Source organism: Chrysoperla carnea, chromosome 1 (genome assembly GCF_905475395.1).
Source record: "Chrysoperla carnea chromosome 1, inChrCarn1.1, whole genome shotgun sequence".
NCBI classification, from domain to species: Eukaryota; Metazoa; Arthropoda; class Insecta; order Neuroptera; family Chrysopidae; genus Chrysoperla; species Chrysoperla carnea.
In genome coordinates this window covers 36,384,145-36,886,677 of record NC_058337.1, presented here as the reverse complement: position 1 = coordinate 36,886,677, position 502,533 = coordinate 36,384,145, and the positions used below count along the sequence as shown (strand labels likewise).

The 502,533-nt window shown below is 29.1% G+C and overlaps 1 protein-coding gene and 1 long non-coding RNA gene across 2 annotated transcripts; one reads left to right on the top strand and one right to left on the bottom strand.

The window, feature by feature from the left end:
* Positions 1-86,529: 86,529 nt before the first annotated feature.
* On the top strand, positions 86,530-473,308 carry LOC123303108. The gene is made up of 7 exons (XM_044886253.1): positions 86,530-86,973; positions 396,618-396,838; positions 397,933-398,068; positions 416,455-416,588; positions 416,649-416,907; positions 417,701-417,760; positions 473,082-473,308. The coding sequence occupies exons 1-7, from the start codon at positions 86,643-86,645 to the stop codon at positions 473,306-473,308; spliced, it is 1,368 nt and encodes a 455-aa protein (XP_044742188.1). The 5' UTR covers positions 86,530-86,642.
* Positions 315,232-316,682, bottom strand: LOC123305561. Its single transcript, XR_006536844.1, has 3 exons — positions 316,619-316,682; positions 315,692-315,985; positions 315,232-315,396 (listed from the first exon to the last, which is right to left on the bottom strand). It is a non-coding gene; the product is annotated as an uncharacterized LOC123305561 (long non-coding RNA).
* Positions 473,309-502,533: the final 29,225 nt, after the last annotated feature.

The following is a 502,533-nucleotide window of genomic DNA, read 5'->3' as shown; positions in this document are numbered from 1 at the left end:
CTTATTGAAAGATTACGTTATTCATTATTTAGACAGGCTTCAAGTCGTCTATACCGCATTCAAGGCTAATCATTTTGGCTCGTCATCGAGATACTTCATTGATAAGAGGGGTTTCATCAAGTGAAATATATTGAACCATAGATATTTTTATAAATCGATTTATATATAATTTTATTAAAAATGTTAAGTTTATAATATAGTGTTTAAATATAATTTTAATGAATCAATTCTTTTCTTACTTAATATTTACATAAAGCTGAACATATTTGTATAAAAATAAAAAAGATTATTAAAAAATATAGAACCAATATGTCCAATAATGGCTTTTTTTACTTCTTAGCCCTCAATAAAATTTCCGATTTTGATCACTTATTTTTTGTTTTTGAATGAGTTCAGTAAAATAATCAGGAACCAAAAATTTTCAGCTATTCCTGCTTATAGACAATTCAATTGCAAATATATTCTAAAATATAAAAAAAAAAAATTAGCAATCAATTAAAATTAAACGTAGAGTAAAATTAAACTTGTTGAAGTGAAATGAAGAATTATACCAAAGATGGCCTTATATATTTTATACCGTATATATATGAAATATATATCAAGGTATACTAAGTATAATCCCAAGTTTGTAACTCTTAAGAGTCTTGATGCTACGAACAAAATTTTGATATAGGTGTTCATAAAATTACTTGATAGTCCATTTTCGTCTGTCCGCCCATCATCATTACGATAAATCGAAAAGAGATATCAAGCTATCAAACATTTTTATAGCATGCTCAGAACGTAAAAAATGAGTTTGAGTTCCTAAAAGAGTAACATGGGTTAAATGGGTCTTGTGTTCGTAGGACCCATCTTAAAAACCGTTTTAATATAAAAAGATGTCCCTTATAAAAAAGTAAAAACTTTTGTTTGAAAAATTTTTTTATAAACATAATAATTGTCTACCTGTGAGGGCGCAAATTAGGACAAAAATTTGGTGTCCATTTTCTCCAAAACTATGAAAAGTAAAAAGTTAAAAATTTTCAAGTTCAACTAGTGGTTTTGTGAAAGATCCTCGAAAAGCAGGAAAAAAGATTCTAGAAAATACTTTCGAAAACTAAAACAAATGGCAACCGATAGGCCATTATAATTGTGTTGGTTTTTTAAGCTTTTCTAGTTTATTAAAAATTATTCTTACACTGACATTTCTATACTAGTCTAGTCTATCTATTTTGAGCACAATGTTAAATTTTCGTAACCTTTTTACATTTTTAAAGCAAGGAATCACATAGAAAACGGCAACTAAAGTGTGTCAAAAACGGTTTTTTGTTTTTTTTTTTAATACGTTTTGGATCGAAAAAAGTTTTATACAAAAAATGTGTAACTTTTTATTTCGGATCGATCTAGACCAGTCCGATATTAAAAAATTAATTAATAAATCAGTTATTGAAAAAAAACCGTTAAAATCGTATTTTTTTTAAACGCCGTAACTTTTTGAAAAAAATATATTTTTAAACGACACTAGGTGAAAATTTAGCCCTTCATACGCCCAAGAAGAGCGTTTTTGCAAATTTGAAAATACACTATTTTTTTTGATAATTTCTCTTAGGATCATTTGATCAAAGCTATAGTGTGGGGGTAGATAATTGATGAAAACAATTTTTCAACCTCATTGTTCTGGGTCAAGTGAATTTCCAAGCCATGCTTCAATTGCAAAAAAGTGCGATATGAGTATGTTGAGTTGCAGCACTCTCAGTAGGTGGAAGATTCGCTAAGTTAATTAACCATCTACATATTGAACTTTTAAACTGTTCAAATTACTTAGAGTATCGATACATTTTTTGTAAAGCAATTTTTCTAAGGGATTTTTAAAATCGTAAAAATTCAATAAAAAATTTTCTTCTCAAATCAGGAAAAAGTTAAAAGGGCATTAGAGGATATTCGCTTGTGTCCATGACTTTGACCTAAAACTATCGATAATCTTTAATCGTATTTTCTTTCGATTAAATGCAATAGTGTCATATTTTTAAGTAGCATTTCCTCCGAAAGCTAACGTTTTTCGAAAAAATGTTTTAAACAAAAATTGTTTTTTTTTATGAGGATCAACTTTTAAGTGTTGTTCTATCTCTTACTGTTTAGGATCTAAATTGGCTATTAAAGAAACTCGAAGAACTAGGTTTAACCTGATGTCAGAATATAATGTCCACCATCAAACTCTGGAACTTTTGTTTAAGTTATTTTTTGATTGGCTATAGCTACAAAACGAATCATATAGGTGTATAGATTCAAATGACCCACCCTGTATATTTTTTGTTTTTTAAACCTACTTACATGTTATGAAATGATTTTTAAGCATACAAATTACAACCCAAAAAGTTATGCTTCAGCCTCTAAATATTTTCGAATGGATTTGGTATGGAACTAGAATCAATACACCAACCTATTAATCTCACTATAACTAAGGTTTTGCGCCAAATTCCGCCTTTGGGGCAAAACAATGATGTTTACGAAATGTTTCAAACAAAAATTGTTTATTTTTTACAATGAACATTTTGTACAGTTAATTTCTTTTTAATCTCTTACGCCTAAATAGCCGAGCGGTCTAAGGCGTTAGTCATAGGACGTTGGACTATTTAGACTTAGGTTGCGAGAGAATTGATCACATCCACTCACATCAAAAAATGTAATTGTAAAATATGTTTGTAATTGAATAAATAAAGATAAACAAATAATGGTATGGGTGGCCTCTGTGATAAGGCGTATGTCACAAATACGGAGGCTAAGCCCCCATTATTATTATTTTTATTTTATCTCTTAATATTAATGGCTCATAAGGACCCATGATCCAATTGACCTCTATTGATCGTTTATGAAGTCATTGTTTATCTCCTAAACACGGGATAAAATTCCCATCTTGATATCTTTTTTACGATGTCTACTATTTGGTGACATCCCTAAGTATATACCTTATATTTTTGTGGTCTTCTACGGGCTTAAGTAGGAAAGGGAAAAAGATAGCAGCTTTTTGGATATACCTATTCCTGATTTGTAACATCAAGGCAGGGTATAAAAATTATGCTTATGTAATTTCCTTAAATCGTAAAAATTCATTAAGAAAGTTTTGCAATATTTACTTGATATCATGACGAAAATTCGCTACGAAAAATATGTCTTCACATTTACATTTTTGCGGATAGGCAATAGAAAAAAATATGATTTTAGTAGAAGCCCCGATAAATAATTTTTTTGACTAATAAAATATGTTTCTTGCAAAAACTAAAGTAATACGTACTAGACTTTGTGCACCACGGGTTTTTGTAAATGATAAATATGTATACTTGAAACTTTCCATTACGATTTTTCGAAAGTGCTGCGTTTTCAAATGAGCATGATGACGTCATATTTGAGTTATTGGTCTGTAAAAACGCAGCAGAGAATTATCGCACGCTATGACCACTTGATAACATTATTAATTATTAACAATTATTGAAATACAAAAATACTTAAGTACGGCATCTTCGAGGTGGTAGACAAGCTCACCAGTGCAGTATTTTTGTCGGAAAAAATATTTTATCGTTTAATAATTAATGTTATCAAGTGGTCACAGTGTCCGACAATTTCCCCGCTGCATTTTTTCAGAACGATAACTCAAATATAACGTCATCATATTCATTTGAAAATGCAGTACTTTGGCAGTAAAAAGGAAAGCCACTCAATAAGTTTCAAGTATGTATCATTTAAAAAATCGTGGTGTCCCACGGCCTATTATTGAAATATAGACTAAAAAGTACACGTTGATTTTTATTAAAAGTTAGGTTTATTGTTAAGTTCGTTGTTATAACTTTTCTGCCAAAGCAAATATCGAGATTAAATATTCCATTTAAAAATGTTTTAATCCCCGACTAAAAAGAAGGGTGATATAAGTTTAACGTGTTTCTATATTAGTGCCTGCCTGTGGCATTTTAGCTTCTTGATGGATGAAGCTTTGCTACGTTTAAAGGGCGAGTTTAGGGTTTCGTACTCGATAACAACTAGAAAATAGGTGATGATCTTCAAACGATTGAGTTGATTTTTTTTTAAACACAGCTAAGAACGATAAATTTACTTTAAAAAAAAATAAAAATCGGTTCATCCGTTTAGGAGCTACGGTGACACAAACGATTCGACCAGACCTGATTTAAGTCGGGGGTTATTTAAATTTTTAAATTAATATTATTGTACTTTATAGTTAACATTTTAATGAAGTATTGTATATTCTAACTATTATTTTTCTTTACATTTCCCTTAAGGTAATTTTTCTTTTAATTAATGAATGAATAATATGATAGTAAAATTACTGTATGATTTATTTTATAAATACGTAAAATGAAAAACATGGAAAATTAATGAAAAAAAAAATTAATTACATTATCGTTTGTTACACGGTAGTAATTAATTCATAAAACAATAGGAATTTTCTTTGGTATCCGATTTGTTGTGGCTATTGTTACACAATTTATGTCTTATCATAATAAATGTATTTATTTTCTATAATAATGTACCTATGTGGATACAAATAATAAATAAACACGCTATTTTTCTAAATAAAACAATGCAAATCATTTGTTTATACTATACTGGTTCAACTGGTAGTGATAACGTTTATTATTTTAGAATTAATTTTTACATACCCTTTTAGTACAAGAGACGGTATAAGGTCGATCTTCACCAATTTGATAACCAATTGCAATGGAGACATATTTTTTTTATGAAATTTCATTAATTTAAATTAATTTTTTCCATGAACGCTTTTTTCAGGCAAGCCTGATATATTTACCATTATTTTCTTTATATAAATTTTAGTAAATTGGAAAATTTTCGTAAATAGAGTTAATAAATTTTACGCTAATTTGTTTATAAATACCATAATGTTATTGTGGTATATATGTCCAAGCCAACTACATTATACGTTCAATTAACAGCTTAGACTTTTTACTAAACGGCGACGTTTCAATAGCGGCCTGAAGGATATTCAGCCATTCAATCAAACAGCTAGGCAAATGGCTTGGATCGATAAAGTTTAACTACTTGCCTAGTCATTTAAATTTAGTTCCACTTTCTTCTACCTGACGTTGAAATCCATATACTGCCAATATGGCGTCGACAAGGAACAATATTATTGGTGTTTATTCTCACAATAGGGTATTATCGCTAGTCAAAAATAAATCATGAAATTTGAAAAAAGTTAAAATTTATGTAAAAATATACTTAAATATTCTGATTTCGAGTCATAAAAGCACGTTTTTCTTTTAAAATATTAAAATTAAAAATCGTAATTTTTAAACTGTATATCACGAGACCTAAAACGCGGGTAAGCCCTGCTGTGATGTCATAGCGGTATGAGTCATAGACCATCAGTTAGTTCAGTGTAGACAGTTGGGTATAATATATACATAGATAAGTATTTATATTTATATTATAATCAGATGTCTATGAATATATCTGTCAAAATTATTTGTGTTATTTCGTATAGTGATACTCATATTACGTCATCAAATTGGATGCCCGCGTTTTTGATAGATTAAAAAAGGTTTAAAATTTAATTTAAGTTTTTTGCAAGAAAGCGTGTATATTTTTCCGAAATAAATTTTTGGTGGCTTTTTATTAGCAAAATCAACATTTTGAAGTACTTTTTCAAAAATAGTGGAATACCCATATTTGATCGCAAAAAAAGTGAAATGGAAGAAGTATAGTGACTAAAAGTTGAAAGTAAGTATAGTATTATTTAAAACTGGTTTCCACTGCAAGAGTTGTAGTGCTAAGCCATAAACTGTCACGACGTTTCAGAAAGTCCAATTTCTATGAGAGAGGCTGTGACAATTCAGTCTTTGCTGCTGACCAGGGATTCTAAAAGTGTAGTTGTAAACTTGCTGTGAATAAGTGTCGGTCAAAATTGGTGCACGCGTTTGGTCTCAAAAGACCAAAAATACACACAAAATTTGAAAATGAAAGTCAACAAACTATGGTAAAAGGGATATCGTTGAATATGTATTTGAAAATCCTAACTAAAAAGTCGACTGAGTTAAATATAAACTGAAAAGAAAAAAACAAGTCCAACAGTTTACATAGCGACTTTAATGGGTCCCAACTGTTTTTTGATTTTTAAAATATTTTTTTTATAACACATGAGCAATTAAGAGTGGAACATTTCCACTTTTTCACGAGAAAAATATAAGGACCATTATTTTAGCCGGAGCTGGTAGCAGGGAAGTGTGAACAAGGAACGTATCACGATTTTGAAGACTGCAACCCCACTCTTCGCTGCACGCTTCAAAGATTTTTTAAACAATATGTAACGATGACTATCAAGAGTGACGTTGCTGAATTTGGCGCAATATAGTTGGAGGAACAAAGATTCATCTGCTCTACGTATTTCTTCAGTTTTTTCTGTGATCTTGTTAAAGATTGCAGCACACTATTTTAAGCCGGGATTTTTTTCGAGCAGTTTGAGAAGTTGAAAATGAATGTGCTATGAGTATGTAATCTTTCATAATCACGTGCTGCTGTTGAAGGTCGGTTGAACATAATATTTTTCTTTTAATTCGACCAATTTTGATTTTCAGCAACAATGCCTCTCAGAACAACTCACTTCGTAGTTGTTCTGCTAGAGATTATCGGTTTACATATTTATTTTGTTTTCAAAATTTGCGAGGAATCGATCTTGGTTTTCATAAAAAAAAATTACACAAAATCGCCGAATGCATACCCATAAGTATAGGTATGGTCTTATTCGACTCACCTAGTTTGTAAAATTTGAATTTTTTTAAATTCCTCCCCTGACCATATCCCCATATGATAGGGGTAGGAATCTAGGAATTTTGGTAGGACTCGGCATCTTCCTTTCTAGTGCCGAGATAAAGTTAAAAACAAAGTTTCATTGTGGTACATATTTTGCCGCCAAACTGTCATATTTAGGCTTATTTTACCTATAGGAAGTGCGAAAATTATGTGGATTTATTGCGTTGGTGTTAAGTATCCGAAGAAATAAAATTTAAAATTATATATTTCTGTGAGAATGACGATATCATGGTAAAGTATAAAATAATTGAAAATGCAAAGTTTTTGTTTTTTATTCTTTTTTACCTTATCTTTGAGGATAATTCTTTATTTTATTTTATTTTTACTTATTTGTTTTATTATTTTGTTATAAAATTTATAATTTTTTGATGTATGTAACTTTAATTTTTTTTTGTATTGATATCTATGTAAAAAGTCAAATAAATATATCTAATCTATAAATAGCTGCAAAAAATTTTGCTTGAGGGTCACAGGTCACCAAAAATGGTTGCTCGTAAAAATATTTAAACATTGTTAAATATTGAAATATCCACTGTAGTTATAGATAATTATGTATAATTTTTCTATTCACCAAAAATGCCAATGTTTTGAAGTCAACGAATAGAGTATTTAACACTTTTAATAGGAAATCTTTTTTAATCGACACCAAAAAAATGAGAAGTTTCAAATTAGCCTGTATGATTTGAATAAATAGATAGAAACGAAAAATTACCTACACAAAAGCCGGGACTCGAAGAAAACTAATTAAAAAAAAATAAACCTAATCAACCTGCTCATGTGGTTGTGACAATCACATCAGTATTTTGTTATAATATTTGTAAGTGGTAAAACCAATCAAAAAAAGATTTTTTAAAACTATGTTGCATTTTAAAAGAACAGTATTTGAAATTTGTTAGACAGTATATTACTTTCATACAAACAACTCATGCGTTTGTGTCAACTTCACCACTCAACCCCGTACGGTAGTTGTATTACATTCGTCGCTCCATTCGCCATATTTGATTTTGCGATGAGTTTGAGACGACCTCATATCGGTTGATATTAAGATTTTTTTTTTCAGTGTAATTGTCTTTTATATTTAAAAAAAAAAAAAATAATGCAAGCACTGACATGAATACTTTCTATACAGGATATTTCAACAATTAACTCAGTCAATTTTCTGTTTTCACTTGTTTACCTTTGACTTGCGCTTTAAAACTTTTAAACTTAGTTTTGAAGTTAGTTACACTTTTTGTTTAAATAGTTATTTTATTTTTTAATGTAAAAAGCATTAAGCTATTTGAAATCCAATGAATGTATTTATTTTGAAAATATATCGCACAGGATGTGTTCTGTACAGTTAAAATCAATTGAAAACGGATATACATCGTTTTTCACATTGCGATTTAATTAAATTTACTATAACGTATATAAGCTTCTTGTTTGTGTGATTTTAACAATAAAAAATGTTATTTCTTGATTTTATTACATGAAGTATAGTGTATTCACATATTCTGTTTATAATTTTTCCTCTGTACAATAAAATTACTTACTTTTTGATTATCTGTAGAATTTTAATGTTAAATAGATGGAGCGATGGAAAATGAGGAAAGTACATGTATTCTTTTACTAAAATACCTACCTATTTTGAGTATCAAGTAATTACTTAATCATTAAATTCCATCTAAAAGTGATCCCCGATTTTTAGAAAGATATAAATTGAGGTATAATGAAAAATTCACTGTGCTACATAGCTGATTGAACCTATATAGAAATTGAAAGTAAAAATCCACATTTTTGTGCATTTTTTCATTTATTTATAAAAAAAGGTAATAAAATCAGAGACGTTATAAAATTGATTTTCACCCATCTGATTACCAGATATGATATATTTTGTATGAAATTTTATTGATTTTTAAACACTTCTATCATAGTTTTTTTTTATCGAAAAGTCTTCATGGCTATTTTAGATTAAATTAATTTTTCCAATGAACAGTTTTTTTCAGACAAATACCATTATTTTTGTAATTAAATTATCCTATCTTCTGATCCAATTTTGATTGGTTAACAGAGCGGTGCAGATCTGTTCATACCATATGAACAGGTAAGTCAATATATGTAAACAACACCGATCTGTTAACCAATCGAAATTGGTATCAGAAGAAAGGTAATATAATTACGAAAAATGGTATCGGCTTGTCTGAAAAAAAAAACTGTTCCAGTAAAAAATTAATTAAAATGAATTTAATTAAAAAGCGCCATGAATTTCTACCTCTTTTCGATAGAAATCTATGATATAAGTGTTTATAAATCAATAAAATTTCATAAAAAATATCTGTTAGCTGTTATCAGATGGGTAAAGATGGACTTTATTAGATCATAAGAGATAGACCATAAGAGATAGATATAAATACTTTTAAGGTTGTTGTCTTGCTATGGGCATATCGACAGAAAAATCTAAATTTGTGTACTATTTTTACAATATTGTACAAAGACAACCACAAAAAATGGTTTTTATAAAAAAACCAAACTGTATAAAGATCCTGTAAAAAGACCATAACGTAGGGAGTCAGTAATATCTAAATAGCTTTTTCAAATATAATCCTTAGATAAAGTTTTGTAATATATCAATTTCAATACGTAGTATAAAACAAAGTAGCCTCCCGCTGTCTGTCCCTATATCCCTATGTATGCCAAGATCTTTAAAACTACGCAACGGATTTTAATGCGTTTTTTTTAATAGATACAGTGATTCAAGAGGAAGGGTTTTATGTATAAAACATGCATAATATAGTAGAGAAACACTGATAATTTTAGAGGTTAAACAAAATTGTGAACAAAAGGAGAGTAAGTGACGGCATATGAAGTGAAGAATATATAACACAATAATCTTTGTGTCTAAAATTGAAGTCGCCCAGCGAAGCGAGTAGTTCACAGCTAGTAATTATATATACATATTCTTTTGTTTATCGACTAATCATAAGTATGAATTATATAAAGTTATTGCAACAACTCTCTGAAAAATATACATAGCTTGTCGTAAAGAGACTTTCCAAATTATCACATCAGTTTAGGGAATAATTAAGAATAACATGTGTATACCGAAGGTGACGTCTGGGATGATTTGATGTTTCAAGAACTATTCTATTTTTTAAGGTAAATATTTAAACAAAATATTTTACGTGACACTCAATATTCATAAAAAATTGAGACCATTATATTATATAAATATATCTAAATTTAAGATAAGTGTATTTCGTACTGATTGTACTGATTGGATTACGTGACGAAAATCCATTATAAATAATGAACTTATTTAAACAAATGTTTAAGATATCGTAAATTATGTTTATTAATTATGACAAGATTTTCAATGACATAGCTCCTTTATCAGTTTAAATAACAATGATTCATTTTATTTTTATATTATCTGATTCAGACAGAATAGTACCTAATATTGGGTGTTTGGTAACCAATTAAGGGCGATACTTAAAGGATTCTTATTTTATGGCTTCATTATCCATATCTTATTCGAATTACCCTTCGTTATTTTAATTTTAAGGTGTTTTTATTGAAATACAACTTGGACTTACGATAAATAATTTTGCTGTAATAGATAGCTAGGGAAATGAAGCCTATTAAAAACCGATGCTTAAATCGCACCGCGTGGTTTTTCATAACTGGCGAGTTTTATGCGATCTGACGATCAATTCATTCATATAAATGAAAAATTGCTAATCTAAACAAAATATTGAAGTTTTATCATTTTATAAATTGCTATTTGATAAACTTCTATTCTTTTATAAACTACTATTACTTTAGATAACGAGGAGAAAAAAAGACGAAATCTCTAAATTTGGGACTAAACTATATATATCTCAGAAACGGTGCCTCTTAAGAAAAAAAAAGTATTGAAACATTAAAAAAAAGCACGAGCAACTTTCTTTTTATTATAACTCCACAAATTTTCGTGCAAATGATACTAAACTTTTTTCATTTTCATACTACTTTAAAAACGTCAAACTTTGCAGTTATTTGACGTTAAATACTCTGATTTTTAATCGTCAATAAATCAGAAGTATTGACTCTTTGAAACATACTTGGATGACACTTTTTCCTCAGATCACTCTATCTATTTCCGTTCTCAACATATATTTTTCCACCCCCTGGAGAGATTCCCACTCGGAATCATATAGTTTTTGTTTCTTGGTGGTTAATATATGGTTAAACATCTTGATTTTAACAAAATTTTCTTTCAGAAATAGATGTAGGGTTATTGGTTGTACATTTTAAAATTATTATCGTAATATACAGGATGACGGGTGTTAAAATCAGTTCTATTCTGAAAATGTGCGTTCATGGAAACGTATACAGTATAATTAGGAAAGTTGATGGTATTTCATAGTTAACAGTTACAAGTTAAACAAGTTATTATCGTTTAAAACTGGTATTTCTTTGGTCATAATTTCGGGACAATCTTTATACTTTTTAATCATTCACTGTTGCGACAAGAGACTCAATCTATTAGTAGACTCCAAGTTAAATTTAGTTTGAACAAGTGAAAACAAAAAATTGACTGAATTAATTGTTGAAATACCACGCATAGTCAGTAATGATTTCTTTATCACATAACACATACATACATGTGACACATACATAACTGATATTCAAGTATGGTACATACTATAAAATTTCCGCCTAATTTGTGCCCTCACGGGTAAACAGTGATGTTTACGAAAAAATGTTTCAAGCAAAAGTTGTTTATTTTTTGATAAGGAACATTTATTACATTTAAACTTTTGTTCTATCTCTAACGGTTTACAAGATAGATCCTACGGACCCAAGACCCAATTGACCTATGATGCTCATTTACGAACTCGAACACTTTTTACGTCCTGAGTACGCTGTAAAAATTTCAGCTCGATATCTTTTTTCGTTTTTGAGTTATCGTGTCCACAGACGGACGGACGGACAGCCGGAAATGGACTAATTAGGTGATTCTATGAACCCCTATAGCAAAATTTTGTGCGTGGCATCAATATTTTTAAGCGTTACAAACTTGGGACTAAACTTGTACACCTTGCATGTTACATATATGCATGGTATAAAAATTGATTTAAGCTTTGAATAATTATACATTAAAATTTCTACTATGATTTCAGAAAATACAAAACATTTTGAAAATCGTGAAGTTTAAGTGAGGTAAATCCTGTATATTACGAAAATAATTAAAAAATGCACAGCCAATAACCCTCCATCAAATTCTGAAAGAAAATTCTGTTAAAATCAAGCTGTTTAGCCATAATCTTTCGTGTCGTGTAGCGTAAACAACCCTATATATGTGTGTATGTATGTATGTGTGACCGCGTGGAATCTTGCAACTCAATTTGGAAGCAATTATCACCAACCGATTGAGCTGAAATTTTACAAGCAGTGTCTCGCGATAAGACACTGTTTGTGATAAATTTTCTTATTATTTGAGCTGAAAAAAGTTTTTCGAAAATATAATTGTAATATTTGAACAAAAACGAATGGCCGAATTTCTTTAGGTAGGTTCTGGTTTTTTTGGAGTTGGTTAAAAATATTTTTGTCTATCCACCTGTTTTCGTAAATACGTTTATATCATATAAACACACAGATATCACATAATTAAGGTTGTATGAGTACAAACAAATTACAGAATATTTGTTAAATAGATTATAAAAGACATGATACCCCATATATAGGGTGTCTTCTCCTTCAAATATGTACAGAATACAATTCCAAGAATTTTTTTTTGTACATTTGACTAAAGTTAATAGAAATTTTTTATATAATCTCTTGTTAAATCGTTTGTTTCCTCAATAAAACCTTTTAATTGTTTGTATATCAGTATTCATTTACTATATGTGCCAATTCCTATATGAAAAAAGTACCGGATATATACGATATGAGAAAGATTCATATTCGAAAAAAAAAGGACTTCTCTAAAGTGAACAAACTTAAATAATTATACTGTTTTGAGAATTTATGATATAATGGGTAAAAATCAAGATTTTTCACCGATATCTCTAAAATAGAAGCTGATAATAATCAATTGATAAGGAATGAATTGCAGGCTTTCTTATTGAAATATTGATAAGCCTTATTTAAAACAAGTGAAAACAAACAATTGACTGAGTTAATTGTTGAAATACCATGTATAGAGAATGTTGATTACTCTATCACATTACACATGCATACATGTCACACACGTATAACTGCGCTCTCACGGGTAAACAGAATTGTTTATTTTTTTATAAGGAACATTTTTTACACTTAAACTTTTGTTCTATCTCTAACGGTTTACAAGATGGGTCCTGCAGACCCAAGACCCAATTGACCTATGTTGCTCATTTACGAACTCGACCTAACCTTTTACGTCCTCAGCACGCCATAAAAATTTCAGCTTGATATCTCTCTTCGTTTTTGAGTAATCGTGATGACAGACGACAGTCGACAGACGACAGATGCAGATGACAGACGACAGACAGATAACCGGAAATGGACTAATTAGGTGATTTTATGAACACCTATACCAAAACTTTGTTCATAGTATCAATATTTTTAAGCGTTACAATCTTGGGACTAAACTTAGTATACCTTGGTATATTTCGTATACATGGTATAAAAATACGTTTAAAGAATGTTCTATTAATTAATAGAGAGATATTTCTTGTGTGGGAACACAAATAAGTACATCGAGCATATGCACATTATTACAAAATTGAATGTTACTAGAGTTTCCACCATAATTCAGTTTCATAATTGTATTTAAATGTCTGTATGTCTGTCGGCTGTATCATAGCTATAATCTTTTTAAGACCCCTGATAAAATTTTTCTATTTGGAGCTAAGATGTTATTGTCTTGAAAAGGATAGATTTTCAGTTTACGAAAAAATTACATGTTTTGAGATATTTTGAACGTAACGCATTTACTTTGTGAGCAGGCTACAGGCCCCACCGTTTGACTGTTGTTAATATAATTCACTATTTATCTATGTTGAATAAGGGGACGAAGAGCACTGAGAGAAGGGCTGGTTTTCGAGAGACCTGAAATTGAAAACTCTTAAACGGTGATAGATGCAGAAAATTTTCAAGAATAAAAATGTTTATTTTATCAAAATGAATCTATCAATAATTCGATGGACATATATGACTGAATTCATCCCCAAAGCTTTTTAATTTCAGGCATGAATGATGATTTAAAACTTTGACCGATTTTCACATATCTTTTTACAAATTTTTTCTGAAAATTATACATTTGATTTTCAAGAAATTATTTTTGAAAAATATCTGCTTATGTTTTACTGAAAGTACAAATTTTTGTATACAACTCTCGGTTGTTAATAATAGTATATTTTATTTGACATTAAATCAATCTATATAATAATTTTTACATTGTGTGTTGTTTTATCTACTTTATTCTAATAAAATTTTTGAATGTAAGAAGAAGGCATCGTGGTATCAAGTTAACTCTCGGTTGTTGAATTTTTTGATTTATTCTTGATGGTTGCAGCTTTTATTGATGAAAATTGCTTAGGTATTTAAAAAAAAATCATGTCTTTTCCTAACAAGTGTAGAAATTCTGGTTTTGATAGTTTCAATTTAAACGAAAAGATAACATCAAGTAACTTACTTTATACTTTTAAGTCTTCTCATATTTTAGTAATTTATAAGGCTTTCGTTTAATCTTGTAATTTTTATATTGCATAAATTTTTATTTGATTTAAAATTTCATTAGAATAATTTTCTCAATTATTTGTAGTCTTTGTCACAGTAAAGCTGGGAAATTTAATGAAAAATTTTGCAGGCTGACTGAACGAAGAAATTTTTTAAATTGTTATTGTTTGAAAGTGACAACTTGTATCATGAATGTATGTGAATTGTAGGCAATATAATATATATAGACATACATTAATCTAAATTCTAATAATGTGCAAATAAGTGTTAAGAGTTCACAATGTAATTTGTGTAATAAACCCTTAATAATAAACCTTTGGGACACATCGATAATTGACACGTAACAATACTGTGTGAAAACTGTTTTGAAATCAATAGAAAATCTCATGAGAGTATTATTCACCTACTCTACGGTGATATGCTTGTAGGTTATACGTATTGTACGTCTACGTACCTCCATGGTATCTACATGGTATCTACGTTCTATGTAGAGTAGGTAGGTATCTATTTTATTTTATATATATTATCTCTATTACGGTTTTGTGAATCGTATTATAATATCTATCCTCTCATTTACTTACGTGTTATGTTTTAAATAAAATCCAATACACTTAATAAAAAAAAACATTATACCTATTCTTGATATGCAGGGTGTCTCGAAAAGATGTGGACAACGCTCTAACAGATATAGTATAGTAGTCTAATCGACAAGTTTCAAAGGGTGACATATGGAAATATTGGTCGTAAAAAAGATTTAAACAATTCAAGATGAAGGCAAAGGTTTTATGTTTTTCACCCTTATTTCATAAAATAATAATATTTAGAAAAATTATTAAAAACAAGTGAAAACAAACAATTGACTGAGCTAATTGTTTAAATACCATGCATAGTCAGTGTTGATTTCTTTATCACATTACACATACAAACATGTGACACATACATAACTGATAATTAAGTATAGTACATATTATAAAATTTCCGCCTAATTGGCGCCCTCACGGGTAAACAGTGATGTTTACGAAAAAATGTTTCAAACAAAAGTTGTTTAATTTTTGATAAGGAACATTTTTAGTTTACATTTAAACTTTTGTTCTATCTCTAACGGTTTACAAGATGGGTTCTACGGACCCATAGGTCAAGACCCAATTGACCAATGTTGCTCATTTACGAACTTGACTTCACTTTTTACGTCCTGAGTACGCTGTAAAAATTTCAGCTCGATATCTTTTTTCGTTTTTTGAGTTATCGTGTCCACAGACGGATGGACGGACGGACAACCGGAAATGGACTAATTAGGTGATTTAGTGAACACCTATGACAAAATTTTTTTTCCTAGCACCATTATTTTTAAGCGTTACAAACTTGGGACTAAACTTAATATACTATGTATATTTCATATATACATGGTATAACAAGTTAGACAATTGTTTATTAACAAAGTTTTCTGGAATTTTTGTTTTCATTGTAAAATAAAAAAATGTTTAATTAATTTTCGTAAAATGTTTTATGTTAACAAAAAATGAAAAAACATGCAGTTTTGGTTAAATTTATTAAATATTAATATTTTATGAAATACGAAATACCTTTTTTTTCACCTTTAATTGTTTATAGCTTTTGCATTTTTTTATGTGCTGAAAAACGGTTCTAGTATATTTTTCTAGACAACATTCTGAATCTAATTAGATATCACACGTACTTTTACGATCAGTATTTCTATTATTCATCAATTTGAACTTGTTGACTAGACTGTAATTCAAAAAACGTCGATTTAGATGAACAAACCTTTACAAAATTTTATAATCATTTTTGGTATCATGCAACTCCAAAACCTGCATAAAAATTTTTATTATCAATCTCTCCATCCATGTAGGTAAAGTATTGAAAAGTGTTGGCTTTAGATTCGGCAAATTTATTTTTAATCCTTGGAAGCAGTTATAACAAAAAAATTTAACTAAGAGATATTATTTAAAATATGATGCTTCTTTATATCTAAAAATATCATTAAAAAGAGGACTTAAGGTAGCATACAATCATATGTATTTAAATGTCTAAAAAAAATTTAAATTCGAAAGAGTCTAATTTGTTTTCATATTGCATAACTTGGTCTAAATAGATCGTGCAAGAATGTGAAGAAACACTTTCTACAGAGAAATTCAGAAGATATCGAATGTATGTATTGAAATCCTTGCAAAAGTTTTTAGAAAATTATAACATAGCTTTTCTAATTCTTCCAACTCTCCCTCGGCACAAAGCGGTATAGATGATAATGATATTTCAGCTTCGTATTCAAAAACTACAAAATGAAACCTTTCGAATGAGGTGTATATGATCCTCGTTAGATTTTACTCGGAGATATAGCAGTTTGAAATGTTATTAATATTTCTTTTTTTTTAAAGGGGCGATTTTTCTCGATAGTATGTGTATTTAAAAGTGCACTGTATTAACATGAACTTTATATCACTTTATACACACATTATTTGTACGTACATTCAATATACTGATTGTTTAATTTACATCTTGGCATAGTACATCTCTTACGAGTATGAGAGAGTACGTATGTAGGTATACATTAAGCAATGCATACAAGAAAGATGTGTTAAAGGCATGTTTTCTTGCTATGGATTGAATGTAACTTCGATAAGCGCCAAGTTGTATACAGTAAACACAGCAGCAATAGAATCGTACGGCTTAAAGGGAACCGAATCTTAAACACTTTCAAGAAACATGTAACACCTATAATACCTCTTTCTTAGACGCATTGCTTAATGCATGTACTCAGTCATACTCGTAAGAGATACAAGATATAAATTAAACGCATGGTATACGTATACGTTGTAAAAAACATTATTTTATTTTAATAAAAAAAAAATTATTATAGAATTATATTTATAGAAAATGTTTTTAAAAAAATAAAATTTTCAAGTAAATTAAACTGATTAAATGAATCACAACAAACGTCATTTTATTCAAGGAATCTTTAGTTTTGGGTAGAACTGCTTTCGTCTCTAAAAAAAATTCTAGAAATTGAATAAAAAGCTTCAGTTACTTATCTAAAATTTAAGTATTAAATATAAGATAGTCGAATATGAAAGATTTGATTTTCTTATTATTAAATGAAAGTTAAAATTTTGAAATTTATATTTTTGTTCTTTGCCACAAAATTAATTGCCCCCAAACGCTTTCACCTAAAACTTCTGTGATAGCGAATGCAAAGTAAAATGTGATTGGAAAGTAGAACTTATCTTCATATCTAAAATTTTAGATAAAAGCGTGCGAAACCGTCAGAAATCTATACGATGCCAAAAATTTTGGTCACCGTATAAACTCATAAAAAATATTTTTTTTTGCTTGAATACGCCTCAATATCTTGTCATTGGTCCTTTATTTGTTTGTTAGAGATTTTATACAGGATGATTTTTCCACTGGAATTCCTAACCAGAATGAAAAAAAAAAAACGAAAACACGTTTTGACTCATTTTTAGGGAAAATGAAAATATATTATTTAGTTTTTATATAAAGCGACATCTTCATGATAAAATACTGGTCACCTTTGTTATTTTTAAATGGAACTACATATTTTTGTGACAGATTCTTGTTCTTTGTCGGAAAGTAAACTTTTGAATGAATGATTTTTTTCCTAGGCCTCAATTTCCGATACTTTTTAAGGCTTAAAACTAAAAGAATAACAGGATAAAAAAATTTTCAGATCACATTTATTTAAATTTTTCTTAAAATATAGGACTCTTTAAAAAAGTTATTATGTTCTGGTTAAAAATTTCTTTTCTAAATCCTTTTAATTAACCTGAAAATACCTGAAATTAGATTCAAGTTGAGAATTAGGAAAAATATTTGTTTTTTTGCGACAAAGAACAATAATCTACTGCAAAAAATATATAGTTCCCTTTAAAAAAACATATAGTTGATCCATATTTGATCATGAAAGCCATGAATAATGAATGTATTCGAATGTATGTTTTCGAAATACTGGGAAAGGAAACTTTTAAATAAATCAACTTGTGTATGAATAGAAATAAAAGTTGAACTTTGCATACATTATATAATTCTTCTTGGAAGGATGTTGCTATATAAATAAAAGAGAATAGAAAAAAAATTGGTTTTTATACCATGTATATATGAAATATATCAAGGTATTCTAAGTTTGTAACGCTTAAAGATATTGATGCTATGAACAAAATTTTGGTATAGCAGTTCATATAATCCATTTCCGGTTGTCATTTCGTCTGTCCATCCGTCTGACAACACGATAACTCAAAAACGAAAAAATAAATTAAGCTGAAATTTTTATAACGTGCTCAGGAAATAAAAAGTGAGGTCGAGTTCGATTAGGTCTTGCAACATAGATCAATTAGGTCTTGGGTTCGTAGGACCCATCTAGTAAACCGTAAGAGACAGAACAAAAGTCTAAATATAAAAAATGTTTCTTATAAAAGAATTAACAACTTTTGTTCTAAAAATTTTTTCGTAAACATCACTGTTTACCCGTGAGAGCGCAAATTATATAGTATGTATTATTTGGGATTATCAGTTATGTGTATATGATATGTATGTATATTTTCTCTAAGAGTGGCTATGTATAGGCTCTCTAAGAGTGGCTATCTTTCTCTACTTGCATGACGTAAAAAAAAACGATTGCGTAAGACTGTCTATACATGGTATTTCAACACTTCACTCAGTCAATTGTTTGTTTTCACGTGTTTGTTCTATAATAAGTATATACTTTTACATATATATTTCTTGATTACGATTGTATGAAGGGATGTACTTGCTTTTATACTATCCATCATTTATTTCTTTACCTACACAATAATCGATAACAATAATCTGCGGTATTAACTGTTCTCAAATTTGATTTTACAGCTTATGTTTAATCTAAAACTGTCAACTTTTTTCCAGTTTGTGGAGATGCTTTCATAGTGGTGGAAGTGCAAATATTGAATATACTCAATTTTGATCAGCAAAATGAAAATTCCCAACGCTTCTAATAGTACTCAATATGAATTAAGGTTGACCTTCACCCATATGCTTGATAAATGAAAGTTATTTTTATAAAATATAAACTGTTACAGATTTCCATGTAATAGGTTGCCTAAAAACATTCGTTCAAATACTACTTTCAATAAAATACCAAAATTTTGAAACAAATGCCATTGAACGGTTTTTTACGAGCAACTTTATACCACCGTGTTTTTAATAAAATCATCTTTATTTTGATATGCAAGCCGATAAGTAAACAGATGATATAATATTCAGTTAGGTACTTTATTTGCGGTGGCAGTGAACGAAAAAATATAGGCAATTCATCTGTTGCATATTATTTATGTTTAGGAAAACAAGACAGCAAAAAATAAATTAAAAATTTACTCTTGGTATTTATATTAAAAGCAGTCATGACCATATTTTTTATGCAACCCATTGCAAGAGATATTTGTTAGCATTTAATATTTTATAAAAAATAATTATAATTCCTCAAGCAGAAGGTAAAAATATTTCGTATCTTAGATGATAGCACTAAAAGTATCAATTTCTTTTAATTTGTGCATGTTCATAACGTCCCAGGCTTATTACGTATTGACTGTCTTTATTACGGTTAGTTTGAAATTGAAACCAGGATAGTTTTTATACCATGTATATATGAAATATACATAGTATATTAAGTTTCGTCCCAAGTTTGTAACGCTTAAAAATATTGATGCTACGAAAAAAATTTTGGTATAGGTGTTCATAGACTCGCCTAATTAATCCATTTGAGGTTGTCCGTCCGTCCGTCCGTCCGTCTGTGGACACGATAACTCAAAAACGAAAAAAGATATCGAGCTGAAATTTTTACAGCGTACTCAGGACGTAAAAAGTGAGGTCAAGTTCGTAAATGAGCATCATAGGTCAATTGGGTCTTGGGTCCGTAGGACCCATCTTGTAAACCGTTAGAGATAGAACAAAAGTTTAAATGTAAAAAATGTTCCTTATAAAAAAATAAAAAACTTTTGTTTGAAACATTTTTTTTGTAAACATCACTGTTTACCCACGAGGGCGTTAATTAGGTGCAAATTTTATAGTATGTATTAATAGAGGAATATCAGTTGTGTGTGTGTCTATTTAAAAGTGAATATCTTTTGTTATTTACGTGACGTCAAAAAAACAAACGATTGCGCATCAACACTGTCTATACATGGTATTTCAACAATTAACTCAGTCAATTGTTTGTTTTCACTTGTTAGCTATAAGTTTCATGAATGAAATAATTTGATAATTTAAAATAGTGTAAAGCTGTCAATATTTGACTACCATATATTGGTCCGAGAGCCCGCTGCAAAATCTTGGGCCTATATGTAACAGTCAAGACTTCAATACTAATTTTAACTAGCAAAATCTGTCAAAAGTACATTTAATCGCAAGCTTTCGACAATAGTACTTTTGGCCAATGAAGCTGGTCAAAAGTGGTTTTGACTAACGGATTTTTGCTTACTTTTGCTTCAATTATATTTTAACTTCAAGTAGAGTTAATAATCATTAAACATGCTATAACGTAGTTGTCTTTTTTCGTTCTTTTATTGTCAATTTTTTAAGTATTTTTTCTTTGATCAATTATAATACCAAACCTTTGTAATAAATCATTTCACAATATCAAATAAATAAGTAGTTTTATTTCCAAGCAATTAAAAGTAAATTTTATTCACTCTCTAGCGAGATTGCATACCAAAATCAACTCTTACATTACAATTCTGGTAAAAACAACTCGACCCTAAAACAGCTCGATGCAAAAACAACTCGGTACAAAAAAAACCCATTACAAAAACGACTCCCACGTGGATTAGTAAATGTACGCAATCACAGGATTAACGGAAAAACCAAAATATCTCCCAGACCCGTGCTAACTCGACCTCATCAAAGGTATGGCCAACTTGTGGATTAGTGAAACTCCGTCGCACGGTTAACACGAGTTGTATTTGTAGTGAGTTGATGTGACCGAAATTGTTTTGGCAAAGGGTTGTTTGTGTCGAGTTGTTTTCACCAGAGTTGTTATGACCGAGTTGTTTTGAGCAGAGTTGTTCGTGACGGTTTCTCTCAAGTGAATAAAACTAATTTTGACCAGAAGCATCAGTCAAAACCAATTTTTGACTACAAGCGTCAGTCAAAACCAATTTTTGACCGCAAATTTATAGTCAAAAGCACTATTAACCAATGATTTTCAGGCAAAACTGCTATTGATCAACCTGTGCAGTCAAATGTACTTTTACCTGTTTTTTTCAGTTAAAAGTACTTTTGACTGGCTAAAAGTTTTGACTGTGACATATATAAGTAAGTGAAATGAAAGATTTCAATATTATCTGCTCTCTAAAGGTTTCTTGCTGGACGTATTTTAAATTCTTAAATTTCGTGAGTGTTCTTAGTTATGTTTCTTGAAAATCTGTTCAGTTTGGAGAGAATACCAAGGAAAAAACAAAATTTTTCCTTTTAAAGACCTTACGCAAAATTTTTTAAAGACTTTACGCATCTCTACAGGCCCTCCAAATTGGGATAAAATTTTTATGTTAGTTCAGATAGTACCTGCGAAGTACTTATTGGTGCTGTCAATTACCTCGTACCTCCACCCCCTTTTTATATCGCAACGAAATGTTTTTTTTTTTTGGAAAATTTTTAAGGATTTTGTCGAGGGTTTTTAAATTTTTGTAAATTTTACTTGTTGATTGTAATCGCCTTCGACATCCAGTATAACATTGGTTGCCAGGATCGTAGTATTGAAAAGTTATATTTCGCGACTACAAAGATACAAAAGGTATCGCTTTGATATTTTTTAGCATATGTTGGTACTTAAGATGTAGTTTTGACGAGAAAGTTTTAAAAGCTACGTTGGGTGTTTATAGTATAAATTGATATTCCAGGTATGCTAGTTTAGAGAATATCATTCATTCGCACATATAATGTACGCCAATCACTCATATAAGTGTGGGAAGCCACCAGTAGATGGCAGTTATATTTAATAGGTTGTGTTTAGCATAAAGCATGACTTCTTACCTATGAGGTGTAGTATCTAGGATCATAATTTACATTTATGCGTTTTTTAAAGTCCAGTATTAAAATCATAAAAGCAATAACATAGAACCGTAATGTGGCAATCCAAACGGTTGATTGTTATAAAGAAAGACCTAAAAAAAGTACGCGTATAGCCAGGGGCGTAGGAACGAAATTTTTGCTGGGTGGGCAGGTTCGAAATTTTTTTTTTGCTGGGTGGGCAGAAAGGTCAATTGTTAGTGAAAAACTATTGTTTTGCCCTTAAAATTATCCTACACGAAATTTGTCTTCGTTTGTCTTATATTACCTCTATGAAATACACAGACATTAACGTGTTTATAAAATAATTCAAAATATTAATATAGCGTTTTGTTTTGACAAAGAGGGAAGACGGTATTATCTCTATTTATAGCACCGTTATTCCTAACCACTACGTATCATTTTGAAGAATTTCATGTATATATATATATATATATATACAAGATGAATATAAGTTTCGGACTTCGATTAATCGCTGATTATGGAAACTGAAGTGACAGCAAGTAGAAAACTAAAAATCTGAATTGTTCCTTAAAAAAGAGGAATAATTTTAGTGCAAACATTTTCCTAAATCACGTAATTATCGAATTAAGAATCAATAACAGTATTGATTCGCATTCGCTTACCAAAAAAAAAAAAAAAAACGATTCTATTTTTTTAGATATTTCAATGGTGAAGGTGTCAGGAAGGAATATATTTGCTGATAGTTTTTAGTAGTTTTTAGAAACTAAGAAAATTCGCTTTATTAAAATATGAGTTAAAAAGTATAAAATAATTTTAATGTAAAAGTTTCCTTTATATAGGATTTTAAAAAAAACCGGACCAGTAGCAAAAATATACTAAACAAGTGAAAACAAACAATTGACTGAGTTAATTGTCGAAATACCATGCATAGACAGTGTTGATTACTCTATCACATTATACATACATACATGTCTCACATACATAACTGATATTCCCATATAATGAATACTACACAATTTACGCTTAATTTGCGCCCTCACGGGTAAACAGTGATGTTTACGAAAAAATGTTTCAAACAAAAGTTGTTTATTTTTTGATAAGGAACATTTTTTATTTTTTATTTGAACTATTGTTCTATCTCTAACGGTTTGTAAGATGGATCCTACGGACTCAAGGACCAATTGACCCATGTTGCTCATTTACGATATCGACCTCACTTTTTACGTCCTAAGTACGCTGTAAAAATTTCAGTTTGATATCTTTTTTCGTTTTTGAGTTATCGTGCTCACAGGCGGACGGACGGACAACCGGAAATGGACTAATTAGGTGATTTTATGAACACCTATACCAAAATTTTGTGCGTAGCATCAATATTTTTAAGCGTTACAAACTTGGGACTAAACTTAGTATACCGTGCATATTACATATATGCATGGTATAAAAAAATATGTTTTAAACGTAATGTTGGGGGTTAAATGAGTTGTGCTAGGTGGATGACTCCGTTATACTTTTTTAACACCTTGTATTTGTTGGTGTCACCTATTTTAATGAGTGGTAAGTAGTGGAATTGTTATATATAAGGAAAACTTGAACATAATTTATTGTTGAAAAGACAATATGACACGTATATTATATTGTTTCTCACTCTCCATGTACATGATGTCATATCGTACAGTAAACGTACAAACAACAATGACATATATAATGTATGTATAATATAAAACGATATATTTCATGGTTAATTTATAATAGGACATATGACTGCTGGTTTAATTGTTATAAGTACTTAACTAACTAATTCTACAATACATTGGTTAATTATATATATTTTATATGTTTATAATTATGATTATTATGATCATAGGTGACGATGAAAACTTTACTAAAATATTATAACAAGCTATGGATAAGTAACTCTGTATGGTCGCAGTCTATTGTGTTCTTTTATAATGTGACCATCGTTCTGTCAACAAGAAATAACCTATTTAACTCAGGTAATAAAACCGAAAAATGACCAAAAGGTCGGAATTTAATAGCACAATCCCGATTTTTACGGGATCTGGCGCAAATTGTTCGTATTAGGGTGTAGAGAAAAGTCAATATGATCAGATAATGTCGTCTTTAAATTAAGTTCGTAATAATTAATCGGGCTGAAAAATAATTAAAATAGAAAATAAAATTGGATGTTATATTTGAACTATTTTATGCAATTTTTGCTCTTTGACGTATTTTCCTGAACCTCACCGTTTGTTTAGATCAGGTCCGTGCGTACGGGAGTTGTTTTGGAGGTCAAAACCCCTTCCATTGAGAATTTCTCCACATAAGTTTGAATTAATAATAATATAATATAGTAGGTACTACAAATGCACCCATTTATGAGACGCATTTTCTTTGACTAGTCAGATATCCATGCATATTTTGAGCTTCGTAAATTCTTTGACTTTGTCTTTGAGCCGTTTACTTCAAACACTAACCAGGTTCTTGACGAGGCTATCGAACTGGCTAATGCTGCAAAACAGATTTTGATTGAAAGAAGAGAAAACACTGGATAAGAAGAGTTAAGAAAAATTAATTGGATCTTCTATTTTGGACATTTCTAAACAATTTTTGTCAGACATTTTTCACCCAATCTTGCCTTTTTCGTGATGTCATCAGTAAAAAAATGGCTTTTTGATCTCAAATTTTCTTATCGAGACGCATCTTTATTGACATCTCGAAAACGGCGTAGCTAGGTTAAAAAATTCCAATAAAAATTGTTTAAAATGTCCAATATATGAGGTCCAATTGGTTTTGAATCAAATATTGTGCAAAATTATACAATAATCGTTAATTTGGTCAATATCAAATGTTCATCAAAATAATGAATTTTTTTTGAACTGCTGTATCTAAAAAACGGCTACGTTTAGAAAAAATAATGCCAAAGGCAAAAAATACGTAGAATAGCACAAAATATAGCATTCAATAGTTTTTCTTTCTATTTTCTATTTTGTCCCACGTTATTGTTTATTACGAATTTGTAAGCGCGTTCACGAGGGTAAAGACCACTTTTTCTATATCCTTATACGAACAATTAGCGCCCAGTCCCGTTATTCAAAATCGGAGTTATGCTATTAAATTCCGATCTGAAATTCCTTATTTCCTCCACTAATTTATGTGATTATAATAAATATACCTTGGAACATAAATTTTTTTAGAGGATGTCTGAATTATTTAAAAAAAAAATTGTATAATGATTAAGTATTGATTTGTCTGTAGGCTCTCAAAAAAAAAAGTTATTATAATCGATTATTATTAATACTTTCTTTGTTCATTAAAAAGCAACTAAAAGTACCAATTTACACAAGAACTGATTCACCTCTAAGAAATGGCTCTTGTTGGTAATAAAATAAAGTTAATAATACACAATTAATCACAAATTTAATTGCTAATTTGATAAAAATTGCACAAAAAATGAATAAACATGAAAGTTGTTTGTTTAGTATATATATTTAAGCACACGTTTTCATCAACCTTAATATATTGAAACCAGTGCCGGCGGAATGTATTTTTTCGGGGTGGGTAGTGGTCGATCATTGTCTGGAAGGAGGGGGATTTATAAATCAATTAATTCATGGGAGTCTAAAAAATTGCAGTGGTGATTCACGAGTTCGTTTGTTTATTGGCACAAAAGTTCACTTTCGTCCTCCAAATTTGTAAGGATTTTCTTCATTTACATTCAGTACGTAATAATAAAAGTGAAAATAATTCCTGTAATTAAGTGCAAGAAAAAATTCTCAATTATCTATGACTGGAGTGCAACATTGAACGCGTGAAATCTTCAAAAATATTAATTTTAGAAAGAAAAGTTTAAAATTTCAGATTTTTCCCCCTTTTTAGTCCATATTAGAAGGTCCTTGAATTGAAAATCACCATTTTTTTTCTATTTAACGTTTTTAAAAAGGTTTTTTTTGTGTCTTTGACATCGAATTTAGGGACAATACATTTATTATTATTTTTAAAAACTCCCTTACATGCTTTAAAAAGGTAAAATTTTCAGAGCAATTTTATTTTTTATTTCGAGGATCTACTTATGTAAGCTTAAAGAGAGGGGGTGAAATTGAATTAATTTGATCATATATTCAAAATCAGCAACTTTAAAAACCCTCTGACATGCATTAAAACGGCTAAAATTTTCAATGGTATTTTTTATTTCGACTACTTGTGTGGGCTAAAACAGGGGAAGGGGTAGCAAATTAAACATTTTGACTGAAAATTCGAGATCAGCGTCCCCAAAAACCCCCTTATACGTCATTAAAAGTCTTATTTTGAAAAAAATGGAAATTTTAATTTGGGGTGTCCATTTATGTAAGCTAAAAAAGATGGGAGGGTAGCAAATGGGAGGGTGGTCATTTTTTTCGTTATTGATACTGCGCGAACAAAATACAATATCAACTTCGTTGACGTGTCGATCGAAGCGTATTAACGGCAATATGATCCAAAAAATATTTCATAACACTCGGTTGAGTCGTTTCGAGTCGGTGGAGTTTTTTACTTTTTTTTAATAACTCTCTATAATCTTGGTAAGCTATTCGACCCTAGAGTCGCACCATTCCCACCCCACGGCTTGTTTGTTCATTGTTTTTCAAAGTCTATCACTCCTCAAACTTTTTTTAGACAATTTCCTTACTTAAGCCTTATTCCTGGACCAATAAGTCTAGAGATCAAAGTGTTATAATTGATATTTGTTTTACAGGTACAAAGCCCCTAATGTCGTAAAAATTCTATGATTTTTGCTTACCTGTTTTCTTTAAAAATTGAGATGTACCTGTAAAGAATTTTTGTTTACCTTTTTGAAAGCTGCAAAGTCTAAGTGTTTCGTGTGTATTTGAAAACACCGTTTAAAAAATTTAATGTTTCAAATTGTTTGAAAAATTTAATGTTATCCATGAACATATTACCCTCATAAAACTGGTATGAATCCCTTTAAAATAAAATGCAACTGGTCATTATAATTTACTGAAAACAGCTGGTTTTTATATAAAAGTTAATATGGTGTATAATCACAATACCATTTGTAACAATTAAAATTGTATTTTAGCGTAAAAAAATAAAGAAATAAATGAATCAAATGTCAAACTTGGAAATTTATCAACCGGACAAATTATTTACTAGTTTCTATTTCAAATTTTAAACGTATTGTTGCTGTTGTTATTGTCGGATTATGTTAGTTAAAAACCCCATTTTTGTTGATATTTAAGTAATGTGGCATATATTTACAACATTATATGGTGATATTATGGATTTCATGGTGGTTATTATAAACTGTCTAACCTAATAGCTAAATCGTTAACAAGCACATTTATTGGGGAAATGCTTTCGAATTCTTTTTAAATATCGACTATTATTAATAATATCTATTTTATCGTTTTTACAAAAAATCACAAAAAAAAAGTCCTTAAATGAGCTAGCGAAACAAATGAATGTAAACCTGGTATTATATTCACAATGGCACAATGCTGTCGGACACAAGCATCAATAGACATCCGAGAGTTGATTCTAAGAGGATGACTTAAAAAAGCCAATCTTAAATAGAGGGTGGAACGTACTTGTGGTACTACAAGACAGATGTGGTCTGAGTACATTTCTTATATCCATTCTAAGAGTCAATATTAGCAAAATTGTTGCGGATAATACAGTACATGTCTCATCTTCTTTGTTACTGCCCATTTCTTGCCACCAAAGGCAGACTCACTTGAGAGAGCCTTTCTTTGACGATCTCTCCGACCTAAACTCCGTTGATCTGAAAGTACTACTGCTGTGCCTAAACTCCAAATGATTCATGGAGTAGTGGCTGAAGATGGGCCAACCCTTTGGTCTAAGTGTGTGCCACCCCAGGACAGCCACTCTTACTTAACGTAATCTAACGATTTAAACAAAATTTCAATTTCAATAGAATTGGTAAGCTCACAAAGTAAAGCTACAAGTAATCGCTAGTATTTGCTGACAAAAATATTTTCTGTAATTCAAGAAATTCAGAGCTAAAATTCCAACATGTAGTTAACAGCTTTTTCATGATATTATATTATTACCATTTTGCTTGAAGATATCTCAGTTCTATGACCCTAATCGTAGAAACGGAGCAAATGTATTCTTTCAACAAAAGATTGGGCATGTGTCTGCTCCTGAATTTGCCTCATTACACATCAAATTGTTAAATCAGAATTAATACCATCATAGAACTTTCGTATATCCCCTATTTGTCTACTTTGGAATTATTTGAATCTGGAGTTTATAAGGGAGTTGAAAAAAATTTCCACTCTTCCTAGTGTTAAAGAACTGATGATTTTCTGACGGTTGATTTAGAATTCGCCAAACATAGATAAGTACATTTTTGATTATCTAATTTTTAAACAGAAAAAAAAATTCATTGAAATCCTCAAAAATTGGCTTTTTGAGGATTAATTGAGAATAATGTTTTTTTATGAAATATAAAGTTTAATTTGCAATAATCTTATTTCTGGGCATAACAGATGAAGATATTCGTGGATTTTTTTACCCTTGAAGTGAACTTATTTGGGTAGACCAACCATCAGAGAGTGAAAGTAAAAAAAAACACGAATAAACTATACGACATATTATGTTGTTCGAGCTATAATATACTGTCAGCAGGGGTTTGATACTTTAATAGACGTACAAACACAAGCCCGTTTCTCGATCTATCACATATGCCTGTCACTACTACAATCCTAGTGTGATTGTCTGTCTGCCTATCTGCCTATACTATCGTACTAATCCACCCCTTATATGTGACAACACCAACAATAGTCTATGGATGTAGTACAGTGAAATTGGTTTTTTGAACGAAAAAAATTCCGCCTTAGTTAGATTTCATACGATTATAAAACGAGTTGTTTGGCTTAATCTTGACTGCCTTTTTGGGCATACTATAGAAACGAAAGCAATAATTTTTTTAGAAAACTATATATTAGAGTTTGAAAAGTGGTAGTTTCAGCTTTCGAATAGTATTAGTTCAATTTCAGATCGGTCATTTTTCAAAAGATATAATAATTTAAATTAAAAGTGCTAGTTTTGCTTTGGCCATGAATAATCCAATTAAAAAACTCCTACAATAATGTTTGTGTGTTCTTATTTTTTAAGTAATGGACAAGTTTTTGAATACTTTTATTAGATTTATTGTAAAATTATTCAGAATTTTTTGTACGCATTCAAAGTTCATAAAACATTTGAGGATAAAATTTTTCACCTTAGCCAGATAACCAGGAACTGATAAAAATTTTGAGCAAAGGCTTGAAAAACTAGAAGTTACTAACTTTCGATTGAGCTGTTGAAGATTAATATTAAAAGATTTTTTCACAGAGACACTTCTGTTTGAAAAATGGATATTATTTGAAGTGTTTAAATTTATCCTTTAATTATTCTGCAAGTATAGATTTCAAAACTGATTAAGAAAATATATTAGATATCATTTTTGGATGTAATTTTTGAATTCTACACCGGTTTAAAAGAAAATTTACATATAATTCTGTTAATAAAATGTGGTTTTGGAATAAAAAATTGTATCATTTTTAACCGACTTCAAACAAAAAAGAAGGAGGTTATCAATTCGACTGTATTTTTTTTTATGTTTGTTATCTCAGAACTTTCGACTAGGTGAACCGATTTTCATGATTCTTTATTATTCTATTTTAAAGCTGGTGCTTCCCGTGTGGTCCCATTTCATTTTGCTCCAGTTCTGACAACGGCATCCATGAGAAAACTATAAAAGTCTTAAATTTGCATTAAGTATGCAAGAGGACGAATAAAATTAGTTAGTGTACTTCAGATTCACTAAAAATCACAAAATAAAAACACTTTTAACAAAAAGAAAACCGACTTCAAAAGAAAAACTTTTCCAAAACAAATTAATATATACCAAAAAGTAAAAAAATAACGAAAATATAATGTAGTTAAAATTATTGTTATTTTTGAAGTGGTGTCAGCCAAGCTAACACATTATATTTTCGTTATTTTTTTTTCTTTTTAGTGCATATTAATTTGTTTTGGAAAAGTTTTTCTTTAGAAGTTGGTTTTCTTTTTGTTAAAAGTTTTTTGTTTTTTTTTGATAATTTGACGACCTGAATGTCACTAAAAATTCACTTTTGTAAGGATTTCAATTCGATTAATAGTAAAATCAATGAATAGAAAAATTTTTTTTTAAAACAGAACATGAAATGCATCGTACTAGTGTGTAAATGTGTATGGGTTGAATTGAATGAGCACTAACGTCCATTTGTCCGTCCATACACAAATAATAGTGCGTGGTTGTTTTATACTTGGATACGATATCACAACCAACGTCAACTGTGAACCGTATTGACTATCTGGCGTAAGCATGAATATATGTGTGTGTGTGTGTGTTTGTTTGTGTGAATGCGTGGGGGAGTGTGTGTAATACTGTTACAATCGCCTAATTAAATATAAGTTTAGGGTGGATAAAGTATAATACCTAAACATTAGAATTGGTTGTGAACTTTACTCATTAATTTTATTACAAAGTGACCAAAAATGTATACTCCCTTAATTAATAGAATTCTAGACTAGAAAATTATATTAACTTTGCTAAAAACATTCATTCTCACAGATTAAATCAATTTTATTATATCTACATATTTATAACTCTATTCAAGTAGGTACTAATAATTTAATTGTTAAATAAATATAGACAAAACAAATTATAACGACATCGGTTATAACCATCAATATCCACTTTATTTTAAGTCTTATTCACTTAATTTTAGATCTTATTCAATCAAATATCGGTTTTAGCCACCAATTACCATTTTTATTATTCGGGAATAACGACCAACATGTACACGTGTACATGCATGCACATACTTTCACTTTAATATAAAATTGTGCATGTAATCGAGGAAATCAAACCAAACAAACAGTCTAACAAAGGAATTGACTACTCGTCAGTAGATTTTTATGGGAGCTGGTGGAAAATGTTAGTCTGAGTGTACTCAACAAAGTCAAATACATGCGTACTTGTATTATTTCGAATTACGCCTATAGGGTGGGACAGAAGTACCCTACTTCCGAACACCACATTATCTTTTTCTAACATTAAAAAAAACTATTGTATTTCATTTTGGACAATTCTCAGCATTTTGTATTCTTGATATTTTTACCTATCGTCAGCGTTTTCGATATATAAGCATTTGAAAAACAAAAATGTAAATTTTCGCCGACAACTCGTTTTTGACGAAAATAAATATTATTTTGTGGTTGCGGTCAAAAATTTAATTTGAAAGCAAATAGAAATAATATTTTGGACGATTTTAAGTATTTTTTACTACTGACGTTTTTCACTAAAATTAACTGTTTTCGATATATTAAGCGTTAAAAAAAATAGGGGTTTTCCCTGAAAATTTGTTATTGATGAAAATCAATATTATTTTCGTGGTTGTGGTCAAAAATTTGATTTGAAAACTATATGATATTATATTTTGGACTGTTCCTAACACTTTTTGACTCTTGACATTTTTTATTTTACCTCACCGTTTTTCCATACATAATAAGCGTTTGAAAAAAAACGCGTAAAAAAATTTATTTTATTTTATTTTTTCAAACGCTTATATATCGAAAACACTTAGGCAAGATAAAAAATACCCCTAGTTAAAAAAGTGTGTGTAGAATTGTATAAAATATAAAGTCATATAGTTTTCACATCAAATTTTTGACCAGAACCACAAAATAATCTTTATCTTCGGCAAAAATCCGTACTTTCTTTTTTTAAACGATTATATATCGAAAGCGGTGAGTTTTAGTGAAAATGCCACGAATCAAAAAATACATAAAACCGCCCGGAATATAATATTCAAGGGCTTTCAAATTAAATGACTGTCCGAAACAACAAAATAATCTTTATTTTCGTCAAAAACGAGTTGTAAAACCACTCATTTTTTCCTAAAACCTGGTGGAATGTGTTTCTTAGGTGTCAAATATCATTCGTAAGCCATGGAAAAGGTAACGTAAACCATTAGTTCCGCAAATGTATCTATTTTAAATTGTTAATTAAATGAAATGGTCCATGTAAAAGTTGATTTAAAATATTACTATATAGGCAACTTTTATGGCGTTTATGTAATTAATTAATTAATTTTTTAAGTAAACACATGGAGCATTTCATTTATTGAACCATTTATTGTTAATTAACAAATAGAAGCATTTGCGCAACTACTCATAGTTTACAAATGATATTTGGCACTCAAAAAACACATTCCACCTGGTTCTAGCAAAAAGTGATTTGTGTTTATTTCATTTTCTTTACATCTATGTACAAATAGCTTATAACAACTATCGTTTATAACGACCATCATTTATGGTCTCTTCAATGTCCTTATAGCTGGTAATGACTGTAGTTATATTTATGTTAACTAAATATTCTAAAACGACTCCTAACGATCAATTTAAAATTTTATCTTTATAGGTAAGTAGGGAATGTTACTGTACTAAATCGGCAATAACAATGCTTAGAGAATTTAAAATTTAATTATGTGTTAACTTACTTTCATGGGCTATGTAGATCTAAAATGACAAAATAAATCATAATTTGTCGTTTTAATGGGAGTCAGGGGTCGTTTAATATGTTTTGTCGGTTGCGGCACAAAAGATTTTCTTCTAACTTCAAAAAAGGCTTCTAAAAGAGTTGCTCAATATGTTTCTTTAGAATGTTATACTTAAGAATTACATTACATCCATAAAAATTTTTGAACTGTTGCAAATAATTCCAAAAACACAGTCTCTTAGGTAGTTTCTCGACAGAATAATGAGACTAAACCAAATCCTTTTCTGAGGTGCCGAAATTTTTTATCCTGCGTACAGTCTATATGCGGACATTCATAGTAATTTAGGCTTTGGTAGTCCTTGGTCCAATAGACCGAGTTCATAGTTGGGCAGTTTCACAAGGGATAGATACTTTTATTATAGATTTAGATTGCACGATAACGATTTAGATTGCAATACAAGAGGCTTTTCCAAGTGATTACTAACAGGCGGAGACATGTGGCTTCGTTATGGTAAATTTAAATCATTTTTATATGGGTATATTCTGAAAGAAATAATTCTTTCGAGGAGCATCGAAAATTTTTGATTGCTATTCTAATAAATCAACAAACTGCAATATTAATGAAAAAGTTTTTTTTCGACGAATTTGTTAGAAGTTTGCAGGGAAATATTTCAAACAAATTGTTTGGTACTTCATAAAGAAAAACATTGTAATATAATTTTCTTCTACTTCTTCCTAGCTACGAAGTCGCCCTATTTGCTCATTTGGTTAAGGCATAACCAATTCCGTCTGCGGTATGTTTAGGGTAGCGGGTTCAATTCCCGCCGTCGCAACAAAATTAATTTAATTAATAGTTGTGATCGGTTGGTGTAGTGCACAGTATATGCATGAAGAAGGTGTACACAGCCTCTTAAATTGAGGAGCTGATAAATGAAATTATCAGCGGAAATGTGGTAAAACACATATATGGTATCACAATGGGCTCTATAGCCTAAGTGTCGTGGACAGCCAATATAACCTAACCTAACGTAACCTACTAACTACGAACATGACCAAAACCAAAGTTAAATGAATGGCGTTAGAAGTAAGGACGAGAATCAAATATTTTTATTCCTCTGGTACTTGTAATAATAATATTTATAAATAGCTTAGGGAAAAATATTCTCTATATAAGTACACATACTCCATAGGCTATTGTCATCTATGTTGTTAGTTATTTTACGAAATAAAAATCACTATAGACATGTCCACTATTGTCTACTTATTATATATGTCATTATCAATGAAAACCATGGAAAAACATATTATAAACATAAAGCTTTCAAACTTATTGTTATGGTTTTTGATTTCGTTTCGTTAACAAATAATATAAAAGTCGTAAAAATTTATTTTTATTTTGCTTTTGTCCTTATACAATGTTTTTTTTTTCTTTTATTTAGTAGAAAATTTTTGCTTCTAAATTACTACAAATAGTTACAGTAATTTTCAGTTTATGCCGGGTGTCCGACAACATTCTTGAATGTAATTAAGGCAACAACAAAGTTAAATAAAATATGAGTGAAAAAATACTTTTTGTGTAAGATATATAGAATCGAAATTGCGATAAAATTTGTCAATTTGATCTTTTGTTTAAAATTAATTCAAATCAAATGGGTACTGGTCTTCTGTAACTACTTAAGGAATAATTGATATTTTGTTATTCAATTAAAACAATAAAAGGAAGTGTCTAATCAAAGCTTTTACCGACAAAGATAGTAAATTTTATCTTTAAAGTTATAGAATACGAATACTCCTATGGTTGCCTTATACGCTTAAAAACTGGTCAAAATCATATAGGATATTACAAGAGTGCACAAAAAGTTGTTACAAAGATGTTTTTGAAATATCGAAAAATTCTTATATCATTTAGATGGATCTACAACAAGAGACAGGCATAGGCAGATGAAAAGACTTCTAAATCCAACATTTAAGGGACATTAAAATTTTTTCGCTTTTGTAACATTTTTCCTTGTTCGAGTAAGTAAAAAAAACAAGTGAAAACAAACAATTGACTGAGTTAATTGTTGAAATACCATGTATAGACAGTGTTGATTACTCTATCACATTACACACACATACATGTCACACGTATATAACTGATATTCCCATATAATACATACTATAAAATTTGCGCATAGCGCGCATAATTGCGCTCTTACGGGTAAACAGTGATGATTACAAAAAAATGTTTCAAACAAAAGTTGTTTATTTTTATATAAGAAATATTTTTTAAATTTAAATTTTTGTTCTATCTCTAACGGTTTATAAGATGTGTCCCAAGACCCAAGACCCAAGACCTGATTGACCTAGGTGCCCATTTACGAACTCGATCTCACGCTATACGTCCTGATCACGCTATAAAAATTTCAGCTTGATATCTCTTTTCAGACAGATGACAGACGACAGACAGACAACCGGAAATGGACTAATTAGGTGATTTTATGAACACCTATAACAATTTTTTTTTTGTAGCATCAATATTTTTAGGCGTTACAAACTTGGGACTAAACTTATAATACTATGTATATTTCATATATACATGGTATAAATATAGAATATTATAAAGATTTATGTTCCAAAGTTTCAAGAATAAACTCTCTTTGTTCGATTGAATATTGCAATATGGAGAACCCTCTTCACAACTACCATTATATTATTTCTCGAGCGATTGTTTTAAATATCACGCCCAGTATAACTTCGAGCTTTTTTTATTTTGGTCACTCTGTAATGCATCCGGTAGTAAAATTTAAGGTGTAGGACATGGACATTTTTCCGGCATTGTCCTAGGGATACATATTCGAACTTGTAACAATTTTCATAGCAATCTTGAGTAAAACCATAACTTGGCTAAAAAGAACACAAATAAGAAATTTTCAGATTGAAATTTGTATTACTTTGGGATCACAAACAGAAAAAACAGAAAAATTAATATTTTTGCCACAGAATACCACATAGTTATTATGTCACCATAAGACTTTGTTCAAACAATAAATAAAATAGATGACTTAAAACAATTAAGGATCATTTTACCTCAAGGAGTCATTTTTAATCTCGTATATATAGAATACTAGCTGTGAACTACCCGCTTTGCTGGGCAACATCCCCACTTGCACCCCTCCCTCCACATTTCCTTGCGTGGGATAACAGTTTTGTAATGTACACGTCATACTCTTTTATTTGATACCCCACTTAGGTATATTTGTAAATATTCGATAATTCCTTCCCACTTTCTCGCTACACCTTTCTACCCTCCGAAGGTTAAAAGTAGATAAAAACAATAGATCTTTGAAACTGGTTGTATATCGTGTCAATATTTTAGCTTAATCGATGCACAACTTTTTTAGTTTTTTAAGCATATCCCTTTCAACCCCTTACTCTACTATACTATGGATGTATTATACATAAAAACCTTCCTCTTGAATCACTTTATCTATTAAACCGCATCAAAATCCGTTGCGTAGTTTCAAAGATTTAAGCGTACATAGGGACATAGAGACAGAAAAAGCGACTTTGTTTTATAATATGTAGTGAAGATACGAATTCTTATCTTTACTCACAGCATTTATACTATACAAAAATAAACTCGAATAAGAAATAAATTTAAAAAAGAGTAAATTCTATTGTCTATAATATTGACAAGTTAAATGTATATTTATGAATATTACAATTAAATATTCATAGAATATTTCCTGCCCGTTAACTTTGAATGGTAACAAACGTTGGCTGCCAATTGTTAATTTCTATGTATAAACGTAGGTAGATACATAGAAATCAAAATGATAATTTTAGTAATAGATACACACACGTAAGGAAATCCATTTAATTATTCATTCGGAATTATGTTCGATTATAAGGATAATACTAGCAGTAGTATAGTAGCACAAAGTAATTTATTTAAAATAAATTATATTGATTCGTATTAATTTTATAATCATTAGCATAAACAATCATGCTTATATCTAATTAATAAACAAATACTTAATAAATTATTTAAATTTATGTGATATGGATGTCAAAATTTTTAAAAACTGAAAAAATAAATTTGAACTAGATTTGTAGAAATTCTAGAATAAAATACAATACAACTTTCAAAATCAATATTATACGTTGCGGAATCGATATTTTGCTTAGTTAAATATTTAGCACCAGATAAATTCGAAAGAATTTCATCAATATTTTGAGAGAAGTGGTAAAAAACCTTGAAAATTTTACTAGAATCTATCACCAGACCATTTTTGTAAAGTGCGGAATACATTGAGTGAGTTTACCAATTTTAGCTGTTATATGCAAGTTGGCGAGTTCATTTGCTGTTATTAAGCCTCCGAAGCAAGAGTTTACATTTACTAAGTGACTAAAGATAGTAATTTACTTGCGAACTTGCAGATAGTAAAGTTGAAATGTTTCATATTTGTTCCCTATTAGCTGGCGAATAAGGGACATCAGCTAGTAAGCTCGAACGCTTAAGTCTTATATTTAGAAGGATATCTATGACTTATAGCGACAGATACCAGAGTATTTCGTGCCAATTGGATAACGGGTAGTTTAAAACATTCTTTTTTTGATTGATTATACGACTTATAATTATTATAACAAAATACTGAAGCGATTGTCTCAACCACATGAGCAGATTTATTAGGTTTATTTAAAAAAAATTAGATTTCTTCGAGTCTGCTAGTATTCCCTGCTGTAACGCTTGCGCTTCTGATGTTTGTATATAGTTACACAAATATGCTATATATTCTAAAAACGATCAATAAGTTTATTTCAAACTCACTGTAAGTTAGTAACAACAATCTTTATGTAGTTTACACAATCACATATGGACTAGACATGACAGCTATTTGTTCGTAATAGCCAAATCAAATATTTAAAGCAAACGCAAAGAAATTTTCTGTTAATTCATCGATTCGCTTTATTTACACGATTAAATATTCCAACAAAATACAATTTTATTTTCCATTAATAAAATGCATGACTTTAAACTAAAATCAATCCCTTTCGTGAAAGTAATGATTTTGTTTATTTAACTTCAGCGATTTTGTATCAAAGAATTCCTATATTGAATTTAATCCCATACTATTGTAAATACAAATATTTAGCTGTACTTGTTCTAATCATTAGGAAATTGTTTGAAAGTATTTTTACTTTATTTCAATATGAAACGGCCAACTTAGGGTTGAAGTTGTCAATATTTTAATTTTTTTTTCAGTGCGCCCAACAGACAGGAATCGGAAATATTCTTCGTATTGAATGGTAGCGCTCTTAGGCTCTTTAATTACTAAATCAAACGTAAAGTTGAATGTACTATGTATGATAAATAATTTGAAAAATTATATCAAAAACTATAACCGCATATTTTATAAATATTTATAATATAAAATAAAACAATAAGGATCTAAATCATTAAAATTCGTTGTTTTGATTTTATTTGTTAGAATAATAATTGTAATTAATAATACAAATATATTTCAATTACAATAGAAAATTTACGAACCATGAAACGATAATTACATCCGATTACAAATAATTACTGTTCAACATTCAAATAAGTGCCTACTACTAACACAAATTATCAATTGAAGTATGCAATAACGTAGCGTTGGCGTTTATTGTTAACTATAGTAGCTAGCCGTAATTATTTAAAAAAATTATATTTTAGAGGCGGAAATTTCATATATTCACATTTTAATAATTGTCTTTGTCATACAAAATACTGTTGAACGACTATTGAAAAGGACAGTTCAATGGAATTTGCCAATCACTTCTCTAAAACTTTTCCGAAACGTTCTATGCGTTAATTAACCGTTATGTTCTACGTGTTTATCTAAATGTTATCAATCGACGAAAAAGGATGTATAGGTTCTCAATTTAACTCGTATATTTTTAAAGATCACGTATAATTTTTTACAGATTAGTTGGATTTCGAAAATTAATTTGATTGGAGGGTATACTTCGAAATTGATACCATATAAAATTGGAGAAAAAATTTAGACCGTAAGGATGGAACAATAGAGAATGATTGATTTTTCATCCACAGAACTTCGATCTGTGTGATTTATTTGTTCGAATTGGTATACTCTCCAGGTGATCCCATAATTGTTTCATAAAAATCGGCCAAGTAGTTTTTAAGATAAAATTAATAGCTGCCAGTTACAGTTCTGTGGTTAAATTTTATGTTTTACAATTATATTTTTTTAGTAGCTTTTCAGCAACTTTTTTTGCATAATGTTACCAAGGACATTGGGGAAATAGATCGCAATACAAGATCCTTTTTCATAAGTGATAATTAATAGGATTAGACTTCGTATTTGATGACTTCGTTATCATAAATCTATAACATTTTTACTTGCAATTTTCCTGGCGTCCGTTGACGAACATCCTTTGTTATAAAATGTTAACCGCTTTCACTTTTCTGTATATTCTTTAATTATATTTTTACTAGAATAGCATTCTTTAAAATTTTAATATTGTGACTCAATCGAAAATTTACGCTCCCCGATAGATCTTACTTTTTTCAAAGTTTTTTCCAAATGAAAAATGTTTAGAACCTTGTATTGCGGTCTAGTATAATAATTGATGTGCGATTTCTATAAAATTAAACGTTTAAAGAATATAGTTACTTACTTATTTAAATGTTATTATGTAATTACTTATGATTTTTTAGTAATGAAAGGAGCCTAAATAAACAAGGTGTTCAAGTGAGTGCGATCCTTATGGTGGTGAATGATGGTTTTTGAGATATGTAGGTACAAAAATATGTTATTTTAAGGTAGACCACCTTTGTAAGGAGGTACGCCATCCCCAAATTTAACGGATATTTCGGGACAAAATAAAAGTTCCTACCCGAGTATATTTTTAAGATTGTAGCGCCACGATAGTAAAAATATTTTTTATTAGGTCACCCAACTTATCATTTTCATTGAATAAAAATATTGTAGAACGGTAATAGAATGCATTGATATATTTATTTATTTCTAATTTTTTATGAGGTCAGGTTTTTCTCGTTAATGACTGGTCTACCATGAAATATGTATATTGTTACACCATGTATATAACTAACTTTAGTCCCAAGTTTGTAGCGCTTAAAAATATTGATACTATGAACAAACTTTTGGTATGGGTGTCAAAAAAATCACCAATTAGTCTATTTTCGTATGTCTGCCTGTCTGTTGTCTGTCTGTCCGTCTGTCATTATGATTACTCAAAATCGAAAAGAGATATCAATATGAAATTTATATAGCGTGCTTAAGACGTAAAAAGTGAGGTCGAGTTCGTAAATGAACGACATAGGTGAATTGGGTCTTGGGTCCGTAGGACCCATCTTGTAAACCGTTAGAGATAGAACAAAAGTTTAAAAGTAAAAAAATAAACAACTTTTGTTTGAAACATATTTTTGTAAACATCACTGTTTACCCGTGAGAGCGCAAATTGTATAGTATATATTATATGGGAATATCAGTTATTATTGTTTGATATGTATGTATGTGTAATGTGACAGAATAATCAACACTGTCTATACATGGTATTTCCACAGTTAACTCAGTCAATTGTTTGTTTTTACGGGTTTTTTTAATATCTTGTCAACAACAATTGTTTTATGTATTTTGTATGATTTGAATATAGTGACTTTTAAAGCTTTGAGGCACAAAAATATAATAATGATATTTATGAATTATGGTACATATAATTTATACATATATTACCCATTTATGCTTTATTAATTATTATTTTATGATAATTTTATGAATATTGTGATATGCTTTAGCCTGAAAAAAACTTAGCTATTGGTATTATATTTAACAGATGTCTACGATCTCTTAAAAATAATTTTACCAAAAAAATGAAAGTGGATATCCGAGGTAGGTCTATATCGGAAATATAATACAAGCTATAATGTCATTTGTCGTAATTGATAAACAAGCGATGATTCTAAAATCTCTGAAAAGATTTTTATCAAGCTAAGAATCACCCCGATTAAACCCAACCTTTAATAAAAAGCCACATTATAATCAATTCATCTTGAAAGATATAATGCCGTAAACAGACAGGTTTCAAGCACACGTTATTCTATTGAGAATCAAATTTACTTATAGTCTGGTATTTAATCCGAAAAAAAGGTCAGGTCTGTGATATGCATTAGCTTCTATTCGATGAATATCAGAGGGGCAATTGTTGGGCAGCACCATAAATTCAGTAGAGTTTATACATTGAATGTATGCAAAATGCTCTATTACTTTGTAAAGTTCACAGATTTAAAGAGTTTTCGATAATTTGCAAAGGTTCTCACAATGTAAATCATTTTAAGTTAAATAGTCAAATTGTTCAACTGTGAAAAAAATAATTGGCTGTGATTCTTCAGTAATCGCATTTCTTATCGTTATCCATGTAGAAATGCCGATACTGAGCCAACATAAATCTCTATGTGGGTGCAGGAATTCAATGCATCAACTTTGCTGATTTTATGCTGTTGCCCACAATTCCCCTCTGACGAATTTATTCATAGACTAAAAGTTAATCCAACAAATTTAATCATTAAGTTTTTGTTAAGAGTATAAAAAAATTCAACAAAAAAAAAACCGACTTCGAAGGAAAAACTATTCCCAAACAAATTAATATGCACTTAAAAGTAAAAAAATACTGATAATATAATGTAGTTACAATTATTGTTTGCTACATAATTTGCTACATTCACTTGGCTGATACCGAGTCCAAAAATAACAATAGTTGTAACTGCATTATATTATCGTTATTTTTTTACTTTTTTTTTGGTAAAACTTTTTATTTTTTGTGATTATTAGTAAATCTGAGCTCTAATTTGTCTATAAAAAACGGTTGGCGTGATATTGAGTTATTCGTCTATATGTCATGCACATATTTAATGCAAATTTAATAGATTTCATTGTCAGAACTGGACCAAATTGAAATGGAACCACACGGGAAGCACTAGCTTTCAAATAGAATAAGAATCATCAGAATCGGTTCCAGCCGAATGTTCTGAGGTAGGTTAGGTAAGGTTATATTGGCTGTCCACGAAGGACACACTTAGGCTATAGGGCCCATTGTGATACCATATATGTGTTTTACCACCTTTCCGCTGATAATTTCAAATATCAGCTTCTCAATTTCAGAGGCTGAGTGCACCTCCTTGATACATATACCTTGCAATACACCAGCCCATCACAACTATTAATTAAATTAATTTTGTTTGACGGCGGGAATCGAACCCACTACCCTAAGCATACCGAGGACGAAATTGGTTACGCCTTAACCAACTGAGCTAATAGGGCAACAAGTTCTGAGATAACAAACATAAAAAAATACAGTCGAATTGAAAACCTCCTCCTTTTTTGTTTGAAGTCGGTTTAAAAGGAACAACAATTGATGTGATAGTATTCGTATAATTTCGGAGATAAGACTTTAGTTTCTTTGCACTACAGGTACTTTCATAAATATAGCAGATATACTTAGAAACTTCTATAATTTCAGACAAATATAATTCAAAAAGAAAGGAAAAGTAAAACAAATATAAAATCACCAGTAAAATAGAAGAAATTCACACATATCTGCCCTAAATACATATATTTCAAAAACAAAATAATTGTCATAATAAATTTAATAATTCAACTTTAGAAGGCAGCTAGCTATAGCTAGCTCTAGCAACTCTTCATATGTGAATATGTGTGGTCATTTATATGGATATTTTGAAATATCAAAGAGGTTGTTAATAAATTTGCCAAGACAATAAGACAGTCACCACCTACTCTATACAACAACAACATACATACACCTATTGTTATAATATTGTACTAAAACTGTCAACTATATTATTCTCTTATATGCTAGTTTGTATAATATAAAGTCAACCGGAATATTCAAATTATACATAGTAATGCACATACGAACTTGTTGGTCCGAGAGCTCATCTACAAATCAATGACTAAACATAAAATTTATTTTTTAACATGGGATTTCATCAGTTCCCTTACAGAAAACACTAATTTACGTGTAATGTTGCGGGTAGGCATAAAAATGAACACCAAACAACAACGAAAGAAGGCATGTATAAAATCTCGCATAATTAATGGATATTAATCCAATTTACGATTATGTATACTGTTTGCTACTTGCCTGCTTTCGTTTTTGCTTAGTGTTCGCCTTCGTTTCTGACCGTGGCTTAAGAGGGGCATATTTAGGTACTATGAACTAATAAGCAAAAACAAGAAAGTGCTTGCATTATTATTTTTTTAAATAAATTTGAAGAGTTTAAAAAACTAACACAACCAGGGTGACCTTTCAGCCGCCATTTATTTGGTTTTCGAAAATTTTCGAAATTTTCAAACAAAAGTTGTTTGTTTTTTAAGAGAAATGGATCCATGGATCAATGTTGCTCATTTACGAATTCAACCTCACTTTTAACGTGCTGAGCACGCATTAAAAATTTCAGCTTGGGATGGTTTTATAAATGTCTATACCAATTTGTTCGTAGTATTTTTAAGAGTTAAAAACTTGGGATTAAACTTAGTATACCTTGAAATATTTCATATATACTTGGTATAAAAAGATAATAACAAAAATAACAAAACAGAAGATACTTCTTTGCTAATTTAAAAATACATAAAAAATTACCTGCTTCCCATACACAAGGTATAGAAAAATCGTCCGAATTTGATTCTAGCATATAAAATTAGGGATGTATATTTTTTTAAATTCAAGTAGTATCGACTTTGCCACCTAGATCAACAATAATAATTACTGAAAATCGACAATTTTTTGCTGAACTGTATTGTTCAGCTAAATTGAAAATGGTTTGAAAACAATTTTCATGAAATAAAAAGTCAAATTTTTTAAATTTTTGTTCTGTATTATTTGTAATTTCAATTTAAAAGAATGAAATAGCTCAGCTTTATATTCCTAACAATTCGACGGGACGGTTTTCAAACGTCGAAGCAACGTAGTTCATAATAGGTTTTATACAGCCTTGACATGGATTGTCGTTCTTTATGGCCCAAATGGCATGCATCTAATTTTCGATAAGAAGTTCGACTCTGCGCGTGATTTGAAATGTATCGTTAAAATGAGACAATACATTAGAATGACAATACATGACTTTTTCAATTTATTTTTCTTAATTCAATAAAATTCCATGTTATTTTCGTTTTTTAATCATTTATGACTGATGGATTATACTTATCTCTTTGATTCAGAATATCGATGAAATTTTTGTGATTATTAGGAACTTTGTACCATTTGAAACAACACCATTCCTAGACATATATTCATGATCATGATCATACAAAAGTTTTTATAAAACAATATACATGAAAAAATAGCTTCAGGGCAATTACAACCGGGGAAAAATTATTTGATGATACTTATTGGCCATTGTAATTGCAATAATTATATGTACAAAATCAATCTCACAGAGAACGATCTCTACAGATTTTGCCTTGAACAGAAGGAAACTGGAATATACATTCTGTGTGATTGTGAAAATCTCTCTCTGAAACGATACAACCACTTGTGATGGACTGATCTCCACTCAAGTGAAATAAATGAAGTAACGCCTAAGAATATCTTTGAATCAAAGGAGGTACAATAAATAAAACTGGTTGCAGTTTGATTTTATCGGACTTACTCTTAATTCATATTTAGTCTATTATAGTCTGGTCTGCCTTCAGGTTTAAAAAGAGACTAACTTGTGTTTTGATATAAGTACACTCACTGTCAGAAAAAGTGCCACAGTTAAAACCATTCTAAGCGTACGCATCATATGTTATGTTATAATAGTAACACTTAGAATGTTTTAAAACGAGCATTTTTTGTGACATTGAGTATACATACGACGTCATGGTCAAATATGTCAAAAAAATTAGTTCATAGACTCTCGGTCCATGTGTTAGTCAACGAAGCTAGAGTGAAGCTAGATAATAACACAATATGTCTACACTAGTGTCTACATTAGTTTACTGTATGAGTGTATGTACTCATAGTCGGTATATAGTGACTAGACTAGTCACCAGATAGATACTACTAAAATGAACAATTAAAATATTATAGAATATTAATTTTACAATTGTTTGAATAAAATTAACTTTTTACACTATAATTATGGAATTATTCTTCTTATATTCATAACATAATTAGCCTCTATTGTACTCTATTTTGTTTTCTTTTTGATATTTTATTGTGTAAATCATATGAGCAAGGGAGTTTATTTCATTTAGTCTTTAATTTATATACAGTAATACTTAATATATGGCGCCACTATGTGTGCTTCATGATAAAATTGTAAAGGAATTTTTTGTAGAGTTGGAATTTATTACATAAAGGAGTCTCTAGGCCAAACTGAATGGAAAAAAAATTACAAAAAATTTGAAATTATGCTGATCAATTAATGAGTACTTAAACGCCTTCTGTTAAATTTTCAAGTCGTTTCTATGTATGGTTTACGAGAAATTTATTATTAAAAGTAGTCTTTTGTACATGTTACTATATGAAGGAATGCTAATAAAGGCTGATTTCAACTCAATAAGTGCATTTAAAAACGTTACCATTTGTATAGAAAACTGTTATTAATATTCTAATTTAATTTTATTAAGAATATACGAGCACCAGGGCAATTTTGGATAAAAGGCTTGTTTTTTTTTATATAAAGTTGAACTAATTGAAAATCAATTGTGAAAATTTTATTATGAGTTGCCCGATTATTTAAATAAGTAAATGACTTGAAAAGTAGGCATATTTAACATTGGTCTTATGAAACGATAAATGGATGACATGTTTTCATAGATTTCTCCTAAACTAGTCTGAGGACATTAAAAAAAACTGTTTAAATTATAGATAAAACCTGAATAAATTATTGAAAACAAGAAAAACCCGTTGTGATCGACTAATTAAGGATGTATGAGCACGGTAGTGGGGGCAAAAATTAAAAGAAAAATAATAATTTTTCAATTTTCTTGGCGAATTATGTTATAACTTGACAATCCAAGACGAAGAGTAAAAATAAAATTTTTCGATGTCTGGAGTAATTTTCAAAATATCGAAAATTATATTTTATTATTTAGCTTTTGATATTTCGAAAACCAAGGCAGATATCGAAAAATTGTATTATTATTTTTCGTCTACATTCATGAAGTTATAATAAAATTCATCATCAAAGATGAAAATAAGGTACAAATAATTTCAACCACTAGTCTAAATTTGCCTTGGCGATCGTATTACCTTAAGAACAGAATAATATTGTAAAAATAAACTTCTAATTATTCTAATTTTTCTGTTATAAATTTTAATAAATATTTTAAATATTCATTGGAAAGTACTTAAAATTTAAAATTCTGGATTAATTTCAATTTTTATCTTTTTAATTTATAATATTTTAACATATAACTAAATATTTTTTAATTAAAAATTTGAATATATAGAAGTTAAATGTCTGCGAAAATAACGTACAAATTCTTCTTGATTCTTTAGATAGATAAAATTGTCTCGAAATGCGTTAAATGAAAGCATAATTAAATAATATGTTATTAATTAGAAAATGTCAAAATTAATTATGTAGAAAAAATAATTATTTACGTATTAGTATTCGAAAGAAGTTGTAGCCTCCAAACAAATAGATCGATCTCAATGTTGCTTTTATTTTAACATAGAAATAAGAGTGTTCTATAGATAAGTTTGATGAAAAGTTAGATAGTAGGTCTTGTTCAGCTTTTTTCATTTTCTGAAAGTATTTATTTTTGGATAGGGGTGCAACTAGTGCATGAAACTTTTCTATTACCCCGTACAATCATAATCATAAAAAGTTCATTACGTTCACACATAACTTCTCAAGAAATGATATACGTCTGCAAAATAATAAACTGAATAGTAAAAATAATTTGAAGTTTTTTTAAGATAATGAAAGAATCTTGTGAAAAATTTACTTACACGGAGGAGTGACTGAAAATATCTGTACTCTTAAATGATGATTTGAAAAAATAAAACTGCATGCAGTCCTTTTTTTTAATTATGATTATTATTGGTATAATAAATATTTTTCTGTAAAGTAGCTGTTCTTACGAATTTGATATATAATATTGTATTTTCATCCATTTTATATACATAGAGATATTCATTTTTACTGTACATTCATTTCTGTTTAACAAATGAATATTACATATTGCCAATGAATATTATGTTATATATACAAATATATAATATATTATATATACAAATATATACAAATCAATTTTATATTATATATTTCACAGCGCTTCCACCAAATTTATATTTTCTTTTTTTATCAAAAAAAATTTCTAGCAATGCATGTTCGCGTATATTGATGACAATAATTTATGTAAAACATTAATTGTAAAATATCACTGAATGAAACTAATCAATGAGGGAAGCCCATTTTACAGTATTATTCGAGCGTAAAATTTAATTTAAAAATAAAATCAATGTTGAGTATGTTATAGCCAAAAGAATGAGAAAAAAATTTTACTTCAAGCATATGGTTATCATTTATTTAGGCCTAGCACCCGTTATTATCTTTCCCGTTAAAATCTTCATGATATCATTAAAATTCTTCATTATTTACTCGTTATTGGCGTAAATAAACAAGTATTACTAAATTACTCAGTGTAAAAAGAAAACAAGAATTTTTTTCTATTACTTACACTGCGTGTACATATAAGATCAGTACAGAATTACAGTTACAGTCCTTCAAATTTTTAAGAAATTTCTAGAACTAAACAAAAAACAATTTCGAACCGCAAAAAATCGGAAATAGAACAGTACAATTGGTGTAGAATTACACCTGAGCCATACGTTTATTTGAACTATACGATATTTTTTGAACTTTAATTATAAATATCTCGCTGTACAATCTATTAAAATATCAACACTATATTTTAATTTCTATAACTACCTTTATTCAAATGCACATCGAAAATTAATAAACGAAATATTAAATTTAAATCATTAAAAATTAGACCAAGGAATCCAAATTAGATATGTGTCTAAAAACACCAAAATTTCTCTAAAATAAGTAATTTTCAATATTTATTGTTTTAAAATTCATTTATCTTCACGGTTTCAAGTAGTAATATTACAGATTAACCATCGCTTTAACAATCATTTTTAGTTACCATGACCTTTAAGAAGGAACTAGTTTATAGATTTTGAAAGTTCTTAAAATATATTTAAATTTTTCAAAATAAGAGCCACGCGTAATTTTGATTGGTTTTACTACGTTTATGAATTAATCATAAAACATATAAAAAATAATGACAAATGATGGTTGTTAACATTATCTATAATTTAAAAAAAATTACTATAAATAATATAACATAAAATACAACATTGATAGATAAATATCATAGATATGTAATACAATATATTATTTATAAACAAATATATTATGTATAGAGAGTCATATGAGAATTAATTGATTAATGTGAACTATTTAATTATAGGCTTGTAATTAGGTTTGGAGCCGTCGAGCTGTTGTCCTGTTGTTATTGTATCAGCTTGTGACTGAGGCTATTTATCAAGATTGTCGTTTATGTTTGTCCGAGTTTTGTATACTAGAACTACTATACATATACATATACGACAAATTCGTTCAAAGAGAGTATCAACTTATGGATTGTAGAAGAGAAGGATAAACAATTAGATATACAGGGTGTAAAAAGAATTACGTAGTGTAAGAACTAAATGTTCAATAACTTTTTATTGTAATTTTGACTTAGTTTAGCGGTAATCCCCCGTTTAGTATCTATTTTTAGAAAAATGTGACATTTCATAAATTGTTTTAATTATTCTTAGGAAACTCAGGAAATATTTTACGTACATCATAGAAGTCAAAAAATACATAATTTCTTTAAATTTATGAAAATCCATAAGGGCGGCCATTCAAAAGATTATAGTCAAATTTATTAAAATCAGTAGCTAAATGGAACTGCGAAAAAGAAAATCAGTTGCTCAACATATTTTACTGCTTTTTGAATCCGATATTTTAGATCCCATTATGTACTTTTATTCTTAGTAGTGAAGTAATATACGAAATGTATCTCAGTGTTCATCAAATTTTGTGATTATATCTTCGCTTAGATGTTTTAAGAACGATAAAAGAATATTGTGTCGGCGTTGCGATTTATTAATGATCAATTATCACAAAAAAGTTTTTTGCCTTATTATTTAGCTTGTCGCTCTAGTAGTTCGGTTGGTTAAGGGATTACCAATTCCGTCCGCAGTATGGCCAGGGTAGCGGGTTCGATTCCGAACGTCTGAAATTGAGTAGCTGATAAAAGAAATTATCAGCAGAAAAGGTGGTAAAACACATATCTGTTATCACAATGGGCTCCATAGCCTAAGTGTGTCCTTCATGGACAGCCAATATAACCTTACCTTCCCTATTATTTAGCTTCCTGCGTTTCAGAGATCATAAATATGTATGAAAGTCGTATATCAGTAAATTCTCTAAAAAGAAACTATTCTCTTTTCACTCCACTTCATGCCATCGTATTGAAAATAATAAGTTTGAATGATCACAAATGAAATTTTACGAGCTTTCCAATGATTCGTTGGTTTCTTCTAAGACAAGCAGGCTAGAGGTACTTAAAGCAAAAACACATGATATTCCTCATCGGGAGGGTTTTTCTAGCGCTATGGTGGTAACTTGTCGAACTACTATTGAATGCATAATCGTGCCAATGTTTTCAATTCAACATCCAAATAAGATCGTGATCATTTTATACTCTTAGTATACAATCCGTAGTTCAAAGAGAATACCAATTCAGTAAGATACCAATCATATGATGAGTGAGAGAGATAAAATAAGTAAACAATCACTAACCAGGAGAGTATCGTATAGTCTGTGCTTTTTGTGCTGTGGAGATATTTTACAATAAATAATTTACTGTGTTTACTGTTTAGCTGTTCAGCTGTAGGATGACAATACAGTTAAATACAATAAATTTTTAGACAAACATGATTATATTTTCCTTCCTCAGCGGTAATTAATTCGTGAAATATAGGTACAATCAAAATCGATTATTCGCACCGTGCATGGGTTTAATTTCAGTAGTTTCTATGGTAATGACACACTACTTTATTAATATGAAACACTACTTTATTTCATTCATAGATATATAAGTCTACGGTTTGTATACCAAATATATGTAAACAGTTAAAACATAATCATATTTTAAATAAAAAATGTGATTTATTGCAAATTTCATAAGAGATCTATTGAAATGTTTATAGCTATTGAACTATTTATGTAAACTAATTCAGCGATGGATTCAGTTGTCCCTTCTATGAATAAAACATTTTCGATTAGTTGTTAAATTTTATTACAATGTATATAGTACGAGAATAAATTTTTAAAGATTATATTTTTATAGGCTTTCGCATTTTAACATTTACTACGTCACGATCATAGCACACTGTGCCCAAATAACTTTTGTAATCTGTGAATCATTTTTTATATTATTCTATATTTAATTATACGGTTTTACGAAGTTTTTTGGGGTTTAATATGATAAAGAATTGAAATAAAATACAAAAATTGATGATTATTTTTTACCCAACAATATAATTCTAAAAATTTTATACATTTCTACAGTAAAAATATATTGTTCTAAAAGTTGTCCTGATAATTTTTTTGTCTTTTTTTATGAGTATTTTACTTATATACTATTCGTATAGAGCAGGGGTGGCCAATTTCCTTTATAGTCCGAGCCATTTTTCAAAATTTAAAATTTTTGTACTTAAAGGCATGTAAAAAAGGTATTAAAATTTTTTTTTTACATAAATTATATTTATTGAAAACTTTAAACACATTTATTTTACTTATCTTGATAATTCTTTAAAATTTATTGAATAATTGCTGACAGGACTTCTCAGCAATTCTTTCAGATGCTGGCTAGTTAATATTCATTGGTGTTTAGATTTCATAAATTTTAAAGGGGAATAAAATGATTCACATAAGTACGTTCTACCGAATATTGAAATAAAGCGATAAGTAGCCATTTTTAATTCAGGATTCTTCGATTCTAGAAGAAATTTCCAAAATTCAGTAATCGGCGTCGACTCACAAGAAAATTCTCCTCCCACTCATTATTAAAACTTCTATTTTGTAGCTCATATTGTATTTTTTTATTTTCGTTATCCGTCGTCATATTTTTCAAAGAACTGGAAATAAAGAAATTTAGAAAATACAAGTTTTGTGTTATTAAAAAAAACAACAACAAGTAATTCAAAAGACATTTAAAAAACACCAAACGGAACGATAATAATTTTTTAAAATATAATAACATACAAATGAAAAGAGAACTCGGATTCATTTATCGAGAGCCACAAATAATCCTTCAAAGAGCCGCATGTATCTCACAAGCCTCAGGTTTGTCACCCGTGGTATAGAGTATATAAAATATATCTGACGCAATTAATATGGTTCGAAGTTCACTAATGATTCCACGAAAAAATTCTCTCCTTAAATGCAAAAAAATCCTTTTCTTAAAAGTTAAATATCGTCTGATTCATGGAAAAAGAAGTAAGTCAATGTGCGTAGGACGGTATAATTTTATTTTTCATATTGGAAAAAGTCTAAAAGTATCACTACAGGGCCTTACTTTCATCAAAGTGGATTTGTAATACTCAAGCTTACCTCCTTGCAGCCCGAGTGCTCACTTTGGAGGTTTATCGTTAAATATAGCAAAATGGTATAAAATGGGAGAAAACTAAGACATTTCAATTTTTATTTTGAGCATTAACAATTGTTTCCGCATTTAATTTAAAATGACAACATTTCTGCTACTAGTAAGCGAACGTCTGTTAAGCGAACTTATAGTTACTGTCGCATAGATACCAATATTTTCCAAGAAATTGAAGCGTGACTGAAGGTATCAATACTTGATTATATTTTATCAAAAAACACTTTTGTTAAATTTCTGATTCCTCCAAAAAATTCTTCTTCCTTCCTTATTCCTCCGCCTAAATCCGTGTTTGAGTATATAATTTGTCACTTCATTCTTATTTCCTAGTCAATATTTTTAATAATGCTCCTTAAAGTTTTATAAATAAAAAATGATGAGTAAAATAAAATTTTTAAGATTATAAAATAAATAGAAACTGTTTGAAATCCAGGAACGATTCAATGTAATAAAAATAATGTATTTATATGATTAAAAGTATTGTGTGAGTGAGCGACTTTCGCGGCGGGTAGTGCTGTGCGGGGTAACGAGCGGATTGTTGTTAAATGCAGCTGGTGCCTTCCATTCAGATAATTATGAGTAAATATACATTATATAGGGTGCATCTTAAGGTTATATGGACACTACAGTCCATATGTAGATAAAAAGTGTGTTAAATTATTTAAGATTGAATATTTACGTTCCCGATCATAAAAAATCACGTGTGAAACGCACATATTCAAGCAAATTTAATACACCAAGAAATCAAAGCAAACAAACCCATGTAACTTCACTTTCAGGTCTAAAACAGATTTATTGCAAAAAGTTTCCTTTCCAAAAAGTTTTACAGGGGACTCACGAACTCAAAAAGTTCCTGTTATTCTTGATGAAAGTTGCGATTTTAAAAAAGGGTAAATCCAGCGGGAAGGTTATTTATAATAAAAAACAAGTAAAACGGTAACCAGATTATCAAATTCGATCAATTTTTGATACCCGTCTAAAGTTGTGTCCCATTCCCAATTTTCCTTAAAAAATGACTGTTTTTGTTGACATATCCATTTTGGATCAAGTTATTACCAAAAGTTTAAATATGACGTCATCTGGCCGAGTTTCATGCATTAAATGTGAGAAAAAGGGTTGTTTTCGGACTAGTTTTCGATTTTATTGAGATATTTCAATAAAATATCTTCGTCCTAAAAGTTTTAAAGAAATAAAAAACGCCCAATGATCCAAATTGGATTGTGAATGAATTGAGCTGATGTCAAAGAAGTGCTTTTTTGTACTGTCAACTTTCCATTTCGTCTTCTTACACTTTTATTTTATGTGTAAAAAACTTGATAAGACCAAAATTTCACATCAATAAAAAGCATTAGTAATGAGAAGAATCTTATTTGGAGGAAATATGACCAAAGTGATAGAGCTCTGCTGCACAAATTTTTTTTGAGGTACAGCCTTTCGTGAATAAAACATTAGAGTTTTGCAAGTAGTCTATTTCTGAAAAAATCGATTGCTGATTTTTTCTACTTTTGTTCATGGATGAAATTTTTTAAATCAATGAATCAATGGGAATTGATTCCTAGTGATGATGTGTACATTATTCATATACTTTCAGTTCAGTTCATTCATAGAATTTCACCCTGTATAATTATATATTGTTTTTTATAAGTTATAATTTGGTATACTCACATATATGTTAAACCATTTTGTGAATGTACTACCCTTACTACGTACTACCGAGAGCTTAAAAACTCTCGATCTTATAATAAATTATTTAATTTTTTAATATAATAATACTGTGCTTAGTAATTTAACATTACAGGAACTTTTAGTTTTACAATAATATTTATAGTTTTTACAATTCGGTTTTAGAAACTACTTATAAGATAAAATAATTATTTATCGCTCATTCAGTTTTATGATATTTATATTAAGCATTTCAGTTTCAGAACCTGTAAAATTATCATCAATTATGAATCACAAGTGATTCAAATATTCGGCCAGATAAGCTGCTCTGATGTGATTGCATGCGGCATAAACAATTAAAATATGGAAGAAGAATTTCTTCTGTTGAAGATTGTATAGTAGACTACTACTACTACTAGTAGAGAAACTTCTATCCTTTGATAACGATATTAATATAATTTTTATTACCCTTAATTCGCTAACAGTTCTTATTCAGATTCATTATTCAGATAAGAGATTTATGAAACTTAGATACCTGATAGTTCCTCTACATCATTTTGGTCTTGCCATTTGCTAAATTCTTGTTCTGTAATAATATAAACAAGCTAGAGGCTAGGTCTGGTGCGACTCTTGGGGGCTCGAATTATTTTATGTTTTAGCGTTGACTTTTCATGTATAAAAATACATTCTAAGTCTTTGTATGAAAATTTTAATTTTTGCTATTGGTGAAGTGGTCATCTAGGTAATGTTTCCTGAGCTTTTAATCAGAAAATAATTGTATTTCGTGTAAGAACGGGATTTTAATGCAAAAGCAAGTGAAGTTTCTTTGAATCTTTTCTTTCGAAAACTATCAAATGCAAATTGTTCATACTTCAAATTTTACTTATCCAAAAGAAATATCTACAGTCGATTTAGGAAAAAACAGTAACTACGGTAAGTTTTTCATGTCTCTTTCAGCAAAAATTTTATTTTTTTTTTATAAAATACCTCGACACTCTGGTGTCATCTAAGAAAAGCCGAAAATAATGGACGAAACTGATGTTCCAAATCGAATTTACAAAAACGTGATTTCAATTAAGTGAGTAGATATTTTAATACAGTTACTAACTATAGCTGTAATTACCCCTAAATAATTAACTACATAAAAATAATTATTAACTACATAACCCTTTCTCAAACTACAATCAAAATCTAGTTTTTTGTAGTTTGGAGCGCTTAATTTGAAACGTCATTTTCTTTCCATGATTTATAATATTCGATATTTGCTAGATACTAGAGTGTCGAAGTACTTTATCAAAAAGCATCAAATTTTTGGTTCCGGGTTCGTGGAATGTTTGACTTTTCCCAAGTGCACTGTAGATATTTCTTAATTCTGTTTTCGAGGTCGAAAATTGTAAAACTGAATTTAAATTAATAATAAATATTCAAAATTCCGTTTCAAAGATCGTAACCAAATACCTAACTATCAAAACTGAAGGAAAGAGAAGAAACATAAACATAAAAAAACCTCGATGCAAAGAAATATATTCGATGCAATGAAATAAAGAGATATTCTTTCGTATTTTTGCAAATATGTCTAAACTTGGATACAAATGAATGATGTTTGATATAATTCTTAATAATAGGGGGATGATACTAATTCAATAAATTTTCTAGGTACTCATTAAGTATTTAAAAAAAATGAATTATAATATGAATTAGTTAAAATTATATTTAATTCATTCATATTTCTTTTTAAATCAATTTACATGATTAATCGTGTAGAAAATTTCAATTTATTCTCTTAGTAAAAAAAATAACACAATTATTCAAGGTCAATGAATCTAATAATCATAAATTAAAATGACTTCTCCATTAATAAAATTGAACGGAATAAAAACATTAAAACGTAAACAACGAATAAATTGGAATGAAATTGCCTAAAATATATTTCTAAAAACTTTGGACGTAAATAATAAGTTATCCTTGATGAACTTGTATTTTTTTGGGGCATTTGTGACCCTGCCGATCTGCCAGCATGCCCTGGATAGATATATTCGAATATATAACAATTTTTATAGAGATTTATTAATGTGAGAATAGCTGTAACTTTTTAGGATTCTTATTTAAGGTGCAGTTAATAGAAAATTTTTGTACTTCCACCTTGCTATCGTGCCAAAAATAACCATATACTTTTTAGGAAATATGCATTCGTAAAATTAATATGAAATTCAAATTCTTATTACTTGTGCCATTTCATAAACGATTTGCTAAAAGAAAAACGTAGTTACCGTAGGTACACCGCTGTAATAATTTCTAATTGGGTAGTTGCTAGCAAGATCCTGTTGCTATCAAAGTTCTTAGTTGCTATCAAAGGTCCTGTCCCCATGATGAAGTGTACAAGAAATTTATTATTTTCTATATTCTTTTTTTTGGGGGCTACTAAAAGTTCCTTCATGCATACTTTTTTAGTTAAGCTAAAAGTTTTAAGAAGGATTATTTCCTTAAATTGAACCGTTTTCAAGATGCTAGATAACACTTCCTAGGCAGTATCTAAGAATGATGGAGATACGTCACGATTTAGATGAATTCCTGGTTTCTCTGGAAACGGCATATAGTAAAAGGGAATTATGGGTGCTGTGGAAATAAAATAATAGTCCGTCTATATGGAGATTTCCCTATGGAAGGTTGATACAACTGTGCAGTAAAAAGAATTCTTGAATTATTATTAAATATATTAGTTGTGAATAAGCAGGGTGTCCGTGGCTCGATGGCCATAGTTTAAGAGTGTATTCTCTGAACAATTTCAAGTCGAAAGTGCCTTTTGGACTTTTTTTCAAAATCCAATAGTTAAGGAGTTATGGGTACTTTTGAATTTAATCAATAAAGACATTGTTGAGTAAAGCAATTAAATGTTTTCTTAATTAAAAATGTTCATACAAAAGCTATAGCTGATGTAACACTGCACATTTGCGTATTTTTTTTTAAAACTTTCTAGCTTCAAAATTAGCTAAGATGCCACTTTTTACGAGAAGTACTAATATCTACAATAATAGTAAATTATCAATAAAAAAGGTACTTATCGTTAAAAGTGGCATATCTTAGGCAATTTTGAAGCTAGAAAGTTGAATAAAAAACGAAAATGTGCAGTATACAATCAACTATATCTTGTAAAATAACAACTTTTAATTAATAACATTTTTACTCAACAATTACTTTACTTTATTGGTTAAATTAAATTGTTTCTACAACTCCCGAACTATTGCGTTTTGACAAAAATCCAAATGGTACTTTCGACTTATAATTGATTAGAGAATACACTCTTAAGCTATGACCATCGAACAAGTTTTCGAACAATTCACCCAGTTTTGTTTTTCATGGAGGTAGAACGTTACAATAGTATGTACTTATGTTGTAAGCTATAGAGTCGAATTATAATATCATTTATAAATGGTCGAAGTAACGAAAGTTAGACGGTTATATTTCAATAAACGCCTTTCTTGTAAAATTAATTAACTAATTTACTGTTTTTTTCCTACTTTAAATTTATGCAAAGAATTTTGAGTGCCATTGTAGTAGTATGATCATGAACAACAGAGGAGCACTCTAGTGTCGCATTAAAAGTAACGCTATCTATTTCATTATAATGTTATAGTAGTATCGGCACGTACCAACAGACGTCTCTGATAGCGCGCGCATTGCCGCATTGAAGTGTGTATTTATTAAAAATATATACAACTACTATCCACCTATATAATACCTATAGTTGTATAAAACCATAGACAACATATTAAAACCAAACTGAGTGGAGTTGACTACTATTAGACTGTATGACGTACAAGTCGAATGTACGAACGAAGTAGGTGGTATAACGTAGAAAGTAGTAGTATGATGCGAACGATAGTATGGTTATTCAAAGTAGCCTGCTGTCGTTCGTAACTCTCTGTCCCCTGTATCCTGTATAATATAATATCTATGTTCTATGTACCTACTGTTGTTCTACTCTCTGAGATACTCTTTGACGACTGACTACTACTCGATGAATGTACTTTAGTATGGTATCACTTCATGCTTGAACATGAAAACTGCTATGTCGTGTTGTTCGTTGTTGGCAACGGTACACATTCACACTACTCGTTGACTCTCTCACTTTGCCTTGTGCCACAGTTTTTCGTTTCGTTATTACCAACATTGAAATACATGTTAGTATTATAATAAAATACACTATTGAATTGTGTGTGTGTATAGATTTGAAACTCTTCGTTTGTTTGTTGTATGTTTCAAAAGTGTGCTGATATTGTTGATAATGAGACTGTAGTTTGTTGGTGTTTTGTGCGCTTGTCTATTGTTTTCTATAAAATCATCAGTCATATTCGCGCGAAAAATGTCAAAAAATATTTAAATTATTTTAATAAAATAATATATTTATATATCATTCTATTTTTCAACCCTTTTTTGTTTCAAATAAATGCATGTGAAAGATACATTTAAATTTTATTCGTGAAAATTTATTTTATGGTAATTAATGACAGTTTAAATGTTTATTTGTTTAGTGTTTTAATTATTATTATTTTATTTATTTTTTATGTATTGTTGGTGTTTATTATTTTGAAAAGTGCAATATTTTAATTTAAATAATATATAGAGTTCTTCTAATATTGATTGATGTTTTGCGGGTTTTTATGTACTCGACTATATTATAGTATGTGGTTTTTTTTATTTATTTTTTTATCATTTATGTATATATTATGAATTTTAAATTTATTTCGGAAAATAGGAAATGAATTTTCACATCGTTATGTTTAATGGTCATAATATATATTATTTATTTATTTACATTTTTACATTCAATATCTACAGTTTATTTTTTTATTTATTATAAATATTAATAGCATTTTATATTAATATGTTTTCTAACATTCAATACAGTTTTTCATTGATGTTAAACTTTTTTTTTTGTGTGTATAAATATTAATGGTTATTATTTTAACATGGTTTTTTAGGTCCAGAACCAGACGTAATATTTGAAAGTCATTTCAGAACGGTTAGAAATTTAAAAGTCAAGTTTTTCCTTTACGAAAATTTTTATATCTGAAGACTTCTCTTACAGATGCTCAAATAAAATTGATGAATCAAAAAAATTGAGAAAGATATTCAATTAAGAATATAATTAAATAAATATGCAAATCATTTTGTTCGACACTCAATAAGGAATATTCATGAAATTTAAATTTGGTTCAAATATTTTTCTTCCGTAACTTTATTGACTGGACATTAATTTCATTACTAGATTTTAATTACTAAACCATTATTTTAGTAATTAAAATCTTTTTAATTACTTAAAATTAATTTATAAATGTACAAATTCAGTGAGGGCATTTAAAAATTTTTAAAACGGAAATTCAAATTTTTATACGGACGTGACATCATAGTACTGGCTTGTCAAATTTGTTGACATACTGTATGATATTAATTACTTACATTCTATATGGTATTTCATTAAATTATATTATTCTACGGCTTTTTATTAGAAAACTTAATAATAACGAGTGTAAATTGTGTATTGTAAATTCATTTTTTTAAAGTGTAAATTACATTGAACTGTCACCAATTGACAGATCACGTACTCATATACGTCATCAACAGAAAGCGCCAAAAAACTGCGTTTAAATATCCCAAAATTATAATGTATTTTAAATATTTGTTTACACTTAAATACAGCATTTTTAAACAGTATTTATATTTTTTACTTTGTTATAACGGTGTAAACAATGAATTAAAAATAAAAAAAAATACATGAATATTCCCTATTATTCTGAAATGAATCTCAAATTCTACGCATGGTCCTAATTCTATTAGTCCTCTGTGACAATTTTTACTATTGAATTTTTAAATACTTTTTTTGTGTGAGGTTTTTTTATGAATATTATGCATAATTAATGAACAACAATTTCAATTATTATTGATAAAATTTATATGAGCACCTTTTTTTTGTGATACAGCATTGAATTTACTTTTTATACAATACGGAAAATTCGTTAAAAATTCTACGTTGATTTTTTTTTTTAATTTAAACTACGTGTATTTTTGGTATGAAATCGTTATTGAGTCATGTTATACGTGTAGAAAGAGGTAAATTGTTAGCTATTGGCCAACATGGGTAACAAATTTTTCTCTTACTTTTAATTATCGTATGGATATGAAAAATATGTTATTTACATGCTATTTTTATTATCTACAATGGTGGAAGCGTCGGGGAAATATATTAAAACAGCAAAATATTATTGACAATGGCAAATTAACAACAAAGATGTTGTGCTTCGATTGAATTGTGGCCGTTTTTTAAACCTATTAACATTTCAAGTGGCTCTATTTTCTCTATGTGTTTTTGAATTTTATGTGACATTGATCAAGGGGGGATTTATGTAATAAATTAGTAAATCATTTTTTGAATTTTTACAACAAATTTGATTTTCAACATTTGTAGTCGTTACATATCTAGATAGATTTAATATACAGACTTGTCCAAAAAGATGTTACCACTTAAATAATAGGAGAAGCACGCTATGCACGTATGAGCATGACGACAATGCTTGATTTAAAGGCTCAAATTTTTTTATGGATAGACTTTAACCCAAAGAATATGTGGTTAAAATTTCAGCTTAGGTATCCAAGCAAATTTTTAAGGAAAAATAATTGAAAATCGATATAAAATACATTACTTGCGGAAATCTTAAAAAACTACATATTTTGAAAGTTTTTGATAATTTTCACTTGGGATGAATGAAAAAAAATTAAAAAAAAAAAACTTTTTAATAGAAAGTAAACATATTTGGAATGACATAGAAAAGAAAAGAACCAATTGTCTCCATCGTTATAAGGGATGTACGAGCAAAGTTGATTTAGTGTTGGTATTATTTTTATCTTATTTTCAATTTTGATGATGAATTCTATTATAACTTCCTGAATGTATACGAATTTTTCGATATCCTTCCTAGTTTTTCGAAATATCGAAAGCTGAAATAATTAAAGAAAATTTTTAATTTTCAATATTTTGAAAATTATCAGATATCGAAAAATTTGATTCTTTTTGTCTTATATCGTCAAGTTATAACATAATTCACTATCAAAATTGAAAATATGTACTTCATTTATTTGTTTACCGGAAATTATCATATACGCTCATACATCCTTAAATGAATGGAGACGTGTATTCAAAATACTATGTTCTTAAAATATTAGTTTCTCCCATTTAAGCGATAACATATCTTTGGAAAAGATTCTCCCATTGAAGTGGAAACATATTTTGGAATAAAGTCTCCTGTTAAAGTGGTAAAATCATATTGAACAACTCTGTATTTTATTCATAAAAGCAGTGTAAATTCTTTACTTGCGTTTACATAACAGCTATTGTTATATTTTGTACTTTTTGCATTTTAATAATTTGTAATAATTTTACTTGGAACATTTAATCTTAAAGAAAAAATTGGAAAATTCTTTGGAATGAACAAAATTTGCCTCTCTAGAAATTGATTTCCCTGAAATATAATAGAGAAAAAATTCGGTGCCAAATGTTGTGTAAGTGTTTAAAATATAGTAGTTTATTGAAACATAAGAGGATAAGGAAATTCGAGATTCTATGTTACCTTTATTTTTATAAACAAACACTTTTTGATGTTATTGTGTTTTGAATTTTTGAGATGACCACTTAGGAATGTGAATTCTCTTGATGTTCTATAAATAAATATATATGAATAGTAATACTACTACAGAACCTACCACAAGAGATAAAAACTTAAAAATAGGTTATTTAAGTTTAAAAATAACTTAAATTTATTTACATTCTTTATAAAAGTATTTTAAAGGTTTACAATTAGTTAATTAATATTATTTAATGATGTAAATAAAACACGATAATAAAAATAAAACACTTTTATCGACTATGGACACTCATTTCATACGAAATGATATTTATGTTATATAAGCCTTGAAAATGAACTTTTTTTTGTTAAAAAACCTAATGTTGGACAAAATATACAATCATACGGGAAAACGAGTTCTGATTACATGATTGCTAAATAAAATATAGTATAAAAGACTAAAAAACACGCTTGTTTCTTGTTCTAAGTATATATGTATAGTATGGTTATCGGTAGTATAATAAATGTATATAACTGATGATGTCCTATGCATGGGTATGATATTAGAGAGTTACATACAGACATATAGTTAGAGAGATGTACATATGATTTACTGATGGTCATGGTAACCATCTGCTGAGCCTTAAATATGATAGTAGGTAATGTTCCAAGTCGCCCTGTAAGGTTCCTCGAATTTCTATGTGCCATTCCCAACTACTATCATATTTAATTGCAGAAATTTCCTGTTTAAAACATTAAAAAAAATTAATTTTAATAAATAAAAAAATATTTTGTTTAATATGTCAAATATCAAATGGATTGACACGTCAAAGGATTGATGATATTTTAAAAACTGTACTGTGCATCAAAATAATCAGAGTCAAAAAAACTATTCACTTACTTTTAATTGTGTACCCAATTGCACAGTTAACTTTGCTGAAAAAAAAATGTAAAAATGTATTTATTTTTGCACGAAAAAATTCAATAAGAAATAATAGGTACTTGAAATCGGACTAAACTATATCGTTTGATTTCGACATCTAAGTAAAAATTTGTAAGGGAACAATTTTCCGTTTTTTATTGTGTTTTAGAGGAATCTTTGTGTCTATTCTAAATAGTTTTGTAGCTAGAAGTAATTCTGGTTTCCCATTAAGAGTGTCCGAACTTAAATTTAAAGTTATGTATGAGATTTCGTTCAATACTCTTTTCAATTTGAGAGAATATTTCATATTATTTTGTGTGTTACATAATACCAGTTAAATGATAACAGCAGCTTCGCTAGATAAAGCTTATTAAAAAAAACATAAATATCTCATGATTCAATCTTATTCATCATTCAATACATTCAAAAAAATTTCGATGGAATTATTTGTGGTTATTTTTAATAGCGTTTAATTAATCAGACTTCGCAACGCGATATTTACGTGTTTTTTGGTTATATACTGAATCAGTTGGTTGAAATTTTTTTCGATCTACGAAGTTAAATTTTACTAAGAGGAACAATAATTCATCTATGAATAGTTAGCAATATGCACACGGTAAAAAGCTCCAACTAACATTCATTTTTATTTCGTGTTCAAAACAATATTTATTTTGATCACACTACATTGCGAAACTACAATCGTCATTTGCCTAATCTAATATATAAAAATCTCGTGTCACTGTGTTTGTGTTACCAATTTTTTGGGTATATTTGATAGGTACGAGAACAGGACGTACAGTAATTTTTACCTTCCTACCCCCACCACGGCTAAGCCGGGGGAACTGTATAAAAACCCGTCATTTTTGAAAGCACTACTTAACCGATTTTAAAAAGTATTTTGCCTGTAGAATTTACATTGTCAGCAAATAACATGAGCTATATTTTATTTTCTAAAAAATTAGTTTCACACCAAAAAATTAAAACCCAATAAATTGTGAACAAAAGGGGGAGACTAGGGAGGGCAGAGAACGTGAAGGCTATAGCGCGGTAGTGTTTTGGTATTTAATTAATATTTATAGTTAAAATTGCACATCGAATACTATATATTCATTAACGTTATATTATATAAATGCTTGTTTAGTTTGAGATTGAAGTTGGGACATTTTTCATGAAAAATCATTTACATTTTGCAATTATTTTCCAAAATATTTTTATACATTCTTTCCTGCTAACAAGGTCTGATTAGTGAGTTCATACAAGAGTATAATGACCTGTACCAATTCAAAACTGCATTTTTTTCAAGATACTTATCATACTTAAAAATTTTTTCCCGTATATATATCAATTAAATATGGTATTTTTTTCAGTTTCAATTAAATAATTAATAATTATATCAATTAAATGATGTGCTTTTTTTTTAATATAAAAAGATGTATACACCATCTTATAATTGACAAATTATTTAATTGTCGTTGATAATTAATTTTAGCTTTTTTGAAATAAGTAGACATTTTGTGTCATTAATATAAAATGCATTGATAGTCAGTAATAAGCTGTGTAAAGTAAGCACCCTAATATGTGAGTGCTTAATACTTTAAACTGTCTTAATGAAAACCAGTTCGAAAGTGTGCACCTTTCAGCAATTCCATTTTTTAGAAGTATTTTTAATCTTAAAATTGATACTTAACTTTTTTTGAACCATGTATATATGAAATATATCAAGTAATATTAAGTTTAGTCCCAAGTTTGTAACGCTTAAAAATATGGATGCTACTAACAAAATTAAGCAATATAGATGTTGATAAATTCAACTAATTAGGCCTCTCCGTTGACTTTCCGCCTGTCTGTTTGTATGCCCATCCGTCTGTCGACACAATATCTCAAAAACGAAAAAAGCTGAAATTTTTACAGCGGGCTAAGTATGCAAAGAGTGAGGTCAAGTTCGTAAATGAGGAACGTAGTTCAATTTTGTAAACCGTTAGAGATAGAACAAAAGTTTAAATGGACAAAATGTTCCTTAAAAACAATAAACAACTTTTGTTTCAAACATTTTTGCGTTTACCTCACTGTTTATCACTGTGGGGGCGCAAATTAGGCGCAAATTATATAGTATATATTATATGGGAAAATCAGTCATGTGTTTGTGACATGTTTGTTTGTCCGGCTTTCTGCCTCTTCATACACTATCTTTACATGGTATTTTAACAATTAAATCAATCAATTGTTTGTTTTCACTTGTTTTATTATAAGCAGAAAGTGTTAGATCGACTCTGTTAATGCAGTGATTTAAGGAAGCCTTATATTAAAAAAGTAAGCCATGATTGTATGAACAATATTTTTTCACAAATAATATTCCGAATTTGATGATTCTGTTATTGAAGTAATTTTTTGCTAATTTTAGTTCTTTGGAATAAAAAAGGATCGAGTTAAAAAAAAATCAAAAAAGTAAAAATAATTTTGAAATCAACAAATCTCTAATATATTCCTTGTGAGAATTACCTTTTGAAGTTGATACCAATTATGAATCGATTTCCAGCTGAGAATGTGATTTTTGTGCAATTCAAAAGGAAATAATTTCTTTCAAGAAGATTATCGGTAGACTAATTTTTACATTTTTATATATATTTTTTTTTTGAAGTTGAATTTTTAAAAATTTATTTAAATTTTAAAACTTTAATAAAAACTTAATTTCGCGTATCTCTTTTTTAAGTATTATTTGAAGAAAAAATAGATAAAATTGTCCAGTGTTTGTGTATATCACAAACTGGCAAAATCATCTTGAGATGGGTTCTAAATATAAACCAACCACCTGTTTGCGTGATACTTTCAATTAAAGACTACACTCCTTAAGGATTAAGGTTGCATTTCTACGTACAAATAAAATGACAGAAGTTTCAGAAAATGTAAATACGGGCGGGCTAACTCCATACAGATTAGGCTATATAGAGCAATGGCATCGCGGTCTTTTATTAAGGCATCAGTAAACATATCAATTTAACAACATAAATAATTCCCTTTAATAATAATAATATTAATAAATTGATATTAATACGATTTAATTACATTGATCATCGACATGTCAAAATTATTATTTTTGATAAATGGTGTGTAGGCGTGTATATGTTCAATTGTTAGTTGTTTTTTTTTTTGGTTGTATGTTGAATTCTGGGTCATTGTCAATGGTTTTTTACCTTCGACTAAAGGTGGTGGTGCAGGTGTATAGTTTTTTCTATAAAAAGTTTCACTTTATTAAAATTCCAATAGATTTTATCTTGTGACAAAATAACAAAATTAAAACAAATTTAGCGTACAATAAAATTTTAAAGGACTGTAAACTTTTTTTCTAACCGACGGACGTAAATTACAGAATACTGTTTTTATTGATTATTAAATAATAGTGCTGTTTATTAATTAATAAAAAAACTTAACTATTTTTAACTTCCGTCTAAAAAGAGGGGTGTTACATGTTTAACTATGTGTATCTGTGTGTCTGTCAGTGGTATCGTAGCTTCTAAGCGTTTTTTCAAAGGCATGGATGGGATGAGAAAGGGATGATAATTTTAGCTGTTTCAAAAGTCAGAAAAGAGATGATAATATTTAAACGAATAAACAGATTTTTCATTAAAATAATATCAAAATCGGTTCATCCTCAGGACCTTAATTTCATACTATTTTACCAAAATATAAGGTTAAAAATTATTTTTCATAATATTCTGTTTGGTGAACATATTTTTTTAGTAAATAATTTATTTGATCATTGTCAATGAGTTTTTTTGCACCTCTTGTCAAAGGTGATTTTATCAAGTTTTTTTTATTCAATATTAAGCTTTTTATTAGTAAAATTCCTCTAATATTTTGAATAAAATTACAAAGTTAAAACGAATTTAGCTTCAATTAAATTTTAAAGGACTTTAAACTTCTGATTATTATAGGGAAGGTTTTTTCTACGAACGTAAATTACACAAGACTGTTTATATTGATTATTAAATAATGTGGGTTAACTTTTGAGCATGACTGACTCTTGTTTCACTAAAATGTTTAGGAAAAAATTATTTTTTTATAACATTTTACAACTCAATCTCTTTGTACATAGGGCCATCTCGTACGAATTTCAAAATAATTTTAATAATTTTAAAATATCTTTCCATCTTTTTCGTAGTAATTTTAAAATTAGTATTTATCGCAGTTTTTCTCAGGGATGCGCACTAGTATACTAGACATTCTCGGATGTCTAGCTAATTTAGTAAGAAATGAAATTTACAAAATCTAGTTTTCTTGAAGTCAACTTTATCGTGACGTTGCTAGTTCATGATATAAGAAAAGTAATATGTTTTTAAAAACATGCAAATTAAAATAAAATTATAATTGAATATTCAAATCAACTAAATGAAATCGCATATTCATAAAATTATAAAATGATAATCATGTAAACTAATAATATTTTCAGTTTAAATATTTTAGCACCTTTTAAAGCAACTAAAAGCATTATCTAATTAATTCATTATCTATACAATTTCGTGTATTTTATAAAATATAATAATAATGCCTCGATATAAATAATATTGATAAATATAAACTTTCGCATTCATTCTCACATACATGCAGGAGTTAAAATTAACATATTTTTGGAAACAAAACCAAAAATATGATGACCCAATATCGAAAGTATTGGCTCCCAAGTGTATCTATACAAATTTTTGGCAACTGGAGTATTTGTGTAAGAACATAGATTGGTTTTAGATTATTATATTATATAAAATATCGTGATTGATCGTGACTGATGTTTTTAAGCGAGATTTCCTAAATTAATTTAATAATAAAATCTTCGCAAAAGTTCCTACTTTTTTCGATATTACGATACAAAATATTATTGATAAAAGTATTAATTAGGACAAAATTAGGACATAACTTTGGTGTCCATTTTCTCCAAAACTATAAAAGATAGTCAGTTGAAAATATGCAGGTAGCTTCAACGAATGATTTTTTGAAATGTTTCCGAAAAACGGAAAAGAAAATTCTATAAATACTTTCGAAAAGTTTCAAAATTTTCGAAAACCATATTAATATTTGTTTTGTTTTTTTTTAACTCTTCTAATTTATAAGAAAATAATACAAACACTGATATTCAATACTCTCAATATATGGTATTTCAACAATTATAATAATAGACAATCACGTTTAAAAATTGTATGCAAGCAAGTAAACAAAAACATAAATAATCTCAAAAAATACATTTCAAATCCAAATTTCGTAAAAAAACTTATTCGTTCGTCTTGATGAGTCATAGTAAAGTTTTTTGGGATCTATTTAAAAGCACCCTGTATAAACAAGAATGAAAATATTTCGATACGAAGAGCTAGAATTTTAATACTTTGGTATACATATTTACACATAATGTATGACATACCATTCAAGTCCTAATATGCTCACTAATATTATTTTAATCTTTATACCTCTTTTAATGGACATTAGTGGCGAATACCTATAGACTGATGTATTTCCCAGTGTTACAGTATGTCCCAGAAGCTTATAACATCACCCTTTATTGTAATCAGTCTTTTAAGGTTAGTGATCAGATGCAGAAAAATGTTTCCAGCAAAAAATGTTTTTTTATCAAAGGGAGGTATTTCATAAGCAATCTGAATTGAACCTTGACCTTCAAGGTTAGTAATACGACTATTCGTTTCGTTACTGATAATCAGAGGAGATAAAATATTTTTTTATATTAGAGTTAACTATTTCCTCATAAGAAGTCTTTATTATTTATTTGAAACATTTTTTTGAAAATGCGAGTAGATTCGGCAGACATGGAACGAAAATGTCTATGCACGGATATTCTTTGGTATTTTTAAACTCTATTTGGAGGCGGAATTTATTGGATACTCTTTTGAATGCCAATATATGTTTTTTAATAAATTATGGTTTTTTGTACAGAACAACTTTATAATTAAATTGGAATTCTATTTCTTATAAGTAAAATAAAGAAGAGTGAATAAAAAGCTTAAAAAAAGCTTTTGTAACTAGCTGAACTAAAAGTGAAACAAATAGAGTTATTATGAAAAAAATAATTTTCGTAAAAAATCGTGGGTTTCAATTACAGAAAATATCTTAAAAAATACCTCCCGCTTTCTTACGATAAAATAATTTGTTTTCTTAATCACTTTATTTTTGTTTAACTTATAGAAATTATTTTCTACTTTCTAGTTCAGCTTTACAAAAGCGTGTACTTTTGTATTTTAAACTATTATTTATTAATATTACGGAATGTTATCTGCGCTTCCACCATAAAATATATTTTAGTTACCCATTAATGCTGAAGTTTCACACACATGTAAAATTATTGTATTGTTATTCGCCTTGTAAGAGTGTGCGAAGTTTCAATTCAATCGGGCATTTTAAAGTGGGTGAAAATCACCTTCAAAAATTTCGTTACATAGATACATATCAAGCTAATTAGCTTTTGCTCACGGCTTCAATCGTGATAATGATTTATTTCAATGGATTCCATAAATGATTCATAGGGAATTATTGATGAATTTAGAGAACCTTACTTTGCCTCACTTATCCGCTCTATATACTACGCACAATGTAGACAAGGCCAATTTTGAAGACCCATATGCCATCCTACAACTCGCTTGGCCTCACTTAGCCCGTCCCCTATACGTGAAATTTAATCCCATTCCCTTGGAAAATAACGCTGCGTGCCCTTAAAGAATGGAATAAAAAAGTGATACAGTAAATTTTTGTTTTGAACCATGAGCTTAAAAAAAGTACCTTCTTAGTTCATACTTACATCATTTAAGAAACGTCTGTACAAAATTTCATGCTTGGCCTATCAACCAAACCAGTTAGTTTTTCTTTTATATGAATGTATATCATATATGTATAGATAAAAGTGAAAAAATGATTTGGTTTTTAACTGAATCTGCAGGACAAGGTTCACATTGAGGGACTCATGAAACGCCTCTTTTGATTGAAGCAATTTTAGAAAAAAAAATTTCTACTTGAAGCATTTTTCTGTAGTTTCATAAACTAAAAAATAGAATGGAAATTCAACTTTAGTGTCATTTGGAAGGATTTGCTACTTTTAGACCTCCTTCTGATTGTTATTTACGTGATAATGAAATTGTTTCCGTGTTGTTATATTGATTATGGACAAAAAAATGTTTCTAAGCATAAAACAACCTTCTTTGTTGTATGCAAATAAATAAAATAAGTGAAACAATAATTTGTACCGTATTGTAATACTAAAAACTCATTGAATAATATTATTTCAACAACCAGTAAAGGCTTAATGAGTTAGTTAGAACAATAATGGGCCAAAAGTAAAGTATATAACACAATCCTTTTTATAATTTAAAAGTGTTGTTAAATATTTAATATTAATTTGTGTTTTATTCCATTGCAAACCATACTCCTAATATAAAGATACTTATAAAGGTATATTAAATAATTATTACAAAAGTATGTACATAACTACATACAGAGTATTTCAAAAAAGGTTTACTTATAATAATTTTAAATTAAAATATAAAAAAATAATGCATCCACTGGGATTGACATTCCTGCGTTAGCTTGGTGCTCTTGTCAATTAAACTACCAACGCATAGGTTAGAGTATGTGTTTCATTTCTTATAGTCTAGTCGACAAACTCAAACCGGTGAAATATAGAAATACTGGTCGTAAAAATACGTGTGATAGCTCTTTGGATTTTTTTTTTCACTACCGAAAGTTCCCTATTGTCTAACTTGTTGAAAAAAACTTCTTTAAACTGTTTAGAATACACCATAATTTTTTTGTTAAATTCATTAATTCATTAATATATACATTTCTAGACAATTACGGCTAAAAAGAGAGGTGTTATAAGTTAAGCGAGCCTGTGCATTTGTGTATTCGTAAACTCATGTAGAAAATATTATATTCTTAAAAATGTATAAGCTCATATGCGAATGCATGTTATGTAATCAATTTTAATAACGGTTAGAGATCGAGAAAAACAAAGGCCATTTAAAAAAAATTAAAAGCTTTTGTCGGAATTTTTGTTTTGAGTCGATTATATTTCGTAAAAGTAGAAGATTTTCCTCTGTCCAAATTTAAGACCATTGTGAGTTTTTCAAAAGCGACTTCGTTAATATTCACTGGATTGTTTAAAATTAGTCTGGACACTCGTTATATTATATTTACTGAACTAATTTTCTGCGTAAACATTTTTTAATAAAATAAAAGAACGTGGTGGAACGTTTTATTTATTTTATTCATGTTGTATTTGTGTTCGTTGTAGTCAAAGAAGAATATGAAATAGATACATTGGAGAATTAACTCCCTAAAAATATGAATACTTACTATAATATAATATGATAGAAGTCATGATACATTAATAAGTTTTTGCATTATCAACCCTTAAATTACATCCCATTTATTTTTTAAAACATGTCAGTTGGTATAACTATTATGTACAGAATGGTGTACGATACACTACGTGTTAAAGTTATACTTAAACAAGTGAAAACAAACAATTGACTGAGTAAATTGTTGACATACCATGTATAGACAGTGTTCATTACTCTGTCACGTTACACATACATGCATGTCACACATACATAACTGATATTCCTATATAATGCATACTATACAATTTGCACATAATTTGCGCTCTCACGGGTAAACAGTGATCTTTTCGAAAAAATGTTTCAAACAAAAGTTGTTTTTAATTTTTTTTATAAGAAACATTTTTTACATTTAAACTTTTGTTCTATCTCTAACGGTTTACAAGATGGGTCCTACAGACCCAAGACCCAATTGACCTATGTTGCTCATTTACGAACTCGACCTCAATTTTTATGTCCTGAGTACGCTGTAATCTTTCAGTTTGATATCTTTTTTCGTTTTGGAGTTATCGTGATGACAGACGGACAGACATACAACCGGAAATGGACTAATTATGTGATTTTCGAACATCTATACAAAAATTTTGTTCATAGTATCAAGATTTTTAAACGTTACAAACTTGGGCCTAAACTTAGTATCCCTTGGTATATTTCATATATATGGTATAAAAATATATACCATTTTAATCTAAAAATATTTTTGTGCCCCGACCTCAAAAGAGGAGCGTTATAAGTTTGACTGTTATTAGTGTTTGATTTTTTGTTTGTTTGAAAGGTTATTTAATAAAGAGTGTTCTTAGCTATGTTTTAAGAAAATCGATTCAGCTTGGAGAAAGCTACAAGCAACAAACCACATCAGTCGGTTTTTTTTTTTTTAAATTTTGTTCACTTGTTATAAAATTTGAATCAAATAGACCAGTAGGTACTACAATATAGTGAAAGACACACATACCGACGACGTAGGAAGTGCGTTTTGGTATATTATCTTTTCTCCTCGAAACATTACACTTGAAAAGTAAAACTTTTAATAGAAGACTTGCCCACATGGCATTAAAACTGTACCGACTTGCTGTCAGCAACTATGATAGAAAATAGTTATCACTTGTCAATACCTATTTTCAACGGGCTGTAAGTGAGAAAACGCATACAGCACAGCACTGTTATTTTTTCTATATGTGTTTCCAAAAGTTTGAAATATATTATGTAAAAAAAATTTATATTTGATGTATGAAGACTTGATTTTTATAAACAAAAAGACTTAAGATGTCCATTATCGGTCAAATTTTTTTTTGATTATAGCATTGGTTGTTATGAGATTCAAGAATTTATAAAATTTTTGTTGACTTTGAAGTCCAGTCGATTTACTCTTTTAACCAACTAGGACCGAATTGAAAACAAATTTAATAGGTAACATTTCAGTAATTTAACTCGCAAATGTTAAGCAAAACTGTTTAAGTTAAGAAGAATAACACCAAGGATCGAAGGTCTTAGTTTTTGGTCTGTACATAAAGTCTTGGTGTTGGTCTTAATTTGTGACCTAGTCTTGTTTTTGGCCTTGATCTAACAGAGTCTCAAATTTTACTTAATCATAAATGTTGATTATGCCCATTTTGACATGCATCTTTTTCTTTTTCAAAAACTCTAAAGAGAAACTAGTTTACCATACTGGACTTTAAACACAAATATGCGGAACAAATGTTTATTTGTAAGGCAAACGCCATGCCGTAGAGTAGTTAAATATTAATTATTGGTTATAATTCTAATTTCATGATGTTATGTTCCAGTAATATTTTATGGGAGTGATATAAAAATGAACCTTTGCAACTGATAAATAGGGCATAGTCCTGCGAGGCTGTTCCAAGACTGACTCATGGTCTCGGTTTTGGTTTTGGCTTTGTTCTTGGTACATAAAAGTAGTCTCGCCAAATTAAGAAGGAAAGGCTGAGTTGGCCCATTACTATTATAAGTATGTTTTTAATTCTTAATATCAATAAAAAATATTACTTAAAAAACTTTTTTGATAGAGAACCGGTTTGTTTTTTATGAGCATCTGACATTACTTTTAAGTTAAGAAATAACACACTAGCTTTGTAAAAGATTCAAGAAGAAGAAATTGCTTTTAAATGTTTTGTAATCGATTCATTAAATTATAAAATTCTTTTTCGTATCATAAGAATTATATTATCTATAAGGGCGTTAATAGTGAAGAAAAGTTGCTAGCAGAGTTTTAAAATTTTTTTATTGTTATAAAACTATATAATAGTTTAAAGATGTATTCAAACATGTTTAAAGATGTTTAAAACAAATCAAATTTGTATCTGCCATTATTCATATTCTCAGTATTTAGAAATAAGATAATTGTTTTTTCTAAAGATGATTGTGGAAAATATGGGGGCATAAATTTTAATTTGGTTCAAATATTTACTATTTTAAAATCTTTTATTTAACTTGCAATGTATATGTATGCATGTTACGGTGGATTCTTTGAACTCAATTTTGAAGTAGATATCTTCAACCCATTGAGCTAAAATTTTGCATACACATTTAATATGGATGACAATGTATGGTAAGGTTTTCTTGATTTTCCCATCGCTTCCACCATATTTTATATAAATAAATTTCTTTCGTCTTAAATTAAAAATTTTAATAAAAAATACTTTTTAAGGGACAAGCTTTTGTACTAAAAAGTAGAAAATAATTTTATCTATAAGTCACTCATACCCGACTATTTGTAAAAGCTTGAGGCGCTTAATATCAAGGATGAATCGAAAAGTAATTAGTCATGCGGAGTAGATGAGGCGTTTCGATTCATTTTTGATATTTTATATTAACCGCCTCAAGCTTTACAAAAAGTCGGGTATGAGTGATTTATAGATAAAATTATTTTCTACTTTTTAGTATAAAAGCTTGTCCCTTAAAAAGTATTTTTATTAAAATATTTTTTATGAATAGTGAGAAGCTCAAAATAAAGATTTAAGTGATAACATAAGAAACAAATCTTTTAGAAGGTCTTAATAAATGCTAAATGCGTGGGTAATTCTTTTATAACCGCACCCACATGATATTTAAAATTGTAAATTGTATCTTATACTAACATCTTTTGTTTAAAACATTTTTTCGACAGTTTAATAAATGATTTTCATCAATAATTTTCTTTTGTGCATTGTAACGTAAATAAAATTTTTTTTAAAAACATTTAATCAAAATTGGCTTTGCTCGTTATTTTACGTGGATGTAGTAAATAAAGGTTGATACAGTGTATTGTTTTTTTCAAAGATAAATATTTCTTTTGAAGTTAAATCTCCTGCAATATAGGTCACTTGTTATCCAGTAAAAAGTTTATTATTTACAGTGCCTACCTTAATAAATATTGTATTTGGTTTTATTGAAACGTCTATTTGTTACAAGAGAATATTAAATCAATTTTTAATTAAAAAATATTAAAAAATTTGATATAAAATAAATAATTTTACAAGAGTGAGTAGGAAGGGCATGTAGAGTAGTAGCACACACATTTATGAAAACCTCAACATTTAAAATTTAAAAAACAAAAAAAAAACAAACAACCCTCTTGTTGTTAAAACCACATTAAACCATATATATATATATATATATATGATATAAATAAATTATAAATTACGTTCACTATATACAGGCTGAAACCCACACTTTTATAATTAAATCGACTTATAAGGGTTGTTAAAACAAGCTCTGCACGCGATCAATAATATTTTAAATTTTGAAAACAGTCAGAATTAGTTGAGGAAATAAGACTTTTGAGGTTGACATTTAAAAGTACACTTAGTGGTGTAGCTACACGTAGGGCTAAGTGGGGCAGTGTACCAAGGGCTCGAAGCTCAGAGGGTCCTTTAAGGAAAAGAAAAGAAGAGTCAACTTTCGAAGTTAGCAAACCTCGAAGGTGCTCAAAATAATTTTTTATGATGTTAAATGAACATTAACAATAAAAGAACTACTAATTTCAAATATGCCAAACGTCGTTGATTAGCATATGTGCAATTTTTTATCGTTATTATACCATGCATATGAAATATACCAAGGTAAACTAAGTTTAGTCCCAAGTTTGTAACGCTTAAACATATTGATACTGTGAACAAAATTTTGGTACATGTGTTCATAAAATCATATAACTAGTCCATTTCCGGTTGTCTGTCTGCAAGTCTGTCATCACGATTACTCAAAATGAAAAGAGATATTAAACTGAAAGCGCGTGCTTAGGATTTATAGCGTGCTTAGGACGTAAAAAGTGAGGTCAAGTTCGTATATGAGAAACATAGGTCAATTGGCTCTTGGGCCCGTAGGACATCTTGTAAAAGATAGAACAAAAGTTTAAATGTAAAAAATGTTCCTAAATAAAAAAAAGAAACAACTTTTGTTTGAAACATTTTTTCGTAAATAATATATATATATATATATGGGAATATCAGTTATATATGTATGTATGTGTTATGTGACAGAGTAATCAACACTGTCTTTACATGGTATTTCAACAATTAACTCAACCGATTGTTTGTTTTTGATGTTAAAACATGTATGAAAAAATTGTAGCACTACGGTATAATTGTAGCACTATCTATTAATAAAGAATGTTCTTTTAAACTCAAGTTTGAATTGAGAAAAATGACTTGTTATAGAAACTATCATATCTTATTATGAACTGAAATTGATTTTAATTGCGATAATAAACAAGGCGGCATTAAACTTGGATTTGATTGATGTTACGAAGATATTGTGAATTTGATTGGGAATTTTGTTGATAATTAGTTTTCCCGTCTGTTAATTTCATCCTTATAATAAATATTTTATATTGTCATGTTTTTTTCCATGCACATGTTTTTTCTACGCATCAAGACCCTTGCCCACCTAGCTACGCCACTGAGTACATCTCCGATTTTATAAGACTGAGCGCAAATTGTTTGTATGAGGGTGTAGAAACAAGTCATTTTGGCCCGAAAGGGTAGATTTCAAATTTTCGCGCGTGAGCGCGCTTATAAGCTCATAATAGTCATTTTCTCTCTCTTTTATGTCTGAGGAAGATATTAATTTTTCGTAATACCGTTTAAAACAAAATTTTTTAGTTATAATTAAAGAGAATTGGAAAAGTTTACTCGCACCAGGATTCGAGCCCGGAACTCTTGGATTCATGCCATACGAGCTCTAGACACAGTGCAATTTTTCAACTTTTTCGAATTTTTATTTTTGTTTATTTGTATCAAAATTAACATATTTTTATTTATTATTTGTATTGTTTTCTTTAATCATGTATACAATATTTATTTACAGTCAAGTATCTCGATTTTATTATGATACAAACAGCGTAAACTATACAGGTATATTGACAAATATCTTGCCGAGTAATCTCAATAAAAGAGAATTGAATTTTAAATAAGCTACTTATAGTATAAGCCGGAAGCAGAAAACATGTTCAATCGTCTCGGTATGACCCATTTACTAGTGGAATATTTCGAATTTTCGAAGAAATGTATAAGTTTGCTAATAATGGTGGAGGCGCAAGGAAAACATTAGGTTATATTAGGAGCGTTTAGTAGTTAAATGTTATGTTAAGACTTTATTTTATACTATTATTCGTTACCTTACGCTTTTTGGATATTCTTCCATTATCCTTTAACAATCTCGATACCAAGAGTTGTCGTAAAAACAAAAACACATGCACTTTCAAAATATGTATTGTTCCTGCGGTTTCTAGTTAGTTAAAAAAAAAACACCCATGAATTATATTTTTGCCTCCATAACTTTTAGCTTTACACTCGGTAACACATACAGGCTGATTTTAAAAATAGTTTTCACCCTTATATTTCGAAAACGGAATAGAAAATCCAAAATGTGAAGAGTTGTCTTAAAAACATAAACACATGCACTTTCAAAATATGTATTGACCCTGCGGTTTCTAGTTATTTAAAAAAAAACACCCTTGAATTATATTTTTTCCTTCATAACAATATAATTAACAAAAATATTGTTTGGGTCTTTTTAAAGTGGAAGGAAAACTCACTGTTTTGTTTTTTATAAGAAAATATTTTCAAGTTCAAAAGGTAAGACCTGTTTCATGGCCAAACAGGTGTTAAATTTTTTATTTTAACGCATATATATCTTTTGTAGCAGTTTCTTGTTATATTCCACAGGTTAAAAGGTTAAAAGTTCCCATCAAAATCATTTTTCAAAATAAATACTCAGAGTAATAATTGTTTGCAGATTCTTATTTCTTAACGTCTATCGAAATTATTTTTTTAAATACTTACAGATATTATCTTCAAAAACTCTAAAATCAGCTATCAAGCTGTCGACAATTATGATCAAGGGAAAAAAATGTTAAAGTAAAAGTTACGTTCTTTTATCGACAGTCAGGGACTACCGATAGAAGTGAAAACTTAGAACTTTTAGTATAAAATTTATCTATTGACACCCCGAGCAACAATTGTATGCATATTTATATGGTTTTTTATTATTTAAATGTATTACGAGCTGCACAAGATTATGACAAAATATTAATACAATTCAACTGAAATAACAATTAATATACAATCATATGATTTGTGGATAGTATTTGTATTTACATAAATTTCATGTACTTGTTATATACGCAGCCCTAAAGTTACACAATACGTCAGCTGTATAGCTACAGATATACAGCTATAACCGTGTCGGCGCGCACACAGCATGTCGGTAATGCGAACCGATAACATTTTCTCCTACCATTAGTGCCCAACGTCGCTAAAGAAGTTTTCACTTCAAAAATCAAGTTGTCACCGTCTTGACCATTACTATGTCCCCGTTAAAAAATCTAAGTTCTCTATATTGTGTCCCACTAAAAATGATCAAATACCGATTTTCGTGTTTCTTATTCCGTTTTCGAAATGGTAGAGTGGAAAAGTTTTTCAAAATCGACCAGTATAGATTTGTTCACTATGTGAATTATATATTACGTTATAATATGAGGGTTAACATAGACGCAAGTAATTCATGATGCGTGGTAGTAATATCTATTCATGTTGGTTTTCATATGACTCTATAATCCTGATGACAGGTTCATGGTAGCACCGCCACACAGTAGCACTTGGTGTATTTATAGATAGATAACTGGTTATGGAACAAGTAAGCGTTGATGATGATGTTTGCTGACTCATAACTTAATGCCACAATATAATCAAATGAATCACCCGCCACTGACTTTAATACCTCTGACTAACTCCCTCTTTGAATTTAACCCGATATGCGATTCATGTATATGTAATCCATTTGAGGTGAATGTGTCCATCTTCCTGCCGATCTGTCTATCTGTTACAAATAATGATTTATAAATAAATAATAATAATTCTGGATATTTGTAATTGATATGTCATACAGACACAGATTTTCATCAGTTGTATCGCGATTATAAATAAATTAAAATTGTAACTCATATGTTATTATTAGGATTGTTTGTGTACAATATTCTCAAATGAAAATACTTCCTACAATTATACCCAAGAGTATATTTGTAATACACTTGTGTATTCAGATGTATTATTCTTGATTGGATAGATAAACATACACAGTGTACAAGGACATTTGATCTCTATTTTTCACAAGAAGATCGATCAGAAGAAAATTGCAACTTAATTTTTTTCGAAGTTTAATCAACATCATTAAAACATTTTCAAGAAAATGATATTTAACAATTGACAAGTGAAAACAAATAACTGATTGCGTCAATTGTTGAAATACCATGCATTGACAGTGTTGATTACGCAATTGTTTTTTTCGTCATGTTAGTAAAAAAAGATAGCCACTCTTACACTCAAAGTAATAAGCGTATTTTTGTGCTCACTTCTTCAGTGGATATACTAATAAATTAAAATATTGTAACATAATAATACAAGTAACGTTTAAAATTAAATGCTCTAAAAAATATGAAACAAGGTTTGAAGGAATTTACAAAATAAAATTCGAACAAAGTTTTGGTGTAATTTACAAAAAAAAATTCGAACAAAGTTTGATGTAATTTACAAAAAGGAGATCCCCCCGACAGTAATTACAATTTTACCTATCATAACAATTCAGATGAAAATATTTTCTTGTAAATTACACCACACTTTGTTCGAATTTTATTTTGTAAATTCCTTCTATGATCAAACCAGCCATGATCTGTTCACCATCGCAACAAAATTAATTCAATTAATAGTTGTGATGAGCTGGTGTAGTGCACAATATATGCATGAAGAACGTGCACTCAGCCTCTAAAATTGAGGAGCTGATAAATGAAATTATCAGCGGAAAGGTGGTAAAACACACATTTGGTATCACAATGGGCTCTATAGCCTAAGTGTGTTCTTCGTGGACAGCCTATATAATCTAACCTAACCTATGTATGTATGTTTGTATGTGACTGTCTAATATCATACCCATGCATAGGACATCATCAGTTATATACATTTATTATACTACCAATAACCATACTATACATATATACTTAGAACAAGCAACAAGCGTGTTTTTTTTTTTTTTAAATCTATATTCTTATTATTAATATTAGAAGATAGAAGTGAGAACGTACCCCTTTTGGTTTTTTCCAAATATCTCGTAAACTAAACAAAATTTCGAGAAATTTCATATATACCTTTTTTAGAGAATTTTGTAGAAGAATTTTTTTTTAAATAAACAAATTTTTTCATGCCGAAACAGTTGAAACAAACAGGAAAAAAAAAAAAAATTTCAATGTGATTTTTTGCCCTTTTGCCTTTATCTATTTTTTTAGCTGAGATAGGTATAAGCATGCAGACCAAAAAAAAGAAGATTAAATTTCCTTTAAAATGGGATGCTGAAAAATTTTTTTTCTAAAAATTGATTTAGCCATTTCAACCTGGCTTTTTTTAACATTTCATCCCTCGTTCGCATTTTATTGTAAAAATTATTGTTTTAATCAATGAAAGGTATAAATATTATCAAAGATAATAAATGAGAACGCTAGGATATTTCGAAATAATATGATAATATGAAGTTGCAAAATACAGTTAATATCACTCAAAATAAAATTTAGTAGAGGTTCAAAATAGTATTACGATGGCATTTTCTTTAACTGAAAAATTATCATGTAAAAAAGTATCTTTTTATCTGCGATAATTGTTATAATCGATATATGTATTTTATATTCGAATTCTAAAATTTGTTTTTCTAAAATCAGTTTTTTTATAATTATTATTATTTCTTTTATTATATAAGTAAAATTGAAATATTTTTTGCAAAGTGAACGAAAATAAATATTTGTATAATTTGTAAATAAATATCATAATTTGTTTACAGTCTACCAGGAACACAAAATGTTTCGAGGAAATTTCCACTTGGCATCTTTTGTTGACATTAACAAAAATTTTTATCGTTTTAATTAAAGTAAGAAATAAATACACAATCATTTTAACGATAACACAAGATTGGAAAATATCATTTAACAGTAGGTACAGTAAAATTATAAATAAAATGTACCTAATGCTATTATAAATAAGTTTTATTTTACAAAAAGGTAAAGTTTATTTCATTAATTAGTGGAATAGTAAGCATTATGTGAAGTGATTAAAATATATAAGTCAGTAATAATAATACTTAATATAAAAGTACTAAATATTCATACCTAACAAAAATAAAGGTATCTGTATACTATGGTGGCTAGCACTACATAAGAACACTAGTAGTGTGTTCAATAATCTCACCTAGAGACCTCATTTTTGTAATATTTGATACATAAAATGAATGTTTAGATTATTATTTTATTATATAATCACATTTTGTTTTTCAAATTTTTGAAAAAAAATTCTGCTTGTGTCTAAAACATGAATGCAGTTTCAGAAACATTGGAAACTCTTTTAAGAAGGTATGAATTAACTTGTTTTATTTGTATTGTATGTGCCATTCGAATTTGGTAATTGATTTTTCCAACCATTATAAGTTTCTAATCGATTTAACTCCTCAATAGACCAGTCTGTAATAGCCCTCCATAATAGATCGAAAAAATGTTAACTTAGGAATAATATACCTAATATAGAAATTTTTTTCAAACAAATCAAATTTTCTTGAATGGCATTATTTTTAAAATTTTTCCTTGAAAATTAATCAAATTCTTCGGAAAATATTTGAAAGCATTCAATTCATTCAAAAATGCGAATCCACATAGGAGATTTTCTACCATGTTAACACCATTCATGGCAAAAATTGCCATAAAAACATGTGGATTTTAACTTTATTACATAGTAAATTTCACAATGTTACCATTGGTATTTTATTGTTGCAATAAATGAAAACTTACCACTAATGTGCACATAAGAATAATTCACATGTAAAATTGTAATTTCCAGTTAGTTAGGAAATATTTCTATGCTGACAAAGTGAATTTTCCCATGTTAAGGATTTTCCCTGAATACAGTCTCAGCCAAAATAAAAAAGCTAGTTTCATTGTTTATTGTTTTGAATAAAATATTCTATTTCCTATTCAATCCAGGAAAATTACTGATTTGCTTACTAACCATAAGCTACTAATAGTTTACACTTAATTCTCATTCGTTATTTGTAAGTAAATTCATATTATCCCTTACATTATAAATGTGTAAGTAAGGATGATGGTTTCTTTGTGACGCTTTCACGCAAAAACTACTGAATGGATTTGATTGAAACTACAATAATATAACTTATACATCAGAATAATACATGCGCCATCTATTCATCTGCGCCATCGATAATTTCATTTATCAGCTCTTCAATTATTTTGAGAGTCTGAGTATACCTCATTCATGCATATACACCAGCCTATCACAATCGTTAATTAACTTAATTTTTTGTTGTGACGGAGAGAATCGAGCAGCGACCTTAGGTATACCCCGTACGGAATTGGCTACGTTTTAACCAACTGAGCTACTAGGCTTGCCTCGCTTTGTTTTTGTGCAAACTTTATCTTTAACAAAGTTATAAAAAATTAATTTTTTATTACTAGTAATAAATTATAAACGAATATACGATCTCATTTATAATAAAAAAAAATTCGTGGCGCAGAACCTGAAATCTGGAAATCAAATATTATTGCATTTTTAGTTTTTCAATAATTTCTATTTCAAAAACTAAGCGCCTAGAGAAAAAATTATAACAGTTCACAAGACTACTTTTTTATTTAATATGATCAAAAAATACAAAAATATTTATTATTTTGAAAAAATGCAAAATTTTGTAATTTGCGCATCACCACACCACTTAATTATCTGTCGATTTTTTTCATTAACAAACCTGACCTTTCAAACACTAAAACCCTTCTTGATACCAAATTTTAATTAAATCGGACTTAAATTGCGTCCGCTGGAGAGGGCACAAACATATAAATGTATAAATACAAATGTATATATTCGCAAAAAGCCAATTTTTTTTTATTTCAATGAATAGGATATTTAATTTCGACTTCAATCCAAGTATTGATTTTGTGATATAATAGTCTTACCTACCATAGCTTTCTATTAACGCTTTACACCTAATTCTCATTTAATATTTTTAACTAAAGTCATATTATATTAATATGTATTTAATTTTCTAAGTAAATTAACAACAATTTTTCAAACATTCATGTTATTTGGCATTTAGTACATAATATTATCAGTATATTCATAATAATAATAATAATAATAATACTAACAATAATATTATGGATAAATTGAGACTAATGAACAAACAAACTACAATTAAAGCATCATCAAACAACATCTCCAAAAACACCTCTATATTATTATAGTGTGTATTGTTGTACATGGACTAGTCAAACTCTCATCATAATATTAAATACAATTTTCTTTAGTCGATTACTAACCAACTGTATTGTATAGAGCTATAGGTATACTAAACTAGAATGTACTAGGTAGGTAACTACTTCAAATATTATTATTATTATTATTGTTATTATTATTATGTTTACTGTGTATTAGTTACGTAATATAATAATATACATATTAGTCGCATCAATGAATGTTTTTACTCAGGAGTTCTCAGTAACAGCTCCTATTTTGATGATTTTTGTTTCAAAATGATTCTTTTAATTGACATTTACATGGCATTAATTTTTATACCATGTATATATGAAATATACATAGTATATTAAGTTTTGTCCCAAGTTTGTAACGCTTAAAAATATTGATGCTACGAAAAAAATTTTGGTATAGGTGTTTATAGAATCACCTAATTAATCCATTTCCGGTTGTCCGTCCGTCTGTCCATCTGTGGACACGATAACTCAAAAACGAAAAAATATATCGAGCTGAAATTTTTACAGTGTACTCAGGACGTAAATAGTGAAGTCAAGTTCGTAAATGAGCATCATAGGTCAATTGGGTCTTCGGTCCGTAGGACCCATCTTGTAAACCGTTAGAGATAGAACAAAAGTTTAAATGTAAAAAATGTTCCTTATAAAAAAATAAAAAACTTTTGTTTGAAACATTTTTTTGTAAACATCACTGTTTACCCACGAGGGCGTTAATTAGGTGCAAATTTTATAGTATGTATTAATATAGGAATATCAGTTGTGTGCGTGTCTATTTAATAGTGAATATCTTTTGTTATTTACGTGACGTCAAAAAAACAAACGATTGCGCATCAACACTGTCTATACATGGTATTTCAACAATTAACTCAGTCAATTGTTTGTTTTCACTTGTTTGACATTAATTTGACAATTATATGGAATTAACTTTTGGACAGTAAAATTATTGCCATAAAATTATCTGTAAAGGAAAGTCATTCCGTGAATATTATTAAAATTTTTTTTATATTCCTAATACTGAGAAATTGACTTTTTGCTGTTGAAAAACTTTTATTGCGCGTTTAATAGATTAACTTACTAAGGGTTCTAAAATTCACGAACTTAGTTGATTGTGGTTGGAAATTTTGCTTGATTAAATTCGTTTTGATTAAAATAATATTAAAATAAAAACAAACATTTGACTGAGTTAATTGTTGAAATACCATGTAAAAACAGATTTTATGACGCAATCGTTTGTTTTTTTACTTCATATCAGTAACGAAAGATAGCCAAATATACATACATACATAAACACGTAACTAATATTTCTATAATATACAAACTATATAATTTGCGCTCCCACGGGTTAACAGTAATGTTTACGAAAAAATATTTCAAAGTTGTTTATTTTTTTTTTATAAGGAGCATTTTTTAAATTTTAATTTTTGTTCTATCTTTAACGGCTTACAAAATGGGTCCTACGGACTCAAGACCCAATTGAACTATGTTGCTCATTTACAAACTCGACCTTACTTTTTATGTCCTGAGCACGCTATAAAAATTTCATCTTGATATCTCTTTTCGTTTTTGATTTTGGCAGACAGACGGACAGACAACCGGAAATGGACTAATTAGGTGATTTTATGAACACTTATACCAAAGTTTGTTCGTAGCATTAATATTTTTAAGCGTTACGCACTTGGGACTTAACTTAGTATACCTTGCATATTTCATATACATGGTATACAAATGTAAATTGTATAAAAAAACAATATCAAGTTTTCTGTCGAAATATTAGCAAATATTCAATAAAAAAAAATATATATATATGTTAATAAAATGAATGTTGCTCGGTGGTAGGATGGACCACCACTTAAGAACGGATCGGTTGGACCGATTTCGCTGTTATTTTCGTAATAGTCCGAGAAAGGTTTTAAAGGAAAGGAAAAGAAGAAGAATATTTGCCCGGAAATTTGTAAAAATCTGGAAAGTGTTCGTTTGATTTTTTATTAAAACGTTCGAAATAATCTGAATGTAGTTTTTAGGAAAAGTAATGAGACTTTAAGGAGTTGTCAAATTAAAAGGCCTGCAAGAGTGGGGTGAAGCAAATGGGAATTATATGACTAACGAAGTCAACTATATCTGAGGAAACATTCAATGCCAAAACCATGCAAAAGCTCTAATAAATGGCTTCTCACAGACTAGCCATTTAGTTGAGCATAGAATAAATAATAAATGACTTTTCAGAGGATTTGAAACTAGGAAACATTTGAGAAAACTTACCGACCCGCGATTTGTCATTTTAAACTCAATAACCATGTGCACAAAATTTCCCCTGGAATACTTATTCTGAACATCAGTTGGGATAGACTGATCACCACTCAATTGAAATAAGTGCTCAGGAATATCTGAAATGAAATTTATAAAAGCTGTTGGCTTTTGGAACATTTTTCATGCAAAGGAGGTATAATAAATCAAACTCTCACCGTTCACAAATCTAATAAAACTCTTAATTGAAATTTAATTGAATCTTTTCTACTGTGAAAATTACTACCTACGATCAAATAGCACATATTGAATCAAGTGGATTTATTAAAACACAAATTCATAATTAAATAATATTGAATTTATAAAATTTAATAATAGGTTCCTTTTTATTTGCTCATCAACAATATAATGTATAAAAAAAATATAATAATGACTATTGTTATTAATGAATAAATAATTAACAATATTTATTACTAGTTAACTAATAAATAGTAACTTTGTATTATTTCATTTCCGATGAATCCACTGATAGCACAGGCAGTAAACCGTAAGCTCATAAAACCTCAACTCTGATTGGTCAGAGTAACTCACACATCGTATGATTGGTCAACCGACCAAATGAACAAGCCGAACTGGCCACTTCGTCAGTCTTGCTTATTGTATTGAAAACATGTTTTTAATCACTTAGATTGCCTGATAAACTATAAGCGCCTGTTGCTGAATTATTACTCATCGATTGTTGCGTACTTTGTATTGCGCATCAGGCTGTTTAAGTGATTGAAAACATGTTTTCAATACAATAAGCGAGACTGACGAATTAACCAGATGGGCTTGTCGATTCTATGAACATACATTCTTGATTTGGAGGTTCTACTGACAAGAAATTATTCCATAATTCTTTTTGTCGCCATTTTTGATAATCAGTCAGAGACATAATCAGTTATTGAAATATTAAAAAATGACAAAGCGGTGTAGGTGCGACCCGAAAGGTCCACACGACTAACTTCCCAGTGGAAAGGATAAAAAAACATACTATGTTTTAATATTTATAATTTTTTTTGTAATTTTTTTTTTCATTTTTGCGTGACCCCACAGCGGGGCCTTCGTCTCCTGCATCCCTCAGGAGCTTCGCCCCTTGCAACCCCAGCGGGTTAGTCCCCATGACGTTAAAACTATATAAATGATAAGTGATAATAGTGACAATTATATAATTATTCATTCGGTACAAAAAACGGCTTGACCGATTTTGCTCAAAACCTTATCAGGTCTAAGTTACATAATTTGCGTTAAATGAAATTGGTCCCATGTCAATATCATCATTTGTTTTCGAGATATGCGAACACGGTCATCCTTTTATTCGTATACTATTTAACTCTAAACCATACTATTCGACTCTAAAGGCCTTGAAACGTGGAGATATATCTTAATTTTCAATTTGCAAAATCGGACCCATTACAATAACTATCCCTCAGGGAAGTTAAAAATTATTGTTATTCCCAATCCCATCGATTGATACTTTTAATCTCGTGAAGAGTAAAATATACGACGTCAATTTAGCGGATCTCGCTCTTTGTTTTTTATTTTTCATTTTTCAATCAACATAACAAAATAGCTTGAGGATATCGTCATGTAACAACCAACATATTATGAAAAACTGTATTGTAAATATCTAATTGAAAAACATACTGCACATATTTTTATATTTACATTCATAATATAATTAATGTCTATTTATCGAAAATAAATTTTAATCAATTTTATTTTTCCAATTTTTTTCAGCAGCCAAAATACACAAAATGAATGAAAAACAATAAACTGCAGTTAAACAACATAAAATATACAAACGCAATATGTGAAAAAAATTACATCGCCTAAAAAAAAAAACAAATAAATTCTAATAATGACAAAAAATATAGGTAGTAGTGTTACCAACATTGAATAAAAAAAAAAAAAACATCAAACCAATAAAAAGAATTAATTCCAATAGTTACTGACTCTACTAAAACTGAATCATCGAATGTAAAAAAAGTGTGGTGTCGAAAAATATATAAAATATATATGGTTCAAGTAGACTAGAAAGTACCGGAAAAACATATCAAAACTTCAAGTTGTAATTCCAATAGTTATTATTTATTAGTGTGTGTTCTACATGTATATGTGTGTGTTGTGAAGGAATTCTTACGACAATGTTATTATTACGACAAAGAACTACCGCTACTAGTAATAATAATACTAAGAGTAATAATAATGTTTGTGGTTCGTCGATGATGATCAGTCGTCTACGTCGACGTAGTTCACATTATCGTCATCACCAATATATGATGACAACCAATAATAGTGTTGTTGGTAATGGTAGTGGGGGTGGTAGCAGGGGGGATAATAATGATAATACTAGTAGTAGTGATAGCAGTGATGGTATTGGTAGTACTGGTACACATTATCATCATCATCATTATCATCATCACCCGTACTGTCACAGTCAGCACACTCTATTGACAATTTATATAATATGTTGCGGTAAGTAACCTCACAAATGATTAATGTACCTATCCACATGTCAAATACATTTTAACTATTTTCCATTACTTATATATACAATATAATATTATCATGACGTTGCCAGGATATGCTATATTTTTGCTTACAGGATGTTACAGCATCTTTATTATTAAATCTAGTTTATTACATCCACAAAAGAAGCATGCTGGTCGTTGGAAATATCACATTTAATAAAATTTAAAAAAAAAAAGTTATTTTATTTTTACGATTATTTCTGAATAATTCTGGAAAATTTGATTCATAATAACGATTTTTCAATTCTTCGTACTTTAATTTATTTGAGAAACGATATTCTAAGCACCAAATCTTAAGAGTTAGCCTTTTTTCGTAACACGTATAATCGAATTTAGCGTTGATGTGCAAATATTTTTAACTTCCGTTACTCTCCAGTTTGCAATTAAACATTACATCGCTCTGTTCCTCCCCCTATTTTCAAATAAATAACATTATTATTCTAATAATGTAAGCAATATTACAGCAGTGATGAAATGTTTGTGTGAAAACACATATTAAAAGTATCACCATTTTTTGGGCATCAAACTATAATTTTGTAATGTTTTGTAATGTACACTCATGTTCTTTTATTTGATACCTCATTTGAGTATATTTGATAATATTTGATTAATATTTTTCATCCCCACTTTCAAACTCGATCTTTCTACCCCCCCCCCCCCCCCGAATGATAAAAGTAGATAAATGCAATCCTTGAAGCTGGTTGTATATCTTGCCAATATTTGAGCTTAATCGATGCGCAAGTTTTTGAAGCAAGCAACCAACCCCTATTTCAACCCTTTACTCTACTATGTAATGTATGTATTATACCTCCCTCTTCAATCACTCTATCTATTAGAAAAAACCGTATTAAAATCTGTTGTGTAGTTTTAATGATCTAAGCATAGATAGGGATTAGGGACAGACAGACGAATTGAAGCGACTTTGTTTTATACTATATATTGATGATAAAATGTTAACAAATATCCCTGAATGGGTTCCCTAATAAAAAGTGGTCAACTACTTTTAGTGAAAATACCAAGAATAAAATTTTTGAAAATTTTCATTGATTTGCATATTTAATGATTTTTGATCAACTCGAAAGTGAAAGCCATAAAAATATTCAGCAGCTGAGTTGTCTGCCTTTTTTTGTTCACTATCTTCTCTATTTCTATATATTATAAATGCGAAAGTAAGCATATTTGTTTGTTTGTTAAGCTTTCACGCTTAAACTAGCAAATGGTTTTTAAATGAAACTGTACAGCAATATAGCTGATATATCAGAATAACACATGAACTATAATTTATAAAGATATATTTAAAAAAAATAAATTTAATTCGACATTTGACATTACCATAAATTACAGATTTCTGTAAAAATAGTCAATATAAAACATTTCACGGCCATCTTCTCTGATATACTCAATGAATAATTACTATTATACATTTAAAAACATAGAAAACCATACATATATTTTGCTTGTGTAAACCATTCTTACCATTATTTCGAGTGTTATAGAAAAGGGATAAGCGGGAGCAATCTTTATCAATCTTTACTTTAAAACCCAGCGAAGCGGGTGGGTATCACTCTTGTTATCGCATAAATACAAGTTGATAATAGTAATTACGCTGATAGTAACATGATTGTAAACGTTTGATTAAGCTATAATAGAGAATAATGTACGAAAAAATTTTTAAGTTCGCGGATTTAAATCTTTTGTCCAATTTCTCTGATCTTTTTCGGAGTAATTACGCCATTGCAAGCTCAGCCTTCTCTCAAAAGTGTCTAGGTTTTATAAATCGTGTATAAATTATTGCATAATATATAAAATAATACTGTTGCACAAGTAGTGAACCACTGTTTTAATTAATAAAAAAATATGAAAAATATTATTCGGGGATTCATTGAAAAAATTTTTATTTAAATTAATAGGCTTGGATGTATTAACTTACAAAAAATAATAAATTGAATAATTTGAAATACAATATCAAATATGCCACAGTTAATAGATTTCAACGGTTTATTAAATATAATCCGTATGTATTTTAATTATGATGTAGTTATTTACCATCATTAGCTAATCATTAATTAAATCGCCAATAGGCGAAAAAAATACAGATTGATTGAAATATCTTCTTTTCTAAAAATGATTGCGTTTTCAATTTTAATTTTTTAATGGAAAACATAACTAAGCCAATTTTCTATTCTGAAATTATTAATAATTATAAAATATATTCTGTCATCATTTCAAAGAATGCTACGGGAAACAAATCGTTATTTTTTTGTTTCCAAAGAATCAAAATTGTATTGTTTTTTTTTTTTTTTTTTTTATTTTTAATTTGCTAAATATTTGGCAAAAAATTTGGAAAATACATTAATAATAATTTTCCATTTTTGTTATTTTGTTTCTGCGCTGTTAAAAATATATTTTGGCAAAAAAACTACTATTTGATCTTAAATAAAGTGAATTCAACGAAAATAATACACTTTGTCAGCAAATAATTAACAAAAATAAAAAACCCGACTGAAATTAAGTAATGCACTAAAAAGACATAATTAAAATAAACTATTAACAAAGTAAATTCTACTTTGGTATAACAGCAAATTATAAACTGAAAGCTAATTAAAGGGTCCCGCCTGCTACTAAACTTAATACCGATATTGAACTTTTAGTTCAAAATAAAGTCTGTTAAAACGAAGTGGAGTTTACTTTGTTTATAGTTGATTTTCATTTTGTTTTTTATGTGCATTTTTTAATTTTAGTCGGTTTTTTTATTTTTTATTTTATTTTAGACTTTTTAGTGTCCCGGCAAAAAAACTCTCTTATTATACTATATTAGAACTTTTTAAACCAATTTATTACCCCAAATTAAATTTAAACATGTAACTTATTTATATTTTCTAACCATCCGTTTAATTTCCTTTATTTTGATACCCTATTCGATAGATTTGGTTATAATTTTTTACTATTTCGTGCCAAATCCGCCATTTATTTTCTTTTCAAACACCAATTTAAGAACCTTTGAATTTTTAAGTTGAATATAACGGTACCTTAATTGTTCAGAAGATACGAGGTAATAAAGAAATTTACATACGCGCCAAAAACATAACCACTCTTTCTCAGATGATGATTGATATTTGGTACATTTTGGCACTCTTATCTTAATTGAAAAATCTAATATTTCGCAATACCTAAAAAAAAAATTTTTTCGTACATTCTGTATATATTTCTATTCATACAAATATTAAATATATTTATTATATAAAACGTCATCCGATCTGACTATTCAATCGTTCGTTCGTTGTCATGAATCTTTGAATATAATTTAAATTTTTCATACGTTATTGCGTCGTTCAGACGTTCTGCTATATCAAACAGAGTTGAAAGCTTTTTGTTGTCAAATCAGTTGATGTTGAATATCTCTATACTTATAATATTATATTCAAGCTCATTTATAATGTTAGTTTAAATAATTATGAGTAATTTCTTATTTGTCTTCTCATACAGAGTGTGATAGGTTCTTATAGATATGATAACATATAGTAGAGGAATGTGTCATCGTTTTTTATCTCTTTAAAATAAATTTAATTAAAGACCATATTTTTCCATTTAATTTAATCATAAATTTTAGCATACTCTATATAGTTTTTTTGATGCAAGAGTAAAACTGTTAAGAGAAAAAACATTTGCAAAACAAGTACAGATGCGCATTTATTGTATTGAAAATGAAAATTTATAGGGCTACAATGGGGCAACAATGTTCCGGAGTCCACATATTTTTATACTATGTATATATATGAAATATACGTAGTAAATTAATTTTAGTCCCAAGTTTGTAACGCTTAAAAATGTTGATGCTATGAACAAAATTTTGGTATAGGTGTTCATAAAATCACCTAATAAGTCCATTCCCAGTTGTCTGTCTGCCTGTCGTCTGTCCGTCTGTCATCACGATTACTCAAAAACGAAAAGAGATATCAAGCTGGTATCAATTTTTATAGCGTGCTGAGGACGTAAAAAGTGAGGTCGAGTTCGTAAATGAGCAACATAGGTCAATTGGGTCTTAGGTCCGTAGGATCCTTGTATTTCAACAATTAACTCAGTTAATTGTTTGTTTTCACTTGTTTTAAAATATTTTTTTTCTAAATATAAAAATTAACCGGCCAGGTTTTTTGGGGTGAATTAACTTACCCCTGTACAAAAAATGTATTAAAAAAGGACGAGCATATTTCTAACATTTAAGTGGTTTATTGTCCAGTCTTCTTTTATAACGAAACAAAAAAATTTTCATTTTCAACGGTCGGTCGGTACCAGTTTGAAAAAATAATTTATTTTAAGAAAAACATGTTTAAAGTTTTTCAAAATTTTTAGGGGAGTATTTCTACGATACTAAGGAACATATTTATAAGAAACATTAATAAGAAATTACAAGAAATCGAACTTGAATGAATTCTTTGTTACAAGAAAAATTGCATTAATAAGCACTCCTTTTTTGGTCTAAGCTTATAAATCATTGATGAATGATCGGTGAATTATGAATGATCTATGAAATATCATAAATTATTCATAATAACAAGACTGTCTTCCAACGTCTGTTAATCAATAATTTACCTAATAATTGACAGAAATTTATTCACAGATGTAATATTGAACTACTTGCTTGAATGATCTTGCTAATAATGCGTAATATATTATATCTGCATATGTAATATTTTATTATACAGGATGCTTAAATGCTGTTCACATAAGATTATATTTCCTTTTCAATTTGTGAAATAAAAGCTTCGATGTAATGATATTGTCATACCCCCAGTAGCCCTGCGTGACTTTGTGTAAGTTTGTGTGTGTATTAAAATATACACAGGAGAAAGAAATTAAGAGAAAAAAAACTAATTTAAGAATAATGAAAAAATAAATTACTTAATAAGTTTTTATTTATTTTTCAATATACATAGGGGAGAGATGATTTTTATTTTAGTATGTTAAATTTTCACTAATTAAATTCATTTTCTCCTTGTGTGTATAAAATCAACTAAGATATTTATCCGGGATAAAAAATGGTTCGCCTTTGAAAATATAATATTCTTTTACTTTTATATACAGCATGTTCTAAGGATTTTTAGTAAACGTGTAAATTTTTAACCATTTACTTGAATTTTAATTAATCCATATTATACAGGAATTTACACGTAGCGAAGCACGCTTGAAACAATTTCTTAAAAAATGAAATTGAAGCTGTTTTACATAACCGTTAGTTGTTTGACAAAACGGTTTCGTTATGCAAAAGAGCTGATCCAAGTTTAGCGGTTTTATATAATGACTGAACTTTAACATACAAAATTGAATAAACGGTTTGCATTTATCAATGTAGCCGGTCAACGATTAAAGATTATTTAATACATTCAAAATTATATGAAGTTAGATAGAGGAGGATTATACGAGATTAGAGGTTATGTAAAACAATGTGAAATGATATGTCAGATAAAATTACAAATAATTGAGATTATTAAATTTAAAAATTTAATGAAAGTATTAATAAAATACTCATTATAAAATAGATGCTATTATATTAAGTTTTGTAACCTAAAAAGTACTATTTTTTATGTTCATAAGCGGATGATTTATTTAGGCTTCAATATAATTCATTTTTTTAGAGTTCAATATGTTTATTTGTAACAGCATTTTTATTTTACCGTTGGCGTTGGTGTTGTAACACCAAATTATGGTACGAGTTACGCTATGGGAGAATTTCTGATTCAAAATGTTTTGAATGACTGTTGATTTTATCGATATTACGTCACCAAAATGTACCTGCTGTCATCCAGCGTTTTTGACAGAATAAAAAAGGTTTAAATTAAATAGTTAAAAGGAAAATAATTAAATTTAATAAATATTTTTCTAGCCGGATAAAAATGAGTGTTAAAATTGAATACATTTCTAATTTTACAATGTAAACAATTTTTTAGCTAAATTTATTAAAAAATTAATTAGCTAGATTGATTTTGACTGCTTTGACAATCCTATTTAGTAGAATTAAATCCTTCAAACTGAAATCAATATAAAATAAAACTTAAAAAGATATAGATAAATAAAGAATAAAAATAAATTAAAAATATTTGTAACAAAATAATTGATTAATTTTTCCTGAAACCGAAAATTCAACAATTATTTTGTTACAGGGTGGTTTGTTTATCTCTTTAGTTCGTTTAGTTTAGTTAATCTATTGAATAGGATTGCCAAAGCAATTGAAATCGGTTGAGATAATTAATTTCTAAATGATGTTCAGTTGCTAGCGTATTAGCTGTACCTTCGAATTACAAAATTCTATTCAATTCAAACTAAATATCAAGAGTCATGATTTTTATTTAAAATAACTATGTATTATTTAATTGTGGCTGTTGGTATGGGTTTTTCCAATACACTATTTTTTAGCCACGGAAATAGCTATTATCGTGGTGTATGTATTTTTATGATGTTGGAAATTTTTTTTTAACAACAAGCAAAGAGAATAAATAAAATGACATATATGCAGCAATATGTCTTTTTTTTTTAACAATTTCTTTTTATAAATCTCTATCTCTATATATTATAAATGCGAAAGTAAGCATGTTTGTTTGTTTGTTTGTTACGCTCTCACGCTAAAACTATCGAATGGTTTTTAATGAAACTGTAGAGCAATATAGCTCATACTTCAGAATAACACATGAAATATAATTTATAAAGATATATTAATAAAAAATAAAATTTTTAATTACTTTAATTTGACATTGCCATAAATTACAGATTTATGTAAAAGTAGTCATTTGACATTACCATAAATTACAGATTTCTGTAAAAATAGTCAATATAAAATATTTCACCATCTTTCTGATATACTCAATGAATAATTATGACTATTATACATTAAACAAAATAGAAAACCATACATATATTTTACCTGTGTAAGACAATCCTACCATTATTTCGAGTGTTATAGAAAGGGGATAAGCGAGAGCAATCTTTATCAATCTTTACTTTTAAACCCTGCGAAGCGGGTGGGTATCACTCTAGTGTAATATAATTCAGGGAGTATCATTTTCGCACAAAAGCCCCCTCCTTCTTTTCCCTCCGTTTGCTGCATCAAACTCCAATTAAAATACCAACGGCTCTAACATACTTTAAAGATCAAAAATCCTGAAATACACACTTTTTAACTTTACTATTATCAATGCATAATAATGCAAGAAGCATATATTTGAATACACAATCATCATAAAAGGAAAAGATATAAAACATGTACTCAAAAACTTACAACCTTAGTCCGTATTACGTATCACATTGTACCCATAAACACTATTTTCATATCAAGGAAAAATGAGATTGGTAAATAAAATACCAACTTCACAATCTCCTCTCTCCCCCCATATTCAACACAAAATGCTTTTAAAAATATAAAATTTTTATTTAAAACATTGAAAAAAGAGCAAAATGTAAGTAATATAAATGTGATGAAAATGATGAAAAACACACTTTAAAATTCAAAAAGGAAATATTTGTATTACATAACCATATTGTTTACTTGTCAAATAAAAAAAAATAAAGAAAGTTTTTTACCTGACAAATTTTATTAATATTATAAGTATGTACTTAGTACTTAGGGTAGTACCTACTTCTTATATTTATGGAGCGTTGTGCAAATTTTAATTTAGCCGTCATCTTATATTCAAACTGAAACTAGTACGAATTAAATTTAATGTAAGAACTTTTTTTTATATAGCATCCCGTATATGCATGCCTATATGTATATTTTAACCTCCATATAATAAACTAGAGAAAAAAAACCAAAGAAAAAATTCACAAGACTAGTAACGAAATGGTACCCCCCCCCCAGATGGTAACGAGGTAAACAGACTACGAGATGAAAGGACGACCAAGGAGTAGCGGATCCAACATGGACTCGCAAAGCAAAAGGCAGGACTTAATTTAATTTAAAAGTTAAAGGAACATTTTATAATTCTTACTTGTATCATTAAGAACAACAATAAAAATTTTCTTTATTTAATAAACTAGAGACAATGTTTTCCTTTCGAAAATTCGATGAATTTTTCAACAGATATTGGCGTTTATGGTCCTTTGAATCCAATTTTTAGCCTTAAGCTGTGCATAATCAATGTACGCAAACATGACCATGTTTTACCCTTAGATCTGGATCGAAAGGTGAGAATTAACTGATTCTGTCTTTTAAACGACATACATATAAGAATTAAAAATCAAAAATTCCAAAAAACTACTATTTAACTTTTTTTTTTCATTTTTCTAGGAAAATTTGTGGTTGTTACTATAGGCTTTAAGAAGACACATCGAATAACTTGTTCGGTATATTTTTTTTAATTGAAAGAACCTAAAAATTTGACTTTTCTCGATTCTCGGTACACCTAAAGGTTAGATTATGTAAAAACATGTGAAATTTACAAAATTTAAAAAACAACCGACAGATTTTTTTGGGTACTGAACCTTAAACTCGCACTTGAAACATGTCTAAGAACATTCTCCATTAAATTAAAATCTCCATTAAAAGGCCTTTTTCTTAAAGCCTTTTCCAAACTAAGGCAATTTTGAATTTCATCGCCAATTTTTTAGTTTTTTCGAGTATGGAACTCTAAACTCTCACTTGATAGCTAAGAACACTCTCCATGAAATTACATTTCATACGAAACAAAAAAAAATCGGTTCATCCGTTTAGGCGCTACGATGCCACAGACAGACAAACAGACAGACAGATACACACACATAGCGGTCAAACTTGTAACACCCCCTTTTGTATGTGTATTAAGATCAAAGGTCATATCTATGTACTTGTTAAATTATATTGGAGAGCTTTCAGTTTTTAAATGCAGTTCATTTTAAAATTCTTTTCGAAATCTTATATTTTCATCGTTGTGTGCGTAGTCATGGTAGGGACAATAAAATCGATGCCAGCGCTTTAAGTGAACCATTTTGGAGTTAAAGGGGGCTGTTATGACTAATTTGCAATTCTTTACATGTTAATGTAATAGAAATGTCAAATTAAAATTATTGAAAAACACGAATTAATTAAAGTTAATGCATTAAAAATTGTGAAAATAAGAAATTAAATTGAACAAATATTATTTTTCAAATGTAAATTATCATAATTATTTATTTAAATTTGTGAGACAAGAATATTAAATTTTAAATTTCAGTCTTAAATGCAATCCATACAATCGTTACCATGGAAACGAAACTCACGCACGGAGCGAATAGTATATACAATAATTCCGTCTTGTATATTATATGGCATAAAGATTCCCAAAAAATTAGGCTACGATGAATTAGACTTAGAGTTACCGATCTAGAATTCCGAATAAAATTTTTAATTCAGTGTTTTTTTCGAAATATATTTTGATGTGAGCGTTATGCGTTATTCGTACATTGAGGTTGCGTATGACGCCCATACCATATTTTTGTGTGTGTATATAGCCTACACTCTCGCACGTGATTTACATACTTCACAAAGTAAAAAGTTTTCTAATTTATCACACACATACACACATACACACACACAAAAAAAAAAAAATTATTCAAAAATTAATATTTATTTTTCAAACAAAACCAAAGATATATTTATTAATATATTTTCTGTTTCATTTTTTTATATTTGTTCATATTTCAAGATTTTATCAAATATTCAAATTCTGATTGACTTAATAGGTCGGTTTTAATTTCACTGTTTTGAAAAATTATTGTTTTTATGATTTTCTAGAAAATTTGAATCCCTTTTCATATAATATGTTTTACGGTAGAGATAATGAATATTATGTGATTGTTAGATGAACGAATATTGAACCTGTTGGCGCAATCAAACATTTAAAATACATTTTAAATTTTAAATATCATGAAAACATTATTCTGAATAAATTAAAAATTTGCAGTATGTTTTACTTAATAAAAATTTACAAAATAAAAGTACAGATTATCTTAAGCTACATGGTAGGGTATGATTGGGTTTATATAAAGTATGAGAATAAAACTATCATAGAGTAAGCATGTACCTGTGCAAGGACATATATACCGTAAAAATTATCTCTTGATAAAAGTGATAGTTAATAGAACAGCATGATACATATTATTATTAGGATAAATATACAGAGTGTTTTTATAATTGTTTGCAGATCTCTTCACTCTCCAAATAATCTGAAAAAAAATGCAAAAAAGCTCTTGACCAAATTTGTTCATTCACACACCAATGATAGTAGACCGTATTTTTTTTAACGTCCTAATTTTAATTTTTATCAGTTCTAATAAGAACTGTGAGATCACTAGATAAAAATCGTGATTTGTGGAAGACAAATCACCAATGGAAGACACAAAAATAAAGAATTATATACTAAAATTATTTAAGTTCAATTATCTCTGAATGTCAGATCAATCTATATTTTAGTTCTAAAATATTAAGTTTATTTAGTCTGTTTATTGTTTCACTATTGTCAAGAAGGTTAAGCACATATACGTTTGGATGCATTTCTAAACTATTCTTTCACTAAATCGAACTATTGCTTCACCCACTGTAAAGACATTTACCATGGTGAATCACTTATCCTACGCAACAATTTGTATTGAAAACGTTGTAAAATCTCGATGTTACTAACGTTTGCAGTACCCCAAAATTGAATTCCATATGTCCATATAGGTTTCAAAATGCTGTTATAAATTAATAAATTATTTTCGAGCGATAATTTAGAGTTACTATTTAGCAGCCAAAAATATTAATTAAATTGAATATTTCATTGTTTTCTTTTGGCCTATATATGTTTTCGCTAAGTTAAATGTTTATCCAGATACATACCCAGACATTTGACATCTTCGTTTTGTGGTAGTATGACGCCATTTAAAGTACCTGGTGGTTAGATTCCCCTGCGTAAGTTGACTTGGACCGATTTATTTGTATTCAGTAGCACGAATCCGCCACTTATGTAACCATTGCAGAATTTGGTTTAGATTCAATTGAAGTTTTTCCGAAGCTACATTTTGATCCGATTCTGATAATAGAATTGCCGTATCATCTGCAAAAGTAGCAGTAATTTTTTCATCTTTCACTGGCAGATCGAATGTATAAATAAGATTAGAGCTAGAACGCTTCCCTGAGGAACTCCAGCAAGAATAGGATATATATCCGATAGTTCATTAGTAGACCGTAATAAGTGTCACTTAATAATATGGAACTATGGAAGGGACTTTAGAAAGACTATTTTAGATTTAATTTGTTTTCTTTATTTAATAATCATATCTTTGAACATATTTTATAAAAATCTGATGAGTAATTACAGATTGTTTAATACAAAGCTTTCTTTGAAATAGAGTATGGTAACAGAATCGTGACGAATAGTTGAGTCGCTAAAGCGTTTTAAAATTTTGCTTTATGCCTTAGAACAAAACTGAAAAGACAAAATTCTCGTATTTTGCATTACAGCTTAATAAATAGAGAAAACAAACCTTTATAGAAATAAATGTATATATATAATATATATATGTTAATAATAAATTTTAAGTTAAAAAATGAAAAAACATAAATTATAATTTGACATATTTATTTTACCGTAATTCATTTGTTTCTTAAAATATTTTATTTGGGTTTTTATTCGCCATATTGAAAAAAACAAAATAAAAATGTGGTATTTTTATTTATATACTCGTTTGTTTTTTTCCGTACAGTAATGTTTTTTAATATTTATTATTCATAAAAATACATATTAAAAAAAATATGTGTACACATTTTAAACATTATTCCCATTAATAGTCCTAATTAAATCCCGAATAATGGTGTCTATTTTAGACTATTTCGGTAAATTCCAAAATTTACAATTTATTTATGCTGAAATAACGAAATTGATAAGTCAATTTAGTAAATTTTTATGCGATTTGGGTAATTTTTAAGCTCTTCTAAAGCAAATTAGAAATTGTTTCTTGAGTTAGCCTATTGTGGAGGCTATAAAGCGGTGTTTTTTACTTTTAAGTCCAGTGAAACGGGCGGGTATCAGGCTAGTATATTATAAATGCGAAAGTAAGGATGTTTGTTTGTTTGTTTGTTACGCTTATACGCTAAAACTAGTCAATGGTTTTTAATGAAACTGTACAGCAATATAACTCATACTTCAGAATAACACATGAGCTATAATTTATAAAGATATATTAAAAAATATGTAAATAAATATAATAAAAAATTAAATTTAATCTGACATTTACTATTTTTAATTTTTACATAAATCTGTAATTTATGGTTCAAAATATTGTAAAAATTTAAAATAGTAAATGTCAAACCATTCATGGCTTGGTTTTTAATGAATTATGACTATTTTACATTTAACAAAATTGAAAACTGTGCACATTAAGAGAGGTGGAGGCTATAAAGCGGTGTTTTTTACTTTTATGCCCAGTGAAACGGGCGGGATTCAGACTTGTAAAAAAAATATATTAAAACAAACACAAAATTTTTTCACAATAGTTTGTTGAATACATGGAAAATTCACGAAGATGTGTAATTTACATGGGTATCTAAATTCTATTCGAGGACATCGAAGAGTTCTTTGTTCTGATTTATGTTTCATAGCTGACACTATGAATTAAATATTAATGCTACAAGTTCTATAGTGTGTAATAATGATTTGATTCAAAGGACATAAATGTTTTGATTTTTATACCATGTATATGAAATATATTAAGGTATACTAAATTAGCTCCCAGGTTTGTAACGCTTATAAATATTGATGCTACGAACAAAATTTTGGTATTATCACCTGATTAGTTCACTTTCGGTTGTCTGTCCGTCTGTATATCAACACGATAACTCAAAAACGAAAAAGATATCAAGCGAGCTAAGGGCGTAAAAAGAGACGTCGAATTCCTAAATGAGCAACATACGACTGGGTCTTGAACCCACCTTGTAAACCGTTAGAAATAGAACAAAAGTTTAAGTATAAAAATGATCCTTATAACAAAATAAATAATTTTTTCGTAAATATCACTATTTACCTAAAGGGCGATATCAGTCAAGACGTAAAAAAACAAACCATTCCGGAATCAACCATTCCATAGTCTGTACATGGTATTTCAATTAACTAAGTCAACTGTTTGTTTTCACTTGTTTTGTCACTTTTGAAACGTTTAAATTTTTTTATTTATGTTTGATGAATATGACGATTAGAAATAGGACCTGTTGATGATAAAACGTTTAAAAAAAAGGCTGCGGTTATTTAAACACCCGTTTAAACTAGGAAAAAGTAACTAAATATTCGCTATCAAAGTCAGAACTTTTTGCATGGATTTAATGTACCTGTTGACTAAACCCATTTTAAATCATATCTTAAAAACATTTTTACAGATTTTAAAACAACTCAACAATATTTAAATTTATGATGAATGTATACATTCACAGGAATGTTGTCACAAATAATTTACGTATATAGCTCCATGTTTATATGAACTTAACTATAACGGACATTATACCGTAAGAGTATTCGAAAGGGCAGACTATCTTCTGTTATTCCATAATTTCTATTAAAATCGCTCGATCTATTTTTGGTATTCATGGAAAGACAAATAAATTCTCATTCATTATTTCAATACGAATACCTACACCACTTCTAAAATGGTATTATAATTGATTAATGCAGTGTGAGAAATCAAAACTAAAACCTCTCTAGAATCAATCTATGTTTGTGGTTACGTATATGAATGTACGTATAACTTAACTCCCCGTTCTATTCCACTATGACTGACAATATATGTAGGTAGGTACGTACTATAATAGTTTATGGTTTCACAGTAAATTCATTCATATAATGGTTTGTGAGCCGGCGGTTTTTTGGCATATGATTTTAAAACATCACTATTATATGCAATGAAGGTATTCGAATAATGTGTCGATTAAAGTGGTTGCGAATATTATCGGTATATTTGATTTGAATTCTGTCTCGTCCTAACAGTCATAAAATATCGCACAAAAAAGAAAATCACAAAATAAAAGGTTAAAAAGATTCTGTTTCAATGGAAACGTACTAAAATTTTTGATAAAAAAAGTTATTTAAAAAATCGAATAATATAAACTGAAAAGAAAAAATCAAGTCCAGCAGTTTACATAGCGACTTTAACAGTCGTGACCCACTATTTGTAATATTAATTTAAGCTGGTGTATATTTTAATGGGCCCTGACTGTTCAAGTCGCTATGTAAACTGCTTGACTTTACAGTTTTTTTCTTTTCAGTTTATACTTAACTCGGGTTTTTTGATTTTATACCATGTATATATGAAATATACATAGTATATTAAGTTTAGTCCCAAGTTTGTAACGCTTAAAAATAATGATGCTAGGAAAAAAATTTTGTCATAGGTGTTTATAAAATCACCTAATTAGTCCTGTTCCGGTTGTCCGTCCGTCCGTCCGTCCGTCTGTGGACACGATAACTCAAAAACGAAAAAAGATATCAAGCTGAAATTTTTACAGCGTACTCAGGATGTAAAAAGTGAGCTCAAGTTCGTAAATGAGTATCATAGGTCAATTGGGTCTTGGGTCCGTAGGACCCATCTTGTAAACCGTTAGAGATAGAACAAAAGTTTAAATGTAATGTTCCTTATCAAAAATTAAACAACTTTTGTTTGAAACATTTTTTCGTAAACATCACTGTTTACCCGTGAGGGCGCCAATTAGGCGGAAATTTTAGAATATGTACTATACTTGATTATCAGTTATGTATGTGTCACATGTTTGTATGTGTAATGTGATAAAGAAATCAACACTGACTTGCATGGTATTTCAACAATTAACTCAATCAATTGTTTGTTTTCACTTGTTTTAAATAATTTTTGTTATTTTACTCTTTTTAGTTAGAATTTTCAAATACCTGTTCAATGATACCCCACTTACCATAGTTGATCGATTTGTCTATTTTATAGCTATTCAAGGATACCCCACTTGACATAGTTGACATAATTCAATATGGCGTCGGGTGGTCGCCATATTGAATTTTCATTATTGCCATACCCTCAGTAACACTTGCAAGGTTAAAACAAATCAACTCGTTTGGTCTCTAGTGCGCCACATAGGAACACATACATATTCTTTTCACAATATTTCAATTCCGTAATATGAGAGGAATAGAACTAAAATAGAAAATAATTTGTTTCTATTTTGTTGTAGTTGCCAGTAATTTTTCCATCCTGCCTATTTTTTCTTCTCCGTTATGTGTATGTTGAGTATTCAAAAGACCTGAATGTCTTCAGTTATTCATATTGAATCCGTGTACGGTTTATGAGAAATTTGCCCTTTTTTGGTAAACACATTGGCTTTGATACTTAATTTCTCGTAAACTGTTAAGAGAATCCATATATAACAAGACGATTAATTAATTGGTGAATTTTAGGATCATTTTCATTTTTTCAGTATCGAAATACCTTGAGTGTGAAATTCAAACTCATATTCATTTTTAGATGGCTGAAGCTTTTAATTATTCCTGTGAAATCAATATTAAATTGCCAAAAAGCCATACGCCGGAAGAACTTATGTCAGGGGACGGAGATAATAAAATGATTCAACAGAAATTTTTGTTTGTATTTTTGACTGATTGTTTATTACAAACTTTGTATAGTGTTGTAATCAGATAGTAACAATTTCTTTGGTTTTTTACTTCAGATACAAATTTCAGCCACCAGCTCCCTAAACAGTAGAACATAGTGAGATTCATCATCATAAGTTTGGTGGTATTCAGTCTATTGTATTATATAGAAATGTGAAATGATAATGCTTATGTCTATGAAATATACATTATCTGATTATTATGGTGTAAATACTAGGTCTATTAGATAGATATATTATTAGGTGCGACATTCAGTATGTGTCTCTTGCCACTGTGAAAATTACTAAGCCTTTTATTAGTAGAAGATTTACTGGATCACTTATCTTATCACCTTTATTTGAAATCTTCCATCCAAACATGATTTTAATATTAAACCAAATAGTCTTCGTTATTTGTACTTATACCGTAATACAGGTTAGATAAAAGCTCGTCACTCTTGTCCATAATGCACCAAAATACAGAATGTAAATACTCAAAATCCATACCTAAATGGGCGGGGGAAGTGACCATGCCCTTGCGACTAAAGATGGTAATTGTCCTTATTGTAGATAATAATTAAACTTTCTATGTTTTTTGTAAAATACGACTATGACGATTTACTTACTTATTGATTATTTGACCGATGTCTTTACTAATATTTGTTTAATCAATGCTAATAACTTAACTTTTACTATAAACCTACAAATTTTCTAAAACTTTTACTATAAACTTTTCTTTCTAAAATTAATATTGATAAAATTATAAGGCGTCTAATGTTGCAGCCACCGGAAAAAAGAGGTATCCTTAGTGTAATGATAAGAACTCAATAAATATGTGAAAAATGTTAATGTTTGTGACAAAAGCAGCGACCACCCCTTGCAACTTTTTTTAAGATAAAAAAAAATTGACAAAAAATATAGGAAATTTAATTAAAACATACCGTTAAGAGGCTATGGGCTGTAACAGTTTTTTTCAAATTGGCGGTACTTCCGCCCTCCAAATTTGTAAGAATTTTGTGCGTTTACATTCAGTACGCGATAATAAAACTATTTTTAGGAAAAAATAATCCCTGTAAAAAGTTAGTACAAGAATCTACTCTCAAATATTCTTGATTGTTGTCTGAAACCCAACAAAACAATATTATCGTACAAATATATTATTAAACTTTGGAGGGAAAGTGGCGCAGCTTTCTCAATAACTACTGACTAAATGGACAACAGTTTTTTACTTTTTGCAAAGAATTCTAAAAAAAGGAGGACGTAATATACGGGAAAAAATTTTGTTGCTCATATTTTACTGTATTACTAGCTTTACTTTACCCTGCCACGCTTCGCTGTAGGACATTATGAAATTTGATAAATTGAAAGCATCCTTTTTGATGTGTGATTACGAAATCGAACACGGGGAACACTAAGTAGTTCTCCGACAAAAATTTCATGTTGACTCTTATATACATGTTGATACTTACCTTAAAATGTTGAACTATTCTCCTTCTCAAAGTGTACATTAAAAAAGCATTATAGACCATAATTGACAAAGTTTTGATATTTTGATAACTAAGTTAATTAATATCGAAATATTGTATTCCCCGTCTAAGTATAATTTCTAATATGTTGTTTCTGGTATAGTTTCTAGTATATATTTTATCAGGATGTTCTAATGAGAGAAACAAATTGCACGTTCACCATCGAGAAGTTACTAGGAAATTTTTTTTGTAAAAAATTCTGTGTATTGTTCTTCAAACACAGTCTTATAGAAAACAATCTTTTAGAAAAATGAAGAATTTCGATTGAAACTTTCTAAAATGTTAAATAGCGAAATACATTTATTTGACAAAAGATGCAAAAAGTATGAAGCTGCAAATACTTGAATTAGATAATCGCCTTATCTTATTTTAAATAATCATTTAAATCACCTTTTTGTAAGGCCTTCGACCAAAAAATTCTAAATTATTACGCTTTGAAGCGCTCCGCTTTGATAATAACTAATTCAATATGATCAAGGTGATCAATTTGAATATCTTTGATATGATTACAATCACAAAATACCTGCTACAGTTAATTAAATATTTAGTTAATCATATCATATTATACAATCTTAATGTCATTGTATAACTATCATATTTGTATGATACAACAATGTGTTAAGATCTTATTATACAAAGTGTATGAAGGACATTCAAGGTATGTTCTATGTATTACCTAATTTAAATTGTTTAGTCCGTATACATTTATGGGATGTACTACAAACTAAAAAAGAAAATGAGTCGAAAGGATATGAAGGTGTCTGAACGTCATCGCGAGATCATATATGGAGAAAAGAGCAGCAATTGTGATACAACTACCGTACGGGGTTGAGTGGTGAAGTTGACGCAAACGCATGAGATATTTGTATGAAAGTAATATACTGTCAAAAAAATTTCAAATATTGTTCTTTTGAAATGCAACATAATTTTAAACAATCTTTTTTTGATTGGTTCTACCACTTATAAATATCATGACAAAATACTGATGTGATTGTCAGGTAAAAGGTTTATACATGCTAATAGGTTTATTTAAAAAAAAAAAAGATTTCTTCAAGTCGGATTTGCCTTGTTTTAGTAAATCTTATAAAAATCAATACGTTTATTTCAAACTTTCTGTTAACTGGTAACAACAATGTTCATGAAGTTGCCTCAATCACATATGGACTAGACATGATAGATATGCGATTATAATAACCAAATACTCTTTTTAAAGAAAACGCAACGAAATTTTGTTTTAATTCATCGATTCGCTTTATTTACACGATTATATTATCCAAATAAGTAAAATTTTATTTTCTATCGATAAAATGCATGACTTTAAACTAAAATCAAACTCTTTCATAGAAGTAATGATTTTTTTAACTTCAGTGATTGTGTATCAATGAATTCATATTTTAAATTCAATCCAATTCTATTGTAAATACAAATATTTAGCTGCACTTGTTTCCAATCGTTAGGAAATTGTTTGAGTAAAGTATTTTTACTTTATTTCAATATGAAAGGGCCAACTTCGGGATGAGGATGTCATTATTTTAATTTTTATTTTCAATGTCTATTTTAAGTGGAACCATTAAAATATTTTAAAGTTTAGATTTATGGCAATTTAAAAGGAATCAAGAGACAGGAAACGAGTTTGTAAATAATATTTAAAATAATATTAGGAAAATAATAATTGTGATCGGTGCTGGTTATGTAGACCCTTCCTTATACATTTACCTATCTGTGTATGGTCAAGTGATAGGTACGATATGGTTGGTATACGCATTACATTAAATTGTTATTGTAATGCTGATTACCAATAAATCATTGAGTGATAAATGATATGAATATAATTTATATTATTAATTAAAATTATCATCAAGACAATCATGTAAGTTATATGTATGGCTTCAATACATATTATTTCAAGTACAAGAAGTATTTATCGAAGTAGCTTCGTTTCTTATTCATTTAAATACACCTACACTACAAGTTTGATTGATTAGTTGTGAGTTGGTCTCCATAATTTATCACGATTAGTAGCAATATAATTTTCGTCTTATTGTTTTTATACTGTCGAGTCGAATATTGATTGTTTTGGTTTGTTTGTGGTTTATTATCAGGTGCTTAAGATTTTAACGTTGATAATAGAGAAAAATGTATAATATTTACTGCCAAACTTGTGCAGATGGTGTGTGTATAGTAAAAAAAATTATGCGTTTTCAAAACTATTTTTCGATGACAAAAAACAAGTGATCGTGAAAGGTCGTTGTACACCAGATTTGCAATTAACACAAAGATAAAGTCAATCGTAAATTCAATACAAAACGATCTGATTCATATTATTGGCGACAGGTTGCAAACACAGCAATCGGTTGTTTTGTTTTCCTTGTCTACGACCGCAAAAAAACACATTCACACACATAGAATTACTTTTGCAGTAGGAGCCCATTATTGGAAAGATTTGAGGCGACCTAGATTTTGATGGGCCTTGACTGTGTTAAATTAATACTATGTAAACAACTAGACTCGTACCTTACTTTTAATTAAATTTAAACATTTAACTTGACCTATAATTATTGATAAACTTTAAGCGTATTGTCTTTCGATTAAATGCAATAATGATTTATATTTAAAACTCATTTCCTCCAAAAGATAACGTCTATCGAAAAATGTGTTAAACAAAAATTATTAGTTTTTTTTATGAGGATCAACTTTCTAATTGTCCCCCATGAAAGTCTGCAACCTCCGTAAAACTTATTTCTTGATAGGTTAACTATAAAACGAGATATTTACGTGTATCGATTGAAATAGCTTTGCTCGTTTAAAGTACATAATAAGATGAACCTTCTATGAGTAATAATTTATGGTTCAAATATGGTTATTATTATCATTTCATAATAAATACCATGATGAATGAAGATCATGTACATATTATATGAAGTGTAAGACATTAATATATCACACAGTTTTGGTTGACCTATCATCCATCTGTGGATTGATGTATTTTGCTACACATTTGAATAGCTTCTACCTCTTATGATAACTAAGTTCAATTACGTTATTATCGAACACAATCATCTTATGCACTTTATTACTGACGTAACATATGGATTTCCAAGTATTTGGTTTATGTATAAGGTGTAACCAAAAAAATTTAATTACTCGAAATTAAAGAACTAAGATAGTCATTGTACAAGTATGTATCGATAAATTATGGAATAATGAATTTTGTTAGAATAAGTTGATATTGACACTTTTTATACCATGTATATATGAAAAATGTCATAGTATATTCAGTTTAGTCCCAAGTTTGTAACGCTTAAATATATTGATGCTACGAACAAAATTTTAGAATATGTATTCCTAAAATCACCTTATTAGTCCATTTCCGGTTATCTTTCCGTCTGTTCGCCAGTTTGTCCGTAAGCACGATAACTACAAAACGAAAAGAGATATCAAGCTGAAACTTTTATACCGTGCTTAGTTCGTAAAAAGGGAAGCCGAGATCGTAATGGAGCAATACAGGTCAATTATGTCTTGTAAATTTTTAGAGATAGAACAAAAGTTTAAATTAAAAATGTAATAAACTACTTTTGTTTGAAACATTTCTTTTAAACACCATTGTTTACCCACGAGAGCGTAGATTAGGTTCAAATTTTATTTATGGGAATATCAGTTATGAATGTGTGGCTATCTAAGAGTGGGTATCTTTCTTTACTTACGTGTCGTCAAAAAAACGATTGCGTCATCAACACTGTCTATACATGGTATTTTAACAATTAACTCAGTCAATTGTTTGTTTTCACTTGTTAACACTAGTTTTAAAACCATTTTAACAGTTATATTTGAATAGTGTAATGTTTTTACTCTGAACTTTCGAATGTTTTTACTCTGAACCTCAGAACTTTCGACTGGGTAAACCGATTTTGATGATTTTTTTCTATTTGAAAACTGGTGCTGCTCATGTGTTCGCATTTCAATTTGGTCAAATAAGGAAAGTAAGGAAAATCAAATTGAGTAAAAAAATTTCTCGATTTAGTGATAAAATTTTGTTAAAATAAATGAAAAAAAAAATTTTGTTATTTTGTTAGGTTCTCGAAATTTGCAAGTCCTTGGAATACCAACGTTATGATCTCGGAATAGAGTAGAGTGTAGATATATTAGGGTAAAATTTATGATTTTTTGTTTGTTATTTATGCCATATTGATCCAGGTAATCTTGCGTCGAATTTAAATAGCTTATTTGGTTACTGTCACTCAACATAAAATAATATGGCTTAAATGTCAAAATTTAAAAGCATTAGTCAATTGAAAGCAAATAATAAATCATTTTAAACATTAAATGCAAATTTTTCTTCGCTTATGCTATATTTAATCATCGGACGTTATATTTTAGCAATATTAATTTGCATAATAATTTTATAAAGAAGAAAAATTCCACGGAATAATTAACATAAGAATACATAATAAAACCAATATACGATGATAACAAATGATAAAGATAGTTAACGAAGCAAAGTCACTTATACCATCAGTGATAGTCGCGACCATTGTCATCGACGTCGGTATTTATTTTGAATGGTGATCAAAATCTTAAATGAAAATCTCACATAATACTTTGCAAAAAGAAAAAAAACTTTACATATACCTATTAGGAATATACAAAAGAATACATCGTTATCTATGTAGGGTTGAGCAAAATCTTTTTATTGTGCACATAATGCAAGCGAATTACTTGCTAAATCTAATTTGTGCCGAGAAATTGTTAAAATGAATCTGATTTTGAAAAAATTATTCAACAAGTGAAATTGACAAAATTTAAAAATCTCCGACAAATTTTCCGGGTACGGAACCCTAAGTTGGCACTTGAAACGAATCTAAGAACACTTTCCATTAAATTACCTTTTGCTTTAGAGCCAGCCTTCTCACAAACTGAACCGATTTTGAAGATCATCGCCTTTTCTACAGTTTTTTCGGATACAGAACCGTAAACTCGCACTTGAAACAAAGCTAAGAACACTTCCCACTTAATTACCTCTCAAACGAAAGATAAAAAAATCCAGATAGGTTTATGCATTTTGACGCTACGATGCCACAGACAGACACACACACACAGCGGTCAAACTTATAACACCCCTTTTTTTGGTTCGGGGGTTAAAAATGATTTTTCAAATATCTGTTTTTTATTTCAGTCCGCTTTAATATTCGTTATACTTATCTTTCAATCAAAGGCAAATTTATCCAAGTAGACTTTTCCTTAATTTTGAGGTTTATGTTGTCTTTTACATATTGGCCAGTCAAATTTCAAGCGGAAATTAAATCTTAAAGGTTTTGTATAACTAAATCTTCTTATTTGTCCTTTCCAACTTATACTCACGTATTTGTTTTTATCTTCTCAATCAAGAAAACTAATAGATTTGCTAGTATCTATTCGATAGTCGACCTATTAGCTCAGCCGCAACAAAATTAATTTAATTAATAGTTACGATGGGCTGGTGTAGTGCATGGTATATGCATGAAGTAGGTACACTCAGCCTCTGAAATTGAGGAGCTGATAAATGAAATAATCAGCGGGAAGGTGTTAAAACACATAAATGGTATCACAATGGGCTGTATAGCCTAAGTGTGTTCTTCGTGGACAGCCAATATAACCTAACCTAACCTATCTATTATTGCAAAGCAACTAAAAACATTTTGCGACCCGTTTTCGAAAACTTGTTGCAAAACTGATAAATTTGCAGCTTTATTTTTCTATTTGTGAATTGTGCTTCATTTATGTGTAAAGTTTGATGGGTCTATCAGTCTAGTAACTTTATACATCAGAACGTGCGTCAAATTCGGTAAATCTGATTTTTGGTAACTTGTTTATGATGTTGATCCAATGAATAATCTAAGTTTGTGAAAAAACGAAAAATCCGTGAAAATTCCGGCTTTTAAAGTAGACTCAATTTGTTACAAAATGAGGCTCTGAACTGTCTCTGTAGACTCAATAGTTTCCGATAAAGACTTTCAAAGTTTATCATTTTTTCGAACTTCGCAATTTTTTGCAATATTCGGTCGTTTTAATGAATTTTGAATGAAAATTTCGTTTTTTTTCAGATTTATGAAAGGTTACACAAATCATAGTCAATGTTCATTCAGAACGACAGAATAAAATTGCGTAAAAATTACGCTGCACTTTTAGGCGAGAAGGTTACTGGATTATACGTATTTTTGTTTGGGAACCATTTAGTAATACACAAATTTATATTTAACTAGAGTGATACCCACCCGCTTCGCTGGGTTTAAAAGTAAGATTGATACAGATTGCTCTCACTTAATCCCTTCCCATAACACTCAAAATAATGGTAAGGATTGTTTTACACAGGTAAAATGTATGTAAGGTTTTCTATTTTTTTAAATGTATAATAGTCATAATTATTCATTGAGTATATCAGAAAATATGGCCGTGAAATATTTTTAACAGAAATCTGTAATTTATGGTAATGTCAAATGACTACTTTTACAGAAATCTGTAATTTATGGTAATGTCAAATTAAATTAATTTTTAATTTTTTTTATATTTTTATTAATATATCTTTATAAATTATATTTCATGTGTTTTTCTGAAGTATGAGCTTATATTGCTGTACAGTTTCATTAAAACCATTCGCTAGTTTAAGTGTAAAAGCGTAGCAAACAAACAAACAAACAAACAAACAAACAAACATGCTTACTTTGGCATTTATAATATATAGAGATTTATAATATTATTAAATCGGCCCCATTTAAATGAAATTTTTGCACCGATGGTCAGGTCTGTAATCGAATGTGGTAATGTCGCATTTATAACTTGACTATTCATTATAAAGAGGCTTCACGTATTTATTTAAAAAAATAAAGCACAAAACTTTGTGTTACCCTGGTGTTTCCTTTTTGTAGCATGTCAAAACGATTACGTCTATATTCTTTGTATATATAGACACATCAATTTAACTTGTTGAATGAAAAACGAATATTTTCTCATTTTCATGTATATTTTTTCCTACATTCTTTTTGTGTTATTTTTTTCTCTTAAATTTAATTAAAGTCAATCAATTTTTCCCCATTTTTTCATTTCACAAGGCATAGTGTATACAAAAACAAGATGTAATGATTCTGGCTTTCAGAGGCTAGACCAATTACTTGCTGATAAAATTAGGTATTTATTGATAAATTATATAAAAAAATTTATTTCATTCAACTTACTACCTGATTAATACCTGCCGAGAATATATTATACTTATAAATAACATGATGAGGAGATAAATTATACCGAAATTTACTCGCTAACTTTGATTGGAAAAAATATTTCCATATTGTAAAGCGAGAAATTTCAAATTTTGTACTTTGGATTAATAAAATTGAAAAATGAGTATTTTAAATGCAAAAATGTGATCGCATGATAATTGTTTGAAGATCGAATCCATTACAATAACTTCCTATAGCGGGGAGTTAAAAATCATTTTGTTGTAAAAAAAGCGTGGGGTGCTTTTTAAAATATTTTATAATGACTTAAATTTTCCAATATCTGCCAAGAAAATATTTACAATAATTTATATCAAGAACCCAAGCTTATTTGACTGGATCGAAGCCTCACCATAAGAGTTATACACATACATTTGAAAAAAAAGGTTATGCAACCTCTGGAAACAACTCTGAACGTTCAAATTTCATAAAATATTATATTCGATTTTTCCAGAAGAAAAAAGAAACTTTTCTTCAAGAAAGTCAAATAGTAAAGAAGAGCATGGTATCTGCGGGAGGGATTTATCAATGTGACAATAATCTATAGTCGGTAGAATGGAACGAGAAAAATTGTGTGTGATGTGGAGAAATTTAACATCGTCTTCATTCATTTCAAATAAGGTTTAGCATAGGAGCTTTGTTTTTACTTTTTTTTTATATATACATGTATTAAGTTTTCAATGTTGTACATTTTATGTATGTAAATTTAATTCATGAGTTTTTAGGACAAAACATTGAAAATCAATGAATAATATATTTTTTGGAAAATATGAAAAACAAAAATAAGTTATTGATTTGCTATGTTGTTCCAAGTTTAATAATTAATTTGTTTATATTCATGTTTTGTATTATTTGTATTTATTTTTACTATGAAACTGAATTTTAACATTTATTTAAAATTTTGGTATCAAAATCCTTTATATATATATTACTTTTAATAGCTTTTTCAATCTCAACACATTAAACCATTTAACATATGAGAGCGAAATTGTAGTCTTCAATACATTAAAAATTACAGAGATTATTTTGACCCAGAATAACACTAGTACACTCGGTCAGAGGTAAGTGGAACTACCTTCAGCAAGAGTAGTCGAGTGATGTCTGAAATATTGCTGAATAGCTTTTTAACGGAAACTATTGGATCTACAGGGACAATTTTAGTCTCATATTATAAAAACTTTATTTTTTTACCGGTTTTTTCGGTTTTTGACCAAGTAGCGTTCATCGCTTGAGGTCACAAACTTCGATTATTCATTGGAACAACATCATAAACAAGTCTGCTAAAAATCAGAACTACCGGATTTGTTTTTGGCTTTGATGTATAAAGTTACGTCGATAAATTTTGAAAGGCTTTATTTCGTAAAGTATTGGATCTACAGAGTCTACTCTCGTCTCAAATTTAGTCTTCTTTAAAAACCTTCTCATCAAAAGATTTCATCAAAAACTTAGTCCTTTAGGGTTATAATCACCAAAATCCAAAATTTTCGCGGATTATTCGATTATTTGACAAAGTTGCGTTCGGCGCTCGAGGTCACAAACTTGGATTATTCATTGGAATAACATCATATACAAGTCTGCGAAAACTCTGAACTACCGGATTTGATGCAGACTGTACTGTATAAAGTTACTGTAATACAAATATGGGTTTTCCATTTAAGTGTACCGTCTCACTATCTTATGTTAAGTGATAAAATGTATTGAAATAGCCAAAAACTATTACATAAGTATCATGTATGAGGGTAAAAATATATAATTTGTATGACTAATATAGTAGTGCGAAACGTTTGCGTGTTCTCTATACACAGCCATACAAATAGATTAAAAACATGAAGAGGTTATATATAATTTGTGTCCCTCAAGTGGAACAGGAGTGACGAGGTTGGTTACGTACTAGATCGGATATCTAGAGGACCCGAATTCGAGCCCTGTAACATGAAATAGAAACTGGAAATGCCTGTAACAAATTCGATTAATTGCCCTACGATAACACTCCGTCGTTCTAAAATATCTGAGTTACAGAATAAATATCGATATCAGATTCGAACCAAAAAAAATTTTTTTAATCCGATTTATAAGTGTAACTCTACAGTCTTAAATTTAGGGTCTTGTTTCATTCCCTTTTAAATTAAAATTGCCAATTGAAATGGCGCTTCCTTAACGAAATCCTAATCTAACTTGAAAATAGAATTTAAACTAACGATGCTAAATTCGTTAAAAATAACATGTGTATATATAAAATTCACTCCATTACTCACTTTCTACTCCTGCAGTACACTGAAATGTCTGTATTATAAATAATGTTCTACCTAATATTCTTTCTTCATTCCACGAAAATTTATATCCGTTTTACATACATTTTACCTACTAGTCAATATTTAGTATCCTTCTATTCCTGACCCGAGAGCCAGCAGTAAAAAGTAAATTTGTGCAAACCTGCCAAAAAGCTGAGGCCGTCGTCCAAAGAATTTCATGAAAATGAGTATGCAGTTTTTTTTTTGCGGGGAAAAGTCGATCTAGCTGGGTTTCATTTTTAAGAAACGTCGTTTTATCCGTCTTTTCGTGAAAGACTGAAACATACTCAAAATAGGACTCTTCCTGACATCTTTTGGTGTATATCATAGTCTTTGGTGTAAAACGAAATAAAGTACATTACCGGGACATTCATATTGGTATTTATGTGGAGCTTTAAACGGTTCTTATATTAGTGATAAAATTCGTGACTTTTTAACTTAAAAAATACCGAGCAAATTCTTCTTCGTAGTAACTCAATTTAAGACCTTCAGTTTTAACCCGACGACGACGAGGTTTATGTATTTGGCCGGTATGTATGCTTTCTTATTATTATTTGAATAATGAGGTATCCTTGAAAGCGTTTGCTGTTTTATCGTTCGCTGTTAAGGATACATTCAATTGAACAAAAAACAAATATTAATTTAATTATATTGTTAGGTATCAAATGAAAGGACGTAATTAGCAGTCTTTACATACATTTGTAGTGAATACATATACAATGGAAATACGTAATGTAAAATAACACCAGCATATATTATCCTCTCCAGTATATAGAGTACTTGATCACGAAATTGTAACTCCAAAATAGAAAAAGTTCAAAAAACTAAAACCCCGACGACGTTAAAATCACTCTCCTAAAAGTATGGAAACAAGAAAAAATTTTCATTGGAAATTGTTATGTGAAATTGTCATTTCAGTCGGTACACCACTTTTCCGTCCTGTGGAAAACTTTTCAATCTTGGTGGTCCCCAGACTGTAATGACGATTTTCCTTATCATAACAATTTCGGGTGCAATATTTTTTTGTGATATACTTTTTGGAACGTGATTTTGTAGACATCGGGTTTTTATACCACGTATATATGAAATATATCAAGTTATAGTTTAGTCCCAAGTTTGTAACGCTTAAAATTATAGATGCTACCAATAAATTTTTGGTATAGGTGAACATAAAATATGCCGACACGATAACTTAAAAACAAAAAGAGATATCAAGCTGAAATTTTTATAGCATGCTCAGGACGTAAAAAGTGAGATCGAGTTTATAAATGAGCAACAAAGTTCAATTGAGTCTTGGATCCGTAAGATTCATCTTGTAAACCGTTTGAGATAGAACAAAAGTTTAATATAGAAAAATGTTCCTTATAAAAAATAAACAACTTTTGATTTAACCATTTTTTTTTTGTAAACACCACTATTTACCTGTGAAAAGGCAAATTAGTTGCAAATTATATATATAGTATATATAGGAATAATCATCAGTTATGTGTGTGTTACATGAATGTATGTGTGGCTATCTAAGAGTGGCAATTTTCCTTACTTACAAGATGTAAAAAACAAAGGATTGCATAATCAACACTGCTATGCATGATATTTTAACAATTAACTCAGTCAATTGTTTGTTTTCACTTGTTAGTTTTTATAACTTTTTTTTATGGGGTAAACAAACGCTCAATGATATTTCAAGAAAGGAATCAGTAACGGAAGAAGCGGCTTTATGGCTCATCATAAGCTTTTACAAGATCTTTGCTGTGCTCTTGTAAATAGTGTTAAAATTATCTTGATCACGTTTGCTTTCAGATGATCCTCACTTATAGCGACAGGTTAGCACGGATTTATACGTTTTTTCCTTAATGGCTCTTGATTTAACATTCGATTACTAAATGTTCACCAGAAGGTGTAGCGCTATCGAAATGTGTTTTAACATGCATGCATTATAGGTATAAGTTATGTTTTCATGGATTACATTGATAAATAAAAATATTTTTATATGACAGATAAAAAGCAGAAACATATTGATAAGATGAATGACATGCGGATTTTTTAAATTTGTCAATATTCTTGGCAATTTTGATGGGCTCGCTTTACATGTGTGCAAAGTGCAAATAAATTTTGTATATTTTGTACAGAATCAGATAGTCAGATAGTGCAACACCCGAAAAATGGTGTAGTATAAATGGAAAAATTGTTAGTAAAACATTAAATATATTCGTTAAAGTTAAGCTTTCATTCAACAAAAAATACAATTGAGTAATATCATTACTCATTAAAAATTTAATCATTTCTTAAATTTGTTGTGATCAAAGATGATTAATACTTCGCAGCACTTGCACTATTTATATATTCTTCAAGCTGCATGCATTACTTTTAGGCTACGAATTTTTTAATACTTAAAATTATAAGAAATAAAAGCTTCGAATCGCAGAAGCTGCGTTAGCAAAGCGAATTCCTTCGAAGCCAGCTAGAGGCTACAGACAAAGAAACTATATATATATATATATATATATATATATATATATATATATATATATATTTTCAAAGATTGTAATTGTTCAAAATTGGGCTGTATTCATTTATAGATTGCCATTGGAGTGCTTTTATAAACTAATATGATAGTTATATTATAAAATGTAGTTATAAATTTTTAACTCTTACATAATTCCCAATTGAGACGAAGTTGTAAGTACTTTAAATAGTTGAAATCTATTTGTTCCCAAGAGCTACAATTCGTTTATATATATAGAAACCATTAATATATATAATTTACTGTCGAGTTTAATAAAATTGAACCAGACAATAAAACATCCCTAACTTGAATATTAATCTTAATACGTGAAAAAATGAAAATAGTTACTAGTCTAAAATTTAAGTAGAGTCCTTAAAAATTTAAAAAAAGAAAAAGTCTGAATTTTTTGAAGGAAACATATTGGGTTTGAATGAATTAACTTACAGTTTGGAAATAAAAAGAAAAGAAATTTATTGAAATGTGGACTAAAAATTCCAAATTGATTTGGAACGAATTAGTAAGGTATCCCTATAGTGCAATTATGAGAATGCATACTTATCTTACTTTGCAATGAAAATTATTTTGAAATTTTATTTCCGCATTTTAGGACAGCGTGTTTTCTTAACTTAAAATTTCTTGAAACACAGCATACCTACATGACGTTAACGTCTTTCAGATCTAAAACCCAATGAAAAGGGTTACGGAAAATTAAGAAATTTCGAAATTTTGTTACTGAACCTGACAAGAATTATTTATATGTATAGTAATGTGAATTCTAGAAAACCTTTAACATTTTCATTTAGATTCATAATTACGTATTTAGCTAAATATTTTTTTGGTAAAAATTTATTTTCGTTAATATGAAAATGCGAGAAAACTTATTATTATATAAATGCAGAAGTTGCATCTATTCAGTCACAATAGTTTATTCATATGAAAATGCGAAATTCCGATTTTGGTTATTTTAAGGACTATATCTGGGATTGGTGAAATGAATAGTTTTAGATGATTCAATATCATTCTGTATCTAGTGTTCGAAGAAATTTTAAACAAAAGCTAAAAGCAATATAAATGTGCTCATTCCATTGACTTTATAGTTATACATAGACTAAGCATCGCCTATCTTTCCGTACAGAAAGAAGCGTGCCAACATCTGAGGTAATTGCTTAGGTCAACTAGGGATATTTATTAAAAAAATACATTTATCAAAAGAATATAAGGACATTTATAAAAAAAATATTCATTTGATATAGGGAAATTTTTCAAAAACACATACATTGAATGTCACAAATTTTCATATTACAAAATGTTTTCAGACGTTGGCACGCTTAAAATCGTTTGACACAATGTTTATATAACTCTAATATCAATGGCGGATTCCTAATAAATTTGAGCCAATAACCAACGTAGCATATTCTTATGCTTCCAAAACTTATCTAAATCTAATAATTCTGGAAATTTAATACACACGATAATAATATTTCGATAAAATTATTAGCTTGAGGTTTTCGGTATAATATTTTACAAAATAGTATTTTCGTAAAATATAAAATACAAATACAAATTTTAGTGGTAATGTTATTTATAAATATATAAAAATCAACACAGTACATAACACACACACATACTCACTTTTTGATAAATATTATTTGTATTTGAGGTTAATTTTATGAGGTTTTATCATGTTACTTTTGTTTTACAAATATTTATGTATTCGGTTTGTTGCGTTCTGATGGTTTTTGATTTCAAAATTTAATTATTATTTTTAAGCTTTATGTTAATTACGAGGGTAATACCCACCCGCTTCGCAGGGTACATTGACTATTTTTACAGAAATCTGTAATTTATGGTAATGTCAAATTAAATTAATTTTTTATTTTTTTTAATTTTATTAATATATATCTTTATAAATTATATCTCATATGTTATACTGAAGTATGAGCTTTATTGCTGTACAGTTTCATTAAAAACCATTTGCTAGTTTTAGCGTGAAAGCGTAACAAACAAACAAACAAACAAACAAACATGCTTACTTTCGCATTTATAATATATAGAGACAAAGATAGAGATAGGGATATTATGTATCATCAGGCAAGTCGTCTGAGTCACACTTAAAACATATAGACAAAAATTTTGAAACTGAAACTAAAAAATCAAAACGGAAGACAGCAAATTATTGAAAAGAAACCAAAAATAGTTATGGGGACCTGGGCATGGTGGAATTTTCGTAAAAACTCTTTCCACATAAAGTATAAAAATATTATAATAGCTTGTTATGCGCCCGCTTCGATGGGCTTAAAAGAAAAGACCTCCGCATTATACTCTACACCTCTCTTGGTTTCGCTTATCAATTCCATAACACTTGAAATAGGGGTAGGGATTGTTTACACAGGTAAAATATATGTACAGTTTTTCATTTTTAACCGACTTCAAACAAAAAGAAGGAGGTTATTAATTCGACTGTATTTTTTTTATGTGTGTTACCTCAGAACTTTTGACAGGGTGAACCGATTTTGATGATTCTTTATCTATTTCAAAATCGGATGCTTTCCATGTGGTCTCATTTCAATAGGCCCAATTCTGACAACGCCATCCATGAGAAAACCATAAAAGTCTTAAATTTTTATTAAGGTTGCACGACAAGAGGACCAATAACTCAATATCACAAAAACCGATATCGATGATTCTTTTTTTAGTGACAAATTAGTTAGTGTGCATCAAATTCACTAAAAATCCCAAAATAAAAGAAACTTTATAAAACAAACTAATATCCACTAAAAAGTAAAAAAATAACGATAATATAATGTAGTTAAAATAATTGTTATTTTTGGAGTCGGTGTCAGCCAAGCTACAGTAGCAAAATGTTCTGTCAGAGATGATTCCTTGGCTGACACCGACTCCAAAAATAACAATAATTTTAATTACATTATATTTTCGTTATTTTTTTACTTTTTAGTGTATATTAATTTGTTTTGGAAAAGTTTTTCTTTTGAAGTCGTTTTCCTTTTTGTTAAAAGTTTTCTTAAATGTTATATAGTCTGGATTCATTGAGTGAAAGGGGGCCATGAATTATTTCTAGTTCAGTACTTTTACAGATACGCGAAATAAAATGTCATAGACTTAATTTAATTTTTTTTAAATATATTTTTATAAATTATAGCTAATATATCTTTATAAATTATAAAAAATATCTTTATATGCGCTATTCTGTTGTATGAGCATTATTATTGTTAAGATTCATTCAAATCCATTCATGAATATTTGTTTGAAAACAAACATCCTTACTTTCACATGTATAATATATAGTGATTTCAAATTGATAACAAAGTACTTTTCATCACAATTAATTTCTCCCTTATGAAAATCGAAAAACAATTCTTTTAAGAAAATTTTCCGCGCTCAAGTGCTACTTCGCGCGGCGAACTATATGTATACATATCTAGTATATTATATAGTTGAATCGAGAAAAAGTCATAAATTTTATCGTAAAAAAATTTAACTCTAAAACTTTTCTAACTTATCGAAAAAAAAGTAAAACTACATTATTTTGAATCAAAAATCAGAATAATAAAAATAAAAAAAGAAAGTTTTGTCACATAAAATTTTCCAAAACAGTGTGAAAAATTTAAATAAAACACGATGAAAATTATATTAACCATTATACAAAAATTTTTATTTGGATATTATTCAAAACGAAAAAGCCCATTGGAAGTGAAGTATTCGATGGATGGATGGTGATGGTGACATTGAGACGAGGAATGAGGAATGCTGTGGAATACAACGTGCTGTGGAAACATAAATAATTTTAACTTTTATTTTCTTGCAAAAATGATCAAATAGAAGTTATGGTAATTAATTCAGGATACAAATTTAAGCTTCATCTTTCACTCGAAATATGGAGAAGTATAAGGGTAAATTTTTGTTGACTGAGTTATTGAACTAAATTCTACGATACTCGAAATAAAATTATTTCAAGAAGGGTGTTGCCAGAATCCCTATTGGTTCGATTTTTGTATTCCTCTCGCCCTCCACAAAATAAGTCAAATATTAATTTTTTTAACCAAATAAAGTCACCGATTTTTTGGAAGAATTTTACTTCAAAAAGGCTTTGTGATTTTTTCCTAAAATTCATCGTTTTTGAGTTTTTAATAGTTTTATGTTTGCAAAAATTTCAGAAAGGATATATTCAATGCTGAAAATTTTGCAAAGAAATTAAATTTTTAAGCTTTTCAAAATCTTAATATCCTAGTTTAACATCTTTTATAAAGTTTTGAAGAATAATTAGAAACTGTTTGATTCTAAAGCCTCAATTTTTAATTAAAAATAGTTTAATTGTTAAAAATTTATTACTTGTAGGGACATAATCCACGTGTTAGCTGAATACAAAAAAATAAAATGTTACACTTTTAAGAATTGATAATAACTTTTAACAATTAAACAATTTTTAACAATTAAAAATTGAGGCTTAAGAATCAAACAATCTGTAATTACTCTTCTAACTTTATAAAAGATGTTCAAAGATGCTGTTAAGTTTTTGGAAAGCTCAAAAATTAAATTTATGAGTATTAATTTTCAGCTTAGAAAATAACCTTTTTGGAGTTTCTCCAAACATAAAACTGTTAATAACTCAAAAGCGATGAACTTTGGGAAGAAATCAAGGAGTCTTTTTGACGTAAAATTACCGAAAAAACCTCGGGTAGTTTTATTTGGTTCAAAAAAATTGACATTTCACTGTTTCTGTAAAGGGGAATGATACACAAAAATTGGACCAATAGGGTTTCTGGTAAAATCCGTAATATTAATCTATAAGCGTTTCTGACAAAATGCGGTCTTCTATTTTTGCACACTCAACTCTATCTAGCGTCTGCTCTACACAACCGCTTTACATGATAATATTTTCTTGTTTTATAATTTTTAGAGCCTAATTTTGTAGTAGTTGCGTTTTAGTTTTTGAACTTCATTTTAACTAACTAGGCAGCTAAAACTAACGGAAAAACTACGCAAAGTGAAAATAAAAATCTTGTGGAATCATTTGTAGCGTTTTTGTTGTGCTAACTATAGAGATATGTGGGTGGTAAAAAAGTTTTTCAATAATTTCTTCTCATTTTCAATAGAGGTAATAATTTTCTTATAAAGAAAAACTTTCATAAATTTTCAAGAGTAAAGTATAATATAAATCCTATGTACCGAAATAATCCATATTCCTTTTTTTTTCTTTTTGTATGTTTAAATATGCCATCATCTTAGTGAGATTGAAATAAATCAATTCGATTTTACAGTAATTTTTCAATTACCTCATTATTTATGTGACAATTTCAACAAAATTTACTTTTATATGATAAGAAAAGTGAAATATCATTTCAATTCTCTTTATGTTCACTGAAAATTTTATATCGTTATAGTCAAGGATTCAAGTAATTTGATATATAGATTTTATCAATTCTATCTATTTGAGATGTAATGGAACTCAAAATTGATTATTGAAATTTGTAAAACTATTTGCAATTTATTCTTTAAGAGACCCAATTTAAAATTTTATTTATCAATTAATCACTTGTTTACATCTTTTGTAAAAAAATTCACATCGATTCTTTGTACGATTTATGAGAAATTAACTTTCAAAATTTGAGATTTTTAGTTAACTAAAAGTTGTTTTATACGCTAAGATCACACTTAACGCCATGGTCTAAGTTTATAATTTTGATAAACTAAAAGCGCAGGCATTGACATTGAATTTTTTATAAACTATACAGAGAATCGATATAAATTTTTTACAAACTTCGATATAAATGGTTCGATATAATATGATTTATTGATAAATGAAATGAAAGTTTTGATATTGATTTCAATTTTACACTTATATTGAATTTCGAAGTACCATAATGTAAAAACTTATTCTACATTGTTAGCACAAAAATATTAAATAAAAAACCATGGAAATATAGAAAAATTAATGCATTTTTTAAATTTTCCACAGTTGTTTATTAGGTTGTAATAACTGCATACCAAAATGTCGATCGGTCCTAACTTCTAACTTGCGTTCCTAATTTCTTTTTTTGGGAGTTAGTGGGGCTTTTAATCAGTTTTTTACAAATTACAAAAAACTTATGCATTCAATAAAAAAAAGTTCTAGCTGATGCAATTATGCACATTTTTGTTATTTTTATACCATGTAGAAGAAATATATTAAGGTATACAAAGTTTAGTCCCAAGTTTGTAACGCTCAAAAATATTATGAACAAAATTTTGGTATGGATGCTCATAAAATCACTTAATTAGTCCATTTCAGGCTGTCTGTCTGTCTGTCTGCCGTCTGTCCTTCTGTGATCACGATAACTCAAAAACCAAGAAAGATACCAAGCCAAATTTTTACAGCGTGTTCAAGACATAAAAAGTGAGCTCGAGTTCGTAAATGAGCAACATCAATTAGGTCTTGGGTCCGCATGACTCATCTTGTAAATCGTTAGAGATAGAACAAAAGTTTAAAGTTTAAATATTCTTTCTAAAAAGACAACTTTTGTTTGAATTATTCTTTCGAAAACACCACTGTTTACCTGTGAGGGCGCAACTTAGGAAAAATTTTGGTGTAAATTTTCTCCAGAACTATAAATTTTTTTATATTGAAAATTCAACTGGTGGTTTTGTGAAAAATTGTAGAAGAAAAAAATTTTAAAAAATTATTTTGAAAATTCTAAACTCTTTTCCAAGTTTTAAAACCCATTCAAATGAGCCACCACTCGACCCAATGAGGGGGCTGTGTGAGTGGTGTTTTCGTGCAACGGTTCGTGTAATAATCCTCTGGAACTTTTTGAAAATTTCAGCCAGAAGTTGGCCGAACTTTATTCCATCACTGTATAATACTGTTTTAATACCAATAATGTTTTTCAAAACACCATTTTCTTCAAAATCAATGAAAATAATTTGTTAAATACAGAAGTAGAGCACACACATAGAAAATTCAGGTTTGTCATGTTTATTTAGATGTAATTAAAGACGGTTTCAAAAGATTATTTTGCTGCAAATGGTATAAAATAAATAGTTAATACTGTACATCTGTTATATCGATAGAGAACGAAGAAACACCTGGTGCTTGTATTTATAATATAAAAAATAAACTTTGTTATAAAATAACTAATTTGACTTCCATTGAATGAATGAATCATAATTTGCATTTTAAACCAATTGTATTTAATTAACTGAGCTGTATGGCATTGAATTTTTTTAAGTAAAACAGTCGCAGGTCATTTTTTCCTTCACGATTAAATTTAATTTTATAGCTACTTTTAGTTTTTACTGTGTGAATTAATAGTAATATTAGTTTAAAAAACACATAATTCAGATTTAGTAGTCAACCTAATATGTGCGTACCTACTTTTATTTTGATCAGGATATTTATTATGAAATAACATACAAATTTCGATGTGCTTACATTAAATTATCTCTGTGAGCTTAAACTTCTGATAACTTTCACAAATCAATTTTTTAAAATAATTAATTACAAAATTTTGACGAAAAAAAATTTACATTAAATATTTTTGCAATTTCTCAAAATTTATGGCATGCTGCATCGATTGAAAAAGTTTTTGTTGTTTAGGTAACCTACATGTCGGTTTTTGGTACCTATCGTTTTTTTTGCTGCACTTTTTTTGGTTTTACCTCTCAAATTGATAAATTATTGTGATAGACCTCTTGAAAAATTATTATTGATTGAGTCAGTGTCACTGCTAGTTTGGAAAATTATAGTTCCGGTTTCCTAGAGTTTAAGTTGTTATTGATCCTAAAAACAAGGTGACACAACCAAATTATATAATAAAGAAGCTTGACGTGTTCTTAATTTAAGGGCTTTACGCGATATGCTATTTATAATAAGAATATCGTTTCATCTTTTTCATGTAAACATTGAGCTCGATGAAAAATTCCATCTAAAAATAATAAGAAAATTGTAATTTTTATCGGTATTTTAGCGAGATCCTCGCTGAGTCTCGGTTATTTACATAGTCTCGCTTAGAAAGATATGATCTCAACCGAATCTTGTCTATTTTTTTAATAGTTTGATCTCTTTTGGCTCTTGCATAAAGCTCTACTTATTTGGATAATTTTTTTTCCAATGGTGTAAAAGAAACTTGGTTTAAATTCAAAGGCAGATTCGGTTAACTTATATGACCTACTTTACTGTCTATTTAATTCATTCCAAACTATCCAGATTTCTTCACCTACAATCATCTGTTGACACAAAATTTATTTTATAACCGAAAAATGTTCAAGATATAGAGAAAGATTGATTTGATAATGAACGGGCGGCTTTAGGGAGGAGATGGTAGGTTTGCTAAAATGATTTTGTACTTATTGTGCCAGGTAGAAGTAATGGGTAGATACTTTTTTGTTTCAGTGAGCATTATATTATAACTGTTAATTTCACACCACATCATAAATATAAATATCTGTTTAAAAACTTGTTAAGTGCTTCAAAATCATTTAAAAAACATGTTTATGGTTTTTACATTTGGAGTGATGAAAAAACATACAAGACTACTAAAACACTATTATAAATATAAAGTCAACAAAAAATATATTATAAAAAATAATAGTAATTCTGCAAAAACTACGCCACGCCGCTGCTGCGTAAGCTAATCGGATTATCTCATTCAAATGAAGCCAAATGTTCAATGTGTTTTTACATCTCAATTTTTATTTTCTTGCGCAAATCCGTTATTTTATGAAAAGTAAAGCTTCCCTTATGTTGTGAAAAGTTAAGGAAGTATTGTAACCATCAAGAAATTTTATGTTGACAACCTAATTTATTTTAATTAATTTTGAGCTCATTGTTACGTATCTCGCACAAAAAAGTATTTATTAGCCGCAGAATGCTGAAATTTTGGTTCAGAAATGTTGCTGCAGTTAGTTGTGTAGGTACCTCCCCGTGTATTAATGATTGTTCCGATTTTGCACATTTTGTAAAATAGTTATTAAACCAATCATAGTTATGAAAACCACTTACGCTTGAACTAAGAAATACTTTAGAAAGAACTGATATAAGTAGTTTTTTGACAACAAAATATGCTTGATTAACAATTTTGACTTTTATTACCGACGGAGCAAAGCAAAGGCGTTGTAATGTGTTTATAAGTAATATATATTTGTGTTCCTATATGACAAACTAGAGGTCAAACGCGTGGGCCCATTTTGATGATTCAGACGTCAATCGATTTGTCTCAACCTTGCGAGTGCTATTGAAGATATGGAAGTATTAAAATTCAATATGGCGACTATCAGACGAATTATTGTGAAAAAGAATGTATACGTGTTTCTATGTGGCATACTATAGACCAAAAACGCTTCGGCCGATTTTAATGATTCTGATGTCAACGATTTTTTTTGCCTTGAAAGTGCTACTAAAGATATGGCAGTAATGAAAATTCAATATGGTGACCACCAGACGTCATATTGTGAAAAGAATGTATATGTCTTTCTTTGTGGCGCAATAGAGACCAAAAAACGCATGGGCCGATTTTGATTATTCTTACGCTAATCGATTTGTTTTAACCTTGCAAGAGCTAATTATGTCAACTATGCCAAAATGGTATGTCATTGAATACCTAGATATTAAATAGACAAATCGATTAACGTAATGATAAATAAAATTGTTTCACGCGTTTGGTCTCAAAGGATCAAACATACATACATACTTGGGCTAAAAATGAAAGTCGTCAAATTATGAAGGAGGGTATCGTTGAATAGGTATTTGAAAATCCCAACTAGAAAGAGTAAAATAAAAAAAATTATTTAAAAAATCAAAAAATGAAATATAAACTGAATAGACAAAAACGTTCAGCAGTTTACATAGGGACTACCAAGAATCGGTACCCATTAAAATCCACGCCGGCTCAAATATTCCCAAGAATTGGTCCCGACTGTCAGTCGCTATGTAAACTGCTGGACTTGTTTTTCAGTTTATATTTAACTCAGCCGGATTTTTTGATTTTTTAAATAATTTTTTTTATTTTTTATTAATGAGATGCTATTGACTTGTATGTCCAATTACTACATTTTCTGAAAGAAAATACGATAAAAGTATAAAACCTACACTCAAACTGCCATCACCCATTGAACTTGAGGTCATCGAATTTAGTTTATTTTTCTGATATTGATTTGTTATTTATAAACTATATTACAACAAGCGAATTCGAATTTTCACATAAAAATAAATATTTATGTAATATTCAATAGAATCCACTCAATAAATACAAATTGGTTCATGAAAACATAACCTCAAAATTAATTACTTCAATTTAAATATATCCAGAGGCTACGTAGTATGTTTTCGATAAAATTTTGTTTGAACCATAATGTATATATGCTTATGTATTTTTATCCATTAAAATTTTATATCGATAAAACGCTGAAAAAAAAAACGAAAACTTTTTTCTAGGTTATATATTTTTAACATATCTATAATATTCGTGTTAACCACCCATCACGTATTGGTGCGGCCACCCCCAATTTGAAATTAGCATTACTAGTATGTGGTGTTAGGTTGAGAGCTAGTGAATTATCTTTCGGAGTATTTGATAAAGTGTTTAGCAGAGAAAACGTTCAAATTTCCTATTTTAGAATTCAAAAACCTTTAAAAGAAAAAATTCACTGAAAACTCGTAATCGTTTTCTCCGGTATTAAGCACTACGTCTGCATTACAACGAATCCATATGTAAAGAATTATTTGCGTGAGGCTTTTAACCATCGTTAAATACATGTTGTTTATTTTGAGGCTGGTTTAATCCACCTGGTTAAGATCTGATGAGCTCATATGATATGCTTCTAGGTACGTAGAGCTTAGATAATAATGTGAAAGCGTCTGGAATATAGATCTTTGTTTATTATTGGTAATCATAAAATTCAATAAATAGCTGTATAATGGATATTATTTACAAAACTGGATTATTATTTACACAATTGAAAACTATGGAGGAAAAAATATTTGTTCCGAATTTTTTTCTTTTCTTAAAACATGTTTGGTCTTTTTATACCATGTATGAATGAAATATATATATCCAGGAATACTAATTTAATTGTTCGTAAAATCATCTTATAAGTTCATTTTCGTTTATCCGTCTGTCTGTCCATGATCACGATAACTCAAAAAAACGAAAAGAAATATCAAGTTGAAATTTTAACAGCGTTTTCAGGACGTAAAAAGTGAGTTTGAGCTCATAAATGAGCAACATAGGTCAATTAGATCTTGTAAATCGTTAGTGTAAAAATAAACAACATTGAAAATTTTCTTCGTAAATATCACTGTTGGCCCGTGTTGGCGCAAATTCGGATAAAGCTTTGGAATTGAGTAAGACCGACATAAAATTGTCTAACGTATGTTACACAAACATTATTAGTGTTATACGAAAGTGAGTTGACACGGAGCACGTTCCAATGTACTGCATAAGAAACGAGAAACAACGTATGTATAATTATGCAAAATTGATGAAATTTTCCAAAGCCGAAACAAATACTGAAAGAAAAAAAATGAATGCACCACTATTCAATACTTTATGTACATGATATTACAACAATTAACTCAGTCAACTGTTAGTTTTCACTTTTTTAAATATGTTTATGTGAATAAATGTGCACAGACTCTTACACTAATTTGTTGCAGAAAGTAAGCATTTGTTACAACTACTACTACTTGATATAGAAATGGAAAAGATGGATACAGGATGCCTTTAAAGAATGTCATAATTTGAATGTTGATTATTAATTATCCGAGACTACGAATTCTAATAGTATAGCATGTGCAAGTCTATATAGTCTCCATATGGGAACAAAATTCTCAGAATTCAGGATTTTAAGATATGAGTGGTCAAAGTTCAAATATAGAAAATTATACACTCTTTCTGGAGCTTATATTTTCCAATTTATTCGCCTGGATATATCGAGTGAAAAAAGGTTTCCGCTAGTAGAGGATGATTCTATCCATGAAATTATTGATTGAAACCGTGTGGGTTCTCAATAGATAAGCCCTTACGAATAAAATAAGAACACCTTGTATATACGTATACATATACAATTTTCTTCGGGTTTATTCCGATTTGTTTCAAGTGGAAATTATAATTTAATTTAGTTATCTGTTATATTTTCTCATCTTTTTCTCCTATAATATATAGTGATATTAGAAACAATGCTTGGAATATTTCCAACCAGTTCAAATGTTATTCAAATATAATCAGTGTGAAGACCGCAGAGAAAACCACTTTTTGGAAAAGTTTTACAGAGAAAATGAGATGTAGACAATATTATTAAAACAGTGTGATTAAGTTTTGTTAATGTTCAAATATAATTTACCGGGAATTTCATTGAAACTACCATTTTAATTAAAATTATGAAGTTTTCATTTTATATACGTTTGTAGAAAGGGTAGGAAATTAGTTTGTTATTATTTAATTCAAACACGTTAGTTTGATTCTTTATCGTAGAACATGTTAAAGAACCTTACACATTTGATATTGATAAAAGTTAAAAGTTTCTTGAAGTTATCGATTTAAGCTCATATTTAAACATGTGAAAACTAACAATCGACAGAGTTAAGTCTTGAAATACCATGTATAGGCAAGGTTGATTTTGCAATCGTTTGTTTTGTTAGGTCATGTAAGTAAAGAAAGAAGGCCTCTCTTACAGACAAATAATAAATGCAAACGTCTTCTCACTTCTTCAGTAAACATAGTACATGCTCTAAACAAACGAACACGTATATAATATATGTAACGTATAAATTTAAAATATATACAATGCCTGTACACATACTATATAATGTTTCTAACCTAATTTGCGCCCTTACGAGAAACCAGTGATGTTGACGAAAAAATGTTTCAAACAAAAGTTGTTTATTTTTTTATAAAGAATTTTTTACATTTTAACTTTTGTTTTAACAAACAGTTCTGATAACTCTCAACTTATTCTTTTAAATGACAAAACATAAATTTTGGACAAAAAATACAAATTGACAGATTGTTAAATGTTTTTGCATATTCTCAAAATTCATGACAAGCTGAATCGATTAAAAAAGTTTTGATGTCTTAGGTAGCCCACATGTCGGATTTTGATGTCGTATGGTGCACTAATACATTAGAGTTGGTTACTTAGAGTTTTTTGATATTTATTTTAATTTGACTGGCTATGAAAAAAAAAGACGCGAATCCTAATCTTCAATTATCGAGAAGCTAAACTTATTGTGCCTGTAGTCCCTCTATGTGTAGATTTCGAAGTCCTTTATGAGATTTTCCTGCAACTTGGTATATTTTTATACACGAATACGATTGATGTAAAATTGATATAATATATATTTATTAGCTATTTGGTGTCGAAGTGATATTTCTTAGATTTATTAGGTGCCTCTTGAGCCTTACCTTAAGTCCCCAATCGAGGGTAAAGTAAGGAGAGGGTAAACTTTACACCGGGAAGTAAACTATGGGAGTATATTTTTTTAATTACACTTCTCATTTTTGACCTTCCTTTAGATTTTTTTTATCGCCGAGATCAAGTAGAAAACCTTCGCGTCTAGAGAAAGTGGTCATGTGAGAAATATTTTAGTTTTCTTGGATAAAGTTTTAAAAACAAAAAAAAATTTATCATGAAAATTTCGAGTGGAACATTACCCTACATGTTACTCCATAAATAAAAAGTTATCATAGGAAACCTTGTACATTAAAAAATAAATTATTTATAGAATTGAATTAACCTGTAACTAAATGTAAAATAAATGAAATATTAAAGGTGTTCACTATATCACTTCTCACACCTTGATTTCCTTCCTTTTCTGTACGAACAGTTACAAGAATAATAAACGATACATCATGTATACAATATAGTTGCGTCTTAAGTCAGTTGTTTTTTTTTATACATATATTTTCACCGAAAATATAGATTTATGCACCGCAAAAATATAGATTTTTGTTAATTTTAACAATTTGAGGGGAATTCCTTGGAGGAGGGACTGCTTTTTTCAACATTTTTAAGGCTTTGCGAATCTGTGTAGCGTCTTGAAATTAACCTTCAGGGTTAAAAGTCGGTATATAGGTTTAGTTAGTGTCAAGTTAATGTCTATAGGGGGTGTTAACTAGGGGAGAGCGCGTATAAAAGTAACGGCAGGTCGAAAGTAACAAATGCTCTGTGGGTTTATCTAATAGTCGAAAAACCGCTTCACTGCCGTCAAATGATAGCCGGCGCCGCCGTGATCACGTGACACAATAGGTGATTTTTCAAGTCAATAGTAGGATTTTTAAAGTTTACTTATTTGATATTTACCTCGTATTAATAGCCTGGTATAAATCTGAGTGTTTGCATATTTATTTCTTGATTACATTTATTGTACAGTGTTTTAATTCGTTTTTGCCTACCACCATCCGTTTTAAGGTTATCTTTATGTTTTTACCAAAAATGTGGTAGGGTACAAAAGTAACATAACTCTGTGGGTACACAAGTAACATGTTACTTACACAAGTGGGTACACAAATACACAAGTAAAATGTTACTTGAGACTGATATTGAATAATCTGATTAGAATTTATGATTATCATATAATAATAGATCTCATTACTTAAAGACAGGAAATTTCTTTCGAGGAGTTAACAATATTGATTTGTTTTCATAAAATATATAATTTTTGAATGCATTTGATTATTTTTCTTTTCATATAAAGTCAGTAAAGTTTTCATATAAGTTCATATAAACTTTTTTAATATGTCATTTTTGAATTTATTATATCATAGCAAATTGTTTTCAAACCCTTTTGTCCTGTTACTTTCGACCCGCCAAAGTGTTACTTTCGACCACGTTAGCGGTTCAACAACTTATTAATGTAAATAGCATACCCGGAATTTATATATGGATATAATAATTTCATTAAAATACTAACACTTAACCAGCAACCAAGGTGAAAGTAAACAAAGTGCTACTTTCGTACCCGGTCTCCCCTACTCAGCATTCATACCCCCTTTTGAATTAGAGAATTGACATTCTGTATTAAATATGAATTAATATTAAGGATGGAGATATAATTTGGTAATGTGGATTAAACAGTCCATCTCATTTTAATGTGTTAAAAAACATGAAAAGACAAATCTCCCATTTCAATAAAAAGCATCTAATGAGAAGAAAATATGACCTTACTAATGGAGTTTTGTTACTCACTAGCTTTTTTTTCTAACATTATAATATATTCCTTCTTTCTTTCTTTCTTTTCTTTCTATGTAATTTTCTATTTAGTGTTTATTATTCTTATATGTAATCATGATACGACTATACAAGTAAACCTCTAAAAATAAAATGTTAATTAATTTTGCAAATAATTAACTTGTGGTTGAGAGATCTCCATAATAATAAACATTTATTCTTTATTTTCTAACAATATTATTATTTCATTTTTTTTTTTTATTGTGGCGTGGTAGTCTGATTTATATTTTTTGTTGTTAGAAGTTTCGAAGTAACTTAATATTTAATTTAATAAAGCATGAAGAAAAAAAATTTATTTACCCCGACTGTGGTTCAAGTCGGGAGCTTTTCAGTATTTCAGTACAACGTTTAAAAAATCCTTGGCGCAGGAGATGCGAGGAAGTGACTTTCCCCTTAATAATATTAATTAATTTTAAATTTGTCTTCCTTGAAGCGTTATACTTTTCATTCGTGTACAAATATGACTGCAGTCCGCCACCAAATTAGCAAAGAGTAACATTCATAATAAGAGTAATCACGACTAGCTAATTCTTGCTGATGATGACTACTTGGTAGTCGAAATACGTATTTATAAAATACAAAAATCTGATCTTGGAAACTGGGGCAAAAATCGAAATTTATTTCGAAATATCCTAGAGTTCTCATTTATTATCTTCGATAATATTTATAAACAAATCTTGGCCAACTATTATGATATACTCACGGAATTATAACTATTTTACATTAAACAAAATTGAAAACTGTGTATATCAATAGAGTAGTATCGCATATTTTCGGAGATATTTCGAGATGTTTGAATGGGCATAGTTAATCATATTAGTATCAAAATGAGTGAGTATAATAAGATATAGGCCTGAAAAAGTTTTTTTTGTATTTTTAAAGAAAAAATTGTTGTTTTTTCTTGATGTATTTAAAAAAATTATGTGTAACGAAAAAAAATTAAATTGAATTCACTGTAATACGCTGTGTCAAGAAAATTTAACTTTGATTGTACATATTTTCTCGTCAATTTTCAATATTTTTTATCATAAAAATTAATTGACAATTATAATTATAAAAATAAATATTTTTTATTCAACAACCCAATCGATCAACCATTAAAAAATAATTAATACACACATCGTGTTAATTATTTTAATAACTTTTATAATATTAACTAATCCTATATTATAAATATTATAAATACTTGTGATTAAAATATTAATGAAAATAATTACAACACAAAAAACTGAAAACATAAAAAAATAAAAATAACTGTGTTGCATTTGTAAAAGTATTTTAAGGTTACTTTGTTACATTTAAAAATGTTACACAATTTTTGCATAATATAATTTTAAAAACGTAACAAACAAAACATATCCAGTTGGTGTTGTGAAAAAAATTCTAATTATAAAAATACTTGTTATAAAAAAAATTAAAAATAAAATAAAATAAAAATAATAAAAAATAAAAATAATTTTCTAGTATAAAAAGTATTTAAAAATAATAACAGGTTGTCAGCTCAACAACAACAACCCACTACATAACAGTAGTAGTGTAACTGTTGTTTCACTACTTTTCACGTGTTATATGTATAGACAATTTTTTTAATCCACATATTAGTCCTTACCGTGGCGTCGAAAATACGGGACTTAATTGTGACAATATCCGGATATATATTGTTAATTGACGTAATTATTATATCAAAAAGCCTTCGATCGTGTTAAACACGATAAATTAATAAATATATTGAAGGACATCGGCGTCGATGATAAAGATCTCAGACTAATCATAAATATATACTGACAACAAAGTGCAATTATTAATGTCAATAACGAGCAATTAGAAAATATTCACATCAAAAGAGGAGTAAGACAAGGTTTTATATTATCGCCTATTCTTTTTAATGTATACACAGAACCCATATTCCAACAACTTAGTGAACTAGAAGGTATGAAAATCGGACACCATTTTAATTGCTCTCAGTGAAAATAAACTACAGTGTTCATAAATAAAGTTTTAAACTTAATAAAGAATTTGGGGCATGAAAATAAATGTGAAAAAGACGGTAGGAATGATAGTGTCCATCAAAAAGAATAATAACGAACCAAATATAACGATTATAACAGTCGAAAAGAATGGGAAATACAACAGAGAAGTGAGCAAAAACTTTTGTTTGGTCAGTTCTTACCTATGGCTGTGAGTGTTGGAACCAAAACAATGCTCTAATGAAATCTTTCTAGAAGCATGTGAAGTATGGTTCTGGAGACGAAACATCAAAATAAAGTGAGGCGATTTTATTAATAATGATAAGATGTGAAAAGTTGGTCTTAGAACACAATTAAAAAATAAAATTCATCAAAGGCAATTCGAGTTCTTAGGCCACATAATAAGGAAAGGAGAACTACGATCACTAGTATTAATGGGAAAAGTGGAAGGTAAAAAAGGAAGAGGAAGAAAAAGAACATAATTTTTACATTATCTTCCAATAAAAACGTATCAGCGCAAAATATTATACACAATGCATATAATCGAAACCGGTGGAAAAGTTTGTTAGTCAAATCCGTGACAATGGCATGACACTTCATCATCATCATCTTGGTAGAATTAGACAAGGTATGCTCGATGGAGGACGAGTTTTGGTTCAGTTCGCTCAGGTGAATACGTTTATGTGAGCAATCTTTGTATGAAAAATTTTTGTTCCTGAATGAATAATTACAATGAATGAATAATTAAAGATTAATAAACTTTTTCCGCCTCAGATTTTTCTAATTTTTTGTGAGACAATTCGCCATTGCAAATATGTAGAGAAAACATTGATCAAGTTGACAGCTTGTGCCTACAAAAAGATTCTTAAACCAGAACAATTTTGAAATTTTCTCATACATAATTATGTGGGGTTTTCTTTCACTAAGGACTCGCTTTCGAGTTCGACTAATAGTGGGTCGAAAAAATGATAAAACTTAACACCTACAATCCTACTAGCTTTATTGCTATTTCATAAAACGTATTTTTATATGCTTAACATTAAATTATAGACTCATACCTTTAAAATGAGTACCTTAAAGTACGAAAATATTATTAATTGGCCAATCTACGGCCGTTTCAAGCCAAGCGCTTCGCGCCAACTTTATGCTTTCATCATTTTTGTTTACAATTTTAACCATATCTCCGGTTTTATTGGTCCTATCAATCCTATCAAGACGAATAAAAAAACCAAGTTTTCAATAGCTTCGGAGCTATGGCCGTATAAACAATTAACTTGTTTATAATAAATTCCCCCCACCCCATTCTGAGCGATGAGCAATCTGAAAATTCGGATTCAGCGGGCAAAAACATCAAAATACAATCCTTGTGCGGTGGGACCTGTAAATGCATACACAATCTACTCAGCCCCTACACTATACACAAATAAGCAATATGGTGATGACTGGATAGCGTGCGAAAGATTGAAAGAATGCCCCTATCTTTCCCGTACCTGCATAAGTGCACACCTTGTCTAGTTCTACCATGATCATCTTTATGTACCAGCATGATTTTTACGAATATGTATATCTTTTTTCGTAAACCAAATATTGAAAAATGACTATTTGCAGACATTTTGGCTGCGGTGTTATTTTGATTTACAGTATATTTCCAAAATTCTTTAAACATTTTTATTTCCCCTGAGGTATCGAAAAAACTTTCGTAATAAGACCAGCTAAATAAACATGTGAAAGACGAAAGTCCACTAAAGTAGAATGCCATAAAATATTATGTTTGTCTTGTAAGTACTCTAGAGTGTATGGAACCGAATTATACATTTTAGTTTAGAAAAAAATCCGCCCATCGGTTGGCGGATGTATTTTTCGTTTTTTACGAGAAAACATTCACACCACACACATATGGGCTATTCAAATTCGTCCCTTCCCTACATTGTATCTTTTACAAAGAATACTGATAGTAATCATGTTTATCTTATCAATTTTTTGAAGTCTCGGTAACTACTATAGTGATAGGTGAAAGCTTTTTTTATCCACGTATGTTTAGTAGGTACCTATATATGAACAAAAACCATCAATGTCAATTAATAAATACATATAGAAAGGCCGTCAAAAGCTCTTTCTGTTTGGTGTTGAAAGCTATTTTTGTCACTGCTACTACATTTATAATTTGATTCATGTAAAATGTACTTCATTAAATGGATAGCATACATTAGTTTCCACAAAACAGAATGGTAGTAGCCCATGAGTGAGTAACATCTGAATGTCGTTAGCTGCCAAAAATCTGGTATTGACATAATTGTGTTGTACATCAGATCAAATGCACACTTTACCATATGATTTTTTATTCCTCGACTGTTATGGGGAGGGGGGTTTCTAGTCCCTCGTCAAAGTTGTAGGAAAATATGCAAGACCTAGACGATTTGCTGAAAACCTGAAACTAGTGTGGATTTCTTTCGTTTTTCTAGAAAGTTTCACAAAACTACTAGTTGAAGTTAACCTAAAAATTTTCAACACACTTTCGGTATAGTTTTCGGAGAAAAAGAATAGCATAGTTTTTTTCTTAAGGTAGTACCAGCATGAAATCACTTTTCGACAGATTTGGCCGAATTTTTTTTCTCGGGTTTATAATAGCTTTATTTATGAATTCCTAAAATTTCATAATTTTTGACCGTTTAGATCGCGAGATATTTAAAGACAAAGTTCGCGATTTTGAGGGTCATGTCCCATTTAAAGCATGTAAAATGTCCGGTCTCTCCAACTATTTTTTATGATATTATTATATATTGAAGAAAAAGTAGAAAAAAATGTTTATACAATACAATTCTAAAAAAAAAATTTAGAAATTAATTTTCACTTTCGAGATATTAATTTTGACGTAAATTGATCGAAATTGGGACGTTGGCATAATTATTTCCCATTTTAAACGGTCAAAATTTCTGAAACTTTGGGAATTAATAGTAAGCATTATTAAATTCTTAAATTTAATTTTTCGTTAAATTCTGTCGAAAAAAAAATTGTACCATTGCTTTAACATAGAAACTGCAAATACCATGCTGGAACATCGTTAAGTTGCGCCTTCGCGGGTAAACAGTGATGTTTTCGAAAGAATGATTCAAATAAAAGTTGTTATTTTTTTTTATAAGAAATAACTTTTACATTTAAACTTTTGTTCTATCTCTAACGATTTACAAGATGGATACTTTTTGATTTTATTGAAAGAGCAAAAAAAATTACATTTTAAAATTGGAAAAATTCGGTATATTTTGAAGCTAGAAAATCGAAAAAACAAAAATGTGCATCATGGTACTGAGAAGTCATTGATTGAGTCATTCTATAAGTTAAAACTTCTAGACTTATAAATTATAAAGGAAAAAAAATTGAATGAACATATTATGATTCACCTTTATTGTAATTACTATCAGTAATTATTATAATAGTAATTGTGAAGGGTCAAGAATTTAGCTTTATCTGGTAAAAAACTGAAATTTCATTTTCACATGTCTATATAAAATAATAGTTTGTATAAATTAGTTATTTTGATACATAATTACATTTGGTCTATTTCTACACACATACAACCCTTATTTATAAATAAATTTCCGGTACGTTATTTCCTAAATTTTATATGCACAGTGTGATTCAGTGGAATGCCATTAAGATTCGATGTCCATAGACTGAATAAACTATTGAATATTCTCTCTATTTTTGTTTAAACTTAGAAACTTATTATTTTAAATGACTTGTTCTTGCAAGATAAGGATTTGAATCTCTTTTTACATTCAACGGAATTGAAAAATGTTTACTCACAGCAAAATTGTAAGAGAAGTGCAAATAAAAAACGAAATTTATTTATTAATTAATAAAAAAATTAATCGCAATTCTGCTTTGTCCAAAATATTTTTGTACAATTTCACAAATATTGCCTCGACTTAAATTAGGCAAATTTTTTTTTTTAAGTTAATTTTGTGTGAAATTATAAACTCACATACTTAATCCTCAAAACAGACAATTTCCCAAGTCTTTTTAATAAAGACTAATAGATTATATTGTGTGAAATTTACAAGTTTTACTGTAATACTAGCAGTAACATTTAGCTCAAAACTCCCCTTTCTTTGAATACTCAGATGTGTTTATGTTTAAAACTTTAAAATATAAGGTTTAAATTTTTTTACTTTAGAACTTCTAACGTTAATTTCTCTGTCGATAATAAATGATGGTAAACTTACAAAAGTTTTTAGAACTTTGAACGTTTTCTTTGTAAATACTAAAACCTGGTAATAAATAAATGAAAACAAACAATTGACTCTTAGAGAGTGTTTACGGACGGACAGACGGATGGGCAGGCTATCGGAAATGAACACTTATATCAAAATTTTGAACGTAGTTTATTTCAAAATTATATCAAAGTTTTGATCGTATGTGATATAACCTTGATATATTTCATATATACATGGTATAATTATAGCAAAAATTTTTGTTTTCGTAATATTAGTCGAGAAATTCCAAAAATGAAAAACGACAGATGATGAGGCTGAATGCTTAACGGTACGTTTGATCGAAAATGGTCAAGGACTTTTCGTCTTAGAATTGTGTCAGGTATTCAAATTTTTCTGTTTGGTCGCGTGATTTGGGGGACACCATGTATATATAAATAGTGCCATAAACTTCTGAAACACTCATTAATTGTATTTGATTTCCCTACCATTTTAATATAATTTGTTAAATGAATCACTTGTATGCCGTGTGCCCAAATATTTAAATTTATGATGAATAATAATGATTCTAATGAACGAATTATATTCACCTTTGTGAAATTCAAGTGAATTCAAAAATTACAAATGATTTTATTTATGCATTGTAACAACAGTGTTGTTTGTTTTTATGAGAAATAAAAGTAATCTTATCAAAATGTACATTTGCAAATAAAATTAATTTTATTAACATGCAATTTTGTCACAGAAAATGTATATATGGCAGATGAGAAAACGAATTTTTCTCCAAATTTTTTCTGTGTTTCCGTTTATATGGTAGCATCTTATTGAACAATAATAAACAACAATTTGTATTGGTGACTTATTGAAGTGTTTTGATTATCATGGTTAGGTTTGTGTTGAACACGTTTAACTAACATTTATGTAACTAGGGTTCAGTAACACGTTTAGTAGTTATTAAGGATTCTATTTTAAGGGTGCTGTAGCACAAATCGATACTTAGTATTAAAATTGTTTATTATATAGGAAATTCATTTTAAGCCATTGTTATCTTATAGATTGTCATTATTTAGGTTTTACTTGAGTCGTTTGATGTAAATTAAAATTGTCAACACATGCGAAGTTATATTTGTGTAATTATTACAAACTTTTCGTTGTTAATTTATTCCGCTGCATATTAACCTATACAATGATTATACAGTACACTTTTTTTAGTTTGGATGACAATGGATGGTAAGGTAAGTGGAATCCTGATTTTCCAATTGCCTCCACCATATTTTGTATACATGCCTTTTTACTTCTTAAATTATAAATTTAAATAAAAATACTTTAAAGGACAAGCTTTTATTGTTCTTAAAAGTTGAAAATAATTTCTTTTAGGTTTTCTTTTAGGGGTCACTCATACATGACTACTTGTAAAAGCTTGAGGTGATCAATATAAAAGTTGATATATGTTATATACATACATTGAAGTACTCCGAATTATTGTTGATATTTTATATTGAGCGCCACAAGCTTTAAAAAAATAATTTTCTACTTTTTAGTATAAAAAGTATTCTTATCCAAATTAATCCAAATTAACACCTGCAGCTCTAACTATTCATTCAAAGCTAATACTATTGCTTAGTCCGCCCGCTATCTCATTCCTGCTTAGCCTGTCCGCTAAATACAAATTTTAGTCCTATTTCTAGGCCATTTAGAACTATGTCCCATTTGCTCACCTTAGGGGTTGATTTTCCAAATATCATTTATAACCTTTATGATAGCAGTGTACCTATATAAGGAATCTGTTGCTAATATTGCTAGCTTTGAACTTTGTACATAATTATATCATTATAACCATTGTTTCCACAATGATAAAATATACTTTGCAGAAAAATATTTATTTTCAAATTTAAATTCTACACATAGTATAATTATTATTTCTCAATTACTATATCTATTGTATATAATATATTTTTCTGATTAACAAAATAAGATAGAATATTTATTTAAGTTTCCGATTTTCGATTTATAAAGAAACATTCCTAACATACTGCTTGTGAGAAGAATAGTTATAATTCTTTTTTATAAATATTACAATTACATGCAATTCAGAAAACCTTAGTGACATTGACATTTTGGGCATCTACATAGTAAATATATTTAAACAAAACCTAGGTGACTTTATTAGAAAATAATAGCTGTCAATTAATTCAATTTTATACACTCATATAATAACATGAACTTTATACAACAGATTTATATTTTAATAAAAGTCATAATCTTTATTAAATCGACGTCATATTTAATAAAGTTCCGACGAAGACGTCATATTTTCCATATACAAACCAGCATTTTCTTTTTCATCACATTAGAGTGGATGTAGGAGAGTGAAAAATACTGTACGACCTATATTCTCATAACTACCTAATGTACAAAAAAATTTCTTTAAAATCCGTCAAGTTATTTGGATGGAGTTTAACACCACCATGGCACGAGATTTTTGTATGTTAGATAACATAATTTTTTTTATAAATATAGATTTATGAAGAAATTGTCGTTCAACTTCAAATTACAAAAACATAGTTAAGATAAGTTGCAGTATATTATCTGTACCATACATAACTATTTGAATGTAAATATATTTTATTAACATCATTGTTATTTGTTAGCATGATGAGTATTGTACTTGTATGTATAATTATGATTATTATTATTAAGGACAAAGTTTAAATTGCCTTTTAAATTTGAAGTATATTTAGTATTATATGCAAAATGCTTTTCAATTAAATGGAACATATTTCAATTTGAATATATTACTTATACGTATAATAAATATCATACATGATGGATACCATACATACAGGAGATATACATCAATTATATAATAAATGAATAATGTGCTCTTAAGGGAAATAATCTTAAAACCACACTGTATAAGAATAATAAGTGAATAATATAAGTCCCTAGTTCGAAAATAATCCGAGACCTCACCGTTTGCTTTGAAATATAAATATAAAAAATTTGGTGTAAAGATTGAGATCTATTAAGCTAATAAACAGCTTCAAGTGCTTAATAAATCGTACCTATATGGATTAGTTATTTAACTGAAAGGACCTCGCAATATTAGATAGGAAAATGGCTTTCCTTGAAACTTTTTCTAATCCATCCAAAAATATTCTTTGAATCATTCTTATCCAGAGCTCTCACGGGCACAACAATTTTTAACGAGTATTTTTCGTACTACGAGCGACCAAAGATGCGAATATATTACAATTTTAGTATATGACTAGGAAAATGGTTTCCTGTGAAGCTTTTTCAAACCGCCCCCAAAATGCTCTTCTGATCGTTCTGATCAAAAACTATCACGGCTACAAAGCTTTTTAACGAGTAGTTTTCGAGTTACGGGCGATCAAAGCTACACGTATGTTATATAATAGTACTTATATGACTAGGAAAACGACTTTCCGCGAAACTCTTCCAAACGGATTCAAAGATGTTTTCCGGTTGTTCTGATGAAAAGCTGTTACGACGACAAAATTTTATAACGGGTAGTTTTCGAACTACGGGTTATATAACTTTAATGTATGTGTAGCTTTGATTGCCCGATGCTTGAAAACTACCCGTTAACAATTTTTGTGGTTGTGAGAGCTTTTGATCAGAGTGATCCAAAGAACATTTTAAGGTGGGTTAGCAAAAGTTTCATAGAAATGCATTTTCAAATCTAATATTGCGGAGTCCTTTAAAACCGCGGCCTTCGAATCGGTCTGCCGATTCGAAAAAAGTCGATAATTTGATACATTTACTTTTACTTAATATTCTGCCTCAACCTAAAGTATGCAAAAATCTTGAGACAATTTATCTGTTCTGTATCGGTTTTACATCTTTTTCTATAGTATAAACAGCAATAAGTTCCAATATGTGTAACAAAAAAAAAATCGCTAAATAATTTTGAAGTAAACGTGATTGAGAATTATTGAGTAAGCTTTAAAATTTTTTGAAGGGATTCTAGGTCCGTACGTACGGGTGCGTTTTTACATTTTAAGTAAAATTAATTCGCATTTTTAGTGTACACAAAAAAGTTCTCATATAATGTGTACGCATGTTTTGTTTTTATTGCACCTAATACGGATAAACCTTTAAAATGAAACTGATAAAATTAATAGTTTCATTAAAAATGAAATGAATATTTTCAATTTTCCCAATTTGTTAACAGCTGTCGTTAAAGAAATATTCATATTTGTTAAATTTGTGATCTAACATCATAATTTCATCTCCTCCACTAAGATTACAAAGGTTAAACTAATTGTAAAATTTTAAATAGAAGTCTCTCTAAAATCATTGATTAGTGGTGTTGTTTAACGTTGATGGGCATATCTTAACTTGACTTCCTGAATATTCCACGTTAAGTTTAAATTTGAAATAGGGGGCATAACAGATAGAAACTACTTGGATAGTAAGACGAAGAATTGAGGTAGTGATTTGCCATACAGAAGATGATAGATATTTGTAAATACATAAAAATTAGGGAAACAAATTTTGGAACGAAATTTCTTATCGCACATATCTCTTTTGGCGGATGAAGTCTATCCTCAAAAAAAGAGACATTTTTAAACCTTTTTTAAGGAAAAATTTTATGGTGACTATAGATAGTTAGATACAAACTGCAGATTTGCCGAGATTTTGTTATAATTATCATCACTGTTATAGTTTACAATTTAATTACTAATTTTTATTAAATTACTTTCAAACGTTGTTTATTTATTGTATAATGCCTGTTGTATAATACATTATATATATCGAAAGGTTCTTCGTTCCTACGGTGTGTTCTACACCTCAGGTACTTTTTTAATGTATCGCACTACACATTTTTAGTTCAACTTTAGCGAACTTTATTTAACTCTCGGTTGCTTTTCTTCTGGTAAGCTAGCTTTGTGTTTATAAAGTCTCACAAAAATCGTCTGCCAGAAAATTGAAGGTAGATCCAATCCACATTGTCCCGATAGCACGACACCCTACCCTACTTCTTGTTTTATCTGATCTATGACATTTCTTATTCCAAGTGATTCATATATGTATATTGTATATAGTAAAATTAATATATTATTATAAGTTTATATTATCAGCATATATTAACGAATCAGCTATAGATGCGTCGTTTATCGTTCTTCAAAAACGATAACTAGATTTTGTATTGTTTAAGTGCAACAAACTTCATGAAACTTTTGCACTTATATAATAGGGGATAAGTAATATTCAGTGGCGTATTTTAAGATTCAGCACCGGTTCTATAATGTTCTGCTACAAAATTAACGCAGAAGGAGCATAAAATTGAATCATTAAAAAATATTCAGCAGTGTGCTGATGTCGACTGAGAATAACAACATTTATTCAATATTTACATTCTTTCCGATGGTTAGACAAAAAGTAAGTGAAGAAAATGAACATTTCGCACTGCAACTTATCATGTGGAGTGCGCAAAAATATGCGTAATGTTGAAATTCAATATATAGAAATCGCTTTTTTCAAATCTTTTTGCTTAATAAATAGGCTTAGTTGCCTTTAACTAATTTTATGTTTACAAGACGCCAAGAATTCTTTTAAAAGAACACATTCTACATATTTCGGGTATATTTTGTGAAGCTTTATGTCATTTAGTCTAACTTCTGCTTCAAATATTTTATCCAGTTTGCAAACTTTTCACGTTTACATTTGAATCTTAGTTGTTGGTAATTAAGTGGGCTTTTCCTAATTTTCTTCAGGCATATAAAGTAAAAAAGAAGATCACACAAAGTTGATTAAGATGCTCCTTGCTTCGCCCCTCGATGCTTGCAGCGTTCGTTCCTAGGGCTAAATACGTCCCTGGTAATATTATATTATTACATTAATATACATATATATTCGTTGAGGTCGTTTATGTACAGGACGGCTATCAATAAAAAATGTCAAACTTCAAATTTTAGTTGCATCATTAGTGTTCCGTACTCTTAAGTTATTGTTCATAAAAAAATGCGTTAGTTGTCAATTATAATTTCCAAGAATTTCATTTGGGCACTGATGGTATGCAAGATGATATTTTTTCAACATTTTTCCAAAAGTAATTTTTTTTTATTCTTTTGAAGAAGAAAGATCCTGCCCGGAAGTTTCATGTCAATGATCGTTTAAGTAAATTTTTTTAGAATAATAATCTTACCTTCTGCTCAAAAACAGCATGTTTGGAGGAGGGCCGCTCTGTATACATGCGACTTGTAGTATTCGCTTACTTCATACTACGCTGCTTTCACTGCTTTCCTTACCGTTAATATTGTACATACATTTATATTATATTTAATATAAAATGAATGTTTTAGTTTTAACCACAATTGAGTTTTATCTCGATCAAACTTTACTTAAAATACCTACCTATCTTTATATATTACTATACTAAATGTGAAAGAATAGTTAGTTCAGTGTGAGTAATATAAACATATACCACACATACATGGAATATAAAATTCATATGTGTGCCTACTCACTATACAGAGATTATTCCTAACTTGTGAAAAAATTCTTAATCAATTTTAATCCAAAACTCATTCAAGTTTTTTACACTTTTTTGTAGCGAGTATTTTAATTATATTTTCTACAAAAATATAGCCTTGGGTGCTGTATCGAAGGTCAACAGTGAGGCGTGTGAATATGTAACAGATTAGTGGTCATTTTTTGTGTATTTTGCGATCTTTGATAGTACTATCTTTGATAATACTTGCAAAACACGAAAAAAAATGTTGATGTAGTTTACCAAGAAGTTTGATGTTTTTATAGCGGGAATGTATTTAAGAAATTTAGAAGAGATATTCAGGGAAAAAATCGCTATGATGGGAGGTTGGCAATCTGAATAAAGGTTTAGCTAGTGTTAACTATTTTATGGTGGAATCAACTTCCCAGTCTCGCTTTCTCATTGTTTATGTCGAAATGTTATGGAATTTTTGATTTTTAAGTATTTGCTTGTTTCTACAGTCTCTTGGACACTATGTACTTAGGCCCCTTGATAGAATTTGTTAGGGGCCCCTCGCTGGCTTAATCAGGCACTGATTAGAGAAAATAAAATTTTTCTCCAAAGTAAATGTTTATTTATATTCACAGAGTAACTTATGTTAAAATATAAAATTTAATATTCAATTTACTTAAAACTCCAGTTACTATTAAGGACATCTTAAGAAAAACAGCAGTAATTTATGGAATGCCTAGATCTTTAAAAGAATGTGCTCCGGTTATCGGAGTTTTATTTTAAGGTATCAGTCATTGCATGGCAAAATTATTTTTCCATCACAAATTAAACTTTCCTAATAACTGGATAATTCCGACAGTTAAATATTATGATGTTCAAAGGCCTTATTATATTAATAGTAGTTAATGGTATATAGATTTGATAAAATTATGTAATTTTCAGTTTATTTTGACTTGAAAAGATGCATTCTCTTGAGATTTGGACTAATGATATAACAAAAGTTGTACACTATGCTTCCACGTTTATCGCAATGAACGAATAAAAATAAGGGTCATTAAAAGTTAAATTCTTCTCAAGCGATTATATTTTTTTACGGATATAATAGCCTTTACAAGTACCATATGTGCCTCTCTCGTATACTGTGTGCTTGAAACTTAATAGAGCTATAAAAAAACATAGACGCAGAAACAAAACACTAAAAACGGTCAAAGTTCGAAAAATTTGTACAGTAAGTCGGATTTGAATGTGATTTTGTGAAGTGGAATTAAAATTGATTATTCATCTCCTTTTAGCAAAACAATTTTTTATATGAAATCTCAATGGCGATGCCCACATATGACGTCACTAGTGGGTATCTTCCTATTTTTTTAATTAGGAATTTTAAACGTTCATACCTTGCATACTAGTAAATATTTTTAAAAACTAACTTCACTTTTCTAGTCGTGAAGGGAGAATTTTTCACCTGAAGTGATAAAAAAATTAAGTCCAATCCCCTATTTGCATAAATAAAATGCATTTTTAATTAACCGTAAATATACTAAATTCACATTTCGCTTAAAAGTGATGAAAATGATTCCAAACTTGTAACTCTGGAGTTTTTGGCCAACAGAATATTGCTTCAGAATTGGCCTTCGAGATAGCTGGTGCCCAGGGTAAATGGCATCCTTGTCGCCTCCCGTAGTTTCGGGAATATTGTCATATAATTGTACCAAACTCGTTACCCGTTGGTTATTAAGATCGCTAAACACGATTGTCGTGACAGAATGGGACACCAGGTGTACCCAGGGTAGCCGAAGTATCTTGGGCACCAGGTACCTTGGAGCCCAATTCAACCGCGATATTCGTGTTCAACGAGCCCAAAAACCCTAGAGTAATAAGTTTTTCATAATTTCATTTTCATCACTATTAACCGAATTGTGAATTTAGTATTTTTACGGTTAATTTAAAATGCATATTATTAAAATGTCGAAACCCTCATTCAAATTCGACTCAGTCTTTAAATTTTTGGAACTTCATTGCTTCGTTTGCGAAGTGACTAACATATGAATTCACTATATCAGTCAAAATATGTTATTTTACATAACGACAGATTGCATTCACAGAATTCTCTTTGGATAATGCTTGCGTATAGCTTCAATTGAAGAAACTTAATCACATAATTTTTTTTAAGAAGCTCTATTAAAAGACAAAATTAAAAATTTTTGAATTGTACATCCGGTATGTGCGATATAAGTCAGTGTGTATTCTATATAGTTAAATGTTTTTCCAAAGTTAATAGATATGGTGGATGAGATGAGTAGAGAGGTGAGGTGAATGATACCTACTTTAGTGTGTAATTTCATTGGAAATAATTATCCAAATTTAGATATAAATATTTTGAGATAGTGAAACATCAGAGAGTTTTAGTTGTTTTGTTTTATGTTAAATTAAATGGTTTGTTTCTGTAATAAATGTTTCTCTATTTAATGTATATGTAACCAGGAGTTTAGTTAATGCTATTTGAAAACTTTTATATTATTTTAGTGTATACTGGTTTTCTATTTAGTATACATAAGTTTATTTATTTTATCTATATAATGTTTAGTATTCTGTAACAAAATTAAAATTAAATAGGTACCGCTGTTCACGTTCTTGTTCAAAATTTAAATATTCGCTACATAGTCTTATGCAAATATATCATAAAATTCTAAATTTTTATCCCACATATACAATAAATCCCCACAGATGACAGTAATTTTGTAGCGAACGGCTTCTAGATTTGATTTAGAACCTTGGGAAAATGATGAAAATGTTATTTATAAAAATATGTGTATTTGAATTAAAACACTTTTAAATTATTTTTGATACTATGGTCTTTATCGATCGTTATCGTCCTGATTTACACAAAAAACGTAATAAAATACACAAAAAAAACGGCATCAGAATCATCAGGTTTCACCTAGGTCACCTACGAAACTAAAACTTTTTCAATCGATTCAGCTTGCCATGAATTTTAAATCTATTTTTCTTAAGAAAATGAGTTATGAAAGATAATAAAGATAATCAATTAAACCAATGATAAAACCATTTGTAAATTACCCACATATTGGGTTTAATACTAAAATAATACAAAATAAAATTCTTTACAGGAATAAAACAAGTATTTGACTTCTAAAATTAATACCTTAAAAAAAATCTTGTTAATAAAAAAAGTAATCGCTACATTTATAATGTACGATTGTACGAAAGGAACATAGTTTCTACCAGGTGTTTCGCGACATCTTTATTTATTTCATTAATTTTTACTATTAAATACTGACATCGCGATTTACAGGTTTGTTTTTATTTTGGCTGCATTTATAATACACTTTGAAATTCGTAGTTTTGATTATGTCCAAAGTGGTTGTCGCTAGAAGATGAATATCGATTTATCACAAATAAGCATTACTCTGAACTCTTGAGTGGCATAAAGTACAAGATTACTTTTCACAACTTTATTTCAAAATTAATTAATTGTGTAACTTATTTGCTGACTTAAAACTTAGAAATGAGAACAAATTATTATTTTTTAAATCTAATTAGAGCTCATATTTGAACAGCTAATATTAGCTCATATATGGAATATATTAATAATAAATCGTCATAAAACTTAGATTTTAGGATTTGAAACTCGGTGATTCCGGCTTATACTATACTAAATCGTTAATATTGGCATAAAACTATAAAGCAGTTGGTGCCACTATGAAAGAAATGACAGACTGTGATAAAATCAATGAAAATTCTTTGATAATTACATAACGTTCAAAATAATTTGTTGATTGACATTTTACCTACCTCTAAAATGAGATAAATACAAAACAAATTTTCACAGAAATCGCCATTATTATAAATGGCGATCTAGTAATGCATTTAGAAGTGATACAAGACATCCCCAAGATAAATAAGTAAAAATTTATGTAATAAATATATCTACATTTGAAAAAGGTCATAGTTCGTACTAGCTCTAACATTTATCTAAATGAAAAACAAAACAGAAAAACATAAACCAAAAGTGTTGTTTTGAAATATAATTTAGAATTTCAAAGTTGGAATGTACATATATTTTACACACAGACTATTACAGGGTGTGTCATTTTAATCTATACACCTAAATATTTCGTTTTGTAGCTAATCAAAAAAAAAAAAAAAAAAAAAAAAAAAAAGCTAAAACAAAAGTTGCAGAGTTTGATGGGGGACATCAAGTTCTGTTATCAGATTGGACTTCTTCGGGTTTCTTTAATAGCCAATTAAGATCCTAAACGATAAGAGATAGAATAACACTTTAAATTAGAAACTTGATCCTCTTTAAAAAAAAAACTAACCATTTTTGATTAAACATTTTTTCGTAAAACCTTTGATTGCGGCTGAAATACGACTTAAAATATGTTATTATTCAATTTAATCGGAAAAAAAAATGCTTTAAGTTTATCGATAATTGTAGGTAAAAGTCATGGACACAGACAACTTTTATTGCGCTTGAAAACTTTTGACTAAAGCATTTTCCGAATTAAGCGTGTTTTCTTTGGATTAAAAGCTATAATGACATATTTTTAAATCGCATTTCCTCCTAAAACTTACGTTTTTCGAAAAAATGTTTTAAACAGAATTTTTAACTTCCCGCTAAGAAAATAGGGAAGTTATTGTTTTCACCCCGTTTTGCCAAAATCGAGTTTTCATCAGATCTCGACGTTTTAAGGTGTCAGGAAGCTTCCCTGGCTACTTCCGCGAGGATGTCTGTATGGCTGTATGTATGTATGAGTGTGTGTGTGTGTGTGTGTGTGTGTGTGTGTGTGTGTGTGTGTGTGTGTGTGTGTGTGTGTGTGTGTGTGTGTGTGTGTGTGTGTGTGGTTGTATGTAAACCTCTCATAACTTTTCAACGGCTTGTCCGATTTGATCGCGGTTGGTGCCATTCGAAAGGGCTTGACCAAACTTAGATTTTGAGGTCTATTTGGACCGAACCGATAGATTTCGAGAAATCTCAAAATTTTTTTTTAAGTGGTTTTTTTTGAATAACTTTTAAACGGCTGTATCGATCAATTCCGAAAACTAATCAGGTCTCAACATCAAAAAACCACGTCGATCACCACCAGTCCGGTCAAAATCGGTTGATTCGTTCGTGAGTTATCGTTGACGAAAGAAAACCCAAAAAAGCGTTTTTTCGGAATAACCTCAAAATTTTTTGTTCTATCAATTGAAACTTATTAATTAATTAAAGATTCTTCATGAAGCTTCAAAAACTGCGTCGAATGTCACCAACCGCGTGAAAATCGGTTTATTCATTCTAAAGTTATCGCGATTTGAAAATTTAAAAAAGAATAGATAAAATTTTTTACACGTTATGAGTCAATACTTAGTGGGAAGTTACAAGGATGCAGGGTCAACCATTTTCCAAATTTTTTTTTTTTTTTTTTTATGAGGATCAACTTTCTAATGTAAAGTATTATTCTATATGTTACCGTTTAGGATTTAAATTGGCTTTTAAAGAAATCCGATGAACTAGGTCTAATCTGATGTCAGAACTTGATGCCTTCCATAAAACTCTGCAGCTTTTGTTTATGCTATTATTTTGTTGGTTATTAAAAAGTGAAATATTTAGTGATATTTAGTTATATAAGTGATTGAATTCCATAGCGGTAAAGTGGGTATATCTATCTTAATGAATAATCTTGTAATTTTTTTTGAAATGGAATATTTTTATGGAGTAGAGATAGTAAGAGACCACTAGGAATCATTTTTCAATTATTATGTTTTCAAATTAAACTGAAAAAATTATAATTCAAATAAAAATATAGTTAAAATCCTTCGACAATAATCAATGTTCACATATAAAATATTCATAACATAAAAAAAAATTCAAAAATGGTAGATTAAATTCGTTCCAAAACGATACATTAAAATTCGATAAACGAAAAATTTTATGATATAGAAAATATATTTACTTAAATTTGTATCCCTGTTGAAAATCAATTGGTTCCTGTGATAAAAATTATATACACATATAAAATACAACTCTCTCGTTAATCCTATTGGGATGAAAATAATTTGTAGTTACAATATAAAGCTTAACAACACACAATTCTCAATAGAGCCCAACCAGCCAAACTAGGGTGGGTGAGTGACTGACTGTATATAGTCTTTATCGGAGTATTATTACACAAATCTACACAATCGCACCTATAAATACAACATACATAAAAATCTAGTAGTTTCATGTAATACTGAACACTGGCACTGCAAGCAAATTAAGGGTGAACATTTAGAAAAAAGACGTAAACAATAATTAAGGCCATTACGCCAATATCGAAATTGTTAATGAAGGGTAGAACTAACAAAATATAGATCCGAAAATAATTCGTTAATTTGAAGGATATGAACCTGAAAATAGTTTTCTCTCCTCTTATATGAATTTCTCACAAATAAAATTTATTAGCGATCCCAAAGTTTGATCAATATTTATACCATGTATATATGTAATATATGTCAAGGTATAATAAGTTTAGTCCCAAGTTTGTAACGCTTAAAAATATTGATGCTAGGAACAAAATTTTGGTATAGCTGTTAACTGTGTCTAAATTAACTAGTTAATCCATTTCCGGTTGTCCATCCGTCCGTCCGTCAGTTTGTGAATACGATAACTCAAAAAACAAAAAAGATATCAAGCTGAAATTTTTACAGCGTGCTCTCGGCATAAAAAGTGAGGTCGAGTTCGTACATGAGCAACGTAGGTCAATTGGGTCTTGAGTCCGTAGGACCCATCTTGTAAATCGTTAGAGACAGAACAGAAGTTTAAATGTAAAAAAGGTTCTTTATTAAAAAATTAACAACTTTTGTTTGAATCATTTTTCCGTAAACATCACTGTTTACACGTGAGTGCGAAAATTAGGCGCAAATTGTATAGTACGTATGTATTATATGGGAATATCAGTTATGTATGTGTGACATGTATAGGTATATGTGTAATGTGATAGAGTAAGCATCACTGTCTATACATGCTATTTCAAAAATTAAGTCAGTCATTTGTTTGTTTTCACTTTTTTTATTTAAATTTAAAGCAACAAGAGTTTGAACATAATCTCTAAGTTGTATTTATTTACACACTTTAAGATTATACTTATAGTTCATATAAGTATAATTTTTTTTCTGGGTATTTCTGCCTATTTAAACCTTCAATTTTTCGGTAAATCTACTGTTAACTGACGAAACTCAGCGCGGTCTATCAATTAAATAATTTTTACCTTTTTAATGAAATCAGTGATGAGCGAGATCATGAACAAAGCCAAGACCAGAGTTATCTTGTTCATGAACATGATCTTGACCATTGCATCTTGGTATTGGTCTTGAATTATAAGGTACAGTCCTGGTCTTGATCTGGCAGGCTAGAAGAGTAGATTCTTGGTCTTGCAGAGATGAGTCTTGATCTTGATCTTGGTCTTGCAAAAGTTATCTCAGTCTTGATCTTGATTAATTGAGTCTTTGATTTTTCATCAACCATGTTTTGAATTTTAAAGTTCCGACTAAGTTTTATGAATTATTTCAAAATTTTTGGAGTCTTGCTATTGATAATCGTTACAAAATTATACAATTGTCTACATACAGTGTGTCGAATTTATGATCACAACACTCTCATATTTTCGTTATTTGTAGGAATATCAATTTGAAATTTTGCACAGTCAGACAGGGTGATGGGTCACATTTTTTAAGATACTAAATTGAAATTAAAACTTTAAGCTCAGCCTACTACAATTGACAAATATGACGGACTATTAATCTGAATATTAACGTTCGGCTAGACTGATAGCCACAATTAACTGGTTTCCCAGCCCAGTGATATGAAATTTAGTAGTGAGTGATTTAAAAATTTGATTATAATATTAAGAAGTATTGAAATTATATATTAGTTTACATAACTAAACAAATATGAATTAAAAAGACGAAATTTGTGAAATAATCAGTTTGACCCATAATTTGTTACAATATAAAAACACGATAACTATACCTTTCTAGAAAGACGTATCAATATCCATTGAAATTACTATATCTTGATATACGAGTATATTCAGCCAATACTATAATGAAACTTATAGCGTTAGCAATGCAATATATAATACATGTATACTATATACAATATAAAGCAACTTTATATATCTTACAGGAGTTGTTGCTGCCGCCTGCTGCCTCTGTAGTAAAAAGATGTATGTCTTAAAGGAAATCCCGCGTGCTTTGAATATTAAATCAAACAAAAATTTAGTATGTAACACAGATTTGTGATCTTCATATAAATAAAAAATAATCAACCCCCTACAGCACGTCATATAAAATTACATGTTGATATGAGATGTTTGATCAAGTTTTTTTTCTTCATAATACCGCATAATAGGTATGTTTGAGTAGACAAAGTATGTGTTTTAGCATTATTTTGACGTAGTAAACGTTTAATTTTATTAATTTAACTTCCCACATATGGAATATAATGTTTGGGCTGTCCAAGCAATGATAAGATGAATACTGGAATATATGAAAAATCAATCATTTCCGTCTATAATTAAAATATCGGTACATCGGTACTGGAGTAGAATAATTTCAAATGTAGGGACTATGATTATTCAATTAGTAAATTTTTTTTCCAGCTATTATGAATATTCGATGAAGCCTTTGATCGTAAAAACGAAGTATAATGTTTTGAGCTTAGAGAATTCATAACACTACCCAAAATGTTGATACAAAATGTGATGATAATTTACTCAATTTTTTCAAAAATAGACATTATTCGTTTATGTAGGATTTTAAGCTTTTATGAGGTATTTGTGACGTAAAAGGTAGGTTCCTATTCGCCAACTTATTAATTAAAAGGGTGTATCTATAGTATATTTACATGTCTACATGTTATGTAATTAAATTTATCATTATGTTACAAATCTAATCTCAAAAGTAGCACAGGACTGTTGAACATCTTGAAAGGAGTTGGTGGAACAAATCAATGTAAACCTGATGTGCAGGTGCCGAACCAGAGGGGAATTTTAGGAAATTGTGAACACACATCCGAAAATTATTTGGTGAAATTATTCATGCTGCTCGTGAATAAGGTAATCTTGAAAAGGTCAATTTAACATGGAGAATGGAATGCACTTGTGAGGCTACAACATAGATACGGTCATAGGAGTACAATCATAGGCGTTCCGAAAATCCTATTTCATTTCAAAAAGCTTCTTTAAGCAAAATAGTTGTCTATTAAAAGAAATTGGCCAGACGCTCAACGCTTGGACCTATCAAGGCATCAAGACTATTGCAAGAGCTGGCGCAAAGAGGAGGAAGAGTAAACCTTGCCTCTTTTTCTGCCACTGCTTAGTTCTTGCCATGAGAAGATTGACTCGAATGAGTCAGCCTTTTTCAGTGGATAGAGCAGCCCACTTGTTTGGTATCACAACAGATCCTATGGTCGGTCTTATTGTGTCTCATCCCAGGACAATCATTCTTGCTTAACCTAGCCCCTAAGTCGTGTGATAATATTTTTCGGATATTTCAGATTTAACATTTTTAGACTTTTTTAGACTTTTGATGTACAAAATTTATAAAATCTAACACAGTATTGGTTTTTGGAACGCGGCTTTAAAAAATTTTCGAAAAAAATACAGTTTTTGTGATCCATTTAGTCGCAACAAAACTTTAAACTTGCATGACAATATTCTGTTACGATTTTTATCATATAACCTTATTATATTGTTCTTTTTTTGTGTATAATTTTATTAATATATGGTTAATTCTTTTTATAACCATAATTTTTCCAGTAATGTGTTTTTTTCTGTGCTGTGTATTTAACTATTGGAACGAGAAAATTGACTATGTATGTATAATTTTCAAATGTTTTTTTCAACTTTGAAATGGCCCACTGAATAGTTGATTGATTCTAATTTCAGTGTAAAAAAATTCAATGTTCACAGTTAGTTTCTAGTAGTTTGTTTTATGTGAGTTTCAATAATCAAACTTTTTTAATGTTTAATGGTGAAAAACAAGAACCTTCTAATTTTAACATATATGAATGGCCCACGAGTCTAAAATGAAGCGAAATTTCTTTGATTCGCTTGCTTGCCATATCGATTATTGGTAAAGGTAAGCCGTTTTTCTTGAAAAAAGGCAATTGACAACGTAATACGTAGAAACCAAGCCTTCTTTCATATTTCAATCCTTTCGATACTTACCTGAAGTTTGATTCTATGTATTCTATGTTAGTGTTACTCTTTTGATATAAATGGCAAGCATAAAACATGGTCGAAATGCGAAACTATGTAGCTGCAAAATCGTAAAATTTGATTTCCAGAAATTCGGAACTTGTGTCACGCACGGTCATAACTTCATTTTCAGTTTTACCAAGCTTACCTTTATCAATCCCTTCCCACTGGCAGACAAACTAAATTATAGAAATTATGGTTTATTATTTATGGAAGATTCAAATGAGGCATATTATTTCTATCTCTCCCAAATAATATTATTTTTAAAAGTTATTTTGTCTGCAACTTGTGAAAATTGAAAAAGATAAGTTATGCTATAAAGAAAAATTAAGTTGGTAGCATACGTAGATAAAAGGCAAGCTTGTTTGCAAGTATCAGGGGGGGTTAATATCGAATGAAAAACGATTTTTAACCCTTTCGATAGTTGAAAACATCTGATCCTTTTTTGAAATACGTAATTTTTTTTTTCAAACCTAGAACCTTATCTCTTATTTGGACAGTTATCTTTTAATTGGACAGATGTTGGGCATTTCATAATACCATTTAAAATTGTAAAATTTACATACGTAGTGAAACTTGAAAAAATGCCAGTCTTAAAGCAAGAGATCAGTAAGTTTGTCTTTACTACATATACATTGACGCCTGCCTGTCAAGATGCTTCAAATTTCAAACTCAAAATACTTTCTTTTTTTTTTATTGGGAGTTAAAAATGACACGAAACATAAACTAATCAATCTTCTTTCTGACTGATAACATTTAATAACTTGCGTAAAGCTTCTTCTATTTTAAAATTTATGGGTTTTTAAATGGAAATATTATCTAGCCATCATTGTTTTTTCGAGGTCAAAGTAGACTATGTTTAAAAGTACACAGTGCGATAATATTCTTTTAATGACAGTTTTGATTCTTTTTTGCTCGGAGTTCGAAGTTATTAAATACTACAAAAGCCTTTGTGGTCCGGTTAAGTATCATAATTTTATTTTCTCGCTAATTTTGTTTTAAATACTTAAAAATTTTATAATTATATGTAATTAATTTTTTATGTATACATTTCTTACAAACTTTTATAATATTTATTATTTAAGAATACTTTAGATAAGAAATGTATACCAAAAATAAAGCTTTCCATTTATTCATTGAAATGCTTTTCTGAGCATTGTATTTTATGGCACTTTTTATGTAATTTAAATTCTAAAAATCTCAACAGACTTAGATTAAATGTCATTAAGTTGGCAATTGGACATTTTAGGTTCATTATAAATGAGAATGGGAACCTATATAACAGCTCTATTTTTGCGTAGATATCTCATAAAATACCTGTTTGAATGTAATGAAATTAGGCCAACCAAAAAAATTTATAAATCGATTAACGGAAAAAGCCTTAGAAACGGTTAGAGGTGTATTTGGACAATTTTATCCACTTTCCTTCTTTGCATTAATACAGAAATCGTTAATACATGATGGCCGAAGTGTATCAAGTCATTACATGTTTTAATGCCATGAGCCAATCTTATATTTCCTTTGTCATGTTCGCGATTTGACTAATTTCTCTCCGTTATTAAAAATTTTATTAAATATTTTTCTCTTTGAGATGGAAATTTTAAGAACCTGCGTACAAAAGTAGATTTACTTTTCTATAAAACTTATTTATTTCCGTTTAAGATTGGTTTAGTATTTTCTGCTAACAAATAATAAGTTTTATAGTTAACCTTAAATAAAATTTTATTGGATTAAACTTTTTCTTTATTGATTTTTATAAATAACATTCATAACTACTTTTTTAATAGTTGAAGAATGAAGTTTTGTTAATAAAAAACTGACTGAGTGAAATATATATATATATAAACAGTCTTTCTCTAAGTATTGAAAATAACTTTTTCACGAAAAATTTAACACGAATACCAAAGTGAATGTATACAAAGAAAAAAAAAGTTTCATTTTATTGGCTCATAAAATTAATTGAACTAACTAATTAAATAAACTAAGAGTTTTATTTCACTTAAAAAAATTTAATAAAATAATTGAGGGATTCTAGAACCTATTTAACGAAAAGCATCAATTATAAAATTTTATATAAAATATTTTACTTATTAATAAAATGTAAGTATAATACTAACGTCTAGTCTAATAAAATATGAATATTATACTTATTATTAATTTGCTATAAGTAAATAATTTGATTTATTTCGAAAATCGAAATAAAGAGATGATATTGTAATTGATTCGTTTTAGAGATGCCTACAATTGGATTAAAACTCATTTTATTAAATGCTTACGCAGGAGTCTTTCAGTCTGATCTTTTCTCATAAGGTGCTCGAAGCAAATAACTTTTCTTTACATAATTTTAAATTTCTAGGCTGCCCTCCTTAGGTATCGATTATGACTAACGTTGATTTTTAGAAATTTCGAACATGGATTTTACCTCCTTCGTAAATTTTTGTCATAACTATTCTAAACATTGTCATTTTACTGGAATGAACCACGAAATTTCAATTTTTCGAAATATGGTAGGTACAATGCAACATTGAAATTTTACGAATAATTTCAGTAAAATGGAAATATTTGGAATGGATACGGTATAAATTCACAAAAGAGGTAAAATCCTTACTCGTGTTATTTCTATTAAAAAAAACTTTTAAAAAGAAGAAAACCGACTTTAAAAGAAAAACTTTTCCAAAATAAATTAATATGCACTAAAAAGTAAAAAAATAACGATAATATAATGTAGTTAAAATTATTGTTATTCTTGGAGTTGGTGTCAGCCAAGGAAACAACTCTGACAGAACAGTTTGCTACATTAGCTTGGCGGACACCGACTTCAAAAATAACAATAATTTTACCTTCATTATATTCGTTATTTTTTACTTTTTAGTGCATATTAATTTGTTTTGGAAAAGTTTTTCTTTTGAAGTTAGTTATCTTTTTTTTAAAAGTTTTTTTTATTTTGTGATTTTTAGTGAATCTGAAGTACTAATTAATTTTTCACTAAAAAAGAATCATCGAAATCGGTTGGCGTGATTTTGAGTTATTCGTCCTCTTGTCGTGCAAACTTAATTTAAGATTTTTATGGTTTCTCATAAATGCCGTTCAGAACTAAACCAAAATGAAATTGGACCACATAGAAAGCACCAGTTCTCAAATAGATAAAGAATCATCAAAATCGGTTCACCCAGTCGAAAGTTCTGAGGTAACACACATTTAAAAAAATACAGTCGAATTGATACCCTCCACCATTTTTGTTTGAAGTCGGTTTAAAAATCAGTTTTTATCATTCACTAATCAATTTTTAATGGATTCCAAAGCGAGGCACACTAGAAATTAAAAATTATGTGAAAAAAGCTTTTTGTTTCAAGAAGTTATGAGAAAATTTCAATTCGGGAACGTTTGTAAAAGTTATAACTGAATCGTTATGCCTATCTTTGTCTAAAACATGTTAATGATTTTAATTTGAATTTCAATTTTTTGTACTATAATTTGATTTGAATAAAATATTGATTTAATAAAGCCCTTAATAATTTTTCAACTATGTAATTCCTTCGAATAAAATCACATTAATCATAATTATTTTTTATAACGATTTTGATTACTTCGGATACCCTCAACTAAAAATTTCATTTAACGGAGCCCATTGATCAACTTTCGCATAATTTACATTAAATAACAGTGATTAAATGAATCCTAAAAGGTGTATAATTCGAAAGTAATAAGAAAAAACATTATTTATCTTTCTATATCTGAAATCAAAAGTAATAAATACAAGTGAAAACAAACAATTGACTGACTGAATTGTTGAAATACCATGCATAGACAGTGTTGATGACTCTATCACGTTACACATACATCCATATCACACATACACAATTAATATAACTGATATTCCCATATAATACATACTATACAATTTACGAAATGTGATGTTTACGAAAAAATGTATCAAACAAAAGTTCTTTTGTTTTTTATAAGAAGCATTTTTACATTTAAATTTTTATTTTATCTCTAACGGTTTACAAGACGGGTCCTACGGACCCAAGACCCAATTGACTTATGTTGCTCATTTACGAACTCAACCTCACTTTTTACGTCCTGAGTACGTTGTAAAAATTTCAGCTTGATATCTTGGAAAATGGACTAATAAGGTGATTTCATGAACACTATACCAAAATTTTGTGCGTGGTTGGGACTAAACTTAGTATACCTTGCATATTACATATATGCATTGTATAAAAATGAATGTATTTATCATAAATAAAGTTATAAAAAATATAATTTATTAACGAATACTTTTAATTAACTAACCTAATCAGAAAATTAATAATCTGGATATTAGGGATCATACTCATCCCGTTTTGAAATTATTATTTAATGAACAAATAGTATTGAGCTTTCTTCTTATATCTGTTTGAATAATTTATGTTTTATTTCAAAAAAAAGCATTAAATATGTTTGGATATAATTCTATGGGGAATTATAAAAGTATATTTAATGCTTTTTCTTATGTGTATCATTTTTTGAGAATATAACATTTATTATTTTCTTCATTCTGATAACGATGAAAAATTTGTACGTGATTTACTGAAATTATAAATGTTTTTTTATAAAATTTTTATTTTTATTCTCATTGTCAATGTATTATATCAAATATTATCAGATATTATATTTATGTGTTATTTGATACGCGACAAGGTCACGAAAAAAGCCTAATTTTTTTTTGCCTGTCTAGCCTTATCGTAATCTTCTCATTCTGATTAAAATATTATGATTTCAAAGAAAATTTGATCCTTTTATTCGAATTTAATAAAAAACTCTGTATGAATTTTTTTTAATGAAATGCAAACCATATACTTATTATTTGAAATTAAAGATTTGTAGGGAAAAATTGGAACCGAGTTTTAGAACAGCATTTCGGATTAAAAGAATTTCAAACAGAAACTGATATAATTCTGTAGAAAAAGCCTAAATGGGCACAACTAGATTTAATACCAAACAACCCCTCTTTGCGACTAGCTTTTCATAGGCAACTGTATAACATCATACTCAGATCATCGTACGAGATCAATAATATACGTTTATGAACGTAAAAATATGACAGTTTATACACTTGGCTGCGTAAAAGTTGCGGCCACGCTGACGACAGCACCCATAACTTTTCAAAGTCTTTACATGTAATGCTGTGAAGTATATGATATTTGATTTTAATAAACAAGTCAATGGAATTTTTTTTGAAAAATCTTTTAATATTATTTTAATTAAAAGTATTTGCGAGCATCTTGCCAAAAGTGTATTCCCTTATTCAAAAACATACGTTAAAATTAGTGATTATTGATTGACCATGCTATGAATGTACTGATTTTGCAGCCGGATCTTAGATTATAAAGCGTACTAACATATAACGTACAAAATATTTTTAAGGACTTTATAGCAATATTTATTCGGTTAATTAAAGAAACAATATGAGTGAAGCTACAAAAATTCGTACCCGGCTGAAATTGTTCAAAATATCATCATAAATGAAATTTAAAAGGTCCTCATTGATCCGAGAAGTGGAAAAAAATTTACTGCGGAATTAAGGGTCACAAAAACGGGTTTTTCAGAATTTTCAGCAAATAAGTAAGTTTTAGCATAAATTTAGCTCAGATAAATATAAAAATAAATACTTTTTTCCTGAGAACCATCGTCTTTCAGATATAACGATTCATAAAGTTGGAATTAAAAATATTTTTCTATTGGTCGGTGTGGTGTAACTTACATGTATACAATTTGTACTCATATATATATATCCGTTGGGTGCTATGACTAATTCTCAATTCTTGACATGTAAATGGTATAGTAAATGCTAAGCTTAAATTATTGAAATATAGCAATTAATTAAACTTGTTGCATTAGAAAATTGTGAAAATAAGATACGAAATTGTATAAATAATATTTTTTATATTTAAATTCACATAATTATTGATTTAAATCTGTTAGAAAGCATTAAATTTTCAATGTAAGTCATAGAATTATATGTTCATCCCTAAAATCGTCTGACGATTACAACTATTGCAACTTTTTGAATCATTAAATCTCAGAAACGGTGGCTCTTAGGAAAAAAAGCATTGAGACATTTTTTATAATTAATTATTTGATCTATAATTTTGGTATGAACTTATTTTATGATAAAACTTATGACCCCGCGTAAATTTTTCCTCCTTCTCGGATTGATGATTACTTTTTTGATTTCATTTAAATGCGTTTTGATCAATCCTACCGAATTTTAGACGGGTTCAAATTTTTGTATATTCGGATGTTTAAATTGCCTGGATAATACGATTTTAATAATAATAAATTATTAAATGTAATATACAAATAGTTTTAATGTTGCAATACATTGATTAGAAATGTTGTTCGTTAGTGTATCATTATTCAGCTGACTTGACAGATAAAGCCAATATAGAAATAGCCATGGTTTTACATTGTGTATTTGTTTTTATAGATCTTTGATTTAAACTGTAACAACTTTCAACTTTTTCAAACCTTGCGGTTACAAACCCATGCCATTACAACTTCTTAGTTTTATAAATATTGCATACGCTAATTTTTGAAGTATCTTATTTTTAATAACACTAAAACAGTTATATATCAATAGTTACTATGTTTTTAACAAAAATGTCTATTTTTACTTGTGAACATGTTTTTGATTTGTACCTTAACCAACAAAAAATTCGAAAAGATTCGAATACAACTGAACCTACATAGTTTTAAAACAAAGTTAACTATTTATAAGACAAGATTACACACAGGGAAATAATTATTAGACAAAACGAAAATACCTTTTTCTGTAAAAAAAAGCAAATATCTTTTTTGTTTCATTTTAGTACATAGTGAAAGTAACTTTATGGATGAAAATAATTTGTTTAAGTGTAGTACAATTTAGGTGTTGATTTTTAACATTTCCCTTTGGAATTAACAGTCGAAATAAAAATGAATTTATGCGTTACGTTCATATAAATTCTTTTTTCATACAAAAAAAAAATATAAAAAAATACCTGACCTTTCAAAATCCAGAAAAAAGCCAGTTTTACTTTTGTAGCATAAATCGAGAATATTCGTATTTTTATACAATCATGAATCGATTTGAGGAATGATTTGATTATTATCCACGTGAATTTTGATTAGAAAAATCCTCCCTGGAGTTTGTTCAATTTTTTTAAATGTTATAAAATAAAACAGGATAAGATACGATTGAACTTCTGCTGACATACGACTCTCGCCGACAGTCAAGTAGCGATTAAATTTTTGTCCGGTCCTCAAAGAGAGTCCATTATTGCAAATTTTCTGTCAATAATTTGTCGACAAATGTAACTCTAAACCTGATATTTGAATGACGAATTAATGAAAATTAAAGCCAGGAACTGTGAAGCCTGTTGAGCTCGTCAGGAAATGCACTATGATGCCGGACACAAGTATTATTTACAATCCAAGAGTATTTTTTGTGAGTTGTAAGCTACTCTTATTAATCCATCTTAAAAAGCCAACATTCAATGAAAATCTTAAATGAGATGCACAGTGGTAATTCAAAGAGCCTAAAAAATTGTTCCGCAGCTATTACCGGATATTGCATAGGTGACAAATCTGTTGCAAGAGCAACCAAGAAAACGAGGATTTGAGGAGCATGTCCTACAGTCACGTGATGATTGACCTGCTTGGCTCAGCCATTCTTTAATGGACTTTTCTTTTCTTCTCTTTTCTTCAAAAGCTCCAAAGTGACTTGGAATGAATGAGCTGGTCAACAAATGTTTGAAATTGTCTTACTCTAAGCCACCTACTAAAACTTAATTCAGCCAAAGTTTCAGCAAGAAAAATTACAAAATAAAGTTTTTCAATGAAAATCAGTAATTTAGATGAAAATAATTATTTTCTATGATAGACGGAGAATGGTCTCTAACTCTATGATAGATTGGATACCCAATAATAGTGATACAGTAGAGAAGTCATATCTGTACAGACCTGGGATGGTCAATTATTGGCAGGATAGACAGAACTAATCGTATTATTTCGAAAGAAGTTGAAGGTCCTGAAAAAAGAGCCATATCATTGAACTACTAAACCGGAAATATTTTTATAAATGTTTTGAAGTTGTATGTATGGAAGTTGAGAGAGTATTTTGAAGTAAATATGTTTTTTAAAAGATTTAAAAGTATAATGCATACATATTTTAACAAGTCTTCATTTTTTTGTTGACAGACAGTGAACATAAAAAACATTTTACTTTCATTTTAACTGACGAAATGTGGACATATTTATTATACTATTACACAACTAAAAAAATTAATGTGAAAAAATGGTTAAAATATACTAATGTGGAATTTTTATTCGAATATTTATACATTTATTTTCATAACGTAGAACATATTTCGTGATGAAGTTAAAAAGGCTTATTATAATAATTGGAGTGTAGGTAATAGGAATATTGGTGTAGGTAAAAGGTTTTTATTAGTGAAATAATTTAGTTAGTGCAGTTAATTTAGTAATGGTTAAAGGTGAATGATTTAATTTTCGTTGAAGATAAAAAAAATTTTTAACAAATACAAAACCGACTTCAAAGGAAAACCTTTCCAAAACAAATTAATATGCACTAAAAAGTAAAAAATAACGATAATATAACGTAGTTAAAATGATTGTTATTTTCGGAGTCGGTGTCAGCCAAGGAAACAAATCTGACAGAACATTTTGCTAGATTAGCTTGGCTGACACCGACTCCAAAAATAACAATAATTTTAACTACATTATATTATCGTTATTTTTTTTACTTTTTAATGCATATTAATTTGTTTTGGAAAAGTTTTTCTTTTGAAGTCGGTTTTCTTTTTGTTAAAAGTTTTTTTATTTTTTTATTTTGTGATTTTTAGTGAATCTAAAGTACACTAACTTATTTGTTACTAAAAAAAGAATCATCGAAATCGCGTGGCGTGATATTGAGTTATTCGTCCTCTTGTCGTGCATACTAAATGCAAATTTAACACTTTTTTGGTTTTCTTATTTATACCGTTGTCCGACCTGGAAAAAATGAAATGGGACCACACGGAAAGCAGCTTTCAAACAAATAAAGAATCATCAAAATCGGTTCACCCAATCGAAAGTTCTGAGGTAATAAAGAAAAAAAACAGTCGAGTTGAGAACCTTTTTTTTGTTTGAAGTCGGTTAAAAATTTAATAAAAATTGTGACATTTTTTGATAAATTTTTTAAATATGCCACAAATTATACAATCCAATTGTCATGGTAAAACTGAAACTGAGAGATAATTAGGCTGTGATGTATCCCAGATTCAATCAAGGCTAGCATTGTTACGGACTGATTTCAATATTTAAAAGATTAAACACATCCCAGGTATTTGAATGTATTTTAAAGCCAATCTTATTTTCTTTGTAGTTTTGATAGGTGTCTCGGATAACGGAATTTTAAGTCCGAAGATCTTACTAGAAATAGCACGAAGCTATTGAAAATAAGCACTAGTATACGGATATAACGTTTCTTGTCAAACTACAAACTATACATTGAAACCACCTTCTAAAGGGCCAATATTTAGTGAAAAGTGAAATATATTTGTAATGCTGCAATCGAAACCGCTTCGAAGAAATCACCTCAGCAGAATAAGGCATTCAATAGGAGGAAAACAAACTGAATAAGTTGTGTTTTCAAGTGTACCATGATTATTAAAAGAGTTGGCACTATAAAAACGGAGATGCATGGATAACCCATCGTTTTTCTTGTTATCGGACAGTTTTTGTTAAAAGTAGACCGGTCTATTTTGAACGACGTCTGTTATATTAAACTCGTTAAACTTCAGCCATTTTCGCTTTCAACGGAAAAATTTTCAGCACCAGCCATATATAATCACTATATTTCGTTCTACGCATTTCTCTGTAGATATGAATACTTGTATATTTTTATTCAAATCATTCAATTAACTTTCAAGTGATTTATTTAATTCAAATCAAATGTTGATTTTGTAGCATTTCTGAACAAAAGTATGAAATATTATAAATATTATACTCTCTTACGTGAAATTTTCCGTTGGGTACAAATAAGAAACATGTGAGAGTTAGTACGAATAAAGTGTAAACACCCTAATGTATTAAATCCATTTGTAACTCAAATGTATGTTGAATTTATTTTAAATTATTTATTATCGTGTATTCACTATTATTTGGATTTTACTTCACGGTTTCTACATGGTGCTACTAAAACAAAGGACGTTCTAGAAAAACTAAGCATGTTCTAGGAAAAAATATTTTATTTATAGGAGGTGGTGTAAAATTTAGAAACAAAATTTGAATTTATTTGTTTTTTAAAGCTATTTAGAAAAATTTCACAATAGAAAATGTTTCTGCTTTTAGCACGGGTATTCCCCAGAACTATATTTTCCGAGAAATTAAGATTAATTATTAAACAATTTTCTATAAAATCGTGAACCATGTTACAAGAAGTGTGCTCTATAATGAGTCTATAATCACCCCAACTGCTTGTACCTAAAGGTGCAACCTTTATTAATATATGTGATGAAAAAATTAAAAACCGGGCTTGTTTCTCTTACAGGCATCCTCTTCTCTACGATATCCTTATAACAGTTTAAGCCGGCAGTTGAATTGATTCAGGATGATTGAGACTTTTTATACCATGTATATATGAAATATACATAGTACAATAAGTTTAGTCCCAAGTAACGCTTAAAAATATTGATGCTACGAAAAAAATTTTGGTATAGGTGTTCATAGAATCTTAGTCCATTTCCGGTTGACTGTCCGTCTGTCTGTCAACACGATAACTCAAAAACGAAAAGAGATATCAAGATGAAATTTTGTAGCGTACTAAGGGCGTAAAATGTGAGTGCGAGTTCGTAAATGAGCAATATAGGTCAATCGGGTCTTGGGTCCATAGGTCCCATCTTACCAACCGTTAGAGATAGAACGAAAGTTTAAATGTAAAGAAATTAACAATTTTTTTACAACATTTTTTTGTAAACATCGCTGTTTACCCACGAGAGCGTTTTGTGGGTGCACATTTTGTAGTATGTATTAATACGGGAATATCAGTTATGCTTGTGTGGCTAATTAAAAGTGGGTTTCTTTTTTTATTTACGCGACGTCAAAAAACAAAAGATTGCGTCATCAACACTGTCTATACATGGTATTTCAGCAATTAGCTCAGTCAATTGTTTGTTTTCACTTGTTTATGATCACTTTAAATATTTGGAAAAATACTAGAGAAGTTGCATGTTTTTTAATTTTGTTTCCCAAATCTTACTAAAATTTGCTTAAAAAACAGATTGTTGCCAAAAAATGTGAATTTAGCGAGATTTCGATTACTTACCAATAATAAGTCGTTTTTTTTTTTCAAAAATATAACTATTTTCTATTAACAATCAATAAAAAATGGAATTATTAATTAAAAAAAAAAAAATTTCTTAAATATACTTTAGATGAATTATGCTTTAGTTAATATATTAATTAGTGGCAAAGAAATTGGTGCAACTTCTCTATTGTATAAAGCAAAGATAATGTTTTTGGTTCTGGCCTGCTTTTGTACATCACCTAATTTCATAGAAAGTAGCTCAATAGTATTAAATTAAACGATTAGCGACCAATATACCGCGCACGATAGCACATTCACGCCATTCAATATTTACTACTTTAGTAAAGTTTAATACTTAATTTTCAAACCTCACTGCTCGAGGGCAGCTGGTAATGGGTGGTATTTTATCGTTTCCATGATACAAAATTATCTTTGATATGATTCTTCGAATTTGATAAGAACGTAAACACTTACACTTACAATATTAGCATGGTATAATTTTTGGTAGAGCATTCTGTAACTAGGTATATTGTATCTGTTTACATAGTATGTTGTATATAAACATAGGGTGGCTGTTGAAATTTCATGTAATAAATATAAAATAAATAAATAAATAAAAATTAAGAGAGTTTTGCAAGAATTTATTTTAAAAATTAAATTTTAATTAAAAGTAAGCAAATAAATATTTACATTTACGCAGTTATTTAATATTATATCGTTTTTTTCTTAACTGTGTTTGCTGTGTGTGATGGAATATTACAGAATGGCTTCAGCATTGTTGTGTATATTAAGCTCAATATTTATTAGATAGTTATAAGCAATGTATACTCTGTGTCACAAAAAATGTACTGATTACATATATGTCACTATTTGTGACACAGAGTATATTTGGAAATCATCAGACAAGTTATCATCTGCGAATGTGTCATTGACTATATTTTTTACTTTGCTCCATCGATTCAACATCTTTCCATTCAAAAAGTTCCTTTCCTTTTTTTATGTACCATTTACGAAAAACGACTCCGTTAATTATAATTTGTAATTTTGCAAATTTTTAAATTAATATTATCCAAATAAAAATATTGCTATAAGCAAAGTTGTAGAAAATAAAATTAACTTTATCATTTAAAAATATTTCTCTCTTAATATTTGCTCAGATAGATAACTGTTAATCAAGGTAATTCTGAGCTATGTTTGATAAGATCGACAGGGTCACCTATCGCGGTGAAGGGGGGTGGTGCAAAAGGGTGCGTGGCAGCTGCAAGCAGCGTCTTTGGTCGCACCAGTCCATGGCGTTTTACCTACATACACACCACATACCATACGCAATCAATCAGTTTTGAAAAGTACCTACTTAATCAAAATTCGTTTTATCTTTAAATACATATATAGGCAATAGTATTGTTATTACTACAAACATTAAAATATTCCAATAAACACACGTAGTAAATTCAAAGAGAGCGGCTGCGTGCACACATGTCTAATTTACCAATAAACACAATAACATCGAACATCGACGAGAAGGATGTGTTTCATAAGTAAGAAAAGCTGCCTATATATTTTTTTTTTGTTGATAAAAACATAATTCCACTCAACGTACTAAATTATTTTTATTCTTACAATTTTATTGCACGTATTTCCTTATGTTTCAACAACTTTACGTATCTATCTATCAAATCCTGTAGCGGTAGCAAGCAGACAGCAAAAGGTCCTTTTCGAAATTGAAATCAATAAAACATTACTTACAATCAACCATGACCCTTAATAGATTGACAAATTTGGCTATAATAAGAATCGAATTGATGGTGGTGAAACAAACGATATCATTAAAAAGTTTGTCAACATAAATGTTTAAAAATGTACCTAGTGTTATTGTAGAATAAGTATTAAATAAACAAAGGAAGTTTAATTTTTTTTGTTGGTAAGGAGGGCGCCGTCTGATTTTTGCACCTCAAAGCCCAATATGGGTAAAACAGCACTAAAACTGGAATCACCCATTTGAAGACCATTTTATTCTAAAGGCTGTGTTTTTTTTTAAAGGGATAAACTTTAAATTTAAATTAAATCTATAAAAATAATATCACCACGATATTGCATTCATTAGAAATAAGCTAATATTTATGAAGTCATTTTTGTTAAAATGTGGCTTTACCTGGATCGAATACAACGTGATGGATACTTCACGATGAAAAAACGAAACATTGTTTCTACTTGTTTCTAGTTGAAGTAAATTTGACAACTAACAGATGATATGTGCTTAGTATGTTTTGTTATTCTATTATGGGCTTAATTTCGATTTAAAGTTAAAGTTCCTTAAAAAAAAACACTTCAATGGTTTTTATGATTATGATTAAAAATAAACAAGTGAAAACAAACAATTGACTGAATTAATTGTTGAAATACCATGTCAGTGTTGATTTCTTTATCACATAACACATACATACATGTGACACATACATAACTGATACATACTACAAAATTTCCGCCTAGTTGGCGCCCTCGCGGGTAAACAGTGATGTTTACGAAAACATGTTTCAAGCAAAAGTTGTTTATTTTTTGATAAGGAACATTTTTTACATTTAAACTTTTGTTCTATCTCTAACGATTTACAAGATGGATCCTACGGACCCAAGACCCAATTGAAATATGATGCTCATTTACGAACTCGACCTCACTTTTTACGTCCTCACTGAGTACGCTGTAAATTTCAGCTCGATATCTTTTTTCGTTTTTGAGTTATCGTGTCCACAGACGGACGGACGGACGGACGGACAACCGGAAATGGACTAATTAGGTGATTCTATGAACACCTATAGCAAAATTTTGTGCGTGGCATCAATATTTTTAAGCGTTACAAACTTGGGACTAAACTTAGTATACCTTGCATATTACATATATGCATGGTATAAAAATGTGAAAACACTGGGAAGTAGAGAATTCAAATTGTTTATACCTAAGTAATTTTAAAAGTTATAATAAATTAATTAAATTTTATACTCGGCGCAACGAAAAAATTTCAAATGAAACGACGTTTTGTTATTAATAATGCACAATGATCAAACAAAATATGTTTTGTAGAAGTAATAATAATCATTTTAAGAAGGTAGAAAGTACGTTCTAGTCCGTACTGTATTAAGTACAGTTCTCAATTCAGAAAGTAATTAATTCTGCTTCCACATTACAAAACTAATATTTATTTTGTAATTCGTAATAAATAATAATTTGACATTTTTTGTTTTAAAACTAATTTATCAAGTTATATATGGGTGCAATAGTGATGGTACCTTTTCTTTCACCAACAGTATGATGAAATAAATATAGATATCCTATTTATGTCTATCTATATACGGTATTAAAGGATATTTTACATAGTAGACCTTGTAGTCCAAGAGCTCGTTGCAAAAACCTGGCCTATCGAGCTACCGGATGAAGTATTTTTTGAATAATACTACTTACTGCAACTATTAAAAATATCATTTAGTGCCAGAGCAAAAATGGTTCAAAAAATTGCTATATTTTTCTACGGGGCATTTTTTGTACATGAACTGTATCAATCGGGTTGTCACTTGAAACTGATATTAAACAAGTGAAAACAAACAATTGACTGAGTTAATAGTTGAAATACTATGTATAGACAGTGTTGATTACTCTGTCACATTACACGTACAAACATGTCACACACATATAACCGATAAACCCATATAATACATACTATACAATTTGCAAATAATCTACGCTCCGATGGGTAAACAGTGATGTTTACGAAAAAATGTTTCAAACAAAAGTTGTTTATTTTTTTATAAGGAACATATTTTATAAGAACCTAAACTTTTGTTCTATCTCCAAAAGTTTACAAGATGAGTCCTACGGACCCAAGACCCAATTGACTTATATTGATCATTTACGAACTCGACTTCACTTTTTACGTCCTTTGCACGCTATAAAAATTTCAGTTTGATGTCTCTTTTCGTTTTTAAGTAATCGTGATGACAGATGGACAGACGCCAGACGACAGACGACCGACAGACAGACAACCGGGAATGGACTAAGTAGGTGATTTCATGAACACCTATACCAAATTTTGTAGCATCAATATTTTTAAGCGTTAAAAACTTGAGACTAAACTTAGTATACCTTGGTATATTTCATATACATGGTATAACAAGTGCCTCGTTAAATTTAGTGATGATCCATGGCAATAATACCACTCTTATTCGGGCGCAAAATGCATGGAACGACATTTAATATTTTCTTCAAGTCCTATGCTACTATACGGGGATATTATCGTAAACTATATATAAAAAAATTAGAATTTGAAACTTGAAGATAAATAAATTTTAATTTGAAGAAATGTAAAGTATCGTAACAGGCATTTTGCACTAGAATAGAAGTGACACAAATGTATTTTCTTAATAAAAAATGTTGCAATTTTAATTTGATCATAGTTTGAAGAGGTAACTAGATACGTACAGTAAGGCAATATTAAAAAAATTAAAAGAAGTGATGAGCCATGGGATCATCACCAGATTTAACACACAGACATTTGCCTATACTTTGTTTTTACACACTTAAAACAAAATTTTAAAACCAGTTCCATGTTCAAAAATTGTCACTTAGAAGAAATATAACAATTTTAAGCACCGTTTTTGCCTTGACACTGAATAATTTTTTTTGTAAAAAATACTTCACCCGGTAATTCGGTAGGCCAGATTTTTGCAGCGAGCTCTCGCTCTATTAAATAATATTTCATATGGTTTGAATATTTTTAATAATATTTTGTTTTTGCTTATTTAGGATGGCATGGCATAGAAGAATTATTTAATATAAGTAAATATTTTTCAAACGAAATATATGTATTTTTGTATGTGGGTTATACATATAACAGAATATTGTACGTCTGTTTACATTTCGATTATAAATAATACACATTAAACAATTTGCTTCATTTACACTAACATCCATTACCGTCGATACGGTATCGCCATTTAAATCGTTCCATTTTCGGAATTGTCTCTTTTACTTTAATAACACAGGTCCGAAAAAATTTTTATTTCATCTGCATTGGATATGTTTGTTATGTATTTTGCAGATTCTAAAAAAAAATACCATAATATTCCAGAAAACATTTATTTATTACAATGAACGTAACGTATTTTCCTACAAAAAACTAAAAAAAAATTGTTACTGATTTATACACTACTAGATTGATACCCGTCCGCTTCACTGGGCTTAAAAGTTGATATACAAAGTTTTCAATTTTGTTAAACGTAAAATAGTCTTAGTTCATTAAGTTGTCCATGATTTGTTTGACATTTACTATTTTCAATTTTTACAGAATTCTTTAATTTATGGTTCAAAATGATGATTATAGATGGATCAGATCTTTCTGTAAAAATTTAAAAAATGGTAAATGTCAAATTAAATTTAATATTTTTTTATAAATCTTTATAAATTATAGTTCATGTATTATTCTGATATATCAGCTATATTTGCTGTACAGTTTCATTAAAAAACATTCGCTAGTTTTAGCGTGAAAGCTTAACAAGCAAACAAACAAACAAACATGCTTACTTTCACATTTATAATATAAAGGGATTTTAGGTCTATTTTTTTTATTGTGAAATCTTTTCTTCTTCTCTTTGATATTTCGATATCATGATAATTTCTCTATCGATATCATGACAATTTCTAAGTCTGTGAGGTTCTCTCTTAAGTCAGCACCCTCCACTCTCTAATTATACTTTTGAATTACTCGAATTATCTATCTTAAAATACGTTTGAAAGCTTAACGTGATAGAGTTTTTTTAATATGTCAATCAGTTTTAGTGGATAAAAATGTAATAAGAATCAGTTAAAAAATGCTTTGAAGTATATTGCTTGAATATGTTTTAGCATCTCATCAACCAATTTAGGGTAGGTGGCCTATTTTCTTTTGGCATACTTAGAATTATGTTAGCTGCGAGGAAAAACTCGAGGTTCGTGTAGATCGCGAGATAATCAGCTGCATAGTTCCGGATTTCGAGAGTCACAGCATGTAAAGTGTACTTCCAGAAATTTTTAACGATATAAAAAATTATATCTGCTGAATTGAAAAAAAAAGTAAGAAAGTTGAAAATAATGTTTTTGAAAAAAAAAATAAAAAAAAAAACACCACGTCGTTTTGTTTTTGAGATATTATTTTGATGTAAATTGTCAAAATTCGGAACTCAATCATTATATATCTCGTATTTTAAACGGTCAAAATTCTTTTCTCAGCCTGTGTTTACCATACTTTTTGGAATAAGCACCATGCATTTTTGGAACTGCAAATACCATGCTGAAAATACCTTAAGGTCAGTTTAATGCATACTGCTTTTCTATACGTTTCATGTTCAAATTAAGAGACGCACGTGGTATACGGAATATTTCCAAAAGCATATTCTTCAGCTTTTTATTTTGTTACCTATTTTTATATGAAACTTCCTATTTGAAAATTTGAAATATATCTACCTAAACAAACACCTAATGCCTTCAGTTATCGAAATGAACGAAGACCTCATATACTATCCTGATTTTTGTGATGTAATTTGAAACATCGAATACCATAATATGATAGCTCAAACTCAATTCTTAGGTCATATTATTTGCCTCCTTGAGAAGAAATTGCAACAGAAGTAAACACACTGTATTTTTAAATTTTCCATAGCACTGAATCGAAAACTTAGGACTTTCTTCTATAATTTTTTTGTTTGTTTCATCCGATCATTCTATTACACTCTGTACTTATAGACGGTTATGTACCATAGACATAGTTCTACTATCTCTGCCTCCTTCATTCGGATGTGTAAATTACGATTGATTATTATAATTGGAAACGCCTACGAGGTTTCAATCAAATTAATAATATACTGATTGAAATTTATAATATTATCATAATACAATATAATCATTCATCAATGAAATTGTGATTGGATTTACGCTGGAACCTTGAAGTGTTTTAACCAATTTAGTATCCGCCATCCGGCACTCTGAATGTTCTTGTTTCAAGGTTGGTCAACGAACAACCCATTTTTCGAGTGAATTTTTACATTTACTTATCGATTATTTTCTAAGTGAAAAAAATTTTGTTTGCCTCTTGTCGGCATGGCATTTGAAATATCTATGTTTTCAAACAAACAAAAAAATAAAATACATATAAAATTTTTAATCCTAGAAGTTAAAAAAGGCATTTTATAGTAGGCGTATAATTAAAATGGGATCGATTATAATGTTAATCAGGTTAGTTTTTAAACATGAATCTGTCTAGAAGGGAACGATGATTTTGCAAAAAAGAGGCAAACAATTTGTGAAACTTTTTTTGTCAAAAAACAAATTTTACAGATTTAAAAACATAATTTAAAAAAAATTTATAAACTATACTTTTTAAAGGACTGTTATTGTACTTTTTAGTACAATAAATAGTAATAGTAAATAGTAATAAATAATTATTTCTTTGAATCACTCATACATGAATATTTTTAAAAACAATATTCGCTCAAATAAAATATCATGGATGATTCACACCACCTCAAGCTTTTAAAAATTAATGTATGCGTGGAATAATTACTTCTACTTTTTAGTTCAATAAAAGCTTGCCCTTTAAAAAGTTTTTTTCTATTAAAAGTTTTAATTTGAAACTAAAAATTTCTATTGAAACTAAAAAGGGTATGTATATCAAATATGGTGGAAGCGATGGGAAAATCAGACTATGATTATCATAAAAATACATCGTCTTTCAAACTAAACGCGTGTATAAAAAATTTCAGCTCTATTGGTTGAAGATATCTGCTTCAAAATTAAGTTGCAAAATTACACACGAACAAACATACAGTGAAAGTTAAATATAAAGCTTGTAAAATTGAACTTTTTTTTTGCGAAATTTTGGTTCGCATCTTAAATGTGAATCTACATATGTCGAATAATATGAAATATTCCTATCCCTATATATTATAAATGTGAAAGTAATTTATATTTATTTATTTATTTTTTACGCTTTCACGCTAAGACTAACGAATGGTTTTTAATGAAACTGTACAGCAATATAGTTGATATATCAAAATAACACATAAACTATAATTTATAAAGATATATTTAAAAAAAAAAAAAGGAAAAAAAAAGAATTTATTTTAATTTGAAATTTCCCTTTTTTAAATTTTTACAGAAATCTTTAATTTATGGTTCAAATTGATAATTATAGATGGAGCAGATCTATGATCATCATTTTGAACCATAAATTAAAGAATTCTGTAAAAATTTAATATAGAAAATGTCAAATAAAACAAAATCAACTATTCTGGTATACTCACGGAATTATGACTATTTTACATTTAACAAAATTGAAAACTGTGTATATCAAGAGAGGGTGGAGGCTATAAAGCGGTGGTTTTTACTTTCAAACCCAGTGAAGCGGGCGGGTATCAATCTAGTACTCTATATAATTCAGGGCGAGACGTCTTGTCTGCTACGACTCGTTGCAACACAACTGTTATCAAATAGAGATTATTTGAAATTTTATTTTCTCTAACGACATCAGGTTAAAAAACATTGAAATGGATATAAAACATTTAGATAAAGTTTAAGATAATTATACCTTATCAAAACAATTTTTTTAACCGGAAATGTGTGGGATAAAAATATATAGCTATTTATTTAAGGTATCATTTTGTCAACAAATAAAACATACTAAACAGGAAGGTGAATAAACGTAAACAGAATATAGGGAAAAAAGAAATTCTAAATAAAAGTAAAGAAATATTTGATAATAAAAAAATGTTTACCTTTTATCCATAAATATTCTACTTAATTTAATTTAAAATAACATTAAAAAAAAGGACGAGTGGAAATCTTTATAGAAACAAGTTCAAACAGTCTACATTAAATATTAAAATAGAACCTACACAATGTGCACAGTCGTTACTCATCGTAGACTTAATAATAGACAAGCAAAAAAACACCACCAATATCAATACATAATATTAAACAAAATCGCTTCCCGCTGTCTATTCCTGTGTCCTGTGTTTTTTCTAATAGCGTGATTGAAGAGGCAAGTTTTTATGTATAATGCAAGAGTAATATTATGGACAAAAGGAAGATAAGTGACCAAGCACGGATCCAGCACTTAATAAAAGTGATGGGCACGGCATAGCACCTGAAAATTGACCAAATGCTAATCGAAATATGAACTCGCCCATGATCGATATGGTGCTTTCCTACAAATGAGATGATTACAAAATATTTGACGCCCTGACCAAGATTTTGTACAGTGTATTTGTAAATTAATAAACCTGTAAAATGTTAGTTTGTTCGCTCACAAACATTTCAATAGTAAATGTACGTTTGTTTAAACATAACAGTGTCACATTTAGACTCTAAACTACTTAACCAATTTTGATGAAATTTTTGCAACTTCAAATTAAGCTAAACGCCAGAGTTTACATTTTTACGTTTACATTCTACATTAAATAATTTTACTTATGTTCTTTACTTAAATAACAAACTCAATCTTTCTTTTTTTTTCTCGCTTAAGCGTTGGTAATATTATCCATTTCCATATGTTTAGGAAAGCAAGCCCGAATAATCTTTCCTATCGCATTGAGACACGCAACAAAGATTTTACCGCGTGAAGTGTAGAAAACGATCTCTCAGCGGTAGCTAAGCTGGCCGGAAGAGTTACGCTGCAAATCTTTGTCGCATGTTTCAATGAGATGAGCTATCGAACAATAAACGAATTTTGACTAGGATTGTGGACGTTACATGTTTTTCAACCATTTTTCACTATATAATTTTGAGGAATCGATGGGGAGCCGTTATTTATTATGGACTCTTCTATAATATTATACAGAAAAAATATAATTTAAAAAACACGCTTTTGTAACTAGCTGAACTAAGAACATAATAATTAAGAACATAATAATTTTTTAGTAAAGCGTGAGGTGCAAGATATCAATTATTGTAAATATTTTATTAATATGACAGATATTGGTGAAAGTAAAGTCATTATAAAATATCTTTGAAGATACCCCACTTTTTTTTCGATAAAATGATTTTTTGCTTAACCACTCTCTATTCTTCTATTTAAACTTGAATAGAAGTTATATTCTATAGTTTAGTTACCAAAGCGTGTTTTTTATTATTTGAAACTATTATGTATTTTCAACTTTTTAGTTCAGTTAATTTTTAGTTTATTTCATTTAGTTCAGTGCACTTTTTATGAAATCGTAAATTCAGAAGATCCTGATCGGGATTATCGGATAATATTGTTAAAATATTTTATTGTCATCGGTCCTTAATAAGAGCGCGAGGTTTCAATTCAATTCGACGTTTTGAAGTTGGTGAAAATCACGTTGAGAGATTTCGTTACGTAGATGCACAACATGCTAATAAAAGCGTTTTAAAAAACGTGATATCTGTCATAGGTCGTAAAAAAATTGATACTCAGAGTGGGCGTAAACGATGAAAAAAGGACTCATTATAAATCCTTGTGTCTGTCTTGTGTGATACTTATATAGACTTTGTGGCGGACTGCACCAAATTAGCAACGAGTAACATACACAATAAAAGTAATTAGCTAATACATACTGATGATGACTTGGTTGTAGAAATACGTATTAATATAATACAAAAAATTGATCTAGGAAATTGGAGCAAAAATCGAAAGATATAATTAAAAAAAGAGACAACATATTTAGCATTTTCTATTAGAGTGTAGTGTCCTACACACTTTTTTTCACCCCAAAACAAATTTGGTATCATTATTTCCCAAGTTTCAGTCTTATTTACGATCAATTGTACGTCATGACAAATTGATATGTTTTTGGTATCAAATTAAACTATTTAGATTAACAGATTAACATTATTTTAGATAAACGAAGTTTGAGAAAATAAAAATTACGCTTAATATTTAGAAAGCCTACGATTTAAATGTAGCCAAAAAAATATTAACGAAAAGGAAAATTTACTTATTTAAATAAATACAATGCAACAAAACTAGTATAAATATGTATATATTTTTGACATACATAGGTTTTACATGAAATTAAATTTTTTGATCTAAAACAGAGAAAAAGCTTGTTTTTGTAGTTACAACATTGCATTGTGAAAAAAATTGTCATCTATGGTACACTTTTTTTAAACTCAAAATGGATTTAAAAAAGAAAACTCTTCTTACATTATATCAGATTAATCACCAGAATTTTTTTAATTTAACGGCTTAAACCATGAGTATAAATTGATACTTTTGGTTACTCCATTTCGATTGATTTTATTTCGCAATCTCCGCAAGATAATCGATCTTATATTATAAATTTAAAAGAACAGAACACTAGCTAGAATTGTATTTCGTACAAGTAGTACGTATAAAAGAGAACTAACTTTATAAATGTATGGTTGAACAAGTATAAGAAAACAATACAAGATGACTGCTGGCTGCTGTGTTGTTCATAAGATGAGTACCTTAAGATGAAATGAAAGTTTCTCATTTTATTTTACATGTTTTTACATTATTATTATTTGTTTGTTGTGAGTTAAATAAGAGTAGTTTGCAGACTTAGTGTGCAAAGTTTCGTTTTAGCGAATTGCTGAAGGAATTGGAGCTATTGTATTTGTACTGATAGTGCAATTTTGGAAAAATTTCTATGTATGTATTAAATATGTATCGATACGTTTAAGTGTCTGTAAACTCTCTAGCGTTCGCAATTTAAATCCGATTTGAATCAAATTTGGTATCAAAAAGGGTTTTGGTTTTTGAAATGTCAAGTTCGTTAATGAGCACAATAGACCTTTAAACAAGGGGGGGGGGGGCCGCAAAGTAAAACATTTTGAATTGTTCATTTTTCAATCTCTGATGGAATTCGCTAACGCAGCTCCTGCGTTACGAATTTTTTTTTTTAAATCAGATATGAGTAATAAAATTGAAACAGACGCATTATGGAAACGCCGTAAAACCAAAATTAGTCAACAATTCTAAATTATTAACGGTCTTTTAAAACAAAGTCTTTTAAGTGCATAAATATTAATTAAATTAATTCATTCTTTTTCAAGTAAATTATTAATTGCATTTTTTTAATCATATTAGGTCCATTGTATTTTTTACAGCTAGAATTTATTTTTAACAGAGTATTCAAGAAAATTAAATAAATGTAATCGAGTGAAAAAAATCTCATTGTCCCCGCAAAATCAATCATTGGACATGCTTATTTTTTGCAGGATCTCGTTTAAAACATGTTCCTTAAAATAATTTTTTGTAAACAAAAAATAACAGTAATATTGATCGAATCACTTCGGAAAATTTAATCAAAGATAGAATTGGGATCAAAATTAACAAAAAATTTTCTAAGATATTTTTCTCTAAACCCTCTATTTTCGAGTTAAAAATTTTGGATTGGGATGGAAATTTAAGATTTTTTCGATGTTCACCCGTCCAAAACTGTATAAAAAAAATCTGATTTTTAGTATGTGTAAAATTTTTATTTGTAGTGTAGCTTTCTCAACAAATACCACAAAAATTTTTGGCATAATTGTATTTTACGTGCTTGTTGTTAATTCTTAAGAGAGCGCGCGAAAAACACCCAACAATAACGATTTTCCGTTCGATACATGCTAGAAAGATAGGATTTTCACGGATCCACTCGAAATAAAGGGAAATTGACAGAAAAGTTCGAAAAGTTTCTTTTTCCGCAACGCAACCTCATAGAAAATCGGAAAAACAGTTTTTGTGATTTTCCGGAGGGCTGAGTTGTGGAAAATGAATTTTTTCGAACTTTTCTGTTAGTTTGACTTTATTTCGAGCCTAGATGAAAATTCTATCTTTCTAGCATGTATAAAATAGAAAATCTCTATTGATGGGTGGTTTCTTAAATAATAATTGTGGCAAGGTTTAAGTTAGACACTAATAGTTCTAAAATGTATTGTATTTGTTAATAAGTTCTTTAATGTTTTGTAAATCGGGGTTAAAGATAAATTATTTTGAGCGCACAACGACGTCAACTACTTTGAACACTGAAACGCTATTTTACGCTCGAAAATTAAACTTTTGGTAAGGGTATTATTATGTCTTAAAAAGTTCTTAACTAAATACTATAGACACAAATACTTACTATATCTAGATATATATCTATGTATTATCTTTTTACTTTACTTTATCAGCTGTGCTTTATCTTATTGTCTTTGTGTACCTCTTGTGTGTACTTGTCTCTATTATTCTAAAACAACAAATCTTGTACAGAATTTTATATCAATATATGTTTGTTTAACAATTATTGGGATTGGCATAAATTGAAACAAGTGAAATAGCTCTCGTCCGCAGGGCAATAATTTTTTCATTTACATTCTGCTCTTTGGTTCATAAACAAAGAACCACAGTGAGCCGGAAACAATGAAACTTGAAACAAATTCCCTAGTCTTCTTTAATTCGCAAATATTCTCTTCCTCAAATATTAACTTCAGAAATGACCATTCCAATTTTATGGTCATCAGCTGTTGTTTGATTGTGTTTTCCTTAGATTTGTATCATTTTTTATTTGCAGTGACTTGTTGTTTGTCGTATTTTTCCAGTCATTGCTTCGCTTTTTTATGAGTATTTCCTTGATGTGTGCGATATTGTGAGTTTTTGATGCTGCTTTGCCTGAATGTACATGTCGTTTATCATTGAATGGCCACGTCTTCACATGGATGAAAGGAAAAGCTCGTAATTTAAAGTTAGTTTATATGTTGTACTTGCTATAAAATAGACGTTTATATCATTGTTGTATATGATTGACTGATGAACTTATTATTTAATTAATTTCTAATAAGTCAAATTTAAATATTTATAATGTTTCTTTTGTTTCAGGTAAGTACATCGATAATTTTCATTGTAGCCGTAAGGCATATTTAAAAAACTGTAAGTACACTTACTGACAATTTCTTAACGATCTTTTGTGTTGGTCCAAAATTAGTTGATGGAAAGATACCCAGCCGAGAATGGATACCTATGTAAAAATCTCAGCAACGTAAGGAGCTATCGAAAAAATATTGTTCACAAAAATGTGTAGCAAGGATATTATTTCAAAAATAATTAATTTGTCACTTTATTTAAGCAAATTAAGATGGGCATTAAAAACAAACCATGGTTAGGTTTTAAGACGCTTTCATTAGCTTGTGTCTGAGTAGATGTTAATGTAAAGAAATTTCTTTATTCATTTTTCACCTATTCCTGGATGTTGATATAAAAAAGAACCAATGGAAATATAAATATATAGCGAAATTCGAAAAAATGAAACGCATTCGTAATTCCACTGGTGCTATTGCAGAGAACGATATATTTGATTAGCATGAAAGGTAGTTTTTAGTCTTTAATTTTAAAAATAGTTTTGTATTATAAAGAAAACGCGGTTTATTATTTGATGGTCTAAAAAAGAAAAAACTATTATCTATTAACTACAACTTTATTAATGGAAATGTAAAATCCAATGAGCGTAGCTGCTACTTGATATATGTTAAATAGAATTAAAGTTGAATTCGGGCATTAAATAAATGAGACCAGGTATTGGCAAATCGGAATTTTTGGCATGGCGACGCACACAAGATTTTTAACTGTGTGAACTATCTATGTACATATATACAAACCAGTAATGTGTTAGGTAAGCGTATCCGTATCAACGGATATCTGCCATTAATAAAATATCCATATCCATTCCCTTATTATCAGACCTTACACGAATCTTTTGTTTGATTTTTTGAAACTTTGTTCCTAAGCACTCGTTTTTTATTTGTTTGCGGTCTGAGACGCTAGACCGAAAAAATAATAACAATTTTTTGGGTAACAAATATATATTATCTTTATGGTTACAAAATATAGTGTAACAAATTTATAACGAAAGGGACATAGTTCCTACCGGATGTTTCACGAAACCCCTCGTTCTTTTTTTATAGCAAATAGAATGTAAAAAAATTTACAATAACTCAAATAACAAATAATTTACAATATAATTAGATTGTTTAAATTGTGTATTATATTATTCACACCGTGAAACTTGCGGCTATAAACCAAAGATTCGTAACTGTACCCGCGGATCTTAACTCTGATGATCCGTGTTCGTATTCAAATCCGTGGATCTAGATATTTGTCGAACTGGCACATCTATAACTTGTATCTGGCACTATAACATACTGTCGTACAGAACATTAACCAAAACTAATGAAAATTGATTAATGCTGGAATGGTTATTTGTTTTCAATGGTCAAATATTTTAGAAGAGAAGTAAAAAGAAGATAAGTTAGAAATTACTGGAAAGCAAAATAATTTTTCAAATAAGTTATTGGTTTCTTTCCATCTGTACAAAATAATAAAATGAATGAGATGATTAAATTATCAATTATATTATACATAAAATTCAATATAAATAAATTTTGTGAACCAAAACAAAATGATGATGAAAATTATTATTATGGTATTTCCAGTCATAAATAAACAAAATAAATGATTATTATTGTGTTCATATAATAAAAAATGAAAACCATAATTTATCATACGAAGTTAGTGTGTATATGTATATGTGCACGTGTGTACATATAACCGATACTACAGACGGATAGACACGCGGACATTCAACAGCAGCATAGATGGTAGTGATTTTATTGTAACCATATTATGTGTTTTATATACACAATTGACCAAATGGTGAGTCACTCCGTGGATGGATGATCGAGATGATTTTCATTTATCGTAGAGTATCCAATGAAATATATAGAATAAATACAAACGGTTTATTTAACTTGACCAACTTCTCTATTTGTACATCTTAGGTTCAGGTTTCAATGCAAGCACACAAACAGAAACGCTACTATTCTAGCACAGGCTATGATCGGTAATATATATTGAAATCAATAATTATCATTTCATTCTGTTCGTTGGAAATTCAGGTATCATGTATCAAATAAGCTTTAGTCGATAGCGAGTTTACTTGTTACATTTCATTCGTGTTTGAATTGGGCTAGGCTATGTCGTTTTGGTTCTCCTAGTGTGAGACAATTACTTAAACCATAAAGTTCATTGTGGTACCTAAAAGTTGGCTGCTATATCTCCTACTAATGCATGAATGTTAATATATTTAAGAAGAGAAAGAGGACTTTGATGTCAATGGGTTTTAAATAAGAAAAGTTTCAAAGAATACTTAACCTATGTGACTCAATCTTCTCTTGACAAGTGCTGCGCTGAGGCAAAGCATGTTGGTACCAATCTCTTCCTCCTTCTCATTTAGACAGCTCCTGCAAAATTAGTAGGTCCTGGAAGGTCCAAGTGCCTCATGAAAGCTGTTATACAGAAAGTCTTTTGATAAATGCTTGAAACTCGATATCTAAATTTAATCGAGGAAAAGCTTCAAACGGAAAAAAGTAAGTTTAAAGGCACGTATATTCTACCAGCATCGAATTCGATCGTTTTCAGATTAAATGAAAACCTCACTCTGATTTATAACTGACGAACATTAGATGATCGCTTTAAATTGGAAAGTTGTTCTTAATAAATACGCAAACATTTTTTTGTAAACCGAATAGTTGAGACAGTAATAGAGAATATTCCTACAATTTAAATTCAGATATTTTGTCTCGTAAATTTATTGGCTGGAAATTTTAACTAAACCCTTATTTTAGTTATTAATATCTTTTTAATTCATTTCGATTAATTAATTAAAGTAAAATATTTAGTGAGAGAAATTCAAATTTTAAAAGGGACGTAACGTCATAGTATGTGGCTTGTCAGACTTCTTGACATAATGTATGGTATTAATTTCTTACATTTTGTATGGAATAACCATGGATATATACTATAATTAATACATACGTGGGTATTTTACCTGTAATAAACAGTACATTGAACTGTCATCAAATGACAGATCTCATATTAATACGTCATCAACAGAGATCGCCAAAAGGTCTGCGTTTAAACATCTTAAAATTATTCTCTATTTTTAATATTTTTTTACACTTTATTACACCATTTTTAAACAGTATTTATATTTTTTACTATGTTATAACGATATAAACAATGAATTAAAAATATAAAAAATAGATGAATATTCCCTATTGATAGCACAAATCTAACTTTTTGTGTGTTTTTTTATTCAATCTGGTTTTTATCACAAAAATGCTTTTTATAGAAATTAAAAATTTTTTTTATTGGAATTTTTTTCGAAAAGTGCGTACGTGTATTTCGTAGAAAAAGTTATACGAAATAAAAATTTGATACAAAGAAAAAATAACTTTGGGTAAAACTTTTCAATCCTTTTTTCCTTTACTGTACGGTTTGCGGAAAATTTTTCGAACAAAAAATTTTACTATTTTAATCAATAACAACTTTCTAATTTAAAGTGTTCATCTATCGATTACCTGATATGAAGTAGAATGAGCTTTTCATTGCCTTGAGTGAAGTAATCTTCGAACCTTTAACATTGATCGAACATCCTTTACAAAGTCGGCCGACACGGTTTTTTATTTCTCTGTTAAGTTTTTTATTATATTTTTTTTCATTTTCTATGGTCATATCTGGGTGAAAGTTATCAAACAATTAACTGCCAATTTTCCATAATAAATTCGAAAAATCCTAAAGTTCTCATTTTATTTATTATCTTTGATAATACTTACACTTTGCCATACTATTTATTTATTTAAATGATAGTCAAAATTCCTTTTCAGAATTCATAAACGTATTTAAACTACATATAAAAATCAAGCCTTTTACTGAAAGTTGCAACTATGCTCATACATTCTGAAAGCTGGAAAGCTGGTCTAACTAAATAGTGATGAATTCGAAACACCTGTTTAAGACACAAATAAACTATAAAAATCTATATAAATATTTTTATATTTATTAGTTTGCCAATATTCTAACCTAGTAGTGTATGTTTATGTCAGTCTGATCAATGAATAGCTCTCACAAGGATACTTGTATAAGTAACTAACACAATACAAAAATAATATAAGCTCAAAAAATTCTTGTGTCCATGTACATGCTTCATGTATAAAATTTTTGTGGTATTTTTGTGCTGGTGCTGTAATATATTTTTCTTCACCAAAAATTTATTCATATCACATAGCGTTTTGGTTATCGCCCAGATAAATCAGTATATAGGTTGGAATAATAAAGTCAGACGGGTATGTGATGAACGACGGACTTCTCTAGGGAGACAATTCTAACCACTAAGGTGGAAAATATATGGGTGATTTGTGTTATAGTGTAGGCATGTGTATGTAAATATACAGTTAAAACTGTCTATCATGAAATCTTTTACTTTTTTATCAGCGTAATTTGTTTGTCTTATGAATGAGACTGAATATATTTTTAGTGGATTCTAGTGTACATAAATGACTTGAAATCGATGAATTATATGATTTTAAGAAATAATTTTACAAAAAATATATAAAATTATTTCCTTAATGTATACAAATCATAAAATAATCTAATCATTCAGATTGAATATAAGTATGAATTTGATACTTCATTTCTCATAAACTGTACAGAGAATTGATATGAAATTTTTACTGAAGGTGTATAAATCGGTGAAATAATTGATTGAATTTTTACGGGTCTTAAATTTTTTAAAGAATCTCATTTAGAAAATTACCGCATTCAAATCAATTTTAGAAGTAAATTGGGTCTGAAATTGCCTTAGTCAAATTTTCTTTTATCTTTTAAAAATTCTCGTTTAGAAAATTAACGCATTCAAATCAACTGTAGACGTATATTGGGTCTTAAATAGCCGATCAAATTTTAAAAAAAATTTTTGATAGTTATCCAGATTAGTATCAAAAAACGTTAAGCATCCGATATTAATTGTAAATGTCGGATTTTTCGAACCACGCTCCTGAATGAAAAGTATTTCAATGACATCGAAGTTTCCTGATATCGAATTTGCCATATTACCCCTGAAATTGTAAAAGTTGACTGTATACTATAACAAAATTTGAAAGTAAAATTAAAATTGATTAAAAATGAGGAAGTTAAAAACATTCAAAGATTGTTGGCTGTCTCTTTTTTGAAAAACAAAGTTTTAATATAATCTCTATGGCGCTAACGTACAATGACGTCACTAGTCGATACTTTCCTCTTTGTTTAATTAGCAGTTTTAAACGTGCATACTTTGCGTATTTCTAAAGATTTTAAAAAACCAACTTCACTTTTCTATTCGTGAAGTGAAAATTCTTGAATGCATAATGGCTGTTGCGAGACCTGCTTAAATGAAGAGGAAGAAGAAAGGTTTACTTAACCATTTCTTCCACAGCTTTTGTTATGAAAAATCTTAGCTCGTTTAGATCAACGTTTATTTGATGACTACTTCGGTTAATCACTTACATTATTGACATTAAAGAGTCTTGATTAGTTAGTGAAGTGTAATATTTTGGGTAGTTTAAATGGAAAAGTTTTGGATTTTTAGATATACCATACGTTTAATTTAAATGTTGGCATAGATATTTTCCACGAGTATGACAGAGTACATGCGTTAAGCAATGCGTGATTTTCCTTTAAGTTGTACGATAGTTCTACTGCTGCTGGGTGTGGCATGTAAAACTCAACGCGTATCGAAACTACACTCAAATCATAGCAACAAAACATGCCCATAATACCCCTTTCTTGTACGCATTGCTTAATGTGTACATACGTACTCTCTTATACTCGTGGGAGATTTACTATACCAAGATGTAAATTAAACAACTAGTATAGTACTAAACGAAAATATAAGTCACATATATCAAAATATAGGAAATCTCATTAATATAATGACAAAATTAAAAAAACCCTGACAAATTTTTCGTGTACAGGCTCGCTTTTGAAACATATCTACATTGAACACTCTAAATTACATTACAGTAGAGTAGAGTAAATTACATCACCTTTTTCCTTAGATCATTCTCCAAACTGAACCGATTTTGAAGATCATCGCTTACTTTTTTAGTTGTTCCGAATACGGAATCCTAAACTCGAACTTGAAACCTAACTAAGAATACTGTCCATAATATTAACTTTCAAACGAAACAAAAACAAAATCGATTCATCTGTTAAGGCGATACGACAGACAGACAGGCAGACAGCAGACACACACGCACATACATAGCGGTCAAACTTACTTAAATAATAACACCTCGTTTTTTGGTTTGGAGGTTAAAAAAATCATTTTGCTTGATAAAATATATTTTTATAAAAGGTTTTGAAAAGACGATATGGCAGCACATTTTTGAATAAGTCACTTTTTGAATTTTATGCACGAGTGTATAAAATGTATATATATATATTGTCACCCACGTCAAAAAGCAACGGTGTTATTATTTACTGATTTTCTCTAAAGCAGAGGACAAATTTTAATGACGGAACAGTTCCCTTTAACAGCTACGAATGGCTCAATATAATCGTAGTACATATATATACATACTAGTCTACAACGCATACGTTTGATTTTGTTCACACCTTGGAAGCTACGTTTAATAAATGAGATAAAATAGTCAGAGATGGTCTGAGAGGTAGTAGTTTAAATACAGTACATAATCAATATATGTATACTCATCAATACAATTTTCACTGTACTTATACTTCAGATTGTATATATCGGTACTTCAATCAACCCTGACTACAAATAACTGTGTACTCCCCTCCCCCCTACATACACGTTCAAATTGTACATATAGATAGTATGTATATGTATTTCATATACATATCTATATGTGTAAATGTATTATGATTTCCTTTTTGTATATTTTTGTTGTTTCGCATTTCCAAAGAAGGAAATTTGATTGGGTAATATCTTTACAATTATATACTATTATATACCTTTACAGGATGTATTTTAAGTTTTAAGATATTTTTTTTCCTGAGATTTCAAAGGAAATCATTTATAAAGATAGTATTTTTTAATAAAGTTGGCTTTTGCTTTAAGTCAACTCTTTTTACACTTGTTACACTTAGAGGCATGACTGCGAATTAATCTACCCGTTCATCTAAAGAATTAGTTTACTAAACTTATTTCGTTTTTTACCCGAATGTCAAGACGTGGTTATAGGTAAAACTCAAGCGTCCTTAGGTAGGTGTTTGAACCAAAAAAATTAAATTAATTAAAAAAAAATTAACCAAACCTATTGAGTAAGATATCAAAATAAATAAAATTAAAAGTAGATTACATAAATATATATAAACTATATATGTTTAAATTTAATTAATAATGATAAATTGGATTAAAATTATTATTATAGTATCCTAAAAGGGTTTTTTAGTGCCCGAAGACTAAAAAGTCTAAAATAAAATTAATAATTATAAAAAACCAAAATCTTACTGTGTGAAATGAAATCTAAAAAGAAAGATATAGGTCCAGTCACAGCCTATTATTTGAAAGATTTGAGCCGGTCTAGATTTTAATGAGCACCGACTGTTAAAATCTCTATGTAAACTATTTGACTTACGCAGTGTCAGCAGGTAATATAACTTGGTTCTTTCTTTTCAGTTTTTATTTCACAAAGTCAGGTTTTTTATTTTAATAATTTTTATTTTTTATTAGGTATCGTTGTTTAAATTATTTTGAAGTGACAAAATGTCTGAAAATTCAAGGATTTTTACAAATAGGTTTGAATTAATATAGAAAAAAATCCATGTTGGAAATCTAAATAGTGCAGTAAATACGTAGGAAAATACCCCAGATTTTAAAATAATTATCCCGGCAGGTTTTTCAACGGGATAATAATGTAAAATAGTAGTTTTTAAGAAAACATACTTTGGAAATAATCGTGTAGGAAGGATTTGAATGAAATTTGGAACACAGACAATTTATAACCTGAAGTAACACATAGGCTTTAAAGCGAAAAAGGGCTGTAAGGGGTTGAAAGAGGGGTGTACAAAAAGATACCATTAAAAGCAACAATTTGAGACCAGAACGGATTTCCTGTAATTCATACAAACCGAGAAATTAATAAGCAAAAAAAGCGATATTTTCGGTCATAAAACCGTGTTTACTCGTAAAATTTCGTTCGGATTTAACTTTAGCTAGTGTCATTTGTTTTGTTTTTAGCTCTTAAACGCCCTATTTTTTGTTTTTTATCAAAATCATTTTCCCGGTTTTTATTTTCAAAAAACCTGTTTTTCGTAACTTTTCGATGGTTGTTAAAACAACTTCCTACACTCCGATTTTTTTCAAAGTATGTTTTCTTAAAAACTACTATTTTTATCATTATTATCCCGTTGAAAAATCGGACGGGATAATTATTTTAAATTTAAAACTCATTTGATTGCACTATGATTGGTTATCTAGGTTGTATTATCAGGAAAACTATGTGTATACCTACTATGAATATCTTTGAATACAAATTGAAGTTCATTGTATAACATTGTTCTATGGTGAATAAGTACAATATGATAGATTTGTTTGTGTCTTGTTATATTTGTGTAAATTTTACGAATAAAAAAAAGAACAAAATTTTTAAAATGCGAATGCCAATCTCATCTATTCATCGTTACCGAAAAGGTTCTTTCGTAACAAAGATTTAACTAAAGCTTAAACAAAAAATATATTCGTGATGAAGTAAAAAATCACTTCGAATCAAAATCAAATCGAATTTGACTTAACATCACATTAAAGCAAAGATGGAATGAGCAATTGGAATGTCAGAAGTCTGCGACGTTATTCGATACAAATTTAATCTCAGAAGTGTGTGGAAATTAAGGTTTTTTTTGTATATATATCGGATTTTTATTTTAAGTTTGCTTTCATCGAATTATAAAAGTCGAATTAGAAGTCGAATTAGAAAAATTATCGTAGTAAAATGTTTATATTTCAATTTTCGCCCAAAAATGTCATGATTCCCATACTGGATTGTGGTATTGTTTCAATTTTATTGTAGTATTGTTTTACTTAGACCCCGGATATGTCATCAGTAACTAAAAAACCATAGAGCCAATATTTCAAGGCAAAATATTCATTTCATATATAGTTTCTTGATGAAAATTCCTGAAAAATTAAGGAACAAGTAGAAATGTGAAGTTTTCAATATTTGAAACTTTTTTCCAGCCTAGTAATTATTGAGTAAATTTATATCTTTTTATATACAGCAAATAAATGATGGAACGACACTTAAATAATGAAGTTATTAATCAGTAATTATAGGTTTTTAAATGATTCATTAATTAAATACATTGTTTTTTTGGCATAGCAAGTCATAGCAAGTGGTTTCAAAACCGGTGATTGTCTCATAGATCCGTGGAAAAAAAAAATGATTGAAAAAAGCTTTTAGATAGGACGGATGGAGTTAGATTGTAAACCAACAATTGAGTTGACTTTTCGAATTAGAACTGAGACTATATGCTAGTGAATCATTATTTACCAAACTGAGAAGTAGTATTTTGTCATATTTTGTGGCGAATTTGTGTTTTGTTTTAAGATTTCTAGTCTCTTCTTCCATGTAACTTGATGATAATAATCACAAAAAGTAATTTCCTACGGATGAAAATAACTTCTTACCTGTTTTGCAATTTCTGCTGGAATAATTCTGCTTAAAATAAAAAGTTTTTTTGTAAACAACATTTTACTCATCTATCCTCAAAACTAAGAATCACGTTTTTGTATCTCCCTGTAAATGCTTTGCTTCGTAAAAGATACGCAATTTGTTTTTATAACATGAGGAGCTGTAATTTGTGTATTATGTGCAAATTATATTACCCATACATTTATTATATGTAGGTTAGGTTAGGAAGTTTTGAAAAAATCCATTAAAACAAATGAAAAGCAATTGCTTAGGGATTAAAATATATGCAGTATTATATAATGCTCTTGACTTAAAACTAGAAGGAAATTATATAATAGGGTAGTTTTCTCGAACTCTTCAAAATATTATTATGTACAAAACATTACTTTTTTTCTTTGTCAATAGGGTAAATACATTTAATAATAATTTAATAGCTGTATGGATGAATAGAAAAATAATATAATTCTGGTTACGAATGGCAACGAAACGTATTTTTATTTTTTTGTCTTTTATTCAAATAAAGTAAAATCTTTTTGACAGTGCTGTTTTCTGTTCGAATATTTTGAGTGAGATTTTAATAATTTCTACAAAATAACAGCCCGAAAAATCAGATTGAAAAACAGATAAAAATCCGGGTTTTTGACAAAAGAGGGCAGTTTCAGCTTTCGAATGACATTTCAGGCAAATGTATACGCGGATATAATAGTTTGGCCAAATGGGGAATAAACAAAAATGAATGTTAAACAGAAATAAAGAAGCATCCATGTGTTTCATTGATTTTCGTGAGAAAAAGAGAAAAACATTTGGTTAATGTGCAGCCATAATGCAACTGTATTATTGGTTTAAGTAATTAAAAGAGGTCTTTTTTTTGTTAGTAGTACATCAGCTCCATAAAATCTTAGGATTTTTATACATAAAGTTTTATATCCTATATCCTCTAATGATAATAAAATTGTAATGCCCGGATACGATTATTTCCGGATAACACCAACTGCTAATTTTAAACAAAAAAGATAATTAATATTGTAGTTAAAAGCGGAGATCATTTTACTCAAAATAGCTAAAATTAAAAATTAAAAGTAGTTTTTATTTATGTAACATACTGATCGAGTTACAATGAGCATAGAAAAAATTTGTTGTTTTTTCAATTTTAGGGTAAACAGACATTAACAACAAACGAGAGATTTTCAAATCCGAATCCGAAATTTTGATTCCAGATTAAACCAAATATGCTTTTAAAGAATTTCACTTTAAGGACACTCTGTGTGTGATCAAAGTTTAGTTTCCTACCCTACTTTTTGGATTGAAATTTAAGCGTGATCGGTGATAGAGTTTGTTGTCCCGTAGACTCAAATAACTGAAATTATTTTTTAATTTCTAGTTATGTGAGTGTGAATGGGATTGTATGTAGTTTCAGCTGTCTGAATGGCCTTTTTAGTTGAAGTTCAAATAATTCATTGTCGAGTTTGTGGTCTTCCTTATTATTTTGGTTTACGATGTCGGAAACTTCTGTTGATTGAGTTCCGAAATAATCTATTATCTATGTGTTATATGCAAGTTTTTTTTAGCTACCAAGCACACGGAATTGATTGATGATTCCCGTCTTGTCTAAAGCTAAATTTCTCGAGAATTGTCGAGTCGAGAAATCTCGAGCAAGAACTCAAATCGGTGGACTGTTTTTAAAAGCCAGGAATAAGAGGATCATATTGATAAAAGTGCTATAAAATAGACAAATTGCTATATAAAAATATCATGAAACAATGACCGTCCGACAGAAAAATTCGATTTTACATATCTTATATATCAATTGAAATTTATAGTTCTTAAAGAACAAATTCTTTGTTCAAATAAATTTATCATCTTGATTTATGTAATGTATATGTAAAACTGTTAAAACATTAAATAAAAACATAATATCGACACCAATAACTAACTAACATTGTGACCAGCCCGCTGCCTGGTCTGGTGTACTTGAACAGAGATTTTTCATCTCTGATGGAATAAAAATATAAAAACTATATGGATATAGCAACCAGCAAGCATATATAAAAATATTATACGATAATGCATTTATATGCATTTTCCTCGTTGGTAATCCATAAAAGAAAAACTATTACATTACTATGACTTATAATACTTTATCATCACACAGTACTTGACCTCAAGTCACTTCTTTCAACAAAGTCATTTCGTTTCAAACGTTTCACTCTTGGTAAATAGAAGAGAATCATTCACTCAACTTAATATCGTTAAATTTTACCATATAAATTCAATAAAATAAAAACAAATTGTATTAAGAAATCTTTTATCATAGTGATTTTTTTCTCCACATCTTGTTGCATATCCCAGAATATTTTTACATAAATAGTGAATTTTTCATTATAGTTTAGAAATCTTTATTAATTTTTCTATTTTCAAATCAACATAATTTGTAAAAAATCGATTAAAAAAAATATATATTTATAGTTACATACCCCTAGAAATGTTTTTGCTTAACTTTTTGGAACCATGTTCCTTATTGCACGTTATCGTTCTGATTTGTTTGCGGGTTTGGAGGTAAAACCAAAAGATGCATAAAAACTTATTCGAAACTAAAACTTTTGAAATCGATTCAGCTTGTCATGAATTTTGAACAAATGCAATTTATAACTGTCAATTTGTATTTTTGTCAGAAAATGATTTATCATTTAAAAAATTGAGTTGTGAAAGTTATCAGATGTTAAAGATAACAGAGATAATTTACAGTTAATACAATGAAATTTTATGTTATGTCATAATAAATATCCTGATCAAACCAAACGTAATGTACGCAAATATTGGGTTGACAATTAAATCAGAAGTATGTGTTTTTTAAAGTAATATTACAATTAATTCATACAGTAAAAACTAAAGGAATTATGAAATTGAATTCAAAAAATCCAAAAAAGCGTTTGAATTCTTCAATTAATACTTTATATTTTTAGAAACATATCTTGTAAATAAAAATGTAGGCTCTACATTTATAATGTACCAAAGTAAGAAAGGAATATATTTCCTACCAGGTGTCCCACGATATCTCTTGTCCTTTTTTGTTTTTTATTTTGTGTGAAAATTTTGTAATTTTTTGGTTTCTGCATTTTTTGATACGAATTTATAGATAATACATAATGTAACTAAAAAGCAAAACACTTTTATTCCCGTATTATTAATATTATCGTATCGAAATGTAAATTAAGATCAATGAGAGAAAGCCAAAACTGCGTCGTCATTAAACGTAAACAAATTTTTAGAGAGTTAACACTTTTTACTAAATATGAATGCAAGGAAGACCTTGGATTGATCTGCTTTAATTTTTTAATTGGTTGTCAGTATAATTTAGTAAGCAACAATTTTTCAGTTCAAAAGTCTAAAGCACCAATTTTTTTTACAATGGGGCTTAAAGCTTTCGCGTCGAGTAAAATATTTAATGGCTTCTAAATGCTTTTTTGCGTGTAGGATTATGTAAAACCAATGAATCTAAAAATGTACTTTTATCAAAACTGAAGACAACAAAAGGGTTACCGTCTTGAATTGATATTATCATTCTTTTGTTAAGTTATAATAGTATAGTAGCTGACATGCATTTTATGTAAAAATTCCCTCTCATATTTGTAGGTATAGGTTGATAGTTGGTAATAAAAAAATACTTTTTCTTCCTTTGTAATTGGCTGGGAAACTCGACGAGATATTGGACCTTGCACTACTATAATAGGTTAAGATTTTTATGTTTTGCCTTTTAATTGTATGTTTTAAAAAATTAAATGAACATGTTAGGACAAAATTAAGATTTAACTTTTTTGGGGTCAAAATTCATTATTGTTAAAATGGTTGCTGGAAGCGATTAAACTAAAATTTCTGTTTGTTTGCATGGTTATACATTGATTTTGTACATGGCAACATCTGGTTAGGATGTCAGGATTTTGTCTGTTAATATTTTTTAATGAACACCCTTCAGAAGTACAAGAACAGATATCTCAAAATAATTTTGTTTTTTTCAAAGTTTAAAAGAAATAAAACTGTTCTTTTAACTCCAAAAATCAAACAATATTTTTACTTGAAAAAATTACCCATTCACCGGGAGCAGAACCCCAAATACTTTTTATCGTGGTTAGGTCATTGAGTATAGCTTTAAATTACTGATGCCAATTATTATTCAGTAAATAATAACGTACATAGAATTGAATAAATAGTAAACAAGATCCAGTTGAAGAAATAACAGGACAAGCTTTAAGTTCAAATAAAGTCACAAACAATAAAAATTGTAGTATAATCCATAATCGGATTTGTCAAAAGAAAAAATTCCAATCATATCACAAAGAATAAAAAAATTAGTGTTGAATGAGTCTGTATAAATTTTCTATACGTGTTTGATTTAGTATATATTCATTTTTCTTGTTGAATGATGTAATATTAGCTTCTAAAAAATAAATATCGGAAGTAATAGTCAAGAACTAAAGTAAAAAAAAGGGACAAGAAACTAACAATTCAGTGACATAATCTACCCTTGGGGGTAAAAATATCCCCTATATACTTACATCTTATTGCTATTGCTGCTTCATCTACACTGACAGATTACACAATGTATTGTGCTCATCAATGCATTCTCAAAGATGAATTGGGGTTGAATTTTCTTTTTGGTTATATCACCCAACTATAGTGTTTAAAAGGATGATTTTTATATTTGAATTCTTATTAACATTTATAGAAATAAATCGTGACTAACGGATTTATATATTTAAAAAAAACATTTTCTTTATGGAAGAAGAATTAGTATATATTTTTTAATCCTCTATTTTACTCGGCGCTTTCAAATTATTATCCTTCAAAAAGTCCTTCAAATGGAAAGCATTAATATCGAAACAATCACCAAGAATCCAAACAAGGGCACAGTCATTTCATATTAGATCATTCTCTAGTCAAAAAAGATGATCTGTGCATCACTCATTTAAGAGCGAGACTGAAAGTTAAACAAAATTTCTCCCCGAAGCTTCCAAACTATTGCCAGAGCTCTATAAATAGAAGGAAGCTTTCAAATCGAACCATCTGCTAATAATTCAAACAAACCGCCATTTCATTAGAGATCTGTCGGTAGTCCAAAATTGGTTTGAGTAGGTTTTGGGAAACAAATGGAGGTAAAACTTGGAACTCTCAAAAACTTTCTTACGCCAAAATTATTCTTTTGAGTTGATTGATTTATATCAATAGACCGTAAGTCCATGATGAATCGAAATATTCATTATTCTTTTTGCTTTTTTTATTTTGCCTTTTTTATGGTTTTTACAATGTTATAATATCTGACTTATATGAAAGGAAATTATAGGCTACACGATATGTGAAAAAATGGCAAGAAGTTTGAAGTTTTGTTACTATTGTATATTTTAACATTATACGTTTGTAAAAAAATAGTAGAATTGAACGAATAGAATTTTACCTTCATTCAACACTTTAGTCACGGTTAAAACCTAAATTTTCTTTATTAGCAAACTTTTCTGTATCAATCCTTCAAAGAACAGACAGACAAAGTTATGAAAATTTTGGTTTATTATGGGCTCACGATCTATAATAAAAATGACATCCTATTGTAAGTTAACGTTATTTATTTGTGTACACTGTACAGAAAACTGAACAAAGTATAATATTATATGATTTATTAACCTCCTGTAGTATGCACATGAAATATCAAACAATTGGGGTTATGAAGAAAATGTACAATAAAAAAAGTAACAATAAAAGCAAGTAAGCACAAAGCTGTACAAGTAAAGCCAAAGCGAGTATAGTGTATATTATAAAAGGGAGGCTAAAATGAGAGGATGATTCTACTCTCTTGATAGCATTTAGAATTTGTAAGAAAGACGGAAGTATGTTTCAACGTAATACCGTTGTTGTATTGAAGAGATATGGTTTTCCTATAATATTAAGAATTTTACTTTATGATATCAACTGTGTGGTTTCTAAAATTACACCATTCTATAAAAAAATTTCAAAATTGTGTTTTACCCCTATTTCCTAGGAAAACAGAAAGTTGTAATTGCAAAAAAAAGCGAAGAATAAGGGTGGGCCTTTCTGCAAAGGTATTATATATATCTTCAAAGACATTACAGCTCTGCGGTTGATTCTTTTAATAATAAGTTGAATAAGAAGTTTCAAACTCAGACTTAAATCTTACAAGGAGAAAGCGCTTCTGTATAATTTAAGGTATACAGTGTATCCTATTAAAAATGAAAAAAAAAATGATATGGCAAGATTTTTTCTTCGAAATTAAGAAAAAAAGTTCATATATACCTATAGCCAAGGGCATTTCATTTTGAAATATACGACGAAGTTTCGAACAAAATAGTAAAAAAAAAAAAAGGTATGTGAATGTTTTTTTTATATAGCATTCTTTTTTTTTTTAAGTTTATGTATGCATTAAGTCAAAAACTTTTAATTTTCTAGATATTGGATCAATTGAATGGTTTTGGCTATATATGATTTTATCATGGTATATCTAGAAAACCAAAAGCGTATTACTAAAAGTTTATATGCACTTTTTTCTTTACCTTAGGGCTCAGAATCATGCCCTATATTTTTACATAGGCCTCGGACAGTACAAATTTTCAATGTACTGTTTTAATTTTAAGTATTTTATATAGACTCATTTCGTTCATCGGGAAAACAAAACCGACTTTCTATTACTTGAAAGATGACTTTGGAGCTCCGAGAGGCGAAATGATCGGGACTTGAAAAACGAACCAAAATATACATAACCCTATATGTAATTACTTATAATAGAGGTAGCGTGTTTTGGTCTTTGAATTTAGTTGGAGCAACTCTAGTGTAACTAGTAACTATAGTGTATATGTGCACCTTTGGGACACTCTCGTAAACCATTCTTCCTTTAGTCTAGTAAATTTATTTAAATAGCACACTCAAATTATAGATGAAATATTAGGCAGAGCCACGATAAATACAGATTGTACTGAGAGAAATCTTTTTCATAAATATATAAGCAAGAACCTTGTTTAATTCATCAAAAATGACGACACTTTCTGACAAAAAATAAATCCGTCAAATAAGATCTATTGTTCCTACACCTGCTTTGTTTTAATACAGTTTTATGACAGTATTTTTCCTGAAACGGAAGAAACCTGGATCCATATAGGTATTATAGGATGTATGAAAATCTCTATCTCAAACTAGTACTTGTGACCGCAGGAACAATTAGACTTTAGACAGCTTACTGCCGATTATGACAAATAACACATTATGCATGTTATTTTATAAACATTTCTTTGAAGACCGGAGAGAGACGGACCTTAGTCGATAGAGATGTGGCTATCTAGTGTGTGAAGTTTTTAGCCCTTGCGTTCAAAAATAGGACACTATTACACAAAAGGAAGATACTTAATATTAAATAATATTAAATTTTAAGAAAAATTAAACAATATTAAATTTAAATTAAAATTAAATACATCATATTAAATTCAAATCTAGAAACATTTGATTACATCACAGTTGGTATCGGTAGCCGGCTGTCTAAAGTCTAAATGTTCCTGTCGCAGCACGGACGTTTCTCAAACTAGCCCCTATATTTTGGATACACATTTACGATTTTATCAAAACTATTACACTTTTCCAATACATTTGAAAAAACATACAAGCAATGGATGAAACTGTTCAAGTAAAAGCGTTAATTTGTCGTTGAATTATTTTAACCAATCAGTATCAAAGAATATAATAATAACTTGTCTAAACAAAGATGAAAGGGACAATCAAATAGTATCAGAGTAGATTGTAGCGGCTTATGTTGTATGTATAGCACACAATTCTTATGTGATATCTGTTAGAAACAAGAGTGATACGAAGTTACCAGCTAATAACCATCTTGTTGTTGATAAATTTGTTAGCCGTTTCTTTTACACAATATTGACCCATGTGAATTATGATATTTATGTGATATTTGGTATAGATATTTATTTTTCTTTTCCAGTTTTTTTTTCCATCTATATCTATATATATCTATTTATCTATATATATTATAAACGCCAAAGTAAGCATGTTTGTTTGTTTGTTTGTTTGCTACGCTTTCACGCTAGAACTAGCGAATGGTTTTAATGAAACTGTACAGCAATATAGCTAATATATCAGAATAACACATGAGATAATATATTAATAAAAAAATTAATTTAATTTGCCATTACCATAAATTACAGATTTCTGTAAAAGTAGTCATTTAACTTTACCATAAATTACAGATTTCTGTAAAAATAGTCAATATAAAATATTTCACGGCCATCTTTCTGATATACTCAATGAATAATTACTATTATACATTTAAAAAAATAGAAAAACATACATATATTTTACCTGTGTAACGCAATCCTTACCATTATTTCGAGTGTTATAGAAAGGGGGTATAAGCGAGAGCAATTTTTATCAACCTTTACTTTTAAACCCAGCGAAGCGGGTGGGTGTCACTCTAGTGTTGTATAAAATATAAGATTCGTGTAGTAGTAGTGAAGTTTAGTAGTTCAACAATAACAATCATTTTTATTGAACCCAAAGAAGATTTTCTTCATCCATTAAATATTATCGTCAAATTCTTATGTTTTTGTCTACTTTATATCATTCTCTATCATCAATTGTTTGATTTTTTCTTTATACATATATTGAGATAAATATTTTTTATTTTATTGGTTTAATGCATTAAATACTTTTATTAAACGTTTGTAAGAGTAAATAAATGGATATTCCAAAAATTTATTTATGATGGAAGATTTTATCAGAGCATTGTTCGTGTGAAATTAAAGGTTTGAGCTATTATATGTGATATTAAGCAATTGAGCTTTTTAGTGCACATGCTGAAGATTTTATAATTTTTATATGTAATCAACAGATTTTAAAAATGCAATATATTTGTGTTTTTTAATTAGTTTTAAGCAAAAAAGTACTGTGATTTTTTTCTCTAGTCTCTTGGTTTTTGAAATAGAAATTCTTAAATTATAAATGCAATATTCGATTTTAAGAAAAATTTTTTATTTTTTCAGTCTTTGAGGGAAAGATAGAAAGTTTTTGAATGTTCAATGTGGTAGGAACTCAAACACGTATATTTAGCGAATGTTTAGCAATTTGTTTTATTTTTGTTTGCTTGTTTGCTCAAAATCAAAAAATTAAATTACTTCTAAAGCCATTCATTTAACTTTGGGCCTTCTTTTATTTCAGAAGGCCTTCGGTTCAGAATTTTCCTACGATCGTCACATCTTTTTTTTAACCAAAAGTTGGGAAGCAACTATAAATGAAAAAAACTATACTTTTACTGTCATATATGCGCGCATTTAAAATTTAACTTATATGATACCTGCATTTTTATGTGAACATGATACAGTTCAAAAAATTTACAAATTTGAAAAAATTTTCAAATTGAAAAAAACTTCAAATTGAAAAAAGAATTGTAATAATTATTGAGATAAGTCATGTTTAGATAAAAAAAAGGCTGGTGTTTATTTTTTGTTTTTTGAATAAGTTTTATAACTTTTACAAAATATTTAGTTAAATTTCAAATACTCGCATAAGAGATAGTAAAATCATAGTTTTCTCTTGATTTAAACGTTTTTGCCCATCTTTCAGGTCTATGTAAAAACTTTGCATGTACTGAGAACTTTTAAAAAAATTCCGAAGCTAAACTAATGGTTTTCCAACTTCGAAACAAAAATGAAAGTTGTATCGGTTTTCAAATGAGATAACGGGAGCGCAAATTCTGAACCTTATTGATTTCCGATGCATATTGCTAAAAATGTACGAAATTTTCATAGAATTTTTATTAATTTTCTTTACTTTGTATCAATTTTTCATTAAGATTTTTATAAGGATCTACGAACGGAAGTTGGTGGTAATTAATTCAGTTCAAGTTGTAAGAGATTTCAAAATATCTTGCCACTGTCACAACAAAATTTTTATCGTTTCAAGATCACTTTCCTCGAAGATATCATTAATCCATTCTACTTTACATGCAATTTTTTCATAAACTATTGATCTAACATAATCGTACTTTTTATTTGTGGATGAATGTGCGTAAATTCCAAAATATTTAGTACATATAGTTAAAGATAGGTATTACAAAGTACTAAGTTAACAGAAAACAATTGTAGAATATTACCACGTATAATGTCGTAGTACAGAGAGAGTCATAGGTTGTATTTACGTATTCCCCAGATTCTGTATTTATTTGCTGAGAAGAATTTGTTCTACTTTTAACAAAATTGAAAGCATTATTTTTCAACATTCTGTAAAACATATTATTTTAATTTAGTTTGAACTCATGTCAATTATGATATAATAAGAATGGCATGGGCGTGGTTCGATATTAAACTATATTGCATTGATGTCAAAGTTGTGATAAAAAGTATGTTGTAAAGTACTATGAACATTTTACAAATTATTGAAATTATAATATTCATACAAAGTCGGATAAAAGGAATACATAAAATAGCCATTTTTATTGAGTCTTCAATAACAGCTCTGATTTTGATGCTTTTTTTTCAAAATGATTATTTTTATATACTATTTAAAGTCAGAAACATTTCAGAGGGGGGAAATAATCTGAAGGAAGAATTAGCAATGTCGCGATTGATATATCGACGCCCAGCCTAAATTTCTAAATTTCTAAATTTTTATGTGACATCCACTGTATAAAATCAATATCTCCTCAAAATTTTAAACTTGTATCATTAGCAATTAAGGATGGGCGTCGATAAATCGGTAGCGACATTGCCTATCCCCCCTCCAGATTATTTCCCCCCTCTGAAATGTTTCTAATCTTAAATAATATACAAAAAATCATTTTAAAAAAAAATTTAAAAAATTAGAGCCGTTATTGAGGACTCCCAAGTAAAAACATTCATTGATGCGACTAACAATAAATAATAGTTTCCTGTTGTGATGAACAGGAATATATTTAATTTTTTTTTCAAAAATTGTAATCATTCCAGAGATTGAATGCGCATTGAATTTAAAATAAAAACATATGCTGGTAATTTCTTTCTCATTTCTGAACTAAATATGTCGGAATTGGCCCCTTAAACTGGAATTAATGCTTGAAAATACTTCATGCAGAAATAAAGGCCTTTGACTCTAAAAATCTCAAAAACAGGTCCTTAAACAACTTCGCGCAATCGGTTAGTCAGCATGTTAAGAACTGCCTTCTAATAAATTTTCAGCCAAATAAGCGAAAAGCTGTTTCGCAAATAATTTTGTAGTCTCTTTTATTTTCGTTCATAATTAGAAAAAATTGTTAAAAATGGTTAAAACGAGATTGGCCTAGACATTTAAGACAAGTCGTGGTAGAACGGGTGGTAACTTCGAGCTATTTCATAAAAAAATTAGCTTAAATTATGTTCTTTTCTATTCTCAAGTATCTTTTTCAGCTTTTTCTATAAAGTTATATGTTTATGCTTTATAGACAATTATATTAGAACCCTATAAATTCTATAATTTCTAATCTATATGCCGTGTGTATGCATATGTTATTATTTCTTATCGAATAACTGTTTGTTAGCCTACATAATTATGTGGTATTTTATTATGTAGGTAATACATGTAAATTATTTATAATCAGTAATTTCTGTGCTAATTTAAAAACTATAAATACACGCAATTAATCAAAGAATATCTTTGTTAGGAATTTGAACTCACGAGCGTTAAAAATAACGGAGGTTGTTTTTAACAAATTGATAGTACCCAAATGAATATTTTTATTTTGAAACCAAACTGTTCCAAATTTTTGTGTACTTTTTATTTAAGTCGTATTTTCTCGTTCATTATACTTTTTAATAACTTTTACCATATATGACTGTACATTTCAATGAATTAACGCACATTACGTACCATATTTAAACAAATATTTGGTTGTTTCAAAAGTTTTGACCGTGTTTTTATGAGTCTGCTAAAACCATAGATACAAAAACCATACGGGGTTGAGTGGTGAAGTTGATACAAACGCATGACTTGTTATTATGAGAACGCATGATATATGTACTGTCAAAAAAATTCAGATATAGTTGTTTTGATATGCAACATTGTCTTAAGCTACCTTTTTTTATTGGTTCTACCACTTATAAAAATTATAACAAAATAGTGATGTGATTGTCACAACTACATGAGCAGTGTCCTGAGTGTACTAGGTCTTCAATTTAACCAACTGTGCTATCGATTCTTGTTACATATATGCCAAAAAATGGTAGGTATATATTATAAAAATGATCAATAAGTTTATTTCAAACTTTCTGTAAGCTAGTAATAACAATAATCATGTAGTTGGCTCAATTGTATATGGACTAGACATGATAAATATGCGAATCATAACCAAATCTTCTATTTAAATCAAACGCAAAGAAATTTTCTTTTAATTCATCGGTTCGCTTTATTTACACGATTGTATACTCCAACTAAGTACAATCTTATTTTCCATTAGTGAAATGCATGACTTTAAACTAAAATCAATCTCTTTCATAGAAGTAGTGATTTTGTTTATTTAACTTCAGTGATTTTGTATCAATGAATTCATCTTTTAAATTCAATTCCATTCTATTGTAAATACAAATATTTAGCTGTACTTGTTCCCATCGTTAGGCAATTGTTTGAAAGTATTTTTACTTTATTTCAATATAAAACGGCCAACTTCGGGAGGACATTTTCATTTTGTCATTTGTTTTCAGTGTATCTGTAATATCTTTTCATTTGAATAAGTGTACTTTTGCCAATGTAATACAAGCTGAATAATTCCGTCGGCATATGAAACTTGTTGAGCATTGCTGTGGAGAAGGACCATTCCTGTTTTGTGACGGTTGCTGCTGACGCAATTTTCGGTACATTTAGTCGATTTCCGCACAATAGGACTCTGTTGTGATGGATTGGCCCGGTTGCAGAAAGTTATAGTGTACCCACTTTTCGAGGCTTTTGACTAGTACCTTTTAAGTCAAAGAGAAAAAAACTAAAATTTGGAAAAAATAAACAGCATTAATGTATAGACAAAATTCTGTATCAATATGTACGCACTGCGATGCAGTAGAAAAAATATTTATTGAGATATGGAGCTAAAAAAATACGAAAAAAATAAGAAAGAAGGGATTCGATCCCGGGCTCCATATAGATAATCTAGAACATAGCCTCTTCGTAGCTTCTGTACCCAAGTATACATCACAATATGCGTGCACGTTAAGTGTAAATTAGTTTTTTTAATATATGACTTTGAATCGTTTTAATAATTTATATAATTTTTTTTAAGCTATTATTTATATAATTTGTTTTTTTTAACTGTATGACTAGAACTATAGCATTCTTGTATATTAATGCAGTACACGTATTTATTAACCATTTGAATCACACTAATTTACCTAATGCAAAAATTTTCATTAAAATAATATATACCGTACCTGAATTGGACAGAAGAGTGTAAACCGCAATTGCAAACTATGCCTAACTAGAAAAAGGAAATTATACCCATCTCTTGGTTCATTGTCAAATTCTAGAAATATTTTTAATTAAAAATTCATAAATGAAATAATAATCTATGCAGGCAATTTTGATCAGTCTTTCTATTTTACGTAGAAAATGCTTATAGTTATAATACGCATTTAACTTGCATGACACCCAGTTATTTATTTTTCAGATTTATTAAATCATTGAACGGATTCAATTAGGAAAAAAAGTGATAATGCCAAGGGATATACGTATAACATGTTAAATAATAGTACACTAGTTTTTTGCCTATTTCTTGGGGATATATTCGCATGTTTCGGTGACTGATTCACGAGTACCATGCGATTTTTGTCCGATATCATTCAATATTAGCCAGAAGTGAAGGAATCTGATCAGACACATCGAATCAAAAAGATATTATGTTGTGTATTAAAAAACTTCATAACTTTTAACAACATCGGAAAAAATTAATGTTACTGGTATCGCTTATATTATTGACACTGAAAAAAATCAAAGAATTGATATTGTTGTGGATATCAAAGAAGCAATAGCCTAAGCTTGGTCCTTTTTTTTGTATATCCCAACAAAAGATATAAAACCAATAAGTGATTATTCAAAAGTTTAAAATTTTAGATAAAAAGGGTTTTGAAATTAAAATTTGTAGAATTTACTTACATCATCTTACTTGCTTCCCAACTGAATCTGGAAGTTCACTATTTATCAATCTATTTTACAATATCTAATATTTCTTCACTTCACACAACATCAAGCTGATTTTTAGAGCGTGCTCAGGACGTAATTGGGTCTTAATCCAACGAACACATGTTGTAAATCGTCTCTCAACAATACGTCATAGACAGGCTTGACTCAATTTTTCATATTTAACAACTTTTTCTTGTAAGAGAATAAAAAGAAAAAATATTTTTGCTTGTCACTCGAAAGAACGAGATGGCCACGGCTGGAAATATTTCGCAGAGAAAGAGTTCTTTAGACATACTCTTGGCAATAGTCACTCAAATATTCAGTCTTTTTCAGTCTGCAATTATTGTAAATGCTACACCTACGCTACACGACTTAAATGTATACACAAAACTAATGTAATTTACAATAGGTAAGTTCTAACAATTGCGCTGATAATAACCCCAAATAATAAACTCGGCTTCAAAGCATGAAATTTTATTATCAAATGAAATTTAATACAAAATATGCTGTTTATGTAAATACAATAAGCAAAGCCTTCGCTAATATGACCATACCATAAAATGCTGTGTCCATTACAAATGCGTCAAGGTTATAATTTAGTCTTTGTTAATTTTGTTTTAGTCTTTGATGCGTATGTTAAATTTTATGTTTTGCCATCCACCACCGCTTGTGAAAAGTATTAAAATATTATTTTTCATAGTACACCATAAATACGACTAAAAAGTGTATTATACGAAGTAAAAGTTTACATGTGCCAGTGTAGTGTAACGTAATGCAATGCTTTTTTTTGTTATTTTATTTTTTTATTATTTGTTTTTTTCGTATATAAAAGTATATAGTTTATTTTCAAATTGCTTCTGGCATCTTTTTAATAACACATATTACGGTACAAGTCGAAACGAACAATAATCTAACTACACTAGCACTCTAGTTTAAAAAAAAAAAAACAAAAACAACATACAAAACATGTAAAATAAACAATACATTTAAATAGCAACAAATACAATACAAATTGAGCATATTATCGTCTCAAAAAAACAAATTTTGTTATATAATTTTGATGTGAACTGATATACATTTTCACATTAGATTATTATTCTGTTATTCTACCTACTCATTTGTTATACAAGGTACCAGAGGTGGCAACGTTTTTGAGAGTTTATTTTAAGGATTTACGAGCACCAAGATAATTTTAAATAAAAAGAATTATTATTTTTTATATGACATTGGACTAAGTTTAAATCAATTCTGGAAATCGGCTATATCGTATCATTTTCATTACAATAATCGATAATTATAAATGGTAGTTTTACTATTAGTGTGTGTTGCATACGTAAAAATTTATATTACATTTGATTAATTATATAAATTTTAGCAGAAAGCCACTCTCACGCATTGTCCTTATTAAAATGCGTATTGCGTTAACTAACGCTGGATTTTAACAAACGCAAACCTATATGATAATCATAATTTATATTGCTAAAAAGATATTAAATTTAAGAAACTTATCTTACAAGTGAAATTTACAGAATTTAAAAAACCAGAAATTTTTCGGTTACGGAACCCTAACCTCGCATTTCAAACATATATAAGAACACTCTCCATAAAATTGTCTTTTTCCGTAATGCCTTTTCCAAACTGAGCCGATTTGAAAGATTATCGCCAATTTTTATTTTTCTTGAGTACGGAACCCTAATTAAATTCTCTCCATTAAATTACCTTTCAAACAAAACCAAAAAAAAAATATCAAAATCGGTTTATCCGTTTAGGCGCTACGATGCCACAGACAATTATTGTTATTTTTGGAGTCGGTGTCAGCCAAGGAAACAACTGTGACAGAACAGTTTGCTGCATTAACTTGGCTGACACCGACTCCAAAAATATCAATAATTGTAACTACATTATATTTTCGTTATTTTTTACTTTTTAGTGCATATTAATTTGTTTTCGAATTGTTTTTTTTTAGTCGGTTTTTTTTTCAAAGTTTTTTATTTTATGATTTTTAGTAAATCTGAAGTGCACTAACTAATTTGTCACTAAAAAAAGAATCATCGAAATCGGTTGGCGTGATATTGACTTATTTGTCCATTTGTCGCGCACATACTTTATGCATATTTAAGATTTGAAAGGTTTTTACATGGATACCATTGTCATAACTAGACCTAACTAGGCCAAATTGAAATGGGACCACACGGAAAGCACGAGCTTTCAAGTAGATAAATAATGATCAAAATCGGTTTACACAGTCGAAAGTTCTGAGGTAACAAACGTTAAAAAAAATCAGTCGACTGGAGAGCCTCTTGCTTTTTTGTTTGAAGTCGGTTAAAAATGGGGGTACTAATTGAAAAATGTAGGTTAATATGGTCCTTAATGTTCGCTATTTTGTTTCTATGAAGGCATGTGACAGCCATTATTTTTAATCATCGTTACGGATTTAAATAGAAAAATCAATTGATATGATCTGATTTGTTTTCTCTGGTCAATTAATTTAGGGACCTTATAACATCTCTTTTAAAAATTTGTAAAATTTCTTTTACGTAAATATATTTTGGACTATTCCATGGACTATTCTAAAAGAAAAGAAATCATCTGGTATACTTTTAATAGAAATGTTTGTACATTTACTAATATAATATTATTTGTATTTTATTTTTTTAACAAAGCATTTTATCTAACCAGATGTCGTTTTAATTTTTCATAATGTACTACTATACTAACTATATTATACATGATATTGTGTATTGAACTTTTCCATATTTGAAAATGCAACTAACTATTTACTATCATCTATCTATCTAGCCGTTATAGAAAAATATTTATATGTGTTTTATATACTTATTTATATTTAATAAGAGGAAAAGAGATATAGATACGAAATGAGTTTATTGCATCTTTTCGTTTAAATACTTTATAGAACATAAAATGTAGTACAACAGAAAATAATAGGTGCATTTGGCCTATATATTAGAAAATATATCATCATATCGTTTGCTTGGGAAAATGCAATTGAAGTTAAAAGTTGAAAATATTATACCATATCTTTGTGCACATCGTGTTTCAGATTCACACGTGTCTTTAGATATGTGCTCTTGAGCACAAACTAACCCGCCAGCACACGCATCAATCGTTTGGTAAACTTTCGGCGCCTGATGAAAGATTTGCTCATTTGGTCAAATATTTTATAGGGAAAATAAATGTTATTATTTAAAGGCTATGTATTATAGCATAAATAAACTAAACAAGTGAAGAAAATTTAAAAAACCCCCGACAAATGTGATTTAATTCTTGTAAACCGATTTTTGGAAACTTAGCTACAAAATATTCTCAATCAAGTCGGTTCGACCTTTTAGGGTTACGATGCCAATGAGAAACACACAGACGCACAGATAAACACTTTAAACTTATAACACTCCTTCTTAAATCAATATCAAAGTGATGGTCAAGGGCATCAGATGAGATGAAAAGGATACTCAGAGAGCTGTCATTTTTTGGGGCCAATTTTTGGAAATATTTTAATTAAAATTGAAATATTTGAGTTGACTTTGTTCTTTTGAATTACCTAATTATTTGACAATTCATTTCCATAGTAATTATTTATATGTTGACATTATATGTCATGTCTTTTCCAAACTGAATTGATTTTGAAACATAGCGAAAAACACTCCCCGTTAAATTACCTTTCAAAAGAAAACAAACAAACAAAATAAAATCGGTCCATCCGATTAGGCGCTACGATGCCACAAATAGACAAACACACAGAAACACACATATAGCGGTCAACTTATAACACCCCTTTTTTTTAGTTCGTGGGTTAAAAAGGTAATCCTATCGGGCAAACAAGAAACATTCAACATACGGTAGTACACGAACATGACCGCGAATATGCGAAGATAATAACCTTATCGTTACGCTTCTATGCGCGGTTTGAAAAAAAGGCCACAATTTCTGATGGGCTTGAAAAAAAATATTATTAAACCTGTAGATCGGTGGAAAAATTTATAATTCGATGATTTATAAAATTATATGAAGATATAAAAAGTTTCAAACACATGTACCACTTGAAAAATATAAGTTATTTATGTTTTAAATTGAGCATGAGCGAAATGCTCATAACACGAGTGCTGACGAGTTAAAAAACAAAGTTCATCCTAACTTTTGTTTCTGGATATGTTAAATTGTCACCAATTTAATGTGGCAGTTTCTTAAGTCTATGGTTAATTTTGTCTCTTGGCACGCACGAAGACCTTAGAAATTGGATTGTGGAAACAGTGCAGCAACAGTTGCTCTGGATGGTATATTGTTAAATAAAATAGCTTCAATACAAGTAGTTTCATATGAATTCATTATGCTTAGTAATAAGACGCTTATGTTATGTAAGAAAAGGCGTTTATGCTAGATATAATAAGGCCTTTACACTAGACGTTTAAATATCTAGCGTTGTGAATAAAACGTTTAACATGTTTAGAAATAAAATCTGTATGAACATGCTATGAAACTATTTGTACATTGAACATAAACGTTTAAAAGTGATTACAAAATTGAAACACTAATAATGAATCAAGTCATTTGCAATACACTGGAATTTGCAACACAGAGAAATTTTTATAAGGTGAGTTATAAGTTACTCTTACAATTAAACATATGTTTATATGAGTTTTTTTTCTGTATTTTGTGCGAAAGAATCGATACCAAAAATAGTGCCATGCAATTCTGAAACATCCGATATATTTTATAGACAGTTAGTTTAGCTGGTGTGGTACTGGTGTATGTATCATCATCATAGTTGTCTTTGTAGAAAAGTTTTGTGGTATGATATAGTAATGTGGTAATGGTTTAGTAACTATAGCTTGTCTCAAAAAAGTAGAAATCGAAATACTTTTATGTTATCGATGGTAACATGCGTTAATATCTCCGGGCAAAATATCCCTAACAAAATATTTCCGGATAAAATTTCTCATTGACAAAAATACCTACGACAAAACACCCCGGATAAAATATTATATGTCCTAGGCGTATAACAATCTGTTATAGAAATCACAGGGTGAACGCGAGGGACAAAAAACTTGCAGGCTGGTTCATTTGTTCCTGTCTTTGCATTCATCCTGTATTCCGAGAGTTAGCCATGTCTTTAACGGGGCTGGGCTAGAACGGGTCTTTGTCAGTTTTTTCTTCAGGGACATTTGGTTTTTAGTAATAGTCTTAGTAATAAGCAAAAGCAAGATCAAGTAATATAAACGTCTTTTTCAAATTCCGTCGAATCGTACTCATTAACCGGCGAGTTTGAAAGCTCCAGGATAATACGTAAGCAAAATTTCCATGGCTATTTTTTTATTTCTTTCTCTGATCCGACGATTCCTAAATTGATAATTTATTCTAAAAATTTGCTAATAAAGTTACTCTTTGAATTCACGAAGACTATGACCATTTTATACAATTTTTGAGTTTCTCAGTGTCATGATATCTTAATCTGTATTTCTCATGATTTCCTATAACTTTCGGTTTTTTTTTTTTTATTGCAAAAGAGTTAGCAGTTCAGATGAAGAATGTTAAATGTTTTATGAATCATATTGTATTTATGATATTTTTGAAAGTATGATTATTGTGAATTGGTTGGTTAGAAAATAGTTGTCTGTAGAATGAGACTCTTTAAGTGGAATGAAATCGGCTAAACATATTCTACATACAACAGTCGGTGGCCAACCATCCACATAGAGAATTGCTTTACTTTTTATACAACAACTGTACATATACAATACTTTTAAAATAGACCAACATACAAATAGATAGACGGACAAACGGACCCACTTGTCGACCTAGATTCATTTTTATCATACACATACACACACGAAAATAATGACATCAAACTACTACTATTTTCTCTGTTTATTCCTCAGACTATACAACAGTCTTTTTTAAAATCTTTTATTACAAATCTATAGTTTTCACCCTGAGAATCGAATCAACTTAATATAGGGATTGTATGCATATGTGTGTTTGTTCCTTCTTCGAATTTCCAATCGAATATCAAGTTTTTCTAGAACTTGTGATCAAATCATCTTTTCTACACATCCTTATGTTTACAATTTTAGGAAGAACAACGCATAATGTGATATTTCTCGGTTACTTCTAGTAAAATTGGAATGTTTATCAAAAGTAAAGCTATTGGAGTCCTACTCGAGCTTGTTTGGTAAGATAAGTATAAAATTTACTGAGATATTTGTAACTTTAATATATTCCTTCTGTATATTTCGTTATTGTGTAGGTAAAGTCAGGCGTAAGACTTAATTTTTAAAAACAAAGCCATTAACATTTTTTAAACCTTCGCTTTGAAGTATTTTCAGATTTTAGTAAAATAAATCCTCTTCTTGCCCATTTGGACGTACCATCTTTTCTAGGCCATTTAGAAAATTTAACCAAAAAATTTGCGAATGGTGTTTTTTTTAATTTCGATACAGATATCGACATCGAAACAGCAGATGTTCTATAGCTTCAAAGGTTGTCATTTGTATCTATCAAATTTTTTAAGGTTATAACATGGAAATTTCCTGTTATAATTCCAGCTATGCTAACTGAAATTTTCTATAGATGCAGTAACTCTTTTGTAGAAATGCTAATCTCTTTGTCTCACTTCAGCCACAAGGTTCAAGCAATGTGATCGTAATCTCGCTCCTGCCCCGATTTCTGTTAATCCCGATTTTGCCGGTAATTGATATACTCGTTACTGTATAAAATACAAAGTGTAAAAGTGAAATTTACAAAATTAAAAAAACCCCAAACAAATTTTCTGGAACCCTGAACGCGCACTTAAACAATATCTAAAAACACTCTCCATTAAGTTACCTTTTTCCTTAAAGCCATTTCCAAGCTGAGCCGATTTTGAGATCAACGAAAAAAAATTTCGGGTACGGAACCCTAAACTGGGAACCCGGGTACGGTTCTTCCGTTTAGCCGCTAAGATGCCACAAACAGACACACACACACACATATAGCGATCAAAACGTAATACGAAGTATAAAAAAGCATAAAGCGATAATTTAAGAAGTATGAATAAAATTAATCAACCCTAACAACCCTGAACAAATGTCGGTTATGGCTTATGATGCTGAATTAATTGTTGCAAAGTATGGATTATTCTTGAGTGGAAAATACGAGAGCACACTAGAATTTGTAGAAGAAAATAACTGAAAAGAGTAAAATATTAAATTATTATGTAATAATTTCAAAAAGAGTTATTGGTCTTCTTTCTTAGCCATATATTCATTGTTGATTGTTTTTTTTTCTTTACAAAAGCTTTACTTCTACAAAACTGTTCGTTCTACTCAATAAAAGTCCAGTAAATATTTTTTCTTTTATAAAATAGTGTAAAAAGGTTGGTTACACATTTTAATTATACTATGGCATAGTTGATTTTAAATTTATGCTAAATTAAAACTTTTTATAGCGATGTTTGTAAAAAAAAAACAGAAAAGAAAAAAGAAAACAAAAACTATTCCGATTCACAGTAAATATGTTCTGAATCCGAATAAATTTGATTTGTTTGTGAATTGTAGTAAGCAAATAACATTTTTATTGGATTAAGTTATTTGTTTTTTGCAAATGGAAAACTGTTGAAAAAATATTGTATGCACACTTTTCATGGAGTTTTTGTTTGGTAACGATAACAGTTTAATAAAATTGGACATACAAAAAGTTCCAAAAGTTTTGTAAGCTAATGAAATTCTTTATGTAGTATGCGGCGTTTACAGTTATAAAATGTTAATTGATGACATCATATCGCATTGATTGGTTTGATGGCTTGTATCCAGGAGCTTATGCGTATGTTCCTGTGACTCGCTCGAAGCTCGAAGAGATTATTTCATATACTAATAATTATCCAGTATGTATATATGCTGGAGCTTTGTAATGCAGCCACGAGAAAAATTTCTAAAATAACATTGTCCAAATAAAAGTTGTATACCAAATTTGAATGATTTTGAAAGGAGAGATCTTTGGTTTGCAGAATAGTTTAACACATGGCCGCAAGCCAGAAATTTGGTATAAAACGATTTACGTCAAGAAAAAACTTTTCGGTTACGCTAGGTTATATTGGCTGTCCACGAAGGACACACTCAGGCTATAAAGCTCATTGTGATACCATATATGTCTTACCACCTTTTCTGCTGATAATTTCATATATCAGCTTTTCAATTATTTTCAGAGGCTGAGTGCACCGCCTTCATGCATGTACCATGCACTACACCAGCCCATCACAACTATTAATTAAATTAAATTTTGTTGTGACGGCGGGAATCGAACCCACTACCCTAGGCATACCGCGAACGGAATTGGTTACGCCTTAACCAACTGAGCTACTAGATTTGACTTTTATAATTTAAAAATTTTCTTGGGCAGTGGTTGTCTTGGCCCATTTTTGCTCTATGAATAGGCTAGCTGCAGTTTTTATTCAACTCATTTTTGTAATAATGACGTGATGGAAAAAATTTCACTATAAAATTTGTTTAAAAAACAACAAATTGTGGAATTAAGAACTTTCGGTCTTGGCTTAAAGAAACATTGATATTTCTTACGCTATGGAAAAAAACATTTCTGACGGCAAAATTACTTCTTGCTTGAAAATAATCCTCTCTGATTAGTTAAAAAATAAAAAATTAATTTGTTTTTATAAAAATTTAATTTATAGTAAATATAAAATTATATTAAGTACGGTACGATAGCGTATACTATAAAGTCAAATAACTTGTGAAGTTAATCTTAACTAAAGAGAATTGAAAACAACTTCTACACACATACTTCGTCTATGGCATAACTCTTACACGAATGAAGCCATTTTGATTTTTCTTTTTTTAAAGATAATTTGATTGAGAATGTTCTTCATTCATAGAGTATATTTACTAAAATGTACGTTTTTTGTGAGACAGAGCATACGTTCGTTTGTTAAAAATGGTATCGACTTCGTTCAGGTGTTGGCCGAAGCGTATTAACGGCAAAATGATACGAGAAGAATTTCGTAACATTCACTCGAGTCGTTTCTTGTGAGTTTTTTTTTTTTAAATATTTTTTATGAATCTTTATTAAACTGGAAAGCTATTCGTGTGGACCCCAAGGGTGGCAACAAATCCACCCCACGGCTTATTTAATTAGTAAACGATATATGATTAGTAACTTATACTTCTCTACTAAACTTCATTAAGATGTATTTTCCTACCTCTACCTAAAGACACAAATGACCGAAATTAAGCTGTTTTAAAATAAACTTTCGAAAACATATTTCGAGATTTCTTACCATACAGTTAAGAATTTTTAGTTATGTGAAACATTTGGTACACCTGGAACAGTCTAACGAAATCATCCAAATAATAAATAAGAAGAAGATATTTGTTATTTGGCTCGGCTACATTACCCTCTCCTTGAACTGTGCACGGACACGAACACGATCTGTGTGTGAGGGTATAGGAAAGACATTTTTCTAGATTATTTATGGATATGATTTCCTTTTATAAGCAATGAGGGTGGTATTTTATATAGAACAGATATATACATTGTGTGTATGTTTGTTCCTCAAACCATAATCTTATCTCCTTCCTTGCATAACGAATAGATGAATCAATTCCAAACATCGCATACCGTTTCTGCTGTATAACCTACCTCTACACCATTGAAATTCTGTCTTCAACAGATTTTATTTTATTTTTTGTAAATCTTGAACAATGACTTGATAGTTCTTATATAGACCGTACACATTTAAAATTGAACCTAAATATCTTAAATTGTAGGCATCAACAGCATTTTCTTTGCAAACTGCACCCAGAATGAAGCAAACATTATTGTGAATCCTTTTTCTTAAGGGGATTTATGGAAGTAACTCATGAATTTTTTAAGGTCACCAATTCATTCGATCGAATACCTTAACTCATGTTATGAAAACCAAAGTTTAAGACATAAACGTAATCCAAATGTCATATTAATGGAATTGAAGCTTTGAAAATTTTCGTTTTTTTTTATTTATTATTTTTCTGGCGCATGTTTTTAGAGTTAAAAATGGAGCACCATTCTTCTTTTTCTCACTTGCTAGTTAGTCATATATCGAAAATCAAAAGAAGTTGTTGCACTTGTACATGTAGTCAGGTTTAAATTTGATAACCCAACCCGGATGGCTTGGATAGGAAGCGGAATCTACTGAAACTGGGCGGGAAACTGATCTTCATACTACTCATTTCTCATATACTCTTACTAAATTTGAATTTAAAAAAATGTGTATAATAAAAGATTATCCAAAATTTGTTATAACAGGTTACTATTATCCCTGGATTAGAATCAATCTTCACTAATACAATATATAATTGAGTGTCGCAACTTAGGAAAATACTAAAATGATTTACAAATTCAACATCTATAGAATGATGACCCAATAAAAAATATAAATGAAAACAATACACGACGCTTGTCATCATCAAAACTCCTTAGAAAACGAGAAAAAATTTTAAACTTGGGTTTCATATCAGTATTTAATATTAGAGGAAAATATTGCTGTATATCTTACATATCCAATTAACTTTCGATAAATCAAACTTATCAACAAAATTTCGGTAACAGGTAAATTAACAATAAAATTATATCTGCAAATAGGTTTATTTATTAATGGAATCATTTATTAATGGACTGTCTATGTCCTATGTGCAATATAAACAACCCTTAGTCAATAATACATTTCTTGTTAGGCTGCCCAATTTACAACCCATTTATACATTACTTAGCGAAGCATGTGAATCCACATGACCCATTGGATAAACAATTTGTTCAATTTATGAGTAATACTGCAGTGGCTAAGGTATACAGTATATTTTTCTATACCAGTGCAGCATTAAAAGGAATTTCGTCCTGGAAAAATTAGTCAGAGTAATAATAAAAAATATTTATATTTATATATGTAGCCAACACTCTAAAACTTAAATATAATACAGTATAATAATGGTATTTGGGATTTTCCGGAGCAATGACTAACCAGTCGCGAAATAATATCGAGTCATATATTTAATAAGATTCAGACATATTACGATCGCAAAATAACACCACCAGTGAGTCGAAGCTTATCGTCCATTATGTCATAAACACTAAAACACAAGTACAAATAAATAATCTCATTAGACACGAATACAATTAATTTACTAAATCTAATCTAATTTCGTCCAATTAACCGTAACGCCATTTTGAGATGTAAGAATATGTTAGAATAGCCGATATCTACTTCTACGATGATACCCTCAGAATGTAGGGCATCGCAGCGCAATTTGTCAAAGGATAAACTTTATTTCATTTAGATAAATAAATAAATAAAAAATTAAAATTAAGATTTAAGATAAAAAAATTTAATAAGACGGCTCAACTTTTTCTACTATTGCGAGTATTAGCATTACATTATAATAAAAATGGCAAATATTTTTTCGTATCCTTTCTAGAAAGAAAATAAAAGACTATAAGAATAATTACATCGTTTTTTTTTATTATAAATTTTTCTATATGAAGAAAATATCACTTAAAAAAATATTATGATAGCTTTTGTGTTGTAAGCTCACGGTTCAGAACGAAAGGTAACGACTTGTTTTCTGTCGTTGTTTTTTTTGTCGAGAAGCTTTTTATAATAATATATTTAATAAGTAAAACATTTCGTTAAATAAATATTAACCCTTGTATGAAATTTTCAACAATAGCTTTTGTATTTAAAGCTTTGTTTTACATGAAAAGCTTTCAGATACATAAATATGTATGTATTATATGTATATCTTTATTTTACATATTAATGATTTCATTATTTATTTCAACTGCGACCTTTTAAAACATTTTTTTTTTTTTTTTATTTGTTCGCTAGTGGTTTTTTTTCGTTTTTTATTCTTTTTATTTTGAAGAAATAAGCCCTATTTTTCATTTAAATTAGGAAAATTCTAAATAAAAAATATTTAAATATACAAACATTATCTCGTAATAATTTCTGTGATTCTTTTATTAATGCGTGGTCATGAAAACAAATTTTAAGAACGAAAAAAAGGATTATCTATTCCATTTGTGATTTCAAGCCGATATAATGGACGGAATGAAGGACATCAACGCTCGCTTTTCATCAATAGGCACTGTGAGCTTTTTATCACAAATGAGCCGCAAAAGAGTGGTCTACACTTCAATGCTATGCATCCAATCTAATGTAAAAAATTGATCTAATGTACCTAAATAATTAATCAAAATAAAATATTTAACAAAACTAGAATATGGTTACAAAAAAGGGAAAAATGAAATATACGCTGCGAAACATTATATTATAAATGGAAATGCAGTTAGCGGTAAGCGCGTTACTTTATATATGAATTAAATGGATATATTTTATATGACCCGTACCAACTTTAATAGTTTTTCATAAATGTCAATTCGTAAAGCACCATACGCTATCCAGTTTCTATATTACCATTTAAACTAAATGGCGTTTACAAAACGTTATGGATAAGAAATACTGGGTGTTTTCCGAAATCTAAATCAGTAGTATATTTACTAGTAGTAATGACGTCATGAATCAGGGGCCATATTGTATGCCATAACAGCATGTAGAATACTAAGTAAACAATAATTTTATTAAAAAAGGATTATTCATGAAATTTAACTTTATTGGCTGGAGATTTCAACAAAAGCATTATTTTAGTAATTAATATCTTTTTAATTACTTAAAATTAATTAATGAAGGTGCAAACTCAGTGAGAGAAATTCAGAGTTTTTAAAATGGAAATTCAAATTTTAAAACGAACATGACGACATAGTATGGGCATGTGAAATTCGTTAACATACTGTATGATATTAGTTACTTATATTTTGTATGGTATTACATTGAGTTATATTATTCTACGACTTTTTATTAAAAAACTTAATAATAACGAGTGTAAATCCTCTGTTATAAATTCATTTTTTAAAGTGTAAATTATATATTTAACTGTCACCAACTGACAGGTCACATATTAATACGTCATCAACAGAGAGCGCCGAAAGCTTGCGTTTAAACATCTCAAAATTAATCTGTATTTTAAATATTTTTTACACTTAATTAACGCATTTTTAAACAGTATTAATATTTTTTACTATGTTAAAATGGTGCAAACAATGAATTAAAACTATTAAAAAATACATGAATATTCCCTATTATGTTTCAATAACAACACAACAGTTTTTAGTACACTTCCATTCTTTTGAAATACATCATTGTTAAAATTTGGCACTGGCCAGTGTATTTCGAAAAGAATCATCAGTATGACGTCAATTTATGGCATCATTATCATTGGCCAGTATATTGATATATATTTCGGAAAAATATTGTCAGAGAAAAAGGTGTTATAATAACGCATGCCGAGACTGCGGATCCTGATTATTTATGATTAGGCTGTTTATGGTCGAGCTAAAAATTAAATTATATTGGTTAAGGTCTGCCCTGAACAACTTTTATATTTACTTATTTGTTCCTTTGCATGCCAGTTCAAATCGTTTGCGGTCACGTGACAGCAGTTAATATTTTTTAAGGTTTTTCATAAATAACTAATCTGTTATATTTTGTCAAATTACGACAAATAAATTTTAAAATATGCATATATCTTATTATGATAATATTTTTCATACTGTCAAATAGCATTATGCAAATTTTTCGGTTTCAATGAAATAGAAAGATTGGGGTACGAAAATCTTCATAGAGGAAAAAGTTAGGCAAGCTTCTCTAATTTCCAGCCGTTTTACCCAATTATATTTCACTCCGCATGAAATAAAATTTTGAAATATTTCAGTTTAAGCGGAAAATAATAAAATTATCGATTCGTGTAAAATTAACCATAAATTTTATAATAGATTCAATTAAAAAATGTTATAAGCTGATAGTCATATTTAATCCTATTTTAATTACATTATTTGCAATACTTCTACTACCACTCTTTTTTAACCAAAAAACAGTTTCATGATAACACATAATTAACACAAAAATATAATAAATGAATATATTGAAAATAAATATTAATAATTTACAAAATTGATTATTAAAACATTATAAATATTAACAAACCATATGCGTTGTACAGCGCTCACCCTACTTGCCTGTCAAAAAAGAAACCATCTGTTTTTTTTGTTGTGTGTTATATGAACGCGTGCGCCTATAATATATAAATCACCTGAATAAATAAATATTGCTTATAATAATAATTTCATAAGTAAATATGTGTATTTATGAATTTAAATTTAAATAAAAGTCAATAAATATGTAAATGTAGGCAGAGGTAGGTACTATTCTAGCCAATGTGATTAAAGTACCGTAAGAACGTCTTACGGTATCGTTGACTTTCAAAAAACATATAATCGATCCAGAAAATCCTTTTTTTTTAAGGTTTTCATCTTGTCATTCCTTTCATGTACCCAGCACGAGCTTATTTTAACAAGCTTAATTCACTTCATTCAATGAAGCTCTAGGCTTATTCATGTTTGCCAATTTCTCCACCAATTGTGGACCGATGTTGCAAGATTATTTTTGTTTTTGGGAAGATTTCCTCTCGTGCTCGTCCAACAATTATTTCATCAAAAACAGTTCTGTAATTTTTAAGATACAAATAGTTGCCCTATTAGCTCAGTTGGTTAAGGCGTAACCAATTCCGTCCGCGGTGTGTTTAGGGTAGCGGGTTCCATTCCCGTCGTCGCAACAAAATTAATTTAATTAATAGTTGTGATGGGCTGGTGTAGTGCATTGTATATGCATGAAGGTGGTGTACTCAGCCTCTGAAATTGAGGAGCTGATAAATGAAATTATCAGCGGAAAGGTTATAACACACTTATGGTATCACAATGGGCTCTATAGCCTAAGTGTGTCATCTGGGACAGCCAATATAACCTAACCTCACCTAAGATACAAATAAGATACAAATAAGTGCAAATGACTTTTTTATTACCTACGATGGTAGGCCTAACGTCACTAAAAATTACAAAACTCCTATCAATAATTTCTTTTTGAGCAATTACGCTTTGATATAACCATATTTTTAGTTAACTTCATGATAACTTTTATACCATACATGGGACAAAATATTTTACAAGCGTTGGGCACAATTGACAGATGGAAAAATTTTGTTTTTCTTAAATTTTGAGTTGAATATCAAAATATCCGATAGTTTGAAAGTTTAAAAATAAAGTTAACCTATTAGCTTTTCAAAATTTCGCGTACATGGCACGTAAAATATCATAGATTGTGATTTTTCGTCATTTAAAATTTAGAGTGAATGTCCCATATTTGTGACGAAAGTTATCAAGTGATTTAAAAATGAACTAAAAGCCTAGTTATCGTGAGGTTAAAAATCGATTCATTGGTGTCGAATCAAAGCATTGGCTCACAAGGAAATTATGGATTGAAGTATATACTTATAGATAATTTGTTCCGTTTTTGTGTATTTTCTTTGGAGCCGGTTCTTTTTTCTACCAAAATCGAAATAGCAATCAGCAATATTCTAATATTTATTTTTAAAAGTAGTTGCTGGTTATCAAGAGGTTAAAAATCGATTCATTGGTGTCGGATCTAAGCATTGGCTCACAAAGAAATTATTTATTGGAATATGTACTGAATAATATTTGTTCCGCTTTTGTGTATTTTCTTTGGAGCCGGTTCTACTTTTTATCAAAATTGTAATAACAATCAGCAATATTCTAATATTTATTTTAAAATTATTTTGTTATGCCTCATTGAATAAATTGTTAATTTGTATAAACTAAGGTTTTATGTATATCAGACATTATTTAATGATGATAATGGCTCTTGTCTTGATAAAATATAATTTTTGAAAGTGGTATCTACTAATGTAAAATAACAACATAATTTATTAATACTATTCGATTTCGTTTTTCATTTGTGCCACCCTTGTTTTAAAAAGAAACCTTATTAATCCCTTTTGTTTATCATATTACATCCAGTATGAAAAATTTCTTAGATTTACTGCCAGAAATTAGAATTTTACAACGTCCATACATAAATACACAGGTAGAATATTTCTGAAGAACACGTGGGCCACAATTCTTATACCTTTATAATTTAAAATATTAATTAATCGAAATTATTAAAATATTAACTCAGTCAATTTGTTTGGTTTTTTTCAAAAACTTATCTAAGAACACTTGGGTTTTTGAGACAAATATCATTATAATCTATATATTGAAATTCATTGAGCCGTTTGGCAGATACAAGGTAATAAAGACATTTACAAACAAATATACATACATACATACATATAAGATACGCACGAAAAACATCTCCTTGACGACTGTCAAGGAATAAAAAGTCCAGGAGTAAAAAGTACAAAATAAAAACTTCCTTACAAAATATACTAATAAAAAGTAAAAAATAATTTTGAAATGAATACTTCCATCAATAGTTATTTTCCTCGCGAGCAGTTACGTTTTGAAGTCGACGAACGATAATTTATGAGAACTCTAAGAATTTGTAATTATTTCGACTGTAATGTAGTCGCTATCAATATGAATCATCTAATTATTATCCTGAAAGATATAACTCGTTGATAATTTAGTGACTGTTTCACAGTGATTGGTTAATACCATAGAGACATTAAGACCATAGAGGCATAAGGACATAGGAAACGCAAATTCACTTATTATTGAAAGCAGAGAAAGAAACAGAACCGACAAGTGTTTATACATTAATATGTTTGTATATACTGACCTTATCTCTATTTCTGTCTTATTGAAGACAGTTATACCCGCCTATTTTGCAGCTCTATGGTCTTAACAACTCTATGGTTAAAATATATAAAAATTTCTAAGTTTTTTTTTATGAGAGGTGGACATTTAAAATTTTTCAAATTGTTTTTTATTAGTGTTTTAATATAAACTCTTATTTGGTTGTATTTGAACGTACAATGAACTATTCATGGAGAGATTACACAGAGATATCAATCATTGCAAGAAGATAAGAATACAAACAGTTTTATAATGATATTAATTTTCATTTCAATAAAATAAAATATTAATTTAATATTCAATGTGATTGTTATTCATGAAATCTGGAAGATAACACACTAAATTGAGTAGACGAATAATAACTCAATTATAATGATGGTGTGTACTACATAACACAAACACCATAGCACAAGCATTATATAAATAATCATAATAATCATAATAATAGTTATGTAATCTTAAATATGTTATCTTATTAAAAATGATTAATATATGTTATTTAATATTATATGGGGTATGATATATAAAATTAATTTATATAAATGTATATACAAGGAAACAACGTTGTGTAGTTGTGTATATGTATACATTAAATATGATAAAATCCAGGTGTTACAAGATCCATCTACTTACCTTCTAACAGTAATAACATGTAGGTATGAATGTAATCGTTGTATCAAGGCGAGTAATTTGTATATTAAGGTAAAATATATTTTTAAGTTTGTTCTTATTTATTTATCCATCAAAAGCTTGAACTCTGCAACTGGAAGTATTTTTTTTAATACACATTAATATGTATTGTTTTGATGTTTAAGTGAAGACTAGAGTAATTTACAAGACTGGGCGTACTTACTGTCTTTACAATTAATTAAAATCGGTCAACAATTATTTATATTCAGCAAAAACATCGCACTACATAACTTCTAATAGCAATTAATAAATGAAAACAGTTTAAAATTAATGAATTTTATTATGGTTATTTACGATACTAGTGGGATTAACGTCGCATGCGTTTGCATTACGAGCGAGTAGCAGTAGTTGGGCAGTCGCAGATTTACGTTAATAATGCGTTATCACACGTATATCGTACAAAACTTTATCTAAGACACTTAAATGTGACAATAAACGATTATTATTTAAAGACTGGAAAAAAATATCACATTAAAAACGTTACTATAGTAACTTGTTCTTAGTTTACATTTTGACACTAATTTGGAGTGTAGTAATGAATTCGTACAATTCAAGTACGTTAATGAATTAAATCCCGCACTAGGGCAGTAAAGAATACTTTGGCCGGGTTGTCTTTTTTTAAATGTATCTCATTTTCAAATATTGAAAAACATTTTTTCTTAGTTTCGGTAATTATTGTTGGTCTTATCACACTTAGGAGGAAGTCAATATTGAAATTTTCATTTTGCTCGTCCGCTATGTTTTCATCAAAACAGGAACATATTGAATACTCTGCAATATTTTAGGGAAAGCGTTCTTTTCCACTAATATATAGATATTAAATATGTCCCATGGAAACTGTCATGTGGCCTTATAAAAGGGCACAACCTCTATTTTAAATACCATGAAAATTAAAGTAGATTTGATGTTGTAACGAACTGGTGATTCAAATTTCTTTTTGATCTTATACAAGATCAATGTTATCCAAACAATTACCCTCAGAACGTAGACATCAATCAAGTGTTTTCTTTTCTCTCCACGTTTCAGCATTCATATGTAAGAGTAACCCCTTACAATATCCTTCCACATATTTGAATCTGTAACAACCACATAAATGAACTTTTGTATGTATATGTAGAAGTTATATCAAGAGGATGTTTTATGGATATTTCATGTAGGTAATCATGAAATTATCCCTTGTTTTATTAAAGTAAAGCCATTTAAGACGAAACCAAAAGTAAGCAAGCAACAAATGGCTTCATAAATGATTGCTAGTAAATTATAGGGGATCAAACGCCAACTAAGGTTAGGCCATTTCATTTTCCTTCAAACTAAAATTTAATTAAATCAACCTAAAGTTATCAAGCTTTCACGACTGTCCACTAGTGTTAATCTTTTCTAATGAAAACTATTTAGTAGTAAAAGAACCAAATACATTTCTAAAATCTAAAGAGGAAGAATTGATAGAACAATATACCTTATTTTCGCAAATCAGAATCCCCCATGACATTAAAAAGTTATAACTGCTACGTACTTTTGGGGAAGAAAATATGCTACGAGTATGTTCAATATTTAATATATTTACATAATGTATTCATCTTGACCGTGGTAAACATAAATATGAGAAAACTAGGATAAATTGGAAGAACTAGTCATATACGACCCAGACTTATTAAAATACTGTCATCAATTTTTGTTTTCTTTTCTTAATGTGCGGCAAATCACAGTTTAAAGTTGTTTTTCTGATAATAATCGCTTTTAAAGCTCATATTAAGAACAAACTTAGTAATTACACCAAATAAGCAACCAGTAACAGTGAATGTGTTGGTTCGTACCTTGATAGATATTAACAAGATTAGTGAAAGAAGATAGCAATACAATGTTGTACTGTACAATATAATACAACAATATATCGTTGTCTATGTCACCTGGTGCAGTATTACCGCAACAACAACAACAACAACAACAACAAACAAAACACTTCAGTCAACTCATCAACAAATGAACAACCAACAACATATAACCTGGACTACAACTACATGATTGTCAGTGCCACACAAATACACTCACACCTACACACACACACACACCTACATACATAAAGCGTTATCAACCTGATCTAGTGGGCTGCTGCTGCTTAGCTTTGGCTTTGGCTTCATCAATTGGCGCAACATGAGTTCAAGTATGCTTATGTAATATCTCGATCTACATGATGCGACAGAGAAGCTTATTTAGCTGTGAACGCAGTTTGGATACAATTTTTTATTCGAATCACGACTACGAGAATTTTTTATTTGGATTCTATTTTTCCGAATTAATTTCGGATATTTGGTTTTGGGTATTGCCCTTATAACAGTCAGAGCTAAAGTTTTTAACTTCAAGCATGTTTTTTCGGCAAGACTAGTGCACCGAGAAATCATAATATTTTTGTAAATTGGAATATTTTCGATGAACGTTGCTTTAATTGAAATTAAGAGATTTATAGAAAAATATAATTCGGCTGATTGACTAACCTTTGACTTGCTTGAAGGAATATTTTTCGATTTGATTGGTTTTAAAGTCCATTTTATGCAATATATGATTGCTTAAATTTAGACTTTCGAGCAAAAAACAACAACATGAAATAAACATGTTCCAAATACTTAAGTATGGTATTGGCGTAAAATGGAGCGATATTGTCTGAGTTTTTGCTTTAGGCACCTTAGTCTTATTTATACAAAACATGGACTTATTCATAGAAGTACTTAAAGAAAACAACGTCTGGGATATATGACTTTGTTCTTTTCTGGAATATCTAATTATTAAGACACAATGTATCGTGAAACCTATTTTAGACACAATCATCATCTTACTAGTTAGTCAATTGCTTAGATAAATGACTTATTGAAAAATTATTTTCTACTTTTTAGTTCGTTAGTTTTTTGTTTAACAACATTTTGTACACAATATTTATTATGGCCAATAATTGCGTGGAACATTTGAGTTAAAAATAACACATTATTTAACTTCAGGGCATGTATACTATTACCGTGAATGTAGTCAAAAAAATTTTTACAATATTGTACGGAGACAAACACTTTAACATTGCTTACATATATTATTCCTCGCGCTTCCACCATTTTGCATAATGTGCTAAGATAAATACCGTCATTTCTTTAATTCAGTGTTAAAGCTGATGCAAAATTAACAAAATGTTAGAAAATTTAAGGTAGCCAAGAAACCTACGAAAACGTTTGAAGCATTTTTATCACTAGATAAAGATCATTATCATGAAATGAAAGATTTTAAAAATGAAACCACCAACTCAATGAAATAATATCAGAAAGTTAGTCATGCTTCGAACAGACACTTAACTCTTTAAACAAATTAGAATTTAACACTATTAAAGTCAATAGAAATTGTATATTAGCAAATGAAACTATTAGCAACTTTCGCTGGCATGATGATAGTTCGAGACAGTAAGCACAATTACATAACTTGAAAGTGTCATAGCGAAAAGGTTGAGAAAGATGCAAGTGCCTAGAAACAAAACGGCGCCTTTGTCAACTAAGCCCGATCTGAAGTAATAACAGAAGAAAATAAAACTCTGATTATTTCAGTCCAGTACTAGACGGGTTTAAATGTGGTAAACTTGTAATTTCTATATGACTAGGCATATAGAAAATCATCTAAAGATTTTTGTTAACTGAAGCCTTTGTCGTATAGTAATTGTCAGATGACCCGAAACTATCACAAACGATCGTCTATGAGAAAAGCGGAGATAAAAGAAAGTGGAGATGGATCGTCCATACACTTAGAAAACCAGATGGGTACAAAGAAAATGTCATGTTAGACAATAATTCTCAAAGGGCGAGGAAGAGAGGGAAATCCATGAAAAGCTTTGGAAAATGCGTGGAAAATTATGAATCGAAGCGAAATACCTAGTTAAAGATAGAAATGGATGGAGGACAATTTCTATGCACTCTATGTTCCATGAAGGTCGACAGAAACTGATGATGTAAGTAAATCGGGTAAATTTGGCGTGGTTTCTACGTGTCTCTCAGTGTTTGTAACACACTGTATGTAATATATTTAATGTACATACATACACCTAAAGTACACGTGTTTGTGTTAGAAGCTGATATTTACTACAAGCATACATACAGTTCAGTTAGAATAAATATAACATGATAGAACAATTTATTTACTTTAAAAAGTATTCTATGTTGTTCACTAAAACGGAAATATTTGTTCGGCATTTAATCTGTGTGGATCACACGCTCCTCAGTCCTCACTCCTCAGTCTTTATTCACAATAAACATGGAATGGAATGAATAAGTATTACTGTACGTACATACTTTTACATTAATTTAATGGTACTATAGGTAACTATAGGTAACTACAGTTTTGAAAAGTTCAACTTTTAAGGTACACGTTTTAATGATTATTTTAAAATAACTTTAATTCAAAGCAAAGTATTAGGTACAGCTAACTATCAATTCATTTGTACAATAGTTACTACACAAAAATGATTTTAAATATTTTCAATAATTATATTTTAAAAAAGCAATATGAGTAAAAACTCGTATAAACAGACAATTATCTCGACAATTATGAAGAGGGAGAAGAATTTTTTTTTGTAGTAAGGTAAAAAATTGAGCTCTTCGATTATATAGAATTGCGATCCAAGGATCGGGATATATATATATTTATATCGCGATATAAATAATAAGGAAAATAAGCGAAGAGAAAAGTAATATCATTTATAATTTTGAATTATTTTTAAGAAACAATATCTGTTCAAAACTTAAAATGAACCCTGATAGTAAATTTTCAATTTTAAATTGAAAATTTAAAAACAAACAAGTGAAAACAAACAATTGACTGAGTTCATTGATGAAATACCATGTATAGACAGTGTAGATGAGGTAATCGTTTGTTTTTTGATGTCGCGTAAATAAAAAAAGATATCCACTTTTAAATAGCCACACAAACATAACTTATATTCCCATATAAATATTTACTATAAATTTTGCACCTACTAAGCGCCCTTGTGGGTAAACAGTGATGTTTACAAAAAAATGTTTTTTATTTTTTTATAAGGAACTTTTACTTTCGTTCTCTCTCTAACGGTTTACAAGATGGGTCTATACAATTGACCTATATTGCTCATTTACGAACTCGACCACACTTTTTACGTCCTGGATGAATTACGTTCTGAAATGGACTAATTAGGCGATTCTATGAACACTTATACCAAAATTTCAATATTTTTAATCGTTACAAACTTGAGATTAAACTTATTATACTATGTATATGTCATATATACATGGTATAAAAAGTGAAAAATACTATCAATAATTTTCTTGTGAGAAATTGCTTTTGAAATAAATGGTAAATAATTTATTTCTAGCTAAGGCTACGAATAGCTTCGACTTCAAATGGTTATTGATTATAAGAAAATTATTGATAGTATACATTTCAAAGGTTTTGATATTTTTTTCTATTTTGTGTTTCTTTTCAATTGATTTTATTTTATTTATTTAAAAAGATGTTTGATTATAAGCAAGTTCACGAATTTTCATTTAAATATATCTTAAAAATTTTCTAAATTACAAATTATAAACTAAATTAATCTATCTAATAATATTTTCACGTGAATGGTCATTAATTTTCACAACCTTTGTACTTTCATATCAAGCTCTATAGGTATTATTCAAATTTCTTACCAATTTCCAGTACTCATTAAGTATAGGATCAAATTTAGTATTTTACAATCAAATGTACCATGAATCTTTTTCTGTGTATCTAGGCTGATATTGACATCAATTGAACAGTATTTCTATTAAAATAGGGGTATTTTATCAAATTGTATTAAAATAGGGGTATTTTACCAAAGACTGGTTGATGTGCCTTTGGTTTCGAACAACTAAAAATTTATTTTGGAGAAAAGTAAAGGTAAGGTTGGGTTAGAGTGGCTGTCTTGAAGTGGGACACACTTAGACCATAGGGTCTGTTGTGATACGAAAAAGGATTGGCCCTTATTCGGCCACTACTCCATGACCCATTTGGAGCTGTTTAAGAACAGTAGGAGAGCTTTGACGTCGACGGACTCCAGATCGGAGAGGTCGTCAAAGAGAGGCTGGCTCAAGTAAGTCCATCTCCTCATGACAAGAGTTGGGCAGTGACAGAGAAGATGAGACATTGTTGAAAGAAGAAAAGTAAAAGTTTTTGATTTTTTTGATTCTTAATACAGCTGATCATTGTATATCCCTTTATATTATAAATGTGAAAGTAAGGATTTGTTTGTTTGTTTGTTACGCTTTCGCGCAAAAACTAAGGAATGAATTTGATTGAAATTTAACAATAATATAGCTCATACATCAGGATAACACATGAGCTATAATTTATAAGGATATATTAAAAAAATAATTTAAAAAAAATTAAATTTAATCTGACATTTAAAAATAGTAAAGGTAAAAATTTCATGGCCTTCTTTTCTAATTTACTCAATGAGTTATGATTATTTTATTTAAAAAAAATAAAGGCTTTACATTTTATTATGAATGTTATAGAACGAGGATAAGTGAGAGCAAAGGGGTGAAGGCTGTAACGCGTCTTTGCCAGTCTTTACTTTAAAACATAGCGAAGCGGATGGGTATCAAGCTAGTTGTTTTATAAATCAGAAAAAACATAAATTGTTGATTATTTATGAGTAAATTTTTATATCACATTCTAGTTTTAAACATAAGCTTATATTTTCAAGATGTAAGTTTTAAATACGCAAAGTGATGTACCTTGAATATAAATAACATCATGATGTATCATGGATTTAGCATCCATAATCTACTTTGATTCATTGGATTGTTTCATAGGAATATATATGCTACAAATTTTGCAAGTATGTTTTTATTTTTATGGGAAACAAAGCAAGGGTAACCAGAATTATAAGTGGGGTAAAAGAAACGCCATTTACTCAGAGCCACTCAACACATCAGTTGAAGCTGTTGCTGGACACTCAAAGTAGCAAATGCCTGTAAGATAAACTTATAAGGTTTTCATTGAGTCAATCACAAACATTCTATGGTACTGTTCCTCAGAGTAACGCTGTAACGGTAACATGTTGAAGAGATTTCCTTCAGTAATAATCGTTGAAGTTGATTCTAGATACTAGGGTGTGCGTCATGGTACATTATGTGCCATTCATAACTCACTCGTTTGATCGACAGTTGTTTAATATTTAAATTCTCAAAAAAATACATAATATTGAGAAACAACGGGGCTATAAACAGAGACAAATTTTATTGAGATATTATTTTAATGTATTGCTTTAAAAAACACATAAATATAAATTTTGATACTAGGTATACAGAGTCACAGAGATACTATACCAGGGTTTTTTGTGACACAGAGATACTATACCTTTCCTTATAATGTAACTGTATATATATTAAACTACTCTAAGTTGTGGGTTAAGTATCCAAACAAAGGTTTATATAATCTACGAAAAGTGTAATTTTAGTAGAAGTTATAGATATGACGAAGACTTTTCGTACCAGTAAAAGGTACCATTCACACTTATTACACCTACGTATCGATAAACGATTCTCTATGTAAAAATTGATCGAGGTCAAATGACTGATGAAGTCTTTTATTAACTTACATTATGTGACTTGGTCAATATATTATATGATCATGTATATAAATAGTGTCAAGCATATACTTTATACATTCCATGTGAATTTATGTATACGTAAGGTATTAAATTCACCTAAAAGGATTGAAGTTTATACACTTTTGGTTACTGAAAAAGTATGAACTGAAAATATATAATGTTTTTATCAGCATATTATCAAAGTGAACTCATTTATATGTTTTTAATTCGGCTATTATTCGTAAGTTGATTTGCTTTCTTCAAATTTCCATGAATGAATTATCATTATTAAAATCATATTGATGATACAAATGCAACCTTATTTTTCCAATTTCTTTTCTGACCTATTATTGAATCTATTTAAGTCTATTTTTCATAATTCTAGTGACATGGATATTGATATTAAATGCTTCCATTAGTTTTTGGTTATTCTCGAATCTTTATGTGTTCGGGTTACAAAAACTTAGATGTGCCGAAGAGATAAATAGCTATAGCATTTTGAGAATATTACAAAAACAACTTGCTTTTGTTCAAAAATGACACTGGCTTTTGTCTTCCCCATTCATGAGAATATAGATAGATTCTTTGGAACTATTTTATCCCTCAAGCAACTGTGCAACTGTTGGATATGCATTGTGGTCCGGTAAATTCTATTCGAAGTTTTGTAATTATCCCGAAAATTCTTATCCTTGAAGCAAGTGTGCGTTACGGCACTTTTTACGTATGGAATATAACAGGCTCTTTCACAATTGAATGGGATAGTGTGCCGTATATTTCAAAAAATTGTTTAAAAAAAAGATGTTTGACGGAGGGAATAAATTTAAAAAATTTACAAGATTCATATGCAACTTTGTGGTTTTTTTATGAGTCACGATAGCGGATAAAATTAGTTTCTAGTTAGAATCTAATATAAGCTCTAATACACTGAAATTACCAAGTTAATGATGTAAAACATCGTCCCTTTTCATGAACAGTATCCGAAAAATATAATTTCACAACAGTGTATGATTGATATCAGATATCAAACGGCATATGACCCATGTAGGACAGTATTTGGTTTATATGTATAAACCTCCATCAATTATTAAGGTATCTATTGAAAAATAGTATTTTATCTACCGGTTGTCTAAATTCTTTTCCCATGTTTTCGAAAAATTTCGTCCACTATGAAATACTGAAAATCGATGTGTACAGTTGCGAGTCTGACAAGATACTTAAACATAAAATATTTTTCCTAATAAAGTATAAAAAGTTTTGATGGAGAATATTTTTGTTGTAGAAGGTTCAATTGAAATGGAAAGCTTTTACCAGATAATTTAAGCTTGTATGAAGATCCATAATTTTTTTCTAATACTGACACACTCAAAACTCATACACAGGGTGGAACATTTTCATCCCCTATGGCTAATAGGTCTTTTTGCATTTAATCAATCAAAAAATAACTTAAACGAAAGTTGAGTTTGAAGGGAGATACCATGTTCTGACAACAGATTGGACCTAGTTCTCCGAGTTGTTTTTATAGGTATTTAAGATCCTAAAAGGTAGGAGATAGACTATTTAAATTAGATAGTTGTTCCTCAATAAAAAGTAACATTTTTTTATATAAAACATTTTTTCGAAAATCGTTAGCTTTCGGAGAAAATGCGGCTTAAAAAATATGTCATTTTTACATTTAGTCGAAAGAAAATACGCCAGCTATAGAACAACTTTTAGCCAAAATTAATTAAGGAATGACAATAAAGATCATTCGTGTAAGTTAAAAAATTTTAAGCCTAGATAAATTTTCAGATGATGAAGATCGGATGACCTTGAAACTAGGATTTCAGATCAAAGTCGTGGGCGGAGGCGAATGTGTTCTGCTGGCCTTGACAACTTTTGGCTAAAGCACATTTTTGTAGCTAGCGTTTTTTTTTTTTTCGATTAAATGGAAAAATGTCGTATTTTAAGTCGCATTTCCTCCGAAAGTTATCTATTTTCGAAAAATATTAAATTTTATATAAAAATGTTAATTTTTTTATGAGGACCAACTTTTTACTAGAAAGTAATAATCTATCTCTACCTTCTCTCTACCTAGGATCTACATTGACTATTTAAGCTACCCGGATAACCACGTCCAATCTGATGTCAGAACATCATGGAGATATCATAATTTTAAATACCCGGTATACATAAATTTGTACATAGAATTGATACACATATAAACATTTGACCTGATGTGAATGGGTCAATCTAAAATGATGATGTTTTTCACAGAAAGAAACCTTTTTTTTTTTACTTTACATCTTTATTTTCTTTGAATGTGTTATTTATTCATATCAATCAATATAACAATTCAATAAATTTTTATTAAAGGACATTATTTATCCTTCTTCTATATTATGTTCTATAGTAATTTAAATGTATAGATGAATGAAAATTGTGATGTGTGTGTGTGTATTCGATTTATATCTTATTTAAATATTCTGCTCGATAATTTTCTTTATTTGAATGTCAAAAAAATTACTTGTTATACAACTTCAATGATAAGAAGGTAAAAACTTTTAACAACAAAAAAAAAACAACCTCAAAAAAAACTATTCCAAAACAAATTAATATGCACTAAAAAATAAAAAATAACGATAATATAATATAGTTACATTTATTGTTATTTTTAAAGTCGGTGTCAGGCAAGGAAACAACTGTGACAGAACAGTTTACTACATTAACTTGGCTGACACCGACTCCAAAAATAACAATAATTGTAACTACATTATATTATCGTTATTTTTTACTTTTTAGTGTATATTAATTTGTTTTGGAATAGTTTTTTTTTTTTAAAGTCGGTTTTTTTTATTTTGTGAATCTGAAGTACACTATCGAATTTGTCACTAAAAAAGAATCATCGAAATCGGTCGGTGTGATATTGAGTTATTCGTCCATTTGTCGCGCACATACTTGCAAATTTAAGACTTATATGTTTTTCTCATGGATACCATAGTCAGAACTGGACCAAATTGAAATAAGACTACACGGGAAGCATAGGCTTCCCGTGTAAATGCAAATGCGAATTGAGAACCTTCTCGTTTTTTGTAATCGATTAAAAATATATTATTAGATAATGATTCTAGAATAATTATTACTCTAGACTGTGTTCCTTTTTCTTGTCTACACCGTGCAATAGTCTTTATCTCATTGATTTTACGTTAAAGCCAAAGACACGATAAGGTGACCAAGTTTTACTTTACTTTTTTGATTTAAGATAAAACTATTTCTTGATGCTTTTATAACTGATATTAAAATTTTTTCGCACCTTAAGTCTTTAAGAAATAAAACACTTTCTCCTTTAGTAAATAAAAATCACTCAATTTGGAATATTCTTCCGGAAATTCATTAAAAATATTAAAGGGATGTTGTGAATTATTTATGTTACAAAAAATATTGTAACTTCTCAAACCTAGATAGGTTTTCAAAAATTTTTTTAATTTAATCCTTTTTTGGGTTGAAATCAATGTTGAAAAAATAATTGCTGGGTGAGGTTAAAGTGGGAATCCCGTATTCAATTATAAGTTTTTCATTTATACCTAATAAACCTAAGAGAAAAAAATTAACTTATTGTTAGTAGCAAAATATAATGGATTCAGAAATATCAATACCGACTACACTAAAATACCAAGCAGCAGACGTTTGAGATTTTTTTATTTCAGCTCCTTTTTATAATGGAACGGAAAATACAAATCGAAATTTGCAGCATGTCTTTATGTGTGTTCGCATGTTTTTACTTGCGTTCGAGGACATTTAATTTATCCTTCAAAATCTTTTGCAATAAGAATAATAATATATCAGTGTTTTACACAGTATGGAAAAAGGGGGAAAGTTGAATATGTGGATCATAAGGATCACACTAACACGAACAGCTTGTTTAATAAAATTTTACATTTATTAGGGGCTAATACATATTTAATAATTTTATATTATTATTTTTTAGTAATATCCCAATTAATTTTGTCTTCTTTTTTTCAGGTAAGCTTCCAGATTAACTGTTATCATTTTGAAGTTATGAGAAAAAATTGCCAAATTTGTGAAATAAGAGTATGTAAGTTTTTTCTTCTTCAATTTATTGACATTTATTTCAACGGATATTTTAAAATACTTTAAAACTCTCCTCAAGTGCTCTACAACTTAAGATTTTACACATTAAGATTTTAGTTTTAAAATTGAAAATATAACTGTGTGAATATATAAAAAAAAGTTTAAAACTTTTTCATCAACCGATCAAGTCTTTGTAGGTATGTTGCTTGCGAATTGGAGTAAGCTATCGTAGAAACAAAAAGATAGCCGTACTCGACGTGTCAGGATTGCTATATCCAAATCACTTTACACTCTTACTACTCTTAATTGTGTTCAACTTTTGTCGACTCAAATAGTGTGATTGAAATAGAGATCTTTAACTAGTTTGTTGCAAGAGAATCGATAGCATTTGGGAAATGTTCCATAAACGTACTGTTTATTCAAAATTCTATACATACAATTTAAATTCTTAAATTTTCTAGAGATAAATAATAAAATACTTTTCAACTTGATAAATACAGTTTTACAATAAATATATGTATATAGAATGTTTCCTAAATATACCGACAAATTTCAAAATGTTTGTAGGGTACGTCTTACATTTTAGTACAAAAAAGAAGTTACTAAAACACTTTCTCACTTCACTTTCGAGATTGAGAGTGATAAAGTTTCGAAATGAAAATATAATGGGTACGATTCTTTGATTTTCGTTAAACCAAAAAAAAGTTGATTTCTGCTTTTTTTTTTTTTAAATTAATCTTGGTGATATTTGTTTAAGCAACCCATTATACGGATAATTTCTTTACATTTTATATTTCATAAAAAAAAAACTTTCGTTCCTCAAGCCGGCGGATAAACGTAAATCTTTCTAGATATCCTGTTCTATAAAGATTCATTACTTTCGAGACATGTGATTATATGGTTTCCATCATGGTGATTTAATATTTTGAAAATGGAAATGAAGTCCTGGACCTTATAATAGTGAATATTCATGTTTATATTTTTAATTAATTGCTTACACCGTTATAACATAGTAAAAAATATAAATAATGTTTAAAAATAAGGTGTCAAAAAATATTTTAAATACACGATAATTTTGAGATGTTTAAACGGAGTCTTTTGGCATTCTCTGTTGATGACATATTAATATGTGACCTGCCAATTGGTGACAGTTCAATGTATAATTTACACTTTAAAATAATGAATTTACAACACAGAATTTACACTCATTATGATTAAGTTTTCAAATAAAAAGTTGTAGAATAATATAATTCAATGTAAAATCATACAAAACATAAGTAATTAATACCATACAGTATGTCAAGGAATGAGACAAGCCAATACTATGACGTTATGTCCGTTTTAAAATTTGAATTTCCATTTCAGAAATTTTGAATTTCTCTCACTTAATTTGCACTTTTATTAATTTATTTTAAGTAATTAAAAAGATATTAATTACTAAAATGATGGTTTAGTTGAAATGTCCAGCCAATAAAGTTACGGAAACCCTATTCCCTATTGTAAAACATATTTTTTTTTTTTTAAATTTTGTGTAAGGAAATTCAAAAAAAATAATTTACTTTTCAGTATAATATTTTGTAATAAAATTTTATCTTAATGAATTTCAAAATCGTAACGTATCGGTACTTTCTACTTTCATCTATGTCATAAAAATGTTTGTTTAAAACTTGAAGTGTAGTGTTATAGACCCTCTAGAAGTTTGTCGTAATAATTATGAAACACCTTGCATACTAGATGCGTATTAAATTCCAAAAAACACAACGGCTTTAAATATTTGTTTCAAATTAATTAATTAATATTCTAGAACAATACAGAACACAACTATACAAATAATTATAATGAAGGTATTTAAAAAGAACAAACTTTCTAACTCTTACGTCATATCACATACAAAGTTAAAATCATTATCCTTCCTTGCCTTCGTTTGGCTGACAATAAATAAACGCAAACATTATTTTATATTATTTAAATACATCAAGAGCATCAAAATTTATTTTGAACTACACACAAATGATGTTAAAACATTTAATTTTAAAACAAAAATATTATTTTCAAAGAGATGTTTGCATTGTTATTTATATTAATGAATACTGGTTAAAACTAATTGTAAAATCTAGTCCTTTTACGGTTAGTTTACAGTTGACTTGTAGGACTCGGTCAGCACTGTTGACCGTTACCTGATGAAAAACATGGGAGAGGAAGGGGTTTTACATAGTGGGACAACATTAATACACATTCGTCTTAGCTTGTTCGGTTTTGAAAATTTTGATTAAATTTTTATGGGAGGGCCAGCAATGTTAAAGTTTTTTGTAGGATATTGTGAAAACTGTGACGAAGGGAAAGAGGGAGTATTTTATCTACAGCACCTTGATACAATTTCAGTTTTCAGAAAAGTTCAGATATACTCAATGTAAGCTTTCAGTATCGCTTCTCTTCCGCTTACATAATCTAATCCCACAATATCTGTGCACATCAATACAAATTTATGTTTGTTTGTTCTTCCCTATTGCTTTTTTCATTACTGAAGTTGAACAACCATTTTTTATTCGAATAATCCAACACATTTGCTTGTGATTTCTCCTTGAAGTCATGTGATTTCTTTTGAAGTTATGTAAAATAGACTTCATATTTATATACTTAAAAAAAGTTTTGTGTTTATTGATATGTTTGTATTGATCTTTATTTAAATAATTAGAGTGATGCCCACCCGCATCGCTGGGTTTAAAAGTAAAAATTGATAAAGATTGCTCTCCCTTATCCCCTTTCTATTACACTCGAAATAATGGTAAGGATTGTTTTACACAGGTAAAATATATGTATGGGTTTCTATTTTTATAAATGTATAATAGTCGTAATTATTCATTGAGTATATCAGAAAAGATGGCCGTGAAATATTTTATGGTTATGTCAAATGATTACTTTTACAGAAATCTGTAATTTATGGTTATGTCCAATTAAATTAATTTTTAAATTTTTTATTTTTTTATTAATATATTAATATCTTTATAAATTATATCCCATGTGTTATTCTGATATATAAGGTATATTGCTGTACAGTTTCATTTAAAACCATTCGCTAGGTTTAGCGTGAAAGCGTAACAAACAAACAAACAAACAAACATGCTTACTTCCGCATTTATAATATATAGCGACTTCTAACTTTTAAAATTTTATACTCTTAAAAATAAATTTTAATATTATAACAAAAGTTAGCCTCCTTATATTAATTATTACTAAGTCTACGTATATTCTGCAACATAGTTCGTATAAAAATATAGTTCTTGAACAAATACTGATTCCTTTGTTTTGTGAATAGATTAATTTTTTTTTTATCGTTACCTGACATTTCCATTAAAATAATTTATACTTAAGAAGTCTAAAAACAAAGATAGAAAGATGGTAAGATTTACTAAATTTAATTTAATTTTTTTTTTAATTTTACTGTACTAATTCTTTGCAATTAAGGTTTAATTGAAGTTCTTTGAAATAAGCCCACATTATTTGCTCTAAAACTTTAAAGTACAATATTAAAGCACATCTATGAATAAAATGTTCCAAGATGCATTTTGTCATGTGAATTATTTTTAACCCCCGAACTAAAAAAAGGGCTATTATAAGTTTGACCGCTATGTTGTATCTGTCTGTCTGCCTGTGGCATCATAGCGCCTAAACGAATGAACCGATTTTAATATTTTTGCTTTTGTTTGAATGGTTATTTAATGTAGAGTGTTCTTAGTTTTCAAGTACGAATTAATAGTTCCGTACCCGAAAAAACTAAAAATTGGCGATGATCTTCCAAGTCGGCTTAGTTTGAAAAAGGATTTAAGAAAAAAGGCAATTTAATGGAGAGTGCTCTTATAGATATGTTTCAAATGCGAATTTAGGGTTCCGTACACGAAAAATTCATCGGGAGTTTTTAAATTTTGTAAATTTCATTTGTTCGTCTCTGAGGATACAATATCACAAGGACACCAATGAAAATTATACATAGATGATAATAATCCAGTTTGTTATGAAAAGTTTCTTAGTTTTGACACCTATTTCATGTTAATGCAAAAACTGAAAATATATGTCAATGAAGCTTGTGTTACACAATTAAATCAGATAAAGGTTTTAATTACTATTACAATATAATATACTGTGATAAAACAGTAATACTATGTATTCAAAATAATGTTTGAATTAAAAATTTCTAATGTGTCCTACTTTTACGCCAAAATGAAGAAGATGTCCCATTTCACTACATCCAGACAATACAGTATTGGGATGATATAATTAAAATAAAAAACTCCTATAGAAATATAAAATCTGTTTTTGGACATTACAACCCATACCTACATACTTTTTATAAAAAATTTTCTGCCCCTTACGGCGTTTTAATAATGCTTGACCTCCGACTACTGAGAAGTATACTGAGAATAGTTCCCGAAAAACTGATCAAAACTATATATTCTGTATCAAATTCAATATTTTGCCGAAATATTTAAAATTTTGAAATACAATTCTTGTATTTACATTCTAACTACTTCATATAAATACATTTTATGTAAAATAGTAGTCACGTAAAACCCATTTCACATCTATTATTTTAATTTAAACTGACATCATGTGTGTAAAATTTATTCTATATTTTAAATTATTAAATTATGAGGTTTTACACTAGTCATAGATTAGATGTTCCAAAAGCTGTGTCAAATGTGAAGGTTATTTTTTTTTCAGGGATTATTGATAGTTTTTACTGCTTGACGTAAATTATTTATCAACTCTCAAATGACTGATTATGTTTTATTTTATTATTCGTATTAGATTGAATTAATTATTCAATGAGGAGATCTTCCTATATGTATAGGAATAATTTTGATACGAAAGTGTAAATGATCGATAACTGATATAATTGACCTATGATTTCCGTTTTTTGGACTTCTGTTGAATTTTCTTCAAACACAAATTTAACGCTGTTTAAACTAATTTTCAATCCAATTTAATCTTCCTTGAATATCGAGACTATATTTTCCACACTAGGTTTGGTTAGGTTATATTGGCTGTCCACGAGGGTCCCACTTAGGACTTAGAGCCCATTGTGATACCATATTTTTTTTACCACCTTTCCACCGATAATTTCATTTATCAGCTCCTCAATTATTTTCAGAGGCTGAGTGTACCTCCTTCATGTTATAGGTAATCATGCACTACATCAGCCCATCACAACTATATATTAAATTAATTTTTATTGTGATGTCGGAAATCTAACCCGCTACCCTAGGTATATCGTATACGGAGTTAGCTACGCAGGAATCAACTGAGCCCCTAGGGTTGACACTAGAATTATAATTGACTACAATAATATATGCCGTTTATTTGAATATTAAGTACAGAATTTCATATTATTAGGGAAATATAAGATCAAATAGAGATTAATTGAAGCTGCATTAATTTTACGTGTGCTTAAGGATGCAGGGTGTTTTCTGTCATTACTTCAGCTTTCTCTAGTTTCCTCACCCCCGAACCATAAAAAGAGGTGTTATAAGTTTGATCGCTATGTGTGCCTGTGGCATCGTAGCGCTTAAACGGATGAACCGATTGGGATTTTTGTGCTTCGTTTGAGAGATAATTTACTAGGGAGTGTTCTTAGCATTGTTTCAAGTGCGAGTTTAAGGTTCTGTCCCAGGAACAACTAAAAAATAGGGGACTATCCTTAAAATCGGTGCAGTTTGGTAAAGGCTCTGAGGAAAAAAGTAATTTAATGGAGAGTGTTCTTAGATACATTTAAAGTGTGAGTTTAGGGTTTCGTACTCGGAAAATTTCTCGGGGGTTTTTAAAATTTTATAAATTTTACTTGTGTCACACAAAGTTAATTAAATTTTGTAAATTTCACTTGTGTGACATATGGAATCAAAATACATACATATTTGAATATTGAAATATCGATGTTTATTGGGAAAATAGTTTTAAAATTGAATTGCGATACAAACTGCGAACGATAGTAATTTACAATAAAGTTTTTCAAATGTATGAACGAACTGTTTAATAAAAAATCTATTTTAATGGTCTAGTGCCTGTATCAAAATCTTAAAGAAAAGCATGAGTGGTCAATGGAATGAGTCGACTTTAGTCATTCTATAAACCACTCAAGATTTGTTCATGTTTGAAGTATGCTTGTGACTGCGCGGCATCATTAGTGATTTACCTACAAAAATTTAACATATGATCTTTGCTTTCAATTCAACAGTTTTTATTCAGTAAATTACTTTGTTTTTTTTTTTTTTTTTTTTTTTTTAAATTTAGTCCGACACAAATTTATTTTGTTCATACAATCGAAGTCCACAAATATGAGTTGACCTTTATAATTTAACAAAAAAATCTAAATTTCTAAACAGTTTTCTTTTCACACACACATAGCGTCTAAAAATATAATATTACGTCTCATATGGAAAATGTAGCAACCTTATTTAGAAAATAATGACTTTTTGAACTTACATATGACCCACAGATAATAAAATTCATTGCCTCATCGAATATCATATGGTATAAGTAAGAATGACATTTATCATATGTATACCATAAGCGTGCACAGTAATATTATATGTATTTATGAATATATATAGGATGTGAACAAAGAAAAGTTATAATTTGCATGAACAAGAGGTCATTGCCATTTAATAACATAGATAATTAAGCGATGTCAACCGATTTTACTTTTCGAGGTCTCTGAAAATTAAACGTCAAGTTTCAATTCTTAATAAAATAAAGTTCGAAATCTAACTTGATGAGCTTTATGTCCTCTAGAGGGCGCCGTATTCAATTTAATGTGACGCTTTTAACCAGCGGGCGATCAAGACGCTTCTTACGATACCTCATTTGCCAAATTACGATAAGTAGTTAAGAAGCTAGGCCCGAACAGATGAACATACATACATATCGGTCAAACACCTAACCCTCGCCATTGTATAGCCGGGATAAAAAAATATTTGAAAATTTAATTGTCAATTTAGTCATCATGTCTCCAAGGTTTCCAAATTTTGCAGGACGTATTTTAAAGATAGGTTCAAGTTAATTCTAGATTTCAGAAAAGTTTAAATATTCCTAATATCTACTTCCAGTTCCTCTTTTTTTCCGTTTTCAAAATATTTTCCCATAATATCTGCGCGCATCAATACACTAGAATTAAATGATCAAGACTTGTTCTTCGTCATTGTTTTTTTGATTACTATTGTAGTTGATACTCCATTTTGTGTGATACTTCATGAATAATCAAACGCAATTTCCTGTGATTTATCCTGAAGTTATGCAAAATATGCATTGACATACCTACTAAAAAAAAATTTTTACTATTAATTCTTAAAGTTTGTACTCTTAAAACTAATTATTATCCATTACAAAATAGAAATAAGCTTTTAGTCTGCCTATAGTACTTATGTGACATTGCTGTTATAAAAATATCAATTCAAACTTTATCTTCTCAACATTTTGCGTTATATTCAAACTGAAATATGGCATGAGCAAAAATGCACCTTGATGACTTAGATGAAATAATATTCCATCACAATGATCACAATGATCACAAAAAATAGTTAACTTGTAAACAAATGATTAGTAAAATCAAAATTCTGTACCATGAAACACTAAAAATTGTTATTTCCACTTTACTTGAAAACGAATACAGATAGTTGTTATCTACGTTGCTTGCCAATCTTTGTTTTCATGTAATTTCTATCTCATAGATAGAAATATCTGTCGAGAAATTAGTGAATGAAGCCTGTTATGAACCAAGTAATATTCTTGTTAATTAAACCTCGGAAATAGGAATTTTCTCGAAAATAGCTCCAAGTATTTCCTACACAATTGACAGTACTTCTACAATAAACCTATATGCATTTCATAACACATTATATAACAATGAACTCGAAACTTTTATTAAATAATAAAATCCTTATAAGTGACAAATAGCTTACCGCCTGTTAAATATACAAATGCCCCTATGTATTAGTACTTCACCTTTTGTGTTGAATATGATATGTGAAGGTATATATTGTCATCATCGTATCGTTTAAAGAGAGTATGAGAGACAAGGTACTCAGACCATACAGGAGTTTACCTACTACTTACCTTACGCGTATACAAATTATATACTCACGACATCGACATTGTATGTTTATAACACACTAGCAATGACACCACCCAATAACTATCATTATTACTCTGTTGTAAGCTTCTTGATAGAAAGTTAATGCATGCACTCTGAAAACGAAATAAAAAAATTTAATGTTATCTGTTAAATTTATTATGTACTTACTCACCCATGAATACATATAGATGTCTGTAAATTGATGAAAATTAAAAAAGCTATTGCAAAAATTATTTTTTCTTTTTTCTAGTTTTACTAGGATTAATCAATGGGTCATTTCTTGTAAGCATGACAGAGCGTACTAGAAGGAAACAAAATATTTATTTCTGGATTAATATTAGTGCAATGGAATTATTGGTGAAATTTTACTGTAGGCAATAAAGTCAAAGGACCGCCCAATTTAAGGTAGGAAAATGGCTTTCTGTGATACTTGTTTTTACCCACTCTTCAATTGTTAATTATTGCTTGGATCATTCTGATCAAAAGTAAGTTAACGAGTAGTTTTCGTGCTACGGGCGGTAAAAGCAACGAATATATTGAAGTTTTAGCATATGACTAGGAAAATGGCTTTCTGTGAATCTTTTTTAAAAATTCTCACGGCCACAAAACTTCTAAACGATTAGTTTTCGATCTACGGGCTATATAACTACAATGTGTGTGTAGCTTTAATTGCCCATAGCTCGAAAACTAGCCGTCAAAAAATTATGTAGCTGTGAAAGATTTGAATTAGAACGATCGTAATAATACTTTGGGGGCGGTTTGGAAAAGTTTCACAGAAAACCATTTTCCTAGTCATATAAGTACTATTAATATATGTGTAGCGTTGATCACCCGTATCTCAAAAACTACTCGTTAAAAAGATTTGTGGTCGGGAGAATTTTTGGTCAGAACCATCTAAAGAACATTTTGGGGGTAGTTTGAAAAAGTTTCACATAGAACCATTTTCCTAGTCATATACTAAAACTATGATATATTCGTAGATTTTATCACTTCCAGCTCGAAATTTACTCGTTAAAAATTGTTGTGACCGTGAGAGCTTTTGATCAAAATGATCCAAAAAACATTTTAGGATTGGTTAAAAAAAGTTTCACAGAAGGCCATTTTCCTATCTAATATTGCGAGTTTCTTTATTTAAAGAGATTCAGGTCCATAAACCAAATAACTAAACTAATGAATAGGTTTTTCCCTGCCATTTGAAAGGCAGGATATCTAAAAATTTGAAAGACTTGTTGTGGGAACAAAAAAAAAAAAAAAAAAACATTAGAAGAAAAACTGTTTGTTTTACAAAATCAAATAGCTTTTGTTTAAAATATTTTTTATAAAAAACCGTCTACAAAAAAAAAATTATTCCAAAACAAATTAATATTCACTAAATATTGAGTTTTTCGTCTATTTGTCGCGTGCATACTTAATGCAAATTTAAAACTTTCTCAACAGTTGCCATTGTCAGAACTGGGCCAAACTACAATGGAATCAAATGGGAAGCACCAGCTTTTAAATAAAAATCATCAAAATCGGTTTACACAGCCCAAAGTTCTGCGGTAACAAAAATTTAAAAAAAAATACAGTCGAATTGAGAATAATCTCCTTTTTTGAAGATGGTTGAAAATTTAGTAGACTCCAGTACAATTTCAGTTCAATATATTTTCTTTTCGAGGAACACTTTCTATACTTATATATGTGAAAATGTGGTAAATGTATTGAATCTATAGAAAAATGGCTTTTTTCTATCTGAACTTGTTACTTATTTATTATAATTTAAAATAAATACTGTCCCATTCTTAAATTTACGGATTTTTAAACGCTGTTGTGTTTATTATCGGGGGTTCCATCCAAAAAACCTTTTGTTAAGATGTATAAAATAAGTTTATTTCAATTAAACTTGATTGAATTAAAGAAACATTGCGAATTGTGTGCAATGTCCTGTAGAATTTCTTGGTTTTTATTAATATAAATTAGGAATATTAATCAGAAGCTACATTGTAAAAAATAAATGCCTGATCAAAAAGTCTTTGCTCTAGATTCCGACGATCACATTCACCACGCTTTCTTTGTTATTGTAATCAGATACTATCTTTATCGCAACAACGTCAATAACATCAATTGAGACTACTATCTAATAAATATTCTATCAAAGACGTTCGATTATTGGTGATATAGAAATGGAACAAGAAACCTTATAAAAAACTTTGTTTTTGAATTTTCTTATAAAATATAAAATATTAAACAAGTAAACACTACCCTAAAATTTATTTTATTTATTTGACCCCTTAGTAAAATATATTTGGAGTGTTTTATAAGTGAAAATGTCAACTCATTTTGGTGGTGACACTTTAAACCTTTTATGTAACGTGACACATTATAAGTTAATAATAAAATAATTATTGAACAAAATAGAGATATTTAATTTTTTGTAGGGGTTTAAACTTACGTACAAATATAATTGAAAAGTTTTGCTGTTATCCTAAATTTTATCCATAATAGTTCTTTTTAATTTATCATAGAAAATATTTTTATTGAAAGTTGCATTTCCAAGTAATTATAGATTCTATTTCTGACTTCAATTAGATTTTGAAAAATCAATCCATCTTTACCATTTTGATTAAAATTCTTTAATATGATATTTATATTCCTTATTCCAATTATTCCAAATTTCGAATACCCAATATTGGAAGTAAAACTACGCTAAACCAAGGTTCTTTTATATATAAATCGGTTGCTGCACTTATAAACTGAGAAAAATCTCCAGCGATCTGGGTTCAAATACAAATTTTTCGTTGATTCAAAGTTTATGAATATTTAAACCAATTAATATTTTTCACACCAAATTTGAGGTAAATGATTAATTGTGTTTCTATTAATGTGGAATTTTCGTTTTTCCAAAATTTAACTGGGCCTTTATTTTCAAGTTTAAAGTTTTTATTTATTCACTTTTTATTTATTGATCTTATTAAATCCCGAATACGAGCATATCGCAGAAATATTAATGAAAAGAAAATGGGGTCGTGGGACCCGCTTTAGGAACGAAGTTCCTTTACATCCAAAACAAGTTATGCATATCCATAGCTCACATAACTAGTTTTGGATGGAAATAGTACAAAAATGCAAATTTCGGGTACTATAGTAACTAAAACTAATATAAAGTAGGTAAACATATAGTGGTTGCCATGGATAACTTACATGCACACACACACATACACATACATATCTCACACCATTACGTGATGAATTTTGCCAGTTTTTACACCATGGCAAGCCCCGTTCAGGAACTTCATTTCAAAAATGGCTGCTACCTTGTGAATAAGATCTTCATATTTTGTGGGTAACAAATTTATAATGTTCTATAAATCTTATATTAGCCAAGAGGTAAAGGAATTGAAAAATGATACCAGTAAACTGCCAACGTTTAATATAATTTTGTCCCAGATTGTAACCTCTTCAAATTTGAACTCTCGGCGTCATGATATTTTTTTCAAAAGCACTAAATTTAAAGTAGTAGTTTTAATAACGACAAAAATAAAAATTATCATTCATAGCCATTAAATATTTGGATTGATGTAAATTTTGAAGACTTAGCTTAGGAAACGATTATGCCAATTTATTTCAATGTATATCAAATTAAATTTATCATTTGTATCATGATATAATTAAATTAAGAAAAGTTATTTTATTTGGCACCTATACAACATCGTTTTAATTAACGAAAAATGTATCCTAGTCACTACTTCCATGTAGCTACTATCTATTTTACAAGATGAGATGTGAGTAGAGTAGGTATAAAATAAGAATATAGAAATAATAGAAAATGTAATAATAACACAGAAGTTTGAAACATATCTTGAGATTTCAGGTTGCTAACGGCTAAAAAGTATGTTCGAACAAGCAACATGTAATGATTATCCTAAAGATGATACGTCTTCGAGCTACTAATACAGTAAATTATGAATTATTTAATAGTCAATAGCGAAGAATGCTTTTCGCTATGAAATTGGTAAAATATATTGAATCGGAGCGTCATAAGCTATTAAATTTTAACATATTTTTATTTACTCGCTTTTGTATGTACGGGAGAATTTTGTAATTGATTTTAAACTAATCGCGATGAGCTACTTGGCTAGACTTGAAATATGGAACATAGCTCAGAAATGAATGATATAAAATAAGAATTTTTTTTAATGTACCATGTTTTTATAACGGACTAAAAAGTATAAAATAATTTTTACTTATTATAGCTATTAAAATACTTCCAATCTTACCAGAATTTTAATAGCTAACAAAAGTAAAAATTATTGTATTCTTTTTAGTCCGATATTAAAACATGGTACATGAAAAATAGTTTTAATTTTCTTTTTTCTGCTTTTTATTATATGTCACATTATACCATATACTGTTGTCAGGAATATAATAAAATGGTCCAATCGTTTTTTTCCAATCATTTTTATTTTTAAATTACGACCAAGATCAAAATTAATCGGGATATTCTCCAGTAAATTAAAAACTACTTTATTCTTCATAAGATAGTATGTCTAACTTACCCGCTTTTGTAATGATTTTAAAATATCATTTAGTTTTTATTGGAAAAATCGACAATCGGTCGCTTGGAATAGAACTCAATAACAGGCTCTAGCTGGGTTTCTGCAGGCGTGGTGGTGTTGAATAAGTAAAATGATCCTATGAAATCATAGTTATTTACAAAAAAACATTAAAACAAAATAAAAATTGTTAATGTACCATGTTTTTATAACGCACTAAAATGTATGAAATAATAAATAGCTATTAAAATATTTGTAAGATTGGAAACGAAAAACATGGGGCCCATGCAGCTACGGTTCTTAACCATATCGTTAAAAACAGTATTATGTTTTATTCGTTCGTTAATACTTTTTATTGTTCTATTTAATAAAAGCATACAAAATACTGTTTTTAAGGCCGTTGATACTCGGAGCCATTCGTAAAGTCTGTATAAAATGTACAGACTACTATTGACTACTAAACATGATAAAGAATTTTCAGAGAAAAAGATTGTTAACAAATGGTAATGCATACTTAAAAAATATCTGATAGCCAACCAAATATAAAAAAGAATTATTTCTTATTTGTCTCTGTTCCCGCCACTTCAGCAATAAAGTTTTGATTGTAAATCTATATATGAAATTGGTAAATAATACTTGTTGTATTTTACCGTCGTTTTTGTTGTCCAAAATATAATAATATTTAAACAAAAGTCAATAGTCAATGTAAAAAATAGAAAACTTTTGGTGATAATTGGTCAAGCATAGAGTATTCTGTAATCATATTGGTTAATGCTGAAAGTAAAATTTTTTTCTGCTCGAACATACTTATATAACATATTTGCATAATGAATCCAGTATTAGACAAGAAGGGTGAAACACTAATGAAGTAAAACTTGACTTTGAATTACATTATCATAGAACGATGTGAAAACCAAGAATGGTATTAGAAAATTTATACATAGAAATATTAGGATATGTTTCAAATGTACAGGAGCGGTTTATTAAATGGAATTTTTCCTTTTTTTTTTCAAATGTAATTTTTTTAACGTTCAAATGTCCGATAAATTTGAATTCAAAATACTTTGAATAAATTTTTCAATAAGCAGTTTCGGCAATAGTTCGAAAATACTGTTTCAAAAATATACTCGAATAAAGTATTAAAAGCACAAAATATTACCTAAATTTCAAACAAATGTATCTGTGAAAAACCATCGAATTTGAAACTATGTACAAGCTAACTTGAAAATTTGTAATTTCTTAATTTGATATCAATTACTCAAAATTTTTTATCAACCCTTGCCGTTTTGCACAGAAGGTTGAAAGGGTGAGAAATGCTATCTCTTAATTTATATAAAGTGTAGAAGCGAACCAAAATTTTAAAAACTATTTTACAACAATTTGTTAAAACCACTTGGAAGCTTATTTATTTTACTTGGAAATAATAACAAAAATTTCCCGTACAAGTTTCTGGGCCAGAGTATTCGCTTTTGAAGCAAAATTGATACTTTTGGAGAATTTTAAATAAGCAAGGGAATATACTAAAAATTTGGTTTTTATGGGTTACTTTTTTTTCATACTAACACATTCAATACATTCGCACAAATTGTTCATATAAATGACACGATGTATGTTATTTAGACAAAAACATAGGCCAGAAATATTTAAATTAAATATTGTATGCAAAAAAGCCAAATGATGTTATGCGAAATATACAAAGTTGTAAACATTCTTTGAATTATTTACACAACAAATCATTGTAAATTTTTTTAAATTAATTTTTATCGTTTACATACTTCATGAAAATTTTTCCTATTTTACTAATTTTCCACTTTTAAAATATTCCTCACGGTGTCGTAATTAGTGAAAGAGTTTTTAAGAGTTTGGCAAAGAATTATTTTAGATAGATGTGATATTTATTTTATTTCAGTGCAATACAGTTGCTATATTTTACCATTTCAAAATGACGATCAATCAAAGTTTGCAATGGAAAACTGTAAGATATATTTTATTTTTATGAAAACTTGCATGTATTCAAAGCTTTGAGGAAACTTATTATAATTTTTGTGACACCTTGTATTCATTATTAAATACGAACTACATCACTATTCAAAATATAATCAACACCAACCACTAGAGGGTAGAGTCGAATAAGTTGTCGAGATACTTCAGATTGTGTGATCCCTTATAATAAAATAACACACATGTAAAATAGACATTTATATAATACGAGCATGTATGTAGACGATTGACAAAGATATCATTTTATGAGTTTTGATGATGTTGCTTGTGGAAAAAGAAAATTAAATCATTATAAATTATCATGTCTGATGTTTCTTGTGGTTAACCTATATTAAGGTAATACAACTGACTGTTTTAACTTGTACATTGAGTGAATATGAATTGAGAAGTTCAGATAAAAAGACGAAATATAATCAAAATATAAATAATACATATACGCAAAACTGTTTTATTATAAGGTTTACGAAAAAAAGTTATCGCTATCCCTATATATTATGCATGTGAAAGTAAGGATGTTTGTTTGTTTGCTACGCTTTTACACAAAAACTAGCGAATGGTTTTTAATGAAACTGTACAGCAATATAGTTCATATATCAGAATAACACATGAGCTATAAATTAAAAAGATACAGATACTAAAAAAATTTAATCTGAAATTTCCTATTATAAATTTTGACAGAAATCTTGCTTCAAAATGATGATCAGAGATGGAGCAGAGTTATAATTATCATTTTAAACCATAAATTAAAGATTTCTGTAACAATTTAAAATAGTAAATGTCACAATTCATGAACGTTGATAAGTGAGACCAAAAGAGGTGAGGCTATAAAGCGGTGGTTTTTACTTTTAAGCCCAGTGAAGCGAAGCGGGTATCAAGCTAGTTCATTATAAAAGTCTCTCCTTTCGAAAATATGAACAATCAGCTATTCACTCTTGACATCGAATGTACTGAGTGACCACAAATTGAGAAAGTTCGATAGACCATTTTGAACAGATAATAAGGGAAACGGTTCAAGAAATCACTCTCGAGATTATTTAAAGAATTATAAAAAATCAATTATATGTATGGAACGCGAAGGTAGATACTTTGAGGAAAAAACGAACTGGAGATAACTGTTAACTGTTAATTACATTTTGCGTTCAAATTTCTTAGAATCTTTCTTATTTGAAATAAATACAACCCTGAATAAACTCTCCCTTTACCACTTTTCTGACCTAAAACAGTATGAACATAAATTAAAACGTACAAATATTAATAATATAATTAAATTTAATATATTATATTATAAACTAGATAAATAATGTGATAGACAATATTCCAGATAATTGTATTCAATGTAAAATACATTTTGTGTATAATAGTAATAATACTAAATATAGATGGAGAGCTATTTACAATAAATGTGCTTCAATAATAATGTTTATTATCGAAATTTTTTATTGAAGTTCAATTTCAATTAGATCTTATCATAAACGATTCTTGCAAATTTTACTCGAGTTTATAAGATTACATGTTGAAAGCAACAACAAACTTTAAAAGACACAAAATTTTGTTCTAATTTGGGCCGTCGGCACGGCTAAACAGTGACGATTACGAAAAAATGTTTCAAACAAAAGTTGTTTGCTTTATTTAAGGAACATTTTTTACATGCAAACTTTTCTTCTATCGCTAACGGTTTACAAGATGGGTCGCGTGGACCCAAAACTCAATTGACCTATGCAAATTTCAGCTTGATATCATCAGCTTTTTTCGTTTTTGCGTTATCGTGTTCACAGACGGACAGACAGACAACCGGAAATGGATTTTATGAACACCTCCTAATGGTGATTTTATGAACACCGAGACCAATTTTTTCTTCGTAGCATCAAAATTTTTAAGCGTTACATACTTGGGACTAAGTTTAGTATACCTGGTATAAAAATGATTTTAAACATCTGAACCAAGGAATGTCGAAAGTTTGCAAGCTATGTTTATCTGTCTGTGGCATAGTGGCTCAGTGAGTTCAAGCCTACAAATTATCTATTGTTGCGAATTTTAAAATCGCTACCTCAAAGGAAATGAATTGAAACAGTTTTGATGCGCTGGTATAGCGCATGGCATATGCATGAAGGGGATCCACTTAGCCTGTCGAAACAAAGCAGGAGATCAAATAGTCTTCGAAAATTGGTTAGAATAGCCCTAGGCCACTAAAACCAACTAAGCATCACACTTATTCGAGAGTATAAATTAATAATTTGATCTTAAAAATATATTTTGAGTCGAACACAAAGACTTCCCGAACTATGTAAATAATATAGCATGTACAACAAACAATATAGAAAACGAATAAACCCAATAAAATATTTTGTTGTTTTATATAAATGTTAAGCGTGAGTGTATAGTAACTATATGTTATTATGTACAAACATTTTGTATGTGTAAAATGTATCCAAAAGTAATATTTATTAATATTCCGGAAGTACGCCATAGGGAATATTGTTATTGTAATGTTATTATTAATATATGCACTACTATTTTATGCCTGCAATATTATTATTATCATTTTATGTTTACTATGTATTGGTTGCTACATTGTTATGTGAGAGCCCATTTGTATAGGGGGTTGTACAAGTTGCCACAAAGTAGTAATATCATATTTTAGTGTAAGAAAGAAGCATATCAGTTCAGATCGGGAGCACATAATGAAGCAAAATATATGCGATTTATTTTCGTCTGAATTTTGTGGTTTGATAATGTTGGATCGATAAATGGAAGTTATTGGCAGGAAATTTTCATATCTTGGAAGAGATGAAAAATTGGTTTTTCACAATTGTACTCTTTTCTCAAAATAAAAAGTTTCACAGTAGTACAGGCAAATAGAGTTTTTAAATCTAATTTTTTTGGGAACAGTCTGATTAAGATGTTATACGGCTCATTTTGTTCGTAATTTAATTTAGAAAAAACCATAATTTTAGAATTTGCCACACGACACCCTTTTCACTGTTTCAAGCTCCAAAAAACGGTTAACTTTTTATAAAACATAAAATAAAGAAAATAAACCTACGAAGAGGGTTTTCGGGTCGGTGAATCCAAAACCAAGCACAAAAAAATTTGAAAATTCAATATGGTGGCCGGGAAATTTTATTTAACCAAAAATACACATGTCGCTTCTGCAAAATAATAGTAAATACTAATTTACGAAATTTAGAGGATTTTCGAGGCCGCTGAATTCATAATTCGATGCAGAACTCTTTAAGTCCATTAGCAATACACAAACGAACATAATATTTTTAAATATATAAATTTAAATCTGTGCGATTTTTGTGACACAGAATGTACAGAAATATCATTTAAAAAATTTAAGAGATTTAAAATTCAAAAAAACGCGCCTAATTTTTTGTTGGGTAGCCATATAAAAAATCATTTTTCCAATTTTTATATAGGGTATATAAAAATTCTATTATTAAGCATAGCAGAAAATTATACCAGTAAATTAAGCTCATCAAGACAAATGGATAATCTCTTTACCAAATCTCGATCTGAGTCTAATTCGGAAAGTGACTATGGGAAAAATAGAAAGATTTGTGCATTCACAGACCAATCAAACTCATTAAACGTAGTAGTTGTCACTTTAGAATATAGAGGGGACTATCATAAAACAAAAGTTGATTGTAAATTGATTCAATTGGGTAGGGAAAATTAAAAAAAATATTTTGTTGTCTTTATTTATTAAGAAAATAAAAATGTAATACATATTTATGAAATTATTTCACCAGTACCGCTTAGATATGGGATGTATCAACATATGTATTACTATACATACGTGGGGGGGGGAGGTTAAAATGTGTATTAATATTAGTACATACACTGGAGATAAATATAACATACATTCTTAGGATAACACAATATATAGGTATTCGACAGTAATCTTACATAAAAAGCCTGCACTCCAAGTAAAAACTTGAAGAACTCAATTCAAATATTTTTTAAATAACCTCAAGGTTTTATATAGTTATTTTATAATAGCGGCTTTTATTTTATTTTAGCGGCAAAAAAAATGTTTTTTACTTTTAAGGGTGATCACACAGTAAAAAACGTAAGCCGTATACGTAAGAACTAAGACATACGCATGCGCAAGCTTCATAAAAACCCAGTTTTACTGCTCTCTAGTGATTTAACCAAAAATAAAGATTTACGAAGCAAACAGTGTAATGTGTTGCAATTTTTATTTATAATTCTGTTTCAAGAAAGTTTATTGATAATAAAAAACGATTTAACAAACACTACTATTGTTCAAGTAATGTAATTATATCAAAAAATATTTATTTATCTGAAATATTCATCATCTAACCTCTGATGTTATTGTTAAACTTAAGCCGTATGCCGGAAACTAACGCCTTACGTTTTTTGATTGTGTGAACACCTTAAGATCATCAAAAGCATATATCTTAAAAAGCACTGTTTTGGCCATGTGTCTTCTTTTGCTGCATCATACCGCGTACACTTTATCTACGTTCAAAATAAGATATATTCATTTTTGAGACACTGTATTGCTTTGTTTTATCGGATCTATAAGCGAATACAATATGGAATATACGAACGGGGTTACTGAATTAACTCCCATGTGAATATTATTAATAAGTTTAATAACACTTAGATTCAACTAGATAATTACATTAATTTACTCACATGGGATGATGTTTTTAATGGCATGCGAAGAAAGTTTTGTTTTGTTTAATATTTAGTATACGTAAGTGTGTAAATACGTGCTGGGATGTGTGAAAGTCTTTTGTTTTAACGTTGTTTTTTATTTAGTAATGATAATTTTTTTCTCTGCTAAAAATATGAGAGTAATATCGAAGTTTTTATTTAATGGCCGAAAAAATTTTTTTATGCTTAGGGTAGCGGGTTCGATACGCGCCGTTGCAACAAAATTAAATTAATTAATGGTTGTGATGGGCTGGTGTAGTGCATGGTATATGCATGAAGGAGGTGCACTCAGCCTCTGAAATTGAGGAGCTGATAAATGAAATTATCAACGGAAAGGTGGTAAAACACATGTATGGTATCACAATGGGCTCTATAGCCTAAGTGTGTCCTTCGTGGACAGCCAATATAACCTAACCGAACCTAACCTAACCTAACACGGTGATCTCAAAAATAATTAAAGCAATAGCTATATGATTGAGACTCAATTATTTTAACCATGAAGGGGAGAAGCCATGATTCATACTTTACGTTAATACCCCTTTCTTGCTTTACTTTTGATAACCTTGCTGATAGAAGGATTATTAAAATCGAACCGGTTTAGTATTTTCAAACATCTCCCATTGGTTTAAGTAATATTGATTTAGGTATCACTATTTATCATATGATCTGATTGTCAATGTGCTTTTGTTTTGGAATTAAGTAAAAATAACATTATTTTACGAAAAGAGTAAAAACTGATTGCTATGTATACTATTTATAAATCATAACATAAATGATATAATAACATAAATAAATTACTGGTGAGTAACTTGCTATAATATATTCCAGTTAAGTGACGTTTATTTGTCAGTAGAGAAAGTTTCAAATAAGCAAAGTGATATTTTGAATCAAACAATATAATAAATCACTGATACTTGATAATATATATGCACTATATTTTATACTTATATATTTTTTAATGGGTCACCAATTAACATCCATAAATTACGTACCAAATTTTAGGGAAGAGGGATTTTTTAATTGATTAAGCATTTGAGGGTTTTTAAATTTAATGTATATTGCGTAACAATAAATTAATTATATTTTCGGAGTTACATTTTTTAAATTTTTCTAATATTAATTTGACAATTAAATTTTATATTTGATCAACTTAGATTAAACTCAATTGGAAAAATATAACTTAATCTAAAAATTAAGCGTTAATTTTCCTACATTGCTTGGTTTATTTATAACCTGAATATATAAAGCAATTATTGCGGCTACGCGAGTCTGTGTTTTATTTATGATTTCTTGAAAATGTACTACGTTATTTATAGATGTTACCTAAGCGAAAAATAAGGGAAAAAATATAAATCAAATACTCTCAAAATCATAAAAAAAAATCAGTTAAAGCTATTGCTGGACGCTCAGAATAGCGAATACTTGTAAGAGAAATAAATATACATGGTTTTAAATGTTTTAATCACGTACATTCTTTGATATGGGTTCCTTGAGTGAACTGTTACGAGGAATCCTTGCAGAGACGTCTTCAGGTATAATGGATGGGAGAGATGATGATGGGGTACATTAGGGAAGGGGTGTCTTCCATGTTAAATTACAATATTGTGGCATGGAACAGACATGATGTACCATGGATTACACGTTTTTATGGATAGCTAAATGTTCAATTTCTCACAACAATGTATATATAGCTATATTTTTAAAAATGACCTTAAAAAACACATGCAAATTCTGATTCATGGTACTATATCCCGACTAGAAATTTTCACGTGCTCCCACTTGGGACCCAGCTTGGTTGCCCAATTGGGACCCCAAATTGGGCTGTAACGCAGAAACTTATTTGGGACCCGATGGGGCGATCCCCATTGGTTCCCGATTGGGCAGTCCCTATAGGTTCCCGATGTGCAAGCCCTATGGGTTCCCAATCGAATAATCCCGGTCTGTTCCCGCTTAATTTACCTTATTGTAAATCATTTGCCCCTTGTTAATTAATACAATCATGATGTAGCCCTGGAAATTACCAAGCAAATTTTTTTATTTATAAATTTATAAAAATACAATAGATCCAGTCAATAGAATGATCATTTTTTTAAACGAAGAAGACGACGGCCATCCCAATCTCGAGCACCTTGTATCACTGCTGTCATTGCCTTCAAAATTTCTTTATCGTCTAGTGGGTTTTCGGGACTGGAAGCTAGTTTTTTAATAAAGACATCTATAATAATTTTTAAAAAAAATTAATAATGAAAGAACTATTTTTTTAAATAATTACAATATAACTTGTGATCGAAATTTTTACCTTGTATACTTAAATAAAAACTAGTGCGTTTCACATCTTCTGATCCGTAAACGTCAAGTTCATATTTTACATAACCTCAATTTCCAAACTCCAATTGACATTTAAAATTACTCTTAAAATGTTCGTTACACATATGTCAAAATAATCAAATTCAATTAAATTCGTCAAAATTCAATTAAACGTAAATGCACTTAAAAAATTTTATGATATAGTATGATGCTGAATTTTTATAAATTAAAATACCAAAAAAAAAACTATAAAAAAATCACTTATTTTCGATTCAAACTCGACCGTGTGTCTCGATGTGTTTTTATTATGACAAATAAAAAACTTCTCGTAGCGCCATCTGGTGAAATGTTTTAAATAAATAAAACGCGGAAAATTCAAAAATGAACAACTGATACTTTTGATGCAAATAGAAGGAAAATAGGAATAACAGAATAATATTAAGAGAAAAAAATAGATTATGTAAAAAGTTTATAAAAAGTACAGAGTTAAAAGTGAAGTAAAGCGTTTTGAATTAAAACTTTTTTAGGGAAATTATTTTTTTTCTAAATTTATAACTATTTACTTACTATAAAAAAACAACTTAAACAAAAAAAATTAATTGAAAAATTATTATTGTTTTTAATAAAGTAGGAAATTTTTTAAATCAATTAACTGTACTAAGATTAAGAACATATATATTTGCTTTATTCAAAGCAATCAAATTTTTCAAAATCCGGTAAAAATAGAGTAAAGATTATTTAATTTTTACATCGGGCTATCCCAACGTGTTCCCAACCAGGTCCCACTAAAACAATTAAACCGTTGTGTTTATCATTTAATTTAATTTGGGCTTTCCCAATAAGTTACCAAATAGGCCCCAGTTGAGAAAAACTATTTAAAATCGCTTATTTTTACATTGGGCTATCCCAAAAGGTTCCCAATTGGATCCCAATTGGGATAGACCTATTTTAATTTAATTTGGGCTTTCCCAATAAGTAACCAAATAGGCCCCAGTTGGGAAAAACTATTATAAAATCGCCAATTTTTACATTGGGCTATCCCAAAAGGTTCCCAATTGGATCCCAATTGGGATAGACCTATTTTAATTTAATTTGGGCTTTCCCAATAAGTAACCAAATAGGCCCCAGTTGGGAAAAACTATTATAAAATCGCCAATTTTTACATTGGGCTATCCCAAAAGGTTCCCAATCGGATCCCAATTGGGATAGACCTATTGGGCCATGCCCCAACAAATCCCAAGCGGGCCCCAATATAAGTACTGGGACAATTTCTAGTCGGGATATACCCTCCCTATATGAAAAAAATACACCAAATAATAAAATTACCCCAAAGTAAAGCCATCATAGCCATGCCAGTAATAACATTAATAATACAAAGACAAAATAATATATATTATTGTAAAATTGATCAAGGCATGATACAAGTGGTTTCTGGTTTCTTTGAGGGTGCAATAGTGCATGCAAAAACGGCGAAGAATATTCGATACGAAGACAATTTGGCAAAAGAAATGTTACATCAACTTGCTTAAATCAGATTTTTTCAATTCTTTATCACGATTTTTATCGATTTCACCTCTCCGTGAAAAGGTTAAAATCTTTGAGTGCTATAGGGATATAAGTTACTTATCACTATCACCATCTTGTCTAACATTATAGTTTCCAAATATAAGCACTTAGCTGATATATTTTGATGATGATATATAGGGTGCATTCGATGAATTATAGGGCAATGTGCCCGTCTAGATATTCATGGAGAAATGTGAATAAAATATATTATGTGTGTACTCCAGATTTCTAATGACTTTGCTGACCTATAGCTCGGAATTTTGTGATTTTTATTAGGTAACATTCTGTCTTCTACAAAGTTTTCAGATCTTGAAGAAGATAATTTTTTTTTTCATAGAGTTTCAAATTCCATAAATAGCTACCTTTATGTTATTTTGAACTTTGTTTAACTTAATTTATGATATAAACACTATTTAATTACTTTATCATGTATAAAGTAGGTTAAGTATATATTGTAACATAGGTTAAGTATAGTAATCATCAAAAAAATAGTTATCGGATTTTCCTCAATATTCTTTATTTTATGAATAAGTAGACAAAGACACAAAGAGAAAAACCGTTTTTAACGGTGATAGCTCAATAAAAATATTCATCTGAATTTCTCTAGCCTATCATAAGCTGTGTGTTGAAACTTATCTAATAAAATTAAGCCGAAATAATTTTCACCATGTGATGACTAAGAATTTAAATCATAGATAGAACATTTCTTATTTCTTATGGTGTTTAAATGAATACCTACGAGGTACATAAAATACACAGAAATTAAATTTATTTTAATAAATTTATAATAATTATTGTCATTTACTGTTTCATTGGGTAGCTCTATATTATTTTTTATGTAGAGACAACAAGAACAGCATTCCATATTTAGCTATTTTTCTCTACCAATTTTCAAAAAATCTCTGTATTCAACATTTAGATTTAAATATTATTTGTTTTATTATAAAAGATTAAATAACTTAATGAAACGGAATACTGAAATTCATGTTGTTTAAGGTAGTACCAGCATGAAATCACTTTTCGACAGATTTGGCCGAATTTTTTTTCTCGGGTTTATAATAGCTTTATTTATGAATTCCTAAAATTTCATAATTTTTGACCGTTTAGATCGCGAGATATTTAAAGACAAAGTTCGCGATTTTGAGGGTCATGTCCCATTTAAAGCATGTAAAATGTCCGGTCTCTCCAACTATTTTTTATGATATTATTATATATTGAAGAAAAAGTAAAAAAAAATGTTTATACAATACAATTCTAAAAAAAAAATTTAGAAATTAATTTTCACTTTCGAGATATTAATTTTGACGTAAATTGATCAAAATTGGGACGTTGGCATAATTATTTCCCATTTTAAACGGTCAAAATTTCTGAAACTTTGGGAATTAATAGTAAGCATTATTAAATTCTTAAATTTAATTTTTCGTTAAATTCTGTCGAAAAAAAAATTGTACCATTGCTTTAACATAGAAACTGCAAATACCATGCTGGAACATCGTTAAATGCAACATACTACATAAATACATTTTGCTTTTACTATATCTAGTAAAATACTAAACAAAATACAAATATTTATTATTATTGCTAGTATTAAGTGCAACATTTACTACCATACCATAAATAATATCTCTATAAAATTCTAGAAATATAATATTATAAGAATATAATAATGATTATAATTATTTTTATTATCATGGTTCAATTGTTTTAATAGGGGGAGAGAAACACAAAACACACACAAAAAAAAAACAAAAGAAGAAAGTATACAACACAAATTTATCACAAAAAGTACATAAAACAGATGACTCATCATCAAATGATAATAAATGGGTACTATAGAGAATGTTTTTTTTTTTTTTATATTATAATATTAACATGCATCATTGTCAAAAATTCATATTACATATTATTTTTATTCTATGGAAGGAAAACAAATTACGGGAAGGTAGTCAAGGTCGACCATACTTTTCATTTAAAATCGAAAAAAATATGAAATATCAGAGCACATTGATACGTACAGATTGGTTAATGATAAAGTAATAAATAAGTATTCAAAGGAACATTTTGTGTAGCTTGTCTCTTCTTTTCATAAAGGTATACTAAAATTCATCATCAAAGCTGAAAATAAGATAATATAGAAATAATGTCAACCCTAAATCTACCCTGCTTGTGCATCCCTTATATGGATGAAGACACTTGCTTTTTTCTTTTCTATGTCATTGCTAATATGGTTACTTTCTATTAAAAAGTTTTATTTTTAAATCGGTTTTCATTCGTTCTAAGTGAAAATTATCAAATACTTTCAAAATATGTTGTTTTTTGAGATTTCTCCATAAGAGCAATGTATTTTATATCAGTTTTCAATGATATTTTTCTTAAAAATTTGCATGGATACCTAAGCTGAAATTTTAACCACATATTTCTTTGAGTAAAAGTCTACCTATAAAAATTTTGAGCCTTTAAATCAATTATTGTTGCCATGCTCATACATTCTTAAGTCTGTCACTAAAACAAATGAATATATACGTTAAAATTAAGATTTAAATTATTTTTGAAATTACGAAACAATCTCTTTGAAAAAGTTAATGAAATTTTTCTAACAAGTTAAATTCGTTTCTAACATATTTTTATTAAAATTATCTTTAAAATTTCAAAGTATGTATTAATTATATATTGGTGAATTATAGTTTACCATCAAACGTAGCCAATGCGTTGATACCTTACATGAGATAAAAATAAAGTTTCCAAGAGTGTAGAAATAATGCTAAAATTATCCAAACTATCCATTTCCTTGAAGTGAGAGTAAAGAAAAAAAAGCATTGAATGAAAATAAGTGAACATTTTTTGCTTTTATTATTTGGGATCACAATACAAGAAAAATAAATAACTCGCCGACAATCCTGAATTTTGAACGAAATTATTTCCAAATAGCGTCGTTAAATAGTTAATGGTAGTTTTCAACGACCTTTTTCATGGCTCTGACCGTCCTTTCCTGTCAAAATGGAAGCCACAAAATCGTTTCATTTTTCCTCAGCTAATAGAAAAGTAAAAAAATTGCTGTGATAGGTCGATTCACAATTTTTCAACGCAGACAACTTTCTCTTGTATAACAAAAGTGTCGATATAATATGTGATTTGAATATTACTGTATGAGTGTGAATTATGTCAAAATGTCATCGAATATACTAACATACCATAAAGGAGCTCCATCAATTTAAAAAAAATAAATGTTTTATTTCAAATTTTGATTAAATGCTTTTTTGAATCTGTTTTATTTGAAATAATTAGTTTGTTAAATTGCGTTACTTTTCCCAAAGAACCCTGAGTATAATATTTTGGGCGGTTGAATATTATAAAGGGTAAGTGCTATAATCAAATAGTAAAATCTTGGAAAAAAAAGTTACAAGATATTTGGTTTCTTTAATTGTTACCATTTAAAATGGCATCCATCCTCGTATGGCGAGGCAAAAGAAAATACATCTTGTCATTTATAAAATCAATTATTTAAAAGTTAGAGTAACTTTACAATAATGTTGTCCAACTCCTACATTTCAATATTTTCAATAATAATTATCATTTTAATTTTCATTTTATATCTAACTAACTCCATCCCTTTTTCCCAATTTTTATCCTCCCTTTTGTTCTCAATTTTATGGATTTTAATTTTTGATGCGGAGCCGTAATTTTTAAAAAAATAAAATAGAAAAATTAGTTGTTACTTGCTGACAAAGTAACATTCTATTGGAAAAAGAAATTTTAAAATCGGTTAATAAGTGGGATTCAAAAAGGACGAATTTTTATACAAACTTTCATTCCCTGTTTCACCCCCTTAGGAGTACAATTTCGAATAATCTTTTTGTATCGGATGCCTACGTCATACAAAGAAAACATTCAGTTCCAAATGTCAGTTGGCGGTTTAGCCTGTGCGTTGATCCGCCAGTCAGTCAGTCAATCATTCAGGACATTTTATATGTATAGATTTATTATATTCCCGGCTAATGAATTAATATTTTTAGCTTTTTTATAAATATTTCTTTTCAAAAGTACGAAAAACCTCATTCCCTTACGAAGTAGCCTAAATAGAATAAAACAAATAATTAAAAAAAAATAAAAACCCGACTGCATAAAATTAAACCTTAAAAAGGAAGAAACAAGTCCAGTATAGATATCGGTCGTCCTCTATATTGTTTGAATCTTTCGGCATGGTAAAAATGATTTTAATGGTTAGAGGCGAAATTTGAGCCATACAAATTAATAGCTATTTTTACGTGGCTATATTATACGGCCTTGTGACATAGTAGGACCCTCTAAAAGATTATCACACGGTTATTTACACATACTGTCAAAAACTCTTAACGTTTTTATTAGTAATCAACATAAAACACAGGTTCGATATAAATTTATCTCTTTTATAGAAAAAATTTTTACCGACTAACCCTGAATTACTAAACTGTTTGACGTTAATCTACTTTTAAACATTATGTATACTACAGTCATATAAAGACGATTATTCCCTGAACCTTTCACCTTCTGCAAACTAGGTAAACTTTTAGTGGCTTGTTGCGTTTGATGAACATAATACTTTAAATAAAAGTTTCCAACTCTAACTGAGCTTTTTCTGACCAGAAAGGCTGACTGCAAATATCTCCAAAACAATTTAAAAAAAAAAGTTTTATTACCAGTTAAAAAAATAAGAAAATTTTCATAAAAACTTTAACTTAATTATTTCTAATTAAATTTAGTTCTAAGTTTGTAACGCTTAAAAATATTGATGATACGAACAAAATTTAAAAAAACCAACACAATTATGGCGGCCCTTCAGGCGCCATTTATTTGATTTTCGAAAGTATTTTCTAAAATTTTTTTTTCGTTTTTCGAGGATGTTTCACAAGACTACTACTTCAAGCTAACTGAAAATTTTCAACTCTTTATCTCTAATAAGTTTGGAACAAATTGGTCACCAAATTTTGTCCTAATTTGGACCCTTACGGATAAACAGCGACCTTTACGAAAAAATGTTTCAAACAAAAGTTGTTATTTTTGTATAAGGAACATTTTTAAACATTTGTTCTATCTCTAGCGGTTTACAAGTTGGGTCCTACGGATCCAAGACCCAATTGACCTATGTTGCTCATTTACGCACTTAGCCTCACTTTTATCATCCTGAGCTCGCTATAAAAATTTCAGCTTGACATCTCATTTCGTTTTTGAGTTACATCAGACAGACGGGCAGGCGAACGGACAAACGGAAATGGAATTAAGTGATTTTATAAACTTACTTGTACCAAAATTTTTCCGTAGCCTGAACATTTTTAAGCGTTACAAACTTGGGTCTAAACCTTAAATACCTTCATATATATTACATATAACAGGGTATAAAAAAAAATAAAAGGTCTGACATTCAACACTACCTATACAGAGTCTATACAGAGTATAGGTTAACAACTAAGGTAAACTTTTATCAAACGCTACAAGTCACTAAAAGTTTACCTAAGTTTAGTTTCATTGTTTAAAATCTTTATGGGCAAAAAAATATTCAAAAGTTTTTTGTTGGTCTAGCGTTAGAGATGCATGTACGTAAAATTGTTTTTATTTGGATCTACTTATCACACTGTTGTTTGAAAAAAGTGAGAGGCTAAAAACCTAAGTTGCTTGTACTAATAATAAGATTAAAATATCATAATATAAATACCATCATTAAAAGGTTGATTTGATGTTGGTCGCAAGCATCATGATAAAGCAAAATGTGGGTATAAAAAAACACAGCAGATGTTTTTTTAATAATAAAAAAAATTTTATTTTGCCATACAAATTTTTATATAATTATATAATATTTGCATATTTTTTGAATGTGTATTTCTAACTTCATTACCCATCATTAAAACCACAAAACCATTCTCTCTCTAATTTATAATCTTCTTTTTTTTTTTTTTTAATTTGTAGGTTATGTTATTTTAATTCCGATTGCATAACTTAACTTCTGGATACAAAATATTTTTGAACGAAAAAAATAATAAAAGTTTTTTTACATAATAAATATTTGCAGCCATATACTGAAAATTTTACGTTTTTTTTTTTTTTTTGTTGTGGTTCGTCGAATTATTCTTTTTCATCCATTTACGGATATATATTTTTTTGTTACCACATCGAATTTATGTAGAAAAAAAAACAATGCACATAGTTTACCTTTGTATACTCTTGATCAAAACATCTGAGCGTATTTATCTGAAAAAAATAAAAACTCAGATAAAGTATATTATTAATAAACCACGTCCTTAATACTGACTAAAAAGCATAAAATTACAAATAATTATAAGGTAAGGGAAGGTTAAATTTGATGTTCAAAAGCGCAGAGTACTTGAATCTGTTACTTGAGAATGTGGTAGTGGTAGAATTCTCGCCGGCTACGCGGCCAGCTTGGGTTCATTTCCCGGACGATGCATAAAAAATGTAAGAGCTTTTTCTAACATATAAATGAAGTCCACTTTCTGAGGGTAATTGGATATTAGCGTAACCAAAGTTATATTTGCTAGATGGTAACTTTATATATTGTATTAGATCAAAAAGATATAAGAATCACCAGGTCGTTACAAACTACTTCTGAGAAGGCACTTTTATCAATTAATGTTACTTAACAATCTAAAATATTTCATGTATGAAATATAAGGAAGTTCTAAGGAAGGAAGATCCTTGTAATCGGTCCTAAAATCTAAATCGAAATTTTTGTTATATCTTTATGTTTCAATGCGTTAACTCCACTTTTAGATTGATGCCTGTGTGTGCGCAAGTGTGTGGGTTCGTGTGTGTTCAGGGGTATTTTCTCCGAGACGATTTCTCTTGAATTATAAAGGTAATAGTGATCTTGGATGTGCTCTAATCATTGCATAATAACATGAATATGTACTTGAAATTGGGACGTTGTGGAAGAAAGAAATCTTAAAATTTTGTTGTTCGTACTTTTTTTTAAATTCGTAGCGCAAAATATACGTTAGCTAAGCGAATTCTGTCAGAGATTGAAAAAATAATACATTTTTCTTAAAATCGAATATTGTATTTTTAGTTTTCCAAGAATTATAATTTCGAAAACCCAGCATGTAGAGAAAAAATCACGCAAGTACTTTTTTGCTTAAAACTGATTGTCAAATACAAAAATATTTTTTATTTTGAAAAAATTCAAAATTTTTTATTTTGCGCATCCTCCCATCCCTTGTTTAACTGTTGGTTTTTCTCATGAACGACCTTGACCGTTCAAATACTAAAACCCTTCTTGATACCAAATTTTATTCAAATCGGATTTAAATTGCGACCGCTAGAGACTGCGGACTTAGATCTCAATATCACTTGCATGGAAGGCGCAAGACGTGTGTTTAACCTCTAAAATACACATCTTTGACACCATGCAATAATTTATATTGTTTTAGGCAGTTATTACACTTTCAACTTAATTTTTCATTGTCGTATTATTTTATTGTCATCCGATTTACAAATTTTGCCATTTTCTTGAATTTTTTAGCTTTCCATCACATCAGATTTCTGTCACTGCTTATTTGGTAAATACTTAAGTTCATAAATGGTCATGTTAAATAGTCAAACATATAAGGAATTAATAAAATTAATTATATTTAAAAAAAAAAAAAAAAAAAAAAAAAAAAAGTTTGTTTTCAAGTTTTCATATCTGACTTATTGCATTTGGTTTGAGCACTCTGCTGATATAATAGCCAGAGAGAGACTCGTGGTTCGAATTGGAGAGTCTTACGTATAGATTAAAAAAAAACTTGTATATTAAAATATTATTGATTTTTGAGTTAAATAAAGGAAAAAATAAATTCTAAAAAAAACAGAAATAGCCTTAAATTTACTGGTGAATAATTTCCGATTATTTCAATTTTTTTTTAAATATCGCTTTTACGAATTTCGTTGTTTCTACTCAGAGTTTTGAAAAATTAAATTATTATATGCAACAAAAGTCCATATCTGTATAAAACCTATGGTAAAAAATCATTACTATTAGTCTAGTCGACAAGTTTTTGACGATATAGAAATAATTGTTCTAAAAAAACGTGTGATTGTTAAATTCGAAATGATGTCTAGAAAAATATGATTAAAGCATTTTTCATCGCATAAAAAAGTTATAAAAATTTACTATGAAATTTACAATAAAGAAATTCATATTCCTGAAAGTCCACCTTTATTATTTATATTTTTAATTTAACGCTGAAAATAGGTCTTTTTACTTTTTTAACTTCCCAGAGGATGTAATAAATGATGTTAATGTAATGGGGCCGATTTTGAAAATCTCCAATACATATTTCCGCAGTGTCAAGGCCGAATATCCGAATCAAACCTTTTCAATGTGATGTCTGTATGTGTGTGTTTGGATTCTTTCGCATCGATTATCTCGCGAACCAGTTATGACATTAACACGTGGGTGGGCTTATTCGACGCGTAATCGCGTATTCATATTCAAAAACTTTTTGCAAAGAGTTTTCAGCAGAATCAGTTGAGCCGTTTTTTATTGGTAATAAAAGAACTGGAAAAAAATGAATAAACAAAATCTGGAAAGTGGATAAAACACATGATCATTTATCTATGGAGATAATGATCGTTCCAGCATAAGCTGCAGTACATGTTCGAAGAATAATCTATGAAGGCTAACAAGACCGTTTTTAATGTTTTATCCCTTCTGGTTAGTCGTGTAGACTAAAGGCGTCGCACTCACATGACTTTAGTACCACATCGACTATGTACTGCCAATGTATTTAGATTATTGTAATATCGTCAAAACTAGTATCTCACACTAAATAATTTTTTTAAGGCATTAAATATTAATTTCATAATTTGAATAAATTATGAAGTATTCTGGACACTCTGAAGAATTGATTATCGTTGGAAATTTGTCATAAAGTTAAGTTAGAAAATTGCTTGTAAACTAAAAAAAAAATGTTTAAATAATAGGCGTAAAATTTTTTGGCTTAGCGGAGCCCTTTTTATATATACACACACTTAAGAAGATAACGTTAAAAGATTTTAACGCCAAAATATTAATACTTTGTAATAATTTTTTTAAATAATTTTTTTTAATTCATGACTTTTCAGTTTTTTGCCTTTTTTGTTAACTTTAAAAAATTATTATAATAAAAGTATTAATTTTTTTTAAACACTTTTGACGTGATCTTCTTAAATACATATAAGAAGGGCTGAATAAACAATTTTTAACTTGTTGAAAAATTAACTCTAAGATAAATTTCTAATGATAATAAATTCTTTATTGTGTTCGGAATTCACCATAAATTTTTCAAATTAATATTTAATACCTTACAAATTAATTTAGTGGGAGATACTCGTTTTGAAAATATAACAATCATCTATAAATGACACAAAACACCTATTTTCAGCGTTAAATTAAAATTATAAATAACAGAGGTAGACTTCCGGGAGAGGAAGTTTTGTTTTCAAAGAATTTCTCCTTTAAAAATTTTTTTTTTTTTTTATTATCTATCAAACTTGTTTTTATTACCATTATTTCTATATTTCACTAATTTGAACTTATCTACTCGACTATATAGTGGTTTGCTTCATGGTACTGGTACTAGAACCAATGGGTAGTCTTTATGGTATATTTCATGTATATTTATTTTCATTCTATAAACTGGATTATATTCGATTTTGTAAAAATGTTACATTGTGATTTGTTGGTTTTTCTTTTCTAGTTATCAATATACTCATGTTTTGAAAAGTAATTTTTTTCCATCGCTATATAATACCTATCTTTTTTTTTCAAAACTTCAAACAAAAAAGTTGTTCATTTAAAAACAAAATTTGTTTGATTTCATTAGTGCATCCAAACAAGAATTCAACCCCGGCAGAAGGAATAACAAGCTGGAAATTTCCAATACCTTTCGTTCGTCATTCTAAACATAGGCTTCAAAATGATAAGTGATAGTCTTTAACTTTTTATTAAGATTTGAAAAATCTAATATGTGTTTATATGTAAACCGGAAACAGAATAGAAAATTTGTGTAAAATAATATCAAATAATTAACATTATTATAAAAAAGAAACTACGATACCGTCTTTTGTGAATAAGCGTTCTACACGGTAAAAAATTCTTGGCTCATATTACAACGTCATAGAGACAGATAATATAGTATAAATGTTAGCATAAGTAAATGCTACAGTATTGAATAGGGCTATCCACCAGAAGTATTGTGGGTATGTACTTGAAGCCCATACAGCATTGACTCGTCTACCATAACTATTGCTAATGTTATTATTTCCTAAATGCAGCACACAATATGGCGTTTATACCAACATAGTGATATCCACAAAAAATTTCCATAGTATCGTGGCGACGAAGTGCTTTTTAAAAACTATATGTAAAAGTTTTGAAATCTGCGTAAAGCATAATTTTTCAAGAACGTGTTTTCAAGAAAATTTGGAAGAAACAAATATTTGCAGAAGTTTGAAAAATTTTGATAATTTTAACTTCAGTTTGACCGTGAAAATAAAAAAACCAATATTCAATAAACAATTAAGAATTTATTCGAAAAAATGAAAAACTGTGTCAACCGATTTTATTGAGGATGTGTTATCGGTATTAAAATAATTTCAGCATAAATTTTTTTTTCCAATTATATTTTCAAATTCGATGATTAATGAAAATAAATTTGATGATATTTAATCTAACCTACCTCGTACTTCCTTAACTCAGTGTAACAAATGATTATTATGGTAAATCATGTGCAAATTTTTAACTTACAACTTCTAATTTGTTCTATAGCGCCTATATATTTATTTATTTATTTGATTTTATTAATAATGATATTCAAAGTCAAAAACCCAAGATTTCTTCCCAAAATAAACGTCCATCACTGGATTTATGAAAATTTCAGTTTTCTGGGTGAATCGAAAGATATCCAGAATTAAGAAAACAACTAATTTTTATTGATATAACACGGATTATATATTGCATATTACAAATTTTTTGGGTACAGAACCCTAAACTCGCACTTGAAACATACCTAAGAGCACTCTCCATTAAATTACCTTTCAAACGAATAAAAAAAAATCAAAATGGATTCATCCGCTTAGGCGCTTTGAGGCTACAGACAGACACACACACATGCTATGTGTGTGTGTTATTAGACCTTATTACACCCCCTTTTCTTAGTTCGAGGGGTTAATAAAAATAAGTAGAAGGAATCCTACAAGAATTGATTACTTATTCAAATTGGTCTAATTTCAAGGCCAGATCCCCACGGTCTGTTAAATATTGTATAATTTACCCACTAGTTCAGAATAAATATATTGATTTTAAATTTAATATAATTGATTTTCAATAAAATGGAAATAAAGTTTAATATTTTTTAAAATACGAATATTTTCTTCCATGACGACAAATAACAAATTATTTATCATGAAGCAAAATAAAAAACATAAAAAAACCAAACAAAAAGAAGTATATATACACATGACAACAACAAAACAATCAATAGATTTTCCATATAAAGAAAACTCTAAGAGATTAGATACTCAAATTAAATTGTTTGTTGAAAAGTATATAGGCTGTTCAAAATTTGACAAGATTATTAAATTGCACCAAAATGAATGTGTAAGTTATTTTCGCCCAATGTATTTGATTGTGGCATCGCGGTTTTTGTTCATCTATACATCCGATAATAAAGTTTTTTTTTTTTTGCAATTACTAATAATCAACGAGATACTTAAAAAACAGAGGGTTACACAAAATTTAACAAGTGCATTTTTTCATTTTTTCCTTATTTATGCCGATAAAAATTAAATAGTGCTGCATTTACCTTTAAGGAAGCCTAGGCGGTTACCTAGAGGGCTTCTTCGAAAAAAAACTTCCACTAATATTTTAGAGAATTGAATAGGAAAGAAAAAGGTTAGGCCTGCCTCTGCTTAAGTGAACTTCCACCAAAATTCTCCCTACAACAGTTGTAAATGCGGCACTGGAATTATAGCTTAAATTCATGAATACTCACTAAATGTGCAATAGACTTTTATCCTAAAATTGAAATGTTACATTAGTAACTGATTTACACCAAGAAAGAATTATTTAAAAAAAAAAAAAAAAAAAAAACTATTTACCTTATGTATTTTGCATTTTAAAAAACCAATTCAAATTTAGTACTAAAACAGTGTAGCGTCCTGTATAATGTCACTTCATGACATGTTCTATGTGTATTTTTTTATTTGTAAGCTTACATAGTCGTTCGTATGACGTGACGTAGTACCATCAGAGTAAATCTGATCTGTGTTTTATGTCACGTGACCAGATGCATAGGTTTATGAAAATTATTATCCAAAAATATTAATAATCCTTAAATTTTATTAAAATTAATTTTGTGTTTTGTTATATACATATTATGATTGATTAATCATTCGAAACCTTTACTCAAACGATTTATTCTTAGTGGACAAAAGCCTATTATGTATGTTACTCAAAATGATTATTTTGAATTCTTTTCAAATCTTCCAGTAACAATATTTGAAAATTATTGTTTAATTGTAATATTTATTATCAAGTTGCAGAAATATTGCTTTACTAAAGTAAATATCACAAATGATCTGATATTTTCAAATGTTACCTGTTTTTAATATTCGGAACCATAAAATTTTGGAAAATTCAGCTTACAATTAGTGAAAATATTTTTCAAAGCAAAAGAACAAAGTTATAGAGAAGTAATATTCATTCAAAATTCCAAGTCATTGGCCAGCTTTATCCATCTCGGCCTTATAATTGGACCAAATTTTGGTAGGTATATAATATTAATAATTAGTAAATCGAATAAAATGATTAACGGAATACATCTATCCATAAACTGATAGAATTGAAACACTCTGTATAAAAATAAATCCAAAATTGCTTTTCCGTCGATCCATTATAATAAACACAAATACGTACATACATACTCACTTTAAAAGTACTTTTTATTAAAACAATGACCTACTTCAAAAATACTATGGTTATTTTTGTGATGAAATATTTAATAATTTATCCCATGAACTTCTTAAGAATGGTATTTACAATTAAATTAAAACCGTGATTCGAACGATGGACGCTTCACTTGCTGGTGTTGTACATAGATATCTCGATGTCTCTAACCGTCTCCGACGCTAGACAAAATATTCGCCCCTGTTTGTAAATTTGTAGAAGGCTTAGTTTAAAGTTTAGATTTCGGTTAAGTATCTTAAAAAATCTGACCCATCACCCTGTATGACTGTGTTAAATTTCAAATCTATATAAATATTCCTATAAATAACGAAATTGTTAGGGTCTCTTCATCTTAAATGCGACACGCTTTATAAAAATGTATTGGGTTCATGATATAAAAAATAAAGCTAACTTAGAGTGGAGTAAATCTCCTCTTCATGTGTTTCGACGGTTAAAAAATATACACACAATTTTATGTGGAGGAAAAAATAAGCTATTTGCGATAAAAATATACTTTATCGCATAATCTACCCCCACAAAATATATTATAATTTGATTTATCGACCTCGGCACCTCCTCCTTCTCTCCATTCTGCTCTTCTTCAGTAGGTACTTGTCTCTGGCAAGTAAATTATAAAGATATGTATCGTAAAGAGAGTGTGTATTCAATGTGGTTTACAAAAAACTGTATTGATTGATTTTTATCGGTAATTATTTTTTAGTCTGACTTTCTTATGTTTTATTTCAATGTAATGGCTTTAACCTTGATTAAGTTATGAAAAACTTAAAATATGATTTTTCAAGAGTGGTCAAATTATCTCTTTTCATTCATCTCAATCTGTTAAACGACGTCAAATTAAAGAGCTACACAGTACCAATCAATATTATTTTCTTTATTTTTATTGTTTTAATCTTTCTTCCATACTATTTCTCTCTAACTGGCTGTTATTTTAAAATTAACATGGTTAAGCTAAACAATCATACCATGGGTCAACAAAAATTATTTCTTTAAATTTTATAGTTTATTTGTTTAAAGAGTAAAATTGTTCACCCGTAAAAAATTCATATAAAGATATACTCGAAAATAATTTATTACTGAGATATTGGAGTAAAATGATATTTATTTATCAATATTATCGCTCTGGTAGCTTTGTTAAGGCGTAACCAATTCCATCCGCGGTGTGCCCAGGGTAGCGGGTTCGATTCCCGCCGTCGCAACAACAATTACTTCATTGACTTCAATCGATATAATACTCATGTCAACATAGACATCCTAAATTATGCATTATCTATTCGGAATCTTTCAGCAATAATTTATACTTAGGTCATGATTAACATTACCTGCAGATCTCTGATTTTTAGCATAATAATTTTTGCACACCATTTTGTTAGAAAACATTATGTCGATAAAATAGCAAATCATCTACTTAGAATTCTCTACATGATTTTCTTTTTTCTCAAAAGAGCACGAGAATGAGTTGTTAAAATAACATAATAATAAATCGAAGGTGAATGAGTCTTTTCTTTAAAAAAAGTAAACATCATCACATGAGTTATTTTAATCTATGAAAATGAGAAAAAACTAGCTAGTTTGTTAGTATGAAAATTTCTCACCCCTTGGTTTCCCCTCGTCTTGGTGAAGTATATGGATCTGTACAGTGTTTAAAAACTATGTTAGCGGTCGGGGGTATTGGTTCTTACTACCCATTATCAAACGTAAAAGGAAACTAACCTATTTCTAAACGCTGAAACCTCTCTATGAACCGCTGTTAATCGGTTTAGGAACAGCCAACTGACTTTGAAATCGGATAGAATAGAAGACTCATTGAAGAATGAGTCATCAATCTTTTTCGTTTTCCTGGCCTTAGTAGTCTTTTATAATTCCTGACGTGCTTGTAGTCCAAATTTTTAATACCCGCAATGATGTCGCTCACATGAACTAATGAAACAATTTATTTGGAATGAGATAAAATTTCTGAGCAAATACGTCTCATTTATTGCATTTTTTAAGATCATTCAGGTGTAGCTTGCAAGGTCCATATGGATGCTTAATGCAGCTTTTATGCTAGAGATGCCAATTTTGGTAGATTCATCAGAAAATAAAAATTTTTTCAATTTCAATTCTGGTACTTACCCCCCCCCCTTTTTTTACTTTTAAAGGCTTTTTATGTTATCATGGCCAATGTTATGTTATTAATAATTTCAGACAGAAACTGTAGATACGACAATCTGCAACTTAGAACACGAAGTTTGAAGCTACTTGAAATTGTGTACGGCTTTCTTAACCCTGATATCTTTCAAAGTTGAACTTGTTCGTTTTATTAAAAACTTTCCGAGCTACAGGAAAGAGAACAATCTACTTACAATAATTTTCGTGAATAACAAAATTTGGCTTCACGTCATATGAAATATTAACTGGATGCTCATTATGCCAAAATAAAACTTTAGTTAGTATCCTGGAACACTATTTGTATAGAAATCAGTTGTTTTCCACAATTTAACCACTTTACAAAAACCAAAAACTACTAAAGCGTACAAAGTACAAGTTATATATATGGGCTAGTGTTATGTATAGTTGTTAACCAAGCCACTCGTATTCATTTGAACATGTGTACAACATTGATTTTACAATGTGTTTTACAAAACAATTCACACACTTATACAAGTTTTATTTCCAATGTTATCGTTTTACCACATCACCAACCATTCATACTTCTGTGATTTCTTTCTATTTTTCTAGAAATTGAAAATGGTATGTTTATGGTATATTAATGGTTCAAATGGAAAACCAAAAGAAATAACCGCAATGAATTTAACTTTATTTATTGTTTTATTTTTAAGCTTTCAGAAATATTTGTGTTCTAGGTAGTCGTTTTATTTAACAACTCGAGCTAAAGGTCGGGTATTCAATAACCTATCTATTCCATAAAATTTCGTTAAAATATTTTTATGTTGTAAAACCTTTATATAGAATGGTAGCTTAAATTTGGTGCTTATTATTCATTAATAATTTTTATCTTTAAAACTTTAATCAAACTATATAGTTTGTTTGTTTGTGATACAGAGAAAAATTTGAAATAAAAATTATAATGTTATAGAAAATGTTATTATCTACAAAAATGATTCTTACTATTTTTGTCGTACGATGCACAGTTTAGGAAATATAAAATGATAAAGCATGTGACTTCAAAGACAGTGATTGGCTTTGCATTCGGAGGATATCCCTGAACTAACTCCAACAGGGATTTTTTTTGCTCTGGAGATTGTGGTATGTTACATAAATATATATTTTGCAGTTTAAAACGTTGTTTTTAAATAATTACGTGAGGTTTGTCGGCTAATCTGATTCTAAAAAACGCTCACTTTACTATGATTATTTATTGCTTTTTCTATCTATATTGACCAAAATTTTGATTTTGAAACGAAGCTTACTTATGATTTCTAGCTAATTACCAGCACATACATTTATGTATAATTAATTGTAATGTTATGTTCTTTATTAGTTTATGTAATAAGCTGACTTTATGGACGTTATTATTTTTTTTTTAAACAATGATTACACAACACTGTAATAAACTATTTTTATAGATTTATTATGAATTACTAATTATAACCTACAACTTTTTAAGTGATTCAAATTCGTTATGCTCTTATTCTGTATACAGTTGTTCTATTAGTTTATACCTATTTGTTAACGAGTCGCAAGAAAAAATATAAGTATAACAAGATAACAACGAACTCAGTTCATCCTTAATGTGATTGATTACTAACGTTTGAACTATGTATAATTATTAAATAAAGTAGATTAATCTCGTTGATAGATCAATGGTATAGATATATTCTTTGCTTTATAATATGAACGTGGCTTTTTACACGACAGAGCAACGCAAAGCATTGTTAATGTTTTTATCAGTCTACAGTGTAGTGTATATATGTATGTGCATTCCTATGTGGCCCACTAGAGCCCAAACGCGTCCATCGATTTTGATGATTCTAACGTCAATCGATTTGTCTTAACCTTGCGAGTGCTAATGAATTTGGCAGTAATATAAATTCAATATGGCGGTCACCAGACGCCGTATTGTAAAAAATAAAAATTTTTTTGGCGAACTATGTCAAGTATAATTGAATAGCTGTTAAATAGACAAATCGATTATTGTAATTATCATTAAAATCAGTTTACGCGTTTTATCTCGAAAGTGCCTCAAAGGACCATACATACAAACATAGGCTGAAAATGAATGTCGATTATGGTAAGTGGGGTATCGTTGAAAAGATATTTAAAAATTCTAACTAAAAAGGGTAAAAGAAAAAAAAATTATTTAAACAAATCAAAAAATCTGACTGAGTTAAATATAAATTGAAAAGAAAAAATAACAAGAACAGCAGTTTACATAGAGACTTGAACATTCGGGACCCATTATTGTGAAAATTCGAGCCGGTGTAGATTTTAACGTGTCCGAATTTAAATTTGCTATGTAATCTGTTGGACTTGTTATTATTTCTTTTCAATTTATATTTAACTCAGTCGGATTTTTTGATTTGTTAAAATAATTTTTTTTCTTTTACCCTTTTTAGTAAGGGTTCTTAAATATCTTTTCAACGATACTCCACTTAACCGAAACGGGATAAAACGCGTGAACTGATTTTAATGTTTACTACAATAATCGATTTGTCTGAACCAACGACGTGTTGCTTGGCTCAACAAGAAAATTGGAAGAAGAAGAAAAATTCAGTGCAATGCACAAGATTATCATTTTTCTAGGACAAATTTTTGCCAAAAATGTTAGAAATTATGAAAAAATTTTAATTTTAATGCCGAGAAGTATTTGAAAAAACCTAAAGCAATATACTCAGAAAATATAATGTATTTACCGATGTTTCTCATAGCGTTTTTGTATTAGTAAATAAATTTCATCGGAATTCATGATTTAAGAATCTGAAATTTTTAAAGTAAACGCAGTGGCTAAGAACTCGCAGACATGTGCTAAAACCACCTCATGAAAGTCATGGTTAACTTGTGTATCACGGAGTGAATGTAATCTCAGAGTGAACGTAAGGAAAGAAATACTAAAAGACTATTGAGTTTTGAGTTCTACGTTCCCGCAGGTTGGCCATGCCTTTAATTGATTCGACTTTAGCACCGATCTTCGGGTTTTTTTGCCTCCTGTGTTCATCCTGTGATTTACGAGTTAATCATTCTTTTAATGAGAATGAGTTGTCTGTTTCCAGGACTAATAGTTTTTTATTTAAGGTCTTCGATGGTTTTTTAATTTTAAGTCTTCTATCATTCCAACCTTCACTTGCGTCGTACGGTTGTAAAATGTTATTATAATCGAATTACATTTATAATTTATGGAATTTTGAGCGAAGCACTATACGAAAACATAATGCATACACGTAACTAAACTAATGTATTTTTTTGAGTACCTATATTTCTTTCGATTTTTTTAATATTTCTCGCACATTCAGTAAAATCATACCGGTAAAGTACATTTCTATTTTGACATATTTTGCGAAATCTAGCATTTTTCTTTAATTTTTATTTAACTTAATCCAGTTTTTCATTCTTAGACATAAAATATAACTTTTATTGACAATGAAATTTTGTAAATAAAAAAAACTAATTTCTCACAATTCTCTCGATTTTGCTATTTACGTATAAAACGCGATAATTTGGTTTTTTCCTAACGTTTCAAGAGCATTTTTAATAAAAATCACTAAAGTGAACATTTAACCTTTATCTCTGAATCATAGGTAAAATATTTAAATATCAAATAGAACATGAATTTTCATTTTTATAAAATCATTAATTATTCATAAAATACATGTATATAAACGGTCAATTAAATTTTTAATGAACTCTCCAATTAGTTGAATTAAAAATGATATGATATTGATATATATTTTTGCACGTTTAATAAACGTGTACGGATGCTACCCTCCAAGACCGTATTCATACTTTACATCTCTTCAAATATATTTAGACAATGTGCGAAAAAAATTTCAACTTTTTATAAGTTAAAGTAAATATTATCTGAAAAAGTGTTTGTTAATCTAGTCAGCACTATAAAAAATTTGCCAGGTTGAAGTAAACGCTTCAATTATTTTAGGAAATATTTCTTGATTCACCATCGGGGGCTTGGCAGCGCCCCCAAAACTTGGCTAGTTTTTTACAGAATGTTTTTGGTGGGATCTAATATTCTATCTAATACTTACCTCTAGAGAAGAAGTATTTGACTACTTAAAAATTTTCTTGAAGCCAATATTTTCTTGCTACCATACTAGGAACGAGTACTTTTTACAGAGTGATTTAAAACACTAAAATATTGTACATCTTGCTGTAAGGGTTGAAATTATTTGTACCTTATTTTCAACTTGATGATGCATTTTGTCATAACTTCATGAATGTAGACGAAAAATAAAAACAAAATTTTTCGATATCTGCCTTGGTTTTAATATCGAAAGCTAAATAATTTTAAAATAATTGTGTCGCCCTTACTGTGCTTATACATCCTTAATTAGTTGAACACAAAAGTTTTTTTCCTTTCAATAGTTTATTGTTTTAACTTTAATTTAAATAATTTCCACCGAATAGTTTTTGAGAAATCTGTGAAAACATACTTACTTTTGAAGTCATTTATTTATTTAAATAATCGAGCACCTCTTCCTTTGCAGAATTGATTGCAACTGAGCCCAACTTCATATAAAAAAACTCAAGTTTTTTGATTTTTTTATTTAAAATTGCCTCGCTGCTCGTACATCCTTAAGTGTGCTATAAAACTCACATTACCTTCCTATAATTTTTTATGTCTGACCTATATGGTAACATTTTTAAATTGTAAAATATTCACAAAATAAGCTTTGTAGAAACATAGTCAGCAGCTTTGAAATAAAATATTTGGCTCGAAAAAATAAAATTATATATTTAAATCATAATTAGTGTTATAACACAACATAAATAATGTTATCACTCCCGATATAATTCAGTTCTATGAAAGAAAATATAGAAACATCCTATGTGGATGAATTGATAGTCAATAATCAAGAGAATGAATTCCTACGTGGAAAATGACATTTTGGTTTAGGGAAAAATTCTTCGAGGTAAAATGTTCACCTAGAGATGCAGGCGTTTAAACCTTTTTTGTGCTAAATCTGTTTGGCTTTCGAAAAATGATATTGAACATTTGTTATCATTTCCACAAAAAAAGTTTTTGTTATTTAAAGTTTTGTTTTATCTCTGTAAAAAAGTTTAAGTTTATTTCGCAAATTTGCTGTATATCTTAGGTTAGGTTAGGTTAGGTTAGGTTCGGCTAGGTTATAATGGGTGTACATGAAGGACACGCTTAGGTTATAGAGCCCATTGTAATACCATATATGTGTTTTACCACCTTTCCGCTAATAATTTCATTTATCAGCTCCTCAATTTCAGAGGCTGAGTGCACCTCCTGCATGCATATACCATGCACTACACCAGCCCATCACCGGGTGGTAATTGAACTCGCTACCTTGAGCATACCGCGGACGGAATTGGTTACGCCTTAATCAACTGAGCTAATAGGGCGACTGTACATCTTAAAATACCAACAATTTGTAGCCTCAACGATATAAAAATAACAATAATCTATCGCCCTTTATGATTGAAATTACCCACCGAAGCGAGTGGTTATCTGGTAGTACAGTATATGTTTTCATTCAACTACATTCCAGGATAAATAGGGATTAAGTCTGAAGTTCAGGATAAAACACATAAAGCAATTGATTAAACATAAATGTTACGATTGTTGCCTATATTACTCTTTTATTATATAATATATTTATTTATTATAATAACAGCTCACACACCAAAAAGAGAACATAATTTGATTTATATATTTTTTTAGAAAATATGAAATTATGTGATTTGTATTGTGTTAGATGTCGGAAATGAAAACAAATAATAAATTGGAGGGAAAATAACATAGACGAATACGAAAATGAACAAGAACATCAAATTTTGTATGAAAAAAAACTCATGAGTACCAGAGCTACAGCACTAAGGTCATATTTTTCCTTCATTTGATGCTTCTATTTAATAGATGCATTTTATGGAAACGGGATTATTATTGAACACACCGAATATCTATGTAAAAAATGAGGCAAGGGGGTAAAGTCCATTAAGCCTACTTTGCACTTTGGCAAGGAGGAAACGGTCGAATGAGAAAGGAGATTGCAGGGGGTACCTGTGGTATCTCGTCTGTTCTTGCTTCGGTTTGTTCAACCTCTCTTAAAAGGTGGTTTTTGTATCCAAGTAAAAGGCAACACGAGGCACCCAGGCGAGTATAGGCGAGCTTCATTTTCACATTCTCGTCATTACTTGTGTGGTTGTGTAGTACTTGTGGCTTACATAGAACATAGTTGTGTTTAGGCGCAATTCCGCTGAGGCAAACTGAACGACATGTGGCTCGATATGTGTTGCCTAGTGTTGCCTATTGTACGCGTGCGACAATGTGGCACAAAATTCAATGAAATGTCGCATGCGTGTGAATGTGGCATTCAGCTAAAGCGATTCCATTCAGGCAACTTCAGTTTGGTACATCATGTAATTTCAGAAAATCGCAGCAACTGGTTATTTGGTAATCGCTTTGAATTGTAAAAGGAGAAAAGAGCTATATGTCGATGATAAAGAAATCAAGAAATTCAGTGTAATTTGTACAACAAATTCGTTGCAGAAGATGATGGTTTATTTCGAAATTCTACACGGATGAGAAAAGAAGGTTTTAAGTACTTATTACTTGAAAAATCCTTCAGTTCGGTCTACTTCGGCGAGTATACTCCCCGAAGGTGTGAATGTTGGTCAAAATGCACTTCCTTAACATTAGCACAATTAACATACCAACTTTCAAACCTCTGGCTCAATCTGAAGAGGCTACGCGCAAAGCCACGAAAAACCATAATATTTTGACATTAAAAGGGCATTTTCATCCATTTAGCTCAATTTTAAACGTAGCGAAGATTTCAGTTTGGAGAAGGCTGTAAGGAAAAAGGTAATTTAATGGACAGTATTCTTAGATACGTTTCAAGTGCGAGTTTTTTCCTTGGTTCTTTTGTAAATTTCACTTGTATTACATTGTTCCGCCTAGTATAAAACCAATCCTACTCGTTTATTTTCGATACATTGCATAAGTCGTTATTTTCGGGAAAATATGAGCAAAAATATATAGCAACACATTATGAGACGTCATCACAAAATAAAAGAGTTTTGATTATGTATATTTAAATATATATACAACAAGGTAGGTAGTAGAGTCTATCAAATATATCATGAATTTTAAGAGTGAGGGATGCGGGGTTCAGGGTAATTTTGGGTTACAAGTGGGAAAATAACAAAAAAATTAGTTTAGAAATGAAAAATTGTTGTTTTCTTTTGTGTGCTGCTCAAGTTATTAAGGGTGTGTATCGTTATTATTTAATCATATCTCATATTTCATATTCTTAAGTGTGAGCTGAAATAATGTTTTTTATTTTCACTTGTAGATGGTTATTGTGTTCACCCAGATATTTGAAACTTGTGTTATGAGGTGCAAAAATTGCGAAAATAACATTTGTTTTAAATATTTGTATGTGCGTGTGTGTATATATTTGTGGCCAAAGTTTTTTTGTCACATGAAAAACAAATTTAACTCGTGTTGAGGTTTTTTGAGATAAAATATTCATTTTTAGTACGGTTGTAGGGAATAGATGCTACTGTAATTTAATAATAAATGTAATTTTTTTTAAATTATTTTTATTGATAAGACCTCTAAAGGCCAAATCCACCGCGGTTTGTTTTTTTTTTTTACTTTAGTGTTTTGATGTATAATATTAAACGTATTATTTCGCAGTGTTATTGATTATATACATCCCTGCTACTTTTTGGTGGTCATATATTATTTTACAAGTTTTACTGAAAATTCTGTAGTTGCAAAGAAATATGGTCCTAACTTAGAAGTTTAGAAATTTTTTTTCGAAATTTTTCTTGACCATTTGGCATAGATGTTGAAATGTATAAAGAGTGATGATACAGATCTGAATTTTCTCCTTCAAGGCGTGAGTGGTCACAGACTTGTAACCAATAACTTTAGACTTCAAAAAACTACACGGAAAAAAATCTCTCCAAATTGTTAATATATATTTTTCACATTCGATGAAGCTAAATCACTGTTTCAACCATTGTTTATACGAAGATCGCGAGCTGTACCTACTTCAACTATACTTTATTATTTGTCCAGCAGTGAAAAAAAAAAAACATTGCCCAGCAGTGAAAACGCGGTATTCTTCGCGGTTTACTTACTTTATGAAAAAAAAGCTCATATTAAAATATTTCCGCAACCGATTCGTTTCCCAGATACAATATGGTAAAAATCTTCTTTTTTGTATGTAATGTCTGTGATACCACTCAAAATATTTTACGAAATTTGTACACATCTGGACATATATTTTGACCTCAAACTATTTATTTTTCCCCACTGTGTATCTTGGAACAAATGTGATTTCGGACATATGTTCAATTATCCTTTTTTCATGAAATTGGATCAAGAACATGCCCTTTAATTTTTTGTACTTACTATAAGGAAACATTCTACATAATACAATGTATCGTTGAAACCGTGCGTTGTTTTCGATGCTCGAAACGCTTATTCTGATTGCAATCAGCTTGGGTAGTAGAAATATAAATGACCTTTTCTATAAAAATATTATTTTAACACTTGATATTCAGTTAAGTGGCTGGGCATGTTTTTTTAAAATTACATTATAATTATAATAATCTTTTGAATGAAACAAAATTATAGGTTATTAAAGTGCTTTTTTTATTAATGATCTCAATTTTTTTTGTCAAGACTTTATAGCTATAAGTAAATATTTATTTTAAAAGCATCTGACAAAAGAAAAAAGTATAGTTTCTCGTTGAAAGTAAATCGAGAATAAATGTAACTTTCTTACTTCATAAAATAAACCGTCATAGCCTGTCATAGGTATGTAAAAACGTTGGTAAATAGTACAAATGTGAGTAAAATAAATAATACTAATATTTATAAGAATATTAATATTAGTATTATTTAAGATTAGTATTATTAGTATTAAATAAAAGTGTTACACCATAGTATCCTTAATTTGCAATTTGAGATACCCATTTTATTCAATTAGGCTTTTTTTTTTTTGCCGAGATTTCCATGATGATAATCGATCTGTACTCTATTTAGGTACTTTTTTTTACTTAAGACAATATGAGACCCTATTATCTAAAGTAACAAAAAGAAAACATAAACAGCAACAAAAAAAATTTTTAGGTTTTTAGGTAGGAGAAGAAAAATTTTCTCTTAATATCCATTAAACTGTTTAAAGATTTAATTATAATAGAAATATTATAAACAAGGTATAAACATAATAAGGAAGGCGTGTATTATTTTTAAAGGTAACTTAACAAGTTGTTTTAAATTGTATATAATTCTTATTTTTCTTAAAATACAATTTTTCTCCATTTAAGTACACGTAAGAAATTTTTGTAGGATATCATTTTGTGAGTATCGGTGTGAGTGCCTTACTGTGTACAACAATGAGGAGTAATAAACTTAGCAAGAGATATGGTGGACGAGTCAATGCAGTATGGACGTCAGGCCCATAATGGTTGCCAATACCCACAATACTTTTGATGGATAGCCCTATATCCAATATTATAATATTTCTTATGCTATCATATGTACTATATGTACCTATATTTATACCATACCATCATTGTAGTAAACGCCAACATCCGCCAACTCTCTTTTTTTTTGAGTGGTAACATATTTGTAGACAAAACATCAACCATATATACGAGGTTTCGCTTCCTGAAAAAAAAAATGGGAAATCGTCTTGATTTTTTTTCTCTTCTTATAAAAAACTTATTTAAATTTATTTCCTTATTTAGGTAATCATTCGAAAGAGTGACTCATAATGTTTACTTTTACGTATTCTTGAAAATTACAGCGTTTTCGTTGCCGTTTGTAGGTTCAATTTAATTCAAGGTTATCGAATAATTATTGCACACGAGGACTATCGGATAAATTCATAAAAATGAATCACATAAAGCTGATTTGGACGGCCCACCGGCTACTCTTAATTCATAAAACTCAAACTGCAACAAAAACAAAAACAAAACTGAAACTGTAATGGCAAAACGCTGAGATCATTATGTAAATGTTGAGATCATTATGAACAATTAACTTTACTTCTTACACATAGTGCGACTACTTTTCAACTTTGGCAGTATTCCCATGAGAAATTATAGATTTACAGCAAAAACCAATACTTCTTACAGGTATGCTGGATGGAGGTCAATCTATGATACATGGATCTCTTAAAAAAATTGCGAATTGCTTCTCTAGTCAGATCACTCTTATAGTCTTCCGAGCCTTCCTGCTGATTGAAGGCAAAACATCGATCCCCATCGTGTATATATTGCCCAATAAAATTTCTTCTTTACAATTTTGTCCAGAGTTTATAAAAGTTAAATGACTGTGGGGGAGAACTTTCCCCAAAACATTCGGTAATTAAGTGGATTAAGCTTTACAAAAAACTTGGGCATATATATGTAAATATCCATTAACACCCATTGCGTTCCGGTACTATATATCCTATACATAGTCACTCAACTTTTTGTATCTAATAGCGTTTACATGAGCTTGAAAATTAGTTCCAGTTATTTTAAAAACTATATTATTATTCTTGTGCGTTCAATCATTTATATATTGGGTACAATGCACTGCACCGGATAGACAATAGTCATTAAATAATCACATTATAAATAAAAAACAAGTTAAAACAAACAATTGACTGAGTTCATTGTTGAAATACCATGTATATACAGTGTTAATCACGCAATCGCTCGTTTTTCTACGTCATGTAAGTAAACAACGATAGCCACTCTTATACTGCACAAAATAAATAAGAGTATTATTTTTCACACTTTCTCTGTGGTTATAGTATACGCTAAGAACCAACACACACATAATTTATGTATTACCTACTACATAATGTTTCTAACCTAATTTGCACTCTCACGGATAACGAGTGATGTTTACAAAAAAATAACTTTTGTTAACTGACTTCAAAAAAAAAAAAAGAGGAGGTTCTCAATTCGACTGTATTTTACTTTTTTAATGTTTGTTATCTCAGAACTTTTGACTCGGTGAACCGATTTTGATGATTCTTTTTCTATTTGAAAACTGGTGCTTTCCATGTGGTCCCATTTCAATTTGGTAAAGTTCTAACAATGCCATCCATAAGTTTTATATTTGCATTAAGTATGTGCACGAAAAATGGACGGATAACTCGATATCACGCCAACCGATTTCGATGATTCTATTTCACTAAAATAAAAAAATAAAAAAAAATTTTTACAAAAAAAAAAAACCGACTTCAAAGAAAACAAGTGAAAACAAACAATTGACTGAGTTAATTGTTGAAGTACCATGTATAAACAGTGTTGATTATTCTGTCACATTACATATATATATATATATATACATGTCACACATATATAACTGATATGCCCATATAATACATATTATAAAATTTGCGCTATCACGGGTAAACAGTGATGCTTACAAAAAAATGTTTCAAACAAAACTTGTTAATTTTTTTTATAAGGAACATTTTTTAAATTTAAACTTTTGTTTCATCTCCAACGGTTTACAAGATGACTACGGACCCATCCCTATTTTACTAATTTACGAACTTGACCTCATTTTTCACGACCTCAGAACGCTTTACAAATTTCAGCTTGATATCTCTTTTCGTTTTTGAGTAATCGTGATGACAGACGGACAGACAGACAGACAGACAACCGGAAATGGACTAATTAGGTGATTCTATGAACACCTAAACCAAAATTTTGTTCGTAGCATCAATATTTTTAAGCGTTACAAACTTGGACTAAACTTAATATACTATGTATATTTCATATATACATGGTATACAAACTATTCCAAAACAAATTAATTAATATACACTAAAATGTAACAAAATGATTGCGTATTCTTCTGAATAACAAACAATAATCTAAATATTTTTCAGAGTTCTCCTAAGTAAAATGAAATAAAAAATATTAGACTTCAAGTCAATCAAATTATTATTACAATATAATGTAGTTACAATTATTGCTATTTTTGGAGTTGGTGTAAGCCAGGTTAATGAAGCAAACTATTCTGTTACAGTTGTTTTCTTGGCTGACATCGACTCCAAAAATAGCAATAATTGTAACTACATTATATGATTGTAATAATTTGATTGAGTTTTAAGTAGTCTAATATTTTTTATTTCATTTTACTTAGGAGAACTCTTACTTAGGAGAAAGAAAAATATTTAGATTATTGTTTGTTTTGCAGAAGAAAACGCAATTATTTTTTTACATTTTAGTGCCTATTAATTAATTGGTTTTGGAATATTTGATTTTTTTTAAATCGGTTTTTTTTTTGTAAAAAATTTTTTTATTCTATCTCTAACCGTTTACAAGATAGATCCTACGGTCCCAAGACCCAATAGACCTATGTTGCTCATTTACGAACTCAAAATGACATTTTACGTTCCAAGCATTCTCTAAAAAATTTTGCTTGATATCTCTTTTCGTTTCTCTGTTATCGTGTTTAAGGTCGGACAGGTGGACAGACAACCGGAAATAAACATATATAGTGATTTTTAGAACACCTATACCAAAATGTTTTTCGTAACATCAATATTTTAGGCGTTACAAATTTGGAACTTAACTGAGTATACCTTGATATATTTCATATATACATGGTATAATTATTAATATGAGTGAATAAAAATATTTTAAAAATTATAATTATTAATTAAATTTAAAAAAAAATGTGTATTTACCCAAAAAGTGTAATCAAAATATTAACAAAAATAAAATCTCCTTTTTTTTATTTAAATTACAACATTGTAATTGTAATATTATTTTGGGATAGAAAGTTAATGTTTTTACATTGAAATCGAAATCAGAAACTTAAAATACATCATTTAAGTTTTAAGGAACTTCTCAAACCAGTTTTTCTGAACGGTAAATGATATCAAAAGTTTGAACTGTTGAAATAAATATCCACGAACAAAAATCCGTAAAAGAATACTTGGGAACAAAATCCATTAAAATCCAATTTATTCTGTTAAAGGTCTAATATTCACGCTGTTATGTTATTTTATTATTCTTTTAGACACATCCTTACCCTTTTACGCTTATCAAACTTACCTTTGTAATATTTGGAAAGTTATTCCTCTAATACTGTAAAATTTCTGGTAAAATAAAATAAAAATATGTAGTATCGACAAGGAAGATTGTAAAAAGTCTGAATGAATTTTCCATAATCTTTATATACACATGATGTATTAAAAAGACCCGAAGACCTGGTTAAAATTTTAAAAAACTTCGTGATTTTCTCCCTCGAAGGCTCACTATCAAAATATAGAGATTCAATAGATAAATCGAAAGGGCTTCATTTTAAAAGTTTCTTAGTGTGGTTCGAAAAATTTAATCCGTTTTAAATTTCGAAAAATAAGATTAATTTGACTACTTGGCCACCTTCCCGGTTGGACCTAAGGGGCATTCATTAATTACGTAAGCATAATTTTGACGATTTTTAACCCCACCTCCCCGCACGTATGCATAGATAAGATTTCTTGAACTTCCTCCCCCGTCTTACGTAAGACTAAATCTCGTTTTGCCGAATAATAAAAGGTTGATAGAAAAGGATCGACTACATTAAAACTAACAGTTTGACGAACATTTAATATCTTTATTATTTAGCACAGAGACTTCAGTTCGCGATGTACATACATTATTTCTAATATTAAATTTCAAGTCATAAAATCTTACTTAAGAATGTGTTTAAATACCTACCCCTCCCCCACATATGCACTTGAACTAATTTTGTAAAAACCCCCTTCCCTCAAAATTCTTACGTAATTAATAAATAGCCCTTAAACGCTCATTTCCATACGTACCTTTGATATGCTGACATTTTGTGCATTATTTGAAAGACCTATAGGCTTTTTTCTGTTAGAATCAAATTGAAAATAACCATCCATCTATCCGCACTTGCGGATCACAAGATAAAATAACACGTCTCGATCTAGAACCTTTTAACCATAGAACAAATCTGTTGAAAACTTCTCATGTAATTTCCGGGTGTAAAAAAATACTTTTACATTATTATGTTGTATAATATGTACAGTCAAAAATGAAAACTCTTATATTTTAATCAGGAAGTTTTTGATCTAATCTCTAAAGGTGATATCCCACCATGGCTTTGCATATGAATGCCATGTATTGTTTGTATTATTCGTTGTGTGCGTAGTCATGGTGGGGATAATAAAATCGATGCCAGCGCTTTAAGTGAAAAATTTTGGAGATAAAGTGGGCTGTTATGACTAATTTGCAATTATTTACATGTTAATGATATAGAAACTGTCAAATTAAAATGATTGAAAAACACTAATTAATTAAACTTAATGCATTAAAAATTGTGAAAATAAGAAATCAAATTGTACAAATATTATTTTTCAAATGTTAATTATCGTAATTATTTATTTAAATTTGTGAAACAAGAATATTAAATTTTAAATGTAAGTTTTCAATGCAATCCACACAATTATATATGCATCCATTAATTCTATAATTAAAGTAGTGTATCGTTGTCATGGAAACGAAATTCACGCTCGGAGCGAATAGGTAGAGTTAATTATACTTATACATTTTACACACAAGCAGGCAGGCAGCAGGCACGTGCTACATTCACATTCATAAAGACTTCCCTGGCTCATTTTTTAAAAGTATGCTGCTATACTTGCGCCGTCGACTGACTGCTGTGCTAAGTTATACATTTGCCATTGGTATATGTTTACATGGACAGATTATACACCTGCTCAATAAAAGTTATTTGATAAAAAAAACCAGTTTGTACAAAAACAATAGGTGAATATTTAAGGTTGTTCGATTTGTACAAAACAACAATTAATAAAATAATTACTTGTGGTCAGACTACTGAAATACGTACTCCGTTATTGGCTACAATGGTATACGTGAATACCTGAAAATATTTGGTTAATTAAAGCTTAAGCCATTTTTTTTTTCTACAAAATGTTCATGAGCCTGTCTTTCAGAGCACTCAAAAAACTTTCAATTTATTGCAAACTTAATTAATTAATTTCCTTTTTTAAACTGATATTCTTCATTTACTAAGTTAAGGTTTCTCTTATAGCTTAGGTATGTATGCATTAAAAAGTGGTACCGTTACACGATAGCGGTCCATTTAATCATTTAGGCAAACTGTATTGTATCATCATAATGCTAATTCGTGGTAAGCTTAAAATATTTCACGAGAGTTTTTATGGTTGAAAGTTGTAGCTAAAGAGTCCTATTTGAGAGGTGCTGGCAATAGAGTCAGGAAATTTTCCTCTAAGATTTCGGAGACTGAAGGTTTTTTTACCACTGTTGTGGAAATTTTATGTCACATTTCAAAGTAATGTAGATTAATTATTTAGAGGGCCGTAAAATAGAAAGCAGTATCTCCTTGCGGATACATCAAAACTTGACGATCAATCAGGCCAATACTTGACGAGAACGACCGACTCAGTGGTCATTCGATCTAAATCGTTTTTAAAACGTTCGGCTACTGACTGGGAGGTTCCGGGTTCGAATTCAGGCAGCGGCAGTGTGAGCAATTATAACTAATGGGGCGGTAAAATTGATCACACTGTCGAAACTTGGATAAAAACGAGGTAACCGACTCCACCCACATCATTAAAATTTAATTGTATATTGGGGATAGTTTAAAATAAAATAAATAAAGATTAAAAAAATAATAATGTGAGTAACCTCTGTATACAGATAAGTGAACAACGGAGGTTAAACCCATTATTATCTCCTTCAAAATCGAAATGTCCTACATATCTTTACGTTTCATGTCAGGACAAGGACATAATACCAATTTGGAGAAGAAGTATATATGTGTGTGTGTGTGTGTGTGTACATACGTAGGTATGTACTTGGTCATTTTTTTCGTGAGCATTATCGAGGGATCATAAAATGATATTATCGACTTCGTTGAGGTATCGATCGAAGCGTATTAACGACAACATGGTCCGAGGAGAATTTCTTAACATTCGGTCGAGTCGTTTCGCGTCGGTCGAGTTTTTTTTTATTTATATTTTTTTAAACTATTTGTTATACTAGAAAGTTATTCGTGTGGATCTCAAAGTTGCACCAGACTCTAACCACGGCTTGTTCTACTTCACTTTGAATAACCTTAATCTGCCAAAAAATTCAACATTTTTTTGTTTGTTTTATGACTAAGAGTATCATACAAAATTCCTCAAAAAGGTGCAATTTAATGAATTTTGAAATGGTTCTTTAACTAATTGTTTTAATTCGCTAATCAAACGATTACATGCAATTTTGAAATTGAAGTGTTTCAGCTCACCTGCTGGCTATCGCTATTGCCATTTTTTTAATATAGCCTTCATTAATTATGAAGAAGGGACGGATTTGTGATTCATTTGATATAATATATATTTTGTACAACCCAAGATTAGTTCAGATTTACCTTAAAATTTTTCAACTTACATTTCCAGGCATATTTATCGACGGAGCTTCTTGTAAGTATGCTAATAGGTGCCTTGTATTGTATAGAATTCTGTAGTTCCGTAAGCATTTAACGTAGTCATAGGTTTCCGTTTAGGTATGTACACACCGTAAAAATAAAAGCGCGACTTTTTGTTTCGTTTAAAATAAGCCATCTTTGCAATCATACGTCATTGTTATTCCTGGTCGTTTTGGACTATGCCAGGGCTTATTTTTAGGGCAAAATTGAAGAAGGGCTACTCCAATTTGCTCTAAGACTCGAAGGGTTGTCATGGCAATCGGTAGATAAAGATTGTTTAAAGAGAATAATAATATAAATGTTTGTCCTGATTGATGACACATTTCAAACACGTTTTATGAAAACTTATCGCTAGAGAGTCATAAATTCCCTCCAATTTCATTTGCGTTTCATAGCAGTATGGTTTTTCGTTGTCAAGATATCAGAATATTTGTAAGCAAATTTCGTACAATTTGAGTTAAAAGATGCATATACAAAATAATATATAAAATATATATTAAATCACAACTTACAAAATCACCCTAAGCTTGATAACGAAAAAGCATATGCCTATGAAATGCACGTCAAAGAAAAGTAGTATTTACTCTATAAAAAGTATAGTTTTTAACTCGCTTTTATTACCTGGCTATGTATCTAAGTACTTCAAAATGTCGGACTTAATTGAAACTTCATACACTTATCAAGAATTGATGACGATAATTGTTAATTAATGATCAGGATATTCAGAATTAATGTGATTAACTAAGAAACAAACATTTCATAATATTAAAAAATAATAATTAAAAAAATTAAAAAGTATCCCTTTGAAGCCGGATGAACTTAAAAGTAAAAAATAAATAAAAGTTTAACAAAAAAAAAACCCGCTTTTGTAACTTTAGTTTTTTAAAACTATTATTTATTTCTAAAATGATGAGTTATACATGCCGTTCTTCAGGGCAAACAATGAATTTGTTTAAAAAAAGTCCTCGATTTACGGTTGTAATAACAACACTTCGAATCTACGTATTTTCAAATACACTTCTTTACCCTTAAAATAAGCATTAATACAGCCAAAAATGACCAAGGAAAACACGTCTGTTATTATTGTATATTTTTAACAAAACGAAACGAAGAGTGTTGCTTTTGTATTTTGGTGGAGTTTATTCCTTCAACCCAAACATACATCAAAAATTTTTCCAATGGATAGATGATTAGACAAAATATTTACAAAGCAATTAAAATACTTCTAAACCACTCTGTACATTTCATTTATTTGCATATATATCTATTTATAAAATGCACCTTGCAAAAAAAAAAAAAAAATACTTATGAAGCATTTGCTGTTTTGTTTTATACTTGGCCTGCAGTCTTCCCGGATATTGTACATAAATTTTATATTATACAATACAAAAATATCACATATCGTACGTACCTCTTTCGGATGATTACAATAAATTTGTTTGTTCCTACACTAGAGAGGCTACATTATACTACAGTCATTTAAAACATATTAATCCATAAACCTCTAACTTTTTTCAAACAAGGTAAACTTTTGATGGTATGTAGGGTTTGATGAGTAAATCAAGTAAAAAAAGCGTACGTTCCGGGCTTGAGGCAAACATAAAAATTTTTAGACCGTGGGAAAGAAAGGGTACTTTGTTAAATGACTCACACATACTTGAAACTTCGTAAGTGGCTTTTTTGCGTATCTATCAAACTTCTCTTTACAATTTTTTTCGAAAGTGCTGTGTTTTCAAAGTTTTCAAAGGAGAATTTGAACGTAATAGGTCTGAAAAAACGTAGTAGGGAATTTGTCGACACCACGATCACTTGATAACATTAATAAGTATCAAACAATAAAATATTTTGTACGACGAAAGTATTGAACCGGTGAGCTTGCCTACCACGGACTAAATAATACTAATACCTCGAACATGCCGTACTTAAGTGTTTTTGTTTTTGAATACAAACGTGGTTCATTTTGATGAATTGTTTATTAATTATTAATCTTATTAAGCGGTCCTAGTGTCCGATAAATTACATGCCGCGTTTTACAGACCGATAGCTTAAATATGACGTTCAAATGCTCTTTAAAAACACAACAAAGTCGTAGAGAGAAAGTTTGGTATCCTTGCCAAAAGAATCCACTCACGTAGCTTCAAGTGTGTATTGATAATTTAACACGCAACCTTTCTGTCTTACGATCTATTTGGATCTTTACCGATCTGAAAACTTTTGTTTGCAATCACACCGTCTATATTAGATGGAATAAACCTATATAATAAAACGTGTGATTCTCTAAAAAAACTTTCTTTTAAGCTTTCCTAGGATAAGGGGGGAAATGCGATCAAAGACATGTATGTGTTTTCCATGTTTTATATAGAAAACTTAAAGTTTTTAACAATATTGTGCGATCGTCACTTACAAAAACATTAAAAAAAATTTATTTTTAGTGTTACTGGTTGCATTTTACAAATTTAGTCATTATGCACAAATTTTAAACACACAACTGAAAAATAATATACCTACTTTAATTTGTGCTTATGTTAAATTTGATTTATTTTTTGATGATCGCCTAATATTTAAAAATTTAACATATGAAAACAAATACAAATATTAAAACGAGTCTTTGATCGCATTTTCTCCGACCCTGTGAAAATACGAAAGTTTGATTCGGAAAATTTCTTAAAGAAAATTTCACGTTCTTGAAATCAGTAACATTTTTTTTGGTAATATTTTTAGACATATGTGTAAACAAAGTTTTATGGGCAGCAAACACCCAAAATTTTTATGTTTGTTTCACGTTAGAGATGTTAACTTTTTATATATTGTCACCAAAAATTTCCTTGTTTGCAAAAAGTGTGACGTAAAACCTGAGATAACTGTACTACTAACTTAAAAAAAAAAATTAACACATTTTATTGTTACTGTAAATAGCATGCTATAACAATAAAAACAAATTTTAATTGTTAAACGAATTAATAGAGTCGCTCGAAGGGAAAAAAACACCTGAAAGTGGTACTAATAACCACAAAAATGCTTTTTGTTTTTAGGCTACCGCAACATATATGTTGTGAACATTTTTCAAATGTGCATTAAAAAAAACATGGATTTCTTAACGAGCGAGAGAAAGAGGGTAAAATGAAAAGAAAAAATTTTATTTTCTGACTACTGCAAAATTTGAAATACGTTCAGAGGCAATTTGCGTAGCTGCTACCAAATTGTAAAGCAAAGATTTTCCGAACAAAATTTGTGTTTCGAGAACCTACCTGATTATTTTTTGTTAAATGACTCTACTTATTATGTTTTGATTGGATGGTACCTTTTATAATTTAATATGGGTGTGTATGAACCATAGAACCCATCATTTTGCCTTGCTTGATGAATATCAGTTATATCTTAGTAGTTAATTATAGCATAGACTTAGCTTTTATTTATTCTTGGAAAAATTATAATTTTATTAATGAACACTTTTTAACCGACTTCAAACAAAAAAGGAGGAGTTTATCAATTCGACTGTATTTTTTTTTTTTAGTGTGAGTTACCTCATGAGAAAACCAAAAAAGTCTTAAATTTACATTAAGTATGCACGACAAGAGGACGAATAACTCAAATACCACGCGAACCGATTTAGATGATTCGGAAACCGACTTTAATAATTATTATTATTTTCCTAATTAACAAAAAGAAAACCGACTTCAAAAGAAAAACTTTTCCAAAATAAATGAATATGCACCAAAAAGTAAAAAAATAACGATAACATAACGTAGTTAAAATTATTGTTATTTTTGGAGTTGGTGTCAGCCAAGCTAATGTAGCAAACTGTTCTGTCAGAGTTGTTTCCTTGGCTGACACCGACTCCAAAAATAACAATAAATTTAACTACATTATATTATCGTGATTTTTTACTTTTTAGGGAATATTAATTTGTTTCGGAAAAGTTTTTCTTTGGAAGTCAGTTTTCTTTTTGTTCAAAGTATTTTTTATTGAATTTCCAATTTTAGCAGTAAAAAAGAACATTTTATACAATCCTTGAATATTTAATTAAAACATTTCCTCTATCATAAAGGATATCCCGTAAATGATATCAGAAGTGGTGTTATTTAAAGCAACAATTCGTAGATGTAGACTAGATCAAGCAACCATATTTTGGTCCTGAAGCGATTCACAATCCCTTTAAGCCAAAAATACGATTTTGAACAGTTATTTTTAGGGAATTATTCAACAAAGAATAGCCTTACAACTTTTATTTCTTGTTTTGTAACGGTTTAATGCGGCTATTTTAATAATTATAAGAAAAGACCTTTTCAAATTATTATATTGTAGCTGTAAATTTCATATGATTTAGTTTTATAGTAAAAAAATGAAAATTATATTTGTCATTCAGAAATTCAGATTCATTACAATCTCACATTCTGGGCTAGTTAACAAACCCACTCTCCGGTTCAAAACGTAGGTATTTATCCCTTCCTTAGTTCAATAAGAGTCACAGTATCTCAAATTCAATTGTCTTAAAAAGAATTTTCGAAAATATTGCTAGTTCTCTTAATTCCAGAGTGTACTCTTCATGCCGTCTCGCAAATTCAGTCTCCTTTAAAAGTATTCGCATCTTTTTAAATTCGTTACAGTATTAAAAAATATACAGTGTGTCCCCGGATAGAGGTAACTATACTTGCAAATTTTCATATTTTGCATTTTAAGAAAAAAAGTCATTCTTTATAAGAAGTTTTGCTTATTATGAAAAGTATGTAGGAATATTTGAAATAAAAAATGATGCTATAATTAAAGTACACGGATCTTCTTGATATTTTGTATAGAGTCATAATTGTTACTTGTGAGTAACTTTTCTAAGTAACATTTCGCCAACTTATAAAAAAAAAAGAAAGTAGTTTACCAAAAATAAAAATTGTGATTCCAAATTTTTGGCTACCCGGGGACACACTATATATATAAAGTTTAAATTTTCACGAACGAGAATCTATGTTTAAAATCGAATATGAAACATTCCACAAATTAATATGATTCTCTCACAATATATTCCGATGTTATCGTTTATAAACTATAATCTATATTCCTACTATTCCTAGTGGCTTGTTAATTTTTGACAGTGTTTTTACATTCGTTGATAATATTGATACACGGCTAATATTTGATGTGTGTTATTACATTACTAACAAAATCAATAAAAATTCAAATCCAAAATTAAAATGCATGACCAGCATAAAAGCATATTTTATTAATCAAATATTAGAAACAATAATAAATAACCTATCTTCACATGAATAAATTTTGAATAACAGTAATACATAGAAAGAAAGGTTTTATATCGGGTGTTACAAAATTAATGGGTCATCCAATTACTACCTATTTATCCAGAGTAGCATTTTTTTAAAAGAAAGTTCCAGCTGACAGAAAAATATAAAACTATCTTAGTGAGCATATGTGTAGTGTGATCTAACAAATAGTGTGATTCCTATGCAGGTCAATTTCAAATAGAAACATGCATTTTTATTATCGATTCATGTAAAATTCATGTAAACATATTTCATGCGAAAAATTTTTTGTAAGCCGAAAACTTACAGAAGAAATCGATTGAAAAATTCTACTTATAAATTAACGGAAAAGATGGATATTCTCTAAGGTGAGCTATTTTGTTAGAAAGCTAAGATCCGTCTTAAGTAATTTTTAACGAGAAATTCAATTGGTTTTCCAAAGTTTTATAATTTATATTTTACAGGCAGTTTTAAAAGAACTTTTCAAAAGAGAAACTAAAGTGCCCGACAGAAAAATTGTTCGTAAAAGATCGTGTAACGTCAAAATGTTAGTTAATAATTGTATACAGTGTATACTAATCAATTAACATTATAACGATGTTTTACGAACATTTTATTTTGTCGGGCGAGTTTTCGTTTCTCTTTTGAAAAGTTTTTTTCTGTCTATAACTTTAAAATTTAATGATCGATTACGATCACCCTCTTTACGACCCGTCAACGTATGACGTCGTGTCATTTTATTGCTTTAATAACAATTAATTAATAACTTTAAAATTATAATAACTATAATTACAATTTTTTCATTACTTGTAATTAATATCACTTAATTTTTTTAGTTATTCTACTGTAGAACTGCAAAAATTAATTGTTTATGTTTTGTTATCACTTTTTTTTATATTTTTCATTATGACGTTTTTTAATACTTGAAAGAATCTACAGATGGCCACTCAATTAAAATTAATATTAAATGTAGCCAATTAAATATTAGTAATAGATGTAGCTCGTAGATGGTGCCACTGTCTGTGCATATATATTGACTTATACATTGTAATAAATAAAAAATACTGTTGTTTTTTATTATTTATTATTTATATAATTTTTTCTAAAAATAATGATTGATAACACATCTAGACATAAATATGGAACTACAACATTTCATTTTATGTCTAAATCTTTTGTATTTTTTTTGTAAAGTTTACCACCAAAAAGTTACATTTTAACCTAGTAGAGGCTCGCTTCGCTCGCCTAATAAAAATGTTACGAATACAAATGCTTCAAATAATATAAGTTATCATGGCCATTTCAAGATCTCACAAATATGCGACTTGGTTCAATTTTTTGGGTTGTTTAAACATTATTCAAATATAAACTTCTTTGGCAAATGGCACGTTACGTTACTTTTGTCACAAAGTGTATGGTTTGGGTTTAATAGTGAATAGGGTGAAATTAACAAAAATTAAGTCCAGGGGAAATTTTGTATTTAAAGAGGGCAAACAAATGTTGTTTATATTATTTACCAAAATTTTAGATTAATTGATAATAATTTTTTGATTATTTGCATACACACACATGCACATTTACAATAATCCCGGAATAAACAAATAAATGTATATTATTTAAAAATTAGTGAAATGTATGTTTAAATAAATTAATTAATTTTGTTAACGTATTAAAACTTAAAGGGTTCGGTATAACATTACTCGGTTAACATAGTGGAAAAAAGATTAAAATTTCTGATAAAATTTTACCTTGCATTCATTAAAAAAAGATAGCAAGAACCAAATTTGTATATGATTTTTTTTTTACGATCAGCATTTCATCAATGGAAATGCTATTCTGGTTTGCAATGCTTTGCGAAATAATATTTGCAATTATTTGTACCTATGAATAAAACCAACGTTCAAGTTTCGTAATATGTACAAGTTTTTTCTTTTTCTTGATTGAACTACAACAATAATTGACAATAATTGTCCAAACGGCAGCAGGGGTTGATTGTCGTTACTGCAAATTGTTGCTATTACTGATATTGCTGTTAACTACGAAGTTACATTAAAATATGGAATTTTCGGCTTTTTGGTGTTTTGATGGCCGAATTTGGATGTAATGTTGGAGAAACATTTTCTACAGAAAATATTGAGAAAACTAATCTCTTAAATTGCTTCCTGATTTTTTTTTCTTGCCTTGGAACAAACAAGAAAAAAACTTTTTGATTTTGATATTACTTTGAAAAATTATTATATTAAGAAATTATTATTATAAGATTCTGAACGAAAATAACTTAGACAGGAACTAGCACTAATAATTTAATTTTATTAAGGAAAAAAGCTGTGAGCAGTACAAGTTTATTTTTTTCCCTTATTAGTCATTTTTTACTTTATTTTTATTTTTCAAAAATGCACAGAATTACGTCGTTAAAGATCATGTTGACACAAGAGGAAAAGCACTTTCTTGAAATAAACTGAAAGTACCTACTAGATTTTACCCTCTATCTCAATTTGTAGAGACTATATCAGTGAGCAACGCCTTATAAACCATATAACATAACTTCACGATATTTTGGCATAAAAACAGTGCATTACTTTAGATTTTTGTAGAAAACACAGTGGCGGATTTACCAGCAGGCTGAGTAGGCTGGAGCCTAGGGCGGCAAATTTTAAGGGGCGGCAAATTTAGTTCATAAATTTTTTATTTCGATTGACAAAATTTAGAAAAAATTATAATACACACACAAAATACGAATTTCTAAAATTATAGAGGAATTAAAATATTCAACAAAAACCGAAATATAGTCCTATATACAGTGCTAAATAATAAATATCTCAAAATCTCTGCATAAACAATTGCTAAACGCTTTTGATTATAATGTAATGATCATGAATTTTTAGAATATCGCAATAGCGATTCCATATTATAGTCGAAATTTAGTTATTTTTACATATTTTCTTCACTGATAATTACTATAATTTTTTCTCCGTGTACCTAATAATTAACGCTTTAGCTCTCTTGTGCATAGAGTCAGAGCTAATAAACAAGATTTCGTACGACGATATAATAAATGATTTTGCGAATTCAAAGTGTCGCAAAATAGTATTGTAATGCTTTTATAATTTGACTTGAATTATAATACTAACAAATAATTAAGAAAGGATATATTTATTGTGTTGTTTTGTAACTGTAAGTGTAATAATAAATATTTATCAACGTTCGCCAAATCTAGATTTTTTGTGTAAGCTTTATTCCTATTACATAAGTGTATAGTTTTAACACATACCTTAACTTACTTTAAAATTGGTACATGTTTGAGATATTTTTTGCATAAAATATTGTTTTTTGATAATTCTTTGCTGTAAAAATAATCAAGGATCTAACACGGTACCATAGTTCTCGATGATACTAACCATACGGGAAAAGTTGATGTAATGAGGATAATGGAGCACAAATCATAAAGTTGCAATTTTATTGATAGATAATTGATATGATTGTGAACTAAGATATCAAAATTTAGAGGCGGCAAAAATTGAATAGCCTACGGGCGGCAAATCTCTAAATCCGCCACTGAGAAAACATGACTTAAATCGACATAGTTTACTAAAATTTTGATATTTTATATTGAATTTTTTTGTAATTAATTTTATTGATTGCTATACTATGATTGTTTGTAAGGCACCACATGCCAAAATTTACAAGTGCTTAGAAAAAAGTGCTACTAAAACTTAAACAGCAAATTATTGATTTGGTTTTTCTGTACAAATGCAAAGTTTTTTAACAGTTAAGTAAAAAAAGTATCTCTTATTTAACAAAGGGTCTTACCAAAAATGGAACTACCATTTTTTTTCACGAACACAAACTTCATAATTTTTTATTAATTGCTTCTCAAGTCAATTATTATAAAACGGAACTCTAGAAATAAAAAAATATTATGTAAATTTGTTTAAAATATATCATAAAAACCTACCTACTCCTTTTACTCAAACCATTTAAAATCCAAAATTGATGTACATCTATACATCTATGGAATGATGATATAGATTGTGGCCAAAAGTTATCTTTCATATTTTGTCATATTAAATACAATCAGTGTTGTTGTATAGTAAGTAAGCAGTAGTAGAGTTTGTTTTACCACCCAAACAGTACAACCCTCATTTTGTTGTATGTTCACATATTTTGAATTTTAATATATATGTATATTATTTGTTCCATACCAACCCCCCAAGTTGAATATATCAAAAATATGGTTTGCTGGATCGTATCTATCTATTCTACATATAATACAATAATAGTGTATGAGATAGATACTCTATGTTGATAGAGGGTTTATGCTTGTTATAATGTAGCAGTAGCAGTAGCAAGCATATTACTCCTTCATTTTTAACAGCCAAACCCACACACAACAATACACCCTCGACCATCTACATAATTCATGTTAGAAAGTATTAAGATATGTAAAGTTCATTTCATTATATTGACTGAACGATTTACTTGTTGACAAATGATATTTTGTGTACTATAAATGTACTTTCTTTTAGGTATAGAGTAGATTACTAATACAAATTGTTTGTCTCATGGTTTGCTTAAACAGGTTAGACAGTCAATATATCAATTGAATTGAATTTTCAATTTTATTCCACTCCTGGCATTTTCTCATATTATATACAGCGTGTTCTGTTAATTACTGCAAAATCTCTTCACAATTTGGATCTGAGGCGTTATTTGGGAGATACAGGTATGACAAAAATTGAATTTGTTCATTTATTGACTATCATTTGATAACCAGTAGTCAGTGATAATCAGGCGCCGTTAGAAGGCTTCATTTAATAATTGAAGGAATTAAAAAAAAAGTATAAATGATTTAATTGGATTTGGTCCAATTATCCCACTTTTTATATTTTTGGTATATTATTGTAATAAAACTGATATTATTTTGAGTGAACATTATATTATTGAACGTAAACAAACAAATCAAATAAATAATATAATTTGTTTTATTACACTAATATAATAAAAATATAAAAATTGGAATAATTTGACCAAATCCAATTAGATCACTTTATACTTTATTTAAAATCCCTTCAATTATTAAATGAAACCTACTATCATCATCTGATTATCATTGGCTATTTGTTATCGAATGATAGTCAGTAAATGAACAAATATATCAATTTTAGTCATACCCGTATCTCCCAAATTAGGCCTCCGAACCACATTTGTAAAATAGTTTTTTCGTTGCTCTTGATGAATTTATTTTGGTTAGCTGGATTTCTGCAGTCAATAACAGGACACCCTGTATACAAGCTGTTATTTTAATAGTTTTTTTTTGCGATGACTCAAAAATCGTACATTCAATCGAAAAAGTATGATATCAATATAAATCTTATAAAATAACAAAGAGATTCGCTTTGTTCGCTCGCTATGGCTCATTGAAAGAAACATTTGGTCTTCCAAGATGCTAGTAAGTAAGTCATAGCTACGTGAATTATCATACTACTGACGCCAACTACAATCTATTGTATTTACCTTTTTACGAATTTTAAAATGTGTCCATTTTCCCAAATATTAAATAAATCGTACAATATGGCATATCACATCGTACAATATGACGTATCTCAGCCAATTTTGATGCTGACACGAAAATCTGTCTGATTTTCTCCGGGATATTATGCGTTTATCATTATAGTCTTTATTTCTGAATTCTTTAAGTTCAATAAGATGATGTCCTTCTATCAAAAGGCCGCCGGTGAGTCTTTAAGTTTGTCGAATGTTGCAGCATTGTCAGCTTGTTTTTGTACGATAATACATAAAATATAAAAATTAATCTACTCCATAAAATATAAATTTCATCAATAGTTCACATATAAAGAGTAACCTGATCTTTGTGTGAGAGTATTATTTGGTTTGTCATATCTTCGCTCGTATACTTTATTGGATAGAAACCGATCTTGAAAACGTTTTAAGAAAGGAATATACTTACTGTATCTTAGCTATATCTTAAGATACTGTTTTTTTTATAAAAATATTTCAAGACCGTCTTTTTTGTTTTGATAATATTGCTTTCATTTTTTCATATTTAATAAAGAAACTCACTTTTATTGTTTTAGGAGGTTTTTTCCTCTTCTTTTTCTTAGAAATTCATATTAAAATTTTGTTTTTCCTTCCTACAAATTTTTTTTAAATGACAGAAAGTGGAAAATAATACGGAAAATATGAATAAATGTTAAAAGACGTGATTTTATAAAGAAAAACAATTTCAGTTAATTTTTAATGATTCGCTCTATGAGAAGTATTACAAAAAAAAAAAAAAAATATAAAGATTTTTTTTTTTTTTTTTGCTGACTAGTACAATTATATCGACAAGGAGTAAAATTGATAAGCTGTTTTAATGAGAAAAAGATTTGCTGTTTCGAAGGACGTTATTTCTTGAGTTTTTTCAAGTACGCATTTTAATGGTGTAGTTAATTTAAATGTTATTTAAAAGATTTTCTCTAAATATCTTGCGTTTAATATCTCGGAAATTAATCCTTCAAAAAATTAAACTTATTATCAACATTAGAAACCGTCTAAAAAAATTTCATCCTCTCACTTTAAGGGGGCAGATAGATTAAAAAGAAGTGAAATTTACAAAATTTTAAAAACCCCCGAAACATTTTTTGGCTACGGAACGCTAAATTCGCATTTAAAACATATCTAAGAACACTCTCTATTAAAATACCTTTTTCCTTAAAGCCTTTTCCAAACTGAGCCGATTTGGAAGATCATCACCAATTTTTAGTTTTTCCGGGTACAGAACCCTTAATTTGCACTTGAAACATAGCTGAGAACACTCGCCATTAAAGTACTTTTCAAACAAAACCAAAAAATCAAAATCGGTTAATCCGTTTAGGCGCTACAGTGCCACAGACAGACACACACACATAGCGATCAAACTTATTATAACACACCTTTTTTTAGTTCGGGAGTTAAAAAAAAGAAGCTAACAGTGGTGGTTTTTTCTTTAATAATTTCGTTTTTTATGCAAATTAATTACGTGTTTGTACATACACTGGCATAATCGATTTCATAATAAATTAAATGCCACATTTGTATGCACAATTAAATAACTTTTAAGGATGAATGCTCTGAATGATTGGAACTTATGATCAAATACAAAAATTTGCGTTTGCAAGGAAACTAAACCACTAAGAAGAATTTTATAGTGGTTGTTATTGATTTTTTCGGAATTCTCTTTTATGTAGCAATAAATTTCATACCTAATACTTAATATAGCTTTTTTAATTTCCACATAAACTGTATATGAGGTTTTGATTACAATCTTGACCTTAATACGAATTGATTTATTTTTAGAAAATAAAATTGTAGTAATTATAGGCAACCCTCCTATAAAAAAACTTAAAAAATTTGTTCACACCATGTAAAAATTAAAAGCGAAAAACAAAACAAACTTTTACATGCACCAACATCTCCCTTTTTGTTAAACTTTTCACGAATAGTACATCATATACCTATTCGTAAGTAATACCCTTAAAATTATCATTTTTCACGTTGTACTACCGGAAGTAATAAAAACTCATCCTATACAATAATTCTACCCCGTCATGGTGTGGTAGTTTAGGCATATTTTAGATAGGGAGTTTCAAAGAATCTAAAGGAAATAAATAAATTTTTTCGAACAATACTGTTGCTAGTACATTAAATAAGTGTTTATATGGTTACATTTTGAAAATTCTTTTGAACCTGGGTGAGATCAAACAGTTATGGATGTACATTAAGCTTTATATGAAAACAGTTACTATACTTTAGTTTTATTTTACTGAAGCCAACTTTTAAAAAACAATCTCTATTCTAATTGCACTTTTACTCACACTGCATATTGACCTAGATGTTATAAACGCAATATAATTTTTTTTTTTTTAAAAGTGCGTTTTTTTTTTACGAAAAATTATTCTTAACAACATTAAATAAAATATTAAAAATTTAAATTTAGTGGAAGTTATGCGAAAATTTGAATTTAAGCAACTTTCAATTTGTTCATAGAAAATATCGTACAACTTATGAAAATATTATAATCAATATGATATATGTAATACATTTTTTTTTTGTGATTATAATCAATATGATGTATATAATACATGTTTTTGAAGTGAAATTTCCTTACACGCACCACTCAGTAAATAAAAACAGAGAGTGGATCGGCAAAGAAATTTGACGCCATCACTTTAGAATATAACGAAACTTGAAAATCCGCCGTTTTCTTCTTTATATTAACAGATAGCGTTCGTCTACTAAAATTTAACAAAAGTTCTATTTCTCATTCATACATAATTAATTTAGACACAACATAAACTACATTATAAATGCGAAAGTAAGGATGTGTGTTTGATTGCTTGTTTGGGTGTTTGTTAAGCTTTTACGCAAAAACTACCGAATAAATTTGAATGAAACTGTAAAATAATATAGCTCATACATCAGACTAACAAATAAGCTATAATTTTGAAGGAAAAAAAACTAAATTTTATCTATGACATCTTTGAGCATTATTTTGAACCATAAATTAAAAACTACTCGTTTAATAACAGCATTCGAATGTATGCATTTCAATGTTTTAAACGAGTCTGAATACACAGTATTATACATAGTTCATTATGATGCTATTATGTTTTTGGAATCATATTAGATGTATATCCAAAAAAACAATATCATTTTTTAGTGATTAGTTTCCGATTATCGAGACTACTCGAAAAAAAGACTGAAAGTGGTCTTCTTAAACTTTGAACATGCATAATTCGTCCACATTTTACCTAACATCCTGTACTCAATACATATTTAATTTACGACTCTAATAATTTTAGTTATTTTATTTTATTTTATTTTTTATATTAATATATCGTGACATTTTATATTTAATAATTTACTACTTGGTACACCAAACTACAAATTACTCCATAAAAGTAACAAATACACACAAACACACACACATGAACAGCAAACAACCCCTGTGTTTGTCCACTAATATGTACTAACTACGTACATATTATACGACCGACAAAAAGTAAATGTTTACTTAAATCAATATTAATAAAATAAAAAAAATGAATGTAGTATCGTTTAACAAGATAATAAAAATTATAAATTACATTTGTCTCTTTAAACAATTCCAAATGTGCACGTGCCTTTAGATTGTTAGTTGGCTGTAATGCGTGTGTTTGTAAAATAATATCTATTGTACATGCAGTTTTTAAAAGAACCCTTAACATTTATTGTTTTATTTTATTCAATTTATACAGTTTATTACTTTGCTTCTATGATTGGTTTATTTGATGATCATTGGAATCATAAAAATTATTTACAAATTTGATTGTATGTCTTTGTTTTATCATTGGGATTGAAAAATTGTGTTTCTAGAAGTTAATTTAAAATAGTTCCTCAAAAAATGAGTGCAGGGGTGCTGCCAGCCGCGCTCATGACGGACCACAGGACGTTCCGTTCGGAGGAGCATAACAAATTTTGCGATAAATGGAGTGTTAATTTGATATTTCTCTACGTCAATAGGCTGCGTGATAATGGCTTCGTGTAAAGAAACCGTAGGCCCATTAAGAGACTCTATGAAGGACATTGTCTTCTGGCACAATTTTTCGGCTAAAAAGGGATCCAAACCGGAAACTTCTCCATCCTCAAAAGTGTTTTCGTATTCTTGGTAGTGTCCGGGTGAACCGAGAGTAGAAGAAAACGCGATTAGGAAGGCGAACGTTTACGTGGGAAAAATGTATATTTAAAGCCAGAGGGAGTTGAATGCACCCCATTTTAGAGGGAAGAGACTGCAATGGTGGATTAACAGGTTCATGACCCTGTTGAGGAGGCCGAAGTGATGATTAACTGTGATCCGCGAGAAATTCGACGGCCGGTGCGCATCGATAACTACGATTATAATGATCTTGAAATCACGGGAGCGTGTGGTTTAATTCGAAATACTAGTTTTAACGAGTTGTTAGCATAACAACATTGTATAACAAAGCGGGCACGAAGTGATTGTAATTAATATTTTTATTGCCGTCAAGCAGGAGCGATTGACAGTTGGGAGAGAATTTGATAATTAATAAAATAGGATTGTAATTTGATATAAAATAATAAAAAATACTACCTTCATTATTATATTTGAGAATTCCGTTTCGAATGTTGATGATTCTGTTAGAAATTGACGAACTCAAACGAAAATCATTTGTCCATAAGAAAGTAAAATTCGTCCATATAATCATAGCTGTCGACCTGAAGATTTAATATTTAAAAGAAATTTAGTGTCTGCAAAAATTGTCATCCTAAACAAAAATTCAGGAACAAAATTCCCAAAAAATTCGAGTTTGTTGTTAATTTTGATAAAAATGATGAATAGAAAAGATGAAAACGATCACTTAAAATGTATTACATATATGGAACAAGTGAAATTTGCAAAATTTAAAAAACCCCCGACAAATGCGATTTATCCCTTGTAAACCAATTTTTCTAAACGAAAATATTCTCAATCAAGTCGGTTCGACCGTTTAGAGGCTATGATGCCATTGAGAAACACTCAGACGCACAGATAAACACTTTAAACTTATAACACCCCTTCATAAATCAATCAAAGTGATGGTCAAGGATATCAGATGAGTTGAAAAGGATACTTAGAAAGCTATCATTTTTTGGGATCAATTTTTGGAAATATTTTAATTGAAATTGAAGTATTTGACTTTGTTCTTTTGAATTATTGTTTTGAATTACCTAATTATTTAACATTTCACTTTTCGAAATGAATTAAGCCAGGTTTATTTGAACATTCATTTGCAAAATTATTATTTATATGTTAAAATTAAATGTCATGCCTTTTCCAAAATGAATTTTGAAGATCATCGCCACTTTTTAGTTTTTTCGGGTACGAAGCCCTAAGAACACTCTCCATTGAATTACCTTTCAAACGAAACCAAAAAAATTAAAATCGGTTCACCCGTTTAGGCGCTCCAATGCCACAGACAGACACACACACATAGCAGTCAAATTTATAACACCCTTTTTTTTAGTTCGGGGACTAAAAACGAGTTTCGCTTACTTCAATTTTCTTTATAAGAAAACATGCCTCTGAAAATTGCTCATTATAAGATTTGTATGGTAACATATAAGTGCATCAATTTTCCAATTTTTTTTATATTCAGTTCAAAATTAAAATTACCTTTATTTAGTTAACAATACATTTTTAAATTCAATTTATGAAATTTTGTTTAAGATGGTGAAAAACAATTTAGAAAAATGGCTCATTTTTCGACCCTACCGTATATACAGAAACCTTGTATAATTAATTTATAAACAGAGTGTAAAAATACTTAATAAAATGTGTATCAAATTCAAAATCCTAATACAGTGCAACCTCGATATAACGAATCTGAAGGGAACCAGTAAATATTCGTTATATCAAGTAATTCGTTGAACTGAGGTTCGTTATGTTGAGGTTAGATTGGTCTAAAATTCGTTATAAAGAGGTAAAAGAATAGTTTTATTCACCTCAATATGTATTACGTACTTATACTAATAAATGATAACACATTTTTATCAAATTACTACATATGTATATGTATTTGCTATGTATTTATACTATTTCTTGATAGTTGAAAATTCGTTATATAGAGGTTGTACGCAAAGAATATTCGTAATGTAGAGGTATATTTTATATTGACTCTTATGGACAATTCAAGGGGATTACGAAAAATTCGTTAAATCGAGGAAATCGTTATATTGAGGTTCGTTATATTAAGGTTGCACTGTATAATTATTGTCTAAAAGCTATTCCATTCAATGTTAATTACCAAAAACATCACTGCAAATAATACTTGTTAAGTAAATTCAAGCTTGGTTTAAGAATTTGTTTTCAAGTTAAAATCTAAGAAGTATATTTACGTCTAATGTTAGACATGCACATTGTATGATGCCATTAAAATAATTCATTATAAAATTAAAGCTAACAACAAGCAACCATAGTTATTATATAAACAATAGTATAGTATTTAAGTGCAAAGGGTCAGTGAGTAAATGCACCAAGAACACACTGAACCGTATTAAATATATTTACAATATGTTATTTGACTTGTGAGGGTTTGTATGTTTTACTTGTTAAGGCTTCGATCACACGAGCGCCAAAACTGCCTTTGTATTGTGAAATCTAAAGAGATATACAGTTTGTAAAGCATCTCGCTAGTCATATATGAATTAAGAACAGTTTTATGGACGTTTTTATGTATGAGAGATAGAAAGAAACAATTTATTGCGTTTGATGCGCTTGCAATCATATCATATATTAGTTGTTTTTGAGTATACGTGACGACAGCTGACTTAAGCCATCACACACAATAAATTGTCTGATTCTTTGTCTTATACATAAGAACGTCCATAAAAAGTCTTCTTCTTTCATATATGATAATGGATAACAAGATGCTTTACAAATGGTATAGTTAGTCGGTTTGGGTTCACAACACTAGGCTGTCATGTTCGAATAAATTAATTAATAATTTTCGATTTAAGACATACTTTTCGAGCAATTGATCAACAATTCACATTAAATCAAACGTTTATAATTATTGAAATTTTCCGACCTCTTTTAGAGTTTTAAGGTTATTGCATTATATTTTCGCCTTATGGAAGTTAGCAAGAAACTGATATCACATCCCAAAATAAACTCTTTAGCGTTAAACAGAGTCCGAAAATACGTCCACTCTCTTCAGCTCTCCTACTTCTTACATAAGAATTTTCATTTGCGTGAGTTCTTTGTGTTTCCTGTGGACCAGTATATGGAAAAAATTGTACAAATCCAATAGATTTATTTATTTTGAATTTTAAATTGTTTTGAATAACCTTAAAAACTTAAACAAATACCAAACATGATGGATGAACTATTGGTTTAAAGTCGGCTTTAAATCCAAATGTGTGCATGTCTTGTTGATTCAAACGTATAGTGAACTGTATTATTATTACGATATTATGTATTTATTGTAAAATTGAGCGAGTGAGTGAAATACACGTATATTACTGTTTGTAATTTTATGCTAACTATCTTTGTTTGGTCAAAGACAAATCCGTTTTGTATATTTACCAGGTGTTGAATGGATATTTAAGCACGCGAGGACTGCGGCAGCTATTTTCAAGCTACCAGTTTCATTTCTAAAAAGTAGTATTATATGCATGTATTTTACAATACAAACCCGAATAACGTTAAATGCGATCAACAAACGATTGATGGCCAAAAGTAATATCTAGCGAATGAAAATTGAAAAATTGAAAAGACTAAGAATTATGCAATTTATGATAAACAATCCTAGTTATCAAAAACTCCCTTTTTCTTTTTTCCTCGATTAATTAACTTCCCAGTATAAGAAGTTATTGTAGTGGGTCCGATTGTGGTCACTTTTTTTCTTGATCGATATCGCGCGAATAAAAAATTATGTCGACTTCGTTGTCGTGCCGATGGAAGCGTATTAACAATAATATGATCCGAAAATAATTTAATAACTTTCGGTCAAGTTTAATTTTGTATAACTTTATTATACTGGGAAGTTATTCGTGTGGACCTCGGCAAGTGCCGAATTAGACCCACCCCACGGCTTTTCACTATCTAAATAAATATTTCACGACACATTAACGAATAAATGCAACCAGTAACCCGAACGTCATGGAAAATAAGACAATTAGGATTGTCGAATTGGCGACTCACGGATATTAACGAGGCTTCGAATTATGTATAAAAGAACAACAGAAAAATGCGTCTAATTGAGGATTATATTTTGAAATTCGCTTAAAAGATGAGAGCACAAACTGAAATATTAAGTTAAAGGAATTTAAGTTATAAAAGCTCTAGTTATCGGGAGTAGTATAGAGGAATATATGATCAGCTTTGAATTTACTTTATTTAATGAACTGAAATTATTCGTTGTATACCTACATTTCAACGCAGATGTTGAATCACAGTAAAACGTTCAAGCTATTTTCTAGTTACTAATCCTTTGTTTGTTGATTACAAATAATAAAATTTCTCCGAGCAATCATTTTCTTGGAAATGAGATACCTACCTTTTCATAAAAGTTATTGAAAATATGGCATTTTCGTTAAAGAAAACTATTCAAAGCATAGGTTCTGTTTTCATAAGCCATGTATTTGAAAACTATTTACAAACTAGCTTGACTAGTTAAAGACCACCGTGTGTTTAAAAATAGAAATCGTGAAAGATGATCGCCTTCGCTTCCCTTGCTCTCACTTATCCTTCTTTAATAACACTCAAAAAACTATACGTAAAGTTTTCAATTTTTACAATGTAAATCGTCATAGTTCATTGAGTACTTAGAAAATATGGCCAGGAATTGTATTTCGTTTACCATTTTTAGAGAAATCTTGACCTAATGGTTCAAAATGATGAGGGTGTCGCAGTAAAATGCCAGATTAAATTTAATTTTTTTAAAAATACCTTTATTGTAGGTCACATGTTAGTCTGATGTATGAGTTATATGATTGTAGAGTTTCATTAAAATCCACTTAATAGTTTTTTCGTGAAAGCGTAATAAACACACAATCCTACTTTTATAATCTTTTCTATCATGATTTTTTTTCTATATTTTTAATATTTTATAAAATAAATTAACTTTTTTCTTACAAGAATAATAGTTTTTTGCATAGAAAAAGTAATACTTCTGAGATAAGCGTTATTATTACTAAATATTTAGCTAAATGAAAAGATAACACATCTGCTCCAAATCTAATCTTGGCCCTCGTAATTTGACTATTTTTTTACATTTTTCATGTTTGGATTTACTGGTTTTGGCTATAAAAAGGTAGCAATATAGGTATTATATATTATGGAATTATTTACCACGCAATATTACAAATAAAATGACCATCGCACTACGCTCGTGTACACGAGTACACGAATAAAAATGCAATAAATTTTTATGCTGTGTTTACTGCACTGGAAATTTAAAAAATTAAAAATTCACTGTATTTGAAAATTGTTTAGGTAATAAAAATAATTCCAAACACTTCCAGTATTGTGTTAGTTGCTTATTTATCATATTTACAAAGCTGCCTGATAACGTTTTTGTTCATCACGCTCATATCTGCCTGATTACGTTTGTTCATACTTTTTTTTTAATTTCCACAATTTAATAACACACAGCTCGAATTGATAAGGCCAATGTCAAGTGATTTCTTCTAATTCGGATGGCCTCTCATCATCAACTTTTATTTATTACTAAAAACAATAAATATATAAAAATTAGTTTGACCCTTTAATTACCAGACCTGTTGAAGCCATTGGCACTCGACGGTACTTACTTGTAACGTTCATGGAATTTAAACACCATTTACCACCCTCCGCCTTCAATATTTTTTTGTTACAGCAAGTTATAGCGACATATTTGTCTTTGATGGAGTTGGAAGATATAATTGAAAATTTTTTTCCTTGATTTTTGGTGTGTTTTTGTTGTTTGAGACAAAACGAGTGTGTGTATGTGTACCGTCGGGAGGTAAAGCTTCCAAGCTTCATTCAAACCGTCGGAAATTTTATTTAAACTATTTTTTTCCGAAATCGTCTGCTTTGGGAAGAAATTCGACTTAAAAATTCATGCATTTATTCATAAATATATTAAGTCATTTTTATATTAAGTCATTATTGCATTTTGTCGAAAGAAAATACGCAAATGACGGAAAAATGCTTTAGCTAAAAGTTGTCTAGGGCAATGGAGGGCATTCGCCTGTGTCCATGACTGTGGCCTACAATTATCGATAAACTTTAACCGTATTTTCTTTCGATTAAATACAATAATGACATGTTTTGTAGTCATTAAGTTTTTTAATGAGCATCAACCTTATAATTGAAAGTATTATTCTATCTCTTACCGTTTAGGATCTAAATTGGCTACTAAAGAACCTGAAGAACTAGGTCCAATCTGATGTCAGAACATCATGTCCCCCATCAAACTATGTAACTTTTGTTTTATTTATAAATTGGTTAACAATAAAACGAGATATTTCGGTGTATATATATGAAAATGGCTCACTCTGTATATTCTAAAAGTTATATTTTGAAAACAAAGTATTTCCATGTTGATATTCACGCCATCTTTTTATAAGGATACGGAACTACAGTTGCCGAGAAATAAAGTTCCTAAAAAAATTCATTACAAAATGTGTAACTTTTTCATTTCCAAGGATATTGATTCCCAGTGATTGTTTTTATCTCACTGATATTTTTAACCCCCCCCCCTTAAAAAAAATGGTGTGTTATAAGTTTGACTGCTATGTGTGTATGTCGGTGTGTGTGTCTGTCTGTGGTATCGTAGCGCCTAAACGGATTAACCCATTCCAAGTGTGAGTTAGGGTTCAAAATACTTTAAGGAAAAAGATAATTTAACGGATTGTGTTCTTATATTTGTTGAAGTGCGAGTTTAGGGTGTCGTAACCGAAAGTTATTCGGGGGTTTTTTAAATTTTGTAAATTTCACTTGTTTGAAATTTCCCTTAGCAATTTGGAGCTGCCATACTTTTCGTTTAAGTAAGGCTCTTAGATTTATATAAACCTATATAGGGTGGTGCAAGTTATAACAGCAGAAATTCATCAAATCGTAGATTACTTTAAAATAATGGCAATTTTTCAATACACTTAAAGCTGAAAATTCACCCTTTTCTAGAGGCAAGGTATTAAAATTTTGTTATATTAATTGTTAATATTGCCAAAACGCCTTTTTATAACTTAGAAATTGGACAATATTAACTAAGCATCCCTCATTATTTATTTCTTATGATTATCAATTGTGAAACAGTACTATGCAACGCTCCATGATTGGGGTATTGTGTGTGAAATATCCCATTTTTCTAAGCAGCTTCTTGGGCAGTATTAAAAATAGTGTCCGTTTTTGCTGGCAGTGGGTTCCGAAAATACTATTATTATAACGATATCATTAACCATTTGCTGAAGTCCTGCTAGGTTGACACGAACCCTTCTGTACATGCATAATAAACCTGCAACTTACAACAAAAGCAGTAAAGAATATCCACCATAGACTTACTTCATAATACATAATAATACTCCACACGCTATTACTAATATTGTATATTATTTATTTTATGGTTTTTGACTTAAGAACTAAATGCTCAAATAAATAATTTTTTCCTTCTTGAATTTAAAATAAAAGAATTTTCTTTGAAAAAGCACAAAGGCAATTTACATAAACATTATAAACTTTTTCCGTCATTTATTTGCTAACTGGGTTCATAAATTGAATTTAATTAGTATAACGAGTTAAGATTTGGTCTTTTATTTCATTTGCGTCAGTAATAGGAAGTTCTATGTTTATACAATGTCATTTACGAATATAGACTAAGAAGTCTTTGTGCTTACGAATTTTGTTGTAATGAGAGAATGTAATTTAGGTCAAAGGTTATGCTCCGCTGATTAAATATGTGTCCTTTTAGTACATATGAGCATAAATTTGGGCCAGGGTACATTTTGATATTTATTTTATTAAGTACAGAAGTTTGAGATGCTAATGTCAAAGTGTCGTCGTAAAACTATTTAAAGAAAGTCATTCGGAGACCTTTCTTTCTCTAGAGACCCGACAAATTTAAAATTTCGTGAAGAGATTTTAATGGCGATTAGACCGACGGACATAAAGCGTGCCCTGTTAAATGATCAATACATACTTGAAATTTAATTGCATAATTATGCAATCCGTCTGAAAAAACGCGGCATGGAATTTACCGGACGTTATAGCCACTTGATAACATTAATAATCATTAATCAATTCAGCAAAAGTGAACTATGTATGTATTCAAAAACAAAAATAATTAAGTACGGCATGTTCAAGGTGGTAGACACGCTCATCTGTGTAGTATTTTTGTCGGACAAAATATTTTATTGTTTAATAATTATTAATGTTTTCATGGTGTCCTACAAATTCCCTGCTGCGTGTTTTCAGACCGATGATTATCATACACATTTTAAAACACTTCCGAAGAAAATCGTAGAGAGAAGTTTGGAAGACTCGTCTAAACGAACCCACTAACAAAGTTTCAGTATTTTATCATTTAATAAAGCACCCTTTGAAGCAAAAAGAAAAAATAAGAAGAAAGATAACCCTTGAGGGGTTATTGAGAAAATGAATATATCAAAATTAAGATTTACAAGTTACGAGTTACGAAGTTAAGAAAAGATTTAGAGTACGAGTTAAAAAGTATGCTAAGGGCCCACCCATACAGTTTTCCGGGATAATTTGTACTATTTAAAGCCACCCTGATATTCAAACTGACAGGTCCAGAGGTTTAAGAGAATCAGAACTTGAATGCATGTCTGGTGTTCAAAGTAAAGGCTTCATTTCTTTACTTTCCAAAATTTACCGCATGGATTTAAATTTCACACCTACAAAACAAAATGTCAGAAGGAAAGAGTTAAAAACAATATCAAAGATAATACAAACTTGAGAGATATTTTATGTAATTCATGATCAACTACAAAATTGGTACAGTATCCTAAATTTAACACATTAAGTTTTACTAAAAGCAAATACTAGTAGGTATTTAATAAATACACAAATCTAAAGTTTTTACAAATGGAGATAAATAAATTCTAAGTCATGTTAACCTAGGATTTTAAATAAACTTATATCAAAGTTTAAAAATGGATGCATTATAAAATTAAAAACCCAAAAACCCTTCAAGCTATCTCAGAATTCCACAATAATAAAAATTTGTCCATACATACCAGATAATTTAAAAGAAATTCACTGTTTTTACATGTTAATTTTAAGTATGCCGCATGCTAATAATTTAAATTGTATTTTAATAAATAGGATCCATTACTTTTTACATTGACGATGCTTGCTGCTCGGTGGATCAAGTCGAAGAGGACATATTCTCATACTTCAAGCAGTAGCTTAGTAAATTAATTCGCGCATCAATCATTGCGCATAAGAAAGTAGTTCAATTATTTTATATAATCTGTTTGTTCGTAATTTATGTACTTTAACCGACATAAATTACGGAACACCTTTCTGTCCCGCGGTCTAGATGATGATTCTTTGAGGATAGTTTTCATATCAGAAGTTGAATGAAACATGCATCATTTTATCGGATACTCGTCAAAACAAGGTGCCACCAACAGACACTTTCTTTCTATTACAGTATCAAATTCTTTCGAACATCATAATTCCATTATCTTCTTACGTGAATATCCGTCTTAAAGAATTACATCAAATTAAATGAAAAAATTTCCCACACTCTATAAAAGAGAATACTTCGACTTTACACACTTGGGTCTAATAAGACTTTTCAATTTCTGTACACAACATGTATTATAAACCTTCTTAGATTTAAACAAGCAATGTTTTATGAATTTTAAAACTTGAAAATATCACTACAGAAATCTTGGTACTTGTGATTTCACAGTTTGATCAGTAAACGACAGGGAGAAGTTTTCCATATTGAATGTAGCTAAAAACAAATTTTTATTCCTGGTCCTTTGTCATGATTTATTTTTAATTAAAATAATTTTTGAAAAGAAAGCAAAAAAAAAAAAGAACAATGTATTTAACAAATAATAATAATGATCATCATCATACTAGTAAATAATTCACTATTCGAATCCACAAAACATATTAAATAAAGAAATAAATTGATTTGGTTATCAACCGTGAAATTACTTAATAAATTAATTTTTTTTTAACATTTTAATGTAAAAACACAAAATTCTCTTTTTTTATATTATTATTTGAATTTTAATTCGATCCATATAAAGATTGTGTGTGATAGGAAAATTAACATTTAGATTACGAGAGTGTGAATGCAACATATTGACTGACTTTATGTATAACTAGCTGATTCTCGCCCGCTTCTCTGGGCACACTAACCATTTAGTGAATCTTTACTTCTTTTATTAACGAAATGTTTAATTTCGATTTGATATTTATTGTAAATTTTTTAAATTTTAGATACGAAAATATAGTGCCAGTCAATACACAGATTTCCAAGTCACACATGCGGTACTGTGTCTTGGGATGCGGTCCCGTTATTTATTGTGGCGGGATCTCCAATTAGACTACACCACGGAAAAATTGCCACCATAAAACTAAGGACAAATTTTGGAATTTTTTTTTTTTTTAAAATATTTATTCATTTTTAAATCTATTTAATTAAATTTTGTAATCAATTATATTTTTTAAGTCCTTTATTTTTTATGTATGACAATTTTTATATATAACAACTACATTTCCATTTTTCATCACATTAATTTATTTCTCTTAATTTTAACATTTAAGAACATTTCAAGTACATGAAACTCATCATAATGGATAAAGATATATGAACCAGTAAAATACTTTTCTCACATTTACAAAACTTTTCTGTAAACAACATTCTTCATACGTTTATCTGAACAAAATTGGTTTTAACGACCTGAATTGTCCTTTTCAAGTCGATTATGGTCAGACCATTATGGTTGATCATAATTGTCCGTCGTTATTGCTGACTACATCGAATGACAATTGGTCACTATAACCGATATATTAATCTTAAGGTCCTAATAAAGTGAATATTGGGGCTCTTTAATTAAGTTCATATGGTTCAAATTACTATTACGATGTTAATAGGAAAAGTGGTAATAGGAAAAAATAGATTTGCGTTCAAAAACAGGACATTATTATAGCAATTTTTTTCGGTTTAATTTTTCTGTATTAATTTTTCCTAAATCCGAAAAAGTATGTACGTCCTGCAAAAGTATATATTTACCTACATTGGTCGTTATAGCCAATGTATAATTCCAATGAATAAGTTGTTATTGTGACATTCAGTTGTGTTTTTTCCATTTCGTCGTTATAACCGAATTTCACTATAATTCGTAAGTAGTTGGCAAATACATTTTCCAAGCAGTCGCATTTTTGTTGGGACTGGTGCAGTTCATGGTATATGCATGAAGAAGGTGTACTCAGCCTCTCAAAATAATTGGCGGAGCTGAAATTATCAGCGAAATGTTATTAAAACTCATAAAAGGTTCACAATAGGTTCTATGGCTCTCCAAGCCTTGCGAATTGAGCCTTAAAGAATTATCCAAAGGAATAATTTGTTATTTAAAAAGTGTCTACGGTAGCTCTGTCTAGTCCACATATTATAATGGGGCGTGTTCAGACCCACAATATACTCCCAGAAAGGGCTCAGTGAATTTATTTAGATATTCAGCGTAACTGATGTGGAAACTACATGATCGAACCTTTCACAACAAAGAACGTATAATGAAAGATGTGTCCATTACAAACGCTGTACTCAGTTTTTCTGACCGCCTAACTAAGCATACTTAGAGTACTTGTTGAACACATTGATTTTTCATACATTGTTAACTAAGATGTCATAGTGTTGCAGTCGAATTAAAACTAACGAGGAATACATCTCGATCTATCTAAAACATCCACCTCGCTCTTGTACATTCATCGGTATGTATACGAATATATACACCGATCAAGTAGATTCTGTTTTCTCTGTTCAATGAAACATTATTGTAATAATTTACAATCAATAGACATGAAATGAGTGAATAAGGCTATGGTGAAGGTAAATATAAAGAGAATATGTCTATGGATGTTGTTGGTTGGTGGAAAGGAGTGTTATATGATGCATCACATAGTTCGACTGATTGAAGGAGAGATATCGACATAATGATGACGAGGGTTTGGAGTAAGAGTGTTTGTTGGTTGATTTTCTTTACGGCAATCAAATTTAAATGAGTGTGATAAAGATAGAATATATAATTGTAATACACGGGTTTCTTTTCTTTTGTTTATAGTATATGTACATTATCTTTTTTTACTATGACAGTACGTAGGAACTTCTTCCTATATTTGAAAAATAATACCTGGCACTGACCAAGGAAACAAAAATGTAGGAACTTGTTCCTATTTATGAAAATTGCCGAAAGCTAAAATACTAAGTAAAAATCAAAGAAGCATTTCTCAAAATTTGATTCCGTGAAAATGGAGTACAAAAAACAAGCGTTGCTAAGATAATATGAACTTATTTACAAAACAAAGGAAGATAGACTGAGGATTTTCTTTGAAATTCTAGATTTACGGCTGCCATTCCGGTTGGCTGATGTCTGTCTTTACGAAGTATGTGAATGTATAAGACTTAGTACTCTCATGTGCAGCGACATTACAATCTTCATCGATAGCTAAGTAGCGCTGAAATTCCTTAGCTCAGTGTACCAACCCTCAAAGGTAGCACCGGACTACCGAATGTCTTTAAATGAGCTACCGGAACAGATGAATCTAAACTTTTTATATACGGAGATACAGGGTCATTCCAAGAAATTGTAAAGCCGGCGAGCTTACTAGAAATGGCACAATGCTATCGGACACAGGCGTTAATGGACATCGAGGAGTTTCGCTTGCAAACTGCAAGTTGCTCCTCAAGGAAGATATCTTCAAAAAGACCAATCTTAGGTCGAAGGAGGAACGTGCTTGTGATACTGCAAGACAGATATGGTTTGAGTACAATCGTAGGCGTTTTGAAGATCTTATATCACCTCGAAGGGCATTTATAGTGAGACGATACTCATATTTGGTTTCACACATGGAGTTCGGCTTAGGCTACATTATACCCACCGAACAAAAAAGAAAAAAATTTACAAAAAATTTACAAAAAAAAAAAACAAAAAAACAAAATGTCAGTAAAATATTTAAAATTTATTTAAAATTAAAATACAATTTTTTTTTCATTACAAATCATAAAAATAAAAAAATGGCCGAAAGTGGATACCCGGATGGCCAGGCACACGACGCACAAACAGAGAATCGCACGCAGCATCGCAGGCGGTAAACACGGCGCGAAAGGTCGTGATTGGATCACGGCGGCACCAGGCACTAATAAAACAAAAAAACAATGAGTCAACAAATGACCTGATGGTTTCTTGATGAAAAAAAATACTTTACTTCAACTTTTGCATCGAGCAAGTTAAGAGCTCGGAATATATTCATTCGTGGTGGATTAAAATTAACCAATCGACGACGATCATTAAACAAATAAAATAAAATCGAACATAAATTAAAACTGGACCAACATCGTGTTATAGTTAATGAATCGACAACGAATGATTAAATAGGAACAATAAAACAAAAACAAATTAAAATAAAAACGATAAATATTCACGTGGAGTACCTGCTGATACAAGTTTCGAGTGGACGACCGCATGGTTATTTCATCTTTTGTTGTTTGGAAACTCAACATCGCCCATCAGCGGCAACACCACCGCATGCAGGCCGATTCGATCAACACAAATTATGGAAGAAAATCTGGTATACCTCGAGGAACACCCAGTGATTCCGCTGTGTGCTGCTGCGTTCTCTCCTGGCCGTCCGGTTGTTCAACCCCGGTTCCATTCATGAATGACTATGTAAGTTGTATTTATCTTTTTCCTCCTTATCAATTAATTTGCCTACCAAAGGACATAATCTAAAATAAATGGGAAAAGTGACGTTAATAAAAGGTTGGAGGTTTTAACAAACATTTTAAATTTAGGAAATAATATTAGTTAAGTTTTTTTTAATGCGTGGTGATTCCTGGTGGATCTATTAGTCAAGCTGTCGAGTGGCCCTTGTCAATTTGGTGCTGGCCAATAGCCGCCTATTAACGACAAGGGTCAGCCACTCTCCATTTCGCGGCGCTAGGTGGTGGTGAAGACGATCTAAATTGAATCGAAGACCCATACACCTCGCCCGTGCTGTTGCGGCAAATGGCTCTTGTCCGAATATACATACATATTTTTATTCAACAAAAATAATATAATAAATGTCTGTATGCGCTTTTAATTTGGAAGGAAATTCACCAGGAACCACTGTTGTCAATGTTAGTACTAACGTATGTCCCCTTTTAAACAAATATTAAATCTTTCTTTTAATTTTTTTCAATACAAAATTCTTAGGTTAGGTGTCAAAATAAATTATGCTAAGTGTTTATTTTTGTTTACTATACATTTGATAAAAAAAATAAATAAATAAAATAAAATTGTGAATAGTAGAAACATTAAAGGAAATTTTACAAAAAAAAATTAAATAAACATAATTGAATTTAATTGAGATCACTTACGTTTTCTTTTTCGTTAATCCAATCGTCGACACACAACACGTTGTATTCAATATCACTATTGACACTTTAAGTTGTAATACAGTAGAGCCAACTTCACATAACTAATATCGATTTAGTAGATCTTCTCTTGAAATTGCGCGCCATGACCCGTCCGATCAACAAAGACTTCCACTGCGACATCTTATATATATTCGTTTCTCTAACTAAATTGAGAATCGTTTTAATAGGAAAAATTGTTGTGGCCATTACAGGATACTACCTAGGAGGTAGGCATGCTCATCATGAGGAGATGGACTCACTTGAGCCAACCTTTTTTAACAATCCCTCCGACTTGATGGGATGGACATTGACGAAAAAGCACTTCTACTGTTCTTAAATAGATTCACATGGTTCATGGAGTAGTGGATGGGTAGGCTTAATCGTTTATCGGTATCTCAACGGATCCTACGGTCTAGTATGTCCCGCCCGAGGACAGCCTCTCTAACTTAACCTAACCTAATCAGAGTCATTTCTATCGAATGTACATACATTCGAGAATGTTTTAATTGAATTACTAGTTGTGAATTACCCGCTTTACTGGGCAACAACCCCACTTTCTTTTTTAAAGTTTTGTAATGTACACGTCATGCTCTTTTACTTCATACGCCACATGGGTATATTTGAAAATATTCGATTATTTATCCCCACTTTTTCGCCCTAACTTTCCATCCCCGAAGGTTAAAAATAGATAAGAACCATCCATTAAGCTTGTTGTATATCTTGTCAATATTTGAGCTTAATCGATGCACAACTTTTTAAATTTTTGAAGCACATCCCTTTCAAACCTTTACCCTACTATATTTTGTATGTATTATACATAAAAATCTTCCTCGCTTCAAAATATGTTGCGTAGTTTTAAAGATCTGAGCATACATAGTGATTAGAGAGAGACAGGCGGAAGCGACTTTGTTTTATACTATGTCTTGAAGCATGCTGTTATTCAACTCGCTCAGAATGCACTCAAATGAAAACCAATATAAAATCAAAAAAAATAGGGTATCTATAATTGAACGACAAAATGTAACGTAATTGCAGTATGATTAATACTTATTATACAGATAAAAAAAAATATATGCATAATTTAAACTATGTGTAAAATTATCATGTAACATGCATGTAAAAGGTAGCCATATGATTAAATCGAAGTAATTTAAAAATAAAAATAAAAATGTAGTTATCTAAATTTATCAAAAGCATTTTCTTTTTGATTCAAACGAGTGTAGAAATGAAATTATTAAGTTATTGTAAATAATAAAATGAAGTATTCTTTGTGTGCGTAGTCATGGTACGGACAAAAAAATCGATGCCAGCGCTTTAAGTGAAAAATTTTGGAGTTAAAGGGGGCTGTTATGACTAATTTGCAATTCTTTACATGTTAATGTAATAGAAATGTCAAATTAAAATTATTGAAAAACACGAATTAATTAAACTTAATGCATTAAAAATTGTGAAAATAAGAAATCACAACAAATATTATTGAACAAATATTATTTTTCAAATGTAAATTATCATAATTATTTATTTAAATTTGTGAGACAAGAATATTAAATTTTAAATGTAAGTCTTAATTGCAATCCATACAATTATATATGCATCCATACAATTCTATAATTAAAGTAGTGTATCGTTACCATGGAAACGAAACTCACGCACGGAGCGAATAATTATAGTACAGCCATATTGATGCAACCATATATTTAGATATTGTTTATATTTCATTCCCGTGTGATTTTTCGTTTCCAAGATGACAGCGTTTTTGTTTATAATAATCATGCAATATTTTTGAAAAATACAAGTTTACCGCCTTAAAGATGTAACAACACATACCCTTAATCGCGTTTTCGTCGGATCCTTTGAAAAATACGTAAATATTGATAGGACATTTTTCATAGAGAATTACACATTCTTTCTTAAATCGCATCCATAGTACATATTGCAATAATAGTACTTCTAGCCAGAAATGACTTAAAACTTTTTTGTTAACCTCACTTTTGAAGTTTTACCTTTTAACAATAGATTCTTCTCATCAAACTGTATATGTCATCAAAAATTAACCGTTTATGTAGAATGTGATTTTAAATCATTGTACTATTGAACGACGTATATTACCAAATGTTTATTAAACAAATTTTTTACTTTTACTTTTATAAACTCATATGAAACTGTAATTAACAATGTTTTATTTTAATTTTCAGGTACGTACATTATTTTAAATTGGACTATCGATAGACTTCAAGCTGAACAGGTATTTGATTGGTATAGAATATCTCTTCAAGGAATATCTCTTTAATCTTTATATCTTACAGAACTTTACTGGAACCCATTATTACATATTTGATAATGCCATTTGGTTAATATACAAACTGTGTCATTGAAAATATATTTTCATAATTCTTGAATGACTGCTTTATTCAGTGGCTTTGTATGATTCTGTTTTTTTAGGTGCGTAATGCTAACATTGCTCACGAATTTAAAACACTAACTACTCACTGGCTGTACTTAGCTGATAGTTTGAGCATCTTTTGGTCAGTTTTGTTGCAAAATTATCTGCCTGGCATTGTGTGAATAAGGCATACTGACTGGCATGGTGTGCACAAGGCTTTTACGCTGTGGTCGATGCAGAGTTCAAACCAATTATATTTAACTGTATTAAAAAATAAAATGACAAGTGGAAAATAAAAAATAATTGGCTGAGTAAACTGTTGAAAGAACCTGTATAGACCTGTATAGACAGTATTGCTCATCAGAGTTTATTTTTATAAATTACAAAACTTTTTAAAAACCAACCCATTAACGACGTACAAGCCCCAGGGCAATTTTGGATGAAAGGTTTAATTTTTTTGATGTGAAGAGGAAGTAAGTCTTAATCAATTTTGCATTTGTTAGGAGGGATTTAAATAATTGGATGGTATGTTTTCACAGATTTCTCTAAAACTAATTGGTGGGAATTTAAAAAAAAATACTATTTATATTAAAATAAAAACTTTAATTGAAAAAAAAAACCTGTTGTGACCGATTAATTGAGGATATATGAGCAAGGAAGCCGAAACACAAATTTAAAAAAAAAATTATATTTTCAAATTTGATGGTGAATTTTGTTATAACTTCGATATTTCGATATTTCGAAAACCAAGGCAGATATTTTTTTACGCCCTGAGCACGCTATAAAATTTCAACTTGATATCTTTTTTGGTTTTTGAATTATCGTGTTGACGGACGGGCGGTTGGACATACGGACAAACTTAAATGGGCTAAATTAGTGATTTTATGATCACCTGTACCAAAATGTTCCTTGTATCATCAATATTTCGTAGCATTACAAACTTGGGACTAAAATTGGTTTACTTTGATATATTTTTTCATGCATACAGGGTATAAAAATAAAAAAGTGATGTATTTAGTTTTCGTGTAATATGATTTCATGTAGTACAATTACCTACCATTAGTGGCCGGTTTAATAATATTTATATGTGTTAGTAGATATAATACAGTGCGAATAATCATCGAAACGGAAAGCACATTGATTACCGAATGACAATTATTCTATAATAATTAATATAGGAACGAATATAAAGGGTTTTTCATTTAAATATGTATATTTAAAAAAAAAAAAAGAAAGTATATTATGGTAACATTTGTGGTGTATGATCCCAGCCAAATTCAGCATTATTTTCGCTGGGCAGCACTATATAATTAATATTGGGAAAGTAATTACATGTGCAAACAAATCATTAAAATTTGTTATCGAAATGAGTGTTCAATTTTGGTTTACTTACCGTGTACCACATAATTTTCATTAGCTTAAATCATAAATAAGATTTGCATATTCATCGTTTGGATAGAATTTAACGTTTGTGTTAAAAATAAACGATGTCATTTGTGATATCGATCCAAATCTAGGCGATTGAATAATAAAATGATGGAATTTTTCATATGAACGCCTCATTGTGGTTAATATCACTTGTTGCTACAGGTTTCATTACGCATATATTACCAGAGTTTGTCGTAAAATAACCTTAACAATAGAAAATTTAGAAGAAACAACTCCTCTGAATCGCTCAATAGATCAAGACAAGTGCATATTGGAATTATCTATTATTTAATTAAAAATATTCCATGTTTTAAGTGGTGCGTAAAATAAATAATATTAAATTATTTCGAGATCCAGTCGAAAAATTATAAATTTAGTTTATTTATATAATATATTTATATATCTAATTCCCCTTTGTTGCTTGTTTACGAACTGGACCTCACTTTTTACGTCCAGCAAGCTATACAAATTTCAGCTTGATATTTTTTTTCGTTTTTGGGTTGTCGAGTTGACTTACGCATAACCCGATATGGACTCTTAAGTTGATTTGATGCACACCTATACCAAAATTTTGTTCGCCAATCATCAAGTTTAAGACATTAAGAACATTTTGCTTGGCATCAAGTTTAAGACCTTTCTAACTAACCTTCAATCTCGGAAGTGGGTTACGTTAATTAACGCTTTGTATACATAAAAAAAAAACGATTTTTGGCCAATATCTCTTAATGATTGAATAATTAACGAAAAATATATATAAAATTGATCGTTTTGAAAACGGCTAAAGATATGGAAATTGTCCACTCTACATTTTGTTCAGGAAAACAATTTTCCAAAAACTTTTGTTTGAAAATTTTTTTCATAAAATCAATTTGTTTCAAGATATTGTTAATAAGCATATAAATATATATTTGGCCGTTTTTCCCAATTTTTGGGAAGATATCAAAATTTTTTATTGTCCCTGTTTTTTACGGAAAAAAATTTCCGACAATTTTTCTTTGAAACTATTTTTCATAAAGTTGATGGTCTCCAAGATATTGGCCAAAAATTGTTTTTATGTATACATAGCGTTAATTAACGCGACCCTAACACTTTTGCCTTTGAATAAATTCACGTACAAACTTTACTTTGAGCGGACCAAAATCTTGATAAATTTCATATATACATGGTATAAAAATAATTCATGATATCTTCTTATACACAATTTTAATTCTATTATTTTAAATGAAAAACTCATTTTAATAAATAAAAAAAAAAAAATTGTTCCTTTACATTATTATAACTTGGTTATACTTGGTTGTATATTATACGATCGTTTTTTGTTTTATAATTAATTGACAGAAAAACGATATGCTTTTGTTTTAATTTTCATTATATTATTTTTCCTCTCAATTTTATATAATATGGGATAGGATAGGAAAAAGAATGTTTATTTGTGTGTTCAGTAAAGTAATTTCATTTAACAATAATGGGTTTTTATTTTATTTTTATTGCTCTTCGTTTTGAATATAAACTGGTAAGTTTTATGACATTGAGACATTGAAACCACCTGTGAACCGTATAATAAATAACATGTGCCCTTTATATTCGGCAATTCTTATTCTATATGAAGTTTTTATTTTTTCATTTTGATAAGATAAAATATGACCATATTTTTATTTTCTTCCTTTTTTGGCTTCCATCCTTATGATGAAATTTTCTATTTGTATAAACACGCAATTTATTCTACGTATATAGAATGCATATCGTAAAGTATGTTTATTTTTATTTATCAGTTTGAAATTGGAAAACTTCTTCAAAGAAAGTCAATTTAATGTTTTTTGTATATTTTTGTTTTGATTGTTTAAAGGTGGTAATTTTTATTCGTAGGTATCTAAATGGAATGATATTCAGCCTAGTTGGTTTCGAGTCATACTAAGTGACCGTTATTTAAAGAAAGTAAAATGATTAAGCGAATGGAATTTTTTATGAATTGACATAACGCAGATTTTAATAATAACTGCATAGAAAATATCAAGGATTTTGTAATCTAGTTTCACTTTTGAGGTATAAAAACTTCAATCGTGTAGGTGGTAAGCGTTGCAAGCTATAGGCCGAGTATCAAGATGCCCAGAAAATATTACGAACCGGTAAATATGCAGAAATTGAAAAGTTCTAACTATAAACACACATAATGGAATATTTTTTTACTTGACATTTGAAACAAAACAAATAAAATAAAATTTAAAAACTAAAACTCCGTCGCTCTTACAAAATCGTGCTCTTAAAAGTAAGAAGCTTTATTAAGCTTTATTAACTTTTTTATTTTGGGCCTTACCAACTTTTATGTCAGTTAAAGGGACTAGCTATCTTTCGATTTGGGAAAGGTAGATAATTTCTTACTAAAGAAAAGCATACTAACCTCTTTTAGTAGAATTATTCGTTACTTTTAAATAGAAAGTCACTTAACAGTTAATTCATAATATTTTATAACATTTATTTTTATTGGGCTATACATAATATTTGAATAATGACGATCCAATTCAATTTATTTTAAGATCAATTTAGATAAACAAAATTTGATTGAAAACCATTTGAACTCGAAGTATTACCAAAAACAAAGAAAAAAAAGTTCATAGGAACTGCACATAAAATAGAGAATACAAGTTTGTATATCAATATGGAGTTTCATTTCGAAAATTATTCACTAGCACCAGCATTCAATTTAAAAAAATATAGAAAACCTATTAAACATCAAATTATTAAAATTAACTTTAAATTTTAAATTATTTTAATGTCCTTTTTTAATTTTTATTTGTTAATGCAACCTATGGAAATATAATTTGTTTAATAACAATTCATATTTTGATCCAATTATTAGTATATTTTGGTAACCTTATACCCACCAATACAAATAAAAATAAAATAATAATGTTTGAACCCCCTTATAATAAACTATTTTAAACGAATCATAAACATTTCCGATTAAAAAATCTAAAACGGAAATTAACATTTTTATTCTATTGATAGATGATCTATTGCATGAAGTATTAGAAAAAGCTATTAATCACCATCTATATTCTATACGTTATTATATATAGTGTTTGTACAAAAAAGGCATCCTTGTATACAGACTGTTTACTAAAGAGTCGACGATATTGGTGAAAAAAAGTAGTGGATCTATTGAATGCTCGTTTATCTTTTTCAATTACTGTGCCCGAATATTTACTCTTCAGCTAATTAATTTATTTCGTAGCATTATGAAACTTGTAACCTAAAGATATGAGGTCTGTGTTATGTAGAATAACTATATTTGAAATACATTTAGCTTAATCATGCTACGAGTCACGATACTCGTAGCGTGTTTGAAATGTTAAAATTTGGATGAATTTGAAATTTAACTTTTCATAAAATTCTAGAGCTCTCGCTAACAGTATTCTTGCAAATGTTGTAATCGTCTTAAGAATCTAAAATTTTAGCTGATAATTTTCTCTATATTTTCTCAATAAACTCCCAAATTAAGTATCTTGATATTGCTTACGATTAGTTTTGTTAGGTATGTGGCTTGTTGGCAATGAGTTGGTATATTTTGGTTGTGTTTAATACTATTTATAGTTTACTGCTGACCCCCCCCCCCTCACGAACTTCGCTTCACCTTTAGTTAATTGATTTGGCTATTAACTTTTGATCAGCGAATATTAATTCTCAATTATCACCTGCAGCTATAATTTTATTCATTAATAAATATTGCACCAATTTTTTACATAGCCTGGTTAGCTCACCTGCTAAACTAGCCCTCCCCCGCTTAGCCCGCCCGTTAAACTAATTGTATTTCTAGTGCAATTAGACCTATGTCCAATTTGCTCGCTTTAGGGGTTGATTTGCAAAATATCCTATCTTATTAATACAATGTATATAAGGAATCTCTACACTATCAGTTTTGAACTTTATACATCTATCATTGTACTATTTTTTCCAATTTTTGCGTCTAATAATAAAATATACTGTGCAAAATATTCATTTCTAAATTTAAATTATACATAGTACATTTATTTTTATACCATGTAAATATGAAATATACATAGTATTATAAGTTTAGTCCCAAGTTTGTAACGCCTAAAAATATTGATGCTACAAAAAAAAAATTGGTATAGGTGTTCATAAAATCACCTAATTAATCCATTTCCGGTTGTCCGTCCGTCCGGCCGTCCGTCCGTCTGTGGTCACGATTACTCAAAAACGAAAAGAGATATCAAGCTGAAATTTTTACAGTGTGTTTAGGACGTAAAAAGTGAGGTCAAGTTCGTAAATGAGCAACATGGGTCAATTGGGTCATGGGTCCGTAGTACCCATCTTGTAAACCGTTAGAGATAGAATAAAAGTTTAAATGTAAAAAATGTTCCTTACAAAAAAATAAACAACTTTTGTTTGAAACATTTTTTTGTAAACATCACTGTTTACCCACGAGGGCGTTAATTAGGTACAAATTTTATAGTATGTATTAATATCAAAGTGAGTATCTTTTGTTATTTACGTGACGTCAAAAAAACAAACGAGTGCGCATAAACACTTGCGCATTATATGAGAATATCAGTTAAATATGTCAGATATGTATGTATGTGAAATGTGACAGAGTTATCAACACTGCCTATACATGGTATTTCAACAATTAACTCAGTCAATTGTTTGTTTTCACTTGTTTTCAATTACTGTACATATTGTATATAATTTTTTTAACAATTTACGATGTTAGATCAAATATTTATTTAAGTTTAAGATTTTCGATTTACAAAAAAGCATTCCCATCATACTGCTTGTGAGAAGAGCAATTAGAAGTTAAGAAAATCTTAGGAACAACATTGACATTTTGATAAACATTTATCCATATTTGTTCATAAACTTTTTACACATGGGGCTCCCATACACAAACTCTCATTTCCTTTTTCACCACCTAACACACGAGGTGGGAGGGTGAAAAATATGTTATGTCCTATTTTCATATCAGTGTGAATGTAAAAAAATTAAATAAAATCGGTCAAGTCGTTTTGGAGGAGTTTATACATTAACACCGTGATACGATATTTTTATATATTAGATTATAAAAATCCCTTAGACATATCAAGCTTTATGTTATATTTCATCCATCCTGTATATTATAAACAACATTAGGGCTAAATGAAAAGAATCCTTCTAAATTTTATATGTAAATAATAATTTTTCACGGTAATGTAAACTGAATGTTTGAATAAAAATGATTATTTATAAAGTCTTTAACAGCATTTAGTTTCTCCATTTAAAAAACTACATTACCATTGACTGAGTTTTTTGATGCTTTGAATAGAAGAAACACATTTAATTTTACGACTTACTTTGTTTCACATATCAGTATTTACCTTGTTTGGTATTGACACTAATGTGTATTAGTAAGACTAAAGCGCAAGACCAAGTGTGCAAGACAGAGTTAGTTTATTATGAAAGGAGTAAGACTAATGTGTAGAGGAAAGACTAAAGTAAGATTTTAAGTTTGCAAGAAAAAGATCAAATATGTCTTGTTTTGATCTGGGTGGTTACCACTATTGAAGTGTTCCGATACCAAAAATATGATTTTAGTCAATCATAATACCAAAAATGCTCCCAGAGAATGGCATGTGATCATGCCATGATTGTGAGATATCTTTGCAATTTACATAAAAAAAATGTAAAAGCCGATAAAATCCCAAAATACAGTATTGTGAGCTTACCTATATAATACAAAGCGTTGTAAAATTACGACTATATTTTGAACAATTTTGATTTGAGATGTCCAATGCTGCTAGTGTTGAATTATTACCTGGTGTGGTTGAAAGTAAATTTGTAGTTGATAGTGAATTTAATTATCTACGAAAAGTTTTCAGTAAAATTTATCGAAATTTTGATTGCTTTACGAAGTATTTAGAAAAGATAAAAAGGATGCCTTTTCACCTTTATCTTCAATGTCCATCCTCTAATAAAAAAAAAGCACCTCGCAGTTTTTCGTCCTTAATAACCCGACGAGGGACTTACTTCCTTTCTATATGACATAATCAATAGCCTAACTATCTTACAATGCAATGGCTTTTCACAAATTACCACCACTAATTTTTCACCAGCAAAAACTATATAACTTACCAGCTAATGGTGGACACCAGGCTCAAAAATAAATCGGATAATAGCTTACCACGTAAAATAAAACAAAATGTATCGGATACTTAATGTGTAAAAAAGTAGGAAGTAATTGGGAGATATTTATTGGATGTTCGTCATTTAGAAGACTACAAGCTATCTAGTATTAATTATTCATTTTGTGCTTAATGATTCTCTGTAACCAGAATTTCCTTGAAAACGGATATGCAATTTGCGTATACATAAAAGAGTTTTAATTCCATTACACGATTGCATGAAAATCTAATACCTACAATACTTTTACCATCAAAGCATTATCTTATAAAATAATTTATTACAGTTCATAAAATTATTGCTAGAGAAAATCATTTCACGTTTATATATAAAAGTATGTTTATAGTATCTAGTCTTCAAAGTAAATACCATGCAAATTACATTAAGTTTATAATTAGATCGTGCAAAAGTGGAGAGTGGGGGTACATGAACGATTTAATTAATCATCATCTGTTCAACAATCGTGTGCTCTTGGAAAATTTATTAGCATAACAAAATTAAATCAAAAATTGAATTCTGCATAATAACGCAGGTAGCACAATCTATTGATGAAAAAATATTTTCACATACTATGCCGGTAGCATAACTTTTTTTTGCTTGTACAACGTTGTTTCACACTCTCCTAAGAAGTCCAAAATAAAATACCAACAAAGCATCTTTGCATATAGATACGATTTTTATCAAGAATTTTTTGCCTTCATTCTGTAATTTTTTTCACTTCACTAATCCGTACCCGAAAAAGAAAGACATCATAATAAAGAGTGTTGTCTTTATCAATTATAAAATCAAATTTCCCGTTGTTCTTGTGTTTTATTAAAACTGTTCGTGTTTATGAGAAGAACAGTATTATTTTCTCTTGGTAGAAGAGCGTAAGTAAACAACATGACAAGGGACAAAAAATATCACAAATTTAAAAAAGAACTTGTAATTGTTTCTTTCAATTTAAGATCTTTAAAAAAAAAGTCATTGTCAAGTTTTATCAAATGAATGTAACATATATATATAATGTCTCTAAGATATAAATTAACACAAAAACTTTTATATTTAAACAAAATGTTAGAAAACAAGATTAATTTCAAAGAAATCTGTACAATGAAGTAAAAAATAATTTTAAAATAAAAATTTAGACCAATAATTTCCTTGAAAATTCTGAATGACCAGAGAATTTATTGGCGTTGATCTTAAATGTAATTCCTCACAATGAAATCATTGGTAGAAGTATTTATTATAAAGTTATTTTTTATGAATTTTCTCAATTCTTCTTTTTTCAAAAAACGTTATTTTTCCTACTCTCCTACTCTTAAGTACGTTGCTTTTTTATAAATATTTCATTTTTAAAGGTATGAAGATTATCACTATGATACATAATGACATTTGTCTGATATATCCTTCTTTTTCTTAATGTCGGTCGATACAAACAAAAAATTAATTTAATAAGTACTTCGCTAACCAGCTAAGAGAAATTTCTTGAAACCTTATCCCACTACAAAATAGAAAGTGTAGGTAAAAAATAAAAGATGCTGTAGAATTTGATCCAAACTACAAAAGGATAAAAATTTGTCAATTTTGATTTATCGACCAAGTAAATTTTTAGAGATTTATAAGATAATCAGCAAAATATCAATTGATTAAACTCAAATAATAAAATTGAATAATAGAACAAGCATAAAGAAAATTTAGATTTAACAAAAAAATTACTCATATACTATAGCGGTGTCACAAAAAACGCACGGATTTAGATAGAGTATATATGGAAATCCGTACGTTTTTATTGACACAGAGATACGTAGCCCTTACATTAACAAAAAAAAAAAGTTTAAAAATAGTTGTACATAATTCTGCACATTACAAATTCTTACTTTCTAGCATTAAAATTGAGACATTTTTATGACAAATATTGTTAAAATATAGCTAATATGTGCGAAACCACAAAAGTTTACAGTTTTTGCGGATAATTCGAGAACCGTACATTAAATTGAAAAGAAAGCGATGTCACTAATAATAAGCAAGTATTATTTTGCAAAATGAAAATCAGTCGAATCTCTTTGATATTAAATAAACTTTATTGTGAAAGAATTTTGCTTTATCTGGAGACAAGAAAAGTGTAACCACATTGTTACTGTTTTTACCCGACAACATTAAAGATTTTGTGTATAACTTATCTCGTAAGGTGTGATATATATTAAAAAATAACCATAAACTCTGTAAAAGAAAAACTTACTGTTATGAGAAATGAAGAAGAGTATTACTAAACTAAATAAATACAATAATAAATTTTTACACCACCGGATTACTTTAATAAAATATGAGGGATTACAATGTGTGTATAAATTTTCATATAAAATAGAAAAAAAATCATTATTGTAATGTAAAAACCTTTTTAATAAATTTTCAACTAAATTACATGTCTTTTCGTTTTTTATTTTAATCTCGATATTTTTCCCATTTCATTTTTAGTATTTATGAATGGAAAGGAATAATATTTTACATTTATATTATATACACACACTGCGTTAAATCTAAAGGTATTGTTTTCAATGTGGAAAATTGATGTTCAGCTTTAATTTTACGCATGTAAATATCATAATTTTTTTTTATTACCTTTCGGATTTCAAAATTTATTCGTGTTAATTTTTAATTATTTTTCATCCTAAAAAGCGGTTTTAATAACAAATCTAGTTATAGAAAGTAAGTTTCCGAACATATGAATTATTTTTTCATAACGCTTTCTGGTAAAGCAATTGTTGAATTGCTTCATAAAGTTTTAAAAAAAAGAAAGAATAGTAGAGCTTTAGTAAGATAATGCTGAAATTATAATAATTCTGTCTCAAAATGTGTCTTGGATCTCTTGTTTTTATGGAAAAATGATACAGTCTTAGAGTGATTGCTCAGAAGAAAATTTTTTCCCCGAATATAATTTTAATTTCCATAGAGTTTTTTCCCAAATCCACAAGATTCTTATCTAGCAGATGTAGCAGAGTGAAAATATGTTAGTCTTTTAAAATGCAGTTAAAATTGGAAGGTGACATCCATATATAAACATATACATGACTATATCGGTCTCAACAGCATCGGTTATAACGACATATCAGCTATAGAGAACAAAATTTTTTGGAATTATGAACCGAAATATTGGCTATAATGACCAACGCATGCGGATACACACTTTTGTAACTTTTTTTTTTTGAATTTTATTAGCTTCATTTTGAATATTAACTCATTCATATATCGTTTAAAATATAAAAATGTTAAACTCCTTCAATGTAAATTCTGAAGACATTAAAGAAAAGTATAGCATGTGAATGACTTAAAAAACCGACTTCGATTTTAAATTAATATTAGAGTGTTAGTAAAAGCTTTTTTAAAGATGTTTTTATTTTTGAAGATTTTCTAAATGGGCTATCGATGCTCGCTACATCAAGTTTTTTTTGTCAAGCCACCTATCTAAGGTCATTTGAACTATAATTTGACTTCTAATGTTGACAATTAGATTTTAGATCTTATATCCTCCAACCTGTCACCATAATTCTAACGATAGGTACCACATAGTTACTAATATCTACAACTAGTTACTATACTAGAGTGAAACAATTAAAAGTCAGTCACTGACATGTAAAATGCATATTTCTTCCGCATTTGTTGGAGAAACATAGGAAATTTTTAAAGAAAATATATTATTTCGCGAACTTGTTTTTTCCTGTACATGCAATATCTTCGTTATTTCTTTATCAAATTCCATGATCCAACCTTTATTTTCTAGCTTATCGTGCTGGCTACTCACCAAGCGGCTTAAAAATGTACCACTTAGGATAAAACAGGTTAAAAATAATTTTAAGATTTTGTTTAGTTCATTAGATAAATTATATTTCATATCTGTAATAAAATTGTCTATATTACTAAAAATAAAGCAAATTAGTTTTCATATCATATTGTTACTCTAGCCTGCTTTTAGCCACGGGTACCGCACTGCGGAACTTCAGATCAGGTTAGTTTATTTTATAGTAGAGTGAAATTACGCCTTGTGTATGGATTAAAAGTTCGAGCAATGAAACTTTGGGGTTTTTCTTTTCACATCAAAATAAGTATTTTTTGAAATTTTTTACTTTCCCGGAGTGGTGCAACATGTTTAAAAAACAAAATGGCGTCAAAAATGAAAAGTTTTTTAGAAATTTTATCATTTTTATTTTATATTCGCAAAAGGAGACATCGGTGCATATCCAAATTTGGTAGGTTTGTAGTCAATGTTAAGAACTACTCCTCATATTTTTTTGGTGGGGTTTCTAAAGGGTTTCTGGGGGTTCATAAATAAAAAATGTTACAATTTAAAAAAAAATTTAACCTCGTAGGACAAAATGGCATAAAATGGCAGCCATTTTAAACAATTCCCTAAATTGGAAATTTTGGCCGAACTATTTAACGGATTTCGCTAAAATTTTAACCGAAAGTTGTAAGTAATAAAACCTACTATTGATATTAGTTTCATTAAAATCAATCGAATATTTTTCAAGTTACAGTCAAATGAACTGTTTTACCATATGTATGTATACATATATATATAACTGGGAGGGGAAGGGACGAAACCCCACCAAAAAAATATGAGGAGTAGTTCTTAACATTGACTACAAACCTACCAAATTTGGATATGCACCGATGTCTCCTTTTGCGAATATAAAATAAAAATGATAAAATTTCTAAAAAACTTTTCATTTTTGACGCCATTTTGTTTTTTAAACATGTTGCACCACTCCGGGAAAGTAAAAAATTTCAAAAAATACTTATTTTGATGTGAAAAGAAAAACCCCAAAGTTTCATTGCTCGAACTTTTAATCCATATAACAGCCTTTTTTTGCTTAGATTTACTCCAGTATTATTGAGTATAATATCATTGATTTTCCAGCCTATATTTATAAATAAATAATTATCTAAACTAAATTTTAATGAACACCCGACAATTAAAAAAGATATTTTATATTTGAATTAATAGAATGCAGTAAAGATTCCAGATAAAATCAGCATAGAATATTAATCACATAAATAAAAAAAAATGTGAAAAAAGAGTAATAAAAAAACTATTTCCGTCTCTTTTCGGCATACTCGAAAGGTGAAAGAAAGAAAAAATACAGTATATTTTTGATTTTTGTTCATTGCAGGTAAATTACCAAAACATTATCATATAAAAGTAACAACAGTAGTTAAGAAGAGCATTTTGTCGTAAAGGAGTAGAAAATAAAAAGTTTTTTTTTCATGCAAAAATATATACCTCCTATCTATTTATTATTCATTGCATGAATTTATTAAAAGCAAATTACTACTCATTGACTTTTTTCACTTTTGCGTAAAGAATTTTTCTAAGAAAATTAATAGTAAGTTTATTGAAACATAATTTTTTCCTCGGTAGGATAAATATTTTAGAAACTATAAAAAAATCTTTTACTCAGATTAAATTTCCCTTTTAAGTTTGAATTGACGAGCACTTTTGAAATTAAAAAAATACTGCTATTCGAAAGTTTTAAGAGATATGTTCGCACATTAGAAAATTTTGTATTTTCTTAATTTGAGTAATTAATTTAATCCTTAGTGTAGTTCTGGTTCCATCTTTATATCGTAGCAAGCTGACCGCATTTCCCGAGGCTGTACTGTTCGGCTCATTCTTTCCATGATAGATCAGGATTTGGTGAAACAATTGTATTGTAGGGAGTTTAATTTATGATCTTGGTGACCTGGAATACTAAAAATGATCCCTATGGATAATTGTACTGATTGCGAATCCATTTATTCCTTAAACTGACGCTTGTGTTTAGCCAAGATGAGATTTATCTGAGACTTCGATACCAACTGGACCCCGAACCTCCTTTTCACTTGATCGCCATCTCCCATCATTTAACTATTTAAGTGGTTTTATGAGTTCTAGTGAAATATATTGGTGATGAGTTGCTTTCAACTTTGTGATATTTTTAACCGTATACAAAAAGTATACATTTAAAAAAATAAATTAGCCGTTAGGAAACCTGGGTACGAGTGCCAGGAACTTGCTGAGGCATGTCTTCTTTTGCTATGCATTCTTGTCGTAGGGTTTGGAGATTAGTTGAGAAGTTACATATTTCAGTCGCAACTGTGGGTGGTCGTACAGGCATGTTGGAGCCCTCGAATGAAAAGGTGAATTTTTATGTTTTTGTGATGTTAAATGAAGTGGAACCAGCCACGTTGCCGATTTATGGTCGAAGAGTTAGTAATTATCAAATTATATCAAAACTAAGTGTTTTTGGGTCCCATTCTAATCCATTTTGGAAATTTGTTACTATTAAGGCTATTTCTGAAGTTTTTTATTTTTCTTGAATAAAATGAATCAATAAATAAAAATTGAACTTCAAATTAAGGGTTTTTATATCCTACTAATACCATATTGGGAAAGTTTGTTCATGTTTAGAGTTTTTCTTATATGTTTTACACTTAATCAAATGAAAGCGAAAAAATGCATATATTTTGAACTTGGGATCAGCTCCATTGGATTCAATATCCCAGAAAACAAGAGAGACCAGCTATAGTTGCTCCTAGGTAAAATTTTCTCTTCTCTTAGTTACTGCAAATTATAAATGCTACAATTTTTATGGGTTTGGTATATTAGTATTTTGATTGTGAGCGTTTAAATAAGGCTATTGCTTGGATAATCAGGATTCCACCTTAAGTTCGGTTATGACCGATTAGTGCAAGACTATAGTAAAGCAAGGGTCATTCCTTAACTTGCGTAGTACTCAAATTGTGAATGATTAAACACTTATGTGATATGTATTCAATTTATGTTATTTTTAGTGCAACTTGCACAATTTTTTTTTTTATAAATAAGAATTTATTTGGTGATTGAATTTTTTGTTTTTTGTTTTTTGAGAATATTTATTATATTATAAGTCGAAGCTACTTGCAAATTTTCCAATTCCTATCTTTTAAAGTTCTGGAGAAAATGGACAACAAAGTTTTGTCCTAATTTGCGTCCTCGCGGGTAAACCGTCATTCATACAAGATGGAATTGGACTATGTTGCTTATTTATGAACTCAGTCTCACTTTTTACGTCCTGAGCACGTCCATTTTCAGCATGTTAGAGCATTTACAGTTTCATATACCTTTTCGTTTTTGATTTATCATCAGAGACAGACACACAGACAAATGGACCACGGAAAATGGATTATTTAGGTGATATTATGAGCACCTAAACCAAAATTTTGTTCGTAGCATCAATATTTTTAAGCGTTACAAACTTAGGACTAAGGTTAGTCTACCTTCATTTATATTACATTTATACAGGGTATAAAAGTTTAAGTATTATGGAAGACTTTATAAACACAAAATTCACAAAAACGATTATCAAGTAAAGTTAGTTCAAGTCATTTGAAAATTTCAATCTATGAAATGAAATAAAAACTCTTGTAAGAACTGATTGTGGGGTCAAACAATATACAATCGTATAAATTTCATACGAAAAAAAAAATCTTATCTCTAAACCGTCGTATATAGTACGCTAATGTGAATGAATTGAGTAATGAATGATGATGCAGTGTTTGAAACCATCTACGTGATTCTGGAGAGCAAAGATACTCTCTGGTATAAACATAATAACGTTAGGATTAATTCATCACCCAGTTAGTGTACAAGGTGTTTTAAGAAATTAATAGAAGTTTTGTGTTACCTACATAAAGTACCTATTACATTCAACGAATCTGTTAGAAAACTGCCTCTAACAGAGGTGAAATGCTCAAAAGTGCAGTTGAAAACATGTCAATTCACCTAGCCTCCTTAAAGACTTTTATTTCTATAGTAAATGAAATTTGGTAGATTAAAACAGTATCTCTTTCGTCAATAAATAGAATTTATTATTTATTATTATTTAACATAATTTTAATCACGAGAGGCTTTTTAGCCGTCCAAACCATGCCAGGAGCTCAAATTATAATAAAATCACGATTTCCTTTACACAGTTTTAAGTATATTCTGTTTATTATCTTATCGTATAAAACTTTTTCGGAAATTAATCCTTTTTTCTTCAATAATTTACAGACCATAGTTCCAAGATGTTTCTTTGGTTTTGTCTTTACCAATCGATATTTTAACTCTGCTCTATAATCACAGTAATTACTAAATACTACTTTTATGTGGTATGGTTTTGGTTGACTATAATTCGAGTCTGCGTATATATAATGCCAGGTATCGAGACCTTATACTTTTATTTTTGTACAGATTAAATATATGCTTTTATGGAAATATGTTCTAAAAAGTGCCAGGAAATTGTTAAATTTATAATGTACAAGTGAAATTTACAAAATTTAAAAAACCCCCGACAAATGCGATTTATTCCTTGTAAACCGATTTTTGGAAACTTCGCTATAAAATGTCCTCAATCAAGGCAGTTCGACCGTTTAGAGGCTACGATGCCACTCAGAAACACACGGACGCACAGATACACACTTTAAATTTATAACACTCCTTCATAAATCAATATCATAGTGATGGTCAAGGACATCAGATGAGATGAAAAGGATATTTAGAGAGCTATCATTTTTTGGGACAAATTTTTGGAAATATTTAAATTGAAATATTTTAGTTGAGTTTGTTCTTTTGAATTATTGTTTTGAATTACCTAATTATTTTACCATTTCACTTTTCAAAATGAATTGAGTCAGGTTTATTTGACCATTCATTTACAAAGTAATTATTTATATGTGAAAATTATACGTCATGCCTTTTCCAAACTGAATCGATTTTGAAGAACATCGCCAATTTTGTAGATTTTTCGAGAACGGAACTCTAACTTACTCGCACTTACAGAACAGCTTAGAACACTTCCCGTTAAATTATCTTTCAAATGAAACCAAGTAAAATTGAAATCGGTTCATCCGTTTAGGCGCTACGATGCCACAGACACACACATCGCGGTCAAACTAATACACTTCTTTTTTAAATTCGGGTGTTAATAATTGCATACAAAAAGAATGTTGTGGGTATCATTCAAGCATTTCAATAGCTACTCTTCTAAATTGATGCCAACCATTTATGTAGTTCTTACAATATTAGATTAAAATAAAAATCATTTAATACATTGTAGTCTTTGATGCAACTCATTTGCTTCAAGCTGACTATTTTCTTTTAATAATACTAGTAAGTTTTCTGTCTCGTAGACTATACTGTGATTTCAATTCATTAACTAAGACATTCATTTGCATAATGTATTTATGTATCAGAACTCATACTGTATACTCAGTTCGCTCAGTTTTAATATTTACTCACAGCATGGGATGCACTTCACTAATGATACTCATTATATTCATTCATACACAGTATACACACAACTCTCTGTGAACGAACATCACACTAATAATAATCATAATAGTTCTATTTCATTTTTATACACATTCAAGTAAATTATATTTATCTCTCTCAATTATTAGCTTTTTGATAGCAAGCTATTCGCTTCGTCTTGAAAATCGAGTTTATTTCAATGAAAGCTCTATATTTTGAAGAAACTAGAATAAACAAATTTATGTATTTATTTTCGCTCCCACCATATTTATATAGAATTGTGAACAGGTATTTGAATAGTATTGAGGTAATATTTATTATTTTTCATGTGTCGTGAGTAGGTATTTATTATAACTTTATGCGAACGCAGTGAGCTCCACCGCTGAAGGCTTCAGCCAAAGTGAAGGCCTGTCCAAGAGATAGTAGTAAAATTTGTGTATAGCGGGCGGGCTAAGCACGAGATGGGCTCAACGGACTTAACGGGCGAGATTAGCATAGTATAGCTATAAATGAATTGGAACTACAGGTTCATTAAGATTAATAATCGCTTATCAATAGTTACAATCAAATAAATTGTAGGTGAAACGAAGTTCACCGGTTTGCCTAGTCATAAATACATTAGGGTAAAACCTGGAGTTTTTTTATTTTAAATCCCCCGTATGTCTGCGCCCATGGAGGTAACGAATTGAAAGTATTGAATTTGGATTTAGTAAATTGTGCACTAAATAAAAGTACTCTTGGTAATTATCTTTTTAATTAACTTGGAACTATGAAAAATATCTAATAATATCGTTAAAACAAGAGTACTTAAGAGACCATAACTATGTACATCCTATAGTCTAAATCCATGTATTTCAAATCTTAACTATTCAACCAAAACCAGTATGTATTTCAGAATCATGAGGTAAGAGGTTTTGAACTAGAAACCTGATGTATGGATACACTCGTATTATGGTACTCAATTAACATTATTTTTAGTAAGTATAAATATTTGGATTAATCTACGTCCATAAGTGTAGAAATACAGTTCGTTTGAAATCTTAAAACACCACGTTCTACTCCAATGAATTGGTGATGCAAATAATTTTAATGTGGATCCAAATTTTGGCATTTCGCTTAATGAAAAATATGATAAATAAAAAAAAACTTACTACTCAATGTAAATCATTTGTTCATATATAAAAAAAACTTTTACAAACAAAAAACCGACTTAGAAAAAAACTATTCCAAAATAAATTAATTTGCACTTAAAAGTAAAAAAATTAAGATAATATAATGAGTTACAATTATTGTTATTTTTGAAGTCGATGTTAGACAAGGAAACAACTGTGACAGAACAGTTTGTTACATTAACTTGGCTGACACCGACTCCAAAAATTGCAATAATTGTAACTACATTATATTATAATTATTTTTTATTATATTTTTATTAAGTCTGTTATGATTTTCTCATGGATGCCATTGTCAGAACTGGACCAAATTGAAATGGAAAGCAAACTTGAAGCACCAGCTTTCAAATAAAAATAGAATTATCAAAATAAGTTCAACCAGTCGAAAGTACTGAGGTAACAAATATTAAAAAATATAGTCGTATTGAGAATCTTCTCCTCAAGCCAGTTAAAAAGATATTTTGCATTTCTTGTACGTTAGTTATATAGAAGGTTTGACTATGCGTAAAATTATTTTAAACTTTGATTTCAAGGTCAAATTATCTCTTTGGTAACTGATTTGACTTCTAAAACTAACCCTACCATTTTGGCACGAAACCCAATCAACTTTCTGCTGTTAGTAGACTAAATTACCAAAGGCTAACCTCGATCCTTTAGTCTGAGCTCTAAAGATCAAACTCATTACGGCTTGCTCTATATGTATATGTGTGGTGGTTTAATAATAAATAATATCTCCAAGCAATGGATGGATGCCTCTTTTTGTGTGCTACGAGTAAAAATATATAGTTCTACTGTTTATAGTTAGAGGCCTCTAACTATATACATATATGCATGGGTGGTATATATGTGTGCAAAAGCAGTCGCAAGCTTTTATTTTGTTTTTTCCCATTATTTATTTGTTCATTCCAGTTTTCTTTTAAAAAAATGTTGTTTCGAACAACACAGGCGAGCGAAACGAGTACAATGTTTTTCTTTTATTATAATTTTTTTTTTTTTAATATTTATTTTGTATACATAACAAACAATTGTGAAAATTGTTGTTCTTTTTTTTCTGTGCATACTTATTTTCTTTAAATTTTGTTTCTTGCTCAATTTTTTTAAAGTTTATAATTGACGTTTACTTTAAGATGATAATATAATTTTGTATGTGGGTATTCTTTTATGTTATTTTCTATTCGAGTGGGTGGTATTTTTGTTATATGTATGTATATCGTATCATAAAATAAATTTTACGGTTTAATACTTCAAGATTGGAGCAATATTATACGAGTGTGATTCGTAAATCGGTACTTATCGTGTGTACATCCAAGAGGTGAATATTTTATGTTTATTGATAAAATTACTTCTTTTAATAAACATGAATACTTAGATTATTGTTAAAAAACAGCCTTGTCAAAAAGCAAGTTAAAGTAAAAAATACTTTTTATTAGTTTATCTTTTTAAACAAAGCGAAAGGTAACCTATTAACTCGCTGACAGAAAAGTTTAATAAACCTGTCACTGCATGGGAGCCATTCTCTCCAAGGGTCCTCCGATTGCAAAAAAAAATTAGACTTACCTCTGTAATCAGCGAGTAAACGAGTAACTAATCCATGTGCACTAAAAAGTAAAAAAATAATGTTAATATTATGTAGTTACAATTATTGTTATTTTTGGAGTCGGTGCCAGCCTTAAGGTAATGAGGCAAACTGTTGTGTCACAATTGTTTCCTTGGCTGACAGCGACTCTAAAAATAACAATAATTGCAACTACACAATATGATCGTTAATTTTTTTACTTTTTACTGCATATTAATTTGTAGTATTTTTTTGAAATCGTTTTTTTTTTTGTACAAAGTTTTTGTATTCTTTTGTATATATATATATATATATATATATAGTAGTAAATAAAACTTTTTACATTTAAGTTCGTTTTTGGGTATGTTTTTAACATTTTTAATTTTACTTTTTTATATATTTTCGGGGCAAGTTTTATTTTAAACCATTATCTATTTATAAACCTATTTAAATATTCCGAACAAATATTTGCCGTCCCTTGTAGGAATGTATCTATTAGTTTTCATATAACCTTCGATCGAGTCGCCCTATAGCTCAGTTGGTTAAGGCGTAACCAATTCTGTCCGCGACATGCTTAGGGTAGCGAGTTCCATTCCCGCCATCGCAACAAAATTAATTTAATTAATAGTTGTGATGGACTGGTGTAGTGCATGGTATATGCATGAAGGAGGTGCACTCAGCCTCTGAAATTGAGGAGCTGGTAAATGAAAATATCAGCTGAAAGATAGTAAAACACATATATGGTATCACAATGGGCTCTATAGCCTAAGTGTGTCCTTCGTGGACAGCCAATATAACCCAATCTAACCTAACCGAAGCTGTTACTTGAAAATTATAGAATCGGTAGTTTGGGAGGTAATTATTTAAATAGAATGAGCTTGTCTAAACCAGTCCATCGATTCGCTGACAAAAAAGACAGTATTTTTTCTTACTTTGGTATAACCTAATGTTATTTAATTATTTCATTTATGTTATATAAGGTCGCTTACAAGCTTTGCAAGCTTTGATTTAGTTTCACCTATCGCGTTGTCTATTTGTAATCAAATCTTGCAACTCAAATTTGATCTACTTTCCGGTTTCCGCTTCAGCTAAAATATTGCATGCACATTGAGTATGGATGACAATGCATGATAAGATGTCCTAATTTTCCCATCACTTCCACCATATTTGATATATATACATATATATAGTTTTTTAGTCTTAAATTAAAAATTTTAACAAATAAGACCTTTTAAGGGACAAGCTTTTATTGTACTAAAAGTCGAAAATAATTTTATCTATGAGTTACTTATACACGACTATTTGTAAAAGCTAGAGACGCTTCATTTCAAGAATGAAGCGAAAAATATTTAATTATGTGGAGTAGATGCGGCGTTCCGATTCATTTTTTATATTTTAATTTGAGCGCCTCAAGCATTTTACAAATAGTCGGATATGAGTGACTAATAGATTTATTTTCTACTTATCTATTTTCTACTTATTTGTACAATAAAAGCTTGTTAAAAAGTAAAAAGTATTTTTTATTAAAATTTGTTTAACAAGTAGGTCATTAGCGACTGCAGTGTTTTGTACATTACTTACACGTTTAGCTAAAAATGAATTATTACTTGTACAATTATGTTATTGTCTTCAATAAATTTGAAAAGGCCTGGAAAATATTCGGATTCAGTAACGATTTCTTTAGTTTCAGTTGGCAGTCCATTTTTATTTCTTTCTTTGATATTTTTGGAATTCTGAAAGTAAAGTACATGATTCACCGACATTATAGAGTCGCAGTGAGGGAATCAGTTTAGGTTAGTTTTTGTTATTAGATGGATTTGACTCGTATGTCTCGTATTTGATGTTCGTATGTCCAATTCGAAGTCGAATGAGTGTACAATATTATTGTCGGTTAAGGGCTGGTTACTAGTCTAAGATAGTTGATAACTTGTCTTGTTATTTTATTACTAACGATAATGTGTTTTTGGATTCTAAACTGAAATAAGTATTGCATTGAACGAAGAAATCATGCTTTAAGGCAGCAATGAGATGAACAAACAAACAAAAAAAAAAAAAAAAAATTTAAAACCCAGAATATGTTTTTGAAACAGCCCTCATTCGAATTTATTCTACACAAATTTTGTTGGTATTTCAAAAATACAATAGTAACAACTTATGTTTGAACCATTTTTCCTTGTTAAAAAAAAAACGGTAACTATAAAAAATTTCTTAAAGCTCTGAGGTTTCTAGCTTCAGTCGTTTCCACATGTTTATTATATCATAGGCACATGTTTATTATATCAAAATAATTGTTTAGAAATATCCTATTAACGCTTTATATATTGATCATATTCTATTTCGAACTCGTATGTAGAATTACAAGTGAAATTTACAAAATTTAAAAAACACACACACAGACACACACACACACATACACCCACAGAGACACACTCACACATAGTGGTCAAACTTATAACACCCCTTTTTTTAGTTCGGGGTTTAAACATCAAAGAACGTATTCCATTTATGTGGATACTATTTACCTAAATTATTTTTTTAACTCTGAAATTCGTGGGCAAAACTAAACCAAAATAAATTAATGAAATAATAAATGGAAACCTAGATAGAAATTTAATACAATAGTACTAACCCTCCCATTTAACGGGGGAATTTATATAGAGTAGAAATCAACTAACACAACTTCCACCATTAAAAAACAAAATTAAATTTATTTATAAACTGCTATTAAACTTAAAACCAATTTTTAAAATAAAAATAAATACAAAAATAAAATCCTGTTGGAATATTTATATATAGTCCAATGTACTATTGCACATATATACAACAGTATTGTGTGGGACAAACTTGTGTTTTTAATAAGGGTGAGTAAGAGAAAAAAAATCAATTATATTGAAACAATTCAATTTACAGAAAAATAGGAAAAACATACAATTGGAAAAAAATAAAATAAATATTTATAAGGTTTTATATATACATATAGAGGTATAAGTACAGAGTCCACAATAACGTCATTAATTTAATGTAATTTATTATATATACATCCAAAACATCCTATTCTTAGTACGAAATTCAGAGTCTTAAACAATTAATCTATTCAATTTAGAAAATGGAACTTCGTTTGGTCTTTTCAAATAATCTTAATCTAAGTTTTCATATTTTTTATCTTCGCTCGCCACAAAAAACGACACATTCCATAAAAAAAAGTTTGTTTTCCTCAAAAAGTTCAAATACGTAAAACTGGTTTTTTTCTCATTATGTTGGAAAAAAATAATAAACAAAATTTCGTATTCGAGAAAAGTTATATGGAAACCACCGCTTTCTACCTTCGCATGTGAAAAGCAAAGCTTTTTTATATTAAGTTTTCGAGAAATGGGAATACTTTTTATATTACCTTCATTATAATAGTACATTTCTCGCCGAACAACATCCCTCTATTTTCTCATAAATATCAACAGTTCTTGGAAAAATTATATATTCGGAATTAAAAAACAGGAAACCGTCTTGAAAAAATTTACGTCTTAAAAAACGCAAAGGAAAAACTCAATTTGAGCTTTATTCAAGACACGGTTAAAACTTCAATTTTTTCAACCACGAGGTTTATCTTTACAATTTTCCATTAAGTTAATTAAAAGAGACATCGTTTGATCGTTTGTATAATATTTTTGTCAACAGAAGTCTTCACAAAAGAAATCCACAAAAATTTGAAATATATACATTAAACAACCATGTAGGTCTATTTATTCTAAATTAGCGAGATACTTGGAGTCAAATTTGCAAAAATGTACATTATCAAACATGGAAATGAATGTGTTATTTTGATTTTTAACTTGGTCACAGGTGAAAAAGTCCAAAATTTAATGAAAATATTGTTTTTACTTACGTTACAGAAAAATATTACGCTAGAGTAAAAACAGAAGTACAAAATTACTTTTAAATCATATTGACCTTCCCATATTGCTTTTAAAGACTAATGCACCCTTCTAAGTTTATGCTAGTTCTTTATCAGTTAAACTTCTTTTGGAAAGGAAATGTTAGACTTAATTTTGAAAAATCTCTAGCGATACGATTGAGCTCTAACTTTCTGATTTCGCTACTAGACTAGAAATAGCGGTGGTAAGTAGAATGTTAATAGTGAGAGTGGCTAGAGAACTTATCAGAGTTGTTAACTTCAATCTATGACATGCTTGTTACTTGGAGTAGAAAAATTTCAATTTTCAGGAGAGAAGCTGTAGTAAGTGGGTGCTAAACGACCACTAGACAGAATAATTAGCCTCATGCTTGAAACAACCTTGTTGTTAGAAGTAGAAACATTGCCATTGCGAGAATTGGGTATTCTTCTGAATAATCAACATGACTTAATTCTTTAGAGCAAAATTTGAAATAGGACCTGGGTTGTCAAAGAGACTTTAAATAAACACGATAAAAAAAAATTGAAGTTAGTTAAGGTAGTACCTACACGAAAGTGATATTTCAAGAATTTCTCAAAACTCAGAATATAAAATATTTAATTCATAATACACATGCTGTTAAAATTAGAAGATGATTTACCATGCCATACATGAGATATTAGCAATTAAAAGTGACGCAATTTGTACGTGTACATGGGAGAAGCGTATAAAAATACACAAATTTACAAATATTATATTTATTTATCAATGAATGACGTTCACCATCTCTATGAAAAACTAATATAATGTAGAATACTATATTTAGAAAATATATAAAAAAAATAAAAATTATTTACCATATAGTTTCGATAAAAAACTTAAATAAATAACTCGATGTTTTTTTGTGGAGAGGATATAGAAACTAATGGTAAACGTGTCGTATATATCATAGTGTGTGTCTGTATACGTATAGGAGATAAATTAGTGTGTAACTACAGTCTTTTGAAAATAATATATGGTATATGTATAATAGTCATAGCACAGTTAATGCACTGAATGATAGTATTAGTCCAAAACTTTTTGACTGGACTGTCGCGGAGGAACTACCTTAATAGCACTATTGTTTCAGATACATTCTGTATACGATATGTATATTATGTGCGCAAGCATGCCTATAAATGGGTTGTTTCAAGTGTCGTCATGTGTTTTGGCTACATAATGTTGCTCTCTGATATTGCTACTGCTCTCTTGATTCAAAAAATTATTCTAAACCGCATTCTATTTGATTGTATTGAATACAAGAAGATATATGTACGTATTGTATAATAAACGGATATAATGACTACAATGGGGAATATAATAAAATTTTCAATTTAATTGTGAATATAATTACTTAAAAATTTATTATATACATTTATTTGAATGTGAAATATGCAAACTTTTTTTTATTCATGCAAGAGTAAGTACTTTCTGAATACACTTTTTGTACGAAAATTCCCGTGAAGTACTTTCAGCTACGTCCAAATATCGTGCTTCTTTTTCATCTCAATTTCTGCCATCATCCCTTCCTAAGATGTAAAAGGTGAGGAACTTTTTTTCCCAATTTGGATTCAAAGTACTTTGAAAATTAAATTTTAAGTGATTCAATTTTTACACTAAGCTTGATCACAATAATAATTGAGTGCTGCGAAACAAAATTTTTTTGGGCAAAAATGATAAGATCGCCTATAAGTTTTATAACAAAACTGTTTTTATATATTAATATATGTAATAATTTTAAAGTTAAATACAATTTTAAAAAATTTTTCAAAAGAGGAAACGAAAAACCCCGAAGAAATAATTTTCGTAAAATATCGTTGTAACGTAAAAATTTTATTTATGTAGGTATATATTTATACATAGGGATGATTGCGTATTTACCTAAAACTACATTTGACCCAAAATGATTTTTTTTGTCTCATATTATGAAAACTATTATTTTTACGGTTTAAGTTTATAGTATAGTTTTATTGTTGATTCTACATTTATCTCTCTGTAGTAAAAATTGTACTCAAAAAACTTTATGATATAGGATTTATTTAAGAAAACGCAAATGTGACTACAAATGACACTAAATGCAAATGTAAGTCGCGTTCAAGGGTGTTTTTAATCTTCGAATAAATTACGCTATGCAGTATTTATGATTTTAAACTATATCGGGTATCAAAGTGCATAAAACAAATTATTGGAAAATGATAAAATAAAGAACTTTAATATTTTACAATCATAATTTATTCAGAATTTAATAGGAAAATAAAGAGTGACACTACCGTCATTGAAAAACAGAAAAACAGTTGTATTTTGAGTATCTTAAAAGAAAAAGTAGAAATTAATATTACAGGCGATAAAATAGGAACTTCAAAACCATTTTAATGATAGAAAATTGTACTCAATTACTATTTTTTATTACAATTAATAAGAATCAAATAGTCGTTAATTGAATTAAGATATTATTATATATTAATTAAAAGAAAAATATTATTAAGATAAGTACTTAATAATAATAATAATAATAATAAGTGTCATGTTTGTATATTACAAACGTTGGCCAACATGCTCTTCCATTAGCTCGATCGTATGCCAGATGAATAATTTGATTGGCGTTTGCGTTTTCACATGGCAGGCTATCTAGATACCTTAATCGTCTTCTCCCTCGTTTCTTACACCCTTCTATCTTTCCCGATAGTGTTACAAATTCTAATTTCCCTTTCCTAATTATATGTCCCAAAAATTCCAGCTGTCTTTTGTGAACACTATTTAATACTTGTTTTTTCAATCCAACCTTTCTCCACACTTTATCATTCGAGATATAATCAGACCATTTTATTTTCAATATTCTACGCCAACACCATGTTTCACACGCTTCCAAGGATTTCCAAAAATTTATATTAACTGTCCAACTTTCACAACCATAAGTTAACACTGGCCACACACGCGGTTGTAGAACTTTTTGTTTAGTTTTTAAACTTATCACTTTATTACATAATATTCGTTTTAACTTGTTCAAAGCTATTTTCGCGAGAGAAATGCCTCTTTTTATTTCGTTTGCAAATCTTCCATCGTTGGTTATCAGGGTTCCAATATATATGTGCTTATCAACCATTTTTATTTCTTCGCTGTTTATCTTTGCACTAAGTTTTATTATTTTGGGTTTGTTTGCTACAACCATGCCAACTGTTTTCTTTGTGCTTAAAGATATTCCCAACTCTTCACTCAAATTGCACAACTTATTTACAATGTTCTTTAATTTTTCGTCACTGTCCGCTATCAGGATGGTACCATCTGTATATCTGATGTTATTTATGTTCCAACCACCAATTTTAATTCCTTCCATATTCCTCAGTCGTTCAAAGATGCTTTCGGTATACATGTTGAATAGGATGAGTGAGAGAATACAACCCTGCCTGACCCCTTTTTTGATAAATATATTTTCACTACTTTTATTATTAAATTTTATTGAGGCAGTCTGATTACAATACATATTGGCTATGCATCTCACATCTCTTCCATGGACACCTATATTATTAAGTTTTTGTATTAGTATTTCATGGTCGATCTTGTCAAAAGCTTTGGAATAGTCAAGGAAATATAAATACACATCCTTTTGCATTTCGAGGCACCTCTCCATTATTCTTCCCAGCATGAATAAAGCATTTCTTGTACCTACTTCTTTTCTAAACCCAGCTTGCTCAGTTCCAATTTCCTGGTTAATCTTCAATTTTATTCGTTCGTACAGAATTCTTTCGAATGTTTTCATGAAATGATTGATTATGCTTAGTGTTCGGAACTTGTCACAATCCATTGCTTTATTCACTTTGGGTAAAGTTATGATATTTGAGTGTAAGAAGTCTGTTGGTAATGTACCTGATTTGTAAATAGCGTTCAGAAGATCAGTATATTCATCCAGTACTTCATCAGCATACAGTTTTAACATTTCAGCCGTTATGCCATCTGGAACACCAGCTTTTCCATTTTTAAGGCATTTGATTGCAAATTCAACTTCTTCTTTTAATATATCTGGGCCAGATACTGTGTCTATTTCTGGCATAGGGCCTCTTGCATTGTTTTCATAAAGTTTATTTATATATTGCTCCCATCTGTTGATGATATCTTCGGTGCCTATCAGTAGTTCTCCATTAGCATCTTTCAAGGCACCACTTGCTATTTGTTTATTTGTGCCACATAACATTTTGACCGCAGAATAAGAGCTTTTAGGGTCATATTTAATGAATTTAATGATTGTTTCGCAAACTTTGTTTGTCCAATTTCTTCTTTTGCTGTTTTACATCTTTTTTTAATTATTTTATCCAGATTTTTGTAGGCAACCGTGTCTAAGTCCTTTAGAGATCTTCTTTTCTGTATCAGTTCAATGATATCATCTGTTATCCGCATTCTGTATTTTTATTTGTCTTGGGAGTGATTTTCGTAGCATTTTCCAGTGCTGCATTTAAGTACGATTTTATAGATTTCCATTTTTCTTCAACATCGAACTTCATTTTACTTTTACCGCACATTTTCCTAGTTCTTGTATAAATATTTGTGAGGTTTCGCTATTGAAGTTGTTATTTTTATTTTTGTTTTTTGATTTCTGCGAAAGATTTTTTAACTTTATTTTAATTTCGGCAACAACTGGGTTATGGTCACACCCACAATCTGCTTTTGGATATGCTTTGGAATCCTGGACAAAGTTCCTATATCGTCCACTTATTGCTATATAATCTATTTGGTTTTTATATTTGCCATCGGGACTTTTCCATGTGTATATTTTATGAGGTGGGTTTTCGTACCATGTATTGGTTATAACCAAATCTTTGGTTTTGCACCACTCTATCAATTTGTTTCCTCTTTCGTTTCTATCTCCTATCCCAAAATTTCCTACCACATAACCTTCCCGTCCTTTGCCGACTTTTGCATTAAAATGACCCATAACGATTGCGATTTCTTGTGATTTTATGTGACAGTAAGCAGATTCTAATTGTTCATAAAATTTTTCAATATTTTCATGAGAATTTTTACTAGTGGGAGAATATGCCATTATAATGCTTAGGTCGTGAGGGCGGTTCATTATCTCTATATATATAAAAGAAAGTCGTGTTAGTTACTCCACTTATAACTCAAGAACGGCTGAACCGATTTAGCTGAAAATTGGCAGGGAGGTAGTTAATCCCGTTCGACAACATTCCCGTGTGACTTGACATGAAACGTCAGTCACTATAAAACGTGGTATAACAAAAAAGAATCAGACTTGGAATAACAAAACGCAAATGACAGCTATGTAATTGACGTATAATGACAGATATGTAATGACGTATGGATGACAATTTGATATTTGCAACCTATGTACTAAAATACTGAAATAATTATGAATGATTAATGTAGGTATTTAATTTTTTTTGTATTTTTTCCAATTAAAAAAAAAACTGCTTATTTATTGCCATTAAGGCGGAACAAAGTTCGCCGGGTCAGCTAGTTTTTATTAAAAAGACTATCAGAAAAAGCCCAGTATCCCTTTTTGTTTTTTAGTAAATTTCATTAGTTAGTGGAATAGGTATGCTCAACCAATTTATAATATACACTGTGTTAAACTTATAAATTATAAAAGGTGTTTATCATACCTTCACTAAAATTTGTTTTGTTATGATATAAGATTCAATTATTTAACCACAAAAATTAACACTTAATTATAATTTTGCTAATTATAGCTTGTTATCCTCAAATATATTAATTATTCACTTAACTTTTTATAAAATTTAATAGATAGATAATTAAATATACACCTGTACTAATATAATTTAAACTCCAAATATCACTAAAATTTTAAAAATTTATTTCAAACTTGAAGAGCACAAAAAAACATATCTGACTATTGTCAAATCTCGACAGGAACTTCAAGATACTTAAGATACAAGATACTTAAGATACTAAAAACTAAAGGACTTAAAATATTGGCACCATACTAAAGTATTTTTACCATTAAAAAACCCCACAGGCTTTTGTATTTTAACATTCCTACGTCACGAACATAGCATACTTTGCCCAAATAACATTTGTAATCCGTGAATTCTCTTTTAAATTTTGCTTATTTTAATTAACTTATATTTAATTTCATATATTAAAAAAAAAATTTGGTCTAAGTTCAATATTATTTATGATAAAGAATAAAAAATAAAATATAAATATTCATTTTTATCCAACAACCCAATTACAGATAAAGAACTATCTTTGAAAAATGAAAATAAAAACAAATAAGATTGTTTCGTTGAATTTAAAAAAAATAAACTACGATCGTTAGGTATATTCTTAAAGTTCCAAATAATATAATTGGTGTACTTTTAAGTATATTCTTTCAGAAAACGAGCAAAATTTATTCAACAAATTTCTAAAAAATCAAACAAAAATATCCCCATCCTACAAATATTTTACCTGATTAGAGGAATATGTTAAAAAAACACGTAGGAAAGAGTTAAAACTAATTCAATCGAATTATTCAACAATCAAATTTTTTATGTTATTATGTCATAATCGTTTTAAACCATAGTGTTGCTCGTGTCAAAGTGTCAAATTCAAATTTAAAAACAATATCACCATAAAAAATCATATTTTAACACATTTTTGAAATAGTTATATTTGTGTTCAAGGCTATTTTCTAGTGTATTAAATTAGATTCTTATATGCCCTTTTTTGAATATAAAATAATATTGTCTGTGCATTCGTTGATATTATAGCTATGAAGTAAATTTTAAGAATTTTGCGGTTAAGTTTTTTGTAGATGTTGCGGTTAAGTAACCGAATAACTCTGAACAAAAGCGCTATTGAGATGGCTGCGATTTTTAATTACACGGCCAATGTAAATTATTAACTACAACATATATGAGCTGAAAATGGTTTAATATTGCTTTTAGACCGTCGGACACAAAGAGTGCTTTGTTAAATGATTGACACATACTTGAAACTTCGTGAGTGGCTTCTTTTTGGCGACTCTACCAAACTTCTCTCTACGACTTCTTTCGAAGGTGCTGTGTTTTCAAATGAAGATGATAAGCCGAGAAAATTGTCGGAAACTATGACCACTTGATAGCATTAACAATTATTAAATAGAAAAATATTTGTGTCTACCACCTCGAACACGCCGGACTTTTTGTTTTGAATACATACATGGCTCAATTCATTTTGCTAAATTGTTAAATAATTATTAATGTTATCAACTGGTCATAGTGTCAGACAAATTTCACGTTGCGTTTTATCATACCGATAGCTTAATTATGCCGTTATCATTCTCATTTGAAAAAGTAGCACTTTCGAAAAAAATTCGTTGAGAGAAGTTTGGTAGACTCACCAAAAAGGAGCCACTCACGAAGTTTCACGTATGTATTAATTATTTAACAAAGCATCCTTTCTGTCCCACGGGCTATTTAATGGACATTCTGACATGAAGATATTAACATTTTTTGTTGCACTTATTTATTTTCCAGTATGTCAATTTAAATTCTTTTTTACTAGTAAGTAAAATACACTCTTTTGACTAATAAGTGATTCCAACAAATACTGTGCCTTTATATTGATTGCCCTAACCTAACCGTGACCCTAACCTAAATAATAATATCTCTAACATGAGCTAAAGAAAACAAAACTCTTTTCAGCTATGATTAAAAACGAATTGAGTTTGAGAAGTGAAGTCATGCAACGTACACTAGATTATTATTGTAGGTGATTGAGGGCAGAAAAGGATATTATCAGCCATATTGCCCCCAAAATCATTTTCGATTAGTTATTTCGACCAGAAATTCAAGTCAACAGCCACTACAGGAAAAGTCATTCAAAAATAACAAAAGATGTAAACATATTTCTCAAAAAAAAAAAAAAAAAAAACCAAACAATCAAGAAAGGCAAAAAACGTAATGAAGGAAGGTGGTCTTGGCTTTACATATTAACAATGAAATAAAACATTACATAATAAACGATAGAAAAAAGTCTTGATAACATTTATTAACAATAAATTTGAAAACATCCTTTCCTTATGTATTAAAAATTTGAAATTAAGCATGCTTGTTTGTTTGTTACGATTTCAAGAAAATCAATGGATATGAATGAAACTATAGCTCGTGCATCAGAATAAGATTTCATAAAACAGGGTAAAGGAGATACAACTTATGAACATTTGTTGAACCAAAGCTATCAGACATACTTCTTACATTTAAAAACATAAAATTGAAAACTGGATTATTTGATATATATACTTTTGTCTGTATAAAACAATGTAAAAAGTGTACTTTTTTTTCTCGCATATTTCTTGAAGAGATGAATTTAAAAGAAATAAGGGTTAAAAAAAATTTATTATACAAAAAAAAATTGTTTGATCAACAGTTAGTTTTAATCCTATATTCTCTTTATTTATTTCCATTTTGTAAGCAATAGTTAATATGTTTCTAAATTAATTAATTTTTTTGTGTGAAGTATGTCTGATAGCCTTGGTTGAAAAGATGTCCATATTGTATCTCTTTCACCCTATTTTTTTCATATTATTCTATTTACTTTTAAATGTTCTTTTACAGTTATGTAAGGACAAAAACACGGGTGAAGTCGCGAGTAAAAGCTAGTAGATTCATAAAAGCTAAATTATATGATATTGTTTCTAATAATTGATAACAACAAATTTACATAACTGAACCCTATTTTAGGAGTTTTACCTTATATAATTACAACGAGATGATAATATAAAGAGTCAACTTCCCCATTCTTCTTTAAGGTCGGTTTTATACGAGCCATAAAATTAATTAAACACTTGATTTTATAGAAACTTAATTATATTTTTAATGAGAAAAAATTAATTAATATAATTCTTAATTGTCAATATTATTTTTTTTATAAAACAATTAAATCTGTCCTGTTTAATTAAAACATACACATTTAAGTAAGCATTTTTTATGACCCGCACCTTCGTATAATCTATTTATTATAATAATTTAAGTTTTTTTATATATATATATTTTATTTGGTTATTTCGTGTAACATGAAAAAAATGTATAAATTTAGTAATAATCATAAAAAAAAAATATTTATATATAATCATTTAGGCAATCGTTATAACAATATAAAATAATAATGCATGCACATTTATGACATAAAATAATATATAAATCAAAAAATAATACATTAAAATTCATTAAGTATATAAAATAAAAATGGAAAAAATTTTCTTATTTATCTTCAAAGACATGTTTTAAATATCAATTCACTCACGTTGAAACTAAGACCAATCTTTTCTTTGTAGTTAAAACCTTTCTTTTGGAAAATCTTACAAGTTTCACTAATTTTCTCTGGGTACTGAATTCTCTAAGGTAAATACATTTTTTGGTCCCGAGTACATGGCGATGTGTTGTTTTTCACCTCGTCTTTATCTACTAACTTCACTCAATGTTACTTCACGTTATATTTAAAACTCACGAAGGGAGTAATAAATTATGTATATAAGCACTGATTTAGATAGAAAGCGATTTAAAACACTTAAAATCAACTCGTAAATAAATAAAGGCGAGAAAGGTAATGGCACTGACCGGGACTCGATAATCGGGACAATAAAACCAGTGCTATTTTGAAAACTGAGATTGTATGGAAAAATAATTTATAATTTATAAAATAAATAAGACACTGAAAAAACGCCATTAGAATCTATCTATTTGAGCGACACTGTACATATACCCTGTGCTTTTTTAACTTGGCATATGCTTGAAACTCGAAAAATAACTTTTATCGATAAAAGTGCTTCAAGTGAAAAATGTTGAGTGAGTAGATATCTTACGCAGACAAACGTGACCTAGGTTTTCAAACTCACTCTAGTCGAAAAAAGTCAAATTTTTCTTTAAAGCATTTTTCCGCAAATCTTTCGTATAATTGTTCCTGCGAAATCTAGGCACTCTTCGAAAAAAATTATCCAATTAATATAATAAATGTGGATCGCTTTTCTATAAAGACCATTTTAGTTCAAATTGAATAACCAAACTTGATTTTTGCTATCAATTACTGTCTAAACTATCCGGCTTACAAAAAAATGCTTGCGTATTTATAAAGAACAACTTTCTAATTTAAAGCGAGCATCTAATGTTTGCCAGTTATGAATCAGAGTGAGACTTTAATTGAACCTGAAAACTTATACCGAATTCGATGCCGGTATAAGACGTGTCCCTTCGAAACTAATATTTTTCGGTTAAAGAATTTTCCTCGATTAAATTTATTTATCGAGTTTCAATTGAAAAAATGGCCCTTTAAATGGTATGAGTGTACGTGCAGTAAATATTATTTTTGTCCGGAGCAGTTTAATAGCTATTTGGTGCCCTATTTATCTGATAACAGAAGCATAAGGATAACCAATATCCCGTTTGCTAGCACTATGGAAAGTAAATATCATCTTAATTTAGCTTTCAGATCGTTCAGTTCAATAATATTCGAAAAATTAATGCGTGAGTTTAGGATACAATAATCATTAAAATACAACACCCAATATCTCATTATCAATTGAGCCTGAGAGTTATTTCAATTAAACTCTTACCTCCACTTCTTTCTTAGTATAGGAGAGTCATATTTTTAATTTCTAATTCCAAATTTCTTATTAAATTAAGGTAGTACGAGCTAAAAGGCAAGTTTAGACTTGTAGTTGAATTTATATGTACCTTACCTTCAACTTTGATGATAAATTTTGTTATGGGTGGAGGGTATAAAGCGGTGGTTTTTACTTTTAAGCCCAGTGAAGCGGACGAATATCAATCTAGTATTATTTCATAAAATTCCCTAATCTGTATCGTTACCCACAAACATTGTAGTCTGTACACAGAGACAAAATTACACAATATTGTCTCATTTACTTGTTGAATATTATATGAAATTTAAAACCACTTTGGTAATTATATGCAAATGTACAACTACAATTTTATAAAAAGACTTGTAGCTCTTTTATAAAGTATAACTCTATTTTTGTCACTTGTTTTAAAAACCTTTCTTTAACAATTATTTCTAGTATGGATATATAATTACATTGTTAGGATTAAGTATCGCAATGAGAACGTTTATGAAACGTGTAACTATAAGCTATAAGTATGTACATGGTTTGTAGTTCAAATGTGAAATAAATGTGAAAATTTAGACATATTTGACATTTGGCATCAGTTTGTAGTTTTACATTTTATAATTAAATACAATTAGAATACTATATTTAAACACACACCCATAATTACATGTAAAACTATATATACAATTTAAATTAATGTAGATTCTTCATGTCAAGGTGTTTTGAAGGACGTTCATTGTTAGCTATTATTTACGAAATTCGTATACAATGTATTCAACAACAAAGCTTTTATAAGTATGAAAAACTTAAATCTTTTTGTCATTTGTATGAGACACAAACTATTTCGGACACTAAACACTTGTTTTTAATTTCATAAGGTATCTAATTTCGTAATATGCGCAGTGGAGGAAACTCAACTATTTTGTTTTGCATTGAAAGTTGTTTTTATGTGTAGTTAGATAGCCACTCCATCACAAACAGGTCACTTGAGTTACATAAACCTCGTACCCCGCCTGTTTTTTAAGCCGCTATCTATACCTGCTCTTACGGATGCATATTATTATTGTTGCCGCTCTCGATTTACCGTGTCATTCAATTTATCTTTATTGTATTTGTTAGTGCAATTAAGTAAGGATTTTTTTGTATATTGAAAGCGAAGGTTTATACTTTAATTATAAGTATTTAATGTTAGTAGTTAATATAATTAAATATTCTATTAATATAATTAAATACTTGTGACTCATATTTGCAGTAAAGGTATTTTTTTCTATCAACGCAAGGTTTAAGTATTTTTTAATATGTTTATGAAAAAAATCTTCCGCGAAGCCAAAATCAAGAGTCAAAAGAAGAAGCAAGCAGTTTTCCAGTGAAAGTTTCTAACTCATAATTCCAAAATCATCTTTCGTGGAAACAAAAGCAAGCATTAATAAGAAAGAAAGTGGCTCAGAGCAAAAAAATTCAGCAAGAAAATGAAATAATTGGGTTTGAAGGTGAATATGACAAAAAATGTTTTTTTTTTTTTTTTTCCAAATAAAGGGTACTTTTGCATCTATAAAGTCTTTTGAATCAATTTTTAGCATTAATATTATTATATAATTTTTATATAATTAATTTTGTTTAAAGGATTACTGCCTTAAAACTAACTATAAGACAATTTTATTTCTCAACGGAAGTTCACTGTGGATAGTTGAAACAATAGTGTAGTTTAAGCAGTAGCTGTTGTAAATATACTTAGAAATCAAGATTGATTTTGAAAATTGAAAATTGATTTTGTGAAGAACAATTAATTTACCTTTTAGTTAAAAATCACAGAATTTCAAGTTTTCAAAGACTTACAATATTTTATGTTGTAAAAATTAACTTGGCCCGTGTAAATTGTCCCAAAAAAAAAAAAACACGAGTTATTTTTTGTTTCTCATTTTCGTATTTAATTCGAAAATTTATAAATTGAAAGCGTGGATTACGAAAATTATTATTTTTGTTTGCTCATAAAATAATATAAAATTAATATCTAAGATTTGTATGAAAATATGGCAAAATAGAATTTGGCTAAACTGAATTTGAAAAAATATTACTCAAGTTTGGAATACTTCTTTTTTTAGGTACATAGTATATTTACATGAACATGAAGATTACGAGAAAATTAAACTCTTTGTTAACTGCATGCTATGTATTTTCACTTTATATGCATATTTTTCAATTAATTTTATAAATTCTGTATTTTAATACATTATCTCATATTTGGTGAAGGAGAAAAATTAGTTCTCAAAAAAACATATTTTAGACAATACAAAAAATATTGATGATGAATAACTTGTAGAACAGTCCCTAACCCGCAATAGATACGGAACTTCTGATTCGCTCAAATCGATTGTGAAAATACCTTCAGAAAATTTTTATAGCTTACTGGGAAGCTTTTTTGCGTTTACGTCGGAAAATAACTATTTAACGATTAATTTTTGTTACGTACGTTGGATTTTTGCGATATTTATGTTACCGATAAAACATGTAAAACTGATTTTTACATACTTTACGGCGAATATATTTTTACATATTTTATGGCGAGATTACGAAGCAAAAGTATTTGTGTACCAGTTTCTGGGTCATTTTTCGAAATCGTTTTAAATTACAATTAAAAATCAAACCAGTGCGCAATTTATCAAGCACTTTCGTTTTGATATAAATGATGCGGAAAGTTAAGAAATTTTTATTGTTACAATTCGAAGTAAACATAAATATGAAAATTAGGGAGTAGTCTAAACAAAATTTTTTGGAGAAGTTCTAAAAATTGATGCAAGTGCTGGCTCACTTTTAGGCTAAGGTCTTCCATGTTTTGATAATTGAAGTAAAACATGTTGTTACTATAAAATTGATGAATTATCTACATATCGTGGAAGGCATTGGGACGTGACCTAGGTATATCATTATTTAATGTTTGAAGTGTATTAAATCCATAGTTGTGATTCTTTTCAGCAGTCACATTGTCATTATCTGCAGATTCCCCGTGCAAATAGTATTTTTTAGTCTACATTTTTTATTAAAAGGGCTAATTCAGTTGCATTTTTTATTAAAAGGGCTAATTCAGATACCAAGAAGACCAAGGAAACATCATGGAAACATCGTAACATCATGGAAAGCCACTAAAACTATCAGTCTTGAGAACTAAACGTCCAAATGTTAGCTATTTTGATACGAGTCGAATGAATGCTTGAGACTTGGCGAACCACACAATGCAATAGAAACAACTTATAGCACTATGTTAATTTATGTCAAATAACAAAATTTTTCAAGTTTTTGGAAACTCAATACGTAACCTTTTTATAAGTGTTCATAAAATCATCTAAGGAGTCCATTTCTGGTTGCCTGCCTGTATGTTCACCTGCCAGTCTGTTCATGTGTGGCACGAGAACTCAAAAAAGAAAAGACATATCACGCTGAAATTTTTATTGTGAACTTTGCAGCTCAGAGATACTACTCTATCTAAACTATATAAAGATACTCGCAACCACATCTCGTAGATATCTTAAAACAACTGAAGTTTATTCATAGTGTTGTGCACAAAAAATTGTCTAGCTACGACGTGAATTCTTTTTTAAAAGGAGAGATATAGTAAATCTTAGCAGAAAAATCGAATAGCATAAGCAAAAATATTATTTCATAAAAATGATAAGCATAATATATTATTTTAAATACAAAAAGAAGTAAATATATTTTAGTATTTATTTCTACCGTATGGCAAAAAATTAAAATAACTGGTACATTTTTGTAAACCACATTGTTATTAAATATTATCGATACAAGTTTGAAACTGTATATAAGAGGAGTTATATTTTTTTCTTGTTGTATTTCTTATTGTATAAAAATAATGGCTGATAAATTGATTGTAACGTGTGCAAGTCCCACACGTTATGCTAACACCCCTAACTCACTCACTCACTCCTGTAACTGGTAAAATGTTGGCAACTTTGTACAACAAAACGTCTATAAACTGTATAATAAAAGTAAGAGATGGTGGTGGCTTGTAGAATTGTATTTCCTTCTTTATACTTCTTTAGGTGACCCAATTTTCTTTTACCCAACTTATAATTAGATTCATTGAAACGTAATTAAACGAGGCTTGATTGTTTCTTAACTATTTTTAATTGAAGTGAAAATGGTGAGTACAATGAACAAAACACTACGTTCAACCAACTAAACGTGAAGTATATACATAAGATCGACACGAGGCGAGATGTTGGTTGAGGGGATGTGTATATGAATTAAAACTCTTCTTCTTTTTAAACTTTGTTAATTATTTTTTTTAACTTGTATTTCAATGTTGACTTTTTTATTATTGGATAGCGCAGCGCGCGTGTTTTTCTTAATATACTTTTTTTAACCTTTATCAAAAATGAAAAATTGAATTTTATACTATGAGAGCGTAAGTTTATGGATATCATATATAATTTATTACTTGCCGCTGCGTTTTTTATCTCGATATTATAATAATAGATAGGCTAATGTCTTTGAGCTTTCATTTTATGATTATTTCTCTACCAAACTTCAAAGCTATTTGTTGAAAGCGTAAAATGAGCAGCCTACGCAGAGTGATGATAACGTCGATTTTCTACCTAAAAAGATGATACATAGATTAAAAATTCTACGTTATAACCCAATAACTTTTTACATCAGAGATGCGTAGAAACAGGTAGTTCTTACTTTTTGCAGACTTGTTTATGGATATTGAACGCTACAATGTCAAAAATCAAAGAAAACCGTGAAATTTTCGGTTTTTTTTGAGATTTTAGCTATTATAACCTTAAAGGACTAGTTTTTGACGTTCATATTCAGGACGTACATATTCTTTTAAGAGTAAACTTGCTATAATATGGGACTAGAATTGTCTCTGTAGACACAATAGTTTCCGAGATAAAGTCTTTCATGGTCCAACCACTGCTGTAATACATGATACTTTCTGATCTGATCTCTATTTTTTTGTAAAAAAATACATGTACGTTTGAGATCGCAGTGAGGGTGATCAGCAAATCACAGTCTCACCAACAACTACCCATACATCATAGGTAGAGGCAACAGTTACAACTGTAGTGACGATGGGCCCATCAGCATCTTCCTTTGCTTGGATAACTTGAATCTGTTCCATGATTCTCTAGTCAAAGACTGTTTCTGGCGATGAGTATCAATTGGCTCTTCACAGACTTTCAGAGCTTTTTGTGCTCGAAAAAATGATGAATTTTGAAATGCTTTATCTCGGAAATTATTGAGTCTGCAGAAACAATTCTAGTCTCATGTTGTAGGTCCTATAACTAAGTCTTCTTTAAAAACATTTAGGGTAAAATTCGCCAAAATATGAAAAAAATCCGAAATTTGCGCTGTTTTTTCGATTTTTTCGCGTCTGGCAATCGGGGTCACATAATTGGATTACTCATTGGGCCAACATCAGAAATAAGCCTACAAGAAAATCAGAAGAATCGGATTTGACGCAAAGTACTTCCAGGCGACAAGGTTACTGGATTTTGCTTTTATAAATGAGTTTCTTGCGTTAAAACCTGCCAAAATATGGAAGTTGAGGTGTTGATTTTGGATGATTAACGATTTGTAACGGAACCAAAAATCGTATATATCGATTTACTACTAAAGGCGAAATTTTATTTATGCGCTTACAAAGCCCTAGTGTTTTCATACGAAGTGAAACAATAATAATCTATAAAAAATGATGACCAAAAGAATATTATCTTATTTAAAATAATCTAAAAATAATAAAAATTATTAGCAAATAAAAATATTTTTTTATTCGATAATGATATTTCATAATAAAAAGAACACAGGAATAAAACTGTCATGTGTATGTATTCCCGCTGTTACCGGATATAGTATATTATGTATTTTTAATTCTACTAAAAAAAAATTTTTGATAGTATAAAAATTAGTGGCTATAAAAATTATAATCATTAGCTATAAAACACCATCGTCTATATAACACGAATATTGTGTTATTACCCATTTTTTAATAGGTTTTAACTATACTATTAGTTGTGTCTTCTGTTCTTAGTGGTTAGAAGAAAATTTAATTCTGGCATCCATAAAAATATAGAACACTTGATACAGTTTGGACAAATATATTTATTTTTAATATTTTAGTGAAGTGAGTGCTTTCACGACAAATAAGCCACATGACAATTGATTCGTCATACCTCCTTTCCTTTAATTATTCCTATACTTTTTTTTGTTTGTTCATTGTTTTTTGCAATGATTGTATTGTTTAAAACTGTTTAAAAGAGAATGAACATTTTAAATTGAATTAAATCATCAATTGATCGGATGAAACTGACTTCATCTTTATCCATTGGATGCGTTGTCTTGCTAGAGACAATAAAATCGACGCCACCACCTCCAGTGGATAATTTTGGTGTGAAATGTGGCTATTATGATTAATTTTTAATTATTTACACGTAAATAGTATGCCAAATGCCAAATTAAAATTTTTTTAAAATAACAATTAATTAAAAATTGTGAAATATTTTTAAAATGCAAATTAATATAATTATTTATTTAAATTTGTTTGAAAATAATATTAAATTTTCAATGTTATAGAAAATTTTTTTTATAGACAGTCCTCTGTTTATGACGTATTAACATGTGACCTGTCAGTTGGTGACAGTTCAATAACTTACACTTTAAAAAAATGAATTTATAACACCGAATTTGCATTTCTAATAAACAGCCGTAGAATAATATAACTCAATGTAATATTATACAAAATATCCGTTTTATTATCTTTTTAAGTAATTAAAAAGATATTAATTACTAAAATAATGGTTTAGTTAAAATATCCAGTCAAATAAGTAACGGAAAAAAAAAATTTGAACCAAATTTAAATTTCATGAATATTCCCTATTCATCATATAAAGAATCCATAACTTATATGTCAATTCATACAATTATATAATTAAGGGAGTGTATCGTTATCATGGAAAATGCCACCAAGAAAACTCAAACACGTTACGAATAGAAGCAAGAAATTACCAATTTCAGGTGCTAATTTGTATGTCTCCTACAGATATACACATACCCAACATCGGTCTGTTGAATTAAGGGGGACTGAGCTTGCCTTTTTGTTAGTTTCTTGGTTTAAAAGTGTAAAATTCAACCAAAAGGGAAAACTATTTATTATTATTAAAAATCTTTATTTGATATGTTCTTTCGAACTTTTCAATTATAATACATATACAGTTAAATTACACAGTTAACACATTTATAATACGTATACAGTTAAATTGGTTGATACAAAAATATATTATTTCACTTCACAAAAAATTGGTAATTAGTATTCAAAGATATCTGTTTCTTTTTTCCTGAAATTTTTTTAAATAAATCGATAAACTTTTCACTTGATCGCTATTAGTTTCATTCATTATTTCAATTATGTTTTTGTTCTTAAAGCTAGTCCTCTCATACAACCTATCCCTTTCTTCCTCTAATCCTTGGCAGTCATTTATTACATGTTCAGCGCTTTCCCCACCCCTGCATATAGAGCATATTTTATTTCCATGTTGATCCTTGCTACTATTCCAAGCCCAGGATCCAAATCTAAAAATTGCAATTTCTCTTCTTGCTTGTCTATCGCAGTATCTAATGTAAGTAGCTCCTTTTTCATAATGTGCCAATCTACAGAATAACCCGAGCGTTTCTTTCTCCTTTGCATCTTGTAATAATTGCTTGATTCCCTCCTCATCTAATTTATTTTTTATTTCTTTCATTTTTCTCTCTATTGATTTCGTTTCATCTATCAAAACTTCTCTCATTCCCAATTTGTCTATTTCAGCATCCATTTTGCATCTCCAGTTACCATTTGTATTATGTATAATGCATTCATGTTGAATAATCTTAATATCATTTTCTCTTATTTTAAGAAAATATTTAATGCTATTCTTTATTATATCTTGCTTTAGAGGAAGCGCTCCAAATTCTATAAGAACCGCACAATTAGGTATAGACTTTTGAACTCCTAGAATCTCTTTAAAAAATTTGTTCCGAACAACCTCCATTTTCTGCACGTTTTGATCCACACCCCATATCTGACTCGCATAAAGCATAATCGGCTTTAATAGAACTTCAAACAATCTCTTAATTATAACTGCTGGTATCCAATCATTACAGTACATAAATTTTCTGATAAAATGAATTCCTCTTTCTACTTTAATTATTGTTCTATTAATATGCTCTTTCCATTTCCCATCCCAATTGAAGGTTAATCCTAAATAATTGAAGTTATTAACTATTTCTATTTCCTTTCCCTTATATTTCCATTTTTCTGACTTCTTCAACTTATATCCTCTCCTAAACACGATAATTTTACTTTTCTTCTGGTTAACTCGCAATTTAACCTCATCGCAGTATTCATCAATAGCATTTAAACCTCTTTGCAGCCCTATTGGCGTTTGTGACATTATTACAATATCATCGGCGTAGAGTAATACATTACATTCTGTGTTTTTTATTAATGGCGCGTGTGTCTCAACTCTGTTTAGGTGTTCTGGAATGTCGTTAATATAAAGCAGAAATAAAATGGCTGACATCTGACATCCTTGTCTCAGGCCTCGCTCAGTACTACATTTCTTTGTTATTTCATTAGCATCAACTTTTACGCAGAAATTATATTCTGAATATATCGATTTAACAAGATCCAACATATTTTTAGATATCCTCAACTGTTCTAGCTTCTTCCATAATATCTGTCTATCCACAGAATCAAACGCTTTTTCTATGTCTATAAAACATGTATAAAGCTTTCTTCCCTTCTTTTCCAGGGTTTTATTAATAATTTCTTGCAGTACAAGAAGATTGTCTAGGGTTCCATAATTACTTCTAAAACCGGCTTGGAATGGTGATATGATGTTATTGCTGGTTGCCCATTCTTGTATCCTATCTGCAATTGCCTTTAGAAATACTTTGCTCATCACAGGCAACAATGTAATCGGTCGATAGTTTGTAGGGTCGCTCCTTTGGCCTTTATTTTTAAATACATTACATATTATTCCTGTGCGCCATTCTGTAGGTATTTTCTTGGTTTTTTTGATTTTATTAAACATTTCCGTCAACATAGTCGTTGTTTTCTCTTTAGCTATTCCATTTTGCAAAAATTCTGCAGGGATTCCATCTATTCCCGATGCTTTGTCCTTTCTTAATCCTTTAATTATAAATATTATCTCTTCTTCTGTGATCTGCTTGTCTAATATAGGATCATCTAACATATATATAATATTATCAATATCTGCCATTGTCTTACTACTATTTTGATCCTTGTTCCCTGTTACTTCCTTATTACTATATAAGTTTTGGTAGAAGTTCACCCATTCTGTTGGTTTTATCACTTCGTTACTGTTGCTGTTGGTGAAATCTTTATATTTTTTTAAGAATTTCCAAATTTGAGCTTCATTATTGTCTTCAATAAGTCTCCTCAGTTCTTCCGTAATGTTGTCTTTCTCTTCTTGCCTTTTTTGCTTACAAATTTCAAGATACACTTTCCGTTTTTCAATGTATAAATTGAGGTTTTCATTTTCTTCAGCTCTTCTGAATTTACGCAACGCCTGCCTAGCTTCTTTTTTTGCATCCGCACATTGTTTATCGAACCAACGATTTTTTTTGGTTGCTTGTATTTTTGTATTTACCTTCATACTTTTTCCCGCCCAAATGTATGATGCTTTCATTATCTCATAAGCCTCATTTACATTCTCCTCTTTGTTCATATGTTTCATATCATGCATAAATTTATCATATTCCTCACTATTAATATTGCTAACAAATTCTGACTTTTTATTTTTTTGCCACTTATATCTGTCCAGCTTATATTGTCCTCTGCACTCATCTTTTCTTTCCATAGACTGTTGATAATTTTCATTCAACGTTATTTCAATAGTGAAATGCTTTGAACCACTTATTTCATGACCAATTTTCATGTTAATTTCACGTGAATAATTTACTGCTTTTAAGAGCACGAGATCAATTGCACTTTGCCCATTGTTTGTAATGCACGTATATTCCCCATTTACATTTCCCTCACACCTACCATTCAGAATTAATAAATCAAGATTTCTACATAGTTTGACCAATTTTTTACCATACTCATTTACTAATTTTGTCTTTGTTTTGTCGTTTTGGTATGTCTATTCCTATATTCTGAAATCCGTTAATTTGTACATTCCCTTCATCTTCACTTATATATTCCTCTATTTCCGCTACACGAGCATTTAAATCACCTATGATTATAATTTCAGCATTGGTATATTCGTCTTGCATTTTTTTAATTTCTTTTTCCATTTCGTAGAAAAATTCTTTGTTTTGATATTCCGAATATTTTGGAGGATTGTACACTATAGCAAATAGATACTCTTTTTCACCCCTTTCGCAATATACCCACATAGTTTGTTTACTATTAGACAATATTTGGTACACTTTATTGGAAATATTTGGAAAACTATTTAATGATAACTGAATCTTTTACAGGACGATGCAAATCAGTCTCTATTTCAGTTGCAAGAATCCAATTAGCAACTAAAACATCTGATTTACAAACCTGTGCAAATATATATATATATATATGTATATATATATATATATATATATATATATATATATATATATATATATATATATATATATATATATATATATATATATATATATATATATATATCTAGCCGGGGACAAAGTTTGCACGGGTTTGTAAATCAGATATTTTAGTTACTAATTGGATTCTTGCATATACCTTATGAATACCTTAGTTGTATTTAAATACAACGTAACCGAGTTGAGGTTGCACTGATTTAATTTAAAATGCGTTTTTTGTTGGCCTTTTTGGATACATTCCAAATTAATTTTATTCGTTGTTTTTTTTTTTTTTTTTAAAAACAATTAAAAGTAAACACTTTTTATTAGGTATATAAATATCACCAGAATTAATCCGGGATGGTTTCCAGAAAATATTTATACATCCACCCTGTACAAATATATTTCGATATACCTAAGTTATTATTTAAAAGCTATTTTTGTTAATCGACAGTAATAATAAAAACGTCTATTCATGTCTCTTCATAAAAATAATATTTTTTATACTTAGCTACATGGTTGTTTTCTCTCGATAAGATGTGTCCATCTAAATAGGTCCGTCTCTTAAATAATTTAATGCTTGTTCGCCAACGCCACATAATGTGCTTTTTAAAATTTATATTTATAAGTAATATTATGAAAATGTAAAATGATGTTATAAGTAAAGAACCTGGGTCATATAGAAAATTATTACATCATAAAATTTTAATATTAATACAGTTAATGTTTTTTTTTTTTTTTTAAATTTATGTCTAATATAAGTAAGTGCTGCTACGATATTTTCAAAAATGAAAATTAATTATAAAATAGACAATCATCAAGTGTTTCTAAAACTCAATTGTTCTCTAGGAAAATTAAAATTTTATTATAAAATTTTTTATTCAGAATAAAATATTGGTGCACGCTTTTGCCAAATGAAAATTTACACGATCTTAGCCCCAAGAGTATGGGACTGTGCGTTGATATGTTTGTTAATCAATCAGTTTTTTTTTATTCACATAGAACAACATTTTCCCGCTCGCTTCATTGGACAATTACAGATGAACATAAAAACCTGGAGGGATTGATTTTCCTCCTTTTACAAAATGTATTATTATATTAGTCAAATTATTTTTATGAACCAAAATTGGACTCCAATTTACAAATACTTAAAATATGAATAGGAACTATGATGTCCATAAGTAAAAATTTTAATATTCAAAAGACTGTATAATAATTTTTGACACATGAATAAAATTTTTTTTTCAATTTGAGAATTGTTTTAGAAAACTTTACAAAAATATATTGAGCATAGTTCAATTACAGAAACCAATATATATAAAAGTATTATATATTTATTTAATAAGCCAAATGCATCTACAATGTCCAAAGGGTAGATTTTGCATGTGTACATATTATTTTTCTTCAATACTTATGCCAGCTTAACAGTTAATGTTTCATATAATGCGTTTCGTTTTTAGAATATTAAAGAATATTAAAACTATCTACACTAGTCAGCCAACTCGTTTGCAAAAAAAAAACCTTTGTGAAACAAAAAAAAAAAAAAAAAAACTAGAAATATTTAGCCTTTGCTAATATGATCTTAAAAATATTGACTCAAACGTTTGTAAAAATTGTATGCAATCTACTAAACAAAAAACATAAATAATATTGGTATAATTGTATTGATAGCAACAAGCATCACGGAAGAATTACTTGACAAATTTTGATGAAATTTCGACAAATTTTGATGATTACCATTATATTAGGTGTGTTTCATTCAATATCTATACTATGTTGTCAGAAATTGTCATAACCGATAGCGGAGAATGGCTAGTTTAAACTTTTTTAATTCAGTCTAGACAACCGTTAAACCTATTATCAGGTATAAACTTTTTATTATTTTACCTCCTCATGCAGTTGTGACAATCACATCACTATAATATTTAATAAGTGGTAGAACCAATCAAAAAAAGATTGTTTAAAACTATGTTGTATTTCAAAACAACAATTTTTGAAATTTTATAGACAGCGTATTACTTTCATACAAACAACTAATGCGTCTGTGTCAACTTCACCACTTAACACCGTACGGAGTTGTATCACATTCGTGGCATCATTCGCTATATATGATCTTGAGGTGAGGTTGAGACAACCTGATATCGGTTGGTATTAAGAATTTTTTTTCAGCGCAAAAAAACAATTTTGCCATATTTTATTATTCTTCATTTTTTTTTGTACATGCACAGAAATGAGTTTTTTATACCATGTAAATATGAAATATATCAAGGTTTACTTACTTTAGTCTCAAGTTTGTAACGCTTTTAAATATTGATGCTACGAATAAAATTTTTGTAGGTACCTGCCTATAGGTGTTGATAAAATTTAGTACATTTCCACCTATTTAGTACATTTCCAGTTGTCTGTCTGCCCGTCTGTAAATACAATTACTTAAAAACGAAAAAAGATATCCAGCAATTTTTTAAGTGTGTTTAGGACTTAAAAAGTGACGTCGAGATCGTAAATGAGCAACAAAGGTCCTTGGTATCCATCTTGTAAACCGTTAGAGATAGAACAAATGTTTAAGTATAAAAAATGTTCCTTATAAAAAAATAAACATCTTTTGCTTGAAACATTTTTTTGTTAACATCACTGTTTACCCATGAGAATACAAATTAGGCGCAAATTATATAACATGGATTATATGTTATGTATGTGTGGATATCTAAGAGTGGCTACCTTTCTTTACTTACATGACGTAGAAAACATTTGTATAAACAACACTGTCTATACATGGTATTTCAACAATTAACTCAGTCAATTTTTTTTCACTTGTTTTATTTGGATTTAATTGATGATGCGATACGTAAAGCAACAAACACTTAACAAGTTGCAATATTGTTTCAATATTATTCAATTATCTTTTATTAAATTAATTTTCACTTTATTTTAAATTTATTATTATGAAGAGAAATCCAATTGTTCACTTTTTTTAATTTAACCAATTTTATAATTATATTAGTTTCCTTGTTTCGAACGACTGCTCAATAAACTTTAATAGATTTATGATTTTATTTTAAAAAAATTTTAAATGATTCATTTTTCTCAAGTACATGATTTTAACTCACGTAACAATTTGAATATATTTTTTCTCATTTTATGAAATAAATTATATTAAAAGAGTTCTTTCATTAGTTGACCTACGAAATTTGGTTTTTGATTCGTTGTTAAAATGTTAACTTTGACATTTTCAGTAGGCGGTATCCTTAGACGATTTAGTGTTATAGATTATTATGAATTGTAAATTATTCTATGAGCAGAATGCAGTCTGTCTTTTTAAAAACTCAAAATAGAAATAGTTCCTAATGAGGAAATTAAATCATGTTCCGAACTATCTTTTTCTGTCTTCTATATCAAGAAATAATTGACTGGCTGGCATGTAAGCGTACACCCCTAACTCCTGGGGCTAGGACCGTAAAAATTTGTGTGTGGTTTTTTTGACACTAAAGGGGAGCACTCAAGTACAATTTTTGGAATCTTAACTTCTAAAGTGGTGAAAAAGAGGATTACAGTTTATGGATATAGTATTAAAGATCAACTGAAGAAACACTTAAATGATTAAAAAACTTGTTCACCTTTAGAAAGCAAAATCATCAGCAAGTAAAATGAACAGTTTTTAGCCACCTGTGCTATAGTACCTACGACCGCAAAAAGTCCACATTCTTCATGAAGATTTATCTCTATTTTGTGTATTGAAAAGGGTCGACTGTTTTTTGCCATCCCATCTTTTCTGTAAAAGGCACGTTCTAATATTATTATTAAATATTATAAAACAAGTTAATTAAACATTATTAAACGTCAAATGTGTCTTACTCGCTAAAATAAAAATCTTGCTCTCCCAGAATCACTAGAAAGGCATTGATCTTAATAGTTGGCATGCAACTAATATTTGTGGAAGAAGGAATTTCTATCGTGACATCATATGGGACTATCACTATGAATGTCTATAGGTAGTAAGGTATGGTATAACACATACCTACAATGCATAACAATTGGGATATACTTTATTCGTTATCAACGATTTGAGCTCTTACTGGAAGTTTTTACTCGAAACACATATAAGGTACGTAAGAAAATAAGGTGAAGCCTTGGTTCAGTAGTACTGACACTCCATCAGCGGCCAGAAGCTCATTAAGATACCCTATATTTGTTTTACCATATTTTTCGAAGATTTTTTTCAGCTCTTCAATTAGTTTCAGAGGTCCCTCAAGGTATGAAACAATCTTTTGGAGAACAAACTAATCTTTAATGGTTCTCTAAAAGGCAAACAAAAAATTGTTGAAACTTCGCTTCATCATGAGCTTACTTTATTAAATTAGAAGTATTGATTTTATTGATTTTGAATAGCTTTAAATTTCGTAAAATATGGTGCAGGTGATGGGAAAAGAGATTTACATGATATATTCTTAGTATATAAAAATTAGAGATGAAACGGATGTCCGGTAACTATCCGGCCGAATTCCGGATATTAAAATTCCAAATATGGTCATTATTTTACACAAGTTTGTTTTATAATAATCGTACATCAAAAATGTTTGTTTTATTAATTTTTTAAGTACTCAATATTAAGTGGCAAATCTAGGTGAATGAATACCAAATTTTCCGCATTTGTTGGCAAGAGACGACTCCGCTTGGCTTCGTATACCAGATCTGCTTCTGAAAATAACCTTTCGCTGTAAACCTTGCCAATCTTGCCAACTGCGGGTACTGATTCAAACTAACTGACTACCAAATGTATGGGTCATGATTGCGATCAATTCGAGATATCTTTAAGAAAAAGTCAATCTCGATATCAATTGGATTTTGCTTTTCTTGATCGCTACAGTCAAAAAGTTTCATGAGCTTCAAGTGTGAGCAGGAAGACGGCGATGATTTGTTACTGTCAGAAGAAGTGATTTTCTGTCGGGCTTTTTCAGTTTCAAGAACTCCTAAATAGTCTGACTTGAACCACGGTGACAAGTGAAATAAATTGGAGCTACCGGGCCGAATATCCCGTAGCCGGATATCCGGCGCTACGGCCAAACCACTATCCGTTTCATCTCTAATAAAAATCTATCTGTAAGTAAACTTTTATTCTATTTAAAATGTTAATAGTAGAACCTGCTTTGCCTCATTTTGTATGGATAAAAATTCGCAAATAAATTTTATTCGTTCATTGCGAATAACATAAACATTTATACGCAAACATACTGTACATGTTAGCCAAGCATTGCTGCTGCTGTAATAATTTTAGTATTCATAACACACATGTGTCATTTAATAACACATTTCATTTGACATTCCACGTAGTGGCAACCAAACACACTACATTCACTACAATCAAACGATCAAAATATGAGTATTCGTGCAAATGGTGTATCAATCACGCGTCGGCTCTTTTTCACAAACACAACAATCATATGTTTCATATTTCTAATTACTGTTGTTTACTGATATTGCTTAGCATATTGTAGAGGTACTATTATTGTTATTAAACTTGTGTTGTAATAAGTGAGTATTACTGTTCAAAAAACTCAATCACATACAAATGAAAATACTTCTCAGGCACAGTTCTTACGTTTTTACGCAATAAGGCACGTTCTATAGCTATAGTTTATTTAAATATTATACTTAAAAAAGAAAAAATACTTATAATAGTATTTATTCAATATTCTTTACAGAAAAGAGCAATATTTAGCTATTTAGTAAGGTATCTGGATTAGAATATGTGTAAAAAGTGTGTTCAAGAATTCAGGAGCCCACTAGTTATAATAAGCTGAAACGTTGATGTAGGGTAGATTGTACTTCTTATTATTTCTAGTTCAACAGCCATCCAATTATTATAAACAGAGATGAACTATTTTCATAAACAGAGATTTTTCGAAGAATGTTTTGCTCAACCATAATTGCTATTAACTAAACCATCTCTTCAATTACAAATAATTACAAATTCAAAAGTATAAATGACTTTCGAGCTAATATGACACTGCCATTTTAAATCTACCCGTAACGTTTCGATTTCGACGGAAAATCGAGTATAACATTTTGATTAGGGTATAGCGTAATAATCTATATGAGATATATTTTCCGTCCACGATAGTGATAGTGATCGACATCAAGACGAAGTCCAAAAGCAATACTGCATTTGACAACATTCATTTAACGAATTTAGAGTAATAGAAGAATATCTGTCATACTCATTGGTCTTAACTTATTGGTCTAACTCATTGGTCTTACTAATTGGTCTTGATCTTGCAAGTCTTGTTTGGTCTTGCATCCCAATATGTAATAGCAAGATAAAAGGACAACAGCAAGTACGCTAGACAGAAACAATTTATTACGAAAGGACCAAGACCAATGTGTAAGACACACTGCAAAGTTCTACCCTAAATTTGTAAGACAAAGAAAGTTAAACAGCGTTGTTTTGGTCTTAGTGCTCATTACTAGCTGACGATTTCTCGTGATCTTGATGAAAGACGATAACGATCTTGGATTTGGGTCAATTGTTGCGCAATTACATGAGGATGTGTTGAAATGATCGGCGTCAAAATCGACTTTTAGTAATTAGGGGGTTGATAATTAGTGAGATATGAGAATAGCACTTAAACAATAATTTATCCCTTTATTATTTTTGCTGTAAAACTAATATTTACGTAAAAATTTATGACGATTGATTTCATAAACTTGTAAATTTAAAATCGTGAACATGCAAGAAATATTATTCACAGTACCAGGTATTAATCTCAGTACCACTTGTGTAGAAAGCGCACATTTAGCCACAAAGATACGCATCCCATGTTTTAATATAATAACTAGTATATAACTAGCATAACCTTGTTTAAGTTATTTTCATCATCTGTGTTTTTTTCTTTATTTAATTTGGTTTTAGTTTTTCGTTTATTGTTCATTTTGTTAAATAAAAGCCATTACTTTGTATAATTATACATACCGATTCAATTTAAATAAATATAAGTGTACTGCTTGTGATTTAATCATAAATCATTAATATCTATAAGGAATAATCATTGTACACATGTTTATACAAATCATATATAGTTTAGATATGAATTGTTTCTACAAAAACGACAGTTCGTACAGGCAAAAGGAAAGCTTTAACATTATACTGTTTTGACTATTAATAAATTATTGTTGAAAGTACCAACAATAATTCAAAGAATATGCTATTCAATACCTGACTGCAAAGCACATGATATTCTGATATTGTATGTTTTGTTTCAAATTGTTTTATTTTATTTTTTATGGTCGGTTTTATTTTGATGATTATGTTTGGAAATAGCGAAATGGAGTGGAAAAGAGCAGTTAGGCTAAATTAAACGTCTAGAACTCAATTATTGAAAATGGATTATTAAGAGTTAAGAAACAAATGGTTAGGAAGCTCGCAATGTTAAGACGTCTGAGTTTCGTATATTTTTTTCTTATGAGAAAGTCTTGCACCTCAGAACGATTGCTTAAAATAACACTGGGTGCGTGCTAGTAAAGCAACCGATTTGTGTCTAATTGAAATTACATTATGTAGTTATAAAGCTAAATTATATTAAAATTATAGACAACAATAAGATGAATTGGAAATAGTTTTCACTCTCTTTCTTTTCACTCGTAGTGTCTGCTCATCTGCTTGCCTGCTTGTCTTCCGAAAAAACTTTGGAGCGATTTTTAACACTATTCCCGTCATTAAATCCAACTAAAACTCTGCTGGCAGACTCATGGCAACGATAAAAATTAAAAAAATTTGGTATAAAAAAAGAAAAAAATATGGTTATATTAAAAATTGCCCATAATTGTGAATGATAGTTTCATTAAAAATTTTCGAATATTTGCTTCATCATTCACCGAGCTCCGAAACGATGGAGTGATTGTGTAAACAACAGTGACAAAGATAACCAGTGTCCTGACTGTGACGTTGCTTAAGTTATTTTATTTGTCAAATTATTTGATAAACCAGCAAAAAATAATTTTTGAAATTACTACACTTTTTAAAATTTTGTCGAATTATTTATATTTTAACGATTTAAAGTACTTTTATTTAATAATAATGATCTTAGAGAGAACAGTTTCAAATATAAAAAACTAGATGCAGATTTTCTATTTTTTTCCATCAATTTTTACCAAGTCTGCCATATATTTATTTCCACAGAAAACGTCTGCCATTGTTTCACTAAAGCTTTTCTTGCCTAATCTATATAATTGCACTATTTATCTATAAACCTATTTTTTTTCTCCAAATTTTGCAACTGTAAGACCTTACCACACCAGTATTAATTGTATTAGGCGAAAGAAATCGGTGCTCTGTTATAACTGATGTTTAGAGCTTGTTATATGTTATATGATGTACGATTGCATCAGTGTTAGAAATTTTATTTCTTCAAATTTTAGATCACTCTTCCAATATTCTTCCACTCTGTCATAGATACATCGAATTTTTTGGTTCTTTATCTGCATATATTAATTAAATTTCACATCTACACCTTCATTTTTGGGATTTTCGCAAATTTTTTCAATCTTGGATTCTTACTCTACCCTTATTACTCGTATCTGGCTTAACAGACTGTGTTTCCCACATTTAATCTTCCTGTTCATACTTCTACTATACGCAGTTTATTACTTAAAATAAAACAGTCTATAAGTTGTGGCAAAAAAAGTTAAAAATTTTACAAACGATACAACACACTGTATAAAATTTAATGTGTATATAAATGACATAACAAAAAATATGTCATACAAAACATAATTTATTAGCATTTTGAATCTTTTTTTTTTTGCGAACATTAAAACAATTTAACTATATAAATTTTTATAATATTTAATATCAACAAACAAAAAAAAAAAAAAGAATGTAACCATTAAATTTTTGTATTTTTGATAGATTGAAAATTATACTTCTTTTTTCCCCTGCTTCCAGTTTGCCACCTGTTTTTTTCACAAATAGAATATTTATTTATCTGTTTTTAATGGGTTTCAAATTGGAACTTGTCAAATTTTGATAAAAAATTATTATTTTGTTTTGTTTTTTGTTTGTTTGTTGTAAAACGTATTTTATGATGTATGTCAACAATAATATATATTTGATTTCAAATCAATTTAATGTCATTTCATATATTGTAACTCTTTATTTGTTTTATTGTGATAGTTAACTGTACTGTACCACCTCGTTTAAAAATTCATTCTCGTACTATTAATGAGCTAAATTGCTGTTTCGCAATTTATAACGAATCAATAATGAAAAATGTTGATTTTTACGATAACTTAAAACTTCGAATAGGTCCAATCTTTTAGATACTATAATAGGTTGGCTGATAAGTCCCCGCTCTGACACATAAATGGCGTCGCTAGTATTAAATGCATATTATTTTTATATAGTACCAACCTTCAAATGATTCGTGTCAAAATTTGACGTCTGTAAGTCAATTAGTTTGTGAGATAGAGCGTCTTTTGTGAAGCAACTTTTGTTATTGTGAAAAAAATGGAAAAAAAGGAATTTCGTGTTTTGATAAAATACTGTTTTCTGAAGGGAAAAAATACAGTGGACGCAAAAACTTGGCTTGATAATGAGTTTCCGGACTCTGTATTTTTTCCCTTCAGAAAACAGTATTTTATCAAAACACGAAATTCCATTTTTTCCATTTTTTTCACAATAACAAAAGTTGCTTCACAAAAGACGCTCTATCTCACAAACTAATTGACTTACAGACGTCAAATTTTGACACGAATCATTTGAAGGTTGGTACTATATAAAAATAATATGCATTTAATACTAGCGACGCCATCTATGTGTCAGACCGGGGACTTATCAGCCAACCTTATGTGTACCAAAATAGTATATTATTGTACAGGATATTCTTTAATTGATAGTAGAAAAGTACACTGTTGAAATAAGCGTAGAAAGACAAACGAAAAACGTATTCACCAAAATGGGGATTTTGAACCAAATTTTTTTTGGACAAAAATTATTTTTTATTGTTTCATGATAGTTTAAAAGTTACAGGCAGTTTTAAAAGACCATTTTAAAATAGAAACGGAAACGCCCGACGAAAACATGTTCGTAAAACATTGTTGTGACATAATAATGTTAATTGAATAGTACACACTGTATACAATTATTAATTAATATTATGACGTTTCACGATCTTATACAAACATTTTTTCTGCCGGGCGTTTTCGTTTCTCTTTTGAGAAGAGAGTTCTTTTAAAACTGCTTGTAATTTTAAAATTATCAAGAAAAAAAAAAAATTAAAACGGTTTTGTTATAAAACTTATATATGACCTTCCCAGTTTGTTATCTTTGTCATCGTATTTAATTATTAAATTATCTCACTTTTTTTGATTATTTTTCAAAATTGTTGCAATTGCATCGTTTACATTTTGCAAACTCAAATACCTCCAGCTCTTGTTCTTTTAAAGGAGGTGACTTGTAAATAATAAAAACTGATCTCTTGATTCTCAGAAATTGAAAAATTTTCAATAATAATCAGAGAAAGTTAAATAATTTGATAATTAAATACGATGATAAAGACAGCAACTTGTTTTTGTATTAATTTTTGCATTACATATAAACTGCCAACTTAAATTATTTTTCAGTTGTTTGGTGGCAAATTTGCGTTTAAGTCACGCCTCTAATCAGATTGACATTAAGTAAAAAGTTTTTTCGTTTATCTATATACGTTTATCCCGTCAGCACTTGCGTCAAACGTTCGGTAATATTTTGGCGCGTGATGAGAGATTTGCTCACGCGTAAAAATTCTTTAACTTTACAAATCATTAGATAATTTTATAAAAATTGACATTTTATTACACTATGTTTTTTTGAACATTGCACACAGGAAATAGTATTTAATGCTGCTCCATAAAAAAAACTTATCCAATCATATTAACTTAGTTACAAGTTAAATGAGAAAATGAAATTAAACAGAGAAATATTCTTTAAACAAATATATTCTATGAATAAAATTGCTGTGAATGTCGTGTTTATTAACAGAATGATGCACTTACAGTTCGAATGTTTGTATGAAGAAAAGTATTATCCACATACAGCCTGTGCATATTTTTAATGCCCAATACGAAAAATTTAACGTTAGGTATTAAGGCCTATAAGATTCCATATGTATGTGTATGTTATATGCTTGAAAAATCCCTACTTCAACTGTTCGCATTGCAAGGAGATAATATTTTCAAGTGCGTAGCACATACTTTTACACGAAGTCTAATACGAAATAATACTTAGCGTTGGACTCTTATTGGGAATGATATTTAATTCAGGCTGTATACTCTCATATATACTCTCATAGTATTAGCGACTGGTAGAGTTAGCCATCAAATGGATCATCATATTCATGATCTGAATATAGTTTTGTTCCTAGACAAAGTCCCTTGGGTACAAAGTGGATAGAACTATATAAGCCAATCACATGGTAGTCGACATCGAGACGTTTCGAAAAAAAAATGCGAATGGCTGAAAGTACTTTTCTAAGGGGTTATTTTGTGCGCTGTTCACAAACTTTTAGGCTATTTTGCTCCCCGATGTGATTAAAAAAGGATATTTTTAAGTGCAAAATTTGAATTTCACATGGAAATTTTGTTTTTCTTGAGTCTAGCCTTGAACAGAGGGGTCAGATCAAAAAAGATTTCAGACAAAAGTTGTAGTTAGAGTACATATACATTTAAAGGTTTTCCCGCCAACTAAAAGTTATTGAAAGATCAATAGGCCCAGATATGGTCCCTTTTGCCCATTTTTACGGTTTTTTGAATGTTTTTTTTTTTCGAGTAGAAGGTTGACTCTAAAAATAACATGTATACCGGGAAAGATAGTTGTTTTTAGGCTTTCTCGTTTTTGTTTTTGTTTTTTTTAATATCGCCACTTCCGGTGCCAAAACTAACCATTTCCGGAATATCGCAAGGAGTTTTTGAGCTACCATATAAGAGTTTTTTTACAATAAAATTTGTTTATACCGAAATTTGAAATTTTTTTATTTGCTGAAATTAATATATTTTTATCAAAATGTACCCAATTTTGCGATTTCTGAATAACACATTCTTTTGTAGGAACAAGAATGCAAGCGATAGGTAAGAGGTTGTTTGAGATAGCGTATGGAAAGGGAATCATTTTGCAAAAATTAAATGCATTTTTGTAAAAATTTTTGCAAACCATACAGTATTTTGTTGGACATGTTGTTCATGAAAACCAACCATACTACTCGTAAATAATCGTTGCTTCGTTCTTTCAGTACAACTTGGTACGGTTTCTACTTGTGCTAGACACTTTGAAGTTTAAAGTGCATTTTCTGCACTTCTATGTATCGGCTACTATACATATAATGTTATACACATAGTATAGTAGTCTAGCCAACAAGTTCAAATTGGTGGAGTGTAGAAATAATGGTCGTAAAAATACGTGTGATAGCACGTTGGATTGGGAATCATGATAAGAAAATGTGCCAGAAGCATTTTTCTACACACAACAATTTCCAAAAGTCATAAACGATTAAAAATGAAAAAGAAGGTAAAGTAGAACTCGAATTATCCGAACTCCGACTATCCGAATCACTTTCAGAAAAAAATTTGTCCAAAAAAAGTCTAAGTGCGCTATTATTCTTCCTGCTCACTGTCAAGCGAATGCGTGACCTGGCTGCCCGAAAACGGATGAAGACCGCAAAACAGCTTACATTGACGGAGATGTTTAAAAAACAATGATTTTTATTTCTAAACTTGTACATAAGTACATTTTACATATTTATATTTAAAACATGTGAAAATATCATGTTTCTTTCATTTAATTCAATAAAAAAATAGTGCAATATCAAAACGTAGCTTTTTTTCTCTCCAATGGCAATTTTTTTAAAAAAACTCCGATTATCCGAATATTTGATTATCCGAATGGGTCCCGGTCCCCATTAATTCGGATAATTGGAGTTCTACTGTATTTCGTTTTTCGCTAATATTTCATAAAATAGAAATATTAAAGAAGTTTTATTTAGAAATTGACAATAAAAAACTTCCACTTCCGGAAGTCTATCTCCATTATTTATAATTTTAATTTAACGCTGAAAGCAGGTCCTTTTGCGTCGTTTTCTGACTGTTGTAATATTGTTAAAAAGAATCTCACCCTAAATAATTTTTTGAAGGAATTAAATTTAAAAATTTCTAAAATTTATGTTGTATTCTGAAAATTCTCAAAATTCGGTACCGTTGGAAATTTATTTTTAAGTTAATTTTTCAACTGGTTAGACACTTTTAGCGAATTGCCGAAGGAAATGAAGCTATTGCTTTTGTACTGATGGTAGAATTTTGGCAAAATTTCTTCAAATGTTCATCTCCACCGAGGTACTAAAAGGTGTTTCCGCCAACTAAAAGTCATGGAAAGGTCATGATGCCCAGATATGGTCCCTTTTGCCCATTTTTTGACCGTTTTTTTTGAATGGTACTTTTTTTTCGAGTAGAAAGTTGACTCAAAATACAAATTGTATGCCGGGAAAGATACTGGTTTTAAGGCTTCACATTCGTTTTCGCTCGTTTTTTATAAAAGTTATGCATTCAAAAAAATTATTATAAACAAAGTATTAAAATTTTATAACTCTTTTGACCTGATCTTGATAATTATACATAGCTAAAAAATAAAAATATTACTCCAACTATTTAAACATTTGTTTTAAGTTTAAAATGAAAACAAAAATTATTTGTTAATAGGAAATTTCCTCCTCTTTAAGAATCTTTTTATAAAATTTTCTTAAATATTAATATTTTATGAAATATCGGCGAAAGATGAAATAGTTTTTCTTTTCATTTTTTATTGTTTATAACTTTTGCAATTTTGTATGTGCTGAAAAAAGTTTCACGCACATTTTTCTAGACATCATTCCGAATCCAACAAGCTACCACATGCATTTTTACAACTATTATTTCTATATTTCATCAATTTGAACTTGTTGACTAGACTATAATAAGACAGTGAAGTGCTCCACTTTGTTCATAACGATGAGACGGCTACTTCAAAACAACAGATTGGTATGGTAGATATATAAAACAAATTATGTTTTAATTTTTAAATACTTCAAACTGCTAGTTACTTCTACGGTATGTACAGAATGTTTAAATAAATAGGAATCTTCTCTTGTTACACGTTTTTCGTACAAAGTTGATTTCTTTGAAAGAAGAAATATATCACACGAATCAGTTTTTTCATTAGTCGAACTTGGTAATATTTTAGAAATAATATAACGTCTATTTGAATAATTACATATAGTGTCGGTTTCTTGATAGGGAAAAAACATACTTAATGGCAATAAAAGGCAAATGGAACTATAAAGGCACAGAATAGTTTTCCATTCCCGTTTGGAAGTAATTACCTAGTGGTGTTACTTTATGTTTTTAAGAAAATTTTTGTTTGTTTTTTAATGTTGTTTCAATGTTTTTTAGTTTAAACTTCAGTGAGAGGACGGCCTACTAAGTGTAGAGATTTTTTCAGATACAGAAGTCACCAATAGAGCAACATTTACTTAATTTAAAATATTGGCTTAAGATTCTTGTCGCGCTATGGGCATAGTGTCAGAGAATTCTACATTTTTTTATACTTGCGTTAAGGGCCTTTCACTATAGAAATTTGAAGTCGATTGACCATTTTGGGATAATTAAACTTAATTAAAGTTCGAATAATTAACAATGAGAGCTTGTGTTTTTAATAAGATTTTTAATTCAAGAAAAAAAAACCGTCAGATATATTAAAAAAACTAACTGAACCATGATGTATTTCTTAGTTTAACAAAACCAAAAATTATTGACTGTTTCATTGTTGAGATACAATAATGCCAATTAGTTTTATTGAATAACAGAAACATCTATAGTTAGAGCAATTGTGGTTAAAGAGAGATAACTCTATATTAACAAAATTCGTACACTATATATTGTGTGAGAAAAAGTTTAGTGGTACATACATTAGAGTTAAAAATAACACATTATTTCACGGCAAGCTTGTATTCTCTTACAATGCATATAGTCCAATAAGTTTAAAGAAAGAAAAAGTTTGACAAAATGCTGAAAATCTTTTTTACAGAGTTTTCCAATTCACATATTTCCCTGCCTAATCCTGTATATTGTTCAGAGTAAATTTCCAGAGTGTTCTGAAAAAATTCTAAAAATCAGAATTCAAACAAAGTTTAAATAAGTTGTCCTTAGTACGATGAATTTTCTTTATAAACTGTTCAAAAAAAGAGTATACAAGTATTAAATGTTCAGGAGCAGAACCATAACAATTATTGACCATTTAACTGTCTTTGTTCAAACCTTTCCAATTTACTGAATCGTTTGGGTAAATTAAGCCAACTAAAGAAATACCCGCGTAAATACTTATGTTTTTTTCGCCTTCACAATTAGTGTATTAAGAAGAGGAATATTCTTAAAAGAGAATATCTTGAATGAGATGACCAAATCTTGGAAGCTTAAATTAGTTCATGTTTTTTCTACACTTTGTTAGGCGTTATATATTTAGTGGTGTTAATAAAAGATTTAAATTAAACGTATTTATTGATTGAAAGAAGAGATTGCATCGTGATTGATTATTTAGTGACTTTCAACTGGTAAACGATATTGATCAAGAATATGTTGACAGTAATTAATAATGTTAAAGAAATTAAAATAAAACATCAAATATTATAATATTTTTCCATGTATATGTTATGTATGTATGTAGAAAATTCTTTATGAAAATGTGAAAAGTTGAAAGTTTTATTATTTTCTTTACAAATTCATTCACATTTGTAACAGATAATTTGAATAAATTAAATTTTCAGTAAAACTGTCACATTTAATTGCAAAAGTTTATTTGTTTGTTATATTATGTGGGGAGAAGCAAAAATGGAAAATCTTCTATAACTAACACATTATTGTTGCCTCGTTCCACCACATTTCATTCATATTTTCTTATATAATATTTTCTTGGGAAATGTGTTTTACTTAAATGTTTTTCAGTGTCAACGAGCTTACTTTTATGCATACTCTAACACATACATCTCTCACACACACACACACACACACACACACATACACACACACATACATCTATCACATTTCAAGATAATCGTTGCATGTAGGTTAACTTTGAAGATTAAAATAATTTAATGATATAAAATAAATTGCATAGAGAAATATTAAGTTTTATACCAACCACTTTTATTAATAGTTGCAATTTGTAAAAATTGGACTAATTGTTTCACGTTGGTTTTAAATTTATTATTATTCGAAATCTAGTTAACTTCCCGGAGGAAGTTAATATAATGGGACCGAGTTTGAAAATCTCCAGTTTTACATATTTCTGCGGTTTCAAGGCCGCAATATCCGAATCAAACCTATTCATGTGATGCCTGTGTGTGTATGTACGAATGTGAGTATGTTCGAATTTTCGTTCGGATTTTTTCGTCTCGATTATCTCGCGAACCAGTTATGACATTAAAACTGGGCTTATTCGACGCGTAATCGCGTATTTGGGAACTGAAAGAGTTTTAGTGGAGCCGTTTTTTAATGGTAATAAAAAAAACTGTAAAAAACTGAACTAACAGAATCTGAAAAGTGAATAAAACACATAATTTATCAATGGAGATAATGATCGTTCCAGCATAAGCTGCAGTACATGTTCGAAGAATCATCTATGAAGGCTAACAAGACTTTTTTTTAATGTTTTTCCCCCTCTGGGAAGTTAGTTGTGTAGGCAACAGGAGTCGCACTCACACGACTTCAGTACCACACCTGGTTCAGTTTTCAATTTCTTATTATTCGAAATCTAGTTTTATTTAGTTTTGGGTTGAATTGTTTATGTGTTTGTCTCGAACTGTTGAACTGGGTCCATTGAAAATTTTGTCATCGAAGAAGGTAATCGTTTTTTTCTTGCTTCCAAACGAATTCTCCAATTTTTTGGTGTGCGTTGTAGTTTGCAAAAATTATTTTGAAAACTTATAATGGTGAGAATTGCGCAGCGGCACATTTTTAAACGGTTAATCCACTACCCAACCGATTTTAAAAATTCGTTCACCTATGAAATGCTGCTACATTGTCAGCAAATAACGTATTATGGGCTATGTTTTATTTTTAAATAAAATTAGAGCGTTTGAAATGGTTAACAAAAGGGGAGGCAAGTGAGGATAGAGAAAGTGACAGCATTAGCTTGTAGGTCTTTGTTTTTAATAACTTTGCCTACTTCATGCTTCAACCGAGTCACCAGTAAATAGTACTTCAATTTTTATGTGGTTATATTATTTTCTATTTTCTTCAAAGAGGATTTCTTTATAAATAATAAATTTCTGTCGTTAAATAAATAATCAAAATTTTTTTTCTTATTCAATTTCGCCAAACATGATTATTCAATAATAAAATGTTAAAATTAAGATCTAAAAAACAAACTAAACGATATCTTATTTAAACAATACAAATCTGTTTATAACTCTGTTTAAAAAAAATCACGACAAATGTTCCAAAAACAAAGATCAAATTATATTGCTCGTAGATTAGTGAGTGGAAGATAAACTACATGTAGGTATATACTATATGTCTGTGTATGTATGTTGTTGGAAAACTCGTAAATTTTTATTAACGTTTTTATTTTACTGTTGTTCCTTTATGACTTTGATCCAACTAGTGATCCGACAACATACATATCCAGTGGTATTACGAAGCCTCCTGTTTCTCTGCCATAGTACTACCATCTAGAGAGAACTCTGTTAAATATACTCATCTTAGGTATATGTTTTTTATATATATTTTTATGCTATATCTACCTACATTTTATAAAATTTTACCACCTTATAATTCATATCAAGCTAAAGTATACAGTGACTGTGCCATATATTTGTGTTGCACACATAGTGATAACTAAATATATCAATTTACTCCGTGTTTCAAGTAATAGTGTCATAGTGTTACCAATTGCGTTGAAAAATTTATTGTCAACATTAACAAGTTATTGAAAAACTTGTCAACCATCCAAATTATGTACAAATGAAATTTACAAAATTTAAAAAACCCCGGACAAAGGCGATTTATTCCTTGTAAATCGATTTTTGGAAACTTTGCTATAAAATGTTCTAAATCGAGTCGGTTCGACCGTTTTGGGGCTTCGATGCCACTGAAAAATACATAGACGCACAGATAAACACTTTAAACTTATAACACTCCTTCGTAAATCAATATCAAAGTGATGGTAAGGACATCAGATGAGATGGAAAAGATACTTAAAGAGCTATCATTTTTTGGGACAAATTTTTAATTTTTAAATGTTTTAATTGAAATTGAAATATTTGAGTTGACTTTGTTCTTTTGAATTATTTTTTTAAACTACCTAATTATTTTACCATTTCACTTTTCGAAATGAATGAGCCAGGTTTATTTGACCATTCATTTCCATAGTAATTATTTATATGTTAAAATTATATGTCATGCTTTTTCCAAACTGAATCGATTTTGAAAATCTCGCCAATTTTTAGTTGTTTCGGTTAGGGACACTTAAGCTCTACCTTAAATTACCTTTCAAAAGATACCAAAAAAATTAAAACCGGTTCATTCGTTCAGGCGCTGCAGACACAGACAAACGACCCTTGTTTTAGTTCAGTGGTTAAAAAGCATGTTTGTTTAAAGGTGTCTTCATAAATAAGTGACAAACTGTTTTTCCAATTTAACTGGCCTTTTGTGATTCGGAAGTTGATGAGAAAGAAACTGCATTCTCTAGAAAAGAGGCCCTTGCTTTTTTCTGAAAGATAGTTTCATAGTAGCTAAGAGTAGATTTTTCCAAAAACTCTTATGCGGGTTAATTATACTTATTCTTTCTTTTCGAAAACTACGGTACGGTAAGTGCGACGTCTATTTCATGAAGTCCGGGAAACTGTTTAAAGTTTTCCCACGCAATAACAAATTTTCCATGCCCTGTAAAAAAACCCTCCTCTTTCAAGCTAAATCAATAGAAGGAAAAACTTGTTATACTACGCACTAATTTAAACCACACTAAAATTTTCTAGAGCTGTATTAATAACAATGTTTGCATACGAGCAGAGGCCCTAATTTAAATATTAGACCGAGAGTCTACAAAATTAAATGGTATCATGTTATGAGAAAACTGCTAAACTTTCTTACTTAAAGTGAAACTTGAAAGAGAATCTGGCGAAGCCTTAGAAATTGAATTCAAGTAACAAAACTTGCTAGCCTGGAGCAAATTGCTTGCATAAAATGTTAAACTGAATTTTAGGCGTTGAAAATAGACAGGGATTATAAATCAATTTTGCTTATTATTAACAACCGGGTACTCTTTTTGCAATTTGCTACAGAAAATTTTTTCTCGTTGAAATATTTTCAGGAGTACTCCCCAAATGAAAGCTCATGTTGGCGGAACGAGGGAAAAGTGCGAGATTCAGCCAACACCTGGAAAAAAAAATTGGGGATCGTAATGTAGATAATACCATTTTATATATATTACATGTACAATGCACTGTTCACGAGATATTTGATAAAATGCGTTTTCTAAGATGGGGGCTGATTATCACACCACCTTGTCCCGCCAATTTGGGCTTACCTTCGGGGAATATCACTGATCATAATCCAACAAGAAAAAAAAATTTTTCTGCAGTAAATTGCATTATGAACCTAATTTTTTTCCTCTGGCTATTGCGGGGCTATATTTAAAGCGCACATAGCTCCTAAAGCCGTAATCCACGGCTTGCCACTAAAGATATTAATCATATAATATTTATTGTTCGTAGCACAGCCTGTATAATATTTTAATACAGTAACTTATGATACAACAAGAACTGATATAATAACAAGTTTTACGCTTAATACTTATTTTATATCTGGGTAAGGTAAGGTACGGTAAGGGTACGAATAAAAAAAATGAATATTTTGTAGAATATAATCTAACACAGTATGGTGTTCTTTCTATATTATAAAAATATACCAAGGTGTTCTATCTATAGTATAATACATGTGTACACATACCTTTATAGTACTTTACTATTGCTATTGAGGGCAAAAACAGCAACGACGGAAAACGTCACATGTATGAAGGAAAAAATAACTCATGAGCGGTGGAACTCCATCACTAAAATTATATTTCTCCCTCATAACATGTTTTATATTATTAGATGCCATTTTTTTATAAGGTTTTCTTGTGTTTTTAAATACACGAAATGTAGTAGGTAAGGTCTCAATGATCGAAACACTCGCTAATCGGATGTATGTATAAACTCATTCATTGTTATGATTCTAGGGATACAAGAGCATCACAATAATTCGTATTTAATTGCTGTGTGTACAGTCTCACATAACTACATACCTACATAATGCTTTTTATTATTTTATATGTAATATATTTTTGCATACAATCCCAGTAGTCGGAACAAATCCAGTTACCGGAACATCCCTGCTTTTTGTTATTCCAATTTATCGAGACTTCACTGTTTTAAGATAAATGGCGGCAAGAGAGGACGATAAGTCGCCACTAACAAAAGCCACTTTCTTTATTTTAACTAACGTATTCTAAGACAAATGTCAAACTACTTTGACATAAAAAGGGGGAAGGGTGCAGTAAAAATCCTACTTCTGTCACACTTATATCAACCTAAATATTTACACAAAACTCATTTACGTACCGATTTTTAAGCCTCTAGCTCAATTCGGAAGGGGTGTATAGATGCGTATAACAATAAAAACGATTTTCTCTGGGAACCGTCTCCAAAACGTTGAAATCAACCCTTGAATTTATATCATCATTCTACCTAGTATACAACCTTGCCTGTCCTATACAGGGTGGATCATTTTAATTCAAAATCGTCAACTTTCGAAACATATGCCATTAGTGCATTTAATAAAAAAAAAAATATTGCTACAGAAAAATGCATTAGCCAAAAGTTGTTAAGGGCAATAGAGGAAATTCGTCAGTGCCCATAACTTTGACCTGAAATTCAAGTTTCAAGGTAATTCCACTTGGATCTTGACTAGATCTTCATTACGTAGGCTTAACAGTTATTGACATACGAATGACTTTTATTGTACTAATGATCACTTTTGTCCAAAAAATTTTTCTAAAGCTAACGTATTTTCTTTCGATTAAATGCACTAATGACATTTTTAAGTCGAATTTCTTCAAAAAAAATGTTTTGTAATAGAAAATGTTAGTTTTTTTATGAAGATCAATTTTCTAATTCATAGTGTTATTATTCCATCTCTCACTTTTTGGGATATAAATTGACTATAAAAGCAACCCGGGAAACTAGATCCAATCTTATGTTAGAACACGAGGTACCGCATCAAACTTTGAAACTTTTGTTTAAGTTATTTTTAGTTAGGTTAGCTACAAAATAGTTATAATTTATTAAAATGGTTCATCCTGTATATCTGACATCCATAAAACCCCATAGGTGATGTTTGAGGTGCTATAAGACGAAATAAGCTTCACCCCTAACCAAATTCCACTTGTCCTTCGATACAGTGCATAAGTCTATAATTTCGGACAAAATATGACTAAAAAAGGTGAAGTAATATTTATACGAGTTTTAGATACATTGTACATTTTTATACAGCAGGGAGAGAATTATTATAGGAAAATAATACCTACTTATATTACATAAAATATGTATTTGATGATTTAGTTAAGATGGTAATGATCTCGTCGACACAGAAAAACAATCATTTAATGGAGACTACTATTCGAGTTTTAAAGAGGGTTCAATTTTTTATATTTATGATATTATAAAGAGAAGAAGTTGGGGAGGATTTTACTTTTTAAGCCTAGATCAATAACTATTCTATCTGGTAAATTATTGTATTTTTTCATTTATGCATAGTTTATTCATATTCATTTGTGAATATTCATTTATTGATTGTAGTCTCTTTGGCTACATTCGAGTGGCTTAAATTTAAACAAAGTTACTTAAACAAAGTTCGCTCTATAAAGATGCTTTGTATGATATACAAGGAAGTTGAAATTCCGAAAAAACATAAAATATTGATGTTGATAAAAAAATTGACAGTTGAATCTTAAGTATTTTACAATTATATTTCAAGTTTCGTTCTCGAGGTCACTGTGTAGTACTGCCCTTGTACGCTTATTCAATACCACATAGTTATACTGTAAATTAAAATTAAGTTAGTATCTATGAAGACGTGCTTTTTTATTCTTCATTATGTCTTTTGTGCGCTTACAAGAAACATCAATTATGATTTCTCTAATCAATTTTTAATAAATTTATCAGTTATCTTAAATAAAAACATTATTTGGTTGTTTTAAAAAGAAATAAACGTAAATGGAAAACAGTTCTCATTTGGAGTTACTCAAAAAATATATATTTTATATTAAAAGCATCAGCAATTTTTGGTTCTGAGAATATCATCAAATGATTTTTCAACGATCCTGTTGGTAATCCTTTATCTAAGGGTAAATACTAAAATATATATGTATTTAATCAATGATCATTTTGATATTTATCTATCTGAGGGAAAATACTTAAATATAGAAGTATTTCTTTATTTATATAAGTATTTATTACTTATTGGGCAACAAATTATATATCTATAATTTGTTGTACCTTTGACTGGGTCAAATAAAAAAAAATAAAAAATATAAAAATTGGGTCAGGTAAATAATTTATTTTCTACCTGAAACCTTGATTTGACCCAGATCTTTTGCTCCTGCAAGACCTCTTACAAGACTGAGAAGCAGACGACCAAAGTTATCATTTACGAAAGACATTTACGGAAACAAAACAAAACAACAAAATGTATTTTGAAGTTTTCCAAAATGTTTTTATCATTATTGATGGCAATAAAAGAGAAATGTGAAGTCAAATTTTGTAGTGATAGAAAATTAGAGTATCGTTTAATCGAGGAGCTAGATTTTTTGTATATAGAGTAAGCTACGTGTAGCGTTGTTTCTAAATCACTCAGTTGTTTTATATATAGTATACATAAAATTTTTACATCTTTGAATACATGGATATAACACATAACATATACACTTTTAAATCAAAATATTGTAATAAAATATTATAGTAGGGGGTGACATGAAGAAATATTGAAACAAAATTATATGGGGATAGTAAAAATTGGTCATCAAACGGATACAATATTTAAAAGTTAACATTGTTTGTTTCGTTTACGAAGACAATACATAATTAACATCAATTAAAAAATACGAATGCCGATTGAGATGATATAAGTAGTTATGGAAATAAATACCACGATACTCGAAATAAAAATTTATTTCGTGGTATTTATTTCAATAACCATGTCTCAACTCGAAGTCAACAAAAATAATCCTTATATGATGTAAGTATTCTATCGATGTCATATACATGAAAATCTCCTCAACAACCTTAAAAACGAAAATTCTCAGAAAATCACTCGTATCTCAACAACGAAAATTTAAAAGACATTTTGAAGAGCATAACAGTTTTCATCAAGAATGGGCGTGACACGTGTAGGATAAACACTGAACTTTTGAATCTTTTACAAAAGGTCTAGAATATTCAATTGCCATAAGAGCACTTCAAGAGTAAGAGTATTTTGGGATATCGTGTTTTTGTTTATTTGTTTAGTGTATAATAAGTATTTAATAGTGAATAATTTCTGGCAACCTAGGCTACGCTATAATCATTTAAGTACAAGGAGCATTTGTTCGTGAACAAAGTACCCGAACCATAAACTATTTGATATTTGTGCCAATTATTTACTTTTAAATACATTAAAATGGTTTAAGATATAAGTCGGGATATCTAATAGCTCTTGAATTTTCTATGTTTTTTATAGTACGCATTTTCGAAAAAAGTTGCAAAAAATGCATAAAAAATTGGATTTAAAACCATTTAAAAAAATTATTATACTATGTATATATAAAATATATCATAGTATATTAAGTTTATTCCCATGTTTGTAACACTTAAAAATATTGATGCCACGACCAATATTTTGGTATAGGTGTTCATAAAATCACCTAATTAGTCCATTTTTGGTTGTCTGTCCGTCTATCCGTCTGCCCGTCTGTTCATCTGTCTGTCCACACAATAACTCAAAAACGAAAAATATTATCAAGCTGAGCGTTCTCAGGACATAAAAAGTGGGGTCGAGTTCGTAAATAGGCAACATGGGTCAATTGGATTTTGTAAACCGTTAGAGATAGAACAAAAGTTTATATACGTAAAGAAAATATGTAAAGAAAAAATATTTCCTTTAATATAAAGTCACACAAGAAAGCTTTGATCTTGAGATGACTTTTGATTTTTATTTTTTATAAAATTAAATTAAATGAATATTGTGGAAATAAAAATTGATTCGACAAATTGAAGAATAAACATTAATTGTCGTAATATTATAGGTAAGAGTTTATTGTAGTAATATTTTGTATTAAAATTTTTGTAATGATAATTGAAATTAAATCTTTATTTTAGGGCAACGTCAAGATTGTTTCATTTGTCGATTAGTCAATCTATAAAATAAAAGATATCTTATATATGAACAATGTTCCTTATAAAAAAATATACAACTTTTGTTTGAAACATTTTTACGTAAACATCAGTGTTTACCCGTGAGAGCGCCAATTATATAGCATGTATTATAGGGGAATATCAGTTATGTATGTGTGACATGTATGTATGTGTAATGCGACAGTGTAATCAACACAGTCTTTACATGGTATTTCAACAATTAACTCAGTCAATTGTTTGTTTTCACTTGTTAAAAAATAATTTCTGCAATATGCATTATAGCAGACAGTTTTATCATTGCTCTAACATCACTCCAGATATTATTCCAGCTATTTAAAAAAAAAAAAATTATTCAAATTATTTAAGTGGGGCCGTAGTTTTTTTGTTTGTAGTTTTTATAATTAAGGAAGGTAACTTTAATTTCCAGGCAGAAATTTGTTTGTTTTCTAGTAAGAAAAGTCGCCCTATTAGCTCAGTTGGTTAAGGCGTAACCAAATCCGTCCGCGATATGCTTAGGGTAGCGGGTTCGATTCCAGCCGACACACAAAAAATTAATTTAATTAATACTTGTGATGTAGTGCATGGTTTATGCATGAAGGAGGTGCACTCAGCCTCTGAAATTGAGGAGCTGATAAATGTAATTATCAGCGGAAGGGATGGGCTGGTGTAGTGCATGGTATATGCATGAAGGGGGTGCACTTATCCTCTGAAATTGAGGAGCTGATAAATGTAATTATCAGCGGAAATTTGGTGAAACATATATATGGTATCACAATGGGCTCTATAGCCTAAGTGTGTCCTTCGTGGACAGCTAATATAACCTAACCTAGAAAGAAAAAGTTTCTTTTGGAAAAACAGATTAATTTTGTTTGAAATATGTTTATTAGTTCTGTTAATTGTCATTTTCACTCGTATATTATTTAAAGAAATTATTAAAAGAAGAGGTAAATACGTTATAGTTTATATACTACTAGAGTTAACGTTTATATATACATTATGGCTAAGCATTTTTATAGTCAATAATTAAACGATCAAACGAACTTACCTGTACGTGAAGTTCGATCGTAATTATACGATATTTTCGCCGAAATGATTACATGAGTAGTGACATCTCTTGTTGCTACATATAACCAAGTTTTTTAGAGTTCAATTTTTGAACTTGGCGCCTTCTTTAGAGGTAGCGGCCTTTTACTGTAACTATCTTCATAATTTTCAAAGCCTAAAAAACTGTACGAGAGAATTTTTTCATATTTGTCGTGGTCGGAGAGTTTTCTCCTGTAACCACCCATTTTTATATATAAGTAATATATAAATACACAGTTATACACAGTTATTTTACTATCCACAGTTAATTTAAAAAATTTTAAATAATAAATTTTTCACAGTAACATTAAACACGTGTGTTATGTTTGCACGAAAAAATGTTATGAAGATAATTACAGCAAAAGGCCGCTACCGAGACGAAAATTGCAGTATAAAAAATGTTCTGGGATATATACTTCTTCATTTCTATTAACTGTTTTATCATTATCTTTTTTTATTATTAACATTTTAAGTGAAAATATTTTCAATAAGTTGATATAAAATTCAAATATAATTTCTTCGTTTAAAGTTTTAATTAATTTTTATCGGGAATATATAATGTAATAAGTAATGTCTTAAAAGAATTTATTGTTAAAGATCGGGTGATGTTAACAGGAGAAATAGAATAGCCGAATAGTGCTATAGCTCTTGTTTGTACCTGGTGAGGATACAAAAAAAAATTTCCTTTATAAAGTAAAAAACATCTTTTTTGCGAAACATTTTTTCGACCCCGTATATTATGTAACATCAACGACCATATAAAATTTCCATATCTCTATTTTGAGCATTAAACGAGCAAGCTATATTTTCTGCTAAAATCACCCGATCTAAATTCTTGATATGAATATAATGATCGTTTATAGATTTATAGATTACTTTTCTTTTTTTTTTTTTTATATTTTTTAAATAGAAATTCAAGTTTTTCATAAATGATATGAAATAGTCAGTAATAATCATAAAATAATTTATTACTATATAGTTAGTAATGATTATAATTTTTTTTCATCTATTAGACTACCTAATATGATATTCAATCCCATCGTGAAACTTTCATGTTACAAAAAAAAAATTCCTATTTATAGTTTTGGAAAAAACTCATTATGTAAGGTAATTTTGGACCAAAAAATATATAAACCGCTGGTTTAAGGTAATTTTAATGGAAAAATCCTTCCAATCGTCAAATTAAGATCAATTTTGTTAAATTTCGGCTAAAAATTACCTGAGAAACTTGGTTTTGTTTCATTCTGACACAAATATTTTTTGTGATTTTTTCGATTTTTTGAAAAAATTTAGTTAGTGACTAATAACTTTGCAAAAAGTCAAGAAAATTTTCATATTTCCAGTTTTAATGATTCATTCATTTTATAAAATAATTTTGGCAAAAAATTTATAAAAGTCCCGATCATATGATGATTGGACGAGCAGTTTCGGAAATATCACTGAAAATCTTTATGAAAAACCGTCTCTCGGATCGAGCTAAGCGATATTCCTAAAAGACATTCATCCAAACGATAACTCGTCAGCGTTATCAAAGTTCTTGCATTATGAGAACTTTGCTCAATTTCGATTTAAAACTAATATAACTTTTATTTTTCAAATGGTATATCTGATTGAAACTTTTTCTATCTTCATATAATTTTATCTGTTCTCGAATTATGAATTGTTTAGATTTTTTCAACCTATCTACAGTTTAAAAAAAAATTATTTAAGTTCTTCAGAAATTTCTTTCATCGCGAGGGTAAAGGTGTAAGAAAAAAAATTTAATTTTCGGAGCTGTTCGTTCTCTTTCGTTAGTTACTATAAGTAACTAACATGACGGTGATATAAGTCGTACTTAGTAAATTAAAGAATCTTGCGATAGAAATATGGTAAAATAGAATGTTTCTTTCTGTCCACACCTTAAATTCCTTATTTCTTTCTCATAAGTAACAGAAACTGTAAAGATATTTTAAAATAAACTACAATTTATTTATAAAGTAAACGAATATTCGAGAAATATTTAAAGCATGTACAGAACGCGTGAGCAAATATCTCATCACGCGGCTAAGGACTACCGAACGGTTGACGCGGGTGCTGACGGGTTAAGATATTTATATTTTATTGGTCAAAGTTACATACCTGTTGTTATAAGTTTATAATTTCATTCAATTTTGAAAAAAAAAGTAAATGTTTCACCATAAGCAACAAATCTCTCAGGCAAATAATAAAGATTAGCTAGATACATGCATAAACATATTGTCTCATAAAAAACATTGTGTTATGAAGTGAAAATTTACAAGATTCAATACAATCTATTATTTTAACCCTTAAACGACCAGTTTTGGAAAAATAGGAAATGTTTTATTTTTACATGCATTTTAGTTTTATTTAGGTCAAATTAAGACAATAAATTTTAAGTTAAAATAATTTATTTTAATTTTCATGCTGATTCCAAAGCCTTTTCTGCTGAGGCACTAAAGTCCTGTAAATGGAAATAAAGGTTTGCTTACCACATAAAAACAAAAAAATTTCTATCGCAAGGGCTGCGTTAGCTAAGCGAATTCCCTTATTTTTCTAAAAATCGAATATTGAATGGACACATACATACATACATGGAATGGACACATAATAAACTTTTTATTCTTTTTCCACAATACATATATTGTCCAGAATATGTCATGTTTCTTATTATTTATTTACAAAAGCAATAGCTCCATTTCCTTCGGCAATTTGCTAAAAATCAATTAAAAAAAGTATTCGAAAGGCTGTTTTCAAACTGAAATAGGTATTAAGTAAATAGTTTTGATTATTTTGTTAACTATGAAACATTATTTTAATAAACAATATATTTAGATAGTTTGAACTGCATACAACGCAGAGTTTGAGAGTACCGCCAGTCCGCGAAGGCTAAAATCACCAAAAATATCAAATTTTTTTAGATAAATGTTTCTCTTTTCTCCCCAAAATGTATACAATACCTTTTGTATGAATGATGCACTTGTCAAAAAAAGTTTGCTTTTTTATTAATCAGATCTGGATGTAAGTTCGATTTTCCTTAGTTGGTGGTAAAACGAAAAAATGCAAGAACTGAAGAATTTATATGAACTTTTTTCTTCAAATACTTCTCATATGGTCGGTATACTGGTAGCATATAGTTATACCAAGTAGTACATCAACATTTATACAATAGATTTCCACTTGATTGATAAATGATAATAATAAATATAAAAGTCAACTATTTCTACAAAAATACATTGAGTGTATTCAGAAGTAACAAGTCAAACAAAAATTAGAAAATGTTACCTCAATATCTTTATATATTATATTATGTATACAGTCATAGTTTTCTAAGCTGCATTGTCATAAAAATACTAGCCATATTATTATCTTTTTTTTGGGACAATTGGAATAAATGACATACATACATTATATCCAAAAAATAATCCGTTAAAAGAATATAGAAAAATACTATACCTAACAGATAAAAAAACTATAACAGATAACTTCAACTAGTGGTCTTGTGAAACATTCTGAAAAAAAAATTCTAGAAAACTTTCGAAATTTTCGAAAATCAGTGATGTCTACGAAAAAATGTTCTGAACAAAAGTTGTTTTTTTTTTTTTATTAGAAATTTTGTATACTTTTAAAGTTTTGTTCTATCTCTAACGGTTTGCAAAATGGAATTTACTGAAGAAAACCATGCATGCTAGGATATTATCCACTGCTCAATTGTAATTGAATGAGGAACTGGAAAAACATCATAAAGGAATGCAAAACATGACACAGTTAACAATAGAGTCTCGTTAATTTTTATAACTAAGTATTGTATTTATTTCGATTACTGGGATTGTAGGAAAAAATTTATTATAAATAAATAAAAAAAAAACCTTGCAAAAACACTATTGGGATGTATAAATCCAACCGAGACCATACACACAGCATTAAGCACGTGTTATTGCTGTTTTTAGAATCATAATAATGAATTATATTAGATGCATAATACATACAAACAAACAATAACACTGTGAGTGGACGAAAGCGGCGTGGAAAGTGGGGGCAGGCGAAAAGAGTTCCGATTAGTGAACGATTCTGTCAAATGGGTTTTTCACAATTGATTTTTTTAAATTGTTTTTTTTTTTTTTTTTTTTTTTTTTATGTAGTTATGGAGGCGGCAGAAATATTTGTTTGAAATAACATACTTCTCTATCGCACATCCCCATAGCAGGTAGTTTCGAAAGTTATTTTAAAATTTTACTAGAGCTCTTTTGATAGACCCTTCTCTTCATAAGCTTCAATTTAATACATTTATCTATTTTATGCATGTATACAAGGTGGTTCAAGTTATAACAGCAGGACTACAACAAATGGTATTAACGTATAAATAATGGTAAATTCTCAAGACACCTTTAGTCTGAAAAGCCTTTTTTTCTAGATTCAGAGTAATAAAAATTTGGAAATGGGAAATTAGATATAAGTGTTCTATAACCCAGTTTCGAAAAAATTTGTTAGGCCACTAACTTCCATTAAATTGGTGGTGAAAGATATTTTTTTGGAAGCAGGGTTATGGCACGTTTAAATATCCGCAGACGATTTTCGTAGTTTATCACTAAAATCTATAAATTATGAAGGATTCTTAGATCATACTTTGTGGAAAAGTTTTTTCTAAGCAGTCGATTTGACAATAGTCATAATGATCTTTTGTTCTAAAATTTCAACACTCTGTATCCCGAACAGAAGGCTTCCCCAACTATAAGTGTACCGCGAAATTATCATTATGTAAACGTTACGATTTGCTGAAGTTTTGCAGTATTAACTTGAACCATCCTGTATATTATACCTATTATACATGTATATGAGTATATGTTCTATATATATATATATATATATAGTATGTGTATAACCACTTGAAAAACTAAATACTCAAACTCAGTGTTATGATAAATTATTAAAAGTTTTATACATGTTTGAAATGGTATCGAAGCATACAACCATATTGGTTTTAAATCAATCATCGTTCATAGTTTTTTTTTCATATAACTTTTACCCCTCCTCGAATTCTCTAGATATTACGGTGTTCTATTTTATACGCCTACACTAACGCATAGCACATTTTTACAAAAGTTTTATATAATAAATACGTAATAAAAAGTGGAGGTGCCATTAAATGAAAATGTATATTTAGAAAAAATGAATAAATTAGTTTTTCATGTAGTTTTATTTTTTCTTTTTTTTTTTTTTTTTAACTATAATACAAATATAATAAATGAAATGTTTGTATGGTTATCTATATAAAATCATTTAGAAGCCTATTGGCTAGGAGCATAGCCGGTGGAAAGAACTTCTAAATGACTGCAGCGCTGTTCTTTTTATAAAATTTGAAATAAATCATGCGTTTCATTCAATATATGACTAATTTTCAAGTGTTTACATGTAAATAGAATAGTAAACATCAAATTCAAATTATTGAAAAATAAAAATTATACTTGTTGCATTGAAAATTGTGAACAAAAGAGACCAAATTGAATAAATAATACAATTATATTAATAAAGTATTGTGTCTTTACTATGGTAGCTCCCTGAAATGAAACTCATGTACGGAGCAAATATGTGTCTCGCCTATCTAATGAATGTTCTTTCTCATGGTTAAAAACAAACAAAAAATTTCCATTTGCTATTTAGTAATTGATTAGTTTGAGTGGCGGTGTGTAAATATCAGTCTCAACTTTATTTTAATATATGTGATATTCCTCTATACCACTATGCTCCAAAAGTAACTTCAATGGCACAAAATTTTTAGGTGGCATATATAAAAATTACTAGAGACGATTATTTTATGAAAAATCTAGTAATGACTCGATTTAGTTGTTATCTCGATGCTGTCAACTCTTTTAAATGGCGATTTACCGCGCCATTACAAATTTTAAAAAATGAAAATATTATGAACAAAATATCGCCTTTTTCCTTTGATATTAGCCTTTGTTTTTACGACCCTATCTCCTCCAAAGTAGATTGTGGTGGACATTTTATGACTGTGGAAACTTTTTGTTTTCAAAACTAGTCTTTAGTTTGCTTCATCTAGTAGGTACATGTAAACTTCTAGCAGGAATTTTATCTGTACAAATTAAAAAAAATTGATTTACCCAGGCTTAACTTAAAATCTATTTAGATACTATGAATATGATGCTACCGTCGCTTAGTTATTTTTTTAATGGAATTTTTACCTTGAATTGCCATTTTTTCAAATGGCTATACAAAATTTTCGAAATAATTCGCATTCATGTGGCACCAACACTGTAATTTAATCCTTCCGGTGACTGCAAGTGTAGGTACAAGAATCGAAAGTGTTTTACACTGTTGGACTTGTGTTTAATTATTTGTTACAATATCTTTGTCTGCACCTGAAAGAATTGTTAACAAATAGAAAATAACTAACAATATTTATACAAAATCAACCCTTTATTCACACATATGTAAAAATATATAAAGGTCACATTCTTAAATATTGGGACTATATTGCAACTAAAGGGTTAAATTTAAAATGTATATTGACGTGTAATCTAACTTGTTAGAAACATCTGATTTACTTTTTTAAAAGATTATTTTTTAATTAAAAAAAAAAATTTGTTCTTAGACATGATATAAGATCGATCTTTACCCATCTGATAACCAGATGAGATACATTTTAACAGCCCGCATCAAAAAAATGGGTGTTATAAGTTTGACCGCTATGTGCGTGTGTCTGTCTGTCTGTATGTCTGTTTGTGGCATCGTAGCGCCTAAACGGATGATTTGATTTTTATTTCCTTTGCTTCGTTTGAAAGACAATTTCATGGAGAGTTCTTATCTATGTTTCAAGTGTGAGTTTAGGGTTCTGCACAGAAACAACTTAAAAATAAGCGGTGATCCTCAAAATCGGTTTAGTTTTGAGAAGGCTCTAAGAAAAAACCTAATTTAATGGAGAATGTTCTTAGATACGTTTCAAGTGCGAGTTAAGTGTTCCGTATCAGGAAAAATTATCGGAGGTATTAAAATTTTGTAAATTTCACTTGTTTATGAAAAGTGTTCCTATTTTTAATAAGTTTAATTTTAATCAATTTTTTTCAAAACGTTCAAATGGTATGAACAAGATATACACCGATCTGTTAACCAATCAAAAATGTTATCAGAAAAACGAAAATTTAATTACAAAAATAATGGTATAGACTTGCCTAAAAAAGTTTCTTGATTAATATTTTTGTTTCATTAAAAAATACTTGAAGAACACAAAAGTTTATAAACTTCTCAGAATCTTGTTGATTATGTCAAAATAATTTTTTGTTTTTTTTGTTTCAGTGGTTGCAATTGAGTTTGCTGCATGCCTTCGCTTAACAGAAGTACGAATACCAAATCATACGGTACGCGATCAAAGTGCTCGACTTGAATGCCATTACGATCTAGATGGTGAAGCATTATATTCAGTTAAGTGGTATAAAGATGGTAATGAATTTTATCGATATGTGCCAATGGAACGGCCACCAGTTCAAGTATTTCAATTACCTGGCGTCACAGTTGATGTAAGTTTTTTAGAACAATTAGTTTATACATTAAATAACTCTTTAAAACATTTATGCGTTTTAGTCTAGGAGGCTGAACGGTTTTTTCGGGATGATAAGCATCAAACTAATATTTCGTAATTGGGTTCGTTTCGACGAAATGTTCTTTCTTTATGGACGAAAATTCTAGTGAGTGGTATGTTTTTCTTTCATGCGGCTTGGAAACTTCTATTTTCACACACAAGCTTTACTTTGACGGTAGGAAGAGAGTTGAATAATAAGTGCAAAAATCGTTATTCTCGATTCTGAATTACAAAGGATGTACGTCATACTTGGAAATTATAATTATATTTATTAATTATCATACAAACGAGCTAGAAAGAAAAAATATCTGTCAAAGAGAAGTTCGCACACACCGATTAAAAAGTTTTTAGCGGCATGGAAAAAAAAAATTATTTAGAAGAATTTTCGGAAATAGAGAACTTTGGCTTCTAGTCGAAATGAAGTCAGTTTGAGGCCTCTCATAAAATACGCTCGTATACTAGTAGGAGAGTGGTATCGCTTAGTTTGACCAGATTTGATAAGGGAAGGGGGTAGTAGTATCTAAGTTTACTTGATATTTGCAGTAAATTCCACTTTAATTTTATTTTTAGATATTTTGAAATTTTATTAATAAAATATTAAATTATTTTGTCAAGCGTTGCAGATTTGATATAAAACATTAAATTTAGTACTGTTTTCAAATATGCAACGGAGCTTTAACCTAAGAGTTTAGAGCTCATTTTATTGGAAACTATAAATCGGGTGTAAAATATATTTGTAATATTTTTTTTGCTCTAATTAATATACATATTCTCATAATAAAAGGTATGAACAGAAATTCTAATCAGTATATATAAGGGAGCATCGTTTAAAAAGCTAGATGGTTATTTAAAATTTAATATTCGTAATTCTGAATTGCGTTTTTAGTCTTAAATTTCGAAACTTTATTCTTTTTGGTAATTACTTGAAAATAAATTGAAGTTAAAAAAAGTGAATTAAATCTAAAACAGCGTATTGCTTAAATTGATATATTGAATTCTAAAACAAGCATTCACAAAGAATTTTTTTTTCAGCTACACAATTCATCAGAAAATACCGTTGTATTATCTTCAGTGAATTTGAAAAGTAGTGGTCGGTACCGTTGTGAAGTATCTGCTGAAGCACCATCATTTCAAACTGTCACTGACCAAAGTGATATGATTGTAGTTGGTATGTTTGTTATTCTTTACAATTATAATTTTTTTTCTTTTAGTCTTTCATTTTTCCACCCACATAGCATAGCATACAGCGTCCAAAAGACGTTTAAATCATTTAACATTGTTGTTGGCTTGGTTGAATGAGAAGATTGTCAAGTTCGACCATAGTTTTAACCGTAATCATAGCACATTGAAAAATTATTTTATAAATCCACGCACATTACTGCAAAAGTTTTGGACAAAACAATATTTCTCTATACTTATTTAAAATAATTAAAACGAGAATCAAAAAGTAAAAAAACATAAGCAGTCGTGGAGACTGTAGACGCAAGTGAAAACTTAAAACTTTGCAATAACTGGGTTTTTTCCAAATTTTTTAATTAATTATAATATGAATATTTAAAATTTTATTGCTTGTAAATTGAAATTTCTAACGTGTGTATAAAACACTATTATATACAAATCATAAAATTAATCATTTTACAAATGAACACTAATTAAAAGTTAACGAAAATCAAAATTACAGAGATGTCGTTTTTCGATTGAAAGAAGTTTTAGTTTTCTAGGTTAATGATGCAAGGCCATAAGATTTTACCCTACCAAATAGTATTTACTAGACATTAGATTGATACCCGCCCAGTTCACCGGGGTAAAAAATAAAAACCACCGCTTTGTAGCCTACACCCTCTCTTGATATACACAGTTTTCAATTTTGTTAAATATAAAATAGTCATAATTCATGGGGTATATCAGAATAGTTGCCCATGATTTGTTTGACATTTTCTTTTTTAAATTTTTACAGAATTCTTAAATTTATGGTTCAAAATGGTGATCATAGAACTGCTCCATCTATAATCATCGCTTTGAAACATAAATTAAAGATTTCTGTATAAATTTAAAAAATGGTAATGTCAAATTAAATTTAATATCCTGTACAGTTCATTAAAAACCATTCCAGATTTAGCGTGAAAGCGTAAGAAACAAACAAACAAACAAACATGCTTACTTTCGCATTTACAATATATAGATATAGGGATAGGGATATATTACATATTGTCTAAGGATCCTATAAAAGTTTTCACTTCAAAAATTTAGAACAGGTTGAACTTAATCGTTGAGTCTAGACTAACACTGAAAACGGATAGTATATACATACTGAAATGACAGTTTTATAAGACCATATTTTGAAAACTTTTTTGTTTTTAACGTTCCAGAAGAGATTTTGACTTAAAAAAACGGCTTTCACGCTAATCAGAAAAATGCAAACTTATAACTGTAATGAACCGACTGGAGAGTAGGGCCTACTAGACAACTTTCCTCTATTCACTCCATCACACAATGAAATAGTAAAATATATTACACCTGACACATAACAGAGTATTATTATTATTAGTATTAAATGCATTTGAAAAATGTTTCGTATCTTTTCAAGCATGGTCATTAAACATTCTCAACAAATAAATGGTGTAACCATAACTTATGAATTTTCTTTTTTTTCTTGTTTGATATAGTCCTCATTATTGCGATATAAATTTATTATTAGGGAACGATAGTTTTTAATATGGTTTTAAACTTAGAAAATATTCCTGGAACTGGAGATAAAAATCTATTATGTTTTTGATAAAATGTTACGGATTTATTATTCATATAAATGGAAACTCCAAAGGAACATTACAGATGCATACCGCACCTGTTATCGCAGCTACTGCTGACAAAGTAACAAATATCTTTACTGATCATGGAAGATTAAAAATTAAATATAGTTGAGTATTAGGAATGTTGTAAAACAAATTCATGAAAATTCGTCAATGGGATTTGAGGTTACATCACTTATAACATACAAAAAGACGATGGCTCGAAACCTGAGGTCTCCAATATGACATTTTTATTACACGCACGCTTTTTAGATAGTACCAAACTTCAAACTTCAAAATTATTGTTTAAACTTAGTTACCTATATTTCAACTATGAATTCTTTTTAATGATTCCGCATTCACCGAAATCAACAAATAAATTAAATTAATTTCGCATTCCTCGTAGTGATCAGATTAGTTCCCGTTGGTTATAAACTGTAAATTCGAAGGATGCAAATTGTTTTGATATGGAGCTACAGTTGCTGTTTACATGTAGATCTTGGGATCATGTATTTTTAGCTCCCGAACTAAAAAAAGGGCTGTTAAAAAAGGTGACCGCTATGTGTGTGTGTCTGTGTGTTTGTCTGCCTGTGGCATCGTAAGGCCTGAACGGATGAACCGATTTTAATTCTTTTGGTTTCATTTGAAAGGTAATTTAACGAAGAGTGTTCTTAGCTATGTTTCAAGTGCGAGCTTGGGTTTCCGTACCCGAAAAAACTAAAAAATTGGCGATGATCTTCAAATTCGATTCAGTTTGGAAATGGCATGACATATAAATAATTACTATGGAAATGAATGGTCAAATAAATCTGGTTACATTCATTTCAAAAAGTGAAATGGTAAAATAATTAGGTAATTTAAAACGATAATTCAAAAGAAAAAAGTCAACTTAAATATTTCAATTTCAATTAAAATATTTCCAAAAATTTGTGCAAAAAAAGTGATAGCCCTTTAAGTATTCTTTTCATCGATTTTGATGCCCTTGACCACCACTTTGATATTGATTTAAGAAGGATGTTATAAGTTTAAAGTCTTTATCTGTGCGTCTGTGTGTTTCTCAATGGCATCGTAGTCCCTAAACGGTCGAACCGAATCGATTCAGAACATTTTATAGCAAAGTTTCCAAACATCGGTTTACAAAGAATAAATTGCACTTGTAGAGTGTTTTTTAAATTTTGTAAATTTAACTTTTATTATTTATATATAGCTACGCAGTCAGTTTTGGTACGGAATGTTGGTTGAATGGTAATATAATTTTTTAAATTCACTGCACAATGTACAAGAACTCATTAAACTTGATGGAAACTACACTAGAATCTTTTGGAAGAGAAAAATCCAAGTGGTAAAAATTATTTAACTAATAAGTTTAAAGTCTATATACGATAGTACTACTTTTAAGCCTCCTATACCATTCACTATTCTTTGTCTAAAGTAAGAACACTCGAATTAAAAAAATAACAATGCGCCACAAACACCAACCTGATAATGAGTGTTTCTTTTGCATTCTATTCACACTCGTTGTAAGTAGAAAAGGATAGTGCAGTTTAAAATTACCCCTTTCAACCTACTCCGATTGCAATAAGTGTAAAAATTGTATGAAAAAAAGTAACGATTTATATTTTTTGGTCAAAAGTACCCCATTCATTCCAGACACATTAAATATTTTATTTGGTAGTTTATTTGATGATGACATGACGGTGCAATAATTCCTGAATTACCTACCTGTTTTTTGTTGTTGGATGAACATTCTCCTTTCTTAAACTCTATCATATAAATTATGAATATCAATAGTATATTACGACCCCAGACTAGATAGTTGGATTTCTTGGCGTGTGAAGCAGAAATTTTATACCACACGCGCTAGGGTATCCAACATTCTGACAGGGGGTTGTATACTATTTTTGTTTATCTCCAAGCCACTTGAAAGTATGGTTTGATAAAATTTTGAATAACGATTGGAAGTTTGTACATTAAAATTTAACATTGTTGCTTCCTTTTGAAAATAAAAAGCGAAAACAGCTAGTGTTCCTGGAGCTGAATAAGGACCCTATTTTCGACTAGGAGATGAAGAAAAATAATTTTTAGGAATACAATTTTTAATTTAATTTTAGATAAATTATGGAAAGTTTTATACAAAATTACTATTATTTCCAACAATACCTATTTCTGTTTATCACGTTTCTTACAAAATCAACATGTGTCTAAATAACTAACGTATTTCTTAAAATTTAAGACAGTAGAAGAATCTCAAGGAAGAATACAAGTGAAATTTTACTATTCTCTACGTGCTAAATGTTACTTCTTTACTTTCCTAACATTCGTAATTTGTATTCAATTTTTGTGATTGATAGTTTACTTTCATTTACAATAACTTCCATCAAAATCTATAGCATTTCATTATAATAAGAGTATTTTATAGTATTTGAACGCAGTTACTTGAGTAAAACCCTTTTTATAATGCATTTATTCAAACAAGTAAGTCATGATACTATGTATTACATATTCGTAAGTAAGGGAGCGTTCTGCACCTTGAATCAGAATTTACCTTCATAAATAATTTTACGTGCCTGTGGAACGGAACTAGATACTTTCGTCATGCTACGCGAAACAAAGCTTCCACTTCCTCTCCGCAACGGCATCAAAATTAGTATGCATACCACCAGAGCAAGTAAAGAAGCCCCAGTTGTGTTGTTTTACAACCAACATTTATTTCGTCTCCGGAGACAATGAAAATGATTCAGGACTCATGTTCATTGTCTCCAGACAACTTTCTTCAATTTCGCTCCTTAGGTAGTTAAAATATTATTTTTATACCATGTTTATATGAAATATATCAAGTTGTATTAAGTTTAGTTATAAGTTTGTATCGCTTAAAAATTTTGATGTTACGAACAAAATGTTGGTATAGGTGTTCATAAAATCACCTAATTAGTCCATTCTCGGTTGTCTGTCTGTCTTTCGTCTGTCTGTCCGTGTGTCATCACGATTACTCAAAAACGGAAAGAGATATCAAGCTGAAATTTTTATAGCATTGTGAGAACGTAAAAAGTGAGGTCGATTTCGTAAAGAGCAACATAAGTTAATTGGATCTTGGGTCCGTAGGACCCATCTTGTAAACCGTTAGATATAGAACAAAAGTTTAAATAAAAAAAGTGTTCCTTATAAAAAATTAAACTTTTTTGAAAATTTTTTTCGTAAACATTACTGTTTACCCGTGAGAGCGCAAATATACGTAAATTGTATAGTATGTATTATATGGGTATATCAGTTATATATGTGTAATATATGTATGTATGTGTTACATATGTATGTATGTCTAATATGACAGGATAATCAACACTGTCTATACATGGTATTTCAACAATTAACTCAGGCAATTGTTTGTTTTCACTTGTTTTTTATTAAAATAAAGAAAAATTTTTGAATATAAACTAATTATTTGTGGTTTTAAAATTTATTTCTATGTGCAGTTTAACCATGATTTTTGCCAATAATTATAAATTTTATAAATTTGAAAATATTTGAAATAAATGTTATCTGAAATAACAAATGAATTTGAAATAAATAATGAAAAAAAGTTATATTCAGTTTTTTAAATTTTATTTTTGACCTGTACCTATATAAGATAAAAACAAAACAGATGGATTAATTTTATAATTATCTCAGGATAAGTAGATACTTATTGATCAACTTGCGTATAAAAAAATCAAACGACGATAATCGTAAAAAAATTCTTAACACGAAAAACCTTTCCAATATATATAGTCCTGTATCATAGACATATTTCAAGTGTGTGGTGATCCAAACAACAATATCATCAAGGTACAACACTCTATCCTATATAAAACTAAAGATGTATTACGTATATGGTATAATATAGTTAAAGAAATAGTAAGTTGGAAGTATAAGAATGTAATCTGCAATGCAGGCATTTGCATTCGATATCATCCATACAGTTACAATGTTACAGTCTAGCTGTCTGAGTTACATAGTCTGTATCTATCTGTGTATGTTTGCTTAAAGGGGTTTTATCATTCACATAATATTATAAACGCTACATTATACATTACATAATTCTATATGTATGATTGTTTGATCATATTATGTGTTTTACTTTCATATGATTACGTAAATATAAATCGATGATTTGTGATATGTAAACACTTGTGAAAAATCTTAACGAAGAGAAAATAGCTACAGTTACTAAATAATTTTTTCTGTTTTAATTGTATTTTAAAATTTTTCTTCATTCATTTTCTTGGCCGTCTTGGCCTGTCTACCTTGCTTTTTTTCTGTGCAAATCTTGTACATATTTGTACAAGATTCGTAGAGAGAGCGATGAAAACTACATCTGACGGCAACATTAAATCAAGCTCTTAGAACATTAGTTAATGTGTTGGAAGCCATGTATTTATTTAAAAAGTAGAATTTAAAGTATAAAATATTTTCTTCTTATATAAAAGTTACAATATAAGTTGAATAATTTTTTTTTCCTTGGATCAGCTGAAAAACTAAGTTGAATAAACACAATAACGAAAACAAATATTATGTGAACTATCAAATTGACAGATTTTATCTGTCAAAAACTGTTATTGTTAAATTTATTAAATATTTCTTTGCTTTATTGAATCTTTCAGATGTAAAATTAAATTTATTATATGCAAAATATAAATATAAAATAATTTTAATTGAACGTGAGGATGATTTAATGAAATTTTGTCCACACCGAGCGCTTTGATCGGCTCAGTTGATCGATCATACGGTGTGTTCTCTACGACTAGATTACTTCCACTTCTATTGAGATTATTAGCTGAAAATTACAGAAACTGGAAATTAAGTGTATATCCGAATATATTACATAATCATAAGTAACATCACCTAGAATCTATCGACGACGAACAGTTTTTATTTGGAATTGGAGTAACTGCTCCATTATACCTCGAAGACGAGGTATAATACCTCCTATTATACCTCGTCTTCCATTCTTGTAGATCTCAGAAACCACATGCTAAATTGTCATAGCGAACCACTTTTATATTTTTTTGAAAAAAAAAATTCATAATCCAAAAAACATTTTTGTTATCCAAATCGGAAACAAATTTTCCCAATTATTTGAATTTTTTTATGGAGTATCCTATAAAAACCGGATAAAATTATGAAAAGTTTTTTGTTTCGAAATAAGACGAAACATGGTTATTAGCAATTGAGTGAATAGTTTTGGAGGTATTGCCTGATATTCTCTCTAAACGCAAATCTTTTATTTCGGAGAGGCTTTGAAGATATCCCAAAAAATACGTCAAATATTATGATACAAATTCTAATTAAAATATATTAGAAAAATTGTAAATTAATAAAAATATGGTGGGGGCCGATTGTGTTGCAGTATGTCCACCAACTTAATTGCCAAATGGTCAAAAGACATAAAATTTAGATTTAGTAAATTGAAAAATATAAAAACTAACTTTAAAATTAGTAATTTGTGGAACGATTTTATAATCCATTTGATATTTCTTGCGTTTTAAAAGTATAACATGAAAGTCATTTATACGTACATTAGACACAAGGGAAACAAATAAAAATCTTAAAAAAGTAACCCATATAAACTTACATTCAGAATAATATAAAATTAAAACCAATTTCATTTGAAATAACAAAGGTTGATCCCACTTCTCTGTGAAGTTTTAAGCACATATCTATCTATACATATACACATATCTAAATATGCGAATTTAAAAATGAATTCACTTAGGAATTTGCTTAGTTTAGTCATTTTGTATGTGCATTCAATGAAAAATACTTTTATTTTAAAATTCATGAGTTGTGATTTTATTTCAGTGCTTGGATACAGTTTTTGGTCAAGTTATAATTTACTTTCGTTGGTTAAAGTAAATTTTTCGTTTAGTCTAAGGATTAAATAGTTATTGCTGGACCCTTGAAATTTCGAATAGTTATTCTTCGAGTTGATCGTTGTTTTCAAATGAAATTGTTAAGGTTTTACTATAATAACACTATCCGGAGTTCAAATAATAATTGGAAATGTAAGACCATTTTCTTAACTGATTATTAGCTGAGAACTGAATCGATTTAATTTAAAAATTGAAATAAAAAAAAAAAACTATCTAATCTTGTTTGAAAAATTTGAAGCATGTTTTGAATTTTCGTGTTTTATTTAGTTTCATATGATTTCTATGTTTCAAAACTTTCTCTCGATCTTTCATTCAACCTTTGTTTGTGAACGTAACGTGAAAACGAACTCAACGTCATTTGCGAAAGTGACGTGTAGAAATTAAGGGTTTGGGGAGGAAAAAAATTAAATTAAAAATTTTCTAGTTATATTCGGAAGTTAAAAGCTTTGATGACTAGTAATGTTGTAAAAAAACAATCAAACAATAACTTATGCATTGATCATTTTTTCTGTAAAAATAATATTTTACAAAAATTGAGTATACATAGACAATATTTAAAAATATTTTTTCAAAATACCTTTTATAATGTTTTTTTCAAAATACCTTGTATGATTGATTATATAACTTTCTCCTATCTTGGAAATACGCCTTTCTAGCCTCCAAGAAATATATCTTTGCTTTGATAAAATAATTTATCTAAACATTTTTATTATACCTATTGCAGTTTAAGGTAGTACTATCGGTAATAAACTTTGCATTCAGAATTTAATGAAACTTGGCATAGTTGTCCATTATAATATCATAATTAACCAGTTAAATTTTTAGGGACCTTCAGAGAACTGAAAATCTGAACGTCCAGTTTTGTGAAATAAAATAAAATCTGTGATTTCTCATAAGGATCAATGTTAAAACATCTAAAAATTTAAATGGTTAATTATGATATAATAATGGACAACTGTGCCAAATTTCATTAAATTCTGAATGGAAAGTCTATTACCGATAGTACTACCTTAAATAATTTATAAAGCAATTTTGAAAAGTTCTAACATGGCTGTTTGTTTTGAATTTATACCCATGTTTGAAATACTTAGAAATATTCAAGGTAATCCACATTTTGGTATATGGTTAAACAATAAAGATTTCAGCGCCATAATGTCACAAATATCAACCATCATATCCGAATAAACAGCCAATTTTTATTTACCAATTTGTGCGCCTGGCTATGTAACATATATCACTTTCATCGAAATCATTTCATTAAAAATCAAATAATAGTTTTTTTATCAACAAAAATTGAAAATTTTATTTATTTATATCAAATAAACTTGTTTCTAATTTTGACAGTTTTTAATTATTAAAATTTTTGAGCAAATATTTACAAAATTATTTAAAAAAAAAAAACAGTTTTCATTCCTTTGAAACAAAAAATAACAAACATTGACAAAGGTTTGATGGACATATGGAATAATAAATGTATGTTTCATTTATGTATTCCACGTAAGTAAAAACTAATAAACGTGTATTGGTATTGTTGTGAAGAACAGGTTGCTTATCGGAGATGTGAGTTCTGAATAAAAATGCTAGATAAAGTATCCATTAGCTGTAAATCCTAATGAGTGATCATAAAACTACCTTATTAGTCCATTTCCGTTTGTCAGCGAGCGCGTTAATGTAAACACGAAAGAAATAGTGAGATTAAATTTATATCTTAAAAATAATTGAGTGACAAGATTTAAAATTTCACGAATAATTTACGAATTAACTATTACCTCCGACAGAATTCACCGAAGTTTGATTATAAAATAAACGCATTTAACTGTATTTGCGAAGTGTACCTATAGAAATAATTAAAATAAAAAATAATGACACATGTTTTTAACTTTCATAACACATTACTGTCTAAAAATTAATGTCAGACTTAATGACCAAGCAAAATTTGATAGATATACAACATAAAGATGTTTATACTATACATCATATCAGTGATAGAGATATTTAAAAGTGCTTAAAAGGGTAAATGGAAAAAGATACAAATTCAAAACAATCGTATTCCTAAATCAGTATTTCAATGCAACCACTTGAAAAAACAAAAAACATTTTTCACATTTCCAGAATGGAAAAAAAATTTGAAATAAAATAATTTATTAACTTATCCATCAAGTTCAAAATTGGAAACGAAAATGTGACCTAGAAAGGGAAAAATTAGAGAAAGAACTACAAAGTGTAATAATATAGTAGTTATACTTTGCATCGTTTTTGATTATTTGAGTCATTTTAAAGTCATTAAAATGCTTGTTGCAATATCTCGTCCAAACTGATTATCGAACTGTGTAAATACGCAGATACGTTCTATTCACGCTCAACAATGCGCATAGACAAAACTTTCACTAGCGGGCTAAAAACAAACCTTTAATATGAAAATTGTATTATATTATCTCAATGTGTGATTAATCAATCAAATGAAATTTTCCACTCCAAGTCTGAACACAGGAGTAAATTTGAAGTTCGATATGTACAAAAAATTTACTACACTCACTATGATTTAACAACAGTATTTTTTTATTGAACAACACAATATTTTTTTATTTTTTTATAAAATATTTTTTTAATCATCTCCAGTTTTAATGCAATATTCATTACAACAATGTTTATATACAAAATTATAATTACATTTATTAAATAGAAAGAAAAAAGGATATTTATACCGAGTGTTATTTAAACATGAAGTCTTTAGTCATACAAAGAAATAAAAAAACACATTTTATTGAACAAAAAGTGAATAATAATTTTACTTGTAATGTAAAATTAAAAGCGTGGGATACATTAAAATTAAAATTATTTCCTACTTTTTTGTGCAATGAAGCTTGATTTTTTAGATTTTCAAACTATAATTAATTATATTTTTTTTAGACTCGCTAAGTTAAAAATTAAAAAATTGTGTCCTCTTTGGGTAACAATTTGGAAAAATAAACAATTTATGTGAATGGGTACCGACCTCATCAGCTTCCATATGAGAAGCAAGTATTATATTTAGTACTCCACCTCACCGTATAGAGATAAAAGTTGATATTATTTAAGTAGACCAGATAATAGAATAGAATTAATAAATTATTATCGGAAGTTAATCGGTTAATTAGTTGTAGGTCAAAATTGACTATGGAGATATCTCCATACCTATGGAATATAATCTTATTTCATATAATACTTTTTCCATAGCTATGGAATAAGTACATTTACCATAAAAGTCGATTGACCGTCTCTAACCCGAGATAAATTCAATCAAAGTTCGGATAATTAGCATAGTGAGCATAGAAAATTTTCAAAATACTAACTAAACATTCATGTATTTTTTCTGGATTTAAAAAAAAAAAACAAAAAAAAAAAAACAAAAAAAAAAAAAAAAAAAAAAAAAAAAATTATTGACCACTTCATTCTTAAGATATAATTACTCAAAGTTATTTAAATTTTTGTATACCAAAAATAATTATATTTAGAGTATAAGTAGTGTAAGTGAGATGTATATTTAATACAGAATCACAGATGTTTACTATTATTATTTATCATACAGAATACATACGGTACAGTACAGTATAGTTAAAAAAAATGTTAAAAGTAATACTATATTTGAATACGTATGTGTGCTAAGGATGTGTATACATATATATTATTGCTATTGAGTAGTATAGAAAATTATAACAATATTATACGGAGACAACCGCCTTAAGTCAGATTTTATTAGTTTGTTTATTAGTTACAAGCAAAGGTAATATAATCGTGTTAAAAAGCAATGGCTGAGAATTACATCGTCCGTAAGCGCGGCGAAAAAACTAATTCCTAGCTGTACCTGGCACCATCGAGAAGAGAAACAAACGATAGAATTCTAGAGAAAATCATTCATTGGGTTTTCTAAAAGAGCCCAAAATTTTCACTGGTGAACTTTTCGTTGCAGCCAATTGAACGATTTCGGTCTTGACAGCTAAAAAAATAGATGACTAAGCGTAAAATGTATTTACTTATAAATTTTTATTCCACAAATTATGAAAAAGTTTGGCAATTTCAATGAAAATTTCACGTTTTTTGTTAATTTATGTGGTTTATACACGGTAAGAAATTTATGGCGTTTACTACAAGGCTGATAGGGCATGGACACAGATACAACAGTATCTACGTCAACATAGGTAATATTACAGTATTGAATAGTGCTATCCAGTATAAGTATTGTGGGTACCACCAGTCAAAAGTTCATTTTACAACTAAAGATACACTCACGCTGTATAAATGCAATATGCATGTAGTTTATTTTATGTATTAGGCAAAAAATAATACCAACGTTGATAATATACCTATGAAGAGAATTGTTTGAATATTCATACATTGTTATCGAAGAGAGTGGATAGATTTGCGATATGAAAAATAAAATCATATAACGCGCGATATAGTTACAACTATGATTTACATTATATTTTTCAATAACGCTCCTGATTTTCACCAAGTTTTAAATTGTTTTGTGCTGTAATATTGATAAAACATGTACAGAATGTATTAAAACTGTAATTTTTCGTTGTCGAATTTCATTAATCAAAATAAATAGCCAATTTTTAAAATAAAATTGAAACTAGCAATATCTTTATAAATATTGCAACGCATTGTAGAAAGCTATTCTTTGATAATTTATAGTGAAATGTATTTTTGACAATTTTGCTCACAATAATCATTTAGACCAGAGTCGATTTCTTATATTGTTTCCTGCTAATTTGATTAGTTGAATTGGTTTTATTCCTTTTTTTGTTACATTGAATTTGTCCAGAAAACTTCACGTAAAACCTAAGATTTCAATAATATGCACTTTCCCCGTAGACCTTGGTAATTTAGCAGATTCGTTAATTTTGAATTTTAAAATTTTTAGAATTTTCAATACTTCTATTCTCGTTACTATGCACTATACCATATGTGTTTGTACCATCTAGGCATATAAATATCTGTAGTATGACAGAATACATCCGTTTAGTAATGCATCTAAGCGAGAGGTATTATATACATGTTTTGAACATTAGTTGGAAGACGCTTGGAGAGTGGGAGTTTTTTAGTTACAGATAACTAGTTAGTTCATCAAAACTCCCACTCTCTGCATTCATACAACAGAAGATCTGTCGTATCGTATCTGTAGTCTTACAACACATGTATATAATACCTCTCGCTTAGATGCATTACTAAACGGATGTATTCTGTCATACAAGAGATATGTATATGCCTAGATGGTACAAACACACATGGTATATAAATTTCTACAGTTAAAATTGTTTTCCAGAAATATTTTAACTTCATTGTTTTTCTATACATGGGGACAGTGTTTCGAAGCTCTCAATATGTTTCGGATAGTCATTTATGTATAAAATGAACAAGATCGCAGAATATCTCTGTCTATCGGACAAACAGAACACATGGGTTCTTTAAAAATTGACTTTAAAAGGTTTACCATATGAGTAGACATTTTTAGTTTAAAAAAATTGTTCTATAACATATTTCTGTCTACTTTGTCGGTTATAATACAGACATTCGGTTGTAATGTTTCCGCTTTCTGCCCACTCCTTTACTTAAGCGTATTGTTAGTATTTTTGTATAAACCTTACTCAAGCTACACATCAGAGTTATTCCTCTGTATTTATCAAGATTTTGTATAATTCCTTTCCCTTTGTTGGAGATTACGAGGACCACCCATTCATTGGGAAATAATTTATTTATTTTTAGTTGATTAAATAAATTTGCTAAAAGATCCACAAACATGCACTGATATTCTGCAGATGTATTTAAAAATTCAATTATGATGCCATTTTCCCCTTTCTAAATTCTTTCAACACTAGGAGCACAATTGACACAGTGATCTTCTCAGTCCAGGATTATATTTTCTTCACATTTCCCAGTTTTACTTTCACTGTTGCCGTTTCCTCTTCTTTGCCGCATAAGCTTTTGTAGCGTTTGATCCTTACGTCCGGTTCTATGTAATTATCATTGACAGAAAATTTGTTGGTTCCTATTAACGTCCATGTCTTTTTACCATAACTTCTAATTGTGCTTTTGTTAACAGCGTTAATTATTACTTCATGAATGTATAATAGCCCATTTTTTCCTTTTTAAAATTACATAGTTCTTTTTATTCCTTTTTACAGCTTAAATATGCACGTGCAAAAAAGTGTTCCATACTGCTTCACATTTCTCTCAACTTCTGTTTCTTTTCAGATTTTTTTTTCTTTTACACTCGTAGTTCAACCATTATGAGCAACCATCACAAGAAGGAGCACTCTTTTCTCTTTCATTTACCAGCATCTTTCATTCTATTCCTCAATATTCCATCCACTTATAATTATAGCTTGGTTTAGGTTCCCATTATCCACCATGTCCTTAACTGCTTTTAAATATCAGCCGGTTTCAATGGAATTCATTTCAAAAATTATCTAACATTTTTCGTTCCCCTTGGAAAGTTTTAATGGCGCACTCTACCCTACATGGGTCCATTTCTTCTATTATGTAAGCTTTATTCAAGTTGAAACTGTTGTGATTCAGATATATTCTTTACTTTCCTATCTGCAATGCTTCATAGATATTTAGACACTATGCAATTTTGCCGTTTTGGAAAACAAAATTAAATTGAACTATGGAGTCATTTTCCACACTTCCATGTAACAATAGTAAGTCCTGTCGCCTGACGAAATTCGCGAGTTTTACTCCACATAAATTATTTTGTTACATATGGTATTTATTTCGTACAAGCTACCATTACATTGCTTTTCCAATGGGTAAAGCTGTTATCTTTATGTATATAGCTTATATTTTTACCACGTATATAGAGTTGTTCTAACTAGAACCTTCTTCGTCTTATTCTTGCTTTTAACCATATAGTAAAGACAATTTGTTCTTCAAACTTATGATATCACTTTGTCGATGATGATTATTATACTTTCGCTGTAAGTTATTTCTTTAGTTTTCTCAATGTGTGTATAATAAAATCAGTATTCTAAAGGCAATGTCACATACTCATATGGTGTGATGACGTATAGAAGTTGTTATGTGAATGCAATAAGTACGTCTAAAACTCCAAAGTATGTAAGTGGTGGTTAAAATAACCTATATTGGTTCAAATAAAATGTAATTACGTCATACACAAATATGGAAGACCGGAATTACATACCAGAATATTTTTAAAGCAGAATGTAATCGATAAATTAAAAAATTTTGTAGGAACTTAAATTTAACACATTTTTTTAAGCAAAAAAATTATCCTCAAAGTCGAATATCTTTTAAAAAGGAAACAATTCCAGTTAAAAAGTTGTTCCTTCTAATTAATAAAAATCTTTGTAGATGATCTTGAAAGACAAGGGTCAACATCTTTTGATGAAAATTTTTAGCTACTCTATATAATTTTTCAACTCATTGATTAAAATGGTCCAATCTATACAATAAATTACGATTAGTAAGCGAATCTTTTTGCTCCTTACACTGCGCAAAATTTAATGTAGCCAAATCTTTCAAACTTATCTTGTAAATGTGAAACAAATCGCCTTTATGGCCATCGAACATTAACAATGCGTATTGCAAATTAGCCAATCAGACTCATGTTCCCAAATGCCAATACGTCAGACGTTTGATCGATTCAAACTTGCTTATGTCTTAAGTTTGTTTTATGTATGTAGCTACGATTTAATAAGATAAATACAAGTATTTCGTCAGTACACAACGGAATCAAACTCCCCTAAGTTCATGTTGGTGAACTCGCTTTCATAATTTTTTCACAAACAATTGAATTTCTAGGCAACTATATATCTCTCAGAGTTCCGCTTGGAGCCACTTATTGATTGCATCCAGGCGCATAATTTCTGAGATTGTTTACTCTACAAATTAATTGTTGCTAAATTGCAAAATTATAAAATATCATTTTTAATGGATTTTTTTTATATGCGCGAAAAGTTATTAACAGACTCTGATACTAATTAAGTTATTAAATGACATAATAATGACATTTTGTAGATTTTTTTCAAAATAAAAAACATTTCCATTAAAATTTTTGACAATATAAACGATAGATCACTCGCTAGATTGGAAAAACCGATTTGCTCATGTCAAGATACGCCATTTTGTTTCTGCAACTTTAATTTGGATGCACTACTTCGTATATCAATATTTAATCTGTAGGTAACCGATCTTATAAAAGTACTTTCAAACTACTAGGATTTACTTTGTTTGATTAACTTCATTTTAGGCCCCTAATTGACAAAAGTAGCACTAATATAAAAATCTTATATTAGATTAATTCAGTGATTGTCCTTTTTAAACGTGGCAAAATTAGTTATATTTAAATAATTTCAGAGCTGAGTTATTCCAATTTATACCCGAAAGGTTCTATTAAGACAAAATCAACATTACTTTAATAATTTTAACTTTGAGCTTTCTTTTAACTTCCCCGAACATATTTCGATTGAGAAATGCTTATCCGACATGCCACAACTTTTCCCAATAAAGTTCTAATATACGTTTTAGGTTCATTTTTACTTAGGATTGTCTAATCTAAGGTCTAACAAAAATAAACCATTCTGTAGTTGTAATACAACGATCGAAATACTTGTAACTGAAATTGAGCGAACTTGCTAGGTGACAAATTAATCAAAAGTATATGTCAAATTTCAATAATACAGTTAAGATCTTTCATTACTAAAACTGTAAATTGAAAAGCATGATGAATAGTGTGATGTCAGTTTAGAAAATATGAATAAAAATTCTCAAAGAATGCATTTTGCAAGTGGCATGAAGTAAATAATTCCATTTATGCAATGGAATACAACACTAAAATAGATAGATAACAATAATAATAAAATGTATGATACGTTTTGTATATCGATATATCTCATTCATTCAAATGTACATGTTCTTCTGGCGCTAGCTCGTACAACAAGTCAAAGTAACGACATCGTGACGGTATTTTACAGAGAATTGTTTCAATTTACTGTCTCTTAAATCTTTAAATTATCATTGTTACTTGTAACATGTAACATATGTAGGTATATAGTATTTTGTGTCTATATACCGAATGTGAATGAACAGACATACAGAGGGATTGTACAGTACTACACCAGTAAACTTAACTCAATATAAACTGAATCATGAATATATGTATAATATGATAAACTACCAAACGGTAAAAATAAAGTTTGTCCAAATAAAAAAAGACCTAAAAAATATTTTGTTAGAACTACAGTGTCTTCCTTGTACTCTTTAAAATAGTTCAAGGGAATTCAGGGATACTGGAAGTAGGTGCGTATTGCATTCTTAGAAGAGAGAATTTTCGAAAACGCATAAGAAAGTAGTAAGGAATATGTGAACATCTGTGTTTAAAAAAAAAATTTCAACATTTGACGGCAAAAAGTATTTGCTGAATGCATGATACTCACTTAATAAATACTGGGAAAGGATACGATTTATATTTGCTTATTATCCTAAGCTTAATTTTGACATATATTTTCAAGGATATCAGAATTTCAAATGGAAACATCAATTTTGACATCATAAATAAAAAGATTCCCTAATTTCACGTCAAAACATGTCTACAAAAGCATGGGAAGCATTGAATCTAAAGCTAGTAGCATTGAACCTAAAGCTAGTAGTAGCTTAGTGTACCTCTGTTATTCTTAAAATAATTTTTGTTAATTAAAAGAATTACACTACACGATGATTTTGAAATGTACAGGCTAAGAAATTTTTTGCGGATATCACTATATCAATATCGGTGTGGACGCCATACTGTGTACTGTATTGAGGGAATAGTAACAAGAGCAGTAGTTATAGCGGATGAGCCAGTATTATATGGATGTCAGACCCATACTGGTTGGCGATATCCACAAAACTTTAGGAAGATAACCCTATGAATATTGTAATATTACTTATGCTAACATAGATACCATACGATCTCTCTCTATACCGTACCAGCATTGTTGCAAACATCATGCATTTCTTATCGTGTATCTTGAAATTTTTGCCACGTTTGAATCGGCGTGGAATTAATTTTGGTCGATTTTGAAAGTCTTTAAAATCGATTTTCGCGACGCTTAGACTGAACACTACCCCGGCACATAACGAAACGTATACATAATTCGACTTAAAATTTGTTGCTTGATTCATTTCCGATATCAAAAATAAGTAATTTAACTTAAAGTTTAAGTTCAAGTTCATCATCTAGTACACTTTTTGGAACCCTTCAACTTATACATTTAACTTTATTTAACTTACCTAACATGCATTGTCAGCCAATCTAAGCGTGCATGCAAAATTTCAGCTCAATCGGAAATCACAGACCAATATAATTTTGTTTTGATTTCCAAAATAATTTTGTTCATAGTAATCAAAACAAATCATGTTTTTCACATTTTATGTTAAAAGCCATTTAGAAACAGTAATCAGAAGTTACCCATGATCAGAATCAGAAGTTATTTAACAAAGAAGAATTATAAAAAAAAATCTATTGAACTGGCCACTTTTTTGTGTCGATCTCATTCGCCGTACGCACTACAAGGACCATAGTTTTAAAAATTTCTAAATTGGCTTACCAATTAAGTAGAAATTAATTTATTAAATAAATAAACCAAATATTGATCAAACGAATGGACGCGTTATAAATGACCACTTTGTATGTGTGAATATGTATGTAAATTTGGAAATGAAATAGAAAATTGTAAATGTAATTCAAATTTTGGTGTTTTTTTAAATTTACATCCAACTGAGAGAAAATTGTTAGTGAATATTTTCTTTGTAAACAATATTTCCATGATATTCTCTAAAACATTTGTATAATTCTGTTTTGTTTTTCTGTGCAGCATTACCAGAAGAGGGTCCACGTATCACCGGTGGTCGTCCACGCTATCAGATTGGCGATACAGTTCGCATCAACTGTACATCAGGTCGTTCTAAGCCCGCAGCACAATTGAGTTGGTTCATTAATGGTGAACCGGTAAGAAATAGCGTTTCATATCGCGTTTATCACTTTACTTATACAGAAAAATTGTTACAGGCACCAAGTGACTTTGTTAATGGACCAACAATTATATCTACGGGACGAGATGGTTTGGAAATCTCAATATTGGGATTAGAATTTATGGTACGACCAAAACATTTTAAACGCGGTGATATGAAATTAAAATGCTTAGCAACAATTGCTACCGTATATTGGAAAAGTAATGAAGAAAGTGTCGAAGGTGATCGGCCAATTCGAGCCCCAGTGCGAGAAATTGTGCAAGCGCCATCAAATTCACGCGCAGATCGAGTTCAAGGTATGCCAAATAAATATTTAAAAAATTAAAAATTTCGATATCTCACATTTTCTGAATTCTGGTTTACAATTCACAAAAGTATTACCCGAAAAAATTAAAAAAACACTCCGAAAAAACCCCGAAAGGATTAAAAAAACTGGGTGTACAACATAGGTCAATCGTGTCTTGAGTCCGTTGGACCCATCGTGTAAACCGTTAGAGATAGAACAAAAGTTTAAATGTGAAAAATGTTTCTTACAAAAAAGTAATCAACTTTGTTTCGAAACATTTTTTTGTCAACATAATTCCTTACCATGAAGGGTGTAAATTAAGACAAAAATTTGGTGGTCATTTTTTCCAAAACTATAAAATTAAAGAATTTAAAATTAAATTTAAGAGAACTAATTTAAATCTTTCATAAGGCTTAGTTATTGAAGCTACCTACAAATTTTGCAACTTCCAATCTTTTATAAATTTTCTCGTGGATAAAGAATTATATTTACGAAAAAACTTTTCAAACAAAAGTTGTTAATTTTTTTATAAGAAACATTTTTTATGTTTAAAATTTAGTTGTATCTCTAACGGTTTACAACATGGGTGTCTCTACCATATGTTTACCGCTTTTTACGTCCTCAGCACGCTTTAAAAATTTGAGCTTAACATCTGCTTTGGTTTTTTAGTTATTGTGTTGTTCAGGAACATTTCTAACACCCGGCATATATTATTGTCTTTTAAAGTTTTAATTCCCCATTTACTTGCATTTTTTGTTGTTGCTGTTGAATCAATTTCAAACTAATCACGTATTATTTTACAGCTTCCACAACGAATGATTCCAGCGATAGTTCTCGAATATCATCATCGAAAATCTTAATATGTTTAACAATATTTTTAATAAAACTTATTCAAATTCAAAGATAACATTTTGAATAAGCAAATTTTTATTTTGATATAAAAACCAAAGAATTGAAAAAAGAAAAAAATCTGTTTGTGTTTAAAAAAATAAAAGTGATTGTTTTTTAAGTGTACCTCAGTAAAAATGACGATTCCTTGTTGGATAATTTATTGTAATACAATGCCAAAATATAAATAAAATTGTGAATTTTGAACAAGATTGAAATTTTGGAATAAATTTTTGAAAGTGAAATTAATAGTGAGTGTGAATTTTAAAGTGATTTGACAGATAATTTATTTTTTGAACATCAATTTACTGTTCTCTATTCCTTAAATACTTACTTAAAAGAACCTGTGTATTAAAGAATTTTAAATATTTATGTAAAACCACTGGTTTGTACGTAGGTATTATATACATTTAGGCCTAGCTCAAATTGAGGCGCGATTTGGTGAGATGACTTTATCAAGTTTCATGTGATTGGAAGTCAGTGAGTAACGTAAATTTATGGGGGCTTGATTCTACACAGTTTTCTGTATAGAAGTTAATACAGTTTGAAAACTTGAGTTAGTATACAATCACGGTAACTGCTAAAGTACACAGAACCCATCTCATCTCAACTTGCGCTCGGGCTTAACGTTATGAAACAAAAAACTTATTTTTACAGAACTTTTCGTAATATGAAGTAAGTCCGAATGTATTTTATCATTAGTTTGTATTACTTAAAATTTAAAAAAATTTTTATACTGTACTGCGTTTCCTATTTCTGATTACTATAAATTCATATAAGCTTTTTGTAAAATTAATGGAAATTATAATATATTTGACAACTTTGACATAAATTGAAATTTGACATAATAAAGTAAAACAGCTATCTTTTAGCATTGGCTATTAAAAATTATGATATAATTATTATGGAAGCATGGGGAAGTAAAGCAATTCAAGACTACTAATAATATTTTTGAATTCAAATAATTTCCTGTGTCTCCCAATTTTTCCTTTGATTTTAATTTGAGGATCTCCCTCTGACTTGTTAACGGGTAGACATGTAATTTTGACAATTGATTATATTTAGACCGTTCCTTTAAATTGGGGGTCGGTGGTCAGTATTGGGTGGTCGAAGATCGGTGGTTGCAAGGTCAATATTTCTTGTTTCTTCTAGATCGCTTTAAAAAGTAAAAATATCACAGTATGATGTAACATGAAGTCGAACAGGAATTACTTGGAACTTAGTCCAATTCGATCGTAGATCTGGGATTATGAAATCTGATCATTAAAACACAATAGTCACAATTTTTCATTAGCCCTACAGCAAACACATAAATTAATAACAATTTTAAATGAAATTGGTAAACTAATATCATTTATAAAATATCAAAATTACATAATATACAGAGTGATCTATTATAATCATGCTATTATTATATCTTTTGAGGGAGGCATTTAAAAAAATAGTTCAAACACAAATTTCGTCATTTGAAGGGAAATTCGATATTAGTTTTCATACATGGAAGGTTATGGCTTCGAGCTAGAAGAAACAAAAATCGCAAGTTTCATTTTTTTAAATACAAAAATCCAAATAGGTATCTTAGCAGATTTGTTTTACCTGAAATATTAAATATTCTTTTCCTAGGTTTCAACTTTAATGTTTTTTATCTGATACAAATTCAGATTATTGGATAATTTTGTACTGAATTTGTTAAATTTTACTTTTAGAATACTAATATATTTTTGTTCTTTGTAAATTTTCTTTTAAGCAAATCTATTATAATCTACGTAAAAAAAAAATTAAGAAGAAAGGCAGTATTATGATAGATCACCCTATCATATATCATTGCTCTATAATAGTTTCATGTAGGTTTAGTTATGTTTATTTTAGAAACATTATAACTACATCTAATGTTGTATATTTTAGGCATAACTTTTCATAAATAAAATAATAATTTAAAACCATTTCAAATCGAATAAAACTTGAACGTCAAAATTTTGTAATTAAACAACATTATAACAAAAAGTTTATATGAAACTTGTTATAGTTTATATTAAGTTAAAATATTAAAAATATTATATTTCTTTTACTTTGTAGACAAAATTTTCAAAATTTTTCTAGTCGATAAAACAGAAATTGTACATATTATAAAGTTGAAATAAATATCAAAATCTTAATATTAAAAAAAAAATCATGTAATCAATATAATTCAGAATCTGGCTATATTTCTGTAAGAAAGTTTCGATTAGTTGAAAATATATAATAATCGGTGTCTCAAGGTGAGTGTGAAAAGGTGTAGAAAACTTTTATGGGCAGGAAAACTTTTATGGGCAGGAGATTGTATTTTGGCTCGGAAAAAGTTATCATAATTAATTCGTACATGGTAAGAAATTTTTGGCCGATATCACTAGGTCAGTATAGGCGTGAACGCAAAACTATATGGTTTTGATGATTTCGATTTGCTATAAACGTTTTTAAAAAAAAGATGATTACTAATTATGACCGATGTCAGTATGGGTATTAGGTCCATACTGACTGGTGATATTCACAATAATTTTGGCGACTAGTACCTATTATTAGTGTCGCTGATGATACACTAATGGCATACCAGCCATATTTATCAAAATGACAAAATAGGTTAAGTAGAATGACGAGCAGTGTGACAAGCAACATAGCATTAGGTTAGGTTGGAGTGGTTGTTCTGGGGTGGGACACACTTAGACCTTGGGGTCCGTTGTGATACTGAAAAAGAGTCTCATTACTTTACTGAGTAGGCCAAACGCGTCAAAAATTTCAGCGAGAAAGACAAGTACCATTGCGCCATCTGCAATGTACTATGAGACTCAAGACCATAATGTCGGGTTGAACTTACTATTTGCTTCTGTAAGAGGCGCTAAAGCTTTAATATCATACATTATTGTAAATATCGCCATAGTTATGGATCTTACGGTAATATTATATAGAGTATTATCAGATACTTTTTGAGTATCTGACCCTATACCATACCAGCATTGTAACAACGCCATGCTTTTTTTACCATGTACTATCTTTCTTCAATACATATTTCATATCCTTCGATATTATGTATAAAAACTAAATTTGCTAAAACAATATAAACGAATCTATAATTACTTTATTGGGGAAATAGTTTTACCATGCGAAAACCGATAGCTTAGAATAGAACTACGATAACAATATCAAGCTAATTTCCAACAGACGTTGAAGAAGTGCATGGAAATAAAGTAATCATAGTAATTTGAAAAATACTGTTCAAATGTATGAACGAATTGTCAAATAAAAAATAAACCCATTTTTTAAATGGTGTTAAGTCATTCCATTTCTGTATTTTTAGAATTTTGACCCACTGACTACCATATTGGCTGCATACGTCATTAGTTATTTTCTAATATTTAAAATTAAATTAAATACTATGAAATATTGAAAAGTAATATAACTATTAAGGTAGTACCAGCATGAAATCACTTTTTCACTTACGACAGATTTTGCCGAATTTTTTTTCTCGGGTTTATAATAGCTTTATTTATGAATTCCTAAAATTTCATAATTTTTGACCGTTTAGATCGCAAGATATTTAAAGACAAAGTTCGCGATTTTGAGGGTCATGTCCCATTTAAAGCATGTAAAATGTCCAGTCTCTCCAACTATTTTTTATGATATTATTATATATTGAAGAAAAAGTAGAAAAAAATGTTTATACAATACAGTTCTAAAAAAAAAATTTAGAAATTAATTTTCACTTTCGAGATATTAATTTTGACGTAAATTGATCGAAATTGGGACGTTGGCATAATTATTTCCCATTTTAAACGGTCAAAATTTCTGAAACTTTGGGAATTAATAGTAAGCATTATTAAATTCTTAAATTTAATTTTTCGTTAAATTCTGTCGAAAAAAAAATTGTACCATTGCTTTAACATAGAAACTGCAAATACCATGCTGGCTGGAACATCGTTAACTTTTTTCTTCAATTTTGACCGATTTAATTATAAAAGTATAATATGTCATGATATCTGATCAAGTTACAGGCAACTAATCGGAGATCTAAAAAACGGCGAATCTAGTTTTTTTAATGATATTGAGAAAGAAAAACTTAATTTAAGCTCTTAAATAATACTTTCGTAAAGTCTGTTTTTCGTCAAATTTACAAGTTTTTTAACGCATACTACATTAACGTTCGTTTTGAGTACAAAAATACTCATTAGGTTACTGACTTGCGGAGAGAAAAATATTCGCAAGGGTACTTTTTAAACATTTTCGAGGGTAATTTCTCACAGAACTATAGTTAGATTCAGAACTATTGTCACTAACTTGTAATATAGAAATGAAATAAGTTAATAATTCCATTTTTAATGCATATAAAAATATGAATTGCTTACAAATTTTAAACTTTCAGTGTTTTTCAATTCATCATTTCATAGACACATATCATCAAAAACAAACAACAAACTTAACTTGTAAAAGAAAATTATGGTTTTTTTAAAGATTTGTAAATTAAATTTCATAAACACATTATTAATTGAAAATTATTATACTAATAAAATTGTAATATTTAAAAGTATGTCTACTCAATAATACAGAAAATATATTCAAGATTATAAAATGGTGTAATTATTTGCCTTTGAATTGCTCTTTCATCACAACCTCTAATTTTACAGATTAAAAGTTAATTATACGAGTAAAAGGTAAGACGCATGAAAAATCTTTTAATATTTGTGTTAGTTCTTTAAAGCTCGATTTATGTATATATCTAGAAAAGGCATGTTTTATGTATATATCTAGATATATTATCAACAATGTGTCGCATTTAAGATGAAGATACCTTTTTATTTTCGTTATTTATTGTAATATCAATTTGAAATTTTGCACATTCATACAGGGTGAAGGGTCACATTTTTTAAGATAATATTTCAATAAACTTTTAATAATTTTGAGTAAGGACCAAAATAATAAAAAATTTTGTCATGAAAATCGGTATATAGGTATAAAAAAATATTCTAAGAATCTTTTTCCGTTAGTATTTTGAGGTATCTCTAACCATCTCGGACGCTAGGCAAAATATTAAACCGTTATAATCAGCCGTATTTGTCAATTTGTAGTAGACTCAGTTTAAAGTTGTGATTTTAGTCTTAAAAAAGGTGACCCATCGCCCCCTATATCTGTGCAAAATTTTAAATAATTTATCATATAAATAGCGAAAATATGAGAGTGTCGTTATCTATAATGCGACACATTGTATATAGATTATGCATATATTTTCCTGCTACACCTCCAACAGCCTCCATTAGTTTAAATGAAATAAAATGCGATATGTACTGTTGTCAACTAGGTAGAGCGAAAGTATAAAGTGGTGGCTGATTTAAGCAATTATAAGGAAATTCCTGGTGAGGGGAATCGATATTTACGACAAAGCTTCCCTCCTCAGCAAAATTCCTCCATTTTGAGCTAGAGGATAAAATCAGTAAGCTGGTTGGGCTAGTTTCAAAAAGAGTCTTTTCAGGGTGCAAAGTCTTAAGCATAACTATTTTTTGTTGAAATACCTAATACTACCTATCATGGATGTTTGTCTTTTTTGAAGTTATGGATTATAATAGATTAGTATCGTGATTAAAATATAGAATATGCGTAGAAGTCTCTAGCAACTTTTTCATAAGAAATTTGTAGCGCAAGCGTTATACAGGCAAATGTTTTAAATCAAAGATGTTTTTTAAAAGACTCGAACTAAAAAACCACTCTCTTTAAAATCAATTCTGCTTATGGTGTTTGTCTCCCTACAATATCGGAAAAAAATTTTTGAGTATATCTGCACAGTATGAGTATATACAAGCTTGCAATAAAATAATGAATACTTTTTAACTATACTCTGTTATTCAGTTTCGCAACCATCTCGTTAAAATATATGAAGTAAAAAGAGTTCTTATGGACGTGCTTATGTATAAAACAAAGAGGGAATATACTGTACTGACCGGCTTTGTTCTTGTTTACACGTATACAACTATAGATATGATTCACGCGCATCTCACACAATTGCCTGAACACTCTTTCTTTGTCTTATACATAAGAACGTCCATAAAAACTCTTCTTACTTCATTTATTTTCAATGGCTAACTAGTTGGTTTTTGCTAACTGTATAACTGTTTGTATAGGAATAATATAAAGTGTGCTAGTGTAAAATTATGTTAATATTGTTATTTCTTTTCAACCACCATACTCTAACCATAAACGTATATGTTAAACAATAAATTGTTTTAACTTTGCATTATTATATCTCAACAATGAAAAGGTCAATCATTTTCGTTTTTCTTCATTTCGTAAAGTACAATTCGTAAATACATCAAAGTTTAATTAGTTTTTAGAATATATCTCTGGGTTAGTATTTTTTTCTAGAATTTAAAAAACCGTTAAAAGCCCAGCCTCTTGTATGCTCTCCGTGTAATTAATCGAACTTTAATTTAGCTTATGTCGCGTTATAGACATAATGATATCTTTAATAAGTATTCAAAAGTTTAGAATATTCTAACACTATGCTCATAGCGAGGCAACAAACTTTTTCAGTTGGATTTAAGGAAAGTTTTAAAAAGGAAAATTTAGGTCTTTTTAAAAAAAGCAATTTTTTTATTAATGTTTTCCTAATAATTTCGAACTAGACTCGATTATTAGAAATTTATTAGAGTTCAAGTCGGGGTCATTTTAGGATGCAAGTCTATGATTAGCTAAAGCTCTTATATTACTCACCATAGATAATATACGTATTTGACTGAAAAAATGACGATATTATTAAAACATTTCTGTTTATGGTATAAAAAAATTGTGATGTGAAAAATATCGTGATGCATTATTTAAATCGAGAATTTTTATTTTGTATATTTTGAAGAAAAAAAGAAGAAAAAACTTTTTGTGGGTGCTACCAATACCAACTAATAATATGAGATGCTTTCCAGGAATTACTCAAATATGCTTTTATCTTTCCTCTTTTGCATCTGAATATAAGGGTTATGATTTTCAAACTTAATATGTAAAACCAATACTTATTCCTGCATGAATAGAAATAAAATAAAATAAATATATAATTTATGATTAATGTATAAAAGTACTTCCACTGATTGAATATAATGTTTATAATAATATTTCAATAGACACTAATTGCTCATTATAGAAGTAAATAAAATAACAGAGAATAGAAAGAGAAATAATGATTTTTAGTGAGAGAGTTATATATATATATTAATAAAAAAATAATAATTTATTTATTAACAATCATCATTCAATGTCGTCGTCTCAATGAATAGATCATACATAATAATTTGATGATGTTGTTGATGTGAAAAACTTGAAAATGTATGAGAAAATACACCATACATAAGCTGAAAAATGATGAAAATGTTAGGGAAAAGAAGAAAATAAAATAATAATGATAATTTTATTTAGTTGTTAAAGTATTTTTTATATTCTGTATATATGAAATATACCAAGGTATACTAATTTTAATCCTAAGTTTGTCACGCTTAGAAATATAGAAGGCCTGTCCCTGAACATGGTATCTCAAAAACGATTTATTCGCACCGTGCGCGAGTTTTATTGGAGGCGTTTCCATGTTAACGATACACCACTTTAAATATAAAATTGTATGGATGCATATATTATTGTATGGATTGCATTTATGACTTACATTGAAAATTTAATATTATTTCTCACAAATTCAAATAAATAATTATGATAATTTACATTTGAAAAATAACATTTGTGCAATTTGATTTCTTTTTTTTTTTTCTTTTTTTTTTTTTTTAAATATTATACTGCGGGTTTAACTACTATGGTCATATACGCAGTGTCAGTAGGTAATATATTGTCAAATTAAATTTATTGTAATTATTATTGATATAGTTTTGATTTCTTATTTTCACAATTTTTAATGCATTAAGTTTGTTTAATTAGTGTTTTTCAATAATTTTAATTTGACATTTTCTATAACATTGACATGTAAAGAACTGCAAATTAATCACAACAGCCTCCTTTATTGCCAAAACTTTTCACTGGAAGCGCTGGCATCGATTTAATTGTCCCTACCATGACGCACACAACGAATAGCTGAAATTTTTAACAAATGTCAATTGAGTTTTGGGTCCAAAGGACCCATCTTCTAAACCGTTAAAGATAGAACATAGGCCTAAATATAAAATATGCTCTCTTAAAAAAATAAACAACTTTTGTTTGAAACATTTTTTGTAAAATACTACTGTTTTCCGTGCACAATCAAATTAACGAAATATTTGGGTGTTTATTTTCTCTAAAACTATATAAGATAGTTGAAAAGAGAGTTAAAAATTTGTAGGTCGCTTCCTATACTGAATCTTATAAAAGATTGTAAAAAAAAAAATATTTTGTAGAAAAAACATTCTATCTTATCGACAAATTTTCGAAATTTTCAAAACTAGAGCAATTAGAATCAGTAAGATCACCATAAAAGTGCTGATTTTTTTAAGCTTTTTGAATTTATTAAAGATAATGAAAGATATTCACCATTGTCTTTATAGAATATTTTAACCATTAACTCAATCAATTTTTTATTTTCACTTGTTTTTATTTGATTTTATATACATTTATTCCTTTAAACTTTTCCACAATACCTTTCATCTTTTTTACATTATCTTCTTACTGATTCATCCTTAGAAGGTACATATAAAATTGGTAAAAAAAATACTTAAACAAGGGTAAAAAAAATGGCTTTTAAACGTCCAGAAATATGGAATGGACTAATGTAAAGTAATTGTTCTTGAGTTTTTGAAGTTGAAAGTTAATTTATAAGGTCAAGAATATATTGAATATTGATATGCGTGGTAGTGCTACGAAACAAAAGTTGCTGAAACAAAATGGTGAATGTTTTTTCGATCGCAAAAAGTTAAAGGGCAAACGTTTTTTTATTTTGTTTAAACCTACCTAGTGGCATCATTAGCATTAAAGCTCGTTATTAACTTTTCGCGCAAATCTAAAAGAATCATTAAAAAGAGGGATTTTTTAATTTTGCAATTGATTTAACAAATAACTAATTTATAGAGTAAAAAATTTCAGAAAATATGCGCCTGGATGTCCTCAATAAGTGAATTAAAGTGGAATCCTGAGAGATGTATAGTTACCGAAAAATTCAATTTTTTTCGAAAATATATGTTACTGTTAAATAGCAATTGTCCGAATTGAGAAATTTCGATTTCAATTTTACTAAGTACCTTCTATTGTCGAAGAGTGAAACAATGAAATGCAATTGAAACCAGACTGAAATATAATAATTATTATGTTTAAAAAGCGAATCGAAAATAGTAAAGTTTATAGTGTAGAATTGGAATAAGTTAGCCCATTGTAAAACTATGGACACGGAGTTTTATAATCGTGTAGCTTACATTTTTACATGTAATAAAAAACAAACAAACAGACAAACAATCATCTCCCGACTCTCAAGCTTATTGGGGATAAAAGAGAAAATATTATTCTCTAACATAAGATGTAAGACATAATTTTGAATTTTTCTTTTAAAATATGTATAAGTTTATGTAGACGTGCATAAAAGTTTTTACATAAACGATAGCATCAATCTCAATAATTGACATTAACGATATTCAGAACTGAGTCTATATCTATTTTTCTGGCTAAATATCGGTGCAGATTCATAATTAATTCTTCTGTTATATCAAAATTTATTTGTTGGCTGGATTATTTTTGTGCGACAATTGGTACTGTTTCTTTACAATTTGAATAATGTGTGTATGTTTCTTTTTCAACAAAAGAAAATTGTAGGAAAATAAACGTTTTATTTTTTATAAGAAAAGGACACATCTATATAAATTAGTGTGAGGATGAGATATTTTACCATATCTATAAAATATAAAGCGTCTGCCGAAATTTCGTATTTTTATTTTTAAGAATAATGCTATATATGTATAGGAACAAATACATATCTTATGAGACAAGAAGAAATAAAGGAAAAAGATCAATGGGCTGTATATTATTAAAGGTAAGTAAGTGACTTTTGGGATTTGCCCTTTTTTTCATGCCTTACTTAACATATATGCGATATAAATTATAGTCGGTTTTCTTTTATGGACCAAATAGAGAGAACGAAATAGGAATTGTTTATTATTTTCAAATGTTTGTTAAACATAATTTTTGTGTTATTGTTTTGTTTCATTCACAAAGACTATAGATCATATCGTAAAAGGACCATTCTGTATGACATTTTTGAGATTATAGATGACAAAATCATTTATCATAAGTAGAATGTAAACTATAATAATAAGTGTAGGTAGGTTATATATTATCTGCAATACGAAAGTTTAGTATTATTTTATTCGAAATAATAAAAGAGGTATACTTTATGCAGCTATATTTATATTACACGAGGCGAAATGGATTTATTGCCTCAATTCACATAACCAAGAACTGAAATCACAACCTTCCTTCATCATTTAATTCGTTAGCTTCTACTTACTTGAAAATGTAGTTAAAATTATTGTTATTTTTGGAGTCGGTGTCAACCATGAAACAACTATGACAGAACAGTTTGTTACATTAGCTTGGATGACACAGACTCCAAAAATAATAATAATTTTAACTACATTATATTATCGTTATATTTTTTATTTTTTAGTGCATATTAACTTGTTTTAGAAAAGTTTTTCTTTTGAAGTCGGTTTTTATTTTTGTTAAAAGTTTTTTATTTTTTTATTTTGTGATTTTTAGTGAATCTGAAGTACACTAAATTGCCACTAAAAAAATAAATATCGAAATCGGTTGTCGTGATACTGAGTTATTCGTCCTCTTGCCGTACATACTTAATGCAAATTTAAGACTTTTATAGGTTTCTCATGGATGCCGTAGTCAGAACTGGACCAAATGTCAGAAATGAGACTACACAGGAAGCACCAGCTTTCAAATAGATACAGAATCATTAAAATAGGTTCACCCAGTCGAAAGTTCTGAGGTAACACACATACAAAAAATTCGAATTGATAACCTTCTAATTTTTTGTTTGAAGTCGGTTAAAAACAAACCTAAAATTATCTAAAGAAAATCTATATCTAATTAAATACTGTTTCCAAATAAATTTTCATAAATTCAATACATTTTTTTATAAATGAAGCTTTTTTAATATATATTTTTTACTCAACTCTTTTTAATTATACAGGGTTATTCCGGTGAAACGACACAGAAGATTACGGCTTAACCGCTAAATTTTAAATAAATTTTTTTAAGGGACAGAGAGAGCATTATACGCTGTACATTTAAAAATTGTTTTCGTAATGTACAGAATATCCGAAAAACACGAAAAATATCGAAGCTGTGTTTTTTAAAATGGAACACCCTGTATATTATTTTAATTTCAGATTTTACGATCAAAATAAAAGTGATTTTCATTATCTCACTTTTACGCCATGGATTTTGAAATATTCTGCTTTTTCTAAAAATTTTGTAATAATTTTAACTTTTAAATTATCAAAGCTCATATCCGTTTTTAAACCTCATTCAACTTGGAGTCTACTAAAGATCAATACAGGCATACATAAACAATGCGCAAAGCCCTGCAATATATTGTACAAACTACTAAAAATTTGTTAAGATCCAATTTAGGTACTTTTGAGTTACAACATTTAGCTCTGCCTGCCTTAATATACATTAAGATATATACAGAAGAATAGTCCAGCAAATCGGGTAAATATACTTAGTGAAACCCGACAAACATTGTGCTGAGACATATTGTAATTCTAAATACGCACAAAACTGCATCATATTGTACAAATATACTCCTGACATATATAATATAACGAAAGTTATCATCATTATTCCTATGTATAGATACTAAATGTAATTGAAAACGACATTAGGGTAATTTGTTAGAAGAAATAAGTTAAAGGTAGATGTATATGTATATAGACGGTAGTATAGCTTTGACTATGTAGGTAGGTTAGATAAATTTAAAGCAAAATATATATATATATATATACTACATGGGAGATTGTCGTACCGGGGATTATTATGAAAACATCGCAACGAAAACAATCTCTCTACTCCATTCTTCGCCCACTCTGTACGTTCATTTCGAATTGAAAAATAAATAATCGATATTTTAACATATTATGTATCATGTTCTTTAATCAATTCTCATCGATGGGCGCTCTCTCCTATATATGATATTTACAGTTTACCCTAAGGGATAGTATTATGGTACCAAATTTCCCTTGGGCGTACCTCACCCCGTTTTTGGCAGGGGTTGATTTGGGGTTTCAGTCAGTTTTTGATGTATTTCACCACATTTTCATTTTTTGTTCGACTTTCTTGCTTCAAAGTTGACCGAAATATGCAATTTTAAAAATTTCAATCTTGTAAACCGTTAGAGATAAAACAAAAGCTTTAATGTAAAAGTTATTCCTTATAAAAAAAATTAACCTTTATTTGAACATTCTTTCGTAATCACTGTTTACCCGTGAGGGTGCAACTTAGGAAAAAATTTTGGTGTCCATTTTCTGCAAAACTATAAAAAAAAGTGTGTTGATTTTTTAGGGCAACTTCAGGTAGTGGTTTTGTGAAACATTCTCGAAAAAAAAAAAAATTTCCAGAAAATACTTGGAGGCGCCCTTCCCTAAAACGGGATGTTTAGAAAAAAAAAAAATTTTATATTTAAACTTTTTTTCTATATCTAACGGTTTACAAGAAGGATACTTTTTCATTTGATTGAATGAGCAAAAAAATTCCATTTTAAAATTTCATATCTCCGTCAATTTTGGAGCTAGCAAGTCGAAAAAAAAAACGAAAATGTGCAGAAATACTTCAGCTAGAACTTTTTTTTATTGTTGAACAGTTTGTTTTTTTGATTTGTAGAAAATTGATTCAAACCTCCAACTACCCCCAAAAAAGGGTGCTAGGTACACCTCTGAGAGGTCGATTTTTTCTTACAAAGTATTTACAACCTAATAAAGAACTGTGGAAAGTTTTAAAGATGCATTAATTTTTTCTTTATTACCATGATATTGAAAAGGCAATTTTTTTACATTATATAAAAATTAAATTGCTCTGTCAAAAAATGAACTAAAAAGTAAGTTTTCTTACTTAATCTATATACAGACCGAAAGGACACTCATTCACTTGCTGACGGAACAGTAAAATAACAACAGATATATTTCAAGAAATTGAAGGGTCATATAAGGTACATTGTGCCCAAGGTCAAACAGTTTTCCCTATACACTATATTATATAAGAGTTTAAGAATACACACATATATATTCGTACGTATATATTTATAACTAACAACATTTAAGTTTTATATCAGGAAGTTCTTTCTTCAGGTTTTCTCTACCATACTATTTCATGTAATTCAATTTTTGCGTTGATATATTTCACTTGATGCTGATTATTTATATTGCTTACTGTATGTATAATACAACAGGTAACTTAAAATTGTATATATACAGAATGCTTACGCTAGATTTTGAGTAACTTGGTTTTGATTTTATTTTTCGAAACTATTAAATTGTAGTGTCTAACTTAAAACACAAATTATGCCCTTAAATTTGCTTTTAACTCTTTTTATTCTTCTCTTTCAATTTTCTTTCACAAGTTTTTATTAGTTCTTTTTGTTTATTTAATGTGAAGCCCTCTTTTAATTTTGTGACAACGAGTGCAACTATACGTGAGCAGGATGAAAAAAATGGTGTCATCTTAAATTGCAATTACTAAAGGCTTATTCGAATGCAATTTTGAACATAAGATTGTAGCTAGCATGTAATTCTAGCCCAAATTCAATAGTCCATCTTATATCAGTAATCGTATAAGAACTGATTCTGAATATGTTGCTCAAAATGTAAATGTTGAACATACTATTTTTTTTTTTCCTTGGTCATGAGAAGTAAAATACTGGTATACCACTAAAGTAACCGAGGGATTTTTTATGGCTCATAGCCTAGTTCTGCGAAATAAAATGGTAAGATCCCGTGGTTTAAACGTAGAAATAATTGGCACGTGTTTCTATTTTCGTGTACATGAACGATCAAAACGTGTACATGTACTTCGTGTTAAATCAAAAAACTGCTCATTTGTGGTAGTAATATCATCAGCAAACTCAAGGACTTCGATAAAGTTTAAAATTTTTGCTAGACAAAATTTTTCTCAATGCCTTACTATCATCATACTATTAGCGTCGAAATTTTAATATCGCTTCTTTCATTTTAAGATCTTTTCATGTGGTAAGTTAAAAAATGGAACGCAAAAAGAACATGTTATGATTAAGATTTAATCCACTCAGATGCTTACGGGACAAAGCCAAATTTGATTGAATAAGATATGTGGTGAATTTAGTCAAAATTAAGCCCGCAGAAAAATTAATTGTTTTAATTCAATTTTCACAGGCCAAGCTAGGTAGGAAGACAGCGACTGTTTGGTTTTTCCATATAGATCGACTCCTCTCGAACCAACCTTGACCAAACTTGTATAATAATAGGATTAGTTTTTCAACAAGCATTTGCAGAGAGGAGACTTGTTGAATAAAAATGTTATGAATATTAAATTTTAATAAGTACTGTATAAATAAAAGATTTCTACGAATTCAAATATACTAAAATTTGTAGCGTTACTAGCAGTACTGAAAAGCGAATAATATGTCAAGAATAGGTATGTGCTTGTTGTAGAAATATTTGGTGAAACATATAATATAAAAGTATTTTTGTCGCTTGAAGCCAAAAAATGACAACAAACATTAACCAGAAATGTTACTATAGTGCGGTTTATATAAAATATTAGTCTATACATATAGAAATCTCGTTGATGGAAAAGTTTTAAATGTAGATTCTCTTCTACATCCAATGTTTGTATTTAAGTTTAAATGACTTTAGTGAACTCAACCTCTATTTATTTCACCAACAGACCGTAAGTCAATAAATAATTACTTTTGTCTGCCTTTTCAATAATCGATAAAGCTAAGCCCAGCAGCCAAGGAATATTGAGGTTTTAAGCTGAAGACCGAGTGTTGAAATTCTAGAATAATTCAAACAAATAAAAAAAAAAAAACAAAATGATTCACGTAGTATAAAATAGCGGTAATTTATTCCGCGAAAATTTACAAATTTGTTCTAAGTATTTTTGAACGTTTCTTGGAAATAGCGTGCCTTTAAACGAATTTTAACAGACACAAATTTTTCACCAAAATTGACAAAATATCTTTTACTTTTGTTCTATTTGTTATGGTTTTAAAGAGGGTTACAGATCCATGATCCCTTTGTCACAATCAGACGGGCGGACACGTGAATAGACGGATGTTTGTAGCATCAATATTTCTAAGTGATACAAACTTAGGACTAAACTGAACATACTTTGATATATTTCATATATAGGGTATACAAATTATACTCGTTTCAAGATGTGGCAAATGAACTTGGATTAACATGCAAAAATTATGAGTTTTTTTGCTTGTCTATTTGCCAAAACTATTTTTTTTGGGAACAGTGTCACTTTGATCATCATTGGTCTACCCTCGCCATTTTTTATTTTTTCCGTCTTATTATTAGGTATTAGGTATTGTTTCTCCTAAATACGGATGAATTAAAGTTTTATTTTATTATGGGCTTACGATCTTCAATGTACCGTGCATACATACACATTTGTTACTGTTCTTCACCTTCTTCTGCAGGGTATGATGATGAATGAAGAATGGAGTATGAGTTGAAACAACTGAACTTCCTATACGATTTCTTCGTAACATTCGTATATAGTTTATACATTATTAGACAAAGAACCACATATACACTGACGACATATAACTTTTTCCATTTCATCATGATTTTCACCATCATTCTCATCTGTTTTCCCGACAAAATCATCATCATCATCATCAGCAGCATCATTTTCATGTTCACCTTCTCAAGTCAATTTTAGAATAGAATACAACACGAATATAATAATTGTACGCTTCCAAAATTGAAATACGTCATATATTTTTAACTTATCTGTGAGAAAGTTTTTGTTTTCTTCACCAAAACTCAAATCAACAATTTTTATATGCCTTAAAGTTTTAAAGAATCTGCAAAGATTGGACTGTATAAAAATGAAATAATGGTGTACCACCCGGCAACGTCACGAAAAAGTTTATTTCAAGACGACTGGATATTGGGTGATTGTGGCACCGGCAAGCGGCTAACTCGTTTACTGATGTAAATTCTGAAAACTGTGAAAATTTATGAATTTTAAATCATTTAAAGAATATTTTTTTAAATCATTTTGAATGTCTTCCTCGCAAAATAAGTTATAATTGCCAAACAGTTTTCCCACTGCTAACATCACGCTGGATATTATTACAAGCTTTTATTATTATTTTTAACTTGCAATGTATGAATATTTGTTTGCCCGGGTGGAATCTTGCAACCAAATTTTGAAGCAGTTATCCTCAACCGATTGAGCCGAAAATTTGTATACACGTTTGGTTTGGATGACAATGCCTGGTTAGGTAAAAGACGTCGTGATTTTCCCATCGCTTCCACCATGTTTTATGAGCATGCCTTTTGAAGTCTTAAATTAAAAAGTTAAATAAATAAAATTTTTTATGGAAAAGCTTTTATTGTACTACAAAATAGAAAATAATTTTTTTAGGAGTCATTAATCATGGCTATTTTGAAATTGTAAAATAACAGTTATTACTCTTGGATTAAATCAAGTGTGGAAATTTAATCCGTCAGCTCTCGCCTGATGAGCATTTCACTCACGCTCGATTTAAAAAATAAATTACTTTTTGTACTTTTTGATTCCACAAGCTCAACTCAATCCTGAATTATATTATAATATAAAATCTGAGCATATTTTCACTTCTGAGCTAATAATGAGTCTAATAATATCGTCCAGACAGTTTTCAAAAGCATTTCCAATAGAGAATCAATGCTAAATAAAATGTACACGTTTTTTACCATTCTAAGTGATATAGCCATAACAAAGATATAAAAATATCACTTAGAATGGCAAAACACGTACACATTTTGTGACGCAGAGTATACATATGGCTGGCTATATACATGTAGTGTATGGTGTTTTTTTTGTGCCATTTAAGAGTGGGAATGTTTTGATGCATATTATAATTGATTACATTAATCATTATACATTATGAATGCATTTGAAATATTTGGTTGTGTATTTTAATGGTATTAACGTATTTTAACAATGGGTTATTACTTAATAAAAAGATAATGCAAATCTTCCACAGTTGTTTTTAATATTTTTAAAAAAGTCGACCTCTCAGGGGCTACCCTTTTTGAGGGGTAGCCGGGGGGTTTTAATCAGTTTTTCAAAAGTTCAATTAAAAGTTATTTAGCTAGCTGAGATATTTGTTTTTTCTCGACTTCTTAGCTTCAAAATTGACCAAGATATGCCAATTTTAAAATTGAATTTTGTTGCTCATTCAATCAAATGAAAAAGAATACATCCATCTTGTAAACCGTTAGAGATAGAACAAAAATTTAAGTGTAAACTTTTTTGTAACTTTTATTTGACTCATTCTTTTATAAACATCAGTGTTTCCCGGGAGAGCCTAAATTAGGAAAAACCTGTGTTAACTTTTGTATTTTATCTTTTAGTGTTGCTGTTATAACTGGTAATGTTTTACATATTTATTTTCAGCTTTGTAAAAAATGTTTGTAATGAGTTATATGAACAAATTTACCTACTGACTATGGTTGCGTTGCAATCGAAATACCGATACTTAGGGAAATATAAGTCTGTTTTATGTTTTTTAATTAATTTCTTAAACTAGAATACTATTTTCATTTGTTAGACATAATACTAAATTTATTTATGCAGTACTAACGAAAACGACTACTAGAAAGTAATAGCACAGATCAGCATACACAACACACACAGACAAAACAGAGTAAAGGCCCCACTATTTTCATTTCTTTATTAAGTACTAGCGACCCGCTCCGGCTTCGCACGGGTGCAATGCTGATACTAAATACACTACAGAAAAACTGTGAACGTTGTATATAAAAACATAGCGGCCCGCTCTGGCTTCGCACGGGTATAAAATATAGCCTGCGTTTGCAATGTATGCGGAAAAAATGTAATTATTTACGACATCACATTAGAAACCTCAAAAATAGCAGTACTTCTCCACTATTTAATGGATGTTATTATACATATAAACCTTCCTCTTGAATCACTCTATCTATTAAAAAAAACCGCATCAAAATCCGTTGCGTAGTTTCAAAGATTTAAGCATACAAATGGACATAGGGACAGAGAAAGCGACTTTGTTTTATACTATGTAGTGATAAGCAGTGTGTATAATTATTATAGTAAATAATATTTTACATTGATTCGCTATTAACTATGCTTTCAAATACAATCCGTATATTGAAAGGCACATCCGTATTAGGAAAAGGCATAGAAATCAGGGGGCACGGCAGTGCCCCGCCAAGTCAAGCGCGAAGCAACAACCATAAAGCTTACAATAATTTACAATATGCATGTGCTAATTAAATCCGAAAATTACTGGTCTGATTTTCAATAGTTTTTTCGTCTCCGGATTGATTATATATGTATATGTTATTCTGTGTTACATAAATACGTGAATTTTGTTTTAAAACAGGTGAGACAGTTTTAATTAAGTTCAAATGTTTTAAATTATCTTAAAACAACCAAGTTTTTTCAGGTTAAGAATACTAAAAATATAATGATATACTTTATTAGCATTGAAAATAAGTTTCTATTTCATGATATGTTTGTTTATTTTGTACAAATTTTATATTCAACGGACTAAAATTGTTCGATCATGGACGCAAAGTACATATAAAATACTGAAAATTTTGTTAACAACAAGTTATTGAGAATGACACATTTTTAATATCATATAGACTAGGAGATGGTGACATATTTCATAGGATGATTTTCTCTTTAATTATTCGAGAGTTTTAAGAAAGCAGGTGAAACATTGAATATCGATCAGTGGCATGCCGCTTCGTTGGGCTTAAAAGTAAAAACCTCCGCTTTATAGCCTCCACCTCTTTTCTCTCTCTACTTGAAGGGATGAATTTACGTAGCTAAAAGATATGCACAGTTTTTTAAATTGTAAAGTAGTCATAATTCATTGAGTATATCAGAAAAGTAGCCATGAATTGTGACACTTACTATTTTAAATTTTTACAGAAATCTTTAATTTATGGTTCAAAATGATGATCAAACTCTGCTCCATCTGTGATCATCATTTTGAGTCTTAAATAAAAGATTTCTGTGAAAAATTAAATAAACGGTCCGAAACATCCGACAAGACTTTATTATATTATAAAATTGATATAATAAATTATTTAATATAAATAATTTATTTTATATCAGCTATAGATACAAGCATAGCGGTATATTTGGAATCATACGGTAATGAAGAACAGGCTTAGGTATTTATTGGATTTAATATAATGTTTAGAAGGATGTAGTTTGGTAACGGTGAGGTTAAGCAAAGATTACCAAGTTACAAAAGTTACTTAAAAAGACATTTTAAATAATATTTGATCAATTTTGGGTAGGGTTGATTTGACCAATTTTGACGATTTCATCCCCTCTAGCTCTACGGCTCCAGATGGGAGTTATATCAAACCTAGGACCTTGTTGATATATACCCTGATACGAAGTTTCACTACTGTCCTAGCCTCTCACTATAAAATCCCATTTTCCTGTATTTGTAAAGGTTTTCCCAAGGGTGTGAGAATTATTGAATTTTCCCGGATATGTGGGTTATACCAATCCTAGGAACACCTTAAGGACTAGCCTTGTGCCCAGTTTAATCGAAATCGTTAGAAGCGTATTTGAGAAAACCCAAAAAAGTTTTTCCCAAGAGTGTGGGCCTTCTCGAATTTTTCCGGATATGTGGCTTATACCAATCCTAGGATCCAAAAATCCTGTTTTACCCTATAGGGAAGTACCCTTAAAAAAGGCTTAGGGAAAAAATGAAAAAATCATCTGGAATTATGACCAAACTGAACCTATGTACCGAGTTTGAGAAAAATTGGTTGAAAATTGAAGGCTCCAGCTTGGTAACAGACATACCGACATACCGACGGACGCAAAATTTTTTAAAAACCACCTTTTTGGAATCAGGGACCCTCAAAACGTGTATTTCCGTTGAAACCCCGATATCGATTTTTTTTCGATCACAATACTTTATCATATTTATAATATAATAAAGTAAAAAGTAATTATCAGATTAAATTTGTTAAAAAAAAATTTTTTTTGAACTGTACAGTTTCATTAAAAACCATGCGCTAGTTTTTGCGTGAAAGCGTAACAGACAAACAAACAAACATCCTTACTTTCACATTTATAATATAATCTTTAATAGGGATAGGGATAGGGATGAAAAATAATATATCGACCACATGTTCATCACGGCCAGTCTTAGGTGTGTCATATTAGTCAATAAAACTTTGAAAGACATTCTCCAACATGATCGTCTAAAGCTATTTTCACGAATATTACGTTTTATGGATATTAACACAAGTAACTGCAAAAGTCAAGAGACTTATTTTCACAACAGAAGGTTTTACTTGATCCCTTTTGTTTTCCGCTATAAATCTTATGTTTGAAAATTGAGACGATATGCTAAAAGTTACAAGACGAAAATTTGATGACAATTCAACATTATTGCATTGACGAATAATCGAAAATGAGGTTTCCTTGCTCCAGTTCGTTCAAAATAAGCAATCCAAACCGAAATGAAGAACCAAAATTCAAAGACGGTTTGAGTGTGTGGAAAATTTTATAAAGCGAATTTGTTCATTATTCTCTTTCTTCCAATGATTTATGTAAACAAGTGGGTGTAAACGTAACTTTATATACCTTAAGCGGAAGACTTTATGGATGTATGAAAATTTTAGAATAATTTCATATGAAAAGAAAATATTTAGTTTATAATACTTTCAAAAAGTTTACTTTTTCAAAACTAACTCATCGTTCTCACAATTTTCTTTTATCACTCATTTAGTTGAGATACGTGGTTTATGTGCGGTTTTTCTTCCTATCAAGCTGTTGACTGAAACTTCCATTATTACATACATTAAAAATTTTGAAGCTGCTATGAGAGTGTTCTAAACTCACATGAATGAGGAATTAAAAACTGAAAGCAGTTATTGAATCAGGCTTATTCAATTTTGATAGATAAACTACACATCGTCAAATTGCACTAAAGTGTGGTAGCCAAGAAAGTCATTGATACGATTCGTCTAAATATCTTCATGTTTTGTAAGGTTTTGTTAAATTAAAAAAATGGACTGTAAAATAATTTATGTCTGATTTCAGACTTCGTCGATCATGTTTTATTCTTGACATTGATATTGGTACCAGTTTTGTCATTGCCAAGAGCTGCTTACGAATTTGATTCTTTTTTTAGTTCTTCCTCTTTTATATTTTCCTTGTTAACCGTCTGGTTTTATATGTATTGCATCGTGATAATGTTTTCCAGAAGAAACAAAATTTTTTCAGCTGTTTTTGTGGACCTTTCTCCAAAATCGCATACATATATATGTTCATATCACACAAATGTCAGTAAAAATTTTTGTTTGGGTCATGATATGCATGTATGTTCATCCGTTCTCATCGAACCTCTAAACTACTAATCAAAATTTAACAAAAAGAATCTCTATCGTCACCTGGTTATAGACATATATGTGGCGTCACAATAAATTGAATATGGTGCTCGTTAGAGGATATAAAAGTTATGATCCAAAAACAATTTCGATTTATTGATAGGTGTTTGGTATCAAATGAAAGGGCGTAATTAGAAGTTTTCAAATATATTTTTGTTGTTATACTTTCCAAAGAAGTTATTACCCAAAATAGTTTAAATAAAATAAAGTTCAAAAACTAAAACTCCGACGGCTACAGAATCACGCTCTTATAAAGTATGAAAACAAGAAAATATTTTTATCTGAAATTGTTATGATAAGTAAAATTGTCATTACATTCAGGGGACCTCTTTTCTGTCCTGTTGCAAACTGTTTTTTCTTAGAGGACCCCTGACTGCAATGACGATTTTACTTATAACAATATCAGATGAAAATATTTTTTTGTTTCCATACTTTTAAGAGTGTGATTCTGTAGTGGTCGGGGTTTTAGTTTTTGAACTTTATTTTATAGTTTTTGTATTTCGTTCATATTTAATAAGATCTTTTTTAAATGGTTATTTTCACTACTTTCTTTGGGTTTATTTCCATAAAACATGTTTGTACAGACTCAATGTAATAAAGACGAAATATCTTATATTGTTCATATTTTTTTTTGCTTGTTGTGATACATTCCTTATCCTTGATATTGTCGAACATATGAAATTGAGTCAAACAGCTAAATTTTAGGTATTAATGTCAAAATCAATTCGCTATTTATACTAAATCATGAGTAAGAGTCTACTCTATGAGTGAACTTTTGTTTTAAAGGAATTATATAATAGTATTATTGTGATATTTATGGAAGTAACTTGATCGTTTATGGTTTATTTTTTAATAAAATAATGTTTACTTTATCTTTTTATATGTCTACTCATTTCAATGAGTTTATTATTTTTACTATACCTACCTATACTTTAACCTTTATTATATCATAACATGAATTTGTTCAAATATCGGTGTATTAAGTATAAGTATCTACCGATTTAACCTAATCAAACATATTTGTTTTTGTATGTTTGTATTAAATGGGAATATGAAGTTATATTTCATGATAAGTAATTACATGAAACATTTACATATAATCCAAGAAGATTTGCAAAAAACGCAGAAATACTTCCCCAACGAAGTTTTGTAACTCAAAATATTATTTAATGTATTTACCTATTTCACAGCATACAGTTGCTTTGTGTTTATTTTGATTTACCAATTTATAATGAATAGATTCGCGTTAGAGCAACTCTTGAATAAACTGTTTTATTATGAAATAGTTTATTATTTTTACGCAATAGGTACAAAATCGTACGATCGTAAACTCACTTACGACGTAAAATCACTTGCCTACAACAATAAACCAGAGACACTTGACACTTGAATGAAACAATAATATAGCTCATACATCAAAATAACACATGAGCAATAATTTATGAAGATATATTAAAAAAAATTAATCAAATTAAATTTAGTCAATGACATTTCACTACGTCATCTATGAGCATCATTTTGAATCACAGATTATAGATTTCCATCATGCTGAACGATATACAATTCATGGCCACCTGTTTTGATACACCCAATGAAAATACATATTACAATATTTGTGTCACCTTTTGGTAACTCACAAATGGCTACAGAAGTGAAAGATAAAAGTTAGTTTTATTTTACTGATGTATATGTATATATATAATTTACTAGCTGTGAACTACCCGCTTTGCTGGGCAAGATTCCCACTTTCACCCCTCCCCCCATATTCCATATCCTTTTCTAGGTTACTATCTACTACCTAACTAAATTTCATCAAAATCCGTTCAGCCGTTTAGGCATGATAGAGCAAAACTCCCAGCAAAAACCATAAAAAAATCACTAACTCAATTCAGTTTTCTGCCTACTTCCTACCCCCTAAGTACGATGACGTGATCATTTTGATCTTATATCCGTTTTTAGGTAACCATCTATTACCTTACTAAATTTCATCAAAATCTGTTCAGCCGTTTAGACGTGAAAGAGCAAAAGTCCAAACAAAAACGACTAAAAATCACTAACTCAATTTAGTTATCTGCCTAATGCCTACCCCCTAAGAACGATGGCGTGATTATTTATAGCCTATGACCATTTCTAGGTTATCATCTATCACCATACCAAATTTCATCAAAATCCGTTCAGCCGTTAAGGCGTGAAAGAGTAACAGACAGACAGACAGACAGACAGAGTTACTTTCGCATTTATAATATTAGTATGGATGTATTAACATATTATAATAAAATCAAATAGAGATATTTGTTTGTGTAGAGAGCCGTACTTACCTATAGCGCTAATAAAATTTTATATTTATTTCAGTATTTCTTTAAATACCAATATCTCGCTAACAAATTCAGGGGAACATATGTGTGTATAAACTTTTTTTACTAGTCTCCATTCGTAAAATAATGCCACGAAGTTCTGAAACATTCTATATAATAACAATTTAATATATTTCTGGCCACACTAGAAATAAATAGTAGTAAGAAATACTACACTCAAAAATCACATTTCCAGATCAAATTAATAGACATAAATTTAGTGTTGATTATGTTCGAATAGACTTTTAAATAAAATTTGCTAATGATGTCACAGGAGTTATCTTATTTGTATGTATGTGTATTCCGTAACAAAATATTCGACTTCGAAACCGATGTGAACTAATGTAAATTAAAACTTTTTAAACCAATTTATTATTCCTAATAGAATTTAAATATATAAATTTTTGTAATCATAATTGTTTGGATTAATTTTTTTACCAAAACGTATTACCATTTCACGTTAAGAAGTCGTTATTTGGTTACACCTATCTAAGGACATTTAGGTGTTTAGGATGAATATACAAATGATGAATGAATGCATAAAATGATATTTTAAAATTAGTCCAGTACTTCTATTAGCCAAAAAACGAGATTAGTTTTTTTGAGTCATAATTTGTGACCTTGGGGGATGAGTTCTTAATGTTATCAAACACAAAATTTGTTTGCAAAAATTGGCAACAAAAATTTTTTTTTTTTTTTCTTTTTAATTTATAGAAAAGTTTCATAGCACCAGTATCTTAAAGTGCACCATTTACGAGTTATATCGATTACAAGGAAGCAAAACGAAATTTCCAGACGAATTTGATTAATAACTTCAGTCCCTAGGTTCCGGGCGAGTAGACTCGGCAGATCCATTGTGTGAGTAGATAGACTAAAAAAACTTCCGACCTGTAACCGAAAATAACACGTATAATCAGTAACTCTATTGGCCTATACCGGGTTATATCGAACAAAAGTCATTGCAATTAGTCAACTTACTAGTTTCTTCAATGCCGTTATAACCAATTTAGATTGTATATAATAGTATAAACATATATCAAAAGAAATCATACAAGTTATAGTCTAGTCTATCTATTTTGAGCACAATGTTAAATTTTAGTAACCGGGATACAGCAAACCAATACATGTAAAAAGTCGTAAATTTTCCGTAGAATTCAATGCACTATTTTTTTACACTTTTAAATTACGCGATGACATTCAAAATGGCTGCCAAAGTTGCTCAAAAACAGTTTTTTTAGGTTTTTTTAAAAAATACGCTTTGTATAAAAAAAAAGTTCAAACACAAAATTCCTAACTTTTAATTTCGAATCGATCTAGCCCAGTTAGATGTCAAAAAATTATAAAATAAAAAATTTATTGAAAAAAAAACTGTTAAAAATTGCATTTTTTTGAAACGCCCATTTCTCTTTGAAAAAAATAATTTTTAAACGACCCTTATTGAAAAGTTTGTCCTTAATATGCCCAAGAGGATCGTTTTTGCAAATTTGAAAAATATTGAAAAGTTTGGGCAAAAATCGCTTTTATCGACCAAAAGCCATGTTTCTTTAAATTCCGATAGCTCATATACGCGTACTTTTTTATAAACGTTTCTGTGCTTAAAATTTTCTTTAATAGTTGCCTGAATATGTGCGGATATTGGGCGCTTGATTAATTGATCGATAACATGCGAAATATCGGTCGAAAAATCAGTTGTGAAACATTTTGAAACACTATATCAATTATTTTTTCAATTTTTTAATGTAATATAATTGCTTCTAGTTGATATTTTATACTATTAGTGAGGTCTTAGTTATGGATGGAGGTTTTTTTCTTCACAAATTTGTTTGGGCATCTCGTAAAACTGTGCTAGAAGTTTAAAATTGTTTCCAAACTGCTTGCAAAATCGTTTTTTTACGGTCATCCGGATGATGCTAGAGTACTAAGTCAGTAGAACGTTTTTTTTTTTCAATAAATTTTTATTTTATAATTTTTTGACATCTCATTGGGCTAGATCGATTCGAAATTAAAAGTTACGCATTTTTTGTTTGAAACTTTTTTTTATACAAAGCGTATTTTTTAAAAAAACCTAAAAAAACTGTTTTTGAGCAACTTTGGCAGCCATTTTGAATGTCATCCAGTAATTTAAAAGTGTAAAAAAAAAGTGCATTGAATTCTACGGACAATTTACGATTTTTTACATGTATTGGTTTGCTGTATCTTGACTATGGCTCGAAAAATTTAGATTATAAACTCATTAGGTATATTAAAATTGAGCGGTTTTCAATATAAAATGTGCATAGGTACCCTTACTTTAAATGTAACATTAAACAAATTTAACTGATAATAATAAAAACCCTTTCAATTTAAATTCATAATTTTCTATTTTGTATAAAATTATATCTCATTATTTTAATTGAGTTACTTTAAATACATAAAATGTCAGAATACGTAATATATTTTTAATGTAAATATCATGTTATAGAATTATTTTAAAACATAAAACTTTATGAGATTTATATACTGAATATTATAACCGGCTATACATATATAAATATTAGAGTTCGTCATAAGTCACCAAAAAAATGTACCAACTTGATACACTTATATTTTCAACCCCCAAAATAAAAAAAGGGGTTTGACCGCTATGTGTGTTTGTCTGTCTGTCTGTGGCATCGTACCGTCTAAATGATCTTGATTTTTTTAAATTTGTTTTAAAGGTAATTTAATAGATAGTGTTCTCAGCAAGGTTTAAAGTGCGAGCCTAGAGTTCCGTACCCAAAAAACAAAACAAGTAAAATTTACAAAATTTAAAAAATTCCCGGCAACTTTCTCTAGGCATGGAACCCTAAACTTGCACTTGAAACATATGTAAGAACACTCTCCATTAAATTATCTTTTTCTTTAAGGCATTTTGAAGATCGCCGCCAATGTTTTTGTTTATTTCAAGTACGGAACCCTAAATTTATAATTGAAACATAGCTAAGAACACTCTCCGTTAATTATGAAACGAAACCAAAAAAATTGAAATAGGTTCATCCGTTTAGGCGCTACGATGCCGCAGACAGACGCACACACAGACACACACACATAGCGGTCAAACTTATAACACTTCTTTTTTTTAGTTCGGGGATTAAAAATGTTCTCAATCAAGTCAGTTCGACCGAGGGGCCACGATGTCACTGAGAAACACACAGACGCACAGATAAACACTTTAAACTTATAACAATCCTTCTTAAATCACTATCAATTTGATGGTCAAGGACATCAGGTGAGATGAAAAGGATACTTAGAGAGCTATCATTTTTTATGTCAAATTTTTGGAAATATTTTAATTGAAATTGTAATATTTTAGTTGACTTTGTTCTTTTGAATTATTGTTTTAAATTACCCTATTATATTACCATTTCACTGTTCGAAATGAATTGAACCCGGTTTATTTGTTTATAAGTTAAAATTATATGTCATGCCTTTTCCAAACTGAATCGATTTGGAAGATCATCGCCAATTTTTTAGTTTTTTTCGGGTACGGAAACCTAAGCTCAATCTTGAATAATAGCTAAGAACACTTTCATATGAACAAAAATTAAAATAGGTTTATCCGTTCAGGCGCTACAATGCCACAGACAGACACACACACAAATAGCGGTCAAACTTATAACACCTTTTTTTAGTTCGAGGGTTAAAAATGGCGATGATAATCCAAAAATCAGTTCAGTTTGGAAAAGGCTTTATGAAAAATGGTAATTTAAAGTAGTGTGCTTTTAGGTCTGTTTCAAGTGCGAGTTTAGTTCCCTAACCGAAAAATTTCTCGGAGTTTTTTCAATTTTGTAAATTTTACTTGTGGTAAGCTGTCATGCAAAACCGATGCAAAAGAGGGAAGTATACAAAATTGCTCATAGACTTTATGGTCTCAATTTGATGTGTTTTCTGGTGAATCGTTCCTTGCAATGGCACAAAGGTGTTTTTTTCTAATTCCAAAATATAATTTTTCAAGGTCCATGCATCTCAAAAAATTTGGCAGTAATAACCCGTTGACACCTGCGTCAACCGTTGAATTAATTCTTTGCATATTAAAAATGAGGATAGTATAAAAACGCCAGCAACATTTTTTAATAGCACCGTAAATAAAAGACATTGTAGAAACAGAAAAAAATGACTTCCATAACAAATAACAAAATTGATTATTGAGTAAAGGCTGTTATTGTGACCATTAGTTTTATAAATATTATTTCCCACTCCTCTTTCCTTTATCGTTGATATCGGTGTATCAAGTCCGTACACATTTTTGATGTCATATGACGGACTATTATGTGGATAGACACAGGTATATTGTAAGCACAGGCATATTATTTATTTTAGTTTTTTCTGCTCACTGCCACCATTAGAGTCCGAATTTTACTTTCTGTATCCATTGTAATGTAGAAGTATCGTATCGTTGTAGACCCGAAAAATCGATGATGAGTTTCCATAGAGAAGACTTTGGAAAATTTTGAGTACAAAATATGAAGAATGTGCCATTTTGATTATTAGCCCATAAGAGAGCCTCGGAAAATCGATAGACCATGCTTCCAGGTTAAAAATGCCACAGGTCGTCCCACTGTTTTAAGGGAGTTGTAACAAAATTTTAATTTTGATTGATTTAAACTTTGCGTACTACATTTGTGACTAAAGTGTAAGATTTCTAGAGAGTCTTGCCCAAATTCTACCGTTTTCGAGATATGTAATTGTAAATCATCTGTGTAAAAAAGAAAAAATTAATTAAATAAATTTGTCAAGCTTTTGAAGAATTCTTGATGTATCAAATATAAATTCAGGTCGAAAATTATAGCAAATTTTTGAAATTCCATAATAGCTTATTTTGAGAAAGAAACTTCTCTAATAAGTTTTGACTTCAGTAAAAATGATTTAAGATACAAACCTTAGGTCAATTGCAGGAAAGATGTTTTTGTACTCCTCTAAAAAGTGGGGGGTGAGGATGGGAGTGGCTGCGGTTGTAAACATTTTTGAGAGATACAAATTAAACTTTGTGATTTCTTCGGGTGTCAGGTATGCGAAGTAACAAAAATAAATGAAAAACACCGCGCAGATCTGCATATACAATTCGAAAGCCGTAAAAATCGTAAATCACGCGATTTCCATTAACTCGTAACATCTCCCTTAACTGGATTGTAATTTCTATAAAAAGCGTAATTATTTCATTTACTTGATTTTATTTAAACGTCATATAGATAGATGCTATATGAGAGTTTGCCACCAGATTTCTATATTCATATTTTTTTGATGCTTTTAGTTAATATACATAATGTTACGTGGCATTAAGCATGTCATCATTATTCGTAGTACCTCACTAAAAAAAAAGTTACGTTCATAATCATCTATCGGTGAAAATTATCGCGGCTACCATAACAATACAGGTCTCTATTATCAAAAAAGATTTTTATGATTAGCATTGAAATACTTTTTTTAATGGCTACTCATTATTACTGTCTCGCTATGTGGATTTATGACTCGGCGCATCTTGTTTTAGTTTTTCCCGAAACTTACGATAGTAACATCGAAGTCACAGTCTTATCACAAGTATAGTACAAAGGCTTGTCAAGTGATTCGAATGAACCACTACGTTGCGAGCCCTTGTTAAAATCAACCACTTTTTTGTAGTAACACAAGAGAATCAATGCAGAGAATGTTTTAATATATACAAGTGATTCTCCTACGTAAATTAAAAAAAAATGTAAAATGTGTATACCAAATTTGTAAAGATATCATGATTGATATCTTAGAAATTAAATTAATAATTAATAAGCAGGCAGCCCGTGACAGTAAAACTGCATTTACATGAATTTTGAAATTTCGCATATGAATCAATAATATTTAACGATAGTTACAATATGGACTAGGTGTGCCAAGGTTTATCCTGGCAGAAATATTTTTTATATTTTTAATAATTACAAGTATTTTGAACTTTCATGAAAATCCTCCAATTGACGCTTCCAAAGACATATTATTCACCATTACAGCTTAAAAGATATATTATTTCATGACCACACTGGCAAAACTCTATTCGGCTATTTTTATTCTTGGAACGTTGAACGTCGATGTAATATAAGTCACATTTTTCCATAAAATATAGAATAGCACTGTATCGTAGGACAACGATGACGGGTAGGCGTGTATAATCAGTATGTTTTATGAATCTTAGAACACTATTTATAGTGTGTTTTGGGTTTCCCAATCATTTCTTTTATATAACGTTGATTGGTGTTTTATCGCTTTTTTTAAATTTGTATGGCTATGCATAGCCTTTGCAAATGGAGCTAGAGCGTTGAAAATCGATACGTTGGTTGAGATAAAGTCAAGCATGGGTTTTTTAGCTTTCCACTATAGAAAGTTATTGTAATGGGTCCTTTTCGAAATCGGAATTTTTAACATATCTTTACGTCACGTGTTGGACAAGGCATTATCACCAATTAATTTGTAAGACACCATTTTATTGCAAATTTTATATATTTTCAGGAAAGTTTGGTGCGGCAGCTCTTACGGTGGCAGAAAAGTTTGTCACATCGATTTTTAATATATAAAGCCAATAAAATTTTACCCTTATCGCAGACTTATTATTTTTTAATTTCTTCGTCTCTAGCTCTTCTTTCGAAATATCTCGGTGTGACAGCTCGAAACTTGACCAAAATATCTAATACATCAGTAAAAAATACAAAATCTTGGCAAAAAATGTTTCTGACAGGATAAAGCCTGGCACACGTTATCCATATTGTACCTACCGTAAAATAGTATTGATTCATATGTGAAATTTCGAATACCGTACAAGTGAAATTTTACTACCCCGGACTCCAGGGCTATAGCTTTTTTTTCTTGAAACTTTACCTCCCTGTTAACTTTAAAAGTTTACCTCTTAACTGTTTGTATTTAGTATTAATTAAATATTGTGGGGAAAAGTACCCCTAAGTACTCTATTGCCTAAAAAATTTTTTTCGTAGCGTCAATATTTTTAAGCGTTACAACCTTGGGACTAAACTTAATATACCTTGCATATTACATATATGCATGGTATAAAAATGTAAATTATATTGATTTATTGTCATCAATATAATTTACATTTTTATTAAAATACATCGTAAGTTTTAGTGTAAAATGGAAAATAATCATTTTACCCAATAAGATCATCTTGTACTATCTTCCCCTATTATGAGGTATAAATAAATTTTGTTAATCATGTACAATTATGTAATATTGTTATTATTATAACATGTTAGAACTAGTTGGTTACTTATGTAAAGGGAAAGTTAGTACCATAATTTAGTATCTCAAATGTGCCATACGGTTGATAACAATTTTAATTATATCCTACGGGATTTATTGTTAAAATATTATTATTATTATTGCCCGTTCGAAATATATACAGCCATAATAATGTATGTGGATACTTACCTATGAATAAATATTAACTCTATGATATTAACAATAATAATAATAACAGTATAATGAATTAAATTAATTACAATTCTTAACTATCTAATAATATTCTAAATGTACCTTTTAATTTTAAGTACTTACTTTTAGTAGCTAAATTGTAATGTGGATAAGATTTTATTCTAAATATGTTGTGAAAAATCAAGTGAAATAAAATATATAAACAGGTGCTACACAGACAGTATGTCCTAAAAGTCCTCAGCCAATCTTCAATAAAGCATTTCTTCTACACCGAAGAAATGCTTTATTGAGTGACAATAAAGCGAATCTTCTGTAACACCGAAGATTCGGTTTCGGTAGAAATTCCAGTTTTGGTCGGACACTAATTTCTTCTGAGGCTAGTCACGTAGAGGGTATAATTTGTTCCAAAGTGAAAATCTTGTCTCTATCTTGGATTGGCCTTTAGCCTTGAAGTTAACAAAAATGTATAGGTATTCGATTTCGTTGACAAATAAGACATAGAATAACATTTTAAATTGTTTAGTTATTTATCATAAAAAAAAACAATTTTTTGAAACATTATTTTGAAATTAATATAAATAGATTTGGCAGAAATTGAATACCGTGAATTATATCTCCTCACCTGTACCTCAGAACTTTCGATTGGGTAAACCGATTTTGATGATTTTTTTATTATTTGAAAGCTGGTGCTTCCCGTGTGGTCCCATCTCAAATTGGTCCAGTTTTGACAATGTCATCCGTGAGAAAACAATATAATTTTAAAATTTGCATTAAAAACGTGTGCGACAAATGGACGAATAGCTCAATACCACGCCAATCGATTTCGATGAGTTTTTTTTAGTGGTAAATTGGTACGTGTGCTTCATATTCAGTAAATAACAGAAAATAAAGAAACTTTTAACAAAAAAAAACCCATTTACAAAAGAACTATTTCAAAACAAATTATTATGAAAGTTTTCTTCTATCTTTCCAGTAATAAAAGGGTATATAATATAAACTTAACTACCTTAGAACAAAGACCTCATTAAGTCTATTTCAATAAAATCTTATATCATTAGAGAAAATTTGTCCATTTGAAAAACTAATTAGTATGGCAGATCAGCCCATATGGAATTTTTTGACACTTGGTTTGTGGATAATTTATTCATTAATAACATCGGGAAATATTGCTTATAGTAAGACTAATAAGCCGGAATGTATAAGAACAGTGGGGAAACGGCACTGTTTTTAATGAAACTTTTCGTGCAAATGAGACCCCAAGGAATTTCAGCCAACTTAACCTAGCCAGATAGGGTCATTGAGCCCTAGCAGAGGCATATGTAGCCCAAATTTTTTGAAATGCTTATTTTGCCATAAAATCTAGTGTTTTTGGTCGCCGAATAAGAATTCGATGTCACATCACACTAATTCTGTCACGAATTTCCAAACATCATGCCATTTTTGACCAGGAATTCCACTTTTTGCGACAAAATCGAAAACTAAATATTTATCGTTCAATCTGTTATCTTGTTTTCACTTATTTTTGTAAATTTTTGGTGTAAAGCGAAATACATAACTTTTGATAATTTTTATGCGCTAAAAACACATTTTTCTAGACAGCATTCCGAACCCATCGCGCTATCACACCTATTTTTATGACTCTATATTTCACCAATTTGAACTTGCTAACTGGACTATTATAAAACAAAACCTGGGTTTTCAATAATATGGTAAATAAAACTGGAACACTAAGATTATTATGGCTTTAAAAACAATAAGTTTTGGCGTTTAAACTTAAAATTAAAATTTTCTTTAAAAAATAAGTAAAAAAAAATATCTAGTTTTTTTCATGCTCCACCCATTTGATATAATGCGATTGTAACGAGTACACAGTATTGATTGTTTTGATTGTTATTGTAAAAACTTCTTTCTTTAAAAAATAAATAACTTAATATCATAAATATTTTGTTTATTATGCAATAAGAGAATGTAATATCAAGAAGAATAAACATCAAAGGTTATACAGATGCATAGGAGTAAGATGGTATTTGAACTACTGTTGTTTATATTTCTAATATTCTATAGAATTGTTTAAGTGTTCTGTTCACATATACAAGTTACTTAACAAATAAATTAGCTTGGTTTATCTCATAAGGAAATTAGATTATTTCATGAAACGTAAATTACATTTAACATACACATTATGTCTTAACAATTGTAATATAGCTATATCTACCTGTGTTGATTATATTATATGTACAGAAACAGAGTGATTTGACACATTTACAACATCAAATTCGTGAAAAAATACTTTTTAATTTGTAACAATTTCGGCTTAGTGAGCATTTGAAAATTGAGCTTCAGCATTTTTCTTTACACAAATAAACGTTGAAATTTGTGTTAAAAATTGAATTTTGTGTGTTGAAACAAATGAAAACAAACAATTGACACAATTGAATTGTTAATTGTTGAAATACAATGCATAGACAGTGCTGAATACGCAATCATTTGTTTTTTTACGTCATGTAAGTAAAAAAAAGATAGCCACTTTAAGAAAGCCATACACACATACATGGCACGCCCATATAACACGTACTATATGTAACTGATATTCCCATATAACACGCACTATGTATAATTTGCTAACTCACGGGTAAACAGTCATGTTAACGAAAATTTTTCGAACAAAAGTTGTTTATTTTTTTAAGAAAAACTTTTTTTTACACGTAGACTTTTTTTCTATCTCTAACGGTTTACAATATAGTTCCTACGGACAAGACTAAATTGACCAATGTTGCTCAATTACGAACTCGACCTCACTTTTTACGTCCTAAGCAAGCTATTAAATTTCAACTCGGTATGTCTTTTCGTTATGAGTTATCGAGTTGGCAGACAACCGGAAATGGACTAATTAAGTGACTTTATGAATACCTATACCAAAATTTTGTTTGCGGGATCAATATTTTTAAGCCTTACAAACTTGAGACTAAACTTATTATACCTTTGATATGTTTTAGATACACTTGGTATAAAAAGATTCAGTAGTATCAAATATTTATACTTCTAATCCTCCAATTGATGCTTCCAAAGACATATTATTACTCACCATTACAGCTTAAAAGACATATTATTTCATGACCACACCAGCAAAACTCTTCACTTCTTGGAACGTAAAACGTCCATGTAATATTAGTCACATTTTTCCATAAAATGTAGAATAGCACTGTATCGTAGGTCAACGATGACGGGTAGGCGTGTATAATAAGTCTGTTTTATGAATCTTAGAACACTATTTATAGTGTGTTTTAGGTTTCCCAATCATGTCTTGCATACAACGTTGATTGGTGCTTAAACGGATTCATTTCGCCAATTTGGATGAAGTTAGTAAGGAATAAATCGCTTTTTTGAAATTTGTATGGCTATGCACAGCCTTTGCAAATGGAGCCACAGCGTTGAAAACCGATACGTTGGTTGAGGTAAAGTCAAGCATTTAATGGGTCCGAAATCGAAATTTTTAACATATCTTTACGTGACGGGTTGGGCAAGGCATTAACACCAATTTAGAGGAGAAATGGGTGTGTGTGTGTGCAAGCTTTTTCTTAAATTTTATCCTGATCGATATCGCGTGAACAAAAAATGATATCGACTTCGCAGAGATACCGATCGAAGTGTATTAACGACAATATGATTTAAAAAGAATTTCATAACATTCGGCCGAGGTATTTCGAATTGATCGGGGTTTTCATTTTTTTTTTTTACTTACTTTACTTTTTTTAACGTTTTATTGATAACTATATCCACGGTTTGTTAAGGATATGAACTTCCCAGCAACTACCTTCTGTTTTATACCACAAAATTTCCACGGGTTTTAAGGCTTTATATATATTATACACAATAGGAAATTTTTTGTGGATTTTACTACGGCAGTATCGGTGTGAACGCCATACTGATTTGGTAATCAACGTGGTATGGACTAACGCCCATACCACGTTAGGCCCATACTAGTTGGTCATACCAACACTACTTATTGTGAATAGCCCTACTCAGTACTGTAATGTTACTAATGCTTACATTGATACTATAGTGATGGACCTCTACTGCTCACGAGATTGTTTTAACCATTTGTATAAAAAAGAATGACCTTGTACAACAGGTAATTATACAGAATATTGTTTTGGTATTATACAACAAAACTACTGCAGAACATAGATTTGATGACATATCTATTTGTTTATATGTTAGTTATGTGTTATTAGTTAATAAATAAGTATAGGATGTTACAAAAATTCAAATCAGATTATGCATACATATACGATGAATATGACTCTTATGGTTCACCTATACAACATCGCGGATGCTGAAAATAACTTTTCCTAAATGACTTAAACTCTGCAAAGGGGAAATATTATATAAAAACGGAGATGTGAAGCTTGGAAGGTACATACCAAGCGTGTCGTAGGCAAGAGATACTCAGATCAAGGCTGGCAACATATTTTTTTTTTAATGTTACAAAAATTCGTATTTTACTTCTACAAAATTCTTTACAACTCAACTTATTTTCTAAATATCCAGTTTCTTAATGTTGAAAGAAAAACTTAAAGATTGATTATAACTTAGGATTGATTATTAAGTTAATAATCTGAGAGAATTGTGAGCAGAAGCAAAAAAAAAACTTGTGTTCACACGTCAACTAATTCTTGAATTTCAAGACGAATTAGCGGCAAAACAAAAGTAAGTAGATAGAAGAGACCATTAAGATCCAGAATTAAATAGTTTGTGACAAATTCATCTCATCATAAGCTCATCACAATAATTAGATAATAATTTATACGTATATTACCCTTATTATGGGGCTTAATTACTCCCTAACTAAAAAAGAGGATCTGTTAGTGCACAGTATTTAAAAGTAGCATCGGATAATGTCCATCACACATAATAAAAAAATTTTTAACAAAAAAAAAAACCGACTTCAAAAACATATTCTAAAACAGAATAACATGCATTAAAAAGTAAAAAGTAACGAAAATATAATGTAGTTACAATTATTGTTATTTTTGGAGTCGGTGTCAGCCAAGGAAACATCTGTGGCAGAACAGTTTGCTACATTAACTTGGCTGACATCGACTCCAAAAATAACAATAATTGCAACTACATAATATTTTCGTTATTTTTACTTTTTAGTGCATTTTAATCTGTTTTTGAATTTTTTTTTTTTTGAAGTCGGTTTTTTTTAATGATTTTTTAGTGAATATGAAGTGACGGCATCTGAATGACACAAAATAGCTCTAGAATTACCTAGGGACATAATAATTTACTTATATATGGAAATAGTACTATACAGCACTTATTTGCTAGTTTCAAAGTGCCTCTATCAAGGGCGGCAATGATTTATAAAGAAGCGGGATCTTTGTTATGCGACGTAGATGCCCAATTGAAATTTCATTTGAGTTGCACAATCTGTGGAGCCATAAAGGTGGAAATTTTTCACCGATTACTTCCACCAGAGAAGAGGATTGTTATGATTGATTATTAATAACATCAAACGAGTCTTGAATGAGAAAAAAAATTTTTTCTGAAAAATATGTATTTTTAATGGCAGTACTTCCAGCATCCTGTACAAGTAAGATAGTAAATTTATGTAGCCATATGTATTCCAAACAATTGATTAAACACTAATAATCTAAGTGAATTTTGATAATGATAATTCAAATCTATATTAGCAAAGGGTTATTGTAGATGTAATTCTATGCATATGTAATAATACTATTGCAATACAGTAGTCTCTATTTTGGAAGAAAGTTATTGAAGGGCAAGGCCTGATAGGAGGACAAGTATATCTACCTGTAAATTTATATTTCCGTTGAATTTTAAAAGACAAATTATTTGCGTACGGACATTAAATCAAACCTCTTGAGGGGCATTTTCGTATTATACATATTTTATGTACAAAAAAACGAAATAGCGCCCTTGTTATATCGCACTTAAAAAGTAAACAACCAATAAAAAAATTTATACGATGTGTTTCCATGAAAAGCATTTAATCAAAGATCTTGAAGAGTATATTCCAATAATAATAATAACTAATTGGACCAATTTTAAAAATTATTTCACCAATATAAAACGACATTATGTGCGAGTAGCGTAAGCTGTATTTTATTTTCAAAAAGCCCAAGGTATCAGTAATTTGTTTATAGAATTCATTTCAAAAATTCATTTTTCTTTAAAGTTGAAATTTCCCAACCGAGCGGGATAGTTATTACATAGAAATACGAAATAGTGCCAACGTTACACAGTAAAACTTCCGAAACCTAAAGAGCATTTCTTATAAGGTCTGGATGTGTACAAGCTAATTTAACATACATTGTGAGTAAAATTAATATGGCCAACAGTCACTGTCCACCATCTCCTAGCCGAGTGTGCAAATATCGCTGGGCCTCTGATGTTAAATCTACGGCCTTGGAGAGTATATACCACGTGTTACATACAAAACCCAAAAAACGGCATAAAATATTACTCCGAAAAAATTAAGTTGGCATCCCAGCAGCTCAGTAACCTAAAACATATCAAAATATGTTCAGTAGGATCAAACCTATCTTCCTTTTTTTTTTTTAAATTCGACGAATTTATAAAATCAGATGTAGTTGTTTGCATCTTCCTTTATTCATTACCTTCCTAAAAAAATCGAAATCATTTAATCATATCAGTAACAAAGTCCAGTTTTTAATCCCACAAAAATAGCCCAGTCCTTCCTGAAAATACTCTAATTAGATTATGAGAAATTGTGTAATAAATCGACATATTATTTGTTGGTGACTTGAGATACTTAACCAACTTTAAATCCCGTGAAAGTATCCCGTTGTGTCGGAAAAATTTATGTTGAAATATAAGATTTTATATTTATTAAGAGGCTACATATATTTATTCTCCTTGAGGATTCTCAAGGAGAATAAATATATGTAGCCTCAAAACGGGTCAGGAAAAATTATATTCTCTCGTCCTTTGTTGTTTCTCTGACGTTAATTCGAAGAAGATATTTAATTCCTTATGTGAGGAATATGTTTTTTAAAAACAGAAAAATTTGACTAAATTTTGATTTTTTGTATTGTCATTAAAAGTAACCTGCGTGGTGGTCTAAATATGCATAATTAACTGGCAGCAAGTAACAGCTGTAAATTATTACGCAAATCCTTATCTTGAAAACGCCATTTAATCAACCATAGCAAATCCACGTTAATTGTACAACTTTTATATTTGTGACATTATATAAAAATTAAGCTTAAATTAAGCTCTTCGTAGAATATTTGAATGTTGTACGAGAAAGAAAGTAATACAAAGTAAATACCATAAAAATTGTCCCATTATTATTTTGTAACACTAAGGTTTGAATAGACTCATTAATGAACCACTATAGGTACTGTGTTGGTAGGTAAGTATGCGTTTAGAAAGAGGACATATTGAATTAAATCAATCAATTTTATTCAATGTTGATAGAGTTAGTACGGTAGTGCATTGAATTTCGTATTTATTTGACAGAAAATGATTGCCAAAAGGATTCACACACAGTTTCCATGCATTTGTATTGTTGAGTTAGGATATAAATCGCAATATAAACATTCAATGCATTGCTTTTTTTTATGAAAAACGTCGATTTGATTAAAAAAAAACATAAAAAATCATTGTTTAAATGCCCATAACATCGTTATTAATAAACACAAACTGAAATAAAAGTGATTTTTGTTTGTGTACTAAATTTTTGTGTACAAATTAAACATCAAGATAAGATGCCTAAGTAACTGGGTCTCTTGGATTCATGCCAGGTGTCTTAACTATAACTAGACGATACAGGCAGAATATGAAATTTCCTACTCAAATAATTTTAATTATAGTTTTTCTTTATTATACCATGTATATATGAAATATACATAGTATATTAAGTTTAGTCCCAAGTTTGTAACGCTTAAAAATAATGATGCTAGGAAAAAAATTTTGTCATATAGGTGCTCATAAAATCACCTAATTAGTCCATTTCCGGTTGTCCGTCCGCCCGTCCGTCCGTCCGTTAAAAATTAAACAACTTTTGTTTGAAACATTTTTTCGTAAATATCACTGTTTACCAGTGAGGGCATTCCGCCAATTAGGCGGAAATTTTATAATATGTACTATACTTGATTATCAGTTATGTATATGTGTCACATGTTTGTATGTGTTATGTGATAAAGAAATCAACACTGACTATACATGGTATTTCAACAATTAACTCAGTCAATTGTTTGTTTTCACTTTTTTTTTTATATTGTGTCTATTTAAAGTCGCTCTGATAACCCAGGTCCTTGGCAACTGCACAATATTTGGATAAACTTATAGGTGAACAAATAACAGGCGAGAACATTTGGTATTATTTTATTTTTATATATAAATTAGACTTTATTTTGATTGGATTTCTGAAAATCCCATTTTTCTTGCATGTATACATGAGAAAATCATTATTTTTGGGTGGTTTTTCCCTATTTCTAGCATGCGCAGAACTAGAACGGATATAATAGGAAAACGTAATTTTGAGATGTGTTTTTTCGATTTTCCGGGGGGTTGCGATGTTGGTAATGAAATTTTTCGATACTGATAATTTAAATTTACTTTGAGTCGATTGGTGAAAAATTATTCCTTTTAGCATATATAGAATAGAAAAGTTATTGTTGTTATTTTTGAATATATTATACACTATTCGCTTGTGTATACGACTAACACACTTACGTTATATATTTTTCTTACGTTTTTAGTCTTGCATTTTTTCAATTCGGTAGCGCGGGAGAATCCTCCTCCAAGCCTGCCGAAAGGAACTTTGTTCCAATGCTTTCCAATAAATAAATAAGTCAAGGATGACTACAAAAATAATAAAAATTTGTTAACTTGAACAATATATATGGCCTGTTGGTTAGGACGCTTCAGGCGCGGATTCAAGCGGGTGGGGGGTCACAGGGGTCAATACCTACTTTTTGCAAACTACCTACTTTCTGGAAAAATTGGAATTTAAAAAAGACTGAATCAACAAAATTCACTGATTTTCTTACACAATACTGACTTTTTTATTATTTGCTCTCTATTTGGATTGTAGCTATACTTTATATACTAACATCTGTTTATAAGTTTCAAGTGAAAGCATCATTTATAACACAAAATCCAATCTTCGGTTTGCTTTGTTTATTTGGGTTATTTTTGTTATTTTTATTCTCTATTAATTCTAGAACCACGCTCGGCATGACGCTCGGCATGAGTTCAAGAGACCCGAGTTCGATTCCTGGTATATGTTTTTTTTCAAATGTCTAGTGTTAGTTAAAATACAAGTATTCATTTTTATTTGCTGTTGATCCCAATAAATACAGGGGCCTCCTGGAACAAAATTTTGAATTATTTCCTTTTTAAAATTGTTATTTATACCATAGTCCCTTATGGAAGAACTCACAATAATTAAGTGAACAAAAATTATTCGGTAAATGAGCTTCAAAAAAGCTTTCATCATGAAGAAAATTTATCACATATTGTGTTTATGAAAAAAAAGCATTACCTTACGCCGCTTTCCAAAAGAAACCTAAAAAAACTTTGGTTTTTGACGCTATTTCGATATTTTTAGAGCATTTTTTTTACATTTACGTCACACAAAATGCCTAGTTTAAGATATTTTTATAGCATTTAGGCTTTACCTTTACATCATACAAATTGCCTAGTTGATTAGTTGAATAGTCACGTGATAGTCTACTACTTTAACAGAAAGTTAAACTTTTATCAATTATTCGAGCTGTAGTTTAATTTGATAGATGATATTTGTTTTTATTTTGGTTTCATGATATGGTTCGCAATTATAATATTCAATTTAGATTTTAAATTCTCGTTGGTTTCTTTTATTTCTTCTTTAATTTGCATGAACATGTTTTTTATTTCTTCCATGGTTTCAGGGCAAAATCAAAAGCACAATAGTAGAACAATGTAATATAAATGTTTATTTATTTAGTATTAACACGATATTTATAGTTGGTTTTTGTTGAGTTGGTTTTTACAGCTGATGAAATAATTAACTCAAAATACTAGGATAAATTTAAATTTTCTCAATTAAATAAATTCAAATAACATTCAACTCGATTTTAGGAGTACAATATTCACTTAATACATATTTCATATGTTTAGTAACAGACAGGTTTCATATGTTTATTAACAGCCGGCGGAATATAAATTTCATTTAAGATATTGATTTAAATAGTTTTAAGAGACACCGTAAAACTATTAAGTATTTTAAACTTTTTATTTAGAAATTAAAATTGTTTATATTAGACATTGAGAAATTTAGTTTTCACTTAAAACTTCGAATTAATTATTTATAAAACAAGTCAGTTTTAGAAATTTACTTAAGACTAACACTCAATGCAACTTTAAAGTAAAATTTTTTTTTTTTTCAATTAAAACTTGAAATTAACTAAAGAAACGTAGGCATTAATAGAAGGGAAGTTAATTTAAAGTTTAATTTATAAATACGATCCATTTTAATCAACCATGGTTTCTTGTAAGAATCAACAAGCTTATTCACTCTGGCAGCACACCATCAAGTTTGAAAATAAACGAGTAGTGTAAAATATGAGAAATAAAAATAAAAAAGTGGTACTATTTTCGGCTATGGCAGCGAGCTCACTAGTTTAATTTTGCAATCACGTGAGTTCTACCACGAAACCTATTGCGATATTCGCTGTTTTGCTGATATATAGAAATTAAAGATATTATTTCATTCAACTTCAAATAAATTGTTCTTTATTGTTTATGAAAGTTCGATGTAATATTATAACACAAAATAAGAACTAACTCTCAAAATCACTCAAAATTTTGACAAATCATTTCGAATTTTACGTTTTTTTATCGAGACTTAAATATTAATTTACATTAATTTAACACAGAAAAACAATGAAAAAACACAAAATGAAATAGTTAAAGCGTAAACGATGTTGACAGTATCACTGTTCGGTCACTTATGATTTCTTCAAATTGATAAAATAAACCAAATTTACATTCCAGTATTTAGAGTAACCAAATTTTCATTCCAGTATTTAGGGTAAATAACTTTATAGATTCAATCCATTCTCAAAAGATTATTTATTCAGAGTGCTCGTGACTCGATGGACAAACTTAAGAACGTATTCTTTGAATAATTTTAAATCGAAAGTGCCGTTTATATACTTCTGTCCAAAACCCAGAAGTTAAGGAGCTATGTGCACTATTTTTAACCAGTAAAGTAGAGATATCGTGTAGTAAAATAGTTTAATGTTTTATAATTAAAAATGTTTGAATTGCTAGCAAAAATGTTATTAAAATTTGGTTTGTATTGTCCCCCGGCTGTCTTGCTCCTCTTAGCATATGATATGAGCATATGTCTGCTATTACTGAAAAAACAAATAGCCACAGCAGAAACAGAATAAAATGCGCCATTCACCAAATACTTCCTAATATCATTTTGCTAGCTATATCAAAATATTTTCATTTACAATACCCCTTGCTAACATATTTTCATGATTCTCGCCTCTTTTTATGAATGGAATATGCCAAAATTAGTATTCCATATATATATAATTATTCAAATCAAATATTATGCATTATTTTTAACATGCTCGTTAAATTCATCATTAGCATTACTATACATATTACTAGTACGGATAAATTGGGATAATAATTATGAATAATTCATTAATTTATGAAATAATATTTTATAAAAACTGAATAATATACATTATTAACAATTTATATCTACACTATTACCAACTTCAAACTAGAATAACATAAAATTATTAGAATTAAGGAATATCTGCGAACACATTTTGATACTCATATATAACTGGCTTAATACCCGTCCGCTTCACTAGGTTTAAAAGTAAAGATAGGTAAAGACCACTACGTTATAGCCTTCACCTTCCTTGCCCTCACTTATCCCCCTTCTATAACACCCCAAATAATGATGGGGATTGCTTTACACAGGTAAAATATATGTACAGTTTTCAATTTCTTTAAATGTAAAATAGTCATAATTCATTGAGTATATCAGAAAAGATGGCCATGAATTGTTTTACATTTATTATTTTTACAGAAATTGATATTTTTATTTCAAAATGATAATCATAGATGTCGCTATAAAATGCCAGATTATTGTGTTTATAGATCTCTATAAATTATAGCTTCTGTGTTATTCTGATGTATGAGCTATACTGTTGTAAAGTTTCATTCAAAACCATTCGGTAGTTTTTTCGTGAAACCGGAATAAATACTCAAACAAACAAACAAACATTCTTACTTTCTCCTTTATCATATATAGGGATGTATAAAAGTTGACAATAAATTCTTTATATCTCATCTTTATCTAATATAAAATTAATTTTATACACATTTACACATTTTCTATTTAGGACCCGTATGAAAAAAGCACCGCCAAATGCGAATTTTCTTAAACTGTTGATTAGATTCTTTTTTACATCATTTGTCCACTCATAATTTTCGTTTGTCCTCCCTGTAATTGAAACTTATAACACAATTAAAATTTTTACATCAGCACCCTCCGATTCAAACTTCATAAAATGCTGATGTAATTCGTTTGAAAATTATTTGTCCCTTCAATTTTAAGTTATGAAAAAATTCAAATTTTCTTTAGCACTCTCAAATGGGAATTTTTTGGTAGTGAAAATACCTTTCGTTAGGCAACGGTGTGTGGACGTTTGTGCAACCAAAATTTTTGTTCGCTAACCGTTCAATCTTAAATTTTGAGGAAATTAAGGTTTGATATCAGCACCTCCATATACGGATTTTTACAAAATACAGATGCCATTCGTTTGGAAACTTCTGTTTGCCAACCAGTCAAAATAAAGTTAGGACAAAAAAAATCTTTACTACTCTCATAAAAATTCACAATTCCACCACACTTTATAAAAAACGAGAATGATAAGCTTTTGAAACAATATTGGCAGGATTTTTTTAACCAGCTGAGCTGTATAAATTGAAACAAAAATTAAATGGTAACGATTTATTTCATTTAAGTTTCTTCTTTCTATTTTACGGTTTTCCTTTTGAAAACCGCCGAATGTAAAATTAATGAGACATCGTTAATTATATTTTGTATCATAACTCGAGAATCATAATTACAATATCTTTTCCAATATACTCGAAGACATAATTAAGTAAGCTGTTCATGTAAGCTGAGCACGACCCTTTTGGCTTAGTTAATTAAATATCTGGAAGACCGAGCTTTGCTCGGTATTCTTAAAAAGACACAAATTTTATCACTAATAGAAGACCGTTTTAAATGTCTCCACACAAATACCAATTTGAATGTCCCGGTAATGTATTTTATTTCATTAACTACGATATACACCAATAGATGTCAGGAAGAGTTATAATTTGCATTGTATTTCATTAACTACGATATACACCAAAAGATGTCAGGAAGAGTCATATTTTGCGATGTACGTTTCAGTTTTTCATGAAAAAATGAAACCTTGTTAGATCGACTTATCGCCCCAAAAAACCCCTACATACTCATTTTCATGAAAATCGTTGGAGCCATTTCCAAGATCGTTGATATATATATATATATATATATATATATATATATATATATATATATATATATATATATACAAGAATTGCTCGTTTAAATATATAAGATATATTTCTTTTCAAAACAAATATGCGTAGCTTAGATGCTAAACATGCGCTTCGAATACAACAGGTGCTTGCTCCAACACCCGGCAAGCATAACATTCATTATTCGTAAACATTTCAATTATTATAATTGTTTATTATTATTTTTTTGATTTTTTACTGTTAGGATTCAGGATTATTTGATGTTATTACGCAACGTTTGGTGCAAATGTAAGATCGTTATAGCTTTTATTTCAAGACAAACCGTAAGGGACAAAATATTTACGAGTGAAAGCTGCTTTTGTCTTTTCAGGATTAATTGATGTTATTACGCAACGTTTGGTGCAAATGTAAGATCGTTATAGCTTTTATTTCAAGAAAAACCGTAAGGGACAAAATATTTACGAGTGAACGAACATATTGTGCGTAGGTATACACAGACATTAATCCAAAATTGGTGTTAATACATTGCTCAGACCATGAAACTTATACATATGTTAAAAAATTCGATTTGAATTTTCGAACTCATTACAATAACATGTGGAAGTTAAAATAAATGAAATTTAAAATAGGCCTTCAAGTCAAAATCTTAACATAATATATTATTAATGCTTTTCTAAAATAACAAAACATATATCTTATTTGAATATCTAATCAAGTCAAAATCCAAAAGTTCGAACAAACTTTTGATACGAATATTTAATTGATCAAAATAAGCGAAAACTACATATATTATTATCTTCAAGCTATCAATATAATATCGGTGATGATGGCAGCTTATGTCATGGTTATAGATATCATATATACAATAAATATTCTATATATTATGTACGATGATACAAAGTATCTCAAAACAGGGTACAATACCTAATAGAAAAGGCGCTTTGAATAAGATTCATCATCACCTGACTTATATTCATCATTTGCAGATGTTTGAATGTTTTTTCTTTAAATGTAGGTTTAGTCTTACTCATTATTTGAAATTTTGCTAGAAAATTGATTATTGGAATAAATTGAACACTTTATTTTCGTTAGAAAAGATTGCAAAAGTAGAAAATTTCCGTTATTTTCCTAACTTAATTGTTAAGTACTCGATTATCAAGCAAATATTCTTAACTGGAAAAAGCTTAAAAATTGTAAGAGATGTCATTCTTAAATGATATACTCATTGAAATCTCTAGACAATTAGTACAATATACCTTTAAATTATTTCCTATATCCTCCAATCGACTTGAAAATTTAACGGGAAGCAGACAAGCTACCAATAAACAAAACCTATATGATCTCGAGTGGCTTAAAAGTGATGTTATATGATGCCGAGTGCAGAAGTTATTATGAGTTTGCCGAGCAGCGATGAGTTTGCAATTGATATAGTGATAAAATTTTCGAAGAAAAAGTCTGTATCGTTAAATAACTCAAATAAAGTTACAAAAAAAAGTGTTTAAGGTTTTCCCCTCTAAATTTTTTTATTACTTTATAGTTTTTCGAATTATTTAAGTATAAAACCAATTTATGGTTTTTATGAAAAAATTTTTTTGCATTCAAATTGCAATATTTCTAAAAATATATTTTCGAAACTGCTAGAAATTTTTGAGTATGTTGTCAGTACCTAAGTAAAGTAAATTAGAAAGCGGCTAGCATTAATTTTAGTTTGCGTGGAAAATTCAAACATACGAGCAACTTCCTTTTCAATATAACTTCGTTAATTTCTTGTGCAAATAACTTGAAATAATTTTTTATTTTCAAAATTTTTTAAATTTTTTAAAAATTGTACGAGATAATTAATTTTTCAAAATCGTCCAATTTTTCAGTAAATTTGACCTTAAATATTCCAATTACCAATACCTTGGAGAGTATGACTTTTCGAAATATACTTAAATGTTACTTTTTGCGTAGATTTCATCACTCACATTTTTTCAACCCTTAAAGCATTCAAGCATTACAACTGGAATTTTTTGGATTTTTGGTGATTTGGCGAGATAATATTTTTCATACACAAATAATCAAACGTTTGATTCTCAGAATTTAAATCGATCTATTTTCAAATTATTTGTGCCAATTGGTAATTTTTTGAAAGCTCACCGAAATTTCTAGAGACATTTTAATATTTTTAACATTTACCACTAAACGAGACATTGTAACTTTTACCACTAAAATTTCAATTATAGCTATCGATAGAAAATCTGCGTGAATCAGATATATTCAAATTCGCAATCACAAGGAATAAATTAGGTAGGTATATGGATGATAGAGTTAGATAAAATTTACAAGAGTTGAAATGTTGGAATCCGATTAAAGTCGGAATCTAGCATAATTTATCGTCTTACAGGAGTTTTATTAGTTTTGCTCGTCATTTTTGAGATATTTTGTGTATTATTGTAATACAATATCAACATATAGCACATATATCTATAGATAGATAAATATAAACAGCAAAATAAATAAGTAAACAATATGAAACAATAATAACAATAATAATAATCAAACAATCACGATAATATTTATTTAAATATATTTCATTTCATTATCATTAAATTATCATGACTTCAAAATATTATTTAATATTGTATCAAATAAATGTATATTTATATAATAACAATCATTATAATTATATGTTTGTAAAGTTAACAAAAAAACAATACCACTAAATACAAATAATCATCATTAATTGTTGTTATTAATTATTGCTATAGTTGTATTGAAATTAAACATAGCTTCCAAAAATTCACTTAAAATTAGTGGTCATAAAACTTGTTAGGTCAATTTGAACAAACGATAGAATTCGCAATTAAAATATGTATCAATACTTTAACAAAAATTTTGTTAGCTAAACCGAAAATATGGAAAAGAATATTTCAAATTTCGAATAGGCGGATCAAAATACTAAGATAAGATTTATGCGAAAAAAGACGCGAATTATATTAATTTGTAAAACTGTTATAATCAATAAACCCTAATTATCTAAATAGAATTTTTTTCGTGAATTTGATTTTAATTAGTACATTTGAAAATATTAATTCGTATATTTCAACTATATTGTTTTGAATGTAAAATATAAAACTGTTAAAATTTCCGTAAAAATTATTTATATGCGACAATTGTCTCGAAATCACAGCCTCTTCTTCATGACAAATTTCAAATTTACCATGTAGAAGCACCGGATTTTGGCAAGTGGCAATATAAAGTGCACTTTTTCTGACTTGTAAGAATTCCTTACAGAATAAGATAATCACTGATCAGTAATGATGAGTGGATAGTAATGCCTATACTTTGGCCGATGTGTCGGAATAGGTTTTTATCCACTTAGAATAAATCGATTGGATAACTAATATAAGGATTATTAATATTTTTTTAAATAAATTTTTTAAAATTATACATTCGGTCACGCTATTGGAAAGGCTACGTAAGCTTACATATACAAAAACATCTAAACTTATACAAAAATACTTGCTTTTGAAAAAATGATTGTATGGCACGGTTTGTTGTCATTTAGAACTCGATAAAACTCCACACTGTTTTAGTGCTAAATTTGAATGGATTTTCTAAAAAGGAAAAAGTACATAAAGTTATTAATATTTAAAAAAAATAATAATATTCTGTTGGTATAATCAAATAATGATGTAACGTCCAAGCCAATTTTTTAAATTTAGTACGAAAACCTATTAGAAGCCAATCAAATTTATATGCGCACAAATTTATATGCAAAAAATGTACATGCGTTTTATATAGGTCAATGGTGATAAAACATTCAGCCACAACTTTACTTTTTGTGTATGCTTCCAAATTTCCACTTTATAGATAAATCCTGGTTCTCTCATAATATTCATATAATTTTTGGTTCGAGTCTATGTAATTTTTGTTAGTAAATAAATGAAAAAAGATTAGAACAATTTTCCTACAAAAGATTCCTAATATGACAATTTCCATTTATAATACCTTCGTATAGCCGTTTACCGTTCAAAATATTTCATTTTAAAAATATGGCCATGAATTACGATAATATATGATTTAATGATAAATATGTGTCATCTAATAAATATTTAATTAACAAATACCCAGAAGACGTCAAACCATATCACAACACCAAAATCCATTTATTTGTTTCGTACTTTCATTCATGTAGGTAACAACACTGAGCTAGCTAGCTGGTAGATAGGAGGTACGTAGAATATCTAAGGGAAGATAGAAGAATATATGTGTGAATATCTGTTTCATTACGGAAACTAATAAATGGAATGCATTGTTTGGCTTAAACAATATGAGTTCTATCTTCTCAAAGGATTCTACTTAATAAATACGAATAATGTGTGTGTGAATTCTCTTATATGTGTTTGTACATCATGTATGAGTACAGAGTGTCTTGGGGGAGTAAGAGTGGGTGCCATCAATACCATAAACAAAAAAGTTCAATAATGCCTGTTAAGACCCTTTCCACATAAATGCAACTTTTTATTTAGTTGCAAACTTTATTTACCGACATCAAACAAAAAGGGAGGAGGTTATCAATGAACTTTTTTTTATGTATGTTACTTCAGAACTTTCGACTGGGTGAACCGCTTTGGATGATTCTTTATCTGTTTGATAGCTGGTGCTTCCCGTTCTTACAACGGCATCCGTGAGAAAACCATATAAGTCTTAAATTCGCATTAAGTATGCACGGCAAGGGGACGAATTACTCAATATCACGCCAACCGATCTCGATGAATCTTTAATCTAACGATAATATAATGTAGTTAAAGTTATTGTTATTTTTGGATTCAGTGTAAGCCAAGCTAATGTAGCAAACTGTTCTGTCAGAGTTGTTTCCTTGACTGACACCGACTCCAAAAATAACAATAATTTTAACTACATTATATTCTCGTAATTTTTTTACTTTTAATGCATATTAATTTATTTTGGAAAAGTTTTTCTTTTGAAGTCGGTTTCCTTTTTGTTAAAAGTTTTTTTTATTTTTTAGTATTTAAAGTAAATATATAATCACAAAAACTGACCGGTCCGTTCGTCTGTCCGCCCGTGCGTTAAAACGACAACTTAAACAACGAAAAGAAATATCAAGCTGAAATTTGTATGGTGCTCAATACGCTAAACGTTATCATAAGCAATCTTATAATATTGAATAGGGTCATACACAGAAGTATTGTGGGTATCGCCAACCAGTAGGTATCAGCCTGGCGTAGTGATATCCACAAAAAATTTCTTTTAAAAGATAAACAAGGAAGAAATCTTTTAAAAATAAACAGTTCAAAAAGAATAGGTTACCTATCCAATTCTATAAATATTTTAGCTAATTTAAAATAAATTAAATTAAAAGTTAAGAAAAACAAGTGAAAATAATTTAATTTATTTATTGTTGAAATATCCCGTATAGACAATGTTGAATTTTAGTAAAATGAAGAAGTTTAAAATACAAACACATTTGACGGCCATTTGTTCTAGTTTTGAAAACTTCGAAAAGTATTTTCTACATGCTACTGTTCTTAAAGTACTTAAAAGTACTAGTTAAAGCTACCTTCAAATTTTCATTTCTCTATCTTTTATAGTTTTGGGAAAAATGGACTCCAAATTTTTGCCCTAATTTGCCTCCATACGGGAAAATGATCATGCTCATTTTTATTTTTAAATAGAGGGAAACATTTTTTATATTTAAACGTTTGTTCTATCTTGCACGCTATAAAAATGTTTGCTAATAGCGGATAAGAAACATTTTAAGAAAATAGTTCTTTTATTTTTGCTCTAAGGACTTAGACTTCTAGAGCCTGTTATTTTATTTGGCACGAAATGCATACTGTTAAAACGCCTGCTGGGAGGCAACAATTTTCTTCTCGATATAGATTGTCTCAAATCGATCAGCACAATATTAATTAACTAATTTTTTTATTTTTGAGTTACTAAGAAAAGTTAATAAAGTATTCTCTAATATTTTAAAGGAAATTAATCAGATCCAGGTTTTTGTCATTCTGTACAAGAAATCTATTTATATACATCTAAAGGTATTTGAATAGACAGTAATATTATAAACATTAGTAAAGCATAACGTTTCGATTTCCCTCATCTCGAATGGTAGAAGTATTGTATACCAATATATGCATAGCATTTCCAACGTTATTTCTATTTGAATTTATAAATATATTATATAATTAAATGTTACTGTACTAGGCCGAATATCAGTAAACGTTTGTATCGAGTCCCGATAATCCTTCACTTAAAACTACTCAAATAAACAAATCAAGTCTTTCATGAAAGTATCGCTGTACATTGACAACTTTACATATTTTCTCTCTCATGATAGCAACATCTAGCGGCAACGGGCATATTATTAGCAGGTTATTTTTAAGAAACTGGAATACAGAAAAATTGTATAAATTATTCGGTTTATAAAAAATATGATTATTCGTTAATTGTTTATATGGAATCTGTATCGTAAATGTAAAATAAAAATGATATAAAGATGACTATTTATTAAAGTTTTTACGCTCAAAATTAATTAATTAAGAAAATAACTATCAAAAATAAATTATTTAGTTATCAATGAATAACCTACCTTATTTTAATCTATTAAAAAAAGTGCTAGTATTTTTCAATGTAAATCAATGTACAATACAGGCTTATCTAAGTCTGTGCATTGTATATTGATTTACATTACATACAAATATACAGCTATTCGCTTTTCTAGGTAAGGCTCAAAACCGGCTAGACCTATTCGAATAACAATTTTTTTTTAATGATCGTAATTATTACAGGAACGTTCAGCAACTATATTATTAAAGATTACTCAAAAGAATAGCCCGAAAATAAAATAAATCAAAATTTTAAAAGCATCTATGAACACTAGAATTTATCAAACAGAAGAATTTATCAAAAAATTATAATTAATATCTAAGTTTTTTGTTGTGGCGACTTATTATTATAATATTCATCAATTTCGATTGTTTTTTTCAGGAAACGTACAAAAATTTTTTAGGTCCAAGAAAAATTTTAACAAAATTTATGCTATTATGCCGTCTAATTGACCAAGAAATGGAAGTTTAGGTTGTGTTTAGCGGGGCCATTCATAGTATATGTATTTACGAATGGGAACTATATGCAAGCGCAGTGAGCTCCACCACGACCGAAGCCAGATCGAAAGCCACCTAATTGACCAAGAACAATTTAATTAACTAGATTTTATGGTCATAAATAAAATTTAGTTTATGAATAAGTATTTCTTTCCTATAGAAACGCCTGAATAAAAGCTCATATTCATGTTTCGTTGTAAATATTGGTTCTTTAAGAAAATAATGTTAGATTTGTGCTATAAAAATTTCTCTTAGATTTGTGCAAAAAAAATTTTGCAGTTTAAAGTAAAACTTATTATCTTTCAACGCTGCTTGGGAAACTTTGTTCCGAAATTTTTGAGTGCCATTTCTTTAGGTCCGAACGTCGCCATAGCTGATCATCCATCGATTTTTAATCACCACATCTTCTGCATTACCCCCACTGTACAAAATTCTGGAATAGTATGCTGTACTGTGGGGGTAATGCAGAATAGTGGTTGGAATAGGAATATAGTTGTTTAGGTGTTTGATCTCATTATAATCAATTTTTGACTTCAAACTTCGAGCTTCAGAAAAATTATCCTATTATACTTGTAGCTTTCACGTTTACGATCCTATTTCTTTTCTATGGATGAGTAACTAACTCTTTTCATTACAAATCCAAGAATTAAATTATTTGTTAGTTTGAGTTAACTTGAATCTTTATCAAACCGTTTCATATGTATCTATGAAAAGCTAAATAGAACTTAATCTATAAACCTAATGGTCATGTTTTCGGACTTTTATTGTAATATGTACATAAGCTTGCGATCTTGTTTATTAAAATTACATGACTTTAATACAAAATTTGTTGTTATTATTCAGAAATGGACATGTAATTAATTATACAAAGATTTGTGAAAATAGGAAAATAGATTATAATTAAATTAGGTTGGATTCATGGAATAAATGTAAAACAATGGGTGTTAGGAAAACACAGTCTAGTGTTTGGAACAAAATCAGTAATTAAAGTCAATAAGGTGTTTCTAGAAAGTAGTTTAAAAAAGAAAAGAAAAACATGGGCATTAGTTGTTGCATTCATTTACAAAAAGTACACTATAAGACGATAAGTTATCAGTTATGACTTTAGATAAAATATTGGAATGCAATTTTTTGATGCCATCTCGCTCAAAATGTAATACTGCATGATCGGAGTGTCACCAAGTACCGTTTAAAAAATTATTTTTAACTCCAAAAGTAAAATTTTTTAACCCAGATGAAATTTTTTAGATCAAAGTAAAAAAAATTATATCTTCTAAAATCTGATATTGAAAAAGGTAAAACATTCAGCTTTTGACTTGAGTACTTAACTTGCTATTTCATTGTTGTTCTCGATCTCAAAATTTGTGTTTTTACAGATACGTTCTATTGGCGTGAGAGCCTCTTTTTGGTTATTTATAAGAAACTTGAATATTGAACAAGAATAGAAAATAATCAACTGTAGAAAATAAATCTAACGATAATTGATAACCTAATAGTTTTTGGTACTATATTCCTTATCGCACGTGGTCGTTTTGATTTGTTTGCTGATTGAGAGGTAAAACCAAAAAAAGTGTAACAAAAAAACGACCATTTTGACCTAAGTCACCTAGCAAACTAAAATTTTTCCATCGATTTTGTTTGCTATAAATTTTAAGAATGTGCAAAAATCTTTTAATAATTTGTCAATCTATATTTTTTGTCAAAATTTTATGTGTTTTCATTTAATAAAAGTGAGTTATCACAAGTTAAAGGTAATAGAGATATTTTAATGTAAGTGAAAGATAATATCATGTTATGTCATAGAGCAAGAGCCCACCGTAAAATAGCCAGCCGATAAGCAGACTGGATGAAATATATTTTTTCCTATATAATTAACTGTAGGCATTACAGAAATCATTTAGTGCCAGGCGTGGCGCGGTTATTTTTATCTTCAAAATTTTTGAAAATGGAATTTTCTTATGTACTAACTATACCTACAGCCTAACACCTTCAAATTAATGGCAAACTCTTCTATTTATCATTATCAAAAAAGATTTTATCAAGTGCCTCGGTTTACCAGGTATTTACGAGTTGGCACGGATCGTTCAATTATCTTTTCTGCGCGTACTAACTATACCTACTCGTTAACACCTTCCAATTAACGCCAAATTATTCCTTAAATATTAATATAGTAAAAAAAAATCAAGTGCCAGGTATATATAAGGATTTAATGCCTGGCACGACACTTTATATTTTGTTATTCCCTATGCTATTATATATAAAACCTATTGGATTTATTTTATCATAATAATCTTATTAATCACTTTCATTCATTCTGAAGTAAAATTTTGTTAATTTTAAAGTATGAAATCATTTTATATATTTGTCATTTAGATTTAAAATGCCATTTGTACATTACTGAATGGAATGAATATGTGAATGCTACGACTATGGTTCTGCTAAACACCTGGAACGCTCCTTTTCCCAGGTACGCTGCATTCAAGTAATTTTTGGGACCTCCTGTTGCTCATTGTCATAGATGGGTCTATGCTTCATCTATGTAGATGAGAGAGATCTCATAATATTGAATAAAGATAGATAGAGATGCCGTTTGGGACCGATGCTAGCGTCCTACGTGTCAGTTTGAAGGCTAGCCCTGCAACAGTACACACGCATATTTTTCGAGCACGTGCTATTTTTGGAGTATTTTTGTAATTTCTTTGTGAAAAAATAATTCAAATTAACAAACATGACGAAGTGTTTTTTGTGTGGAAGTGGTGATAATTTGATACCCTTTGATGAGGCACATTTTGAGAAAGCTAGACGTATGTTTATGTTTCGAAAACTTAAAAATCATAAATATTGTGATCTTGATTTTCCTGCGACGATGGAAAATGCTGCTTATCACTCCGCTTGTTACGGAAAATTTGTTGTCCTCAAAGCTAAATATAAAGAAGATTATAATATGATGCTACAGCGTAATGCCGTAAGTATAATTACCCGCAATAATATCATTCTTTATTATTTTTCTCATTTCTAAATGTTGGATATCACTGCAGCAAAAAATTTTGCGAACCATTTATGTCACGTCTATGTGGCAAAACGCGACAGAGTCTAACTGCATCCGATTATCACCAGAACAATGTGGTTGGATTATAAATGATAATACATTCGAACCTCTTTGGTTTGAAGGTGATCCAACACCTCTAACAGTTGAGGACATTGTTTTGGTGGAGTTAGATGAAGTTGAAAATGAAGAATTTCAGATTGATATCGATAATTGTAATTTTGACGAGAATGACGATGATGATGCTAACCACTATGAAAATATTAATTATGATGATGATCTGAATAATGTTGATGAGGAAAATGATGATGATGACGATGATGACAACGATGTAAGCGATCACGATGAATAAATGTAAAGAGTGTAAAGAATGCATAGTAATGTATAAGATATAATGTAATGTAGGTGTTCTCTATTAGTATTGTAATTAAATCATAATTTCAACAAATTTTCAATAAATAAAAAAATATTATTATAAAAATATGTTGTATTTGTTATTTCTCGTAAAACTATAGATCTCAGCAAACGTAGAGCTCTGGGAAGGTGATTTTACAGAGCTGAAGCAGTTACAAAAAAAGGTAATTATATTAATATCATATAATTGGAGTGTAAAGATGTGATTTGTATTGTGCTGAACAGAATTCTGTACCTCAGAATGAATGAAAGTGATTAATAAGATTATTATGATAAAATAAATCCAATAGGTTTTATATATAATAGCATAGGGAATAACAAAATATAAAGTGTCGTGCCAGGCATTAAATCCTTATATATACCTGGCACTTGATTTTTTTTTACTATATTAATATTTAAGGAATAATTTGGCGTTAATTGGAAGGTGTTAACGAGTAGGTATAGTTAGTACGCGCGGAAAAGATAATTGAACGATCCGTGCCAACTCGTAAATACCTGGTAAACCGAGGCACTTGATAAAATCTTTTTTGATAATGATAAATAGAAGAGTTTGCCATTAATTTGAAGGTGTTAGGCTGTAGGTATAGTTAGTACATAAGAAAATTCCATTTTCAAAAATTTTGAAGATAAAAATAACCGCGCCACGCCTGGCACTAAATGATTTCTGTAATGCCTACAGTTAATTATATAGGAAAAAATATATTTCATCCAGTCTGCTTATCGGCTAGCTATTTTACGGTGGGCTCTTGGACTATCATAATAAATATCCTGATAAAACCAGTACGCACATTATACTGAGTTGACCACTGAAGTATGTCTAAAACTGATATTACAATTAACTCATACAGTAAAAAGTAAAAGTAGACATAAAATTATCTTCTTTATTGATGTCGGACCTCTTTGGTCACTACATCTAGTGGCTTAAAATCAAACTAGATTTATTGTGCAGTTTTAAGGAACAAATATCAAGAATAAATGGAATAATAGCTCTTTTCTTGTATTAAAACTTGTATTATATTATTAATTATCAATTGTTAGTTACATTTTTTCCACGAATACATTATCAAAATCAACATTTAATACAAAAACTTGCTTTTTAAAGGACAAATATTTTATGAATGTTTGAATTTTTTACATTATTATCACAGCCATTCTTAATTGCGCTTGTTCCAGGTATTCATGTCTTAGTTTTAAAAAATATTTCCACCATCTTGGACTAAAAGTGTTCTTTCAGGAAACACTCTTGTTGATTTCTCTTTTAACATTTTTGGCAGTACAAGAAAAAAACCTAGCTATTCTCCTTTTCGAAAAAATAAATCATTTTTTAATATACTTTTTTTTAAATAATGCTGAAAAACATTTAATGTTAGAAAGTTGTATCCCCTTAGCAATACGACAAATCTAGCCGCGACATGCTTGCATTTTTCACGTAAACCCGTTTTACATGAACATTTCATTTTTTGTCATTGATCCATTCATTAATTTCATTGGGTCGATCTTTTAAGTTAACACTTTGAAAATACAGTGTTTTGCAAATAACATTACTATTTTCATTATTTGTATCACATTATATAAAAAATCAAGCTGCAATTTCATTTAGATCAAACATAAGTTAAGTAAAAAATAAATGTTAACAAACTGTCACAAGCTTGCTTGTACACAATACGTACCTAGCCATTTTTTTAAGCCATGCCTTAAGGTCACTTATCAATAGAATAAAACAAATATTTGACTTCTAAAAGTAGAGTTCTATCAAAACTAAGTGGCACTGAACAAGAGAGAGTATAGATACGAGTGCACATACATATACATCATACACTCTCTCTTGCCCGGTGACACTTAGTTTTGATAGAAGTCTAATACCTTAAATATTTAGAAAAAAATTATGTAATTTAACAGTAAGGGCTACATTTATAATGCTCCAAGGTAGGAAAGGAACATTGTTCTTACCGGGTGTCCAAGATATCTCTCGTTATTTTTTTATTTTCATATTGCAAGAATATTTATGATAATGGTTTAACGATTATGTTTAATGTCAACAAAAAAAAATGTTTTAACAATTCCAGTGTATTAAACCCAGGATTTCTTGCAAAGAAGGCGCGTGTTTAGCTTTTATACATCGTTATTACAATTTAATATTTACTATTTTAGGAAAATTATTTTCATCTGTATTATCTCCCAAAGGATACATTAAATATATTTTTTTCTTCATATATTCTTAGAAGGTTCTCGCATAAACGGCTTGTTAATTTTTTGGAATTTATATTTTTCACAGTTTTAATAAAACACTCTAAACCTATTACTAGTTATGGTTAAATTCATCTCATAAGAATGATATTAACACTAACTGTTTACGTGTTGTTTTGAATTTATAAAATATTAGAAACAGTACCACCCAGTTTGAAATTTGTATTTTTCGTAGTATTTTAATAAATTCTTAGACAAAACATTAAAAAAAGGTAAAAACAATTAACAAATCAAATAAAGAGCAAACATATACTGTGCAAAAAATACATCAACAAGAATAGGTATAAATTGTATTTGTGTCCGCCTTTTTGATGTTTATTAAAAAATTAAATGTTTTACATAAACAAAACACTATGTTTGACAACAGTGATATTTGTCACAAAAATAAACAACAACAACACCAACAAATGAAAAAATACACAGAATAGAATTTTTAGTTACTGCACAAAGCATGACAAACAGCTAATAATAATATTCGTAAAATGGTCAATGCTATACAGGATGAGGTAGAGAAGTGTGCGATTTTAAAAGCCTACAAAATAAAAATCTGTTCATTTTTCCAAATATTTATTTTACAACAATTTTAAAAAGTAATAACAAAAAAATCCCAAAGTAGTAGAGCTTCCTTACTTAGGCCATTTTTTCCCTTATTGGATGTTCATTATTATTTAAAGTTTTGTATGAAATAGTAGTTTTAGGAATTTTCTGACCAATCAACGCTCTAGCTCCATTTGGGGGAGCTGAAGAGGTGTTCCAACCTTTAAGAAACAACTAAGAAAATTTAATATTATTCGAATCTATGAAGTGAACAATCCCGCAAGGCACCTTCTCGGCACTATCTGTTTATTTTATAGCACCTATATTTCACTTGTCAAATGGAAACCCCTACAAACCAAATTTCAGCCTATTTGAACTTTAGAAGAGCTGGAGGAACCCAAAAGTAGCATGAAATTAAATCAAAGGAGAGGCGTGCATTTGACCTACATATTGTTAGTTCTGTTCTTTTAGTGCTTCCTCACTTCAAATGTTGGTGGTCAGTTTTTGATTCGTACAGTCCCTCTGTCTCTCTTTCTCTCTCTCACCCCATATCTCTCCCTCTCTCTGTCCTGATAATCCTTTTTCAGGTAAACTCCGGAGTAAAAGTTGCAAGCTGTGAAATCAGACTTATTTATAGCTTACTCAATTAACTTTGTTTAATAAAAGATACAATTTTCTACATTAAACTTATTATTTTCATTTAAGGGGGATACTTATCTGAATTTGTCAACATTTGCTTTTTCAAACTGCTGTTTTTTTTGTTGTATACTTTTTAAGCATGTATACGATATTTATTTACATAAAAGTATCTCGATTATAATTGACTTTAATATGATACAGCGTAAATTGAATATTGACAAATATCTTGTCTATTAATCTTTATTAAACTGTATTTATCTCTGTATCTTTATAACGAATTTAAAAAAAAAAACATTTTTTCAACATATTCTACACATGTTAAGGAATCAATTTATGAAATTACACAAAAATCGATTTTTTTCTACATATCACACGGGGTGGGGGTGTAGGCTTTACGGTTTAATAATTGGAATCAAATTTGAAAAATTGATAGTGTTTTGCTTTTCAAAATCACACCCTTCTCTATCCCATCCTGTAGTCTCTTTTGTCACCTACCGCAAAGTAGTAAACGTGACCGAATTAAATTATGTATTACACAAATGTAAATAAATTAGACCTGTACCATAATATGTTTACGAATACGAGATGATAATCTATACAATAAATAGCCTTATTAGTGAATTGCATTATTCATAACTATCAGTTACCCAATCGCTTCGCTGAGAAATTTAAAATTTAAAAACAAAGATTACCGTGTTATTGGCTTTCGAGAGATTAGTACACCTCCTTCATTCATATACCATGCATATACCATCACAACTATAGAATAAACTATCTGGGAGCCAAATTTCAACCGAATCCGTTCATCGCCTTTTACGTCATTGAGTAGTAAACATACAGATAAACTTTCACATTTATTATACTTGTAGGATACCATTTTTTAATTTGTAGTTGATTAAAGCACAACCAAACAGAATTTTTCCAATATAGAAGAACCTGAATGGAATATTTGAATAACAATATTAGTCGATAGCTTTAATTATTTATGATAAAAAACCAACAAAAAATTTTTCCAGTATCTCGTGTCTCAAAGAAAATTATTTTGGTACTATGTTATATATTTACTGATGAACTATGCATTATGGTAGCAATAGAGGTGTTAGTTATTATTTTGCTTTAGGTGAAGAAATTTTACCTCAAGCAAAGGATAGTGCAATCAGTTTTTGAAAATCTTTAGAAATACGCCAAATATAACCGCTAAAATTCTTAATAAATAGTTCCTTCTACGAATCAACATAGAGACATCATATAAAATTCCGTTTTTGAACAATAATAGTTCGAGACGGAATATAATCTTGGGCTTAGAAAGACTCACGAAAACTTCAAAAACAGAAGTATTTGGTATCGATTTATCTCTTCTTATGATAAACGGGTTAATACTTCGATAATGTAAGAAAAAATCTCCTATAAAGATACATAAGATTAACGAACAAAATAACGAATGTCATGGAAGTATGGTTAGTGGTTACAGTTTCTGTGTATAATATTGATTAGGAAAACGACGACCTCCTGAAGGTTTTGGATGTGGAACATGAGGTTCAGAGGTGCAAAAGTGAAAAATTTGAGAAAAAACTTGAAAAACGAGAGCGAAGAAATAAGAGAAGCATGGATGAACTTTCTCGCGGTGAGAATAACTAGCTCTCACAAGTTGTTCAAGGTATGTATATTTATATCACAAATTCCATATATGCACGATTTTTCATGCGACGCGATATCAAAGAAATAGCACTGAAAGTGGCATGTAAATTTTCTTAATGCAATAGGCCCTTAGATGTCGCTACATTTACAGAATGAATGTACACAACATTGCATCAATGTTACCTTGACAATCTTTCACTAATTTTTGGAAGATTTCCAGTTGATTACCACCTGTATTCCTCTATTTATGTTCATATTCGCATATGCATACTGAACAATTATGCTGGTATTTACTACGAGGAGACCGTAGAGGAGATATGTGAACGAGATCATTAACAAAAGTAAAAAAAAAAAGATATATAATTATAAATGATAAATATACATGATAATCTCTATATATTATAAATGCGAAAGTAAGCATGTTTATTGGTTTGTTTGTTACTCTTTCACGCCAAAACTAGCGAATGGTCTTTAATGAAACTGTACAGCAATATAGCTCATACTTCAGAATAACACATGAGATATTATTTATAAAGATATATTACCATAAATTACGGATTTCTGTAAAAAGAGTCAAAAAAAAAATTTTAACGGCAATCTTTTCTGACATACTCAATGAATAATTACGACTATTATACATTTAAAAAAATAGAAAACCATACATACAGTTTACCTGTGTAAAACAATTCTTGACAATATTTCGAGTGTTATAGGAAGGGGATAAACAAGAGCAATCTTTATCAATCTTTACTTTTAAACCCAGCGAAGCGGGTCAGTATCACTCTAGTAAATAATAATACTAAAATTAATTCGTTGTAATTTTTAAATAAAGACAAACTTAAGCATCTAAATTTAAAGTTTGTTACAAAGTTACAATTTTATAATTGCCTTTAAACAATATGAATAACATTACATGCTATTTTATGTATATAATTACATAGTAAATACTAAAATGTCAATAAAAGGAATGAATTGTATCTGTAAATGGTTTCTTTGGTTTGGTCTTAATCATGTACCGCATTACCAACAAAAGTACACAGATTATGTGGCTACACCGCAAATTAAATTAGATACATCTTATATTTCAAACATTTATAATAATCCGTTTATTCTTACTTTTAGTATTCAACTATTTTCACTTCTTTACTCGTATAATAGGGTAAGATGTAGTATCTTGAGTACTCCCTTCAATTATTCTATAGGTTCTCGGATGATATTGCTAATTACTGAACAATATTTATAATGAAAGAAGTGAAAACAAACAATTGACTGAGTTAATTGTTGAATTACCATGTATAGATAGTGTTGATTACTCTATTCGTTACACATATACCTACCTATAAATGTCACACATACATGAATGATAATTACCTATTAATACATACTATAAAATTTGCATCTAATGTGTGACCTTGTGAGTAAACAGTGATTTTACAAAAAAATATTTCAAACAAAAGTTGTTTAGTTTTTTACAAGGGTAAGGTTTTTTAAATTTAAACTTTTGTTCTATCTCTAATGGTTAACAAGATGGGTCCCCCGGGCTCAAGATCCAATTGACCTATGTTGCTAATTTACGAACTCGACCTCACTTTCTACGTCCTGAGTGCGCTGTAAGAATTGCAGCTTGTTAAATCAGGCGCGTAAACACACTTTGCAGTTTCCAAGGTTGGGCTTGGTAAAATAAACAAGTATACATTATTAACTCTAAAATAGAACATCTCACCGATCGCTTACAATATTAGATTTATGAAAACCCAAATTAAATTTTTTTTATACAGTTTTTTTAACTTTGAATGCTTAATCATTCGTGCAACGCTTTTGCTTTATCAGAGTGGGGTTTTCAGCGAGAAAAATGTTTTTTGAAACTATGTTTTGCTGTGACAATGTGCTTTGAACTAAAGATGAAAAATTTGTAATTTACTAGTATTTGCAATTCAACATATTTCTCCCATTATCCCATCGCGTTCCATAGTGTAAGTTGAAAAGCAACTATGAAATTATATTTTTTATGGAAATTACACGATATTTCAGTCACTTTTCTATAAAAATTCTAATCTGATAAAGCACAAATTTACAGGGCAAAACTTTATGGCTTATACCAATCCGTAAATAAATCTTATAAAATGATCAACGTATCTTGGTCTTTTGGGCCGAAATTTTTTATTGTACATTATACATTGTTTGTTTAAAAAAAATTTATGTTTACTTTAGGTACAATCTATGATATCCTGTTTTAGGAATCCTGTGCACTAAACACTGAGCTTTGCAGAATATTGATAAATCAGAATTATTAGTTACAATTTTGTAACCATTTTATTTCTTCATTTATTTTGGAATGGTTATTTCTAATTTAATTATTCTCAAACGTTGTTAATTTACTGCATAAAGATAAACCTTTCAACCGGGTTCCTACGATACCTCACCTAATTTTTTTTTTTAAATCCTTTACCTGAATAGTGAATTTTTACTTTATTATATTATAAATATAATAAAGTATTATGATCGAAAAAAAAATCGATATCGGGGTGTCAACGGAAATACACGTTTTGAGGGTCCCTGATTCAAAAATAGTGGTTTTTAAAAGATGTTGCGTCCGTCGGTATGTGGGTATGTCGGTATGTCGGTATGTCTGTTACCAAGCAGGAGCCTTCAATTTTCAACCGATTTTTCTCAAACTCGGTACACATGCTCAGTTTGGCCATAATTTCAGACGATTTTTTCATTTTTTACCTAGGCCTTTTTTTAATGGTACTTCCCTCTAGACCAAAACAGGATTTTTGGGGTTTTCTCGAAAACGGCTCTAACGATTTCGATTAAACTGGGCACAAGGCTAGACATTGAGGTGTTCCTAGGATTGGTATATGCCACATATCCGGGAAAATTCGAGAAGGCTCACATCCTTGGGAAAAACTTCTTTTTTTTGTGTTTTTTCAATGACGGCTCTAACAATTTTGATTAAACTGGACACAAGGCTAGACCTTAAGGTGTTCCTAGGTTTGATATAACCCACATATCCGGGAAAATTCGAGAAGGCCCACACCCTAGGGAAAACCTTTTTTTTGGGGTTTTCTCAAAAATGGCTCTAACGATTTCGACTAAACTTGAGACAAGGCTAAACCTTAAGGTGTTCCTAGGATTGGTATAGGCTACATATCCAGGAAAATTCGAGAAGGTTTAAAAACAACTGCATTACTGGCTTCTAAACTCAGTAACAGAGAATACACGGGTGTAATGACAAAAGATCAATTCATCTTTCCATAAATTCATTACTGATGGTTTTCGTTAATTAACATGTAAAAAATCGCTGCATTGTTGTAATGACGGAGGATCAATTTTCCTTTCTAAAAATAAATTACTAAAGGTTTCTGGTAATTATGTAAGGCAATTTAGATTTGTTCGAGTAAAAACTAATTCTTACAGGCTTTTATTTCGTAAACTGTTTACGTTCAAGTGCAAGTGCAATAAAACCTTAAAAATCGCATGATAAAATCGTATAATTATTCAAATTGTTCACATAATCAAATAAATCAAATAAGAAATAAACATAACTTAATTAAGCCAAATTAGTGAAGTTAAGAAACTAAAGCTTTTCCTTGTTTTTAAATAATTCTTACAATTGGCTGCTTTCAATCAAAATATTAGAAGAATAATGTATCAATTTTATAATATAATAAAGCCTTGTCCGATGTTTCGGACCGTTTAGTTTGATTCTAATCACTTTATTTTATTATAAACACTATTAAGATTTTTTTGTTTTAATTTAACAGTGTTTTAATTATAACAATTTGTTTCTCATTATTATTTATTTATAATAAAGTAAAAACGTTTTATGTTCATATTTAAATGATTTATTTATTTATAATATATTAATAATAATAATGTATTAAGAAACATTTTATATTATACTTAACCTACAAATAACTTTAATAAGTAAGGGATATTTAATCCTATTAAGGGATGCTTTTGAGAAAAAAATATTGGTTTCGGTTTAATAATAAAATATGTATGGCTGACTAAGGGAAAATGCTTCCCTTTTCATTTAAATGTTACAAGTTTTGAGTTATCATATTACATAATTTGTGAAATATTCGATATACCATGTTTTCAACCCACAGGGTTCCCACAGATATTCGGAACCAAGATACACATAAAACTGACCGTACAATGAAACATCAAATCAAGTAATTATTTCAATTTAATTTTTGCTCATATTAAATTACGGGAAAACTAATAATTTTCTAAATGTTAATCGAATAATAAATGCATAAAATCAATATGTTTGAAAGCGGTACAACCATTATTGTTGTTGTTTCTATTGTAAAAGTGAAGATAAATTTGATCAAAAGCTGTTATGGATTAAGAGCCAGGCCAAAAAATTTCGTTGAATTTACTAAAGCTGATAATTTGAGGATTGGTTATAGTAGTTGTGTACACACACATGCAGCGATCTGTCAAGCGAACGATAGAATAGGGGTCAGATATATGCTATCGAAACGGTTAAGTTTTTTGTGGTACTTAAATGAATTTACCAAAGCTGAAAATTGTTATACAGATGTATATTGTATATAAATAACAGTTATGATGGCGAGTCAGTTAGGTGTTAGAACAGGGCTGGTCAGTCAGCCCTTATTTATGAACTATAAATAGATCAGATTCACTAATGATTGTCGTGGTATTTAAATGAATTGATAACGCTGAAAATTGTTATACAGCTTGTATATTGCATAAAGATAACAGTAATTACAGTCAGTCAGTTAAACGTTAGAACAGGGCAGCCTTTATTTATGAACAATAAATAAATAAGATTCATTTATGATTTCCGTGGTATTTAAATGAATTTATCAAAGCTGAAAATTGTTCTAGAGCTTTTATATTGCATAAAGATAATCTTAATGACAGTCAGTCAGTTAAACGTTAGAACCGGGCTGATTAGTCAGCCATTATTTATGAACAATGTTCTAAACCATCAGGTGGTCGCTTCAAAAATGATCTGAAAATATTCCGTATTTCACAATTTTATTTTTTCGAATTTAGTAAATATTTATTAAAAACGATTATTGCTTTAATGGTTTCAAATTTTTTGAGCTTCTCCCAATAATATCTAACAAAAAATTTCATATTTTATGATCCCCAAATACCTTTTGACAATATTTTTATTTATTTCAAAATGTTTAATCATCCTCATAATTACTAGAATAATAATTTAGAGTGGTTAGCTTACAATTGATACGATTGAGAATTTATTAGAAAATATCTCCACTGCGTACACGTAAATAACACTTCTGTTATCATAGACATGTATACATACTGATAGATAATACAATTGAAAGTGTAATATTATATATTTTTGTTTATATATCTGGCTTTGATGTTGATTTTACTATTATCGCCTTTTTAGCAATCGTTCCAGGAAGCAACGGGCATTTGGAATCTAATATTAACAAAAAATATTGTTTTTCCTCTTCTTCTTCCCTTTTATATATAAAAGAATAATTGATGACTGACATACAAATCAACGCATAACTAAAACTCTAAGAACTAGAACCGTGAAAACTTACATGTGGGTTTCTTTGACATTATAGTCGAGCACCTAGGTAGGAACTTTAACTCATAACGTGTTGAAAGGGGATGAAACTACGTACGGAAATCCGTCTTCTTTGATTAAATTACTTATTTGCTTTTAAAAATTATTTATATAGAAAGCTACATAATCAACGAGTAACGTGAGCTACATTTTTTTGAAAAAATTAGACATCATAAATTGTGAATACAAGGGAGGATAAGCGAGGGCTATTAAGCCGTAGTCTTTTTTTTTAAACTTGAAATTGCCCAGCGCATCGGGTTATATTTTTCATACACATTTTTAATGTAGGTACTGCTCGTAAGAAATTAAATTTTGCGGTAAAATTATAATACTATGTTATACAAATATAGAAAAAAATTGTAAATTTTCACTCCTTGCGTAATAGACAATACACGAGAGTTGTATACGCTACTTTTCTTTACTAATACATGATTCAATCTCTCTTTCGGCACGATTTTCTGTTTAATGACCAATACTAATTACCATGGTATCTTAAATACCTACTTACCCTTAGGCATTTAGCTATATGCCGTATAGGAAACAGGGCAAAAAGATAATATTCTGTACGTGTGAAGAAAATTACATTATTATACACTTTTTAATATTGTACAAACATTGTAGGAGCCATTTCGATTCGAAAATATTATATTATCGTTAGTCAAAATATTACCATATTACGTCATCGAATTGGATACCCGCGTTTTTGGCAGTTTAAAAAAGGTTTAAAATTTAATTTAAGTTTTTGGCAAGAAAGCGTGTGTATTTTTCCGAAATAAATTTTTGGTGGCTTTTTATTAGCAAAATCAACATTTTGAAGTACTTTTTCAAAAATAGTGGAATACCCTATTATCAATAGAAAAGTTTATTATCAAAACTTGCTTCTCTCTGACACAAAAACGGGTAGCTTTCTTAAAATCGTTCATGTTTATTATTGTTTGACTACCAAAGGACGTTAAGGAAGGAATACGTGAATAATTTATAAGAAATTTTAAGTTGTAAATGTATGCTTCCTTTATACCTTAAATATGTATTCCGTGAAAAATTTCTGTAGATTAATAAATAAGAAGAGAGCTGTCGTAGGACACTCGGTAGAAACTATGTTCCTACCGTAACTCCATATACTATTTAGATAGCGCTTACTCTTTTACTTCATTTGCTTGGATTTTTTTGCTGGTTTAAATGATAGATTATGGTCATGTTCAATTTTGTAAGATCATTTTGTTATTTTTTCTCTTGCCTATATTTTTTGAAATACTCAGTGCGACTTGAAATCGATTTGCTATAAAAAAAACACAATTTCAAGAAAATCAAAAATTATTTTAAAATACAAATACCTGTATTAGTAATTAATTATAAATATTAGTTTTGTGGAACGCTACCTTGCAGGTTTAGTGTAATTAGTTTCTTATAAATGGTTTATTTTTTCTCTCACGATACTGTTTGCGTTTCTGTGCATTGGTAATATCAGGTTTTAGTTATTCGTTTTTTTTTTTTTTTTTCATTTTTTCTCTCACGATACTGTTTGCATATCTGTGCATTTTTCTAAAATTTTATTGTATTAATTTAAGAAATTAAATACCTGTTTTATTGTTTCAGAAATTTAATAATATAGCTACTTTATACTTTATGAAATAATTGCAATATTAGTTTAAAAAAGACATACTTCTGATTTACTTTTCAACCCAATATGTGCGTACGTTACCCTCATTTGGCTTGATCAAGATATTTCTTATGACATAACATAAATTTTCCTTGTACTTACTTTAAATAATCTACATTAACTTCTGATAACTCACAACTCCATTAACTTCTGATAACTTACATAAATTATGGGCAAAAAATACAAACTAACAGATAATATAATAAGGAAAATATTTTTGCATATTCTAAAATTCATGGCAAGCTGAATTGATTAAAAAAGTTTTAGTTTCCTAGGTAACCTAGATATTGGATTTTGTGGTTGTTTTTATTTCTTGCTCTTCTTTGGTTTTACCTCCCAATCAGCAAAAAAAATTATAATAGAACGTGCGAACAGGAACATAGTTTCAAAAATTTCTCGATGAGAGTGGCCAATGTATGTAAGACATTATTATATTTAGTTTCTGCTGATTTATTTAAAACAAAATACTTTAAATAGTGAATTGGTACATGTCTATGAGTAGATACCTAACACTTAAACATTAAATAAATTTTAAACAGTATCTACTTTAAATATACTGTATGATGTCCCATTATTGTAATTTAGGCCTTCTGTTACCATATATTTGAGGTATATAATATAATATATTTATACTGTAGCAACGCAACGATTCTAAAACGAACGTATGCCTTGGTTTAAGTTACCAATATTGAGCTCAATGTAAATACACTTTAGGTATTATTTACAAAGGTTTAATGTACAAATGTGTATGCCATAGAATGTTAGGTACTAACATATTACAAATATATTGTGGATGTGGATTTTATTTAAGTATTTAGGTAATACAGAGATGTATTTTAATTTCTGAATTCACAACGTATTTCAGATATTTAGGTGCTTTTTTAGCTGCCCAGTGCAAGGAAGTTCTTGCAATTGATCAATCGTTGCATAATAATATCAAGAAATTAATTGTAGAAATATAATATTTAAAGAATATCTCTGATAAAAGAATATTTTTGGTATAAACACTTTGATAGTTAATTTCTCATAAAGAGAATCGAGAGAATTTTTCACTACTGTGGTTCAAAAGGATGATTAATTCATAAATAAAATTGTAAATTTTTGGTATCATTTTCATTTTTACGGTATAGTTGAAAGGAAAATGACAACAAAAATTTAAATTGTTTTTTATTATTTAATCACCCTTATGTAGGTTTCTTTTGAAATGTGTCTTTATTTTGGTAAAAATACTGACTTTGATGGCTAGTTACTCAAAAACCATACAAACAGTCGACATGAATTTTTCACAAAAGGCGTATAAAAGAACGATTAATTGATCAATAAAATTTCAATTTTTTGATGTAATTTTTATTTTACTCTTACAGCTCAGCCTCTGAAAACAAATGAGGATCTGAAATAAAGTTCGACAAATTTATTTGCATACATAGGTCACCACAATGAGGCTCAATCTTTTGAGCGCGCGTTGGCACTACCAAACAGCTCATATAGTCTATTCTGACCTGTAGAGATTTTGGTATGGAAAGGCTAATAGTGTGTCTATTTGCATAGTTTAAGCCGTTGTATTTCATAAAAACAGTAGCAGAAATTTGAAAAGAGGAAATGAATAGAATAACTTCTTGCTGAAAATATTCGTATTACTTTAACGAAGTACTTTTTGAAAATCAGATAGAAAATAGGTCTCTGAATTTGTTATTCTCTGGTTTCTTAAGAGAAAACCCTATCATTTCTATTGTTCGAAATTCTTTAATCCGTTTCTGTTATCACTAGACAGAAATATCGGCCTGTTAACTGAATACAAAATTGTTTTAGTAGATATATTTGTAACATTGTATACGAGATTGTGTACAATAATTTGAGAATTCAACTTACCCAGATGTACCTATAATAATATGTCGACTATTGGTGTGCGTTGATTACAACGAAAGAGTTTTAGTAGGTCTAATAACGAATACCATGTGTTCAATAGTTTGTATACACAAGCACATACAAAATTAGAGGACCGAAAATACTGTCACATGTATTTTGCAAGTATTTTATTTTTTCTTGCAAACACTTTTATTTTTATCATAAGTAAATTTCTTCTGGCACCAAGAATATTTTTATTGCCTTTTTTATTCTGGATTCGAGAATAAAGTTTTCCATTAAGGAAGAAACTTCTTGCGTCAAGAAATTCTTTTTTCTGTGTATATAAATTATATGACTAATTTTTGCAAACCATCTCAGGCTATAACCATCTCAGTGACATAATTAGCAATAAATAATTTGCTTTCTTACCTGCAAAAACAGCGACTTACCATTGAAATTTTTTTACGATAATAAGAGCAAAAAAATAATAGGAAATTTAATTACCTACAGTTAATTTCTATTTTGATCTCAAGTGCACTTTTAGTTTGTTATATTTGTGAGAAAAATCTGTTATATTTGTGGAAAGTACTTAATATCGGACGAGGAGGAATTGAAACACCCAAGGTCTATGATTAGATGATTTGTATTTTGTATCTATGCTAGAAACTTTCTACACCTGCTTGATTATGCTGGACTTGTGATTATGCGGTCGGCAAACGGCTAAGAGAGAACCTCTCATAATCGGTTATGACGAAAAAGTGGCTATAACAAACAACCAGATAGAAAGTCGATTATTACTAGCTATAAGTTTTGCTTATAGCAAGCAAATGCCAGTGGATTAAGTCAGTAATAAGGACCAACACGTGTTAATTTTCACATTTCTTGACTTGCAATTTACTTGCATAACGACTCTCGATTGTAACGACCATAATTGATAGTCACTTAAATTTCTTTATAGCTTATTTGGAGCTGGTTTCTTTAATTTTGTCGATAGGTTTTGGTAAGTATAAAATACCAACGTAAATATATATGTCGGCAGTGCGAATATCTCTGCTGTTTGAGTTTATATATTTGCATACATATAGTTCACTAAGTGTCCTATATGTTATCGATAGTGAGTTTCACCATTTCAGTAATAAATCCATGAATGTGGTTAGTTCGAATACGAAATAAACTACCACTCATTACTTCTAGCATTATCCACAGTTTCTACAAACTAAATGTTTTTACTTTCTAGTAATTGATACAATTTACAATCACTTTCCTAATCCAAATTCGATGTTCTGAAAATTTTTCTCATTTATAACTTATACAATATCCTTCAAATTGTAAATGATAACACATTATAACATGTATTATGAAAAAAATTAAATCACAAGAAGAGCCAGTCAACTAATATAAAAATATTGCGTCATATTTTCATAACTAGACGGTTTCCGAACTACAATAAATTTCAGGCTTTCTCTTTTTAAAACAATTGTTTTTTTCAATCCTGAAAGTGATTCCTCAAAACAATAACTTTTTGCAACAAAACTTGAAAATTGAAAACAGATTGCGTTGAAATTAAGGCTTTGAAATGAGAAAATCAGTCATTATTAAATTAAAGGAAATAATCAAAAAGAATTATATTAAACTCAAAATTCTTCTCTTTCAACCTTTTAAATGACAATCTGCTTTTAATTTTAAACAGTGTATTTTTTATTTGATTATTTTGCATAGTCCAACCTATAAATGAATGATCAGAGGATAATCATAAACAGAAAACAAAACCTTGGACTGCAGGCGATATCAGGAATGTCGATCAAGCCCCATTTGGCCCCCGTAATATTTCTGTGACAAGAAGCATTTTATATGAAGTTTTGTGATTATGCTAGAAGTTTTTTGAAATATCTAATCACCCAAAAAAAAAAAAAAACGATGAATTAAAATTTCGGTAAGATAATTTAAAATAGCATTTATAATACTTCTGCAACTATTAATGTACTTAAACCATCCGACTGAATTCAAACTTTATTCTACATAACTATAACGGAAATCCCTAGCGTTGCACCAGTACAATATTTAGACGAAACTAGGTCACTAATAGTTGGAAATGTAAACACAATTCAAAATTTTCTCCATGAACAACCCTGTACATATAAAACCATCACTCACACAAAACTGTATCAAACATTTAAACTTTTTTTTGCCGATATATAACAAAATGTATTCGCAAACTTTATTTCTCCATTGTCAGAAGTAAAGATTTCTTTATCAATGTAGAAACACAATACTTTTAGTAATACATACAAAAATTTGTTCTCAAACTGAATATTTATAGGGGCTAAGTTCAAACAAGTGGTATGTCGATTGTACGTTTTACGCGCATATACCTCAACATATGGGGGTATATGTATATATAAATTCGATATTATTCGATTACGTAGATTAGAATGAAAAAAAAAAAACTTTTTTGTTTGAATGTCTGTCAATTTCTGAAAAATGTTATTTAAAATCAGGAACATTCAGTGGAAGAAATATTACACTTTGAGTTTGGTATTCAAAATAAAATGATTGCAAATATTTCTATATGCTATAGTAAAGTGAATATTTTTAAATTTTATACCATATATACTTCTTTTAAGTACAAGGATACTTACAGTTTAGTCCACAGTTTCGACTATAAAAATAAGTTTCGATGAGATAAATATGATTGGTTCTTTCAAATTACGGCATTGTATATTAATTTTTTCATATTACTACTTGCTTGCTAGGCTTGTGATTGGAAAACTTCAAACAAAGCTAAAATCCTTGGACAAGAAGATTCAATTATGAGGGAAACCTTTTTTTGATTGGTTATATTAGAAAAGGCATGTACAATTGATGGATAAAAATATTTATTATCACCCCTTTTTAACGTAGGAATTTTATATTCAATAGATTTCATAGATATATTTACTTGTTGTTGAATAAAACAAGTTCATCTACCGAAGCCTCTTCATCTTTTCAGTTTTATGGACAGATTTAATGAAAAGCCTAAAAGTTTTTTTTACAAAAGATATTAATTTTGTTGGAGACTTTTTTAATGTCAATACAGTGCAAAACAAGTAATTATTTACATTATTTACGATATTTTTATTCAGCGGCATATTTAAATAATAACTTTATTGGATCAGGTTTGAATTCTCTTGATTGCTTCCTAAACATATATACCTAATGCCAAGCATGCTACTCCCTTCCGACCCTTATCGTATTGCTCTAACCTACAATATTTTCATTCAAAAGTATCTATTTCGAAAAACGTCAAAATGTTGGAAATTGGGGAGAGAAAAAAATTTTTAATTACGGATCAAATGGAAATATTTAGGTAAGTTGTTGAGAATAAATTTAATCTTAAAGTATTGGAGTAACTGATGTGATTCTAAAGCGCTTCTCGTCACTAATCCAGTAAATTGTGTATTGGATAGTCTATTTGGCGTGTTTAAGCTTTGAAAAATTAAAGTATCCGTTAAATCTTCCCAGAAATACGGCTTTACAATTAAGTATTTTGTACCTTAATATATTTATCTAAATAGTTGCTCACTTCAAAAAATTTTTAATATCGAGCTACAGATTAAATAAAATTACAGAATCCTCAATGTATTAAGCTTCAGGTTTGATCGTTTCTTTTCTTTTTATGGTTAGAGTAAGAGGAAATCTTATTTTATATTCAAATATTTATAAGAAAAGTTTTGGTGAAAAAGTTTGTTCTTATTATGCAAAGAGAAAAGGGAGAAACTCGAACAATAATAACAATTATTATTATTGTCGTATCAATTGCACAAATACAATAGACAATAATCCAGTATTTTAAATAATGTTCAATAATGAGAGTATTTTAAAATTTTCAATGATGTTTTTGAAATAAGTAAAATAAACTATTTTACGTTTGTTAATTATAATAAATTGAGTTTTGAAAAAAAATGAAAAACGATAGGCTAATAGTAAAAATTATTTATTTGCAAGAAATTCAATTTACCATTCTGACTCTCATCGCTTATATTATTGATTTTCAGTATCGGAAAAATAGGCCATTCGACAGTCAGATTATATTGACAGAATGGGAAACTTTTAACTCTTCTTTTTGCGTCAATTTTAACATCCTTGTATCTTCTATTTTCAGTTGTATCGATGCTTGGCATCCATACTGAGATGAAGAAATTTCATTTGATGAGTTATAAAAATGCTTAGTAACCTGTAAGGACAAAAAGAGCCGCCAATTTGATGACGTTTCTTATGAATTTAAAATCTAATAGTGGAATTTTTTCTTATATTTGACCGCATTGCTTAACAAGATATTTACACTAGACAAAGCACCATATGTGTGATCGAAAATTTTAATAGTAATGCTGCATTAGAAAGGATATCGATAAAATCCACAAAATTACCGTAGTATTACTTTGTTATACCATACTAAAAGTTTTGACTGGTATTATTCTTAATCGTATAGCATCTTGGTCCGATAATTGTAACATTTTTAATAGAGAATTAGTCAGGTTTTATAAAAAGGCACGGCTGTGCAGATTCTATTTTTTGTCTAAGTACCGTAGTTCACTTGTATCACCGCCTTGTAGACGCATTGAAGCTGCATTCGTTGACATTAAACGCGCATTTGATTCTGTCAACCATAACTTACTCTAGTCAAAATGATATCATTTTGATGTAGGTAATTGCAAAAATTATAAGAACTCTGAAAAGTTATTACGATAATGCCACATGGATGGAAATATGATAGGAAATTCAGTATCATAGAAGGTGCGTTACAGGACTAGTCCTTCAGCCCATTAAGATTCTCAATGTTCCTCTACCACAATGAAGAGTATTTTAGAGTTAATGGTGATACAGGTGTAAGCAATGGTCTAGTAAATGGACGTTATGAATGAATAATTCATACTCCTCTATAGTTTCTGATTTTTTTTTGTTTACTTTCCTTATTATTAAGTCTACAGTTATTTTTAATGTCATTTTGTTTTTGATAAATATTTTATTGTAAATTTGAACATTTTAAATGAATAATAATTGTTTTTATACCATGTATACATGAAAAACAGCAAGGTATACTAAGTTTAGTTCCAAGTTTGTAATGGTTAAAACTATTGATGCTGCGAACAAACATTTTCTTAAAGGTGTTCATAAAAACACCTCATCAGTCCCTTTATGGTTGTCCGTCTGTCTATCTGTCTATCAATACCATTATTCAAAAACGAAAGAAGTTATAAAGCTAAAAGCGTGCTAAGGACGTAAAAAGTGAGGTCCAGTTTATAAATGAACAAAAAAGGTCGATTGGCTCTTGGATCCATAGGATACATCTTCTAAACTGTTGGAGATAGATCAAAAGTTTAAATGTAAAAAATGGTCCTTATAAAACATGAACAACTTTTCACATCAATCCAATCAATCATTATGATTATTTTGTCTCGTAATAACATTTTTACAAATATGTACATTAGTTTTTATATTTTGTATATTATTTGTTTACTTTTCTGACTTTAATTTTAATTTTTTATTTGTATAAACAACGAAGTCTTTGTACAAATTGTATTAACTTAAAAAAAATTAAATTACTATTAATATATCAATAATGTATGTGCTTTGTTAGGAAGTCATAGTTTAAAAATAATTTATTTTTCATCGACAGGAGCTGTGGTGTAAAACAGTCTTATTCGATACGAGCAAAAGTTACATCATAATGATGTTTATTCAACATTCATTAGGCAAATAATGTTATGTTGAATAATTGAATAAGATCAAACTTGGATGTTATTCGATCCTTCATTCACTCCTTAAAGTAATTGACCTTACTCCCTTAAAGTACCTAAATAACCAAAAGAAAGTATGTACGGTTGTGCTATGCAATATCAATTACACTAAAACTGGTTATAATATTTCCTTGCGTGAGTTCTATATGTTTTAACTTAAATTTAGCTTGGAGTAGTAATAAAATTAATCTACTTTTATTAGGCAATGTTTCAAAATCGAAATTAAAATTAATAGTCGAAATCGAACCACTCTGTAAAATCTAAAGCGTAGTTATACATACTCTAACAGTCATTTTAACAAGAAAATTGTTTTACAATACAAACTATCATTGCTTAAAAGTTGAGTTATTGCAAAAACCGTGAAGATTTAGTTTTGTAATAAAAGTATGAAGGTAAATTTAATTTGCCAGAGAAAAACTTGGTTGCTTTACTAACTCGTATTACGCGTTTAATTACGAAATCGCTATGAGGTGAGGGACGAACTAATCTCTGCACAGTGAGAAAGTTTTAGTGGATATGACTATTTCAGTATCAGTGTGAATGCCGATTCTGTGTTCTGTGTGGAATAGTAACATTAGCAATAATTATGGCGGACAAGTCAATGCCGTTTGGGTATCAGGTCCATACTAGTTGGCATACCTACAATAATTCTGGTAGATAGCCCTATTCTATACTGTAATATTACTTATGCTTAAATGGATACTATATGTATCGTCTTTATACCATACCAGCATTGTTGTAAACGTTTGTAAACATTTCTTAGCGTGATATCTTATTTCAATTTGAATAGAACCATCCTACATTTCAAAATTAATAATATGCAATGTCGAAAACATTGCCTGCTCTCGTACAATTTGATTTTAAATAAATACTGTATCCATAGTCTATTATTTAATTCGTCGAAATAATATTAATTCTATGCCTACACGAATCGGTAGACTATGTAAAATAATTCCCAAATCATTTGTGCAATTGACTCAAATTGACTCTCTCATGATTGTATTTAAGTTACCATATGTCAGAGTTCCCACAGGTATATAAAAATATATTATACAATTTTATTTGGCATAAATATAATAATAGATATACATTACCTGTATGAAATTCTCAAGGGTACGTTGGATTTGTTTTATAGGTAATGCTGTGACAATAGTTGATAATACTGTGAAATATTATTTTGTAAATTATTCGAAAATAATAGTTCGAGGTATTTTAGTCATTTAAAAATTATTTACCAAATTATAGTTTAGTTACAAAAACATTTTTACTTTTCCACTTAGTAGATAAAAGTTCTCTGAGGAAGTTTTTGATAAGACAGATAGAATAGTTAACCAAATAAATAATATACTCATATTAATAATCGAAATTCAAAAAGCGCTTCTCTTTTTTCGAGCCAAAATCTAATTTTTGTCAAAAAGAGATTCTTAAGAAAAAAAGAGAAGTGTCTTGGACTCTTACACTCGGTAAGAACTATGCTCCTTTTGTAAAAAAAGCTGTATTAGCAATTAATTATAAATATATTTTTGTGGTACACTAGCAGGTTTAGTATAATAAGTTTCTTTTAATTGTTTTTTCTCTCTCGATAATTTTTGAATTTATGTGCGTCGATAATTTAAGGTTTAATTTGTTTGTTGCATTTTTTTTCATTTTTTTTTTTTTTTTTTTTTGCATGATACTGTTTGCATATCTGTGCATTGGTAATTCTGCAAATTTAAAGTATTCATTTAAGATGACTTGTCTTGTTGTTTCAAGAATTAGATATTATAGCTACTTTAACTCTATACTTCATGAATTAATTGTAATATTAGTTTTAAAAAGCTTCTGATTTAGTAGTGAACCAAATATGTGGGTACATTGCCCCAAATTTAATGGATCAGGTTATTTAATTTGACATAACATAAAATTTCCTTGTGCTTACTTAAAATTGTCTCTATTATGTTTTACCTCTGATTACTCGCAACTACTTTTTTTGAATGAAAAAACATAAATTTTTGGACAAAAAATACATTGACAGATTTTAAATTGATTTTGTATATTCTCAAACTTCATGGCAAGCTGAATCGATTAAAAAACGTTTTAGTTTAGATATCGGCTTTTGGTTTCATGTTGTTGGATTTACCTCCCAACTCTTGGTTTTTTGCTTTTGGTTTCATGTTTTTGGATTTACCTCCCAACCAGCAAACAAAGCAAAAAGTGCGAAGGAACATAGTTCCAATAAAATATTTTATTGAATATAACGTGTTACGTTACAGCAGGTTGAGGCAAACAAGGAATGGAAATTTTTGGGTTGAAGTAATATGTTTGATAAGACTAAGAATCTATTAATTTTTCTGAAAATATGCATAAGGAAACTTATATATAATGAAAAATTTTTTTTTTTAAATTTTTATTATTTTGAGGCTGTAATATCTATCTATTTCGGGTCAAAATATCAAGAAATTGAATTTGATAAATTCAAAATAAATTTAACATTTTTCAATGAACTACTATTACTACTATACTACTACTAAAATAGTTGGTTCATTAATTTGTGAATTTTCTAATTTTAACTTTTGTACTAAAAACTCGAATAAATCAAAAACTGGCTTCTAGAACAGCTAGTTCTGTTCTTACACTTATACATTATAAATCACAATTAGACTTTATATTCAATGAAATTTTATTGGCTAGCACACATATCCGAAAGAAAGCGTATATCACTTAAAAATTAACGTTCTATGCAATATTCTAAAAGCGTATTATATTATTCAAATTGATTTCTTCCTATAAAACAGAGAAGCTATCATCATTTTGAAAACCTATTTACATATACATATTTGATGCAGATTTTTTAAGTAAATACACAATTCCATTTTTTCTCATGCAGGTCTATAGCGACCATTTCTAACCCTACATATATATATATATATATATATATATATATATATATATATATATATATATATATATATATATATATATATATATATATATATATATATGCTATCCTTTGACCTTTTTCTATGTAGCTCAAGTAAAATAAAAAAACATACGCATACATACAAATACATTTTAGAAATTCTCGTGGTTTAAATATGAAATTCATTTTTTCACAATGAACCTAGACTATTTATAAAGATTTGCGTACCTCAAATATAGAAACCTGTTTGCCAAATTCACTGCCCTTTCAATAACATCTTAACATGCATGTTGACAGCATGACATACCCTCATTTAGATGCTTCAATACAAACTTGATTCATAGAAATACTGTTGATCTTATTAAAGTTGTTATGCTACTAAATTTTTATAAAATACTGTTTATTATTCTCCAGTTTCAAATGATTCATCCACTCTGGACACGATTGCACGCTGTGCGTAGACGTGACGTTGGGAGGTTATGGAAAAACGTTCATAAAGTTAACAAACCGTTTTTTCGAATTAAAAACATTTTGCCTATCGCTTTGATGAAAAAAAGGAATCAAAATCATCGGGGAAATTTCCTGAACACGATGCACCCAAAAAAAAACTGGAAACCTATAAAAATGAAAAACTAGAAAAAAGTTAAATGGGTGGCGACGGGGTTCCTCGTTTGACATGATTCTGAGTTGATATTTTTTAACACGCTTTTATTATCTTCATACGTATGGTAGTATGTTAGTATGTAACGAAAACTTTAAACTTGATTTTGACACCCTTCAAAACGTCTGATTTACTCGAAGTTTGACATACTTACCAAAGGCTCCCACCATATTTATACTAAATTTTTGATAAAATAACTAAAAAACACAAAATAAATGATAGTTTAAAAAAGGTTAAAACACGCTTCTCTAACTAGCTGAACTAAAAGTTAGAAAATAATTTCTTTAAATTCCAAAAAAATAATTTTTTCTTAAAGAAGCGTGGGGTGCTTTTTAAGATATTTTGATTTTTCTTTTACCAATATCTGTCTATAAAATATTGACAAGAATTGAAATTTAGCACCCCACACTTTTTTACAATATAATGTTTTTTTTTTTTTTTTTTAATTTAAAGAAAATATTTTGTACGTTTTAGTTCAGCTAGGAATAAAAAGGTGTCTTTTAATTTTTGAAACTATTTTATATTAATTGTTTTTAATTAACATATGCATTTGTAATAAAAGAAAACTACCTACCAACTGAGAACTACCTATCAAATTAGAATCGCAATCAGGTCAAAGAACAAAAAAATTGGAGTTCAAGTGTCGAGAAATTTACACTTAGTTAGTTTTGTGCTTCGTTATATTTATATTACAAATAAATATCATTACTTTAAAGCAGAAACTGGACCTGTAGTTTCTGTTAGTTTCTACTAGTAGAGATTCTCACTATGGTATGCAAGTAAAAAGAATTAAATTAGTTGTCCTCATCTAGGAAAGAAGAAACGAAACTCTGCTGGATTACAAGACAAGCCTGAACCCATACAAAATATTTGCGGCTTAGAAAAGAGCTTTTTCGAAAAAGCTATTTGCGTATCGCTAATGGAAAGTGGTGGGAATATAAACGAATTAAGAAAAAGACTGCTCGTACAATTCTTTAGATGCTTTCTTCTTCAAAAAGACCGAATACCTTAAGGTTGGAAATCACTCAAACCTTTAATAGTTTTTAATAAAATGTTTGATTGTTGGAGTTCATTTACTTTGGAGAAACACACTCTTAGGGAAAGCTATTTTAATAATTTATAAAATGCATTCTTTAAGGTTAAGTATATACAAGGCAAGTTCAAGATATGACTAAGACTTTTGTTGAAAAATATATTTGATAATGCTCTCTCTATAGACACATTTTGAAAAATAAATATACGTGTTCCATCTTCTCAAATAACCTTCTCGCATTTATTCAATAAAAAGTTTTTTGCCCTTCATAATATTATGTTTATTTACATTTTGATCACTGTTTTAAAAGTAAAGGTTGGATATTTTCGCAGTACATTTTTTTCTATTTGGTAATGGTAGTGGATTAATTCGAAAAGCAGCACGAATAACCATTTTGTAAACAAATTTTTCTTGAACGAATATTATCATATATACAAGTGATTTTTATTTTAAAACGTAATAAAATAAAAATTTGAATAGATAGTAGTTTTTCATTAAGCTGTTGATCGATATTTCTGAGCATAGGATCAACAATTATTACAATTTAAAGGAATGCTATTTAGTAAAAATAAAGAGTTTATTGTGAATTGGCAATAGCTACAAGTTTGCAAACTTGTTTTTAAAATAGGAAATTAAATTATAGTTAGTAATAAGGGAAGATGTTTGACCCTGCCACGTAGTAAGGTGTTTATATAGGAGAAAATTTTCGAAAACTATTTTTATACCATGTAAATATGAAATATATCAAGGTATACTAAGTTTAGTCCCAAAATTTTAACGTCTTAACATTTTGATTTTACGAGCAAAATTTTTGTATATGTGTTACAAGATATAATATTTTTGTATATGTGTTCATATACTATTTTCGGTTGTCCGTCCGTCAAAAACGAAAAACGATATCATCCTGAAAATTTTCAAAGCGTATTAAAGGCGTAAAAAGTGAGGTTGAATTCGTAATTAAGGAACATAAGTCGAGGAACCGTTCGAGGCAGTTTAAATGAAAAGACAAAAGTTTAATGAAAAACAAAAAAACTGTTTCATATAGAAATATAAACAACTTTTGTTTGAGACATTTTTCGTAAACATTAATGATTATCCGCGAGGGCGCAAGTAAGATGCAAATTATATAGTATATATTATATGGGAATATCAGATATGTGTGTGGTTGACATGTATATAGGTGTGACTCTCAAAGAGTGGCTATCTGTCTTCACTTATTTCAACAACTAACTCAGTCGATTGTTTGTTTTCACTTGTTAAAGGGATAAATTTAATTAGTTTTTTGATGTATGACATCCTTTTGTTTTAAGTAATGTAAAATTTAAGTATTTTCTCGTGAACAATTAGTACCTTCATAATTTTGTACTTGTTAGAAATGTCTCATTCATTTTTTGATTAAGAGATTGCTAAAATTGTTCGTTTCCTTACAGTATTGTAAAAAAGTTTTGGTTTATATGTACGGTACATGCATATAAACCAAATACATTCTTTGTAGTCAAGTAATATATTATTTTTAGCTTTACAATACCATGCAACTACAAAAATATATAATACATTGTATGCAAGTACTGCTTATAAATTTGATAATATAGGTATCTCTCTTCAATCATCAATACTCTAACTATAGTCGCCTCTGTTCATCAAAAGATGAATCTTTGCTGAACTCATAATTAAATTAAAATTTTGTTTTTATATCATCGACAGCCTTATATTTTTTTATGGTACCTATTATTATAAACTACAAGATTGTCTAAATATTTTAGATAGTTTTTTATCACACTTTCTATATTTTTTTATATAAAAATATCCAATTGAAAAGGATAATCTATATGATTCATCATTTTCTCATCGATAAATTTTTATTATTTTTTTTTCATTTGTGATTTTTGGAAACTTTGTTAATCAAAAATGTATCTATATAGTTTTATTGAAATCCCTAGTATTATTCAACCCTTAATAATTTATATCTCCTCAATAATTTTATAAATAATACAAATATAATTTTTGACATCTATGTTTATTTGCTTCAGTCTCCCACATCTGATTTTTTTTTGCTTAATAGTTGGCGGAACTACTTTATTAGCCTTTACCCAAACAGTTTACGTAATATCGTTTTTCTTTGTATTTTAATTACTTAAAATTTATCATTTACAATAAAATAATTAAAACGACATGAAATTTAAGTGTTAAAAGATTTTCATACAAGATAAATATTAGTTTCACTTATAAAATATTTAAACAAAATTCTTTCAAACAAACAAACAAACAAACACACTCATCAAGATATGCAAGTAATAAAACAATAAGTATAAATAATTATGGAAATGTGGTGGGCTTTTAATGTGAAAGTATTTATTATTTGTGTACTTAAACACAATGTTTGTCATCTGTTCACCGTTCTTATCTAAACATGCAAATCTATTGTTTTAAAGTATATGCACCAATTGTAAATACGTCAAGTGTACATTGTGATTATATAGATCAAGAGTTTTATTAGACCTGGTGCTTGTTAACACAATGTCATAAATGAGTAGAGATATTTCTAGAAATTTTAGATTTAATTATTATATGTTTAATTAATAGGCCATTTGAATGATTGGTAAAAGTAAGTTTAGGGGAGCGTGGAGTAATTGACAACATTGAAGGAATATTGTTAATAAAACTCATAATTTCGATAATTTAAATTTTTATTTATTATGAACGTAAGCTATACTTATCTGGTTATCAGAAAATCACAGGCAAATCTTAAACTTAAGTAACCTTTGACGAAAATTTTGAATTGTGTCTTTCACTCCAATTACCCGAACGTTCGGGAAATAGGAGCCAATAAATGTCCCATTATTCGAATGAGAGCTATTAAAATTTTAATCAGTCTAGAGTAGTATTATCTTTGATTACAGTCACTCTCAAATAAATCTAATCTTATATACCAAAGAATTAAACAGCAAAAGGAGCATTTTGTGACAAAACGGTCTTATTTGTCTAACCATTATGGGAGCAGGTGTAGATAGCTCCCGGTGGTCTACGTTTTTCCTTCTAAGGCAAGTGGCTTTGACGTAAAAAAATAAAAAGAGATGGGATGAACATTCCTGAAGCACATGGAACATGTTACCGTTACATTTTTTCCTATTTCCCACGAAACTTCAAACTGTTATAGGTACGAGGAATAAACAATATTGCGATGGGGTATTGAAAACTATACAGCTCTCATTATCTGCTTAACTTTCAATCGAACAAATAAAATTTCATCTCGTCAACTTTCAAAATTTCAATAGTCATATCTTAAACAAGATAGATTTAGAGATATAATAAACGTAAATACAATATCAAACGCATGCTTTTAATGCTTACCTGGGACGTTCTTCATTCTTTTGTGTTTTTTATAACAGTGCAGCAAAAAACAAACAATCTTCTTATACTACTGAATGAGTGTAACTAAGTCATTGTACGCTTTAGGCTAGCTATCAAACATAAACGAAGACACTCGAACTTCATTTACATAATTACGGGCATTAGGGAAGTTCATTTTGAACTCGCTCGCATTACCCGCGGGCTCTCATTACCCCATGTTCCCCTAAATGTACCTCTTTTGCAATTTTTGTGTTTCGAAGATACTTTTTTTGAATCATGGTTTATATTAAGAGAAAGCCATCATAAATGCAATACACAGAATTTAGTTGCTGAAAAGATTGTGTTGATAATGACGTTCTATTTTTTGAATGCTGTAAATGGCGCTTAATTCAATGATCAAAACATAGTTATAGCGTCATTAATAACTCTGTCTAAAGCTAATATCTTGAAACCTTGCGTAATGAGCTGGCGGGTGCAAGGAGAAAATGAAGTAGGCAACAATTTAAAACACATTTATTTTTTTTGTATCGCTCTTCGCGCGCCGTGATTGTGTAAAGGAGACCCTATTGTGATTTTTGACGGTAACGTATGTATATTTTATTAAAGTTAAAGTTTTATGAAAGCAAAGAGGCTTTTGTATCGTTTTAATTAAAGCTTGTAGGATATGGTCATATGATTAGTTTTTATTCAAATTTATTATCATTCTTACTGCAAACCGTTTTATATTTTGAAGGTCAGTTTGGGACGCTTGAAAATTTTTTTGGGGGTATCTACGGTTGTAACAGTTTATTAATTTAATTTTCTTGTTTCTGCGAGAGGTTAGACCGACTTATAAGGGTAAAAACTAGTTCCCATTTGAGGTATGCACGCAAACGAAATGCGGCTGGTGGCGATGAAATAAAAAAATGGAATATAAGGTTCAAAATCGAGTGCTTAACCAGGAACAAGAGCGTGAGCTATGTAAATATTTAATTAGATGGGTAGAGTTATATTTTTTCCTCACTAAACACGAATTTATAAAATTGGCTTACGAACTAACCGTCAAGCACGACTTATCACGACCTCAGACTTGTGATAGCAACGAAATAGCAGGCGAAGAATGGTTTCGCAAGTTTAAAATGTAATTTTTAAATAATTTTGTTAAATTTTGAGAATAAAACATGTTCATTAACTATATTTTGAATTATTTGCATGTGTTTCAATTGACCCCAGGAACTGTTTTAACCGACCCTGGTATTGGGACGGTTGAACCGAATGACTTTGTTCCGATACAATGGACTTGTTCCGATACA

What these genes read in the sequence shown, in the direction of transcription:
- LOC123303108 (XM_044886253.1), top strand. Translation starts at nt 86,643, where the DNA reads ATGTTATTATTACGACAAAGAACTACCGCTACTAGTAATAATAATACT. An exon ending in ACGCGCAGATCGAGTTCAAG is followed by an intron (nt 416,908 to 417,700) that starts GTATGCCAAATA and finishes ATTATTTTACAG; the next exon opens with CTTCCACAACGAATGATTCC. An exon ending in ATCATCGAAAATCTTAATAT is followed by an intron (nt 417,761 to 473,081) that starts GTTTAACAATAT and finishes TTTGGTTTGAAG; the next exon opens with GTGATCCAACACCTCTAACA.